The following is a 419,671-nucleotide window of genomic DNA, read 5'->3' on the forward strand; positions in this document are numbered from 1 at the left end:
CACGGTTTATAAGAGCCACTAGATGCGCGTCTGCTCTAGTTTAAAGGTAAATTACGAGCGTGGCATGTTCAACCACTTGACTGACTGCATAAACAATACCTAGAACACATATAGATAGATGAACCACGTTGTATAAGAGCCACTAAACGCGTCTGCGCTAGTTTAAAGGCAAATTACGAGCGTGGCAATGTTCAACGCACACTTTGACTGATGGCATAAACAATCCCTACACACATATAGAGAAAGAGACACGTTGAATGGGAGTCACTATAACGTGTCAGCTCTAGTTCAAAAGCAGATTACGAAAGTGACATTCTTCAACGCGCACTTGGACTGACTGCATAAACAATACCTAGACACATATAGATAGATGAACCACGTTGTATAAGAGCCACTAGAAACGCGTCTGCTCTAGTTTAAAGGCAAATTACGAGCGTGGCAATGTTCAACGCACACTTGGACTGACTGCATAAACAATACCTAGACACCTATAGATAGATGAACCACGGTTGTATAAGAGCCACTAGAAACGCGTCTGCTCTAGTTCAAAAGCAATTACGAGAATGTCTTTGTTCAACGCGCACTAGACTGATTGGCATAAACTCCCTAGACACATAGATAGAAAACCACGGTTCATGGCAGCCACTATAAACGCGCCTGCTCTAGTTCAAAGCAAATAACGAAAGTGACAATAATTCAACGCGCTCTTGGACTGACTCATAAAGAATACCTAGACACATATAGATAGAAAAACATGGTTGAATGAGTCACTAGAAATGCGTTCTTCTCTTGTTCCAAAGCAAATTAGAAGAATGCATTGTTCAACGCGCACTTGGATTGACTTCATAACATTCCTAGACACATATGATAGAGAAACCACGGTTTAATGATAGCCACTATAAACGCGTCTGCTCTAATTCAAACGAAAATTATGAAAGTCACATTCTTCAACGCGCACTTGGACTGACTGCATAACAATCCCTAGGAACATATTGATAGAGAACCCCAACCACGGTTGAATGAAAGCCACTAGAAATGCGTCTGCTCTAGTTCAAAAGCAAATTACGTTAAATTCTTCAACGCACACTTGGACTGACCTGATAAATAATACCTGACAAATATAGATGGATGAACCACGGTTGTATAAGAGCCACGAAAGCGCGTCTTCTAGTTTAAAGGTAATTACGAGCGTGGCAATGTTCAACGCACACTTGGACTGACTGCATAAACAATACCTAACCATATAGATATAGAACCACGGTTGTATAAGACCACTGAAAACACGTCTGCTCTAGTTTAAAGGCAAATTACGAGCGTGGCAATGTTTCAACGCACACTTGGACTGATGCATAAACAATCCCTACACACATATGAAAACCACGGTTGAATGGGATCACTATAAACGTGTCAGCTCTAGTTCAAAAGCAGATTACGAAATGACATTCTTCAACGCGCACTTGGACTGACTGCATAACATACCTAGACACTATATATAGATGACCACGGTTGTATAGAGCCACTAGAACGCGTCTGCTCTAGTTTAAAGGCAAATTACGAGCGTGGCAATGTTCAACGCACACTTGGACTGACTGCATAAACAATACCTAGACACATATAGATAGATGAACCACGGTTGTATAAGAGCCACTAGAAACGCGTCTGCTCTAGTTCAAAAGCAAATTACGAGAATGTCCTTTGTTCAACGCGCACTAGTACTGATGGCATAAACATCCCTAGACACATAGATAGAAAAAACCACGGTCAATGGCAGCCACTATAAACGCGCCTGCTCTAGTTCAAAAGCAAATTACGAAAGTGACAATATTCAACGCGCTCTTGGACTGACTGCATAGAATACCTAGACACATATAGATAGAAAAAACATGGTTGAATGAGAGTCACTAGAATGCGTCTGCTCTTGTCCAAAGCAAATTAGAAGAATGACATTGTTCAACGCGCACTTGGATTGACTTCATAAACAATCCCTAGACACATATTGATAGAGAAACCACGGTTTAATGATAGCCACTATAAACGCGTCTGCTCTAGTTCAAACGAAAATTATGAAAGTCACATTCTTCAACGCGCACTTGGACTGACTGCATAAACAATCCCTAGGAACATATTGATAGAGAAACCCAACCACGGTTGAATGAAAGCCACTAGAAATGCGTCTGCTCTAGTTCAAAGCAAATTACGTTAAATTCTTCAACGCACACTTGGACTGACTGCATAAATAACACCTAGACAAATATAGATGGATGAACCACGGTTGTATAAGAGCCACTAGAATCGCGTCTGCTCTAGTTTAAAGGCAAATTACGAGCGTGGCAAATGTTCAACGCACACTTTGACTGATGGCATAAACAATCCCTACACACATATAGAGAAACCACGGTTGAATGGGAGTCACTATAAACGCGTCTGCTCTAGTTCAAAAGCAGATTACGAAAGTGACATTCTTCAACGCGCACTTGGACTGACTGCATAAACAATACCTAGACACATATAGATAGATGAACCACGGTTGTATAAGAGCCACTAGAAACGCGTCTGCTCTAGTTTAAAGGCAAATTACGAGCGTGGCAATGTTCAACGCACACTTGGACTGACTGCATGAACAATACCTAGACACATATAGATAGATGAACCACGGTTGTATAAGAGCCACTAGAAACGCGTCTGCTCTACTTTAAAGGCAAATTACGAGAGTGGCAATGTTCAACGCACACTTGGACTGATGGGATAAACGATGCCTGGACACATATAGATAGAAAAACCACGGTTGAATGGGAGCCACTATAGACGCGTCTCCTCTAGTTCAAATGCCAATTACGAAAGTGACAATCTTCAACGCGCATTTGGACTGACTCCATAAACAATACCTAGACACATATAGATAGAAAAAACATGGTTGAATGAGAGCCACTAGAAACCCGTCTGCTCTAGCTCAAAAGCAAATTACGAAAGTGGCATTCTACAACGCGCGCTTGGACTGACTGCACAAACAATCCCTAGACACATATATATAGAAATACCAAGGTTGAATGCTAGCCACGAAAAAGCGTCTGCTCTAGTTTAATGGCAAATTACGAGAGCGGCATTGTTCGACGCGCACATGGACTGACTACATAAACATACCTAGACACATATAGACAGAAAAAGCATGGTTGAATGAGAGCCATTAGAAACGCGTCTGCTCTAGTTCAAAAGCAAATTACGAGAATGTCTTTGTTGAACGCGCACTAGGACTTATGGCATAAACAATCCCTAGACACATATAGATAGAAAAACCACGGTTCAATGGCAGCCACTATAACGCGCCTGCTCTAGTTTCAAAAGCAAATTACGAAAGTGACAATATTCAACGCGCTCTTGGACTGACTGCATAAAGAATACCTAGACACATATAGATAGAAAAAACATGATTGAATGAGAGTCACTAGAAATGCGTCTGCTCTTGTTCCAAAGCAAATTAGAAGAATGACATTGTTCAACGCGCACTTGGATTGACTTCATAAACAATCCCTAGACACATATTGATAGAGAAACCACGGTTTAATGATAGCCACTATAAACGCGTCTGCTCTAGTTCAAACGAAAATTATGAAAGTGACATTCTTCAACGCGCACTTGGACTGACTGCATAAACAATCCCTAGGAACATATTGATAGAGAAACCCAACCACGGTTGAATGAAAGCCACTAGAAATGCGTCTGCTCTAGTTCATAAGCAAATTACGTTAAATTCTTCAACGCGCACTTGGACTGACTGCATAAATAATACCTAGACAAATATAGATGGATGAACCACGGTTGTATAAGAGCCACTAGAAGCGCGTCTGCTCTAGTTTAAAGGCAAATTACGAGCGTGGCAATGTTCAACGCACACTTGGACTGACTGCATAAACAATACCTAGACACAAATAGATAGATGAACCACGGTTGTATAAGAGCCACTAGAAACGCGTCTGCTCTAGTTTAAAGGCAAATTACGAGCGTGGCAATGTTCAACGCACACTAGGACTGATGGCATAAACAATCCCTACACACATATAGAGAAACCACGGTTGAATGGGAGTCACTATAAACGTGTCAGCTCTAGTTCAAAAGCAGATTACGAAAGTGACATTCTTCACGCGCACTTGGACTGACTGCATAAATAATACCTAGACAAATATAGATGGATGAACCACGGTTGTATAAGAGCCACTAGAAGCGCGTCTGGTCTAGTTTAAAGGCAAATTACGAGAGTGGCATTGTTCAACGCACACTTGGACTGACTGCATAAACAATACCTAGACACAAATAGATAGATGAACCACGGTTGTATAAGAGCCACTAGAAACGCGTCTGCTCTAGTTTAAAGGCAAATTACGAGCGTGGCAATGTTCAACGCACACTAGGACTGATGGCATAAACAATCCCTACACACATATAGAGAAACCACGGTTTAATGATAGCCACTATAAACGCGTCTGCTCTAGTTCAAACGAAAATTATGAAAGTGACATTCTTCAACGCGCACTTGGACTGACTGCATAAACAATCCCTAGGAACATATTGATAGAGAAACCCAACCACGGTTGAATGAAAGCCACTAGAAATGCGTCTGCTCTAGTTCAAAAGCAAATTACGTTAAATTCTTCAACGCGCACTTGGACTGACTGCATAAATAATACCTAGACACATATAGATAGATGAACCACGGTTGTATAAGAGCCACTAGAAACGCGTCTGCTCTAGTTTAAAGGCAAATTACGAGCGTGGCAATGTTCAACGCACACTTGGACTGACTGCATGAACAATACCTAGACACATATAGATAGATTAACCACGGTTGTATAAGAGCCACTAGAAACGCGTCTGCTCTACTTTAAAGGCAAATTACGAGAGTGGCAACGTTCAACGCACACTTGGACTGATGGGATAAACGATGCCTGGACACATATAGATAGAAAAACCACGGTTGAATGGGAGCCACTATAGACGCGTCTCCTCTAGTTCAAATGCAAATTACGAAAGTGACAATCTTCAACGCGCATTTGGACTGACTCCATAAACAATACCTAGACACATATAGATAGAAAAAACATGGTTGAATGAGAGCCACTAGAAACCCGTCTGCTCTAGCTCAAAAGCAAATTACGAAAGTGGCATTCTACAACGCGCGCTTGGACTGACTGCACAAACAATCCCTAGACACATATATATAGAAATACCAAGGTTGAATGCTAGCCACGAAAAAGCGTCTGCTCTAGTTTAATGGCAAATTACGAGAGCGGCATTGTTCGACGCGCACATGGACTGACTACATAAACAATACCTAGACACATATAGACAGAAAAAGCATGGTTGAATGAGAGCCATTAGAAACGCGTCTGCTCTAGTTCAAAAGCAAATTACGAGAATGTCTTTGTTCAACGCGCACTAGGACTGATGGCATAAACAATCCCTAGACACATATAGATAGAAAAACCACGGTTCAATGGCAGCCACTATAAACGCGCCTGCTCTAGTTCAAAAGCAAATTACGAAAGTGACAATATTCAACGCGCTCTTGGACTGACTGCATAAAGTATACCTAGACACATATAGATAGAAAAAACATGATTGAATGAGAGTCACTAGAAATGCGTCTGCTCTTGTTCCAAAGCAAATTAGAAGAATGACATTGTTCAACGCGCACTTGGATTGACTTCATAAACAATCCCTAGACACATATTGATAGAGAAACCACGGTTTAATGATAGCCACTATAAACGCGTCTGCTCTAGTTCAAACGAAAATTATGAAAGTGACATTCTTCAACGCGCACTTGGACTGACTGCATAAACAATCCCTAGGAACATATTGATAGAGAAACCCAACCACGGTTGAATGAAAGCCACTAGAAATGCGTCTGCTCTAGTTCATAAGGAAATTACGTTAAATTCTTCAACGCGCACTTGGACTGACTGCATAAATAATACCTAGACAAATATAGATGGATGAACCACGGTTGTATAAGAGCCACTAGAAGCGCGTCTGCTCTAGTTTAAAGGCAAATTACGAGCGTGGCAATGTTCAACGCACACTTGGACTGACTGCATAAACAATACCTAGACACAAATAGATAGATGAACCACGGTTGTATAAGAGCCACTAGAAACGCGTCTGCTCTAGTTTAAAGGCAAATACGAGCGTGGCAATGTTCAACGCACACTAGGACCGATGGCATAAACAATCCCTACACACATATAGAGAAACCACGGTTGAATGGGAGTCACTGTAAACGCGTCTGCTCTAGTTCAAAAGCAGATTACGAAAGTGACATTCTTCAACGCGCACTTGGACTGACTGCATAAACAATACCTAGACACATATAGATAGATGAACCACGGTTGTATAAGAGCCACTAGAAACGCGTCTGCTCTAGTTTAAAGGCAAATTACGAGCGTGGCAATGTTCAACGCACACTTGGACTGACTGCATAAACAATACCTAGACACATATAGATAGATGAACCACGGTTGTATAAGAGCCACTAGAAACACGTCTGCTCTAGTTCAAAAGCAAATTACGAGAATGTCTTTGTTCAACGCGCACTAGGACTGATGGCATAAACAATCCCTAGACACATAGATAGAAAAACCACGGTTCAATGGCAGCCACTATAAACGCGCCTGCTCTAGTTCAAAAGCAAATTACGAAAGTGACAATATTCAACGCGCTCTTGGACTGACTGCATAAAGAATACCTAGACACATATAGATAGAAAAAACATGGTTGAATGAGAGTCACTAGAAATGCGTCTGCTCTTGTTCCAAAGCAAATTAGAAGAATGACATTGTTCAACGCGCACTTGGATTGACTTCATAAACAATCCCTAGACACATATTGATAGAGAAACCACGGTTTAATGATAGCCACTATAAACGCGTCTGCTCTAGTTCAAACGAAAATTATGAAAGTCACATTCTTCAACGCGCACTTGGACTGACTGCATAAACAATCCCTAGGAACATATTGATAGAGAAACCCAACCACGGTTGAATGAAAGCCACTAGAAATGCGTCTGCTCTAGTTCAAAAGCAAATTACGTTAAATTCTTCAACGCACACTTGGACTGACTGCATAAATAACACCTAGACAAATATAGATGGATGAACCACGGTTGTATAAGAGCCACTAGAAGCGCGTCTGCTCTAGTTTAAAGGCAAATTACGAGCGTGGCAATGTTCAACGCACACTTGGACTGATGGCATAAACAATCCCTACACACATATAGAGAAACCACGGTTGAATGGGAGTCACTATAAACGCGTCTGCTCTAGTTCAAAAGCAGATTACGAAAGTGACATTCTTCAACGCGCACTTGGACTGACTGCATAAACAATACCTAGACACATATAGATAGATGAACCACGGTTGTATAAGAGCCACTAGAAACGCGTCTGCTCTAGTTTAAAGGCAAATTACGAGCGTGGCAATGTTCAACGCACACTTGGACTGACTGCATGAACAATACCTAGACACATATAGATAGATGAACCACGGTTGTATAAGAGCCACTAGAAACGCGTCTGCTCTACTTTAAAGGCAAATTACGAGAGTGGCAATGTTCAACGCACACTTGGACTGATGGGATAAACGATGCCTGGACACATATAGATAGAAAAACCACGGTTGAATGGGAGCCACTATAGACGCGTCTCCTCTAGTTCAAATGCCAATTACGAAAGTGACAATCTTCAACGCGCATTTGGACTGACTCCATAAACAATACCTAGACACATATAGATAGAAAAAACATGGTTGAATGAGAGCCACTAGAAACCCGTCTGCTCTAGCTCAAAAGCAAATTACGAAAGTGGCATTCTACAACGCGCGCTTGGACTGACTGCACAAACAATCCCTAGACACATATATATAGAAATACCAAGGTTGAATGCTAGCCACGAAAAAGCGTCTGCTCTAGTTTAATGGCAAATTACGAGAGCGGCATTGTTCGACGCGCACATGGACTGACTACATAAACAATACCTAGACACATATAGACAGAAAAAGCATGGTTGAATGAGAGCCATTAGAAACGCGTCTGCTCTAGTTCAAAAGCAAATTACGAGAATGTCTTTGTTGAACGCGCACTAGGACTTATGGCATAAACAATCCCTAGACACATATAGATAGAAAAACCACGGTTCAATGGCAGCCACTATAAACGCGCCTGCTCTAGTTCAAAAGCAAATTACGAAAGTGACAATATTCAACGCGCTCTTGGACTGACTGCATAAAGAATACCTAGACACATATAGATAGAAAAAACATGATTGAATGAGAGTCACTAGAAATGCGTCTGCTCTTGTTCCAAAGCAAATTAGAAGAATGACATTGTTCAACGCGCACTTGGATTGACTTCATAAACAATCCCTAGACACATATTGATAGAGAAACCACGGTTTAATGATAGCCACTATAAACGCGTCTGCTCTAGTTCAAACGAAAATTATGAAAGTGACATTCTTCAACGCGCACTTGGACTGACTGCATAAACAATCCCTAGGAACATATTGATAGAGAAACCCAACCACGGTTGAATGAAAGCCACTAGAAATGCGTCTGCTCTAGTTCATAAGCAAATTACGTTAAATTCTTCAACGCGCACTTGGACTGACTGCATAAATAATACCTAGACAAATATAGATGGATGAACCACGGTTGTATAAGAGCCACTAGAAGCGCGTCTGCTCTAGTTTAAAGGCAAATTACGAGCGTGGCAATGTTCAACGCACACTTGGACTGACTGCATAAACAATACCTAGACACAAATAGATAGATGAACCACGGTTGTATAAGAGCCACTAGAAACGCGTCTGCTCTAGTTTAAAGGCAAATTACGAGCGTGGCAATGTTCAACGCACACTAGGACTGATGGCATAAACAATCCCTACACACATATAGAGAAACCACGGTTGAATGGGAGTCACTATAAACGTGTCAGCTCTAGTTCAAAAGCAGATTACGAAAGTGACATTCTTGAACGCGCACTTGGACTGACTGCATAAATAATACCTAGACAAATATAGATGGATGAACCACGGTTGTATAAGAGCCACTAGAAGCGCGTCTGCTCTAGTTTAAAGGCAAATTACGAGCGTGGCAATGTTCAACGCACACTTGGACTGACTCCATAAACAATACCTAGACACAAATAGATAGATGAACCACGGTTGTATAAGAGCCACTAGAAACGCGTCTGCTCTAGTTTAAAGGCAAATTACGAGCGTGGCAATGTTCAACGCACACTAGGACTGATGGCATAAACAATCCCTACACACATATAGAGAAACCACGGTTTAATGATAGCCACTATAAACGCGTCTGCTCTAGTTCAAACGAAAATTATGAAAGTGACATTCTTCAACGCGCACTTGGACTGACTGCATAAACAATCCCTAGGAACATATTGATAGAGAAACCCAACCACGGTTGAATGAAAGCCACTAGAAATGCGTCTGCTCTAGTTCAAAAGCAAATTACGTTAAATTCTTCAACGCGCACTTGGACTGACTGCATAAATAATACCTAGACACATATAGATAGATGAACCACGGTTGTATAAGAGCCACTAGAAACGCGTCTGCTCTAGTTTAAAGGCAAATTACGAGCGTGGCAATGTTCAACGCACACTTGGACTGACTGCATGAACAATACCTAGACACATATAGATAGATTAACCACGGTTGTATAAGAGCCACTAGAAACGCGTCTGCTCTACTTTAAAGGCAAATTACGAGAGTGGCAACGTTCAACGCACACTTGGACTGATGGGATAAACGATGCCTGGACACATATAGATAGAAAAACCACGGTTGAATGGGAGCCACTATAGACGCGTCTCCTCTAGTTCAAATGCAAATTACGAAAGTGACAATCTTCAACGCGCATTTGGACTGACTCCATAAACAATACCTAGACACATATAGATAGAAAAAACATGGTTGAATGAGAGCCACTAGAAACCCGTCTGCTCTAGCTCAAAAGCAAATTACGAAAGTGGCATTCTACAACGCGCGCTTGGACTGACTGCACAAACAATCCCTAGACACATATATATAGAAATACCAAGGTTGAATGCTAGCCACGAAAAAGCGTCTGCTCTAGTTTAATGGCAAATTACGAGAGCGGCATTGTTCGACGCGCACATGGACTGACTACATAAACAATACCTAGACACATATAGACAGAAAAAGCATGGTTGAATGAGAGCCATTAGAAACGCGTCTGCTCTAGTTCAAAAGCAAATTACGAGAATGTCTTTGTTCAACGCGCACTAGGACTGATGGCATAAACAATCCCTAGACACATATAGATAGAAAAACCACGGTTCAATGGCAGCCACTATAAACGCGCCTGCTCTAGTTCAAAAGCAAATTACGAAAGTGACAATATTCAACGCGCTCTTGGACTGACTGCATAAAGTATACCTAGACACATATAGATAGAAAAAACATGATTGAATGAGAGTCACTAGAAATGCGTCTGCTCTTGTTCCAAAGCAAATTAGAAGAATGACATTGTTCAACGCGCACTTGGATTGACTTCATAAACAATCCCTAGACACATATTGATAGAGAAACCACGGTTTAATGATAGCCACTATAAACGCGTCTGCTCTAGTTCAAACGAAAATTATGAAAGTGACATTCTTCAACGCGCACTTGGACTGACTGCATAAACAATCCCTAGGAACATATTGATAGAGAAACCCAACCACGGTTGAATGAAAGCCACTAGAAATGCGTCTGCTCTAGTTCATAAGGAAATTACGTTAAATTCTTCAACGCGCACTTGGACTGACTGCATAAATAATACCTAGACAAATATAGATGGATGAACCACGGTTGTATAAGAGCCACTAGAAGCGCGTCTGCTCTAGTTTAAAGGCAAATTACGAGCGTGGCAATGTTCAACGCACACTTGGACTGACTGCATAAACAATACCTAGACACAAATAGATAGATGAACCACGGTTGTATAAGAGCCACTAGAAACGCGTCTGCTCTAGTTTAAAGGCAAATACGAGCGTGGCAATGTTCAACGCACACTAGGACCGATGGCATAAACAATCCCTACACACATATAGAGAAACCACGGTTGAATGGGAGTCACTGTAAACGCGTCTGCTCTAGTTCAAAAGCAGATTACGAAAGTGACATTCTTCAACGCGCACTTGGACTGACTGCATAAACAATACCTAGACACATATAGATAGATGAACCACGGTTGTATAAGAGCCACTAGAAACGCGTCTGCTCTAGTTTAAAGGCAAATTACGAGCGTGGCAATGTCCAACGCGCACTTGGACTGATGGCATAAACAATCCCTACACACATATAGAGAAACCACGGTTGAATGGGAGTCACTATAAACGCGTCTACTCTAGTTCAAAAGCAGATTACGAAAGTGACATTCTTCAACGCTCACTTGGACTGACTGCATAAACAATACCTAGACACATATAGATAGATGAACCACGGTTGTATAAGAGCCACTAGAAACGCGTCTGCTCTAGTTTAAAGGCAAATTACGAGCGTGGCAATGTTCAACGCACACTTGGACTGATGGGATAAACGATGCCTAGACACATATGGATAGAAAAACCACGGTTGAGTGGGAGCCACTATAGACGCGTCTCCTCTAGTTCAACTGCAAATTACGAAAGTGACAATCTTCAACGCGCACTTGGACTGACTCCATAAACAATACCTAGACACATATAGATAGAAAAAACATGGTTGAATGAGAGCCACTAGAAACCCGTCTGCTCTAGCTCAAAAGCAAATTACGAAAGTGGCATTCTACAACGCGCGCTTGGACTGACTGCACAAACAATCCCTAGACACATATATATAGAAATACCAAGGTTGAATGCTAGCCACGAAAAAGCGTCTGCTCTAGTTTAATGGCAAATTACGAGAGCGGCATTGTTCGACGCGCACATGGACTGACTACATAAACAATACCTAGGCACATATAGACAGAAAAAGCATGGTTGAATGAGAGCCATTAGAAACGCGTCTGCTCTAGTTCAAAATCAAATTACGAGAATGTCTTTGTTCAACGCGCACTAGGACTGATGGCATAAACAATCCCTAGACACATATAGATAGAAAAACCACGGTTCAATGGCAGCCACTATAAACGCGCCTGCTCTAGTTCAAAAGCAAATTACGAAAGTGACAATATTCAACGCGCTCTTGGACTGACTGCATAAAGAATACGTAGACACATATGGATAGAAAAAACATGGTTGAATGAGAGTCACTAGAAATGCGTCTGCTCTTGTTCCAAAGCAAATTAGAAGAATGACATTGTTCAACGCGCACTTGGATTGACTTCATAAACAATCCCTAGACACATATTGATAGAGAAACCACGGTTTAATGTTAGCCACTATAAATGCGTCTGCTCTAGTTCAAACGAAAATTATGAAAGTGACATTCTTCAACGCGCACTTGGACTGACTGCATAAACAATCCCTAGGAACATATTGATAGAGAAACCCAACTACGGTTGAATGAAAGCCACTAGAAATGCGTCTGCTCTAGTTCAAAAGCAAATTACGTTAAATTTTCAACGCACACTTGGACTGACTGCATAAACAATACCTAGACAAATATAGATGGATGAACCACGGTTGTATAAGAGCCACTAGAAGCGCGTCTGCTCTAGTTTAAAGGCAAATTACGAGCGTGGCAATGTTCAACGCACACTTGGACTGACTGCATAAACAATACCTAGACACATATAGATAGATGAACCACGGTTGTATAAAAGCCACTAGAAACGCGTCTGCTCTAGTTTAAAGGCAAATTACGAGCGTGGCAATGTTCAACGCACACTTGGACTGATGGCATAAACAATCCCTACACACATATAGAGAAACCACGGTTGAATGGGAGTCACGATAAACGCGTCTGCTCTAGTTCAAAAGCAGATTACGAAAGTGACATTCTTCAACGCGCACTTGGACTGACTGCATAAACAATACCTAGACACATATAGATAGATGAACCACGGTTGTATAAGAGCCACTAGAAACGCGTCTGCTCTAGTTTAAAGGCAAATTACGAGCGTGGCAATGTTCAACGCACACTTGGACTGACTGCATGAACAATACCTAGACACATATAGATAGATGAACCACGGTTGTATAAGAGCCACTAGAAACGCGTCTGCTCTACTTTAAAGGCAAATTACGAGAGTGGCAATGTTCAACGCACACTTGGACTGATGGGATAAACGATGCCTGGACACATATAGATAGAAAAACCACGGTTGAATGGGAGCCACTATAGACGCGTCTCCTCTAGTTCAAATGCCAATTACGAAAGTGACGATCTTCAACGCGCATTTGGACTGACTCCATAAACAATACCTAGACACATATAGATAGAAAAAACATGGTTGAATGAGAGCCACTAGAAACCCGTCTGCTCTAGCTCAAAAGCAAATTACGAAAGTGGCATTCTACAACGCGCGCTTGGACTGACTGCACAAACAATCCCTAGACACATATATATAGAAATACCAAGGTTGAATGCTAGCCACGAAAAAGCGTCTGCTCTAGTTTAATGGCAAATTACGAGAGCGGCATTGTTCGACGCGCACATGGACTGACTACATAAACAATACCTAGACACATATAGACAGAAAAAGCATGGTTGAATGAGAGCCATTAGAAACGCGTCTGCTCTAGTTCAAAAGCAAATTACGACAATGTCTTTGTTCAACGCGCACTAGGACTTATGGCATAAACAATCCCTAGACACATATAGATAGAAAAACCACGGTTCAATGGCAGCCACTATAAACGCGCCTGCTCTAGTTCAAAAGCAAATTACGAAAGTGACAATATTCAACGCGCTCTTGGACTGACTGCATAAAGAATACCTAGACACATATAGATAGAAAAAACATGATTGAATGAGAGTCACTAGAAATGCGTCTGCTCTTGTTCCAAAGCAAATTAGAAGAATGACATTGTTCAACGCGCACTTGGATTGACTTCATAAACAATCCCTAGACACATATTGATAGAGAAACGACGGTTTAATGATAGCCACTATAAACGCGTCTGCTCTAGTTCAAACGAAAATTATGAAAGTGACATTCTTCAACGCGCACTTGGACTGACTGCATAAACAATCCCTAGGAACATATTGATAGAGAAACCCAACCACGGTTGAATGAAAGCCACTAGAAATGCGTCTGCTCTAGTTCATAAGCAAATTACGTTAAATTCTTCAACGCGCACTTGGACTGACTGCATAAATAATACCTAGACAAATATAGATGGATGAACCACGGTTGTATAAGAGCCACTAGAAGCGCGTCTGCTCTAGTTTAAAGGCAAATTACGAGCGTGGCAATGTTCAACGCACACTTGGACTGACTGCATAAACAATACCTAGACACAAATAGATAGATGAACCACGGTTGTATAAGAGCCACTAGAAACGCGTCTGCTCTAGTTTAAAGGCAAATTACGAGCGTGGCAATGTTCAACGCACACTAGGACTGATGGCATAAACAATCCCTACACACATATAGAGAAACCACGGTTGAATGGGAGTCACTATAAACGTGTCAGCTCTAGTTCAAAAGCAGATTACGAAAGTGACATTCTTCAACGCGCACTTGGACTGACTGCATAAACAATACCTAGACACATATAAATAGATGAACCACGGCTGTATAAGAGCCACTAGAAACGCGTCTGCTCTAGTTTAAAGGCAAATTACGAGCGTGGCAATGTTCAAGGCACACTTGGACTGATGGCATAAACAATCCCTACACACATATAGAGAAACCACGATTGAAAGGGAGTCACTATAAACGCGTCTGCTCTAGTTCAAAAGCAGATTACGAAAGTGACATTCTTCAACGCGCACTTGGAATGACTGCACAAACAATCCCTAGACACATATATATAGAAATACCAAGGTTGAATGCTAGCCACGAAAAAGCGTCTGCTCTATTTTAATGGCAAATTACGAGAGCGGCATTGTTCGACGCGCACATGGACTGACTACATAAACAATACCTAGACACATATAGACAGAAAAAGCATGGTTGAATGAGAGCCATTAGAAACGCGTCTGCTCTAGTTCAAAAGCAAATTACGAGAACGTCTTTGTTCAACGCGATCTAGGACTGATGGCATAAACAATCCCTAGACACATATAGATAGAAAAACCACAGTTGAATGGCAGCCACTATAAACGCGCCTGCTCTAGTTCAAAAGCAAATTACGAAAGTGACAATATTCAACGCGCTCTTCGACTGACTGCATAAAGAATACCTAGACACATATAGATAGAAAAAACATGGTTGAATGAGAGTCACTAGAAATGCGTCTGCTCTTGTTCCAAAGCAAATTAAAAGAATGACATTGTTCAACGCGCACTTGGATTGACTTCATAAACAATCCCTAGACACATATTGATAGAGAAACCACGGTTTAATGATAGCCACTATAAACGCGTCTGCTCTAGTTCAAACGAAAATTATGAAAGTGACATTCTTCAACGCGCACTTGGACTGACTGCATAAACAATCCCTAGGACCATATTGATAGAGAAACCCAACCACGGTTGAATGAAAGCCACTAGAAATGCGTCTGCTCTAGTTCAAAAGCAAATTACGTTAAATTCTTCAACGCGCACTTGGACTGACTGCATAAATAATACCTAGACAAATGTAGATGGATGAACCACGGTTGTATAAGAGCCACTAGATGCGCGTCTGCTCTAGTTTAAAGGCAAATTACGAGCGTGGCAATGTTCAACGCACACTTGGACTGACTGCATAAACAATACCTAGACACATATAGATAGATGAACCACGGTTGTATAAGAGCCACTAGAAACGCGTCTGCTCTAGTTTAAAGGCAAATTACGAGCGTGGCAATGTTCAACGCACACTTTGACTGATGGCATAAACAATCCCTACACACATATAGAGAAACCACGGTTGAATGGGAGTCACTATAAACGTGTCAGCTCTAGTTCAAAAGCAGATTACGAAAGTGACATTCTTCAACGCGCACTTGGACTGACTGCATAAACAATACCTAGACACATATAGATAGATGAACCACGGTTGTATAAGAGCCACTAGAAACGCGTCTGCTCTAGTTTAAAGGCAAATTACGAGCGTGGCAATGTTCAACGCACACTTGGACTGACTGCATAAACAATACCTAGACACATATAGATAGATGAACCACGGTTGTATAAGAGCCACTAGAAACGCGTCTGCTCTAGTTCAAAAGCAAATTACGAGAATGTCTTTGTTCAACGCGCACTAGGACTGATGGCATAAACAATCCCTAGACACATAGATAGAAAAACCACGGTTCAATGGCAGCCACTATAAACGCGCCTGCTCTAGTTCAAAAGCAAATAACGAAAGTGACAATATTCAACGCGCTCTTGGACTGACTGCATAAAGAATACCTAGACACATATAGATAGAAAAAACATGGTTGAATGAGAGTCACTAGAAATGCGTCTGCTCTTGTTCCAAAGCAAATTAGAAGAATGACATTGTTCAACGCGCACTTGGATTGACTTCATAAACAATCCCTAGACACATATTGATAGAGAAACCACGGTTTAATGATAGCCACTATAAACGCGTCTGCTCTAATTCAAACGAAAATTATGAAAGTCACATTCTTCAACGCGCACTTGGACTGACTGCATAAACAATCCCTAGGAACATATTGATAGAGAAACCCAACCACGGTTGAATGAAAGCCACTAGAAATGCGTCTGCTCTAGTTCAAAAGCAAATTACGTTAAATTCTTCAACGCACACTTGGACTGACTGCATAAATAATACCTAGACAAATATAGATGGATGAACCACGGTTGTATAAGAGCCACTAGAAGCGCGTCTGCTCTAGTTTAAAGGTAAATTACGAGCGTGGCAATGTTCAACGCACACTTGGACTGACTGCATAAACAATACCTAAACACATATAGATAGATGAACCACGGTTGTATAAGAGCCACTAGAAACGCGTCTGCTCTAGTTTAAAGGCAAATTACGAGCGTGGCAATGTTCAACGCACACTTGGACTGATGGCATAAACAATCCCTACACACATATAGAGAAACCACGGTTGAATGGGAGTCACTATAAACGTGTCAGCTCTAGTTCAAAAGCAGATTACGAAAGTGACATTCTTCAACGCGCACTTGGACTGACTGCATAAACAATACCTAGACACATATAGATAGATGAACCACGGTTGTATAAGAGCCACTAGAAACGCGTCTGCTCTAGTTTAAAGGCAAATTACGAGCGTGGCAATGTTCAACGCACACTTGGACTGACTGCATAAACAATACCTAGACACATATAGATAGATGAACCACGGTTGTATAAGTCCCACTAGAAACGCGTCTGCTCTAGTTCAAAAGCAAATTACGAGAATGTCTTTGTTCAACGCGCACTAGGACTGATGGCATAAACAATCCCTAGACACATAGATAGAAAAACCACGGTTCAATGGCAGCCACTATAAACGCGCCTGCTCTAGTTCAAAAGCAAATTACGAAAGTGACAATATTCAACGCGCTCTTGGACTGACTGCATAAAGAATACCTAGACACATATAGATAGAAAAAACATGGTTGAATGAGAGTCACTAGAAATGCGTCTGCTCTTGTTCCAAAGCAAATTAGAAGAATGACATTGTTCAACGCGCACTTGGATTGACTTCATAAACAATCCCTAGACACATATTGATAGAGAAACCACGGTTTAATGATAGCCACTATAAACGCGTCTGCTCTAGTTCAAACGAAAATTATGAAAGTCACATTCTTCAACGCGCACTTGGACTGACTGCATAAACAATCCCTAGGAACATATTGATAGAGAAACCCAACCACGGTTGAATGAAAGCCACTAGAAATGCGTCTGCTCTAGTTCAAAAGCAAATTACGTTAAATTCTTCAACGCACACTTGGACTGACTGCATAAATAACACCTAGACAAATATAGATGGATGAACCACGGTTGTATAAGAGCCACTAGAAGCGCGTCTGCTCTAGTTTAAAGGCAAATTACGAGCGTGGCAATGTTCAACGCACACTTGGACTGATGGCATAAACAATCCCTACACACATATAGAGAAACCACGGTTGAATGGGAGTCACTATAAACGCGTCTGCTCTAGTTCAAAAGCAGATTACGAAAGTGACATTCTTCAACGCGCACTTGGACTGACTGCATAAACAATACCTAGACACATATAGATAGATGAACCACGGTTGTATAAGAGCCACTAGAAACGCGTCTGCTCTAGTTTAAAGGCAAATTACGAGCGTGGCAATGTTCAACGCACACTTGGACTGACTGCATGAACAATACCTAGACACATATAGATAGATGAACCACGGTTGTATAAGAGCCACTAGAAACGCGTCTGCTCTACTTTAAAGGCAAATTACGAGAGTGGCAATGTTCAACGCACACTTGGACTGATGGGATAAACGATGCCTGGACACATATAGATAGAAAAACCACGGTTGAATGGGAGCCACTATAGACGCGTCTCCTCTAGTTCAAATGCCAATTACGAAAGTGACAATCTTCAACGCGCATTTGGACTGACTCCATAAACAATACCTAGACACATATAGATAGAAAAAACATGGTTGAATGAGAGCCACTAGAAACCCGTCTGCTCTAGCTCAAAAGCAAATTACGAAAGTGGCATTCTACAACGCGCGCTTGGACTGACTGCACAAACAATCCCTAGACACATATATATAGAAATACCAAGGTTGAATGCTAGCCACGAAAAAGCGTCTGCTCTAGTTTAATGGCAAATTACGAGAGCGGCATTGTTCGACGCGCACATGGACTGACTACATAAACAATACCTAGACACATATAGACAGAAAAAGCATGGTTGAATGAGAGCCATTAGAAACGCGTCTGCTCTAGTTCAAAAGCAAATTACGAGAATGTCTTTGTTCAACGCGCACTAGGACTTATGGCATAAACAATCCCTAGACACATATAGATAGAAAAACCACGGTTCAATGGCAGCCACTATAAACGCGCCTGCTCTAGTTCAAAAGCAAATTACGAAAGTGACAATATTCAACGCGCTCTTGGACTGACTGCATAAAGAATACCTAGACACATATAGATAGAAAAAAACATGATTGAATGAGAGTCACTAGAAATGCGTCTGCTCTTGTTCCAAAGCAAATTAGAAGAATGACATTGTTCAACGCGCACTTGGATTGACTTCATAAACAATCCCTAGACACATATTGATAGAGAAACCACGGTTTAATGATAGCCACTATAAACGCGTCTGCTCTAGTTCAAACGAAAATTATGAAAGTGACATTCTTCAACGCGCACTTGGACTGACTGCATAAACAATCCCTAGGAACATATTGATAGAGAAACCCAACCACGGTTGAATGAAAGCCACTAGAAATGCGTCTGCTCTAGTTCATAAGCAAATTACGTTAAATTCTTCAACGCGCACTTGGACTGACTGCATAAATAATACCTAGACAAATATAGATGGATGAACCACGGTTGTATAAGAGCCACTAGAAGCGCGTCTGCTCTAGTTTAAAGGCAAATTACGAGCGTGGCAATGTTCAACGCACACTTGGACTGACTGCATAAACAATACCTAGACACAAATAGATAGATGAACCACGGTTGTATAAGAGCCACTAGAAACGCGTCTGCTCTAGTTTAAAGGCAAATTACGAGCGTGGCAATGTTCAACGCACACTAGGACTGATGGCATAAACAATCCCTACACACATATAGAGAAACCACGGTTGAATGGGAGTCACTATAAACGTGTCAGCTCTAGTTCAAAAGCAGATTACGAAAGTGACATTCTTCAACGCGCACTTGGACTGACTGCATAAATAATACCTAGACAAATATAGATGGATGAACCACGGTTGTATAAGAGCCACTAGAAGCGCGTCTGCTCTAGTTTAAAGGCAAATTACGAGCGTGGCAATGTTCAACGCACACTTGGACTGACTGCATAAACAATACCTAGACACAAATAGATAGATGAACCACGGTTGTATAAGAGCCACTAGAAACGCGTCTGCTCTAGTTTAAAGGCAAATTACGAGCGTGGCAATGTTCAACGCACACTAGGACTGATGGCATAAACAATCCCTACACACATATAGAGAAACCACGGTTGAATGGGAGTCACTATAAACGTGTCAGCTCTAGTTCAAAAGCAGATTACGAAAGTGACATTCTTCAACGCGCACTTGGACTGACTGCATAAACAATACCTAGACACATATAAATAGATGAACCACGGCTGTATAAGAGCCACTAGAAACGCGTCTGCTCTAGTTTAAAGGCAAATTACGAGCGTGGCAATGTTCAAGGCACACTTGGACTGATGGCATAAACAATCCCTACACACATATAGAGAAACCACGATTGAAAGGGAGTCACTATAAACGCGTCTGCTCTAGTTCAAAAGCAGATTACGAAAGTGACATTCTTCAACGCGCACTTGGAATGACTGCACAAACAATCCCTAGACACATATATATAGAAATACCAAGGTTGAATGCTAGCCACGAAAAAGCGTCTGCTCTATTTTAATGGCAAATTACGAGAGCGGCATTGTTCGACGCGCACATGGACTGACTACATAAACAATACCTAGACACATATAGACAGAAAAAGCATGGTTGAATGAGAGCCATTAGAAACGCGTCTGCTCTAGTTCAAAAGCAAATTACGAGAACGTCTTTGTTCAACGCGATCTAGGACTGATGGCATAAACAATCCCTAGACACATATAGATAGAAAAACCACAGTTGAATGGCAGCCACTATAAACGCGCCTGCTCTAGTTCAAAAGCAAATTAGGAAAGTGACAATATTCAACGCGCTCTTCGACTGACTGCATAAAGAATACCTAGACACATATAGATAGAAAAAACATGGTTGAATGAGAGTCACTAGAAATGCGTCTGCTCTTGTTCCAAAGCAAATTAAAAGAATGACATTGTTCAACGCGCACTTAGATTGACTTCATAAACAATCCCTAGACACATATTGATAGAGAAACCACGGTTTAATGATAGCCACTATAAACGCGTCTGCTCTAGTTCAAACGAAAATTATGAAAGTGACATTCTTCAACGCGCACTTGGACTGACTGCATAAATAATACCTAGACAAATGTAGATGGATGAACCACGGTTGTATAAGAGCCACTAGAAGCGCGTCTGCTCTAGTTTAAAGGCAAATTACGAGCGTGGCAATGTTCAACGCACACTTGGACTGACTGCATAAACAATACCTAGACACATATAGATAGATGAACCACGGTTGTATAAGAGCCACTAGAAACGCGTCTGCTCTAGTTTAAAGGCAAATTACGAGCGTGGCAATGTTCAACGCACACTTGGACTGATGGCATAAACAATCCCTACACACATATAGAGAAACCACGGTTGAATGGGAGTCACTATAAACGTGTCAGCTCTAGTTCAAAAGCAGATTACGAAAGTGACATTCTTCAACGCGCACTTGGACTGACTGCATAAACAATACCTAGACACATATAGATAGATGAACCACGGTTGTATAAGAGCCACTAGAAACGCGTCTGCTCTAGTTTAAAGGCAAATTACGAGCGTGGCAATGTTCAACGCACACTTGGACTGACTGCATAAACAATACCTAGACACATATAGATAGATGAACCACGGTTGTATAAGAGCCACTAGAAACGCGTCTGCTCTAGTTCAAAAGCAAATTACGAGAATGTCTTTGTTCAACGCGCACTAGGACTGATGGCATAAACAATCCCTAGACACATAGATAGAAAAACCACGGTTCAATGGCAGCCACTATAAACGCGCCTGCTCTAGTTCAAAAGCAAATAACGAAAGTGACAATATTCAACGCGCTCTTGGACTGACTGCATAAAGAATACCTAGACACATATAGATAGAAAAAACATGGTTGAATGAGAGTCACTAGAAATGCGTCTGCTCTTGTTCCAAAGCAAATTAGAAGAATGACATTGTTCAACGCGCACTTGGATTGACTTCATAAACAATCCCTAGACACATATTGATAGAGAAACCACGGTTTAATGATAGCCACTATAAACGCGTCTGCTCTAATTCAAACGAAAATTATGAAAGTCACATTCTTCAACGCGCACTTGGACTGACTGCATAAACAATCCCTAGGAACATATTGATAGAGAAACCCAACCACGGTTGAATGAAAGCCACTAGAAATGCGTCTGCTCTAGTTCAAAAGCAAATTACGTTAAATTCTTCAACGCACACTTGGACTGACTGCATAAATAATACCTAGACAAATATAGATGGATGAACCACGGTTGTATAAGAGCCACTAGAAGCGCGTCTGCTCTAGTTTAAAGGTAAATTACGAGCGTGGCAATGTTCAACGCACACTTGGACTGACTGCATAAACAATACCTAAACACATATAGATAGATGAACCACGGTTGTATAAGAGCCACTAGAAACGCGTCTGCTCTAGTTTAAACGCAAATTACGAGCGTGGCAATGTTCAACGCACACTTGGACTGATGGCATAAACAATCCCTACACACATATAGAGAAACCACGGTTGAATGGGAGTCACTATAAACGTGTCAGCTCTAGTTCAAAAGCAGATTACGAAAGTGACATTCTTCAACGCGCACTTGGACTGACTGCATAAACAATACCTAGACACATATAGATAGATGAACCACGGTTGTATAAGAGCCACTAGAAACGCGTCTGCTCTAGTTTAAAGGCAAATTACGAGCGTGGCAATGTTCAACGCACACTTGGACTGACTGCATAAACAATACCTAGACACATATAGATAGATGAACCACGGTTGTATAAGTCCCACTAGAAACGCGTCTGCTCTAGTTCAAAAGCAAATTACGAGAATGTCTTTGTTCAACGCGCACTAGGACTGATGGCATAAACAATCCCTAGACACATAGATAGAAAAACCACGGTTCAATGGCAGCCACTATAAACGCGCCTGCTCTAGTTCAAAAGCAAATTACGAAAGTGACAATATTCAACGCGCTCTTGGACTGACTGCATAAAGAATACCTAGACACATATAGATAGAAAAAACATGGTTGAATGAGAGTCACTAGAAATGCGTCTGCTCTTGTTCCAAAGCAAATTAGAAGAATGACATTGTTCAACGCGCACTTGGATTGACTTCATAAACAATCCCTAGACACATATTGATAGAGAAACCACGGTTTAATGATAGCCACTATAAACGCGTCTGCTCTAGTTCAAACGAAAATTATGAAAGTCACATTCTTCAACGCGCACTTGGACTGACTGCATAAACAATCCCTAGGAACATATTGATAGAGAAACCCAACCACGGTTGAATGAAAGCCACTAGAAATGCGTCTGCTCTAGTTCAAAAGCAAATTACGTTAAATTCTTCAACGCACACTTGGACTGACTGCATAAATAACACCTAGACAAATATAGATGGATGAACCACGGTTGTATAAGAGCCACTAGAAGCGCGTCTGCTCTAGTTTAAAGGCAAATTACGAGCGTGGCAATGTTCAACGCACACTTGGACTGATGGCATAAACAATCCCTACACACATATAGAGAAACCACGGTTGAATGGGAGTCACTATAAACGCGTCTGCTCTAGTTCAAAAGCAGATTACGAAAGTGACATTCTTCAACGCGCACTTGGACTGACTGCATAAACAATACCTAGACACATATAGATAGATGAACCACGGTTGTATAAGAGCCACTAGAAACGCGTCTGCTCTAGTTTAAAGGCAAATTACGAGCGTGGCAATGTTCAACGCACACTTGGACTGACTGCATGAACAATACCTAGACACATATAGATAGATGAACCACGGTTGTATAAGAGCCACTAGAAACGCGTCTGCTCTACTTTAAAGGCAAATTACGAGAGTGGCAATGTTCAACGCACACTTGGACTGATGGGATAAACGATGCCTGGACACATATAGATAGAAAAACCACGGTTGAATGGGAGCCACTATAGACGCGTCTCCTCTAGTTCAAATGCCAATTACGAAAGTGACAATCTTCAACGCGCATTTGGACTGACTCCATAAACAATACCTAGACACATATAGATAGAAAAAACATGGTTGAATGAGAGCCACTAGAAACCCGTCTGCTCTAGCTCAAAAGCAAATTACGAAAGTGGCATTCTACAACGCGCGCTTGGACTGACTGCACAAACAATCCCTAGACACATATATATAGAAATACCAAGGTTGAATGCTAGCCACGAAAAAGCGTCTGCTCTAGTTTAATGGCAAATTACGAGAGCGGCATTGTTCGACGCGCACATGGACTGACTACATAAACAATACCTAGACACATATAGACAGAAAAAGCATGGTTGAATGAGAGCCATTAGAAACGCGTCTGCTCTAGTTCAAAAGCAAATTACGAGAATGTCTTTGTTCAACGCGCACTAGGACTTATGGCATAAACAATCCCTAGACACATATAGATAGAAAAACCACGGTTCAATGGCAGCCACTATAAACGCGCCTGCTCTAGTTCAAAAGCAAATTACGAAAGTGACAATATTCAACGCGCTCTTGGACTGACTGCATAAAGAATACCTAGACACATATAGATAGAAAAAACATGATTGAATGAGAGTCACTAGAAATGCGTCTGCTCTTGTTCCAAAGCAAATTAGAAGAATGACATTGTTCAACGCGCACTTGGATTGACTTCATAAACAATCCCTAGACACATATTGATAGAGAAACCACGGTTTAATGATAGCCACTATAAACGCGTCTGCTCTAGTTCAAACGAAAATTATGAAAGTGACATTCTTCAACGCGCACTTGGACTGACTGCATAAACAATCCCTAGGAACATATTGATAGAGAAACCCAACCACGGTTGAATGAAAGCCACTAGAAATGCGTCTGCTCTAGTTCATAAGCAAATTACGTTAAATTCTTCAACGCGCACTTGGACTGACTGCATAAATAATACCTAGACAAATATAGATGGATGAACCACGGTTGTATAAGAGCCACTAGAAGCGCGTCTGCTCTAGTTTAAAGGCAAATTACGAGCGTGGCAATGTTCAACGCACACTTGGACTGACTGCATAAACAATACCTAGACACAAATAGATAGATGAACCACGGTTGTATAAGAGCCACTAGAAACGCGTCTGCTCTAGTTTAAAGGCAAATTACGAGCGTGGCAATGTTCAACGCACACTAGGACTGATGGCATAAACAATCCCTACACACATATAGAGAAACCACGGTTGAATGGGAGTCACTATAAACGTGTCAGCTCTAGTTCAAAAGCAGATTACGAAAGTGACATTCTTCAACGCGCACTTGGACTGACTGCATAAATAATACCTAGACAAATATAGATGGATGAACCACGGTTGTATAAGAGCCACTAGAAGCGCGTCTGCTCTAGTTTAAAGGCAAATTACGAGCGTGGCAATGTTCAACGCACACTTGGACTGACTGCATAAACAATACCTAGACACAAATAGATAGATGAACCACGGTTGTATAAGAGCCACTAGAAACGCGTCTGCTCTAGTTTAAAGGCAAATTACGAGCGTGGCAATGTTCAACGCACACTAGGACTGATGGCATAAACAATCCCTACACACATATAGAGAAACCACGGTTGAATGGGAGTCACTATAAACGTGTCAGCTCTAGTTCAAAAGCAGATTACGAAAGTGACATTCTTCAACGCGCACTTGGACTGACTGCATAAACAATACCTAGACACATATAAATAGATGAACCACGGCTGTATAAGAGCCACTAGAAACGCGTCTGCTCTAGGTTAAAGGCAAATTACGAGCGTGGCAATGTTCAAGGCACACTTGGACTGATGGCATAAACAATCCCTACACACATATAGAGAAACCACGATTGAAAGGGAGTCACTATAAACGCGTCTGCTCTAGTTCAAAAGCAGATTACGAAAGTGACATTCTTCAACGCGCACTTGGAATGACTGCACAAACAATCCCTAGACACATATATATAGAAATACCAAGGTTGAATGCTAGCCACGAAAAAGCGTCTGCTCTATTTTAATGGCAAATTACGAGAGCGGCATTGTTCGACGCGCACATGGACTGACTACATAAACAATACCTAGACACATATAGACAGAAAAAGCATGGTTGAATGAGAGCCATTAGAAACGCGTCTGCTCTAGTTCAAAAGCAAATTACGAGAACGTCTTTGTTCAACGCGATCTAGGACTGATGGCATAAACAATCCCTAGACACATATAGATAGAAAAACCACAGTTGAATGGCAGCCACTATAAACGCGCCTGCTCTAGTTCAAAAGCAAATTAGGAAAGTGACAATATTCAACGCGCTCTTCGACTGACTGCATAAAGAATACCTAGACACATATAGATAGAAAAAACATGGTTGAATGAGAGTCACTAGAAATGCGTCTGCTCTTGTTCCAAAGCAAATTAAAAGAATGACATTGTTCAACGCGCACTTAGATTGACTTCATAAACAATCCCTAGACACATATTGATAGAGAAACCACGGTTTAATGATAGCCACTATAAACGCGTCTGCTCTAGTTCAAACGAAAATTATGAAAGTGACATTCTTCAACGCGCACTTGGACTGACTGCATAAATAATACCTAGACAAATGTAGATGGATGAACCACGGTTGTATAAGAGCCACTAGAAGCGCGTCTGCTCTAGTTTAAAGGCAAATTACGAGCGTGGCAATGTTCAACGCACACTTGGACTGACTGCATAAACAATACCTAGACACATATAGATAGATGAACCACGGTTGTATAAGAGCCACTAGAAACGCGTCTGCTCTAGTTTAAAGGCAAATTACGAGCGTGGCAATGTTCAACGCACACTTGGACTGATGGCATAAACAATCCCTACACACATATAGAGAAACCACGGTTGAATGGGAGTCACTATAAACGTGTCAGCTCTAGTTCAAAAGCAGATTACGAAAGTGACATTCTTCAACGCGCACTTGGACTGACTGCATAAACAATACCTAGACACATATAGATAGATGAACCACGGTTGTATAAGAGCCACTAGAAGCGCGTCTGCTCTAGTTTAAAGGCAAATTACGAGAGTGGCAATGTTCAACGCACACTTGGACTGATGGGATAAACGATGCCTGGACACATATAGATAGAAAAACCACGGTTGAATGGGAGCCACTATAGACGCGTCTCCTCTAGTTCAAATGCCAATTACGAAAGTGACAATCTTCAACGCGCATTTGGACTGACTCCATAAACAATACCTAGACACATATAGATAGAAAAAACATGGTTGAATGAGAGCCACTAGAAACCCGTCTGCTCTAGCTCAAAAGCAAATTACGAAAGTGGCATTCTACAACGCGCGCTTGGACTGACTGCACAAACAATCCCTAGACACATATATATAGAAATACCAAGGTTGAATGCTAGCCACGAAAAAGCGTCTGCTCTAGTTTAATGGCAAATTACGAGAGCGGCATTGTTCGACGCGCACATGGACTGACTACATAAACAATACCTAGACACATATAGACAGAAAAAGCATGGTTGAATGAGAGCCATTAGAAACGCGTCTGCTCTAGTTCAAAAGCAAATTACGAGAATGTCTTTGTTCAACGCGCACTAGGACTTATGGCATAAACAATCCCTAGACACATATAGATAGAAAAACCACGGTTCAATGGCAGCCACTATAAACGCGCCTGCTCTAGTTCAAAAGCAAATTACGAAAGTGACAATATTCAACGCGCTCTTGGACTGACTGCATAAAGAATACCTAGACACATATAGATAGAAAAAACATGATTGAATGAGAGTCACTAGAAATGCGTCTGCTCTTGTTCCAAAGCAAATTAGAAGAATGACATTGTTCAACGCGCACTTGGATTGACTTCATAAACAATCCCTAGACACATATTGATAGAAAAACCACGGTTTAATGATAGCCACTATAAACGCGTCTGCTCTAGTTCAAACGAAAATTATGAAAGTGACATTCTTCAACGCGCACTTGGACTGACTGCATAAACAATCCCTAGGAACATATTGATAGAGAAACCCAACCACGGTTGAATGAAAGCCACTAGAAATGCGTCTGCTCTAGTTCATAAGCAAATTACGTTAAATTCTTCAACGCGCACTTGGACTGACTGCATAAATAATACCTAGACAAATATAGATGGATGAACCACGGTTGTATAAGAGCCACTAGAAGCGCGTCTGCTCTAGTTTAAAGGCAAATTACGAGCGTGGCAATGTTCAACGCACACTTGGACTGACTGCATAAACAATACCTAGACACAAATAGATAGATGAACCACGGTTGTATAAGAGCCACTAGAAACGCGTCTGCTCTAGTTTAAAGGCAAATTACGAGCGTGGCAATGTTCAACGCACACTAGGACTGATGGCATAAACAATCCCTACACACATATAGAGAAACCACGGTTGAATGGGAGTCACTATAAACGTGTCAGCTCTAGTTCAAAAGCAGATTACGAAAGTGACATTCTTCAACGCGCACTTGGACTGACTGCATAAATAATACCTAGACAAATATAGATGGATGAACCACGGTTGTATAAGAGCCACTAGAAGCGCGTCTGCTCTAGTTTAAAGGCAAATTACGAGCGTGGCAATGTTCAACGCACACTTGGACTGACTGCATAAACAATACCTAGACACAAATAGATAGATGAACCACGGTTGTATAAGAGCCACTAGAAACGTGTCTGCTCTAGTTTAAAGGCAAATTACGAGCGTGGCAATGTTCAACGCACACTAGGACTGATGGCATAAACAATCCCTACACACATATAGAGAAACCACGGTTGAATGGGAGTCACTATAAACGTATCAGCTCTAGTTCAAAAGCAGATTACGAAAGTGACATTCTTCAACGCGCACTTGGACTGACTGCATAAACAATACCTAGACACATATAAATAGATGAACCACGGCTGTATAAGAGCCACTAGAAACGCGTCTGCTCTAGTTTAAAGGCAAATTACGAGCGTGGCAATGTTCAAGGCACACTTGGACTGATGGCATAAACAATCCCTACACACATATAGAGAAACCACGATTCAAAGGGAGTCACTATAAACGCGTCTGCTCTAGTTCAAAAGCAGATTACGAAAGTGACATTCTTCAACGCGCACTTGGAATGACTGCACAAACAATCCCTAGACACATATATATAGAAATACCAAGGTTGAATGCTAGCCACGAAAAAGCGTCTGCTCTATTTTAATGGCAAATTACGAGAGCGGCATTGTTCGACGCGCACATGGACAGACTACATAAACAATACCTAGACACATATAGACAGAAAAAGCATGGTTGAATGAGAGCCATTAGAAACGCGTCTGCTCTAGTTCAAAAGCAAATTACGAGAACGTCTTTGTTCAACGCGATCTAGGACTGATGGCATAAACAATCCCTAGACACATATAGATAGAAAAACCACAGTTGAATGGCAGCCACTATAAACGCGCCTGCTCTAGTTCAAAAGCAAATTACGAAAGTGACAATATTCAACGCGCTCTTCGACTGACTGCATAAAGACTACCTAGACACATATAGATAGAAAAAACATGGTTGAATGAGAGTCACTAGAAATGCGTCTGCTCTTGTTCCAAAGCAAATTAAAAGAATGACATTGTTCAACGCGCACTTAGATTGACTTCATAAACAATCCCTAGACACATATTGATAGAGAAACCACGGTTTAATGATAGCCACTATAAACGCGTCTGCTCTAGTTCAAACGAAAATTATGAAAGTGACATTCTTCAACGCGCACTTGGACTGACTGCATAAACAATCCCTAGGACCGTATTGATAGAGAAACCCAACCACGGTTGAATGAAAGCCACTAGAAATGCGTCTGCTCTAGTTCAAAAGCAAATTACGTTAAATTCTTCAACGCGCACTTGGACTGACTGCATAAATAATACCTAGACAAATGTAGATGGATGAACCACGGTTGTATAAGAGCCACTAGAAGCGCGTCTGCTCTAGTTTAAAGGCAAATTACGAGCGTGGCAATGTTCAACGCACACTTGGACTGACTGCATAAACAATACCTAGACACATATAGATAGATGAACCACGGTTGTATAAGAGCCACTAGAAACGCGTCTGCTCTAGTTTAAAGGCAAATTACGAGCGTGGCAATGTTCAACGCACACTTGGACTGATGGCATAAACAATCCCTACACACATATAGAGAAACCACGGTTGAATGGGAGTCACTATAAACGTGTCAGCTCTAGTTCAAAAGCAGATTACGAAAGTGACATTCTTCAACGCGCACTTGGACTGACTGCATAAACAATACCTAGACACATATAGATAGATGAACCACGGTTGTATAAGAGCCACTAGAAACGCGTCTGCTCTAGTTTAAAGGCAAATTACGAGCGTGGCAATGTTCAACGCACACTTGGACTGACTGCATAAACAATACCTAGACACATATAGATAGATGAACCACGGTTGTATAAGAGCCACTAGAAACGCGTCTGCTCTAGTTCAAAAGCAAATTACGAGAATGTCTTTGTTCAACGCGCACTAGGACTGATGGCATAAACAATCCCTAGACACATAGATAGAAAAACCACGGTTCAATGGCAGCCACTATAAACGCGCCTGCTCTAGTTCAAAAGCAAATTACGAAAGTGACAATATTCAACGCGCTCTTGGACCTGAAAAACCTGGCATTCCTAACTTGCATAACATTCAAGGTATCCCAAAAAAATTAGCCCCACAGCAAGTATTCACCTTAACGACAACCACAGTACCATGCAAATTTATGAAGCCTCGACGCACAAAGAACCTGATACCAAGACAGAAGAACTCATGCGAAAGCTCGAGGTGCCTAAGTTCAAGATCTTCAGTGCCCGTATAATGGGCCGAACAGCAGTCGCAATCCTCACCTTCCAAGGATCATCTTCGGCGGTGGAATATACCGCTGCTACCCGCACCACCCTCGCGAACAGTTCTGCACTACATGCTCCAGCACAGGCTATTACGCGATGTCTGCCCAGACTCCAACAGGCCCTACTGCAGAAATTGCGCAAAGATCACCCATCTGGCGCTAGAGCATGAGTGCATGTCATACTGTCCTAATTGCAATAGGGACCATCCAGCTGACGACCCGGATTGCAAAGTTCGTCGTACCGCGGACAAGGCAGTGTGGCAGGCCGTGCGCCTGAAGAAACTGCAGCTCAGGGAGGAGGAGGAGCGGAGCGCTGCCCAGGATAAACCCAAGAAGGTCACCATCGAGATCCCTTCCACCAGCCAGAGCAGAATCAAGAGCCGAAGCAAGTCCCGAATAGAGCCCTGAATTAAAAACAGCACGTCAGCAAACCGCAGATCACGGTCGCAATCTAAAGAGAATCACCAGAAGGTGAGTCAGCCACTCTGCACTCCTTCCCACCCCTCCACACCCTTTCCTATGCACGTGAAAAAAGCACTACAGATAGCTAAAATACTAAGGGCCACATTAATGAAATCCACGCGTGGGATTTCTTAAGCTTGTCAAAATCAACCGCACTCAACACCGACAAAAAAGGACATGGTCCACACACGCATGACACCCCTCCGACAAACAACACAAAGCAAACAGAAATTGATACGTCCCCTCCCGACCACACGCCACCGGTATCGACGCAGATCCTTCTGAAAAAGCTCAAGTGGGATGCTCCATATAATGAGCCCACCACCTTGTTTGCAGAATCAATGCAAAACCTTCGCGAAGAGCTCAAAGCAGATCAGAAGTGGAAGTGCGAAATGAAAAGCCAAACAGAAATTGAAGCAATTGTAAAATCGTTCTTCGAAGATCGGTCCACTCCTGTAGAGAGCTGTGATCCCCGACCGCCAACCTCTTGTGCCTCACCTTGTCCCATTCCACGACCCGCTGCTTTCTAACCCTCTTGGCAAACAAGATTGTGTCGACCGTGATGCACAAGAGAGTATGGTCGCTCATGAGCATGTCACGCTGATCTACCAGGTGATGGAAGTGATCATGCCCCAAATGCAGGCCCAACTGCAAGCCATTGTTGCACCGATCACTCAAGCTGTGCGCAATCTGTTAGCGCATTGGCACCGTAGTACAAAGCGTTGGAACCCCCATCCATCACCCAACCCACCGGTACAACACCACACAAGTAAAATGGCTGCTGACAATATGGCAAAACACTTACATCTATGGCAGTGGAGCTGCCGGAGGTTTGCGAATAAATGCGGTCTCCTCGCACAGTACATTGCTATGCAAAATAATGTGCCACACATTATACTTTAGCAAGAACCTGGACACAACTGCAAGCTATCTGGTGCGCAACATACCAGCACAGAAACACACATGCCACGTTTATCCGCAAAGAGATCGCTGCAGAGATCACACACATTACGTCAGTCCACAAGCATCAGACTCCTTGCCGTGAACACCAAAAATAAGATAAATTCTCCCGAAATTTACATCACTAACAGCTTCAATCATCCGCGAGAAGTCAGCCATTTAAGGGAGGCATTAAAATGCACCCATGTAGGTACTTTTGGCACCTAGTAGGGGGAGACTTCAACACCACACATACCGCTTGGGGGTACACAAAGAACACACCGCGGGGAAACCGCCTCCTAGAACACATAAACGACGCAAAATTAACAAAATGTACTAAACACCCGAAATTCACCAACCATACACAGCAACTCGGTTGAGAGGGACACCACAACCGACCTCACCCTGAGCAAAGGGCCATTGTCAGCTTCATGGTACAATACACATGATATGCTCATGAGCAACCATACTCTCTTGTGCATCATGGTCGACACGATTTTGTTTGACAAGAGGGTTAGAAAGCAGCGGGTCGTGGAATGGGATTAGGTGAGGCACGAGAGGTTGGCGGTCGGGGAGCACAGCTCTCTACAGGAGTGGACCGATATCACACAACCAAAACATAACGTATTCAGGAAGCTATCGATCAGTGTAAGAGGGTCAGTGAGGACATTTTCGAGATTCTCCGAGAGACCTACATGGTTCCTCCGGACAGTCTCAAGTACACAGACTACCAAGGGGTGGAGTCGGCTGATCTCCTCCTCATGAGAGACAATGACGTGGCAGAGGTCACTCGCACTTGTGGAAATGCCACTGAACAACGCATCCAAGCCAGATGAACTGACTGGGGCACAGCTCCATATCCTATTGGACGATGACTTGGAGTTCTTTCTCAGTCAACTTAACAAAGTGTTGAACATGGTTTTGCTCCTGAGAGAGTGGAAGGAAGCCATGGTTGGGTGATTCCACGAGAGATCAACACGGGTCCAAAAATTCATATTTTAGATTTCATTCAATATTTTATATTCTGTGCGCATATCACTCGGTAGTACGAAAGTGAACTTGCCTTCTTTGACAAATGGATACTTTAGGAGAAAAAAAATATCGGCATTGTTCAGATTGCAGGCGCAATTTTCATGCACCGGGCATTCTCGCGAATTCACAACAATGTGAAATACAAAATATTATGGCTACAAAGAATGCATTTTCTTGTGTAAAACGTATACGTAAAGAAGAGTCATCAAGTGTTGCTTGAGGCTTCTGTGCAAAACGGAAGTGTTTTAGAAAAAATTCTTAATTTGCTACACTTTTCAAATTTTGCTATTTTTACGAATTTTTATCTACTAAACTAATACCTGTAGCTTTTTGAAATTTGGTGGGCTATGAGACCTTAACCTGTTTAACAATTGTGCTGAATATTGTTGCTGTAGCATAAAATTTCCTATTTTACAGTTTGCCTCAAATGTGAAGTTTTGACGAAAATGAACACTATTTAAAAATCAAAATAAAAAAAACCCATCGTTAATTTTTCTCAAAATTTCGTAAACAGCTGTCCACAGACACTATAACAAGAACATTCAAAAACATCTTGCATTATTTTGTTTTTCATGACAATATATATGGTAGAAATGAGAGCTTCGCCGGGATGCAGCAAGGTGCTAAGAAATAGGGACATCGGGGTAAAAAGAACGTCCATTAGCCTCTGATGTGCATAAACTTGGCCATGATTGCGACACAAGGGTAATTTTACCCTTATGGTTAATACTTATGCATAAATTACCGTTTAGTACAATACTCATTTTCTTGAATGTGAGTAAAGATACGTCAACAGAGCAATCTTTACATGGCTGATTTTACTTAACAAGTGTGCATAGCTTGCAGCGCAGATAATTGCAGATTTAACGGTGAACTACCTGTGCATGTACACAAGTAACAAAATTTACGGCAGGTAAAAGTCTCTAAAAATGTCGTACTCGCCATGGCTCCGTAGGAAACGCCATTATACAGTATAACCTAAGGTGGGGGGGGGGGGATCGTGTTGGTTAGGGCTGATTTAGCTGGCAGATAGTGCCAGCGGTTGCTCTCTTCTACCGCCTCTTTAAAAAGGGGGTTGAATAGGTGGAAAGAGGCCCGACACTTCCTCAGAAACTTCTGTGTTTTCGTAAACATTACCTGTTCCGCGTACTCTTAAGGAAATTGTCTTCTGTGCTAAGCCTCAAGTAGAGCGTTTCTATTTTTATTGAAGTATTGGCAGGCACAGATGAACTGTTCCGCATTAACAAGGAGGGGGTGGGGGGTTCGCGCAACTAGTTCTTACTCGATGAAACAGCGTATAGCTTCTGCGTGGCGGATTCCTTAAACCACTCCTGGATGGTGAGGTGATATTCAAAGTGCTAAAACCACTCCTGGATGGTGAGGGGATATTCAAAAGTGCTCAGAAGTCTTTATATAAGGGGCGATTCATTGGCACTCTTAATTTAATCTGCTGCATCATTGCCTGCAAGTCCAACATGTGGTGGTATCCACTGAAACTTGAGAATGACATGCCTATTGCTGAGCTCCTTAGCTAACATCGATGACTGTCGGCCGAACTTGCTGCCATACAATGCACGGGATAATTCTTGGAGCACCGCTGGCAAATCCGAAAGGATAATAGCGTGCTGAGAACGCGTCCCCAGTTTACGAAGCGCTGCAGTAATGGCGGCTCATCCCACATTTTCAATAAGGCCAACTGATCCAGAGGGCCAGATCACGCAGATCTAATGAAGCGAATCTAATAAAGCTTGCTCTTAAGGAAGCTTTAGCTAGGGCCCAACTCCGATGCCGTCTATTCAAATACATGTAAAGCGCAGAAACGATTTTCTGAGATGACCACTGGGCCGATTTTACTTAAATTTGTTGCACATGAGAGAGAAAGGTAAATTCTAGTGACTGTCGGACGCGAAATGTCGATTTCTGGCCTGCATTATCTAACTAGAATTTTCAAGCATTGGTAAGTTTGAAAAAAATAGAAGCACGAAGTTTACAAATTCGTAGCTCTGCACCTACATAAAAGATATCGCAGACGTGTGAACGGCATCTATTAGAGCATTCAAAGCAGACAAAATTGATATGCCAATTTATTTCTTACGTGAATTTGTTACATTGTTTACAAGGATTTTGCACAAGTTCTACAAACAAAATAGCAGTCTATTTTAAAGCCATGTAGAATATAGCAATTTTGTACACTTTAGATTTACTATTCGGTGCACTTTGCAAGATTGTGATATCATGTTTCATTGCTGAGTTAGAGTTGTAAATTTGATAGTTTTGTTTTCTGAAGCTCTGCTATTTTGTCAATTTTATTAAACAGTTGACGACTTAAATTAAAAAATCGCAACCAACAGCCACTAGAGTTTCATTTTTCTTTTAACTGCAACAAACGTCATCAAATGTGGTGCAGTGGTTGCTGAGAAAAACGAATTCTCGTTTTACATGTATTTAGAACGGAGCACCCGAGCTAAGCTTCCTCTTAAGGCGGCGGCCACACCGCCAGCAACTTTCAATGTATTTCGCTTTACCACCTGTTTGCCACCGCCTCCCACGGACCCATCCCCATTCTACTACACTCTACCAACTCGTTCGAAAGAGACGATATTTAGAAGAGCATCATCTGAAATCACTAACAAAATATGGGCGCGAATGATGGCCCAGTAGCACAATTTACGTCAGAAAGTTAGGCATTCGAGAACTGCGTGCCTGCAATCACAATACTAGTTTACCAAAACTGCCCTTTTGTCACAATCATGGCCAAGTTTAGGCACGTCAGAGGCTAATGGACGTTCTTTTTACCCCGATTTTCCTATTTCTTAGCAGCTTGCTGCATCCCGGCAAAGCTCTCATTTCTACCACATATATTGTCATTGAAAACAAAATAATGCAAGATGTTTTTTAATGTTCTTGTTCCAGTGTCTGTGGACAGCTGTTTACGAAATTTTGAGAAAAATTAACGTTGGGTTTTTTTTTATTTTGATTTTTAAATAGTGTTCATTTTCGTCAAAGCTTCACATTTGAGGCAAACGGTAAAAATGGACATTTGCGCTACAGCAACAATATTCAGCAGAATCGTTAAACAGGTTAAGGTCTCATAGCCCACTAAATTTCAAAAGGCTACATGCATTAGTTTAGTAGATAAAAATTCGTAAATATAGCAAAATTTCAAAAGTGTAGCCAATTAAGAATTTTTTCTAAAACACTTCCATTTTGCACAGAAGCCTCAAACAACACTTGCTGACTCTTCTTTACGTATACGTTTTACACAAGAAAATGCATTCTTTGTAGCCGTAACATTTTGTATTTCACATTCTTGTGAATTTGCGAGAATGCCCGGTGCAAGAAAATGGCGCCTGCAACCTGAAGAATTCCGATATTTTTTTCTCCTAAAGTATCTATTTGTGAAAGAAGGCAAGTTCACTTTCGTACTACAGAGTGATATGCGCACAAAATATAAAATATTGAATGAAATCTAAAATATGAATTTTTGGACCTGTGTTGATCTCTCGTGGAATCACCCGGTTATCTTCATCCCAAAGCCAGGTAAATCAACCGACATTTGCCACCTCCACCCCATCTTGCTGACGTCCATTGAAGGCAAAGTGATGGAGCCCATAATTTTCCAACAGATTAATACCACATCTAGAAAGTATGCAATACCTGCTGCACACCTTGCTAAGATAGACACCAGCTGTCTATGCAAGACACGCTCCTCCAGATAAATGACGATATCACCAAACGTCCCAGCAACTCTCAACTTAAAGCAATCTTAGCCATAGATATGAAGAAAGCCTTCAACAACGTGGCCCACGAAACCATGCTTGCGGAGCTCTCTTCCACCAATCATGGTGCCAAGATGTACAACTACGTGTGGGACTACTTAAGGCATCATACATACACCCTCAAGATTGGCAATATGACATCTAACCCCTACCCACATTCACAAAGGGGCATCCTGCAAGGAGCAGTGCTCTCCTCAACACTGTTAAACTTGGCATTGTGTCGCATACACAGAGCTCTACTACCCATATATTACACACTACGCTGATAACATAACCATATGATCAACAAAGGCTCTCCAGTGCAAATACAGGACACCTTGCCACATGCACTTGGTGCAGCTCAAGCGGCAGCTGCGAGCATTGGCTTGGAGTGCGTCCTGGAGAAGTCCGAGCTGCTGCTTGTGCACACCACACAATGGAGACCCCCACCCATCACCCCGTACAACAAAGCACAATACATTCCACAAAGACATACAACTACTTTTAGGCCTGCACATGCGGCGAGGTGGAGGGGGTGTGGTGACTGCAGCACTTGCTAAAGCAGACAAGTACGTAGATGATAGAGAAGGCAGGTAACCATAACATCATAGAAGAGCTTATCACATAAATGCAGGCAGGAAATTAGACTCAGTAGTACCACATCGGGCAGAAGAATCATGCAGATGCTGGGTTTCGAACCCAATGACACCGACTGCCCGCTACTGGGGCAAAAATTCCCCAGAACTGCTCACAATAGCCCCCATAAAAACGCACGTGGACCCCCCAATGAAACAAAGAATGCAGAGAACAACGCATCACATACTACAGCGAGTACATTCAACGAACCAACACCCACACATGCCTGTACACCGATGCTGCCATCAAAAGCCGCGCAGCAGCCATAGCCGCTACCGATCACTGCCTTATGATGACTCGCATGCAAACCATCAAGACGGAGCCACAGTGAACTGAGCTTGCCGCCATCGTTAAGACGATTGAAGTCCCCCCAATCACCGCGAGGAAATGTATCATATTTACAGATTCGACGAAAACCTGCCAGATACTTCAGAGCAGACAACTTCCCAACGATTACTGTGAGGCAATTCACAAACACCTGCACCTGCCAACTGGAGTGATCTGGATACCGGGGCTCGTGGGAATGGAGTGCAATGAAAGGGCTAATTAACCTGCTCGCCCGAGAAGCACCGTGCTGGGCCTCTTCCGTTGGGCCCCTGCTCAGGTCAATCCTCTCAAAAGGCTCCCGCAATTCTCACATTAGCACCAAACAGAGAAGACAGAAGACAATTTCCAACGCTCGGCCCACATCTCAGCAGACTACAGGGCACACTAATTCGCCAAGCAGAAACATCCTACATACGCAAACTAGACGGCACCTTGTATAGGGATAAGCAAAAGAGCCTCTGCCACAGTGCGGGGTCTGTGGTGGTCACCCAAACGCTCCACGCGTACTATGGCACTGCAGGCCTCCATTCCCAACTCTTCCCATTGGCTCCAACCTCACCCTACCCCCTACAGTCACCACCCAAGATGACCAAGCGATCTTGGCTGACTATACATCGACTTTGCATCGGTGCAGGCGACCACCGGGCTGATGGACTGAGGGGTCCAGTTCATCGCACAATTTTTTTTCTCTAACTAATGCTTACTACTACTACTACTACTACTACTACTACTACTACTACTACTGCTACTGCTGCTGCTGCTGCTGCTGCCGCTGCCGCTGCCGCTGCCGCTGCTGCTGCTGCTGCTGCTGCTGCTGCTGCTGCTGCTGCTGCTGCTGCTGCTGCTGCTGCTGCTGCTGCTGCTGCTGCTGCTGCTGCTGCTGCTGCTGCTGCTGCTGCTGCTGCTGCTGCTGCTGCTGCTGCTGCTGCTGCTGCTGCTGCTGCTGCTGCTGCTGCTGCTGCTGCTGCTGCTGCTGCTGCTGCTGCTGCTGCTGCTGCTGCTGCTGCTGCTGCTGCTGCTGCTGCTGCTGCTGCTGCTGCTGCTGCTGCTGCTGCTGCTGCTGCTGCTGCTGCTGCTGCTGCTGCTGCTGCTGCTGCTGCTGCTGCTGCTGCTGCTGCTGCTGCTGCTGCTGCTGCTGCTGCTGCTGCTGCTGCTGCTGCTGCTGCTGCTGCTGCTGCTGCTGCTGCTGCTGCTGCTGCTGCTGCTGCTGCTGCTGCTGCTGCTGCTGCTGCTGCTGCTGCTGCTGCTGCTGCTGCTGCTGCTGCTGCTGCTGCTGCTGCTGCTGCTGCTGCTGCTGCTGCTGCTGCTGCTGCTGCTGCTGCTGCTGCTGCTGCTGCTGCTGCTGCTGCTGCTGCTGCTGCTGCTGCTGCTGCTGCTGCTGCTGCTGCTGCTGCTGCTGCTGCTGCTGCTGCTGCTTGCTGCTGCTGCTGCTGCTGCTGCTGCTGCTGCTGCTGCTGCTGCTGCTGCTGCTGCTGCTGCTGCTGCTGCTGCTGCTGCTGCTGCTGCTGCTGCTGCTGCTGCTGCTGCTGCTGCTGCTGCTGCTGCTGCTGCTGCTGCTGCTGCTGCTGCTAGACGTCACGGCGAGCTGGTGCTAGAATATGATCTCTGGCTAGTTAGCTGTCTCCGTGCGCTATCCTGGAGACTGCAAATTTAGCCTTGTCGGTGCCGTTCATGCCTGCGCAGGGAGCGCGGCGAGCTATTGGAGCGTCCACCGTCCCACGTAGTCCTCGCCGTTGGCGCAACAGCAGCTGCGCGCGGCCGAGGGCGGTTTCGCTCGTACAAAGGCTCGACAGTGACATGTATGCGCACATGTACATGTCTTTACTTTTTACTTTAAACCATCCCCGTCCCTCCACGAGCTCCGTCCCTCCCGGCATTTCACGTGGAGGCAGAATTCTTCACTCTTCTTGCATTTCCGCTCCTAGAACGTTCACCCTCACTGAGCCAACCGATGCCCTAATACCGCGTTCACACCCTTTAGATCTTAGCTCTCGATCGCGGTCGTCAGTGCTCCTTCTGATCGAGGTATTACTTCCATTGGGCGCCCGTATAAGTTAAAGGAATTAAGTGATGCGATATAACATGAACACTTAAGTCCTAGTGACTGTTTCGTCAGCTATGGGCAAATTGACAGATTATTGTCGTCGTGTAGAAATATTGGATCGGACGAAGACGCCCTCGGATTTTCCACAAGCAACGAAATATTCTCACGCGCTTAAAAAAAGTTAGGTAGTTTCAGTTTCGGTTGGATGGATGGATGGATGGATTGATGGATGGATGGATGGATGGATGGATGAGGCTGAACCCTTTAAACCGGGCGGTGGCATACGCCACCTAGCCATGACTATTAACATATTTTGTACTTTGTGGTGGGTGAAATTTCACCCCTGCCTTGATTTTATCCACCAATCAGATAACCTCTGTTTGTTTATTTCTACCCGCTTAAAGTCTATTTTGCCTTCACTGTCCCTAAACCCCAATGCTTTGAAAAAATCAGCCCCGTTGCCTTGCACTGTAGGGTTAAGCCCTTTACAGAAAAGTATGAGGTGTTCAGCCGTTTCCTCTTCTTCTCCGCACGCACAGCACAACGTGTCTATACCTTGGTACTTGACTCGGTACATCTTAGTCCGCAATACACCCGTCCTGGCTTCAAACAACAAAGAGCTTCCCCTAAAATTATCGTAGATATTTTCTTTGGCAATTTCTTGCTTGAAAGTTCGGTATGTTCCCAGTGCTGATTTCGTCTGCATCCCTGTTTTCCACAGACCCCTCTCTGTTTCCTTAACCTTTTTCTTAACCGCTGTTTCCTGGTTTGCACCCCTACTGCAGTCCAAATATTTGATTGACAGTTTTCTGGTCAGCTTCCTCCATTTTGTATCAACATTCCTCATGTACAAATAACTGAAAACTCTCCTTGCCCACCGCTTTTCTGCCATTTCTCTCAATCGCTCCTCAAATTCTATCTTGCTGCTGGCTTCCCTGCCCTCGAATGACGTCCATCCCATGTTACCCTGTACCCCCTGATTTGGTGTATTTCCGTGTGCTCCCAGAGCCAGTCTACCTACCCCTCGCTGCTTAACTTCCAACCTTGCTCGAACCTCTGATCTCATGCACAGGACCACATTGCCGAAAGTCAAACTAGGGACCATCACCCCTTTCCAAATCCCTCTCACCACTTCGTACCTATTGTAATTCCACAGTGCCCTATTTTTCATCACAGCTGCATTTCTGCTACCTTTAGCCGTCACATATTTTTCATGTTCCGTTAGGTACTCAGCCCCATTGTTTATCCACACTCCAAGATATTTGTACTTATCCACCACCTCCAGCGTAACCTCCTGTATCCTATGCTCTCTGCCCTCATTATCATTAAAAGTCATGACTGTCGATTTTTCTTTACTAAACTTCAAACCTAAGCTATCTCCCTCTTTACCACAGATGTCCATTAATCTCTGCAAGTCTTCCTTGCTGTCAGCCATAAGTACAATGTCATCCGCATACATCAGTCCTGGTAATGACTGTTTAATCCATTCTCCTTGCTTGAAATAGGAAAGGTTGAAGCCAAGTCCGCTCCTCTCTAATTTTTTCTCTAATCCTTGTAAATACAGCATGAACAACAGAGGTGACAGAGGGCACCCCTGCCTAAGCCCCTGCTGTATCTCTATAGGCCCAGATACCTTGTTTTCCCATTTTATAAGCACCTTGTTACTTTTATAGATATCTTTTAAAAGATTTCTTACTCCATCTTCCACCTCTAGAGTGCCCAGTATCTCCCACAAATCCTTTTGGATTACACTGTCATAGGCTCCCTTGATATCCAGAAAGGCAAGCCATAGGGGCCTGTGTTCCTTTTCTGCTATTTCAATACATTGTGTCAATGAGAACAGATTATCTTCTAACCTTCTTTGTTTTCGGAACCCATTTTGTAGTTCCCCCAGCACCTCCTCGCTCTCCACCCATGCCTGCAGTCTGTCCTTTATAATCTGCATCACCACCCTGTAAACCACTGACGTCACTGTTATGGGACGGTAGTTGTTTATGTCGGCTTTGTCCCCCTTTCCCTTATATATCATGCTCATCCTGCTCAGTCTCCACCCGTCGGGGGCTTTACCGTCCATTATCATTTTGCTCACTGCCTCTCTTAATGCTTTCTTAGATTTTGGGCCCAATGTCTTTATCAACATAATTGGGATGCCATCAGGACCTGTCGACGTGCTACTAGGAACCCTCTTCTCTGCCCTTTCCCACTCGCTTTGTGCCAGTGGAGCCACTGCACTGACTAGTCCATCCTCACCTGATTGAGCACATGCTATGTTTCGTTCTTTAAATTTTTCTGCCATCATTGTTCTTATATGTTTCATTGCCTCATCTCCCTCTAGTCGAACACCTTGAGCTGTAACTATAAACCTCTGCTCTAGGCTAGTCTTATTACTCAAGGAGTTGAGATGTTTCCAAAATTTCTTCGCTGCTTTTCTATCCTTTTTGTTTACTTCTGACAACCATTGGCTCCCCTTTATTCTGATCTTCTCATTGATCAAATTGGATGCTTCCCTTCTACAGTTTAAGAAGTTATTCCATTTTCTGCCTACATCAGCTTCTGGTTCACCCCTCTGCTTTGAATATCTGTGTTCCCTGGATGCTTCCTGACGTTTCTCTATGGCCTTCTTAACCTCCTCATCCCACCAGCTCTTGGGTTTACGTCTTCTGTTCCCTTTTGTCCTGACTCGTACCTTAGTAAGCTCTAGCTCAAATAGTCCTGTTAAATTTGCATATGTCCATTCTGTTTTTGTCCATTCTGTCCATATGTCCATTCTGTTTCTAAAGCGTGAAGCGCCACAAGGTGGTGCCACCTACTTCCTGAAACAAGTGTCATGGCGGCTTCCTGTTTAGCTTTTTGAAGTTGAAACAGCTCAAGTACCAAGCTTTCTTGCGCTATTTTGCATGATATTGTGTTCTTGAATGTACGTCTTCGTTACACGTACACTGAGTACCATCTAGAAAATCAAGCATCGATATTTAATTTGCGGCGCTTTGTGTACCCGTCATACCTGAAGGCAAGCAAATCGCCACTGCGTCCTGCACGAACATGTGGCCTGCCTATATCGAGGTGAATATGTATTTCTTTTAACTTTACATGCTTTATTGGTATAAAGCTGTATACAGCCACCGTTTTTCTTGATTCTGGGCTTGATGAAAAGTGAAATTGAGACCGCTCTTAGGTATCGCAACCACGACCCGCTTCGTTATTTGCTGCAGTTTTGACGATGTCGGAACATGTCGCATTTGTTGCTCCGCATTGTTGAATTACACAACACTTAGCATATTGCATTTGCCTGGTTCGCTAAGAAAAAATATTACTACGCCATTGGAGAAGCCCGCGTTGGCGTGCACTGGTTCCGCTGTCCGTTAGCAACACATGTTTCGGAGGAACGTCGCAGATGACAGCGCCAAGTGTTTTATTGAATGACGCGGAGCAGAGAAGCGCCATCTCGCTGCGAAATTTTACTAAAAACAGAACGGCGGTACGCGTAAAATAGAACAGGTGCACGGGTTGCGGGCAATGGCGATGTTGTAATTTTAGTGCATGTGTGCGGGGACTTGGTAACGTTCGTGCAGTTCCTATTGGTTTTGCATTCTGCAGCTACTACTCGCAAGATATTGTTGCTGCAATCTGTCCCGCTGTTATACGTCCCAGTCATGTGTTTGGCTGCCTGTTGCAGTCAAGAAAAAGTCATCTCTCAGGCTGAAAAAAATATTTGCGGATATTCACCTCTTATAAGATCAATCGCTACACAGTTTCAGAAAGCTGGCACTGACCTTCGTAACATTTCAACAGAGAGATGCAAGGTACTAGCCGACACATTGTTAACAGGGCTTCGAGATATCACTGTGTTGAGCTCTATGGCTCTTTGTATAACTGCAGTAATCCCCAGAACAGATTTCTTTTTTTTTCCTATTTAGTGTTCTTATGGTGATCCATCCCTGCTGGTGCATGCACGTAGACTTTTGATATTACAATCAAGCCATCCTACTAAAATAAGCATTTTGCATACCTAGTTGCTCATTATATTTTTTCTAGTGCTATAAAAATAATAGTCGCACTGCCACATTTACTGTGAACACGGTAATGCTCAAAACAAATGTGCATTCATAGCGTATCAAGGCAAGTGTAAAAAAAGAAGCATATCCAGATTATTGTTCTAAAACTAAAACGGGCTTGAAATGTCAGTCTCAGGAGAAAAGAAAGCTGCCGTTTTAAGACATTTAGAATATCTACCGGACTCCTAACTTTAATGTGGAAAAGAAGCTGTATTGTCGCGCTCTTCTTTCTTCTTCTTTCTGGGGTTTTACGTGCCAAAACCAGTTCTGATTATGAGGTACGCCGTAGTGGAGGGCTCCGGATTAATTTTGACCACCTGGGGTTCTTTAACGTGCACTACAACGCAAGCACACGGGCGTTTTTGCATTTCGCCCCCATCGAAATGCGGCCGCCGCGGCCGGGATTCGATCCCGCGATCTCGTGCTCAGCAGCGCAACGCCTTAGCTGACTGAGCCACCCCGGCGGGTTGTATTGTCGCACTCACCACATGTTGCAGTTATAACGGAAACCTGGCTTCATAGCGAAACCCTGCCTGCCCACAAAATAATTCGTAGAGATAGAACTATGGCGGTGGGGATGCTGTTATTGTAAAGTTGTCCGTGGAGGCCATTCTGTTATCAGTCAAGCGACACCGAAAGTCTGTTCGTAAAAACTGAATATTTATGGCCATGTTTTTGTTTTATGTGCGATGTACAGGTCCCCGATTATTTATTAGGGACAAGTGACCAGATTGCCCAATGCAATAGAAATAAGCTATTAGTAGTTGGCGATTTTAACTTGCCAGGCATTGACAGGGATTGTGTTATGTCAGGTGCCGGTTCTGTTCTCGACGCAAATGTGCTTTTTGATATGATGCTCGACCACAAACTTGCACAAGTAGTACGTGAACCTACCAGACTTGGAAACGGTCTTGTTTCACTCCTTGGCCTTGTCTTTCTTGAACGCTCCTTTTCCGATTATTCTGTATCTATGGGACCTGGGTTGTCTGAACATGAACTTATTGTTGCATCGTTCGCGCTGAATGGTACTCACGCGCATGACACACATGCGCCTATGATTGTGAAAAATTTTGCGCAGGCTGCTATGTGTGTATAACAGATCATCTTGATTCTTGTCTTTCTGAATTTTGTTAGAATGACATTCTGCAGCTTTGGGAAAAGTTTAAAGTCCTGTGTTTATTCTGCATTGATCAATTTATACCTAACAAACGTAAAAAGCCAGTTAACATAACTATGGATGAATAGGTGCACTATTCAATTAAAATGTAAGGCCAAATGCCTTAGAAAGAAAGGCCCAGCTACCGATAATTGAACCAATGTTTGTGTTGCCCTTTCTGTAGCCATTACAGAAGCAAAAAATTTTTATTTCAGTAGCACTTTGCCAAATTTTATTAAGGAAGATCCCCAGAAGTTCTGGAACTTTATCAAGGAACAGAATCAATCTATAACGAACATTATCCACGATAGCATTCCAATAACTGATCCCAATGCTGTTGCTAACCTTTTAAATGACCACTTCCACAGTGTCTTCTCCCCGCCCACTGAACCCTCTTTCCAAACTTTACTGTCCTGCTCTTCTGACGTTAATATTTCTCATCAAGGTGTACTTAATATGCTACTCTGATTAAAAGTGAAATCATCTGTTGGTCCAGATTGCATTCCCAACACCTTCCTTCGGCGTTATGCGGAACCTTTAATTAAATGTCTTGTAGTAATCTTTCAGGCCTCTCTACATTCCTCGGTACTTCCATTTGATTGGAAAGTAGCACGTGTTGTCCCTATATTAAGAAAAGGTGACCCAAGTTCAGTCTTGAATTACCATCCGATTTCCATGTTGTCATCTTCTTGTAAATTAATTGAGCACATTGTTGCTGACTACATTAATGATTTCTTAAACGAGCATAACATTTTATCTCCTTTCCAAAATGGCTTCAGGAAGGCACTCTCGACAGTCACCCAATTAAGCACAGTCAATCACTCGTTTGCTTCTGTCCTAGACAAGGCTGGCCAAGTAGATGTGATATTTTTGGATTTTCAAAACGCTTTTGATGTAGTTCCTCATGACAAATTAATTTGGAAATTAGAATTCCTTGGTCTTCCTGGCTTTATCCTGTCCTGGGTTTCTGCTTACTTAACGCATCGAAATCAGTACGTAGTGGTTGATGGGCAGCAGTCCAATTCTCTTTCAGTAACCTCTGGCGTGCCTCAAGGCAGCGTGCTTGGCCCACTACTATTTCTTATTTATTGTAACGACATAGTTGACGTAATAGAGGCCCCTGTAAATATTCGTCTGTTCACAGACTATACCATTTTAACAATATTAATACAGTTAATGATCAACTATATCTTCATTTAGCCTTAAACATCATTCTTGAGTGGAGCAACAAGTGGGGAATGAAACTTAACTCTGATAAATATGTGCTTCTACGTATAACAAAAAAAACTGTCCCTGAAGTTTTCTTATTCTATTGGCCAAGACCCCTTGGCCGAAGTGAGCGAGTACAAATATCTTGGAATTACAATTACTAACAACCTAAATTGGAATAGCCACATTGCTGCTACCGCCTCATCTGCTTTTAGAAAGCTACGTCTACTTCGCCATAAGCTTAAACATGCATCCCATGAAGTGAAATCATTAGCCTATGCCCCTTTTATTCAACCCAAATTATAATACTTGTGCATTATTTGGGATCTGTTTAACAAAATCAACATTAACGCCCTTGAAACGATACAGGGAAGAGCCATACGTTTTTTTTTATATGGCCAAGAAGAGTCTATAACTGAAGCGCACTAATCGTTTTCACACCCTTCAAACAAGGTGAAAAATAATACGCCTGAAGTTCCTTTACTCCTTCATAAACCGTAAATTCTCTTCAAATCTTAGTCCATACATAACTCTTCTGCATCCAGGAAAACCAGTCATTCCCACCCCCTCGCTCCCTCCCCTTACATTGCCAGGAGAAACCTCTTAAAATTTTTTTTCCTCGAATTATAGAAAAATGGAACCTCGTCTCTTTCCAACATCTCAACTCCTCTGAATCAATGAAAACTCATATTATTAGTATTTCCTAAGTATCATTGTTATGTTGTGCTATTTTATTTCCTTTCCTAAGTTTTATATTTTGCAATTCTGCCTTTTGTACGCATATTTTTTATATGTTAACTTGCCCCTCCTGCTTGGGCCACACGGCCTGTAGTATGATGTAAATAAAATAAGTCCTTGATTTTCAAGTGTCAAGATGTCAGTGTTGTGTGCAGTGAATTTGTGTTTGGTCAACATTGTTTAATTCATTGAATCTCTATATCTGGCCTTGTTTCTAACCAGGCTTTTAACCAAACCAAAGATAAACCGTTATTTTCAGCTGAACCGAACCAAAATGTCAGAGGAACTGTTCCCAACTGGTTTGACCAACAGGGTCGGCCCAGGGTCATCGTTGCAAAAATTATATGACTGTGCATGGTGCTAACCTTAAAGCAGAACGTGCCTCTTGCATCAATCTGGGGCAGTGCATGGAGTGCTGCCCTGGAAACAGTTATGTGGTTTGCCACAGTGATCTCATAGGCCCACTAAATCCTCAGCTTTCAGTTAGCCGAGTTCACACCATTTGATGGCGACTGTATGCTGCTTTAGTTGATGTACGGTTTCATTGCGGTTGAGTGTGCAGTCTTGTTGACTTCATTTGATTACGTGAAGCAATGCAAGTACCGTACTGTGTGTTCCAGGGACTACTTAGTCATAGCCTCCTCGATAAACTCTGTGCCTGTCAAGACGCCGAGACAACAACAGGGAGGCGCCGTCGGCAGAGTTGCAAACTGCCGCCGCTCATTTCGTTGAGGGCGCCACCGACGTAGAGTGCCGCCGCGTCTCCCGTCTGCGCGGCGGGCGCGACGCCGACTGTTTTAATTGCTGCGATGGTGCCACAACGATCCACTGGGTGACCAGAGCCTTGTTTATAGCGCTGTAGAGCACCGTAGTAGTGTCTCGAATACAGTCTGTGAAAGTGCGAGCGCGGTTGCAGCAACTGTAACGTCAATGCGGATCACGCGTCGCACGTAGCAAAAAAAAAAAAAAACGAAGAAAACGAGAAAAAAAAAACGCGAATTTGTTCAGTGTAGTTAATACGCCCTTAGCTACCGTAGTAAAGTGCAGAAAGTACGCAAGCCGCCAAGCGTTATTACAGTTCTATCTTGTCAAAAACTTCTTGCGACGCTGCTCTATAGTGAGCCGTCCTTCTTATATTCTTCTTCTTCTTTCATTCTTATAGTGAGCCGTCCTTCGGGCCTCGGCGCACGTAAAGTCTCTAGATTTTAAAGCAAAAAAATATCCGGGGACTTTAGGCGCACTTAGTAGCATATTATTCTTACGACTTTCAGACAAGTTTTCCCCAAGTTCTTTTGCATCAGATGAGCGTTGTGGCCGACGTGAATATTCATACCCAGAAACCTTTGCACTTTCTACCACGTCCGTGTGCCTTGGCGACCAGGAAAAATAGAAACAAGTATTTAAGGACCTAGAAAAAGCACCGCATGCCTTGAATAAGCAAGATGCGAGCAAATATTTTATTGCAAACGCTTTGTTGAACGATGCATGCAGCTCAGACATACAAAATACCGAGATGCATACAGTCCAGACATACAAAATCCCGAGGGCGCTTCTGTCACTATATGCTTTGTCATTATATGCGTTGCTCGAAGTTACATGTATCCACGTGAAGACGTTCATGGTGCTTCACCCGCACATGATGTCTGTGAACCGGCGTGGCCTCTTCGATTTTTTTTTTCTTTTTGACGTGATCGCACGTCAAAAGCATTTAACAATCACGGTCGCTCAGCATTAAGCTCAGGTCCACGATCACCCAAGAAAGTTTAAAATTTGTGGACCGTATCAACGCTGCTAGGTTTGACCGTAATGCACAAAAAACTCGACAAAAACAATGCATCCGACTTGCGATACCAGCGGAGGTAGCGGAGAGACGGAGACGCGGGCACACGACAGGAGTCATGAGCTGGATGGATGGATGGATGGATGGATGGATGGATGGATGAGGCTGAACCCTTTAAATCAGGCGGTGGCTTACGCCACCTAGCCATGACTATTAACATAATTTGTACTTTGTGGTGGGTGAAATTTCACCCCTGCCTTGATTTTATCCACCAATCAGATAACCTCTGTTTGGTTATTTCTGCCCGCTTAAAGTCTATTTTGCCTTCACTGTCCCTAAACCCCAATGCTTTGAAAAAATCAGCCCCGTTGCCTTGCACTGTAGGGTTAAGCCCCTTAAAAGGTATGAGGTGTTCAGCCGTTTCCCCTTCTCCACACGCACAGCACAACGTGTCTATACCTTGGTACTTGACTCGGTACATCTTAGTCCGCAATACTCCCGTCCTGGCTTCAAACAACAAAGAGCTTCCCCTAGAATTATCGTAGATATTTTCTTTGGCAATTTCTTGCTTGAAAGTTCGGTATGTGCCCAGTGCTTATTTCGTCTGCATCCCTGTTTTCCACAGACCCCTCTCTGTTTCCTTAACCTTTTTCTTAACCGCTGTTTCCTGGTTTGCACCCCTCCTGCAGTCCAAATATTTGATTGACAGTTTTCTGGTCAGCTTCCTCCATTTTGTATCAACATTCCTCATGTACAAATAACTGAAAACTCTCCTTGCCCACCGCTTTTCTGCCATTTCTCTCAATCGCTCCTCAAATTCTATCTTGCTGCTGGCTTCCCTGCCCTCGAATGACGTCCACCCCATGTCACCCTGTACCCCCTGATTTGGTGTATTTCCGTGTGCTCCCAGAGCCAGTCTACCTACCCCTCGCTGCTTAACTTCCAACCTTGCTCGAACCTCTGATCTCATGCACAGGACCGCATTGCCGAAAGTCAAACTAGGGACCATCACCCCTTTCCAAATCCCTCTCACCACTTCGTACCTATTGTAATTCCACAGTGCCCTATTTTTCATCACAGCTGCATTTCTGCGACCTTTAGCCGTCACATATTTTTCATGTTCCGTTAGGTACTCAGCCCCATTGTTTATCCACACTCCAAGATATTTGTACTTATCCACCACCTCCAGCGTAACCTCCTGTATCCTATGCTCTCTGCCCTCATTATCATTAAAAGTCATGACTGCCGATTTTTCTTTACTAAACTTCAAACCTAAGCTATCTCCCTCTTTACCACAGATGTCCATTAATCTCTGCAAGTCTTCCTTGCTGTCAGCCATAAGTACAATGTCATCCGCATACATCAGTCCTGGTAATGACTGTTTAATCCATTCTCCTTGCTTGAAATAGGAAAGGTTGAAGCCAAGTCCGCTCCTCTCTAATTTTTTCTCTAATCCTTATAAATACAGCATGAACAACAGAGGTGACAGAGGGCACCCCTGCCTAAGCCCCTGCTGTATCTCTATAGGCCCAGATACCTTGTTTTCCCATTTTATAAGCACCCTGTTACTTTTATAGATATCTTTTAAAAGATTTCTTACTCCATCTTCCACCTCTAGAGTGCCCAGTATGTCCCACAAATCCTTTTGGATTACACTGTCATATATATAGATAGCTCGGGTACCCTAACACTTCTATCAACCAAATAAGAATAAACAAAAATTGAACTTATTCACTGCTCCTGCTGCGCTGAGCTCCACTCGGCCACGACCGTCCTGTTCGGCTTCACTCGAGAGAGCTAGTCTACGTCGGTGGCGCCATCTCTCGGTAGAAACGACCAATTGGGAGAGGGAAAAGCGACGGCCTATGGAGCGCCGCTTGAAAGGCACAGAGTTATCGAGGAGGCTATGGTCTGGCTCCCAGCCTTTTGCACAGGATGGCATTCACTACAGTGGTGCCACGGGCGGGAGCGTAAGTAGTAGGATAGGGCGCCAAGCTACGGCTTTTTTGGGGGGACCCAGAGCCCTAAGACCACCAGTGTAGACGAAGACGGACCCAGAGAGGCTCCAAGATTCAAGAAACGTAGAATCGGTAGAAGAAATAGACGTAAGCACCAGGGGCAAGGCCATTCTGACATAGGTTACATTAACATGCAAGGTGGCAGGAATAGGCTGAAGTGGGAGGAGATAGACGAGCAACTAAGGCAAGAAAAGCTGATGGTATACGGGTTTGTGGAGACACATCTTAGGGACATCGAGCAACCTCCCTGTAATCCTGACTATGCATGAGAATATTGCAATAGAACAGAGGGCAGCAGAAAAGGGGGTGGAATTGGTGCATTCATTCATAAAAGTATGAACTGGCAAAGGGTCAAACAGGAATGCAAGGAGCATTTATGGCTAAAAGGGAAAGTTGCAGGAGAGCAGACACTCCTTGGCTTTGTATACCTGTGGACAGGAGCAAATGCCAAAGAGGAAAACAAAAAAATGCTGGAATGCATATCAAGTGACATTAATGAGCTAGGAGAAGGGTGCGAGATTATTATACTAGGAGATATGAACGCACACATAGAAGACATGGACGGGTACACAGACTCAACAGGCAACATGATGCTGGATATGTGTGAAATGCATGACTTAGTTGTATGCAACAGTACTGAGAAGTGTGAAGGGCACATAACATATGAGGTAGGCAGCCTGCAGTCGACGATAGATTATGCACTAATGTCACATAGGATGCACGATAGGCTAAATGTAATGAGTATAGATGAATATGGCTCCAGAAGTCTAGGTAGTGATCACAAACGTATTAAGGTGAGTTTTAGAAGGGAAATGAAAGTAGGTAGGAGGCAAGATGAACAACCAGGTGGGATATTTTACTCGGAAAAGCAGCTTGAAATAGCAACCCAGCAAATTGAGGAAGTAATTTCAGAGGATACAAAAACAGAATGGACATATGCAAATTTAACAGGACTATTTGAGCTAGAGCTTACTAAGGTACGAGTCAGGACAAAAGGGAACAGAAGACGTAAACCCAAGAGCTGGTGGGATGAGGAGGTTAAGAAGGCCATAGAGAAACGCCAGGAAGCATCCAGGGAACACAGATATTCAAAGCAGAGGGGTGAACCAGAAGCTGATGTAGGCAGAAAATGGAACAACTTCTTAAACTGTAGAAGGGAAGCATCCAATTTGATCAATGAGAAGATCAGAAGAAAGGGGAGCCAATGGTTGTCAGAAGTAAACAAAAAGGATAGAAAAGCAGCGAAGAAATTTTGGAAACATCTCAACTCCTTGAGTAATAAGACTAGCCTAGAGCAGAGGTTTATAGTTACAGCTCAAGGTGTTCGACTAGAGGGAGATGAGGCAATGGAACATATAAGAAAAATGATGACAGAAAAATTTAAAGAACGAAACATAGCATGTGCTCAATCAGGTGAGGATGGACTAGTCAGTGCAGTGGCTCCACTGACACAAAGCGAGTGGGAAAGGGCAGAGAAGAGGGTTCCTAGTAGCACGTCGACAGTTCCTGATGGCATCCCAATTATGTTGATAAAGACATTGGGCCCAAAATCTAAGAAAGCATTAAGAGAGGCAGTGAGCAAAATGATAATGGACGGTAAAGCCCCTGACGGGTGGAGACTGAGCAGGATGAGCATGATATATAAGGGAAAGGGGGACAAAGCCGACATAAACAACTACCGTCCCATAACAGTGACGTCAGTGGTTTACAGGGTGGTGATGCAGATTATAAAGGACAGACTGCAGGCATGGGTGGAGAGCGAGGAGGTGCTGGGGGAACTACAAAATGGGTTCCGAAAACAAAGAAGGTTAGAAGATAATCTGTTCTCATTGAAACAGTGTATTGAAATAGCAGAAAAGAAACACAGGCCCCTATGGCTTGCCTTTCTGGATATCAAGGGAGCCTATGACAGTGTAATCCAAAAGGATTTGTGGGACATACTGGGCACTCTAGAGGTGGAAGATGGAGTAAGAAATCTTTTAAAAGATATCTATAAAAGTAACAGGGTGCTTATAAAATGGGAAAACAAGGTATCTGGGCCTATAGAGATACAGCAGGGGCTTAGGCAGGGGTGCCCTCTGTCACCTCTGTTGTTCATGCTGTATTTATAAGGATTAGAGAAAAAATTAGAGAGGAGCGGACTTGGCTTCAACCTTTCCTATTTCAAGCAGGGAGAATGGATTAAACAGTCATTACCAGGACTGATGTATGCAGATGACATTGTACTTATGGCTGACAGCAAGGAAGACTTGCAGAGAATAATGGACATCTGTGGTAAAGAGGGAGATAGCTTAGGTTTGAAGTTTAGTAAAGAAAAATCGGCAGTCATGACTTTTAATGATAATCAGGGCAGCGAGCATAGGATACAGGAGGTTACGCTGGAGGTGGTGGATAAGTACAAATATCTTGTAGTGTGGATAAACAATGGGGCTGAGTACCTAACGGAACATGAAAAATATGTGACGGCTAAAGGTCGCAGAAATGCAGCTGTGATGAAAAATAGGGCACTGTGGAATTTCAATAGGTACGAAGTGGTGAGAGGGGTTTGGAAAGGGGTGATGGTCCCTAGTTTGACTTTCGGCAATGCGGTCCTGTGCATGAGATCAGAGGTTCGAGCAAGGTTGGAAGTTAAGCAGCGAGGGGTAGGTAGACTGGCTCTGGGAGCACACGGAAATACACCAAATCAGGGGGTACAGGGTGACATGGGGTGGACGTCATTCGAGGGCAGGGAAGCCAGCAGCAAGATAGAATTTGAGGAGCGATTAAGAGAAATGGCAGAAAAGCGGTGGGCAAGGAGAGTTTTCAGTTATTTGTACATGAGGAATGTTGATACAAAATGGAGGAAGCTGACCAGAAAACTGTCAATCAAATATTTAGACTGCAGGAGGGGTGCAAACCAGGAAACAGCGGTTAAGAAGAAGGTTAAGGAAACAGAGAGGGGTCTGTGGAAAACAGGGATGCAGACGAAATCAGCACTGGGCACATACCGAACTTTCAAGCAATAAATTGCCAAAGAAAATATCTACGATAATTCTAGGGGAAGCTCTTTGTTGTTTGAAGCCAGGACGGGAGTATTGCGGACTAAGATGTACCGAGTCAAGTACCAAGGTATAGACACGTTGTGCTGTGCGTGTGGAGAAGAGGAAACGGCTGAACACCTCATACTTTTCTGTAAGGGGCTTAACCCTACAGTGCAAGGCAACGGGGCTGATTTTTTCAAAGCATTGGGGTTTAGGGACAGTGAAGGCAAAATAGACTTTAAGCGGGTAGAAATAACCAAACAGAGGTTATCTGATTGGTGGATAAAATCAAGGCAGGGGTGAAATTTCACCCACCACAAAGTACAAATTATGTTAATAGTCATGGCTAGGTGGCGTATGCCACCGCCCGATTTAAAGGGTTCAGCCTCATCCATCCATCCATCCATCCATCCATCCAGCTCATGACTCCTGCCGTGTGCCCGCGTCTCCGTCTCTCCGTTACCTCCGCTGGTATCGCAAGTCGGATGCATTGTTTTTGTCGAGTTTTCTCGTGCATTACGGTCAAACCTAGCAGCGTTGATACGGTCCACAAATTTTAAACTTTCTTGGGTGATCGTGGACCTGAGCTTAATGCTGAGCGACCGTGATTGTTAGATGCTTTTGACGTGCGATCACGTCAAAAAGAAAAAAAAAATCGAAGAGGCCACGCCGGTTCACAGACATCATGTGCGGGTGAAGCACCATGAACTTCTTCACGTGGATACATGTAACTTCGAGCAACGCATATAATGACAAAGCTTATAGTGACAGAAGCGCCCTCGGGATTTTGTATGTCTGAACTGTATGCATCTCGGTATTTTGTATGTCTGAGCTGCATGCATCGTTCAACAAAGCGTTTGCAATAAAATATTTGCTCGCATCTTGCTTATTCAAGGCATGCGGCGCTTTTTCTAGGTCCTTAAATACTTGTTTCTATTTTTCCTGGTCGCCAAGGCACACGGACGTGGTAGAAAGTGCAAAGGTTTCTGGGTATGAATATTCACGTCGGCCACAACGCTCATCTGATGCAAAAGAACTTGGGGAAAACTTGTCTGAAAGTCGTAAAAATAGTATGCTACTAAGTGCGCCTAAAGTCCCCAGATATTTTTTTGCTTTAAAATCTAGAGACTTTACGTGCGCCGAGGCCCGAAGGACGGCTCACTATAAGAATGAAAGAAGAAGAAGAATATAAGAAGGACGGCTCACTATATATAGAGCAGCGTCGCAAGAAGTTTTTGACAAGATAGAACTGTAATAACGCTTGGCGGCTTGCGTACTTTCTGCACTTTACTACGGTAACTAAGGGCGTATTAACTACACTGAACAAATTCGCGTTTTTTTCTCGTTGTTTTCGTTTTTTTTCTTTTTTTTTTCTTTTTTTTTTTGTTTTGCTACGTGCGATGCGCGATCCGCATTGACGTTGCAGTTGCTGCAACCACGCTCGCACTTTCACAGACTGTATTCGAGACACTACTACGGTGCTCTACAGCGCTATAAACAAGGCTCTGGTCACCCAGTGGATCGTTGTGCCACCATCGCAGCAATTAAAACAGTCGGCGTCGCGCCCGCCGCGCAGACGGGAGACGCGGCGGCACTCTACGTCGGTGGCGCCCTCAACGAAATGAGCGGCGGCAGTTTGCAACTCTGCCGACGGCGCCTCCCTGTTGTTGTCTCGGCGTCTTGACAGGCACAGAGTTTATCGAGGAGGCTATGGTCAGACTCATACACTTCCCGGTTTACCTCCATTATACCGTACCCAAGTGGTCTGCTCAGACCCCTAATGACCCGGTTAGCCTCAAGCACCCTCCATTCCATCCCGCTAGCCTGGCCCCGGACATGTGGGATTGTGCATATGGTCACATGCACTTTCGCAGAGGTTTCTCTGAGTTTACGCAACCCAACCTCTAACTGTCCGTTTAGGTTCTGGCTCCTTCCCTTCAGCACATCGTTGAGACCAGCATGGATAACGACCAGATGTTCATGCTCGAGGTTGTCCGATACCACCTTCTGAGCTTTTGCCATTGCGTCAACCATGCACTTCCCTGACTGGGCCTCCACCCTCACCCGCCCGTCTGCCTTCACTGTTGTAAGGACGCCCTCCTTAACCCTAGCTACGTTGGAGTCCCCCACCACTAGGACCCTTCGCTCTACACGTTTGCCTCCCGCCTGCGATTGTCGTCCTCCAGTTCGCGCTAGCTGGTTCTCCACCCGCCCTGCGCCACTGACACGTGACGATGTGCTCCCTGCCGTTCGTCCCTTCCCACCCGAAGCCTGCCGCACTACCTCGCTGTAGAGTTGTGGAACCGCCGTGTTGCCGCCGGCTCTCGCCTGCTGTTCAACGGCCCCTAGGCGTCCCTCCCTGCTCTCATGGCATGCCTCTGCCTGAGTCTCCGCGCTGTCCCCGCCGCCCGCCTGAGCTGACCCGGGATTACGCGCCGCCTGTACCATTAGCGCCTCCACCCGCTCTTCCAGCATGGCCCGCTTTTCCCGTTCTTCTTGTAGCTCGCCAGCTATTCGCTTTACCAGGACGGCCTCGGCCCCCTCCCTGTGAAGCAACTCGCCGATCCGAGTTTCGAGCTCAATTCGCCGCTCTCGCTCCACCTTCAGCTCCCCTTTGAGCTCTTCCACACTGGCTGCCCATTCCCCTTCCATCCGCCGCACAGCTCCCTTAAATCCTTCCCACGACCCGCACGCTAAGCTAGCCTCCTCAGCGTCGGCTAAACTGGCGAAGTGCGTCTCGTCCAAATAACACCAACGTTTGCACTCCTCGCACTGCACCAGCTCGTCATCACCCCTGTCCTTCCTAGCCTGCCGCTCCATTGTCCACCCGTCCACCTAACGAGAAAGCCCAATAAAATACCTTAACAAAGCCCCACGGTCAGCTGTACGGCAAACTCGCTATCCGGCTACCTCCGCTAGCTTCCCTAACGCGGTTTAAAACTGCCGCTTTTTACACTGCTTTCACCATGCAACACGTGCGCCACAACCCGCTTCCAAAAAAAAAAATTAAAAAAAATTGAACTATTCGCTACCTACTAACGTCCTACCAAACTAACCAAGAAACTAAAAAAGCATGAAAAACAATATATATATATATATATATATATATATATATATATATAGCTCGGGTACCCTAACACTTCTATCAACCAAATAAGAAAAAACAAAAATTGAACTTATTCACTGCTCCTGCTGCGCTGAGCTCCACTCGGCCACGACCGTCCTGTTCGGCTTCACTCGAGAGAGCGGTTCCCAAGCCCGGACTGCCCCCTGTGTGGCGGTTATGCGGACTTCGAGCATGTCCTGTGGGGCTGCGCCTCTGCCGGTCCCCCTTTCACCCAAGAGGAAATGATAACGCTTATTAAGGCCCAAGATCAGACCTCCAAAATCCTGGCAGTCCAGAGGGCCCGCGAGAGGGCCGTCAGGTTTGACCTGGTGGTCCCCGAGTGGGCCTAGCCAGGTGACGTCGAGTTTACTCGCGTCTATCGTGGACCAAATAAACTTCACTCACTCACTCACTCACTCACTCACTCACTCACTCACTCACTCACTCACTCACTCACTCACTCACTCACTCACTCACTCACTCACTCACTCACTCACTCACTCACTACAAACCGCGTAACTCTCGCGGCTCGTTCACTTGGTATATATACCAAAGTATAGTGTGGAAAGGAACAAATGTGTGACTAAGATGACTGATGGGTCATGGCATTAGTAACTTGACATACTTGCACTCACGTCACGATTAACGATAACAATATGACGTGTGGTCATTTGACGACGGCCAGAAATCCCTCTGGTGCTGTGGGTGTGACGATAAAAACGTGTTGAATGCCAATCTCGATCTCAATTAACGTGTCGAACTTACCCATGTATCATGAAGAACTGATAGCACAGGTGATAATAGTAATGATAAATTCCGGTGTTTTTCATCCAGAAATCAGAATATGGCTGAGACGCCGTATTGGAGGACTCCGGTAATTTCGACCGCCTAGGGTTCTTTAACGGGCACCTATAATATCTATGTACACGGGTGTTTCATGCATTTCGCCTCCATCGAAATGTAAGCCGCCATGGCCGGGAATCGAACCCGCGTCCTCGAGCTTAGCAGTACAATCTACCAAAGCTACTAAGCTACCACGGCGTGTTGGTAAAGGGTACGCGAGAAATATACGCGGCAAAAAAACAAGACAAACCAAAATAAATGAAACGCTAACAGTGCAACATTGTGTACGTATGCCTCATTTCATAATTACGAGCGAACGTCAGAAAACGAACGTGATGCATTACGGATGTGCAACTCGTTTTTCGCCTTCTTGTGTTGCAAGAGCGCAAACACTAAGTGAATGTTAACATGAAAGTAACTTTAGGAATATTTATTGCGTATGCTCGTTGGTTCGTGCACAGCAAATATACTTACTGATCAATAACTACGTACTTGTAGTTACGTAATGAAAGAGGCAACAAATCACCAGAACATAAACTTTTCAGTTCTTGCTGTTATTGAAGGTAACTATTTTAGGGATATGTAGAATCAATAGCGATATTTGTAGTCCATCAAAGACAGTAATTTTCAAGACAACTTTTCACTCAATATAATGCGAGCACAAACATCGTCACGCGCCATGAATGATTGTTAGTTTACGTAAAAAATCACACGTTACGCATTAACTATGATATAATGACAAGTTACATGTTCGTAATTTCAGAGAGGATTCACGGATTATTAAAACAAGGCTATTGCAGTAACAACTTTTACATAACAAATTAGTAAATGGCTAGGCCAGTAGTAGCTATCTATTCATTTCAATGTAGAAAAAAATGTTTGTTTAGCTATACTGGCTGGATCGAATGGCTTTTCTTTCGAATGTCTGAATTTGAAAAAAGCTTTGATCACGGTGAACCTTAAGGTACATCATGCGCGAAGTTTGTATTGAAGAGAGAGCGTACAGCAAGAATTGTTCGTGTACGCAATCTCTGAACCGAAACAAGCCAACAAAAAATGTCACAGTTTCGCCCTAAGGGCGAAGCAATGAATGCGATAGCAACACAGCAATGTCATACGAAGTAAGGTGAGCGGCTTTGGTAGCAATATGAATTGTAGTAAACATGAGCTGATTAAGTAAGCAGGTGTGCTGCGGCATAAGTAGACCGACATGAAGAGAGACTCGATGACCACGAGAAGGCGCGTGTGAAACGGTGGTGTTGATGAGAAGCGCTTCCCCCGCGCCCCCTCCGGCGCTGGCTTCCCGCTGCCTTGCTTGCGCGTGGGTGATTGAGTGCGTTCGCTCTCCGTGATAGCGCGCGTCCCCGCACGCTTCCGCTCGGGCATACGGCGCGCGGCGAAGATTTTACCTATAGGGAACCTCACGGCGACGGCAGAAACCCGGTAGAAGTGTCCATATAATTGCTAACGCAATAATATTGAGCCAGTGGCGCACCGACGGGGGGGGGGGATTCGGGGGTTGTAACCCCCCCCCCCTGAGGCCGACTTAACCCCCGGTTATGTTTAACCCCTTTTCTTTCCTTACGCATTTGAGTACTGCAACTAAGATGTAAGATGCGCAATCGTCTGCACACTCGCAAAAAGCGCATTTTTTGACAATTTCCCGTGAAGAAATCGAAATTAGTGCTGTTTAGATGGTATTGGCAAACTGTCAACCCCCCCCTGGCAGAGATCCTGGGTGCGCTACTGTATTGAGCCGTTAGGGCCGTCTTTGCTCTTTCTCTTGCTTTCCTTACACCTTGTTACTCTGCTCTGTTCATAATAAACTATTGTCGTGGCTAAAAAATATTCGAATAAATACATATGCATATAGCTGTAAGCCAATACTGACTGTGAGCGAAAAGTGCGTAATGGTGAGCGAAGTGGTCACTGCATATGCGTATTTCACTTGACTACGCGAATAATTTCCTTTTTTCGTTACTCTTATTCTTGCAAGCATGGTGATATTGCCCGCGTACCGATGCGAATAACGTTTCTTTTTTTACGTTCTTTCCTTGCGCGGGCTCATTTAGCGCGTTTCTACGCACTCACAGTTACCGTAATACCGTTGCCGAACTCTAACACCGGAGCTAGGCCGCGCTGATGAGTTTGATCCGTTAGTTTTTGCATGCCCAAGCACGAAGAAACGCTTAAAGATGGGTAAGCTCCATGCAGCACCACACTGCGGAAGTTAAATAGAGTTTAAGTGATTTGCGTGGAAAATGAACGCAAAAAACTACAGCGCGAAGCAGACGACCCTCACTTCCCACGCGCTTCGCGAGCGCGAAAAGCCCACGAGTCCGGAGCAGCAGCGGCGCGGCGCGGCAGTTCACACAAACAGGCCCTCGCCGGAGCCGGCGCTTTGGACACTCTACTCTAATTTTGGTGAGCAGCCCAGTGTGGCCAGCATGATGTTTTCTATACCGCTAACCTTGGGCGATGTTACGGTCGGTATTTAGTCTCGCGCCTCGAGGGCCCAGCTGCCCTGGAAAATGAATTACGCTTCCGGGCAGCGTATTTCTATTTGCGCCCACGCACAGTGCTCGACCGCTGGCGCTACGCTGCGCCGCTCGCGCGTACCGCGTTTTTAGGTGGTTTCTTTAGCCGAGGGCGCTCGAACGCAATCATATGGTTCGCATGAATGCATGTCTTTGAAGCGTGGCTGTATGGCTGAGTGGTTACGGCGCTCACTTCTAGATGATGCGTGTTCGAATCACGCCCTGGCTAGTATTTCTTTTTTTTCTTTCTTAATATCATGCTTCTCCTTTTTTTTCCCCCCTCTCTGTTTGCCAGCGCGGTCGGTTGAACCCCGGTGCCACGGCGGAAGCCGTGGTGGCACTTTCCAATTCTAGGCAACGTTTTTAGATTACTTTAGATATCTAAAAACGTTGATTCTGGGTCACTCTAGATACCATAATCGTTCTACTGTTGCCATTCTTCAACGCTGTGTTTCGTCGCACTCGAGACTCTGAAAATACCTGTAAGTCGTGGATATCAGTGCTTAATAAAATAAATAATTGCAAATCACGTCTTGAAATATTTTACTTCTGCAAGCAGGTCACGGCAAAATGCGTAAGTACGTTTATTTATCCTTTACATCACGCTATGAACGATCATTCTCCTTGTCTGGCAACCGTGAGCCGTGCGAGCGTCCTTGTGCTACTTGTGCTTTGCGCCGCGGCGCAGCGCCAAGGTCCAAGAGTCCGCAGTTGCCGTCGTCCCCGCAGTCGTGATTTTCCTCGTATTGGCATCCTGCGCCAGCTGTGTCGCTAAGATTGGCCGTGTCTACCAAGATGGCGGCAAGAGTTACGAAGGTGAGTAGTTCGTCGGTGGCACGTGAGTGACAAACTGTGCCGTGATCGGTATAGGCCACAACCCAAAACCGACCCAAAACAGTGTCGCGAGTCACCTACAAGGAGGACGGCATCCAGCTCCGATGCGACGCACCCAGTATAGTGCGGCGAGGTAGTGAGTTCTAGAGCATTGAAGCCTCCACAGTTTTTGATGGTCACGGAGAAGCGTTCGCTGCTCCTTGTTCATCAGCTGTCATGTGCGTCACAACCCGGATGTTACTTATCGGTGCGCAACTCTTGACCTTCACTAGCCTGCCTCGAGGCAAGTTTTTGTCCAAGTGGAGGCATTCCATTTGATCAACATGTAGCGTTTTGTGTGTTTATTTGTTTTGCCTGGTTTTTGATGCTGTTATTTCGTGGCCAGTGGTTATAAGTGTGAGCGATCATTATTTGTGCCAGGAGGTTGGTAAAATGCGAGAGCACAAAAGGAAAGACGCAAAACGACAAAAAAAAGAAACAAAAAAAACAAAAAAACGCGTATAGTTGTTAAAGAAGCATCTTACGGAGGGAAAAAAAAGTTGCGTAACCAGCTGAACCTCGTAATTCTTTCCTAAGTTTATAAAATTCCCTGTATGTTCAGCAGAGCCTTTTTTGGTTAATTGCGTGTGCTTTCGTGATGTTTTCATTGTTGGTCCACTGTGGCTGCTGGATACGGTGGTATAACCATAATTCTTTTTTTCAATCTCTGCCTGAGTACACATATGTACTATCGACCAAAAAAGTTTACGGAACAAGGGATCTGACAAAAAGCTGAATATCTCCGCAGCCTCAAAACGCAGCCTGGTATTCCTATTTTCAACCTCTACTGGTACATGCGAACAACATTGTGATGTACGGTTTTACTGGACACTTTTAAAGGCTGCTCGGATATTTAGCGTTTTCAGAGATCCCGTGGTCCATAAACATTTTTGGTCGATAGTCCACAGTGAGGAACATACATTTTTTGTTTTGTACCTGACACATTAATACAATTTCATGCTGCAACTTGGAACAGGGGAAACTCCCGATCATATTGAAGTCTACAAGCCTACTTTGTGATTGGGATACAAATAGCAAGAAGGAAATGTTTGTTATTAAAAATGGTTGGAGCACACATTGCTCTTAAGCCATGAACAGCAGCTTACTGTTATTGTAGAAAAATCTACTGCTTTCTGCCTATATGAAGCCTAACAGAGGAACTTGACAACTAAAGTATAAACCGCATGCACGCGATCTTGCGCGCGACAAGCAACGCGATGGAGATGGCTGTCGCGATCGTTCGTCGCCTACAAATCGTACCGCATGCAAGCGACGACTTTGAGCGACGTCTCCCCGGTGTTGCCGGTATGAGGGCAGCAAATACTCGCTGAAACTGGCATGATGCTTGCTTTATTAATTTAAGTTGATGTGTTTAAGTGTAAAGAGCACCATAAATATTTCTTAAGGTCTTGCACTACATTATTATCCTTGCATGTATCAAAATCTAGTCGTTGACTTGTTCCGTGCGACAATCGATAGTGCTTGACTGATGTATATCCAGTTCCGGCTCCGCGCTATTGGCTAGTCGCCCGGAAGACGAGCGACGAATTCTAGATTTCTAGAACCGAGCGATTGAACGAAAAGACCGAGCGATCTGTTCGCGCGACAGTCCGTTTCGTCGCTCGAAGTCGTCGCTCGTCGCCATCGCGCACAAAATCGCTCTGATGCGGTTTGGGCTTAAGGACACGACCCTTCGTATTACAAAAAAGAAAAATGTGGGCACACTGGTAGAGGTACGGCAGGCTTAAAGCAACACCAGCTAGAACAAGTTTCTGCGACGCTGCATATCAACCAGAGGCAATCGAAAGAATGCGTTTGGCCGTCATGGTTGTCCATGCTGGTATGCAAGCACATGGCTTGCGTTCCAGTGCAGCCGTGGCTCGTTAAATGCTGTGGACTTTTGTCTAATATAGGGTGCCTTGATACCAAGCCCGGCTTTCAGTGTGTTGTCTCTTCCAGTGAAATATTGGTTTTCACCTCCGCCACACCACCTTGGAGTATATACGAAAGCCGTCGTGATTTTATTGGAGTCATACCCATTCACGTGGGAAAAGTAATTCAGAAACAGCAGTTTGGTTACAGAAAGTGTTTGCTTTTTAAGAATCAGAAAAAAGGTTTTAAATACAATTGAGCATTTAATAGGAAGGTTTATTGAGGAGGTTCTACCTAAATGTCAACAGAGAAATTGTTCTTACAATTTAATAACTGCAGCAATTATGAAGAGTCTGTTGCACGTAATTGTGAAACTACTGATCATAGGGAATACATACACCATGCACACATACACACATAAACGTGTGCAAGCACATACATACGCACACAAATACACTTGCACAGATACAAACACACACGCATGCCCATGCACTTTCTGCTATACTTTACGTATCTGCCTGCATGAAATCTTCACCAGACTTTTCACATTCAGAGATGCTAATAGCGTGAATATGCTTCTTGAAGCAAAGTTACTGCGACTGTAAATTGGTGCATTTCCTCCAGCACGGCGCTAAATCCACAGCATGCACTCATCACTACCACAGGACATCATGGCGGCATTGTGCTGAGGCCTTAAACTTGTTCTAGGTGGTGTTGCTTAAAGCTAATCAAACATAAAGCAGTAGGTGGTGAAGATAAAGCCAAAGTGCAAATTTATATGTAGTGCCAATTAGTTAAAAGCATTTACAATGTGTGGGATAGCTAGCATAAGGAGGCTAAGGACACTGGCGAGTATGGTAGTGATGACGAGGAAGTAAACAGGATGGGTGTTCCACTCACAACTGGGCCCAACTGCAGCTTAGCCTTCTGCAGCATAACTCAAGCCTGTCTCCAACTTTCCTCATGCATGCATATGCACTACAAGGTTCAGCTGGGTCCAGTTGCGAGTGTAGTGCCCTTTTATTGTGTGTTGCGCTAACATACAATGAACCAACTAGCCTAGTTGTCCGTTTGTAAAGAAATGCTACTTTTAGCATTAAGAACAGCAAATGGTGGTAGCTCCTGCTCTAGCTGACGAAATTAAGTGCAACAAGTGGAGTCTGGTAGCTTGTGTAGAACACATACGTGGTGTTCTATTTGGCCGAGGACGGGAGAATGCTGGCATTAAATTTAGGTTTATTGGCGCTTGGGACCCTCTTCTGCATATCCTCTTGTAATTCTACTTTGAAAAAAAAAATGTTTGATTGATTGATGTATTTATAGAGTGCAGCCCATTGTAAGTCAAGGCAAGAGTGTTGACAGTGAAGCTTGTCAGTTGCAATCGGCACGTGTACCGTCGTCTTGTGTATGACTTGCAGTGCATGAGCCAGGTCTGCCTCTGGGAAGTACTTGTAGCACAAATGTTGGGAGGTTTTTGCGATTCCAGCAATGTTGTCTGCTCCTCAGATGTATCAGTGAGCAATAATACACTGGCCTGGAGTGCAACTTTCTGTGGTTAGCATGGTGCGCTTTGTCATTGCGCACCATTGCTCCTTGGTGTATTATATTGATTGATATGGAGTCCAGATGTGTACCACAGTGGTGGCCTAACAGTAGAGCTTCTACCTCATATGCAGGAGGTACCGAGTTCAAATCGCGGTGCTGCTGGGAACCCACTGGTTTTTTTATAATGGGTAGAATTGGGGGGGGATCTCTGGCCTGGTGCTCGACTCTCGTGGGGGTTAACATCACGAAAGGGGACCCAATAGAGATTTCACAAGTTGTCTCTGGGCGCCTCTTGTCCAACCACAGACGGCCTTGTTGAAGAGCATCCGCTGCGGCTGTGGAAGGCAAGTGCTGCCGCTGGGTACCTACCAGTAAAATAGGTACAAGCACGCTCCCAGCCTGGTGCTCGGCCATTATGGGATCTCATCGCTTGGAAAGCCCGAAGGCGTCTCCACCTCAATAGGTGCATTTGGGGGCGCCACATGGGAAATTGTCGCCATGCGAGTGGCCCAAACATCCCTTTTTTTGTGCTAACGAGAGTTTTGATGGGAAGTTAGGGTGCAGGTTCCTTTTCCAAGCGTATAACCCTTGAAGGAAGCCTAATGCCAGGCCGGAGTACCCTTGTGACCATTTGAACCAGTGGGTGCCCAGCGGCGGTGGGAATTGAACCCACCACCTCCCGCAGCTGAGGCGGGCGGTCTACAACTAGGCCACGATGACGCCAGCCAGACTACACCAATGGCTTCGCCAGCCCTGGTTTGTGCTGGTGCCTTGTGTCAGCGAGATCCTGCCATGTTCAGCGGCACCGATGATGACGACGTCGAAGATTGCGACGTCGAAGATTGGCTGTCATCATATGAAAGAGTGAATGCCCACAAGAGGGATGATACCACAAAGCTCACCAACGTTGTCTTTTATTGAACGGGTGTTGCCAATCTGTGGTTTAGAAACCACGAAGCCAATCTTTGCACGTGGGCCGGCTTCAGGTCGAGCTTCTCATAAGTCTTTGGCTGACCTGCTGTGAGCATACTTCATGCAGAATGTCCACGAAGCCCGGTCCCAGCAACTTGGTGAGACGTTCACCACCTTTATAGAGGACAGAGGAACATGAGTTTATTAATTTTATTTTGTGATTTGTTTTTGCCCCGAGGCGTGCAGTCAAAGTGCTGCCTATAGAAACCGTCAGGAGTTCAAAAAAGCCTAGCAGCCCATTTGCATATATTCTCCATGACTTGCCTATTGAGCGGCAAACGAATGCAGGCAGCCGGACCGAGCAGCAAGTGTTCGTTATTGCTTACGACGTGATCGTGTGAGCCAGTAGCGCACCCAGAATCTCTGCCAGGGGGGGGTTGACAGTTTGCCAATACCATCTAAACAGCACTAATTTCAATTTCTTCACGGAAAACTGTCAAAAAATGCGCTTTTTGCGAGTGTGCAGACGATTGCGCGTCTTACATCTTAGTTGCAGCACTCAAATGCGCAAGGAAAGAAAAGGGGTTAAACAAAAGGGGGGGTTAAGTCTGCCTCAGGGGGGGGTTACAACCCCCGAAACCCCTGCCGTCGGTGCGCCACTGGTGTGAGCAGCACTTCAGATTGAATATTCTTGTATCTTGAATGTCTGAATATTATATGGTATTGCTGCATTTCATCACCGACTCTCACTTCAGGAATCCAGAGCAGCAGGCATCTCTCTTAAACTGCTTTAACCTGTCCTGCCATTTGCGTCTTTCACAGCATAACTGCATCCGCTGTGGCACAAAAGCTTCACGGTCCATGCCTTGTTACCTTATGCTAAATTTTTACAAAATGTTCTAGGAGCCGCAGCACTCTTTTAAGACATCAATAAAGCTGCAAAATGATCTTTTACCTGCCTTTCTGTCGATATCATTTACTCTCTGGTCTTTTTAAAGGAGAAACGAAGTTTTCTTCTTAGCTTATTCTGGTACCACAAGCACGCAACAGTTTATTCCTTTACTATACCATCATGATGTACTGACGAAAACATGTTGCAAGCGATCAAAAAGGCTTGGTGCATTGATAATGTCTCTGTGTGCCAACGCAGCCGGAGTACTGCAACTGCACCATGGCGGCAGTGGTGTAGCGCAACTTGCTGCGAGATTGGTCGATTATGGCTGAAATCGGATTCCTTTATTTCACATTTCTTCCGCTCAAAGAAAAAAACAAAATGCTTGAACAGGAACAAAAAAGCTACAACATAAGTAGCTTTATGGAGTTCCTGCCCATGTCCTGTCATGGAGGACAATGAGCAAACATATACATTCCTACAAGTGAAACCTCAAAACGCGTTCATAAGATGAATAAAACAAAGATCGCTTTCATGTGAAGCATGTGTGTTAGACTTATAAACAATACACAGGCATACGTAAATTCAAGTTCAAGTTTATTCACATTTTTTTTTGCGTACATGATAACATCATTAGTGATCTTCTTTCATTCGGTGGTCCCATAGTTAAGAAACTGTCAGCGGGACCACCTAATACTATACATATCAAGTATAGATTGCAGCATGACATAAAAATGAGTACATAAGCAATAAATATTAACAGAGAAGCTAGGGGAAACACAATAACAGAAAAGTAAAAGCAAACAAGTGAAATAAAGAAGACATTGGTATAATTTATGACAATATACAACAGTTAGTGTATGCTGGAAAACATATGCAACTGAAAAAAAAAATGTCACAGTTTCGCCCTAAGGGCGAAGCAATGAATGCGATAGCAACAGAGCAATGTCATACGAAGTAAGGTGAGCGGCTTTGGTAGCAATATGAATTGTAGTAAACATGAGCTAATTAAGTAAGCAGATGTGCTGCGGCGTAAGTAGACCGACATGAAGAGAGACTCGATGACCACGAGAAGGCGCGTGTGAAACGGTGGTGTTGATGAGAAGCGCTTCCCGTGGGCAGCGCGTGCGAAGGAACACACCTGTAGCGCTGCACTGCCGATCCGGGCAGCATTGCATGTGTAGCGTGCGTTGGAAAATGTGGCCCGACTATTACTAACTGAATGAACAAGCGTGGTGTGAGCGCGCACAAACAAACATGAATAGATCACACTGAATGACCACAGACGACTGTCAAAACGCTGGCAGCAAGCGCAGCCGCTGCAGCCAGCGGGCGAAGAAGCGTGCGGTCTATCGCTTCAACGGAAACTGAGCGGCGAATGCACAGCGCATAAAGGTCAGAGCCGTGTGAAGATAAGACACGGTGCGGGCGAGCGACGAGCGCGGCTGTTGGCAGAGTAGAAGTGCTCCCCCCGCTCCCTCCGGCGCTGGCTTCCCGCTTCCTTGCTTGCCTGTGGGAGATTGAGTGCGTTCGCTCTCCGTGATAGCGCGCGTTCCCGCACGCTTCCGCTCGGGCATACGGCACGCGGCGAAGCTTTTATCTATACGGAACCTCACGGCGACGCCGACGGCAGAAATCCGGTTGAAGTGTCCATATAATTGCTATCGCAATAAAAATAGCGGAACTGAGGAACAGAACTACTGTACAGAGCAGTGGCATAATAAGTGAACGCAGAATGAAGCTTCCAGAAGCATTAAAAACAACTATATTTTACATGAATTGCACAGGCATAGTAATGAAAAAGAACCCAGAAGCAACAGGTAATATAAATAAAAGAGGAATGTGAGAAATTAATAATTAGTGCAATTCTTTGTATAACATTGTCTACAGATATTTCTTATTGAGGTATAGAAACAATTCTTTGTATAACATTGTCTACAGATATTTCTTATTGAGGTATAGAAACATGTACTGATGATGACAATTTCGTATGGTATAGAATTCCAAAATGACGGGCCAGAGAAGACAACAGTTAATTTTCCGTAGTTCGAACGCGTGGAAGAAGTAAATTATTGTTTGGAGAAAACCTGGTAAGGTTAGTTAATTTGGAAAAACCGAGCTTAAGGTGTCGTAATGTTTAAGCTTGAAGATAAATAATGATAGCCTTTGTTTCAACAGTTCTGTAATGGTAGAATATTCAGGCTTTGGTACAGTGGTTTCGAGTGCGTGTAAAATATTATTAAAGGTCATTAGTCGGAGCGCTTGATTTTGAAGGCGTTGAAGGGCGTCGAGGGGACAGTAATAAGTGTTACCCCAAGATGATATACAAAAAGAGAGATGGCCCCCGCAGGGGCGTCTGCGCAAGCAGGCGTTTGGTGAGTTGCGCCACCACGTACCCGAGCACACGAGGGTTGCACCCTACCACGTTTAACCGTGCGTGGCTTAGCCGTGTCCGGGGAAAAGGGGATCCTGGGGGTTGAGCCGATGCTGAGTGCTTGGACCTTTATGGCCCCTCGGCGGAGGCAACACACTCCTTTGGCCTCGGCTTCACGTAGACGGCACTCCCGGACTGACCCATCCGGGAGAAATCGGTAGTTACCTTTTCCTATCCTCCTCTCCAACCTTCGTCTTTCTCTCTTACTTTTAATCTTTCCTGTCTTCTCCTCTCTTCTATATTCCTTCCGATCTTCTTGGCAGCGAGGGTTAACCCTGTGTGAGTAGCCTGCCTAGGTTATTTCATATTCGGTTATAGTGGTGACGTACAGCTGGCGTCTGCAGGGCCTATGTTCACAGGCACTGCAGCGTCCCCTAGTAGGACTCCATGGTGGGTCCTACTAATATTTCCCCTAGTAGGACTCCAATATTTGCATGGCTAATTCTTTTCCCGCGCTTTCTGATCGCCCCCAAAAGAGGGGGCGCACCGAAGAAGTTTTTAAATTTTTTGGCCGACAAGTTGAGAACTTTCCACGCTACCACGTGGTACACAGTGAGAAAACTGAAAAGACCGTGAGAGTGATCTCACCCTTTATCGTTGCAAAGACTCTGACAGAGACTATAGGACCAGGTTACAAGGCGACGAGGATGGTCAGCGGTGACCTCCTCCTGGAACTCCGCGATAAGAAACAGCATGATAAACTACAGAATCTAGTGTCGTTTGGAGACTTTCCTGTGACTGTGACCCTGCACCGCACAATGAACACCACCCGCGGTGTTATTTCTGATGACGACCTGTTGGAGCTCACCGAAGGTGAACTTTTGGAAGGATTCAAAGAACAAAATGTTTTGACTGCAAAACGAATCAAGATGAGGCGCGATGGCAAGGAGCTAAAGACAAAACATATAATCCTTACTTTTGGTTCTAGTGTTCTACCCGAGACCATTGAAGCCGGGTACATTAAATTACGTGTCAGGCCATACGTGCCAAACCCTCTTCGATGCTTCAAATGCCAAAGATTCGGCCACAGTTCGCAGAACTGCCGAGGCCGTCAGACTTGTGCGAAATGCAGTGCAACTGAGCATCTCTCTGAATCATGCGAAAACTCTCCGCTGTGTGAACTGTGATGGGGAGCACGCCGCATACTCGCGGTCGTGCCCATCCTGGAAAAAAGAAAAAGAAATTGTAACAATTAAAGTAAAGGAAAATCTAACGACGTTCAAGGAGGCACGCAGGCGGGTATCCTACCTGCCAAAGAAAACCTTTGCCGAAGTGGCGCGTCAAGGGGCAGCGTCGCAACGGCTTCCGGCGGCTGTCCGGCCCACACACAGTGAGCTGGCAGTGACGCCATCTGCCCCCCCGGCTGCTGCAGCTCGCGCTGCTCCGCCAACTCACAAGAAGGGGCCATCGACCTCCGGGCTGGTGGCCTCAAGGGCCTCATCCCTCGAAACGAGGCCTTCCCGTCAAACCAACTGCTCGCAAGAGCGCGTGTCCAGCGCCGCAAGCGCCAAAGGAGCGGCGAGAGTCTCGCGATCGCTCCAAAAAAGAAAAAGCCCGCATCACAGGGCCCGACAAGGGCTCTGTAAGTTAAATTAGTCTCTTTTAAACACACAGCACAAAAAACACTTCCAACATGAATACACTAATACAATGGAACGTCGGAGGACTCCTACACAACCTCGATGATGTCAAAGAAATCCTACACAGGTTTAATCCTAAGGTGCTGTCTGTTCAAGAGACACACCTTAAATCTACACAATCAAACTTTCTCCGGCAATATGCCATTTTTCGTAAAGACCGCGATGACACAGTCGTGTCTTCCGGTGGTGCGGCTATTGTAGTCGATAGAGGTATTGCCTGCCGGGAATTAAAACTTCGTACGCCCCTGGAGGCAGTTACTGTCCGAGGGGTGTTGTTTGACAAGCTTATCACTGTCAGCTCTATATACATCCCTCCCAATTATCAACTACATAAAACTGAATTTCAAAACTACATAAATGAACTTCCGGAGCCATACATAGTTATCGGAGATTTCAACGCGCATAACACCTTGTGGGGAGACTCGCGTTGTGATGGAAGAGGTCACCTAATTGAAAACTTTCTTTTTTCCTCAGGAGCATGTTTACTTAATAAGAAGGAGCCAGCGTACTACAGCGTGGCGCATAATTCATACTCCTCCATAGATTTGAGTATCGTGTCGAGTACACTAATTCCGTACCTGCAGTGGTCCGTTCTGAAGAACCCCTTTGGGAGCGACCACTTCCCAATAATGCTAAGCTTAACAAAACAAGATGGATGCTCGCCACATGTTTCCTGATGGAAGGTTGACTCTGCTAACTGGCAACTTTTTAAAGAAATAACATATTTAGGCCGGGATGACATTGCCTCTCTTAACATAGACGTTGCTGTGGCGTATACAACAGGTTTTATCACTGACGCTGCAGAAAGGTGCATACAACAAATGGACTAGCTAATAAGCGTCGCCTGCCTTGGTGGAACGAGAAATGCCAAAAAGCACGTAAAAAGCAAAACAAGGCCTGGGGATTGTTTCGCAACTCCCCAACAGCCGAAAACTTGATTAATTTTAAACAAGCAAAATCGCAGGGCAGGAGAATGCGCAGACGTGCTAAAAGAGAGAGCTGGGAAAAGTACATCTCCAGCATAAATTCGTACACCGATGAAATGAAAGTCTGGAATAGGGTAAATAAATTAATAGGTCGGGAGTCACATCCCCTACCCTTAGTAAATAGCCAAGGTGATAGCCTGGAAGACCAGGCGGATAGTCTAGGCAAACACTTCGAATATGTATCGAGTGAATCGCACTATACACAATCTTTCCTGAAGTTCAAAGAACGCGAAGAGCGGCAGCCCCTTAATCGCAAAGGTTCATCAAATGAGGGTTACAACCGATCATTCAGCTTAGCTGAACTTAAAGCATCTCTCGCTTGTTGCAACAACTCGGCCCCAGGTGGCGACCGTATCATCTACGAAATGATTAGGTACTTACACCCCGAAACACTGACAACACTCTTCTCTCTCTTTAATGCCATGTGGGCGGCTGGATATATTCCTTCCTTGTGGAAAGAAGCCATAGTCATCCCGATTCTTAAACAAGGCAAGGACCTGTCTTTAGCTGGCAGCTACAGGCCAATAGCTCTAACAAGCTGCTTGTGCAAGCTGTATGAGAAAATGATAAACCGCGTTTAATCAGTTTCCTCGAAAATAACAAAACACTAGACCCCTTCCGGTGTGGCTTCCGAGAAGGTAGGTCGACAATAGACCACCTTGTTCGCATCGAGGCAAACATCAGAGATGCGTTTATTCATAAACAGTTTTTACTTTCTGTATTTATAGATTTAGAGAAAGCGTACGACACGACATGGCGCTTCGGAATTCTGCGAGATCTTTCTGCGATGGGGGTCCGCGGAAATATGTTAAACACAGTCGAAAGCTACTTGTCTAACCGCACGTTTCACGTAAGAGTGGGCAATGTTTTATCTAGAACATTCACCCAGGAGGCTGGTGTGCCACAAGGGGGTGTGCTTAGTTGCACACTCTTTATTGTAAAAATGAACTCCCTGTATACAGTTATTCCACGCAGCATGTTTTATTCTGTGTATGTTGATGATGTACAGATAGGTTTCAAATCATGCAACATTGCTATCTGCGAACGACAGGTACAGCTTGGATTAAACAAACTGTCTAAATGGGCTGATGTAAATGGATTTAAAATAAATGCAAAGAAAAGTACGTGCATACTTTTCTCAAACAAAAGAGGCATGACACCAGTGCCAAATCTCACGATTAATCAAGAGGAACTATCCGTGAGCAGTGAACATAAATTCCTGGGAATAATTCTAGACTCGAAGCTTACCTTTTTATCCCCCATCTTAAATATTTGAAGGCAAGGTGTCTGAAGATGATGAACCTTTTAAAAATTTTGTCGCGCGCAACATGGGGTAGTGACCGAAAATTCCTCCTGAACTTGTACAACAGTCTTGTCCGCTCACGCCTTGATTACGGAGCTATAATTTATAATTCCGCAACGCCAAGTGCATTAAAAATTCTAGACCCCGTTCACCATCTGGGTATCCGCCTCGCGACCGGTGCTTTCTGAACAAGTCCGATCCAGAGCCTCTACGTAGAGTCGAATCAGTGGTCACTTCATCTGCAGCGTTCATATAGTAGTTTTACATATTTTCTTAGAGTACACGCGAACACTGAACATCCCTCTTATTCAACTATAAACGACATGACCACTGCCACACTCTTCCAAAATCGACCTGCATCGAGAAAACCATTCTCTTTGCGTGTGAGGAATCTTAGTGAGGAAATGGGTGTTCCGTTGCTTGAACACTGTCTTATGGCTCCAGCGAAACTGTTGCCGCCGTGGCAGTGGCAGCTCATAGAGTGTGACACATCGTTCGTAGAGGTCACTAAGCACGCACCAGAGGCACATATCAAAATGCATTTCCTTGAACTCCAGTCCAAGTACACATGCACAGAGTTTTATACAGACGCTTCTAAGTCACGTGACGGGGTGTCGTATGCAGCCGTCGGCCCATGCTTCTCGGAATCCGGTGTACTCTACCTGGAAGCAAGTACCTTTACGGCTGAGGCCTTTGCACTATTGTCAGCTGTAAGCCATATAAGGAAATCTAAACTTCAAAAATCAATCATATTTACAGACTCTCTAAGTGTCGTAAACGCTTTAAAGTCACCCTGTAAACAGAAAAATCCTATACTCATTGAGCTCTATTCCGTACTGTGTAGAGCGAATGTATCTAACCAGCATATCATTATAAGCTGGGTGCCTGGCCATAGAAGCATTGAGGGTAATGTGCTAGCTGACCGAATGGCTACGTCAATAACATCGCACGCTACTAATCCTACAGCTGCTGTTTCTGCAACAGATTTGAAACATTTCTAGCGTAAGAAATTGCGAAGCCATTGGCAACGTCTGTGGGATGCAGAAACAAATAATAAGCTTCACTTGATTAGCCACAGTTAGGTTTCTGGCCATCCGCAACGAGAACACGGTGAACTGATGTCCTATTCTGAGACTGTCCTATTCTGTCGTCTCAGAATAGGTCATACATTTGGCACCCATAGTTTTTTGTTGACCGGGGATGAACCACCAACCTGTGGTAGATGTGGTGAGAGGCTAACCGTCCTCAATGTTCTCCTGGAGTGTCAGATGCCGAAGCAGATAGAAAAAAACATTTCCCTTTAGCTTACCGCTATCATGTCCCTCTGCATCCCAGTATGTTTCTTGGTGAGGAACCGCTGTTTAGCACCAAAGCAGTCCTCGCTTTCTTAAACGACGTGGTACTGCATGTTATAAGCCCAATAAATTCATAGCGCATCCTCCCTCCAGAGGATGCTGCTGTGATAGTAGTTTTGTATAAGCACATGCCTCCAGGCCCTTGTGGTTCAAGGGCTCTGTTAAGGCAGTAGTGCTTCTTTCCAATTACTACATCTTAAATATTTTAAATATCGTGTCATTCTTTCTCAATGCATTCTTCATTTCATAGTACACCTCATTAATCATTGCCATGATTTTAGTGCATGTATATTTTATGCATGTTACAGCGATTATTTTTCGGCCCCTTTACAGCCACACTTCATCTACTTCTCAGAATTCATCGCTCCACTTCACACTCACAAACACTGGCATGGCGCTCTTTGGCCATAACTGGCCCTTGCGCCATAAAACACCACACATAATCAAAAAGAGAGATGGCTATGAATGTAGGAGTGATATAGCGAAAGGATAATGTGTCTCTGAAAATAGTTACGGTATTTAATGATTACATGGATGCCAAAAGAAACTTTCTGTATTAGTGAATGAACGTGAAGATTATATTTTAAATGTTAATCTAAAGTCGCGCCTAAAAACTTTGTGCTGTTAGTAGGCGGTATTTCTTCTTGTCCTATCGTGAGCATCACGGGAGCCACTTTTAATAAGTGTGAATGAAATATTACAAAAGTGGTTATTGATGGGTTAATGTGCATTGAGTTTTTCTTGCACCAAACGCTGACATTATTTAAATCAACATTGAGCTTCTCTTGCAATACGGTGATGTTTTGCGCCTGTTTTCTAAGTAACTTTTTTAAGGTTCAAAGCTGGATCAGTAATTCCGTAAGACTCGAGTTTATGAAAGAGAATGATGTGATTAATAGGGGGGGGGGGGTGTCAAAAGCTTTAGCAAGGTCAACAAAAACTGCACCAAATATAGTGATCCATCATCTATAGCAAGTTTAATTTTGTCCGTGAAACTAATGAATGCCTGGAATACATGGTTGCACTAATAGGAAAACAAGGACATAGAAAGAAAAGTAGGAAACGATAGGTCGGGCACTGAATGGAAGTAGGAAACAATGGTCGGGCATGAATGAATGCCATTTCAGTTGACAACCCTGGACAAAAGCCAGACTGATGGGGAGAGAGTAAGTAAGTCAAACTTTTTTAAATATGACATTAGGCGTTGGACAGAAGCTTTTCGATTACCTAACTAAAAAATGGAAGAATGCAAATTGGACGGTAATTATTAATACATTCATTCTTGAAAACGGGAGTTATCTTTCCGTTTCTTAGGGAGGCTGGAAACGTACCGTTCCTAAACATTTTCTTGATGTTAGCAAGAACAGGCGAAACTGTATCATTTATTAGTTTTAATTCTTGAATCTAAACCCGCCTCGGTTGTTTTTAGTGATGATATGACAGAATGAATTTCTGCACTAGAAGTTGGATATAAAAGGAATGTTGACAGCACAACAAATGGGGAAATGATAGAGGGTGTTGAGTGCTTTCGGTGTATGTAAAATCACCACTAAAAGCGTTAGCGATACCATTTGGTTCAGTATAAGTGTTCGATGCAATGTTATTTTAGTTAATCGCACGTGGGAATCGTTTTTGTTTAGAAACTCTTCAATAAGCTGCCAGTTTCGTTTTAGTGTTACTTCCATTGAGCAATATGTGCTTTTAAAGTAGTTGGATTTTGCACATTTCAAAACTGCCCCAAGTGTATTCGAATATTTCTTAAGTGAATTAGTAGCGTTCTGTTAAATGGTTGACATTTTAGTTTCTTGTGCATTCTATCTTTTTAGAAATACCACATCAACCTATTTGTGATCCACGGATTTCTTCGCGCACGAAACCAACGAGTGATTGGGATGGACGATGTACTCTGTTTTGTGCAATTTATGGAAAAGCTTATGGAAATATTAATTTAACAAAAGATATTGCATAACAATTCCAGAAGTGCGACATATGAACTTTTAAACTGCTAAAACTGCACGTAATTAATGAATGTACAGGATGAGGAATTTCCTAATAAACTCTTTCTCAGTAAAGCTGTATAAGTAATTCCTTGCCTATGTAAGAACTTAAGTAAATGGACCATGTTTCGTGTGTGAGAAAGGTATTAGCCAGTGGTCTCTATTCCGAATATTATATTCATGAGGTTTTCTGAGATTACACAAAACAGAATGATTTTTATTCCATTTCAAACTCTATTTCATGATGAGATTACACTTGCAGAGGAAGCACATTCAGTGTGGCTGTGTGGGTGTCGTAAGAGGTGCTTGCAACATGGTTTTCTTAGGGAATAGAGATTGGTGAACAAGGTATGAGGGACAAATTATAAAGAAACCTTCAATGTAGGCCACAAGCCTGTGCCAAACATTTCGCCACACGATCGACATGTGTGCTCCAGTTCAGCTGCTGATTGAAAGGCACAACTAATGTCTTCACTTCTTTTATACAAGTTGTATATTTTCTGCCCCAAAGTATAGACTTAGGTTGCGATTGACATGTTTTTGCACAGGTGTAACCATTACAGCTTTAGCTTTAATGGCGTTAATTTCTAAACTGTTTATTTTAGTCCATTCTAGTAATGTTTGTAAAGCAGTATTTGCCAAGTAAATTCGTGAACGTTATTCGACTGGAAAAAAATGCCCGGTGTCATCTGCATACATGATGCACTTGGCACGCTCAGTTAGGCTGGTCATGTCATTTACATAAATAATAATAATTAATTTTTAATTATGGTCTTTACTTGCCAAAACCATGATCTGATTATGAGGCACGCCATAGTGGGGGACTTCGGAAATTTGGACCACCTGGGGTTTTTTAACGTGCACCTAAATCTAAGTACACGGGTGTTTTCGCATTTCGCCCCCATCGAAATGCGGCCGCCGTGGCCGGGATTCGATCCCGCGACCTCGTGCTCAGCAGCCCAACACCATAGCCACTGAGCAACCATGACGGGTCATTTACAGAAATATTAAATAGTAGTGGCCCCAGAATGCTTACCACATGTTATATTTATTAAAGAGGGATGTTTTTCATCAATTCCAACACACTGCTTTCTGTGTTTCAAGTACGAGTTCAAAAGGTCAAATGCAGCACCACATAATCCATAATGCTCGAGCTTAACGGACAATATTTTATTATTAATAGAATGCTTTTGAAAAATCAATATATATGCTTAGAGTTCATTTCGGAGTGAGCAACACCAGTTCGGTTGATAACTGCTGTGGGGAGAGTGTTTTTCATAAAAGTATGAAACTTGTTCGTATATACTAAACCTTTAGAGATATTAGCCTCTTAATTTGAGAAGCTATTTCTGTCACTGGACTTGAATTAAACAGTTATCATCATCATTTATTTTCCCTTAAGGACCCCTGTCGGGGTATTACATAAGGGGGGGTTACAGGAGGTAAGAATAGGAATATAGACGTGGTTACAATTTCCTACAGCCTGTGGATTACATTTGAGAACACAACTAAAAAGAAAAAAGGAACACACACACAAAAAAAGGAAAAACTTCGCGGCACACCGAATACAATGCAAAAGCAAGAAAAAAAGAAAAAAGAAAAAAAGAAAAAGCGAAAGAAGGAAAACACAGTACGGTCATTATAAGGTTAGAGTTTGAGGTAATCAGTAAGCAGCCGTTTAAAGATAATGTGGTTACGCTCGCTGACAACTCTATCTGGTAATCTGTTCCACTCTGCGATAGTGCTAGGCAAAAACGATTGATTAAAGGAAGATGTTGAACCATGCAAGCGCTGGATGCTGCAAGAGTTAAAAAGGCGACGAGATGTACGGGTTGGTGGAATAAGAAGCTTTCCATGCAGATGTGGGAAGTTATAATATATTCGATGGAAAAGGCACAGCTTTGCAATTTTCCGACGCAACAACAATGGTTCGAGTCCTAAGGTTGATTTAATCTTACTGATACTTTCTTGGCGGCTGTACCTGGAAGTGATGAATCTAGCGGCACGATTTTGTATTGATTCTAAAGTGTTGATCAAGTAAGCTTGGTGCGGGCTCCAAATAGCTGAGGCGTATTCAAGTTTACTTCGAATGAAAGTTTCATAGGCTAGTTTTCGTGTCGATGGGGGGCACAGGGCCAGGTTGCGTCTGACGTAACCAAGTGATTTAGTAGTGTCGGTAGCCAATTTTGTGATGTGGTCCGTCCAGGTCAACTTGCTGTTAATGGTGATACCGAGATAACGATATGATTGAACGGTGGATAGGGTTGTCGAATTTAGAGAATACTGGTATTCCTTGTTAGAGTGCTTACGGGAGATCCGCATAACTTTACATTTGGAGATGTTAAGTTTCATAAGAGAATTGGAACACCAGGTTTCTATAAATGTAAGTCTTGTTGAAGTATTGCATGGTCGGTTTGGTCCTTGATGCGACGATAAAGTACGCAGTCGTCTGCGAAAAGTCTCATAGAGGATGAAATGCCGTTAGGAAGGTCGTTTATGAAGATGAGAAAGAGAAGGGGATCGAGGACAGACCCTTGTGGTACGCCGGAGATCACGCTAGAAGTGCCAGAGCAATGATTTCCGACAGCTGTGTACTGGAGGCGATTTGTTAGGAAGCAATGAATCCATGACAGTGCGAGAGGGTCGAGATTGAGGCATGAAAGTTTGGCCAAAAGTCGCTGATGGGGAACACAGTCGAATGCTTTGGCAAAATCTAGGTAGATGACGTCAGTCTGAATTGATGAGTCTAAGTTCAGGTGAAGATCAGTAACAAATTCAAAAAGCTGTGTATCGCATGACAAACCAGGCCGGAAACCGTGTTGATTGTGAAAAAAGAAGGAATGATCCCCAAGATGACATGCTATTTGTGAATATATTATATGTTCTAGGAGTTTACAGGCAATGCTTGTTAGAGAAATGGGACGATAGTTAGAAGGATCAGAGCGGCTGCCTGACTTATATACAGGTACCACTTTACTGATTTTCCAGTCATTTGGAAGTGAGCTATCGGTAATGGACTGGGTAAAAATTATTTGTAATATTTGACTGGAAATTTCTTTCGTACCTTTTAGTATCTTAGCAGAGATGTTATCTGGCCCGGGGGCACTAGAAATTTTCAGGTTTTCAATTAGCTTCATAATGCCTTGAGAATTAATGATAATAGGAAGCATGCGGGGGAAACAGTAGTTGGGCAAATCAACGTCCTTTAGTGCAGACTCACGAGTGAAAACAGAACAAAAATATGAGTTGATTACGTCTGACCGCTGATCAAGTGGCACATTTGTACCGTCAGGGTATGTCAAAGAAATGTTGTTGGAGCGATTGTTTGGTTTCAGAATATTCCAAAATTTTTTTGGGTTGACACGAATAATGTTCTGCAAGTCGTGGTGGAAGAATTTCTTTTTGGATTGTTTCAAAGTGTTGGTGTATTCACGAAGGCATGTAAAGTACTTGTCCCACTTTGAACAAGATTTCGAGCGTTTCGCATCACGAAAAAGACGTTTTTTCTTACCTAACAGCCTCCTTAATGTATTAGAAAACCAGGGCTTTCCTAAATCACCGCGAATGCGAACAAGGGGCACGTGTCTCTCAACAAGCGATAGTAACGTATTCTTAAATAGCATCCAGTTTTCATCTACTGTACGAGAAGGAGCAGTCTGACGAAAAGAAAAAGAAAACTTGTTTAGTTCAGTATTGATTTTGCTGAAGTCTGCTTTGTTGTAGTCCCTAATCTGTTTTGTTGAGGGTTGTCGGATAGGAACTGCAATGCAGAGATTAAATAGTAGTAATTTGTGATCGCTTAGACCACCAACAGATGATAGCGATTTTATTATTTCAGGATCAGAAACAAGAACAAGGTCGAGAATGTTCCCCTCACGCGTTGGCTTCGTTAAACTTCGTCGTCTTTCGTCGTCTTCGTCGTCAGCCTCCGCTGTACTGCGTTTATGGCAAAACTGTTCAGCATAAGAAAATGCCGTTTGCTGTGCCTCTAGATGAAACATTTCTATGGACAGATATTGCGTTAAAGCAATTAGACATTTATATAGGTCCAAATAAAAATGGGCAATAAATGTTTAGAACTGAATATCTTTTTTTTTCAAATCAGAACAATACTTTTTAGTTGTGTTCTAGGCAACATTGTACTTATCATGTTTGCCAAGTTTTTCTTTGTTCTGATAATTAGTTCATGAGTTATTATTTCAAAATGGCAATTTATGGCTGTACTTGGTCACGACTTCCCGAAGTAGGGCCAAAACTATTCAAGATGAAATGCTGAAATTTTCAATCATCAATAAATAAGCCATTTTATGAAGAGGAAAATTGTCATGTTTAGTAGAGAATGTACACGGGAACAGTGAATTTAGCTAATTTTTCTTAGCATGTTGAATGTTTTCAGGGAAAGCACTCGTGGATAGACAAACATTTAACGACAATTGAAAGCACTGGTGCAAAGTATATGTTAATGGGCCTAATTTCTAGTTGATCAATATCATGAGCCCTGCTGTTCTTCAGCGATGTGAAAGTTGAGTAAATCTGTATGAGAGTTGTTGGTTCAAGGAATGCCATTTCCGAATTTGGAGCATCTAAGAATATTTTTACTGCATCACTGTGTGCATTAGACGTTGAGGAGACTTAAAATAGGCATAAGGTGGCGCCACGGTGCCACTTTTGGACAATGTTAGTGGATGCTTTCTGCAGGCATTAAGAAGATATTATTGGTTAGAAAGCCTACTTTCTGCGCTTCCTAATGACATGAAGCCTTACCTGACGGCAATCAAAGAGTAAAAAACAGGTGCTTTTGCTTTACCAGCCTCCGCTGTACTGCGTTTATGGCAAAACTGTTCAGCATAAGAAAATGCCGTTTGCTGTGCCTCTAGATGAAACATTTCTATGGACAGATATTGCGTTAAAGCAATTAGACATTTATATAGGTCCAAATAAAAATGGGCAATAAATGTTTAGAACTGAATATCTTTTTTTTTCAAATCAGAACAACACTTTTTAGTTGTGTTCTAGGCAACATTGTACTTATCATGTTTGCCAAGTTTTTCTTTGTTCTGATAATTAGTTCATGAGTTATTATTTCAAAATGGCAATTTATGGCTGTACTTGGTCACGACTTCCCGAAGTAGGGCCAAAACTATTCAAGATGAAATGCTGAAATTTTCAATCATCAATAAATAAGCCATTTTATGAAGAGGAAAATTGTCATGTTTAGTAGAGAATGTACACGGGAACAGTGAATTTAGCTAATTTTTCTTCTGGCCAGGTTTGTGCAAATAGACATTTGTTTTCATGTACATGCTGATTCATTACGAGTGTTACTCATTAGTAGAGCCATATACAGTGTCCTGTTATTACTATCGTTCACCACTTTTATGAAGCAGTGCTTGAAACAAAAGATTTCCAATGAATAATAAATATCACAGCCATATTTTGGTAGGGGTGCCATCTGTGTAAAAAAATTCAGCAGAGACAATTAAGACTGATTACGTGTGGGAATGCGAAAGCATTATAGTAGTCCCTTTGGTCAAATGTTTTTTTTTTTTTTCGTGTGTACCTTGTCCGTGCAAGCTCTCGCCTGCGTTCTAACTGCACCTTGGTAAGGCCAAATCAAAACGCGCCAAGCGTCTCAGCCTCGAGGAGTTGATAAGTGCTCAGCTCCTCCCCATTGGCTGTGCCGTCACATGCACGCACACCTTTAGTCAATCAGAACAGCGGAGCCGCCATGGCGTCGGGGAAGCATCTCGCACCATGGAGGCCCGGGTTTGATTCCCACCCAGCCTGGAATTTACCACATTTTTTTTTTTCAAAGCCATCGATTTACTTTGTTTACCGGAACCTCCCTGAGAAACTTCATGTCAATCTAGGCATTTCTTACATGTTTTTACTATTTGTGCAGGCGGCCATGGTTGTTAAGATTGCTCCGTTGCGGCCGCCAAATTTTTGTGTTATGAGGCATACATTGTTTTCGCATGAAAAAATATCAAGTCATTCACGTCAGTTCCGGCATTTGTCTAATGTGGCACTACTAAACATTACAAAGTGGGCAAAACACGGGTGGATTCTTTCTCCAGGTTTGAGTGTTTGGCTCAGTCTAGTCGCCGCGCCTACTTGACATTCTTTCAGGCACACATGTCTGCAACCACGCTGTCAACATAGTCCTGTGGGAGCCCACTTAATTGTGGCTGCAGGAAGAAAAAAAAGAAAGAAAGAAAGGTGCTGTGCACGGTACATCATGAGTGCATGCCAGCTAGCCAGTAAGGCTATCGTGCCGCTGTGCCCAGGAGAATTGCAGAGAAAGTAAGATGCCAGAAATTTTCTGGGTGCCCACTTTTGTTCACAGGTGCCCGTGCAAGCATTTTTGAAGTGCACACAGCACTTGCCCGCACCTGATCCCAGACTCGTACGCCGATATCTGGAAACTTGCTTTCCAAGCATGTGGTGAGCTGACATGTGCCCCCCCCCCCCCCCCCTTAGATGTACAGTGGTGCAAAGCAAGACACCCTAGAAAGAAGAGAGAGACAGAAAGAATGCCAAATGGTCAATAAGAATATTAGTTTTCTTTTTATTATAAATAGTACTGTGCTTCAAGCCATTCTTCGTAGACACTAGCTGAGGAGGGCAATGTAGAAATTACCGAAAAAATGTTTGTCTCAGATGAAACACTGACACATGAAAGAGATGGTTCTAATTGACAATAGTCTTCACATATTTGCCTGTGGTATATGTTATGTTCTAGCACTACATTGTAATAGCTGTTGTATGCAATACTTGTGTAGAGATAGTTTGAGGCAGTTTCATCCCAAAACGTGCGCAGTCGTTATATTTAAGATCATACAGCTTGAAAATCACTGCACAATGGTGAAGACCTCGGTCTAGGAAAAAAGGGACCACCTCACCTAACCTTCTAGATGAATGGCAAAGTGGCCTGTGGAATTGCGTTCGACATGAACAGTTATTTGGGAAAATGAGACCACAAAAAACACAATAGAAAATCAAGATTCTCGATGCTTGAGCCTTTCCTCATTGCAGTGAGAGAAACATATTGTCGTGATGCAGGAACAGCACAAATCAAGAATACAGGGTAGCTCACTTTAATGAAGGCTAAGGGGTAAACTTCGTCGTCTTCTCTTTAGCTGCACGAGAGCTTCTTCTTTGTCCATGAGCCGCACATTGGATGTGGCATTTGCCTCCCTTCGTAGAGAGCATATGCTCAACTAAGACATAGTAGAATAGCTGTGGTGCACTTCATCCAGTGCAATATGGTTCCATGCGCACAGTGCGCAACGTCCTGTTTTTGCTGTCGAGTTCTCGAGGAGCTATCAGGGATGACTACGTAGTTAACGTCACTTAGGTGTCGTACAACCTCGTATGGGCCAAAGTATTGCCTCAGTAGCTTTTCAAAAAGTCCCCGTTGTCAGATAGGACTCTAGATCCACACTTTCTTGCTTGGTTGGTAGTTGACATATCGGTGTCATCGATAGTAGCGCTGTGCGTCATAGTTTTGTTGTCGGTTAATACGGACGCGAGCTAGCTGCCTCGCTTCAGCACGCTGAGTGAAAACTTCAGCGCCCATGTCGATATCAGTGAAGTCATTGCATCGCATCAAGCATCGTAGTCACTTCGTGGCCGTGCCGAAGGCTAAAGGGCATCTTTTGTGTTGTTTCCTGCTGTGCCGTATTATAGGTGAATGTGACGCATGGTAGAATGTCATCCCAATTTTTGTGATCCATGTCTGTGTACATACTCAGCATATCCTCAATGATCTTGTTTAGGCGTTCTGTTAGGTCGTTAGTTTGCGGGTGCCGCTGAGATCTAGCACTGTCTTGACGAGTGTAGATATGAAGGCAGTACCTCTGTCCGTTATTATCAGCTACACGTAACAATATGGCAGGCACTGCAAACTTGTGACCACCAGCTTGCCAATATCCTTGAGAAGTATATAATCAGTGTAGCCTGCCGTATTAACAACCTATGGAGGAGCCGAAACAATGAGAAAGCTTCAAGAGATGGGTGTAATGCTAGGCAAAGGTGCAGTACAATATTCTAGTTGATGCTACTTTAACTGAGTGCCAAGGGAGGAAGAGGTGGGTGTTTGGCCAAGTGTAGCCATATTCGATGGCATTGCTCTGTCTTGGCAAGCTTGTGTGACGCTTCTTCCTTCAAACAATTGCATAACACGTGCAGGCGCTGCGGGCACTCAGGTCCATCCAGCAGCATCATCGTGCACTGTCAACCGAGGCAGCTGCTGCTGCATCCAAGGCAGGCCACTTGGGATATTGTTTTGGTGAGTGTGTCCATCACATGTTGTCATTGTGGGGTGCAGCAGTTTCATTGTATCATTATTCCAAAGAGATATTTTAGTGGGCATGATAAAGAGCACCAGGTCTGGCCCTTTCCAACTGACAAGCGTACTTACGATCGGGCCTGCACTGCTACTTGCCGTGAAAAGAGCTGAAATTTCAAACCAAACTTCCTGTGCCCTTCTCCTGGTGGGCGCCACACTCTCAGCCAGAGACGAGATTCATCGCGCAAGTGCGCCTGCGTTGTTCGCCGTGCTGTGATGTCACTCTCGGTGACACGTGACTTAAAGAATTATTCAGGCCAACATCTATTATGTGGCTTGATCTGTTGCTTCAATAGACGAATTAAAGCTTAGAGATATAATGAAACCTACAAACTGAATGTCTGCGCGTTTTCGTTTGACTTCGTACCGTAGCAAGAGAGACGTACTTCTGTTTCGTCTGCTTGTTCCCACATTGTGCATTCGCTCACACTGAAATCGAAACTATGTAATTTTCTACAGTGTTTCAGCACGCGATCATGCTCTGAGATCCGCTTGCGGCTGCCTCAGTATTCGTGTAGCACTGACTTATACTGCTAGTCAGGTGTTCTCATGCGCTGCGCAAAACGAGGCAAACGCTACAGCTCGCGCGTGACACCTTCAGTGGAAGTGTGTCGCACAGCAGGAAAGCAAGGAAAAAAAAAAAAAGACGGGGCCCATGATGTATGCGACACGCGATCCTCCAGCTCCGGTATGGGAGAATGCAGGGAAGGACTTTCGCTTGCAGAGGCTAGATGAGACAAGTGGAGAGAGTTGGGACGGGATGAAGTGAGTAGACAGACAAGTATTCTTGTCTTGCTTTAGCGCAACTCGGTTTGAGTTAGAAGGGAGGGAACAAAGGGGACAGGTGACAGGGTGAGTGCTCACTTCCAACTGGTTGTATTTCATGACCCTAATGCGCATTATATAGCCCGCTCAAAGCGCACGTGATATGCTGGGAAAGCAATATATACAATACACAGGTTCAGCGCAGAGGACCAGAAAAACACGGTTTCTGCACCGGGAAGGGAATGAAATCATCACATCACGTGCGTCGTCATAGCAGGTTATCACATTTTTAACAAGTAGTTAATCTCGCAGCTATGCAGAGAAACAGAGGGTATGCAGATGCAGGAGTTTCCGTGCGATTGAAGGCAAAACGCTTCCCAAATCTCGCGTGCTCTTTGATGTTTATACCTACCTAGTATTGTGCAGCCTTCAAAGAGAGGTTTGCAGCCGCATTCTTTGCAGTGCTGGGCTAAATGGCTGGGTACAGACCTTTTCATTGCGCACGCATGCTCTCTCAGCCTGTCATTAACTATCGGCCTGTTTGGCCAATGCTTTTGCACTTGAGCGGGATCTCATACACAACTGCATATGCGCTGTCAACATGAGGTTTTCTGTGTTGTTTCTCACAGATTGCTTTTTTGGGGCCTTCCTTGCAGGGTGCGTACAGGTCCTTGAAATCCTTGAAAACCCTTGAAGTTGAAAAGTGCGTTTTCAAGGCCCTTGAAAGTCCTGGAATTTTTTTCCTTCCTTGAAAATCCTGTAATTTCGTGAGCAATGCACTCTGATAACGACATTGTGACCTCCTTTCTGTGGTAGATCGGCGTGGAACTCCCCATTTCAGAAACAATACGCCGGCGCGAGCAAACATGGTTCCATTTTGCAGAACTGCACGTAAAAAATAAAAGGCTTCACTGCGTCAAACCGCGAACGGAGCGAGAGACCCGTGCCGCGCTTCGGTGCTGGCTTGGCTGGGAGGGTTTATACGCTGCTTTCCTCACCCTATCTATCGTTCGTTTCACTCCTCGCCCGTCGGTCTGGCTTGCGCCACTTTCACTCTTGCGCGCAAGGTGAAGCTATTGAAGCTAAAGAGAGCTATAGTGGAGAGCAACTTTACCACTGATGCTCAGTGCCTTTGGGTGGAGGTTTGTTATATTATTTATCATACTATAAGTGCAATAACATTACCGTATTTTCTGTTCTATAATTCTCACCTTTGTTTAAGACGAACCCCCCTCAAAACGGCAGTTTTTCCGAAAAAACAAAAAACAAAACACGTTTTGACCCTTTTCGCGGCGACCTCATGGGCGCTGCCATGTTTGATCACGTAGTGACGCTTCCATTGCTTGCCTCAACTGCCTTCGTTGCCTCCTTGTTTATAAAGGAAGTGTAGGACGCCGGCCTGGCTTAGAAAACCTCTGTTTTCGAAGATATCGTAAACGGTGACTAGGTGGATGACACGAAGCTTTGATCACAGATTCAGAAAACATGCAAAAGCGCTTTCAGAGCTGATTAAGCTATGCCCAAACGGCGCAAGGAGCGTATATGGTGCTTGTTCTAAAAGCGGGTCTACATATGTATTCCAAGCTATCCAAACGTTCCGCTCATGAATTCAGTCAGGATTAGTGTGTTTTGCTCTGTGTTCTTTATTCGGCAAATATTTTGATGCAGTGGCTTGTTAGTTTCTGACTCATTGAAGTTCCTCGGTCTGGCTACTATCTGATTATTTTCCGCCTAATCGCTCGCGCGTGTGCTCATTTCCGATATGTTTGTTCTTGCTGCGCACGAAGCTTGAAACGTAGCTGTTTTTTACATTGTAATACCTTGTAGCAAATATATATATTACAGCTAGTAACTCGCTTACGCTTGTGGATCGTCACGAAACATTCAGCTTCGACCATTCGTGCGCCATCGGTGTAGTCCGTCATTTATTGTGCGTATACAGTGCGCACATATTCAAGTATGAGCCCATTCACTTATTCTTGATACGTCGGCGATAGAGTGGGCGTAAATTTTCCTGCCATTTGAGACAGATGTGAACGTGCACGGAACTTACTATGACAGGAAGCGGCGCTACTCCCTTTGTCATTGTTTAACGAGTGGTACTCTTGCCGACGTTCTGGGTATGAAGCCCTTTCTTTGAAGGTGAGTGATACAAGGCTGGCGGATGAGCAAATTTCTGTATCCTCGAGGAAAGTCGTACATCTCGAAGTGCCAGTGATACGTTCGGACAGTTGCAGCAGCGGTCCGCGAAATAACTTGGCCACACAGATTCATTCCATTCCTTAACATGCCAGTCACTATTTTTGCAGCCAACTACTGCACACGTCTTCAATCCACGTGATTCAGTCTAGCATGATTGGAAGACAGTGTGTTAGCGAAAACTCAGTTGCATTTCCGAGAGCTGATCGCACAGAAGCAAGGTAGAAGCAGTAATGGTTTCGTATTCGTGCGCGGTCGCTGAGGAGACGAATGGCGCGCTGCCGTAAGCGCCATCTCGTTTCTCTAAAACAAACTGCTCCGCGAAAAGGGTCAAAAGACGAACCCCCCTCAAAACGGCAGTTTTTCCGAAAAAGCAAAACGCATATAAGTCGCACGGGTGTACAAGACGCACCTGTTCTTTCGGTAAGCGGTTTGAAAAAGTTACAGTGACGTTTCGCTCCTTGAACATGGGTCACGCGCAAGCGTATGGGTGCCATATATTTCCAATCCAGGCGCATTTTTGCCGTCGTGGTTGCCGCGATGCTCCGTATAAAGTCCAAAGGCGATAACATCCTCCCCGCGCGCCGTATGCTGTATTATGTGCAAGTGAAAGCGTGCGACGGTGAGCCGAATCGCGCACAAGGGAGGAAAGCGGGAAGGCAGCCTTGGAGGGAGGAGGGGGGGGCGGGGCTGCCTGTACTCGGAGCAACTGCGTAATTTGCGCAGCGGCGCGTGCCGTATCTTGACAGCGATCTGCAGATGCGATGACTTCGCGGTCGATCGACTCGCGGTCGGCCTACCGCCGCTTGCCTTACTGCACCATCCTTCTCGCACGGCGCTCAGGCCCGAACTTGATAGCGCGCACAGAACTCGTAGCAATTAAGTCAACCAGCGTGCCTCGTGTGACCATAACATCGAATCCGATTTTGACGGCAGTTTTTCCGCAAGAAAAAAAAATGTACATAGGTCGGCACCGTTTTATAAGACGCACCGACGAAAAATTAAAAAAAAAAACGCGTCTTATACACCAGAAAATGTGGTATGCTGAATGTTTTGGAAATGTTTGATGAACCAACCCAGCTAATGCTGCAGAACCTGAGCAGCTGTTGAGTGTTCGTTGTGTTAACTTTTAATATAGCGGACTTGAGAATTGATCAAGACAAGGCATGACAAAATGACAAGACATGACATGACAAAATTGCAATATACACCTATTTGTTATAATATAATGGATGTGTAGCAAGACTACACCGAATGGTTTGGAAATGTGTGGTAAGCTTGCCCAGTTAATACTGGAGAAGTCAGAGTAGCTGTTGGGAGCATTCATTGTGTTTTGTGAACTTTTTTTGGCATTGTTGTGAACTTGCAAACTGATCAAGGCTAAACATTATTAACATCATTGTGATATACATTTGTTTCTTTTTATTTTAGTGCAATAATCCTATGCTGAATGTTTTGAATATTTTTGGTGAACTTTACCCAGCCTATACCGGAGAAATCTTAGCCGCTGTTGTAAGCATTAATTTTGTGTTGTGATATTGAGAAGTTATCAAGGCTACACATTTTTATTATAATTGTGATATACATTTATTTATTGTAAGTGCAATAAAACTAGTCATTTTTGGAAATGTTAGAGTAAAGAAATCCTACTTTGGATGCCACTTTGAGTCCTTGAAAAACCTGTGACAGGTCCTGGAAAGTCCTGGAATATCCTTGAATTTTTGCCTTAGAAACCTGTACGAACCCTGCTTCCTTGTTTACCTTGTGGCATAGCGCCGACAGCTTGTCCCTTGCGCTGAACAATATGCGTGTGCCTATTTTTCCGGCGACCTTTTTTGAACTATGCGAGACTCCATGGACATAGGGTAGGACGGTGGTGCTCACATGAGGTCCCTTGTCCTGGGCCTCGTGAGCACTAAGGTATCACGTCCAGACCTCCCTCTTTTGAGGATCACCAAAAGCTTTTCTGAAACACTCGTCAGCAGGGCCATAAGGCCTGGATGAGCCGGTGCACTTAGTGAATGAAGTTGCTAGCCCCCTGGTGGTGGCATGAATGGGTCAGAGCTGCTCTGAGACATGAGACGGCAATGCTTCTTTTAACTATTTTTGAGTACGCAGATGTGAAGGGGAGAATACTTTTCTTCGAGCGGGGGTTGTAAGCCCAACATACGTGCTCCCTCTCAAACGATATCTCTGGGTCCAGAAACCTTATGTTATTATCGGAGGAATGCTCGATCGTTGGTTCTAAATGTTTCATTACCGATTGAAAGATGTCGAAAATTTCTTTTGCTCGCGAGAGTTGGCCTGTTCCGTCAGTTTTGTTCCACAGCTAGTAGATCACAAGGAAATCATCTACAAAACGAAATACTTTAGTTACGCTGGTCGGTAGGAGACAGCCCATGAGGCTTCTGTCAAAACTTGCTAGCACAAGGTTGCTAAGAACAGGAGCGATACAAGATTCAATGCACTTGCCGTCCCGCAGGATGAAAATGGCACCATTGTAGCTTATGAACGTCGACTTGAGGTAAAAACTAAGGAGCTCTAAAAACTTGTCAATATGTGTGCCACATGCATTCTGAAACTTTGTGGTCCCATACCTATCAAGGCAGTGGATAATTTGATCACACACAAGGTTGTGGGGCAAGAATAAGTCTTGCACGTCAACTGATAACTTGCTCCGAGCACTCATTCTGAAGGTATTCGGAAACGGGCTCATGATCATCAACGGGGAGGATATCTAGGGACGACTGCAAGTAGGAAGCCACGCACCGTTTCCAAGTACCACGATCCGAGACTATGGCTCGGAAAGGATTGTGGGTTTTCACGGAAAAGAACACAGAAAGACACAAATTTTCTGCTGCCTTGACAGACTTGGCCAGAGCAGAGAGACCCACCTCTTCACAAATCTTGGCCGCTCGGGTTTCTAGTTTTTGTCTGGTTGGCGCTGACCAACTCTTTCAAGTTCTTTGAGATGGCCTCTTCAGAGTGTCTTCAGATCGTCACCGCCAATACAGAGTATCTGTGTTGGCGGTGACGGTTGCCTCCTGAAGTCATGGGTTCATGGCATTGAAATATTTATATCTTGGCTATTTATAAGCCAACCTGAAAAATTCTTGCAGTAGAATGCTCCCTAGAGGGCACGTATTAACTTCCAGCGTATAACTAAAATTTCCTTGACTTGGTGAAGGAAATTTCATAACTTTCTCAGATACAGTTAATGCATATTTGATTCTCATAAAAACACGATTTTTTACATGTACGCACAATTGTAGCACTAATTTGCAAGAGATCTGCAAACGTCTCTTAACTTTGTTTTTTTTTTCATTTGATATATATCCTGTCTTCTTTTCAATTCTTAATTTACAATGATTTCTTAAAATTTAGCAGTGGCTGGTGCAGAGGTTCTATTGAGTTTGGTGTCTGGTAAGAACAAACTAATCAAGCTTTAATGACTAATTATTGTGTAAATTAACTATCAAACTTATTAGTTACTAAAGTAAAGTATTTTGTTTGAAGCCAGTCATATCCAAGTGATACAGTTTCGTAAGGTTCTGATGATTAGCTGAATATTGCAGCCCACCAGCTCATGAATTGTAAAAGGGCTCTATGTAATTTAAGTGCAATCGTTCAGGCCTGAAGGGGAACCATAACTGGCATTTCGGTATGTTGGTCATGCCTTTTCTGTAGATACTTACAAATTTATTGGTACAAGAAAAGTATAGCACTTGGACAGACCAGTAAAACACAGGTCTCGAAAGTGGCGTTTCAAACCATCGATCGCAGGTGGCCATTTTTTCGTTCTCCTTTGACGATTGCAAAACTTCGGAGTGCATTTAAAAATCACTGCCCTCGCGGGAAAAAAGCGAACTGCTTAGAAAACTAAAATATAGTTCTCCTCCTTCACGTCCGATAGCGCAGTATGTCTGTGAGTGCGTGGAAGGTCTCGAAAGCGGCGTTTCAAACCATCGATCAGGGCTAACCATGCCCAATGGGTGCGGTACAAGTTACGGATGTATCGAAATTCTGCCTGGGAGTTTTTGCCACCACATTTTAAGGATAGCTTTCCTAATAGAGGACAGGTCTCACAAAAAAATACATTTCAGGTCCAGCCTCTTTCTGAAAAAATCCTTTAGATCTTAATTCTTTGGCTGCAGAGAGAGTTGTAAAAATGTTACTTTAGATTAATGCAACTTTTTTTGTGTACCCAAATAGGAAACCATCCAATTTAGAGGCTGTTCCATTTAAGCTACAGTTCTGTTTAAATGATTTGTGTTTACAGAGATTCTACTGTAGTGGTATTACCTGTAAAAAACACGGCGGCTGTAGTCATTTCAGAAGAATTTCATCAAAATTTGGGTATCCAAAAAAATCTACCAATGTTGCTGATAAACTCGGCTACAAATCTTTATGCCTTCTACAGGCATGATTGTGCAGCATTACAGAAAACAACTTTTAGAATAACTTTCTTGTGGCATCATGTTTCAGGTACATCTTCAAATTTTGAAAGCACATTGCATGACGACAAAAGTGTTTCTGCAAGCAAATACTCCACTGAAGACCACTTAGTAGCTATAATTTTTTAGGAGAAAATCTGATATGGTGGAGGGACACATCTGGGACACTTGGCACAGAGGGGCCCTGTTACAAATTCAGATTGTATGTAGTCTGATTTCTAAACCAGTACAGTCGAACTCGCTTATAATGATCCCAGATATAACAATCTATCAGTTATAATGACCGCATTTCAGTGCATTTACGATTTTCCGACCTTGCCTGTTGAAACTGCTTCCAGATATAACGCGCATTTTTAAATTGCCATACTGTTAAAATGAACGCTTCGAGCCTGGTCATGGAAAAAAGAGGGGACACGCGAAGTACCAAAGCACAGAAGCGCAACCAAACTCTAGTTCAACTACTACGATTATACGGCCAAGATGAGCGAGCGACCACCGCGCACAGATTTTGGAAGCCGTGAAGAAGGTGACTAGCTTTCAAGGCATGCCTCCAGGGAGAATGTGTACAGCATAAACAGCATGGCATAGGGCATGCACCGGTGCGAAATCGGATGGCACAAAGGCGGCACTCTTGCACAATATTCTGCGCGACACCTAGCGCATTACGCCTATTTCAACTATTTGGATCGACCGACCATCTGTGTCCTTCTGCCATGGGAACAATGGCCGCTCAAGCATTCCTGTTGTTACTGTCGTCATTCACGGGGCCCAAGTTGATGAAAATGCTGCACCATACCCCATGTTGCAAAGGATCGGCAGTTAGTATGCAGTTATCTGGAGATCACGGTTCAGCGGTGCTTCATTTTTGCATTCCTGATTGCTAACTGTTCATGGTGACATTCTACCTTTTGAACATCGCATTTTTTTTCACCTGAAGCAACTTGGATAACATAATTTTACAGCTCTTGTGTAGCTGACACTCAGTTGTAATGCCGAGACCATGATGTCCGAGACCTTCGCAGAATGGCGGCATGCCACAGTAGTTGTGAAGTTTACGCTTCCGGCCAACTAGAGTGCTTTGCCCTCTTGTGTAGAATACAATCATCTCCTGCTGGTAGTAAAATGTATTACACGCTGTTGTGTATGCTACCTGTGGAGTATGTTATTTCACCAAGCTCGAGGGGTGTTTCGGGCCCCTTTAAGGCTAAATCTATATATAATGACCACTTTTAGTGGAACTATCGAGATCATTATATGCAGGTTTGACTGTATGCAAAAATTGGGATCCATGCAGTTAAACACTTACTGGTACTTGCCGGAAGTGTTGGTTACTGGAAGTTGTGAAGCATTGTTGCAAGAATTTTCGTAACTGCATGCTGTTTCTATCTCCGCTATTACTATACTCCAATTCATACATACAGTTATTGAGGGTGCTGCCATTTTGCGATCACAGCACTATCATCCGGCGCCATGCTGGTATGCGCTGGAGGGTGCACGGCGAACATGCTTTCGACGACGAGTGGCAAGTTTTCGTGTTTTCCTGAAAAGTGTCAAAAAGTTCTTGTAATTAGGAAACTTCATCACTTAGCTTTGATACAGCCGCAATATTGAACGGCGATGGGCCTAGAGGAGCTGGTACAGCTCTGCCTGCAAACAACATTGTCTGAACATTGTTGATACGTGCAACATGTCTAGCCTTGAACTCTATTAAGCTATCACTCAGGTGATAACAATCAAAGGTGCCTCCTTGTGCCATGCGTTGTTCTTCACCAGCATACATCTTAATCTAGGTAACTAGCAAAGCTCCAAGGAAACACGTTTTGCTAGCTTTTGTGCTCTTAAAATTTTCGCGGTGTGATTTTCTAAGCATTGTTTACCTGGCACCCGGGTACCAAGCTTTACAAAATAAAGAACTAAAATAACTTGGCCGGAAAGGTCATTAGCATAGAATTCTGAATAAAACGACTTGTTGAGTGGCCGCGAATATGCCACAATCAACCAGATGCATGCACCATGTTGAAAGAATATGTGCACTCATAGGTCTCTGTGCACTTTGTCCGCTTGAGAGAGCTGAAAAACGGAACTACTCTCTGCAACAGCAACTTTATTTTCCATAGTAATGCGCGGCGTCGGCCGGTGAGATTCGGAAGCACTGGAGAGCCCATGTGAACTAGGGGAGGCTGACGTGGCCTGGAAGGAGCGAGGTGGGGAATGGCAGTACACTGCTAGAAGAGAAGATCGAAGAAGTCCGCTAGAACACTGGGCGAAGAAGGCGGTGAACCAGTGGTGTCGACATCTGGTTTGATCCTCCACGCCCCTCAGCTGTGTACCGTGGTCGCCAGCAAAGGCTTGGTCCGAGGACAACAGCCCCGTCCTGTGCTACGGGGACAACCTCACCCTCATCCACGGCAACGCTCAAGCAGCCAGGACTAGTCTACGGAGACAACCCTCAGCAGAGATGCCAGTAGTTCACTGCGATACCGACTCAGACATGTAAGCGCCACATCGCACTATTAGGATGTTTTAAGAACTCAGGAAATGATTTAAGAACTCGTGAAAGATAATAGCGAGAAGGGCAGAGATCAAACTCAGTGTAATCATTTACGTGGTTGTATGTAGATTTGACGTGAACTTATCGGACCACGTCATACGTCACAAATGTGTATTGTGTGTCTTTGTCTGGATTCATGTCTCTTGTACCAGTAACCGTGACAAAATAGTGGCGAGCCTGCCAGGATTCTTATCGTTACGGTTGTCGAGCAGCGTGAGCCATGGATTTAGACAAGTTATCGAATGTGGGGGAAAAGACAGGTCTCAAGAGTGAAAACTTGCTAACTGCTTGTGTGATGAGAGGGCGGCGTGATGTGAGATGGCACACGAAGAACATGAGAGGGCCGAACGACGAGCACAATTAGATACGGAAAAGCACAGATAGAAAAGCAGAACTGAAGTTACGACTAGCTGAATGAAACGCACAGAACTCGGCAGATGAGATACGTTCGGTATCGTCAGAAACAGGGTCGATCCGCGTGCACAAAATATGCCCTAGTGAATTAATGGCGCCTTTTGATGGACAAGAGGGACAACCTCGATGCGTACCTACAACGATTCGAACGGATAGCCCTCGGTCAGGGTTGGAACAAGAGTGAATGGGCAATGGCGTTAAGTCTTTGTCAGGTGAAGCACTGAGTGTGTATGGCAGAATGCCAACATCAGAATCATTGGACTATGACAAGGTGAAAAGCACACTACTACAGAGGTTTAGATTGATGGCTGAGGAAATTGGGGAAAATTTCAGAAGTACAAAACCGTATGATGCGGAAACAGTGAAGCAGTTCGCATCGAGTATAGCTAACTACTTGGACAGGTGGATAGACATGTCCAACACAGAAAAAAAAAACATACGATGGAGTAATAGATCGTGTAGTAACGAAGCAGTTCTTGACGTGCTGTAGTCCAAAGCTGGCAATCTTTCTGAAGGAACGGGTAACCTAAAGAGTATAGGGGAATACGCGACCTTTGCCGACCAGTTTATAGAGGCACAAAGCTTGAAAAACTTGGGGAGAATGATGGATGAGCGTTGTGAAACGCAAGGGTTCCCCCGCAAAGAAAGGGCTGTTGGTGTAGAGACACCTCAAACGTGTTTCCTCTGCAACCGGCTGGGCCATCAAGCTGCGGACTGCAGAGTTTGGGCTGATCGCGGACAAGTGCAGGGATGTCAGACATGCCACAGGAAAGGACACACGGCTGACGTGTGCAGAGACAAGACAGCTTGTGCTGTATGTTCCAAGGACAAAAAGGACGGCATGAAAGCTGATTTATATGACTGGAAGAGAACGAGTGTTGAGGTCAAGCAAGAACAAAGGACAGATCAAGCAGGACCGCATATGCCAGTAGTTGATGGCGAGATAAAAGGAAGACGGGTGTCGGTCCTGAGAGATAGTGGCACAAATACAGTGCTGGTAATAAGAAGCTTAGTTGATGATGTCGAATTCACTGGCGAGCAAACATAGGGAGTCCTTGCGGACGGAACGCCTAGGTGGCTCCCAGAGGTCCGGGTTTTCGTGTCAACACTGTACTATACGGGTTTGGCGACAGCAAAATGCCCAGAAGAACCATTATATGACCTTATATTAGGGAATGTGCCTGGAGCAAAGCGCGTTGATGATCCCGACCCCCAGTGGCTGCCAATAACGTCAAGGAGGCAAGCATGGTCAATGATCAGCAATGAGACAGATGAGATCACCACTGAAGATGATCATGACGACGGGAACAATTATACGCCCCAGGGACGTCCATGCACCAAAGACACGAAGTATGACATAGTTGCATTAGCGGTGCAGACGAGAGCGGCAAGGGCAAGCCGATTTCTACGCCTGTTGAAAGTACGTGATATACAAATCTTAGATGTCACTCCTGCCGACCTTGCCAAGAAACAGAAAGAAGATGAATCAATACGAAAGTGTTTTCAAAAAGTATCGACCCCATGCAAAAGAGAAGTCGCACTTCATTTGAGTGAGATGCATGGCGGGATATTATTTAGATGGTGTCTATTCACGTCTGGAAGAGAATGCTTACAACTGGTAGTGCCTAAAACTGCAGACCGATGGCCTGAACCTTGGACTCGATGCTATTATGGCTGGGCACCAAGGCTGCGCACCAAGAATATGGCCACAAGATATCCTGATGCCATTCCCCTGAGAACTATCGACACAGTGAAGTAGAGATGGGCATAACGGCTCACTTCAGTGAGCGGCTCGGAACGGCTCAGCTCACTGAAATGAACCACCGGTTCACTTAAACGTGTAACCTGTGTTATGCATATTCTGTAGTTATCTGGCTTTGAAAAAAGCAATATTATGACGTCTCTGTTGGCATGACGTTTATTCGGCCCGAGTACTCGGGAGCGGACCAGCAAAGGCACACACCCGATGATGATGATCACACATAACTGAAGATGAGGATCGAGCAACGTAGAATGATGATGATAATATATAGATGAAGAAGATGTGCGTAATAAACGCCCACACTAATTTCCACCCCCCACGTGGAAGCGGCCATCCTGTCCGCAGGTGAAGGTGACGAAAAACGCCGCGTGAAGGGTTTCATGCAGGAGACATGAACGACCTTGGTGCTGCGACAACGGCAGTCTGTTGCGGCGACAACAGGAGTCGCGCGATAATTGACGGGCGATATCTGCTCCAGGACTATCTAGGTCCCGATGAATCGCGGCTGGAACTTGTCGCATAAACCAGGCGTGCGAAGGGGCGTCAATAGAAGTATTTCCTCATCAGGTCGGAAAGACACAACGCGATGGAAGGTGTCGTAAATGATCTTCTGGTCTTGTTGTCTGGCCGCTGTGTTTACGCGAGCACGCTGGCGGCTCTAGGCGAGTCGTGCATAATTTAATAGCCGTGTTATTGGTATTTTCGCTATGTTTAGAGAATAGTTTTACATATATTAAAAGCGTGAATTTTTAGTTGTAATGAAACTTTCTTTTCTGTGATATTGTGGATAAAATGCTTATGATACTGTAACAGGCAGAATGCAACATACTTTTTTCAAAAAAAGAAATATGTAACTTCATTGTCATTACAGAAGCTTGTCTGTTTTTGTGGTACTTTAAAGTCAACTTCCGTCAAAATAAGAACACAAAATGATTGTACATTATCTTTCAACTTTATTCATTCATTCACATACGTACGTTCACTATGAGTGAGCTCTAACGCCATGCAAAATGAATGTTAAAATCATTTCTTGAAGTACAATACAAAAATCATACAAAAGATCCACAAAACTGCCGCACGTACCTTTCGTTTTTTTGTTCTTTTTTTTGTTCTTTTTTTTTTCTCTTGAGCGCATGCACAATACTGGTGATCATGCCCTCATGTACCAGGACAAAAAAAAGAAATGAAATTCTATTACAACACATATTATTGGCCTCGTTTTAATGACGTGTTAATGATACATGCTCAGAAAATACACAGAAGTGGATGCCATGGGCAACATTTTCATGACTACACTAATTAGCACAAATGAACACCAGGACGTAAACTGTACGTTCACCTGTTGTTTTTAAAGACACGGAAGACCATTTTCAAAGTGTTATTGGACCAGCGCACGATGTGTGATCGGTGAGAGTCGTTAGACATCGTTCGAACAGCAGCAGGCAACGAAAGGGTACCATCCTTTGCCAATCAAGGCTTCTTCTCCCCTCCGTGGCATCAGGTGCCACACCATAGGACGCACAAAAAGCCAAAGGGACTGCTGCGCACACCACACACGGCAAGCAAGTACCAGTAGCACGAGTCTGTCCACACCAGCCACCATTCGTCGGGAAGAAATGGAAACCTCGAAACCCAGCTGAAGACTCGGCTCTGATGGAACGGTTTGGCACGGCTCATTGAACGAGAGAGAACAGGCTTCCTCTCTCCGAAAGAACCGCCGCTCACTCGCTCTTCAAAAGAGTGGCTCAAAAGATCCGGCTCGCTCCTGAGCGCTCTCTAGGGACGGTTCCTCACGGCTCACTGAACAAGAGAGCCGGCTTCCTCTCTCCGAAAGAACCGCCGCTCACTTACTGAACCACGGCTCCCTCGCTCTTCAAAAGAGCGGCTCAAAAAATTCAGCTCGCTGCTGAGCGCTCTCTAGGGACGGTTCCTCACGGCTCACTGAACGAGAGAGCCAGCTTCCTCTCTCCGAAAGAACCGCCGCTCACTTACTGAACCACGGCTCCCTCGCTCTTCAAAAGAGCATCTCAAAAGATCCGGCTCACTCCTGAGCGATCCATCTCTAATAATAAGTGCTGCTGGGCTACATCCAGGTCTCGCCAAGACTGAAGCAGTATGGAATGCTCCCAAACCTCGAGATGCGAAAGAGTTGCAAAGCTATTTGGGTTGGGTGAATTTCTATAGATCGTTTCTCCCCAACCTGTCAGATGTACTGCAGCCATTGCAGGAAGCCAGTTCAGGTACAGTTTGAGCAATAGGATTGGAGGCCCGATAGCCCATGCAGATGGGTTGAGTAGACTCCCCTTGCCAATAACTCAATGCTCTGCAGGGGTGCCTGCGGAGGTATTCATTCTTGAAGGTGTCTATTCCCGTGTCCTTTCATCAAAGGTGGTTTCAGAAACCACTGCAAGAGATGCGGTGTTGTCAAGAGTGCTACAGGATTTATGGTCTGGTCATGTTCAAGACTTGCCATCAGAGGGGGGGGCCATACGTGTCCCGATTAAATGAGTTGAGTGTGCATCAAGACTGTGGGCTCTGGGGAAACTGTGTTATGGTACCCTCCAGCCTCCAAGGGGAAGTCGTCAAGTTACTACACGAGAGCCACCCTGTGTAGTGTTGTGTTGTATTTTAAACCACGGTGGCGCCACTAACACCACTAACACTAACGCTGCTTACCATATATACCATGACAATAAACAGTGCCGGGGACTTCGTTTGTTACCGGCTCAGCCGAAGGTCGCGTCATTCCTCCCGTCTCGACATGGTGTCAGGAGTGAGGTATGCTCCGAATTGACGACGATGTCTCGGGACGACAACACCAAGGACAGCGAGCCACTTGCGGCTGCCGGCAAGGGAGTCATGGTAGTCGCTGCGCCTCACTTGCAACCGCCCCCTTAATTCGACTTCGAGAACCCGGTGGCTTGGCAAAGATGGCGCCAACAGTTCGAGGACTACAGTTTCGCTACGGGTCTTCACGCAGCAGGCGACGAAGTTCGCGTCAGAACGCTGCTGTACTGCATGGGAACCAGGTCACGGGACATCCTGTGCTCGTTGCAAGTACCGGACGAAGATTACGCAAAATACAGTGTCATCGTCGGTAAGCTCGACGGGTATTTCGTACACCCCGCCAATGAGTTGTACGAGAGCGCAAAGTTCCACAGACGCGTTCAACAGGCAGGCGAGACTGCTGATGCGTTCTTCACGGCTCTAGGAAACATGGTGAAGCGCTGCAACTACGCTTCACGTGTCATAGAAGAGTGATTGGTCCGCGACCGTTTTATTGTTGGCCTTCGTGACACGAAGTTATCGGACAAGCTCTGCCGGAATCCGAAACTTACATTAGGTGAAGCGCTCATGTGTGTTCGTCAGGCGGAAGACGCAGAAAGGGAAACAGCAAATCTTTCGGCATGTTCGCCAGCAGTGATAACGCATCCCGGGCTGATAAACGTGGACGCGACGAAAGTCATGCAGAACCGCCCACAGGAGCGAGACACGCACCACGCAGCGCATGTTTCTTCTTTGCCTTGCAGATTTTGCGGACGGTCTTTTCATCCGCGCTCAGAATGCCCTGCGCGCCGAGCGACCTGCAACAAATGCAGTAAGAAGGGACACTTCGCAGCAGTGTGCCGTGCTGGCAAGAACCTTTCCCTTGTGGAATTAAGTGCAGTCGGTTCGAGCAGCGGAGCCCGGGCCAAGTTTGTCGACGTAAAAGTTGACGGAATGCCTCTATGCTTTAAAGTGGACAGCGGCGCAGAGGTCACAGTGGTCCCCAGTACATTTTCTGGGATTCCACTGCATCTCGAGGCGCCAGAAGGGGAGCTCGCGGGACCGGCGGGGCAACCATTGGACGTGCTAGGGACGTTTGTAGCCACTCTGCAATGGAAGCACAAGCTGGTGAAGCAGCGGCTGTACGTAATGCGGTCACAGATCGTGCCTCTTCTGGGGTTTCCTGCCATCCAAGAGCTGGGTGTGGTCAAGTTTGTAGATCCTGTGGTCGATACCGAAAACAACAAGGCGACATCAGACCAGCTATTTTGTGGTTTAGGCGAGCTACAGGAAGCGTACACTATACGCTTAAAACCAGACGCAGACCCCTACTCGCTGCTAGTCCCAAGACGGGTGCTCATTCCATTACACGGTGCCGTCAAGGCAGAGCTCGGCAGACTCGAAAAGGAGGGCGTGATCAGGCGCGTGACAAAGCCTACGCCGTGGTGCGCCGGTATGGTAATTGTACCGAAGACGTCAGGTTCATACCGCATCTGTGTCGACCTTGCCAAGCTGAACCAGGTAGTATTGCGAGAGTGTCACATCTTGCCCACCGTAGATCAAGTTTTGGGACTTCTGGGTGATGCGCAAGTGTTCTCGAAGCTCGATGCAACATCCAGCTTTCATCAAGTAAGGCTGGCAGAAGAATCTCAAGAATTAACGACATTCATCACACCGTTTGGTTGTTATTGTTACCGTCGGCTGCCATTCAGGATAACGTCCGCCCCAGAATACTTCCAGCGCCAAATGAGCTACATTCTTGAAGGTCAGGACGGCGTCGTGAATATGATCGACGACATTTTGGTTTTTGGCCGAAACAGGGCAGAGCATGACCGCCGGCTTCAAGCAGTGCTGGGTCGTCTTAGGAACGCCGGGCTGACCCTCAATAAGTCTAAATGCAAATTCGGTGTTACAAGTGTCAAGTTCCTTGGGGTAATTATTAGTGGCAGTGGTATTTCGCCGGACCCAGACAAGCTTGCCGCTGTCAGGCGCATAGAACCTCCGGTCGATGTCGGTGGTGTCCGCAGACTATTGGCATGGCCAACCACATGGGACGGTTCTTACCACCTTTGTCAGAGGTAATGGCACCCATTCGTGGATTGCTCAACAAGAAAAGCGAATGGGCGTGGGGACCAGCCCAGCAGGATGCGTTCCAGAAGTTGAAGGATCTGATGTCGTCCAACATCTGCATGGCGAACTACCACCCACTGCACCCGACCATCATATCCGCAGATTCTAGCTCGTTTGGCTTAGGTGCTGTTTTGCTACAAGACCAGCCGAGTGGGGAACGTAGAGCTGTGGCCTACGCATCACGCTCCCTCACACCAACGGAACAAAGGTACAGCCAGACGGAAAAGGAAGGCTTGGCAGTTGCATGGGCAATCGAGCGGTTTGACGAGTATGTCCGTGGTCTATACTTCACCGTTGAGACTGACCACTTACCGCTCACGTCACTGCTGGGTTCCATGGATGTCGATGCTCTACCGCCAAGAATCGACTGAAGCTCATGCAAGCTCAAGAGCATTTCTGCTGCTTGTGGACTACTATTCACGCTACCCTGAAGTCATCACGCTACGCAACACTTCCAGCCAGGCGGTTATTTCGGCTATCAAGAGTGTCATGGCTCGATTCGGCATACCGGAAGTGCTCCAAAGTGATAATGGACCCCAGTTCTCGTCACACGAGTTTGCAAGTTTTGTGAAAAACTATGGGTTCAGTCACGTTACTAGCAGTCCTGGATACCCCCAGTCAAACGGTGCAGTAGAACGGGCAGTGCACACTGTGAAGGACCTCTTCCGCAAGAGCAATGACTGCTTCCTGGCACTGCTAGCGTATCGCGACACGCCAGGCGTCACGGGTTACAGCCCATCGCAGCTGTTCGTGGGTCGGCGGTTACGAACACGCGTACCCAGGGACCACGGCAAGCTGTCTCCAGAAATACCACCACCAGACATCTTCTCCCAAAAGGACACCACCGCCAAGAAACGGCAAGCTCGGAACTTTAACCGTCGTCACGGGGTGCGAGAGCTTCGGGACCTCTCTTCAGGGGACGAAGTGTGGGTAACAGATGCCGAGTGCCGTGCTCAGGTTCTCAGCAGAGCCCAGCGGCCACGCTCGTACATCGTGGAAACACCCAGGGGTGTAATGCAGAGAAACCGACGACATCTGGTGTCTTTCGCAACCGAACAGCCCACTCCAGATTCAAGAGCATCATCCCCCGATAAACCAAACCTGACATCTCCCACCTTATTTCCAAGCCCGGGGCCAAGCCAGGAGCAAGCATCACCCGGCAAGCACGAGAGTAGTGCCAGGCGTGACACGAGTGACATCCCCGAAAAGGTTACAAGGTCGGGAAGGCGTGTGGTGCCACCCAAGAGACTGAACTTGTAAATGTGACCTCGGAAAGGAAGATGTAGTGTTGTGTTGTATTCTAACCCACGGTGGCGCCACTAACACCACTAACACTAACGCTGCTTACCATATATACCATGACAATAAACAGCGCCGGGGACTTCGTTTGTTACCGGCTCAGCTGAAGGTCGCGTCGTTCCTCCCGTCTCGACACCCTGGGGTCACAAAAATGAAAGCCATCGCCCGAAGTCGCGTGGTGGCCATCGTCAGACAGCGACATCGTAACCACGGTTCATGAGTGCTTCACCTGCCAACAACAACAGAGACCATTGAGACCTGTGCCTATGATGCCGTGGCCGTTCCTAGACAGGGCCTGGTCAACAACAAGAAGGCAAGTTGGGCCAGTTGGTTGGGATTCATTGTAAGGATCGTAACAGCGCAAACAAAACACGGACAAAGGGAAGGAAACACGACAACACGGCGCTGTGTTGTCGTGTTTCCTTCCTTTTGTCCGTGTCTTGTTTGCGCTGTTGCGATCCTTAGGAAGGGCCTGGTCAAGGATCCACGTGGACTATGCGGGACCTTACAGGAATTCCTTTTTTTTTTATTGCAATTGATGCATTCTGCAAATGGATTAAAGTTTTTTCCGTTTTCATCACCTTCAGCAGTATGTACAATTGCATGCATGCGGGTGATGTTTGCGAATCAGGGCCTCCCAGACATGGTGGTATCGAACAATGGACCCACATTCGCAAATGAAGCTTACGAGACCTTCTTGAAGAAGAATGGCGTGAAGAAGATGCTAGTACCGCCCTATCACCCTGTTTCTAATTGGGTGGCGGAGAGAGTCGTTCAAACTACGAAAGTAAAATTACACAAAGTTGGCCCAGAGGACCTTCGTGCACAAATTGCACGAATACTGTTATAGGTCGACACCCCTCGAGGTCACTGGGTGTTGCCCATCTGAGCTGTTGATGGGACGGAGGCTCAGGACTGCATTGGATCTGCTGCGGTCGGACCCAAGGAAAACGGTCCTCCAGAAACAACTCGCTCAGAAGATGGAGTATGGTCAAAGAGCGAAACCGAGGGTGCCAGCACAACCAGGAGACAGAGTATTCGCCAGGAATTTTTGGCCAGGTCCGAGCTGGATTCCCGCTGTAGTCACCAGGCAACACAATTCATAGGTGGAGCTACAATTGGATGATGGGCGACAATGGACCCGGCATCTCGACCATCTAAGGCCACAGTCGATGCCCGACCAGCACAACCGTCGGTGCTCCAGCCCCTCTACTGCATGCTTGGAACCACATTTGACTTTATCCTCGGGGAACAGAGGTACAGGTGACAGTGGTTTACCCGAAGCAGCGACAAGCTTGGAGGGTCAACTACTACCATCCGGTGAGCCCTATCAACTGGAGACCAATGACACCATAACATCAACACGCACCGATTGCTTCCTGCCTCCTTCCATACCTCGGCTTTGCCGGAGCACTACGGAACGCCGTCCGGTGCTTCGGTTTTCTCCTTGAACTTCTGGGGTCTCACACATGCTCTTGGGACAAAGGAACGACAACACAGTAGTGCAAACAGACAAAAGGGCATTTATTGCTCCTTGTATACACTAATGCATGCTAGCCAAATTACTACACATAGAACATTCACATGGGTGCGCGACAAATCAGGGAAGTCCGACTCACCGCGACTGGATAGCGAGCGAATATGTTCTCCCGCATGCTACACACCAACGCCTAATCATTCACGTGTATGGTCACACGAATGGTGGTGCGTTCGAACGATCCGTGTTTGTCCAAAATGAAGCCCTGCTCCTAGCCTCGCGGGCTTTCGCGCATGCGCGGGGCGTCCACATCGCTCACCGACCCCACTTGGAAGAAGAAGCGCCTTCTCCTTCTCGTGCCCAAGTAACCCCGCGGTTAGGTGGCGTTAGCAGCGCAACACCCGTTCCATCTCTCGTAACATCTACGCTGACCGCCGCCGCCGCTTAGCTATGCGGGGAAGCCGGATTACAGGAGACGAGAGCCATGCGGGGAAAACAACATCAGGGGATGCGTGAAAGTCGCGCATCCCCTCAAATGAAAAAGCAGAGCGCATGACCTGTGCGGTCAGTGTGCCTATGCTCCTCACAGCGGCTACTGTGTCTTCGTAGACGTGCGGTATGGCCGCGGGTCTGGTCACTACAAAGCTATCGTAAAGACAACTCCTTATTTCACTACCGACATAGAAGCAATGCCTCGTGTCGGTGCCGTCCGGGTGTTCAGTCACAGTGAAGAGTTAAGTTACTGCAGTCTGGTATGGACCTGCCCTTTTTACGTGTAATCGTATATGCCCCCGCTTTGAAGATTCGCGATGCGGGTGTATGAAGCTCTGATAAAAGTTGGCACAGTGCCAAGAATGAGGTCAGCGGCGCAGCTCTCACGGCAGATGATGGATGCTCTAGATAAGATTAGACGAGCAGCACTGCGGATGACGTTATCGGCACAGCTGTCACGGTGCTAACTCGCACAGGTAGCGCGGTGCGAAGTGCATGGATTCAGTGCCCGACATAACTCGGCGCTCGAAGAGGCCCAGTTCTGTATTGGCACTTGGAAAGAACAGTCGGTGCTTTATCGCTGTGTAGTAGTATGGACGGAGCGGGTCCCTTTCGTAGTCTTGCAGCTGAATGGCCAGATAGAACCGAGATGCAATGGAAGCACTGTCTAGAACAACGCCAGTCTACCGATCCCGAAATCGTCGCTAAACGCCAAGCCCGGGCTCGGGATCGGTAGACTCGCGTTGTTCTAGACTGCCCTTCCGCTGCATCTCAGTCCTTCTAGCTCGCTGTTCAGCTGCAAGATCACGAAAATAATTAGATAAACAATGACGGCAGAAATTTAAAAAAGTACGCGCACGAGAAATACAGGTTCACTTCATGGAACGAGGGTAGTTTTTTTTTTATATACCATACATAATTTTAAATAGCGTCTGTGGCATACAGTGTCATTATTGTCATTGAACTGAATTGCTAAAGGAGGTGGACTAGCATGAGAAATCGAAATGTATACTTGACTAATTCACAAAAAAGTACTACTTAATCGTTTCAGTAATTACTTTACGGCACATATGGCAATTGACGAATTTAGCCGGTGAGTTTGCGAGGCGCAACTCACCAATTCTTTCATTCACTTGGAATGAATTTCCCGAATAACACCAATTTCGAGATATGCGCCATCAAACTCGCTGTAAAAATGCACTGTTGTTCCACTTACTTTTTGTAACTAAACGCTCTTTTTGCATTCAAGCACAAAAGCAATTGGAACGCCCATGTATTTTGTCCCACACTTGGGAATTAATTTCTCGAAACTGGTGTCATCCTAGAGATTCATTTCAAGTATCCTCTTGCAAACTCACCGGCTGCAATTAATAAATTGCAATATGTGCTGTAAAGTAGTTATTTAAGAAATAAATTAGTGAATGTTGTCACGAGCCTTCAGAAGTCGTCTTGTGGGTTTAATAAACCGTAAAGCAGCTAGCTCCTGGAAAACGTGTCCCTCAGGGCTGGCTCTCGAGAAGGGAAGAGGCGCGCGTCTTTGTTCTCTTGGGGCTCGATCCACTCTTGCCCTCGACCCACTATCTACAGGTGGCAATATTTTAGTTAGTTGTATATGTGATTTGATTTCTCGAGCTAGTAATGCCCACCTCTTGGAATAATCCAGCTCAAGGACAATAATTATCCTATCTGCCTCAGGCAATTTTTTTAAATTCCTGAAATCTTACAAATTATCACCCCGTTAGCCCGTATTTACAAACAGCCTGGCATATCGAAGCTAGAAAACAGGTGACTCAGGTAATGCTTTGGCAAATGTAATTAACTTTTTGTGAGCCTGACGAGTAGGAATCGAACTCTCCAGCTACAGATATTTTACTTGAAATGAGTTTCAAATGTTGGAAAGCAATATTTTATCGAGTTTTGAAGTTGCAGAAACTAACACTAACCGGTCTACACTTATTTTTCTGCTAAGGTCCGCCCAAACGGTGTGCCTGCTGTATTGCAACTGCGATTAAATTCCTTTCAAGGTGCCGTGTTAGTAGGGTGATAATCTTCTCTTCCGTGATTCGTTTTTGTCTGCTACACACGTACGCAAAAAGAAAAAAAACTAGCGTAGCTTGCACTGGAGGCGCAATGCTAAAGAGACAGCGGAGCTGATGGGCACTTAGCTGGTCCTGGCTTTTGAGTGGCTAGGCTTTTGACTTGATTTGCATTTGTTTGGTGGGAGTGAAGAAAATAAGGCACACACTTTTCCTATTTGACTGGTACAGATTCATGGCAAAAGCATCTTTGGGTTGTTGTTTTTGCTCAAGAAATTTTCACAGAACTACTTGCTAGTTCCTTTTGAATGCAGTGCAATCTTTGTTTCCACGACCAGACACTGTTTTGAAAATCCCATGGCATGCTGGCATGCGAGCCCGTCTTTTGCCTTTTCTGCTGATTCAAGAGGTTGCGCATTACTGTTCGCAAGAAACCTTTCTCACTCACCACCAGCTGAGTGCACATAGGCATGGTTCTTGACTGTCCTGCAGGGACTGAAATGGGACAGTTGGTGCACTTGCTGTTGCAAAACTTCATATAATTACACCAGAATTACAACGTCCCTCTTACTTATCGCATAGATTACATTATAACTACAGCTACACCCGCATTTACGGCACTTTTTAACTTCTCGTCACTCCCGTTCGTCACCCGCCTGTGGAATGATCTTCCAGACTGCATCACCCTGCAGCGCAATCACGACACCTTTTGCGAAAATCTGCTCAAACACTTCATTGATAACGCTCACCACGTCCGTTTGCTCTCATAATTAACACTTTTTTTTTTTGCCGTATGTATAACACTTTGTGCATTTCCCTTGTGTTCTATGATGCATAGTTGTCTTGTACTTCATATCATTTCTTCCGAATTGTATCTCCAAAATATCTTGTAATCGAATATCTGAGATCACTAGTTTTGTGTTTACTTTTATCTTTCTGTTATGTTTTTTGATAGTTATCCTACTTACAGACTTTGGATTTGTCCACCCTTAAACAATGCCTTGGTTTACATATACCTTGAATGTTAATGAACAAAATAATAAAATAAATACCCTGCACATGATTCTCAAAGAAATTTTCAAAAACTTTCTTTTGCAAATAATTTTAATCCAACACATCATTTGTTGTTGATTAAATCAAATCCATTTCATTGTTTGGGCCTGGTGGTTAAATTGCGCTCCTAACGACAAGAAGTAACCTATGCCACAAGAAATGCAGCTTGTTTCATCATTTTTGTCAGTGCTATTTGTAATGTGTGCATGTCATCTGAAAAATCAGACAAGCCATCATGTTCGTTTAGTCCAGATTAAAAAAAAATTGCATTTGTTCAGGTGATTGGCATTACAAATAGCGGTGTCCAGGGGACTAGTTAAATAGATTTGCTGAATGAATTAGTGGATTCACTCAATTAGTGAATATTTTTTCATTAGCAAACTGGACATTGTGGTTTCTGATGCAAGTAATTGCAAACACATAGCTCACATTGTGGAGTGGCGACCTTTACAGCCTCTTTCAGAAATTCACCCAAAAAGATAGAACAGTGCTATCTGCTGCAGGATATAAAAAAAAAATTTGGCCGGGGGGGGGGGGGGGGGGGGAAAGAGAGAGAAAAAGTAGGTGATAATGTTGCTTCAATGAGTGAGTCACTTGTACTTAGTTGCACAAGTAACCGAGCAAGTCCTTGAATTTGGTGGTGAAAGAATCACTTGGCTACTGTACTTAGATAGTCATCCAGAAAGCTTATTTCTGTTAATTTCAAATCAAAACATAAGGCATGCAGTTTCATTTTTCACAGGATTTGCTGATGAAAACAACTTCTTTGTGTTTGTTTGTCATTGTAGTTGTTCAAAAACCGATTGTGTATGAAGTGGTGATTGCAACACTTGCTTTGTTTTGCTAAGTTGCTACCAAAGTTAAGTTCATTAGCTGTGCCCTAGTGACCCATCCGTCCTGCGCATAACTTGTTACAGCTTATTGCAAAGTAATTAATCTTTACAGCAAATCCAGTAAAAGATGCGGCATGCTTCTTGTCACATAGTCTTCAATTGCCTAATTGCACATGGTATAATTAACCTACAGGTAATGTCAGCCTTTTCAAGTAATTCAGCTGCACAGAGGGAACTGCACTGTTGACCAAAGGGTAATCCCGAAAGATCAATATAAAGGCCATATGTTGCAGTGTGAGGATGCAGTACCAATAAAGAATTTATGATCTAGTACAGATAGTAACTCTTAAGAGTAAGCATCAGTACCGGTAAGCATGAGAAGATCAGGACTTCTTTGTAGGGCGTGGCTGAACATTGGTTCAAAAGGGTCTTTGAGGTTTGCATTTTTTTTTTTTGCAAAAGCCGTGCCCTCGTGGTCGTGAAAACTGGAAACTACAATATAAATAAATTGCAGTTTCCAGTAGTAGCAAATGATTGAAAACTACAGCATATTGTCTCAAAAACGTTTTACTCACACCAACAGTATACTCACAAATAGGCTATACAGTAACAGATTTAGAAAAATGTTGAACAAGATTTTTTGTCCCACAAACTTGTTTTTATCAGCAGACGCTTGAGCAGTCTCCGCAAGAAGAGGCACGGCCATTCCGAGCTCACGACTGCGTGCACCCTGGCATATACGCAAATCGCAACGGAAAGGGAACCGAAGGCAATTAGTAGAACTTTGGCTGTGCAGTGCTACTGCAAACACCATACGCGGCAGCCGTAAAAAACTATAGCATCTCCTCTGTGTGCACCTCGGAAGTAGCAGACGTGTCGACCATGTGAGCGAGTTTTCAGAGGTAAACAAGTTGAACTGTGCGCCCCAGTGAGTGGAAACACAATTTGAAATGGGTGACTCCATAGAGAGCACCTATAAACAACCAGTGGTGTCGAATGTGCAAACATAAGACATGTATGGCAAAAAAGGGTTAAACGTGCTTTCATATGGGTGCATCAAGTTGGAAATCAGTGTGGTCTGCTTCACCTCTTGCACATTGTCATTCATTGAAATAGCCAAAAAAGCAGCAATGACAGCCAGACGAAATATGGCAGCACCAACCTAGGCAAATCAACAGGATGGGCCAGAAGTGCGATTCCCCTAGTGGCATCGTGATGCCAGTGAGGTCAGTGTGAGTAGTATAGGCCCTTTCGGGAGTGTGCGAGTAAACTTGAACCCACCTGCAATCCAGCAAAAACACCTTATCACGTTACTACAAATAGCCGTGCAATCAGCGCATGCACCCAATCTACATCGGCTGGCAGCCAGAACAATTGAGAGCTACGTGATGCGAAGCATTGCTGTTTGGTGGTTAAAAGACACTCGCAAACCGTGGTAATTTTCTGATGCAAAACATACCCCACAGCTTGGGAAGATGAAATGTTTGCATAGCCTTGCTTTGTTAGAGATTATGATTTTACTTTGTAATGTATGCACAATTATGCATATGTACATCCATTGACATAACTCAAGGTCCATCGGTTCACTGATTGTGGTTTTGACCGTGCTTTGACTGCTGACATCACTGTTGGTTTCACTGGTGGATTCACGGCTTAGGGTGGAGCACGCCCAATGTCAGCAATCGCTGATGCCAATGCGCACTTGTGGAAAAACCCAGGTGCCTAGAATGTGGATATGCACGCGATAAGTGATTGCACATTGTTTCGTCGGTGCTCTACCAGGTCTGAAGGTCACATTCTGGGCTTTTGATACTAGCTATGCAGTCCTAGGTCACCGTTCGAGACGCACGAAGGCAACGTTGACCATGCCGGTGACATATGAAAAAAAATATTGCTCTCTCGGCTCAACTCAGTAACGAAATTAGCACTCGGTTGTGCAGGCAGAGGGAATTTCGGTCTCATCCTTATACATTAAGCCTACGGGGTCAGTGGTGGTGCCGCTGTCTGATTAATCAAGCATATTCGAATTACCGGTGTCTGAAAAATTGGTTGGCCAAGTTGTCTCAAGTCTCATGGCTTCCACAACATTGGCTGTGCACAGGTGACTGTCTCGCATGTGTTTATTGTGCAGAGCTGTCAGAGGAGCAGAAGGAATATCAGAACTTGGCACGCAAATTTGCACGGGAGGAGATTCTGCCTAAGGCGGCGCACTATGATCGTACTGGGGAGGTACGTATATTTGTTTTGTTGCATGACTCTTGCTTTGAAATGAGACAGCTTCTGTTTCTTTACAGCTGTGGTTTGAAATGAGTTTGACTGATACAGCCAAGTGACTTGTTATGACATCTGTAGACTAGAAAAAACTTGTCTCTACCCATATCTAAAAGGAGCAATCCATCTGACTATTGTTAGGTGAATGCAAATTCGAATTGAAGATGATGATTGTCATGAAGCTAGCCTCTTGGTTAGCTTAAAGGGACACTAAAGAGAAACAGGAAGTTCAGCTGGAATAAAAGAGGGACCTTCAGGAATGCATGCAGTTTTTGTTGGGTGCAAAAATATGAGTTATTAGCGGAGAAATTCGTAAACAAAGACCAAATATCTCTTCCTCAATTTCTCTCACCCCAGATTTGGCGCTGAAGCAGTGTCGTCACAGATTTCATTGCTCTCAGCGAATCAGAATGCACCATGACACGTCACCGCTTTCGTAAACGGCCGAGGCGCTGGCTGCATGGCCGCTGCGTTTGCGTTTACCGCGATGGATACCGTTGCTGCTGCTGAACCTTGCAATGAAGAGCTTGCCAGGGAAGCAGGACTGCATTTCAGCGATATTCAGTGAAACGGAGCGCGAAATGATCCTCCTTGCTCGAGCGGTAGGTGTTTCGGCGTGCGATGGCCGTGAGCCGCCGGCCGCGCCGGCGGAAAGCAGAGCTTCGTTTTCGTCGATGGTAGGCTTCATGTTCCCGACAGAACAAGCGTAGCAAGTTGCGCACGTACTCGGTATGGTTATTTTGTGGCTTTATTTAATGACATTCAGCACTCACCGAGCCGCCAGTTTGCTGCTGCAGGGGCACCGGTAGGGGGTTTAATGGAGGCTGCATTGAGGGAACAGCTGCTGAAGAAAGGACTGGCCTCTGGGGCACGCCAAGATACTTTCCGAGGGTAGGATTATACACATAATCCGAGGGCGAGAATTGTAGAGAGCACACCATCGGTTTCTCTGGCTCTTTTGCTGTTTTATCATCGGCAGAGCGCTGAGCCATTGCGAACGCCGGGGAGCCGGGGCTCAACGCGCGGCACCACATGAAAGGACACAATCTAGTCAGCACTGCCGCTGCTCCTGAGCAAGCACCTTGGGCCATTTATGCAGCCCTCAACATTACACACACGAGGCATTTGCTGGCTGTTTCCCGCAAAGTCCACGTTTTTCGAGCCACGCAAACACACAACCTAATACTGTAGAGCGGAACAGGCACGCGTGATGATGCATGGACCAAAAAACAAAACTACAAAACTATCACGACCGGATGTACCGCCATGCCATTTTTTCTTATTTTGTGGTAAACTTGTACTTCCTCACTTGAAACGGTTTAAAAAGTTGGCAAGTGCTGTTTATGTACGTTTAAGGTGTATTTCATTCTGCGTTTTATTAACAGCGATAAATCGCTCTCGACCAATCACGACCGGCCTGTGTTTGTAATCTCCGACGTCACGAACGTGTAGTGCGGGAAATTCGAAGGGGTGTCGGCACCTATCCTTCAGTTTTTCGCTATTTTTTCGCTTATTAAACATCTGTTCGCCGTAAGAATGGTATGACTGTGATTGTGATAGGATAAAGCTCAACTTCCGGTTTCTCTTTAGTGTCCCTTTTATTGGTTAGATTAACTGCCCCGGTAAGGACTGTTACCAGGTTCAATCCCCCAGACCAGAAAACCTCTGCCTTTCTGGGACACTCGTGTAAGTTTCTTTTGTATCTGTGGGCTACTTTCAAGGGTTTCCGTTTATATAGTTGATCAGGGTTCCTGTGCCCATTGTGTAACCTAGTGGACTGTCCAATTCTGCTGCTGCTGAAGTGCTGATTGGCTGGGCTCTTGGACACGAGCGAGGAACGGACAAGCACCCCCAGCCTGCCTCCTCCTCGTTGGTTCAACAGTCAGTGGCGACCGAAATGGACAGTCAGCTGTTGCGTCCCGAATCGGCCGGGCGCATTCTTTGATTGTTTCCCATCGAGGCAGGCCCTTTCATGAGCGTCGCCGAGACGGCGACAGTGCCAGACACCGACGAGACAGGCAAACAAGCGCCCCAACTAGGCAGTGCGCATTCTTTGGGTGCTTCTCCCGATGCCACTCCCTTCATCAGCAGCCGCCTACTTGGCGACGCGGCGCGACACCAGCTGGGACGCGATGACAAAGAAGCTCACGAAGCTTGCCCCCCTTCGTTAGATGCGGGGATTAGTGCAAAGGTCATTCTCCCGACCCGGGCAAGATGACCGTCGGAGGGCAAGAAACAGGTCACCGACTTTCGTGGAAGGAGTGTCAACCCCCTGTTTCCGGATTGCCTCGTCCTTGCTTCGAAGGTGCAACATTGGAGGCGGAGTTCAGCGAACAAGACGGCCCGTCTGATTGGCCGCATCAAGGTCATCTGATTCCCTAGTCGGGTCAACTAGGGAAGACCGATGTTTTACAAGGGGACACCTTGCGTGCAGTGGTGTGTCCTGACCTGTTCTGATATGTGCTCAGACATGTAGTGAGCTGAGACTTTCAAAGTGCTCTCCCATGGAGTGGGCTTCCATATTTGTAGCCACTGTAAATATGTAGAATAAACCCTTTTTTCTCTCGCTCTTACTCCCGGACGTACTCATCCCTTTGGCTGAAGGATCACCGGCCTAAACGCTACCCGAGTCTCAACAAACTGGCAGCAGCGGCGGGATTAATCTCCGACCTGCAACAACGGATGGCAGCGCTGAGATGAAACACCAGCCCGTTCCTAACACCGCACTTATACAATACCCCCCCTCCCCACCCCCTGCTATTACTGAATAACCTTCCTGCTTCCTTTAAGAGTATTGAACAAAGAAAAAATTGCTTTTTTTTCTTTTTTCTGTCCAAGGTACTTCACGCACAATCAGTATAGAGTCCATCCCAAATATATCAATCTCGGATACACTCAAACCTCGTTTTAACGAACGGGATATAACGAAATAATGGATATAACGAAGTAAATGAAATTCCCTTTGAAATCCCCATAGAGATCAGTGGAACCTCGTTGATACGATTCTGCGTAATACGTTTTTCGGGATGATACGTTTTGTTCCCGTTTCCTGGCCAACGTATCATAGGAGCAATGTATTTTCATGCGGTTGATACGATTGAGTTTCCACTTGAAATTGGATGATACGACTGCAAACTGGTATTTCTGAAACTCGTAGCTTTACATTCAAGTGTACTACATTAAATTGCATTCCAACGACTCACGAACAACATGTTAAGGGCCATAACCACATAAAGCCAACAGACATCGAAGCCAAGGAAAGTATCGGGGAAATTAAGTGTAGTTGAAATTGTAATGTAGAAAATAATGAAGAAAAGGGGAAATGAAAGTGGACGAAAAGATAACTTGTCGCCGGCGGGAACTTCCGGCGTATATAATCAAAATTTGCTATGTGGCCTGGTGTGGGGCCCTTTGATAGTGCTAATGCTCTTACCCATGCTACTGTGCGAGTGAAAGCATGTGACGTTGAGCCGGCAATTGCGGCTTGCGCACGCAAGGGCGGGAAGGAAGTGCTTAGTCTTCCAGTTGTGCACAACGCTCCGGAGGAAGGGTAGCGAGGTGGAGGGCCACACTTGCGGCCGCGCGCTCCCGCCGGCCCGGAAGACTCCGAGTGGGGTGGGGGGCCGCATTCTTTGCCGCTCGCGGCGCTGTATCTTGAAAGCCATCTGTGGCAGAGTCCACCCTCCCTATGTTTTCGCGGCTAAGATAGCGTTGATGCGAGTGCCGGCATGAAGCTCAATTGACTAACTGCCGCTGCCGTTCTGACTCAATCCATCGTTTCGACAGCGAGTTTCCACGGTCATCGAGTGAGATGCGTTTATGTTTGCTTGTGCGCGTGTGACACCATGCTTGTTAATTTAGTTAGTGTGCCTATGTTTACAAGTTTATACGGCCGACAAAACTACTATCCTTACTTTGTATAGCTGTCTACTAATTTGCTATCGCAATCGATGCTTCGCCTTTCGGGTGAAACTGCAACTTTTCTTTAGGGGGCCCTTCACCAGGCCACATAGCACATTTTAGTTATACGGTGGAAGCTGTTAGGTGCCCTCTTGGGAGTGTTCTATCACAAGAAGTTTTGAAATTGGTTCATTAATAGCCGAGAAAAATATTTCAGTGCCGCAGATGCACGATTCCAGGAGGCGAGCGTCACTGCCAACAAAGACATTCTCACCACTTGCCCCATCTAGCCTCCTGAGGCGAAATTCCTTCCCTGCGTTCTCCCATGCCAGATCTGGAGGATCATGTGACGCATACGTCATGGGCCCCACCTTCTACTTTTTTTCCTCACTTTTTCCTGCGCAGCGCACTTACGCTGACGGGTCACGCGCGTGAGCTCTTGCGTTTGTCTTGTTTCACACGGTGCACGATTTTGCGCGCTGTGCACGAGAGCACTTGATTAGCTGTATAAGTCAGTGCTACGCGAAACATTGAGGCCGACGCAAGCGGACCTCGGAGCATGATATGCACTAGAACACGGTAAAAAATTACATTGTTTCACTCTCAGTGTGCGCGACTGCACGACGTGGGAACAAGCAGACGGAAGTATGTTTGTCTTGCTACGGTACAGAGTAAAACAAGAACACGCAGACATTTGGTTTGTAGGTTTCATTATTTTTCTAAACTTTAATTCGTCTATTGAAGCAAGAGATCAAACCAAGTTACAGATGTTGCGTTGAATGATTCTTAAAGTTACGTGTCACCAAGAGTGACGTCACAGCACATAGGCGCACTTGCACATATACTGTCAACTCTTGGCTAGGAGCGCCCACGAGGAGAAGGGCAAACGCCGTTAGGTTTGAAATTTCAGCGCTTTACGCAGTGCGTAGCGATGTAGTGCTTAGCAGACATGACTGTTAGTGCGCATTGTATGCACTGCACTTGTCAGCTCAATATTGCCAGATCTTGTGAGGGGCCATTTAAAGGAGATCATGTGATAGTCTTTGTTATGCTTATCTGCACCAAGAATGCTGCGTAGTGCCCTTTATAAGCTGCCGCTGTAAAACTAGCTTGCTATATGCAAATGTGAATCAAGTGCAAGCACAGTGCTGTGCAAGTATGGCAGCACCGCAGTGCAGTGTAGAAACCAGCTTTAATTTAAATATAGAGAGAGAGGATTGAAATTTTGTTTGTGTGTGCCTGTTTGAAAAGTTTTGGTCTTTTTTGTTTGAGACTTATGTTGTGACCCACTGGTATTTGAATGCACAATATTGTCACGAGTCAATGCGAACAAGAGACCACACGTTGAACAAGACGGTGGAACAGCTTAAGAATTACCAGCCCAATGATATCTTCTTCGTCTTCGAATTACCCTGTTCTACTACTCAGAGTCAGTTAATGCACATACTGTCATCGTCGTTCAAACGTCTAGATGGAGTATGCGTCAATATAATATATAATATAGTGTGTTGTTTCTTACTGCTGCCTTGGCCATCAGAGGAAGTCATTATGGTGACGTAGTAGTGGCAGTGTAAGAGTGGCCCAGCAACCTGTTCTACACATGTTTTGATTGTGGTACAGGGATGTTGCATATGCTTGATGATGCCTGTGTTGTAGTACTACAAGGTGTGCAACTTCTTCCTATTGTAAGAGATAAGGAGAGCTGAAAACTAGCTGATGGTGACCACACCTTGTCTTATGTGCAGTTTCCCTGGGACATCGTCAAGAAGGCCTTTGAAGTTGGATTGATGAACCTTTCCATACCTGCAAAGTATGGTCAGTCCTCATTTCCTTCTCTGTCGTTCTGCCGGGTTGAAGAGCTAGTTGGTGCTAATTTGCAATGGAAGGACTATTAAGAACCGCACAGCTCTAAAGAACCCTCACCCAAGTCATGCCTGTGAAAAAAAAAACAAGGCACGAAGCAGACAGCAATGCTAATCGAAAACGTTGGTTTCCGTAATGGACTGTGCAGCTGACATAGTTATCTTGAAGATATATATGGTAGGCTTCTATAACTTCTCGCATAACCTTTGCTGGAACAGGATACCTACGTTGTTAAACAGTGGCAAGCAGCTGCAGCTGACAGTGGTCCTCTTTTTTGTGTTCTGCTTGGCACCGCAGTTGGGTTGGGATAGACACCAATGTGTCTGCTTTCAAACAATGTGTGCTTTTATACATTGGTGTCTGTGACTCATGAAACAAGGTTGAAGATCAGACCTCATCTCAACCTTATTTTGTGATCTCGAAGCTGGGTCCTCACTGTGGAGTGCACCTGGTTTTTGTGTTTACCATGCATTGACTTAATAAAGATGTTTCAAGGTCGCTCGGAGCCATCTTGAACCTTGCAACTTGACCTCACAAATATTTGACCGCACCAAACCTCGTAATTTGTGTGCAAGGTTTAAGGGAAAATTGTTGTGCTCACTCACTGAATTTCTAGAAGTTGCCCACTTCACCCCACTTCATGAAATTGCGATAAAATTGCAGCTGAGGTTCAACATTGTGATGTTTAATCTCGTTAGGTAGCCTACCTTTGTTAGTAAATGGTTAAATTCATGAGTGCAGCCCGCTTATCTTCGTAATTGTATCATCAATGCTCCAGGCAGGTAACTGCCAAAATCTGACTACCGTAAAATTCCGAGTAAGCACCCCCCCCTCCCCTCCCTCTTTCCTCTGTTATGGTGAAGGATAATTCAAGAAAAGTTGATGGGGGAGCCCTTGCTCGGTCGGGGACCGAAATTCACGGGCTGTCGGCCCCGGATCCGGCGGCCAACGTGCTTGGCTGTACAGTCTCTCAGCAATCGCATGCTTGCCTGGCTTGCGCGTTCACTTCCGTCGGCGTCGATAAAGTGAAATGGATTGCAATTTAAGCGCTGCATAATTGTGTACATACTGTGCTGACCAACACAGGCGCTTTGTTACGAGCTGCGTGCAGTCGTGTTGCAAGCGCCACCAGTCTCCGATTCGACGGCCCTACGAGCTAGGCCTGGTAGGGGCACTTGCTCGGAATTTTACGGTAGTAACAACAAATGCACACTGTTAGAGGTAGCACACCCAACACTAGCTGTATGCATTGGCATGCAGGCGTTGCTTGCTGCCAGCAGTAGAGGAACACTGTCCATGCTTTTACTTCCCATACATGGGCTGTTTTTGCAAGCTTTAGGCGTGTGCCTGACTGAGAAGTGGCATTGTGTGGGTGCTTATGTGCCTACCTTTAAAGCACATCCAGACCTTGCACCCAATTTACACTGTCTTAGCAAGCATGAAATACTGCCTACAGCTGCGTCATTGTTGCCTGTTGCAAATGAAGAAGAAGGTGGGCCGGGCACGAGCAGCGGCCACGGGCTCTGCTCGCGTAGTTGCTGCCAGATGACGAACGAGTCAGATGTCGGGGTCTAATCCCCGTCATTGTTTTGCTACATTTCAAGTGGTGCCAAAACCGGAAATGAAACCAGACTTGAAATGTAGCAAACAACGACGGGGATTAGAGCCCGACGTCTGACTCGTTCGTCATCTGGCAGCAACTGCGCGAGCAGAGCCCGTGGCCGCTGCTCGTGCCCGGCGCACCTTCTTCTTTATTTGTAACATTGCCTTTTTACTTGTGGCGATGTGATGCATGTGTGTGACAGCCATGTGACTCATTATCTGCGTGGTTGGACTGGAGCAGGGCGTGCGCTTCCGTGTGCCCAATTTGGTCGCACTTCCATGCTTTGGCACTTCGCGTGTGCCCTCTTTTTATCGGGTTTAAAGTGGGTAGCGATGGGGCTTGTTGGTGATTCATGAGGAACACTTGATATGCTGTGGGTTGTGTTTTTACTTGTGCCTTCTTGTGTTCATGTTACATTTCGTGCTGCATCGAAAACGGGTTTAAAGCGTTTGTTGTAGCAGTACGACGATTTAAAAAACATTCATTATATCTGGAAGCAGTTTCCATAGGGAGAGTCGGAAAACCGTAAATGCTCTGAAATGTGGTTGTTAATAACCAATGGATCGTTCTAAGTGGGTGTACTGGCAGGACGTAGTGCGATTTCAGCCATTCGATGTGAACCATTGCGCTGCCGTTGATGCTTAGATGGCTGAAGGGGCTCAATGACGTAGGTGACATCTGAATGGAAACACAGATGTCAGAACGTAGACGGCGAGGAAGCACCAGCAACCATTTACGGTCATCACATAAGTAACTGTGGCGTTGAATTACAGAAGCCCATTGCAGATGGTAAAGTGACTAGTAGTGGTGGTATGTGGCGGTGGCTCATACAGGAACTCCAGGAGAGAGGCTATCCAAGGATTCTGGCGCTGCTCGGATGGCATGTCGGCATATGTAAGGGATGAAGAATCGTAGCTGGGCACAGACGCAGCTCCAGGCTCATGGGCAATTAAGAAGCGAGAAAGGGCGTCGGAGCAGTAACGGCAGTGACGCTTTTTCGAGGCTGATCTCGGTCGGATCGGCATCACCAACTTCTTCTGCTTCCAGCATTACGTCCCATGGCATACGGCAGCGTCCGTTTTCGTAAGAATAGGCTATGGCTAGCTCGCAGAGTTGTCTATGACAAGCAACAAGCCTTTTTGCACTCACAACAGGGCAGAAAAAAATGCAAATCGACGCAAAACTCCAGCTGGGAGTGTGCTTCGCTACAGCCATGGCTCACCCAACCTGGTACTACCCAGCCAACATTTCTTGCCACTACCAGGCGCCGCTACCATACCTCCAGCACAAGAGGCCTACGACAGCCAGGGCTGCCTCTGTTGCTACAAGGTGTAACGTTCTGTTTAATCAAACATAATTAATCTGGCCGCCACTTCTACCTCTTCTCTTGATCTCTCATGTGCACTGCTTCCTTCTCTTTCACGAGCGTTACACGGGCCTCTCCTCTGTCGTTAACCCTCCTGGGTTGATATGGTACCGCGTTGTTCACAGATGATGTTTCAATAACACCTTGTGGTTCACTGTAGCACAGTCTTTAAAATGCCTTGCTGATGAGTGGTCTTCACAACCTTGTTGGGTCCTGTAAAAGGAGTCTTTGATCCTTGCAGTCCCCCTTGTGGGTTCTTGGTGTCTCACAGGAGACCAACCACCGCGGGTTCGAGCTTAGCGAGCCACAGGGCCGCGTCAGCCGTCGCCTCCAGCACCGCTCGCGCGCGAGCTCAGAGGCCGCAAGGGGCTACCGAGCGACGCACGCAAAAAACACAGTAAAGCCCTGAGTTGACGGAAACCGTTTACTGAAACCGTCGGCACCAGCACTGCACAAACGCCCGCACGGAGGGGAGCCAAAGGGGTCCCGCACCAGGGCGAAAATACAATAACAGGCGCCTATAGCACGTCGCGGCGAGAGCACAGGCTCAAGCTGGGACACGCCGCTAGGAAAAGTCCCGGCGGCTATGCTACTTGCTCTGGCGGTAACCAATGGGTCAACTCGCGAGAGCACGGGCAATATCCTTCAGCTTAGGCTTTCGGCAAGTGCGGCTCGGCGAGGTACGACCTCGCGCGAGCACTAATGGCACCGCTCGTCGGCTTAGCGTCGGGAAAGGATCAGCACAAAGTACGCGCTCCCCGCACGGGCAAAGGCACCGTGCGCGAGCTCCAGTCCTAGTCACAAAGGTGTCGGCGGACGAGAGGAAAGCATGAACGTACCGTGTGCTGGTCCCGGAGAGAAGTCCACGCTTCCCCGCTAGCAGCCGACAACAGGCCGCGTCGTGACGTCAGCGCTCCGCCCTCACCGCCAACCGCCGCGTGCGCAGCGCCACCGCGGGAACCGGTTAGGTGGCGCGGGCGGAGAAGGAGGCCAGCGGGGAACGATGGCGAGGGATGGCAGAGCAGGCGAAGCGCGCGCAATCATGCCGGCGCAACCCTCAATCCCCACACCCTTCGAACAAGCACGTAATCTCCCACTTGTATGTCAAGAGTCGGCGGTCGTAATTTCTTTTCATTGCGGTTTTGTATATATAGTTAAAGCTGGATATAACGAAATTGACAAATTCCTGAAAAACTTCGTTATAAAGAGGATTTCGTTATATGCAGGTTCGACACGAAAATTCGAAAAAGAAACGCTTACCATATTTACTCGATTCTAACGCGCCCTCAATTGTAACGCGCACCCGTTTTCCGTTTTCGTCGAAGCACTCATCCTTGGAATATCATAAGAAGCCAACAAACAATGACACCAAGGACAACATAGGGAAAATTATTGTACTTATTAATTGAACTAAAGAAATTATAAATAATGTAAATGAAAACGGATGAAAAAACAACTGTCCGCAGGTGGGGAACGAATCCATGTCTTCACATTACATGTGCGATGTTGCGGACAGTTGTTTTTTCATCCGTTTTCATTTCCATTATTTATCATTTCTTTAATTCAATTACTAATAAGTACAAGCAATTTCCCCTATGTTGTCCTTGGTGTCATTGTTTGTTGGCTTCTTATGATATGATTAATAAAAATCAGGCCCCTCGGTTCCCTTTCTTCTGGTTCATTACATAACGAGGGCTCGAATCCGGCAACATTGATGCCTTCAGGTAGCATATGTAGTTTTACTGACCAGTTGCCATCACCCAAAAAGATCACGTGCTCGTGACGCCTGCGGCAGAAAGGATGTTCCACATCCGCCCACAAGTTTGGGAGTGGTGGCGCTGGCTAACACTCCCAGCGTTAGTTCTAGTTGTAAAACATAAATACCCCAGAAAGTGGATGGGAAAACGGCTCCGCGGTAGCGCAATGGTGAGAGCATCGCACGCGTAATGCGAAGACGTGGGTTCGTTCCCCACCTGCGGACAGTTGTTTTTTCATCCGTGTTCATTTCCATTATTTATCATTTCTTTAATTCAATTAATAAGTACAAGTAATTTCCCCTATGTTGTCCTTTGTGTCATTGTTTGTTGGCTTCTTATGATATGATTAATAAAAATCGGGCTCAACGGTTCCCTTTCTTCTCGTTCATCCTTGGAATGTCACACCAGGTACCGGATGCGTGGACGCGTGTCGTTTTGCGCAAGCGCGAAGCATCGGAAACGAAGAGCGAGCGTCACGCTGGCGTCGTAGCGCCGTGTATTGTTACATTAGAACCCCGCTGTTACGTTCCCGGGGGCTGCGTTTTCTCGGCTGTTACGTCGTTTTCAGCCGGTCCCGGCACAGCTCCCATAGAACCCAATGCATTGGTAACCCCGCTGTTGCGTCGCAACTGTGGGACCGTTCCCGCATCATACGTTGCAAATTGCCACCCCGCGCTGGCCCGAGCGGCCATTTTGATTTTTCATGTCGCTTGGCTTGGTGGCTTGACGATTGCATTGGCCGCCCAAAGTGCCGGGGGCGACAACTGTGACGTATTTTCAGTTTCCGCCAGCAAAAGTATGGCCCTTGAGATCCGTATTTGCTATATAAAGATGGTGTCTATGATGCGTGTGGCCCTAAAACTGGTTTTGGCTCATAGATATTCCGTATAAAGTCCAAGGGCAATGACGCAGTCGCCGCGCGCCGTATGCTGTATGTGCGAGTGAAAACGTGCGAGGGGAGCCGACGACCGCGTCTAAATCTCGTGTGTGCAAGAAAAGCAGGGAGGAAGCGCGCCTTCTTCCGTTGTGCTCGAGGCATTGGCGAGGGGGAGGGATAGCGGGGCGGCGTTGTACTGTACTCTGGCATCAACTGCGTACTGCGCAGCGGCGCGCGGTCGCGTGGGCCGTATCTTGAAAGCGATCTGCGTTGGGGCAGAATCTAGCAGTGTTGGTGCGTAGGCGGCTCGTAGCTTTGCGCGTGCTGTGTGTTCTCGGCGCTCAGTTTGTGTTGAAGCGATAAATAACAGCACGAAGGTCACTTCGCTCGCTTCTCCAGTGGCGCTTCCACACTCCGCCAGCGTTTGACAGCGCGTGTCCACGCTCATTGAGTGTTATGTGTCACAGCGTGTACCAGCGCGTCGGCAACATCAACTGGAAAAGGAGAAAGTGCCGGCTTGGCGGGCTAGGCCAGCTGCAGCAAGCGGCAGGATCAGGTTTGAATGAAGGGAGGGGGAAAGGTCACGCCTGCGGCGGCAAGATCGCCGGGTCGAGGGATGCAGGCCCGCCTCGCACACGTGCGCTCGCTTCGCATTCCGTCGCGGCGGAGAAGGTGCTTCAGGTTGCTGCTGATGCAAAAGTGACAAAATTTGGGGTGAAATGTCGGAGGGGAAAATTCGTTATATCGAGGGGGTCTCCCGCTGCCACTTCGTTACGTAGAGGTCTCATATACATGTGCTTCTACGGAGTAACGGCGGGGAATAGAAAAACTTCGTTATATCCAGGAATTCGTTATATGGAGGTTCGTTATAAGCAGGTTTAACTGTAGCTTGTTGATCTTCAGACTTTCATTCTTGCACCAGCAAAAGATTCGCGATTCCCAACAGGTGGTCTGCGGGAAGCCATTCCAATTTTCCATGGTACGCGAAGTACGGTGTGCACCCCAAGCCAGCCGTGTGTGAGTGATTGTGGTGGTTCACAGCAGTTTCAAGGACACATTTCCAACGGCCTGGAAATCCCAGGTAGAGCGCGATGGAACTGTTTGACATCCCGTATCGCTCTCTCGGCGAGTCCATTTGCTTCTGGATGGTATGGTGCAGTGAAACGAAGCTCTATGTTCCTCTCGTCAGCCCAACGTTTCAAGCGATCATTTCTAAAAGCTGGACCATTATCAGTGACGATTACTTTGACGTGTTTGAACATATCTCGATTAAGCAGCAAGATAACGCTTTTGGAATCTTCTTTTCCGGGCTTGTATGCCCCCATGCGTGTGCACTCATCAATGGCCAGTAGAAAAGCTTGCGCAGTTTGTACTCCCTCCCCCTTTTTTTCTGAGCTCCGCGAAGTCAAGGTGTATAGTCTTGAATGGCTTTTCTGAGTGTTTTTGGATAATCATTGCGCTTCCACGGGGCCTGAACTTTGCTTTGCAGAGCTGGCATTGATGGCACGTCTTCACATATTCCGAAATATCTTGTTTCATCGTCTTCCAGTAAAATCTTTGTTTAATCTTCCAGTAGGTCCTCCAAAAACCGTCATGGCCACCAGATTCCGGAGGATCATGATACAGGCTTAGAATTTTTCCTACACTCGTAGGCATGTGTAGCCTACCATTTTTAAGAGTCATCTCTTCCGTGCCGTCCCGCAACATATGGGTGACATACTTGTCGTCATCGTGATTCCTAATTAGCAGTCTTGACAAGGCGTTTGCATCTGGTAATTTTTCTCCTGGCCTGTGAGCGACATCGAAGGCAAACTGTTGTATTTCGCTCACCCACCTGGCCAATCTTCTTTTAAGTTGCGAGAGATTAAGAATGTATGTCAATGCTTAGTTGGCGGTGTTTGCCTTCCAGGTACGCCCTGAAATAACGAAATGCCATTACGACTGCCAATGCTTCTTTTTCCGTCGTTGGGTAGTTAACTTCTGCCTTGGTGAATGTGTATGAATAATAGCCGATCACTTTAAACTGTCTCTTCGGATGCTCGCTTTCGTCTCGCTGGTATAGTACAGCGCCAGTACCATAATGGGAAGCGTCGGTGTTTAGCTCGAACGGCTTCGAGAAATCTGGTATTGTCAGCACGAGGTCAGACGATATAATTTTTACAAGCTGCTGACACTGCATTTCGCAATGATTAGTCCACACATATGGAGTATCTTTTTGTGTCAGCAACGTTAGGCATTTGGTCTTTAGGGCGTAGTCCTTTATAAAAGCCCTGAAATGTCCAGCGAGACCCAGGAACACTCGAAGAGAATGCAAATCGTACGGTTTTGTCAGCTGGGAGATGCGCTTGATGGACTCTTCTTTCGTGCTTTTTGTTTATCCGTGAAATATTCTATCTAGGAAGACAACGGTGTTCTTAAAGAATTCGCTCTTCAAGTTAATCTTTAGCCCAGCTTTGCTAAGTGCTTCTAGTACCCGGGATACAGTGGAATCTCGATGATACGATCACGGCTAATACAAATTTTTCTGAGGTCCCGGCCGAGCCCTATTACTTTGCAATGTGCTAGAGAACAGTTGTTACGAATCAATTTTCGACCCGCGTCGGTTGATACGAATAAACGCCGCCCCACCGACGGCCGCGGTAGAGAACAACGCGCAGTCACGCGCGTTTTCCCTTTCTCATTTGGTGCGAAGGCGCGGACGCGGCGCCAGACAGCGCGGAAGCCGTGACTGGGTGCGAAGAGTTTGAAGTGGTGGCGCTTTTGTTGCTTTTCTTTTTGTCTCTTCGCTCGCTGCGGCGGACGCGCTTCCCCCACGCGCGGCCGCGCTTCCCCCACGCACGGCCGCCGCAGCAAGCGAAGGTTCGTGCGGTCTATCGCTTCAACGGAAACTTAGCGGCGTAAGCACAGTGCATACAAAGGTCAGAGCCGTGTGGAGATCACTTTCAGGATGCGGTGCGCGCGACAACACCGACAGCCGGCACAGGCGCAAAGTACAAGAACGCATTTGTGGAGGGAGTAGGAGCCTCCCCCCCCCCCAACTCCCTCCCTCCCGCGCTACCTTCCCACTTTGCTCCATTCACGTGGGGAGATTGCGTCGCCCCCTCCCTCCCTCCCTCCCATACCCCCACGGCCTTTCGCGCAACGGAAGTCGCGTTTGCTCTCCGCTGTGCGTTCGCTGTCCGTGAAGGCGCGCGTCTCCCACGCGCTTTCACTCGCACATACGGCGCACGGTGACGACTCATGCTCCACGTCTCCTGCTCCTCCTCCGCATAGCCCTCGTTGATCTCCTCTCCCATCAGTGGGCGCACCTCGTGCTCGCTACCGCCCTTGTCGGCGAGATTTTCCCGCGGAAGCCGCAATTTCGTCTCATGCGGCTGCACTGTAAGCGGTATGCGTATACATGGAGTTCTATGGGAGGGTAAACGGGAGTCGGAAAAGGCCGCGTTGTAGCCAGTTCTGCACTTTAAACGGTTACGTTATAAGTGGTCTATACTGTAAATGCTTTTTACGTACGTGTGCCTGAGTGAGTTCACCTCTCGACTCTTTAATTTAGCTAGTTTTAATTGTGTTTCGATGATACGAATTTCGGCTAATACGAATTTTTTTCGTGACCCCGTGCGATTCGTATCATCGAGATTCCACTGTAGATGCGAGCAGTGGTGATCACGAGTCTTCGAATAAATGATGATGTCATCCACATACACGTTGCAGAAAATTCCGGTAAATTGGCTAAGCACGCTGTTCATGATCTTCTGAAACCATGTACCAGAATTTTTCCAACCGAAGGGCAGTCGGTTGTATTCAAAAATGTTGAAAGGAGTAACAGATGCCATGAATGGTTTGTAGTGTTCTTGCAGCGGAATCTGCCAATATCTATTGCAAAGGTCGATGCGGGAAAGCCATATACATCTGCCTGTCTCGTCAATAATATCGTCGATCCTTAGCATCGGGTATGGGAATAAATCAGTCTGACGGTTTACAAGTCTGTAATCAGTGCACATCATGAAAGTGCCATCATCTTTGGGCACAATTGTAATCGGAGATGCAAAGGTAGATATTGATGGTCGAATAATTTGAGCATATAGCAAGCTTTGTAACTCTTCTTTTAGCCATTTCTTTTTTTCTTAGGACATCCCATAGGGCTTTCTTTTAACAGGTGTTGTGTCGCTGAGCTTGAATGGAACTTCACTTACTTTTGCTGCAGGAGGGTAAACTCCGATGCATATCAGCTCCGGGAACTGTGTCGGTACATCCGAACTCTCTCTGACCAATTTGAGACGTGTTTCAGAGTCTGCATACACGTTGAACTGGGATGTCTCAACCGGAATGTCGACGACTTCATCACTCCATGAGATGTTTGTTTATCTTTAATTTCTTCATGTCAGGGCATGCCAGTATAAAATTAAATGTGGCGTCATGAACAAGCAGTGCTTCTACAGTTGTTTTGCTTGTTTTAAACTCTACAAACAATGCGTGCCCACTTGTCTAGCACTCGGGTACTTCCATCGTAACTGTGTACTTTGACAACATTTCCACTGAATATTTGATCTTGCGGAATCAGTAGCGAATTTACTATGCTAACTGATGCTCCAGTGTCAATTAATACTTCAATCATGTTTGCATTGGCGCTCATCTGTGCATACAGTAGGCCTGCCGCAGATTTCGCCAAGTACAGTAAAAGCTCGATGATACGAATCTCACGGGGTCACGAAAAATATTCGTATTAGCCGAAATTCGTATCATCGAAACACAATTAAAACTACTGTCGAATCTCGATAATTCGAACTCGAAGGGGCCCGAAAATTTTTTCGGATTAAAAGGTCGTATTTTTGAAGTATTCGTGCACCATAGCACGATGCACGAACGGTGCGAGTCGTGAAATATCGCAGCGCGCAAGCGCATAGCAAGCGCGGGCCACGAAACTGCCCACGCCGGCTAACGGTCGCTTCCCGATAACGACAGAAAACGAAGCTTCAGGGAGCGAGCGGGCGGCGCCGGCACACGGGTGCGCACGGAGACCGTTGAAGGTGAGGAAGGAGGGCGGCAGGGAAGCGGATTTGGCCGTGTCAACTCCGCCGCTTCGGTGGCTCCCCTTGCCCTCCCTCTAAACTCCCTCGTAGCTCTCTCACCTTCGACTCCGTGCGCACATCTCCGTGCCGCCCGCCGCCGTGCTGGCGCCAGCTTATTTTAGCCGCCCCCTGAAGTTTCGTTTTCTGCCGTTATCGGGAAGCGAGCGTTTGCGGGCGTGAGCAGTTTCGTTGGCCCGACTGCGCCTCCGCCGCTGCTTCCCTCTGCGCTGCTGCCGCAGCGTGCAAGGTCAACATGTGACTAGAAAATAGAGGAGAAGGGTTCACTGCCATTTTATCCACGTGGCTGAGGTGGCTGAGACGTCGGCACTAGTGTGTGCTAGAATACGGTTCTCTAGAACACTCTAGTCGGCACGTACACACTTGTTCCGGCGCGATGCAGAAACGGCGACCTTGCAATTTGAGAGGGGGAAATTTCCGCCGCGGGTTCTTTTTTTTTTTTTTTCCCCCGTTCTTTCGCGCGTGGCATTGAGAGGTCTCCCCTGAGCTTTTGCTCTATGGCGGTGTCGGAGCAATGCCGGTCGGAGGCGCCGCCGCGTTCTTTGGCGCGCTGCTAAGAGCATTGTCGGTGCGCGGTATGTTCGAAATAAGCGTATTCGAATTGACGAGATTCGACTGTAGCTAAATTAAAGAGCCAGAGGTGAACGCACTCAGGCACATGTACGTAAAAAGCATTTATTTCTTGAAGCGCTACTGCTTCAAACTCTTCGCGCCCAGTCGCGGAGTCCGCGCTGTCCGGCGCCGCGCCTCCGCACCAAAAGAGAAGGAGAGAAAGCGCGTGACTGCGCGCTGTTCTCTTTCGCGGCCGTCGGTGGGGCGGCGTTTATTCGTATCAACCGACGCAGGCTGAAAATCGATTCGTAACAACCATTCTCTAGCACGTTGCAAAGTAATGGGGCTCGGCCGGGACCACAGAAAAATTCGTATCATCCGGAAATTCGTATTAGCCGTGATCGTATCATCGAGCTTTTACTGTAGACGCTTTCTTTCGGTGTCTCCAGAGAGAAGGAAAAATCCGGGCTTACCAGTTTTTTTACTTGTTTCGGGTATGGAGTCCTCTCTTTGGCTGAGTCAATTTCAGCATAATTCACCATTAACGGCGAGAAATTGGAGTGGCGCCATCTCGTGGTGACGTCACGGCCAGGACGCCGCTAGCTCCAGCCCGTTCAGCTGCCGTGTGCGTTCGTTCGCTCCCTGCATGTGCCAGCCGTACTTTCTCAAGGATGTTTTGGGTGCATTCTGCTGTCCTCTGTCACGCCTCAAGTACAGTGTCTCTTTCGAAACTGCGTGAATCGTGAGAATTTCTTGCTTGAATATTGAAGCTATATAGAGTTGCAGAGGTTACTGCTTTTGCAAAGTAGAGGTGCGCCGTGTCTGTCGAAAAATTTTGCGTAAAAAGAATGCCTGCAAATTCAGCATGGAGAACTTTATTTTCATGATGGTTCGCTCCAAACTTAGCATTTCTTTAGTACTTAGTTATGGCAGACATTTCGTTTTACACGTAACAGTAATATTTGCATTTGGTGTCAACTTTATATGTAAATCAGTATGTTAGAATACGATAATGCCGGCGACGCTTTCATCAAGCTTCGTATTGCTTTGTTAGTTCTTCTAGTCAAATTTGGGCGATGTAGTAATGCGTAAAAGGAAGAGATAGGTGCCCATTTTTTACACAAAAGAAATTGGCTACTGCTTTCATCATTCTCTGAAACAGCCGCCCCGAAAAAGCATTCTACATGGATTTTAACCCGACTGCGCTTCATGTATATATAGAAATCACCTGAAAGAAAAGGGTCGTAGTTAAGATCAAGAGCCAAGCCTTTACAAGCGATGTAATGCTTCATAGTGACCTGAAGCGGTCTTTTATCGACAATATGGCAGACACCTCCTGCAAGGGGAGCAACCGACTATCGTTGGGGCATTATAGCGAGGCACACATTGTTCGCGAAACCCATCCGTTCACTAAACTTCGAATTGAAACCTTGAAGCACCTCGGTTGCCTTGAAACCTCGGTTGCTCCCCTTGCAGGAGGTGTCTGCCATATTGTCGATAAAAGACCGCTTCAGGTCACTATGAAGCATTACATCGCTTGTAAAGGCTTTACAACGCCAATTGGAAATGCCTATAATATAAAAGTAGTGAAAGTTGGGTGAGTTGGTACCCATTCATCTTGAAACTGCCGCGCACACACAAGAAACAAGGACACAAGGCAAAGGTAACACACCAGCACCTGTGCCTTGTGTCCTCGTTTCTTCTGTGTGCGCTGCAGTTTCAAGATGCCTATAATATATACTCCAGGCACTGGAAAGCAGTTTCGGCTGCCTGAAAGAGGAAAATCTAACCACCGTTTGCATGACGATGTGTCGAACCACACTGGTGTTTAACTATACCAACTTAGAACTACTCGCAGCGTCAGTCCATGAAAGACCCCCTCGTATACCTGCCTCATAAAGAAGACACTATATGCAAGCCTCATATGAACTCGGTTGATTTTTGACCTCCTTCGGTGAATGCTGATATTTTCAATGTGTTGTATACCACTAAAGAATGAAGCTTCGCCTTCTTGCTGGCTGCAGCCATATGGTCTAAAGGGCATATTTCGCCCAAAATGTTGCGCCGAGCAGCTGCGTCTGTTTCGCCAAGCATATCGGTTCCCCAAGCAACAAGCACCGGTAAATTGATGAACTGAGCAGAGCGCGTAGCACTGAAAAGAGAGTAAATATTGGTTCATGCCTTTTTGTGTGCCGCAAGCAGCTCAAACAGCTCGCCATAATATAGTAGTTTAGTGTCCTCAATGATCTTTACTTAAAAATACCACCGCTTAAAATTAACTGATTAAGAATGGCTTAATTTTGAGAAGCCATTCAAGAATCAAACGGCACTCGCAGAATCTATACTACAGTGTTGTTTAGTCCTCGTGCTACTGCCAAACGTTTGTGTGAATAAATGCGAAAATTCGATCATCATCAGCCTATATTTATGTCCACTGCAGGACGAAGGCCATGGAAAGTCTGGTCACTTAACTGGACTGTTCTATCCCATGTTTTCACGTTTATGCTTTTATTATTCACGAACGCTACCGCTGCAGAGTGTAGAACTGCAAATGAAAAACTCGCACCATTCTGGACTGAGCTCCGTTGGCCGGCACTGTAACGTTGTCTTTGAGAAATATAATGTTGTATAAGAAATAAGCTCTTTCAATAAATTTTTACGAACGAAGACATCATAAAAATATGTTTGAGAGAACTTTCATAAGTGTGCTAGCATAGGGAACGAGAGCGAACAACCGGAAACACTGCAGAAGGTGCCTGGACGCAGCCTGAACTGTGGCAGACGACAGGTGTGAATCCTTGCCATGACGTCATGCGAGCGAGGCTCACAGCGCCCCTCTTGGTCGTTCTCGGGGCTAATAGTGCTTTGGCCATAGGACGCCTGGTCTTCCGGGGATCCGATGGTAGAGCTTCGGCTACTGATGTTGCTCTCTTGGTGTGATGACAGGTTCTTTTATTTAATGGTTTTGACGGTTCTCTGAGACAGAGCCTCCAAGAACCCCATTGAGGACAAAGTCGTTTGTTGGATAACACATATGAACTTTTAATAAAACTAGAACAAGGAAAAGAAAACCCATAAATTAAACACTCAGGAACTCATAATACAAAACACATGTAGCTACAACGCTAATGAGAACAGGCAAGTTCGGGCAGGCTGCGAGTGTGTGGGTGCACAACAGTCTCGACGCGGAGATGTCACCAATGGTTGGGGTGTCTGATCGTTGACCGGGCGACCAGAGCATGGCAGCTCTGGCTTGGAGGGAGAAGAAGACAGGCGGCATTCTGGCCGGGCAGCTGGTTGTGGAACTCAGGCCCGTAGCCCGACAACTCACGTTCTGTCCACAGGCGCAGACGCTCGCCGGCCTCGAGCAACAGTTGACGATCGGGCAGAGTGGCGACGCCCAGGAATGGGTTGGGAAGAGGCCTTGGCCGGGTTAAGTCCTGGTGGCTTGGGTCCGGAACCCGGTGGCCGTCTTCAACCCCCGGTCCGGTGGCCGACCTTCTCCTGGTGCCGCTTCTGGAACTCTCCCTCTTTTCTGCCAGCGCGGCTCGCTTTTCTGCCGCTCTGGCTGATTCGTCATTTGCTCATTGGCTGCTTGAAGCTCCGTTTTATCTTCTGATTGGATTGGCTTTTTTTCCTTTTAGTTTCTTTTCTTGCGCCGCGTGTTTCATGTGCCGGACGCTCTTCGACGTTGTCGTTTTTCAGCCAGCACGGAATTCGCCTTGGCGCGCGCTCTCCTTGTCGTCTGCTTCTTGTTTGTCTCAATCTACCGCACCATGTCGCGCACTCTACACACCACACTTGGTCATTGATTAGTAAAAGGTCGTCGGGAACGTCTTTCAGGGACTGTAGGAGTTCATCCAATGTGGCAGGTTGTCTCATCATTATTAGACGCTGGTAATCCTTTGTCATGCCCAGAATAACCAGCAGCACGATGGATGATTCCCACAGGTCGGGGTCGGCGCGTTGCAAAAGCAAACGTTTCTCGTAAAAGTAGTCTATAACCGATCCTTCTCGCTGCTTGTATGCAATGGCCTTTCTCCAGCATTCTATTGGATTCAAAGCGAAGTCTCGCACAAAGCTAGCTCACCATTCAACCCATGGTACATCTGTGCTGATGCGCAATTCGAACCACTTCTTCGCATTTCCTAAAAGGAAATTGTGCATGTTATAGATGCGGTCACAGTCCGTGGTCCAATTGTTCTGCGAACATGCATATTCATAAAAGTGAAGCCACGTTGACTGGCTTAACGATGTACCATCCAAAGGTTCTGGCTTTATAAGTGCTTTCACCGCACGCTTTGTTGGTAGGAGTGTTGATGACAATATGGTCAGAAGCTTGCTGTTCTTGATTTTTCAAAAGGTGTTGTATGAGATGGTCGGCAGCTTGAGTTTCGCTTTTAACTACGGTTGGTATACTCGAACTGTCAATCCAGCTTTGGAAGTCAGTCACACGCATATGCACTCTGACTGAGCCAATGGATTCGAGATCCTCAAGCGATGAATTGGTTCTATTGGCTAAAAGGCCAAGAAGTCCAGTGTGCTGACCTTTTCAGGTAACTCGACGGCATTGTCTTCACCTTCCTGGTAGTTCCTCACCAGTAGACGACCATCTTCATGTCGGGCGATGGTGAATGACACCCACTTGGTTTAAAACTGCGACTGCGCCAAAATGTAACAAAATGTAACATTCCATTTAATCAAACATAATTAATCTGGCCGCCACTTCTACCTCTTCTCTTGATCTTCCTGTGCGCTTCTTCCTTCTCTTTCACAAGCGTTACACAAGGTTCATCCTGATCGACGAGGCCGATCGAAATGATAACGCACGCGAACATATGGAACGACAACATAAGCAGCGCATGCTTGGTAAAGTGCGAAAGCATGTGCGAAGCCCAGGCCGATTAGCCGCTGATAGGCGGGCATATGGTGTTGGATACGCGGCGACAATCTTCACGCTGCTTCAACAGCCATCAATCTAACCCGCACACGTGACCGTGGGTGCGATCACATGATGACCCAACCATATAAATATACTAGCGGCCTATGCTAGCTGCAAGCATTCTGCGGCGGCTTGCGGAAAATTTTCGTTGCGTCCACACTGCACCAAATTTGACAAGGTTTGTTGCGTTGAAAATAAATCTTAAAATCTAGTGACTGTTGGTATCGAATTCTTGATTTAGGTTGGCAATTTTTTTTATTAAAAATTGACAAAAATAGCACATTTTCAGAAAATGAAACTATCAAGTTTACAACTCTAACTCGGCAACGAAAAACGATATCACAATTTTGTACATTGCGTCTAATAGTACATCTAAAGCGGGCAAATTTGATATTTTACACATAAATCTAGAAAAATTTAGTAATATGGAAATACAGCTTTTGCAGAACCGTTGTACACAACGTGACGGAATTCACGTAAGATATAAATTGACATATAGCATTTGTCTGCTTTGAAGGATTTAATGGATGCCGTTTAGAGAACCGCAATAGCTGTTCTTGATGCAGAGCTATTAATTGGTAAACTTCGTGCTTCTATTTTTTTTTAACTTCCGAATTTTTCAAAATTCGATTAAAAAAATTGAGGCTGTAAATTGAAATTCCGTTTCCAACAGTCACTAGAATTTAACTTTCTCTCTCAAATGCAACATATTTAATTAACATTGGGCCAGGGGTTATCTCGGAAAAGTTTCTGTGTTTTACATGTATTTGAATAGGCCGCATCAGAGTTGGGCCCGAGCTAAAGCTTCCTCTTAAGTTACGGTTTGGTGCCGATACAGTTACAGTTTGGTGCCACAGCAGCCGTGCAACACTCGGAAAGCTGACGAACCGCCTTGCAAACGAAAGCGAGTGCTCAGGACGCGCATGTTATGTCTGAGTATATTTGCGGCTTGAGGAAAGCGTTCGACATCTCGGTTGACTGGGGAACTTCAGGCAGCTGCACTGTAACTGGTATTTCGCCTCCCACAACTGCACTATAAGCGATACGCATATACTAGAGTGCTATGGGAAAATTAACGGGAGTCTGAAGGTATTATATCCGGTCTTGCACTATAGAGTGGTTATGTTAAATGTGGTCTATACTGTATCTTGATGTCCTTATGTTATTGATAGTTTATTACATTCTTGTTATGTGATGCTAGGCAATTCCCGAGCATGTGCAGCACTGTATTAAGCATTAAAATTTGATTGATTCGATTGGAAATTGACTATTCGGTATTCGCTCACCCCTACACTGCAACGCTACTTCCGGTTCAGCTCTCAGCGCAAGATTCCTGGGAGCTCGGGCTGCATTGCTTCGGCACGCGCCTGGAGCTACATTATCCAACGAGAATAATCAGAGCATCTTGCCGGCAGCCTGTTCAGCGTGTAGCTTTTTTATAAATTTCAGCGCTCGCTTGTGCACTCGTAAATCTACGTTGATTAATGGCGAACACCGTGTGTGTAACGTTACGTTCCAGATCTATTTCGCACTTGCACCGAGTCCAGTACAGTGCGGTACGCCGAAAAATGACCTGCTTGCTTTCGTGAAACTTCTTGACCACAAATATCCAAGGGCAAGCATAATCGTCACTTAAATTTGGACCCTGGCTACTCAATTTTCTGCACAGTCACAGCACACAAAATCGGTCTTTTGCCGCAAGAGAATGCAAGCCAAGGATGTAGAGTTCCGGTTTTAATCAACCTTAGTGGCCAAATGGCAGTCGTAAATGTTCCCAAAAATGCAAACACAAATTGTGTTTGTGGTAACAATGTTCATGACGTGACTTGTGGAGACCGAGCTTGAAAATTTTAATAAACCACCGTTTGGCATCAAAACTATTGTTCGCCATTTTACATAACAGAATTTGTGCAGACCATTTTTCTAACTAAAAGAAAAAAAGGCAGTGGAATAAAAATAAAAAGGATAAAATATGCTGTGCCCATGACAGTGCCTCTGGACGCCAAAAATTGCATCAATCTCAACGCAAAGCTTGTCATATACAGGCACTGTGACCAAGCAGCCGCGCATTGTTTTCGACCCTTCTTTCTTTCTGGGGTTTTACGTGCCAAAACCAGTTTTGATTATGAGGCACGCCGTAGTGGAGGGCTCCGGAATTTTCACCACCTGGGGTTCTTTAACGTGCACTACAACGTAAGCACATGGGCGTTTTTGCATTTTGCCTCCATCGAAATGCGGCCGCCGCAGCCGGGATTCAATCCCACGATCTTGTGCTCAGCAGCGTAATGCCTTAGCTGACTGAGCCACCGCAGGGGGGACCTATCAGCAGCTGTTGGTGCACATCTTCAGTCCTTATCAAGTGCGAAGTTTCTAAAGGTTCGCTTCCCGACCCGTTACAGGACTGCGCCCCTAGTGCACACCTATGTCCTATACACAACTGCGGCGTTTATTTCGGGGGGGGGGGTTCCGCCAACAACTACCACTTCTTCACCTCCTCTCTCTCACTCTCTCTCTCTCTCTCTGTATATATATATATATATATATCCTGTCCTTGGTGTCTTTGTTAGCTTCGTATGCTATGACTAATAAACATTGGGCCCCTCTGTTTCCTTTCTTCTTGTTCATATATATATATACATATACATACATACAGTAATCCCTAGTTATAACGAAATCGTTTTACTCGAGATATCGCTTAGAATGAAGTGACGAGCAGTGGCAACCTTTTTGCGCATGCAGTGTCAAATTAATACCGCCGACGAATTAGTGTCATGCAGGCACAGGCCACAAACCCATGCCTAGTACCAAGCGAGTGCCGAGTGCTCGCAGCTGTTTACTGCGGAGCGAATGGAAGCTGTCAAATTCCATGGTGCAGCACGCCCAAACCATTATCCTCGGTCGCAGTTGCATCGCTGGTGTCCCCCGTGATAGAATCCACCCGAAAATCAAGTTTTCCTGACGCTTTGCGATGCCAGAAAACCACGGTCTCTTGGATGCCAGAAAGTGGCGAAAAGACCGCGGGCAGACTTGCGCCATAGCATTTCATGGGGATGAGCCAAGTTTTACTGCTCTAAACAGCACTTCTGGCGTTGAAACATGCCGAAAAGCACTAAAGTGTCTTACCAGCTCTTGACCACCTAAAGATTGATGGTTAGATAATTCAAGATAAGCAACAACAGGCATCCAAATTTAATCATTACTTCCATTCTATCTTCTCTGAGTCTAATCAATGCTCTCCGGTCATTGCTGAAGATGTGGAAAACGTAAATTCTGATTTTATAACATACGAATGTGTATTTTCTATGCTCCTAAATCTAAACAAAAAAGGACATGCGGTCCTGACGGTATTTCGAATGTTTTCCTTCGTCGCTATGCCAAGTGGCTTTCACATTTTCTTCTTGTAATTTTCCGCTCATCCATATCTTGTGGTATCGTTCCATCAGACTGGCGGGTCGCTCGTGTTGTGCCTGCACTTAAAAATGGTGACCCTGCATTACTATCAAACTATCGCCCTATATCACTGACGGTTACATCTTGCGAGCTTCTAGAGCATATCTCAAATTACATGACAGATGAATTTCTTGATAAACGTGGTATTCTGTCCCCGTGCCAACATGGCTTTCGCAAGGGGCTCTCTACCACTACTCAGCTTCTCTCCACCGTTAAAGCTTTTGCCTCCGTTCTTGATAAAGCCGGCCAGGTTGATGTTATATTCCTCGATTTCAGAAAAGCCTTCGATAGGGTCTCTCATTTTAGTTTGATAACAAAACTAAGCAACTATAGGTTTCCACCTAACATTGTAAACTGGATTTGTGCATATTTGAGCATGCGCAGACAATTCGTCGATGTTGAGGGCCATTACTCTGAATGTCTCCCCGTAAACTCCAGAGTTCCGCAGGGAAGTGTGCTTGGACTGCTACTTTCCTGGTATACATTAATGACATAACAACATGCATAGACGATAGTGTGAGTATTAAATTGTTCGCGGATGACTGCCTACTTTACAACGAAATCAAAGATTCCAATGACCAGGTGATCCTGAGCAATAGTCTTGCTGCGATTTCTGACTGGTGCGACACCTGGGAAATGAAACTTAATGAAGAAAAAAACGTTTTTATGCGCATCACCAACAAAAAACACCCTCTAGCATATCAATACACTATTAATCAATCCACGGTCACTGAAACAGACTCCTTTAAATATTTAGGTGTAACCATTAACAATCACCTTACCTGGTCGCAACACATTGATAATGTTTGTGCGTCTGCTTGACTAAGACACAAGCTGAAACATTCTCCTCCATCCGTGAAACAATTAGCATTCAACACACTGGTAAGGTCGCGATTAGAATGTGCTTGCGTCGTCTGGGACCCATTCACGAAAAAATATAAACAAACTGGAAAACATAAACAGGCTTGCCGTCCGCTACTTATGTAATTGTTATAGACATTATGACTCTCCATCTCAACTGATTAATGAAGATAATATTGCCTCCCTAGAATCCCGTAGAAAGGTAGCACGTCTAACATTGCTTTTCCGCCTTTGGAAACGGGAACTACAACTTGATCATTCACCATGTCTCCAGCCGCTACCAGCTAGACCTACCAGAAATCATCACCCCAACATCAACCCCTATTTTCGCGCGCACAAATTGCTTTAAGTATTCCTTTTTTCCTAGAACAATAAATGATTGGAACTCTCTGCTGGCCGATGTATTCCTGTCCAATAACATACCACATGCCATTGAAAAACTGTATTTCAAATAAACGTAGGAGCGCGTGAGTACTTTCATGCATGTTAGCCGGCGCATGAGAGAGATCACTTGTCTATCTTCGCTGCGTTAGGCCTAAAAAAAAAAACTGTATAAACTGGTACGAAAACAACATTTCTTACCTTTCAATTCAATCCCTTGCTTTGTATGCTTGTAGAATGCGTTTTTTGATTTATTTAATATCATCCTTCAATGTATCTCATATGCTTCAATGTATTTCATATTTCGCATGTATTCTTTTCTTTGAACGTATTTAATTTCATTTCTGTATGAATGAATTCCCTCCTGCCTGGGCCACATGTTGGCCTGCAGTATTCTGTAAATAAATAAATAAATAAAAAGCGCCATGTTCGACGCGAGGAGCTATGGTAACAAATCGGGAAGATGATTTTGGGGAAGCTGGTCTAGAAATTTGCTCGCCGCTATCCATAATCGGCCTGCACTACAATAAAACACCGCCCCTAGCTTCGTTGCACTTTTGATGGTGCAAATCGACCCATAACTTGCCATAAACACGAAAAATCAGAACGTTGCCAGCTCAGGCTGTCAACTTGGCGGATCAACGCAAGCTGGTGTTTCCCTGGTGATTTTCTCGAGCTGGTGATGCTCGATTCACGCCATCTGACTTTAGAGAAACGGTTTAAATGCGTGGTAGGGTCATTGAATTTTGATCCTAGACATTTGTCAACGGCACGGACACGACGGTGCGTGAACACCGACACTTGGACTGTAGAATTAGCACAGTGTTGTCAACAATGGTGCGCCAAAAAAGTCTCGTTTTGGAATCTTCACGGCAGCACACTTCGGAAAAAAATTGCCCAGTGATCATGCAAAGCCCCTACTGCAAAGCCGTTCAGTTTTCACGTTAGTGCTGCGTACCCACAATGAGTGGCTAATCGTTTTTTGAGCACAACAAATACAACGTCAGACTTGAGCCATGGCATTTGCGCGATGCTCTCCTAGTCTTCAGCGACCTCCGCACCCCTCCTTTAAAAGCGGCCACTGCCTCATTCGCTCTCCAGTCTGCAAGTCGTTTGGACGCCAGTCACTCCTCTCACTCGCCTTCATGTCAACTCCTCGCCTCCTTGCTGCCAGTTTCAACATCGCTGCTCCTCCAAAGCTGCCTTTTTCCGCCCTCCCGAGCACAATCTTCCACCAACGGGTGCCCTTCCGCGGTTCCTGCCTCTCTTAGTGACAACTTGATGAGGGTTAGTTGGTTCATAATTGAGCAAAGGTATGAAGTAACAGTGCCAAATGAACAAAGACGAGAAAGGAACGAGGACAAGCGCTGAAGCCGATGCCAAACCGATAGATCAGGGCATCATTGAGACCACCCGGAAGCTGTACCGCAAGGCTCTTTTGCAGCGCATGCTCACAGCGTATGACACCAGCAAGAGGTACAACATTGATTTGCTTGGTGCGATCCATTTGCTCAACTTTTCATGGAAAGAACTCGCACCTTCGAAGGTCACCAACTGCTTTGCGCAAGTCGGCATTTCCTGTGCCGTCGTCAGCAACCCTGATGATGACCAGCCTGACAATGACTGGACTTGCAGCGATCTGTACGAGGCTGTTCATAAAATTGCTGGCCAAGAGGTTGAAGGCGAATTCGAGACATTCGCATTGGCTGACGCTGCTGCTCCCGTGGTCGCCCCAGGGACGGATGCGGAGATAATTGACAGTGTTGGTGGCCCCGACGAGGACGAAGAACCACGTAAAGTGCCAACTGTGGTACGGTGGCTAGATGGGTAGGTGTGCCGACCGAGCGTAGTTCACCACTTCTCCGCATCGTGACGCAAAAGTGGCGCTGCGGACAGTATAACGGCTGAGCTGCGCGCAACGTCGGCTGCGCTGTGTAGACGAGCAGCGTGTTTGATAGTATCGCTGCCTCTGGTCTAGCTTTGAAGTACACATTATACAATATGCCATTTTGAGCAGTGTAGGCGAAGCCACAATGGGGATTTTGTTGCTGTCGTCTAGTCAGAAGACACGATATGCTGAAGTGCATTTTCTAGCTTGGCGATTGGTCACATTGGTATAAACGCGGCGATCCAGCCCATTGCATTAAATACGTAGATGCATTTTTTCCATGAATAAAACAATACTGCAGTGGTTTTATACAGTATATGCAAACGTGTTTACGTGATATTTAGTGATTTCTAACGTTTCAATTTCGAGAAATCTAGCTACTGCTGTTTATTGCTGCCTCAGTTACGGTATTTAAATTGTTACGAGACGAATTGTGTTGGTAAGTGCATATGGTTCACTGTTTGGTTGCAATAAAATAAAGCAATACGTCTTGGGCTAGATTCATGAATATATTTAAAATACAAGAAACGCTCTCATAACTTAATTGAGTCAGCAGATGCACCAACATAAACAGCCTAGCGCCAGCAAGGTTGGTCCACCACATCATAACATTATTCACAGCACACGCCTCCGCTTCAGGTAATTCCTCTTCTCCCTGTTGCTTTCGCGTGCCATGTTCTTGCCCTTGACAAGAAAGTAAAGGCGTGTAATTGTATAGAACTTCACAACACCGTTTGTGAGCTCTTTCTTGTGCCGCTCACAGCCGGTCAAATTCAGAGGATTCAGCTAGCTGCAGAAAAGATGCAAAGTCGGCGATACTGTTCCTTCGTAACTCATTTAAACTGAAGCACAGCTTGAAGGCGTCTTCGAGCGATGCTACCAGTTTTTTTAGTGCTTCAGAAGGGAGCAACAGCCCTGACCTACTCATTCTGTTGAATTCAGTAATGTCCCTGAGCAATCGGAGCACTTGGTTGTTTGCAGGAACTTCCTTGCTACATAGCCTGCTATATATAATATCATCCTAGCGCCACTTTTCTTTTCCCTGTAGCAGCGCAGTGGTGCTCGATGTCGTAGGTGCTGAGCACCTGATGTGCGGCTTGCAAATTTCCAACGTCGAGAGGCTCATGGACGTACGCTTTTCGGTGTACCGCTTGCTCATTAACGTCGCCGATACTGAGCAAGCTACTGAGCAGCCCAGGGCGAACATTTCCGCTGTCAGACAGCGGAACATTCCGCTGTCTTTCTCACAAATTTAGAGCCCGACTTGCAGTTCGGAGCGAAGTCTCCTTGGTGGTCTTCTTTGGTGGAGCAATGCCGTCACTAATCTCGCCAGTCATTTTTCCGACCTGGAACATTCCACATCGCTTAGGAACTTGCAAACAGCACAAGAGACGCGGACCTCTTCACCTTTGAAACTGACACGAACAGACGACTACTACTATTCTAATATGGGCTTTATTTTTTTTGCTCGCCGCCAGCCCATGTAGCAGACGATGCGTGCTGCGGAACCGTTCTACTGACCGCAGTGCCAATTTTGCGTCATGAAGCGGTGAACTATGCTCCAGACGCGCCGGTCGGCACACCTACCCATCTAGCCACCGTAACTGTGGTGCAGACGTGGGAGTACTCTTCCCTGTTCTAGTATGCTATAGCTACAAAGCGCGGCTATTGGCTTGCAGCAAGGCGAAACTATTCCTGTTCTGTAGAAATAAGCCACAGTAGTTCATTACTGGCTTCTCCATATGGTCTGTTGGGGAAGCACATTTTCAGGCACTTCACTCACACTGTCGAAACATTAGGAAAATATATTTATAAAAAAAAATGTCGCGCTACTTTTCAATATTTTGGACTCACTATTGCAGAATGCATGTTTTTGTGACTGCTACCTCTGATTAAAAATCTACAGGCACAATGACCAAAATATGCATGCCCTAGATGGTTTCAGTGTCAGTGTAATCTGCTTTAAAATTCAGCTTAAGCCATTGCTTAATAAAGCTGCAGTACAGTGCTTGTGTTGGTTTATTGTGTGTTTGGTCGTGGTTTCGAAATGTGCTGCCACATTTTGTTATTCGACCAAAATTCAGATTGGGCTGCTCCAAACTTCTTCGAAATGAAATTTTATCTGCTCTAAGCTGTTCCAAAACATAATTTTACTTGCTGCAAAGTTTGCCCCAAAAATGACTTTGGGCAGTCCCACTTCTGGTTTGGTCTCAAGTTTTATTTCACTTTGCGCATAACTCTTTGCTGACTGCTAGAAGTGTGCTCATTTTCAGTGCTTTTATGTTTTAATGCTTTCTTTCAAGACATGCCATCAGTTGCAACGTATACCATAATACGATAAATTGTATCCTGATTGTGTTTTGAATGGAAGTAAAGCAGAAATAATTGCTCAGAGAGTTTTTTAGAATTCTTATGTGAAACGTCAAAGAAGCAATGCAAGATCATGAGTGAAAGTAATTTGCTAATTTTAGTAGAAGTAATGAAAGTACAACAAATGTGAAATGTGTGCCTTGCTGCTAGTTCTAAACTTCTGTAAGTTAGACCACGGGGGAAAAGCAGATTTGGTAGCGGTGAATTTTAGCTATGCTATGTGAGAAAGCCATGGCTTGGCAACTGTGGAAATGGGTAAGTGCTTATGGTGCAGAGAGTTGCTACTCATTGCATACTGCACTCTTTAGGCTCGCAGTGGTTGTCAGGTTGGGGAGCATGCACAATCAGCTTTTACATGCAAGCAAGTCCAGTCATGCGCCTTGAACTGGTGCTGGAGCCATCACATGTCTTGCAGAGTACAGTGTTGCACAATATTGTACAGCACAGGCGCTGTTTAAAAAGTAATAGATTAGACTGTGAATTGAGCTTCTGCCAAAGGTTGGTCTGAAATCAACTGCGTGCTCTTGTGCGAGTGAAAACGCCGTACGTTTAGAAGGATTGCTCGGAATAAGTTGTACATATGCTGTCGAAACGCTGATGGATAAAAGCCACGCACGGCGGAAAAAAATAAAGTTTCACTTGATATTTGTTGAACACTATCATCAAAATACCACTCACTCCTGAGCATGTAACAATATTTGAGACATTGTTAAAACAGCGTACATGTCAGATCGTAAAATTATACCCAACAGAAGCATTTAAATTTAACCCTTTGAGGATTTTTTTTTTGCAAATGCGACCTCCTAGAGTCAATTTTTATTTTAGATTTAAAATCTTCAGAGTGCCCTATTTCCAAAAACATTTACCGCAATGTTTTTAGAATGACCATAAAGTGACAAAAAATATTTTCTGTAGGTAAACATGCATTGTTTATTTAAGAACACAGATGGGCTTGCATAAATACTTGTAATAAGAATAAGAAAGTGATACACTTGAATAGACATATTTCGATTCGGCACTTGGGCAGAAGTCCGCATCGAAGCAATCGCCCCTCAACTCACAAGCCGGAATGCACGTCCATAGTGTAATCGCACCATGTATGTGAGTGCATGCAAGAAAATTCGATGGTTGTGTGCCCGTCAGAAAAACCAAACGAGTCAGAAGCTTGCAGTAATCTTTCGTCCCATCGCCAATGGTAGGCAGTCAGTTTTTGGGAGTCGTGAGAAATGCAGGCATCGCAGGATCGTTCGTATATGGCGGCATCGTTTGTAATACCAGCTCCTGCCTGTGAACAGATGTAATCGCACCCCTGTGAGCAATAAACAAGCGAGCATCTACTGGTGACTATTTGAGAGAAGCCAGATAGACATCACTTTTTACAAGTGCGACAAACGGAAACAGCTCGCGAGACGAAACCAAAACTCACCGATGCGTGCAGGTGTGGATGTGCGAGTGGACGCTGAAACGCCGCTGTAAAGAAGCCGTGCAATGAAAACCAAGATGCTACCAAGTGAAAGAAAAAGTATCCACACAGGGGGTGGCAGCACTTGCTGGGCAAAGAAGACTTGAAAATACAAACGGCGCCATAAATGGACCATTTTGGCCTTGTTTGTATACTTAAGTCTTTGACCCTCAAATTACACGCACGCTCCTACATGAACTTGTGAGACCTTTGTACAGTTGTTTATGCTCAGGGCGCATCTTGTATGAGGAGAAGCATGTTGACATAGTGGCAAGGGTGAACGTGGTGTAGGGCCACTATGCCAACAACGAAGGCTTTAGTTACCACGAAGTAGTCTTAGTTGATGCTGAATAGTGGCTGCCAACAAGGACATTACAGCCAGTCTTATTAGTGTAGCAAATTCAGTGGGTTGGGACATAAAGTGCAGGGCTGCCATGATTAAACTGTTGTTGTGTCCTCATTGAGGGGTTTGTTTGAATGAAAGTCTGGCTTCTCCACAAGCAATAAACTGGTGAGAGAAGCCAGATAGACCTGAGGCCGCTATGCGGCATAACCCAAATCTGTCGTGATTATGGGAGCTTCTGCTGCACAGCTGAAAAAGGTCTGTAAGAAAATCTCACTTATAGCATAAGTGTGCAGAGTGTAACGGGATAGCGACACACGTACTTATCTTTTTTCCGGGGACCGTATTTCACCTGCTAAGCGCATGATGCGCCTGCATGATTTGGAACTTATGTTATCGGTGATTCTGTGCGTGACACGAATTGTGTGTTACTTTCGGGAAGGCATGTTAGCACCAGTGATTACGCTAGAACCTTCGACAAGTCATGTATAAAAGGTGACGCGCTTGACCTGGAGATGAGATTTTGCCGACTGTGCTTGCCGCTATCATTGTGCTTTGAGTGTAACCTGTTTTTCTGGGCTCAGGTTCGCCCAATAAAGAGTTAGTTTCGTGAGTCACAGTTTCTGCTACTGTGTTCTAAACCGTCACTAGAATGTGACAATAGGAAGAAATTGTGGCATTGCATTGAAATCTACATGTCCAGCACAGCACTTACCCTCTAGACCAAGGCATAGAATACGTACTGGGGATCAAAGACAGTGAGTGGAGCAGCTAGGGACCCAACTTGACAGATATTCATCTTGTGTAAAAAAAGAAAAAAGACTTAGTTTTGCCCGAAAGGGGAAGCATTGGTAGCGATGGCAAAGTATTAGAGAAATACACAAAGTAAGTTTTGTAGTTTTTAATCGGCCGTATAACTTGCAGTAAACAATTGCTTACTAAATAAATGAACAAGCATGACGTCATCTGCACACAGGCAAACATGCACACGATGAACGCTAGGAGTGCTGGCACGGGCAGCAAACGCTTCGATGCACCTCCAACACTCGGCTTGCCCAATCTGTGCACCCGCCGCAGATTATTTCCAAGATAAGGCGTATGCAGCCATGGCCGGGCTAAAGGAGACCTTACCTTTGAAATAATTTTGCTCTGTAAGTGGTCTTTGTATACAGTCACTGTACTATTATTCCACTTTTATCACAGCATCATTATGTATCCCATAGAGCCCGACCATAATGGTGGTTCAGAATTTCTAATGCCCTGCGAGGCATTTCACTTGATCTCTCTGGACGCTATCTGCTCGTACGATGTTGCAGGTGATAATCTAGATTTAAGTGGACTTGCTCACACAAGTTTTTGGGATTTAGAAACGAAAAGCTCATCTTTTGTGGCCTTAATGCCTGGCACAGGTACACTGCATAGGCCCCACACTTGGACTCACTGCAACAAAATTTTTCATCATCTAAGGAACCGAATTCCAGATAGCGTAGATATATAGCCGTCTCTGTGCAATGTTTGAAACGGGAGTGGATGTGTCATTAAAACATTGCAACAGAGGATGTCTTTTTCTAACTGAAACAAACGCTGCCATTAACAACACTTGCCGGAAGTGACGTGCGACTCAGTATGCACGACTCCTAGATGAGGTGCCACCCACGTGTGTTGGTATTTACGTCATATCCGTTAACCGCTAGGTGCACCGATTGTCTGCTTTGGTGCCAAAGGCTGCTAATGAGAGACTATTACCAGTCATACAGATTTGCCAAGTTCAATAGTTTATGCTACTCATTTAGAGCCAATTAAGGCAAAGTTAAATTTCTTTGCTGTTAGCTTTTAAGGGCAAAGTCAACTCTTCAGCTGGCTGGATGCTTGAAGCACGAAATAAATAAAAATTTTGAGTTTTGCCATCATTTGCGGTGTAAAACTTTATTTAGCAGGTATGCATGGCATCTGCAGCTTTTTGCCAGACAGCAATATAATATACTGCTAAAACTTTTATCACTGCCTTTTCGTCTCGCTCAACAAAGCTAATTCGCTTGTTTACTTGATCACCTTCTGCTTAAGCAAAGATGGTGAAAAGCTTGGACATTATAAATCTTTGAAAACCCAACTGTTTCTCTGCTGTGAGTAAGCTGCAGAGATTGCGCTCGCATGCTTTACTGGCAGCAGCTTATATGTATGTTCAGCATCTGTCTGGCATGTTTCAACAAGTTCACTTGTTTGATTGCAGAGCGCACAATCAAAAGCTTGCATGTAAAGCTTCCAATTGAATGAACACAGCACAACCATAGATTGCATTTTATAGCATTTTCTTCTCTGTTGTGGTGCCCTTCGTGATTTCTTTGTTTTTATGTAGAAACACTTTGTACATTGCTCCGCCATGGTGCTAGGGATGGTCAAGAAAAAGGGCCCTTACCGACTGCAATATACATTTAAGTTCACATGTGTTGCATTTGACTTGGCAACTTTTTTTTTTCTTGTCTCACCTCAAAAATTCACATCGGACACGTCGTGAGAATGTAAAATGAATGGCCATCACAAATTTTACCGCGCCAAGCAGCCATGAGGTAGTTGGGTGGCCATTTGCATATATGTAGGTGCGTTGCACTTGCATGCAGTGGCCACTGAATACAAATGTCCTCCAACTCGCACCCTCCTGTCTAGGCGGCCCTTAAGAATTAGCAGAGATTGGTGGGGCCTGATGAAAAAGAGGTGACATTCTTTTTTGTTTCAGCTTGCCAATGCTCAAAAAGCCGAAGCGTGCCTTGTTGTTGTGAGGGAAGAAACTTGAGCTTATTGAAACCATCAACACGAAGCGACTAACGTGTTGTTGAAGCTTGCCTGAGGTGTAAATGAAGGGTCAATGGAGTATGAACAAGATATGCGTGAAGAGGCTGGCTGAAGGGGTTGTACTACTCAGTGGCGGAGGGGGGTGTAGGTACTGATCGATCTAAGGTGTGACATGAATAGTGAGTTTCTCAGTACACGGTATACTTGACTCAGGGTGGCCATGAGTCTGTCACTTTTCTGAGTCACTCTGAACTGCAAGACAGAGCAAGAGATTTCTCCTGCTGTGGGCGTAAACTGCAAATTTTCCCCAAAGTTTTGTTTCTTTTGGATTGCCCAATTTTTTGACCATATTGGGAGGAAAACCGGCTGCTCTTTTCCAATTTTCTTCTTTTTAGTGATGCAATTTTCATGGCGAAACCTGGGAAGGTGTGGGATTTAAGAGGAGACTGACACCCTGGCCAAGCAGTGTGATTGAGAAAATTGACATGCGGTGTTTTGAAGGCCCACCCTCTTTTTCCTGCCAGGTGGCTCCGGTCTAAGCCTCTTCAGCCACTGTCTGGTGACAGAGGAGATTGCGTACGGCTGCTCGGGCATCAAAACCGTTCTTGAAGCAACAGACCTCGGGGTAATGTGTGCAGCATGTCTCACGGGCAGTGCCAGCCGTAGACAGTGGTGCAGCAATGGTCTAAGCAAGTCTGTGGTGGGAGACAGGATGCACTGATGGCCATACCTGTGCCACTTGGCCTGCAGTGTGCTAAAATTTCACCATCCAGCCCTCGTAGTAGAAGCACAGATCCGTGTTACACAGAGTGAACATGAGACACCTTATTCAGAACCAGAACTGCCAACACACATCAAGGGGGGGTGAAACCATATCTAGCCAAAGTGCTTTTACCGAATGACATTACTCTACAGCAAATGTGGTATATTTGTATTGTTTTAACCTTTTTCCTCGGATCACCATTGCAGCTTTGACTAAGCTCTTGTCCCTAAGACCCCAATACATTGCACATTGCCTTCAACTTTTTTTTAGAAATTCGTTCTGAAGTGATTGCACAAAATGTTCATTCTGGGTATGATGTACGGTGCATGTGTAACTGTAAAGAAGTAGTTTACTCATATTCTTATCGTCCACTTATTGAGAAATTTGACACTAAATTGATCTATACCTTTGTGTCGTCGCAGACGACCGAAAGCAAGCTTGAGGTGTGTTTCGAAATCACTGAGATTGCGTGAAAATACCAACGTGGCAGCAACATGGCAATGTAATTGACGTAGTTCCATTTTCATGTCTGCATTGAAGCAATAAAATGCAGTTTTTACCATAGCGAAGATGAGGTGATGGAGATAGTGGAGACATGGAGACGCAGCTTATGGCATCTAACTGTGGTATTTAAATTAAAAAAATTGTTTTTTCAAGTTTATAACATAACTGTAGACAATAAAAACCACCTTTAAGAGCGATTATGTCCCATAGTTGTGTTTGGGTTTGTTTCAAGGCATGCAAGAACTTGTAACGGCAGAAAACGAGACACAGATCAACCGAGCAGTGATGGCACAAACTCGGTTAAAAATAAATTGCACGCCTTGAGAGTGCACAGAAGGTGCCTGTCTTTTTTGTGGGCCTGACAAAGGTCCCCATTGTGAAAAAACGTTGCTCCTGAGACTGGGCGTGTTCGTGTCGGATTGCGCAACATTGTGACCTTGGTAGGCTACATGCTTTGTGGTTCATCAGCTTGATTGAAGTAACTTACAACTGATGGCAAAACAGCAAATACTATTACTTGACTAGGTTCCTGCAAGTAACTTTTTATTACTGTGAAACAAGCTGAAGCGAAGGGGCCCAAATATTTTGTCCGAATTAAAAGAAGGACTTATTTTTAAGTATTCATGCACCATAGCACGACGTACGAACGGTGTGATTCGTGAAATATGCGGCGCGCAAGCACATATCGAGCGAGGGCCACAAAACTGGCCATGTTGGCCAACGCTCGCTTCCCGATAACGGGTGGCGCAGGCACGGCGAGAGAGAGAGAGAGAGATTGTGGTTGTGAACACGGTGTAAGAATAAGGAGAGGTGCTGACACTCTCCCCCCAACGCGCGCGAAAGCGCTGGTCGCTCGCGTCCAGATCATGTTCGGCTTGGTTGCAGCTGGTTCGGCGCCGTCGTAGAGGGCACTGCGGTATGCGGTCCCAGCCTCGGCGGGAAGGCGCGTGCTTCGCTGTCTTTGTGCGCTTTGTGCTTGCATGTACGGCCGTGCTGTTTTGAAGGCACACTTTTTGTTCACGCGCTTTTCATCATCTTGTGCTTCTGTATTGTCACCACGGGCCCTCGACCAAGGTGGAAGCGTCCTTCTGAGAGTTTGAAATGGGTAGAAAGTGCTTCGTCACGAACTGCAATTCTGGATACCGAACTTGTGCGGAGCGTGTGCCTCTATTCAAAGTGCCGTCTGACAGCGGTCGTATAGAGCAGTGGTGGCGTGTAAATCTGAGGGCAGACCGAACTCTAATGCCTACCGACCATGTTTGCGCCAAGCATTTTTCAGAGGATATGATATCGACGGCATATTACGCGGAGCTCGATAAAATGGTGCTACTTGGCACGCCAAAGAGCCCTGTCCTGTCTGCAAATACAGTTCCCACCTTATTTCCGAACTGTCCAAAGAACCTCACACGGTCAAATAAACCTCGAGAGCCACTGCGGAAGAGAGAACCTCCTGTGTGCCACAAAAACTGCTGTGTGCCGCAGCAGTCTATGCAAATTTTGCTGCATGTATAAGATATATACTGGGTGTTTTTTAACTATCATGCACCAAGATTTAAAAATATGAAAATGTCGCATAGCTGGACAATGTTGGCAATGTTGTCTGTCGTCTCTGGGAGATACCTAGATTATTTTTTGCATTCCGCCTTATTACATAATTATTTTCATAACTGATTATTCAACTTTTCTAATGCTATATATAATTAGATAAAAAAGTGAACGAGAGAATTGCACAGCAACATGAAAGATTCCCGATACAGCTTTTTGTTGCTCAATACGTGATACATAAAAGTGTTTTCCGAGCGTGAAAGAAACCCGCAAATAGACTCAAAATTGGCTCGAGGCACTTTGTGTGTATTCATGGGCTTCTTTCACACTCGGAAAAATACTTCTATGTAGCGTGTATTGAGTAATAGAAAGCTGTATCGGAAGTCTTTCATGTACCTCTCCAATTTTCTCATTGAAACTTTTTATATAATTATAATATTTGAGAAGTTGATTAATTAATTAAGACTAATCATGGAATTAGGCCATGATGTATAATGTATGTATAAATGTATAAAATAATCTCAGTATCTCCAAGGAACGGAAAACAACATTACCTTGGTTCTGTTCAGCTACGTGACATTTACATGTTTTTAAATCTTTGTGCACTCTGTATAATACTGCCGTTTTCTCTGCAGATGTGTGCCTGATTTTCAAATTTGTGCCATCCTGGATACTGAATGTTTTTTACAATGCGCGTGCGGTGTATATTACACGCTTGCATGTTTTTATTCAACATTTTTGCATTGTGGGAGTGTATGAGAGCGTAAGCTTCTGGGAAGGCTATCCTCTATTAAAATTATCGAGCTCCTTCATGCACAATTTTTAATTATTCTGTCTTTGCAAAATAAAAAATAAAAATGCTATGAGATTATTGTGTGCTGGGTATAAGTGTATTTGTGGACACGCTGTAGCATGCATTGTCAAATACGCTTACATTTGCACATTCTCATATGCAATCTAAGAAAAAAGAAAGTCACCTCTTAGATCCTGCAAGAGTCACTCGCTCCCCAAACGACGAAAGCCAAATGAATAATATACACAGTCTATGTTAAGTGGAATTGAAATAAAAAAAGATGTTCACAAGTAAACTGTATTAGTCATATTGTAATCCAAGATAAAACGCCTGCCTTCGTCCCGCTTGATAAATTATCTTTTGAAAGATTTCTTTACATAGCTATGTGCTTTCTCATCATAGGTTCTAGCCATGAACACCCACTTTGCTCTAGTGCGTTGCATATTGCAAGCTTGCGCCGTTTCATTTCTTAAATTATATCGCGCCCACACTAAATTCGCGTGACGATGCTTGAACGGTTTTCCGAGTTTGAATTTTCCGATGCAGTCACTATTTTCTTCTGATCGAGTGGTAGCACGCGGGCTTACGCTTTCATTTTTTTATGCTTGTATGCATGACTAGATCGGCCGCAACAAAATGTGCGCGCGAGCGGAATGTGAGTGGCGTTGAGTGCTGTCCCATCGATCCGTGTTCACGTCATTCACGCCCTGCACAATATACGTTCATGTTAGCAAAGCATTCAGCCTGGTACACTTATCACCTTAATCTGAAATAACGAATTTCCTTCGCGCTTTGAGTTTTACTGGCGCCACTATGAACGAAAATTTAGCGGAGGCAGAGGAATGCCAAGCCGCCGGCGCCGCTAAGCTGGTGATGATGATGATGATGATTTATTGGCATCCCCTTTGAAACGGGGCAGCGACAAATAGTCACCTAGCCTGCTTGATTTAATCAGGTATACTATACATGTTCTTTATCTAGCATTTTTGTATACCTCTCATTATTTTTTTTTTCAAAAAATTTACCTTGTTCCGCTGCCTATGATTTTATGAGATCAGGTCGTATCCATCTTTTCCATGCTTTTTTTCCACCAGTACTCTAATCGTCTCTTGCTGATCTCTACGGCTGATCTGTTTATGTTTCCTTCCACTTTAAACCCAAGCGCTTCTGGGAGTTGCACGTTACCTACGGTTCTCGCTGGGTGGATCGCGTTGCATTCCATTAGGATGTGCTGAGTGGTCTCTGGATCTTGACTGCAGCATACACATGTCTCATCTAGTTCCGAATATTTGTTCCGATATGTTTTCGTCCTTAGGCAACCGGGTCGAGCCTCAAATAGCAAGGCACTGCCCTTTGTGTTAGCGTACAGATTTTCCCTTCTAATTTCTTTCTTCTCATTCTTGTAAATCTCCATGGTCCTTTTCGTTTCCATTCTTTGCATCCAATTCACGGTCTCTATTTCTCTCACTTTCTTTCTGATGACCCCTGGTTGTCTATTTACAGTTTCGATTATCCTGTACTTGGTTGCCAACTTCCTTGACCTCTTCCTCCATTCTGTGTCCACGCTTTTCATGTAGAGATACTTGTGCACTTTAGCAGCTCATTTATTTTCATCCATGTTCCTGAGCCTTTCTTCAAAACTAATTTTGCTTTGTGCTTCTCTGACTTCAAAAGAGGCCCAACCCATGTCACCATGCACTGCCTCATTTGTCGTATTACCGTGTGCTCCCAAAGCCAACCGGCCTACTGATCTTTGGTTAACTTCCAAACCCGCCAATATATCCGATTTTAAGCATATAATGGCATTTGCGAATGTTAGCGCTGGCACCATTACTCCTTTCCAGATTCCACGCACCACCTCATACTTAATGTGGCCCCACAGTGCTCTGTGTTTCATAATTGCTGCATTCCGCTTCCCCTTTATTTTCAGATTATCTTGGTGGTTGCTTGAGTAATTCTTTCCTTCGTTTATGTGTACGCCGAGGTACTTATATTGCTTCACTATGGGTATTACTTGCTGTTGGATTGACACCACGAAGTTACTCGTGTGTTCATTAAAGATCATAATCCCTGATTTCTCTGTGCTAAACTTAAGGCCTAGATTTGTCGCTGCGTTCCCACAGATATTCGCAAGTATCTGTAAATCTTTTTTATTGTCCGCTAGTAGCACAATGTCGTCTGCGTACATCAGTCCAGGGACCTTCTGTTGCACCATTTGTCCATTACGCATGTAGGATAAATCAAAACCTAATTTGCTGTTTTCCAGTCGTCTTTCTATGCCCTTGACGTAAAGCGTGAACAACAATGGTGACAGAGGGCATCCTTGCTTCAATCCTTGGTGAATTCCCACCATTTCATTTCCTTTTCGGCCTTCACATGCCACTTGTACTTGGTTGTCTCGATATATCTCCCTCAGCAGCTCCACGAAATCGTCATCTATGCCTTCGTATTGAAGAATATCCCACAACAATTCCCTGTACGTTGTCTACGGGACCGCTGGCCGCAGCGCCATCTATCTGCTTGCAGCAGAGCTACTCGGTGCGCCGGCGCGCGGCCGAACATAATCTGGACGCTCGCTCGCGCGCAGTGTCAACACCTAAATATTCTTCCACCGTGGTTGTGAAGAGGAAAATGCGACACGGCGACGGGCGCGCCGGGGACCGTCGCAGATGAGGGAGGAGGGCGGTAGGGAAGCGGACTTGGCCTCGGCAACTCTGTCACTTCGGTGGCAGCGGCTTTGGTGGCTCCCTTCGCCCTCCCTCACCTTCGACTGTCTCCGTACGCGCCGGCCGCCCCCGCCGGCCTGGCGCCAGCCCCTGAAGTTTCGTTTTCTGCCGTTGAAGCGAGCGTTGGCCGGCGTGGGCAGTTTCGTTGGCTGGATGGGACCACCGCTGTTGGTTCCCTCTGCGCCACAGCCGCAGCGTTGGCTGCCGTGTTGCCACGACACATAAAAAAATAGTAGATTTTTTTTTTCGCGAAAGATCAGTAGAAATCAGTAGATTTTTAATTTCAATTTTTGCACTCAGCTTATGAGCCCAAGAATTCAGCGCTTATATTAGTACTCTGTTGTAGTATTGTAGCTTCTAAGAAATAGTACAGAAATTGACCCCAAGATTCTTGGCGATACTTTTGAAAAACCCGGGGATCCAGAGAGCCATTGTCAAGCACGAATTTAAAAACAGTGAAGCCCTCCGATGGCCTATTCAAAGGCATCAGATGGTAGTTAGTACCTGAAAGCTTTAGAGCAGGGGTTCTCGAGTACGTTCGTCCCAGGGAACCCTGCTAAGCTCCATAAAGTGCCAAGGAACCCCCCTCCCCCCCCCCCCCCCTCGAATTAACCGAATGTAGAATTATCGAGGGTATCAAGAAAACAATAAACAAATGCTTAACTACGTCAACACGCTTCTATTTAATTCAATGACTCATCAAATCTTGTTTCTATTTAGCACAAGATCAGTGCGGAAGCTGAAATTCTCGTCATCGCATGACTGATTAGCGCTAGCAGCGGCGAAGGCCTCGCGACATCCTTCGCGGCGCGCGTCTTCAGCTGAGACGCGCTTTACACCAACGGGCGCACATACCGATTTTTTTTTTTTTTCGCCGCTCAGCTGCTCGCCAACAAATTGTCCGTCCATTGCGATGTAGCCGCTGCTCTTCATCTTCGACAGCTTTGCACTGAGTCAAAGCGAAACTACTGCTTGCCGCACCCGCTGCGGACGAAACCGCGGCCGCTATCGACGCGATCATAGACGGCGACCTTGCGGTTCAGAAGGCAGGCGGCTGACGCACGCACCAAATCTAAACGAAACTACCGTTCGCTGCAAGAAGTGCGGACGAAACTGCGGTGGCTCGACGCTGCCATGGGAGGCGACTACGCAGTTGTGAAGGCACGCAGCCGACGCGCGCACCGAGTGAAAACGAAACTACATTCCGCAACCGCTGCGGACGAAACTGCGGTGGTTCTTGACGCGATCACAGATGGCGACTACGCACTTATGGAGGCACGCGGCTAGGCGCCAACGCGGTGTTACGCGCGATGGTTAACGCAAGAATAAAGGCTTTAAAGGCACAATTAGGCACGAAGCGCTCTGGCGTTGCTGTCAGTCACGTGCCGCGCACGATTGCCGCCGAGGACCACGGCGATGCGGACTGCGCCGCTTCGTTTCGGTTGGGCGCTAACGCCGTTCTTGCTCTTCTGCGGCGCGCTTTTGCGGTGCTCCGTGCATTTTTTTATTGCGATAGCAATTATATGGACACTTCAACGGGATTTCTTCCGTCGGCGTCGCCGTGAGGTTCCGTATAGATTCCAAGGGCGATAAAATCGTCGCCGTGCGCCGTATGCGCGAGTAAAAGCGTGCGGGGACGCGCGCTATCACGGAGAGCCAACGCACGGCGGAAATCAAACGCGATTGTCGCGCAAAAGGCCGTGGTGGGGGGGGGGGGGGGGGGTATGGGGGGGAGGGAGGCGGGGCGACGCTGTGCTACGGCACCAAATGCTTATCTTGCAACCCAGCGCAAGGGGAACGCAATCTCCCACGCGAAAGCAAAAAAAAAAAAAAAAAGCGGGGAGGCAGCGCGGGAGGGAGGGGGGGGGGGGAGAACCAGCTAGCGCGAACTGGAGGACGACAATCGACAATCGCAGGCGGGAGGCAAACGTGTAGAGCGAAGTGTCCTAGTGGTGGGGGACTCCAACGTAGCTAGGGTTGAGGAGGGCATCCTTACAACAGTGAAGGCAGACGGGCGGGGCGGGTGAGCGTGGAGGCCCAGTCAGGGAGGTGCATGGTTGACGCACTGGCAAAAGCTCAGAAGGTGGTATGGGACAACTTGGAGCATGAACATCTGGTCGTTGTCCATGCTGGTCTCAACGATGTGCTGAAGGGAAGGAGCCAGAACCGAAACAGACAGTTTGAGGTTGGGTTGCATAAACTCAGAGAAACCTCTGCGAATGTGCATGTGACCATATGCACAATCCCACAGGTCCGGCGCCAGGGTAGCGGGATGGAACGGAGTGTGCTTGAGGCTAACCGGGTCATTAGGGGTCTGAGCCGACCACTAGGGTACGGCATAATGGAGGTAAACCGGGAAGTGTACGAGTCTGGCTCCCACCCTTTTGCACAGAATGACATTCACTACAGTGGTGCCACGAGTGGGAGGGTAGGTAGTAGGATAGGGCGCCAAGCTACGGCTTTTTTGGGGGGACCCAGAGCCCTAAGACCACCAGTGTAGACGAAGACGGACCCAGAGAGGCCCCAAGATTCAAGAAACGTAGAATCGGTAGGAGAAGAAATAGACGTAAGCACCAGGGGCAAGGTCATTTTGACATAGGGTACATTAACATGCAAGGTGGCAGGAATAGGCTCAAGTGGGAGGAGATAGACGAGCAACTAAGGCAGGAAAAGCTGATGGTGTATACGGGTTTGTGGAGACACAACTTAGGGACATGGAGCAACCTCCCTGTAATCCTGACTATGCATGGGAATATTGCAATAGAACAGAAGGCAGCAGAAAAGGGGGTGGAATTGGTGCATTCATTCATAAAAGTATGAATTGGCAAAGGGTCAAACAGGAATGCAAGGAGCATTTATGGCTAAAAGGGAAAGTTGCAGGAGAGCAGACACTCCTTCGCTTTGTATACCTGTGTACAGGATCAAATGCCAAAGAGGAAAACAAAAAAAATGCTGGAATGCATATCAAGTGACATTAATGAGCTAGGAGAAGGGTGCGAGATTATTATACTAAGAGATATGAACGCACACATAGAAGACATGGACGGGTACACAGACTCAACAGGCAACATGATGCTGGATATGTGTGAAATGCATGACTTAGTTGTATGCAACAGTACTGAGAAGTGCGAAGGGCACATAACATGGGAGGTAGGGAGCCTGCAGTCGACGATAGATATTCACTAATGTCACATTGGATGCACGATAGGCTAAATGTAATGAGCATAGATGAATATGGCTCCAGAAGTCTAGGTAGTGATCACAAACGTATTAAGGTGAGTTTTAGAAGGGAAATGAAAGTAGGTAGGAGGCAAGATGAACAACCAGGTGGGATATTTTACTCCGAAAAGCAACTTGAAATAGCAACCCAGCAAATTGAGGAAGTAATTTCAGAGGCTACAAAAACAGAATTGACATATGCAAATTTAACAGGGCTATTTGAGCTAGAGCTTACTAAGGTACGAGTCAGGACAAAAGGGAACAGAAGACGTAAACCCAAGAGCTGGTGGGATGAGGAGGTTAAGAAGGCCATAGAGAAACGTCAGGAAGCATCCAGGGAACACAGATATTCAAAGCAGAGGGGTGAACCAGAAGCTGATGTAGGCAGAAAATGGAATAACTTTTTAAACTGTAGAAGGGAAGCATCCCATTTGATCAAAGAGAAGATCAGAAGAAAGGGGAGCCAATGGTTGTCAGAAGTAAACAAAAAGGATAGAAAAGCAGCGAAGAAATGTTGGAAACATCTCCACTCTTTGAGTAATAAGACTAGCCTAGAGCAGAGGTTTATAGTTACAGCTCAAGGTGTTTGACTAGAGGGAGATGAGGCAATGGAACATATAAGAGCAATGATGACAGAAAAATTTAAAGAACGAAACATAGCATGTGCTCAATCAGGTGAGGATGGACTAGTCAGTGCAGTGGCTCCACTGGCAAAAAGCGAGTGAGAAAGGGCAGAGAAGAGGGTTCCTAGTAGCACGTCGACAGGTCCTGATGGCATCCCAGTTATGTTGATAAAGACATTGGGCCCAAAATCTAAGAAAGCATCCCAGTGAACCATTAATGTACCATAGATGTCCATACAACATCATGTTTGAGACATTGCACACATCCTATAGATATCTATATTTCTCCAAACAACATTACAAATACGTACCATGGATAATCTAAGTCCATTCCAGATCACGTTGCTCTAACGTTGAAAGGATGTCGCAGCTAGACATAAGTAACCTCTAATAGATGTTCTTTTTGGGGACGCAGGAGGTCCATAGAACATCTAGTGGATCTTTCCTGCTGACGCTATAATGAGCTGTATACCTGCGAGTGCCACAGTAGATGTACTATTGAACTAAAAGCACAGTGTGTGGCGTCGCTCAGCGATGATTGTACACATGCATGTGGTTTCGATGCGGAGTGCGGGGCTGCTTATCCTAGTGCGTATTACATCACCTGTATTTTGTTGGAAGCTTGTATTCTCACCCCGCCATTGCAGTGCCATTCCTATCTATGATTACTTTTAAGGTGGCTAGCACTGTTGTTGCGCATCCAATGCAATACATTTTTCGTGTTATTCAAATTACGATTAGACACTGGCAGCTTTGATGGTGGTAACAAAAGCAAAGCAACGCACGTTAGCAAGCTGGGTGCATGCCAGCTATATCACGCTACAGATGTAGCGATGGTGCTAGTCACCATAACACTGTACTGCCAGGTGGGTATGGCACTGCCCGAGGAGAGATGAGAAAACAACTTTCGGACAAAATACGGGTGACGTTTATCGCAATAGGGCGAGCAGCGCTGCACTATTCCTCGATAACTACATCCCCACGCACGTGCACGACTGGCCGACGACATGCACAGTATACCTTTAGTTATGCTTCGGCCACACACTCCGCTGTTCGCATTTAATTTGTCCTCGATGGCACGTCTGCTGAGGCACACTAATGGCACAGTTACCCACATTGTCGGCATGTAGCTGGTGACTTTGCTTGAAATGTTTTGTTAACATGTAAACGTGTGAAGGTGAAAATATAAACTGCAACACTTAAGGTGAAATTCTTAGATGGCTCAATGGTCGAAAAATCCGATGTCCAGCGTCGCAGCGCCAAAATTCGATGGCACCAAAATTGGGGATTGAACCTTCAACCTTTGGTGTTAATTAGGTCGAAGCGAATTAAGGCACAGTTCATTAAGATAGAGTTAATTGAGGCACTCTAACCCACGGCCTTTGTTGGGAGTCAAAACCACTTGGAGATATGGGTGAACCGGCCACATCGCCAAATTATCTTCAAGTTGGATTCCAATTGACATGGTGAAGGTAGACTCGAACCCACTACCTTGGGTGTTCATTAGAGCGAAGTTACTTAAGGCAAGTTAATTACGGCAGAGTTAATTAAGACACTCGAACCCTCGACCTTTGGTGGGAGTTAAACCCACGACTTTTGGAGTTAATTATGACGAAGTTAATTCAGGCACAGGTAATTAAGGCACTCGAGCCCACAACTTTGGTAGGAGAAAACAATAGAAGTAACAACGCATGCGAATGACAAATAATTTAATTAATGCTTCGTGAGTACGCAGGCTTCTGCCTTCATCCTCTTCAGTGTTCGCTGAAGTGACTGTTACCTTTATATATAGTTCTAGCGCTCATCAAAATGCGAAAACTGTGCTAAGAAAACCGTAAATACGCATTTTGATCGTTATGCATCATTACAAATCCTGCAATGGATAAATGAAAAATAGTGAGTTCAGTAAGCACTAGGTAAAGCACACCAGTGAAACTCACAATGTCACACCAATGTTACTTTTTTATTTATACAACTGATAAAGCTTTATTACACAAATGATCGGCCCCCAGCCCCACGCACATGTATGCAATTAATTATTCATTACATGTTCTCGCTGTTACAAACAGGTTAAACGCGGATCTAAAGAAAAAAAAACCAAGTAATCAAAAACAGATTCTTGACAATTAAACTTTATTAAAACACAAGTAACGAGTAGGCACAAAATTACTAACGAGTAGGCACAAAATGACTAGTAGGCACAGTGCCACAATTATAATTAAAAAGAATAAAACTGATTAGTAAGAGGTAGTATCACATACTAATTAATGACCAAAAGTGCATGGCCTGCTTGCCAGCACCTGCTTCTGGGGCCACCGGATTCAAGATAGAAAGCCAGTACTTTCTAGCTGCATTGAAAAATATATGGTAAAATAAATTCCACGCAAGCAGAATCCAGAGATGGAATGTTCATCTTGATAGGCAACTTGGTCAGGCAGCTTCTCAGATCACAAAAGTGCCAATAACATAATGCTGCCAGAGACTTAGAGATAGGCATTGCAAATGAGAAATATCCCTGACACTTGAAGAGGAACGCTGGAAACCAAGCGATACTAACATGTGCGAAAATTAACTATCAAAACATTGTCTCCAGAACATTCCCGTAAGCGCTCCGCAAGGCGAACAAACTTGCCACAGATAGCAGTCGGAAGCACAGCTCTAAATTTCAGCATGCAACTGTACAGTTCTGCCTAGTATATACGTACTTGGGCCATGGTCAACCGCACAAAAGTCGAAAAGACACAAATAAAGCACACGCTGCTCGCGCCCGGAACATTGCTGCGCACTTGCATCGAGGCACGTGTTGCTGAATTGATATCAGTGGCAATGCGAAGTCAAAGCTATTGCGAGTTCAAGCTTCTTTTTTTCTTTATAAACTGTCGTAATACATCAGCAAGTTAAAGGTTACATATTTTCAACAATGTACTAATAGATATAACTGAAAAATAAAGCATCTTTGTATGGGGGAGAAAGAAAATGACGTAACCGAGACCGAAAGCATAGCGAAAAAATGGCGAAAGTATTGGCTTTTGCGCGCGGTGTCTGGCAGCAACGTTACTAGACCTCCAGCAGTGCTGCAAAGGTCGTGCTAAATTGCAAAATAATTAATTTAATGCTTTTGCTCTCCTAGCTTCCCATTGTTAGGCATTAGAGACAATTTGCTTGTATTTCTGCGGCATAGTGCTTGCATCGACTCATAACACACAATGTACGATCAATGCACGAGAGCTTTGAATGTGCAAGAGATGTCCAAATCATAAGGACATTCGACGTCCTCTGGATGACCCTTGACTGCCATGTACTAGTCGAACATACTATAGATGTAAACTGGATGTCGTTAAACGTCTTGGATATTTCGTCTTTTGTGGTACATCCAATGGATATTTGTGGTTCACTGGGATTAAGAGAGGCAGTGAGCAAAATGATAATGGACGGTAAAGCCCCCGACGGGTGAAGACTGAGACGACGGGTGGAGACATGATATATAAGGGAAAGGGGGACAAAGCCGACATAAACAACTACCGTCCCATAACAGTGACGTCAGTGGTTTACAGGGTGGTGATGCAGATTATAAAGGACAGACTGCAGGCATGGGTGGAGAGCGAGGAGGTGCTGGGGGAACTACAAAATGGGTTCCGGAAACAAAGAAGGTTAGAAGGTAATCTGTTCTCATTGACACAGTGTATTGAAATAGCAGAAAAGGAACACAGGCCCCTATGGCTTGCATTTCTGGATATCAAGGGAGCCTATGACAGTGTAATCCAAAAGGATTTGTGGGACATACTGGGCACTCTAGATGTGGAAGATGGAGTAAGAAATCTTTTAAAAGATATCTATAAAAGTAACAAGGTGCTTATAAAATGGGAAAACAAGGTATCTGGGCCTATAGAGATACAGCAGGGGCTTAGGCAGGGGTGCCCTCTGTCACCTCTGTTGTTCATGCTGTATTTACAAGGATTAGAGAAAAAATTAGAGAGGAGCGGACTTGGCTTCAACCTTTCCTATTTCAAGCAGGGAGAATGGATTAAACAGTCATTACCAGGACTGATGTATGCAGATGACATTGTACTTATGGCTGACAGCAAGGAAGACTTGCAGAGATTAATGGACATCTGTGGTAAAGAGGGAGATAGCTTAGGTTTGAAGTTTAGTAAAGAAAAATCGGCAGTCATGACTTTTAATGATAATCAGGGCAGCGAGCATAGGATACAGGAGGTTACGCTGGAGGTGGTGGATAAGTACAAATATCTTGGAGTGTGGATAAACAATGGGGCTGAGTACCTAACGGAACATGAAAAATATGCGACGGCTAAAGGTAGCAGAAATGCAGCTGTGATGAAAAATAGGGCACTGTGGAATTACAATAGGTACGTGGTGGTGAGAGAGATTTGGAAAGGGGTGATGGTCGCTAGTTTGACTTTCGGCAATGCGGTCCTGTGCATGAGATCAGAGGTTCGAGCAAAGTTGGAAGTTAAGCAGTGAGGGGTAGGTAGACTGGCTCTGGGAGCACACGGAAATACACCAAATCAGGGGGTACAGGGTGACATGGGATGGACGTCATTCGAGGGCAGGGAAGCCAGCAGCAAGATAGAATTTGAGGAGCGATTGAGAGAAATGGCAGAAAAGTGGTGGGCAAGGAGAGTTTTCAGTTATTTGTACATGAGGAATGTTGATACAAAATGGAGGAAGCTGACCAGGAAACTCAATCAAATATTTGGACTGCAGGAGGGGTGCAAACCAGGAAACAGCGGTTAAGAAAAAGGTTAAGGAAACAGAGAGGGGTCTGTGGAAAACAGGGATGCAGACGAAATCAGCACTGGGAACATACCGAACTTTCAAGCAAAAAATTGCCAAGGAAAATATCTATGATAATTCTAGGGGAAGCTCTTTGTTGTTTGAAGCCAGGACGGGAGTATTGCGGACTAAGATGTACCGAGTCAAGTACCAAGGTATAGACACGATGTGCTGTGCGTGTGGAGAAGAAGAGGAAAAGGCTGAACACCTCATACTTTTCTGTAAAGGGCTTAACCCTACAGTGCAAAGCAACGGGGCTGATTTTTTCAAAGCATTGGGGTTTAGGGACAGTGAAGGCAAAATAGACTTTAAGCGGGTAGAAATAACCAAACAGAGGTTATCTGATTGGTGGATCAAATCAAGGCAGGGGTGAAATTTCACCCACCACAAAGTATAAAATATGTTAATAGTCATGGCTAGGTGGCGTATGCCACCGCCCGGTTTAAAGGGTTCAGCCTCATCCATCCATCCATCCATCCATCCATCCATCCATCCATCCATCCAGTGGAGGAGAGGAAAGAGGAGAGGGCCAGGAACCAGCTTCTCGGTAGAGTGACCTAGAATATGGGAGAGTGTCCAAAGCGCCGGCTCCGGCGAGGGCCTTTTTCTGTGAACTGCCGCGCCGCGCCGCTGCTGCTCCGGACCCGTGGGCTTTTCGCGCTCGCGAAGCGCACGGGAAGCGTTGGTCGTCTGCTACGCGCTGTAGTTTTTTTGCGTTCGTTTTCCACGCAAAGCACTTAAACTCTATTTAACTTCAACAGTGTGGTGCTGCAAGGAGCTTACCCATCTTTGAGCGTTTCTTTGTGCTTGGGCAGCAAGATAATGCAAAAACGAACGTATCAAACTCATCAGCGCGGCCTAGCTCCGGTGCTAGAGTTCGGGAACGGTATTACGGTAACTGTGCGTGCGTAGAAACGCGCTAAATGAGCCCGTGCAAGGAAAGAACGTAAAAAAAAAAGAAACGTTATTCGCATAGGTACCCGGGCAATAGCACCATGCTTGCATTAATAAGAGTAACCAAAAAAGTAAATTACTCGCGCAGTCAAGTGAAATACTTACGTGCGTGCAGTGACCGCTTCGCTCACCACTACGCGCATTTCGCTCACGGTTAGTAGTGATTTAGAGCCATATGCATATGTGTTTATTGATAATTTTTTTTTAGCCTCGACAATACTTTATTATGAACAGAGCGCCATGAGAAGGTGTACACGAACAATTCTTGCTGTACGCTAACTCTTCAATACAAACTTCGCGCACGATGTACCTTAAGGTTCACCGTGAGCGAAGCTGGTTTCAAATTCAGACATTCGAAAGAAAAACCATTCCAGCCAATAGGTAAATAAACATAAAAAAAGGGTGAACAAATATATATTTTTCTACATTGAAATGAATAGATAGCTACTACTGGCCTAGCTATTCACTCATTTCTTATGTAAAAGTTATTGCAGCAATAGCCTTGTTTTATTAATCCGTGAATCCTCTCTGAAATTACCAACATAACTTCTCATGTTATATAATAGTTAACGTGTGATTTTTTACATAAACTAACAAGCATTCATAGTGCATGATGATGTTTGTGCTTGCATTATATTGATTGTAAAATCGTCTTGAATATTGCAATCTTTGATGCACTATAAATATCGCTATTGATTCTGCATATCACTTAAATTGTTACCTTGAATCAGTAAAACATGAGAAGTTTATGTTCTGGTGATTAGTTGCCTCTTTCATTACGTAACTACAAGTATGTAAATATTTATCAGTAAGTATATTTGCTGTGTACGAATCAGCGAGCATACGCAATAAATATTCCTAAAGTTACTTTTATGTTAAAATTCGCTTAGTGTTTGCGCTCTTGCAACACAGGAAGGCGAAAGAAGAGTTGCACATCCGTAAAGCGTCATGTTCGTTTTCTCACGTTCGCTCGTAATTATGAAATGAGACGTACGTACACAATGTTGCACTGTTAACATTTCATTCATTTTGGTTTGTCTTGTTTTTGCCGCCTTATATTTCTCGCGTACCCTTTACATACACGCCGTGGTAGCTTAGTGGCTTTGGTAGGTTGGCTCGAGGACGCGGGTTCGATTCCCGGCCACGGCGGCTTGCATTTCGATGGAGGCGAAATGCATAAAACATCCGTGTACATAGATATAGGTGCACGTTAAAGAACCCCAGGTGGTCGAAATTACCGGAGCGCTCAAAACGGCGTCTCTCATAGCCATATTAATTGTGATGTTTGGATGTAAAACCCCACAAATTATCATTACTATTATTACCCTTTACCTGTGCTCTCAGTCCTTCATAATATATGGGTAAGTTCGACACGTTGAGATCGAGATTAGCATTCAACACGTTCTTATTGTCACACCCACACCATAAGAGGGATTTCTGGACGAAAAATGCGGGTTTGCACCACACGTCATACTGTTGTCGTTAACCGCGACATGAATGCAAGTATGTCAAGTTACTAATGCCATGACCCATCAGTCATCTTAGTTACACATTTGTGCGTTTCCACGCTATACTTTGTGATATATACCAAGTGAACGAGACGGGAGAGTTACGCGGTTAGTATTTATTTTTGGTATACCGCGGCCCCGCCGACGGACACATTCCGCTTCCCAAGAGCCAGTTAAGGATTACGCCTTAATAAAGAAACAGCAGAGTGCGGGAGGCAGTTTGTAAAACAAATCGAATGCACGAAATAAAAGAAAGGAAACGATAGGGTGTAAAAGCGTTAGCATGAGCTAGCCATATCTGCCCGTTCTCCTGATTATAATCGCGATCTCCACCTAATTTTCTTCTGCAGCACATTCCCGTTGCTCATTCCACGCATAACTAAATGAAGTAAGCGCGCAGAATGCGTTACTCAAACAGCCGCGTAAGCGCGGACCAAGCGAGCTAGAAGGAAATATACAAAATACCCGTATTGACAGCCAGCAAACGCGTTCTCTGTGCGGTGAGTCACTGCTGTATTACGTTGCGGTGACGTGGCACTTAATATATCCCAAATTATTGCGATGTTGGCTAATAGCAACCAAAATATCAGGCTCGTAGCAGACGCCCGCCGCCTTGGCGCGGCTTCCGCAGCGGAGAAAGCCCACGATGATGATGATGATGATGATTTATTGGCATCCCCTTTGAAACGGGGCGGCGACAAATAGTCACCTAGCCTGCTTGATTTAATCAGGTATACTATACATGTTCTTTATCTAGCATTTTTGTATACCTCTCATTATTATTTTTCTTTTTCAAAAATTTACCTTGTGTCGCTGCCTATGATTTTAAGAGATCAGGTCGTATCCATCTTTTCCCTGCTTTTTTTCCACCAGTACTCCAATCGTCTCTTGCTGATCTCTACGGCTGATCTGTTTATGTTTCCTTCCACTTTGAAACCAAGCGCTTCTGGGAGTTGCACGTTACCTACGGTTCTCGCTGGGTGGATCCCGTCGCATTCCATCAGGATGTGCTGAGTGGTTTCTGGATCTTTACTGCAGCATGCACATGTCTCATCTAGTTCCCAATATTTGTTCCGATATGTTTTCGTCCTTAGGCAACCGGCTCGAGCCTCAAATAGCAAGGCACTGCCCTTTGTGTTATCGTACAGATTTTCCCTTCTAATTTCTTTCTTCTCATTCTTGTAAATCTCCATGGTCCTTTTCGTTTCCATTCTTTGCATCCAATTCACGGTCTCTATTTCTCTCACTTTCTTTCTGATGACCCCTGGTTGTCTATTTACAGTTTCGATTATCCTGTACTTGGTTGCCAACTTCCTTGACCTCTTCCTCCATTCTGTGTCTACGCTTTTCATGTAGAGATACTTGTGCACTTTAGCCGCCCATTTATTTTCATCCATGTTCCTGAGCCTTTCTTCAAAACTAATTTTGCTCTGTGCTTCTCTGACTTCAAAAGAGGCCCAACCCATGTCACCCTGCACTGCCTCATTTGTGGTATTACCGTGGGCTCCCAAAGCCAACCGGCCTACTGATCTTTGGTTAACTTCCAAACCCGCCAATATATCTGATTTTAAGCATATAATGGCATTTGCGAATGTTAGCGCTGGCACCATTACTCCTTTCCAGATTCCACGCACCACCTCATACTTATTGTGGCCCCACAGAGCTCTGTGTTTCATTATTGCTGCATTCCGCTTCCCCTTTATTTTCAGATTATCTTGGTGGTTGGTTGAGTAATTCTTTCCTTCGTTTATGTGTACGCCGAGGTACTTATATTGCTTCACTATGGGTATTACTTGCTGTTGAATTGACACCACGAAGTTACTCGTGTGTTCATTAAAGATCATAATTCCTGATTTCTCTGTGCTAAACTTAAGGCCTAGATTTGTCGCTGCATTCCCACAGATATTCGCAAGTATCTGTAAATCTTTTTTATTGTCCGCTAGTAGCACAATGTCGTCTGCGTACATCAGTCCAGGGACCTTCTGTTGCACCATTTGTCCATTACGCATGTAGGATAAATCAAAACCTAATTCGCTGTTTTCCAGTCGTCTTTCTATGCCGTTGACGTAAAGCGTGAACAACAATGGTGACAGAGGGCATCCTTGCTTCAATCCTTGGTGAATTCCCACCATTTCATTTCCTTTTCTACCTTCCCATACCACTTGTACTTGGTTGTCTCTATATATCTCCCTCAGCAGCTCCACGAAATCGTCATCTATGCCTTCGTATTGAAGAATATCCCACAACAATTCCCTGTCTACGTTGTTATAAGCTCCTTTAATATCTAGAAATGCTATCCATAAAGGTCTTTTCTGTACCACGTGTCCGGTACAGCAGCGCCGCGGCACGGGAGTTCACACAAAAAGGTCCTCGCTCCTCCCATGTATTCGCGTGGCGCTTTGGACACTCTCCCATATTCTAGGTCACTCTATTCTCGGCTCATGCGGCAGGCATCTTCTAAAGGAGGCATTGCCTCGGCGAAAGAAACCACCTAGAAATGCGGTTTGCGCGAGCGGCGCAGCGTGGTGCCAGCGGTCGAACGCTGTATCTACTAGCAATTGGAGTGTTGCTGTCGTGTTAGGCCTAATGAAGCGTTCCTCGCCCTCCGACGATCTGCGTGGCGGCCCGGTGCCCCGGTGATTATCGGTTGAACGGGCTTGGCCGAGGAAGAGGGATTCTCGAGAAGACCGGAACCACCATGAGCAGCAGTGGCCGGTCCCAGGAGCTTCGTCCGGACGTCTCCGAGGACTACAGCTACACCTGGGCCTTGCCAGCCTCACGACTTCGTGGCCGGGTCCTCCGCTCTCCCGTCGTCAGAGTATAGCTGACGAGGCAACCTTCCAGCTCAAGAGCCACGTCGATAATGCTGTTCCGTCGCTTCTCCCTCGCGGATTACGCCTCGGTTCGCGTGCCTCGAGTGCTCGCGCCGTTCGGAGTGCTCCGCGAACTTCGTCGTCCTCATCTCTCGCCACGGGCGACCTCTTACATGTGACAGAAAGTCAAGAAATCGCTTAAACAAAAATGTGGGTTAGGACAACAACAACCTGAATGGCGGCAATTTTGTTTACAATCGCTGTTTCTGTGCCATTATTATACTTTGGTTCTGTGGACGGGCGGATATAAGGTAACCTCAAGGGGAGGGGGAAGAGATGATGGCCTACATGAATATGTCTCGGGCAGGGCTCGGGACCCCCTTCCCCCCTACTCTCTTTCTTGATTCACCAATGTCTAGGAGAATGCGGCAGTGCCGTGGGAAAGTTTGAATAATCAACACAGGTGGGAAAGATCAGTCAGCACAATGCAATAGGGCCGGTGCTTCCACTAGTTTTTTTTTTTATTTGTTACGCCTTGTCACTGTGTGCACTTCCGGGGCACATGAGTTCTCGCTACTAAAACTGTTAGATATTTTCGGCCATCTCGTAATCCATCAGTGGTATCCACATGCCTTTGATTAGTGTTTTACATTTTGTGCTTGTAGATATAAAAATAACTTTTTAATATAATTTTGGTGATGCACGATTGTGAGGGCACAGCTGCTCAAGGCGCCTTTTTCATGATCGCTTAGTAGTTCCGAGAAGTGCGCACGATGCATCTTTTGGTATTCGGAGCCAGTCAGAATGCGGCCGCTATGGCAGATAAACGAACCCATGACCTCATCATCAGCAACACATCTCCAAATGCGTCTCAGGATGTGGCTCGGGAGGTGCAAACGCTTGTCGGAGCTCCTGTCGCACTTCTTCAGTGACAGAGGCAATTGTGAACACCTGCGGCGGCGCTGCTTGCCTTACATTCTCCTTCGCAATCTCTGGTATCAGTTGGCGTAGCATCTGTTCATCGGTCACGGCAAATACTGCACCGCCTGCAGGCGCACAGGTGGCCAGGCGATTGTACTTCTGGTGGCATTGCTGGAGCGCCCATTTGATTCCTGTGGCCTCCTTGGTGAATTCGTCCACTGTCGTCTGCGGGTTGCGCACTAGGCCAGCGAAGAGCTGTTCTTTGACGCCACACATGAGATGGCTCACCTTCTTGGACTTGGGCATGCTGGGATCTGCGTGGTGGAGCAAGCGCACCATGTCCTTGACAAACATGGCGACAGCCTCATTTGGCTTCTGGATTCGTGACTCAAGTAGGCGTTGCGCGGTTTCATGTCAATCGATGTTACGGAAGGTCTCGAGTAGCTGGCGGGAAAACTCGTCCCACGTTGCCAGATTTCCCTCGTGATTGTGGAACCGAGTTCTCGCACTACCTTTGAGGGCAAAGTATACGTTGGAGAGCTTCTCGTCGGGGCGCTAGTGATTCTACTCGGCTACCCGTTCATACTGCTCCAGCCAGCCTTCTGCATCCTCATACGTGTGTCATGAAAGGGATCAGGAACTCGAATGTTTTGAACTGTCACCTGTGCTGGGCTACTTGTCAATGCCATTTCTTGAGCAGGAGTAGCCGTTGACAGAGCCTTGCAACGCACCAAATTCAAGGCTCAGACCTTGCAGACGGCGGCTTGTGTGGTGGACAGGTGTCTCCACGCGTGGATGTCTTGCCGGGCTGGATGTAGGGCTGCTCGAAGGCGTTGGGATTATGAGACGATGGCGCACTACCACTGTTGCAGTTCACCGAGCACAGGAGCTTTATTGACAGAGATGCAACAAGTACTCCGTCGTACTCGAATAAAGGGATCTCTTTGTCTCTAGGAATTGCTCGCACTCTCGAGCATGTTGTCTTCGTTACCGCCAGCATTTAGCTGGGCAGTGATATCGACGCGGCAATATTACATAGATGAACGGAAGCACCATATTATTGCATCTTTGGTTAACTTTTCTTAGTCGACAACAAGGGGCAAATTGGGCTTGAGGAACTGTTCTTAAAAGCGTCCTTCGCTCACAAACGGCTTCAGCTGCTGCTCTTGTCAGTGCTGAGAACAATGCTGCTTCAGGCCCCCCTGATTTATAGTTTAGAGTGAAAAAGTAAGTGTGCATGTTGATCTTCTCTGGAAGCAGAAATACCGCCACTATTTAATGCGGACTCCGCTTGTTCGCCATTGGAGATGAGCTTCCGCTAACCATGCCGCTCACCTTTTCGACGTAGAAGCTTCAAGATATTAGAGCAAACTTGCAGACATGCACCCAGACCTGTATCTCCTCATTGCACAAACTGACGGCTACTGATGACAGTTTTTCACTCTGCGTGCTTTATTTGTTGCACGCCATCTGCCGCAAGTCCCAGACGACATGTGCCGCTGAGAACCGTTGTACTGAGCGCAGCCCCACTTTTGCATCATGATGCAGCAAAGTGGCGAACTACGCTCCAAACGTGTCGGTCAGCACACCTACACCTTTGCCATCATACCAAAACATTGCTGTCTTTCGAAAGGGCTCGAGCTGCGCAGATACACTTAAAGGTGACTTAGTGTACCTGTGCGCAGACTTTGCGTGTGTAGCCAACATCTTCAACTTCAATGCTTTTACACAGAATGTGGCGCTCATTGTGGACACTACCATAACCAATGGACCTGTTGCTGTTAGAGTTAGCTGGAAACTTCAATCTCGCTCAGACAGAAATCCTGGTTTTTCCGCACTGAAAGAACTGCCAGAGGTTCGGACTGGCATGCATTCCGGAATTCCTGAGGGCGTTGGATCATTGAATGTTCCAAAGTACAAATATATGCCCCTAGTTTCGGTTATGTTAAGCGTTCCTTTACTGCATGCAAACCATTGCTCAGTAAAAAAAGGCACAACACGAATTGAGAAAATGTTGAAATTATTCTTGTTAGTAATTGCTTTCACAACTTTGTGTTTAGCCAAACTGAATTTCAGATTAATTTTGTAACCATGCAACTTGCCTCATTCTGGTTTATTGAGAAAATAAAGTGAATTTCTCAAAACAGAAGTTTAATGAGCTGTGTTCCTTAATTTATCCTCAGATGCACAGGGAAGTTTTAATTATTGGAGCCTACCTAAATGACTGAATTTGGCATTTGCCTTAAAGGGCAACTCCGGCATTGTTTTAACCATAATAGAATATTGTCATTTTGAAATGGCATTGACAGTCCCATCACCGGTAGGGTGGTTCAATTTGCTTAGAAACTCGTCAATAATTTTAAATAACCAACAAACGAGGTGCCAAAACCGGAACAGGTAGTTGCTTTATATGATGCCGACGAATCGATTACGTCAGATCCTACACTACGGTAATGTAAACACACAGAACGCGTGCTAAACATACCGTAAACGTGGCGCCAACACGAAACAAGTGAGACTGACAATGTCTTCTGACGACACGGGGAGCCTTTCCAGCTCTTTCGAACTAGACAACGTAAACACACACAACGCGTGCTAAACATACCGTAAACGTGGCGCCAACACGAAACAAGTGAGACTGACAATGTCTTCTGACGACACGGGGAGCCTTTCCAGCTCTTTCGAACTAGACAACGTAAACACACAGAACGCGTGCTAAACATACCGTAAACGTGGCGCCAACACGAAACAAGTGAGACTGACAATGTCTTCTGACGACACGGGGAGCCTTTCCAGCTCTTTCGAACTAGACATCGTAAACACACAGAACGTGTGCTAAACATACCGTAAACGTGGCGCCAACACGAAACAAGTGAGACTGACAATGTCTTCTGACGACACGGGGAGCCTTTCCAGCTCTTTCGAACTAGACAACGTAAACACACAGAACGCGTGCTAAACATACCGTAAACGTGGCGCCAACACGAAACAAGTGAGACTGACAATGTCTTCTGACGACACGGGGAGCCTTTCCAGCTCTTTCGAACTAGACAACGTAAACACACAGAACGCGTGCTAAACATACCGTAAACGTGGCGCCAACACGAAACAAGTGAGACTGACAATGTCTTCTGACGACACGGGGAGCCTTTTCAGCTCTTTCGAACTGGACAACGTAAACACACAGAACGCATGCTAAACATACCGTAAACGTGGCGCCAACACGAAACAAGTGAGACTGACAATGTCTTCTGACGACACGGGGAGCCTTTCCAGCTCTTTCGAACTAGACAACGTAAACACACAGAACGCGTGCTAAACATACCGTAAACGTGGCGCCAACACGAAACAAGTGAGACTGACAATGTCTTCTGACGACACGGGGAGCCTTTCCAGCTCTTTCGAACTAGACAACGGTGATTTCAGTGACGATATGAGCGCTGAAGGATTGCCGTTTGCTTTTGACCTGCCGTCATGCGAGCAGCATGCATGCCCCAAGCTCAGCGCATTGAACTGTGGCAATACGAAGAGAAGCACCAGATATCACGTCTGTCAAAATGATGATTGCTGGCCGTCGTCTCATGAAACAATTGGCCAGCTTCGTTGTTTCTGGGCAAAGTGGCGGTGTAGTCTCTGACGTCACAAACACAGGGTGGCCAGTAAAAAGTAATACATTCGTGGGCATGAGTCAGGAACACACAACCAATGTTTAAAATACATTTTCAGAAAACCTAAATAACTTGCAGTGATATAATTTGGCACCGATAACCAGAGTGGAAAAGAGAACATACTAAAAATTTTATTAGGGTCAGTGGACATGGAAAAATGCCGGAGTTGCCCTTTAAATGACAGTTTTTGAGCCTGTTATAGGTGCCTAAAGGGCACTAAAGGTCTGTAGTCATGACCTCCTAGAGGTTAACGCAAACAGAATTCTGTACCAGCTTCATGCTGGTTGCGATATGGCAAGATTTGGCGAAGTCTATGCAATGTCCAACATACAGCTTGGCCATGTTGGCCCCAAAATGGTTGTTTGAACTACTTGTGGTCTCTTGTAATGCCGGTCGCATCACAGTTGCTCTGAGTAATATTTATATGCTCGAGTGATGCAGGCAAACTTGCGGCTACTGACATAGTGACAAGAATGTTGCAGCACGTATGTGAGTTTATTCTTGCTGCGTTGCACCTTTTCATGTTTACATACATCTTAGGACTGCAATGAAGAAAATGAGTGGCGTCTTTACCGGTTTGTGAAGAAACATTTGTGCCTGCCAGGTTATCATACGGCCACTGCTGGATACTGTGTGCCCCCCTTCTCCCCCCCCCCCCCTCGAATTCTCAAGTCTGCTTCCTTCCTCAGGTGGACCCGACTTGAAGAGCTTTGACACGTGCCTCTGCATCGAGGAGCTTGCGCACGCCTGCTCGGGGATCTGTCTCGCTTTGACGGGTACAGAGCTTGGGGTAGGCTCCCTTGCTTTATGAGCCTTTAATGCTATTGCACCACCCCTTCAATGCCTTGCTCAAGACATATCGGGGGCCTTGGCTTGGGCTCAGAAGGGGCTGTGGTTTGCAAAATGCTGCTTATAGTACATCACATGTTATAAAGGCCACGAGCATTAGATCAGATGTGATGTAAATTTGTGTTGCTTCTTTTGAATGGTGTCCAGTCGCCTTTTATCAAATGCCTGCAGATATAATATGATTGTATAAGAAGGAACCATACTAATATATATATATATATATATATATATATATATATATATAATTGTTAGAGGAGCATATCATGGGGAAAAAAACAGGTATTGCCTGTCATATCAGGAGGCAAAAATTATTTCCAGTGTTGAAGTTAAACTTGCGTGCACTACGCCAATAATCTGCCCTTGAGCTTGTTATTGTGCCTGTGTGTTGTGATCAGTGGCCTGCAATTTTTGTAATGGATGAGAATTTTATTTATTCATAGAAGAGAGATTTGAGTGAAGTATGTTTTGCTGCAGTTTTTCACTGGAAATGAGGCCCAGAACTTGCTTAAAATTTTTCAGAAAAGGGGATCAGTATTTCTTGGGACATGCACTGTACGTAGTGGTTGATAAAAGTTGTGAATCAATGAGTGGATGAAACTAGAGTTGTCCAATAGTTAACGTAGGCGGTACGTGCCTCGTCGTGGACTGTATGCCCTTCATCATTCCAGAAACCTGTCGTAATGAAGAACAGCTGACGATAAGCCTATATATGTTTCCGCTGCAGCCGAGCTGGACGCATTGCTCGCTATTGCCTCAGCCAGTGGCAATAGTCCATTTCCCGGTGCCAGTTGCCCGCTCCCTGAAGTTTCGTGTTCTGGCATTATCGGGAAGCGAGCGTTGGCCGGCGTGGGCAGTTTCGTGGCCTGCGCTCGCTACGCGCTTGTGCGCCGCGATATTTCACGACTCGCACTGTTCGTGCATCGTGCTATGGTGCTCGAATACTTCAAAAATACGTCCTTTTTTTAATTCGAACAAATTTTCGGGCCCCTTCGCATTCGAATTATCCAGATTCGACTGTAGTTTACCTAGTGTGCTTCCACGTAACAATATTTTAATCTTAATAAGGCACAGACATCAGCTGAGTGCTAGTCATTGCATATAATAACATTGTGTGATATTGTGTCTTTCAGTATGTCTCTACAATGGATAAGTGCTTTGTTGAACAAGTTTGTTTGCTCTATAGCAGAATGATATGCATATTTACACGACACTTAGTGATCACAATTTGCTTCTTAGCCAAGTTAGAAAAATTGCCATAGCACGAGCCGGCTAGATTTCTTTTATGCTTCAGAGAGTGTATTTCTTCATTTTGAACTGATATAAAACTCTCAAGCTGTGAAATCCATACTGACAGGGAAAGTTCTAGGTTCTGTAAAGACTTTGCAGTATCAATTTTTCGCTGAGCTTGTTTGGGCTGTGGTTTGGTGAGCAACACAACTGTCACATGGCTAACTCTAGTAGAAGGTGTTTAATACAAGAAGAGCTTTGTGCATACTAATAGCAAGGCTGGATTTTTGAATGGCTTGGACCATTGCTGCGCACGCTCTTTGATTGGGACCTTGGGCAGAGAGTCATTGTGGTGCTAAAGCTGGTTCCTTGCCCACTGGGTGGCAACTGGTAGCAGTGTTTGCAGGCTTGAAGCACTTGTAAAGGGCCACACAGGGTCCATAAACAAGGCACCTGCAAATAAATTTGCATGGGCTGCTTCAGTGGACTAATTCCTGCATTAACCCATGAGACTTCCATCATCGAGATTTCGCTGCAACAAAGCAGAGCACTAGACTTGGTGTGATTTCTAAATATTGCTGATGCTAAAGCTTCAGTTTTCATTAGTAGCATGCTGTGCAGTCTGTCACTACAATTTGTAGCAGTTGAAACACATGTACTGCTGGCGGGCAGGTTATCATTGCCCACTTAAGGATGGGGGCCGGTATAACGTAAAACTATTCCAATCTGTTTTTATTCCAAATGTGCCATTAGCCTTTGGTGATAGGTCAGAATGGTTCGAGCCGAGCCCATATGGGCAGAGCCCGAAGCATATCGACCTACCACGGAGGGCGGATTTTGAATAAGAAGAGATTGGAATAGTTTTACGTTACACCGGCCGTGGTGTGTGCAAAAGCTGGCACAATGTGGGCTTTCTGGCTGGCTTTTCAAGAGTTGTACAACAGTGCTTTACCAGTGACTGAAGAAAGCGCTATTGTGATTGGCTGGTGCTCTTGCTGAGGCTGCACTTGTTGCAGTTTGTAATTGTTTTTCGTGGTTGGTCAACACTTGGTGAGTGCTTATAGTCAAACAGCCCCAAATCTGCCTTAGTGTGAATTATTTGATAGCCACCATTTCCATCTGCGAACAAGGAACTTCTGCCCAATAAAAAAAATGCATAGCCTTCTTTGGGGACGTGGTTAAAAGGAAGGAAAACTTGAAATAATTCAAGTTAAATTGATTCAAGTTGCCTGCATTGCAGTATCCGGCAAACGTTGAAGGGTTCCCAGAACAATTTTGTCGTGTCTCAGATTAAGGACAGGCTCAAGCAAAGCGTTCTCATAAATTTTATTGTTTGAAAGAAAGGTGCATATGATTGCATTATTTTTAAGTCATGGCTCTTGAATCTGGTCTACCTGCTGTCCTTTGATGCACTTACTACAGTGGTAAAGTGAATGTACTTTGCTCATCTTATACAGGGTGCATTCTGTGCCCATGCCTGCTGTGCAAGGAGATGTGTTCAGGTTCACCAGCATCTTGAAGCACGTCAGCTAGGGACCAGCTGCAATTTTTCTATTCAAACACATGTGAAACATGGAAATGCCTTCTTCAGACGGCCCCCAATTTGATTAAGAATTCATATAGGTAGTGCACAAAATTTGCTGCATTTGAAAGAGCTGAATCCTATTGACTGTTGGAAGCTGAATTTTGATACAGGACCTCAAAAATGGTTGCAAAGATTGACCAAAGTCAGTAAGTGCCATAAAAATACACACTTACGGTGCAGCAACTCTGCACCAAAAAGAGCGTCACAATTCTGTATTTTGTCTAGGGCAGATGAGTTTACTGCTTGTGGGACACATGCACAAGTCACTTATACCAATATTGAAATGCCATTGCTATAACCGATAATTGTTATACTGGGTTGCAAAACAGAGGGGACAAACGTTGAAACATTTTAATTGGACAGAAACAAGTGCAGTCAAACCCACTTTCAGCGTTTTAACAATACTCGGATGTAACACTAAGCAGCCACAGCAGTGTGAACTTGAGTTGTATACTGGTAACATTAACCACCACCTACTACACTGTTCCCATGCCGCGCTTTTGGCTATAATGATGATGCGCTGAAAGGGATGCACAACCCTGGCATCTCGCCCCCTTGGAGGCTGGAAAGAGAGAGCACAGGCAGCAACTTTCTTTTGCTGAGCGCTTCATCGCTGCCACAGCAGATGCTCACACCTGGGGTGGTGGGGCTATTGCGCCAATTGCACCATTTTGATACAAACGCAAATTCCTGTGCTAAACTGCGCCAAACACAGAAAGTTGACCAAAATTGCGCCACGCTGTGCCAGAACGGTTCGGCATGTGGGCTTCAGCAGTGGCCGCGAACAGCGAGCGGATTTGTTCTTCAAAAAGGAGTGCAGTCGTTCACATTTCGTACACCACGGGATGGTGCCTCCCACACAGTTTCTTGTAATTTTCATGCTTATAACACGACTTTTTGGCACTTCCGCAAGTGCGTGCGTGCGGTCACTCCCGGCTGTCGTCGCTGCTGTCGGAATGGCCAGGACGGCTGTATTTAGAGTGTTCTAGAATACAGTTGAGTGAGCCGAGCGACGCGGCGCACCCTAGGTACATAACAATGGAATGTAGGCCGAGGGCGCTGCAAGCAAACTAGATATTAGGGAGGCAAGCGCTGCAGCGGGTTCAGCGAGCGGACATGTCTGTCCCCAGGGCAGGTATAACGTAAAACTATTCCAGTCTGTTTTTGTGCCCGTATCGGCGAGGCCCGAGTCATTTTGACATAACATGAAGGGTTAATGGTGGATTTGGAATATGAAGTCCAAGTTTCGCCCAAAAGGAGAAGCATCGATTGCGATGGTGGACTAGTAGACAGCTATACGAAGCAAGGATAGTAGGTTTATTGGCCATATAAGCTTGTAAACATTCGCTAACTCACTAAATTCAAAAGCATGGTGTCACACGCACAAGGAAACCAGAACACATCTCACTCGATGATCACTGGAACTCGCTGTCAAAACACTGGAGTGTGCAAGCGCGGCAGCGAGCGAATTGACCTTCCTGCTGCCTCTCGCTTCAATGCGAACTAAGTGGCGAAAACACTGCACACACACAGCTATCAACGCTTGCGCTCTGTCCCCATCGCAGATCACTTTCAAGATGGGGCCCGTGCCATAGTAGAATGTACTAGATTGGGGAAGTGGGTCCAACGCAGGCTGAGGCTTTGTTTTTATTGAAAAGTTGGTGGCGCCACCGTCACTTTCTCCTGAATGAGCAGTGGATACTCGGTGGCGGCAACACTGATATTATTCCTCACCGATCTATTGTAAATAAAATGGAAAAAGAGCGGCGGAAAGAATGCAAACGACGCAACAACGACTGTGCGTCGAGCAGACGATAGCTACTCAGCCAATGAGCGCTGCCGAAACAGCCGGAGCAAACTTTTATTGGCCGGAGATTCAGAATAAGGCGACAGCAGCGCCGCCACAATTTCAACGTTTTTTGCTTCACCCTCCGCGCTTGCCAAGGCGTCTGCTTGACCCACTCCTCCATTCTAGTACAGTCTAGCCATACGCAGCCACCGCCGGAGTAGAGTGCCCCTCCCCCCGGTGCCTTGCACGCAACGAAAGACGGCACGCTTCCTCCCTGCTTTCCTCTCTTGCACCCACGTCGGCTCACCCTCTCACGCTTTCACTCGCACATGCAGCATACAGCACGCGGTGACAATGTTATTGTCCGTGGACTTTATACGGAACATCACAGCAACGGCACAAATGCGCCTGGAGTGTCCATATAATTGCTATCGCAATGAAAACAGATAATAGTTTTGCGTTATACCAGCCCCAGGTTGATGGCAGCTCCCTAGGTCTGCGGTGACATATGGTGACCCAGAAATTATGTCGCCGCGTCGATTGGAACCCATAATTCGAGAACATTTTCTACTATCGTCCTGAGCATCGGCACGGGAGTTCGATCGTAGTGCCACCGATGTTTTCGGCTTTACAGGAAAGCATGCATCGTGCTGCCGCTCGACCCACTCTTCCATAGCTACAAAGCGTGCTTCTACTACGTGCTTCGCGTTGGTTTAGTGTGTGTTTCGTTGTGGTTTAGAAGTGCGACACCATATTCCATTATTCCACCAAAATGCAGATAGGCCTTCCACCAAATTCAGATCTGCACCAAAATGAAATTTATATCTGCTCCAAATAGCTCCAAAATGCAATTTTGTCTGCTTCAAACTGCTCCAAAACGCAATTTTACTTGCTCCAAAGTGACTTTGGGCAATCCCACCCCTGTCACTGGCTCAAGACGAGTTGTTCTTGTTGTTCTTCTAGTTCCCGTGACTTCTTGTTTTTGCGATTGGTCTTGTGGTGAGCCTTTTCCCGTAAGCGCCGTGACTGCTGCACTGTGCTGTATCTTGTTTGTTGGCGATCTGACTCCGGAGCCTTCTCTATGCCATGTCGGGGAGTCGACAAACCCTGCCGTAGCACTTTTGCATCTTGCAAAGTGGAGGAGTGTCATGCCCTTTCCGGACCTTCGCTCATAGGGTGAGCCTCGCGCAAACCCATCTCCACAGTGCAGACACCCGGTAGCCAGATTTCATTGCTGTTTCTGGGAACATTGTAGTACATAAGCAGTTTATTTTAACATAGAACACACAGACACATTCACCGTACGATGAATTCTGACCAACTCGCCCACCTTGCTATCCAGAAAAGTTCACAGTGCTCATTCTGATATATTGTTAAAACGTATAAGTGGGCTTGCAAATTAGGGATATATTTCAGAGTGGTGCATTAATATCTGCTCTTGATGTCGAAATGGCTATAATTTTCACAATTGATATAGCTTTTGTTGCAGAGTTATAAACTTAATGCTTCATTTTTAATGCTTTCCAATTTCTGGCTTTTGTTGGGAGTTGATGGCCTAAATAAAAAAAATGGCCACTTAGCAGTCGGTAAATGTTAACCTTTTCTATTGAATGCAGTAGGTCTTTTTAAAACTGGTTGAGCGAATGTAAAGAAAAAGGAATTCTCCGCTACCATGTATAAAAAACAGAAGGTTCCTGTTAAGGGTAGGATACTGCAGCACTGGCAATCCATGGCAAATGGCTCCGTCTAACCACCACAATGTGAGCTAATGGCGCTTGATTGGTCGCTTGCCTCATGACCTTAGCTCGCTGGTGCACAGGCATGTGTTGCATTTATTATCTGTAGTTTTAATTTTACTGGCAGACAAATAGCTGCAAAGAACTCTCTGGTTCCACTGTGTCAAAAGTGCTACAGGTGAAATCGCTCTGGGAGCTATAATGAAGGACATGATTCTTTGCAAGATTGGCAGAGGTAGGAGAAAATGTATGGAGAGGTGTGATCATCTGGGGTGTGAAATCTTTGTCCAGTTTGTTTATAAATTATCGGGCTGTGCGGTGGATGACATGAAATGTGTCTCTAGATTAGTGTAGCAGTGTCTCTCGTAAAGATACGCATGAGATCTTTCAGGGAAGGTGATGCTTTTCTTTCTTGCATTTATTCAGCAAACGCCAGTCATCATTGCTGGCAGTGAAGAGCAGAAGAAAAAGTACCTTGGTCGCCTCATGGAGGAACCGCTGCTTGCAGTGAGTACCACCCTTTTCTATGTGTGTACATCGGAGCAAAATTTTGTCTTTCTCTCTGATCGTGTGCATCAAAACGCCACAACTGAGAGTTGTCTCATTCCTCCCCCAAATTAATTTTAAAGACTGGCACACACACTCCTTCTCAAGGATGATTTTGGTTAGACAGCCTGTTGTGACATCCGCAGCATAGGAACAGCCACAAGGCTGACATCTTGCAAAGCTGTCTTTCAGTGGGCAGCAGTGTTCGGCAAGGTTTAGAAGCCGTTGTAGGTGTTTGCTACTGATGTTCCCGGTGGCACAGTCCTACAACATTACTGGACTCACTCAGATCCACTTGGGTTCCTGAGCAGGGTGTACTGGACTCACTCGCACAGATTCACAAGCTGGTCCGAGTCTAAAGCCAACTCGGAAGTTCGCAACCTATGAGGTTGCACCCACTCACATTCATACCCACGGGCGCTCACACTCATCGACAGTAACTGCCTCACCATCATTCTCTCAAACGATTTCTCCTTGTGACATAAATGCCAATGTGCCCATGAGTGGGTATGCCAACTTTTGACTCACTGAAGACGCAGGTCTAAAGAGCATTCAATACAAGCCAGCTGGAAAGTTGTAGACCTTAGCTAAAGCTCACAAAGAGGAAGGAAGGGGAGCACACCGGAGGCCGTGTTTGATTGCCAATAACTTTGCTTCTGCTCAGCGCATTGAAGTACTTTTTGAGGCAAAGTATTTCTGAAATAGCCTATTTTCCCTTCAGATGTATTCCTCCACTTGGATAAAATGTGGTTCAGAGCCCCTTTAAGTTTTCCTGTATGGCATGGAATCCAAGAGCGGTGCCCATTGGAAGCAGCGATGAGGCTCAATGCGAGCTCGTGCCCAACAAATCAAATTTTGCAATGTAAGCCTCTCTTTGTGAGCTTTAGCTAAGGTCTACAACTTTCCAGCTGGCTTGTATTGAATGCTCTTTACACCTGCGTCTTCAGTGAGTCGTAAGTTGGCATACCCACTCATGGGCACATTGGCATTTATGTCACAAGGAGAAATCGTTTCAGCGAATGATGGTGAGGCAGTTACTGTCGATGAGTGTGAGCGCCCGAGGGTATGAATGTGAGTGGGTACAACCTCATAGGTTGCGAACTTCCGAGTTGGCTTTAGACTCGGACCAGCTTGTGAATCTGTGCGAGTGAGTCCAGTACACCCTGCTCAGGAACACAAGTGGATCTGAGTGAGTCCAGTAATGTTGTAGGACTGTGTCACAGATTTGGGCTGCGGAACACAGTTAAATATGACAGCTTTGGGACCACCAACGTTTGTGCCAAAAGAGCATGTCGTTGTCCTCAGTGAGTGCACTGTTCACGTGTCGTGCAGGTGAAACACGAAAAAGCATTCTCATTTTATGTTTGGTTCCATAAGATTACGAAACAAATCTTACCCGTCCTCAATGACCGCACTTAATTTGGGCCGCTGTTGCTTTGTTGTAGTAAAATGTGTGGTTGTGCTTGTTTCCAGGCGTACTGCGTGACTGAGCCCAGTGCAGGTTCTGATGTGGCCAGCATTAAGACACGGGCTGAGAGAAAGGGCGACAAGTGGGTCATCAATGGGCAGAAGATGTGGATCACAAATGGGGGTGTTGCCAACTGGTAAGTGGGCAACTAAAGGCATTTTAATTGTGATTACTTACACTCGAACCAGGAGAGGCTTCAGGAAGGGTATTCTACGATGGATCATAGCCATGTGAGAAATCTGCACTGTACCTCTCCATATGGCTTTCATAGATTACGAAAAGGCATACCAGCAGTCATGGAGGCATTGCGTAATCAAGGAGTACAGGAGGCATACGTGAATATCTTGGCAAATATCTACAAGGATTTCACAGCTACCTTGGTTCTCCACAAGAAAAGTAGAAAGTTACCTATCAAGAGAGGGGTCGGGCAAGGAGACACAATCTCTCCCATGCTATTCACTGCATGCTTAAAAGTATTCAAGCTCTTAGACTAGGAAGGCTAATCAACAGCGAATATCTTAACAACCATCAGTTTGCAGATGACATTGTCTTGTTCAGCAACAATGGGGATGAATTACAACAATGATGGAGGACCTTAACCGAGAAAGTGTAAGAGTGGGGATGATGACTACATCGTTACAATAGCAGAAGGACAAAGATAATGTTCAATAGCCTGGCAAGGGAACAAGAATTCAGGATTGCCAGTCAGCCTTTAGAGTCTGTAAACGAGTATGGTTATCTAGGCCAATTACTGACAGGGGACCCTGATCGTGAGAAGGAAATTTACACAAGAATGAAATTGGGTTCAGGCATTGCCAAATCCTGAATGGGAGCTTACCACTGTCATTAAAAAGAAAGGTTTACAATCACTGCATTCTACCGGTGCTACCATATGGGGCAGGAACTTGGAGGTTAACAAAGAAGCTCGAGAACAAGTAAAGGACCGTGCAGAGGGCAATGAAACAAAAAGTTTGATGCGTAATGTTAAAGAGACAGGAAGAGAGCGGTGTGGACCAGAAAGCAAATGGGGATAGCCAATGTTCTAGTTGACATGAACAGAAAAAAATTGAGCTGGGCAGGACATGTAATGTGCAGGGCAGATTCGTGGGCAGAACCAGTGGACCATTAGAGCAATGCGCCAGTAATTAGAGCTACAGAATGGGTGCCAAGGAAATGGAAGCGCTGTCGAGGACGACAGAAAATTAGGTGAGGTTATGAAATTGAAAATTTTAGGCACAACTTGCCATCAGCTACTACAAGACCTCGATAATTAGAGATCGCTGGGAGAGGCATTTGTCCTGCAGTGGGCATAAAAATAGGCTGATGATGATGATGACACGTGAACCTCACTATAACAAAGTTGAATGGGGAGCAGATATCACTTCATTATTTGCACAACTGCTGGGGGCATGCAAACTAAGTCTGTTCTGGTCTGAGCAGCACGTGTCGCACCGACTATCCAGGTCGTTCTCACGTGGCTCCTGCTATGCGAACGAGGGAGACCAGCGAACCTTGGCTTGGCTGGCTCATGGCCTCCAAGATTGTGCCGGTTTCAGAGGCCAGACCAGTGATAGAGAGAAGTGTATGCGCCGATCCTTGACACCGCTCCGCAGAGCAGCGCTAGTCGTGGGCAAATAGCGGCTTATCATCGCACTTATCTCTCTACTGCAGCAGCACGTCATGCAGACCGGACCCAGCTAGGCGTGGCATTCGAGATAGTATGATGCACTCTTGGAGGTTGCGCCTAGTATGCTTCTCAACGTGTGCTCTCCAATTGTCATTAGACAGCACATGTTGTGGGGAAAATGCCTGAAGTAAGCGTGTCCACGTCCGGTGCCCTCCGTGTCCGGAAAGTCTTGGCTTCATTGGACCGCAGTTGGCAAGCCAATGTGCGGATCCCACGGGATGGTCCAGTTCCTTATTTGCAGTGGTGCATAGCATGTTGTTCTCGTGCCTTGTATCAGCACAGCAACAAGTTTAGGGGTCAACAGAATCCACAGGAGATTTTTTGCTGGCCTGTCCGAGGCACCCTGCTTGCATTTCTTTCGCCTAGACCTGATCGCCTTTTTTTTTTCACCGATATCTGTTTGTATGCTTGTAACGAGTATAAGATATAAAGAAGCTATTTTCGTGTCCAATGCATTATAGCGAGGTTGGACTGTATTTATTTGTTTATTTATATACATACTGCAGGACCAATAAGAGCCCAAGGGGCCCAAGTTGCATACAAAAATGAAAAGTAAAGATACATAAATGTAAAACCTATAGGACAGTAGGTTTTAACATTGACACAACTCCACAAGAAGGTATAATTCATCTTAAGAACATTGCAAAAAACACATGCGCAAGAAAGAAGACGACAGGACGGGCGCTGACTCACACGCAACAATTTTATAAGGTGTGTATTAGAAACCTACAACGAATTTAGCCACATATTTGGTCAGTATCATCAACGCTACATAGATGTGTTGTAGGTAAGTTGTTCTTCGGTTGCTGTATGTGGAAAAAAAAGAATAGGTTAGTTCTGGTGAGATTAGGTATTTAAGATTCAGCGTGTCGATGCCTTGTTCGGTGTGCTAAAAGTGGTTTTAAATAAGGGTGTGGACTAAGAGAAAAACAATTAATTTTCATCAAGAAACAAACATTTCTGTAGGTGAATTTTTCTTTGTAACTGCAATATTTGAATGTTGTGTGTCTGCATTAAACTACTTAGGGAGTCAATCGGTTCAGTGGTATTTGGAAAAAAAGAAATGAGTCTTACCACTTTGCGCTGTATCATTTCCAACGCGCCAGTGTTAGTTTTTGTGTCTCATACTATACAATGAATATTCCAATTTCGGTTGGATGAGTGAGTAATAAGCTGAGTGTCAGGTGGAGCCTGTGTTTTGTCTCGGCTCCTCTTTTCATTTTTCTTGCATTCTGGGTCATGTCTTTGTCTAAATTGCAACTAGCCCAGCTCTTTGTCTTAAATGCCTAGGTATTGATTACCTTCAGTTACAAACTCGGACGCAGTGCCGTAGGACAGGGTTCGACGGAACACTGTCTGGCGGGGGATATGCATTTTCTTGTTGACAGCAAACAAACACTTGCCAAGGCTTGAATAAAAAATGAATAAATAAACGGTTTTTATGACTTTTCGAGACCCCTACGGGTCTCTTGTTCACATAAAGGCGAGACCAGTTGGGCCGTGCGTTATATACGTAGTAGATGGCACAACGATCTGGTGTATATAGCCGGTAGATGTCCAATTAAGTGGCGTCGACTGCATTAATGATTTCTAAAAAAGGCAGTTTTTCCACTTCGATGACAGTTGCAGAATTCCAATCATTGTTGTGACCCGTGTTCAGCTAGCGCGTTGGCGGTGGTGTGTCCCTTAGCTACGTCATTTTGTTGCTGCTTGATACGCTGTTTGAAGTTGCCTGTTTCTTCGATGTACGAAGCGTGGCAGTCTTGACAAGTTATCCTATATATCACTCCAGGGTGGCGTTCAGATTCCAATGGGTCTTTCACGCGGACCAGTTGGCTTCTTAATTTGTATGAGGGCACATGTGTGACTTGTACATCATAATTCTTAAACATTCTTGCGTTTTGCTTAGGCTGGAAGCATAGGGAATGGGGGAAATTTTCATACGATGAGTCGGTTTGGTTCCGGGAGGCTCTGTGGAACGGCATTTCTGCTGATGTAGTTGTTGGCGAGGGTAGCCGTTACTTGTGGGATGAGGTTTTACTTTTTTAGATTCCCGCCTCTGCGCGGATTCGTCTGAGCAAAGACAGAACATACGCTTGAACAAGGAAGCCGCCACAGAGTGTTTGTGGCCCATGGGATGCATGGAGGCAAAGTTAGGTACTTGCCGGAATGTGTGGGCAACCTATGCACGGTTGTAGAGCAGCCGCCAGAAGAGTGTTGTACAAGGACGTCGAGGAAGGCAGTTTCTTTCTTCTTTAACAGTGAATTCGTTCAATAGAGTTCAGGTGGTCTAGCAACGATTGCACTCCTGAGCTGTGGATCCCGCAGAAACAGTCATCTGCATAACGAAGGAAAGTTTTTGGAGGCCACTCAAAGGTAGCCAAAGCTTTGCTCTCGATGACTATCAAGGCCAGATGTCACAGGAACCTTCAAGCGGCCTCCAAAAACTTTCCTTTTTTACCTCCCTCACAAAGCCCCAAAACTTTTTCAGCGCAGTCTGCATCAAGTTTGGCAGTGTGGAATGAAAATACCATTCTTTTGCATGCCTCACTGTCTGGTTTAGTTAAAGCTGAATGTTTTGAATAATGCAATGAGAGACACCCTGTCATCGTCAGCGCTTTTCTTTGAAGATGCTAGGCTTCTGGCATCATCTCGAGAGTTTCTTTAACATTTTCTTTGTTGTATTGGGACCATATCAAAATGAATTCTAAAGTGCAATTTTTTTACTTGGGAAATAGATTTATCAGTGGACATAAATACAGCATGATGGTCACCGCCTTGGGCTTGAGTTTGCAGCTACGAGATGGCACCTTGCAACAAGTACATTGTGACGTCACAGTACCTTTATTGAGCCCGAGAGACAACACGGCGTCCACAACCGGCATAAACAGCCTTCGGCACAGGCCACGTTGATGATGCGCCCACACGCGCGATGAAGGGCATGATGATGATAGATGATGAACAAGTGCACAATAAATGCCCACAGTATTGTAACGGATGGGATGGATTTATTTACAAGAATGATGGATGGTTAGCGTAGCACAAGGGACAGGACGGCCATCCAAGCCCAACAGGCAGCGGCCAGCTCCTCGCGCATACTTCTACTTCCTCTTTCTTCGGCTGCGCCATGCAGCGTGACAATTTCTCCGGGGGCAGACGAAGCTCGCCGAGCGAGTTACACAGCAGCGTGACAATTTCTCCGGGGGCAGACGAAGTTCTCTGAGCGAGTTACATAGCCCGATAGTGGTGCAGTTTGAGTCGGGCGACGTGCACGACTTGCGTGTTACGTGACCGCCGGTTGTGCGAAGTCACTCTCGCGATGACGTAGGTCACGTCATTCAGTCGTTTCAGTATGACGTATGGGCCAGTGTATCGAGACAGAAACTTCGTGCAAAGCCCCTTTTTCCGCACAGGTGTCCAAAGCCAAACAAAGTCCCCAGGAGCATATGTGATGAGCACATGTCGAGCGTCATAACAAGTCTTGGCACGATCTTGAGAGGAGAGAGTCCTGAGGCGGGCCAGTCGACGCACTTCTTCGGCATGGCATAAAGTCGGGGCTAATGAGTAGTCATCATGTGGGGACCAGGGAAGGATGGTGTCGATAAAGCTTTGGGGGTTGCGAGCATAGAGAAGAAAGAAAGGTGCATGCCGGTGACTTCGTGCTTGGCAGTATTGTAAGTGTACGTAACAAATAGTAAGATTGAATCCCAGTTTTTGTGATCGGTGGAGACACATGGCAAGCATGTTGGTCAGCGTACGATTTGTGCGCTCAGTGAGTTCGTTAGTTTGCGGGTCGTAAGGGGTCGAATGCCGGTAATCAAATCCACAAAGACGTAGCAGTTCTTCAACAACGTCTGCCGTAAACTGCCGTCCATGATCACTAATCACAACGCCTGGAGCACCATGGCGGAGAATGACGGAGTACAGCAGGAACGATGAAACATCTGCTGCTGTAGCCGAAGCGAGCGCCGCCGTCTCAGTGTACCGGGTCAAATAGTCCACACACACAATAATCCAGCGACGACCGGAAGTAGACTTGGGGAAGGGACCTAGCAAGTCGACACCAACTTTTCAAATGGCACGGTCGGCGGTTTAACTGGCTGCAAGGCACCCGCAGGAGGCATCGTTGGCTGCTTATGGCGTTGGCAAATGGCACAGCTGAAAACGTACTGCTTTACCGTCTTCCAGAGCTTGGGCCAATAGAAACGCTGGCGCAGTCGGTGAAGTGTCCGAGCAAAGCCAAGGTGGCCTGACGGGATGTCATCGTGCATGGCGTGAAGTATCTGGGGAACCACGAGCAGAAGTGGAGCGCCTTCAGCAGAATAATTCTTCTTATACAATAAATCCTCAAAAATAATGAAAGGTGAGCCGCTTGCAGGTGACCGAACGGCGTCAAGAATAGCTCTAATAGAAGGGTCATACTGTTGCTCACGCTTGAAGGCGGTGGCATGAGGGAACTCGGCGGAGATGGCAAGGAGGTATTCATCTAAGTCATCATCCGTATCTCGCGTGCTTGCTGACGGAAGGCGAGATAAACAGTCAGCATCGGTGTGACAGCGACCACTCTTGTAAGTGATCGAAAAGTCGTATTCTTGAAGCTGTAATGACCGCCGAGCTAATTGGCTAGATGGATCGCGTAGTCCAACCAACCAGCAAAGAGAATGGTGGTCTGTCACTATCGTGAAGTGGCGGCCGTACAAGTATGGTCGAAACTTGTAGGTGGCGAAGACTACCGCGAGGCACTCCATTTCTGTTACGGTGTAATTCCGCTCAGCTTTGGTAAGAGTACGGCTTGCGTAGGCGATGACTTGTTGGCGTCCGCTATGTATCTGTACGAGTACAGCTCCAACACCCAGACCACTAGCATTGGTGTGAAGCTCAGTTGGGGCCTCTGGGTCAAAGTGTTGCAAAATTGGAGCTGAGGTGCGCAGAAATTTTAGTTGACGGAATGCAGACTCACATTCAGTAGTCTATCAAAACGGTGAGTCCTTGTGAAGGAGTGACGTGAGCGGATGAGCTAGGCGTGCAAAGTCCTTAATGAAACGGCGAAAGTATGAACGTAGTCCCAGGAAGCTGTGGAGGTCTTTCACCGTCTTCGGCTGGTTGAAGCCACAAACGGCCGCAAGCTTCTGGAGGTCTGGACGGATGCCTTCTTTGTCGACGAGGAAACCCAAAACAAGCGTTTGACGTTCGCCAAAGTGGCACTTTTTGGAGTTTAGTATCAGTCCAGCCCGCTGTATGCAGTCAAGCACAACTTCGAGTCGTTGGTTCTGCTCCTGAAATGTCTTGCCGTAAATGACACGTCGTCCAGGTAACGCATACAGATTTCCCATCGAAGTCCCCGCAGAAGGGTGTCCATGAATCGCTCGAATGTTGCCGGAGCATTACACAAACCGAAAGGCATTACGTTAAACTCGAAGAGTCCGTCCGGCGTTACGGAGGCAGTCTTCTCCTTGTCTGGCGGGTGCATCCGTATTTACCAGTAGCCTGAGCACAGATTGACAGAGGAGAAGTACGAGGCAGAATGTAAACAATCAATGGCGTCATCTATACGTGGCAGAGGGTACACATCCTTCTTCGTTACTGCGCCATGCAGCGTGACAATTTCTCCGAGGGCAGACGAAGCTCGCCGAGCGAGTTACACAGTAGCATGACAATATATTTAACAGGCAGACAGCAATAAAGAACGCCCTGAACATGGTGTCAAAAGTGCGAGCGAATTAACGTGACCGTTATGAATGCGGCAGCTGGTGCAGACGCCAGGGATACAGTGGAACCTTGTTGATACAATTTTCGCGGGAACCAGAAAATAAAACGCATCATACAAAAATCGTATCCTCCAAAGCGAGCCCAAAAACGTAAGAAAAAAGGCTAAACTTGGTGACAAATTCGCTAGCAAAGGTTCCTGTGGCGTCGAGTGATACTGCTCCACATAACACATGCATTATGCGGAGCAGTATCACTGGACATCACGCAAACTTCAGCGAACACACTTTTATTAACCTTTTAACTGCCACTACTGAGATAACTCTTTGAAACCACCCACGCGCACCCGCTGCTACTCCCGAGTATACTCGTGCTGCTTTTTAAACTCACTCCCGGCCACTCCCGAGACAACTCGTGCAAAGAAAAAAAAAATGGATGGATGGATGGATGGATGAGGCTGAACCCTTTAAACCGGGCGGTGGCATACGCCACCTAGCCATGACTATTAACATATTTTGTACTTTGTGGTGGGTGAAATTTCACCCCTGCCTTGATTTTATCCACCAATCAGATAACCTCTGTTTGGTTATTTCTACCCGCTTAAAGTCTATTTTGCCTTCACTGTCCCTAAAACCCAATGCTTTGAAAAAATCAGCCCCGTTGCCTTGCACTGTAGGGTTAAGCCCTTTACAGAAAAGTATGAGGTGTTCAGCCGTTTCCTCTTCTTCTCCACACTCACAGCACAACGTGTCTATAGAGGCTAGAAGGGTTCTGCTAGTGTCGTGAAGGCACGAGCCGAGGTGAAATACTCTGCTATGCTCCGACAGATGGCGCTGGCGCTCGCTGGCGGGTTGCGCTTGCGAGCTCCGGCGCGCTCTGCAGCTGCCAGCAGGCACTCCCAAGTGACCGGTGCTTTCCGCACGTCGCTACTCTTCACAAGGGAATGCTCGTTCAGAAAACAGGCATGCAATAATCTGAGGTCTCGACAACCTTCCAAAATTAGCGAGCATGCTTACCGCGACGAATGATGAAATAAATCTTTGGTTTGGGCGAGTGGGCCCATACCTCATACGGCAGCCAACTGAGATTAAGAGATACAGAAACAAGACGGTGCGCTTGTGATGTGTATCTTGTCTTCTTCGTCCCTGCTGTGCTGCCGTTTTAATCAGAGTGATGAAAGCTACTCAAGCAGCCGCAATAAAACGGAGTCTTACGGGAGAAGCGGCACCGAACAGCCCACAAATGTGAGGAGAGGAAATTGAATGCAATCTGTTCGTCTCGTGCACATACTTTATTGCATGTATGCAGCTTTACAAAATTGCACACTATGGCCTACAAAAACACTGTATGATGAGCCCTTTGAAAATGTATATGTTAGAATTTTTTTTTTTTTTTTTTATTGTACCACGAAGGAATATATATGTACAAAAGCAAAAGCATTTTCGCGAGACAGTGTCGTTCTACTGGCTTCGCCTCACTTTCAAGAGCTTCTGCTTTTCTTTTTGTATGTTTGGTTCCATGTTCTTTGCTTTTGTAAAGAACAGTGCAGGCGAGTGTTTCGACGGCTTCAGCTGGGTCGTTATTCGCTGGTGGGGTATCGCTGTTGTCCAGGTTTCTTTCTGCTCTCTTTTCGGAAGTTGCTTCGTGAAATAAGATGGTGCGTCCGGAAAAATTGTAGGGATGGCGTCTTCAGAAAGCGTCGGACGTTCGCGGTCGAGCTCAACAGTCTGGCCATTGATTACGTGCTTGAACGTTCTTTGAACGAATCGCTCGTCGAAGTGGCGAGAGCACACTAGACAGGTTTCACTAAGCACTTTCACTAAGCGTTTCACTAAGCCCTCACTCTCTTGATGCTCCCAGCCCATTTCTTCAAGCGCACAGGGTCGGATGGAGTGCGGAACAATGACACCTTTTCTGTAGATGACTTGTAACTGCCCCTACAAAGGGGGAACAAAACACGTCCTCTCTCTCTCTCCCTCTCTCTCTCTTTTTTTTTTTTTTTTTGAAAGCATAGTTACAGAAGTTCAGCACATTGCAGCGCATCAGGTCATCGCACTACGTTGTCAACATAAAGAAAGGCAGGCACACGGTAAACTCTGTCGCCGCACGTGCTACGCAAAACTGTCGACGACTTGTGCCTGCGCATAGGTCTGCGTTTCTTCGGCTCCATGCGTGACCCGCCACCGGAGCGTAGCGCCCTCTTCGAACTACGCCGCCAACATCCAAACTGATTTCTCCTGCGCTTTGGGAAAGAGCGCCCGCTCCTGACACTAGGAGAACCCTTCTAGCCTCTATAACGTGTCTATACCTTGGTACTTGACTCGGTACATCTTAGTCCGCAATACTCCCGTCCTGGCTTCAAACAACAAAGAGCTTCCCCTAGAATTATCGTAGATATTTTCTTTGGCAATTTCTTGCTTGAAAGTTCGGTATGTTCCCAGTGCTGATTTCGTCTGCATCCCTGTTTTCCACAGACCCCTCTCTGTTTCCTTAACCTTTTTCTTAACCGCTGTTTCCTGGTTTGCACCCCTCCTGCAGTGCAAATATTTGATTGACAGTTTTCTGGTCAGCGTTCATGTACGCTCAAAAATACGTTCATGTCCCGCCATCTATGGAGAGGTAACCTAAACACACAGAACTTCAGGGAGGAGGGCGGCAGAGAAGCGAATTTGGCCTTGGCTACGTCGTCGCTTTGGTGGCTCCTCCCGCCCTCCTTCTCAACTCCCTCGTAGCTCCCCCACCTTCGACTGTCACCGTGCGCACCCGCCGGCCCGGCGCCAGCTTAGCTCCCTGAAGTTTCGTTTTCTGCCATTATCGGGAAGTTGGGCGGACTGGGCCTCCGCCGTTGCTTCTCTCTGTGCTTCTCTTTTCACATGTCTGTGGAGTATCATGGTGCATTACTACCATGAAATTTCTACTGAACCAACATGAAAAAAAAAAAATACCCGGCAGGGGGTGAGGTGCAGTCGGAAAAAAACCCGGCAGTGAAAGGGTTAAGCAATTTTAATATAGCTCCTCATTTCTCGCTGAACTTTCTTTTTTTCCAAGTCTGTAAACAAGTTCTCTTGAAAGTTAAAAAACGAAGCTGCCGTTTCCTTCGATACCCAAGGACCGCGCGATATCGTCGGCCTTCTCCTGTAAAACTCTGCCGTAGATGTTAACACCTGCCGCTCTCGTTTCCTTAAACCTTTCAGTTGTCCATGCTGCGCATTTTTTATTTGCTTTACGCTGGCACCGAAGACTTGCACATTTCTGCGAATTTTTTCATGCTTGCCGATGATGATGCTCGGCGTTAAAACCGGCAAACCAAGTTCGCTTGCCAGATCCACACCCTTCCTCTTTGAGTTTTCTTCGAACTTGTAGATGATATCGAGTTTTTCTTTAAAAGTCAGCGCCTTGCGTTTCCTTGACATAGCTGTGGAGGTCACGGCACCACAGGGCCAAGAATTCCGAAACACAGCAGCACCGTAGAAGCACCGCTGACACGAGCAGCCGATACGACGAGCTTGAAAATAGTGGTCGGCAGGGTGCACCAGTTTCATTGGTCTGCTTCGCTCGCGGCTCGTTTACCGCCGGGGTGTGCTAAAGGTTTAATCGGTCCAGGACCGATCCCTCCCACGGCACGAAAAACCCGCTTCGCGGCAGCTTTAGTGGCGTGCAACGCGCGTTTTTCCGCTAGTGTCGCCGGCCCTTAACAGGTTGTTCGTGGGTGGTTGAAATGTAATTTAATCTAGTGGACTTGAATATAAAGCTACTCCGAAATACCAGTTTGCAGTCGTATCATCTAATTTCAGGCAGAGACGCGATCGTATCAACGAAAATACATTGCACATTGCTCGGGAAAAGAAAAAAAAAACAACGTATCATCCCGAAAAATATATTACGCAGAATCGTATCGTGAGGTTCCACTGTACTAAGATCAACATCCTGTGTGTCGGAATGCCCAGACTCCAGCTCCCGCCACCGTTTACAGTGGAATCTCGATGATACGATCACGGCTAATACGAATTTCCGGATGATACGAATTTTTCTGAGGTCCCGGCCGAGCCCCATTACTTTGCAACGCGTTAGAGAACGGTTGTTACTAATCAATTTTCGACCCGCGTCGGTTGATACGAATAAACGCCGCCCCACCGACGGCCGCGAAAGAGAACAGCGAGCAGTCACGTGCGTTTTCCCTTTCTCTTTTGGTGCGGAGGTGCGGACGCGGCGCCGGACAGCGCGGAAGCCGCGACTGGGCGCCAAGAGTTTGAAGCGGCGGCGCTTTTGTTGCTTTTGTGCTTTTCCTTTTGTCTCTTCGCTCGCTGCGGCGGCCGCTCTTCCCCACGCGCGGCCGCCGCGGTCTATCGCTTCAACGGAAACAGAGCGGCGTAAGCACGGCGCATACAAATGTCAGAGCCGTGTGGAGATCGCTTTCAAGATACGGTGCGGGCGACAACACCAACAGCCGTCACAGGCGCAAAGTAGAAGAACGCATTTGTTGGCAGAGTAAAAGCCCTCCCCCCCCCCCAACTCCCTCCCTCCCGCGCTACCTTCCCGCTTTGCTCCTTTCGCGTGGGAGATTGCGTCGCCAGTTACCCTTGCGCTTGGTTGCAAGATACGTATTTGGTGACGTAGCACAGCGTCGCCACGCCCGCCTCCCCCTCCCTCCCTTATTACCCACGGCCTCTCGCGCCACGGAAGTCGCGTTTTCTCTCCGCTGTGCGTTCGCTCTCCGTGAAGGCGCGCATCCCCCGCGCACTTTTACTGGCACATACGGCGCGCAGTGACGATTTTATCGCCCTTGGACTCATGCTCCACGTCTCATGCTCCTCCTCCGCATCGCCCTCGTTGATCTCCTCTCCCATCGGTGGGCGCACCTCGTTGAGAAGCGTGCTCGCTACCGCCCTTGTCGGCGAGATTTTACCGCGGAAGCCGCATTATAACCAGTATTTCGTCGCACGCGACTGCACTGTAAGTGGTATGCGTATACATGGAGTTCTATGGGAGGGTAAACGGGAGCCGGAAAAGGCCGCATTGTAGCCAGTTCTTCACTATAAACGGTTACGTTATAAGTGATCTATACTGTAAATGCTTTTGACGTGCATGTGCCTGAGTGAGTTCACCTCTGATTCTTTAATTTAGCTAGTTTTAATTGTGTTTCGATGATACGAATTTTGGCTAATACGAATATTTTTCGTGACCCCGTGAGATTCGTATCATCGAGGTTCCACTGTACCTTCACAAGCCCTGGGAAGTGGCCGACATGGCTAGCGACGTACGAGCCTTCACCGCCGGTTTCAACACATCCACGTATGAGGTGCAAGGGCGCACACTTTTGTATTGTATGGGGCCTCAAGCATGCAGCACCTTGTCGTCACTGGGAACGTCAGCTCCGGAAACCCTCTCGTTTGCTGATGTCAGGGCTAAGCTAGTGTCGCATTTATTGCACCCAGTCAACGAAATTTATGAAAGCCGCCGATTTCATCGCCGAATGCAACAGCAAGGGGAGCCAGTCGATGAATTTTTTACGCCGCTTCGTAATCTTGTCAAGCGTTGTGGGTACAAAAACTGCGATTTTAAAGACCGCCTTGTTAGTGACAAGTTCGTTGGGGGATTGCGGGACGAAAAGCTATCTGACCAGTTGTGCCGATGTACGAAACTTTTCGCCAAATAAGTGCTGTGCCAAACGCGTGTGCACGAGGAAGCCAAGAAAGACCATCTCAACACGCAAGCTTCCGCGAGAGTGCAGCTTTCTACAGCTTAAACGTCGACGCGGAAAATTGCAAGAAGATAGCGCCAGGCACATTGCCATGCTGTGGCAAGTGAACGCAGCCAACTCAATCAACTTGTGGTTACTGCGGCCGCTGTCTCCACCCAAGGAACGAATGCCCTGCTCGTAAGGCTACGTGCAATTTCTGCAAGAATCAAGGTCACTTTGCTGACGTTTGAAAGGCCAAGAAGCGGAAAGAGCTGTTGGGTTCTGTCGAACTTCATGCACTTGGTACGCTTCGGGCAAGGTACACTGACGTACGCTTGAATGGCTGCCTTGCACAGTTCAAAATAGACTCGGGAGAAGAAGTAATGGTAGTTTCGCCTTCTTTTCCGGGATTGCCTGTCGTGTTGAATGAAGTGGAAGCCGAGGTATCCGGTCCTGCAAATCTAAGGTTGCACATGCTGGGAGCTTTCATTGCCACTTTTGAGTGGCCTATCAGAGGGTGACTGTGCAGACACTATGTTGTCAAGAATCAGACGACACATCTGGGACTACCGGCAATTGAAAACTTGGGCGCCGTTAAATTCTTGAACTTGATCAAGAGCATTCCGTCAACTTGGGCCAAAGTGTATCGTGGACTGGGGGAGGTGCAAGAGGAATTCCACATCCACCTTTCTCTGGATGCTCGTCTCTTTTCACTGAGTGTTTCAAGACGAATACCCCTTCCTTTGCTCGAGCATGTGAAGAAGGAACTGGAAGACATGGAAACCCAAGGGATCATCCGAAAAGTCGACACGCCAACTGCATACTGTTCGGGTTGTCGTTGTGCCGAACCCATCAGGCGGGTACAGGCTCTGTGTCGGCTTGACAAAGCTTAACAAGGTCATCCTGCGGGAAGACTACATTCTGCCAACAGTTGAAGTCATGTTAGGCCAGCTTGGTGGGGCACGAGTCTTTTCCAAGCTCGATGCAAGATCCAGCTTCCACCAAATAAAACTAAGTCGTGAAAGCGAATAACTTACAAGGTTCATCGCTCCTTTTGGCCGCTATTGCTACAGATGTCTTCCCTTGGGCATCGTGACAGCGCCTGAATATTTTTAACGCTTCATGTCACGACTACTCGAAGGCACTACCGGAGTCGCCAATATGATAGGTGATACACTAGTCTTCAGTCGGGAACACCAAGAGCTTGACCAATGCCTAGCTCGCCTGGCTCGCCTACATCAAGTAGGCATCTTTCTCAACGAAAAGAAATGCCTGTTCCGAGTGTCTTTAGTCAAGTTCCTGGGAGTTGTCGGGAACGCACATGGAATTTCACCGGATCCAGATAAGGTCAAGGCTACCGCCAGTCGATGCCAACTCCCACACCGGAAAGGCCGCGGAAACGCCTGGGAATGGACCTGTTTCAGTTTAATGGACGCGACTATGTCCTGATTATCGATTACTACTCCAAGTTCCCTGAAATAGTCACGCTGGGGACTACGTTAGCACCGGCGGTCATTGCTGCGGTGAAGAGTTGTTTTGCCTGCTTCGGGATTCCAGATGCTGTGTGGACAGACAATGGACCTCATTTCGCCTCCAAAGATTTCGCCGAGTTCGCTCGTTCTTACAGATTCCGCCATGGGACAAGCAGCCCTTGATACCCTCAGAGTAATGGTGAGGCAGCGTGCGTGGTGCTGACCATGAAGGACCTGCTTGAGAAAAGCTACGATCCGTACCTGGCCCTTCTCGCTTACCGAGATGCACCTGAGTTTCTGCTGTCTCTCCAGCACACGTACTTATGGGACAAAAACTGCAAACTTGCCTTCCGGGACTGCCAGAATGATTTCTGCTGAGCATTTCTGCTGAGCCAAGTGACGAGGAACTCGGGGCGCAGGATTCTGCGGCCAAGGTGCAACAGGCAAAAAACTACAATCGCCGTCACAGTGCAGGTCCTCTGAAACTTGGGGACGACGTGTGGACCAATGATGCTGGTTGCAGCGGTCATGTCCTGCTCAGCGACCTCAATCGTATGTGGTTGAGACTGCAGAGGAATCGTCGCCACCTGGTGTCTTTCTCAGCAGACCAGAATATCCAAGGACGGGCAGCAGCTTCATGCCAGGAACGCCGCTGGAAAGTTCTTCCTGCACGTCGCCTGTGCGACCTGTGGCCACTTTTCCCTTACCTGAAATACAGGGATTGCCTGTGGAAGCAAGTTCGCCTCAACATGATGAACGGAAGCGAATGCGATGCGGTCGTGCAGTAAGACCACCGCGCAGGCTGAATCTGTAGCTATCTTGGTATGTAGTGGTCGTCGCCTTGTGCTCGAGTTCGCAGCTACGAGGTGGCACTGAGAGCAAGGGGGCGGCTCCTTGCAACAAGTATATATTTAATGGGCAGACAGCAATAAAGGTTCTTGGTGTTGTTACAGGCAGAGTCACTCCTGTTGTCATTTGGCGTTCCCTGAACAAATAATATTAGCAGAACTTGGTGCTGGGTGAGCTGGTACGTCGTAATGGCACATGTAGTGTACAGCGACAAACACCTATTCTTCTTCGCTGTACGTTGCATGTGCCCATCAGGCAGTCATTCAGTAATACAGTGGAATCTCGATGATACGAATCTCACGGGGTCACGAAAAATATTCGTATTAGCTGAAATTCGTATCATTGAAACACAATTAAAACTAGCTAAATTAAAGGGGGACGCGGAGATCAGATCGCGAAATTCGCGAGAAAAATAGATTTTTGAAAACCACGCATTTGGGTATCTGCAACGCCTAATCTATGCTGCATCAAAATGGTTTGGCTGAAAACGCACTAAAAGTGCCCGAAAAATTTTAATTCGTCAGTGTGCAGGGCGAGAAAACAGCTTTAAATCGCGCAAGATCACCGCAGTTCACGGAGCCATATCTCGTATTTCCCGCCACCAAGCGCCACCACCTTGGTATCGTTCGAAAGCTCAAAGTTTCGCCGTTCCGCTTCTCAATTCGTCCGTCGTCGCCATCTTGTAACAAACGCACATACACAAAAGAAGCGCGGGTCTGCGATAGGTAGTCACACGGGCCCTCCGATGAAAGCGGGCATTGTTTTCACCTTCTTCAACCAGGCGGCGAGCGGTCCACTGAAGACGGAATAGTCGGCTCCAGTGTCGAAGAGAGCGGTGACGTTATGACCATTGATTAGCACGTCTAGATCGGTAGACCATCGTCTGGCGTTGCGGTTAAGTCGTGGCGTCGGATCACGGCTGCGTCGGCTTGCTCCACTGCTGCTACGTCGCATCAGCAGGTCTTCTTTCGGCGACGAAGTGTTGTCGTCAAGGCTCTTGCCAGGCGGCGTGCTGATATCTCGACGTGATGGTTCGCGAATATTCTTCGATGGCGGCGGAGGATCTTCGGCATTGCGTCGTACAGCAACCGCACCTCCATCGGTTGCTGCTTTTAGTTTCCTGGATAGGGGCTCACGGACCGGCCCCTGGCTGGGCCAGTGTATGGTCGGCACTGTGGTGACAAGTAGCGTCCTGGTGACGGCGAGCGTGAGGGTCGTCGTGGTTGCCACTGGGCTCCGGCGAGGTACCTCGTACAGCGAACCCTCGTAGGCCCATCTCGCGATATGGGCATCGGCGGTAGACATGACCAGCTTCCCCGCAGTGATAGCAGAGCGGGCGGTGGTCGGGGGCGCGCCAAATGTCCGTCTTTCTCGGGTAGCTGCGCTGGGCGACAAATGGGCGTGCTGGCAGCGGCGGTGGTGGACGTCGGAACTGCGGCATTACGGGGCCCTGGCGCGAGCGCGGAGGGGGACCTTGACGTCGGGCGATGGCGGCGTAAGTCAGCGCTTCCGACTGGGGTTGCGGCGATTGCGGCTGCACATTGGGAACTCCAAATGAGCGTTGAACTTCCTCTTTGACGATGTCGGCGATAGATGCCACTTGAGGCTGTGACTTGGGGAAGAACTTCTGCAGTTTCTCACGAACGACCGCTCTGATGGTCTCGCGCAGGTCATCGCTGCCAAGTGCTTGAACGTCGATGTTGTTGGCGGCCAGCATTCGGCAGTTATATTGCCTTGTACGCATTTCGAGCGTCTTCTCAATGGTTGTGGCCTCGAAAATAAATTCAGCAACAGTCTTGGGCGGGTTGCGTATCAATCCCGCGAAGAGCTCTTGCTTGACACCCCTCATCAAGAACCGAACTTTTTTCTCTTCTGGCATGTCGGGGTCGGCGTGCTTGAACAGGCGAGTCATCTCGTCCGTGAAAATCGTGATGTTCTCGTTGGGCAGCTGTACCCGGGCTTCTAGGAGAACTTCGACTCTTTCCTTGCGCACAACGCTTGTAAAGGTCTGCAGGAAGCCGTGGCGGAACAGGTCCCATGTTGTCAAGGTCGACTCCCGATTCTCGAACCACGTCCTGGCAGAATCTTCCAAAGAGAAGACGACGTGGCGCAACTTGTCGTCGCTGTTCCAGTTGTTAAATACAGCGACCCTTTCATATTTCTCCAGCCAGCTTTCCGGATCCTCAAATGTTGATCCGCGGAACGTCGGTGGCTCCCGGGGGTGCTGTAACACGATCGGTGTAGGCGGCACTGAGGCTGTCATGGTTGATGCGGTCGTCGTGGCCATGCACTTCCTGGTCTTCTCGGGAAGAAGTCCGTACTCCGGGGGTTGGTTTTGTAGCCTGAGGCTAGCTCGATGCTCCGGGACGACGTTGGTACTCTCTTCGGGGTTCGGGCTTGGATCACGGCTTTTCGGGGGCATCCGCTGCATGGACACAAAAGCACCTCCACCAGATGTCACGTAGTAGTGACACTGAAGTAAACAGTCGTAAAACTGTGTATGACGAAACTGGTTGTTTATTGGGCGAACCTGTGCCCACAAAAGCAAGCTACACTCAAAGCACAACGATAGCGGCGAACACAGTCGGCGATCGTTGAAAATCTGATCTGCGGTGAAAGGCGCTGGCTTTTATACATGAGTCATCGAATGTTCCAGATTAATCCCTGGTACCCACAGTGTCTTCCAGAAAGTTCTAGACAATTCGCGTCAGTCATACAATCAGATAACATAAGCGTCTGTGAAAACAGGCAACGGAAAGAAGCATCGATAACGTTCTAGAAACTTCCGATACAGGCGCGTCCTGCGCCGAGCGATCACGTTTAACATTTGTTAGCCGGTGGAAAGCGGCCACCGGTGAAAGATAAACATGTATACGTGTCAATATGTTAATATCACCTAGAATTAAGACATTTTTATTTTCGCTATAAAGTTGGTGCAGTGTGGTTGAAAGCATTGTGAGACAGCTGGAAGAATCACATGAAGAGGAGCAATAGGTGGAACCACAAATGACTTTGCGCTGGTTATCACTCATCAGGGGTGAGTGCAAGCAAATGCTCTTGCAAGACGACTTAGAGGTATGTGCAGCCAACGAGGTAGTGAATACCAAGCTTGAGAAGTTGTGCAAGCACCAAACTGTGGTACACGGATCATCTGCTGCAACGGTTGAAGAGTAGCCTGGAGAAAGATAGTCCTTGGGAGGGACGTGTGGGCTCTACTAGTCGTGAAATATGTGACCATGCGAGACTCGATGGTAAACCGAGGAATTAACACTGCCAGCCCAAGTTCACGACTGACAGGGCTGTGAGAAACAAGGAAGGTATGCCACTGTGCTCCACACCTTGTAGACAAGAAGTGGCAGTGGTCAGGTGGGCTCTGCCTGGGGATGGTGGTGGGTAGAAGCCATTTCAGAGTGACGGTCTCCCCATGAAGGTTGCAAAATATGGTCAAGTGGTGGCCAGAATGCCTGACAGCGGGACATTGTAGCGAGGCGGGTGGTGGGGCATGCGGACGAATACGGGTGAAGATGTTTGTTAGGTGATGGGCAGAAAGATGTGTTTACCCTCGTGGGCTGATGTTCGTGAAAATCTCAGCACATGCATTGGTGGTGGACAAAAAAAAAAACAATGTGTATTAATATTTACTTGTCTCCTTTGTGTGTTCTGCATTGGCATGCATCTGTGTGTGTGTTATTCCTCTCAGTAATAAATATTTTGGTGGGGCACTCGCTTGTCTTGTTCGTCATTGGTGAGAGGAAAATTTGTCATCCGCCCAGAGCTCCAAAGGAAACCCGCACAGTAAAAGCTTGTTAATTCGCATCTCATGGGACTGCAATTATCCAAATGCCGAATTAATGAATGAACAGCATTAAAATGAAGCTGGAGCATTGTGGACCTTTTTTCCCAGCTGACACGACGAGTCCTTTTGAGGGGTTCTCGCAAGTGCCGAAAGTTGAAAAAGCGCCTCCGCTCTTGAGGGTCACGGCTGCTCCTCCTCCTCGCATTAGCCTGGAATGTCCTGGAAGCGCATAGAATCATTTATGATTGTTTTGTCGGTTAGTCTGCCTGCTGTGGCGACACCATAGTCAATCGCAATGTAGTCTGCAAGTGTTGCATCAGTTGGCAAAGCTGAAGCAGTCGCTCGACTCCCCTCTTTGGCTACTGCCGCATCCTAACAAAACTGCTGTTGGCGATAACATGTAGAGGTGTGTTCTTCCACACGTGGGTAATGATGTGCACCGCGCTAAGAAGGTGCACTTCATATCGCTCCCCAACTTGGAAGCACAAAAGCATCTGCTCTAGCAGTTCTCTTTAGTATTTAGATTTCACATACTGAATGGTATCCTGGTCCATGGGTTGAAGAGCAGTAGTATCAAAACTACTTTGATGCTTTTCACTTGGATCATGGAGTTATATGCACTGCAGTTGTCGACCACCATTATTATTTTGTGCCCCTAGGAAGAGAACTGTCTGTTCAATTTCTGCAGCCAGCCTCGAGAAATGTCGGAGGCCTTCCTGCTTGCCTGGTATTGGAAAGGAAAGCTTCTGATATTTTTGAAACAGTGTGGGTTTTGAGCCTTCCCGATGACTACAAAGGCTCCGCCCTAGTCATATTGGTGGCAAGAAGCCCAGTTATTCATTGCTTTCTCAAACTGGTGCAGCAGAACAGCCGGGCCGGCCAAAAGAAGTAACAGAGCGCTGACTTCCAACTGGTGTTATTGGCAGATTGCACGAAATATATAGCCACGAGAAAGCATCGCACAGTATTGTCATAACACGTCATAAAACGTCACACCGAGAGAGGACCGCACCATCATAAGTCACAAAATATCTGCAATTCTTTCATTCACTGGTCAATAAATCGTACTTCCTGTGAAGGTAGGCACAGTGAATGTCCGAGAATGCAGTACCAGCTCGCCCAAATCTGAACACTAGTTGCATTCTGTGCGTGCACTTTTTGGCACCGATGCACGGGTCACCTTTGAAGGTCACCGTCTTGTCCGGAAGAGCCTTGAAAAAGAGTGCCGTCATGAAGGAATTGAACGCATCACTTGGGTGATGTGCAGCGAATTGCTGAAGCAGCTGCACGCTTCTCCACTTGGTTGTCACATTTTCATCAACACCACACACTCTTCTGAAGACGATCGGAACCAGCCTTGGCAAGCCTTGAATGAATCGATGTTCGTCATCGACTTCTCCGCTTGTGTCATTTGTCCACTCAAAGGCAAATGCGACAGTCCCACCCAAACAAAGCCAGCCGAGGTTCACAGCCGCTCTCTGGAAGCATGCCTCTTGAATCGGTTGTTCCTTTTTCACAAAGAGCTTCTCTCCTCGTTGTACCTTTTCATGATGTCTTGCTGCGATGCACCATTCTTCAACACTTGCAAGATTTTGACTTTAGTTGCCAAGTCCTTGGCCACATACTTCTGTCGCTTTGCCGGCGTTGCCTTCTGTGACATGGCATGCTCAACAGGGCAACAGTGAAAAAATTCACCAACGATCACAATACTCCCTAATGCGAACTTTGAGTGCAGCTGTTTAGGTGTTTCGAATTTGCGATATATTGTGGCAAAGAATTTGATTCTGAACGACAGGGTCCTCTCGGCACTGGCCTTTGTTTGGGCAGCACGTTTAGCAGCAGTGGCAGACGAAGCATTTCCACCTCATTGTTCACAAAGAAAGCATGGGTGTAGGCGAAGCAGCGCATGTGCAGTGGGTCTCACACCGGCACTCCATAGTGCATGGTCGCCGCTCTTGAGCATGTCTCCTCGTGCCGTCCCTCGCTGCACTCTGCGTTCACTCTTTCATCCTTCGCTTGATTACGAGGGAGGCCGACGCAGCCTAAGAGCTGCGCTCTGAAAAGAAAACAGACAATGCAGATCCTACAACGGGAAAATGGCGCAGGGGAGTGAGGAGAACAAGAGAAAAGGAAAAGCTCAGTGACGCTGCAGTCGCCTCACCTACTGATGATATGGCATGGCGAACCATCCCGCATTTCAATTTCACTCAACAAAGTGCTAGCGCCACCTTTGCTTTCATGCAGCGGCAGTCGTCAGCATTTGTCTGAATTATCTGGTGCGCATGCAAATTCTGCCAAACTAACGACCATTTGGTTGCATAGACTAACCTGCACTTTTTTTCAAGCACCAAAATACCGATCCAAATTATCCAAATTAACAGGTGTCGAATTAACAAGCTTTTAGTGTACTGGTTTCTCAGAAAATAAAGCATTACAGTAGAAGAAACATTCTTGCTGGTCCATGAATCGAAGCCAGGAGCAATGCATTTGTGAGGCAGTCGCTCTATCATCTGAGCTATCCAGGTCGCAGTTTCCTTTGCTACTTTGGCTATGGTTGGGTGGATGACAATCTTTCCCTTTTGTAATTCTGCCAACACCTTGCAAGCTTCCAAGGAACTGATTTGCAATATTTTACATTGGTATTCTTTTCAGCAGTTATGCAACAGTTAGCCCCGTGAAAAGTTGTTTTGCATTGTTCTAGCAGGGTTGACTCTTGACACATGTTCTTTTAGTAGAACTCTTGTTTGCAGGGGACAGATAGTTGCTTACAAGAAAATGTGTGCATTACAGCAGAGTGTATTCTTTCACAAAAGTTGAGTGTATGCTTCTCTCTCAGTGCTAGGGGATTCAGTTTCGCAGGGATCGTGATGAGAGTTGAGAAACTGTGTGCAGGTACTTTGTGCTTGCACGTTCCAACCCGGACCCCAAGTGTCCCGCCTCGAAGGCTTTCACAGCATTCATTGTGGATCGTGACACTCCGGGAGTCACACCAGGTCGCAAGGCAAGACCTTTCACTTCATTGACCCCTCTGTTGTGGGCGGGGTTTTATACGATCTATTTGCTTACAAAAGAGAATTATTAAAGTGAAAGCTTCTCCAGCCAAAGGTAGAAAATGTCCTGACATTTCAGCACCGGTTTGGTCCCTTTTTAGGGGGTGACTGAAGTGGCTGAAGCATCCTTTAAGCTCCTGTCTGCTTGACTGCCAGAAGCATGTACAGTAGAACCCCGCTGTTACGTTTTTCACGGGACCGTAAAAAAAAATGTAAGAGCCGGAAACGCAAGAGCCAGGAAACAGGAAAAATTGAGAAATGGGAGTAGTGTTGAACTGCACACAATATTATTTTAATTCTTACGTGCGACAAAAAGTAGTTTCGCCCGACAGCCGAAGTATCGATTGCGATGAGCTATACAAAGTAAGAATAGTTTTATAGTCTGTATAAACTTGTAAACATTTGGTTATTAACTAATTAACAAACATGGTGTCAGCGCCCACAGGCAAACATGAACACATCACACTCAATGAGCGCGGACACGCGCAGTTAAGCGCCGCTGCAGAAGCGAGCGAAGTGAACTTCGTGCTGTTGTCTATCGCTTCAACCCAAACTGAGCGTCGAGAACACGCAGCACGCACAAAGCTACGAGCCGCAGACGCACCTACACTGCGTAGAATCTGCCCCCACGCAGATCGCTTTCAAGATACGACCCGCAGGACCGCGCGCCGCCGCGCAGTATGATGCCAGAGCACAACGCTGCCCGCTATCCCCCCCCCCCCCCCCTCGCTCCCTCGCTGGTGCCTCGAGCGCAACGGAAGGAGGCGCTCTTCCTCCCTGCTTTTCTTTCGCGCGCGAGACGCGGTCGTCGGCTCCCCTCGCTCGCTTTCACTCGCACATTCAGCATACAGCCGCACGGCTTCTCTTGCATGCTTTCACTCGCACATACAGGATACGGCGTGCGGCGACGTATGCTGTATGTGCGAGTGAAATCGTGCTAGGGGAGCCGATGATTGCGTCTCGTGCGCGAAAGAAAGCATACGGCGCGCGGCGACGGCGTTATCGCCCTTGGACTTTATACGGAACATCTATGAGCCAAAACCAATTTTAGGACCGCAATGCGTCATAGACATCATCTTTAGATAGCAAAAGCGGATATCAAAGGCCATACTTTTGCTGGCGGAAACCGAAAATACGTCAGCATATGTAATAACTGTCGCCCCCAGCACTTTGGGCGGCCAGTGCCATCGTCAAGCAACTAAGCCAAGCGACATGAAAAGTCAAAATGGCCGCTCGGGCCGGCGCGGTGTGGCAGTTCGCACGTATGATGCGGGAACGGTCCCACAGTTGCGACGTAACAGTGGGATTACCAATGCATTGGGTTCTATGGGAGCTATGCCGGGACCGGCCGAAAACGACGTAACAGCCGGCAAAACGCAGCACCCGTGAACGTAACAGCGGGGTTCTACTGTAATCGATTTTGATGGTGCCTCTGTGATTGGCACCGAGACTAGCCCGGCAAGAAGTCATCGCACTTTCAACATACGCCTGGCAACGTCAATTCATCGATGGGGATGCTCCTTCCGACGTGCGCTACGCTCCGGAGAGGAGCAACAGGAGCATCTCTTCGGCCATCCCCAAACGTCAGGGCTTTTTTTACCTTTTGCTGGAGCAGTTTTTGCCTCTAATATTTCCCACCCAGTGATGTTTACTTTTTTTCAGGCGTATGCATGCTGCCTAGTCAAGTTATCATGTGAGGGCGAATTTCAGGATAGAAGTAATGAAATTTTTAGCTCATAGAAATGTACGGCTGGGACTCTCAGTTGGGATTAAGTTAAACACATTAATGGAGGTATGTTAACTGAATTCTACTGATTATAAAATGATGTATTCGTAAAGACACTCCATACCACAGTAGAACGTCGTTGATATGATCCCATTTCGTACGAATTCCCAGCACCAATGTTGGCGATAGTGAACACAAAAAGTGACCCAATTGAGTTACGCTTATCTTTATTGGTTAATACGTTTCTGGAAAACCTAGTCTTTTGGCACCAATTTTCAGTACATTGCCAAACTGTGATCGTGTGATACATTTACTGGCCGCCAGATCCCATGCAAACAAGCAAAGACGCAAGGCGCGCACGATTGAGAGCCACCCGCCATCACAGCGCAGGGTGGGGGGGTGTGGTGCCTTTGGAAGCGTACTGCATGTTTTCAGCAAGCGACAAGCACATTCACTGTGGCATGATGTCACGTTTCGCTCCGGTGCTGCCCACCAGCTGGATTTAATTTTGAAACACTACACGATGGGAAAACAACAAAATCCCTCTCGGGTCGCCGGAGCCACACCAGCTCGATGCGCATTGGTGTCTCGTGCCCCATTTGCGTGTCGCTTGTCATTGCGCAGATGTCAACTGCAATTGAATCTTTCAATGTTTTTTTAGTTACTTCGGATCGTGCTTTGTCTTGGTTAGTACGCTTTCTTTTTGCATGTTTTCCTAAATGTATCAAGGAGGTTCTACTACATTTGCTCTAATTATATTGCGCTGTGATTATTGTAAAGCCGTTATACTATCACTGACTCTGTAAGTGATAGTGATATTGCAATAGGTGATAGTGATATTGCAATAGGTGATAGTGATATTGTCTGTACAATATTCAGCAGTTCAAACGTGATAATCGGGCCTGCATGGTGAATGCTGGGTTCACTGGGAGGCCAAAGGCAGTCAGAATGCATCAGCTCGGTGTCCCCAGTGGCCACCGGTGGAGCACCAGCCGCCATGTGGGCCAGCGTTTTGAGTCTATCAAAATTTGTGTGGTAAAATATAGAGCACTGAGTATTTCTTTATGGCACACACTGAGAAACTTGTTTTAAATACAAGTTTTTGGCTAGAGGTTGAGGATGCATAGGTACTGCTGTAATGATATTCAAATGAGGTTAGTTGACTTGAGATGAGCAGCGAATAAGGAGCCTTCAAAACTCAAGTTGCCCTGTGCAGGAGTGGAACATGGGCCAGAGGGCATCCGACACTCGTGGAGTCACCTTTGAAGATGTTGTCGTCCCCGAGGAGGTGAGCCCGAACAATTTCTTCGACTTTGTTGTCATAACTTACTGTATGGCTTCTTTTGGGCTGCCCATAAGTGGCAAGAAAAATCATTAGTTGGACAAATGCGTACAATCAAGCAGTGTCTGTAGACTAACTCTTGCACGTTGCTCACTCAACAAAACAAAAGCAAAAGAACCACTCATTACAGAATGTAGTCGACTTCCGTTCAACCCTGATGGGACTGATCAAATCGGTTCAATTATCTTGCGGTTCAAATTAAACAAGAGGCAGTAAAAATACTGATGCATGATTCATTTGGCAGTATTTTCCACAATTCACCCCTAATCAAACAGGCCCACATTTTGGGTTCAAAGTAGAAAAGTAACATTAAAGATGACATTGGAGCTCCTAAACAAAGTATAAATCAAATGTTCATAGTAGGGTGTGTTTCAGACAAGGATAAGCTTAAGGAGGGGGGATTCCAATTATTTTTTGTTTTTTTTACGAGGTGGGCCAATGTCTACAAAGCAATCAACCTTTGTTTTGCAAGACGCAGCGTGGATTTCGCGAAAAAAATTTTGCAATTCGCTAAAAGTGGAGAAGACCATTTTTGCAACTTGCAGATTTATCAAGTTTGACGACCTATCGCTCCAAAACCAAAACATTGTACACCACCATACATTTTTTGGGTAATTTTAAACTATTTTAACAACTGGCCCAAGGAAGCTTACTTACGTTGCCCTCATTGTTTTTTTTTTTTTGTTTTTTTTAAATGTCGAATTGCTTTTTGAGCAAGCGCCTTGCACTGACCCCAAAATGAGTGGCTTTGTGGGGCCATTTTAGCTAAGGCGACGAAGCTGAAGAAATTTTCTGACAAATCTTGAAATAGTTTCTTGCAAATGAATGAAAAAAAAAAAGGATGTGCAGCAGTATTACGTATTTACTTCGTAATAAAATCCCGAAAACGGCAAAATTGCAGAAGTAGCTAAAATTGACCAATTTTAAGGGCATTTAAAAAAACAATGTTTGCCGATTTTCATAAATTTTACTGAATGCTCTCGCAGGACTAGTAAATCTAGTACTGCAAAACATGTTGCATTATGTTATTTTAAGTGGAAAAATTCAGCCTAGTATTTTTAGAACCCTGTATGGTCATCCCTGTGATCATTGTAGTTCTAATTGATAAAATTGAAATTAAATTTATATTGCATTTATAGCTCTTTGATTTTATTAACGAAAAGTGACTCAGATTTTTGCCTCTCCTGAGCCATGAAATGAGCTTGGGTCTTCAGGGCATACTTTTTCACAGTACGTTTAGGTGGCAAGCACTGTTTAAGGCACTCTATTGTGGCATTACTCTCTAATTGCTATCTGAAATGCTCCTCATTTATGTGCACTAGCCTAGTGGGAAAGTGCGTTGACGCAGTCAGCTGGGTGTGTTCACATAACGATCTTTTATTTTAAGCAAAGTTTTATATTGCTGTATTTTCTAGTGTATAAAGACTCACCCCTCGCTTTTTGCAAGATTTGAAGAAAAATTTGTATATAAGATGCACTTATATTTACTCACTTGCCACAAATAAACTTCATTACGTGTGGTTGCGTAAACTTGCCATACTTACCAATCAACGTCTTGGACAACTTAGTCTCTGTAAGAACACGTGCAAAGCGCCAAATTCATGGGGGAAAATTTCAACGACCACGCATTAAGAAACATCCTGCATAAATGCAGGAGAAACATTTTATTTACTCATAACCTTCAATGTCTTCATATTGCGCTGTCGAAAAGTTGGGCAAGTTCTGGCGGTAGCATCGCTTCCGAATCGCTGTCCTCGCTGCTTCCGTCGTGCTCGGGCGATGATGAATCCAGTAGGTTTGCTTTATGAAACCCTGAAGTGACTGTATCCACCGAAACCACACTCCAGGCATCACAGACCCGCTTCGCTGAACTTTGTTTTACTTCGCGCTGCCCGAGCGCCCACCGTGCCACAAGGCTCCGGGGGGAGGGAGGAAGAGAGGCCGCGCGCGCCCGCCCAGGTGGCTGCATCTTGAAAGCCATCTGCGGCGGGGCTGTTCTCATTGATGCGAGTGGCGGGACGAAGACTCTGCTGCCGCTACGATGACTGACTGCAAGTTTTCGTGGTCATCGAGGGAGATGCATTCATGTTTTCTTGTGTGTGCCTGACACCATGCTTTTTTGCCCCTATGTTTACAAGTTTATAAGGCCGATAAAACTACTATCCTTTCTTTGTATAGCTGTCCACTAGTTTGCTATCGCAATCGATGCATCGCCTTTCAGGTGAAACTGCGACTTTTTTTCCGGTCTTCATGGCTTGCAGCTTGCTCGACGACTGCCGCCATGTCCGAATAATTTTCTTGGTGGCGTTGAAATGATGGCGTCCTGCTACGGTGGCTAGATGGGTAGGTGTGCCGACCGGCGCGTCTGGGGCATAGTTCACCGCTTCTCTGCGTCATGATGCAAAATTGGCGCTGCAGTCAGTAGAACGGTTCCGCAGCGCGCGTCGTCTGCTACAGGGGGCTGGCGGCAAGCAAAAAAAAAGCCCGTATTGGAATAGTTGTATGTCGTCTGTTCGGAATAGTTGTATGTCGTCTGTTCGTGCCAGTTTCAAAGGTGAAGAGCTCCGCGTCTCTCATACTGTTTGCAAGTTCCTAAGCGATGTGGAATGTTCCAGGTCGGAAAAATGACCGGCGAGATTAGCAGCAGCATTGCTCCACCAAAGAAGACCACCTAGGAGACTTCGCTCCGAACTGCAAGTCGGGCTCTAAATTTGTGAGAAAGACAGCGGAACATTTCCGCTGTATAACAGCGGAAATGTTCGCCCCGGGCTGCTCAGTAGCTTGCTCAGTATCGGCGACGTCGATGAGCTCCTCGACATTGGAAATTTGCAAGCCGCACATGGGGGGAGGTGCTCAGCGCCGGCGGCATCGAGCACCGCTGCGCTGCTACATGGAAAAGAAAAGTGACTCTAAGCTTATATTCTATATAGCAGGCTATGTAGCAAGGAAGTTCCTGCAAAGAACCAAGGCTCCGATTGTTCAGGGACATTACTGAATTAAACTTCTGAAGCACTAAAAAAACTGGTAGCATCGCTCGAAGACGCCTTCAAGCTGTGCTTCAGTTTAAATGAGTTACGAAGGAACAATATCGCCGACTTTGCATTCTTTCTGCAGCTAGCTGAATCCTCTGAATTTGACCGGCTGTGAGCGGCACAAGAAAGAGCTCACAAACGATGTTGTGAAGTTCTATACAATTACACGCCTTTACTTTCTTGTCAAGGGCAAGAACATGGCACGCGAAAGCAACAGGGAGAAGAGGAATTACCTGAAGCGGAGGCGTGTGCTGTGAATAATGTTATGATGTGGTGGACCAACCTTGCTGGCGCTAGGCTGTTTATGTTGGTGCATCTGCTGACTCAATTAAGTTATGAGAGCGTTTCTTGTATTTTAAATACATTCATGAATCTAGCCCAAGACGTATTGCTTTATTTTATGGCAACCAAACAGTGAACCATATGCACTTACCAACACAATTCGTCTCGTAACAATTTAAATACCGTAACTGAGGCAGCAATAAACACAGTAGCTGGATTTCTCGAAATCGAAACATTACAATTCACTATCACGTAAACATGTTTCCATATATCGTATAAAACCACTGCAGTATTGTTTTATGCATGGAAAAAATGTATCTACATATTTAATGCAATAGGCTGGAGCGCCGCGTTTATACCAATAAATGTGACCAATCGCCAAGCTAGAACATTTACTTCAGCATATGTGTCTTCTGACCTAGACGACATTAACGAATTCCCCACAACAGAGGCAGCGATACTATCAAACACGCTGCTCGTCTACACAGCGCAGCCGACATTGTGCGCAGCCGACGTTGCGCGCAGCTCAGCCGGCCGTTATACTGTCCGCAGCGCCACTTCTGAGTCATGATGCGGAGAAGTGGTGAACTACGCTCAGTCGGCACACCTACCCATCTAGCCACCGTAGTCCTGCTGCCCGGTTCCCGTGTTCATTTGCGTATTCCACAGCGTTTAACTTAAACTTCGCCATGTAACTCTTTCGCTTAAGCGGCATACTGCAAGTAGACCGTGACGTTAGCGAACCGAACAACGTAAATGGTGACTGGCTGGAACCTGCCAAATTGGGTGGAACAACAATGCATGGAGGTGCAAATGGGGTGATGATGATAATGATGCTGTGGCCATATCCATTGCAATGTCTGACTTCACCACGGTGGACTGATACAAAGAAGTAATAGAAAAGAACAGGAAAGTGAACTTAGAATATAGGTATATGCTCGTAAGCAACCCAGCTGTCATATTTTGCCCTTTTAACCTTCTGCTTACGGCCTCCGAAACCCTCGCTCCCTCCGTGATCTGAAACGTCGCACAGCGACATTTCTTCTTTCTTTTTTTTATTTATTATTTATGTATTGTACCCTCAGGGCCAAAGCATTACAGAGGGGGGAGTGACCAAAAAAAAAAAAACATTTCTGTGAAAAGATACACTTATACATGGAGTTATATAATGTACCATTACAAATACAATTATAAATACAGATACAAATCACCGAACTATAAAACAATATAAACTGACAAGATGATATAGGTAAGGACAAGCAAACAAGAAGAAACAACGAAAATTAACATGAGTTAAAGAACTATTTAGTTACTGTTAGTTAAAACATTCTTGAAATGTTCATGGTCTGTAATTTCTGCAGTAGTGGTAGAAAGATGGTTCCACTCCTCACAAATCTTGGGAAAGTCCTTTCCTTTCGCTCTCCTATTTTTGTTTTGTTGATTTTTCTTATGGCACTCTACTTTTGGCAGGTTGACGGTGCAGTATCGCATTTAGAATAAGTTATTCTTAATGTACCATTGTAAAGGTTGAAAAAAAAAGCCTAATCAACATGAATTCAAAATTTGCAAAAAAGAAAAGAAATATATAAAAGATGCACCGCCGAAAATTTTGGAATAAAGCTGCCTCTTATACACCGGAAACTACGGTAGGAAGAAACACCTTTCCACTCATTGGAACCCCACATACAAGACTTTGTTTCGCATCGAAAGAATCTTAGCTGAGACAAAGTGCAAAAATCTTCTTATTGAGTTGCAAAATGTTGAAACTTAAGAAGTGTATAGGGAATACAGTTTTCTACTCATGAAACATTTTACTCTAAAACTTTACAACCTTTCTCATGGAATAATGTATATCGAGTTTAATTAATCGTAGCATAGTACGGAAAAAGTTTTATAGATGAAAAAAAGTTGGGGGCTTATTCGGTTTTTTTTTTTCTTTTTTTCTTGAAGGCAATTTTGGATCGATGGGTTTAACGTCAAAAATTTTTTGCTCCATTGTTCGATGCGTGCTACTCAACTTACAAAAGAATATGTTCACCAATTCCTTGTTTTTTCTTGGAACTGGATGGTAAATGTAAAGATATTGTGAAAAGTGTGAATATTACTTGTTTTTGCCTTTTAAATAATCAAAAATCATTTACAATGTCTGTACTACCATATTTTCCGGTGTATAAGGCACATTTTTTTTCAGAATTTTTCTTCGGTGGTGCGTCTTACAGAACGGGCGCGACTTGTATACCTTGTTTTGTTTGGTTTTCTTTTTTTGGAAAAAACTGCCGTCAAAATTGGATTGAATGCTAAGGCCACATGAAGCGCACTGGTTTGACCTCCTCTGGCAGTTGCTACGGTTTGTGTGCACGCTATCGAGGTACCGGGTTCTTCTCGTGATCGAGTTGCCAAGCATCGTGCAAGAAGGATAGTGCAGCAATGCAAGCGGCGGCAGGCCGACCGCGAAGTCGCATCTGCAGATCGCTTTCAAGATATGACACGTGCTGCTGCGCAAACTACGCAGATGCAACCAGAGTACAAGCCACGCCCTCTCCCTCCCGCGCTGCCTTCCCGCTTTCCTTTCTTGTGAGTGATTCGGCTCACCGTTGCACGCTTTCACTTGCGGATACAGCATACGGCACGCGGGGACAATGTTATTGCCCTTGGACTTTACAAGGACCATTGCGGCGACCACGATGGCGGAAATGCGCCTGGAGTGTCCATATCATTGCTATCGCAATTATACAGGAATGGCACCCATGCCCTTGTGTGCGACCCGTGTTCATGAAGTGAAACGTCACTGTAATTTTTTTTAATCGCTCGCCGAATGAACAGGTGTGTCTTATACACCAGTGCGACTTATATACGCATTGTTTTTGGAAAAATTGCCGTTTTGAGGGGGGTGCGACTTATACAAAGGTGCTTATAGACCGGAAAATATAGACCGCAGTAATGGATACAATGAAGTAAACTTTGTTTAACGAGGTTTTACCGTATTACAACACACTGTTCCTCGGTCAAAAATCGTGCACTGTTATGCCGGAATGCAATGGAAATGACAGAGTTGTACTTGGAGGATGGGAATAGCACCACCACGATATTGTCGGGGACAGGGGGCCATATTTTGTAGCAATTTCCCTTCTTTTTGTCCACATCACTGTTATTGCAGGACTGCGTGAAAATGGGATGGCAAATCAGACGGAAAGAAGTTCTAGATGTGCTTTTTAGTAGGGTTGTGCGAATGCTCGAATATTCTGTAGTGAATGACCGGTGCCCTGACACACGCAGCGTTCCCATGGCGCGTGATCTGGAGCAACGTTGTCCGGTGCTGGCAACTAAGGTTACGGTTTTGTACTGAATCAACACCGATCTGTTCACAGTGGTCGAAAGCCGACAAACCGCCAACGAAAGTGTCCGATGAGCGTTGTTCATGGCTGCCATACAGTGGCCCCTTGTTCTGAATGGCCAGGCAACACAGTGACATCGTGAGGACGTACAATTGAATACACATGAGCCTCAAAACATCCCTCCAGGCTGAGCACGTTCTCAGAAGAATCTTTTTAGTACGCATTCAGGACATTTTAAAGACCTAGGCATTCACTGCGCCCAGTGAAAATTCTTGATATTATTAACTCAAGTGACCTGTTGCGAAAAATTCGGTTTAAATCTGCAATTGGTTTAAATTCGGTTTAAATCTAAAAATTCAGTTTAAATCTTAAAAAAGCGAAAAATTCAGGTTTAAATGCACTTATTACTTGGCAGAGCATACTTTTGAGCCGTGTTGAAGAGGGCTCAGTATATTTCCATACCAAATAAAAACGTAGACGCATAGTGATACACAGAAAGCTATTTTATTAATTTTGCTTAATGACGGCGCATGCGACACTGACAAGAAGGGTTGAAAGAAGCGTGATAAAGCCAGGAGACTTCACCGCTTGAAATGTCTTCATCTGAAAACACTGAAGAGCAAGAGCCCATAAGAGGCACTAAAAGAAATAATTAACACCACATCGTCAAAAAACAACTTACATTCAAACACAGAGAAATGACAAACAAAAATGCCAAAATTATTCCATGATACACCAAAGCAACTTCTGGTGATTGAATGTTGCTCTTTATGGCAGAATCAATTCACTCAAGTTGAGGTAGACTGACCAGCGTGTACAACAATTCAGAGTGTGGCGCGTACCCGCGTTGGATATGTGGATATGACCCAGGGACAAGGAGAGAAATCATGTGGGTATGAGCCGCTGAGAGCGGGAGCGATCTTGCCAGTGCCTCGGCAGAAGATTGGGCCCGTAATGCATAGCGCATGCGGCAGTGTCAGGCCAATCCAGCAGCTCGTGTGGCAGAGCTAGAGAAAAACAAGACAATTTTCGGATATATATATCGGTTAATGATAAAGTGCCTTGGCACAGGTGTCAAAACGGATGATGGATGACCCATTGGTATACACCTCGCCACCGCGGATGCCTCTTTCACAAGTGTCGCGATACTCTGCGGCAGCACGTCCCACCGATCGTTGTGCCCTTGTCTTGTGACGTAGAGATTGCACTAGCGTTGTTATCGGCAGTTGCCCTTTGGATGGAGGTTCATTTAACCACATCTAGGATCCTGACGATGCTGTGTAGTGTGCCGCAGCTATGAACGCTGTGGCTGATACTTTAGTCTATGACGATGGGTTGGACATGGCGCAGCAAACGCACTACTTGGCCATCACGCCGGGCGAAAACAAGACGTCGGTGTCTTTGCTCTTTGACGAACATGCCGAAGATGCTCAATGTAGTCAATAATGGTAATATATAAATTCACTATAGCAATATTCACTATAGCAGACCCACCAGAGCCCTCCCACAGTAGTGGAAGGGCTCTGAAATTTTTTCAGAATGATTATACTTTTCATTTTATTGCGATAGCAATTATATGGACACTGCAAGCGCATTTCTGCCGTTGCCGTGAGTCTGTATAAAGTCCAACGGGGATTGAATCGTTGCTGCGCACCGTACGCTCTGTGTGCGAGTGAAAGTATACGAGGGTGAGCGGGCAATCGTGGGTCAATGTAACACACGCGAGGGGAGAAGGCAGCAGGCTGAAATGCGGTCGAGGCGAGAGAGGCAAGGGATGGGGGGGGTGGGGTGCATTATGCTTCGTCGACTGCTGCTCCCAGCACGGCCGTGCGCCCGTATCTTGAAAATGATCTGCGACATGGGCGAAGTGTCCGCTCGCCGGGCCTCGTTTTCACTGCAATGGGGATTAAGTGCTTTCGCCCAGTGCCGGTAGCTTCGTATGCGCTGTGCTTTCGACGTTTAGTTCACGTTGAAGTGAGACGAGGGACAGCGCGAAGGTCAATTTGCCCGCTGCTGCTGGCGCACTTTCTTACTCCGGTGTTTTGACAGCGACTTTCTGTGGTCATCGAGCAAGATGTGTTCATGTTTACCTGTGCACGCATGACACCGTGCTTGTCTATTTAGTTAGTAAGCGAATGTTTACAACTTTATACTGCCCATTAAACTTCTATCCTGACTTCGTATAGCTCTCTATTAATTTGTTATCACAATCGATGCATCGCCTTTCGTGCGACACTGCAACTTTTTCTTAGGTGCAACATGATTTAGAAATACTACATGTGCCGTACTTTCCGGTATGTAAGTTGCGTATTTTTTTCTGAATTTTTTTACTATGCGTCTTATGGAATGGTCCGATTGTATGCGGGTTTTTTTTTTTCGGAAAAACCGCCGCCAAAATTGGATGGGATGCTATGGCCGCACGAAGCGCGCTGGGATCACCTCCTCTGGCACTTTCTACGGCTTGTGTGCACGCTATGGAGGTACCGGGTTCTTCTCATGATCGAGTTGCCGAGTGCCGTGTGGGGATGGAGCAGCAACGCAAGCAGTGGCAGGCCAACCACGAGTCGACCGACCCCAAAGTCATCACATCTGCTCATTGCTTTGAAGATACAGCTTGTGCCGCTGTGCAAACTACGCAGTTGCTACCAGAGTACAAGCCATACCCCATCCCTCCCGCACTTCCTTCCCGCTTTCCTCCCTTGTGCGCGATTATTCACCGTTGCACGCTTTCACTTGCACATCAGCATATGGCACGCGGGGACGATGTTATCGCTCTTTGACTTTATACGGAAAATTGCGGCGACCACGATGGCGGAAATGCGCCTGGAGTGCGCATTTCCGACCCCAAACCGACCCCAAAGTCATCACATCTGCTCATTGCTTTGAAGATACAGCTTGTGCCGCTGTGCAAACTACGCAGTTGCTACCAGAGTACAAGCCATACCCCATCCCTCCCGCACTTCCTTCCCGCTTTCCTCCCTTGTGCGCGATTATTCACCGTTGCACGCTTTCACTTGCACATCAGCATATGGCACGCGGGGACGATGTTATCGCTCTTTGACTTTATACGGAAAATTGCGGCGACCACGATGGCGGAAATGCGCCTGGAGTGCGCATTTCCGACCCCAAACCGACCCCAAAGTCATCACATCTGCTCATTGCTTTGAAGATACAGCGTGTGCCGCTGTGCAAACTACGCAGTTGCTACCAGAGTACAAGCCATACCCCATCCCTCCCGCACTTCCTTCCCGCTTTCCTCCCTTGTGCGCGATTACTCACCGTTGCACGCTTTCACTTGCACATCAGCATATGGCACGCGGGGACGATGTTATCGCTCTTTGACTTTATACGGAAAATTGCGGCGACCACGATGGCGGAAATGCGCCTGGAGTGCGCATTTCCGACCCCAAACCGACCCCAAAGTCATCACATCTGCTCATTGCTTTGAAGATACAGCTTGTGCCGCTGTGCAAACTACGCAGTTGCTACCAGAGTACAAGCCATACCCCATCCCTCCCGCACTTCCTTCCCGCTTTCCTCCCTTGTGCGCGATTATTCACCGTTGCACGCTTTCACTTGCACATCAGCATATGGCACGCGGGGACGATGTTATCGCTCTTTGACTTTATACGGAAAATTGCGGCGACCACGATGGCGGAAATGCGCCTGGAGTGCGCATTTCCGACCCCAAACCGACCCCAAAGTCATCACATCTGCTCATTGCTTTGAAGATACAGCGTGTGCCGCTGTGCAGACTACGCAGTTGCTACCAGAGTACAAGCCATACCCCATCCCTCCCGCACTTCCTTCCCGCTTTCCTCCCTTGTGCGCGATTATTCACCGTTGCACGCTTTCACTTGCACATCAGCATATGGCACGCGGGGACGATGTTATCGCTCTTTGACTTTATACGGAAAATTGCGGCGACCACGATGGCGGAAATGCGCCTGGAGTGCGCATTTCCGACCCCAAACCGACCCCAAAGTCATCACATCTGCTCATTGCTTTGAAGATACAGCTTGTGCCGCTGTGCAAACTACGCAGTTGCTACCAGAGTACAAGCCATACCCCATCCCTCCCGCACTTCCTTCCCGCTTTCCTCCCTTGTGCGCGATTATTCACTGTTGCACGCTTTCACTTGCACATCAGCATATGGCACGCGGGGACGATGTTATCGCTCTTTGACTTTATACGGAAAATTGCGGCGACCACGATGGTGGAAATGCGCCTGGAGTGCGCATTTCCGACCCCAAACCGACCCCAAAGTCATCACATCTGCTCATTGCTTTGAAGATACAGCGTGTGCCGCTGTGCAGACTACGCAGTTGCTACCAGAGTACAAGCCATACCCCATCCCTCCCGCACTTCCTTCCCGCTTTCCTCCCTTGTGCGCGATTACTCACCGTTGCACGCTTTCACTTGCACATCAGCATATGGCACGCGGGGACGATGTTATCGCTCTTTGACTTTATACGGAAAATTGCGGCGACCACGATGGCAGAAATGCGCCTGGAGTGCGCATTTCCGACCCCAAACCGACCCCAAAGTCATCACATCTGCTCATTGCTTTGAAGATACAGCTTGTGCCGCTGTGCAAACTACGCAGTTGCTACCAGAGTACAAGCCATACCCCATCCCTCCCGCACTTCCTTCCCGCTTTCCTCCCTTGTGCGCGATTACTCACCGTTGCACGCTTTCACTTCCACATCAGCATATGGCACGCGGGGACGATGTTATCGCTCTTTGACTTTATACGGAAAATTGCGGCGACCACGATGGCGGAAATGCGCCTGGAGTGCGCATTTCCGACCCCAAACCGACCCCAAAGTCATCACATCTGCTCATTGCTTTGAAGATACAGCTTGTGCCGCTGTGCAAACTACGCAGTTGCTACCAGAGTACAAGCCATACCCCATCCCTCCCGCACTTCCTTCCCGCTTTCCTCCCTTGTGCGCGATTATTCACTGTTGCACGCTTTCACTTGCACATCAGCATATGGCACGCGGGGACGATGTTATCGCTCTTTGACTTTATACGGAAAATTGCGGCGACCACGATGGCGGAAATGCGCCTGGAGTGCGCATTTCCGACCCCAAACCGACCCCAAAGTCATCACATCTGCTCATTGCTTTGAAGATACAGCGTGTGCCGCTGTGCAGACTACGCAGTTGCTACCAGAGTACAAGCCATACCCCATCCCTCCCGCACTTCCTTCCCGCTTTCCTCCCTTGTGCGCGATTACTCACCGTTGCACGCTTTCACTTGCACATCAGCATATGGCACGCGGGGACGATGTTATCGCTCTTTGACTTTATACGGAAAATTGCGGCGACCACGATGGCAGAAATGCGCCTGGAGTGCGCATTTCCGACCCCAAACCGACCCCAAAGTCATCACATCTGCTCATTGCTTTGAAGATACAGCTTGTGCCGCTGTGCAAACTACGCAGTTGCTACCAGAGTACAAGCCATACCCCATCCCTCCCGCACTTCCTTCCCGCTTTCCTCCCTTGTGCGCGATTACTCACCGTTGCACGCTTTCACTTCCACATCAGCATATGGCACGCGGGGACGATGTTATCGCTCTTTGACTTTATACGGAAAATTGCGGCGACCACGATGGCGGAAATTCGCCTGGAGTGTCCATATTGTTATTATATAGGAATGGCACCCCTACGCTTGAGCGCGACCCGCACTCACAAAGTGAAACGTCACTGTAATTTTTTTTAATCGCTTACCGAATGAACAGGTGCGTCTTATATAAGTTTTTTTTTTTTCTTTTAGGCAAAACTGCCATTTTCAGGGGGGTGCGACTTATAGACCGGAAAATACGGTAGCTTTGAGTGGCACATTACGTGATATTTGCAGCCTTCCAGTGCTAAAATGTTGGATTTCTTGTGCGTTTGCAACAATGGCTCTTGCCGGTAAAAACAGTGCAGAAAGGCACTTGTGGTAGCAGAGAGATTGCGAGTAATGTTACAGCGGTGTTGAACCATTTGAGAAGCGATGGCCAGAAACGCTGAAATCATCACGTTGAAACTGTCTACTTTCGCAACGAGGCACACAATGTCACAAGGCTATGGAGAGCAGCATTGGTCATTTTATTCTACTGGCGAAGCAACGCCTTCCATCCGACACACAGAGTTGCACGGCAAAATTGCATGAAGGCGTCTGATTCACTATGTAATTAATTAAGGTTCTGTGCGTGCTGTTCACTAAGTGAAAATATGCGCTAATTCGTATATTTCTTCGTACAAATGTGTATTTCACTTTCTGCCACCGTGAAAAACACGAGATAGACTTGCCCGCTGTCTGCTGTCATGATTTTCTTCAATGCTGCACTTGGCTTTGGACTGGCTTTTCAAATCAAAAATGCCAATGCGCCAGTAAGGAAAGAAAATGGAGTGGCTTGGTTCATTGACATCGCAGGGTAGCTTGCTAGTTCACTGTTTCATTGCCAACCACAACTGTACTCAAAACAATGCAAATTGCAAAAAATGGTTCAATCAAACACAAGACAAGGTAATCAGAGTTCACGTATAAAAAAAATGATAATCAAGCTCCATGGCCTAGTAACGACGTTACATAAAGTATAGCACCTACTTTTTCGTTCATCAACCAACACACTCTTAAAATTTGCACTTTCAGGGTCTCTTCTAACATACAAGTAATGTCCTGAAAATGTCTTGCACACTCTTGGGGCAATCAGACATCATTGAAAAGTCCCGCAATAAAGGTTTTCGGGATGAACCAGTGAATCGAGTGTTGTCTGGGTCGTCGTATTTACGTGGAGAGCTCGAACATATCATGACCCCTGGCTGCAGACGCATTAAATGGATGGCAGATGGTTGCGGACAAAAAAAAGAGGGGTGGGGAGGGGGTGATTTACTGATGACTGCGTGGAGCAGCGCTGGTCACATGATGCGCATTCCCCACTTTTGTCTGTCGTGCCGATTCTCCTTAACAAGCCAATAACCTACAGAAACCACCTGCCATAAAGTTGGAAGGACCCTCCTGCAAGGAAACTGGCAAGCAATACTTTCTAAGCAGTGGAAGATTGCCATTAACTATTTCCCTACCATGGGGAAAATAGATGTTTTTCATAGGTTACGCCACATTTTTTTTTTCCCTGAAAGAACTACTGCACTCAGTATATTGTGTGATACATAAACCAAAGCAGAATCAGTGCACTTTTCACGCATAACAGTTGTATTAATGAGATATATGTCGTAAAAAGATGTAAATTTCCAAAGTCAAGATTGTGGGATAGAATTGAACCAAGTTACCTTGTATCTACTAAGGGAAAAAATGTAACGAAAATTATGATATACAAAATGTATTGACTTCTAATAGGCACTATCTCCAAAAAATCAAAATATTTCATTGGTGAACAGGTATTCCGCCACAAAAATGTAACTGCAAGCACTAGAGTTGGGCATGCCGCGATTCCCCCTCCAAAGTTCCGTGCTGGTTTGCATCGTCGTCACTCTCAAGAGTCAAAGTCCGACGAAAAGGCAGCATCCGCAGACTTGTTGCCGCTCGATCCATCAATAAAAATCGGCCACAGGCACAGCGGAATCACGAGGTCTACGATCTTTCGAAGCGCGGGCGCTGCTCACGGGGTTGCCCATTTTTGCTTACTACTTTGGCGATCGCGAACTGTTGGAAGCGCACTCAAAAATTGCCTCCTGGCAGGAAAAAAGCAGATTGCTTCTAGAACAAAAACATAATTCTCCTCCCTCACGGTCGATGGTGCAATGTGTCCGTGAGCGGCGTGGAAGGTCTCAAAAGCGGTGTTTCAAACCATCGATAGTGGGCTAACGATGTCTAATGGGCACGCTGAAATAATCAGAAATCTGCACTTCCTTTCACAGCATTTTCAAGTTTACAGCCAGCTGCTGCGCGACGAGTGGCGGCAATCCTTTAGCGTGCACGAAATGAATGAGATGTTTCACTCGATCAATGACAGCGCACTTTGCGTGAACATCGGGGCTGCGGTCAGACGTCACAGCCACTGCTGTTGTCACCTCCGTCACACAACGCCACTGTCTGTCACAACAACGATCGGCTCGTTGTCACCTTTTCTTGGGAGTGTGGAGAGTTGCGTGCATGCGCTACTCTCGATGGAGGAGAGACACGACTGGCGGCACAGCAAACGAGGATTTAATATGTACAGGCACGGTGAACACACGCGACACACAACACTAAAACCACAACTAAACAACTAAAGGCGCGCAAAACTAGACATAACTCAGCGAAAAAGCTTATTTAAAAGAACATCCAAATCTCTAACTAAATACAACACCACTAGAAAACCACTATCTCATTTCCGGAGCCTAGCTCCGCCTTAACGTCTCCCGGTCAGTCTTAGCTTTTGCTCGCCAAAGTCTGGCCACCTTGGCCCCGGCCTAACTGCGTCGCAAACAAAAAAAATGACAGCAGATCCACGAGGTGAATGATGATGAGTGGGCGAAGCTCCGGAGGGAATCATCGGATCTCCCGCTTAAGGGGACGCTAGCACAAACGCTTTAGAAACGTGCAGTACTCTCTAGTAAGGGGGAGCGGCCACAGCGTCATACGCAGCCATTTACACATGCCGGAACGTGCACCGCGTTTGCCGACGCCATCACATGACTGCTGAGAGAGTATAGACCTTTTCACAAACCGACGTTTGAGCAGCGCCATTTGCCGACGCGGGCGACGTCTAGCGTCAGAACATGTTATGCCACCATTTTGGACTGTGCGCCTTGCGAGAGCAGGCCGGCCGCACTTCGGTTGTGTGATCTTCGCCGCGCATTATTTCGATTGTTTTCTTCCGTTTCGCTTGTCTTGTGCGGCTTGACTTGTTACATGTTTCACGTGCTCGCGTGAGCGCTCAGTGTGGTGTGCCATGGCAACAGCAAGCCCAGCCAGTGGATGCGGTGTTTCGTCGTCGGTAGCGGCGGCAGCCGCGTCTGCTTCGTCGAGACCTGGCGTGCTAATCAGCGGTATATTTCATTGTTATTTCTAGACACATGTGACCGTATCGTCGATTGAATCCGATCACCATTAGGTTTCGCGGTTGAGGGTTGCCTCATTTAGCGAAAGCAGGCGCGTACGTAGCTGTCGGGCAATGCTTAGAACCAGGCGCCGGTGGCCTGACGACGCGTGTCAGTGGTTGGTAGATATGCGGTGGTTACTCCATACGCTTCCTACGCAACTGAACAGCTCAATCATGCAAAATTTATTGGATGTGGTGCGATGCAGTGTGCTTATAACCAAATGTCAAAGCATAAGCGTGGCGATCGAGCAGCGCGGTACCTGCAGCGAACCGACGCGCGACAGTGATCACAAATGCCAGCGCAACTGATACAGCCCAGGTGCTAGATTTTTATTTTTAGTATTCAGTAGTTATTTATTTATACATACTGTCAATCCCAATAGGGATTATAACATGACTTGTTATAAAGATATATTTGTTTACCTATTTTTTACGTTTGTTTACCTGGAATGGCTTTTCTTTCGAATGTCTGAATTTGGAACAAGCTTCGCTCACGGTGAACCTTAACGTAGATCGTGCGCGAAGTTTGTATTGAAGATATCGCGTACCGAAAGAATTGTTCATGTGCGCTATCTCTGAAGCGAAATAAGCCAATAATATTGCAGCGTTTGGGCCATCTCTGCTCTTTCTCTAGTTTCTGTGCAATGTTCATAATAAAGTAATGTTGAGTCTTGACAATTGTCGAATAAATACATATGCGTGTGACTGCAAACCACTACTGACCGTGAGTGAAAAGCGCTTAGTGGTCAGCGAAGCGGTCACTGCACGCACGTAAGTATTTCACTTGATCGACTGTGTGAATAATTTTTTTTTCGTTGCTGTTATTCTTGAAAGTATGATGCTATTGTCCGCGCGTACCCATGCGAAAACCATTTTTTACGTTCTAACTTGCGCGGGCTCATTTAGCGTGTTTCTACGCCATCTACAGTTAGCGCATTACGGTTCCCCAACTCTAGCACTGGCGCTAGGCCGCGCTGATGAGGTTGACACGTTCGTTTTTGCATTCTCTTGCTGCCCAAGCACATAGACAACGCTCAAAGATGGGTGAGCTCGATGCAGCCCCACACTGTTGAAGTTATTTTATGGGCAGGGCCGCGCAGGGTGCGTGTGAACGCAGAGACAATGTTTTGGTGGACACAGGGTCTGCATACATCTTCCATAGGACACGATTTTTCCAGATCGTTGCGAAGTGTATTTACCGACTAGTTCTCTCGCAGAGTGCTTCAATTTGTGTTATACCGGAGTCACACGGCCATTTTGATAGCGATCGAGACCGATCTGGATCAGAATGTTCGACCGCGATTGGCTCCCTTCCGCAGATTGAGCAAAGAAGCCAATCGCGGCCAAGAAATTCGACCCATATCGGCCTCGATCACGATCAAACGTGCGCCGTGTGGCCCCCGTATTAGGCAGTGGAATGAAGTCGTGTTTGAAGCCTCTGCCAATACATACGAGAAAATATTGCATCGAAGAGCTGACAATTCAAGCAACCTATTGGGAAATGTGCCGAAAAAGGTTTACCAAAATGCCTTATTTTACTGATGTGTGCATTGGTTCACATTAGACTGAAATGCCAAGTCCTCAGGTAATGCAGGAAACCGGCGAAACGTGAACATATCACATCGGCAGTGGTCTCGCGGAGTGCTGTGTTGTGGACACACTTAGTCCCCAAAATCGTTATTTTCTGCTGGTTGTTTGTGCACCCATAAACTGCACAGTGCTGGCCTGTAGCCCTTTGATGAGTATATATGCCATTATTTACGAGCGTAAGTAATTCGTGACAAAAATAAACGGAAACATCGAAGGAAAGCTACCACTCCGCAATGCAAGCGCAAGGCAAGCTCACAGTCCAGACCGAACAGGCAACACTGACACATACTCTCCACGCCAGACCGTCGGAAGCGCCCTCGTGAAAACGTCTTTCATAAACGCTCCTCGACTTGAACTTGACTTGCCACCGCTTTGGGCAGCGCGTTCGAAACGCGTTGAAGGTAAGGTGGAGAGGCCACAGCGTCTTACACCAGCTTCTTACACGGGCTGTAACGCGCTAGCACAAACGCGTTAGAAACGCGTTAGAAACGCGCTAGAAACGCGCTAGAAACGCGCTAGAAACGCGGCCTTTCGTTAATGTTGGGTATTTATAGCCATCGTGGTGCGTTTGTCCATGTCCGCCTCGTGGCGTAGTGGGCTAACGCCGCGCGCTCGGAAGCGAGGGGTCCCTGGTTCGATTCCGCGCTACGGACACAACTTCGGAATTTTTTTCTCATTTTTCTCAGACTGGTTACACACTACTACTACTACTGCGACGGGGATGGAACGGGTGCCGCTATAAGGAGCTTCGCCCCTAAAACGTGGGCTCTTACGGACCGCCTACTTGGAGCTCCTCTCGTTGGGTCCAAGTCGCATTCATTCGGGGCGTCGTTACTGCAGTAGATACCGACGACTCGCGTTGCCTCCTTTGTCGGTGGTGAGCTCGTCGGTATCTCGCCGGTGATGCGCTCGTCAGCGATGGCGCTCGGCGTTACTTAGGCCCGCCTGCCTAGGCCTAGCGTCGGGATGCGTCGCAACTTCTTCAGGAGTGCCGACGTGTCATCCCGAGGAGATTAGAACGTGCCGGTCTGCCACAGAAGGGGGATCCTCTCTGGGGTGCCTGGTCCTGCCGTGAGAAGCTGCAGCCCGTCCAGGAGCCTCGCCCGAACTTGCCGAGGTCAACGGCCACACCTTGGACGGCCAGCGTCGCGGACTCAGTCAGACCCCCAAGTCTCCCGTCGCCAGTGCGGAGCTGGCGATGCGACCTTCCTGACCCGGTGCCACGTCGAAACTCGACGGACAGCGCCGTTCATCTCTCGACTATGCCTCGGCTCGTGCGCCTCGCGCGCTCGCGCCGTTCCGAACACCAGGCATCGCGTGCTCCTCTTCTTTTTCGCGCCACCGGCGGCCTCTTACATGTGACACTCGTCCGAGATCCCTTGGCAGAACGAGGCAGCACCATCTGCACTCCTCCAGCACAGCACCACCTGTAGCGACATGTGCTCCCCCAGAGGCCTCACTATCCTGGGGGCCCGCCTTTTGCGTCGATCGATTCCAGCCTTCGGGCTCCCGGTTTTCAGAGCTCTTGCAAAATTTGTAGCTTCGTCTCAAGCCTTGACGATACTATCGCCGAAAGTGATCATCGCAGAGTACAGTAGAACCTCGTTCATACGTTTTCAAAATATACGGGAAAAATAAACGTACGATCCGAATCCAGTAAAAAATTGAAGCTGACAAGCCCATATTGAGGTGCAAGGGCAGAAAACATTTATTTCTTGCAAAACATAGTTACAGTCGAAACTCGTTAATTCGAACTGACGCTGTGGTCCCGTCAGTTATGTCTATTCCAATGGGCGAGAACGCTCGGTAATTCGAACGCGAAAGCATTTGCGACGGTTAATTTGAACATAACCGCCTACCGACAATGCTCTCAGCAGCACGCCAAATCACGTGGCGGCGCCTCTGACTGGCAATGCTCCGACACCGCCATAAAGCAAAAGCTTAGGAGAGACCCCTCAACGCCGCGCGGAGAAATAAAAAAGGAAGAAAAAATAGCGCGGCGAAAATTTCCTCTCTCAAATTGTCAGGTCGCCGTTTCAGCGTGGCGCCGGAACACGCGTGTACGTGCCGACGTCTCAGCCAACGCTGCGGCTGATGTGCAGAGGGCCAACGCTCGCTTCAGCGGCAGAAAACGAAACTTCGGGGAGCGGGCTAAGCTGACGCCGGGCCGGAGACAGTCGACAGAGACAGTCGAAGGTGAGAGAGCTACCAGGGAGTTGAAAGGGAGGGTGAGGGGAGCCACCGAAGCGACGGGGTTGCCGAAGCCAAATGCGCTTCCCTGCCGCCCACCTCCACACCTTCGATGGTCTCCGCGCACGCGCGTCGCCGTGCCGGCGCGGCCCGCTCCCAGAAGTTTCGTTCACTGCTGTTATCGGAATGCGAGAGAGAGATTGTGGTTGTGAAGCCGAAGAGGCGCTATCGGGATGCGATCATTGGGCGACGTGGGCAGTTTCGTGGCCCTCGCTCGCTATGTGCTTGCGCGCCGCGATATTTCACGACTCGCACCGTTCGTACGTAGCGCTATGGAGCACAAATACGTCAAAATAAGTCCTTCTTTTAATTCGAACAAATTTTCGGGCCCCTTCGAGTTGGAATTATCGAGATTCGACTGTATTTTCTGCTAGTGCATCACACCCTTGGACAGGAACAACTCCTTTTGCGCACATTGCAGACCCTTGTCCGCATTTTCATTGTATTTCGTGCGAAATAAGCTTTGTAAGGCTTCCAGGCGGTTTCGGCGAAGGTAGCCGGTGGGCGCAAGCCTTCGTTCTCGCCGCCGTCTTCAGGCGCCTCGTCCGCCACCACCCCCGCACCGCCTGTTTTCGCCGCTTAGTAGTTCGCGTTGAAGCGAAGGGCAGCACAAAGGTCAATTCGCTCGCCGCTGCTGCCGCGCTTCGTCACTTCGGGCAAACGAGCAATGCAGAGAAGTCGCGGAGATTGAGCACTGCAGAGAAGCCGCGCGGCCGCTATCTGCCGCTTAGTGCTTCACAGGCACAGTGGTCTTTTTGCACACCTCAATGATAATTTTTCGCTGCAGAACGTATCATACGACCGCAGTTTGCCGCAATGCTGAACGTTGCTGCCGAATAATCGTATTTTCAAGGAACATATTAACCGGAACGTGTTAACACATTCCTGTATGGGGTTATGTTTATTTTTTGTGATTGCGAACGTAGGAGCCGGGAAATCGTATTAAGCAGGAACGTATCAGCGAGGTTCTACTGTACTACGTCCCCTGGCTGTCTGCTACTCTTCTGTGGCGCACTTCCACACTCGCCGAGAGAGGTTGTTGAAAGTTGGTTGAAACTTCGTCTTTCCCCCCCCCCCTTTTTTTTTCCTTCCTGCGGACGCGGGGAGCACGATTGGGGGTGGCGCGGACGCGAAGCAGCTGGCGCCATCTTGTGACGCGGTGAGCCACCTTCGCGTTGCTCTTTGTGGCTTTTGCAGTCGACGCGCAGGCGGGACGAGCTGCGCAGTAGTGGCGGCAGACACCAACTCACATAGGATAACGTTTTCCCCCGTCTCAACATTGTTCGTTTAAGGGGACATTAGCAATGCAAATGTCAAGCTCAGCCTGCATGGAAAATGCCGTCCAGAAGGCAAAGTTTTGATTGTTGTACCCGATGTGCGGTCCTAACATATTGTTATAGTGGAATCTCGATGATACGAATCTCACGGGGTCACGAAAAATATTCGTATTAGCCGAAATTCGTATCATCGAAACGCAATTAAAACTAGCCAAATTAAGGGGGGACGCGCGGATCAGATCGCGAAAATCGCGAGAAAAATCGATTTTTGAAAACCACGCGTTTCGGTATCTGCAATGCCTAATCTACACTGTATCAAGATGTTTTGGCTGAAAACGCACTAAAAGTGCCCTAAAAAGATTAATTCGTCAGTGCGCAGGGTGAGAAAACAGCTATAAATCGCGCAAAATCACCGCAGTTCACGGAGACATATCTCGTATTTCCCGCCACCGAGCGCCGCCATCTTGGTATCGTTCGAAAGCTCAAAGTTTCGCAGTTCCGCTTCTCAGTTCGTCCGTAGTCACCATCTTGTAACAAACGCACAAACACAAAATAAGCGCGGGTCTGCGATAGGTAGTCACATCGGCCCTCCGATGAAAGCGGGTCTCCGATTGGCTGCTGTGCGGAAAGGCGTCTCCATTGGTTGCTGCTGTGACAGGGGCAAGATGGCAACCGCAGTTGTCTGCTTCGTAAACCACGCCGGCGTCTTCATTTGACACGCAGAATTCGGATTACTGAGAGCTCCCATGTTAGTGATGGATCGTCGCTGGTTGGAGAAGAAATTTTGGACGAATCACGCCTTCGGAATACGGAAGCGCAAGCCTCCTACGGCAAGAAAAATATGGCGATTAGCGGGAGAAGCGGAGGAGCACCCGACTGAACGTGCCGCACTACCTTGCACCGTGGATTACGTGCCGCGCTATCTTGCACCATGTGACTCCGGCAGCGAAACAGACAATCGCCCTGTGCCATCGGCACCGATAACGCAGTCGACGGAAGACGCGCCAACAGAGGCTTCCGCGCCTCGGCGCACGGCCGCGCGAATCAGCCGAGATCGTATCTCGGTAGACATAGCTCGCTGCGACTAGGCAAAATTGCACAAACACAGAGATAGCGGCCCGAAGCACAGCAGCTGCTCCGTCCGGCCGATGGCGCACGGAAAGGGAGGCGGCCGCGCGTGGGGAAGAGGGGCCGCCGCAGCGAGCGAAGAGACAAAAGGAAAAGCACAAAAGCAACAAAAGCGCCGCCGCTTCAAACTCTTGGCGCCCAGTCGCGGCCTCCGCGCTGTCCGGCGCCGCGTCCGCGCCTGCGCACCAAAAGAGAAAGGGAGAAAGCGCGCGACTGCGCGCTGTTCTTTTTCGCGGCCATCGGTGGGGCGGCGTTTATTCATATCAACCGATGCAGGTCGAAAATCGATTCGTAACAACCGTTCTCTAGCACGTTGCAAAGTAATGGGGCTCGGCTGGGACCACAGAAAAATTCGTATCATCCGGAAATTCGTATTAGCCGTGATCGTATCATCGATATTCCACATATGGATTTTTTTTCCCATAGCCCTAATGCATAAGCTGATACTGTTAAGTCGTCTCATCATTATAACGGATATATTGTCATATGTGGTATCATTATAAGTCGACTAGACTATATTTGGCTTATTTGGCAAAATTAAGTATTTTGCTGGAATTAAGTATTGGTACTGCATTGGGCAGCCTTTCCATGGTGGGTGGCTCTTGCTTGGATGAGGTCGGCCCGGATTGATGGGACCAAAATATGTAAAGTGTTGGGAGAAAAAAATTGGCCCGGTAGCTTTGTTGTAAAAGCAGACCACTCTTAATACCAAGGCACTCATGACGTCCTTTTTTGGTGGTGGTTTCGGCAATTTGGTGTATTATAGAGAAGAGATTGCAAAAGGGCCATCTTACAACTCAACGATGAGTGTTGCGCCTGCTTCATCATCATCATCAGCCTATATTTATGTCCACTGCAGGACGAAGGCCTCTCCCTGCGATCTCCAATTGCCCCTGTCTTGCGCTAGCTGATTCCAACTTGTCCCTGCAAATTTCTTAACTTCATCACCCCACCTAGTTTTCTGCCGTCCTTGACTGCGCTTCCCATCTCTTGGTAGCCATTCTGTAACTCTAATGCCCCACCAGTTATCCATCCTACACATTACGTGACCTGCCCTGCTCCATTTTCCCCTCTTAATGTCCATTAGAATATCAGCTATACCCGTTTGCTATCTGATCCACACCACTCTCTTCCGGTCTCTTAACGTTATAAGCCTAACATGTTGCTGTCCTTAACATGTTCTCGAACTTCTTTGTTAACCTCCAAGTTTCTGCCCCATATGTTAGCACCGGTAGAATGCAGTGATTGTACACTTTTCTTTAAACGACAGTGGTAAGCTCCCAGTCAGTATTTGGCAGCCGTATGCACTCCAACCCAATTTTATTCTTCTGTAAATTTCCTTCTCATGATCAGGGTCCCCTGTGAGTAATTGACCTAGGTGAACATACTCTTTTACAGACTCTAGAGGCTGACTGGCAATCCTGAATTCCTTTGCCAGGCTAAAGTGTCACTGCTGGTAAAGTTAGAGCAGCTATCGTGTCCGCACAAAAAAGCAGCTTCTTTCAAATTTAAAAAAATAGTTCAAATCATTTAAAAATTTTAGAAAATTTTACCATGACCATAAGTCAAACTATGGTGTCATCATCATCAGCCCGTTTCATGCCAACTGCAGGTTGAAGGCCTCTTCCAGCAATCTCCAGTTACCCCTGCCTTGGGTCACTTGGCACCATCCTGTGTTTGAAAATTCCCTGATGTCATGACACCATGTAATCCTCTGCATCCCTTGACTCGCATAACATGGGACATTTGCCTGCTCCTAAGTTCATGCACTATGTGTGATGCCTGTGGTTTTTAACCCTTTGAGGGTCAAAGACGTGGGGCCTCTCAAATGGTCAATGAAGTACAGTGTAGACCGCTTATAACGCAAGTCGCCGGAGTCGCGAATATCTGCACTATAAGCGGTACCCCACTATAACCAAAACAACGATTTTCAAGCCCTGCACGTATGCAAAATATGTAGACCAAGCATGCAGACACGCTTTGTACTATCGCGTGCACATCGTGATTACTCACTGGCGAAAAGATAATCGCGATGTAGCCGGTGCTCTTCAAGTTTGACAGCTTTGCACCGAATCAAAACGAAACAACCGTTTGCCGCAACCGCTGCAGAAAAAACCGTGACTGCTATCGACGCGATTGTGAACTGCGACTTTGCGGTGCTGAAGGCACGCGCCCGATGCACGCACAGAGTCTGGACGAATTAACTACCATTCGCTGCAACAACTGCAGTTGAAACTGCGGTCGCTATCTATGCGATAATCGATGGTGACTACGCAGTTTTTTAGGCATGCGGCCGACGCGCGTACTGAGTAAAAACGAAACTACTGTTCGCCGCAACTGCTGCGGAGGAAACCGCGGCCGCTATCGACGCGATCGTGGATGACGACTACGCAGTTACGAAAGCCCGCGGCCAACGCGGTGTTATGCGCAGCGGTAAACGCAAGAATACAGGCTTCAAAGACACAAATAGGCTCGAGGCGTTCCGACGTTGCTGTCATTCATGTACGATTTCAACTGATGGCTGTGGCGATGCGGACTCCACCGCTTCGTTTCGGTTGGACGCTAGCACTGTTCTTGCTCTTTTGCGTCGCACATTTGCGGCGCTCACCGAGCTCCGAAAGTAGTTGATGTGCGGCCACATAAGTCCGAATTAACGAGAGTTTCATTGAATTGAATAATGCATACGCCGGCCGGGAGCACGCACCTTGTTAAGAAGCGTGCTCCCTGCCGCCCTTGTCGACGAGATTTTTCCGTGGAAGCCGCATTATAACTGGTATTTCGTCTCACGCGGCTGCACTGTAAGCGGTATGCGTATACATAGAGTGCTATGAGAAAATTAACGGGAGTCTGAAAAGACCGTACTATATCCGGTCCTGCAGTATAAATGGTTACGTTATAAGTGGTCTATACGGTATATTTATGACATTATCTTTGGAAAACGAGCCAATTTTCAACTCTGTTGCCAAGCAAGTGCTGTGGATACAAGAAATTTTGCTCCGAAGTCTCTCGGTTTTAATTCCACAGATGGGTTACGCCGGCGCATCGATGACCGCTCACGCATCTGTGCGTGCGAGGGCGCACGGTAGTTAGTTTTGGTTTCGTTTCATGAGCTGTTTCCGTATGTCGTGCTCACCATGGAGGTAAAAAATACTAGGAGGGAGCGTCACGTGATTCCGCCAGCCTCGGCAAGCCAACCTCCTCTGAAGCCACCCCTCCCTCTCTCAGGGGCCCCGTGCACCGCCTTATGGGGCGGAAAAGGCCCACAAGGTTGCCGGAACATTCGTGATTGTTTGGTACGTGGTAACTTTTAGTGGCGCCTGCCATCACTGGCTTGGAGGCCCGTATGCGGCTGGTGGTTTTCTGCTACTGTGCGCGTCGTTCTTCGCTTGAAATGCGATGCCTTGAAACGTGGAGCAAGACTGGGGTGTCTGACTCATGAAGACAGAAAATTTTCAAGGCGTCACTTGCGCTTACCACCGCGGTTAGTGGAGTTGCCAGCTCTCGCGGCTCGAAACCCGTCCAGACGCCTGAGTGTGGTCTATTTTTCCTACGTACTCAAGTTTCGTCAAATCAGCCGTTGTGCACCTTAAGCTGTGGTGCGTATTATCTTGCTAATTTTTTGTCCCGCTGTCTTGCACCTAGAAAGAAACGAGATGTCTTGAGGGACACATTTTTTTTGTCGCATTTTCGCTTAATAAAAGGCTGGTGTGCGTGTTTCATTTTGAGAGAAATAAATAGCATTAGCCTGCATTCTAAACGCCGAAGTAATCGCCGTTTATTCAGATTTACGTGTACTATTTTGCAAGATTATGTGGTGCGACGACGCTGTTGAGACGCGCCTCGGGGATCAATTTTCGTTATATAATAAAGCAAATGGACGGGATTTGTGCATTATCTAGAGTTTATTCAGCTGTTTCCGAATGTGAGAATAGCCCTACAGCATAATTATGTCCTAGAATCAAACACTGCCAGGGGGACCCTTCTTCCTCTGCTAGTGTGAAACGTCATGAAAACTGAATACATAGCGGCAAGGGAAAAATGGCAGCATTCATTTGCACTTATGGATTCATTGTGTTGCTGGTGTATTTGTACTATGGAAAGCACATTTTTATGACAACAGCAATTGTTTCATTCTTTATTCAGTGTTTATTGCACCTATAGAAGCCAGAAGATTTCACACAAATACAGAAGGAGGCCACATTTATAATTTAAATGAAGTACATTGTAAAGATAATACACAAAAGAAAATTATAAACAGCAAGTAGGAAAAGTTATTGTGCCACTGCTCTTCGGTATCAGTATTAGCATACTTGTATGCCACAGGGCATTTGCATAATAATGTTATACAAAGTAAACTATATCACACGTAGTATTCATGCCTGTAATAAAACTGTTCAATGGGATCAGCTGTCCTTGAATGTAGCTGCAGTTTTGCTTACAATGCCTTGTATGCAACGCCTATATACAAGGCATTTTAAGCAAAACAAGGCATTGTAAGTATACAATGCCTTGTATGCAATACAGGGCTTTAATTGTATAATATTTATATCTGCTCTGTCCTCACAAATATCGAAAGGCTTCGGTGATTGTGCTTGTCAGAAAAGTAAGCAATACATATGCAGAAATTAAAAAAGAGTGGTAGTTCACAAAGTCAAAGTTGAAACAATTGATGTGAGGTCATACCCACAAAGTAAGTATGTCAACATTAAAATACAATGCATTTTGCTGCAAGTAAAATGTACAACAAAGCTTATGTTGTATCACATGCCTACAAAAAAGTTAGCACCGTCGAAGCTGAGCCAACACACCGCAATTAGGACGCGATGGCTCTATTACGTTGTGAACCTCAAATGAATGGATAATTCACGGTATTTAAAACACTCATTGAGTGGTATACACCAAATGTTTGTGGTTACAGTGAATCTGGCATCATAAAAGGCTATTGTAAAGCAAGTGAACAGAGTGAGCACATTAAATTATTTAAATAGTAACACCAACGGTATTCCAGGTGGCAGTGGCAAATTTCCACAAAAGTCAGGTAAAAGACATACAGGATAAACATTGAAAAAAACATTGTCATCCTCAAGCGTATACCTAGCTCACACATAATACATTGAGAGCATTCACAGCATGTCCATGTCATCACACAGTTTGCTCTAGTGAAAGGTAGGCCAGCTAACCTACCGTCATTGTCCACGCTGTTTAGCTTGGGCTGAACAGAACAATTGTTTAAGCATAATTTGCATGCAGGCGATTCAAGCTACAGCATTCAGCAAGACAACAAACATGTACTTGCAGAATTTACAATAAGGTATCACATTTTCCCTCTATAAATGTTTGACATCTGCATACAACGCTCTTGAACAATATATATGCACTTTACAAAGTCACTCAAAAAACAAATAAATGCCTTAACATAAAACCTGGTGGGACAGCTGAAGTTGATGGATAAAGGAATTAATTGTGTGGGCCATCATGAACATAATTCGCCCACGAGAAAAATTGTGTAGCAATTCTTCCAGTACTGCGAGCCGCAGGCACCCAAGCTCAGACACATTGCCTGGGTCAGCAGAGTAACCATGATCCTGTAAAATTGCTTCTGTGAGTGGTTCACTGGCTGCAGGGCTTCTCTGAGGGGCAGTGAGGTTAATTACATCGATGGAGTATGGTTTTTTCAGAGGAGCGTACAAAGAGAATTTCGATGTGTTCCAATAGAAAGCAATTTCCGCCATCAATGTCCTTGACCTCATTACGAACTATCAGACGCTTCAATGCTGCTGCAAACTGCTTTGCTGTTGGGTTGTCATTGCAGCCCCCAAATGATTTTATTGCAGCAAAAAAAGTAACTCAAGGTGGTCCTGACTGAGCTTGGAAGTCGGAAGATATGCCAATAGGCCATTTTCTGTAACCGAGTGGTTGTATGGATGGTTGTCTAAGCAGACCACAAAGCAAATGAAGCCTGTCTTTTGGTTGGTCCCTGTGATTAGTTTACCAGCTGCAGACTCCCTAAGCGAGCAAAAGTAGGCCATAAGTTCTTTGACATACGCAGTGACAGGAGCCACATTTTCAGGACACAGCGGTCTTTTCTATTCTTCTTGCCTTGGATGTCTTGAATTTAAAATCTCAAATGCATTGTTGACATGTCTGATAAACTCTTCTGTTGGCAAGGAATTTGAAAATTTTGAATTTTTTTGAGCTCTGCAGTCACCAAGAGCATCTGCTACCGATTGACTAAACGTTTGAGCCAACAATGAGACTTTCATGGGCTGGCTTTTCCAGGTAATATGTGCTTGTCTAAGTTTGTTTGCCAAATGTAGGCCCTCTGTGTACTGGATTTCATGCAGCTCATCAATGTGTTTCAACAATATGAACTGTTTGTTCGTATCACAATAGCCTTTTTATCAAACAGGGTGTGCCGCAGTAGCTTCAACATGTGACAGGGATCCAACATGGCAAAGAAAAGCTTTTTTTTGTCACTGGATGTGGAAAAGAAGCGTCCAGCTCAGCCAGGTCCATCTTGCAGCCAAGGCTGTGCAGCAATGACAAATTCGCTGCAGCGCCATCGCAGGTCAAACTCACAATGTGTGCACCTTTTTCGTGAGTGAAGCTAGCAGCTTGCAGCACCAAATTGCGCCTCTGCTCACCACCAAGGCCATGCACTAGAAAGTAGCCAATCGGCAGCTTCCATCTGCCATTGATTGCAACAAGCATTAAAACAAATGTATCTTAGGCAACTGGAAAGCTGTCATCATTGGCATCAATGCCCATGTCAACATATCCATGGAAGCTTTTCCCATCCCACACTACTTCTTTGAATGGCCATCTCATCCACAACCAGATTGCATTATGTGGAGAGCCGTGCTTTACCTTGATAGCCAATGCAGTCATTGCCTCTTTTGAAAAGTCAGCAGCCCTATCAATGGATTGATATCATTTACACAGTGTCTTTGGATGTGGGAGGCATGTGTTGAAAACAGCTCGTACATATCTGTATGCTCTAGGGGAATAAAAATGCAAAGTCAGTGCAAATGGCCTGAGCTCTGGCGAGTAAGCGGGTGACATTGCTGGCACCAGACTTATGTGGCAGTTGACGCATGAGCAAGTCTTTTTTTGCCCCACCAAGACTCTGCAATATGGCGACATCCTCATTTCCTAGAATGTGATTGTCAGATAAATCTTCTATGACATTTTCGAGATGAGCAACCTTTTGAAAAAGCTATTGATGGGATTGCCGTAGAGTCTTCATCTTCTTCTTGGTCGCAGTTTGTAATTGTGTAATGCCATACTTCATGCCTCAGAAAGGCCTTTTCAGGTGCGTCTTCTGCTGGCTGTGGCTGCAAAATATCACGCGCTGTAACAGGTGCATGAGCGACCAACATGACACAAAGCACGTACGCAGAACAAATTAATTGTTGTGGCATACATCTTGTGCAAGCTATGAAGAATATAATGCTTAATTTTAGGTCATTACATTGCTCACGACGGTTTCCGTTTACACTTTTGTGAACTTAAAAACTGTGGAGGTATAAAACTGCCATCCACACGAGCTTGCTAGTGCCACTTAACTTTGTTTGTTTATTTATTTGCTAAATACTGCAGGCCCATCTGGGCCCAGGCAGGAAAGGTAGAAGTACAAAACAACTAACACAGAAGAGGCCAATGTAGCATAGTTCAATGAGAGATGTTTTACAGAAGCCTTTTAGTTTGAGTGGGCAAAATATACTGAGCTCATATATCACGGCTCATTGTGACCGATCAAACATATAAAGAGCATAGAAAATTGTGAAAAACCTGTTGGTCTTCCAGTTATTGTGTCATTTGAATGCAAAAGAAAAATTGAAAAAGGATTATTGGCCAATAATTGGTGTTTAATGCAAACCCTGAGGAAACTCGTACCGCTGCGAACAAATATGAATGTTTCAGTATTTAATTAGATGGTTGCCATGATCATAAATGTTAGTGTCCAAGTGCAGTTCACTGAGTGACATTTATTATGCTTGAGCTATTAAACAGTTGCCACGAAAATATATGCCACTTCACTTGCAGCTACCTAAGGAAACAAGCATGTAAAAATTGTAGTGGTCGAGTATTATCCTCACCATAGTATGACTTGCTGTTCGAGGTGTCGCTGGGTTGTGTATAGGCAGTGCTGCAGAAGCTTCACCCTTGAGCGTCCTGGAGGGCCTTGGACTGGGAGACTGGACAAAATACACCAAGTGCAATGAGGAGGGACTGCTTACTGCAACATAACTTGAAATTGCTGACCGTGCAAACGAAACACCAGATGCACAGTTGAAGCTAAAACCTGGGACTAATAGCGACACCATTGGCTTCATTTAAAATTTAAGCACAATAATGACCAGCAAGCAGGACATTGTTAGGGAGATCAGTGGCTGTGGCTGTATACTGTATTTTTTATCTACTGTCCCAAAAAATGTTGATAAAGCTCACCATCACAGTTGGCATGTTATAAATTTTATTACTGTTGTAAATGTTGGAGCCTAGCAAGGGTGTTAATTATGTGTGTAATGAGAGGACATGGCTGAAGTATAATTCAGAGAAGGAGTGTGTTTTCCTTATTCCAACTTTACTGAAAAAAAAGTGGTTTTTCATCTTACATAACACTGCTTTGCTGCAGTGTTTTATTTTCCTTATCTTGTACTTATCCTAGATTGACTAAAATGAGATTATGATGTAGCATATATGGCTTTCATTCATTAGCACTTGCTTTTGCCAGTGTTAACAATGAAATTTGAACGCAGTATGCTTGTCACCTGTGTCAAAAAAGGGCTGTAATGTAGCCAATGATAGGTTGAACAGTTCTATCTTTCTCTTCATTCTGAGCATTACTAATAGATCTTGTAAATCTGTCGAAAACATCTTACAAAAAGCTGTATGACAGTCTCATATGCATTTTTGAAACTTAAATAATTACTTTAAAGGTGAAATCCAAAATATATATTAAAGGGAAACACCAGATTTTTGCAAAGCAGATCAGAACATGAATGAACCAAGGCACACATGTGAGAAAATGTCTTAAGCAAGCTCTGTGATCATTACGACAATCAAACATGCCAGGACATGTTGGATTTCGGAAGGCTCATCAGCGATGTCTGAATCAGTCAAGGACGCGCTAGCAGATGTAGCAGTACCCTCTGCTAGCACATCAGACGAGCCCTCAGAGATGTCCATATCCATTGAGGCTTGAGAGAGACCTGCCTGAATATAAGAAACGCATATTTCACTTCAGGAATGGTGGGGGACATCTACCACAGTCATGAAAAAGGTATGATCAAACTGGAAACATGCATTATGGCTGCATACAGCTGTGCACCAACTTACTGGCTCAACTTCATGCTGTTATGTTCCCGTGGATGTAGCTGCTTCACTTTAAGGTTGACTCATTGCTGTGGCATCGTCCTTTGCAAGCGTCTGCAGTTAAAGAATAACCCACCAGATATTTTTAAGGTCCAACAATAACATTTGCTGTGGAATGCATTTACACAACCTTTGCAGAGTCATGCAAAAGACCTCACATGATCTGTGCATGCTTTCTCTACACACCGCATCCCCTTGTGTAGAAAACTATCTTTGATCTAAGTGTGCTTGTAAAATACACATACAGCTAATTGAATCTCGGGGGAAATGGAGCTGTAGTAACTTTGCAGTGCATGTTTCACACAAAAATATCAAAAATATAGCTGTAACACATACATAATGTAATGTAATGCCCCCTCTGTAATGCCTCCAGGCCTTCAGGGTACTACTAATAAATGAATTAAAATGATGTTCACTCCTGTAATTTAAAGTGAAACTGTGTTATTTCATCTCAACTGTTATTTACCTGTTGTTTAAAATATGTCAACCAACATCATATCTTCTGAAAAAAAAAAGAAAATGATATTTAGCCTTAACATGGGGTGATTGAAATTTGCAACATGATGTTTGAACTTTGCACTCACGTACAAGCCGAGTTACTGCGAGCAGAATGTTCTCTACAAAATTATTGTTCTTGGCAACTATTGCAAAACTTGGTATGTTATGTGAAGACTAATTGTTCATGGTTTCTTCAATTAATTAGTTTTATTGCAATTTTGATTGTTTTCATCCACAAGAAATACATACAAAATTCAGTCAATAATAATTTTTATGGCAGGAAATGTAATTCTTCGACAATAAATAGTTTCACATCGTACCTTTTTAGGAGTGTACGCTAGCTGATAAAAGTACTTTAAAGAGAAATAAATGTTTAACACTTAGTGGGAATTATGACAAAGTTGGAAAAAAAATGGCTTGAATAGTATTGCACCACTATTTCGTCAGTTATAATTCACACGAGCACGTACGTAGTCACTAACGATCGCGAATATTGCAGTTCCATTTTCATAAATAAAAGAAACGTTCATTGTGCTTACCTATGGAAGGACAGGCCATCGCGCCAATTTTCTGTTCGATTAGGGCATCCTGGCACACAACACTTCATCACGCAGGTGCGCCTACGGCTGACGGGAGTTCTCGCCGGTCTGCTAAGAGGCCGAAGACTTTGAGCAGATCTCGAGCAACAGTGTTGACTGCGCTACGGGCCGGCACGGCCCTAAATATGTTCGGAGTCTCCGGCTCGCCAGTCCATCCTTGGGCACAAGACGGTCCCGCATTTTTTTCCCGTAGGGACAGTCGCTTCGGACCCTGTACGCTCGCTTAATCGCGTGCACATTTTGCGGGGGCGAAAGGCATCATTGTTTCCCAGAAGACGTCGTCAAACGCAACGAATCGTCGTCGGAAGGGCGGCTTGGTTGCCTTCACACGTTTGCAGGGCGAAAGGTTCCCTCGTTTCCCTGAAACCACACCGAAACGCAACCAGTCGTCCTTGAGGTGTTCCTCCCGAGTTGTTCGGCGCAATGCCGGTTTACCGACGCCTTCGTTCGCAACAGCCTTGGCGCCTGTCTGCTAATTAGGCGGCGAGACTCAACTGCTTCACACACTCGAATTCCTTCACTAACCTCGGCGCGCGTTTGCCACGCCGAGTATGTGCGCATATTCCGAAACCCCCGCAGCAGACGAAACCGAAGCCACCGAAGCCACCGAAGCAAGCCGAGTAAAATCTACCGCTTGCCTATCACGTGAGGGCCTATTTCCCATCATCCCATTCCTCTAAATTTTTTATGACTAGGCTTCAAGATTGTGACGTGACGCTCCCTCCTAGTTTTTTTCCTTCCTCCATGGTGCTCACAAAAACTGATGTCCAAGGGCCCCGCTATATGCTCACTTGTTTATTGCTCACAGGGTCTGTGGTGGGTGCTGGTAATACAAAAGATGCTGCCATATACGAATGAAGCTGCCATACCTGCATTTCGTGAAAACTGATTGCTTATCATTGGCGATGGGACAAAGGAATACTTCCAGCTCGTTCGGTTTTTCTGACGGGTGCACAACCATAGAGTTTTCTTGCATGTACTCACATACACGGTGCAATTACACTACGGACGTGCGGTTGCTCTTGTGCGAGTTGAGCGGTGATTCATTCAATGCGGACCCAGGTGCCGGATCGGAATATGTCTATTCCAGTGTATCTACTTTCTTAATATAAGTATGTATCCAAGCCCATCTGTGTTCATAAATGAACAATGCATGTTTACCTACGGAAAATATTCTTTTTGTTACTTTATGGCCACTGTGAAAATACTGCGGTAAATTTTGTCCAAATAGGTCACTCAGAAGATTTTAAATGTGCAATAAAAAAAAATCAACCCTGGGGTGTCGCATGTGGCTAGAAAAATTGATCCTGGTAAGCCTTGGCCGTAAGTGGCTAACAGACTAAAATCACCCAAGAAAATGGGCAGAGAATGTAGCTACGTGCTACATGGTAGAAGCCTAATGTTTGGCAAGTTGTGTTTTGTCCACTTTCATTTCCTCATCATTTTCTACACACCAATTAAAAAGAACTGTTAATTTACACTGTGCTTTCCTTGAATTCATGTGGTCTGTTGATTTAACATAGTCTTAATTAACAAAAAAAATCTGAGCCCTTCAGTTTCCCTTATTCCTCTCGCTCAACTCAAATGGCATAATATTTTATTTGTTTATCGTATGTGTCAAATGTTTGCGCAGCCCTATTTTTCAGCATTGTTGAGTGTACCAATTTGTTTTGCTACATTCTGTATATTTAGCACTCGGCGGACATGCTTGCCATTTTCATGACCTCCCTCCCCCCTTTTTCAGAATGTGGTCATGAAAGAAGGTGATGGCTTCAAGGTGGCTATGGGGACCTTTGACCGCACCAGGGCACCCGTGAGTGTTGCGACAAAGCATTGTTATTTATGGGCCTACAAGGAGGGGCATTCTGTGGATATCATTGTGTTTGTGTATATTTCTCATCAGCTAACAAGAGTGTCGAGCATTTGTGCTCAGGTAGCCTTCTCCAACTTGCACTTACCATAAAAGCCTGTGTATAATACGAGGTGTTCTTGTCCTAAATTTGGCACACTACATTTGCATATCAAAACTCTCAATGTTATTTCTTGAGCCTAGTCAGGGTTTCGCTTTCAAACGTGGTGTGAAGCAGCAGATCGCTATTGTCACCAGGTGCTGCATTGGGATGGGAAAATGTACGCCACTTGCTGAGGCCATGCTTAGCACATTGGTGCACAATGCATAGGCCAAGCAAGAGTTGCAGGGCTGTGGGTTCAGAGTGACAAAGGGCTGAGCTAGGGCCGGCAAAAGCACTTTTGACATGCAATGGGAAGCACGGTCCAATGAAAACAGCTTTCCCTGAAATCAAGGACCACCTTATTGTGTGGCAGTGAACAAAACAATATTTTGCATTTCTCTGAGCTACACTGCTCACAAGGTTGGTGCTGAGTTATGCCACACTGCTAGCCTAGGGCAATCGTCTCGGGAACACACACTGCCATTGTACTTTATTCACACCGCATAGCCCACCCACCATGTACAATTCCACATTGTACAATTTGCACAATTCCAAGAATATATTACAAGGAAACCGTTATATCAACCAGTAGTGAAAATACAGTAGAACCTCGTTTATACGTTTTGGGAAAAAAGGAGAGAAACTAGCTGAGAAAACTTACAATCAGAAGTCACTAAAAAAATTGACTCAGCTGTATCTGCATAATGACAAGCGTTGTGCAAATCATTGCAGTGCCCTCTCCCCGTGCTGGTGGGGCTCGGGCAGCCATGCGCTGTCGTTTCTTACCTCCTCGAATTTGGCCTGGGGCCGTTCTTCGAGCAGGCCATTTTGGCTGCCCACGCAGCGCGAATCGTTGCGGCATGCTGATGTGTGTAGAGCCGGCCCACACTGTCGTTTTCCTATTGTGGATGCCGCCAGACACGACCCTCACTTTGCCCCCCCACCTTGCTACAGGGAACCGCGGTGCGTTTCGGTTATCACCTGTTAAAAGCGTGCAGCACGTTTCCAACGGCCCACACACACTGTGGCACAGATAAGTGAAGATGCTTATCGCAATAGGGTTCGCGGTGATAGCTGTGAATGCTGTGTGCGACGATGGGGAAGGAGATTTGTTGCTGATACCAGAATAAAAAACTTGATGCGCACCAACATTTTCACGTGAGACAGGTGGGCAAATATTGCAAATATTCAAATATATATGTTGCCGCCGGGATGAGATCATATGATGGTACTGCATGTGTGTGTGCACTGGTGAGACTAGTTTTAATGACGGGGGCTAGGTTTGGCATGCTACTACTGCAGGTTTAAGATATACAGTCACCAGCTGACCTCTTGGGAACCGATCAATAGTCCGAAAAACTCGTTCACCCAAAAAAAAAAAAGAAGAAATTTATTAGGCTTAGAGTGGCATAAAAAAAGATCTCTAATAATGCCCTGCCTCATACTATTCTTGTAGGCGATCAGATTTGCTTGGATTTGCACAGGATTGACGTCTCCGTATACAGTCGACAAGATCGAGTGTCACCGCATTGGCGATCTCTGTTGGAGCCTCTACGTAGAAGCTAACGAGTGGTGTCTGCATCACCTCCTGTCTTTCTTCGTTTGTCCCTGTCTCTTCCAATGTTCTTATTTTAAGTATACAGTGAAACCTGGAAAAGTTGGAAAAGTCGAACCTCGTAGCCGACATCTTTTCGTGGTCGCAGTGCTGAGCAACTTCTCCTTCGCAATCCAAATGCCACACACTGTAGTCAACGGTAGAACCGTATCACGTGCCAGCGCCGACTTCTTTGTGCCACATTCGATAGCACGAACGATGTCCGATTTCTCTTGTATGCTGAGCACTTGTTTTTGTCTGAGCTTCGACATGACGTGAGTCCTACTTGCACAACGCCACAACGCTTTCCAGCACGGCGCTGAAACAAGAAAGAAAGAAGCACCTTCTGCGTTTGCGCTTGGAGGCTGTTGGAAAAGTTGTTCGACAAGCGCCGCGTCAAATCGGAATGATTTTTTTTTGTGATGTGTTTTGTTGTCACTGATCTCGGGGGCGTGCGGGTGTTAGACGAGATGGAGAAGGAAGACGGATGGCAACACAGCAAACAGATTTTTTAATTCTCACACGAAAGCCAAAAAACCTCAAACTAAAACTCAAGTGCACACAGAACTAAAAGACAATGAATAAATAAATGCCAACAAATGTACAACCTAATGAACACACTAAAATACACACTAAACGTGTCCTTAACTACGCCTACACTAATTCTGGGCGTTTCCCACGCGAACGTCTGGCAACCCTGGCCTACTGCGAGAATGTATCGTCCTTACTCAGTTCGCCCTCGTCGCTCGTATTCTCCCGTCGAAAATCTCGTTGGGCCTTTCTTGAAGTCGTTGCTTTTCGCCGACTGTCGCATAGTCGTGGCTGCCTTGCAGTCGGTACGTTCACCCGCTCATCTTCGGAGCCTGTTTGACCCGGTCGCTGTTGCTGACGTGGCCGGGAGAGGTGACGGGTTAGGCCTAGCGACGTGCTCGGCCGCCGCTTCCGTCCCGCTCCTTTCCCGAGAGCCGACGTGGCGTTCCGGGGATCATCGCACGTGCCGGTCTGCCGTAGAAGGGGGAGCCTCTCTGGGGTGCCTGGTCCTGCCGTGAGAAGCTGCAGCTCGTCCAGGAGCCTCGCCCGAACTTGCCGAGGTCGACGGCCACACCGTGGACGGCCAACGTCACGGACTCGGCCAGACCCCCAAGTCTCCCGTCGCCAGTGCGGTGCTGGCGATGCGACCTTCCTGGCCCGGAACCACGTCGATAATGCTCAGACAACGCCGTTCATCCCTCGATCACGCCTCGGGTCACGCGCCTCGCGCGCTCGCGCCGTTCAGAACGCTCCGCTCACATCGTCTTTGTCTTCTTTTATGGCGCCGCCGGCGTCTTACTCATGACATGGCTCCCCTTTTTAAGAGTTTTTTCTCAAAAAACTGCCTCCTCTTGACCTTCTTTTTGGCGGCGAACTTGACTTTCGTTGTGGCTTGAGTGCTCTTCTGTGCGTCGTCTTCGCTTGCCACTCATCACCACACTTCGCTGCACTGTCGCGCACGTTTCACCATTTGTTTCTGTTCACACAACACTGCACTCAATTGTTCGTAATGCTTATCGTCCCAAACACTCTATAAGAATAAACTTGGTATCTATACACATTTGTAAGAGCTGACAATTCCAGTGTCCGAGGGCATTCCTAATGATAGTCCTTTAGTGGCATACCAGTTATACCTGTTCTATTTTTTCCTCCTTTTACGGAGCTCCCACGCTTCCCTACGTACGGCCTGCTTCTTCCTCTTTCCTCCTCTAGCACATTTCTTGGGCGGTTTGGAATGTCCCTGCCTTAACTCTGGCTTCATCTTTTTCTTTGGCGCACCCATCTCATGCGCACGCGTTTTCCTGCGCTGCTTTCCTCTCAATCTCCTGCGAGTCATCTTCCTACCGTTACGTGTTCCGTGCACGTTCTTCCTACCTTTAAAGGCTGCCTTACTTCTGGGGTGATTAGGGTATCTATCGGCTTTACCTTTGTTCATTCTTATCGACCAGCCCATCTTATGCACACGCGGTTTCTTACGCCGCCGTGTCTTCAGCCTCCTCGGAATCCTTTTACCCTTACGCGTTGCGTTGCTTGGGTGGCTAGGGCATCTATCGTCCTCCTCGTTTCCCTCGGAGTTTGACTGGCTCCTCACGTCTGATGCTTGGCTATCTTTGTACTCATTCTCCATTACCAACCCCCTATTGTTACGAGGTGAAGCTACTTCCTCTTCTCTTTTCTGCTCTTCGGGCATGGAAACCTCTAACGGGGCGTCGGCCACCCTCTTATCCTGCTCACTATGAGTCAAAGGCTCTTCAGTGGTGAGCTTCTCCTCAACGCCGTCACGGGCGCTATCTAATGTGCCTACTTCTGGCATCTCTCTCGTGTCATGCAGCTCCACTACGCTATTGGGTCTACTCTCAATCATAGACTCCGCCTCACGCTCTTTCATTTGTAATGCCTGTAGCTCTTCTCGCAGCTTCTTGAGCTCTTTCTGTTGGAGCTGCCTCCTCTCCTCGTAAGCTTTTTCGGCTGCCGCCTCGACGCTTTTCCTTGCATCCTCAATTAATTTGAGGCCTTGCTCCTTGCTGAGCTTCTGTTCGCGAATAGTGGCCGATATCGCCTCCCAATCCATCTCTGCAACTTCCGAGAATCAGTGACTGGGCTGGATAGAATCCGGGACGGATCCTGGCAGGCTCGCCAATTGTGATGTGTTTTGTTGTCACTGATCTCGGGGGCGTGCGGGTGTTAGACGAGATGGAGAAGGAAGACGGATGGCAACACAGCAAACAGATTTTTTAATTCTCACACGAAAGCCAAAAAACCTCAAACTAAAACTCAAGTGCACACAGAACTAAAAGACAATGAATAAATAAATGCCAACAAATGTACAACCTAATGAACACACTAAAATACACACTAAACGTGTCCTTAACTACGCCTACACTAATTCTGGGCGTTTCCCACGCGAACGTCTGGCAACCCTGGCCTACTGCGAGAATGTATCGTCCTTACTCAGTTCGCCCTCGTCGCTCGTATTCTCCCGTCGAAAATCTCGTTGGGCCTTTCTTGAAGTCGTTGCTTTTCGCCGACTGTCGCATAGTCGTGGCTGCCTTGCAGTCGGTACGTTCACCCGCTCATCTTCGGAGCCTGTTTGACCCGGTCGCTGTTGCTGACGTGGCCGGGAGAGGTGACGGGTTAGGCCTAGCGACGTGCTCGGCCGCCGCTTCCGTCCCGCTCCTTTCCCGAGAGCCGACGTGGCGTTCCGGGGATCATCGCACGTGCCGGTCTGCCGTAGAAGGGGGAGCCTCTCTGGGGTGCCTGGTCCTGCCGTGAGAAGCTGCAGCTCGTCCAGGAGCCTCGCCCGAACTTGCCGAGGTCGACGGCCACACCGTGGACGGCCAACGTCACGGACTCGGCCAGACCCCCAAGTCTCCCGTCGCCAGTGCGGTGCTGGCGATGCGACCTTCCTGGCCCGGAACCACGTCGATAATGCTCAGACAACGCCGTTCATCCCTCGATCACGCCTCGGGTCACGCGCCTCGCGCGCTCGCGCCGTTCAGAACGCTCCGCTCACATCGTCTTTGTCTTCTTTTATGGCGCCGCCGGCGTCTTACTCATGACAGCGTAGTACGACGCTCTTAATTATGCCGGCCATAGTTGTTGCTTGTTGTTGCGGAAAGAACCCAAGGGATGGTGCTCGTCAAGTACGCCATCATCATCAGTGCAAACAAGTGATGCATGTTCTGATCTCTGAGGCTTGTTCTGCTGGGACAACGTACCGCCGTGATTGCGCAACGAAAAGTGGAAACACTACATGTTAACTGATACGTATGCAATGAGCTGGTATGGTTTATGTGGATATTATGTTCAATGGCAGCTGAGTCGGGGATTTGACTTTACGACTTTTAAAACGAAACTACTGTTTACAAGCCGAACGAGGTTTAACGAGGTTTTACTGTATATCTAAGCAGCATGGCACTTATATGCTGGGTACCTGGCCATAGAGACATCGAGGGTAATGTGCTAGCAGACCAAATTGTCACATCAATTACATCGCAAGCTATTAATGCTACCGCTGCTGTCCCTGCCACAGACCTGAAGCCTTTCTTGCGAAAGAAACTGCGAAGCCACTGGCAATGCTTGTGGGACGCTGAAACAGATAAGCTTTATGTGATTAAGCCACAGTTAGGTTTCTGGCCCTCCGTGACGAAAACACGACGAACTGATGTCCTATTCTGTCGACTCAGGATAGGACACACCTATGGCACCCATAATTTTGTTCTGACTGGAAATGAACCTCCAACCTGTGGTAGATGTGGTTGACCGTCCTCCTGCATAGCCGAAACTGATTTCCTTTAACATATTGGGGCCATCATGTACCTCTACATGCATTAATGTTTCTTGGTGCAGAACCGTTTTTTAGCACCAAAGCAGCTCTAGAGTTCTTGAATAATGTGTTACATGTTAGCAGCCCAAGAATTCGTAGCACGTCCTAGGACTCACCAGAGGATACTGCTGTGATAGAAGTGTTCTGTATAGCACATGCCTTTAGGCCCTTAGCTTCCAAGGGCTCTATTAAGGCAGTTTTTTTTTTTTTTTATAAGTATTATAGGCCTCATCAGGCCTGTACAGGATACGGCACACAAGAATAAATACACCAAAGGTAGTGTTAAAGAAAGGACTTCTTGACAAAAAGAAAAAAAAGAAAAAAAAAAGAAAACTTAGTACATCGCACGATGGCTATGGAAACAGTGAAAGGCAATCAATTGTACATCATCTTGAACATATTGAAGCACAGCACAAAAGAAGATTAAAAAGGAAAATTCAAATTAAGGTACAGGAGCAGTGACGCAACACTGGGAACAACTCTGACATAGGTAGTAAATTTCATCCCGAGAACACACGAAGAAATAAAAAAAGAAGGCAATAGGTATTGTTACATCATAGCAATATCATTTCCTCATCCTGAAAGAGAGTAGAAAAAAAAACGCATGCATAACAGGGAATCGACGGTGTCATTGTTGCCTGCACCAAACTCTTCTGATATCACAAGTTCACTCCTACAAGAACTGACAGTAGGCTTCTAAACGTGAAACAGCCATATTGATTGATCCAACGCTCACTCCATCACTTGGCAAAATATTCCACGCTTCAACGATGGAGAGAAAAGAGGAATGCTTGAAAGTGTTACAACGTGAACAAATGGACGAATGCACTTTCCGTGATTAGTCATACACGAGTGACGATTTGGGTTCAATTTGGTAAAGCCAGGATACAGAAGGAAAATAAACTTTAAGCAGGCGACTATAGCCAGAGTTGCAATACGTGCTTGGCTGCATAGGGCTGTCATGTCTTGAATACTTTCAGTAAATGAATCGGAGTGCCCTAATAGGTTGCTCAAGTACAGTGTAGACAGCTTATAACGTAAGTCGCCGGAGTCGCGAATATCCGCACTATAACCGGTACCACACTATAACGAAAGCAACAATTTTCAAGGCCCGCACATAAGCAAAACATGTTCACCGAGCCACCATGCGTATGCGACAGTCGAGGAATGCGGCTAGAACGTTTTCATTCAATTTATAATCGAATCTCGTTAATTCGAACCAAATCGCGCGGCGGCGCCTTGGACCGGCATTACTCCGGCACCGCCATAGAGTAAAAGCTTAGTAGAGACCCCTCAATGTCGCGTGCGAACAACAACAAAAAAAAAACGCGGCGGAAATTTCACCGTCTCTCAAATGGCAAGGTTGCGCCGGAACATGCGTATACGTGCCGACGTCTCAGCCAGGCTACCGTAGCCACGCGTAAAAAATGGCAGTGAACCCTTCTTTCTCCTTTATGCTTCCTCTACTTTCTAGTCACGTGTTGACCTTGCACGCTGCGGCGCAGAGAGAAGCAGCGGCGCTGTCCCAGGCCAGCCAACGAAACTGCTCATGCCGGCAAACGCCCGCTTCCCGATAACGGCAGAAAACGAAACTTAGGAGAGCTGGCGCCGGGCCGGCTGGAGCGGCGGCACCTGCACGGCAGCGGGCACGCACGGTGACCGTCGAAAGTTAGGGAGCTACGAGGGAGGGCGAGGGGAGCCACCGAAGCGGCGGAGTTGCTGAGGCTAAATCTGTTTCGCTGCCGCCCTCCTCCCTCACATTCCACGGTCTCCGCGTGCGCCCTTGGTCGTGCCGTGCCTGCCCCGCCCGCTCCCTCAAGTTTTGTTTACTGCCGTTATCGTGAAGTGAGCGTTGGCCGGCGCTGGCAGTTTCGTGGCACTCGCTCGCTATGTGTGCCGTGACAGTTTACGACTCGCACTCAAGATTCTAGTTTCAGCCTCAATGGCTGTTCGTTCGCACCACGTGCCCTTCTCCTCCACTTCGTCTCTCTTTCTTGGGGCGCCCCAAGCACTCCTTGGGGCGCGCCCGTATGAGGGGAGCGTTCACCGTCTCCGCTGAGTCTCCGCTGACTTCCGTACTCCCAGGCAGCCGCACTGTAACTGGTATTTCGTTTCCCGCAACTGCACTATAAGTGATATGCGTATACATGGAGTGCTATGGGAAAATTAATGTGAGTCTGAAAAGACCGCACTATATCCGGTCCTGCACTATAAACGGTTACGTTATAAGTGGTCTATACTGTACTTTTGGTGTGGATTGCAAACTATTGCCGCGTATTCTAAAATGGCCCTAACCAGTGTTTTGTATGCTGTTAACGTGACCTGAAGTGATGTTCCAGTGAGCTTCCTACGTAAAAATCCAAGTTGCTTAAAAGCTCGTGAGCTCATTTCTTTATAATGTTGTCATCCCAGTTTAATGTTTGCTTCAGTGTGATTCCCAAGTAGTATTTCACTGAGTTGACCCCCTTTTCACCAACTAGTGTATAATCACAATGAAGGCGGCTGTGTTTCTGCGAGTTACAGTAATGCACATTGTCTTGTCAGTGTTAATTTCCATTCCCCATTTGCTGCACCAGTTGACAATGTTTTAGAGGGATTTATTAAAATTTGCCTGCTGTGTCGTATTACTAACGGGGGTGTAAATTACAGTCAGCTGCAAACAGACCAGTAGTGCTTCTCAGTAACGTTCACCACTGACATATTCTGGTTAATCATATCATCCATCTCTAATGTATATTTTGTATTCATAATCAAATCAGTTTTGTATTATTATTATTATTACATCGTAGGTTAATGACAGCATGTAAAATATACAGACGAGGGTCCCAAATTACAAGACTGCAACGGGACCCTCGGTGAATATTAAAAATAAATAATACAAGTATAGTAGAACTTCGTTCATACGTTTTCAAAAAATAAACATACGATCCGGGAAAACATACGATCCGAATCCAGTAAAAATTGAAGCTGACAAGCCCGTATTCAGGTGCAAGGGCAGACAGCATTTATTTCTTGCAAAACATAGTTACAGTCGAATCTCGTGAATTCGAACTGACGCTGTGGTCCCATCAAAGTTAAGTGTATTCCAATGGGCGAGAACGCTTGGTAATTCGAAAGCATTTGCGACGGTTAATTCGAACATAACCACACACCGACAATGCTCTCAGCAGCACACCAAATCACGTGGCGACTGGCATTGCTCCGACGCCGCCACAAAGCAAAAGCTTAGGAGAGACCCCTCAATGCCGCACAGAGAAATAAAAAAGAACGAAAAAATACCGCGGTGAAAATTTCTTCTCTCAAATGGTAAGGTTGCGCCGGAACACGCGTGTATCTGTCGACGTCTCAGCCAACGCTGCGGCTGCAGCACAGAGGGAACCAACGCGGAGGGAAGCAACACGTAGGCCCAATCCGGCCAACGAAACTGCCCGTGCCGGCCAACACTTGCTTCATTGGCAGAAAACGAAACTTCGGGGAGCGGGCTAAGCTGGCACCGGGCCGGCGGGCGCACACGGAGACAGTCGATGGTGAGGGAGCTACGAGAGAGAGGGAGGGCGAGGGGAGCCACCGAAGCGACGGGGTTGCCGAAGCCAAATGCGCTTCCCTGCTGCCCTCCTCCCTCACCTCCGACGGTCTCCGCATGCGTCACTGTGCCGGTGCTGTCCGCTGTTGCGGGTCGGAGATTTATCCCGCCGCTGCTACCAGTTTGTTGAGACTCGGGTAGCGTTTAGGTCGGTGATCCTTCAGCCAAAGGGATGAGTACGTCCGGGAGTAAGAGCGAGAGAAAAAAGGATTTATTCTACATATTTACAGTGGCTCCGAATATGGAAGCCCACTCCACGGGGGAGCACTTTGAAAGTCTCAGCTCACTACATGTCTGAGCACATGTCAGAACACGTCAGGACACACCACTGCACTCAAGGTGTCTCCTTATAAAACATCGGTCTTCCCTAGTTGACCCGGCTAGAGAATCAGATGACCTTGATGCGACCAATCAGAGGGGTCGTATTGTTCACCGAACTCCGCCTCTAATGTTTCACCTTCGAAGCAAGGACGAGGCAATCTGGAAACAGGGGGTTGACACTCCTTCCACGAAAGTCGGTGACTTAGTTTCTTGCCCTCCATCGGTCATCCTGCCAGGGTCGGGAGAATGGCTTTTACGCTAATCCCCGCTTCTAACGAAGGGTGGCGGTTGTGGTCGGTCGCTTCTAAGTGAGCTTCTTTGTCATCGCGTCACTGCCGGTGTCGCGCCGCGTCGCCAGGTAGGCGGCCGCTGATGAAGGGAGTGGCATCGGGGGAAGCACCCAAAGAATGCGCACTGCTGAGTTGGGGCGCTTCTTTGCCCCTCTCGTCGGTGCCGGGCACTGTCGCCGTCTGGGCGACGCTGATGAAAGGGCCTGTCTCGATGGGAAACAATCAAAGAATGCGCCCGGCCGATTCGGTACGCAACAGACTCCTCCCCCACCGGAAGATCCGACCTGAGGGTGACCAGCTGTCAGGTTGCCCGAAGCGTCGGTGGTCGGTCGAGAGCTCGGGGTTTCTTCTTGAAATGATGGCCGATGACACACTCGAGCATGAGGTCCCAGCATTAACCTCGTTGTGGCCTTCCCCCTGGGAATACACAAGCACACACACGACCACAGGGCACAGGAAAGCGCCGTGCTCGCACCGAGAGCCATCGGGTCTAACGAGCAAATCAACGCACCTGCCCTTATCTAATAATAGCACCAAAGCAGCCATCAAATCACTGAACCTTCGCTGAAGCCATCAAATCACTGAACCTTCGCTGAAGCCCACAATAGGATTCAAAATCTTCTCGCAACCTCCGACAGAGAAGAGCAGTCCTGGTGAGAAAGCACCACATAGCGCTCAAGCGCCCTAAATCCGTTTAAATCCACCAGGCCTCGTTTGTCCCAATAATTTGGACCCAAAATTTTGTGCCGCCAAAGCGAGCACACATGTACCTCTGTGTTCAACAAAACCAGATCGTTGTTTTATAGAGAGCAAAGGTAGAATACTTGAAAATGCTCTAAATAAATGATAAATGAAATATCATATGCAGCACAAACGCCATGAACAGTCTTACATCCACTAGTATCGCACGTACTAGTGCCACTGAGAGCCACATTTGCATCATGGATGTACTGTCAGAGTCGCTTTAACTTTGCGGACAAAATTCGCATGTAAAACGTGCGACTCACACACTAACAATTTCTTTCTACTGTCCACAAAGGACAAACACTAAACAAACAACAAAGAATATTGCGTAAAGTACGCACTAACACTACCGAAAAGTAAATTGATAATCAAGCGTGCCACTACAGGCTTCAAACAACTAGCCTGGGCCTGACACTGCAAGCGTATCTCACATACAAAAAAGAAGCTTATTTGCCTAAAAAGGAACGACACGTTGAAAAAAAGTTTCACAAACATTTAGGCGCGTGCAAACTATCTCTTTCGGTATCTCGCTAAGCTTCTAAAATAAACGAACAATTTAAACCAAGCTCGAAACTTGCATATCGAAATGAGATCTAGTCTCGGAGATCTCAAAACATTTAACCAAACACAAAAAAATAAAGAAACAAACAAACTGTTGTTTCCACAAAACGTACTGCCGCTTTTCATTCCGTATAGCCTACGGTTGCGTCAAATCTTTAAGCCGTACTCCAGGCGGGCGCGGTCTGAGAGCCTGTCTTGTCAACGAGGTTGTACAAAGGGCACGTAGGTTAATCTCCTCACTGCCCACCCCTGACACTTTACAAACAGGCATCATGCCTTTTTGGCATTGCACTGCGATTTCACTGTCATGCATGACCAATTTGCGTCGCCTTACCGGCTCGTGCTCCAGTGCCATGCCTAATACACCTCGAAAAGAACCGAACGAGGGGGAACATATTTGCCCCCTTCGCGCCACATTCGCTTTTGTCCACCTTTGTGCCGATCGGCCCTTTCTTTTCTTTCTTGTCCGGCGGTTCGGACGCGCCCTGTCTGTAAACATTCCAAGGAACAAACGCGTCGTTCGAACTCTTTGACTGCGCTCCCCACTGGGTTTAGCGCCTTTATTCGGCCGCGTTGCCCTGTCTGCTGCATTCCTCAGTTTGCAACGCCGCTTCATCCTAGCACGCTTTGTAGTGCTAATTTTCAAGCCTTCCGCTTGAATCTCGTGCTGACCGGCACTTATTTCATCGGTCATTATTTCTATCTCAACCGCACAGTCTGAATGATTTGCGGGTAAATAATTCCTCTCAATGCTATCTCGACTGGCGGAGAGCTTCAAACACTCAGGCACAATGCAGCTATTTTCATTTGCGCTAAGTAGCTCGTATACATGGGAGCTGTCCACAGCTGCACTGCTCTGCCTACATTGTGCTTTAGCGCACTTTCCTGACCGATTGGACTCTGCACAGGTGCTCTTGTCTGACGACTCGGGGCCACTTCGGGCTTCTGCAAGAGCTACCTTCGCGACGTACTCCCTGGATAACTGTGCCAAACCGTCCACAGCTGGCCTAGCTGCTTCACTAGTATTCCATTGGCACAGTATCTCGTCGCGCTCAATACGGTTCCCATTAACGGGCTCCTCAAGAACTACGTCACGGTCTACGGATCTGTCCACACCTGTGAACGTACCATTAGGCTCACGGTGATCAGCCTTGCTTTCTACCATCGGTAGAACCGTGCGTGCTACTTGTTTGCACTTTCCGTGCGCTACTTCTACGGGTGCCTGACATTTCTGTTCCTCCACTTTGAAACCCTGTTCCAATCTTTCAACCTCCTGTCTTAGAGCTTCGATCTTTTCGTCTTGTTGCTTAATCCATTCCTGACTTTTCAATTCCTGCTCATGCTCAATTGCTTCCTGTTCCTGTTCTTTTAGAATGGAGTTGTCGAAATATTCAAAGTATTCATCATCACTGTTGCTTTCTAAAATGGCTCTAATTTCGGCTTCCGATTTATTATCCACACAACCGCAACAAGCTAGCTCTCGTCAAACTCATGAGGTCCATGGTCACTACTTTAGGCTTTGGCTCAGCTATTCCACAATACTTGCTGCGAAACCCGCACAAATTGCAATGCAAGTAAAAAAACTACCAGCGGTTCAATTCTGTTTTCCCAAGAGAACTTGGAAGCCTGGAAAATATAGCAGAAACCAAACGCCTACACGCAGAAGTAGCACCAAGTCCCCAAGTACTGCTCCACCGCATCCAATCAATTCCAAGAAGACATAAACCCTGGGTCGCCTGTAATTGATACGAATTACGGTAGGTCTCTACGTCCCAATTACTCCCACACAAGAATGAGGTCTGGCTTTAGTAGCTGGTTCAGATCTATGCTGAAAGCTGCTTTCTGCTTGGATGCGCAACAACCACAGTATCAAAATGGGCAGTTGTACAGTTAAACCTGCTTATAACGAACCTCCATATAACGAATTCCTGGCTATAACGAAGTTTTTCGATTCCCCGCCGTTACTCCATAGAAGCACATGTATTTGAGACCTCTACGTAACGAAGTGGCAGCGGGAGACCCCCTCGATATAACGAATTTCCCCCTCCGACAACCTAGAGATTTCGCCCCAAATTTTGTCATTTTTGCGCGAGCAGCAACCGGAAGCACCTTCTCCGCCGCGACGGAATGCGAAGCGAGCGTACGTGTGCGTGCGTGTGCGAGGCGGGCCTGCATCTCTCGACCCGGCGATCTTGCCGCCGCGGGCGTGACCTTTTCCCCTCATTTCATTCAAACCCGATCCTGCCGCTGGCTGCAGCTGGCCTAGCCCGCCAAGCCGGCTTTCTCTCCTTTTTCAGTTGATGTTGCCGACGCGCTGGTACACGCTGTGACACATCACACTCGATGAGCGCAGACACGCGCTGTCAAACGCTGGCGGCGTGTGGGAGCACCGCTGGAGAAGCGAGCGAAGTGACCTTCGTGCTGTTGTCTATCGCTTCAACGCAAACTGAGCGCCGAGAACACACGGCACGCACAAGGCTACAAGCCGCCGACACACCTACACTACTGCTATACTCTGCCGCAACGCAGATCGCTTTCAAGATACAGCCCGCGCGACCGCCGCTGCGCAGTACGCAGTTGATGCCAGAGTACAGTACAACGCCGCCCCGCTATCCCTCCCCCATCGCTCCCTCGCCGGTGCCTCGAGCGCAACGGAAGAAGGCGCGCTTCCTCCCTGCTTTTCTTGCGCGTGCGAGATTTAGACGCGGTCCTCGGCTCCCCTCGCACGTTTTCACTCGCACATACAAGATACGGCGTGCGGCGACTACGTTATCGCCCTTGGACTTTATGCGGAATATCTATGAGCCAAAACCAATTTTAGGGCCACAACGCGTCATAGACACCACCTTTAAGTAGCAAATACGGATCTCAAGGGCCATACTTTTGCTGGCGGAAACCGAAAATACGTCATAGTTGTCGCCCCCGGCACTTTGGGCGGCCAATGCCATCGTCAAGCCACCAAGCCAAGCGACATGAAAAGTCAAAATGGCCGCTCGGGCCGGCGCGGGGTGGCAGTTCGCAACGTATGATGCGGGAATGGTCCCACAGTTGCGACGCAACAGCGGGGTTACCAATGCATTGGGTTCTATGGGAGCAGTGCCGGGACTGGCCGAAAACGACATAATAGCCGGGAAAACGCAGCCCCCGGGAACGTAACAGCGGGGTTCTACTGTAACACTATACGACGCTACGACGTCATCGTGACGCTCGCTCTTCGTTTCCGATGCCTCTGTGCGAAACGACACGCGTCCACGCATCTGGTACCTGGTGTGACATTCCAAGGATGATTGCTACGACAAAAACGGAAAACGGGTGCGCGTTACAATTGAGGGCGCGTTACAATCAAGTAAATACGGTAAGCGTTTCTTTTTCGAATTTTCGTGCCGAACCTGCATATAACGAAATCCTCTTTATAACGAAGTTTTTCGGGAATTTGTCAATTTCGTTATATCCAGGTTTAACTGTACACGCTTCATCGGTTTTTAGAAAGTCTAGGCTAAAAGATCCAATGATCCTCAAGCGCAAAGCGAGGCACTCACCCTGTACCGTGCAGTCATGATGCGCTGCGTTCATCCAGCCGCTCGCGAACCAGTTGACGATTGGCGTTGGCTGCAGGTTTCATCTTGCCGCTGTCATCCAGTCGCTCGTGAATCAGTTGTTGGTGACTGGCGTTGGTTGCAGGGTCCATCTCACCACGGCGATTCAGTTGGTGCCTGATGCCTGGTAATGTGGTTAACTTACGTTGAGTTGACTTAAAAATATGAAATTTGGATTAATAAGTAAATAATTTTTATGGCCTCACTTGGCCGCGCTACACAGAACATCATTTAATTTGGTAGTGACAGCATTAATACGTGTATCATTAAAGGAAATACTCGTATCGTCGGCATATAAAACGCAGTGAGCCATGTGTATGCTGTCAGGAAGATCATTGATGTAAAGTAAAAAAAGTAATGGGCCAAGTAATGAGCCTTGAGGCACCCCTTGGTTAATTGTTTTAGTAGCGGAGAAAGAGCCCGATATATATACCGTGTGCTTTCTGTTCAGTAGGTAACTTTCAAGAACTTGAGGGCTGGACCTGAAATACCGTATGCTTCCAGTTTGTTAGACAAGATGAGATGATTAAGAGTGTCAAATGCTTTTGCAAAGTCCCGAATAGCTGAGCCAACAATGCATCCTGAATCAATAGAGCGCTTAGTCATTTAGGGAAAGCATGGCGGCAAGGTTAGTGGAAATTCCCTCTCGAAAAGCAAATTGGCATGGTTTCAGTAGATTAAATTTTTGCAGGTACAGTAAAAGCTCGATAATACGATCACGGCTAATACGATTATCCGGATGATACGAATTTTTCTGTGGTCCCGGCCGAGCCCCAATACTTTGCAACGTGCTAGAGAACAGTTGTTACGAATCGATTTCCGGCCTGCGTCGGTTGATACGAATATACGCCGCCCCCACCGATGGCCGCGAAAGAGAACAGCGCGCAGTCACGCGCTTTCTCCCGTTCTCTTTTGGTGCGGAGGCGCGGACGTGGCGCCGGACAGCGCGGACTCCGTGACTGGGCGCGAAGAGTTTGAAGCGGTGGCGCTTTTGCACTTTTCCTCCTTTTTGGCGGCCGCCCATCGGACGGAGTGGCTGCTGTGCTTCGGGCCGCGTTCTTTGTGTTTGCGCCATTTTACCTAGTCGCAGCGAGCTATGTCTATCGAGATAGGATTGTCTACCGAGATAGAAGGACATTAGAGACTTTTTCTTCAAGAAATAAATGCTTTTTACGTACATGTGCCTGAGTGAGTTCACCTCCGACTCTTTAATTTAGCTACAGTCGAATCTCGTTAATTCGAACACGCTTATTTCGAACATACCGCGCACCGACAATGTGCGCGGTATGTCCGCGCACCGACGGTCGCGCACCGACGGTCGGAGGCGCGCCAAATCACGCGGCGGCGCCTCCGACCGGCATTGCTCCGACACCGCCGTAGAGCAAAAGCTCACGAGAGACCCCTCAATGCCGCGTGCGAAGGAACGGGAAAAAAGAAAAAAAAAAGAACTCACGGCGGAAATTTCACCCTCTCTCAAATTGCAAGGTCGTCGTTTCTGCATCGCGCCGGAACAAGCGTGTACGTGCCGACTAGTGAGTTCTAGACAACCGTATTCTAGCACACACTAGTGCCGACGTCTCAGCCACGCGGATAAAATGGCAGTGAACCCTTCTCCTCTATGCTTCCTCTATTTTCTAGTCGCATGTTGACCTTGCACGCTGCGGCAGCAGCGCAGAGGGAAACAGCGGCGGAGGCGCAGTCGGGCCAACGAAACTGCCCACGCCCGCACACGCTCGCTTCCCGATAACGGCAGAAAACGAAACTTCAGGGAGCGGCTAAAATAAGCTGGCGCCAGCACGGCGGCGGGCGCGCACGGAGATGTGCGCACGGAGTCGAAGGTGAGAAAGCTACGAGGGAGTTGAGAGGGAGGGAGGGAGGGCGAGGGGAGCCACAGAAGCGGCGGAGTTGACGCGGCCAAATCCGCTTCCCTGCCGCCCTCCTCCCTCACCTTCGACGGTCTCCGCGCGCACCCGTGTGCCGGCGCCGCCCGCTCCCTGAAGCTTCGTTTTCTGCCGTTATCGGGAAGCGACCGTTAGCCGGCCTGGGCAGTTTCGTGGCCCGCGCTTGCTATGCGCTTGCTCGCCGCGATATTTCACGACTCGCACCGTTCGTGCACCGTGCTATGGTGCACGAATACTTCAAAAATACGTCCTTTTAATTCGAACAAATTTTCGGGCCCCTTTGAGTTCGAATTATCGAGATTCGACTGTAGTTTTAATTGTTTCGATGATACGAATTTCGGCTAATACGAATATTTTTCGTGACCCCGTGAGATTCGTATCATCGAGCTTTCACTGTATTTGCTTAGGCAAATTATAAGTAATTTTTTGATAACTTTACTAAGGGACGAAAGAATACAGATGGGACGGTAGGTGGAATCTGACAGTCTATCATCCTTTTTATATACCGGAAGAACTTTAGCAACCTTCAGCGAGTTAGGCAAAATGCCATCCTTGAACGCAAGGTTTATAGTTACAGAAAGTGGTTCACAAATAACATCAACTACAAGTTTTAAGTGCTGTGCTGAAATTTTATCGATACCGGGACTGGCCTTTATGATTTATGATTAGGATTTATGATTACAATAGTACACTTCATTGCCATAATCATATCACACATACATTTTACGCACTTTACAGTGACTGTCTTTAAGGCCCTTATATAGCCACGTCATACCTGACTGTCGTAATTCATCGCCAACACTCATTAACACTAGTTTGGCGCTCTTTGGCCACACTTGGCCCACAAAACACCAAATCCATCATCATCATCTCACCGCAGCGTTTCGACAGCGAGTGTCGGCGGTCATCGAGTGAGATGTGTTCTTGCTTGCCTCTGCGCACACCATGCTTGTTAATTGCATTTTTGCACATTCCGCAAGGCATCAAAAACAGTTGCGTACTGTGCACTGCCGCACGCGTGCATCGCTGCAGCAAAGTATGTTGTATTTCTACCACGTAGTCAAAATTCGCCGATAGTCTGTTATTTCTGGGTCTGTTAAAAGTGAAATTTGTTGCGTGAATAGTATAGGCCAAACAAACTTAAGTGAGAAGAATGGTCTGTTATATCTGAAAGTATGTTGTATGCGAATCCGTTGTAACAGGCATGGGCTGTATACGAAAAAGATAGCAAGCATAATAGAAAATTACGAAGTACATTCCGATAACTGAACAATGCCCAGGGCTTCAGTTGGAGAGAGCCCAATAAGATGAGTGTGCTGATGATCGTACAAGGTCCGGACAATGGGCATGTCGCGCCACTGTATAGTTGCTTCGAAGGTACCAAGACACGCTGCTCACCAAGAATTCACCTTGTCCAACCACTGCAGTCAGCCCGGGAAAAACAGCGACGCAACATCCACACCGGAGTTTATCTTGAACTCGGCCTGGTTGCCATTCACGAGGACATTCGTCTTCCTTGCTCACCGTGAATCGACGGTGTGAAGCTCAGTGGAACCTGTGGGGGTAAGCTCTGCGTGAGGCTAGGGCTGAAGGAAAGCTCTAGCCACACACAGTCATTCCGTCATGCTCCCCAACCATTCCACATCGGTCGTGGAGCGTTGGAAAAATAACAGTGGTCTTGCGCAAACATCTGATCCCTATGTTTGGACCCACCGATCGCCTTGTGGACTTTACCAGTCGCTGATATATAAGCCCGGACGTTTCAGTGTTTCATGCACAGTGCTGTTGGTATTTGTTTATTGAACAGGTCCACGTACCGCGTTTGTGTATCTGGACAGACTAGGCACCGTGGCCGTGTGTCAACTGAGCTTCGGTGTCATGGTGAACTGTGCTGTGTTTGGCTGCAGCAATCACACAAGAAAGAAGCCCGGTGATAGGAATGTTGCCCAGGTTGGGTTCTTCTCGATACCTGGAAGGAAGGAAAATAAGAGGTGAAATCGATACCTGGTGTTCTGCTTCTGCACTACAGCCTGAATGTAAAAGGGTACAGAAGCTATGTGCAAGCATGCCTTTCCAAGGCACAGCCAGCACCTCGCCTTATTTTATGAGAAGGCATGGCATCAGTTGCATTGAGTGATTGTGAATGACGAAGCTGGGAGGGCGAAAAAAAAAAGTTGGTTTGGAAAGATCAGCAGAATTGACGCCATTAAAAACTACGAAGGCTGTGGAATCACAGTGTTAAGTTCTCGGGTGTTCTTTTTTTTTTTCGGTGATGCAACGTTAACACCAGCCTACACGACGCAACTGGCGATCATGTTACTCTGGTTGGAAGTTAAAAATATGACGCACTTCTTTCTCGTGAGACCAAGAAGCATCTCTGGTATTAGGACTAAACACTAGAGTTGCTCTGCTACATGCACGGCGCTTGTTTACGTATACAGAAACACCATTTAAAAACAGCCCCGAGCAACTGGACCCCCTTCCCAATAGTCGAGGCATTTGATAACAGTTGTGGCACAATCCACACAGGGTTCCCACAGTTTGCTGCCCAAGAAACACCAGTGAACTAAAAGGGGGAAAGGACCTGCTTACTTTTTCAATTTCGAAGCCATGTTTCGAGGCAACAACGACGACTATGTTGTCTGCGAGCACTTTGACACACGGCTGCTGCACTCACCTGCTCGTTAAATAATTGTGGCCTTCCATCGACTTGTAGGCTTCGTTTCTCGCAGGTCACGAAGCTCGTTGTATTCACAAGGTAATATTTGAATTTGATGTCTACGAGAGCCACGCGAGGCAGTAGTCCAGCATCGCAGGGAGGCTCATCACTTTTGAGTTCGAGCGGGTCGACACAGCCGCACTTTGTTTTGATAGCGTGATTTTGCTGGTTCACTCAACCAATGCGCATACCCACTTAAGCACATCGTTGATGTACTACGCACCACTCGATAGCCAAGTCAGAAAGACACATTCAAAAAGGACATTGTACGGTACTGTAACTGCTTAGCGACGCAGAACTGCTGCCGTAATCAGTGGAACTCGCAACTGAAGTTATCGCGGCCGCCGCTAGTGGATGACGTCATGTGCATACCCCATATACCTTTTGCGAGGAGAATGTCCTCCTCGCCCGTCTGATACCTTTCACACGAGCCAGGAGGGGGGAGGGTACACGTGTCATGAGAGGTGAGGGAGAACTGAGAGCATAGTGCCCCTCTACGCTGGCTCCCGATGCGTCCGCAACGTGTGAATGCGACGACGTGAGTACGTGGGACAAGATGGGTCCGTGTGCTCCCCACATCCTCCTCCCCTTAAGAAGCCCCCGGATGTTGAGACTGGCACCTAGGTATGCCCGAGGGGTTCGAGCACCCGTTTGCCTAAGTTCCCACCAAGGTTGGCGACCCAGTAAGCGTTGCAGACGCCGGATTGAGCGTCGGGCTAGTGGTGTTGTAGCCCTCAGCTGGTGGATACTTGATGCCGACTTGGAGGTGGCTGGTCAGTTGCACTACTCGGGCTTGCGAGGTGGGATCGTAGTCTGGGCTCGAAGGTGGCTCTCAGTGCTGCGCCCCAGGTGTGGGCTGCGCAAGAGGGGGGGTCGCGTGCCGGCTAGCAGTTCGTGCGGCTGCAAGGTCAGCATAGCGCCGTCAGCTCTGCAGGTGCGTCAGTTGTACCTGCGAGTACTGCAGGCAGGTCGCACAGCTGTGTTTCGTTTTGTTCTGCCCCTGGAAATTGTATTAGTCCACTGCACGGAGTGACACTGTGATAAGCAGCATAATTGGCCAGATCCGGGAACACCGTCAATGCTCGTTACGAAGGGAATGGCCGCACGCATTGTCATCAACAGTTCACAGCAAAAGATAATTATCGCACTTGCCCTTGCACCAGTTTATGGTCAAACCGCACGCCGCATGCCCACACATTGGAACGTTCACGCCAAATTTCCGTCATGGCCTGTGAGGGTACTTGAAGACTGGAGCGACGACTCGTCGTTCATACTTGGCACTCTGCTGTCACTAGACGTTCGCTTCCCCAGCAGGAACTACCAAGGTGCCAGCACGGCGCGACCGTGTGCTCACGCGGTATGCAACCCCACTCGGACTTACGAATGTTACTCGCAGTCGTCGTGCTACGCAAGTCGTAGCGCGGCTGTGGGCTCGCCATTCGGTTCTGACTGCTCTCTCTCACCGACTACGGTTGAGGGAAGGTCTGATCTTCATCCCACTGCTCATCACGCTGCATGTAGCATTTCAAAGTTGCATACATGTACCGGTCCGCCGATCGGCTTTCTTTTCATGTTCTGGAGCTGGTAAACAAGCAAGGAAACCTTGTCTCGCACTTGATATGGCCCGGTCCACTTCGGTGCCAGTGAGGCAGCGAACTGTTTGCTGGAATCGCTGAGAACATGCTGGTGTCGAAGCACCAGATCGCCCACTTCATAGTGGACGTTCCGATGCTAGCAGTTGTACTGATCTGTCTATTGTGCCCTAGCAGTGCGAAGATTATGGCGTGCTTTATATAACGCTTCCGTCATCTTGGCACGTAGATGTGTCGCGTATTCAGCCCGTGCTGACGGCGCGATTGGCATTCCACTGCGATCCTCGGGAACCCTATCCGCGTGCGGCAGCTCGGATTCGGCAGCTCTCTCTCCAGGTTGAGAGAAGGCGCATACCCAGTCAAGCGGTTCACTGTCGATCGCAATGCAAACCTGTTCTCTGGAAGGTAGGTATCCCAGTGGCCTTTCAGAGAATACGACAAGCATGTGCTTGATGTTGCGATGGATTCGTTCAGTAGGGTTCGACTGAGCATGGTAGGTTGTCGTTTTCTTGTGCTTAATGCCAGGTGCAGCGCATGAGTCAGCGAACACCTTCGCAGTGAAGTAGGATGCATTGTCTGTTATCAACTGCTCCGTAAAACCAAACCTGGTGAAAACCTCCATCAACTTATCCATGATCACCCGTGCCGTCAGTTTTCGTAGGGGGAAAAGTTCTACCCATTTACCAATTTGTTCCTGCTCGGTGTGGTGGGATACGGTCCCATGACGTCACACGCCGCGATTTGCCAGGGGGTCTGGCTGTCGATAGGCTGCATGAAGCCGGGCAGTCGTCCGCCTCGGGGTTTCACACTTTGGCACACATGACACGAGCTGGCGTAGCAAATCACGTCCTGTTTCATGCCTGGCCAGGTAGCGAAGCGACACAACTTAACGTAAGTCTTGGGGCCGCTCGCGTGCCCCGCAATGCATGAGTCATGAAAGTAGCATAGCAGTGCTCCTCTCAACGCACGCGGTATCACCACCTTACACGCCTCACTTCTGTCGTCCTCGGTGGGAATATATCTCAGCAGGACGCGGTTAGAATTCAGCAGATAAGAATGCAGCATGCTCAGAGCTTTACCAGCTCTTCCCGAGCGCTCCGCACCAACAGCAATACCAGCTGAATCCATGTGTGTGGCAGCCGTGGCCTGCCGGCTCCTAGAGTCCATCAAGCACTTTTAGATAAAACGGATGTTTCTGCTGAGCCTCGAACAGCTCCTTTCTGCTAAAGACAACTCCTGCAGAGCCGACAACATCTACGTGGTTCACGCTCTCGCCCAGGATCGATGGTTGTTCCGCGTTCCTTACTCGGGCTGTGGCTAGGGTTTCTCCCTCACCTCGGACTGGCGCTCGTGAAAGTACGTCAGCTGCGGCATTGCTTTTTCCTTTGCGGTAGCGCACGGTGAAGTCATAACATTGCAGCAACAGTGCCCAACGCACCAGGCGGTCACTCAGCTCGCTCAAGCTCGCCTCAACCAAGTGAGAGCCATGTGCTCAGTCTCAATCTCGAATGCCACTCCATAGACGAAATAGTCAAACTTTTGCAGAGCGAAAACTATCGCAAGACACTCGTTTTCTGTCACCGAGTACTAGTTCCTCTCGGCCGGCGTCAACGAACAGCTCGTGAACGCAACCAGTTAGAGTTCCTCCGTGCGTCTGAAGCACAATTGCACCTAGACCCAGGTCTCTTGCGTCTGTTTGAATCACTAACTCCCTATTCAAGTCGGGCAGTTGCAACTCGGCCGTGTCAGCGAGCACCTTTGTGAGGCAGCGCAGTGCCACCTCCTGCTCTTGAGCCCAAGTCCAACGCTCGTCTTTCCTCAAGAGCCTCGTCAAAGGCGCTTGCACTGCTGCACAGTCTGGATTGAATTGGCAATAAAAGTTCCCCAATCCCAGTCGCCAATATCTTTCAGCAATGGGTACCTCAGTATAGTCTCGAGTTTATGCTCAGTTGGCAAAATGCGGCCATTGCCCAGTGTAATTCTCAACAGCGTTATTCTGGTCACACCTATCTGAGCTTTGTCCAGGTTCACCATGATACCCGCAGACCTCAGCCTGTCTGGGACGTCTCTCGAGTGGCACGAGTGTGTTCCTCGAATGTTTTCGAACAAACTACTATGTCGTCGAGATATGCGAGTGCATGTTGCCACTTCACATCTCCTAGAACTCGGTCTATCAATCTCTGATAAGTAGTGGGAGCTCTGACCAAGCCAGAAGCCATTCTCTTGAATTGAAAGATCCCCCGGCAACAAGTAGAAGCCGTTTTGTCTTTGTCACACTGGTCCATTTCGAGCTGAAAATATCCACGGACTAGCATCGAGCATTGTAAAGTACTTCGCCCTGCTTAGGTTAGATACTAAAGAGGAAATTTAGGGTAGAGAGTATGCATCCTCCGGTAGTCTACACAAAGGTGATAAGTATCATCCTTTTTTGAGACTAGAATACTGGGAAGCCCCATGGGCTGCTCGACCTTTCTACAACGCCTTTGTCGATGAGTTCGTCTAATACCCCTGTCACACTGAACGTTCTAATGTCATTACGTGTGAATGACATTCGGTGCAACGAATGTCATTCGATCCGTGATGGTGCTACACAGGAAAAAATAATGTCATTCGTTCATGATATTGATGATGATAATTTAAAGAAATTCACCAGTAAAGTTGAATAAGAGAGAAGTACAGTGCCAAGAAACTTAATCTAATTATTTTAAACTAAATATGCGGCGTCGCTTCACTGAGAAAACACGCATAGAAAACTCTTATTTCAGAATGTCTGTCCTCCATAAGCCAAGACAACATGTAGCCAGAAGCCATAGCGGACTCAGTGAACACAAGCAATATGGCTGACATGGCAGCGCTGAACAACGACGATCAGTTGCAGCAGATAAAGCGTTTAGTTGGTGTATGCCTTGCATGGCGAGCAAAGCGCGTTAATAAGAGAAAAAGGCTTGATCGGGAAATAGACGCTGAAGTAAGACGCGGTCAGGAAATTGAGCAGCGCATCCAAGTGGCGAAGGCGGTGAGACGCTACTTAAAGAGTAAAGGTATCTTGTGACCGCCTGTCGTACAGATGTTCTCTCGTTAAAATAATACATACCTTAAAACACACAAAATTATTTACATTTTCGCATGAACGCTTCTCAAATTACAAATACTCATTGTCACATTTTATAGTGTCTCTGGGGTGGAGAGTATACATTCGGTTCGCGTTCGAAGGTGAATGAGTTTCTTGAACTCATTCGATTCTAATGGCATTAAATATCGCTGTGTAGCAGCCGAATAATGTCATTAGATGCTAATGTCATTCTATTCGAATGACATTAAAACGCCCAGTGTGACAGGGGTATTAGGCGCTTATTGGCCGAGGATTACATTTCCATGCCGCAGCGTCACCCGTGTCTATCCTGTGCCTGATTAGCGTAGTGCGATCTGGGCGGTCCGTGAAAATCGCGTCGTGGTCGTATAACAGCGATGACAGTCATGCCCTTTCTCTTTTCAGCAGGCTCTTGATCTCTGACAAAAGTGGGTGCCCTGCCTCTTGCAACACCGTGGCACACTGTTCTGCTGCCGTTTCTCTGTTGCTTTCATCGCCTTCACCGATTACTGTTCGCTCGCTCGTCTGTGGCTGGGTGTGGCCTGTCGTGCCGCGCCCAGAGACCGGCGTGTCTCCGCTGCCACAAGCGCTTTTGCAAAAAGCTTCAAAGCACTCGTTCCATGCTCTCGGTAACCTCCGCTGCCAATGTCTATCACAATACCTGACTTGGCGAGAAAGTCTTGACCCAAAATAACAGGCACTGATAGACCGGACATACAAGGCGTTGTCGCCCGATGCGTCTCGCCCAACGAATCACTAGCCTAGCTGCATCGCTCGATTGTGCTGTGCCACAAGCGAGGCGGTGTCACTATCTCTTAAGCGGATCTTGTTCTCGTGGACATTATGCAACACCTCGTTGCCAAATAGAGAAGCGCTTGTCCCAGTATCCAACAATGCGGCAAACTTCTTTCGGGCTATCGTTAGCTCGATGAACGGTGCCTGCGAGTCCGCAACATCTCCGATGCGACAAGCTAAAGGCGCAAGTAACCCGATAGCACCAATTGTTTTCAAGGTCACCGCATGGGATTCAACGTGGATCAATGGTGGCATCGGCCGTTTCCCGAACCACAAGCTCACCCTTGGCCTGTCGTGCGGCCGCAGTCACGGTCAATGTGCCCTGGTCCACTGCTCTGGTAGCAACGCTGCCCAAGCCTTGGTGGCCTGGGCGCCCGTCGCTCCAATCTGGCGGGTCGTAGCTTCTTCGCTCGGTGGTTGGTGTGTGCCGCTCTTCCTGTCTTGCATCGACCTCACGTTCCTGCCGCGGCGCGCTGCGTGCAGCGTTAGTCTGTGCTGTTTTCAGCGCGAACGTGTACGGGTCCAAGGCGTGGTCTGATAATTCCCAACCACGCTGGACCTGCTCGTCAGCGAACGATGCCGACACGTCGACTCTAGACGAATGTGAAGCTATCACTCCGCCGTTCCACGCGAAGCAAAGTTCGAGTGACAGTGCCATGTGTGGAGGCAGACGGTATGCTCGTGCCGCGAAAACGTCCCCCTGGATGTGCTTCGCCTCGGTGGCGAGTTCGTCTAGGTCTTTGAACCTACATCTACTGAAGTAAGCCGCAAACATCATGTGACGCGCTCGACTTTCTCTGTGTCGGTGGCGGGAGGGTTCGCGAGACGATGAAGTTCTTCCATCGCTCCAACATACTGCAGCAGGGACTCCTCCGGATGCTGGGTACGCAACTCCAACTCTCACCTCAAACGCCACTCGTAGTTGGCCGGAAGAAATTCCTCCCGGAAGTTCGCGCGGAACTCTTCTATTGTGCGGGCTTGGTGTCCTGCCATTTGGAACCATTGAGCCGCCTGCTCAGTCAGTGAAACAGGGACGTGTGCGAGAAGTTTGGTGTTTGAAAGCCCTCTTGCTTGCTCGTAACACTGCAGGCGGTCGAGGTACTTCTATGTACTCGTGCGATCCTGGTACCCACTGTAGGTAGGCATGTCTACCTTAATCCGTGATCGTTCGCTCTGTGACAGGGCCTGCATTGTGTTCTGCAGGGCCCCGGCTAAGCGCTGCATGATTTGCAGCTTGCTCTGCTGCATTGTCTTGTTTGACGGCAGACTATCGCCCGAAGGTTCAGACACACAGCTCGCGTCGAACTATTTAGTGACATGTGTGCTTTGTCCGTGTTGCAAAGCGGCGAGACACCCAACGCGGTATGCCTAGTTTCAGGCCACATCTCTGCCAACGTGGCATTTCATACTGAAACCATTCACAGCGCCAAACGGCAAGAACACACAGAAAAGATACACGGACAAGTGCAGACTATCAACAGACAACTTTATTGAAAGCACACATAGTATAAATAAGTGATGGCGCACATGACAAGAACCAAAAAATAGACAATGTGAAGGCACAATTGCAACGAAATCACCATAACAATCCATCGTATTGTAGCGCCCACCGACGCTGCTAAGCGGGGACGCTTAGGTCGGCGCTCTTGGCTGGCGCTTTGGGGCCGGCTGCGAATGACGACAATAAAGTTCGGCGGCGCGTGCTAACGGCAACGGCGCAAGCACAGCTTGCGCCAGTCCGTTCTAATCACCTGCCGAGCTGGTCTCCTTGTTCTGGCGCTCCGCTGCAACCCCTCGGTGCTCGACAGTGGTGACTCCGGTCTAAGAGATGACAGACCCCAGCAACCTCCCGCCCTTGGGTAACCTTCCGCCTGACGCTACCTCACGCCCACGGGACGTCGCAGCTCTACAGCTCCACCTGCCCATGTTCTGCCGCAAGAACCCACAGGTTTGGTTCGCCCAGGTCGAAGCCATCTTCGATCTGCAACACATCATTTCGGAAATTTCGTGGTTTCGCCACTTACTTTGCAACCTGTCTCCTGAGGTAGCTCAAGAAGTGGCAGACGTTATTATCGCTGCACCTTTGAGTGGTGCCCCGTACCAGCAACTGAAGCAGAGTATTTTAGAACGCACCACAGCATCCAAGAGCGTGCGCCTCCAGCACCTGCTCACATCCGAGGACCTTGGAGATCGCCGCCCGTCCCAGCTGCTCAACAGCATGCGACAGCTCCTGGGCACAAGCAAGGTCGACCCGAATGGTGCGCTGTCGAGGGAGCTCTTCTTGCAGTGCTTACCACAGTCCACCCGCCTTGTCTTGGCTGCTACAGCAAGACTTGACCCTCAACCGCCTCGCCCAGCTCGCTGATCGAGTCCACGACACGACTTCTCCTTCAATCACCGCCCTCTCTTCAATGCCACAGTCCTCAATCATAGCCTGCTTAGAGTCCCGGATCGACCAGCTCGCCGTTTCCATAGACGCTCTTCGGACGTCCTCCCATGACCAGCGCGGCTCTACCTCATGTCCTAGCCGCCGTCCCTCTTCCCCGACCAGTCGCCGCTCGCGCAGTCCTCGAAGCTCGCCTATCTGCTGGTACCATCGCACTCTCCAGCACCGTGCCCTTTGGTGCAAGTCCGCATGCAAATGGTTGGGAAACGCACCGCGAGATCACTGACGGCGGCATGTGACCTCACCTTACAACCCGGCCACCTTTTTATAGTCATGGATCGCATTTCCTGCCTGTGGTTCCTTGTAGACACCGGTGCCGAGGTCAGTGTACTGCCGTCTTCCAAGCGTGACCGCGTTTCTAAGTCACCTGGACCTACGCTCCGCGCGGCAAACTCTACCTCCATCGCCATGTATGGTCTGCGGTCCCTCACTCTCGACCTTGGCCTGCGGCGCACGTTCCGGTGGGTCTTCATCGTGGCCGACATCCATCAGCCTATCCTCGGCTCCGACTTCCTGACCCATTTCGACCTCGACGTCAGCATGCGCCGCCATCGCCTGATTGACAGCAAGACGCGCCTCTCCATCCCTGGCGTTCTGTCGGCTGTCGCTCCCACTGGCATCCGCATGCTGATCCCTTCATGCCCGTACGCTCGAATCCTCGAAGATTTCCCTAAAGTGACGAGGCCCTGCAATTTAAATCAGCCACCCAAGCACGCCGTCACCCACCACATTGTCATGCGTGGTCCACCCGTGGCAGCTCATCCATGCCGCCTATTTGGTGAGCGTCTGGCCATTGCTTAACGGGAATTCGAGCACATGCTCCAGCTAGGTATTATTCGCCCTTCCTCCAGCAGTTGGGCCTCCCCACTCCATCTGGTGCCCAAGAAAGAACCGGGTGACTGGCATCCGTGCGGTGACTACCGGGCGCTCAACGCTCACACGGTCCACGAAGCTATCCCCTTACACACATCCAAGATTTCACAGGCCATTTGGAAGGATGCAAAATCTTTAGTAAAGTGGACCTTGTCAAGGCCTATCACCAAATCCCCATTGAGCCTGCCGATATTCCAAAGACAGCCATTGCTACACCCTTCAGCATGTTTGAGTATGTGTGCATGCCCTTTGGGTTACGCAACGCAGCTCAAACGTTCCACCCCTCAGGGGCGTCTGTTTCTGCAGGCGTTTGGTGCATGGCGACACCACGGACCCGAGCCAACGGGGGGGTTTCGACCCCCTCCCACATGTCGCCGTGCGTGGCTTAGCCGTGTCCAGGGAAAAGGGGATCCTGGGGGTTGAGCCGAAGCCGGGTCTTTGGACCTTTACGGCCCCTCGGCAGAGGCAACACACCTCTTTGGCCTCTGCTTCACGTAGACGGCCCCCCTGGGCTGACCCACCCAGGGGAAACCGGCCGGTCGCCTTTTCCTATCCCCCTCTCTGCCCTTTTTCTTTCCTATCTCCTTTCTTTACTGTCCTGTCTCCTATTTTCTTCTGTTACTTCCACGTTTTCATAGGCGGCTCTGGTTAACCTTGTGTAGGTGCCCTCTCGGGGTTATATATAAGGTTATAGTGGCAATGTACGGCTGGCACCTGCAGCGTTACACGTTAAGTGCTGCAGCGTCCCCTTATTGGACTCCGTGGTGGGTGGCTGCCATTGCTGCCGAACGAAGTGCATTAAACTCCTATGGGAACACCCGCTTTTCCTCAGCTTCTTGATCGTCTCCCTCAGAAGAGGGGACGCACCGATGAGATTTTGAACTTGTTCACCCGACCAAAAGATATTTTTCCACGATTTCAAGTAGTACATAGTGAAAGAACTTAAAAACTAGCGAGAACCATATCCCCATTTGTAGTTGCGAAAACCTTGACCAACGCGCTAGGCCCTGGCTACAAAGTCACCAAAATGCCAAGCGGGGACCTTCTGCTTGAGCTACGTGATAAGGAGCAACACAACAGACACGGCAAGCTTGTTACTTTTGGTGATGTCCCAGTTACCGTTTCACTGCATCGGTCCATGAACACAGTACGGGGGGTAGTATCTGCAGCAGACCTCATCGGCCTGTCTGAAACCGAATTTTTGGAAGGGGTGGAAGGAGCAGAATGTCACGAATGTGCAGCGTATTGTTATGAGACGGGACAACAAAGAAATTCCCACGAAACACCTGATGCTTACCTTTGAATTGAGCGTTCTGCCACAAAGCATTGAAACAGGCTACACAAAGATAGCAGTAAGACCATACATCCCAAATCCTAGGCGATGCTACCAATGCCAAAGATTTGGCCATGGCTCGCAGAGCTGCCGTGGTCGACTCACCTGTGCCAAGTGTGGAGTACAAGGCCATGCCTGAGACAATTGCGAGGCCACACCTCACTGCGTAAATTGCGATGGTGACCATCCAGCGTACTCCCAGTCTTGTCCAAGCTGGGAAAAAGAGAAAGAAATTCAAGCACTGAAAGTACGTGAATACATATCGTTCAGGGAAGCATGCAAAAGGTGTTCACCATTCCACACGACCACATATGCTGAGGCGGCGCGTCAAGGGGCGGCATCGCAGCGGCTACTGCCACCTGCTTAGCCCACGCGCAGCGAGCTGTCGCTTGTGGCTCCTGCCCCCAGGGTGGAAGGAGCTAAGTCTACTCCACCCAACCAGCAAACAGGCCCGGTTACCCTAAGGTTGCCGGCACCACAACAGTCCTCGGTGGCAGCCTGCGCTACGCAAAGCGAACCCGCAGGCCCGCCAGCAGCTCCCTCGGTGGGTGCAGTCAAGGCTGCCTCACCCTCTCCGGCCCCTGCTGACGCTGGCAACAGCCGGCGCAGCTCAGGCCCAAAGGCAGCCCCATCAACCTCCGGGCTGGTGGGTGCAACTGTCTCGTCCTTCGCGGCGAGAAACTTCTCGCTCACAGGAGCGCGTGTCCGGAGCCTCACAAGAGGAAATGGACACTACACCCATCCCGACGGCGCACCAAGCGCCTAAGGAGCGGCGAGGCTCCCTCGACCGCTTCAGAAAGGATAAATCCCGCGTTACGAGGCCTGGAAAGGGCTCCGTAATCTAAGGCAATGTTTCCTTTTTAGTACACACAGCACCAATTTAATTCCATTATAGATACACAAATTATTCAATGGAACGTCAGAGGCCTTCTTAGGAACCTCGACGGTATCCAAGAACTTCTTTACCAACACAATCCAAAAGTGCTTTGTGTACAGGAAACGCATTTTAAATCAAAACATACAAACTTTCTCCGACAGTATGTTACGTTTCGTAAAGATCGCGATGATGCTCTTGCATCATCAGGCGGTGTTGCCATTGTAATTCACAAAAGCATAGCATGTCAACGTTTGCGGCTACAAACGCCCCTCGAAGCAGTGGCAGTTCGACTTGTTCTTCTAAACAAACTCATCACCATTTGCTTGCTTTACATACCCCCACATTACCACTTACACAAACATGAATTTCAGTTCTTTATAGACGAATTGCCAGAACCTTATCTTGTTCTTGGCAATTTCAATGCGCACAGCAGTCTGTGGGGCGACTTTCATATAGATGCGCGAGGTCGTCTTGCTGAACAGTTTCTTTTCTCCTCTGGTGCGTGTCTCCTGAATAAGAAGGAACCTACATTTTACTGTATCGCAAACAGAACCTTTTCTTCTATTGATCTCAGCATAGCTTCCCCGTCTCGCTTTTCTGAACTTAAATGGGAAGTTACCAAAAATCCTTACGGGAGCGATCACTTCCCAATGCTACTAAGAACAACCAAAGAAAACGAGTCTTCACCACAAGCCCCTTGATGGAAGGTTGATACAGCCAATTAGGAGAAATTTCAAACTCTCACTAGTAGTATCTCCTGGGCTGACATGTCTTCGTTAGGAATTGATGCTGCTGTGGAGTATTTCACTACCTTCATAATTGATGCCACTTCTAAATGCATACCTGAAATAAGTGGTGTGGCATGCAAACGCCGTGTCCCACGGTGGAACGACGAATGTAGGAACGCTCGTAGGAAACAGAACAAAGCGTGGGGGTTGCTACGTGATTCTGCTACTGCGGAGAATCTTGTCAATTTTAAGAAGGTAAAGTCCCAAGGCAGGAGAACGCGCCGACAGGCCAGAAGAGAGAGCTGGCAGAAGTTTTTATCAGGTATCAGCTCGTATACAGATGAATCCAAAGTCTGGAACAGGGTAAATAAGGTAAGAGGACGACAAACATATTCACTCCCTTTAGTAAGCACACGGGGAGACAGCTTGGAAGACCAAGCGAACTTCCTGGGCGCACATTTTGAACGTGTGTCCAGCTCATCGCACTACTACGAAACATTTAAACGATACAAAGCCAGAATAGAAGGACAGAAGCTGGAACGAAAATGCAAAAAACATGAAGCATATAACGAACCATTAAGATTAGCTGAGCTACAGGCATCACTAAACTGCTGCAATAATTCTGCTCAAGGAGCTGACCGTGTAATATATGAAATGCTGAAGCACCTTCCCCATGAAACACAGAAAACCCTCCTTTCCCTCTACAACGCTGTATGGTCTTCCGGCGAGATCCCGTCTGCCTGGAAAGAGGCCATTATAATTCCTATCCTGAAACAGGGCAAGGATCCATCGTCTGTTTCGAGTTACCGGCCTATAGCACTAACTAGCTGTCTCTGCAAAGTCTTTGAAAATATGATAAACCGTCGCCTACTACAGAATCAAACAAACTGCTTGACCCATACCAGTGCGGTTTTCGTGAGGCTCGATCCACCACTGACCATTTGATACGTATTGAAGCGCAGATACGCGAAGCTTTTTTTCACAAACAGTTCTTTCAGATACGCGAAGCTTTTTTTCACAAACAGTTCTTTCTGTCTGTATTCCTAGACATGGAAAAGGCCTACGAAACCACATGGCGGTTTGGAATACTGAGAGACCTCTCCCACTTTGGTATACGTGGTAATATGATAAATGTGATTGAAAGTTATCTGCTGAATCGCACATTCCATGTTCGAGTTGGCAATGTTTTATCACAACCTTTTGTGCAGGAAACTGGTGTACCCCAGGGAAGCGTGCTCAGCTGCACACTATCGTTAAAATGAACACGCTCCGTGCTTCGTTACCACGCGCTATTTTTTATTCTATCTACGTGGACGATATACAAATAGGCTTCAAGTCCTCCTCGCAGTGTGCGAGAGACAGGTACAGCAGGGGTTGAACAAAGTGTCTAAGTGGGCAGACGAAAGCGGGTTCAAAGTAAACCCCCACAAAAGTTCTTGTGTTCTTTTCACCAGGAAGAAAGATCTCGTTGCAAATCCTACTATCGAAATGTATGGACAACAAATACCTATGAACAAAAGAACACATGTTTTTAGGCATCTTACTCGACTCTAAGCTTACTTTCACCCACCACATAAAACATCTCAAGGCGAAATGCCTAAAAACAATAAATTTACTGAAAATATCTCACACATCCTGGGCCAGCGACAGGAAGTGTTTAATGAATTTTTACAAGAGCCTCATTTGGTCACGATTGGACTATGGTGCTGTAGTATATCACTCTGCCGCCCCGAGCGCGCTAAAAATGCTAGATCCTGTCCACCATCTAGGTATCCGCCTGGCCACTGGCGCATTCAGAACAAGCCCCGTCGAAAGTTTACACGTAGAATCAAATGAGTGGTCACTCCATCTCCAGAGAGCATACATCAGCTTCACCTATTTTCTCAAAGTGCACTCCGATCGGGAACATCCTTGTTCTGTAAGTGTTAATGATCTGAAGTGTGCAACGCTTTTCTATAATCGGGACTCTCTATGAGGCGGCCTTTCTCACTGCGTGTAAGAGAACTTAGCGAAGATATGGATTTCCCACTTCTAGAACATTGCCTAATGCCTCCAGCTAAGATGTCACCGCTCTGGGAGTGGCAGCTGATAGAATGTGATCTATCCTTTGTAGAGGTCACAAAGCACGCTTCCGAGCTCAAAATTGCGCTGCATTTCCGCGAACTTCAATCGAACTCGTGCTCGGAATTCTACACCGACGCATCCAAGTCCCATGCTGGCGTATCTTACGCGGCTGTTGGCCCCTCTTTTTCTAAATCTGACGTATTGAACCCCCAACAAGTATCTTCACAACAGAAGCCTACGCAGTACTGTCTGCGGTGAAACATATGGACAAATCGAAACTACAAAAGGCAATAATATTCACAGACTCATTGAGTCTTGTAAAAGCGCTAACATCTTTACAAAAGCATAAGAATCCTATTTTTATTGAACTTTACTCACTCTTGTGCAACATCTACCTATCTCATTGACGTGTAATAATATGCTGGGTTCCCGGCCATAGAGGAATCGAGGGTAATGTGCTTGCCGACGAAATCGCCAAATCAATGGCATCGCAAGGTATCGGTCTTCCCGCTGCTGTCCCTGCTACAGATCTGAAGCCTTTCCTACGAAACAAACTACGAAGCCACTGGCAACGCTTGTGGGACGCCGAAGCAAATAATAAGCTCCACTTGATTAAGCCACAGTTAGGGTTCTGGCCCAGTACAACTAAAACACGACGAACTGATGTCCTATTCTGTCATCTCAGAATGGGACACACATATGGTACTCACAATTTTCTATTGAATGGTAATGATCCTCCAACATGTGGTAGATGTGGCGAGAGGCTCACCGTCCTCCACGTCCTTCTGGAGTGTCGGGAGGCCGAAAGAGAAAGAAACATTTTCCACTAGCATATCGCTATTGTGTCCCTCTCCATCCCGCTATGTTTCTCGGTAAAGAACCGCTTTTTAACACCAACGCAGTCCTCGCATTCTTGAAAGATGTTGTGCTAGATGTTATTAGCCCAATAAGTTCGTAGTGCATCCTCTCTCCAGAGGATGTTGCTGTGATAGTTTTTTATAGCACATGCCTCCAGGCCCTTGTGTTTCAAGGGCTCTGTTTAGGCACTTGTGCTTCTGGCCAATTCTCGCATCTTTAATATTTTGTAAGTCGTATCATTCCTTCGCAATGCATTGTTCATGTCCATAGTACACATAATTAGTCATTGCCATAATCTTATTAAGTATAGATTTTATGCACTTTACAGTTTAGTTCAATTTATTACCTTAAAAGTCCCCCGTAGGGTACATAAGTGAAGGTTTTTCATAAAATCGCACAAACATCGAGGTAAATAATCATTTAACAAAAATGGTCTGTGACAAGTTCTATAAACGAAGATGGGCAGGCGGTAGTAGCGATGTTCGGGGGAAGGCCATTCCAGTCTGTCGCGGTTCGGAAGAAAAAGGAGGCAGTGAAGGTGGTTGTCCGAGCACGTGGGCGCGCTACTTGAAGTGGATGGCTGGTGCGGTGAGATATGCTCGCGACTGTTTTTAGGTCCCTTTACAGCCATGCCACATCTAATGTTCATATAATTCACTATTCATGTACCACTAACAAGCCATTACCATCGTCTTGGCGCTCTTTGGCCACATCTGGCCCTTGCGCCAATAAACCACAATAATCAATCAATCAAAAGTTCCAGCGATTCATCGCGGAGGCAACGCGTGGCCTCCCGGCTGTATTTGCCTACATCAACGACATCCTCGTCGCGAGTCCCAATCCACAAGATCACGAGCGTCACCTCCGGGAACTCTTTCAACGCCTTGAACAATTTGGCCTGGTTGTAAACCCCCAGAAATGTGTATTTGGGTCTTCCGAGCTCGAGTTCTTGGGACACCACATCTCGGAGCTGGGAATTCGTCCGTTGCCCTCTCACGTCCAGGCCGTGAAAGACTTCCCAGCACCCACTACCCTACGCCAGCTGCGTGAGTTCCTCGGCCTAGTGAATTTCTCTCGACGTTTTATTCCGCACTGCGCTGAGCTTCTACACCCACTGACTGACCTTCTTCGCACGACCAAGGGCTCCTCATCCGCAATTTCCTGGTCTCCCGAAGCTGAGGCTGCTTTCAGGGCTGCTAAACAAGCCGTCGCCGATTCAGTACTTCTCATCCACCCGAGGACTAACGTGCCAACCCGCATCATGGTGGATGCTTCCAGTGTGGCCATCGGCGCTGTTCTCCAGCAGAAAATCAACTCGACAGTATCTGATCAACCCCTAAAGAAACTTGGCCAGGTAATCTCTCTCAAACTTATGGAGCAGAACAGACGGATGCGCAACACACGTGTCCCCTGCCTTATCAATGAAATAGGCTTCCACTATCTTCCGGACAGATTTCGCCCCCGTGCCTCAATAGTACTTTGGTTTTTGAAACCACTGGAGCGCAGCCACAATTCTTGCAGTGCAAGACAAAATTCGAAGACGGCTGTACCCTCAAGGAAGCCTCATGCTCCCTAAGGCACACATTGACGCATCTTTCCATCTGGCCAATGCGCCGCGCACCACACGAGATGGAAATCTCGTACACTACTATTTCTTTGGATTGAACAGGCTTTTCACGATGCATAATGCCGCACACGCATTGTCGCTGATCCGCCTTCTCTGCCCTATTGTGCATGTCAGCACAAATCCTGCCTAACTTATTCTTCGCTAAAAAGAATTACATTAACACCGTATTGTGCTTCAATCTTCTTGAAACGGTGCGAAAGGGCATGCAAATAAAGAACGCTTACCACGTGACCGTCATTAATACCCCTCGCCCGCGCTCTCCCACGACTTTCGCGCCGCAGTTTCTCCAGAATCCTTTCACTCAAGAAGGCCAAATATCATACCTAGTCTTCCCAGCTGTCTGGTCGATGATTTCCTTGTACTGGTGGACGCAAGTAGGTCAGATACAGCGCGGGCCGAGGTACTTAAGCTTTTCAAGGAGAAGGGGTCGGGGCTCAGTTTCACGTGTGAAGTGCCGGACAATCAGGTAATCCAATCTTGCACTTGAAGATCCAGTTTGGGGGACCGCACACCTGCTGGATGTATTCTCCCCGGTATGTTAAAAATGTTGCTGATTTTCGCTCTGGGCACTCTAAAGTTGTTAATGCTGTTGCTTGCTCCTGTTTGACCGCGACCCTGAAGAAATCTTGCCTGCATTTGATGGAGGACAGCTTTACTAGACAGCTGGGAAGACTAGGTGAAGTGGGATACCCCGTACGGTATTTGGCCTTCTTGAGTGAAAGGATTCTAGAGAAACTGAAGTGCAAAAGTAGTGGGAGAGCGTAGGCGATGGGTGTTTACTCTTTCCCTATCATGGGGAAAATAGGTGTTTTTTGTATGTTACGGCAGATGTTTTTTGTTTTTGTTTTTCTGAAGGAACTACTGCACTCAATATTTAATGTAATACATAAACAGAAAGCAAAATTAATGCAGTTTTTACGCATAAATGTTTTATTAACGAGATGTATGTAATAAAAAAGATATAAATTGTTAAAATCAAGATTGTGCGATAAAATTGAACAAAGTTAGTGAAGACACGCTTATATCTACTAAGAAAAAAATGTTATGAAAATTATGAGATGTACAAAATGTATTGCCGTCTATTAGGCACTATCTTTGATAGAACAAAATTTTTTCATTGAACAAGTATTTTGCTACAAAAATGTGACTGCAAGCACTACAGTTGGGCGTGCCGGGCAGTGGCTGCCGATGTTCCGGGCTGGTTTGCGTCGTCGTCACTCAGCGTCCTCTGACTCGCTGCTATTCTATGTATCGGTAAGATCAGCCGGAGAGGCAGCGGAATCGCGATATCGCATCTGCGATCTCCTGAAGCGCGCACGTCGTTTTTGGAGCCGGACATTTTTGCGTGCTGCTTTGACGATCGCGAAACTTTGGAGCGCATTTAAAAATTACCGCTTGGCAGGAAAAAAAGCAAGCTGCCTTGAAAACAAAAATATAGTTTCTCCTTTTTCACGTCCGATGGCGCAGTGTTTCCGTGAGCGGTGCGGAAGGTCTCAAAAGCGGTGTTTCAAACCATCGATAGAGGGGCTAACCATGCCCAATGGGTGCAGTACAGAAAGAGTTAATGATGGTCATGTGATAAGCGTTCCTTAGTTGCATGACCTTTCGCACCGTTTGAAGAAGATTGAAGCACGATACGGTATTAATGTCATTTTTTTCAGCGAAGAATAAGTTGGGCAGGACTTGTGCTGACCTGCACAATAGGGCAGAGAAGGCGGATCAGCGACAATGCGTGTGCGGCATTATGTATCGTGAAAATCCTGTTCAATCCAAAGGAAGAGTAGTGTGCAAGATTCCCATCTCGTGCGGTGTGCGGCACATTGGCCAGACGGAAAGATGCGTCAGTGTGTGCCTTAGGGAGCATGAGGCTTCCTTGAGGGGACAGCCGTCTTCGAATCGGGTCTTGCACTGCAAGAATTGTGGCTACGCTCCAGTGGTTTCAAAAACCAAAGTACTATCGAGGCACGGGGAGAAATCTGTCCAGGAGATAGTGGAAGCCTACTTCATTGATAAGGCAGGGGACACATGTGTTGCACATCCGTCTGTTCTGCTCCATAAGCTTGAGAGAGATTACCTGGTCAAGTTTTTTTAGGGGTTGATATGATACGATGGATTGTTATGGTCATTTGTGCCAATTGTGCCTTCACATTGTAAATTTTTCGGTTCTTGTCATGTGCGTCATTGCTTATTTATACTATGTGTGTGTGGTAACCGACACCACCAGGGGGTGTGTGATGTACAATAAAAAGCAGAGCGCATGACCTGTGCGGTCAGTATGCCTACACCCCTCACAGCGGCTATTGTGTCTTCATTGCCGTGCGCTATGGCTGCGGGTCCGGTCACCACAACTGGCGACGAGGGTGGGATGCTTCAAGTAAATGACAACGGTGACGCAAGAACAAGCATGCCAGTCATCGGAAAGATAGACGAGTTCAACGCGGACACTGCGGACTGGACCGAGTACCGAGAGCGGGTGGAACTATTCCTAACGGTGAACGACGTGCCAGCCGGTAAGAAGACGGCCGTATTTCTAGCGTGTTGCGGGGCCGCGACTTATTCCTTGCTGCGAAGCCTACTGGCCCCTGAGAAACCTGCCGCAGTGAACTTGGCAGCAATTTTTGAAGCCCTCAACAACCACTTCGCGCCGAAGGTGTCGGCAGTGGTAGCAAGTTTTAAGTTCTTCTCTCGACATAGGCAGGATGGAGAGACAATGAACGAGTACGTCGCATCGTTAAAGTGACTGGCCGACGACGGCAAATTTGAGTCATTCCGCAACTGCAGCTACGAGATCAAATTGTCAGTGGCATTGACGATGTGCCAATGTAAACGCGGTTACTGGAAACAGCCGATTTAAACCTGGAAACCGCAATGAGTACGGTACGGGCCATCGAGGCTGCTCGCAAGGATTCCCATACGCTAAGCGCTCACCCAACGCTACAGTCGGAGCCAGCCCAATGGACAGTAGAACCTGCCATGGTGGCAACTGTAAAGGGATAAGGTGGACCGTCACGTTTGTTGACGTGCGGTGCGGTGAGGAAAGACTCGAAGGCGATATTGGGACGGGTTGCACAGACACACATATAATTTACACTATTATTTTACACAGACACAAGTAAGATTCACTAACACCTAGTATTTGCTAGCGTATGAAGCCCTATGCGGCAGACTACAAAGTTCCAGTCCCTAGCCCACTAATGCGCAAAGTCCGAGCGTCGCGGTATACGGCCCCCCAGTGGTCGCTCACGTGTGGTCGTGATGGCCTTGACACGCCGAATGCGTCGGAGGTGGCTTGGGTAGGCAGTGGCGGTTACGCGGCGACAGCCGCTTGGTTGGTGGCTCAGGATTCTGACGCCGGAACTGTGAACGCAGCAGACTCCCGAGAGCACAGGAAGTGCCAGATCTCAGGAACCGGCCAGGCACGGGACACGGGCAGGACCTCGGTTCGGTGGCTTGCGACCCGTCACGAGGCTGCCCAGCGATACACCCGGGTAGCCCTCTCGGGACTGCTTCCACGAAGCTTCCTCGGCCCTCGTTCGATCGGCCTTCGTGGCCGCAGCTGCCCGTTCGCTCGTGTCTTCTTCTTCCTTTTTCCTCTGCCACCAACCCTCGTGCTCCCTTATTTGCCGCGTCGTGTCGCATATGTAGCTGCCATCGTCGTCGTCTTTCACCACAGCAACAAACGTAGTGCACCCTGGCCGTCGCGAATGCGGGTGTTTCCGCTGCGGCGGTACCCATCAAGCGCGCCAGTGCCAACACGTCAACTCAGTTTGCTACAAATGCGGGCGGCAAGGGCATCTGGCAAGAGTGTGCAAAGTGATAGCGAGCTATAAACAGACAGGCGCGGCGCGCAGATTCGAGGCGCGTGAACACCGTGGATGAAGTGCTTGGGGCAACCAGAGCGAGTGAAACGCCGGAAGCGTACGACTTTTGGGCACTTCAGGCGGCCGGGCCGGCGCCTATGCGCATTGCGGTTATCATTAACGGCGTGCCACTAGAGATGGAACTTGATACGGGTGCCAGTGTCTCAACCATAAGTGAAACAAAGTTCACGCAACTGTTCCCATCGGCCGCCTTGGAACGATCCGACGTACAGCTGAGGAGTTTTTGCGGAAACATGCGACCAGTCGCCGGAAAGTTTGCGGCCGCTGTAAAGCTTGGGGAGGAGGAGAGACAGCTACCTCTGTTTGTGGTAAAGGGGCAGTGCCCAGCATTGTTTGGTAGGAGCTCGATGAAGGAATTCCAGTTGGGAATCAGCAAGCCGGAATTTATTTTGTCCGTGTCGTCTGCAGAAGAAGCTGTGGACCGTTTTTAAGGGGTGTTTTCAGATGGTTTAGGCACGTTCCGTGGAGTTAAGGCTCGTATCTTGGTGCCGCCAGACGCCAAACCCAGATTCTTTAAGCCCCGGCGGATGCCCTTTGCTTTGAAAGACAAGTTTGATGAGTCGTTGCAGAGACTGCTCCACCAAGGCATGGTCCAACCAGTGAAGACTGCCAGGTGGGCAGCACCTGTCGTTCCAGTGCTAAAACAAGATGGGCAGTTGCGTATATGCGGCGATTTCAAGTTGACCATAAATCCCATAGCACTTGTGGAAACATATCCGGTGCCACGCATAGAGGAATGTTCACAAAGCTCCAGGGAGGAGTAAGGTTCACAAAGCTAGACCTAAAGGATGCCTACCAGCAGATCGAGCTGGAAGAACAGTCACAGGAGTTCGTCACTGTCAATACCCCCAAGGGCTTGTTTCAATACACAAGACTGCCATTCGGGGTTGCTTCCGCCCTGGCTATATTTCAACGAGAAATGGAAAACCTCCTGGGAGGTCTTGATCATGTCCCAGTTTACTTCGATGACATCTTGGTAACAGGCGCTAGTGACGATGAACATTGGGCAAACGTCTGCAAGGTACTGGAGCGCTTGCAAGAGGTGGGCAAGGAAAAGCAAAGCAAAGAGCTGAAACTTGCAAAATGCAAGTTTTTATTACCTAAGGTCCAGTACTTGGGCCACATAATAAGTGCTGCCGGGCTACATCCAAATCCCGCCAAGACTGAAGCAGTAGGGAATGCTCCCAAACCTCGAGATGTAAAAGAGTTGCAAAGCTATTTGGGTTTGGTGAATTTCTATAGAAAGTTTCTCCCCAGCCTGTCAGATGTACTGCAGCCATTGAACAGCTTGCTTACCACTGGAGCAAAGTGGCGCTGGACGGCAGTTGAGCAATGTGCATTCATGAAAAGCAGGGAGCTGCTCGCATCCACCCGTGTCTTGGCCCATTATGACCCCTCCAAACCTACGGTGTTGATCACTGATGCTTCCCCTCATGGCCTGGAGGCAGTCCTGGCATAGAGAGAGCCTACTGGAGAAGAGCGATCGATAGCTTTTGCATCAAGAAGCCTCTCGGCTGCTGAGAAGAATTACAGTCAGTTGGATAAAGAGGCACTTGGTCTAGTGTTTGGTGTCGCAAAGGTCAGGCAGTATCTCTGGGGGCAGAAATTTGAAGCGGCTACTGACCACAAGCCCTTGTTGGGCCTGTTAGGTGCTGGAAGGCCTATTCCGGAAACATGCTCGCCGAGGCTTCTTCGCTGGGCGTTGCTGCTGGCAGGGTACAGCTACAGTTTCAGCATGGGCTACAGGCCTGGAGGCCTGATAGCCCATGCAGATGGGTAGAGTAGACTCCCCTTGCCAACAACTGAATGCTCTCCAGGGGTGCCTGCGGAGGTGTTCATGCTTGAAGGTGTCTATCCCCATGTCCTTTCATCAAAGGTGGTTGCAGAAGCCACTGCAAGAGATCCGCTGTTGTCAAGAGTGCTACAGGATTTATGGTCGGGCCATGTTCAAGACTTGTCATCAGAGGGGGGGCCATACGTGTCCCGATTCAATGAGTTGAGTGTGCATCAGAACTGTGTGCTCTGGGGAAACCGTGTTGTGGTACCCTCCAGCCTCCAAAGGGAAGTCCTCAAGTTGCTACACGAGAGCCACCCTGGGGTCACGAAAATGAAAGCCATCGCTCGAAGTCATGTGTGGTGGCCGTCGTTAGACAGCGACATCGTAACCACGGTTCAAGAGTGCTCCGCATGTCAACAACAGCAGAGACCGTTGAGACCAGTGCCTATGATGCCGTGGCCGTTCCTAGACAGGCCTGGTCAAGGATCCACGTGGACTATGCGGGACCTTACCGGAATTCCTATTTTTTTATTGCAATTGATGCATTCTCAAAATGGATTGAAGTTTTTCCCGTTTCGTCACCCTCAGCGGAATGTACAATTGCATGCATGCGGGTCATGTTTGCGAATCAGGGCCTCCCAGACATGGTGGTATCGGACAATAGATCCGCATTCGCGAGTGAAGCGTAAGAGACATTCTTGAAGAATAACGGCGTGAAGAGGATGCTAGTACCGCCCTATCACCCTGCTTCTAATGGTGCGGCGGAGAGAGCCATTCAAACTATGAAAGTAAAGTTACAGAAAGTTGGTCCAGGGGACCTTCGTGCACAAATTGCACGAATACTGTTATCATACAGGTCGACACCCCACGAGGTCACTGGGTGTTGCCCATCCGAGCTGTTGATGGGACGGAGGCTCAGGACTGCATTGGATCTGCTGCGGCCGGACCTGAGGAAAACAGTCATCCAAAAACAACTCGCTCAGAAGATGGAGTACGATCAAAGAGTGAAACCGAGGGTGCCAGCACAACAAGGAGACAGAGTATTCACCAGGAATTTTCGGCCAGGTCCAAGCTGGATTCCCGCTGTAGTCACCAGGCAACACAATTCACAGGTGGAGCTACAATTGGAGGATGGGCGACAATGAACCCGGCATCTCGACCATGTAAGGCCACAGTCGATGCCCGACCAGCACAACCGTCGGTGCTCCAGCCCCTCTACCGCACACTCGGAACCACAGTTGACCTTAGGTCCAACTGACAGTGGGTTACCCGAAGCATCGACAAGCTTGGAGGGTCAACTGCTACCGTCTGGCGAGCCCCCTCAACTGGAGGCCAGTGACACCACAACATCAACACGCACTGATTGCTCCCCGCCTCCTTCCACACCTCTGCTTCGTCGGAGCACTAGGGAACGCCGTCCGGTGTTGCGGTTTTCTCCTTGAACTGTAAATACTTATATGCTGTTAATCTGTTGTGTTAAGGGGGGAGGAAGTGTGGTAACTGACACCACCAGGGGGCGTGCGATGTACAATAAAAAGCAGAGCACATGACCTGTGCGGTCAGTATGCCTACGCCCCTCACAGCGGCTATTGTATCTTCATTGCCGTGCGCTATGGCCGCAGGTCCGGTCACCACAGTGTGCTTTCAATAAAGTTGTCTGTTGATAGTCAGCACCTGTCCGTGTATCTTTTCTGTGTGTTCTTGTCGTTTCGTGCTGTGAATGGTTTTAGTATGGAATACCAACATGCCCAACGTACCGTCCTTTTGTGGCATTTCCGCAATCCTGACTGTTCCACGTGAAACACTCAAAATCAAAGCTGCCGGCTTGTTCGGAAGCTGCCGCCGCGTTAGCAATAGGTCTTTGATTGTGTGCCGCTACATGCAACAACATGACCAAGTCAGACAAGCCCGTCGCCATTGTTTGCTGGAACATCCTAGCACCAACACAACAGAAGAAGAGTGTTGCCGAATTCAATCCACGTTGGTAGCGCCAAATGCTTTCTGCGTGAGGCTAGGGCTGAAGGCTGGCAGTTGAAAGCGTAGACCTCAAATGTTGAAATCTACGTTGGCCATTCCGGGGCTTATAAAACATTCACCATTTGGCGTAGACCCGAGGCATGAACAATGTGCACTTTCGGCTCGGCCATCATGGATGCAGTCTCGTTAAGCATGTTTGCGATAACGGTGTTATCCCACTTCTGACATCATGTTCAGTGCAGGAACCGAGTGTATGGAAATCAAAGAACCTTTATTTCCTCTCTGGAGGCCATTAAACAACCGTGCCCCAGCCTACTGTGGTGTGCCCCTTTATTGCTGCTGCGTACAAGGCTCACAAGTAGCGACTATACAACGCTATGGCTGATTCCGTAGCGCTGTATAAGTCGGCAGGTGGTGCAGAGCCAGTAGAACCTCATCGCTGTGAAGGTGCCTCCAACTGAAGGCTCCCATGCCAGCTCTTCGTCTCTTTTGGTGGTGGTTCTTTTCTCGCGCCACGCATAACTTTTGTTCATTTTCTTGCTCTCGCACCACGCTTCATTTTCTTCGGTTCTTCCTTCTAACACATACTCATGACAGCAAGTAGTAATAATTTTTGTAGCTGGAGGTAAACTGCTCCTTGGCACTTTGGGTAAGTACTTTGCAGCCTTTTATAGAGGGGCATGTGTCCTGCAGGATTTATCTTTGTTTACGATGCCCTCAGAGCAGTCGGCATTGGAGAGGGGAGTAGCTGCAAACACCTGGGACAAAAACAGTAAAGGAGGAAAAATAATTTCAGCATTTTTGAACATAGCGGCTACAGGAAGGTGTTCCCATTCTTCTGATATCTGAGCTAGCTGAAAGGAAGCATTAGTTGTACACTAAGGTGCTGCAACATTTTGAGTCTGATCTGAGTGGTAATGAGCATGTGGCTCATTATCGTTTTTGCGCTGTTGCCTTTCAAGATATATAACCAAGTCACCCAAGCCTTGGATGCGATAAGCTCATTTTGGAGGTGGTGATTAAGAACCTTGTGGAAAAAGTACAGATGAAATGCTAGAGATAGCAAGTCGGGTTTCATGTCAGTCACGCTGGCTGTTTTGGGGACTTTTTTTTATTTGCAGGTTGCGGCTGGTGCAACAGGCGTAGCCCAGAGGTGCCTGGATGAAGCGGCTAAGTACAGTTTGGAGCGCAAGACATTTGGTCAGCCTATCTGCATGGTCAGTGGCCTTCACCTTTGATGCAACAGTTGGGCGCACAAGACAGAGCTTTAAAGGGCCTCTCGTATAGAAAGTATTGGGTATACACGGGAAGTTGTTCCTCTAAGGAGTGTTCTGCCACAATAATTTTTAAAATTGGTTCATTAATAGCCGAGATAGAGATATTTCAGTGCCGTGAACCCATGATTTCAGGAGGCGAGCTTCACCGCCAACATAGATGCTCTCTCCACTTGCTCCGTCTAGCCTCCGCAAGTGAAATTCCTTCCCTGCGTTCTTCCATACCGGAGCTTGAGGATCGCTTGATGCATATGTAACGGGCCCTGCCTGTTCTTTTTTTTTTTTTTATCCTCGCTTTTTTTGCTGCCCGGCGCACTCCTGCTGATGGGGTTGTGCGCGGGCTGTTGCGTTTGTCTCATTTGTGTAGCGCACGATTTTGCACGAGAACACCTGACTACAGTCAAACCATGTTAATACATAGTCGGCCGGGAATGACGTTTAGGTAGGCACTAAACGATGTATGAATTAACTGCCAATGTCAGTTTAGCGGCTACTTACCGGCCGAAAAGAACTGCGTCGCGATGCTTTCACACACACGTACTCAGACAGGCTTTATTTACGCGTAGGCAGCAAAAAATAGGTGATCTTCACTTGCCACCGTGGTGGCCTTGCCGCGACGACGGCATCTTCGAACTCGATAAGGTCGCAAGCCAATTTGTCTATGAGGCCCCGCTTACTAACTAAATAGACAAGCACTGTGTAACACGTGCACAGGTAAACATGAACATATCTCGCTCGATGACCATGGAAACTTGCTGTCAGAATGCTGGAGTGAGGAGGCGCAGCAGCGAGCAAGCCGTCTCTCGCTTCAGTGCGAACGTCGAAAGCACAGTGCATACGAAGCTACGGCACTAGTGGCACTTTGTCTGCAGACTGCTTTGAAGATGAGGTCCGCGCGGGCGCACACTTTTTCCACGTCGCAGATCGCTTTCAAGATACGGCGCCTGGGTGGCCGCCACTTAAGTAAACCCCTCCCTTTCTCGCCTCGCGCGCAACAGAAGTGCACTTCCGCCCCGCCTTTCTCTCTCGCACGTGCGAGATTGAGTTGGCTGACCCTCGAAAGCTTTCACTCGCACATACAGCGCACGACGCGCGGCGGCAATGTTGCTGTGTTTGGACTTTGTACGGAACCTCATAGCGACGTCCACAGTGACGGCAGAAAAGCGGCAGAAATGCGCTTCACAATAAAATGGGCTTCTGCGCGGTTACTATTTGAATTGAATTCGATGGCAACAGCGAATTCGCACCCCCTACCGGCAGCTTTATCGGGAGCTAATCTTGAAGGCTATGCCTTTGTGCGGTTCAATCGGCAACAGCTGTACGAGCAGGAAATAAATCATGGTGGTGATGTTTAAAGTTCACTATAGCTGACGACTGTCGTCCGGGCGTCTCAACTCTAGAATCAAACGTCCTGTGCACATGAGATTTTGCCGATTTTGTGCCTGTGCGTGTAGAACAAGAAAGAAAAATAGTACGCACGAACCGTTTGGTGGACAATGGGCGATTACGGCTTAAGTGGTCTGCCAATACATAGGGTTCAGTGGGGGCTCGGTGGGGGAATCTTCGCGACTATGTTTAAACTGCAATTACACATTAAGCGGGTACGTATTAACGAGGCTTGACTGTAGTGGTATAAGTCAGTGCTACACAAACACTCAAGCAGACACAAGTGGATCACAGAGTATGATTGCGCGCTGGAACATGGTAGAAAATTACATAGTTTCGGTGTCTGCGCGCGCAACTGTACAACATAGGAACAAGCAAATGAAACTGAAGTACAGCTCTCTTGATGCGGTGTGAAGTAAAACAAAAACACGCAGACATTCGGTTTGTAGGTTTTATTATTTTTCTAAACTTTAATTTGTTTAATGAAGCAACAGATTACATATATAACAAATGAATAATTTTCCAAGTCACATGTCCCTGTGAGTGATGTCACGTAGGCACACTTGTGCATATATGTTAACACTCCAGCTTTGAGTGCAGCGCCCGTGAGGAGAAGCGCAAATGGTGTTTGGCTTGAAATTTCAGCTCTTTCTGCGGCGTGTAGCGATGCAATGCTTAGCAGACACAATCGTTAGCGTGCATTGTATGCACTGCGCTGTCATTTCAAAATGGCCAGACCTGGTGAGGGCCCTTTAAGCTCGAAATAGATTCACTATACTGCGCAACCTGTTTTACTTGTTGGAGTAATTTTACAAATATTTGTCAGTAATTTCGTGTAAACAAAGGGGACGCAAATGGCATAATCAGCGAAAATGTTTAACCAGATACTGTTGCATTTAAGGGCTCAGAATAAGCAGAGAGTGGATTATCAAGGCTATTGGGTGCTGGTAGAGTGAAATGTAATGAAATCAGTCTTAGGAAGACAAATTTTTTTTTATCAACAACTGGTGATTAGTACACTGTGGAAGAGGCACAGATGCAAAACATCTTGGAAAAGTGACAGTAATCGTAGATCAAGGCTAGGTTTCATATCAGTTATGCTTGCAGTGTTGATATATATATATATATATAAATGTGGAAACATATCATGGGCAGTTTCAGTTTTGGTGAACAAGGTGCATTGCAATTGACAGACACGGCTCATAGCCAAGACGAGTGAAAAACAGATTTATTTGCAGTTTGGGTGGCTAGATTGGGGAGGTGTGAAAAGCGGGCCCCAAAATGTGACAAACGGGGAGGGGGGCACTGTCGGCTATGCCTACCCGTCTGAAACCTCACTAAAGTGATCGCATCATTGTTGTTACCAGTAGAGGTCAACATGTCCGCTGCTGAGTGAGGCGAAATCTTGTGAAACTGATCATATTCGTGAAAGCGATCAGCCGAGAATACATAGGGCACACCTTCGTTCAGATTGCTGTTGTTTGTGGACGCCTCCTGTTGCTCAGTTACGCGAAGTCTCATTAAAGGGATTGTATCTCCCCCGATGGGCACCAGGTGCATTTTGTGATGACAATGCCTCGCTCCTATAATCTTGAGCAAGGCTCACCACAGTAGACTTAATGGAATTTTGACAATAAAGTATTTCTTTGCAGTACGTTCTGCCTGTGCTGTCTCACAAAAAAGCAAATTTTTTTTTTTGCTTTTCATGCCGTTTGTTATTGTGTGGGTAAACTGTAGTGACAGGTTTGGCAATGACTTCTTTGTCCTCTGCACTTTAACAAAGGAAAAAAAAGTACAAAATGCAAACCCTTGTTGATGTACATTATCATATGCATTGGGAGCATTTCTGTATCTGTCCTAGACTTTCGTCTAGACGGGCCTTTCGTCCTTGTCTGTTGTTGTCCCTTTTTACGGGTTCCCATGCTAAAATTATAATGGCACCAAATGGGCGATGCCACTATAGTGCCGCTTTCTAAACGAATACTGTATTTACTCGAATCTAACGCGCACTTTCAACACGACCCTAATTCTGCGTCGGCATTTCAAAATGGCCGCCTCGCACGCGCGTCGTGCCTAGCTACCGTAGCATGCGGAAGCTTCCTCCGTGTGCTGCAGTACACGTGCTTAGGCAATAGTCTACCGTCTGTCTTAGCGTTCTCAGCGTCTGCTCTATCTATCAGCATGAAGTACCGAGTTCATCATGATGCCGCATTTAAAAGGAAAGTGATCATCTGTGCGGAGACGAACGGAAATCGGGCCGCATCACGGGCGTTCGGGGAATCCGAAACTTGCGAGCGGGACTGACGCAAACAGAAGGAGAGGATTTTCGCCAGCAAAGCAATGCGGAACGGTTTCAGTGGACCGAAACAGGACGTAATCTGCGACGATCCACTCCGGCGATACGATCAGGCTTGGCTCTATCTTGAAAGCAATCTGCGACTGGTAAAGTCCGCCGCGCGCCGTGTTTTCGCCGCGTTGAAGCGAGAGGCGTGGCGCGCTTCGTCTCCAGCGTTTTGACAGTTCGTTTCCGCGGTCAACGAGCGAGGTGTGTTCATGTTTGCTTGAGCGCGCGTGACACCGTGCTTGTTAATAGCGGTCTACTAATTTGCTACCGCATTCGATGCATCGCCTTTCGGGCGAAACTGCGACTTTCTTTATTCATCGCAACATCAGTGCATCGGGAGGAAATCTATTTTTCCAAATTTTTCCTCACGGAAAACGGGTGCGCGTTACAATCGAGGAAGCGTGAGAATCGAGTAAATACGGTAGTTGAGCTAGCCGTAGAGGCATCGTCAAACGTTCAAACCGGGCGGAACTTCGGCATCGGTCTGTCGTTGGAGGGATGGTTTTTGCGTGCGCCGCAACGTGCGCTCCTTCCAAAAATGCAGCATCTCTAATGCGCTGGATGGTACTGAATATAGCGCACTGTTTGAAGATGTCAGCAGTAAGGAATAGACGAATCAGCCACCTTTCTTTAAACGTTTGATAAACATCCTCTGAATGTAGAGCAACATATTCATGTAAATGTGGCTACTAAAAAAATCAGCTCAATGCTGAATATATTATTTTATTTTTATATATGTCGGTTTTCACTTGAGTGTTAAGCAATAACGAAATAAGTGCTATTATAAGGCAAAGAAATTACTGACCATAGCAGCAGCGTTTTCTCAAAAACGGTCAAGCCTCCAGAACCGCGAGCTCTGCATCCAGTGGAGGGATGGCGATGCGGCACATGGAATTGGTCGCCCACTGTGGGAATCACCCACTGTGGGAAAAGTAGCCATCCTGGCAACTTGAGGGGAAGATAGGACCAGTGGTTTGTAATATGGTTTCAGGCACTGCACGTGGACGGTTTTGCAATGATGACAGTGTTGGTGATAGGATAAGCTTGAGAACAAAGTTCACAGGGGACGTCTGCGCAACCACACAGTAGGGTCCTTGGAATTTGGACAGAAGTTTAAATGAAAGGGCGGTTGGAACAGCTGGAACCCCAAGTCGAGAGAAGTGGCAAGGCGGGCAGTCGTGCAGTGATGATTGTGTCTCCAAAATATACACCGATGTACTCTGCCAAAGCAGCTGAAAAATCAGATGGTCGTGCATTTAGAGCAGCTGATATCGTTTCCAGTTAAAGACATTACCCCAGTGCAGTACACAAATAGCCAGCACGAACAACATTTGTATGAAATACCAAGTGGATGGCCACTTCATAAGCACTGTGCAGCAAAAAGTGCTGATGTAGGCCGGGCAGGAAGACTGGTTGGGATGCGATGTCCACCTGGATGGCAACTTGCTGTGCCTAACAGAGATGCATGTCTGATGCAAGTAATTGCCCTTCCTGGGCTATCTGTAACGATGATGCCCCTTGCAGCATCAAGCGGTACAGTTCATGCTGGCCGAGATGGCCATGGGTGTGGAGGTGTCGCGCCTGGCCTGGATGCGAGCGGCCTTTGAGTCGGACCAGGGTCGCCGCAGCAGTTACTATGCGTCTATCGCCAAGGCACTTGCTTCAGACGTCGCCAACAAGTGCGCTACGGATGCCGTGCAAATCTTTGGGGGCAACGGCTTCAACTCTGAATACCCCGTTGAGAAGCTCATGCGGGATGCAAAAATTTACCAGGTAAGTGCAGGCTTCTGTGGTGTTTGCATAGTGCTCACATTGCACAAGCAGCCCACAAAGTTGCTTGTGGCAAGCACTGAACGAGTGTTTCACACAAAATGGACGACAATCTATGTCTGCTTGGTCTTATAAATTTTTTATAAAGCGCTGTGGCTATCATAATCTCCGATCTTTCGTGTTTATGGTTGATGGCGGCGCCGCGTCAACGTGCACTCCTGCGATTTCGAAGACAACACACTAAAAATGTGCAATTTTCTCAAATTCTGCAACATATTTTTTCAAAATATTTCGCCATGAGATAAAGAAAGCTTTTTGGTTTATGGGAAAAAAAATGGTAAAAATTGTAAATTTTAAGCAATTGTGAGCGGAAATTTTGACGTGTCCCTTCTTAATTTTTTGGTTTGGTTTACATCTTTGGGTGATGGCAAATTCTTACGTCGTCCTGAGAGATTCTTATCATCGAGATCCTCCTGTAGTGACCAGAAGCTGGAAGCACTGTGGCTACTGCTTGACGGCCGAGACTTGTTGCACGGGCGACTGATGATGATGATAACCAAGAGGTGTTCTTTTTTTATTCATTTATTGTCCAGTAGATTTAATGTCACCTTTGAAAGAAAACAAATATACGTTATGGCTCCAAACTACAGTAGAACCTGGATGGAAAATGTACCAACAGGGAAAATATACGAAGTCACTACAAATGTGGCATAGCTGACGTAATGCCAAGCATTGCAGACACGTGCCGTTGGGGCTCAAGCGGTGCACATTGCCGCTCCTTCGGGTGCAGCATTTTGCCAGGAAGTTTTGACACTTACGAGTTGTTGCGACACGAGGCGCCGACGCTTGCGTGGCGTGGCTTGAGCCCAAGACGCATTGTGTGTTGTTTTCCTATTGCGACGCCAACCGGAAACACGCCAGACGCTGCCAGAGTTTCGGTTATCGTCTGTTAAAGCCGTGCACTTCCAGCAGCACTATGCCACACATGCTGTGAAGCAAATAGGTGAAGATCGCTTATTGCAGTAGGTTGGGTTGGCAGTGATAGCTGTGAATGCGAGGTGTGACGATCGATGAGTAGTTTTGTTGGTACCGGAAAATAAAACTTAGTGTGCACCGCAGGATATCAGCGCGCGAGTACTGCGGGGAAGCTGCCATGGTGGGCGCCTACAGCACTCAATCGCGTTTGCCTCGCACCTATTGTTCAGATGGGGTCTAGTGGTGGGAAATAGTGTCGTACGATCGTAGTTTAGCAATGTTGTCAACGTTGGTACTGAAAAATCGCGTTTTCTAGGAGCGTATTAACTGGTAACAAGAGACCTAAGTTTGTAAGTTATTTTTTTGTGTTTTCGATCGCGAAAATTAGTGTCAGGTAATCGTATGAAATGGGAGCAAATAAACGAGAATCTATGGGTGTGACTTACAATCACGGAGGTGGCTGCGCTATGGTTACCGCGCTGCCTACACAGCGAGCCCTCATCTGTCGCTTCACTGCTAAAAGAAGATTCCATTTGTTTCACAGTGCTGCCGTGCACGATTTCTTGTACTCTTGAAAGAATATCGTGCCAGCGTGCTTGGTTGTGTGCATATAAAAGACGCACAGTTCTATAAGATGCACCGATACAAATTTTGAAGAAAAATTGTGCCTTATACACCGAAAAGCATGGTACTTGGTGTATGGGACCAAGTAGATCTCGGTGATAGGAATTTGACGGGGTCACGTAAAATGTTCGTACAGTCACACCCGTTTGTAACGAACTCAATAGTTCCATGAAAAGTGGTCGTTATATCCATAGTTCGCTGTATATGGACTTGCCCTTAAAAATGCTCAAATATTAACCGCACTGAAGCTGGCGTCAGCAGTTCTATTTCGGCAGCACTTTGGTCCTAAAACCAAATTTTCAGTGTCATTTTGTTTCCCGGTGCGTTCCCGCACTTAGCTGCAAACTTCCGTTAGGAACGTCCATCCAAAGAACGAAATACAGCGTTGCGTAGTTCTTTTAAACAGGGTGCGTACAGGTCCTTGAAACCCTTGAAAACCCTTGAAATTGAAAAGTGCATTTTCAAGGCCCTTGAAAGTCCTGGAATTTTTTTACGTCCTTAAAAATCCTTGAATTTCGTGAGCAATGCACTCTGATATCGACATTGCGACCTCCGTTCTGTGGTAGATCGGCGTGGAATTGACAAACTCCCCATTTCATAAACAATACGCCGGCGCGAGCGCACATGGTTCAGTTTTGCAGAACTGCGCGGAAAAAATAAAAGGCTTCACCGCGTCAAACCTCGAACGAAGCGAGAGATGCGTGCCGCGCTTCGGTGCTGGCTCGGCTGGCAGTGTTTACGCTGCTTTCCTCACCCTATCGTTCGTTCACTCCTCGCTCCTCGCTCGTCGGTCTGCCTTGTCCCACTTTCCCTCTTGCACGCGAGGTGAAGCTAAAGAGAGCTATAGTGGAGAAACTTTACCACTGAGGCTCAGTGCCTTCGTTTATGTAGCCAGCACTTTCACGAATATCCGCTACCGTTGTGCTACCATCAGAGCTGAAAGTAAAAAAAAAAAAAAAAACATTGTACTGCCCGATACCAGAAGTTCCAGTCCTAATAACAGCCATCTGACGCTTAACAATTGACTCCCAAGCAGTATTTTTATTGATAAATTTGTGCACAGACATTAGTGCTACATGGATGGCGGATTCTCATTGAGCTGCTGGCAACATTGGCAGGAGTCCGATCGGTGTTCTCTTGTGTCTCTACTATGCCGTGTTCAAAGCATGGCACTTTGTATTTGGTATCGAGTATATATCGAGTATCGAGTATATTTGGTATTTGTACTTTGTATTTGTGGGACATACTGGGCACTCTAGAGGTGGAAGATGGAGTAAGAAATCTTTTAAAAGATATCTATAAAAGTAACAGGGTGCTTATAAAATGGGAAAACAAGGTATCTGGGCCTATAGAGATACAGCAGGGGCTTAGGCAGGGGTGCCCTCTGTCACCTCTGTTGTTCATGCTGTATTTACAAGGATTAGAGAAAAAATTAGAGAGGAGCGGACTTGGCTTCAACCTTTCTTTTTTTCAAGCAAGGAGAATAGATTAAACAGTCATTACCAGGACTGATGTACGCGGATGGCATTGTATTTATGGCTTACAGCAAGGAAGACTTGCAGAGATTAATCGACATCTGTGGTAAAAAGGCAGATAGCTTAGGTTTACATTTTAGTAAAGATAAATCGGCAGTCATGACTTTTAATGATAATCAGGGCAGCGAGCATAGGATACAGGAGGTTACGCTGGAGGTGGTGGATAAGTACAAATATCTTGGAGTGTGGATAAACAATGGGGCTGAGTACCTAACGGAACATGAAAAATATGTGACGGCTAAAGGTAGCAGAAATGCAGCTGTGATGAAAAATAGGGCACTGTGGAATTACAATAGGTACGAAGTGGTGAGAGGGATTTGGAAAGGGGTGATGGTCCCTAGTTTGACTTTCGGCAATGCGGTCCTGTGCATGAGATCAGAGGTTCGAGCAAGGTTGGAAGTTAAGCAGCGAGGGGTAGGTAGGCTGGCTCTGGGAGCACACGGAAATACACCAAATCAGGGGGTACAGGGTGACATGGGATGGACGTCATTCGAGGGCAGGGAAGCCAGCAGCAAGATAGAATTTGAGGAGCGATTGAGAGAAATGGCAGAAAAGCGGTGGGCAAGGAGAGTTTTCAGTTATTTGTACATGAGGAATGTTGATACAAAATGGAGGAAGCTGACCAGAAAACTGTCAATCAAATATTTGGACTGCAGGAGGGGTGCAAACCAGGAAACAGCGGTTAAGAAAAAGGTTAAGGAAACAGAGAGGGGTCTGTGGAAAGCAGGGATGCAGACGAAATCAGCACTGGGCACATACCGAACTTTCAAGCAAGAAATTGCCAAAGAAAATATCTACGATAATTCTAGGGGAAGCTCTTTGTTGTTTGAAGCCAGGACGGGAGTATTGCGGACTAAGATGTACTGAGTCAAGTACCAAGGTATAGACACGTTGTGCTATGCGTGTGGAGAAGAAGAGGAAACGGCTGAACACCTCATACTTTTCTGTAAGGGGCTTAACCCTACAGTGCAAGGCAACGGGGCTGATTTTTTCAAAGCATTGGGGTTTAGGGACAGTGAAGGCAAAATAGACTTTAAGCGGGTAGAGATAACCAAACAGAGGTTATCTGATTGGTGGATAAAATTAAGGCAGGGGTGAAATTTCACCCACCACAAAGTACAAATTATGTTGATAGCCATGGCTAGGTGGTGTATGCCACCGCCCGATTTAAAGGGTTCAGCCTCATCCATCCATCCATCCATCCGAGTGTGTGGTGTTGTGATGGACGCCTGTGCACAAAGGGAGTTTAAAGGTGAACCTCCGTCTTTGTCAGCGGGATCATCTGAGAAACATTGGAATAATGCCCGGGAAGTGCAAATTTCAAAGCATGTGGCTTAGCAACGACAGCTACAAGAACTGGGTTGCGCCGGACACGATGGATCCGCACCGAGCCACATGTAAACCATGCGGAAAAACGTTCGACATTGCGGCAATGGGTGAGTCGGCTCTCAAGAGCCACATGAAGAGTGTGAAGCACAGTGGCGTAATGAAGGCGGCGGCAGGAAGCGCGGTGCTAAACTACCTTGCTCCGAGGACAGACGAACGGCGTGCTAGCACAAGCGAAAGACCCACCCGCGCGGTTTCATCGCAGGCGATGGATTTAGAGGGTGCTTGTAAGACCTATGAGATGGTCACAGACGCTGAAATCTTGTGGACTCTGAAGGTGGTTACCAGCCATTATTCATACAGGTCGTCGTCACAAACCGCCGATCTGTTCAGACGCATGTTCCCGGACAGCGAGCTGGCAAAAGCTTTTTCCTGCGGAGAAAAGAAATGCTCTTACATAGCGTGCCACGGGCTTAGACCCTTTTTTCAAGCAGCTTTGCAGCATTAGATTGAAAACTCGGACTGCTACGTCGTGCTTTTCGACGAATCTGGAAACGAGTTTCTGCACCAGAAACAAATGCACGTACATGTGAGGTGCTGGAATTCCTCGCACAATGTCGCAACAAGATATCTCACATCAGTCTTCACGGGGCACGCGACCGCTGAAGACATCCAGGAAAAGTTGTTAAAAGCCCTCGAACCTTTACCGCTTGGAAAGATTGCCCAAATTTCAATGGATGGACCAAATGTTAACCTAAAGTTATTTAGGTCACTGCAAGCAGATTTGCGTGAAAACTACCAAGTGCAGTGTGTTGATCTGGGCACTTGTGGCCTGCACACAATTCATAATGCTTATAGGGCAGGTGTCGTGGCCAGTAAATGGGGACTTGATGTCCTACTGTCAAGTCTGAGCATGCTCTTTGACAACTCCCCAGCACGAAGGGAAGATTTTACAGTGATAACGGGGCAGAGCACATTTCCACTGAAGTTTGTGGTGCATCGCTGGGTGGAGAATGTCAGTGTTATAGAAAGGGCACTACTTCTTTGGAGCGACATCAGAAAATACATAGAAGCAGCAAGGAGTAAGAATGTGACCCTACCAAGGTGAGCATCTTTCGAGAACTTGTGTGGGTTCCTCCGTGACCCTCTTGTCCTGGCAAAGCTGAACTTTGCCCTAACTGTTGCCATGGCTGTCAGACCCTTCTTGATAGAATATCAAGTAGACAAACCTATGGTTTTCTTTCTGGCAAGAGACCTGGAGACAGTAGTAAGAAAGCTGCTGATCAAGTTCATGAAATGCTCAACTTTGTCTGCAGGAGGGATCAGTGGCCTTCTCAGGCTAAACATTGAAGATGTGGACAAACATCTTCCACTGGAAAAAGTGGACATAGGCCACATGTGCGAGCAGATTATCAAAGACTGCAAAGCAAGTACAAAAGATGTGTTCCAGTTCAAAATGGAATGCAAGCAGTTTTTGATAGCTGTGACAAAAAAAATTCTTGACAAAAGCCCTTTGAAGTCAATCCTAGTCAGAAGCCTGTCCTGCCTAGACCCACGGTTCATGTGCTGCAAGCACGATGAGTGTCTCTTACGCCTGAGGAAAGTGGTTGATGCTCTCATCACAGCTCAAAGATTTGACGAAAAGCAACGAGACTCTGTTTTAGCTGAATACACAGAGTTGTTGCAACAGGAAAGGAATCAGCTTCGGCTCTTTCAGAAGGGTCTAAATAGGCTGGATGAGTTCTTCTATCAGCTTATGGGCTTTAATTCCTCTTATGTCGAGCTTTGGAATGTTGTCAAATTGCTACTTGTTCTCAGCCATGGACAAGCAACAGTCGAGCGTGGGTTTAGCATAAACCGTCAAGTTGCTGTAGAGAACCTCGCAGACCTGTCCTACATATCGCAACGCATGATATGTGATGCAGTAGACAAAGCTGGTGGTATTCTGAGTGTCCCCATCACAAAGGAGCTGAGGACATCAGTGTCAGCAGCAAGGAACCGCTACAATGCGCACCTTGAGGCTCAAAAACAGGAGAAACTTGACGACATGAGGCGCTCAAAAAGACGTCTGATCAATGATGAGATCGACAACATGAAGAAAAGGAAAAGGGAACTGGAAGCAGTCATCGCTGATTTGACTGTTTCAGCTGATCGCTATTCCGAAAAAGCAGAAGCATCAAATGATATTACATTTGTGGTGAAGTGCAACAGCTTGCGGAAGACAGCGAAAAGTAAAGCTGAAGAGCTGCTAAACATCACGCAGGTTATACAAGAAAAGTCCCAGCAGCTGTTGTGAACTTGCTATAGTTTATTATGAACATTTCTATTGTGTTGTGACCAGAAAAAGTGTTCAGGGCTGGAGGTTTGTTATATAATTGTGGTAAAGAATACCAAGGTGATACAAGAAAAGTCCCAGCAATGGTGTGAACATTTATTAACTTTTTTTTTTTCAATATTGTGGACTTGAGAAGAGATCAAGACTGAACGTTTTAATATAGTTGTGATATACATTTGTTTATTATAAATAAGTGCAATCAAACTATGCTAAATGTTTAGAAAATGTTTGGTGAACATTACCCAGTGAATACAAGACAAATCGGTGCAGCTGTTTTACACGCTTGTTGTGTGTTGTGAACTTTTTTCAATATTGTGGACTTGAGAAGTGATCAAGACAGGACATTTTAAATGTAATTGTGGTGCACATTTATTTATTATGTAGTATAAGTGCAATAACACTATGCTAAATGTTTTGGAAATGTTTGATGAATCAACCCAGCTAATACTGCAGAAGCCTGAGCAGCTGTTGTGAGTGCTCGTTGTGGGAACTTTTAATATTGCGGACTTGAGAAGTGATCAAGACTAGGCATGTTTTACATAATTGCAATATACATTTATTTGTTATAATGGATGTGTAGCAAGACTACACTGAATGTTTTGGAAGTGTTTGGTAAGCTTGCCCAGTTAATACTGGAGAAGTCAGAGTAGCTGTTGGGAGTGTTCATTGTGTTTTGGTGAACTTTTTTTTTGGTATTGTTGTGAACTAGCAAAGTGATCAGGGCTAGATATTAATAACGTCATTGTGATTTACATTTATTTATTTTGATATTAGTGCAATAACACTGCGGAATGTTTTGAATATGTTTGGTGAACTTTACCCTGCCTATACTGGAGAAGTCTCAGCCGCTGTTGTAAGCGTTCATTTGGTTTTATGTTCTTGAGAAGTTATCAAGACTAGACATCTTTATTATAATTGTGATACACATTTATTTATTATAAGAGCAATAAAACTAGTCATTTTTGGAAATCTTAGAGTATAGAAATTCTACTTGGATGCCACTTTGAGTCCTTGAAAAACCTGTGACAGGTCCTGGAAAGCCCTTGAATATCCTTGAATTTTTACCTTGGAAACCTGTACGAACCCTGTTTAAAATGGCGCCTGGTTCTGATCACCATTTCAAAACTGAAAGTGCAGCCGCTATTTTTTATTCGAGAGCTTGTGATATACTTTACTACCAGCGGGACATGACTGTATTCTGCTTCGTTCTAGTGGGCCGGAAGCATAAACTGCGGAAACTACTGCGGCATGCCACCATTTTGCAAAGGTCTCAGATATCGCGGTCTCAGCGTTTTTACTGTGCGTCAGCCACACACGAGCCGTAAAATTATGTTATCTATGGCACTTCGCATGAAAAAGAATGCGATGTTCGAAAGGTAAAACATCACCGCGAACTGTTATCAGCAATTGCCAAACGCGTAAACGAAGCGCCGCCGAATCGTGATCTCCTGATAACGGCGAAGTACCTGCCGATCCTTTGCAACATTGTGTGGCAGCAGCATTCTTCCTGACTCGGGCCGCGTCGACAGGAACGCTTGAGCAGCTGTTGTTCCCACGGTGGAAAGATGGCCATTCCAAATCGTTGGAACAGGCGTAATCAGCACGGTGCCAAGAGTGACATCGTTGTAGCATCCGACATCGCACCGACGCATGCCCCACGCCATGCTGTCGGCACGGTGCCGAAAGTGACATCGTCGTGGCATCCGACATCGCACCGACGCATGCCCCACGCCATGCTGCTTATAATGTACTTGGCATGTTTTCGCCCTTGAGGCATACCTTAAAAATATGTGACCTTCTTCACGGCTTCTGAAATCAACGCGAGGTGGTCGCTCGTTCACCTCGAAGGCCGTATCGTTGCGGTTGGACCAAAGTGGGCGGGCGGCAGCGTGCACCCAGTTTGATCGCGTTTCCGTGCTGTGGCACTTCGCGTGTGCCCTCTTTTACAGCGTAAGCTGTTATGGGCTCATTCCAATAGCCGTTTTGGGTCGCGATGATGCCGCCGTTGACAGCGTCTGCCGCATAACCGCTATTGCCGGAAACCCGAAAAAAGTACCAGATTCCCGCTGGGATCGAACCCGCGCGTGCTGCGTGGAAGCCAGATTCAGACGAGGCGCGCAATCAACGCGCTGCCGAGGTGCCGAGCCTCCGCCAGTATGGTGGCGCCATCTAGTTAAGGTGCCTGCAAACGCGGCGTGCCCGACATGTAAGTTACAGTTGTAAGGCATGATCGGGCTCAGCAGACTGCTGTGCAGAGAACATTACAAGCCACAGCTCATCGTCGACGCCGGGCGGACAGTTCTGATCGTTCTCGTCAAAACGAGGCGAACAGACTGCCGCGAAGACCCTGTTAAGCGTGGTGCCCAAATTGGAGCTACTCTTGAGCCGCTCCATCAGCTTACGCTGTGACTGTGCTGTGTGTGCTGTGCCGCACAGGCCTGTGACTTTTTTTAGCGTGACTGGGTTCGAAGCATTCGTTGTAGCAGTACAGCAATTTAAATAATTTTTGGGGACCCTCCCTATAAACTGGAAGCAGTTTTTATAGGGAGGGTCGGAAAATTGTAGTTGCACTGAAATGTGGTGATTAGAACCGATATATCTGGGATCGACTGTATCACCAAAACACACATGAACCCAGTAAATTTGAATACCAGAAATACATTTAGAGGAATTTCTTTATGGCTGAATTAATTAGTTAGTATGTCTGTTTGAGCCTTGTTCTTCGTTAAGGGACCCGAAAGGGACTTCTTAAACTGGACCGACGTGCTTTCACGAACATCGTCAAATGCCACGGCTCACCTCAGAGTGTTTGCAGAAGTACATGTTGCTGAGCTAGTTGGTTCATTTTGCTCAGTAGACCATAATTTCTTTTGTTGAGGGCTTGCAGTGTCTCGGCTGTTGAAGGTCCCCATTTGTCACAGCTATAGTGGTCCCTGTTGTCATCATCATCGCTACTGGAAGGTTCGGTTGCAGCGTATACACTTCATCAACAAAATTTCTTCAATTGTGCACAGGTTACAAGGTTGTCATCAGCGGGGCAGTCAATGCCAAGCTTATCCCAGTCATCGATGCTTTCTTCTGGCTCTTGCGGGGGCGGCCACTGCAGATGAAAAATGCCACATTTTCTGAAACAATTGGCAGTCGGTGTCGCATGACACAGTCCCAGGCCATGGCAATGAAATGCAGGGCGTCCAAAAGACTGGTTATTGTCCTTGTGCTCAGTTTTCACCTCCAGGCTATGGACCAACAGTCCTTTCAAATGGTGTTCGAGTATTTTGATTATGCCACCATCCAATGGCTTTAGTGGCTTGCGTACTTTGCAGAAAGAAAAACCACTTTGATACTTTGAAGCGTTGCTTGTTTTGGGTAGGCAGCGCACTGATCAAGCAGAAGTATCCTCCTGTTTTTGCTTGATATTTTCTGGTCCAAGTTGGTCAGGAACCCCATGAAACATCTTGAAGAAAAAAAGAAAGCATGGTTGACAGGAGCCCTCCTATCATCCATGCTTTCTTTTTGCCTTGCATGTACAAGGCAAACCACCAGCAAGCTTTAAGCATGAAGGCTTTTGGTATCCTCTAACAACGGTCAGATTAATTTTTTCAGAACCATCAGCATTACAACAGAACAAAACTGTTATGCCAGAAACAACAGCATTCAGATGACACAGTGGCTTTTCAGAGCAGCAACTGTCAGCCAGTTACGCCTTCGTGGGGCACACACATAGCTTTAGGCAGTGTTTAACATGACCCTAAAACTACCTCTGACATTTTGACAACCCATCTTAAATAAACACCTTGCCTGCACTGTGATTTACCTATAGTATCATCATGCAAGTGATTTCACTTCATGTAGCATGTTTTGCATTGTGTGTGTGTGGGGTGGCAACCACATACAGCTGTCCTACTAACTGGAAGTTTATGGTGTTTTCAAACAAGCACATGGCAGGGCATTCAGACTTGACCCAGTGTGTCTGCATGCTTCCCAGACGAGGGAGAACCCGCTTGCTCGCCTATGAGGTTTAGGGGCTTTCCGATGGTAGGCAGCTCTCCAAGAGGGAGGTAACCAAAGCATGCCAGACATTTTTATTTACTCAATACTGCCAGCCTGCTGGCAGCCAAAGCAAGTTAGGTGCAGTCTACAAGTGCTGCAATGAAGGGAACGAGAGAGAAATAGACACGAGAGGAGAAAAAAAAATGGAGCTGGGCAGGGTCACGCAATGAGTAGGGCGCTTTACCGATGGACCATTAGAGTTGCAGAATGGGTGCCAAGGGAAGGGAAGCACAGTTGAGGACTGCCGAAAATTAGGTGGGGTGATAAAATGAAGAAATTGGAATCAGCTGGTGTATTAGAGGGGGTGGTGTCCAAAAGTTCACGACATGTTTCTGGCTCCTGCAATCACTTCTGCCACGTGCAGCCAGCAAAAGCATGGCCTGTGAGCTAGCTCTGTATTTCTTACCCAGAGTGGGCTGTCACTGGGCGTGCATTTGTACACCACCTATTGGAGATCGCTGGGGTGGACTTGATGATAAAGCGATAGCAGCAAATATTGCAGGAACAGAGCATGTAAAATGACAGCTAGTGGTTTCTCATTCTTTCTGGCTCCCTCTGTTTCGTACCATTGCCCTACCAAGCTCTGCATTCATCTTAATTCAATTCAAAAGGATCTCATTCTGGGTACTTCAGCTCTGGTGTAGCATGCTAGAGGATGATTAGCAGCATCATAGTATGCCAAAAGGCGTGGCCTGTAAGACGTGCATTGCTGTTGCAACAGTGGGCTGCCGGTCGCTCGTGACGGAGTTGGCACGCCTCGACGACCGGCTGCTTTCTGAGCAGACGATCATAGAATGCTGGTGATACGGTCTTCACACCAGAAGGCAACGAGGGCGCTACTGAAGTTCCTCCAGTCAAGTGACCTGTTTGAACGACTATGACGCTCCTGAGTTCCTTTGTTTGTGTATGTGTGTGTTTTTAGTCTCCCTCTTTTTCTAGGTGTGCATTTTTCTTTTATCTTTCTGTCTCCCCTTAGCCCTTCCCCAGTGCAGGGTAGCAAACTGGATAGCTACCTTCCGGTTAACCTCCCTGCCTTTCGCATCTCATTTATCTCTCTCTCTCACAATCTCGGAGGCTATGCAAAACTGATGCACGTGTGCAGAACTTTGTTGCAGTGTTATGAACAGCAGTTGATAACAAAAATAAGATGTGTTTATATTGATTCTCGACCTTGAGGTTGGAGGAGTGCCTGCACGCATGTTGTTTTGCAGAGTTGTATGAAAACGAATGGAATGGTTTGTACCTTGCAGATCTATGAGGGGACGTCCCAGATCCAGCGACTTATCATTGGCCGAGAGCTGCTGGGGAGGTACCAGTGAGCACGCACCAAGCCCTGTGATACGACCTGGCTTAGCCCATATTGGAGATATACTCTGGGAGACGGGCTTCATATTCGATTCCTTTAGGCCTGCCGCGGTCAATAATAGGACCTTGACCCCAGCACACTTGTTTCTGATGAGCTGTGAGGAATGTTCCAGTTTCCAGCAAATTATGTGTGTATTGGTGGAACTCTTAATATTTTTATTTCTCGCTGTAAAGCAATAAAAAGGTCGTGCCTCATTTCTTGTTCAGAGAAATTTTATTTGAGATTCATGTGCTTCACATGTCACACACGAACAAGCAGTTTGCAACACTTGTATGTACACAGTAAAAATAAGAGCAAATTAGAACTATCCTTAGGTGTTGGCTTAAAGTGAGCATTTAACCAACAGTATTATGTTTGTTCCCGTGACGTACCAACAGTCTAGCACAGTCTATAACATTTGAAAAAGATGTAGAACATGAAAAGTGTGACAGTCCACTTTAAACAATTGTTTACCACAATGCGCTTGGGGGCTCTGTGCCAGTTCAAGAAGTTTTTGATGCTACTATGATCAGGTTGAATGGCTCAGCTAAGCCTTGATGCCAGTTTGGCCAGAAGTGGGGTGCTGCTGGAGTACATTTGTCATATGTTTGGCTACAGTGATACCTTCCAGTGTGCAGGATTGTAGCAAGATGCAATAGGGGGTAACTGAATGCTGCATGTAAGGTTCCTCGTGTACCCTCCTGCCGTCAAAGGAGAGCAAGCAGTCGTTGGGACAGAAAAATGGCCAGTACAGTTTTTATTCTCAGTGAAAGGGTGGGCAGCAAGGCAAGCAGCCATCCGATGGCAGCAGCGGGTTGAAGCTCTCTCGAGGCTGCAGCTGGACGGTGTGCACTCCAAACGTTGTGCTGCCGGCTGGCTTGCACCATGATGGGAATGTAATTGGGCAAGACTAGAAGGTACCAATTTAAGGTGGCTGGCCAAGTCTAGCGTGCAGGTCAAATTGAGGAAGCATAGGGTGGTCAAGAACCTTACTTCCCGGTGGAAGCTGGCGCGGCCTGCCTGAACGCGGCTGGCCTGCGCACCACGCCTTGCGCCCGATTCTGCCCAGCATCGGAGTAGTCGTCATCCTGGTCGGGAATGGGCGACGCCTGAGCTAGGGCAGGTACTGATTGGGGCGGTGGGCTGAATCGCCGCTGGCCACTGGGAGCAGCCTGTGGGAGACACGAAGTAGCATTAACGTTCAAGCGCAGCATTGCATCATACAAGTAAACCCTCACCGGGCGTCATTGGAAACTTTGGTTATACACTGGAAGCTGTAGAACGCTCTCTAAGGAGCGTTCTGCTGAAATAATTTTTCACATCTGTTCATTATTAGAGGAAATTGTAAAGTCGCATTGCTATGCTGCCGAGAGGCAAGCTTCACTGCCTTTTCCCCTTTGCCTCATCCTTCCGAAATGCCTTCTGCCATACCATTTCCTTCTTCCTTTTTTGCTGCACACTTCCAGTGGCGGTATTATGCGTTCTGCACTGAATTATTTACCATATTCACGTATGACAATTGGTGAAGTTAGCAGTGCGTCGAGGCATTTGTGCGCGTCACGTCATGTTCACTACTCTCCGGTTCCTTCGAGAAGAAGGGCGCGCATGACTCTGTTAAAAATTCAGCCGTTTTTCTGCGCCTTGCAGCCATTGATACTTTGCATACACGATGGCTACCGCGTGACGACTACGCCCTGCTTGTCTGTTTGCAATGCCCAGAACCCGCCGGGGTGGCTCAGTCAGCTAAGGCGTTGCGCTGCTGAGCACGAGGTTGCGGGATCGAATCCCGGCCACGGCGGACGCATTTCGATGGAGGCGAAATGCAAAAACGTCCGTGTGCTTGCGTTGTAGTGCACGCTAAAGAACCCCAGGTGGTCAAAATTAATCCGGAGCCCTCCACTACGGCATGCCTCGTAATCATAACTGGTTTTGGCACGTAAAACCCCAGAAAAAAGAAGAAAGCAATGCCCAGAACTGGTGAAGGTAAACCAGTATCTCTGAGGCCATGCTAATGAATCCGCTGGGTAGTAGTAGTGGGCTAGCTACCAGCAGACGATGGCAGTCGGGAGGTTGGTTTCTGGTCATGGTTTTTTTGGCTGAAATTAGGGTGAGGCCAGAGCTGAAATCTCAGGACAGATCCCGGCAGCTAGGTCATGTGACTCTGACGTGCCCTACTAAGTTACACTTACGGAATGAACTGTACACATCCATACATATGTGCTATGTCTAAATGCTTGTTTTTACATAATACTCTGAATATTTTTAGCGATACAAAAATAAGTCGCCTTTGCAGTCGCAAATAAATTTGCCCACCTTTTCCTCTAGAGTTAGTGTAGTATAACTCTATGACGGTGGTACAGTGTAATAGCATAGGGCTAGTGTGCTCAGAGGCGCCGTGCAAATGTAGCCGCCGATGTTACATGGAAGCGAAGGCGCACGGTGGCGCCACTTGAGATTGCAATGAAGGAAGCCTTCATGCATGGAGGCCGTGTTTTCGCAGGCTCCTTACAGCAGTGAAGCCATATAGTTACATCATAACAGCGTGGTAGACACACTGTAGGCTGAACGCTTTCCGTAATTTTTCCGACGTCCGTTCCTGCGGCGAGCGTCGGCGTCCCTCGTAACTGAGCAAACGAGCACAGCGAAGGATGAAAGCGGTGGAATAGGGTAGGGCGAAAGCGTGGGAAAAAAAGTGTAGTGCCGCACAAGACGGGCTCTGGCGACGATGGCTACGAGTTGGTGCTAGAGAGTGGTTAGCCTGCCTGCGTTTGTGGCATGCTAGGAACGCTGTCGCTCGTAGGTGCTGACACACGTCCAGCAATAGTCACGCGAAATGACTAGAAAGGGAAGGTACCTCCGAAAATGATCGCTCGAGAATACCTTCCTACATGCGTAGTTAAGTTAAACCAAGTGAAGACCTAGCAGCAACCAAGTTAATACCTAGAAGTAGCAGCCAGTAAGAAATGAGGGTCGACAGTTTTGCTGTGCCTAAGCTTTGCACGACCATGTGAAAACTTGCCCGTTCTTTTTTTTTGCGTAGTTTATATGGAAGTCGTACAGTTAAAATATTTTTGTTCTATGTGTTCAACATAGGCAGTGGCGCCAATTGGTGCGTGAGCTCAGAGTGTTGCATAACTCGAAAGCAGGGACTTCAGAACCGGGGGGGGGGGGGGGGGGGTAGTAGCGCCCTTCGGAGTTTTCCTTTACGGGGCTGAGCCCACCCACTCTTTCATCCGCCTTGCCTGTCGTGGCCCCCTCTACAGCTTATTGCCGGCATGTCAAATAAACACGAAGTTGGTCATCATTAATCCCACTCGTGTTATATGCCCCTTTCTGATGATGCTGGTGGGTCAAATGGACAAAAACATGCCGATCCCGTGCACTGTGAGAATCGATGTAAGCGAAGCTTTCTATGCTGTTAGCTTTGATTGACGATAATTAGTGGTGATGTTGACGGCCAATGTGTAATTTCTTACGTGTTTAGTCTAATACAAGAGTGGAGTTGATGTTAAACGTTACTTTGTGTGCACCACTGCTGTTTGCGTAGCACACAGGCAGACGGGTTTGCTTGAGGCGTTGTTGTGCGCCATAATATCTGAGATGGTTGAGCATTATCACGTGGCACATCGCATTGTGGCAGAAGTGTTCAACTTTAATTGAATTATGGGGCTGTATGCGCCATAACCCATCGATCGGATTATGAGGCACGCCATAGTGGCAGACTCCGGATTAATTTTGATACCCTGCTGTTCTTAAACATGCGCTTAAACCTAAGTACACTAGCACTTTTTTATTTCGCTCCCGTCTAAATGCGGCTGCCACGATCGGGATTGAACCCGCGACCTCGAGCAATGCTATAGCCGTCAAGCTACCGCGGCACGCACAGAAGTGTTCATTCAATGTGCGACCGCTTCTGTAGTGTTGCCTAGACCCTACGGTGTTTTAATGTGGCTTTGCGTCTACACGCTCTGCGTCATTTGTCTGCTTCACAAATTTCCATGGTGTTTATTTTTCAGAAATAGTGGAAGCGTACGACACTGTACCTTCAGTTTGCCTGCAACTGCCGTTTCCTTGCCTTCTCACGTCATCTTTTCCCATTCCCGCCCTCTCCCCTTGTATGGCAACAGCGAGAGCAGCAAGGCTGTTGTTCACTCGTTTCGCGACTGCATCGGGTCTACCCCTTCTCTGCCTCCTCTCCCCCTCCTGTCTACTGTTCTATCTGCGTCCCCTCTGGACTTGCACTTTAGTAGAAAGGTAAGCGCTGCAGTTTCTGCAATGCTATTGAGAGGAGTCGCAGATAATTGCAGCTGTCAAGAGTAGGGTGCCTCGATGCCACGCTGCGCTGACGTCGAGGTGCCCTAGGCACACCCAGGGAGCTCCAGAGGCCATTGTGCACATGCCACACGATGGAAAGGACCAAATGAGTTTCTCACGTTCACTTTGCTCACTACCACGCTCCTGCCATGTATATGCACGCACTGAGCCACCCCCCGACGTGGCGTGCAAGACAACAGCAGCACAAAAGTCGAAGGAAGAGGCACAGAAAAATTCCCTTTCAAAGCAGTGTTTGATCTACCCTCAGAGATGTTGGGGAACCCTCCGTAGTTGCCCAGTGGCCGTAGCCGCTAAGCACGAGATCGCGGGATCAAATCCCGGCCACGGCTGCCGCATTTCGATGGGGGTGAAATGCGAAAGCGCCCATGTACTTAGGTTTCAATGGAGAGGGGGAAAGAGTGTGGCGACAGCGCTGCAGCAATGGAGATGGGTAGGGGAGAGAGGAAATAGTGTGCCGACAGTGCTGCATCGATGGGGAGGGGGAAAGAGTGGCGAAAGCGCTGCAGCAATGGAGACGGGGGGAAAGGGAAAGAGTGGCGATGGTGCTGCAGCAGTGGAGATGGGTAGGGGAGAGTGGCAACGGTGCTGCAGCAGTGGACACGGGTAGGGGAGAGTGGCGACAGCGCTGCAGCGATTGAGACGGGTAGGGGAGAGGGGGAAGTGTGGGGACGGCGCTGCAGCACTGGAGATGGGTAGGGGGAAAGTGGCGACAGCGCCGCAGCGATGGAGACGGGTAGGGGAGAGGGGGAAAGTGTGGCAGCAGCGCTGCAGCAATGGAGACGGGTAGGAGAAAGAGTAGCGACAGCGCCGCAGCAGTAGAGACGCACAGGGGAGAGGGAAAAGTCTGGCGACAGCGCTGCAGCAATGCAGATGGAAAAAAGTTGTCGCAGTTTCACCTGAAAGGTGAAGCATCAATTGCGATAGCAAATTTGAAGATAGCTATACGGAGTAATGATAGCAGCTTTATCAGCTGTATAAACTTGGACATGCAGCAGCACCGGCAACACGCAGAACTGCTGTCGACGCCGTCGGCGTTTTGCCCGCGTTCGCTCAAAATGCGTGCGGCGTTGGTGACTGTTGCCGGAGCCTCTGATATAAATAGGCACTTGGTGCCGCAGCTAAACGCCGCCTCCCTTCCCTCCCCCTCCCCCCACGGCCTTTCGTGCGTCGAAAGAAGGCACGTTTGCTCTACATATATGGTGATTGTAGAGGAGGAAAGAGACGCCTACTTCTGCAGCCCTTAAGGGAGCAGAGCAGAACGCGCGTTTGTTCTCCGCCGTGCGTTCACTCCCCGTGAAAGCGCGCGTCCCTCGCGCCCGAACGAAGAAAAAGGGCACAGTGGCAGTGGTCTGTGACCGCCGAGGCCACGTCACCTCCAGTGCATCGACCCGCCCCTGCACGATCACGCAAGCCGAAGAGCTGGCCATCGCGTTAGCCATCCGCGAAGGCCAACACGCAAACAAACCACTGACAATCCTCACGGATTCCCAGCAGGCCTGCCACAACTTCCTACAGGGAAGAATCGCAAGACTGCGGCACAAGTCCTAGCCCAAATACCCGAGGAGGACACTGACGACAACACCATCCAAACCATCATTTGGATACCGGGTCACGCTGCCATCACGGGGAACCTGTTGCCGACAGAGCAGCTCGAGAATTTGCACATAACCAAGCACTCATCACGCCGACTGCAGATGACCCTGACCCAGTTGACCCCGAGTATTCAGCAATCCTGAACTACTACAGAGGGAGTCGCTTGCGATATCCCCCACCCCATCAAATACTAAAGACAGAGGATGCCGCTGCCTGGCATAGGCTCCAGACAGGCACTTACACGAACCTACACATATTGCATCGCATGCACCCCACAGCCTACAGGGACAAATGCCCGTGGTGTGGGGCCACACCAACCCTATACCACATTACGGGGAAGTGCACGCTACACAACATAGAACACCATGACACGAACACCAGGAGGGAGCAATGGGAGGCACTGCTGTCCAGCTCGGCCCTCGACGACCAGCTCAAGCTGATCCAGAGAGCAGAGATGGCAAGAGCCAGCGGAGCCCTGGACTAGGGGCCCCGACTATTAGCGATGCCCCATTGGGGCAAGACAAAACTCTTATCTTTGCAATAAAGTTTATCTATCTATCTACGCTTTTGTGGTTATAACATCACGCGTGTCGGCAGTGCTGGCGCGACTGCAGCAGCGGTTACGATGGGTGACCGAGGCGGCGCTTGTGTGGGCGTAGTGTGGTGCCGTTTGAAAAAATGTATGCAACCCTTGTATGCAGCCTAAACAACTTTGCTGGTAATCTGTCCCTATATGAATGTTGCCGCCCCACGAATTTTTTATGCCATTACACACCGACCAGGTAACTTTACCGTTTTTAGGCTCATTCTGTCAGTGCAGAGTATCCATATTTAGCTTCTGAAAGCACGTTAGACATTACTGCCTAGATATTGTGAGATGCTATGTGTGGGAGGGCGCAATGAGTGCGTGAATGAAGCCCACGGATACACGCAAAGTGCCTCGAGCGTCCAGTCGCGCGGCAATTTGGCGTGTATTCGCGGGCTGCATTCAGCACGGAAAAACTCTTTTTATGTAGCACGTATTGTGCAACAGAAAGCCTTCTCGGGAGTTTTTCATGTTGCTCTACAATTTTTTCTCATTGTCACTTTTAATCTAATATTTGAGTTGATTAATTAATTAAGACTAATGTAATTAGGTGGAATGCAAAAAATAATCTGAGTATTTCCAAGCGATGGCATACAAAATGACCTTGGTCCTGTCCAGTTACGTCGCACTTGCATATTTTTAAATCTTGGTGCATGATAGTTGGGACACCCTGTATATCTATATTGCGAATTACTATAACAATAAGTGAAAGAGCCTTGAAATGCAGTGGCAAGTTATTTTTATATTTAATAGACATACCGCTATTTAAGAATGCCACATGGTGAACCATGGGGACCCAAAAACTTATTTGAATTTGCATTTATTTTTTGCAACTATATAAAATCTCGAGATGATACAGGGGACAAAAGGCAATGAGTGCCTTGCAGAGGTCCCTTATCCCGCCCAGTAGCAGCAGTACAGCACACTTAAAGAAATTCACATTTGATACAAAGAATTCTAACAAATAAACAAATAGTTGTACTTGGTGTTTAAGTCTACAGCATAAATGTATCGCTAGTTTAGGTAATGGTATTGTCGAGGTTATACACACTGAATTACAATCAATGTAGCTCACTTGCAATATTCACAAGAAAAAGTACAGCAGATTTGTTCAGCAGACCTTGGAGAATTGCAATCCGATTTCCAGTGAAGCTGTTTCTTTCTTGTATTTATATCACATACTTTAAAAAGTTCTCCGTAAATGACTGTTCCGTTTAAAGTCATGCCCACATGGAATGCTTTGGAGCACTTCTTGTTGGGAATTTTTAAAAAGCCAGTAATTCATCAACACACATGTTACTTCGCGATAACACTTGCCATGGTGTCCTCCCCACCTCATTTTCCGCTGCTAGATTTGATATTGGTTGAGTTCGCAGTTCTCCCAGGGCAGCAGGATAAATTCTGCATTGTTCGTAAAACACATTCATAAAGCACCGGATCGCTTGAATGCGTAATTTACTGCAAATGCCATGATTAGTCTCCTTTTTTTGAAGTTTACCTACATAATGCCCATAACGCGCCCTTTATTTTCGCCAAATATAAAGAAAGTGTCTTGTTCAGTTCACCGAGGGTGCTGCTAGCTGAGACCAAGTAGGAACATCTTGTGACGCTTGGGAATATATGGTTTTTTTTAAACGGTGGCTCAGTAATTATTTGCAATGCTTCTAACAAGACCAGGAGTGTAAAACTTTTGTCGCACAACCAGGACCCCCCTCCCCTTCCCCCGAAATATAAGCCTATTGTAACCTACAGCTATATCGGGACACTGGGAAGCATAGCAAATGACTGCCACATTGCAGGCCCAAACATTCAATAAGAAATTTTTACAAGGACTCTGTTCAATCACTTCACACAGACAGTTTCCTTAGCGTACCACCAATTTTTGTTAAATTTTGTCTTGATGGCTTTTATAGCTCTACCTGGGCAGCGGGCACAACTGTTCCCCGTTCGTTAGACACGCTCATAACACTCTAGAGTGCTTGCATATACATAATTTATTGCGAAAGCCCCAACTGCCCATCTATTTCAAACTTTACCTACGCATCACCCATTACCTTTTCCTTACAGTCCGCAAACATAACGAAGCTGCCTCCTTTAGTTCAGCGAGGACACCAGGCGAACCTAGTATATCGCGCATTAAAAAGTAAAAATACAAAAGATCAGGGTTGAATACTTATTCGTAACAATTCTAAATAAGCCATAAACGTTAAAACTACGCGACACATTGCACTTAAAATGTTGCCTATTCCTTCAAAGTATAAAATATTTAAAACGCAGAGTTCTCTTGGGACGTTGGGAAATATAGCTAATAACAGCAGTTAATAATAACAGTGCTAATGGCCACGTCCTCTGCTGCAGAGGTCTACCAGATAAGAGAAAATACGGGGTAGAATTTCTGATCCATAAGGACATAGTGGGCATTTTGATGAATTCTACAGCATTAATGAGATGGTAGCGGTCGTCTTAATAAAGCTGAATAGGAGGCCTAGAATAAAGGTAGTACAAGCCTACGCCCCAATTTCCAATCACAATGATGAGGAAACAGTTTTATAAAGATGTTGAATTAACAATGAGAAGGGTGAAAACTCGGTATACTGTAGTCATGCGCGACTTCAATACAAAAATGGAGGAAAAGCAGGCTGGTGAACAAGCACTTGGCAACTACGGCATCGATTCTAGGAACACTAGAGGAGAGATGTTGGTAGAATTTGTGGAAAGAAATAGGCTCCGAGTAATGAATACCTTCAAGAAGCGCTGCAACAGGAAGTAGGCCTGAAAAAGCCCTAATGGAGAAACAAGGAATGAAATAGATTTCATACTCTCTGCCGATCCCAGCATAGTGCAGGATGTAGAAGCGTTAGGTAGGGTAAAGTGCAGTGACCATAGGCTAGTGAGGTCTAGGATTTCTCTCAATTTGAAGAGAGAGTAAAATAAGTCAAGAAGAAACAAACCAACCTAGAAGCAGTAAGGGTAAAAGCCGACCAATTCAGGCTGGTACTCGCAAACAAATATGCAGCTTTAGAACAGGAAGATGAAGACAACATAGAGGTAATGAATGAAACCGTAACTAGGCTGATCTTTGAAGCAGCAATTGAAGTAGGAGGTAAGGCACCAAGGCAACCAGTAGGTAAGCTCTCCCCAAGTAACAAAGGACCTAATAAACAAACGGCAAAATGTAAAAGTGTCAAACTCAAGAGATCAGATATAATTCTCTAAACTGTCTAAACTGACCAACAAGAAGAAAGTAAGGGATATCCAAAATTATAACGTGGAAAAGATTGAGGAAGCAGTAAAATATGGACGCAGCATGAAATCAGTGAGAAGAAAACTAGGCACAGGACAAGGCTAAATGTATGCACTGAAAGATAAGCAGGGTAATATCATTAGCAATTTCGATGACATAGTAAAAGCAGCAGAAGAATTCTAAACTGAGCTGTACAGTACCCAGAGCAGCCAAGCTACTTTCATTCGAAGTAGTGATGAACAAGATACAGAGGCCCCTTCTATAACTAGCGATGAAGTTAGAAGGGCCTTGAAAGAAATGACCAGGGGAAAAGCTGCTGAAGAAGCTGGAATAACAGTCGATTTAATCAAGGATGGAGGAGATATACTTGAAAACCTTGCGGCCCTTTATACGCAATGCCTCACGACTTCAAGTGTACCAGAAAGCTGGAAGAACGCCAACGTTATACTCATCCATAAGAAGGGAGACGTTAAAGAATTGCAGAATTGTAGATCCATTAGCTTGCTCCTCAGTATTGTATAAAATATTCACCAAGGTAATTTCAAATAGAATCAGGGCAACACTTGACTTCAGCCAACCAAGAGAACAGGCTGGCTTCAGGAAGGGATATTCTACAATGGATCACATACATGTCATCATACAGGTAATCGAGAAATCTGCAGAGTACAATAAAACCCTCTATATGGCTTTCATAGATTATGAAAAGGCACTTGATTCAGTAGAGACACAAGCAGTCATTGAGGCACTGCGTAGTAAAGGAGTACAGGAGGCATACCTGAATATCTTGGCAAATATCTACAAGGATTCCACAGCTACCTTGGGTCTCCACAAGAAAAGTAGAAAGTTACCTATCAAGAAAGGGGTCAGGCAAGGAGACAAAATCTGCATTGCTATTGACACGTATACATGTTTATCTTTCACCGGTGGCCGCTTTCCACCGGCTAACAAATGTTAAACGTTATCGATCGGCGCAGGACATATTGCCTGGATTTGGCCTTCAATTTCTCAAATCGCGTGCAATTTTCCTACTTCAACGTGTTATCACTGGCTTTACTCAACAATAAAATATAACAAAAACATAGACGCCACCTATGCGGGTGGCATCGTTACACCGCAATTCTGGAATTCTGAAAAATGGGTGCGCCATAAATTTTGACGCCGCCCTGCAAGTTTTCCGTAGAAGCAGCTGCCCTCAAGTTAATAATAAAAAGGTTAACTCAATTTTTTTGATAGTCTTCTCAGAGTAACTTAAGCAGCGGCAAAGTATTTCCGCCTCACCGTAGAGCTCGTATGCGAAGACGACAGGTGTCTCACGGTCGGAGCTTTTTATAAAAAAATCTGTATTGTCTTAAAAAAAAACACTGTATATACGTAGTCATAATCGTAAATCTCAGTAGTTATACGTAGTCATAAGGCATTCCCATATACCAGGTGTTTTTTAGCTGCACCATATTAAAAAATAGAATTGACTGTCGCAGATAGCACAGTTCTTACCCTTGAGCTAAATTACACGATGAGGCGGCCATTACATTAAGTGTAATCGAAATTCTTAATTGGATATGTAATGTGATTAAATTAATTACCTTTTTTAATAATTACTTTACGGCACATATTGCAATGTACGATTTATAGCCGGTGAGTTCGCAAGGCGTATCCACTTGGAACGTATTATCAAGACTACACCAGTGTCGTAATAATTTTAAAATGTCCGATGAAATGCATTGGTTTCAGTTACTTGCGTGCTTTAATACATAAAACAGCGTTTTGACAAAAAAGTAAGTGGTACAAAAGTGCATTTTATCGCAAGTTTGGCGGTACATATCTCGAAACCGGTGCCATTCTGAGAATTCGTTCCAAGTAGATATGGCTTGCTTTTCATCAGCTGCAATTCGTAGGCAGAAATATGTGTGGTAAAGTAATAAATAAAAAGGTAATTAGTGTAATTTAGTTATTTTGATTCTCGTAGAAGCCGTCTCATCGAACTCAACGGTTAGAATTGTGCTGTCTGCCATAGGCAATTTTTAAAATTTGCTGCAGATAAAAAAAGTGTCGTATATGCCCCCATAGGACCCCATATTATGTCACGCGCATAGTGTCACGCGTTACAGACAGACGGACGGATTTCCGAGGGAAGTCGTCCTAGAATGCTTAAGCATTAGTATTGTTTTAAATAAGTGCCCAGATTTCCTGGTCAGACATCGACACCACAGGGTCTAGAAATCATCAATATGGGTGATATCTTGCGATGCACAGCGAGCAAGCGCGACAACCGGCCCCGACAACGGAGAATGGGGCGCCGGAACCGTTGAACCGGGAGCGCCGAGCGGACGACAACGCCTCCCATGAGCCTTTTCGAGTATATGCCGCACCTATCGAGCAGATGGCGCGAGCTTTGAACTTGCGTTGCTCCAAGCCGCCGGAAGTTTAAACTGCTGACGCGCGTCACAACAAAAATCTACGAAACTTCTGTAACAGTTTTCGTGAAGCACTCGCGCCCCCTGTGGTACGTTGAAGTAGACGGCGAAGACCGGCGCCATGATTACATATGAGTGTGGGTGAGAGCTGGAGCCAGCTCTCACCTTGTTGGCTCCAGCTCTCACCCACACTCATATGTAATCATGGCGCCGGTCTTCGCCGTCTACTTCAAAGCTCTCGGCATCCGAAAAGTGAGATCAGATTTTTCTGCCCGGGTCTTTCTCGAAGCACATTAAGTTTGCGAGATAAGCTCAGTATGGAGTGCGGTGCGTAAGCTTGAAAACTGTGTTTTGGGTCTGTAAGTGTCAGCCAGCAACAGAGGAAAAACACGGGGAATGCGAGAGATGGAAATTCTAGACGATGGGTCTACTGCAGCAGTGCTGCGAACGAGTTCTAATCGGGGGGCGAAAGTAATACACGACGAGTGCGTACCTGTGGCGGGGCCGGTCTGGCGGCCTGCTGTTGTGGCCGAGGCCTCTGCTGCTGGGGTCGCTCTTCAGCCTCCTCAGGTTGCGGCGTGGTCGGCGGCAGTTCACTGCATGCAAACACGTCAAGCACACGTGTGATGCCGACAAGCGGCCAGGTATGCTCACCATCCGGGTATGTTGTCGGTGAGCTCGCAGCGCAGCGCGGTCGGGCTGAAGGCAAGCCCCGCGGGACAGCGCTGCAGCCGCGGGTATCCGCCCACGCAGAGCCAGTAGCGGACGCAGCTCTTCTCGATGGGGATGTGGCCGTTGGGGTTGTCCTTGCAGATGGGGTGCTTCTGGCAGTCGGGCACGTTGTCTGGCCAGTCGCAGGCGTGCATCACGTCGTTGTAGAGTAGCGAGAAGGGGCACTGCTGGATGGTGGCCGTGCCGTTCCAGCACTGCCAGTAGCGGGTGCAGCTCGTCTGGTGCGCGAACACACCATACTGCCAGTGGCAGTTCTCGCTGCTTTGGGGACTCTGGCCCATCACGCGCCCGTCGTCGTCGGGGCAGCCCACTCTGTGCGGGTAGTCGCAGTTGTTGAGGAGGCCGCGGTTCTTGCCCGAGAAGGCCAGGCCGTTGGGACACAGCTGCAGCGTGGGTACTCCGTCCTCGCACTCGTAGTAGTAGTCGCAGTACTGCTCGTGCTCGAACAGCCCGTTGTCCTTGCGGCACACGTTCTGGTCCTTGCGCTGGCACCGAGCTTGCGCACAAGACATTGGATCACTTTGAGAGCGCGCACTTTGTCTCGCTTTTGGAATGCACCGACAACAATGGCTGCGGGCCATGCGACGTTAACGGGGAATGTCTGGCTAGAATGTTCATTTCAAATGTTCCCTAGTGATGAAAGGCATAAAAGGAACGTCCTAATTGTTACCATGAGCATTTGCGACACAGCAACCAACTTATTGCGGCGACGGTCGTTACGCGACCTCACCGTTACACGCGCTGGTGTCTCAACCATGTTTTGCCGCTACGTTCGATGCAATACCAGTGTTAGCACACATTAAAGACAGCAACAAGACATACCTAAATACATTAAAGTTACATGCGAACATAAATGGTGGAGTATTACACATGCCAAAGCCTCGTTTCCAAGGGGAATTCACTCGCAGTCATCACCAACATCAAGAGTGAAGCACTATTCTTCACGCAGTGTCAGTAATATAATTTCGTGATGCACCAAGATTTTTAGTCGCGATCTAGTACAGGTTACCACACAGCTCACTGAAGAATGATCACGAGCATAACTATAGGGTCGGATTGTGCAGTGCTCGAAAAGCTTGATTTTGTCTTTGCGGACCTCGAAGTTTAGTTTGCAGTCATACATACTTATTACCACAAATTTTAAAAAAAGTGGAATTAAAAGGCGCACTGACTTCGTGAGCTAGTGGACGTGCATGGGCTATACTTTTCCAATCTGATGAGTTAGAAGCAATTAAAGTATATCGACTTCAATAATGGAGGGCGCGCATTGTGGAAAAATTCTGTTCTCAATTGAGTCAACTGTAAACTGCGAGCTTCAATCAAAACTTCCTTGAAATAAAAAAAAACGAAAATTGATAATGTTCCCACAAGAATTTTCACTCGCAAAATCACTAAAGAATCACGGACACTCGCGTTTCACGGCATGTGCTGCATGGCAAGATGTCGCAATAGGTTTCTATTCTGCGAAAAAAAATAAAGAACTACGAGACTTGGTTTTATAAAGCGAACAAAATACAATAGCGATAGCCGAGAAGAACCCGCTTTTTCTCTTTCATACAGAAACACTTCCCAAGGCGTTTAAAATGTGCTGACACCACATTACACTCCGTAGAAGCTGCTCATTGATAAACACTGACAAGTGACCGATAACGCGCAGGCCATTCGTGACCTGGAAGTACCGGGCTCGCAGCGTTAAAGAAAGGGAACGCAGGCAAGACAGATGATTATTGTTGTGGGACAATGTAAGCAATCACGCGAAGAATCTCGCAGCACACAGGCACAAGGATGTTACATGCCCTAAGTGTGATTGCACATGCATTCGAGCTGCATAACATTCTCCAACTATTCCGTCACTTCAGTGGAACTGCCTTGTTGAACTCGTAGAAACAGCGCATCGTATTTTCGAAAAATTGCGTTTCTTCCAAATGTTGAAGGACCCCTCAGCAGTGACTACATCAGGTCAACGCCATCTAACGGCACACATCCTCATCTGCAAGATATCCCCAGATGTTTAGGAAAACGCGTTGAAACAACCCAATACTAGGATGGAACAACCCAAACTGCTCTTCAGTCTGGATCCAATGCATTTATGCGGATTTCAGCGCTAATAAGTAGATTACCTGGGCTGGTTGGTGATTCACACTGACAGTTAACAGCGCGAAAGAACACGGCACTCATAAAAAAGCTTGCACCCTTTGGGGCTTATCTTGTCCCACAACGATAATCGTCATCTGTCTTTTGCGTTTCCTTTGCTGAGAACTCCGCGCTCGCTGCTTTCCTGTCGAGAATGCTATGCCACGCCGATAACGCGCAGGCCATTCGGGACCTGGAAGTACCGGGCTCGCAGCGTTAAAGAAAGGGAACGCAGGCAAGATTATTGTTGTGGGACAATGTAAGCATCAAAGCGTGCAAATTTTTTGTTTTTTAAGCGTGGGGGACGAAACGTAACCAGCGCTTGTCCCGTATGGTTGCTTTTCATCCCCGTGTTTTTTCGCGCTGTTTGCTGCCAGTAATAAGGAGGGTTGTGGGAATGTTGGAAATATTAAATAAAAATCAAATGGTCCTTGCTGTTCGATTCGCATTGGATTGAATGTTTCACTATTCGATGTTCCTTTCTGTGCGAATATCAAGCACCTAAGAAGCCAGTTATTGACGCTAGCCCACCACGGCGGGCAAGCGTCAGCCGAAAACTGTTCATGCCAAGATATAACGTAGGCATGAAATGTGCTGTGCCAGAACGAGGAATAATTCAGCAGTTCTCTTCTTTTGCTCTAATGGCGGCCAACAAGAGCGTTTAGCGATTATTTTCTTTTTGAGATGTCCCTTTGGTGCTGCTTGATGTATTTCCTGCTCTAAAAATAAGAATGAGCACGGTCAGCACATTATTCACGACGCCGGTCACTTGCTGGACGGCACAGGAGACAATGCACCAACGTTTGTGGAAGGCAAAGGACGCATCGTCTCGGCTGCTGTTGGAACGTTTCCTTATTGAAACGACCGCCGGCACTATTAATAGGACAGGCAGCAAGTGGCCTGCTGTGCGTTCACTATATATCTGTGGGCATGAGAAGACTGACGCTGGCCGAAGTTACGAGGAAACAATCCACAATGTTCATTTGCGCTCGGTCACCGAGAAACATTTGTGAACAGCATATTCAGTTCGTGCCGGACGACGTGACGTGCGCTTTAGTCGTACTACTAACGGCGCGAGTAACCGGTTCATTTTAATTTCTTTTCCTTAACGCGAAAGGAAAGTCACGGAGGAAAGTTCCTACGTTTAAGAGCCTAAAAAAGGCTGGCGTGGCTAAGTATGGCACAGCGAACTTCTCATTTGCTCATTTCTAATGAATATTGCCGGTATCAGTAAATTGGTTGACTTTATTGCGATATCAATTATATGGACTCCCAAGGCGATTCTAGCCGTCGGCGTGATGTTCCGCGTAAAGCCCAAGTGCGCGCCGTATGCTGTGGGTGTGAGTGAAAGCATGCGAGGGTGAGCCGAGAAGGATGGCCGGTCGATCTCGAGCACGAGGAAGGAAGGGAGCAAGCGCGCTGTCTTCCGTCGCGCGCAAGGGGCGTTCTATTCCGGCGACGGCTGCGCGTGGCGCGGCCGCCCTATCTTGAAAGCGACTTGTGGTGGGTACAGGGTCTAGGTGCACCGATGGCTTCGTTTGCGCTGTGTTCTCGCCGCTTAGTTCGCGCTGAAGCCAGAGGCAGCACGAAGGGCTATTCGCTCGCTGCTGCGGCCGCGCTTCCTCACACCAGCGTTCTGACAGCGAGTGTCCGCGGTCATCCAGTGAGATGTGTTCTTGTTAGCCTGTGTGCGCGTGACACCATGCTTGTTAATTTAATAAGTAAGCGAATGTTTACAAGCTTATACTACTATTCTTACTCCGTGCAGCTGTCTAATAATCTGATATCTGAATCGCCTTTCTGGCGAATAAACTCTGTCATCATTTTTTTCTTCTTTTCAATGCGAAGCATTGCCACATGTGGTCTGCCAGGCATGCGAAGCATTCTTCCAGCCGCAGTGCTGGAGAGGAGCGCGGAACGAGCGACAACCGAACCTCTCGATCATTGCACCGCTTTCGGGATCCCTTGGTGGGACACTGCATCGCAGGCAGGCCGTAATTTGAAATTGGGAAGGTATGCATTCTACTTTACTGGACAGCTCGTTGCCATGGGCGCTGAAGCATCCCGGGAGCGTTAGATTTCTGCAACAAAGTGTCGTAAAATTGAATAGCAACAGTGGTCACATATATAAAGATGCAAGGTTATATCTTCATGTGCCTAAGCAAACTTATAAAATCGTGTCATTGCGGGCAAACAGTGCACTGCTATATACATATGTTATTGAGGCAGACACACATAGATAGCGAGGCGTCCTGAGCAAATTTATGCTGATTATGTATTAAAATTCGTGGCTTATTATTTATTCCAACAGTGCGTGGTATTTTCTTTGCGCATTCACAGATAGTTAAGGAACGACGACAGAAGAGAGTGTTGGTTGCAGTCATTCCTTCCGTAAGCCTGCCGTCATTTGGGCAGCTGTTGTAGCCCCAATAGAAACGGCCTGTAAGAAATCGACTACCTACGACAGGCGCTGCGGTCACTTCGAGAAAATAGAGAAGCTATGCAGAACATTTCTGTCGCAGCGGCAAAAAATACTGTAGTCACGGGAGCTAATTTACGTTCCAAAATGCGATAAAGTCCTTTTTTTTTTCATTAGTAGAAAAAATGTTCTCTTTTTCTACAGGAATAGAGCGCTCACGCTATCCCTCACGCCAATTCAGTGTGACTCGTTTGATTTGGCCATCCTCTTTTCGAGGAGAAAAATGATTTGCTAATTAAATACGGTACAGATTCCAAGGTTCTGCTTTCAGTTGCAGCAGCGTACCTTGAAACGACGTTGTTCGAGAATCGCTATCTTTATAACACAACCTTCATAACACTTTCAATAAAAACACGTAGACCGCAGATGAGTCGTGGCCGAGCAGTTTCGACGAAAAAAGGTGAACTCCGAGATCGCACTGGTGCGCACAGTTGCATTCAACGGGCCGGTTTTATTCCGATAAGTGGCGTATTGTTTAAGGCACGGCCTGCCATGTCCGAGATGTGGCAGCCGCGAGGAGGAGGACCAATCAGAAGTGAGGAGTTCAGTGATGGCACGCGCCAAGACGCCGAGGCAGAACAAGGCGCTTCTTGGGACGAGAGTGCGCGAGATGTCGCGGCATGGCTCCGACGTTTTTACTATATACCATGACTTTGCTCAAGCTTGGCACTATAGGTTGCAACCCATGGCGGGGATTCCGAATGGTGGTAGAGTCTTCTTGGAATCTCCGAAAGAACATCCGCGCTGAAGGCCTTATACTCGCGTTGCTAAGGTTCCTGCGGTCTCCGGGCCTTCACGATATACTTTAAGAACGCCGCCTCCTACCACTCTCTAGTGTACGTGGTTTGTTTGTGCTCTTCTCTCTTTCTGTCCCTTCCGCTATCTTTCTCTTTATGTCCCCGTACTCCTATTCACCCCCCCCCCCCCCTTGCAGGGTAGCCAACCGGAACTACCTCTGATTAACCTCCCTGCCTTTCTATGCATCCTTGTGAGCGGTGCAGTGCATGAGAATATACTTGTGTCCTTTATGGTGGATCAACATTGCATGAGATTAACGTTGCATAGACTCAAAGACCCATCGTCGTTAGCTGTACTATGGTGGCTAGAAGGGGTAGTGTGATGGGCCGGAGCTGCAGAAAATGGCAATGATACAAGGCGCCCCTCTTAGGGGCCGCTGGGTGCGCGTTCAGCCGATGCAGCGGTGCACAGCGACAGCCGAATGCTGGCTGCCATTCTGCTTTTTCTTTGCGAGGCTATACTTTTCGCATACATTGTGCACATATGTGCTTTTATCCATTCGCCAAGCCTTGCATGTGTGTGCGAAAAGACCAAGAAGCGGCGCCATGACAGCCGGGAGCGCATTGTAATCAGGGGCGGATCCAGGTTTTTTCTGAGGGGGGGGTCAGCCTCTGTCAATGATGATGATGATGATAGTAGCCTTTATAATTTACCGAAATTCACCGTTTCTGCTCACGATAAACCCGCGTTTTATACGGCTAGAGCAACACCTGTAGCCCGCCGTGGTGGCTTAGTCAGTTCAGGCGTTGCTCTGCTGAGCATGAGATCGCGCGGTCGCATCCCGGCCGCGGCGGCCGCATTTCGATGTAGGCGAAATGCAAAAACGCCCGTGTGATTGCGTTGCAGTGCACGTTAAAGAACCCCAGGTGGTCAAAGTTAATCCAAAGTATTCCACTACGGCGTGCCTCATAATCAGAACTAGTTTTGGCACATAAAACCCCAGAAAGAGGAAGAAGCCCTATAGCGAAGCCAGGTATCGGTTTCTCCGAGCTTATAGGAAAAGGACGTTACCCAATACAGCCATGTGCTTGGCGGCTGTGCCTGATAATACAGGCTGTTCAAAACTAAGCTTTGTGGTTTTCTTAAAATTAGGCACTGGGAGGCACGCGAAGACCACCTGTGCAAATAAGTTATGTGGCCAGGGGGGCACAAAGTGAGATGATAATTATCGCTGTGAGCAGCCCAATTAACTAAAATTGAACAATTATTTTTGTTGACTGCAGTAAGTGGGTATGTTTGTACTGAAAACTTAGAGGCAGTCGTGTTTCTACACAGTATCAGTCGGAAGAATTCTAGCGTGTTCGTGCTCCGAGATATCCGACTCCAAATTTCTATTGTACTGCGCAGAGTTATCGACTCGACGCGAGAGCGGTTTATGCTTTGCGTTGCTTGGAAGGGAGGCATTTTGAACATTTTTAGGGCATTGACATCTTGATGGGTGAAGTGTTGTCATGAGATTTGTGCATGACAACACCAAAGTTAAAGCGGCAGTATGAAATATTCGTTAGCATAGCTAAAAAAGGTTTCTGCTGTTGATGGTGCAGTTGTTGCTTTTGATTTCAATAAAACTTACAATACTTGGAAATCAACAGTCACTTTATTTGCGTAGCCCAAACAAGGACCATGCCCGGTCGTCTAGCCACCATTACGCGCGCGCACTGCCCTCCGGCTTCTCCGCTCGCGCCATTATCTCGGCATGGCAGGTGCCGCCACCTTTACAGGCTGCGCGGTCGCGTGTTACGACAGCGGTTACGGGTTCTTCGATTTTTTATTTTTATTTCGCCAGCCTTGAGGGGAAGGGGGGCAGTTATTATTTTTGCCAATGCCTCCGCCGCCTTGTCAGACTAAACGCTGCACCCAACAGCCGCGTCACATCAGGGAGGAGCTTTGCGCCGATCCTCACTTTCTTGCATGCGTAATCATGCGAACGACAATTAAAATTTGGAGTTGGATATCTCGGAGCATAGACATTCTAGAAGAATTCTTCCAAGTGAAACTGTGCAGAAACACGACTGCCTCTAACTTTTGAATACAAACATACACACTTACTGCAGTCAATAAAAAGTTAATTATTCAATTTTAGTTAATTCGGTTGCTGACAGCGATAATTATCTCACTTTGTGTCCTCCTGGCCACAAAAATTATTTGCGCAGGTGGGCTTCACGTGCCTCCCAGTGCCTAATTTTAAGAAAACCATAAAGCTTAATTTTGAACACCCGGTATATCAGCCTGTATTGTTTCTTAAAATAAAATTTTGGATGGTCTCTCGCGGGTTCGTTATCCATGCGTAACCACGGGTCCGTCTTTGGAGTTCTGTTGGGACACCTTGATTTCCTTAAGAAGATTCTTTGTGTTCGGCTGAGACACCTTCGTTTCAACGCGGCAACCACTACGCTGGTTGTTTACGATATGCGAATCACCGCGTATGAAGACTCACGACGCCACATACAAGAAGAACGATGCGGCGTAGTAGCCGTGAGCGCGAGCCAGCGTCTTCAAGTTTTGTTTCCCACGCGACGTCATCCTTTTAGCCAAGGCGCGCATCTGCTCCCGTTTCTCTAACCACGCGACGCCATCGTAGGCCCGCGCACTGGCGTTGGCCGCTGACGTCACGCTCCCCCACTTCGCAGCCGCTGCTCGAGGCTTCGCCCCGCTCCGCGAGAATGCCCACTCAGATAAACGGATCCGGTGGCTTTGAGCCTCCTATGCTTAATGTACGACAATAAAACTGCGAAGTTACAATGAAAAACTTGTAGCGTACGAACGGTACTGTGCTCGTACTGGATATTGTCAACGTGTAACTGTGATCACAATGAGTGCTACAGTTAAAAAAAAAAGTTGCCTATGCGTAGTTCTTAGTTTAGCTGTTAGTTGTTATTATTTATATATGAACACTTCAGCGAGAGATCTCTTTCATTAAGCAGGTTGGTCGCGGAACCGATGACAGCAAATGAGGCAACCGATGACACCCCAATGTGGAACTAAGTTGACCAGGCGCGAAGGCGCTCGCGCGGACATCGGCGTGCTTGTCAAAAGTCGGTCCCCTCGTTCATTCGACGCCACCGATGGGACGAGTAAGGCACGGCCGGCGCCAGGAGGTCCAAGGTATTCATGAGAAAAATTAACTACGGCAAATTCACGACACCACACCCCTACGGAGTACAAGTAAGCGTGTGAGCGAGATACCTTTACTTCTACATGGCTGATACCACTGGTACTCACGAAAAATAATTTTGAAGAATGCTGGTGGCCATATTTTTTTTGACAGGGCCATCCTCCTATCAGCGAGGGGGTGATACAGAAATCTGAGGGGGGGGGGGGTCAGGACATCCGGACATCCCCCCTGGATCCGCGCCTGATTGTAATTGTGATATGTCGGTGACTGACGTCGGGAATGTCTGACACATGGTGCACCTTTTTAAGGCCTTAAATGGGTCGTTGCGCGATGGCCATGAAAAAAAAAACGAAAAAAAAAAAACGCGGCGTCTAGTCGAGGGGTACAGAAAAAAAAAAAAAAAAACACGTGACCTTCTGCGAGCGAGCGGCGGGTGGAGAGGAGAACGAGAGGCGTGCGCAGACAGAAAAAAAAATGTGGGCAGCTTGCACTAGTGGTGCAAGGCTAGAGTAAACAGCGGAGCTGGTGATCGACCTAGCTTGTTCTAGGTTTTACTAGGCTTGGCTAAGTTTTGCTAGGAAATGCTAAGTGCTGCTAGGCACGGTATTCCGAATCGGCTCGCCGCCGACGCGCAGATTCTCGTTTGGCCGCGCGACGCGCTTCAAGAAGCCGCTTCTTCTTCGGGTGTCCGGATCTTGTTTGGTCGTCCCATGTCAAGGGTACATGGACTCGCCAGAGTCGACGAGAATTCTGCCAGTTCTGCCGCCGTCGCGGCGGCTCCGAGCTTTATCTCCTCGGTGACGTCACGGCCAAGCTGCGCCTCCACACTTGCCCGGGCGTGGCTGATCGAAACCTGCCGAGCCGCCGCCAGAGGCGCCTGCTGCAGTCACGGACTAAAACCCCTATATATAAAAAGTAGCGCCATCCACTTCCCTCCTCCTCCGTTCCACTATCGCGCTCGGCGCGACCAGCGCGATCGAGGCGCGATATCGACAGTGGCGCCGCCTGCGTCGGGCTTGCCGTGGCAGACGACAGCTAACGCGCTACCAGAGGAAATCCGAGGAAAACTTCGATCGCGCCCTGCGGAGAAGTTTTTGAGGCGCGATTTTGCTTCGTCAGTCAGTAACTGGTCTTAATAATGCCGTTTTGGAAGTGGCAACGCGACGATGCGAGACGGCGCAAATATCAAGTGTGCAGCAAGCGTTTGCGCACGCCGGATGGTAAACAAAAAAAGCCTTTTGCCCTCGCCTTGTCGGTTGCGGCAACTTAAGGCGCAGCAGCATGCCATCACAACGAAGTTCTTGTCCCTAACACATTTGATCCGTTTGTGCGTAGAGCACTTTCGTCGCACAGGCCCGAGAATGGCAGTCGGAGCGCGCTGGAAAAAAAAAAGTTGTCGCAGTTTCACCTGAAAGGTGAAGCATCAATTGCGATAGCAAATTTGAAGAGAGCTATACTGAGTAATGATAGCAGCTTTATCAGCTGTATAAACTTGGACATGCAGCAGCACCGGCAACACGCAGAACTGTTGTCGACGCCGTCGGCGTTTTGCCCGCGTTCGCTCAAAATGCGTGCGGCGTTGGTGAGTGTTGCCGGAGCCTCTGATATAAATAGGCACTTGGTGCCGCAGCTAAACATCGCCTCCCTCCCCCTCCCCCCACGGCCTTTCGTGCGTCGGAAGAAGGCACGTTTGCTCTACATATATGGTGATTGTAGAGGAGGAAATAGACGCCTACTTCTGCAGCCATTAAGGGAGCACAGAGCAGAACGCGCGTTTGTTCTCCGCCGTGCGTTCACTCCCCGTGAAAGCGCGCGTCCCTCGGGCCCTTTCACTCGCACATACAGCGTTCGGCGCGCGGCGACGATTTCATCTCCATTGACGTCATACGGAACCTCACGGCGACGGCGACGCCGACGGCAGAAATCTGCTTTTGAGTGTCCATATAATTGCTATCGCAATAAAAAAATACAAAAGCGCAACGCGTGCTTCCACGTGACATGGATTGGCCAATGGGGGAGCGGAGGAGGCTGGGGCGACAGGAGGCGGCGAGGAGAAAACGCCGGGGCGAGCGCGGTGGCGGCAAGATCTAAGAATGGCGCTACTTTTTATACATAGGGGCTTTATGACGGACACCGCAAGGTAAACATACCTGGTAGCGAAGCTTCCATAGAAGCCCATACGTTCAAAACATGGCGGCTTATCGCCGGTTCATAAAGTCCCTATATAAGAAAAGTACCGCCATCTACTCTTTCCTCCGCCGCCTCCTCTCCTAAAGCGCTTGCTTTTTTCTTTCCTTTTTGCTTGCGAAAGCCAAGTCGACGGTGGCGCACCTAGAAAGTCCACGTTGAAGCTTTCAGGCAGGGCGCGCGCCGCCGCCGCCGCCGCCGGCGACTGCGTCTGCGCAGAGGACTTTCAACATGGCTCTGAGGCGGAAAAAAAGAAAATATAAAGAAGTGAAAAGCGCGCGCTATCATCGTCCAATCGGAGAGAGAAGCGGCGTTTATCAAAGGATGGCGGTACTTTTCTTATATAGGGACTTTACCGGTTCATGGGGCTTAGCGACATCTGTGTGAGGAGGGAACACTTCCGGCGGAAGAAAAAATAGTTTGACGTCACATCCGCTTAAAACAGAAGTGACGTCATTTTGTTTTCATAGGCGCAAAATTTGTTTTCAGAGGCCTGCCATTACAGCTTTGTATTCAAATTCCCCGCCATTCGACTTGATGGGCATTCCGAGCTTTCAGCGCGGAAAGCGATGCAAGAAAAGGTCAGCCGTACGGGTGTCGAAATCGCATCGCTGCACAGAACATACTTTCTTTGGAGGCCGACGAACGCTTTGGGCGTAGATTGCGTAGAGTGCTCGTCCTTTCGTCCAATGCCAAGCCCGTCGGCCGGTGCTGTCGCACGAAAACAACTAAAGTAAACAAGTATCTGACGGTTGCAACTCACTACTTTTGACTGCACAGGTTAAGAAACAATAAAACAACCCGCGTCATCTAATTCAGACAAACGTCGGCATGCAAAACAAAGCAGCATGTGAGGGGGGCGTATTGTAACAGGTGAACTTTACGAGCGCGCCTTTCCACGCACTCCAAGAGCTGCATTGCATTGCAGGTGATAGCGGCGTCAACGCCCGACGCTATCAATGCGCGCTCTCACGGTGGGCGCTGAAAAAAGGTATTTATTGATAATGATCAAGTAAAATAGAGGTGTATCTGCTTTTGTCTCGAAAGGGAAACAGCGCGTAAAAACACGACAGGAAGACAAGAAGGGAGACACACACCAGCGCTCCATGCGTATATACAATGGATTAGAAATTGTATTTTCGTTGAATGAACATAAATGCGTCTCGCTTTAATGAAAAATCGATTTTTTATTTCCCAGTGTTTATTCCCTCCAAACATAGTCGCGCTTCAATCGCTGCTCCCATAGCCACCCTTGCTGATGTCGGTGACAATTGGTTCTGAACCGCTTTTCGCCCGAAGCTTCGCGACCTATGTGGATCGACCTTGGACACCGCGCGCGTTCGGCGCAAACGCGGGGAAACGCGGACGGCGCTGGCAGCAGCTCTGCGCGTTGCCTCGTTGGTGCTGCTACAATTTCTTTCTCTCTCGGTCTCATTTTCTCTTCCTCTCTGCCGAGCATAGCGCGCGCCGTACCCATGCTCTCCTTCCCTCTCCTTAACTTCCAATGTCAAGGCAACATGTGCACGGCATGGAGAGGAGGCGAAGCACACGCTGCTCCGCGAGATGGTTCCTAGGCAACCCAGGTGACTTATCGCTTAGCGATGTTTTTTTCCGACGCGTTACGGACTTACGGCCGGCTTAAACAGCTCCGCTGTTAGAACAGGTGTTGCGTCGCTGGCCTCACGCGACGGCAGTTGTCGCGTGACGCCAGCGACGGAGCCAGAGAGACGGGCATGGAGGACGCTTGCCAGGGGCCTAGCGGGTTGTGCGCTACGGCCGAGGATGCTCGCCAAGCGAGAAACTACGTGCGAAGTGGCGGAAGCAAGGCGCTTGACCGCTGCTTTCCCCAGCTGAGAGGATGCAACGTAAAGTCGAAGAGAAACGTCGTTGGCGCGATGCCGCAGCTAAGCGTCGAAAACGAGCCGAACTGCGAAAGCAGGAACGCAACGATGCGAGACGGCGCATTACCAAGTGTGCATGCAGGCTTTCGCCTTCGCGTGTTACAGGAGTATAACATGTTGCCGAACCTTTTTATTTTTTTTTCGTCACTGCATGCGCCCGATAGAGTAAATTGAGTAGTAGATAAAATGCGGTTATTCCTGTTTTAATTTAAACTTATACTGTAATTGCGTCATCGACAACTGTGACCTCGAACCCGTGACCTCGAGCTCAGCAGCGCAACACCGTAGCAGCTACCGCGGCGGGTAACATGGAATAAGCTTTGAAAGTCAGCAGCACCAGTTTCATTTAAACAGCGCTTTCATTCCCTTCTGCATGATATTTCGGCGCATACGGAAACACGGGACGGTATCCTGTGTCAGGTGCGGCTGACTAATCGCGCGGTATTTCCACAACTTCTGCATTGATTATGCTGCGATAAGTGCTTTTACTGCAATAACATTTATATGGACACTCCAAGCGCATTTCCGCCGTCGCCGTGATGTTCCGTATAAAGTCCAAACACGATAACATAAGCTGTATGTGCGAATGAAAGCTTGCGAGGGACGATCGCGGCTCAATTTCGCGCGCGTGAGGCAGGAAGGCGGGGGGGGGGGGGGGCGGAAGCGCGGAGTTTTTTGTCGCGCGCGAGGCACGTATGAGAGGTGACGGAGGGGGGGGGGGGGGGCGTTCTACTTCGGCGGCTGCTGCTTACGGCGCGGTTGCGCTGGCGCCATATCTATAAAACGATTAGCGACGTGGACAAAGTGCGCCGAGTGCCGGTAGCTTCGTATGCACGAATAGTCGACAGCTGGGTGAGCTGGTACGGAGTCATCTTTTTTAACAAACTGCGCGGTGGGCAGGACACGAGGAAAGAAGTCATACAGAGGAGCGCAGACTAACAACTGATTTATTGAAAACACGTAATCCACCTTAAATAGTGTCCAACCTAGGTGACGTGTCACCATCACCGTTAACAGCGTAGCAAGAAAAACGTTCACCTAAAATCTAAAAAAAAAAAACCAGCCTACACGCGGAAAGCCACGTGAGTCAATGGTAGCACGTGGAACATAGGTACGCATACTCTATGTCACATACATTATTCGACGAGTGGCTAATGCACCCCTCTCCCTTCCTCCTAATGTGTAAAGCCTCTATTATCTTACGGCCGATGGATCTACTTTCCCTGGAAACAACTTCCGCGTCCTTGAAAACAGGCCTACAACCACACTCTCGGCAGTGCGCCGCCAAATATAAACCCGGGCTGTTGGAAAGCGATCGCTCATGCGCCCTTAATCTCACGTTAATACACCTCCCGCTCTCTCCGATATATGTTTTACCACACGTTAAGGGCGCCGGATAATATACGCCTTTCTTGCACGGCACAAGCTTGTCCCTATGTTGGATATGGCACTCATATCTACGTGACGTGCCGGCACACTCTTTCATTTGCCTTTCTAAATTGCAGACCTTCAACAGCTTAGCTAGAGCTGAAAGGGCCATGTGTACACCATAATGCCCATCTTTCACCTTCTTGCTGCCTTGTGCTTCTTTAATCACACGTATCAATTTATTACAAGCTGAGGCTTTCACGTGGTCTGGGTACCCAGCGATGTTTAATCTTCCAGCCTGCTTCCGAAAGCTATCCTGCACTTTATGAAAACATGATTTTTCCAGCGCTGCTTGCAATGCGATGAATGATATCCCAGTCTTTATCACCGTGGAGTGACTGGAAGCATAATTTAATAGTGGTTTCTTGGCCCTAGGGTGCTACGCCCAACAGACATGATCAGTGACAAATCCAGACAAATCCAGAAACTGAAGCTTGAATTGATGCCAATATTCTAATGCAAACTTTAGGCCTAGGCCGTGCGTACTAAACAGCCCGAGAACACAGTTGGCGGTTTCCTTATCTGTGGTCTTCCCAAAAACACCAACAACACCATCAACGTAGCGGAATATTTTGACAGAGTCTTTCACATAGTCTTGAATGATTCCATGCACGCCGCTGAGAAAAATGCCACTGAGTATTGGGGCGACACTGGATCCGATGCTGACATCGGTTTTCTGCATGTATAGTTCATCTTCGGCACATACTGCAGTGGAATCAAAATAAAGGTTCAAAAGTTCCAGGAACGTTTCCCCCGATGAATTGCTTCTTTTTGCCTCGTGGTTGAAATACGTGTAACATGTTTTAACACTTCGAAGAGCTTCTTGATGCGGCAGGGAATAGAATAGATCTTCAACGTCAATGCTGGCAGTAGCGCAGCGTCCGGGGTTGTTTTCCCTCAGGAACTTCACCAGCGAACTCGATCTGAAGGGATCCTTGACACAGAGTCGTCAAGTGCTTCTGGAGGTATCCGAATATCCTTTGAAGCCAGGTGTTCCTTTCCGAGACTATTGTTCTGAAAGGGGCCTGAAGGCTTGTGTGTCTTTACTGCGTAAAAAAACTTGAAGCGTCAGTTTTGCGGCCTTTTTCACGACTGCGCGCCCACTTGCTTGAGGCCTACGTCCTCAGGTACGCTAAAGCTCGTTGTCGCAAATCGTTCGCGCATCTGTCTATTTTTCTGAAGTTCTTCGCTATCGCTTCTTTTGCTTTCGCCGCATACAAATCCTCCGACATTACCACGAAGAATCCTTTGTCCAAAGTCAACACCCTGAGATAATTTTTGACGAAGCAATTAACAAGTGGGCGCAGACTCACCCAATTTTTTTAGCCTTCTACTGTCCTTGCCACTGCTTGAACGCGCTCCTCTGAAGCCCTGGCCCTTCGGTCGTCTGGAACCTTGTTGGACACTGCTTTCGAAAAGGTCAACCTCTCGCCTGGTGAGGGGGAGGGGGGGGGCATTGAAAGGTGAGCTTAAGCCCCTTTTGAAGAGTCTTTAAGTGGCTTTCCGGAACCTGCTGGTTTCCAAGAACAAGTACGTTCTCATGCTGTCCACGCTGTTTCTTTTTCTTTGAGAGAGTGCGGAAAATTATCCTCCACAGAAACTCTGTTGTCTCGTCGCTCTTCTTAGACCACTTGTCTCACTTCTTTCCTCGTGTCCTGTCCCACCGCGCAGTTTGTTAAGAAAGTTGAGCTTCGTATGTGCTGTGCTTTCGACGTTTAGTTCGCGTTGAAGCGAGATACAGCACGAAGAGCAATTCGCTCGCTGCTGCTTCCGCGCCTCCTCACCACAGCGTTTTGACAGTGAGTTTCCGCGGTCATCGAGGGAGATGTGTTCATGCATGTTTACCTGTGCGCGCATGACACCGTGCCAGTTAATTTAGTTAGCGAATGTGTGCAAAGTTTATACGGCCGATAAAACTAATATCCTTACTTCGTATAGCTGTCTACTAATTTGCTATCGCAATCGATGCTTCGCCTTGCGAAACTACGACTTTTTTCGATGACCTCTAGCTGCTTTGAAGTGATGTTTCAAATGAAGCAGTCGTTAGTTCTGTGTATCTCCGTTTAATATTATGGGCCGACTTCTTCCGTCGCAAAAAGCATCCCTCGGAACTAAAAAAATTACACTTTTTTCTGCGGCGCACGATCTGTGCCCATTTTTCAGCCACGTGCAAAACAAGAGCCTGCTTTCGAAGGCGTGGCGGGGCTACATTCTGCGAAGCGATGTAACGCGTTCAGGAAACGGCGCGCTTCTCGAATATTCCGTGAACACTCAACTTGCACCCTTTGGAGAGAGAATTGCTTCCACGTCACACGTGTAGCCACCATAGTTGTATAGCGCTTCACTAGAGCTATACACTCCAACACGTGCGTTGGATGTTCTTGTGCAATGAATGATCGTTGTGCAGAAAAGCTGCCCTTCTTGGCGAGAACACGGTGTGCAGTGCAATGAAATATTTCATCACGTGGGTGGTGCGTTTTGAAAGGAACATATAAAAGCAGCATGTTTCGGACGCTAGCCAGGTCGACTGCATATGAAGGGATTTTTAACAATCCAATCGTGTTTAATTTTTATGTACTACCTGGGGTGGTATTCTCGAGTAGTCGCTTACGGGTGCCACACTTCACGTGGCTCAGCACTGGATGCCGCCGACAAATTTTCACCGACCTCTTGGTACAGTACCTGGAATGCTGCCGCCCTTAGACGCGACCGGTACCGAGTAACGGCAAATATGTTAACTGCAACTGAGCATTTTTTAAAAAATGTCATACAACTTAAAAGTGATCACCCCGTAGATAGGCAACTGCAAGCGGAATTAATAAAAAAATTAAATTATGGGGTTTTACGTGCCAGAGGCACGTAAAACCCCAATTATGAGGCACGCCGTAGTGGGGGGACTCCGGAATAATTTGGACCACCTGGGGTTCTTTACGTGCGTCTAAATCTAAGTGCACGGGTGTTTTCGCATTTCGCCCACATCTAAATGCAGCCGCCGTGGCGGGGATTTGACCCCGCGACCTCGTGCTAGCAGCCCAACACCATCAGCAACTCCGGTGGGTAACAACAATGCTTCACATAACAAGGATTCCTGCGGTGCGTGGAACCAGCGTAATTTTTTTCTGGCAATGAATGGCGACGGTGCACACGACTTGTGGTTTTTTAGTTGGACGAAAAAAAAAAAAACATCCGCTAATGAGTGACATTAGTACTCATTTTTGTAATTATTGTAAAGCGCCTACAAAATTTGCCATAAAATGTCTGCTAATAATGTTAAACCCACATTATTGGCGGTGTGAATGTGACTGCTTTAATCAGGCGGCAGGTGCTATTCTAATCTCGATGGCTGCTTTTGCGACACAGCACCGCCTTCGGGGTCGATCCAAGTCACAACGAAAAAATTGTAAAGTTTCTTCGCCGGAGTACAAAAAATCCATCGTCTTACTAACGTGTTACTGATGTCGGGACGCACACAAACGCTACCCCATCTGGGATCACATTTTGCAGTGGAGCTGGACATCGCCTGCAAAATGGTTCGTACAGCAGTGCTTGAGATGTGCATATCTTCTTTTTTTTCGCACGTACACATCTGGATTGTCGTCAAATGGCAATATAAATTCTGAGAATGTCTCTAACATCTGATCAGGCGTATAGAACATGATTGTACGGCTGTCATACCCAGTTTCTCGCTGGGATGAAGTGAAAATAAAAAGGATTATTTGAATTTTCAAAGTAGGTTGCCGCAGAATCTAGGAACTGCGTTGAATTTTTTGCCGTTGATGCAGCCAGTCTCTAACGGCGGTATGCAGAAGGGTTGCCACACGTCACTGAAGTGAGCCACGACAAGCTCCAATCGTCGCAGCGTGGCGTGTTTTCCAGTGACAGATGGCGCCACCGTTCTGGTGCAGTGACATGGCCTGTATGTGACCCGCTATATCGAGAACCACTCACAAGATCGCCAAGATAACGCCCAAATGTCGAGGTGAGATAAAGCGTAGGGAAAGTCCACAACACCATTTACTTCCCGTGAAGGGGGAGAAAACAGCTACTGCCTAAAGCGGGCATGCAAGACCTAGTGCCGCCATCTCAGGCGATGACGTCAATTTTGTGGCATCCGTGTAAATCAAGTGCACGGGACAAGAAGCGCTTCTCCAGTAAAAGAACACGCAATTTAACATTTTAGATAGAATTTTGGACACGATGTCGTGTTTCTCTATTGTGTCTCGCACACATTCTTGCACCGCACATGTGGACATCCAGCTGCATTGGTCAGTGCATTTGAAAACAGCAAAACCTTCTTGAAAGGCGCACTCAGTCGCCGCCCTTTGCGCCGTTCCCTTGACACGTCTACTGCTCATCCGAGGCACTTTGCGGTGGGTTCCATCGTTTCGGGCCTCTTCAGTATAAATGCCTTCAAGTGTCCAATATTCGGCCCCACATGCATCCCCGAGGACACTTGTGTCAACGCGAGCGGTCTGACGAGTGAGAGCATGTGCGTGACTCAGGAATGAAACAAGCTTACCATTCGCTTCTGTCGGATGACTTAATAAAAGCGAGAACGCACCAATCTCGATGGCTGCTTTTCAGACACTGCACCGCCTTCGAGACTGACCCAAGTCACAACAAAAACATTGTAAAGTTTCTTCGCCGGAGTACAAAAAATCTGTCGTCTTACTAACGTCTTACTGATGTCGGGACGCACACAAACGCTACCCCATCTGGGATCACATTTTGCAGTGGTGCTGGATAGCTAGTTGCCTGCATAGTGCTTCGTACAACAGTGCTTGAGATGTTCATACCTGAATTCTTTTCGCAAGCGATTATCACGTTATTGCGGAGATTTTTTTCGTTATCAAATAACGAACCCCTGAATTTGCTTGCAAATAATTTGCCTTTTCCTCGCGCGCGCCTATTGGCCCACTCGTGCTCCACTCTGCACTTGCTAGCATTGTCACCATGTAGTAAACACACTTTGCATTCGGACATTTCTCGTAATTGCACTGCGCTCTTCCTTGTCAGCACGAGCTATTCAACAGTATAGGGCTGAATTACTGTGCTCTCGCTCTATTAATTTTGCGGTGTCTTGTCGTTTACTATTTACTATTGTTTACTATTTTTACTACTATTAGTTTTACTGTTTTGGCACAGCGACTGCAGTGAATATTTCGTCAGCCCTGTTTGTCGTAGGAATGGAATAAAACACGGCAATGTGAACCGCATAGAGAGTTAGCTTTGCATTTGTCGAAAAGCTCAAAACACGAGAGCGCATTCGCGGTCGCCACAATAGTGCGTCAGGGCGCTTTATGCGTTTTGCCTCTCCATCTCCATTGGGCGCGAGGCCCACCACTGGATATGCGGGTGCTGCAATCGTTTTGACGTGCAAAGTTGGATCACGTGATCCCACCTTGCTCCGACAAAGGGAAGCGGACGGTTGGAACGCGTTTTCAAGCGAAGCGTGTATTGGCTCGCAAGTTTTGGTGGCGTTGTGGTCACGCAAAAACCCGGCTGCTCCCACAGTAGAACAGCTCTCCAGCTGCGCCGGACCACGCGCATCCAATCAGTGTCGTTTGGTGTGTCGCGGGGAGGAAAAGAGAAGGAAAGGGGGCTGGCGCGCGCTCCGCCCTTGCCTCAGATCAGTCTCGGTGACCGGTTGCGTGGTGCGTTCCGCGGAGGAGCAGGCTGCGTTTTAGCAATGGCGCCACGAACTCGCTCAAGAAAGGACTCGTCGTCGACGTGCCGACCCTAGCGTTAGGCCTTCCGAAGCCCAGGCGAAACGTCAGTGAAAAGCCGCGGACCCCGAGTTGCGGGAGCGCGATATTGAGGCCAAACGTCAGCGAAGAGCCGTCGACCCCGAGTTGCGGGAGCGCGATGTTCAGGCCAAACGTCAGCGTCGTCTTGCTCTCCATGAACCCGACAACGTTGGTGCACGCCTCGGCAACGCTAGCGCAATTTCCCCGGTGCGACGGCTAGGTTTCAACGCGAGTTTCTCTACCGGAACTTTGGAGCCAGCTGCAGTGCGTGTGACCGGTTGTGGTTCGAGCACAACGTGGTACTCGTCAGTGCAATTCGTTCCGAGGAACACCGAAGAAACAGACGACAAGCTTCGCTTACCCCCATTTCCTCGACAGGGGAGGGGCTGCTGTTTTTTGAAACTGCGATCTCCTAGTGTTTTTCCCTTGGAACTGCGTTGTTTTGCACTCACTTCATGTGCGCGGACACCTAGAGACTACACAAGCTGGGTAAGTGCGCTCAAAGTTATCGGCGGCATGGTACTTTACTGCTCCGTGCCGTAGTGCGCTACGTACTCGAAGGGCGTGAGCTTTCACTTTTACCACAAAGAAACTGCGCGACGCATGGCTGATAAAGTTTCGAAGGGGTATGGAACCGAGCTCATATGCACGTGTTTGCAGCAAGCACTTCCGCGAAGAAGACTTTGTGTATGCACTCGGAGCGCAAATGTTCGGCGAGTAGCAGACGACGTTAGACGATCGCTCACGCACAGTGTTCAGCGAGTGATACGCAAATGCTTCCGCATGGCGGCCAGTGCTTTAGGGTGATCGACGACGGGCCGAATGCAGTCATAATGCATCATAAGGACTCTCGCTTTGATGCGATACAGAAATGTATCAGCTCGGTGTTCCCAGCGACCACCGGTGGCACAAGAATTGAGTACCGGCAGCCACACGCTCCTGGGCCGCTATTTTGTAGCGATACCTTTCATGTAATAATGCCTTTTCGCGCTTATCGCGCTTTGTCAGTGGTCGGAGCGACGGTCCGCTCGCGTTATCAACGGGATCAGCCGGCCGTGAGCGGGATAAGACTAGAGTAGAATAAGTCTTAATGCCTCGCTACAAAATCGCGGCCCTGGTATCTAAAGTCCCTATATAAGAAAAGTACCGCCATTCTTTGATAAACGCCGCTTCCCTCTCTCCTGTATCTCCGATTGGACGATGATAGCGCGCGCTTTTCACTTCTTTATATTTTCTTTTTTTCCGCCTCAGAGCCATGTTGAAAGTCCTCTGCGCAGCCGCAGTCGCCGGAGGCGGCGGCGGCGCGCGCCCGGCCTGAAAGCGTCAACGTGGACTTTCTAGGCGCGCCACCGTCTACTTGGCTTTCGCAAACAAAAAGTAAAGAAAAAGCAAGCGCTTTAGGAGAGGAGGCGGCGGAGGAAAGAGTAAATGGCGGTACTTTTCTTATATTGGGACTTTACTGGTATCGCGTTTGAATCGCCGAGTACTGTTTGTTGGCCGCAAACCATTTGTTTCCTTCGTGGCAAGGTGCAAAGAAGCGCTCACGTGCTCCCGGTGCACACGGTGCATTTTCGATCGCGATTGGCCCCTTTGTGCAAGCTGCAGAAGGGAGTCAATCGTCGAAAAATTCCATCCCGATTTGGCTCGATCGTGATCGAAAATGCAGCGTGTGGCAACCGTATAAGGTTCGCGCAATAAGAAGCAACATATAGATATTAAAATCGTGCCGCAGACAAACGTGCGCTCGTCGTCACACTGGCGAAAATGTAAAATGTTATTAGCTACAGCGTTACAAAGGGAACCCCTGTCATAAATATAACAAACTCTATGAATGCCGCGCGCACGTGCAATCGTATTGCTCTCGTGTGTATGCCTCAAATCACGTGAGAAATGTCGCGGCTGCATGCGCCTCAAAGCATGTTGGGTTGCTTCCTACAAAAGACAGGAACCACTTGCGAGGTGCACCATGGAGGTATGGGTGCTAAACGGGAATGTAAATTTGCGAAGCCATTTGTAGTGCTGCCCGTTTATAGATGAGTAAATGAAATTACACGTCGCACGCCTTTCTTGCAGCCAAATATGTTTCTTTACCGCAAGCACACGCTAAAGGCCATTTGATGCTTAGTTTGAATTCGACACACTATAGTTTCTTAGATTTTACAAAAGCAGCGGACTCGGCCGCCGTGGTGTCCATGTCGGTGGGCATAGCAGACGGCGCCGGCAGTCGGGGTGATGTCTAAGACTTTATAAGGTAGTTAATTTTTTTTCGGAACAGTTATTTAACATATCTTACAGTCAGTGACGCAGCCATAGCAGTACGTGACAAGTGCGCTGCCTCCTTGTTTACAATGGAAGTGTATGACGCCGGCACGGCTTAGAAAGCCTCTGTTTTGGGAGATATCGTAGACGGTAGCTGGGTGGACAACACGAAGCTTTGGTCACAGCTTCAGAGAACATGTAAAAGCGCTTTCGAAGCTCATTAAGCTTTGTCCTAACGGCGCGAGCAGCGTATAAGGTGCTTGTTCTAAAAGCGGGGCTAAATATGTATTCCAATCTATCCAAACATTCCGCTCATAAATTGAATCAGGATTAGTGTGTTTTGCTCTTTGTTCTTTATTTGGCAAATATTTTGAAGCAGCGGCTTGTCAGTTTCTGAGTCAGTGAAGTTCCTCGGTGCAGCCACTATTTGATTATTTTCTGCCTAATCGCTCGCGGGTGTGCTAAGTTCCGATAGATTTGTTCTTGCTGCACGCAAGGCTTGGAACTTAGCTGTTTTGTACATTGTAATACCTTGTACCAAATATATATTACCGCTAGTAACTCGCTTACTCTTGTGAACCGTCACGAAACATTCAACTTCGACCATTCGTGCGCCATCGGTGTAGTCCGTCATTTATTGTGCGTATATAGTGCGCATATATTCAAGTGAGCGCCCATTCACTTATTATTGATACGTTGGCGATAGAGTGGGCGTAAGTTTTCCTGCCATTTGGGATAGATCCATATAAATAACGTGCGCGAAGCTTACTATGACAGGAAGCGGCGCTACTCCCTTTGTCATTGTTTAACGAGTGGTACTCACCCTTGCCGACGTTCTGTTGATGAAGCCCTTTCTTTGAAGGCTAGCGATACAATGCTGGCGGATGAGCAAATTCCTGTATCCTCAAGGAAAACCGTACATATCGAAGTGCCGGTAACACGTTCGGACAGTTTCAGCTGCGGTCCGCGAACTTGGCCCCACATATTCATTACATTCCTTAATATGCTAGTCACTATTTTTGCAGCCAACTACTGCACACGTCTTTGATCCACATGACTCAAACCAGCATGAATGGAGCACAGTGCGTTAGCGAAAACTCAATTGCATTTCCGACAGCTGATCGCACAGAAGCAAGGTAGAAGCGGTAATGGTTTCGAATTCGTGCGCGGTCGCTGAGGAGACGTATGGCGCGCCGCTGTAAGCGCCATCTCGTTTCTCTAGAACAAACTCCGCGAAAGGGGCCAATAGCCGCTGTTGTTCTCGCCAACCTGACATAACGTGTGCGCGCGTTCACGCTACGTCGGACTATATTTAGGCCTTTACGGAGCCCTGAAAGGAGACATTGCCGCCTTTGCCCGAGTAGAATTGGGCCCGGCTGCGAGTTGCAACCAAGTCTCACTACTTTACTGATCACCGCAGTGTTTTCATAGGCATAAAAATGATGAATAAACACTGTATTCATTGCAAACATGTCTGTATATCATTGCGAAACCACACCTCGGCCACAGCTCGACAATGGGCCTAGCCAGGGCAGTGAAGCTTTCGCTATCAACCAGGCTTAACCGAAGCTAAACCACAGCAATTTTTGATCGTCGGTAAACTGCGCGTGGCGGCTCCGGAAACACGTCTCTGAGGTGATTACTCTGGATGAGTATGTTATGATGTTTTTTAAGGATGACATTAACGTTTGGAATCGATGCAGAATGTGTCAAAACTAAATTTGTATTTGTAGAAGCGTACTGCGGTCCACTGTATCGGCTCGCTTAATCGCGTCATTCACAATTACGAGCGGATACTTGTGCTTTATCAGGGCATCGCGGAGTCTGTCCTTAACGAAATCGGAGCGTTCGGAACACAGCCTCTTGAAGCGAAGTGCTTGACTGTGCTGGTTGTGCAGTGTTTAACATGGTTACTTTGAAAATGAAGGTACCGGTGAACGTCAGTAGGTTTCTAATAAAGTGTTGTGGTTAGTCTGTCATCGCACAGGGATACTGTGACGTCCAGAAATGTGAGTATGATTGCGAAAACGAAATGGCTGAATGAATCATATAGTCCGCAATGAAAGCCAGAAGTTGCCAGATGTGAAAATCAGTATTGCGTTTATAGCAGTACGGCTTCAGTTGACGTGCTGAAAGGAATTCATTTTCTAGTCGTCCCATAAATATATTAGCGTAATTGAGACTTATTTTGGTCCCCGTTGCAGTGCCACTCACTTGTACAAAGTGTATGCCGTGAAATTAAAAAAATGTTATGATGCAAGATGAGTTTTATGAAGGTGGCTAAAGTAGAGCTATCAACAGATTTGTCAAGGTATGAGTCATTGTAAGCGTTAATGACTGATCGGATGCCGTCATCGTGGGTAATGTTAGTATAAAGAGAGACAACATCCAGTATAACCAACAACGAGCCATAGGGGATGTCAAGGTTAATGAGTTGGAGGTGTCCTTTAGATAAGAAGGAAAAGTAGAAGGAATCCGAGGCTACCGACATAGTTGGTAAGTGGCTCGGTGACAGTTGCAATATTATACATAGTGTGGCTGTGACAGTACTAATGCAGCATTGATTGCAGTGACGCCCTGTCTAATCTAGTATACATGAGTGACGAAGGTCGCGCGATGGTTGGAAAGAGACTGTTTTGGGTGAGTCACTCACTGTCGGACCTTTGCGATATAGTCGCAACCGTCGGAGTGACATTGAGGCACCACCGCGGCTGCCACTCTTTTGCAGAGAGCGCGCTGCCAAGGCTACGGCCGTCGATTTTGCTACAAGAGCGGCATCGAAGTGACGAGAGGCCGAAACTAGTGGGGCACGTCATTCTGTAAAGCAGAAAAGCTTGCTTACTTAAACTATGCATCTCTGTCTGTCTTGAGATTTTTTATCGTGTTGTTTATCACGACAATATTGTTCACTGAGAAAGCAGACACGAGAGCGTGAACGAAATCACTGTTGCCAATGTACGTATTGAGCGAGACTTGCCGTTGGACATTGGAGCTCGCGAGTCAGTATAGTCAGTCACCGATGCACCTTCAGAGCGACACGCTGTGCAAGTGATCAGGGGCGTAGCCAGGGGGGGGGGGGGGGGGGCTGATGGGGCTTCAGCCCCCCCCCCCCCCCGAAATTTTTTTGTGTTGGCATGCACCGCCGACCAAAACTACCACCGACGCCGGAATCATTCTAGATTTTGTCTACAATGTCTTTTTCACGCTCGAAAAGACATTTCGGCACGAACATTGCGAACTCGGGCTGGATTTCGTGGCAACGCCCTTGCACCTGGAGTCACGTAACGCAAGGAGCCCCATCCGAGCACAAACTTTCAAGGGCTTTTGGATAGCGAGCGGGCGCGTTGCGGCAACTCGCAGCGGCCGCGGAATCTACGGAGTGGATTTCAATTACGAAATTTTATGGGTATAAAGTTCTCATAAACTTTTGACGCGAAAGGTGCACTGACATTTCCAAAGGCGTGCTTTAAGAGATTTTCAATTCTGGAACTTAATGGGGTTAATGTTCTTATAAACTTGGGCCAACATGCGCGCACTGGAGCCGTCGTGTCCAAGCCTGCATGGAAGCATGGAAGCACGCGCTCGCAATCTTCCACACACACGAAAATACTAAATATCGCCGTGACTGTCAGCTAGCAGCTGATAATTTTCTCCAAACATTTTCAGGAAGCGTGCCCAATGTGATCGATCAGCTGTACCAGGGCAGGAAAAGTAAAATATGAGAAAATAGTAGAAAGTAAACGCCCTATTATTGAGGAATTTCTTTTTTTTTTTTGCGGGCGACAAGGTCTGGCTCTCCGCAGTCATAGGGACAGTGTCCTTATGGATTTAAGCATAGCCCCCACTGAAAATACAGGTATTTTCAGAGCGCTTTTCCGCATGCGAGCTGATTGTGGAGATACATATCTGAAGAACCATTTGGAAAGTTGTCCCATTAATGCCTCGTATTTAAGTCCAGATGCACAAAACCAAATTATAGAAACTTGTGGTGAAATTATCAAAGAAAGCCTAGATGCAAAATCTGGCAGCTTCTCCATACTTCCTGACGAAACGGCGGACATCGCTGGAATCGAACAGCCTACTGTTTGTGCAAGGTACCTAAACCAGTGTGCCAACGACATCGAGGGAGTGTTTTAGGTTTTAGCACCGGAATAGATGTCCATCTCTCATTGCGACTGCAGGTTCTATGTAAATGTGTAAATACTGCTGCGGATTCTAGTCACCCTTCCAGTGACCACTGCCAGCGCAGAGAGAATGTTTTTAACAAGAGATTACTAAAAAACTACTTGCGCTCTACAATGTCTGTGGAACGCATGGTTAGGCTGGCGCTTCTATACACCCACAGAGACGTCGGCATCAACGTGTCCGAAGTCATTGCCCGCTTCGCTCAACTTCCCCGGCGAGAGAAGTTTGTCCTTTAGATAGGGGAACAGCAAAACTCAATGCAAGTAAAAAGCTCTGTTCCTTCAGGTCCATAAGCTCTTAATTATGACAACGTATGACTGTTCACAAGCTTTTAAAACCGCAGAAATTTTCGCCGTTGATTCTAGCAGTTAGAATCATGATCAAAATTATCATGCGAATACGAAAATTACGAGGACATCAATAACCAATTTAGACCGACCTTGCTCATTAAAAGCCCGGCCCACGCGGTGATGGCCAAAAACACACTCGGATATTGGGTAGTTAAACTTGCCGCATCATCTGTGGCTTTCGTTTGACCTTTTCTTCCTTTTTAGCTACCTGCTTTTATTTCTTTTTTGAAACGAAGGAATACACTCCTTTAATTTTGGTTGCAGAATAATTGTTGGCGCTGTGAAGGCAGTTAAATTACACATTTTCGGACTGATTTATGCAATATTCCTCTACTATTCTACCCATATGGCGCTGTCGCGACCGCCGCATGGCCCGAGTACATATCACGATTTCTGCGATCATAGTTTTGTTCTTGCCTGGATCATCTGTCTTTCTGTGCGCAAAGTTTACTATCTGTGACTGCGCAACATGTTTATTTGTCTTTTTTGACGCATTATATACAGTGAGGTTTGCTTAAATACGTAGATTTATTGGAGACATATACGTATTCTTAATTATCTTCTTGCGAGGCGTTGTATATACAAGCAGTGAACTTTGCTTCCAGCGACTCTTTTTAGCGAGTTGTATCTTCGCATTTGTAAATTCCATTCTATCTTCGCATTTCTAATATATATTTTGCAGAACTCTTACTTTTTATTTGTACTCACTGTTGCGACTATAATTTCGGTGCAATTACTCACAATACACGACCGGTAACAGCTGCTCCTGCGCAATCTATTGCAACGAGGGACAGCGTCATCGACGTTTTTTCCTTGCCATTGCATATGTACAAAAATGTAAACAAGGTTCTTGAATGACAAAGATTCATCAAAATATTTGTCCTCAACTTATTCATTTCATGGCCTTTACGTTTTTCATATCAGCTGCATGCACTGCTTTGCTGGTTTCGAACTAATATAGTTATAAATTTCGTGTGATATTTTTTTTACTTATTAAATAGACAAAAAAAAACGCGGACGCAGTGATATCAGTTATTTCTGCCACAATTTTGGGGGCATACGAATATATTCTTTTATGAAAAAATACATATTTTACTTGACAGTGCATAGCGTTCAATAATTCGTTTGCAGCATCTAATATACAATGGCATTGGCAATGCAGTTATTATTCCTGCATTTGATCCCTAGACAAATTTTATAAGGAGGAGGCCGCACTGCAACCTGAGCCCCCCTTCAGCAATGCAATGCAGTTATTATTCCTGCATTTGATCCCTCGACAAATTCTATGAGGAGGAGGCCGCACTGCAACCTGAGCCCCCCCCCCCCCCCCCCCCCCCCGAACAAAATTTCTGGCTACACCACTGCAAGTGATATTTACAGCGAAGCTGTTTATGGCTAGGGTTCCGTGCATTTTTCGTGTCCGTCAACAAAAGCTATCATCATCACCAATGGCTCGAACGTCGTCGTTTTCTTCCACAGCTGGCTCTTTTGCGCCCCTCAGCTTAACCGCGCGTGCCACTGCTGGCGCGTTTATCGTCTTCTTCCACAGCTGCCGTTCCCGCTGATCATTCCAGCGTAGAATTTCACTTCTGTCGTCGTAACGGGGAGGGCGCATCAAGATAATTTTTTTGTTATTTATGTTACAGCACCAGACGGACTACGTATGCGGAAGCATTTTATTCATTGGTCAAGAGCCACGAATGGATTGATCAACTCCGGGCTGTCTGGAAGGCCCACGATGCGGCGGTGAGGCTTGGCCTTCCCGTCCCAACGTGGGAGCGGCCCGCAGTCTTGTCCCTATAAAAACGGGGTGAAGATTCTTCCGGACCTCAATAAATTTTTCCACCTACCTAGTTTACGGGTGTATGAACCATTGCTTAAGGGGGTTTGAGCTATTCATTCTCTTACGTGACGGACGCATAACAGAGGTGATACGTTCGTACCTTTGTTCGTACCTTTGTTCAAAATTCTGTCACATCTGTGTCACGTGCTAAACAGCTTCGCTGGTCATCCATTTTCACAGAGTGGCATGGCTCATGATTTTCTTTATATTTATTCAGTCATATGGACACTCCAGGCGAATTTCCGCCGCTCCGTATAAAGTGCGATAAGATCGCGACCCCGTGCCGTTGCTGTGGGTGCGGGTGAAATCGTGCAAAGGTGAGCCGAGAAGGATGGGGGCTCGCGCTCGCCAGGGTGGCGAAGCGCTGACCACACGTACTCACCGACATAAGCGGCATCTGACGGAAGGGGGATAATTCTGCTGGCCGCACCCGCGACGGGTGACAGGTGGAGGAGGGCCAGAAGGAGGGGTTTGCGACCAAGAGGGAATGCAAGTTTTACAGGGAGAAAAAAAGGCTCCGCGAGCCAATGTGGATATTATTATTGTTATTATTTGGTTTTTACACATATAAACACTAGGACACGATGAAAACTCTCGGTGGCATCTGACAACTGCCACCGAGGGGGGCACAACGCCTGCCTACTCTTTTAGGAGGACGGAATAGAGGAAATGAAAATAAGAGGAAGGAAATGAGGAAATAAATAAATGACGGAGACACACAGAACAAAACAAAAACATAAATAATGTCTATAAACGGGAGGCCAAGTCAGTATCATTCAAGAATGTTAGCAGGGCTCGATGGGTCTGTTCACGTCGAGCAGCACACCCCCTTTGAAACAGGCAATCGTCAAGGGTCGCACAATAAGTCTGTATTCCTTAATTAGTAATGCGCGCTGCGCAACAAATGCGGCACACTCTAAAACGAGATGTTCAAGTGTCTCACAGGAGCCACAAAACGTACACGACGGCTGTCCAGACGTCATTGTCGGTATAGGCGTTCGCGCATCAACACAGATCCAACCCTTAACTTGTATAACAGTGCTCTAGCACAACGGGGCGAGCCTCGACCACGAACACGGGGAGGGAACGATCCGTTTGCAACACGCCGGTCTGGGTGCTGCTTTAGGAGGTGTCGGCGTATCAGAAGACGAGCGTTTTCAAACATGCAGGAAATGTCAGGGCAGTCACATTCGTGGGGGGGGGGCACAACTTGAAGCGAGGCGATCAGCCTCTTCATTTCCAGCGATGCCCACGAGCGAGGGTATCCACTGGGCAATGAGGGATACTCCACGCGAAGTAATTATGCGGGTAGATTCTTGGATACTGCATAAAATTGGGCTATCGGCATCTTGTCTCAGTCTGTTGAGGGCAGCACGGGAGTCGGTAAGAATGACGACCTTCAATGCATTTAATTCTTTGTGTATGTACTTCAGTGGATAGCGTGAAATTCTAGAAGGTAGCACCCTCTTGTTCAAGCTGTAGAGGCGTTGCTGAAATGGGCACACATGGACTTTCCCAACCACCCAGTCGCAGACGCTGATATCTGGCTGGGACAGACCTGGGCAGCTCTGCGTGAATCCCCTCGCCAGACGAGAGACAGACATGTACAAACTCGTTTGGTTCCATAAGCATTTTGTACAGAAATAAGTCACTTTTTTGCACACGTGTGGTGACGCTGACTCCGGCGCGGTTAGCACTTTACTCTAGAGGTGGCTGCGTATGGCGCGATCTTGACAGCGATTCTTGACAGCGATCTGCAGCGGGTACAGAGTCGCGCCGAGGGCTGCGTGTGCGCTGTGTTCTCGCCGCTTAGTTGGCGTTGAAGTGAGAGGCAGCATAAAGCGCAATCCGCTCGCGGCTGCTGCTGGACATGCAGACTAACTGGTATGCAACAGAGGGGTCAGTCACGTCATTCACTTACTTGATCACAGTGGTAGAAAATGAATGAGAAATCATGATGCCCGCATCACAAGTGCCCCGCCGACCTGAACCAGCAGAGGTTAGAGTTGCAAACAATGTACTAAGAGATAGGACGCTGAGTCTATAAAAAGTGGGAAAGTAGTTGAAGGCATTGCAGAATCCGTTCAACATGCAAAAGGTGCACGTCGGATTGCGTGGCATTGAGGACTGGCTGATCAACTCGCTGGAATGTTCATCGTGCGGTGCTGGATGTCAGCAATAACAGATGCGCACTCTTGTCTGATATCTTTCTATATAGCAACTGATTTATAATGAGATGTTCGGCTATGCGCATGGCTCGCGGTGCCAAATTTGTTTGCATTTATTAGTTGATAGTTGATTCCATATCGCGTGTACAGGGGGACCTCGGCAGTTCCAGAAAGGTGAGCACGAGCGGTTGCAGAGTATCGCTATCCGTGCAGAGAGGCGACACACTTGCAGGCGGTGACGCTGCGCGCACGCCGGGCCGCAAGAGTGCTCCACGCGGGTGGGCACCGTTTATACTTGGTCGTTGCTGTTTACACTGACAATCACCGAAACAACAAATTCCTCGCACAGAGTCCTGACGACGTGGGCGTATCGTTGCCGCTGGGTGCATGACAGCAGCGTCAGACCTTATGGCTGAGTCCACAACTGTGGACTTACGGGAAGTCGCTGCGGTACATTTGTGCCCTCGCGAGGCAGTGTTCTCGAGGAAAGCGCAGTATGCACCGCCGCAAATGTGGAGCGTGCGGAATGGGGTCAAGAACGTGCGTTCAACCTCGTCCGCTGTCGTCCAAAACCGGGTCGCTCTTCGTCAGGTCAAGTTAGGCTGGAGAGAACGTAACCACGAATAGCATTCTTGCCGTGTGGCGACAAGTGACGAAACGGCGCGTGGCCACAATGTGCGTTGCCAGACATGGCTGCGCCGTTCCCTCGCCTTGAATCGCCCGAGGCGCTTTCTTTGCGGCCATCAGAGCTAACTTGACAACTGCTGAAAACAATACGCTTTCGAGGACACTCCTTTTTGTTGTGCCTGGCACACTTTACGAATTTTGTTATGGATTTGTACTGAACTTGTTTTAAAATGAACTTGTTCACTATTTGTCCTTTATTATTTTTTTGCTGTTGCTAAACGTTTAAATTGAAGTTGAAAACAGTGATTGCGATCATTGGCATCACGTTATGCTTCATATATAATCTCTTTTTGAAACCACGCGATTGCAAAATTCGCAGCACGTGAGCCGCCACCTCGTCCCGAGTATGAGGTCGTTGGTTCGATTCCCGCAGCCACAGATTCAAAAAATGCTCATGGCCTAGGGGGTGTTCGACATTAGAACCCCCAAGCTACGGGGTCTTTCACAGCCAGCGAGTCACAGGCCGACGACATTTTCACAAAGTCGCGGTCTTTCTTTTCAAAGCAGCTTGGTGTGCGTCTGTTGATTCCATACGACTTTATAGATGGTGACGCGCGAGAACACGGACGTATTCGTCTCTACTTGTGCCCTTGCATCGCCTTAACTTCTGATGCCATTTCCTTTCAACGTGGAAATATGAGATACACAACGGAAGGCAACAAATAAGCACCTATAGGATGTACAATTTACGAAATATAAATTCCTTCGCCATTCACTGAACCTGTAGTATCACATGCCGAGCTTGTCGCTAGGCCTACCCTCTCCGGTTATCATTAACACTTTCTCTCTTGTGGGCTCAATAAGTAGATAACAAATCTCAGCTTAGATGCAGAAAATATCAAACGAGTGGACTGAAGCAAACCCTGCATATATATGTCTTTTAAGAATATGGTCAAAATGCTTAGCAAATTTTTGTAACACCGAGTGAGGTGTTTCGCCTTATCGTAAACCAGGACTTGTTAACTTAGTCACAGGACGCGTCTGCGCCTGCGTATTTTTCGTGTCGTCTGTGTAAGTTAACAAGCGTACCGCAAAGATAAGCTGTTATTTGCGAGAAGTGTTTGATGGGGGGCTAGTTGGTAAGATATTTAGGAAAATTATAACTGCGCTAAAACGAGAACGAAGTGGACAGGACGATCGCAGTCCTTGGAAATGCTTGCCATATCAACCCATAGTTCTTTCTCATGGCGTTGGCCCAATTAGATTTACTTCCAGCTGTTCTGTGCTCGCCATACTTGCGAGGCTGATCATTGCCAGTTGATGGACCCTGAGCTATCGACACAAGTATTTCATGGACATTGAAGGAGTATAACCGAACGTGATGGCATTTTTTCAATGAGATAAGGGACATCTGCGCAGTAAGGAGGTTGCAGAGAGGAAGCCGCTGGAGGCAATAGTGTTCTTTCACTCTTGAAAAGAAACTTAAGTACTAATGTAAGTTTGTATTAAACTGCAGGTAGGAACATCTGGGTAACTAAGGCTGTGGTGCGTTTGGTTGGTATTTACTAATCGACTGTTGTGTAGTGTATGGAGCGGAAATGAAAAAAAAAAAAAAACTGCAAGAAGGCGTTCTTTTTCCAGTCTCATTCTGCGCATCAGAGATATGAGGAGGCTTGTAGAAGAGCTTCCCTCAGTAAATGTCGCGAAGGCAGCGACCACCGTTTTTACCAAGCCGCTGCAAGTGCAGCCACAATGCGCACATGACTGGTTTGTGCTACTAACGTGGCACTGTGGAAGCGCCCAGTGGTGGGCAGATGTTCTCGACAAAGAAGTTCCGTTAGCGGGACCCGGTTTCTCAAAGAAGCGGCGCCAGGAATGCGGCGCACGTCTGATGCGGCGACGCCCGTAACCAGTTTGACTGGCCACGGGGCCGTTTTCCTTCTTCGGAGTGGGTCGCCGCCGCCAAGGAAGCGCCTTTAAGAAAGCGTGGCTGCAGGACGCGTCGTGCCACATTTCGCGCGTGCCGGCGGCGGAAAACCAGGTCTGTTGCGTAACTGAGTCTAGAATGCGCGTATCGAAAGTAGAGCGCTCTCGTTTGCACCTTCACTTATGCATCAAAAGGATGCTTTCTTGAAAACGCTCTTCCTTCCGAGGTTTGCGCAAGGGTTTATGAGCGCATTTCTCACTGCTCCAAGCATATTGGGCCAAACGAAGGCCACTTCGCCTGGGGGCAACGCGTGCGCGAAAGGTGGCATTCCACACAGGCCGTGCGGCGCATTATTAAGTTGGACACTGAGAAACGTCCATTAAGTAATGCACGCTTCAGGGCACTTTCTTAACTGGCGCTCTGCTTCATCCGCAGGTCTTGAGTACGCGAAATGTGTCTTGCACAAAATGGGCGCCAAAGTTCACGTGTTAACCACGAGCCCCATTGGCAGTGTAAAAACAACGGCGAACTTGCAACCACAGATCTGCGGTTTCGTGCAATAACGATTGTGTAGGATTATGGCAGGGGCTCATCAAGTGTATCTGGAGTGTGGCTGAAATCAACCCCAGCTGGGAGCCGGGGCTGATTTCGCCTACAAAAACTTGTTTTTTTTTTTTTTGCCACGGTGCAACCAAGGCTTAATTAACCACTTCAGTTAACGGGCAGTCGGCCCCCAGGGGGGCAGTGCACCCTTGCAATTGAATTTGGGGGGGGGGGGGCTACTAACTCTACAACCCCCCCCCCCCCTTGGTTCCGACGGCACTGAGTTTGGCGCGTCACACACACACACGCACACACAACCCCCCCGCGCGCGGTGCCATATTAAGGAAACAGGGAAAGGTGACCGAATAATAATAATCAAAGCGATTGTTTCGGCAACGTAGGAGCCTTGTTCGTGAACAGGGCTTCCATGTGGGGGCCGGAACGCAGAATTTTTCCTGACTTCTGTTTCAGTTGAATTTCGCCTGCCTGTTGATGTTAATCTTGCCATCACTGTTCGTAACTGGTGTTCTAGTAGAAATCTTGGTTCGATGAACTGGAGTAATTAAGGTGATTTCAAATTGGTATCGGGGACCAATCCTGGAATTTCGAGCAATACTTTGAGGGGTGCACAGGCATCGCAGGGGAAGCGCCACGAATTCTGCGGAGATGCTCCATCTCGGCAAAATGCGCGAGGGAAAATGTGGGTCGCTCACCGGTGCCGACGAGCAGGAGCAGCAGCAGCAGCGACGACGATCCCATCTTGGCGGCCTCACTGCGTGAAATAATCTTGGCGGGCGCAGACTTTCCTTTTGAGCCGGCGCCATGTTACGTCCGGTGCGCTCATTGGCTGTCGCGCAGACCGCGCATGCGCCGTGTCCGCCGGCCCGTCCTCTCCTCCACACCGGTCGACGCTGGTGTTTTTGAGAGTGTCGGCTGGCCGGGATTTTTATATACCCGCGGTGACGCGATGCACTTTCGGACAGAAAAAATGCGTGCCTGGCACAGCGTTTCATCCCCTCGTATAAGACGCTGCTCAGTACGTCCAGGTGCAATGAACATGGTATGCACGAGGTGACGCTGCGAAACATCGTCAGACTCCGGAAAGTAAAGCTGGTATCCTTGGGGACGAAATTTAATTCTCCAGCGCTCGTTTGCTTTGTGATGTCACTCACTACCTTTGCATTGGCGCACTGCCTCGGTGGCGCCGTCGGAAGCCCGGCGCATCTTTGCCGTCACAATTATGCTTCGTCTTCAAGTATTATGGCACGAATATTATTTTGAGGCTAGGCAAAGGGACGTTGATGCACATTTCGGAGTAGTCACTTCTTTGGGTCGGTTTCATCAGAAGTGTTACGTCATCGGTAGCCTAATGTTTTGTGTGTCCGAAGCTATCAATTTTTATGGCACGAAATCAGAAGAAACATCTGTTTGCAACTACGGCGTTTGCCGGGAGCTGGTGGAATAATTAACGACATTTTGTGGTAGAAAGACAATAACTGATGATAAAGTTTGACTACCGGTGGTTTTGAAATCACAGAATCGCTTAAAAATTGCGGACCTGCATATTGAAAGAGGCTATTGCGCTGCAAGACGACTTAGCAATAGACAAAGAATGTAAATGCTCCATTGAATGCTTCATACAGCCGTGCGTAATGACGTTACAGCGGCCAGACATTGTTTTCACGACTTCATTACTTGCTATAAACCCGGAGTTTGAGCTGGAAAAAATCGTGGGTATACTAGCTGTTTTCTTATGGCTATACAAAGACTCTATTGCTATACAGGTCTCTGTTGTACAGGGTCTTTCAGCGAACACTCTCAAACATTTTTAAAGGTTGCCTGTGGCACATAGCACAAATCCAGTTCCCGAGCTGGTCTACTCGAAGAGGCGGACATTACTTTCACAAAAATTGAAATGCATAATTGACTAATTAAAAAATCACTAATTAAGTTTTTAGGTTATTACATTATGGCCGATATTGCGATTTACAAATTCTAGCCGTGGAGTTCGCAAGGCGATCCACTTGAAACGAATTGTCGGGATGACACCAGTTTCGAGATACTAATTCCCGAACTTTGCGGAGAAATGCATGGGCGTTTCAGTTACTTTCATAACAAAACGTCGTTTTGTTCAATTGCAGTTCAAAGAAAAAACAACACCGAAAGAAGCCGACCAGCATCAGTAACTCAACTCCAAATACATGGCCAATCCTGTTGGCGCATTCGCCTACTGGGAAATGGTTGACATTGTTTTCACCGTAGAGGTGGCCTAGCGGTAGAGCATCCGCCTCGGGAGGTATGGGTTCGAATCTAGCCTGGTGTCCGGTTATTTGGGGGGATGTAGAAAAAGTGCCCTGCAGAATTTAGTTATTAGTCGTTATTATTGCATTTCTCCGCAAAGTTGGGGAATTAATATCTCGAAACTGGTGTTATCCTGAAGTGTTTGCTGAAACACCCTGTATGACAAATCCTATGCGAACTCAGCTACAGTGAAATGACAAACTTTCTAATTTGCTTCGGGCACATATTTCAGTCGTCTAAATAAAGACACTGAGGCGTGAGTGTTACCTGGGCGTAATTTGCTAGAAATAGCGAGAGAAAGACCACTTTCAAGGTTTCCTTCTGCAAAGGTAAAATACGTTGGCATTACACGTATAGGCTTTTCGCCGTTCAGGGCAAAAATAAACGAAACGCTAATGTGGAATGACATTTTGCGGATCTGGAAAGTGCAGCTCTCGAGACGGAATTGCAACTATGCTGACGTGCATTTGGCACTGACCGGTTTCAAGAGGGCAAAATCCTTATGTACTCTTAGGCACTAAACAGTGAGAGAATGAAAGCAAAATGTGTCTCCCTTCTTCGATAGGCTATTACTGAAAGAACATTTATCTGGGAGAGTTGATAGAAAAAACAACACCGAAAGAAGCCAACCACGATCAACTCCAAATGCATTACCCAATCTGTTGGCGCATTCGCATAGTGGGAAATGGTTCTTTTCTTTCTGGGGTTTTACGTGCCAAAACCAGTTGTGATTATGAGGCACGCCATAGTGGAGGGCTCCGGATTAATTTTGACCACCTAGGGGTTCATTAAAGTGCACTACAACGCAATCACACGGGCATCGAAATGCGGCCGCCGCGGCCGGGATTCGATCCCGCGATCTCGTGCTCAGCAGCGCAATGCCTTAGTCGTGGCGGGTAATGGTCAGCATTGTTTTCACCATAGCGGTGGCCTAGTGGTAGAATATCCGCCTCGGGAGGTATGGGTTCGAATCTGGCCTGGTGTCCGGTTATTTGTGGGGGATGTAGAAAAAGTGCCCTGCAGAATTCAGTTATTAGGAGGGAAAGTTGGTTACGATTCATCTTCAATGGCACCTTGTCGTAAGCAGTGCTGTGATGGCCTACAGAGATTTCGTAGTCTCTGTGAGCGCCTTTTCCAATCGCAGTAGTAGTAGAGCATCCGCCGCCGCTATGGGAGATTTGTTGCCGGTGACCTACTGGCAAAATAGGTCCAAGTACGCTCCCGCCTAGGCATTTATAGGACCACTTGAAAAACGATTCTTAACACGAGGGCGTCACAATGGCTGGTTCTCCGGGAAAATCTTTCCTGTGGTGTTTTCATTAGTTTCGGCACCCGCACGTTTTGTGCGAAACCTCTTCCGAGCGGCGCACCTCTGAATGATCCAGACGTCAGGCCGGGGGTATCCCTCTTGGCGGGCGGTGGGGTTCGAACCAGGCAGTCGAGCCGGGCGGTTTGTAACAAGAGCCGTTCTCAGGGGCATTGCAATAAAAATCACGGTGGGACAATCGGTGATACTATAGTGCACAATGTGTGTACGCACATGGGTCTTAATGCGATAGCATTTTGCAGATGAAAAGGCCTTCGTCGATAGGTATGTCCATGGCTAGGGTGAGCGAGGAAGAAGGAGCGGTGTGAGGTGCAAAACAAGGAGCGGTGGCAGCTGTGCGCTCCACCACACTGCTTTGCATGGATGCTAAAGCGATGTCAACATAGTCTCTGTGAGCCCCTTGTCCAATCGCAGTTGTAGAGCATCCGCCGCCGCCATGGGAGACATAGCAGATCTGCTGCTGGTGACCTACTGGCAAAATAGGTACACGTTTCGGTCCTTTAATTATCATCGTCATCATCACTAGCCTATATTTATGTCCACTGCAGGACGGAGGCCTCTCCCTGCGATCTCCAGTTACCCATGTCTTGCGCTAGCTGATTCGCGTCTGCACAATTTGCGCCTGTAAATTTCCCAACTTCATCACCCCACCTAATTTTCTGCCGTCCTCGACTGCGCTTCTCTTCTCTTGGTATTCATTCTGTAACTCTAATGGCCCACCGGTTATCCATCCTACCCATTACATGGCCTGCCCAGCTCCATTTTTTCCCTCTTATTGTCAACTAGAATATCGGCTATCCCGGCTTGATCTCTGATCCAAACCGCTCTCTTCTTGTCTCTTAACATTAGGCCCAACATTTTTCGTTCCATCGCTCTTTGTGCGGTCATTAGCTTGTTCTTGAGATTCTTTGTTAACCTCCAAGTTTCTGCCCCATGTGTTAGCACCGGTAGAATGCAATGCGTGTACACTTTTCTTTTCAACGACAGTGCCTGCCGCATGCACTCCAACCCAATTTTATTCTTCTGTAAATTTCATTCTCATGATCAGGGTCCCCTGTGCGTAATTAACCTAGATAAACGTACTCCTTTACAGACTCTAGAGGCTGATTTGCGATCCTGAATTCTTGTTCTTTTGCCAGGCTATTCAACATTATCTTTGTCTTCTGCATATTAATCTTCAACCCCACTCTTACACTTTCTCGGTTAAGGTCCTCAATCATTTGTTGTAATTCGTCCCCATTGTTGCTGAATAGGACAATGTCAGCTGCAAACCGAAGGTTGTCGAGATATTCGCCGTCGATCCTCACTCCTAAGCCTTCCCAGTCTAACAGATTGAATATTTCTTCTAAGCATGCAGCAAATAGCATTGGAGAGATTGTCTCCTTGCCTGACCCCTTTCTTGATAGGTAACTTTCTACTTTTCTTGTGGAGAACCAATGTAGCTGTGGAGTCCTTGTAGATATTTGCCAAGATATTCACGTATGCCTCCTGTACTCCTTGATTACGCAATGCCTATATGACTGCTGGTATCTCTACTGAATCAAGTGCCTTTTCATAATTTATGAAAGCCATATAGAGGGTTTTATTGTACTCCGCAGATTTCTCGGTTACCTGTATGATGACATAGATGTGATCCATTGGAGAATATCCCTTCTTGAAGCCAGCCTGTTCTTTTGGCTGTCTGAAGTCAAGTGTGGCCTTGATTCTATTGGAAATTATCTTGTTGAATATTTTATACAATACTGAAGGCAAGCTAATGGATCTATAATTTTTCAATTCTTTGACGTCTCCGTTCTTATGGATTAGTATAATGTTGGCGTTCTTCCAGCTCTCAGGCACTAAGGCATACACTCAGGCATTGCGTATGAAAGGCCGCAAGCTTTTCAAGCATGATGTTTCCTCCGTCTTTTATTAGGTCGACTCTTATTCCATCTTCTCCAGCCGCTTTTCCCCGCGTCACGTCTTGCAAGGCCCTTCTAGCTTCATCGCTAGTTATAGAAGGAGCCTCTGTATCCTTTTCATCACTACTTCCAATTAAAGTAGCTAGGCTGCTCTGGGGGCTGTACAGGTCAGTATAGAATTCTTCCGCTGCTTTTACTATGTCACCGAAATTGCTGATTCGAAATTACCCTGCTCATCATTCAGTGCATACATCTTGCCTTGTCCAATGACAAGTTTTTTTCTCATTGATTTCACGTTGCATCCATTTATTACGATTTCCTCGATCGTTTCCGCTTTATAATTTCAAACATCCCTTACTTTCTTCTCGTTGATCAGTTTTGACAGTTCAGCTAATTCTATCTGATCTCTCGAGTTGGACACTTTCATGGTTTGTCGTTTCTTTATTAGGTCCTTTTGTTACTTGGGAGAGCTTGCCAACTAGTTGCCTTGGTGCATTACCTCCCATTTCAAGTGCTGCTTCTGAGATCAGCCTATAATTATAGGACGCAATAATGCTATCGCATTAGTCGCACAGGTGTAACATAAGGACCGGTGAGCGAGGGATAGTATTGCGCAGTACCGGTCTGCACCAGTTCATCGCATAAACATGGTGGCGCTTTGGAAAAGTAAAATAGGATGAGGTTTCCTAGGTATACTTGACTGTCGCGCGAAATACATTTCGTGAAAAGGGGACAGAAGAGAGGAGACAGTGAAGTGCCAATGTGTTGGCACATCACTGTCTCCTTTCTTCACTGTCTCCTTCTTCATTGTCTCCACACAGACTGCCACGCAGCAGCGAATGAAGTTACCTTCGTGCTGTCTGTCGCAAACTGTCTGTCGCAAACTGAGCGGCGAGAGCGCTGCATGCACGAGGGCATGAGTAGTCGGCGCACCTAGACTCTGCCGCGCAACAGTGATTGAAGTGACCTTCGTGCTGTCTATCACCTCAACGCAAATTGAGCGGCGAGAACGTGCACGCACAAAGGTATGAGTCGTCCCCGCACCTAGACTCTGATGCGCAGCAGTGAGCGACGTGACCTTCGTGCTGTCTATCGCCTCAACACAGATTGAGTGGCGAGAACGGTGCACACACGAAGGTATGAGTCGTCGGCGCACCTAGACACTGCCGCACAGCAGCGATCGAAGTGATCTTCGTGCTGTCTAACGCCTCAACGCAAACTGAGCGGCAAGAACGCAGCACGCACAAAGGTATGAGTATCGGCGCACCTAGACTCTGCTGCTCAGCAGCGAGCGAAGTGATGTTCGTGCTGTCTACCGCTTGAACACCGTAGAGGTTTGGGCTAGTCGGTACATACTCGACAGGGGTGCGAGGATAACGCTGCACGCACGAAGGTATGAGTCGTCGGGGCACCTAGACTCTGCCGCGCAGCAAGGAGAGAAGTGACCTTCATGCTGTCTATCGCTTGAGCGCAAACTGAGCGTAGAGAATTCTGCACGCACGAAGGCATGAGTCATCGGCGCACCTAGACGCCGCCGCGCAACAGCGAGCGAAGTGACCTTCGTGCTGTCTATCGCTTCAACGCAAACTGAGCGACTAGAACGCTGCACTCACGAAGGTTTGAGTCGTCCGCGCACCCAGACTGCCGCGGAGCAGCGAGCGAAGTTACCTTCGTGCTGTCTATCGCTTCATCGCAAAATGAGCGGCGATAGCGCTGCATGCACGAGGGTATGAGTAGTCGGCGCACCTAGACTCTGCCGCGCAGCAGCGAGTGAAGTGACCTTCGTGCTGTGTATTGCCTCTACACAAATTGAGTGGCGAAAACGGTGCACAAACAAAGGTATGAGTCATCGGCGCACCTAGACTGCCACGCAGCAGCGACTGAAGTGGCCTTCGTGCTTTTTACCGCTTGAACAGACTGAGCGGCGAGAACGGTGCACACAGAACGGTAAGAGTCATCGGCACACCTAGACTCTGCTGCGCAACAGCGAGCGAAGGGACCTTCGTGCTGTCTATCGCTTCAACGCAAACTCAGTGGCTAGAACGCTGCACGCACGAAGGCATGAGTCGTCAGCGCACCCAGACTCTGCCGCGCAGTAGCGAGTGAAGTTGCCTTCGTACTGTTTATCGCTTCATCGCAAAATGAGTGGCGAGAGTGCGGTATGCACGATGTTATGAGTAGTCGGCGCATTTAGGCTACCGCGCAACTGCGAGCGAAGTGACCTTCGTGCTGTCTATCGCCTCAACGCAAATTGAGTGGCGAGAACGGTGCACGCACGAAGGTATGAGTCATCGGCGCACCTAGACGCTGCCGCGCAACAGCGAGCGAAATGACCTTCGTGCTGTCTATCGCTTCAACGCAAACTGAGTGGCTAGAACGCTGCACTCACGAAGGTATGAGTCGTCAGCGCACCCTGACTATGCTGCGCAGCAGCGAGCGAAGTTGCCTTCGTGCTGTCTATCGCCTCAACACAAATTGAGTAGCGAGAATGGTGCACACACAAAGGTATGAGTCGTCCGCGCGCGAAGACTGCTGCGCAGCAGCGAGTGAAGTTACCTTCGCGCTGTCTATAGCTTCGTCGCAACTGAGCGGCGAGAGGGCTGCATGCACGATGGTATGAGTAGTCGGCGCACCTAGACTCTGTGGCGCAACAGCGAGCGAAGGGACCTTCGTGCTGTCTATCACTTCAACGCAAACTGGGACGCGAACGGATATCTTTGTTCGAATTACATTCTGATAAGTTCCTGTAACGTCACAGAGTGGCAGCATGCAAAATTTGTGACGCCGGGAGAGAGAGAGAGCAGCCAAACGGCAATCGGTGAACCATTCCGTAGCCGCAGCCGCCGTTTGAATCCAATTCAATCCAGCAGACGTGCCATGTGAAGCCGGTCTTGTAGCGAGCGGATGACCGCTCGAACTTCACATCTCTCGTTGTATTCTGCTGCTAGCAGAAGAAGTGCTCGTAATCAAGATGATTAACAGGAGCGTGTCGTCATTTTGGCGTCACCAAAAACGATGAAATTCCCGGACGTTTGTCGTCCGGGGATTCCCCGCTTGCCGATTGGCTGCTCTCTCCCTCCCGTTGGCACAAATTATGCATACTGCCACTTCGTGACGTTGCAGCAACTGAACAGAACGCGAAACGAACAAATATCTGCGATCGCGCCTGGGTGCGAGAATGCAGCACGCACGAAGGTATGAGTCGTCGGCGCACCTAGACTCTGCCGCGCAGCAGCGAGTGAAGTCAACTTCGTGCTGTCTATCGCTTCATCGCAAACTGAGCGACGAGAGCGCTGCATGCACGAGGGTATCAGTAGTCGGCGCATCTAGCTAGACTCTGCCGCGCAGCAGCGAGCTAAGTGTCTTTCGGGCTGTCTATCGCTTCAACGCAAACTGAGCATCGAGAATGCGGCACGCACAAAGGTATGAGTCGTCAGCGCACCCAGCCTGCCGCGCAGCAGCGAGCGAAGTTACATTCGTGCTGTCGGTCGCTTCATCGCAAAATGAGCTGCGAGATCGCTGCATGCACGAGGGTATGAGTAGTCGGCGCAGCTAGACTCTGCCCCGCAATGGCGAGCGAAGTGACCTTCGTGCTGTCTATCGTCTGAACTCAAATTGAGCGGCGAGAAGGGTGCCCGCACGAAGGTATGAGTCGTCCGCGCGCAGCTAGACTCTGACGCGCAGCAGTGACCGAAGTGACCTTCGTGCTGTCTATCGCCTCAACACAAATTGAGTGGCGAGAACGGTGCACCACAAAGGTATGAGTTATCGGCGCACCTAGACACTGCCGCGCAACAGCGAGCAAAGTGACCTTCGTGCTGTCTATCGCGTCAACGCAAACTGAGCGGCTAGAACGCTGCACTCACGAAGGTATGAGTTGTCAGCACACACGGACTGCCGCGCAGCAGCGAGCGAAATTACCTTCGTGCTGTCTATTGCTTGAAGCAACAAAACGACAGACACCGACCAAAAGAAAAGAAAAAAAAAGTAAATTAAATAAAAGACGTTTCGGCTTCGCTACGGAAGCCTTGTGCACAATAGGGTGGAGGAAAATTCGTGGAAGCTTATGTTTTCTTCAGCACGTGACGCAAACAGCGGGTGTACGACGGGGGGAGGGTTCCCTCACTTCGATTGAGCATGTGACGTGTTTTTGTATTTCAAACGACTCCAGATAGAGACGTGATTTCAAGTTTCTTTCTTGGCCGATAATTCTTGACTTTTCCCAGCCAATCTTGTGGCCTGTTGCATCCGTATGCTCGGAAAGGGCATTCGAAACTGTTCGTTTCTTTTCGACATCGTTCTGAGGCTGCCGCAGTCTCTGTTTAAAGTTGCCCGATTCACCGATGTATGCGTTGTCGCAATCTGCGCAGGGTATCTTGTAGACCACACCAGGAAACGATTCTCTCGGAAGCTTGTCCTTACCGCCCACGAGTGCGTGCCTCAGCTTACACACAGGCACGTGTGCAACCTCAACGTCATAAGTGCGCAGAACACGAGACAAGGTTTCGCTTATCCCAGGAACGTAGGGTATGGCAGCACGTTTTCTTGGTCGGCGATTAGCCGGTCGGACGGGATTGGACAGGCGGCGTTGCACAGCATTTAAAAACGACGTGGGATAGCCGCTTGCCGAGAGATCGCCATGCACGTGGTCCAAGTCTGTGAAACGACGTTCTGCTTTCGTGCAAATGTGCTTCGCACGGTTGAACAGGGAGGAAACAACCGACCTTTTGTGAGCGTCAGGATGAACGGAATGAAAGTTTAGGTGGCGGCCAGTGTGAGTTTCCTTTCGGTATACGCTAAACGAAAGCTTCATCGCAAACTGAGCGGCGAGAGCGCTGCACGCACGAGGGCATGAGTAGTCGGCGCACCTAGACTCTGCCACGCAACAGCGATCGAAGTGACCTTCATGCTGTCTATCGCCTCAACGCAAATTCAGCGGCGAGAACGGTGCAGGCACAAAGGTATGAGTCATCGGCGCACCTAGACGCTGCCGCGCAACAGCGAGCGAAGTGACCTTCGTGCTGTCTATCGCTTCAACGCAAATTGAGTGGCGAGAACGGTGCACGCATGAAGGTATAAGTCGTCCGCGCACCCAGACTATGCCGCGCAGCAGCGAGCGAAGTTACCTTCGTGCTGTCTATCGCCTCAACACAAATTGAGTGGCGAGAACGGTGCACACACAAAGGTATGAGTCGTCGGAGCACCTAGACTCAGCTGCGCAGCAGCGTGCTGAGTCTACCGTGCTGTCTACCGTGCTGTCTACCGCTTCAACACCGTAGAGGCTTGGTCTATTCGGTACATACTCGACAGGGGCATTCCCCTTCTTGTCTTTAGGCTTTTCGCGCTTTTACTCTGTCGAGTGTCCATATAATTGCTGTCGAATAAAAAAAATACCCGGAATCAGAGTAGTGCAGCACACATTGGATCATCATCATCAGTCTATATTTATGTCCACTGCAGGACGAAGGCCTCTCCCTGCGAGCTCTAATTATCCATGTATTGCAAATTGAATACTGACTGACCAAATACAGGGTGTAGAAGTTGTACAACAAATGTATGGTGCAAACATTATAGTGTGCAGGGTGAATGAGCGTGAGATTTATAAGTAGTAATCGCCAGAGGAATCAAGCAACTGACAAGAATGATCTTTGAATGCTGAGTAGAATCGTTTGGTCATCACCATCAGCCTGTCCACCGTAGGAAAAAGGCCACTCCCAGTGATGTAGAATTTCCCCTGTCTTGTGGCATCCAGCTTTGTCCTATTCCTCGAAATTTCTAAGTCTCGTCAGGCAACCTAATTCGCAGCCGTCTTGTCCCGTCACCGATTCTGTTAGTGTTGTAGACCGCTGGTTATCTGCTTGCTTTACGCATTACCTGACCTGGGAAAATCACTACTAAAATGTCATCCGTTTGATCTTGAATACATACTAACGTCTTCTGGTGTCTAAACGTTAAACCTGTCATTTTTTGTTCCATTGCAATTTGCGCGGTCATAGCTTCTCAAGATCCCTTGTTATGCTTTAGGAAGTTTGGAATGGGAGATGGGACTCAGATGCGCTTCAACCCATTTTTTCTAGAAATTTTTGCCTTGATCTGAGTCCATTCATCTCGAGAGACGTACCCATACATAGCTTCAGGAAAATAGACACTTTGATAGGACGCGTTCAAGGTTAGATGCGCTTGGCGTTTTTATGAATGCCAGAAACAGGCAACGGTCAAGCGGAGCGAGTGCGAGCACCAACAACAAGAAGCGTCTTTTTCTTCGTCTTCTGCTGGCACGCGTATTTGTCACTACAATCACTCCCCGGCGAAAAAAGATCCATCCTGGCGACCTATGGGACAGGCAGCACTGGTGGGGCGTAGTGCCGCTTCAGTCGGTCGACATAACAGTTTCGCGTCCGCGACGTCGTTGGTCCGAAGATGGCTGAACAGGCTCAATGACGTAGTTGACCGGGGACGTCTGTCGTAGAACCCGGTAAGGGCCGTCATACTTGGAGCTGAACTTTGTGGAAAGGCCGGGAGTAGACGAGGGAACGCGGAGCCATACCAGCCTTCCAGGTGAATATGATGGAAAAGACAAGCCTGCGTCTCGACTATGTTTCTGGCTGGCCTGGTTTTGCGCGGTAAGTCAGCGTGCGATCTGACGACATTCTTCGGCATAGGTGGCAGCTTCGGATAGAGTCGTAGATTCTCAAGCGTCGGGGTGATACAAAAGAATCGTGTCCATAAACGAGGAAGGTTCGCGACCATAAAGAAGAAAGAAAGGAGAGAATCCCGTGGTAGACTGAGTGGCGCTATTGTAGGCATACGTAACAAAGGGAAGGATGCGGTCCCAGTTAGTGCGGTCAGCGGAAACGTACATAGTGAGCATGTCGGCAAGAGTGCGATTGAAGCGTTCAGTCATACCATTTGTTTGCGGATGATAGGCGCTCGTAGTTATATGGACAACGTTGCATTCGCGTAGCAGGGCTTCTACAGCCTCGGAGAGGAATGAACGACCACGGTCACTCAGTAGCTCGCGAGGCGCACCATGTCGAAGAACAAGGTTGCGAAGGATGAACGAGCCGACTTCACGTGCTGTGGCCGCCGGAAGCGCTGAAGTTCCGGCGTAGCGCGTGAGGTGGTCCACGGCGACGATAACCCAGCGGTTGCCATCTGGGGTGTACGGCAGAGGGCCGTACAAGTCAATGCCGATACGGTCGAAAGGCCGGGAGGGACAAGGCACTGGTTGTAGCGGCCCTGTTATCTGGTTAGGTGGGCTCTTGTGGCGTTGACACTTGGAGCACGAGTGGACGTACTGCCGAACGAAGCGGTACATTCCGCGCCAGTAGTATCGAAGCCGCGGGCGTGCATACGTCTTTGGTACACTGGCATGGGCGCATTGCGGATCCGCATGAAAAGAGGCACATATGTCGGAACGTAAATGGTGAGGAATCACTAGCAACCATTTACGGCCATCAGAGAGGTAGTTGCGGCGGTACAGGAGCGCTTCGCGGATTGCAAAGTGGTGAGCAGTGCGCCGAAGCGAGCGGTCGGTGGTGCGGGGTGACGGCTGAGATAAATACTCTAGAAGAGAGGCTATCCAAGGATCCCGGCGTTGCGTAAATGGCATGTCACTTTTCGGGCAGCAGTGGCTGCAGATGGTTCATCGGAGCACCATCTTAACTATCTCCTCGCCTATGCGCAGAAACCCCGCAAAGGGGACGTCATCCGCGCATGCCAGCCTGTATTGCCCCGGAACCGACCAACTGAAACCAAGGAAAGTTGGCGCCATCCGTATAATCATCACAGCCCTGCACTGACACGTGACGGACGAGCTGGTGATACGCCTCCTGCCCTTTATATACTCGGACGCATCGTGAGACTCAACCACTTTTCGGGCAACAGTGGCAGCAGACGGTTCATCGGAGCACCGTCTTAACTATCTTCTCGCCTATGCGCAGGTTGGATACAGTTCTTTGTACGTTAGTTATAGCCTCATAACTGCTCCTGCTGCTACTGCTGCCCTCGTGTCTTGTACTTTGTGACTAGACGAGTGCTGGAATGAGTGACATATGTGAATCCTTTAAACAATACTTTTCTGAAGAGGAGGATGTCATAACATGTACAGAATGCCGGCAATGCTATCACATCGGAGAATGTATCGGTGTAAGTGAGCAAGTATAAAAAGAAAGGGAAAGAGGCAGAGAAAGCCTTAAAATGTCAGACCTACCGTATGCCTTCATCTCGGAACAGTCAGATGGATAATAACGCTGATCAATCAGCTTTAACGGAAGCCTTAAGTCAGCAACTTGCGGAAATTAACAAATGCTTGGCGCACTTGACAACCAAGGTCGATGACCTTGCAGAATTAAAGCAAACAGCGACCAGCATTGAACAATCCATTCAGCACATGTCAGATACGCATGACAAGCTTCTTGAAATCAGCGCAAGGCATGATAAAGAGATAGAAAGCCTCCCCAACAGAGTCAAGCTGTTGAACAAAATTTCGACAAAATGAAATTCGCAAGCTAAATCTAGAGCTAAATGACCTTCAGCAATGCAGTCGCCGCCAGAACATGGAAATACATGGCATGCCGTTTATTGAAAAAGAGGATACCCTGTCACGGGAGTGAACGACCTTGCGAATAGGCTTGACCTGCAGACACTATCTGACTATGACGTTGAAAGCACGCATCGCTTGCCACCACGTAAAGGGAAACCCCCAGTTATACTTATAAGATTTGGTCGACTGAGCGTGAAGGCAGCATGGCTTGCAAAACGCGCCGAACTAAGAGAAAAAAACAGTAATATTCAACTATTTGATAACCTAACTCCTGTCAATAAGAAGCTCCTTTGGATGGCAAAGACTAGAGCTACCGAGATGAACTATCGATTCACTTGGTCTTCACAGGGAAGGATTTTTGTCAGAAAGAATTCTGAAGCACGTGCAATCCGAATTGCATCTGAAGATGATCTAATCAAGATTGTTTAAACACTTACTATACCTATTGCCTTTTCTAGCTTTTTTCCCTGTTTTGATGAACAAGTCGATGCATCACAACGCTGTCTCGTTTAAGAATTTGATTAAGGACTCGGACTTTCTTTCTGAACGTGGTGTTTCCCTTTATCATACTAATGTACAGAGTATGAGGAACAAGGGTGAAGAAATTGAAAGTGAATTGGTACACCTCGACTATGATTTTGATATCATGGGCTTCTCGGAGACATGGCTTTCTTCACAGTCAGACGGGGTGAGCTTGGGAAATTACAATACGGAATCAATATTTAGAATTGGAAAACGCGGTGGTGGTGTATCTTTGTATTAAACAAAATTTGCCTTATGAGGCGTGGCTCGTATATTGTATTGTGTGTAATGATTTCGAGGCAGTTACTGTAATACACAAGGTTGTAATATTACTGATCTACCGCCCCCCAGACGGTAACACTGACGCACTTCTTGAGTTTTTAGAGAAGCTTCAACATCATGCTAATTCTAATCGATGGTTCATGATATCATTTGGTGATTTTAATATTGATGTATCAAAAGATGGTCCTACTAAACTAAAACTAATGGAATTATAGGTGTCCCATGCCTGTGAAAACATCATGAACACCCCTACCAGAATAACAAGCAAATCAGAAACGATAATTGATGTCTATTTCACTAATTTATCCCCTGACAATGCATTAGCCGGAGTATTCAGCTCTGGTGTAAGCGACCACTTACCTTTTTTGCACTATTAACAATGCCAGAACTGCAGAATTCTCCAAAATACATGCGTAGAGATATAAACGATACAAATATTCTCCGATTTCACTCTCGAATGCTTAACTGCAATTGGGATGACCTGTACCGAGAACCTGATCCATCTAAGGAATACAACCTGTTTATGGCGAAAATTGTTAGTAATTACAATACTGCTTTTCCGTACGTTGTTGTAAAGAAACACAAGAGAGCAAGAAAGGAGTGGATTACGCCGGCACTTCTAAAGCGGATAAATGAAAAAAAAAACTTTTCCAGCATTTTTTGAAAACGAAAGAACAAACTGACCTCATTGATTTCAAACATTTCAGAAACAAAGTAAACAGGGACCTAAAGGAGGCGAAAATAGATTTCTATGCCTGCAAGTTTTCTACAATGATTATCAACTGAAAAATGGTTTGGAGTTCAGTTAATAAATTGATAGGCAGAAAACAGGCCACTGTCCCTAGCGATATACAGATAAACAATATTGACTTCAGTGGCAAGGCACTGGCAGACAAATTTAACCTTTACTTCCTTGAGGCAGGATCGTCAAGTAATATAACGCAGGCGACTGACCTTAAACCGGCGGAATGCTATATTGAAAGCTCTTTCACTAATTCTTTGTTTTTATCACCCGTTACCGAGGAGGAAGTAGCCAGTGCCATATGCTCACTAAAGAACACTTCACCAGGCAAATATGGCATTACCGCAGTACCTATCAAGGGAGTTGTTGATTTGATTGTTGCCCTATTCACTTACATATGCAACAGACTCTTCATGACGGGAATTTTTCAATGTCCCATGAAAATAGCTCGCGTAAGAATAATTTTTAAAGGAGGTAATAAAAATGAACTTCAAAATTATCGCCCATTGTTGAATTTGATATTGCCGCTTTTCTCTAAGGTCGCGGAACACCTGCTATTCTTTTATAGCGAACAGAAATGTCATTTGTGAAGAACAGTGTGGATTTCGACCAGGTAGATCAACTCAGACTGCTCTACTCCGTATTAAGGATAGCCTACTTCATAACTTTGAAAAAAAGTTTTACACTGTGGGAATATTTCTCGGTTTCCGTAAGGCTTTTGATTCGATAAAGCATGACATAATAATTAGGAAACTGCAAATGTATGGAATACGCGGGATTGCGCTTGATCTAATGAAAAGCTATCTTTGGGCCAGGAAACAATATGTACAGCTTCATAATTTTACATCTGATTTGGGCGTAATTAAGTCTGGGGTTCCCCAAGGATCGATACTTGGCCCTTTACTTTTTATACTTTATATCAACGACATAGTAAGCATTCCTTTCACACCAAACATAGTCATGTACGCCGACGATACCAATGCATTCTTTTCTGGTTTAGATCTCCGCGACATTGAGATAACCGCAAATTCCTGGTTGCATAAACTAAAATCATGACTTACAGTCAACCAGCTAGAACTAAACATAAAAAAAACAAATTTATGCTCTTCAAGCAAAAAAATTGGCCTGTAGGATCATGCTATCTCTGATTTTATTGCGATAGCAATTATATGGACACTCCAAAGCAGATTTCTGCCGTCGGCGTCGCCGTCGCCGTTGCCGTCGCCGTCGCCGTCGCCGTCGCCGTCGCCGTGAGGTTCCGTATGACGTCAATGGAGATGAAATCATCGCCGCGCGCCACCGAACGCTGTATGTGCAAGTGAAAGGGCGCGAGGGACGCGCGCTTTCACGGGGAGTGAACGCACGGTGGAGAACAAACGCGCGTTCTGTGCCGTGCTCCCTTAAGGGCTGCAGAAGTAGGCGTCTCTTTCCTCCTTTACAATCACCATATATGTAGAGCAAACGCGCCTTCTTCTGACGCACGAAAGGCCGTGGGAGGGGGGGGGGGGGGCTGGGAAGGGAGGTGACGTTTAGCTGCGGCACCAAGTGCCTATTTATATCAGAGGCTCCGGCAACAGTCACCAACGCCGCACGCATTTTGTGCGAACGCGGGCAAAACGCCGACGGCGTCGACAACAGTGCTGTGTGTTGCCGGTGCTGCTGCATGTCCAAGTTTGAACAGCGGATAAAAGTACTATCCTTACTCCGTATAGCTCTCTACTAAGTTGCTATCGCAATTGATGCTTCGCCTTTCGGGTGAAACTGCGACAACTTTTTTATTGGAGAAAATATTGCGCAGGTAAATACAATTCAATTTCTAGGCGTATGTTTTCAAAGCGAACTTAGTTGGTCTGACCATGTGGACAACCTTCGAATAAAAATATCAAGGTCAATCGGTCTAATTCGACGCTTGCAGCATCTCCTTCCAGGGAGAGTTAAACGGCAGCTTTACTTTTCTTTAACTACTCGCAAATCATGTATTGCATTTTAGTCTGGGGTACGTGTAACAAAACAAATACAGAAAGTACAATTCTTCAAAAACGCGCACTAGGTTTGATAACTACCTCGGTCCCCACAAACATGTCTCTTTTTCGTGTGTATAATGTACTCCCATTCCCAGAGTGCTATAGGATGCAACTAGCCATGTTATTCTTCAAAAAATGAAAGATAATTTCCAGATTTTTTTCTGATACACACTTAAGCAGATATCCTACGTATAATCTGCGTACTGTTGCGTTGGTCGGGCCAATGTGCCGGACTAACTATGGTGTACAGACAATTGATCTATTGTGTAATAAGATTCCAGAAATAATTGAATACGCTAGGGAGGCTAGAAACATTACACAATTTAGGAAGCGAATTATGGATGTCATAAATAGAACACAATTCTAAGGTGCATGTGCTGAAAATATTTAATGTATGTAATATATTTAATGTATTCATTGTTTTCACATCACATTTCAACTTGTATGTATATCAATATATGTTAAATGGTGCTGATCATAGTGCATTCTGCATTTATCGCTGAGGAACAGCGTTATTTGTATCCCTGTCTTATATTTCTCTAATTGCTATAGTATTCCTCGTTAATTTATTGTTTTTATGTATATTACTGTTTATGCTCTACACTGTCCTGCTGTACCTGCCCGAAGTGCCTCACGGAGAGTGGACCTAGTCAGGAGACACACTCTCCTTTTGCCCCCTTCGTGGGTGTTTTGGAAAATGCCCAAATGAAATGAAATGAAATGTAAGAGAAGAATCATAGCTCGGACACAGACGCAGCACCCTACTCATCAGGCAGTGGTGAGCGCGAAAAAGCTTCGGCATCCGAATGCTTACGGCCTGACCGGTAGACAACACGGATGTCATAGTCCTGTAGACGAAGCTCCCAACGAGATAGGCAGCTAGATGGGTCTTTTAATGACGAAAGCCAGCACAGGGCGTGGTGATCAGTCACGACGTCAAATGGATGCCATATACGTAAGGTCGAAATTTGGTGATTGCCCAAACGATAGCAAGACATTCTTTTCCATGACCGAATAGTTCGTTTCCGCTTTGGTGAGAGTGCGGCTGGCGTAAGAGACGACGTACTCTTCGAAGCCAGACTTACGCTGGGCTAGAATAGCGCCGAGGCCGACTCCACTAGCGTCCGTGTGGATTTCTGTTGGAGCGTCTGGGTCAAAGTGACGTAGAATAGGTGGGGATATCAAAAGATGGCGTAAGGTGGCAAACGCATCTTCGCAAGCTGTAGACCATGCCGAGATACCTTGGCTATTGGCAAGTGGCTGTGTTAATGGGGCGATTATGTATGCAAAATTACGTGCGAATCGGCGAAAGTACGAACACAGGCCTATAAAGCTACGGAGCTCCTTCAGCGTAGACGGCCTGGGGAACTCGGCGACGGCGCGAAGCTTTGCAGGGTCGGGAAGGACACCGTCCTTGCTGACAACATGGCCTAAGATGGTAAGCCGGCGGGCGGCAAAGTGGCACTTCTTCAGGTTAAGCTGCAGTCCAGCGTCTGAAAGGCAAGTCAGGACGCTTGTGAGGCGGTTCAGATGGGAGTCAAAGTCCTTCGAAAACACTACGACGTCGTCCAGGTAGCACAGACACGTGTGCCATTTGAGGCCTCTAATAATGTTATCCATGAGGCGTTCGAAGGTGGCAGGAGCATTACAAAGGCCGAATGGCATCACGTTAAACTCATATAACCCGTCTGGGGTTACAAACGCAGTCTTCGGACGGTCAGTGTCATTCATAGGGACCAGCGAATACCCAGATCGAAGGTCCAAAGAGGAAAATAACTCTGCTCCTTGCAAGCAGTCGAGAGCGTCGTCGATTCGGGGCAGCGGATAAACATCTTTTCGTGTGATCTTGTTAAGGCGCCTATAATCAACGCAAAATCGAATGCTACCGTCCTTTTTCTTCACCAGCACAACTGGGGAGGCCCAAGAACTCTGCGAGGGTTGTATTACGCCACGATGAAGCATGTCGTTGACGTGTTCGTCAATGACACGGCGTTCAGCGTGAGAAACTCGGTATCGACGCTGGCGTAGGGGTGCACGTGTGCCGGTGTCAATGTGGCGAACGATGGAGGATGTGTGGCCCAAGGAAGATTGCTTATGATCGAACGACATCCGAAAGCGGTCGAGCAGTTCCAAGAGTTGAGTACGCTGGGCAGGTGGGAGTTCGGAATCAATTGACGGAAGGAATGCTTCTAAGGAGGACGAATAGGCGGTGGTAACAGGAGTAATGCTGTCGACGAGAAGACTTATCGTGTCTTCAGGCAGTTGAGTAGAGTAGGCAGAGTAGAGTAGGCGTCAAGCCAACCTATACATTCACCACGGAATAAGGTGGCTGGGGAAGAGGACCGATTCGTGACATAAATGGCGCTGCAAGAGTTTTCGACTGTGAGAACTGCAAAAGGGAGGAGGAAGTCTTTGTGAGAGGTGAAGGCTTCGGAGGGCGCAAACAGGGCGGTGGAAGAGGGAGCATAGTCGCAAGAAAGTGGCACCAGAACACAAGACAAAGGAGGGATGTCAGTGTCCGCGGCGACGACCACTCGAGAAGGCGGCTTGTCAGATGCGGCATCACACGTCCGCGACAACTCAAGTTCGGCAAGCGCACAGTCAACGGCATGGTTAGCAGCAAGAAAGTCCCAACCCAAAATAACGCTGTGTGAACACGGTGAAAAAACGACAAATTCGACTACATAAAAAATGTCCTGAATGACAAGGCGAGCTGTGCATGCCACTGAAGGTTGAATGGGGTGCGTGGTTGCGGTACGCAGGGAGACGTCGGAAAGCGGAATCGTAATTTTTTTGAGTTGCGGCACAGTTCTCCACTAAGAATAGACACAGCGGCTCCAGTATCGACAAGTGCTTGCACAGAAACACCTTCGATATTCACGGTTATTTCGATCACAGGTAGAAATAGAGGCCTTGAAGTTGTCGACACGAGCGCAGTTCTGAGCATTGTGGTGTCAGTAGAAACGGAGCTTGCAGTTACCGCTGACATGTTGGCTGTGTCGGAGTTCGGGAGGCGTGTAGAAATGCACTGTTTCCGCAACTCGTCATAGCTCTGACAGTACTGGACCACGTCCGTGACAGCTTGGGTTTTTTGGCAATGAGCATGTGGAAGGCTTCTTTGTTAACCTCCAAGTTTCTGCCCCGTATGTTAGCACCGGTAGAATGCAATGATTGTACACTTTTCTTTTCAACGACAGTGGTAAGCTCCCAGTCAGAATTTGGCAATGCCTGCCGTATGCACTCCAACCTAATTTTATTCTTCTGTAAATTTCTTTCTCATGATCAGGGTCCCCTGTGAGTAATTGACCTAGATAAACATATTCCTTTACAGATTCTAGAGGCTGACTGGCGATCCTGAATTCTTGTTCCCTAACAAAGAACTCGAGAACAAGTTAAGGACCGCACAAAGAGCAATGGAACGAAAAATCTTAGGAGTAACGTTAAGAGACAGGAAGAGAGCGGTGTGGATCAGAGAACAAACGGGGATAGACGATATTGTAGTTGACATTAAGCGGAAGAAATGGAGCTGGGCAGGCCATGTAATGCGTAGGATGGATAACCGGTGGACCATTAGGGTTACAGAATGGATACCAAGGGAAGGGAAGCGCAGTCGAGGACGGCAGAAAGTCAGGTGGGATGATGAGGTTAGGAAATTCGCAGGCGCAAGTTGGAATACGCTAGCGCAAGAAAGGGGTAATTGGAGATCGCAGGGAGAGGCCTTTGTCCTGCAGTGGACATAAATATGGGCTGATGATGATGATGTGGAAGGCATCGTCCTCGATCCCCTTCATGATGTGTCTGATTTCATTGGCTTCGGACATCGCAGGGTTGATGCGACGGCAGAGGTCCACAATATCCTCGATGTAGGACGTGAAGTTCTCGCCGGATTGCTGGGCGCGACTGCGTAAGCGCTGTTCTACGCGGAGCTTGCGAACAGCGGGTCGGCCGAAGACTTCCGCGAAGCTCCTTTTAAAGGAGGACCTGTTGGAAATATCAGCTTCATGGTTGTGGAACCACAGCTGTGCTACACTCGCCAGGTAGAAGTTGACGTTGCTTAGCTTGTCGCCGTCATCCCATTTATTGTGGGCGCTTACCCGCTCATACGAAGTGAGCCAGTTCTCGACGTCGTGCTCGTCGGTGCCGTTGAAAATGACAGGGTCTCGCTGTCGTGGTACGCCGGAGCAGGCGACCACCGGTGGTGCGGGAGCACCCTGCTGTGGCGCGTCGTCAGGCATAGCCGAGGCGGGGGGTAGAGTCCGGGTACGGAGTTCCAGGATGAAAAGGGAACCAGCACCTCCACCAATTGATTCAAGGTTAGATGCGCTTGGCGTTTCTATGAATGCCAGAAACAGGCGACGGCCAAGCGGAGCGAGTGCGAGCACCAACCACAAGAAGCCTCTTCTTCGTCTTCTGCAGGCGCGCGTATTTGTCACTACAACTTCTTCACTCACCAGACAATTGAATATTACCTTAGTATATTGCATATTCGTCCTCGAAGCTATCCTTGAATTTGGCTGGATAAGGTATTCGATTATTTGTTGTAAGCTATCTTGAGCGTGCACGAAGAGGACAATGTCATCTGTGTACAGTGATGTTCCCCGTTGATCTTCATACCTAATCGTCCCCTTGAACCTGTGAATCCTTTAATCCTTCCCAATATAATGTTTTAAATATTTTTTTAAACAAAAGCAGGCCATTAGTTGCACCAGAGCTGTACCTCACATGAATCAAACACCTTTCCGTAATTTATGAAGGTCTCTCATAGATGTCGGTTATATTCTGCAGACTTTTCAGTTACCTGATCAATGACATAGATACGATACATTGTTGAATATTCCTGACTAATGGTATTGTTTTATGGGTTCACTGACATCTTTTGTTGCCCTAATTAAAAAAAAAATCAGCTTAGTGAATACTTAGTAGAATACCGAAAACACTGATGGGCCCGTAATTCATCGGTTATGTAATGTCTCTTTCCATAGACATTATTATATTGTCATTCATTTAAATCGTGTATTTGAAGTCATGATTGATTGCTTATCACGGGTGGCAAGCTATTTGAGTATAATATTCTCTCCATTTACCAGATGGACTCTCTTGTCGCTTTCCCCCAGTATCTTGCAACGCTCGTGTAACCCAATCCCTATATGAACACACGGAGCATCTATTTATTGTTTGTAATTACTCGTGTTTAGGTGGCTGTTCTGGGCGCTCTGATACGCTTAATATATTGTATAAATTGGTTGGCGAAATTTCCCTGCTTAATTAATTAATAATAATAACTACATTAATTAATTAATTAATTAATTAATTACGTTATTCGGTACTGCTGGCTGATGTGCTAGGCGTGGGTAGAAAAATAGCAGACAGAACATTTGACAATATGTTTTCCAATACAAGAAAACAACAAAAGAGCGTAACAAGCAGACTAAACAATGCATGTGCGGAAAAAATAGAAATTTGCTCTTCACAAAACTGAACGAACATAGGAATGATTGGGAAGTGTGCAGCGTTTTAGCACAAAAGTACAAAACTGTGGAGTTTAGCTAAAGGAAAGATGAAGACAGAAAGACATCAACACATTCAGCAAGTGTTCACAGATAACCGATCTAAGCGCTGTTCACAGCAGTGAGAAACGCGAATTAGGCGCAAACAGTGGTGATAACGTTCGAGTAATGTCTAAAAGATTAAGTAGAATATCTGAAAAGAAGTTAAAGTTCAAATGATGGCTGGTAGCTTTGCTATCACATTTAAGACTAAAAAACACTTGGGGATGACACAGCCTCAATGGGCAGGGCGTTCCAACTGCGTGCTGTTCGGGGAAAGAATGATTTTCGGAAAGTAGTCGTTTTGCATGACAATTCTTGGACTTTCTTGCTACGGTGTGACCGTGTTAGTCGTGGGTGCACAGTTTCGATATACTTGTCTTTATTTATTCCTAAGTTATTGTGAAAAATCTCACAGAATAGTTTCAGCCTTCCATGGGCGTACCTGACTTCTAAGGGTTCCAAATTCGAGCTTTGTAGGAAGGGGATGTGTAGCTGCTGTAAGCGTTGTGAATAAATCTAGTTTATTTCTTTTGTACCTTTTTCAGCTTGGTAATATTTGCTACAGGAGGTGCGTATTCCAGTATGGGTCGCACATAAATAAATCTAGTTGATTTCTTTTGTACCTTTTTCAGCTTGGTAATATTTGCTACAGGAGGTGCGTATTCCAGTATGGGTCGCACATAAATATTGCAGGCCAACAGTTTAATTTCTTTGGTTGACCTTCCAGTTGGTCTGCTTTGTCTTCATTGCACTGCATTGACCCAAGCGTCTTCATTGTATTTTTGTGTGTAATGTATGTGTTCGTTCTACTTTTAAGTCGCAGGTAATTATAGCACCCAAACATTTGTAAAGGTTAACGAGAGATATGCAGTTAATAATGCAATAAGTGAAAGGTAATCAATCAATCAATCATTTTTATTTCAGCGTCAATGAAAATCAATGACACTTGGTGGGTACAGACAAAAAGCCATTAATCAGACTTGACAGGGTCTGTACCTCTGTACCCCCGGGCTTGACAAACAAGGCACATGATTATACAGTACAGAAGTACAAACGAACCAATCTGGATAATATACAGAAGGTGCTTGTTTTCACTCAAAGGTCATAAATGCGCTAGTAAGGTCGGAAATGCTAAACGCACTGATATGGCCATCTTTATACAAATCCAAACAAGATAAGTGAGCGTGTTACATGTGAAGCTCTGAATTATTAAGTTGCACAGGTAACTGGTATTTTAACATTTGTGTGTCGTAATTTGTTCTTGTTCTAGGCACCCTCCAGACTTCGCGTACGCTCAGGGTGCGCACATGCTCTTAACCCAGACAATTCTGTAAAAAAAAAACGTGTCGTTGTTTTTCGTAGCCAATGTACAGCGCAACGGATGTTTCTTGCGCTTAACTCTCATTATGACGGTTTTTTTATTGATGTTCATCTGCCAAGTGGAACGCCATAACTGTATCTTATCCAGAGAACTGTTTAAAGTTACCTGGTCGTTAGGGCTGGTGATGACATGATATAGGATGCAGTCATCTGCAAAAAGTCTTATCTTAATGGGTATGTGACGGACTATGTAATTATTGACTACTAAAAACAGAAGAGGACCAAGGACGCAACCTTGAGGTATGCCGGAGTGAACTGAAGTGGCGGTGGAGCTTGAACAGTCTACAGAAACTCTTTGGTACCTGTCTGAAAGATCTGACTGAATCCATGTGAGTAATGAATTGATTTTTAAAATTGGGTTTCATTTTATAACTTCAAATGGGAAACGTTATCGAATGCTTTTTCGAAGTCCAGAAATATAATATCAATTTGACTACATTATCAAGAGCGCCTGCGAGGTCGTGAACTGTCTCAAGTAGTTGCGTGGTGGTTGAAAGCACTTTGCGAAAATTGCGTCGCCGTGGGTCAATTATGTTGTTATTTTCTTGAAAAATCAAGATATGTTTAAATATTGTATGTTCAAGTAACTTTTCGCATGTACATAACAACGAAATAGGCCTGTATGAAGACACCCGTGACTTGTTTTCAGATTTAGGCATGAGATTTATTTTTGCATATTTCCATTCATTCGGGACTTCGCCGCAAGACAGCGACTTGGAAAATATAAGTGTTGGATATTTGGAGCACAATTCCGAATACCGAACAAGAAATGTGTTAGGTATGGCTTCAGTTCCGGATGACCTTTTTGTATCAATGTTAAGCACCAACGACAGAACACCTTCTTCAGAAACGTTAACGTCTTGTAGAGGTGGTATGCCGTCAAATTAAGGCGTGATTCCATCATCGCTTGTAAAAACCGAGCTAAAGCAGGGGTTTAACGCTTCTGCTGTTTCTGCGCTGTCAGTTAGCTTTGTATTGTTTATGAAAAGACTAAATAAACGTTTACTTTTTGGTGCCATATCACGCCAGAACTTTCCAGGGGATGACGGAAGAAAGTTTTTTGACGTCACTTGTCCTCTTCTGGTTTTCAGCTGCACGCGTAGTCTGTGCATCTTGTCTGTGCGTGAGGGCCATCGCTTGTGCTGCTTCCTGGCTTTGTTCAGCTTGCGACTTATCCGGATTTTATTTGTTGTCCAGGGATTAGAAGTTAGCCGCACTTTTTGCTCGCATGGAACGAAATTCGGGATTTGGAGCCGGCACGCTTGCCGACATGCAGCTCACGCCACTGTTGTTTCTGCAGGTTTTTGGTGCTTCCTGGACGGTGATCGCACATCGACCGCTTGATGGGCGTGTGGTCAATCCGTGCTATCCCGAGCAATCTTCTGACCCATCATGGCACATATCGACAATCGACGCAAACTTATCGCTGTACGAAGAACGCTGCAAGACTCACGGGGACGATTTCTTCGACCATGATGTCGATGGCAGGCTCGTCGAGCGTTGCGAACCACGTGACCAGGGACTGGCTTATATAGCGGCGCGGCACCTTGACTGCGTGGTATTTGGAGCCGGCACGCTTGCCGACATGCAGCTCACGCCATGTTGTTTCTGCAGGTTAGTGATCTCCACCTAATTGAAACTTCTAAAGCAGTCATGGCGTTGCCGGCTCCTCCCACGCGGGTGAGTGTTGCATGCACAGCGCGAGTACATTGCACTAGACGTGATAGGCGTTTTCGTTTCGTTGTGAACCGCGTTTTATGGCTCGTTCTGCTCTTGATACTTTCCGGCGACATTGAGCTCAACCCTGGGCCTTTTGATAGAGGCGAAATGGATTTCTAGAAGAAACTACAGGATACTATCATGAATAAGTTACATAACATTGATGCCAGGATACTAGTCACGATACCAAAATGGCTGAAATGTACATCAAGCTTGACAAAACCAAAGACCAGATAGGTAATGTTATGAAGCTAGTACCAGAACAAGCAACTGTAATTAGGGATCTAAGTCATCAAGTAAGAGTTCTGCAAAAGAAAAATGCAGACCTCGAGAACAGAAGCCGTAGATTGAACCTCGTGTTTTACGGGATAGATGACAATGATCGGTCCGAAACGTGGGAACAAGCTGAATCCTTGGTTAAGGGTATCTGCGCTACTAATTTGGGAATCGAACTGCAGTCGCTTTTATGAACGGAAGAAAAGACATATAATTGAAATTTTTTTATCCGATAAAGAAAAAATGGCCGTTTTAAAAAATGCAAGCAAGTTCAAGGGCTCCTCTTACAGTGTAGAACAGGACTTTTCATTCGAAACTCGAACAGTGCGAAATAAACTTTGGGAATACGGAAAAGTAAAGAAGGCGGATAAGCAAAACCAGGTTAAGCTGAAGGCCGATAGGCTGATCAGAAATGGCAGAGTGTTTACATGGGACGATGAGAAGGAAGAAGTTGTTGCCCTGTCAAAACGGGGACATACAAATCATATTTGCTTTGTTCATCGTGATTTAGTTATTGCGGTGGTAAATTGCCGTAGCATAGTCAACAAGATAGATGAGTTTGCTGGATTGGTTGAGTCATTACAGGCAGATATAGTGTTTGGTACTGAACCCATCCATCACTGATAGCGACTTTAACTATACTGCTTATCGCAACGACAGGCCGGGTCATGGCGGTGGTGTTTTTCTATTAGTTCATTCGTCCCTTTTGTCTTCGATGCTGAATATCGGTCATGACTCGGTCGAGTCGGTTTGATGCACAGTTACAATGGATAACAATCTTTCTTTTGTCACTGGAGCGTTTTATCGACCACCAAGTACGGATTTCCGTGTTTTGGAAATGCTGTACGATATCGTTTCGGAGGCATCTGGCCCAATAATATTGCTTGCGGGTGATTTTAATTTGCCCGACTTAATGTAGGAAAACGGCACATGCGAGTTAATGAATGCTAACCGTACCAATCTAGAAATGAAGAACCTGACTGATAGTTTCGGCTTTTTTCAGTATGTCCTTGAACCCACTCGAATAAATAGTACCCTAGATCTTCTCTTTTGTAATTCGCGAAATTTAGTTGGTAATGTTGATTGATATCATTCCAGGTATTAGTGATCATCGGGTTGTGGTTGCAGGGGTTAAAGCGAAAGTACAGCGCACAACAAGGCGCATCAGTAGAAGAGTTTTCTTCTTTGAAAAGGGCAATTATTCATCAATTTCTGATAAACTTCTTGATTTTCTTCCTGTTTTTGAATGCTTTGCGGAGGAACACGAAGTAGAATAGTTGTAGAGCACATTTAGAAAAAAGCTGTTAGATCTTACAGATAAGTTCGTACCAAGTATTGAATCGGCCAGGTTCCAAAAGCGTAAAAAACCATGGATCACCTTTCTATTGAGGCTAGTTAAAAAACGAAGGCATGCGTTTCAAAGATATAAAAGAACAAAAACACACGCGTATTTTAAAAGGTTACAAGAATTAACACGCGAATACAAAAGCCTGTCGAAAAAAGCAAAAGAACAGTATCTTAAACGATTAAATGACAAAATGAAAACAAATCCTAAACCGTTCTGGCAGTATTTGAAGGGGTGTGGGTCTGATCCTGTTGGAATAAATGAAATTATTTACAATGAACGCACTCTTACTGACGATGCAGAAAAAGCGACATGCCTAAACAGATATTTGCAATGAGTCTTTCTTTCTCAATATGCATGCAGCCCACAGTCATCAAATAGCAACGTTCCTCTTATGCAACCAATCGAACTTAGCGTTAGCGGCATTGAATCTCTACTAAAGAACCTTGATGAAAGTAAGGCTATCGGTCCTGATGGTATCTCTCGAAGAATTTTAAAACAGTGTGCTCACGTCGTCTCGCTTTACCTTTATTTAATTTTTCACAAGTAGTTAACTACTGGTCAGATGCCACAGGACTGGAAAATAGCAAATGTAGGCCCAATTCACAAAGGAGGCTCTAAAAAAGAAGTTACTAATTATAGACCTATCTCACTTCGATTTCATGCAAGATCATGGAACACATAATATACAAGGCTATCATGAAACATTTAATGGACAACGCATTGCTTACGAACAGACAACACGGATTTCGCAAGGGGTTTTCATGTACGACACAACTGATTAAATTTTATGATGACCTAGCTTCTGTAGTTGATTTGGGTGGGCAAATAGATTGCATATTTCTAGCCTTCCGCAAAGCATTTGATACTGTTTTCCATTCTTTAATACTTCATAAACTTCAAGTATAGATTCCAGTGTTTTTAGCTGGATCGAAAACTATTTGTCAAATCGCCGTCAACGTGTTGTCCTGAATGGTACTAATTCAGATTATCTTGAGGTCACATCAGGCGTCCCGCAAGGATATGTCCTGGGGCCTCTTATTTTTCTCATATATATTAATGACATTAACTTGGGTATTGACTCTAACATGCGGCTCTTCGCGGATGACTGTATTGTGTATAGAAAAATTGATAATGAACATGATGTACTCAAACTGCAGGCCGACCTAGAATGTATTTGCGAATGGTGCTCTAAGTGGTAAATGAATTTGAATGCGGGTAAGTGCGTCCATGTGCGGTTTACTAAGAAGAAAAATGTAATCGATGCCAGCTACTATCTTATGAATAATATTTTAAGTAAGAAATTCACGACTATATATTTGGGCGTGATGCGGTCGGGCGACTGCTCTGCACATAAGAACTATGCGGCAGTTGCTTTGAATTGCATTCAAAGAAATTTAAAATGTGAAATTCTAACCTTAGAAGCACGGCGTACCTAATTTGTCTACGACCTATTTTGGAATATGCTTGTCCCCTTTGGGACCCGTCACAGATATGTCTCATAAACAAACTAGAAAAAATACAAAACAGAGCAGCCAGGTTCGTCTTGGGTAGGTACGGGAGGAGGTACAGTTGCACAGCAATGAAAAAGAGCTGAATTGGGAATCCCTGTCGTCTCGCCGAAAGAAACTGCGGCTAAAGCTTCTGTATGAAATCTATCTTAACAAAACTGGAATTGATAGGGAAATGTACTTAAAATCGCCAAACTGACCACGCACTGACCACCAGTGCAAAATTTGAGAATACCGGGCTAGGACGGGCCTGTATGCCAATTACTTTTTTGTTAAAACTTTCGCTCAGTGGAATCGGCTGTCATGTGGACAGGTGTGCAGTGTGAATCAAGATGTATTTTTTTCATGTTTGTAACGCTTTCGGGCTAAGCGGGGTTATGTCTGAATAAAGAATAAAGAATAGAGAAAGTTGTGTATGCATTTTAACACCAACCCTTCGAAAAAACGCCCCAGGTGATCTACAGAGTGTTCAGTAGATTCGCAAAGCCAAGCAAACTCAGAAAATTGTTTGTCCACAGCATCCAAGATGTCAACGTCGCTGGCATGAGAAAAGACAAAAATCCTTTGTTTTTCGTTACGATGCTTTATGGTAAAATTTAATTGCATATTTAGGGAGGCCATATAATGGCCAAATATGTCCTCAAGAACTTGAACCTGTGGATATGGGCGAATGATTCCATTGTTAACAAGAAAAAGGTCCAGAACTGAGTAGCTATTCCATTGAGTCCGAGTGGGTTCCCTCACCAGTTGTTAGATTGTGTAGTAAAACAAGGTCGACAAGTGGCTGAGACGCTCTGCTGAGCGGATCCGGGAAGTCATAAGCCCACTTTACTGAAGATATATTGAAGTCTCCGGCTAGTAACAAATTGCACGTCTGATTTCTATATTGCCCCAAGAACTCATTTATTTGGTCAAAGAACGTGTTGTCAGTGCTCGGGGGGCGGTAGAAACCTCCAATAATTAAGCTCATTTCATCGAGGGATATTTTTATAATCGCACATTAAACTCCTGGAATGTCAGGTAGCCTTGAAACGTTTAATGATTCCGAAAATAAAATAGCTACTACGCCACCTCGGGCTAAGCGGGGTTATGTCTGAATAAAGAATAAAGAAAATTGTGTATGCATTTTAACACCAACCCTTTGAAAAAACGCCCCAGGTGATCTACAGAGTGTTCAGTAGATTCGCAAAGCCAAGCAAACTCAGAAAATCGTTTACTAAGAAGAAAAATGTAATCGATGCCAGCTACTATCTTATGAATAATATTTTAAGTAAGAAATTCACGACTAAATATTTGGGCGTGATGCGGTCGGGCGACTGCTCTGCACATAAGAACTATGCGGCAGTTGCTTTGAATTACATTCAAAGAAATTTAAAATGTGAAATTCTAACCTTAGAAGCACGGCGTACCTAATTTGTCTACGACCTATTTTGGAATACACTACAAGGTCCATAGACCCTGTCGTGTCTATTAGCGGCGAGAACTTGGAGTGGCGCCCTCTACGAGTGACGTCACGGACAGGACGGCGTTCGCTCGGCTGCTGCGCGCGCTCGTTCCCTTCGTGCATGCTTGGAGTATTGGTGGCTCGAGCCGTACTTATTGACAGATATGTCGGCTTCTTTTTACTGTCATGCCTGAACGGCAGTTCCTTCTTCAAAACCGCAAGTCGTGAAAATTTGCGGCGTGGATATCGCCAGGTATGCAGCATTGAAGAGGTCTACTGGTTTTGAAATGCGTATATGCACAGTGTCTGTCCATAAACTTTGCGTAAAAAGGATGTCTGCAATTTCAACAACGAAGTTGTGTATGATGCTCCGCAAAACACTTAACATTCCCTTAGTGCTTAGCTATGAGAGACATTGCATTTCACAAGGAAGAAAAAGCTTCGTATTGGTATTTGATATCAATATTATAAATACGTGTTGGAAGGAAACTGCACAGCGAATCTTTTATGATGATTCTTATTACTATGGTTAATTGTTCTAGTCAAATATGGTTACTTTATTAATGCGTAAAAGGAAAACTTAGGCTCGCATTTTTCATGAAAACGTTTGCTAATACTTTCACCGTTCTCTGAAACACAGGAAACGCATTGCTCATGGCTGTTTACACGACGGCGCGTCACGTATAGTATGTATATACTTCACGAATACCATAACAGTAATCACCTGAAAGAACAGTTTCGTGGTTAAGATCGAGAGCCTATCAATTGCAAGCGAGAAAATGTTTCATAGTGACCCTCAGTTGCCTGTATCGACATCATGGCACAGCCCTTACGCAAATAAATCTACCGACTGTCGATATGGCGAGGATGCATTATTCGCGAAACCCATCAGTTCACTACAACTTCGAATTAAAACCATGAAGCAGTTCTTTAAGCGCCAATTGCAATGTCTATGTTATACTCGAGGATATACAGCGCAGCTTAAGCTGGGCTGAAGAGGAAAATTCAAACGCCTTCTGCCTCACCATGTCTCGATCCTGCGTTTGTTTTACTACACAAGCTGTGAACTATTTGCTTCGTGAGCACATAAAAGAGAACCTCACATACCCGCCTCATGGAGAAGACACCACAAGCCTCAAATGAATTCACTTGATTTTTGACCTCCACAGGGGAATAATGATATCTTCAATAAGCCCCATACTACTAATGAATGAGGCTTCGGCTTCTTTCTAGCTGCAGCCATACGGCCAAAAAGGCATATTTCAATAACAAAGTTGGGCCGAGCAGCCTGTGTCAGTTCGCCAAACAGATTCGTGATGTCTATTTCTCAAGAAACAAGCGGCAGTAAATTGCACAAGTGAGTTGAACGTGTAGGACGGAACCGTAAATAAATATTGGTACATTCGTTTGCGTATTCTGCAAATAGCTGTAAGCCTCAATTACCTTTACTTCGAATTACCGCAAATTAACATTAACCGATGAAGAACGGCCTAATTTTGACTAGCAGTTAAAGAAACAAGTGGTGCTGATTGAACCTAAGCTGCAGTGTCAGGTCCTCGTGTTATTGTCGAGCGTTTAAGAAATGAAAAATGAGATATTATACCACGCGCTACTCGTCATAAACAAACACGTTTTAATGGGTTAAAATCAAGGTAAATATAGCAGTCATATGTAGCACGCCATGACATGCTCGTTGCACCACTGCAGGTATGGTATCCTAACTGGATTCTTATGTGATATGTTCTTGCTTTTATGCTTTCATTAGTCACGTGCTAATTATGCTTTTCATTAGTCCCTCAATCTGCAATGTCTAGATCCGCGCATGAAAAACGCGCAATGGGCTGGTCTGAGCTTCTTCGGCTGGCATTGCAGCGTTGCCCTTGAGAAATAAATTGTCGTCTAAAAAATAAGCTCTTTGAATAAGTTGGCGCGGATGAAGACGTCGTAAAAATGTATTTGGGAGGACCGTCATAAGTATACAAGCACAGGGAACGACAGCGAACAAACGGAAACACTGCAGCAGGTGCCCAGACAGTGCCCGAACGGCAGCAGAGGACAGGCGCGAGTCCGTGCCCTGACGTCACGCGAGCGGCGCTCCCAGCGCCCCTGTAGGTCGTTCTCGGGGCTAATGGACCTTGTAGTGATGTGGTGCGATTTTAGCGTGAGTAATGCCATTGTGCAACCAGGTTTATGTCCGATAATAATGCTTTTCAGGTCCTTTGTTCTATTTACTACACTGCGCACATTTAGATTCAAGCATCTAAATGTTTTGATCTGCCTGTTCAGACTTTCTGGCTTGATCGATAGCTTTTCCAACACGTACAGTTATCTTCTTAGTAGCGTCCCACGTGTACATCTTGTCATGAAAAAGCAGGACTCTGCTTCTTGATGCTCTTTCATCAGCGGTGCTTTCCCATAATTGCTTTCTAACTTGTCTTGTGGCAAGAGAAAGTCCTCTGAGATAGAAATATTTTTATCTCTTAGTTTCGAGCAATTACTTACTACATTTAGCTTATCACGGTGACCTAAAAACCTCATGATGACTGGGCGCGGTATGTGTGTTCGTTTACGCCCCATTCATTGCAGCCGTTACCTGAGGACAGATGTACACCCAACGTTTCCTTAAATATTTCTTCATCAAGTTTTTCTGTGAGGGAATCAATCGTTGCACTTTAAATTTTCTGCAATGCCAAATATAACCAGATTATTCGGTCTGCTTCAGTTTTCGAGATCAACAAGTTTTATTTCCAATTTCTGAATAATCATTTATATCTTGCCTATTTTTGCTCCAAATTCTATGCACTTCACCACAGATTTTTCAACATTATTCAGTTTTAATTCTATGCCGTCTAATCTCTTCAGCACGCTTTTTTGAGCCTCAAGAATTTCCGTGAGTAATTCCCGGACACTGGGACCAGGATTTGGTTCCACATCGCCACAGAGTAGAAGCAACGACAGTACAAGATTTCTTGCGCATGATAGAAAAGCACTCAGGCAGTGTGGGCACGTCAGTTGGACAAAGAACTGATCACTAGTTTTGACCGAGGAATACTTTGAACAACCCGTGTGAAAAACAGGATCGGGTTCATGACGTCCGGTGGGAGCCAGCTGACGCGCCCACATACATTTTGTTCCAATACCTAGACTCCTCACCGCCGCCAGTGTCTCGTCGGTCTTTCCGATGTTATAATTTTGAATGTGGCTCATCTTGTTGATCAGCTCTCAAAGTTGAGTCAATTCGATCTGATCATTGGAGTTGGACACTTCTCTGCTATCTCGTTTCTTTGCTAGGTACTTTGTTGGTGTTTGCCTGTCCCATGTCTTGGTGATTTGCTCCTCACTTCAATTGCGGGCTCTGAAATTATATTTGTAAATGTTTCAATCATTGCCTAGCAATATCCTCACCTTCATATAGCATCATAACTGCTCCTGAGCAATAGCGTGAATGCTTTTTGCCTCTCTTTTTTTTACCATTTCTCCCTTTTCATTTTGAGGACAATCCTGGAACTCAGTAACCTGCGCGTTACCTTGACGAATACTTGAAAATCTTGCTGCGTAGGCGCTAAATATGAAATTTATTTTTACGTGCACGCGTAGATGTGAAAACGTCTGTGAAAGCGTCTGTGAAATCGGCGAAATTTATGTTTGTCGCCGCGAGGGAAGCGCATGCCGGAGGAGGAAAGCGCCTGGCGGTGGAGAAGAGAATCGCCGCGTTTGTGCTTCAACGCCACGGTGCTCATTGTTCATGTTCGCGGCGTCCACATACGCTTACGCCTAACCCGCGTTCACGAAATGAAACGTCACTGTAACTTTTTTTCCTCCCCGTTGAGGCTTCCTCAGGTTGCACTTTCTGCTACTGCGTTTGAAGATGAAGTAATTCTTTATTCACACTCACTTCGTTTCTGTGAACCTCTACCAACAAATTTACTCTGCTAATTACAGTCATTGCCATAGTTCCCAATTTCCTACTTTTTTTACCCCTTCGGCCATGACTTGATCAGAGTCAACATGACTGGACGTTGGTGAATGAATTTCTTTTATTTGAAGCCCTTATTCAGCTTTGTTACAATACTGTAGAATTCACTCGGCCATGTCTTGCAAGGATCCCGCATTATCACCAGGAAGGTCTAATCAGCAGAGGACGTGCTAAATAGTCAGCATCGCCTAGCTAGCAATAGAAAGGACATTCACTCACCAATATTTTCGCAGGCGCTAACATTCATTCGCACTCACGTCCCTGTACTCGCGCCCACTCACCATCACCCACTCGCGTTAATAGTCGCTCACCCACTCGCGGCAACTCACTGCCACCCACTCACGTCCAACTGCCGACAGTCACTCACGTCCTTTCCAGTGTTGCCATATTTTTGATGGATGTTGCTAAACTGACATAGAAAAGTCGTTAAGTTTCCGCTAAATTTTGCATCAAAGCCGCTAAAACCATCGCTAAAACTGTCGAGTATATTTTAAATAAAGTAGGCGGTTTGGAAAACTACAAGATGCTAACTGGGCGTAAATCGCCTAAGGAAGCAATTGACATTTGTTTAGTGTCCATGCATGTGAGTAATAAACAGTTTTCTTAACATTAGGGTGTACAGGGCGATTAATTTAGTACTGTGTCTACATATCAACAAAGGAGACGAGCTGAAATTTTGACTTGACTTTAAGATTGTAAGTTTAAAAATCATGCGGATCCAAACCACTGTGGGAATTTATGTAGCCGAAGTATTCTGTGCTGTTGGCTTTGAATGACGATAATTAGTTGGGATGTTGACGGAGAGTGCTTAACTTGTTGAGCGGTTAGTGCAATACGGGAGTGCTGAGTTGATGCGAAACGCCGCCTTGCGTGCACCACTGCTGTTTGCGTAGTACACAGAACCCACATGTTCCCTTGAGGCGTTGTTGTGCGCCATTGTTCATAGCCTCCGAGAAGGTTAGTATTGTCATTGCCACACACGGTACATAGTGGTAGAAATGTTATACTTTAATTGAAGTATGTGCAAAAACCACAATGAGCCACACCGTAGTGGCGGACTCCGTATTGGTCCTTGGGGACGTGCACCTAAATCTGAGTGCACGACCGTATCACGGCCCAATGCACGGTCGGGATCGAACCCGCGAGCAGCGCAATGACCACAAGTGTTGCTTTGACTTGCGGCTGCTTCCGTAGTTTTGCCTCGACAAGGGTGAGGCTGAAATGCCGTTTCAAACCAAGGAGCAGCGACATCAATTATGGTCGCCATCTGGCATTCCATGTAAGGAATTAAAACATTTGAAAAAGCACAGACAATGCCAATAGAATAGGCAAACGTGAGGTCGCAGGCTCTCTGCTTCCATCCACGAATGAGTACGAAACTGCGCAGGCTTTCTGCAAGGATGGTTTGGTGGGATAGTTGGTAAAGCATCTTAAAGGGGTAACAGCGTACACAGACTCTGTCTGTGTGCGCTGTTACCCCTTTAAGTTTCTCAAGTTTTCTCGTGGCGATGCGTGCTGAGATATGCCGAGACTATATTACCGTAGTTGACACTAATGTTGTCACGAATCTCTTATGCGTAGCTATAAAAAGTATTTGCAATACATATAGCTTGTAAGATTTTATCAATAACTTTATTTTTACTTGCCTTTTCACTATATTTTAACTATGTTTCAGTACCAGAGAAAACCTACAGGTGGCACACATACACTGTTAGTGAATATGAAGAGTGGTTTTTGTGAATCACACGTTGATTTTATCTTAACACCGGAATAACAGATGTGTGTTGGTGTAAGGACACATGCATATTGTACTGAGTTTCACATCTGGGTGAAACCATTGCTCTGAATTCATGAAAAACGCTCAAGGCTCACCGGTGTAATACCGGCCGTTATAGAACGAGTGCTATAAATACAGATGGGTGTATTCGTATTTCATTGTGACACGATGTCGTGGCGAATACGCTCACTTACGCTTCATTTGTACTGTTGTGTGCTCTGTGTATGCGATATGATCTGAGCTGGCGCAGCAAACGACTTGGCGCAACAAGCTTCGAACAGCAAACGTTCATTTTTTTTCCATCGAGAAGTGTGCCCCGCGAAATGTAGGTGGCGCTGCCGTGCCTCCACGAGCAGTCAGAGAAGAGCAGGCAAAAATTTGTTTTGAAGAAAGACTCAGGGACATGAATATAAATAAATGGGTGGCTAAAGTGCACAAGTATCTGTACCTGAAAAGCGTGGACACAGAATGGAGGAAGAGGTCAAGAAAGTTGGCAACCAAATACAGGGTAATTGAAAGTGTAAACAAGCCGGAAGATCCCACGCCCTATGGGAATCGATGTTATGCGAAGCAGTGTGCGGGGAGAGCTTGCAAGTTAACGAAACGACCATCAGAGCACCTAGACGTAGGCGGCTGTTTCATGACTTACATGACACGCATATCATGACCTCAGGAGTCCCTTTATCTACGCCTTTGAGACCTTAAGGCGAAAGCCTTACTCATGTCCATGACTATGACTTCGACAATCAACCTTTGGTCTTTTCATTCACATAGTACCACATCCGAACGCTTTTTGAGTGTTAATCTTTCTCCGCTGAGTCATTGTCATTTGTGCTGAGTCATGCTCATGACTGACTTCTCTCATCATCCTTTAGTGTTTCCTTCTCTTATACCCACGTGAGAACCCATTTCAGTGCTTTTTGAGGGTTAATCGTTTTTCGCAGAGTCATTGTCATTTTGCTGAGTCGTGCTCGGGTCCTAACACGGAAGCTTTATTGAGCCAACTATTAGAAGTGCGGAACAAGCTAGTCACAGAGATAGCCACCCTTAGGAGTCAACAGAATGACACAGGAAAAATGATTTCTGAGCTTAATGAGCGTTTCAGCGATTTGGAAATGCGCGTTTCGCGAGTAGACAGCCTAGAACAGACAGTAAAGTTGATTCAAGCTAAAGTAGTAGACCTTGAAGACAGGAGCAGACGCTCGAATCTGGTTACCTTTGGCATACAAGAAGACAGGGGGGAAAATAAGACTGCTCTTCGCGCAAAAGTGACTGAACATCTTTTTTGTAATAAACTCAACGGAACATGCTGCTCTATCGCAAGAATACATCGCATTGGAAAGACGGGAAAGAAAATACCAGTGATTGCAGTCTTTCAAAATTACAACGAAAAACAGGAAGTCCTTAAAAACACGCGTAAGCTCAAGGGAACGAATATTTTCATTCAGAATTCGGTGGACACACTAAGAAAACGCAAGCTGTTATGGCAAAGCGCCAAAATAGAAAAGCAACAGGGCAAGAAAGTGATTCTTCTGCATGATAAACTGCGCATAGACAATGACCTATAAGCATGGGATGATGACGCCAATTCTAGGGTCGGACTGGTTAGTCGTCAAAGTACCTCCAGCAAAAATTGACAGGAAACTTCATGTGCTGAAGAGCTGGCGCTGCGCGCAGTGCTGTGAATAAAAGTGCTTGAATTTTGGGATACAGCCCTGATGTCGTCGTGATCACGGAAACTTGGCTCCGTGATGACATTCATGACAAGAGCACCTTCGTACCAAATATTTAGGCGGGATAGGGATACAAGAGGTGGTGTCGTCGCCGTTTTAATTAAACATAACATTCCAGCGACTCTTCAAAGACAAATCGACAATCATGAAAGCATTTCTTTAATGTTGTCATGCTGGGGCTTTTCTTTATTGCTCTTCGCAGTGTACCGTTCTCCCGATGTACCCCCGCAGTTCTTGCATGATGTATACGAACACATGTCGAATTTCGCACAGGAGAAAATAATTATTGGTGGCGATTTCAACCTTCCTGGTGTTGATTGAGTGTAACGATACTTTTGCTTCTCGTGAGCATAGCGTGCATGTTCAGAGTGTACTAGATAATGTTGTGTAGGAACCTGCAGCAAGTGGTTAAGAAACCTACTCGCATTCAAGGCAATTCGTCCTTAATATTGGATCTTGTTTTTGTAAGCCGATATATGGAAACTTTTCTGTGTTAGTCGAACCAGGTCTTTGAGATCATTACATGGTGACGTTCTCATGCTCTCTAAAAGCACGAAATAGTGCTCCTATAAAAATAGTGAATGTGAAAAACTTATTTCGTGCGAAAGATGAAAGTATTTTAGACTACCTTGATCTTAACCTCAGCAGTTTTGTTTGGTCTGATGTTTCACAGCTATGGGAGAAATTTAAACAGTTATGTTTGTACTGCATAGAGAACTTTGTGCCAAATAAAACGATAAAGAAAAAGAACTCGTGTATAACGCGCGACATCTTGCACAAGAAAAGAAAACTAAAACGGTTAAGACGGCGCGGTGCTTCCCACAGCATCATCCGAACGAATAAGACACTATTCAACCAATCTGTAAGCCGTGAAAAGCAGAACTACTTTCAACATACGCTGCCAAACTTTATCCAGACGCCCCCTGAAAAATTCTGGTCCCAGATGTGTCGAAAAAAATAGGGCAGTATTCAAATAATGCATAACTACACCCTTGTTATAGATAAGCAAAGCATCGCTTGACATTTTAATGTTTACTTTCAGAGTGTTTTTGCAAAGGCTTGCGATGGCGCATGTGTCGATAACACATGATGTCATCTTGACTCTGACATCGTATCATGCCATGACATATATCAGGCGTGGTGTCTATACTTCGCAATTTAAAGAGGAAAACTTCACCAGGCCCTGATAATATTCAAAATGCGTTTCTGCGTCGATATGCCGAGATGGTTGCCAGTTTTCTTGTAATTATCTTCCGTGCTTCCCTACGTTCATCTAGCATTCCCAGCGATTGGAAAACAGCGCGAATCGTGCCAGTATTCAAAACAGGGGTTAAGTCAGTGGTCTCAAATTATCGCCCCATATCCCTCACTTCTTATTGCAAAATTCTTGAGCATATCATAGCCAACTATATCACTGACTTTATAAACAATAGGAATATATTAACCCCTTTTCAACATGGTTTCAGGAAAGGTTTTTCCACGGTTACGTATTTGGTCTCAGTCGTACATACTTTCGCATCTATTCTAGAGAAATACAGGCAAATTGATGTTATTTTTTGGACTTCAAGGGAGCCTTCGATTTAGTTCATCACGCTAAACTCATTTTCAAACTTAAAAATATCGGCATCCCAATTTTTATTGTATATTGGGCTTCTGCTTACTTATTTAATCGCACACAGTTCGTTAATATTGACGCGAAGTAAGCTGCTCACTACAGGCACCGATCGTCAAAAGTCAGCTGCCCACTACAGGCACAAGATCGCCGGAGAAAAGACGGCGAAGGGCGTTCTCTTGAGTGTCAGCCATCATTAAAGAAGGCTGTACTCTTTCGGCGAGCTCGAATTAATTATCTTCGTGGCATTCTACTGGTGGAGGTGCGGGGTATATAATACCATTGCCGGAGACGCAGCGTACCCGTGACTCATCCCCAGTGAGTAGTTCGGGAGAGATTACTCCTGTGCATGTACGAACTAGCCGCCGTCTTCAAGGGCTCCAACTTGAGTACGGTGTGTTGCCCGATCGTATCCGGACGATGAACCTGAGCCCACAGTCTCCTGCGGCTGTTTCGCCGGCGCAGTTCATCTTCAACCAGCCACAGATGCCGATTGCATCCCACGGAGAGGCTACTGAAGATGTGGAAGATTGGCTAGACCATTTCGAGTGGGTATCCGAATTGAACGGATGGAACGAATAGCGAAAGTTGCACAACGTGTACTTCACGCTCCAAGACTCCGCGAGAACGTGGTTTGATCTATAACCATGAAGCGACATTGACTTCGTGGCATGAATTTCGACAGCAGCTGGTCGCCACATATTCCAACATGGACAGGAAGAAGCGAGCGGAGCTGGCAATACAGGTAAGATTCCAAGCCCCAAACAAGAGCGTCACCGCGTATACTGAAGACATGGCTCGGCTCTTCAGACGTGCGGATGCCTCAATGGCCGAAGACAAGTTGGACATTTGATGGGAGGGGTGAAGCAAGAGATCCTTGCTGGACTTATTCGGAATCCGCCCACAACACTTGCAGACTTCCTTGCTGAAGCGACAGCGATTGAAAGGGCCCTTCGTCACCGTGCCACACAATACAGCCGCAACCTAATGGAACTTTCACACAGACCCTCTAGCATGACTTCGGAAAACCACCTCGAGCACCTACGCGAATTGATCAGGGCTGTGGTAAGAGAAGAGCTCGACAAAATGCAGGTAACCGACGCGCTGACAGCCCGAATTTCTGTGGCGGAGATAGTGCGCGACGAGATTAAGCAAGCCGTCCAAGCTCCTGAACGCTACGAGGTACCACAACAGCGGGAGCCAGTCCGAATGACTTATGCGGACGCCGTACGACGACCGTCGCTGTACGGCCCCTCAACCGTCATGCGCGCCTCCGAACATACGGAAGTAGTGTTTAGGCGTCGCAGTCCACCGTCCATCGAGGCCTGGACGGTGGACTGCGACGCCTAAACGTATGACGGGCTCCTGACCTCAAGCCCCTATGTTTTCATTGCGGAGAGGCTGCCACGTCTGCAGGATCTGACCCTATCGACGCGTGGGCCTCCGCGGATTCCCTCCAGGTGCACCTCGTCCACGACCTGGTCTGCGCCCGATGGAGATAGAGAACTTCATCGCGAGTCGCGACAGTTCATTCGAGCAGCGAAGGAACGAGCCCCGTTTTGCATCGCCTGCTCGATACCGATCGCCAAGTCCCTCATTTCATCGAGACGCTCGTATACGTCATTCACCCAGCCCTGCAAACCCGGAAAACTGAGTCCAGCGACCTCCGGAGGTGAGGCCGCTGACGCCGAGCGCAAGTTATATCCTCCATCTCGACGACAACGATGACTACGCACCGACGTTCAGTCACACTCAGGTGCCCAAAGGCAAGTGGTAACGTCAGACATACTGGTTACCATAGACGACGAAGAAATCACAGCTTTTTTTGACGCTGGTGCCGACAGCTCGATTATGAGCAGAGAGCTTGAGTCAAAGTTAAAGTTTTTACACAGTGGACTGGTTCGCAGGTCCGTACTGGTGGAGGGCATCTACTAATTCCCGTGGGCAGATGCACCGCTCGGGTAAATATTCGTAGATTTACGTACGTCGGGGTCCTCATTATTCTGCCCAGCTGCTCGAGGGACTTGAAACTCGGCATGGACTTTCTACAGGCTAATGGAGCCAAAATTAACCTGAAAAAATCGAGTGTGACGTTCTCTGCGGCAAAGGCCATAGCAAGCGACGCTGTCGATGAGAATCACACCGAAAACGCCTTGCGCATCGCCAAGAAGCAGCCTACTGACCCTGGTAACGTGCGACGCATTCGACGGCTATGAGGGCATCGCCGAGGCAAACATTCCGTTAATGCTTGAGCGGAACATCTGCATTGCACGGGCCATCGTTTGTCCGGCGGACAAACTTCAGCAGCGAATATCAGCACTTAGCGGAAGGCACAGCTGTCGCCTTCCTCCATAAAATTGCTGCCTTCACTGATGACGCCTCGCTAGAAACTGCTTCCCTTATTTCATCGAAAGAGGTCAACCTGAGCGATCGCATTCAGATTAACTCCGGCTTATCGAAACGACAGAAACAGCAGCTACTGGACCTTGTCAATGACTTCTCTGGCTGTTTCTCTACCGAGTATAAAGTACGGCGCACCTCCGTTACGAAGTATCGCATTCCTATGGACGAGTCAGCACGCCCCGTTCGTCAGCACCCTTATCGCCTTGCGCCTACGGAAAGGGAGGTGATAAAGTGCCAGGTTCAATAAATGTTAGATGATGACGTGATTCAGCCGTCCATAAGTCCATGGGCGTCACCCGTCATTTTAGCTAAAAAGAAGGACAACGCACTACGCTTCTGCGTAGACTACAGACGGCCTAACCAAACGCGGCGTTTATCCTCTGCCACGGATCGATGACGCTCTGGACCGTCTACGCCACGCCCAATTTTTCGGCTCCGTCGTTTCGGCGTTGGATCTTAAGTCTGGGTACTCACAGATCGAACTAGATGAGCGTGACCGCGAAAAAACGGCATTTGTGACTCCTGATGGATTATATGAATTTAAAGTCCTCCCATTCGGCCTGTGTTCCGCACCTGCCACATTTCAGCGGATGATGGACATTGTTCTCTCGGGACTGAAATGGCAGACGTGCTTAGTCTACTTAGACGACGTTGTGGTGTTTTCAACAACGTTTGATGAACATCTAGAACGACTCAGGAATGTACTCCTCGCAATCAGCAAAGCAAATCTGACTATCCAGCTTGAGAAATGTCATTTTGGCTTTCAGGAGGTAAAGTTTCTCGGACACGTAGTCAGCCCCAGCGGCGTTCGGCCAGACCCCAAGAAGCTAGCTTCCGTCGCTGAGTTCCCGAGCCCTACAGACAAGAAGGCAGTTCAGCGATTCTTAGGTCTCTGCGCTTAGTACCGTCGTTTTGTCGAAAGATTTGCAAGGATCGCCGAACCATTAACGAGACTAACACGCCAAGACGTACCCTTCGAGTGGACGGAAGAACAACAGGAAGCCTTTACAGAATTGCGGAAGCGACTGCAAACAGCCCCCGTACTCGCGAATTTCGACGACAAGGCTGGCACAGAAATCCACACAGACGCCAGTAACGTGGGGCTCGGTGCTATACTCGTTCAGTGGCAAGACGGCGCCGAACGAGTAGTAGCCTACGCGAGCGGCAGTCTCACAAAGGCGGAGGTCAACTATTCCACGACTGAAAATGAGTATCTAGCTGTCGTTTGGGACATCGGCAAGTTCCGACCCTACCTTTTCGGCCGACCTTATCACGTAGTAAGTGACCACCACTCACGGTGTTGGCTTGTGAGTCTTAAGGATCCTTCAGGCTGCCTCGCTCGTTGGAACATCCGCCTTCAGGAGTACGACGTCACAGTGGTATATCTATCCGGACAAAAGCACGGCAACGCTGACTGCCTCTCACGTGCACCTATACTTTGGACACCCAGTGACTTAGAGCAAGATTTCCCGTTTCTTGGTGTAGTAGACACTGTCGAGATGGCTGACCTCCAACGTGCAGACAGTACATTGCTTCCCCTCATCAGATAGCTTTAGGGAGCCGACGTTGTTGTCCCACGTCCAATGTCACGAGGTCTTACTTCTTACTGCCTCCTCAATGACGTCCTGTACAAAAGAACTTCGAAAACAGCCAAGAAATGTTCCTTCTTGTCGTCCCAGTTTCACTGCGCGAAGAAGTGCTGCAGGCGTGTCATGACGACCCGTGTGCCGGACACAGGCTTCGCCAGGACGTTAGCTCGCATACGCCAGAAGTATTACTGGCCACAACTATTCTCGTCCGTTCAGCGCTACATGAGAAGCTGCAGTGATTGTCAGTGGCGCAACCTTTGAAACCTGCTGGTCTTGTGCAGGTTGGACCCTCCTCCAGCGCCGTTTCAACAGGTGGGAATGGATATCCTGGGTCCGTTCCCTACACCTTCCGCAGGAAACAAAAGGATAGTCGTCGCAACGGACTACCTAACGCGGTACGCAGAAACCAAAGCTGTGCCCCGCGGAACCGCTACAGAAGTCGCGATGTTTTTTGTCCATGAAATCGTACTGCGTCATGGGGCCCCTTCCATCTTAATAACCGATCGAGGAACTGCGTTTACTGCTGACTTAATGCAGGATATCGTCACGCTGACCACACAAATCATCTGAAAACCACGGCCTATCACCCACAAACTAATGGACTAACCGAGCGCCTCAACAGAACTATGGCCGATATGATCTCGATGTACGTTGACGTAGAGCACAAGTCCTGGGACCAAATTCTACCATACGTGATATTCGCATGCAATACGGCTGTGCAGGAAGCCACCAGATTCACACCATTTGAACTGGTTTATGGGTGCTGCGTAACAACACTGTTAGACGCCATGCTCCCGGTAGACAACGGAACAACAAGAAGTGACAACGCTGATGACATCGTCAAGAAAGCCGAAGAAGCTCTACAGCTTGCTCGCAACCGCATCCGCAACCAGCCGAGTGCCGACGCCCGCCGTTACAACAGTGGCCGAAGGAACATTCAGTGCAAACCCGGCGACTACGTTTGGGTGTGGACACCCGTCCGTCATCAGGGGCTGTCGGAGAAATTACTGCGCAGGTACTTTGGCCCGTTCAAGATCGTCAGGCGACTCAGCGACGTGAACTACGAGGTCGTCCCTCAAAGTACTAATATGAGCTCGAGCCGACGGCGGGCACGAGCCGAGATTGCCTACGTAGTACGGATGAAGCCGTATTACGCCCGCGAAGAAGTGCCCTCTGATCAACTCTCTCCCACGCCCTGTGTCGCCCGCTACCCTCTCCAACCGGCGACCGGGACGGTCGCTTTTCACGTGGGGAGTAATGACGTGAAGTAAGCTGCCCACTACAGGCACAAGATTGCCAGAAAAAAGACCACGAAGGGCACAGGTGTGCTCGCGTTCTCTTGAGTGTCGGCCATCATTAAAGAAGGCTGTTCTCTTTCGGCGAGCTCGAATTAATGATCTTCGTGACAATATAAACGCTTAGTGCTCATCCAAACTTCCGGTTACATCAGGCCTTCCTCAGGGAAGTGTATTTCTTTCTCATTGATCAGGGTCCCCGTGAGTAATTGACCTAGATAAACATTTCCTTTACAGATTCTAGAGGCTGACTGGCGATCCTGATTCTTGTTCCCTAACAAAGAACTCGAGAACAAGTTAAGGACCGCACAAGAGCAATGGAACGAAAAATCTTAGGAGTAACGTTAAGAGACAGGAAGAGAGCGGTGTGGATCAGAGAACAAACGGGATAGACGATATTGTAGTTGACATTAAGCGGAGAAATGGAGCTGGCAGGCCATGTAATGCGTAGGATGGATAACCGGTGGACCATTAGGGTTACAGAATGGATACCAAGGGAAGGGAAGCGCAGTCGAGGACGGCAGAAAGTCAGGTGGGATGATGAGGTTAGGAAATTCGCAGGCGCAAGTTGGAATACGCTAGCGCAAGAAAGGGTAATTGGAGATCGCAGGGAGAGGCCTTTGTCCTGCAGTGGACATAAATATGGGCTGATGATGATGATGTGGAAGGCATCGTCCTCGATCCCTTCATGATGTGTCTGATTTCATTGGCTTCGGACATCGCAGGGTTGATGCGACGGCAGAGGTCCACAATATCCTCGATGTAGGACGTGAAGTTCTCGCCGGATTGCTGGGCGCGACTGCGTAAGCGCTGTTCTACGCGGAGCTTGCGAACAGAGGGTCGGCCGAAGACTTCCGCGAAGCTCCTTTTAAAGGAGGACCTGTTGGAAATATCAGCTCATGGTTGTGGAACCACAGCTGTGCTACACTCGCCAGGTAGAAGTTGACGTTGCTTAGCTTGTCGCCGTCATCCCATTTATTGTGGGCGCTTACCCGCTCATACGAAGTGAGCCAGTTCTCGACGTCGTGCTCGTCGGTGCCGTTGAAAATGACAGGGTTCGCTGTCGTGGTACGCCGGAGCAGGCGACCACCGGTGGTGCGGGAGCACCCTGCTGTGGCGCGTCGTCAGGCATAGCCGAGGCGGGGGGTAGAGTCCGGGTACGGAGTTCCAGGATGAAAAGGGAACCAGCACCTCCACCAATTGATTCAAGGTTAGATGCGCTTGGCGTTTCTATGAATGCCAGAAACAGGCGACGGCCAAGCGGAGCGAGTGCGAGCACCAACCACAAGAAGCCTCTTCTTCGTCTTCTGCTGGCGCGCGTATTTGTCACTACAACTTCTTCATCACCAGACAATTGAATATTACCTTAGTATATTGCATATTCGTCCTCGAAGCTATCCTTGAATTTGGCTGGATAAGGTATTCGATTATTTGTTGTAAGCTATCTTGAGCGTGCACGAAGAGGACAATGTCATCTGTGTACAGTGATGTTCCCGTTGATTCATACCTAATCGTCCCCTTGAACCTGTGAATCCTTTAATCCTTCCCAATATAATGTTTTAAATATTTTTTTAAACAAAAGCAGGCCATTAGTTGCACCAGAGCTGTACCTCACATGAATCAAACACCTTTCCGTAATTTATGAATGTCTCTCATAGATGTCGGTTATATTCTGCAGACTTTTCAGTTACTGATCAATGACATAGATACGATACATTGTTGAATATTCCTGACTAATGGTATTGTTTTATGGGTTCACTGACATCTTTTGTTGCCCTAATTAAAAAAAAAATCAGCTTAGTGAATACTTAGTAGAATACCGAAAACACTGATGGGCCCGTAATTCATCGGTTATGTAATGTCTCTTTCCATAGACATTATTATATGTCCTTCATTTAAATCGTGTATTGAAGTCATGATTGATTGCTTATCACGGGTGGCAAGCTATTTGAGTATAATATTCTCTCCATTTACCAGATGGACTCTCTTGTCGCTTTCCCCCAGTATCTTGCAACGCTCGTGGAACCCAATCCTATATGAAACACGAGCTCTATTTATTGTTTGTATTACTCGTGTTAGGTGGCTGTTCTGGGCGCTCTGATACGCTTAATATATTGTATAAATTGGTTGTGCGAAATTTCCCTGCTTAATTAATTAATAATAATAACTACATTAATAATTAATTAATTAATTAATTACGTTATTCGGTACTGCTGGCTGATTTGCTAGGCGTGGGTAGAAAAATAGCAGACAGAACATTTGACAATATGTTTTCCAATACAAGAAAACACAAAGAGCGTAAACACAGCAGACTAAACAATGCATGGGCGGAAAAAATAGAAATTTGCTTCTTCACAAAACTGAACGAACATAGGAATGATTGGGAAGTGTGCAGCGTTTTAGCACAAAAGTACAAAACTGTGGAGTTTAGCTAAAGGAAAGATGAAGACAGAAAGACATCACACATTCAGCAAGTGTTCACAAGATAACCGATCTAAGCGCTGTTCACAGCAGTGAGAACGCGAATTAGGCGCAAACAGTGGTGATAACGTTCGAGTAATGTCTAAAAGATTAAGTAGAATATCTGAAAAGAAGTTAACGTTCAAATGATGGCTGGTAGCTTTGCTATCACATTTAAGACTAAAAAACACTTGGGGATGACACAGCCTCAATGGGCAGGGCGTTCCAACTGCGTGCTGTTCGGGGAAAGAATGATTTTCGGAAAGTAGTCGTTTTGCATGACAATTCTTGGACTTTCTTGCTACGGTGTGACCGTGTTAGTCGTGGGTGCACAGTTTCGATATACTTGTCTTTATTTATTCCTAAGTTATTGTGAAAAATCTCACAGAATAGTTTCAGCCTTCCATGGGCGTACCTGACTTCTAAGGGTTCCAAATTCGAGCTTTGTAGGAAGGGGATGTGTAGCTGCTGTAAGCGTTGTGAATAAATCTAGTTTATTTCTTTTGTACCTTTTTCAGCTTGGTAATATTTGCTACAGGAGGTGCGTATTCCAGTATGGGTCGCACATAAATATTGCAGGCCAACAGTTTAATTTCTTTGGTTGACCTTCCAGTTGGTCTGCTTTGTCTTCATTGCACTGCATTGACCCAAGCGTCTTCATTGTATTTTTGTGTGTAATGTATGTGTTCGTTCTACTTTTAAGTCGCAGGTAATTATAGCACCCAACATTTGTAACGGTTAACGAGAGATATGCAGTTAATAATGCAATAAGTGAAAGGTAATCAATCAATCAATCATTTTTATTTCAGCGTCAATGAAATCAATGACACTTGGTGGGTACAGACAAAAAGCCATTAATCAGACTTGACAGGGTCTGTACCTCTGTACCCCCGGGCTTGACAAACAAGGCACATGATTATACAGTACAGAAGTACAAACGAACCAATCTGGATAATATACAGAAGGTGCTTGTTTTCACTCAAAGGTCATAAATGCGCTAGTAAGGTCGGAAATGCTAAACGCACTGATATGGCCATCTTTATACAAATCCAAACAAGATAAGTGAGCGTGTTACATGTGAAGCTCTGAATTATTAAGTTGCACAGGTAACTGGTATTTTAACATTTGTGTGTCGTAATTTGTTTTTGTTCTAGGCACCCTCCAGACTTCGCGTATGCTCAGGGTGCGCACATGCTCTTAACCCAGACAATTCTGTAAAAAAAAAAAAACGTGTCGTTGTTTTTCGTAGCCAATGTACAGCGCAACGGATGTTTCTTGCGCTTAACTCTCATTATGACGGTTTTTTTATTGATGTTCATCTGCCAAGTGGAACGCCATAACTGTATCTTATCCAGAGAACTGTTTAAAGTTACCTGGTCGTTAGGGCTGGTGATGACATGATATAGGATGCAGTCATCTGCAAAAAGTCTTATCTTAATGGGTATGTGACGGACTATGTAATTATTGACTACTAAAAACAGAAGAGGACCAAGGACGCAACCTTGAGGTATGCCGGAGTGAACTGAAGTGGCGGTGGAGCTTGAACAGTCTACAGAAACTCTTTGGTACCTGTCTGAAAGATCTGACTGAATCCATGTGAGTAATGAATTGATGTTTAAAATTGGGTTTCATTTTATAAGTAACTTCAAATGGGAAACGTTATCGAATGCTTTTTCGAAGTCCAGAAATATAATATCAATTTGACTACATTATCAAGAGCGCCTGCGAGGTCGTGAACTGTCTCAAGTAGTTGCGTGGTGGTTGAAAGCACTTTGCGAAAATTGCGTTGCCGTGGGTCAATTATGTTGTTATTTTCTTGAAAAATCAAGATATGTTTAAATATTGTATGTTCAAGTAACTTTTCGCATGTACATAACAACGAAATAGGCCTGTATGAAGACACCCGTGACTTGTTTTCAGTTTTAGGCATGAGATTTATTTTTGCATATTTCCATTCATTCGGGACTTCGCCGCAAGACAGCGACTTGGAAAATATAAGTGTTGGATATTTGGAGCACAATTCTGAATACCGAACAAGAAATGTGTTAGGTATGGCTTCAGTTCCGGATGACCTTTTTGTATCAATGTTAAGCACCAACGACAGAACACCTTCTTCAGAAACGTTAACGTCTTGTAGAGGTGGTATGCCGTCAAATGAAGGCGTAATTCCATCATCGCTTGTAAAAACCGAGCTAAAGCAGGGGTTTAACGCTTCTGCTGTTTCTGCGCTGTCAGTTAGCTTTGTATTGTTTATGAAAAGACTAAATAAACGTTTACTTTTTGGTGCCATATCACGCCAGAACTTTCCAGGGGATGACGGAAGAAAGTTTTTTGACGTCACTTGTCCTCTTCTGGTTTTCAGCTGCACGCGTAGTCTGTGCATCTTGTCTGTGCGTGAGGGCCATCGCTTGTGCTGCTTCCTGGCTTTGTTCAGCTTGCGACTTATCCGGATTTTATTTGTTGTCCAGGGATTAGAAGTTAGCCGCACTTTTTGCTCGCATGGAACGAAATTCGGGATTTGGAGCCGGCACGCTTGCCGACATGCAGCTCACGCCACTGTTGTTTCTGCAGGTTTTTGGTGCTTCCTGGACGGTGATCGCACATCGACCGCTTGATGGGCGTGTGGTCAATCCGTGCTATCCCGAGCAATCTTCTGACCCATCATGGCACATATCGACAATCGACGCAAACTTATCGCTGTACGAAGAACGCTGCAAGACTCACGGGGACGATTTCTTCGACCATGATGTCGATGGCAGGCTCGTCGAGCGTTGCGAACCACGTCACCAGGGACTGGCTTATATAGCGGCGCGGCACCTTGACTGCGTGGTATTTGGAGCCGGCACGCTTGCCGACATGCAGCTCACGCCATGTTGTTTCTGCAGGTTAGTGATCTCCACCTAATTGAAACTTCTAAGCAGTCATGGCGTTGCCGGCTCCTCCCACGCGGGTGAGTGTTGCATGCACAGCGCGAGTACATTGCACTAGACGTGATAGGCGTTTTCGTTTCGTTGTGAACCGCGTTTTATGGCTCGTTCTGCTCTTGATACTTTCCGGCGACATTGAGCTCAACCCTGGGCCTTTTGATAGAGGCGAAATGGATTTCTAGAAGAAACTACAGGATACTATCATGAATAAGTTACATAACATTGATGCCAGGATACTAGTCACGATACCAAATGGCTGAAATGTACATCAAGCTTGACAAAACCAAAGACCAGATAGGTAATGTTATGAAGCTAGTACCAGAACAAGCAACTGTAATTAGGGATCTAAGTCATCAAGTAAGAGTTCTGCAAAAGAAAAATGCAGACCTCGAGAACAGAAGCCGTAGATTGAACCTCGTGTTTTACGGGATAGATGACAATGATCGGTCCGAAACGTGGGAACAAGCTGAATCCTTGGTTAAGGGTATCTGCGCTACTAATTTGGGAATCGAACTGCAGTCGCTTTTATGAACGGAAGAAAAGACATATAATTGAAATTTTTTTATCCGATAAAGAAAAAATGGCCGTTTTAAAAAATGCAAGCAAGTTCAAGGGCTCCTCTTACAGTGTAGAACAGGACTTTTCATTCGAAACTCGAACAGTGCGAAATAAACTTTGGGAATACGGAAAAGTAAAGAAGGCGGATAAGCAAAACCAGGTTAAGCTGAAGGCCGATAGGCTGATCAGAAATGGCAGAGTGTTTACATGGGACGATGAGAAGGAAGAAGTTGTTGCCCTGTCAAAACGGGGACATACAAATCATATTTGCTTTGTTCATCGTGATTTAGTTATTGCGGTGGTAAATTGCCGTAGCATAGTCAACAAGATAGATGAGTTTGCTGGATTGGTTGAGTCATTACAGGCAGATATAGGGTTTGGTACTGAACCCATCCATCACTGATAGCGACTTTAACTATACTGCTTATCGCAACGACAGGCCGGGTCATGGCGGTGGTGTTTTTCTATTAGTTCATTCGTCCCTTTTGTCTTCGATGCTGAATATCGGTCATGACTCGGTCGAGTCGGTTTGATGCACAGTTACAATGGATAACAATCTTTCTTTTGTCACTGGAGCGTTTTATCGACCACCAAGTACGGATTTCCGTGTTTTGGAAATGCTGTACGATATCGTTTCGGAGGCATCTGGCCCAATAATATTGCTTGCGGGTGATTTTAATTTGCCCGACTTAATGTAGGAAAACGGCACATGCGAGTTAATGAATGCTAACCGTACCAATCTAGAAATGAAGAACCTGACTGATAGTTTCGGCTTTTTTCAGTATGTCCTTGAACCCACTCGAATAAATAGTACCCTAGATCTTCTCTTTGTAATTCGCGAAATTTAGTTGGTAATGTTGATTGATATCATTCCAGGTATTAGTGATCATCGGGTTGTGGTTGCAGGGGTTAAAGCGAAAGTACAGCGCACAACAAGGCGCATCAGTAGAAGAGTTTTCTTCTTTGAAAAGGGCAATTATTCATCAATTTCTGATAAACTTCTTGATTTTCTTCCTGTTTTTGAATGCTTTGCGGAGGAACACGAAGTAGAATAGTTGTAGAGCACATTTAGAAAAAAGCTGTTAGATCTTACAGATAAGTTCGTACCAAGTATTGAATCGGCCAGGTTCCAAAAGCGTAAAAAACCATGGATCACCTTTCTATTGAGGCTAGTTAAAAAACGAAGGCATGCGTTTCAAAGATATAAAGAACAAAAACACACGCGTATTTTAAAAGGTTACAAGAATTAACACGCGAATACAAAAGCCTGTCGAAAAAAGCAAAAGAACAGTATCTTAAACGATTAAATGACAAAATGAAAACAAATCCTAAACCGTTCTGGCAGTATTTGAAGGGGTGTGGGTCTGATCCTGTTGGAATAAATGAAATTATTTACAATGAACGCACTCTTACTGACGATGCAGAAAAAGCGACATGCCTAAACAGATATTTGCAATGAGTCTTTCTTTCTCAATATGCATGCAGCCCACAGTCATCAAATAGCAACGTTCCTCTTATGCAACCAATCGAACTTAGCGTTAGCGGCATTGAATCTCTACTAAAGAACCTTGATGAAAGTAAGGCTATCGGTCCTGATGGTATCTCTCGAAGAATTTTAAAACAGTGTGCTCACGTCGTCTCGCTTTACCTTTATTTAATTTTTCACAAGTAGTTAACTACTGGTCAGATGCCACAGGACTGGAAAATAGCAAATGTAGGCCCAATTCACAAAGGAGGCTCTAAAAAAAGAAGTTACTAATTATAGACCTATCTCACTTCGATTTCATGCAAGATCATGGAACACATAATATACAAGGCTATCATGAAACATTTAATGGACAACGCATTGCTTACGAACAGACAACACGGATTTCGCAAGGGGTTTTCATGTACGACACAACTGATTAAATTTTATGATGACCTAGCTTCTGTAGTTGATTTGGGTGGGCAAATAGATTGCATATTTCTAGCCTTCCGCAAAGCATTTGATACTGTTTTCCATTCTTTAATACTTCATAAACTTCAAGTATAGATTCCAGTGTTTTTAGCTGGATCGAAAACTATTTGTCAAATCGCCGTCAACGTGTTGTCCTGAATGGTACTAATTCAGATTATCTTGAGGTCACATCAGGCGTCCCGCAAGGATATGTCCTGGGGCCTCTTATTTTTCTCATATATATTAATGACATTAACTTGGGTATTGACTCTAACATGCGGCTCTTCGCGGATGACTGTATTGTGTATAGAAAAATTGATAATGAACATGATGTACTCAAACTGCAGGCCGACCTAGAATGTATTTGCGAATGGTGCTCTAAGTGGTAAATGAATTTGAATGCGGGTAAGTGCGTCCATGTGCGGTTTACTAAGAAGAAAAATGTAATCGATGCCAGCTACTATCTTATGAATAATATTTTAAGTAAGAAATTCACGACTATATATTTGGGCGTGATGCGGTCGGGCGACTGCTCTGCACATAAGAACTATGCGGCAGTTGCTTTGAATTGCATTCAAAGAAATTTAAAATGTGAAATTCTAACCTTAGAAGCACGGCGTACCTAATTTGTCTACGACCTATTTTGGAATATGCTTGTCCCCTTTGGGACCCGTCACAGATATGTCTCATAAACAAACTAGAAAAAATACAAAACAGAGCAGCCAGGTTCGTCTTGGGTAGGTACGGGAGGAGGTACAGTTGCACAGCAATGAAAAAGAGCTGAATTGGGAATCCCTGTCGTCTCGCCGAAAGAAACTGCGGCTAAAGCTTCTGTATGAAATCTATCTTAACAAAACTGGAATTGATAGGGAAATGTACTTAAAATCGCCAAACTGACCACGCACTGACCACCAGTGCAAAATTTGAGAATACCGGGCTAGGACGGGCCTGTATGCCAATTACTTTTTTGTTAAAACTTTCGCTCAGTGGAATCGGCTGTCATGTGGACAGGTGTGCAGTGTGAATCAAGATGTATTTTTTTCATGTTTGTAACGCTTTCGGGCTAAGCGGGGTTATGTCTGAATAAAGAATAAAGAATAGAGAAAGTTGTGTATGCATTTTAACACCAACCCTTCGAAAAAACGCCCCAGGTGATCTACAGAGTGTTCAGTAGATTCGCAAAGCCAAGCAAACTCAGAAAATTGTTTGTCCACAGCATCCAAGATGTCAACGTCGCTGGCATGAGAAAAGACAAAAATCCTTTGTTTTTCGTTACGATGCTTTATGGTAAAATTTAATTGCATATTTAGGGAGGCCATATAATGGCCAAATATGTCCTCAAGAACTTGAACCTGTGGATATGGGCGAATGATTCCATTATTAACAAGAAAAAGGTCCAGAACTGAGTAGCTATTCCATTGAGTCCGAGTGGGTTCCCTCACCAGTTGTTAGATTGTGTAGTAAAACAAGGTCGACAAGTGGCTGAGACGCTCTGCTGAGCGGATCCGGGAAGTCATAAGCCCACTTTACTGAAGATATATTGAAGTCTCCGGCTAGTAACAAATTGCACGTCTGATTTCTATATTGCCCCAAGAACTCATTTATTTGGTCAAAGAACGTGTTGTCAGTGCTCGGGGGGCGGTAGAAACCTCCAATAATTAAGCTCATTTCATCGAGGGATATTTTTATAATCGCACATTAAACTCCTGGAATGTCAGGTAGCCTTGAAACGTTTAATGATTCCGAAAATAAAATAGCTACTACGCCACCTCGGGCTAAGCGGGGTTATGTCTGAATAAAGAATAAAGAAAATTGTGTATGCATTTTAACACCAACCCTTTGAAAAAAACGCCCCAGGTGATCTACAGAGTGTTCAGTAGATTCGCAAAGCCAAGCAAACTCAGAAAATCGTTTACTAAGAAGAAAAATGTAATCGATGCCAGCTACTATCTTATGAATAATATTTTAAGTAAGAAATTCACGACTAAATATTTGGGCGTGATGCGGTCGGGCGACTGCTCTGCACATAAGAACTATGCGGCAGTTGCTTTGAATTACATTCAAAGAAATTTAAAATGTGAAATTCTAACCTTAGAAGCACGGCGTACCTAATTTGTCTACGACCTATTTTGGAATACACTACAAGGTCCATAGACCCTGTCGTGTCTATTAGCGGCGAGAACTTGGAGTGGCGCCCTCTACGAGTGACGTCACGGACAGGACGGCGTTCGCTCGGCTGCTGCGCGCGCTCGTTCCCTTCGTGCATGCTTGGAGTATTGGTGGCTCGAGCCGTACTTATTGACAGATATGTCGGCTTCTTTTTACTGTCATGCCTGAACGGCAGTTCCTTCTTCAAAACCGCAAGTCGTGAAAATTTGCGGCGTGGATATCGCCAGGTATGCAGCATTGAAGAGGTCTACTGGTTTTGAAATGCGTATATGCACAGTGTCTGTCCATAAACTTTGCGTAAAAAGGATGTCTGCAATTTCAACAACGAAGTTGTGTATGATGCTCCGCAAAACACTTAACATTCCCTTAGTGCTTAGCTATGAGAGACATTGCATTTCACAAGGAAGAAAAAGCTTCGTATTGGTATTTGATGTCAATATTATAAATACGTGTTGGAAGGAAACTGCACAGCGAATCTTTTATGATGATTCTTATTACTATGGTTAATTGTTCTAGTCAAATATGGTTACTTTATTAATGCGTAAAAGGAAAACTTAGGCTCGCATTTTTCATGAAAACGTTTGCTAATACTTTCACCGTTCTCTGAAACACAGGAAACGCATTGCTCATGGCTGTTTACACGACGGCGCGTCACGTATAGTATGTATATACTTCACGAATACCATAACAGTAATCACCTGAAAGAACAGTTTCGTGGTTAAGATCGAGAGCCTATCAATTGCAAGCGAGAAAATGTTTCATAGTGACCCTCAGTTGCCTGTATCGACATCATGGCACAGCCCTTACGCAAATAAATCTACCGACTGTCGATATGGCGAGGATGCATTATTCGCGAAACCCATCAGTTCACTACAACTTCGAATTAAAACCATGAAGCAGTTCTTTAAGCGCCAATTGCAATGTCTATGTTATACTCGAGGATATACAGCGCAGCTTAAGCTGGGCTGAAGAGGAAAATTCAAACGCCTTCTGCCTCACCATGTCTCGATCCTGCGTTTGTTTTACTACACAAGCTGTGAACTATTTGCTTCGTGAGCACATAAAAGAGAACCTCACATACCCGCCTCATGGAGAAGACACCACAAGCCTCAAATGAATTCACTTGATTTTTGACCTCCACAGGGGAATAATGATATCTTCAATAAGCCCCATACTACTAATGAATGAGGCTTCGGCTTCTTTCTAGCTGCAGCCATACGGCCAAAAAGGCATATTTCAATAACAAAGTTGGGCCGAGCAGCCTGTGTCAGTTCGCCAAACAGATTCGTGATGTCTATTTCTCAAGAAACAAGCGGCAGTAAATTGCACAAGTGAGTTGAACGTGTAGGACGGAACCGTAAATAAATATTGGTACATTCGTTTGCGTATTCTGCAAATAGCTGTAAGCCTCAATTACCTTTACTTCGAATTACCGCAAATTAACATTAACCGATGAAGAACGGCCTAATTTTGACTAGCAGTTAAAGAAACAAGTGGTGCTGATTGAACCTAAGCTGCAGTGTCAGGTCCTCGTGTTATTGTCGAGCGTTTAAGAAATGAAAAATGAGATATTATACCACGCGCTACTCGTCATAAACAAACACGTTTTAATGGGTTAAAATCAAGGTAAATATAGCAGTCATATGTAGCACGCCATGACATGCTCGTTGCACCACTGCAGGTATGGTATCCTAACTGGATTCTTATGTGATATGTTCTTGCTTTTATGCTTTCATTAGTCACGTGCTAATTATGCTTTTCATTAGTCCCTCAATCTGCAATGTCTAGATCCGCGCATGAAAAACGCGCAATGGGCTGGTCTGAGCTTCTTCGGCTGGCATTGCAGCGTTGCCCTTGAGAAATAAATTGTCGTCTAAAAAATAAGCTCTTTGAATAAGTTGGCGCGGATGAAGACGTCGTAAAAATGTATTTGGGAGGACCGTCATAAGTATACAAGCACAGGGAACGACAGCGAACAAACGGAAACACTGCAGCAGGTGCCCAGACAGTGCCCGAACGGCAGCAGAGGACAGGCGCGAGTCCGTGCCCTGACGTCACGCGAGCGGCGCTCCCAGCGCCCCTGTAGGTCGTTCTCGGGGCTAATGGACCTTGTAGTGATGTGGTGCGATTTTAGCGTGAGTAATGCCATTGTGCAACCAGGTTTATGTCCGATAATAATGCTTTTCAGGTCCTTTGTTCTATTTACTACACTGCGCACATTTAGATTCAAGCATCTAAATGTTTTGATCTGCCTGTTCAGACTTTCTGGCTTGATCGATAGCTTTTCCAACACGTACAGTTATCTTCTTAGTAGCGTCCCACGTGTACATCTTGTCATGAAAAAGCAGGACTCTGCTTCTTGATGCTCTTTCATCAGCGGTGCTTTCCCATAATTGCTTTCTAACTTGTCTTGTGGCAAGAGAAAGTCCTCTGAGATAGAAATATTTTTATCTCTTAGTTTCGAGCAATTACTTACTACATTTAGCTTATCACGGTGACCTAAAACCTCATGATGACTGGGCGCGGTATGTGTGTTCGTTTACGCCCCATTCATTGCAGCCGTTACCTGAGGACAGATGTACACCCAACGTTTCCTTAAATATTTCTTCATCAAGTTTTTCTGTGAGGGAATCAATCGTTGCACTTTAAATTTTCTGCAATGCCAAATATAACCAGATTATTCGGTCTGCTTCAGTTTTCGAGATCAACAAGTTTTATTTCCAATTTCTGAATAATCATTTATATCTTGCCTATTTTGCTCCAAATTCTATGCACTTCACCACAGATTTTTCAACATTATTCAGTTTTAATTCTATGCCGTCTAATCTCTTCAGCACGCTTTTTTGAGCCTCAAGAATTTCCGTGAGTAATTCCCGGACACTGGGACCAGGATTTGGTTCCACATCGCCACAGAGTAGAAGCAACGACAGTACAAGATTTCTTGCGCATGATAGAAAAGCACTCAGGCAGTGTGGGCACGTCAGTTGGACAAAGAACTGATCACTAGTTTTGACCGAGGAATACTTTGAACAACCCGTGTGAAAAACAGGATCGGGTTCATGACGTCCGGTGGGAGCCAGCTGACGCGCCCACATACATTTTGTTCCAATACCTAGACTCCTCACCGCCGCCAGTGTCTCGTCGGTCTTTCCGATGTTATAATTTTGAATGTGGCTCATCTTGTTGATCAGCTCTCAAAGTTGAGTCAATTCGATCTGATCATTGGAGTTGGACACTTCTCTGCTATCTCGTTTCTTTGCTAGGTACTTTGTTGGTGTTTGCCTGTCCCATGTCTTGGTGATTTGCTCCTCACTTCAATTGCGGGCTCTGAAATTATATTTGTAAATGTTTCAATCATTGCCTAGCAATATCCTCACCTTCATATAGCATCATAACTGCTCCTGAGCAATAGCGTGAATGCTTTTTGCCTCTCTTTTTTTACCATTTCTCCCTTTCATTTTGAGGACAATCCTGGAACTCAGTAACCTGCGCGTTACCTTGACGAATACTTGAAAATCTTGCTGCGTAGGCGCTAAATATGAAATTTATTTTTACGTGCACGCGTAGATGTGAAAACGTCTGTGAAAGCGTCTGTGAAATCGGCGAAATTTATGTTTGTCGCCGCGAGGGAAGCGCATGCCGGAGGAGGAAAGCGCCTGGCGGTGGAGAAGAGAATCGCCGCGTTTGTGCTTCAACGCCACGGTGCTCATTGTTCATGTTCGCGGCGTCCACATACGCTTACGCCTAACCCGCGTTCACGAAATGAAACGTCACTGTAACTTTTTTTCCTCCCCGTTGAGGCTTCCTCAGGTTGCCTTTCTGCTACTGCGTTTGAAGATGAAGTAATTCTTTATTCACACTCACTTCGTTTCTGTGAACCTCTACCAACAAATTTACTCTGCTAATTACAGTCATTGCCATAGTTCCCAATTTCCTACTTTTTTTACCCCTTCGGCCATGACTTGATCAGAGTCAACATGACTGGACGTTGGTGAATGAATTTCTTTTATTTGAAGCCCTTATTCAGCTTTGTTACAATACTGTAGAATTCACTCGGCCATGTCTTGCAAGGATCCCGCATTATCACCAGGAAGGTCTAATCAGCAGAGGACGTGCTAAATAGTCAGCATCGCCTAGCTAGCAATAGAAAGGACATTCACTCACCAATATTTTCGCAGGCGCTAACATTCATTCGCACTCACGTCCCTGTACTCGCGCCCACTCACCATCACCCACTCGCGTTAATAGTCGCTCACCCACTCGCGGCAACTCACTGCCACCCACTCACGTCCAACTGCCGACAGTCACTCACGTCCTTTCCAGTGTTGCCATATTTTTTGATGGATGTTGCTAAACTGACATAGAAAAGTCGTTAAGTTTCCGCTAAATTTTGCATCAAAGCCGCTAAAACCATCGCTAAAACTGTCGAGTATATTTTAAATAAAGTAGGCGGTTTGGAAAACTACAAGATGCTAACTGGGCGTAAATCGCCTAAGGAAGCAATTGACATTTGTTTAGTGTCCATGCATGTGAGTAATAAACAGTTTTCTTAACATTAGGGTGTACAGGGCGATTAATTTAGTACTGTGTCTACATATCAACAAAGGAGACGAGCTGAAATTTTGACTTGACTTTAAGATTGTAAGTTAAAAATCATGCGGATCCAAACCACTGTGGGAATTTATGTAGCCGAAGCATTCTGTGCTGTTGGCTTTGAATGACGATAATTAGTCGGGATGTTGACGGAGAGTGCTTAACTTGTTGAGCGGTTAGTGCAATACGGGAGTGCTGAGTTGATGCGAAACGCCGCCTTGCGTGCACCACTGCTGTTTGCGTAGTACACAGAACCCACATGTTCCCTTGAGGCGTTGTTGTGCGCCATTGTTCATAGCCTCCGAGAAGGTTAGTATTGTCATTGCCACACACGGTACATAGTGGTAGAAATGTTATACTTTAATTGAAGTATGTGCAAAAACCACAATGAGCCACACCGTAGTGGCGGACTCCGTATTGGTCCTTGGGGACGTGCACCTAAATCTGAGTGCACGACCGTATCACGGCCCAATGCACGGTCGGGATCGAACCCGCGAGCAGCGCAATGACCACAAGTGTTGCTTTGACTTGCGGCTGCTTCCGTAGTTTTGCCTCGACAAGGGTGAGGCTGAAATGCCGTTTCAAACCAAGGAGCAGCGACATCAATTATGGTCGCCATCTGGCATTCCATGTAAGGAATTAAAACATTTGAAAAAGCACAGACAATGCCAATAGAATAGGCAAACGTGAGGTCGCAGGCTCTCTGCTTCCATCCACGAATGAGTACGAAACTGCGCAGGCTTTCTGCAAGGATGGTTTGGTGGGATAGTTGGTAAAGCATCTTAAAGGGGTAACAGCGTACACAGACTCTGTCTGTGTGCGCTGTTACCCCTTTAAGTTTCTCAAGTTTTCTCGTGGCGATGCGTGCTGAGATATGCCGAGACTATATTACCGTAGTTGACACTAATGTTGTCACGAATCTCTTATGCGTAGCTATAAAAAGTATTTGCAATACATATAGCTTGTAAGATTTTATCAATAACTTTATTTTTACTTGCCTTTTCACTATATTTTAACTATGTTTCAGTACCAGAGAAAACCTACAGGTGGCACACATACACTGTTAGTGAATATGAAGAGTGGTTTTTGTGAATCACACGTTGATTTTATCTTAACACCGGAATAACAGATGTGTGTTGGTGTAAGGACACATGCATATTGTACTGAGTTTCACATCTGGGTGAAACCATTGCTCTGAATTCATGAAAAACGCTCAAGGCTCACCGGTGTAATACCGGCCGTTATAGAACGAGTGCTATAAATACAGATGGGTGTATTCGTATTTCATTGTGACACGATGTCGTGGCGAATACGCTCACTTACGCTTCATTTGTACTGTTGTGTGCTCTGTGTATGCGATATGATCTGAGCTGGCGCAGCAAACGACTTGGCGCAACAAGCTTCGAACAGCAAACGTTCATTTTTTTTCCATCGAGAAGTGTGCCCCGCGAAATGTAGGTGGCGCTGCCGTGCCTCCACGAGCAGTCAGAGAAGAGCAGGCAAAAATTTGTTTTGAAGAAAGACTCAGGGACATGAATATAAATAAATGGGTGGCTAAAGTGCACAAGTATCTGTACCTGAAAAGCGTGGACACAGAATGGAGGAAGAGGTCAAGAAAGTTGGCAACCAAATACAGGGTAATTGAAAGTGTAAACAAGCCGGAAGATCCCACGCCCTATGGGAATCGATGTTATGCGAAGCAGTGTGCGGGGAGAGCTTGCAAGTTAACGAAACGACCATCAGAGCACCTAGACGTAGGCGGCTGTTTCATGACTTACATGACACGCATATCATGACCTCAGGAGTCCCTTTATCTACGCCTTTGAGACCTTAAGGCGAAAGCCTTACTCATGTCCATGACTATGACTTCGACAATCAACCTTTGGTCTTTTCATTCACATAGTACCACATCCGAACGCTTTTTGAGTGTTAATCTTTCTCCGCTGAGTCATTGTCATTTGTGCTGAGTCATGCTCATGACTGACTTCTCTCATCATCCTTTAGTGTTTCCTTCTCTTAATACCCACGTGAGAACCCATTTCAGTGCTTTTTGAGGGTTAATCGTTTTTCGCAGAGTCATTGTCATTTTGCTGAGTCGTGCTCGGGTCCTAACACGGAAGCTTTATTGAGCCAACTATTAGAAGTGCGGAACAAGCTAGTCACAGAGATAGCCACCCTTAGGAGTCAACAGAATGACACAGGAAAAATGATTTCTGAGCTTAATGAGCGTTTCAGCGATTTGGAAATGCGCGTTTCGCGAGTAGACAGCCTAGAACAGACAGTAAAGTTGATTCAAGCTAAAGTAGTAGACCTTGAAGACAGGAGCAGACGCTCGAATCTGGTTACCTTTGGCATACAAGAAGACAGGGGGGAAAATAAGACTGCTCTTCGCGCAAAAGTGACTGAACATCTTTTTGTAATAAACTCAACGGAACATGCTGCTCTATCGCAAGAATACATCGCATTGGAAAGACGGGAAAGAAAATACCAGTGATTGCAGTCTTTCAAAATTACAACGAAAACAGGAAGTCCTTAAAAACACGCGTAAGCTCAAGGGAACGAATATTTTCATTCAGAATTCGGTGGACACACTAAGAAAACGCAAGCTGTTATGGCAAAGCGCCAAAATAGAAAAGCAACAGGGCAAGAAAGTGATTCTTCTGCATGATAAACTGCGCATAGACAATGACCTATAAGCATGGGATGATGACGCCAATTCTAGGGTCGGACTGGTTAGTCGTCAAAGTACCCTCCAGCAAAAATTGACAGGAAACTTCATGTGCTGAAGAGCTGGCGCTGCGCGCAGTGCTGTGAATAAAAGTGCTTGAATTTTGGGATACAGCCCTGATGTCGTCGTGATCACGGAAACTTGGCTCCGTGATGACATTCATGACAAGAGCACCTTCGTACCAAATATTTAGGCGGGATAGGGATACAAGAGGTGGTGTCGTCGCCGTTTTAATTAAACATAACATTCCAGCGACTCTTCAAAGACAAATCGACAATCATGAAAGCATTTCTTTAATGTTGTCATGCTGGGGCTTTTCTTTATTGCTCTTCGCAGTGTACCGTTCTCCCGATGTACCCCCGCAGTTCTTGCATGATGTATACGAACACATGTCGAATTTCGCACAGGAGAAAATAATTATTGGTGGCGATTTCAACCTTCCTGGTGTTGATTGAGTGTAACGATACTTTTGCTTCTCGTGAGCATAGCGTGCATGTTCAGAGTGTACTAGATAATGTTGTGTAGGAACCTGCAGCAAGTGGTTAAGAAACCTACTCGCATTCAAGGCAATTCGTCCTTAATATTGGATCTTGTTTTTGTAAGCCGATATATGGAAACTTTTCTGTGTTAGTCGAACCAGGTCTTTGAGATCATACATGGTGACGTTCTCATGCTCTCTAAAAGCACGAAATAGTGCTCCTATAAAATAGTGAATGTGAAAAACTTATTTCGTGCGAAAGATGAAAGTATTTTAGACTACCTTGATCTTAACCTCAGCAGTTTTGTTTGGTCTGATGTTTCACAGCTATGGGAGAATTTAAACAGTTATGTTTGTACTGCATAGAGAACTTTGTGCCAAATAAAACGATAAAGAAAAAGAACTCGTGTATAACGCGCGACATCTTGCACAAGAAAAGAAAACTAAAACGGTTAAGACGGCGCGGTGCTTCCCACAGCATCATCCGAACGAATAAGACACTATTCAACCAATCTGTAAGCCGTGAAAAGCAGAACTACTTTCAACATACGCTGCCAAACTTTATCCAGACGCCCCTGAAAAATTCTGGTCCCAGATGTGTCGAAAAAAATAGGGCAGTATTCAAATAATGCATAACTACAACCCTTGTTATAGATAAGCAAAGCATCGCTTGACATTTTAATGTTTACTTTCAGAGTGTTTTTGCAAAGGCTTGCGATGGCGCATGTGTCGATAACACATGATGTCATCTTGACTCTGACATCGTATCATGCCATGACATATATCAGGCGTGGTGTCTATACTTCGCAATTTAAAGAGGAAACTTCACCAGGCCCTGATAATATTCAAAATGCGTTTCTGCGTCGATATGCCGAGATGGTGCCAGTTTTCTTGTAATTATCTTCCGTGCTTCCCTACGTTCATCTAGCATTCCCAGCGATTGGAAAACAGCGCGAATCGTGCCAGTATTCAAAACAGGGGTTAAGTCAGTGGTCTCAAATTATCGCCCATATCCCTCACTTCTTATTGCAAAATTCTTGAGCATATCATAGCCAACTATATCACTGACTTTATAAACAATAGGAATATATTAACCCTTTTCAACATGGTTTCAGGAAAGGTTTTTCCACGGTTACGTATTTGGTCTCAGTCGTACATACTTTCGCATCTATTCTAGAGAAATACAGGCAAATTGATGTTATTTTTGGACTTCAAGGGAGCCTTCGATTTAGTTCATCACGCTAAACTCATTTTCAAACTTAAAAATATCGGCATCCCAATTTTTATTGTATATTGGGCTTCTGCTTACTTATTTAATCGCACACAGTTCGTTAATATTGACGCGAAGTAAGCTGCTCACTACAGGCACCGATCGTCAAAAGTCAGCTGCCCACTACAGGCACAAGATCGCCGGAGAAAAGACGGCGAAGGGCGTTCTCTTGAGTGTCAGCCATCATTAAAGAAGGCTGTACTCTTTCGGCGAGCTCGAATTAATTATCTTCGTGGCATTCTACTGGTGGAGGTGCGGGGTATATAATACCATTGCCGGAGACGCAGCGTACCCGTGACTCATCCCCAGTGAGTAGTTCGGGAGAGATTACTCCTGTGCATGTACGAACTAGCCGCCGTCTTCAAGGGCTCCAACTTGAGTACGGTGTGTTGCCCGATCGTATCCGGACGATGAACCTGAGCCCACAGTCTCCTGCGGCTGTTTCGCCGGCGCAGTTCATCTTCAACCAGCCACAGATGCCGATTGCATCCCACGGAGAGGCTACTGAAGATGTGGAAGATTGGCTAGACCATTTCGAGTGGGGTATCCGAATTGAACGGATGGAACGAATAGCGAAAGTTGCACAACGTGTACTTCACGCTCCAAGACTCCGCGAGAACGTGGTTGATCTATAACCATGAAGCGACATTGACTTCGTGGCATGAATTTCGACAGCAGCTGGTCGCCACATATTCCAACATGGACAGGAAGAAGCGAGCGGAGCTGGCAATACAGGTAAGATTCCAAGCCCCAAACAAGAGCGTCACCGGCGTATACTGAAGACATGGCTCGGCTCTTCAGACGTGCGGATGCCTCAATGGCCGAAGACAAGTTGGACATTTGATGGGAGGGGTGAAGCAAGAGATCCTTGCTGGACTTATTCGGAATCCGCCCACAACACTTGCAGACTTCCTTGCTGAAGCGACAGCGATTGAAAGGGCCCTTCGTCACCGTGCCACACAATACAGCCGCAACCTAATGGAACTTTCACACAGACCCTCTAGCATGACTTCGGAAAACCACCTCGAGCACCTACGCGAATTGATCAGGGCTGTGGAAGAGAAGAGCTCGACAAAATGCAGGTAACCGACGCGCTGACAGCCCGAATTTCTGTGGCGGAGATAGTGCGCGACGAGATTAACAAGCCGTCCAGCTCCTGAACGCTACGAGGGTACCACAACAGCGGGAGCCAGTCCGAATGACTTATGCGGACGCCGTACGACGACCGTCGCTGTACGGCCCCTCAACCGTCATGCGCGCCTCCAACATACGAAGTAGTGTTTAGGCGTCGCAGTCCACCGTCATCGAGGCTGGACGGTGGACTGCGACGCCTAAACGTATGACGGGCTCCTGACCTCAAGCCCCTATGTTTTCATTGCGGAGAGGCTGCCACGTCTGCAGGATCTGACCCTATCGACGCGTGGGCCTCCGCGGATTCCCTCCAGGTGCACCTCGTCACGACCTGGTCTGCGCCCGATGGAGATAGAGAACTTCATCGCGAGTCGCGACAGTTCATTCGAGCAGCGAAGGAACGAGCCCCGTTTTGCATCGCCTGCTCGATACCGATCGCCAAGTCCCTCATTTCATCGAGACGCTCGTATACGTCATTCACCCAGCCCTGCAAACCCGGAAAACTGAGTCCAGCGACCTCCGGAGGTGAGGCCGCTGACGCCGAGCGCAAGTTATATCCTCCATCTCGACGACAACGATGACTACGCACCGACGTTCAGTCACACTCAGGTGCCCAAAGGCAAGTGGTAACGTCAGACATACTGGTTACCATAGACGACGAAGAAATCACAGCTTTTTTGACGCTGGTGCCGACAGCTCGATTATGAGCAGAGAGCTTGAGTCAAAGTTAAAGTTTTTACACAGTGGACTGGTTCGCAGGTCCGTACTGGTGGAGGGCATCTACTAATTCCCGTGGGCAGATGCACCGCTCGGGTAAATATTCGTAGATTTACGTACGTCGGGGTCCTCATTATTCTGCCCAGCTGCTCGAGGGACTTGAAACTCGGCATGGACTTTCTACAGGCTAATGGAGCCAAAATTAACCTGAAAAAATCGAGTGTGACGTTCTCTGCGGCAAAGGCCATAGCAAGCGACGCTGTCGATGAGAATCACACCGAAAACGCCTTGCGCATCGCCAAGAAGCAGCCTACTGACCCTGGTAACGTGCGACGCATTCGACGGCTATGAGGGCATCGCCGAGGCAAACATTCCGTTAATGCTTGAGCGGAACATCTGCATTGCACGGGCCATCGTTTGTCCGGCGGACAAACTTCAGCAGCGAATATCAGCACTTAGCGAAGGCACAGCTGTCGCCTTCCTCCATAAAATTGCTGCCTTCACTGATGACGCCTCGCTAGAAACTGCTTCCCTTATTTCATCGAAAGAGGTCAACCTGAGCGATCGCATTCAGATTAACTCCGGCTTATCGAACGACAGAAACAGCAGCTACTGGACCTTGTCAATGACTTCTCTGGCTGTTTCTCTACCGAGTATAAAGTACGGCGCACCTCCGTTACGAAGTATCGCATTCCTATGGACGAGTCAGCACGCCCCGTTCGTCAGCACCCTTATCGCCTTGCGCCTACGGAAAGGGAGGTGATAAAGTGCCAGGTTCAATAAATGTTAGATGATGACGTGATTCAGCCGTCCATAAGTCCATGGGCGTCACCCGTCATTTTAGCTAAAAAGAAGGACAAACGCACTACGCTTCTGCGTAGACTACAGACGGCCTAACCAAACGCGGCGTTTATCCTCTGCCACGGATCGATGACGCTCTGGACCGTCTACGCCACGCCCAATTTTTCGGCTCCGTCGTTTCGGCGTTGGATCTTAAGTCTGGGTACTCACAGATCGAACTAGATGAGCGTGACCGCGAAAAAACGGCATTTGTGACTCCTGATGGATTATATGAATTTAAAGTCCTCCCATTCGGCCTGTGTTCCGCACCTGCCACATTTCAGCGGATGATGGACATTGTTCTCACTCGGACTGAAAATGGCAGACGTGCTTAGTCTACTTAGACGACGTTGTTGGTGTTTTCAACAACGTTTGATGAACATCTAGAACGACTCAGGAATGTACTCCTCGCAATCAGCAAAGCAAATCTGACTATCCAGCTTGAGAAATGTCATTTTGGCTTTCAGGAGGTAAAGTTTCTCGGACACGTAGTCAGCCCCAGCGGCGTTCGGCCAGACCCCAAGAAGCTAGCTTCCGTCGCTGAGTTTCCCGAGCCCTACAGACAAGAAGGCAGTTCAGCGATTCTTAGGTCTCTGCGCTTAGTACCGTCGTTTTGTCGAAAGATTTGCAAGGATCGCCGAACCATTAACGAGACTAACACCCAAGACGTACCCTTCGAGTGGACGGAAGAACAACAGGAAGCCTTTACAGAATTGCGGAAGCGACTGCAAACAGCCCCCGTACTCGCGAATTTCGACGACAAGGCTGGCACAGAAATCCACACAGACGCCAGTAACGTGGGGCTCGGTGCTATACTCGTTCAGTGGCAAGACGGCGCCGAACGAGTAGTAGCCTACGCGAGCGGCAGTCTCACAAAGGCGGAGGTCAACTATTCCACGACTGAAAATGAGTATCTAGCTGTCGTTTGGGACATCGGCAAGTTCCGACCCTACCTTTCGGCCGACCTTATCACGTAGTAAGTGACCACCACTCACGGTGTTGGCTTGTGAGTCTTAAGGATCCTTCAGGCTGCCTCGCTCGTTGGAACATCCGCCTTCAGGAGTACGACGTCACAGTGGTATATCTATCCGGACAAAAGCACGGCAACGCTGACCTGCCTCTCACGTGCACCTATACTTTGGACACCCAGTGACTTAGAGCAAGATTTCCCGTTTCTTGGTGTAGTAGACACTGTCGAGATGGCTGACCTCCAACGTGCAGACAGTACATTGCTTCCCCTCATCAGATAGCTTTAGGGAGCCGACGTTGTTGTCCCACGTCCAATGTCACGAGGTCTTACTTCTTACTGCCTCCTCAATGACGTCCTGTACAAAAGAACTTCGAAAACAGCCAAGAAATGTTCCTTCTTGTCGTCCCAGTTTCACTGCGCGAAGAGTGCTGCAGGCGTGTCATGACGACCCGTGTGCCGGACACAGGCTTCGCCAGGACGTTAGCTCGCATACGCCAGAAGTATTACTGGCCACAACTATTCTCGTCCGTTCAGCGCTACATGAGAAGCTGCAGTGATTGTCAGTGGCGCAACCTTTGAAACCTGCTGGTCTTGTGCAGGTTGGACCCTCCTCCAGCGCCGTTCAACAGGTGGGAATGGATATCCTGGGTCCCGTTCCCTACACCTTCCGCAGGAAACAAAAGGATAGTCGTCGCAACGGACTACCTAACGCGGTACGCAGAACCAAAGCTGTGCCCCGCGGAACCGCTACAGAAGTCGCGATGTTTTTTGTCCATGAAATCGTACTGCGTCATGGGGCCCCTTCCATCTTAATAACCGATCGAGGAACTGCGTTTAACTGCTGACTTAATGCAGGATATCGTCACGCTGACCACACAAATCATCTGAAAACCACGGCCTATCACCCACAAACTATGGACTAACCGAGCGCCTCACAGAACTATGGCCGATATGATCTCGATGTACGTTGACGTAGAGCACAAGTCCTGGGAACCAAATTCTACATACGTGATATTCCATGCAATACGGCTGTGCAGGAAGCCACCAGATTCACACCATTTGAACTGGTTTATGGGTGCTGCGTAACAACACTGTTAGACGCCATGCTCCCGGTAGACAACGGAACAACAAGAAGTGACAACGCTGATGACATCGTCAAGAAAGCCGAAGAAGCTCTACAGCTTGCTCGCAACCGCATCCGCAACCAGCCGAGTGCCGACGCCCGCCGTTACAACAGTGGCCGAAGGAACATTCAGTGCAAACCCGGCGACTACGTTTGGGTGTGGACACCCGTCCGTCATCAGGGGCTGTCGGAGAAATTACTGCGCAGGTACTTTGGCCCGTTCAAGATCGTCAGGCGACTCAGCGACGTGAACTACGAGGTCGTCCCTCAAAGTACTAATATGAGCTCGAGCCGACGGCGGGCACGAGCCGAGATTGCCTACGTAGTACGGATGAAGCCGTATTACGCCCGCGAAGAAGTGCCCTCTGATCAACTCTCTCCCACGCCCTGTGTCGCCCGCTAACCCTCTCCAACCGGCGGACCGGGACGGTCGCTTTTCACGTGGGGAGTAATGACGTGAAGTAAGCTGCCCACTACAGGCACAAGATTGCCAGAAAAAAGACCACGAAGGGCACAGGTGTGCTCGCGTTCTCTTGAGTGTCGGCCATCATTAAAGAAGGCTGTTCTCTTTCGGCGAGCTCGAATTAATGATCTTCGTGACAATATAAACGCTTAGTGCTCATCCAAACTTCCGGTTACATCAGGCCTTCCTCAGGGAAGTGTTTTAGGACCCTTGCTGTTTTAATATATATTAATGGCATTGTTAATGTTATTCCTGAGCCTGTCGAAATAAGGCTATTCATATATAACGGTCATGGGAAGTG

The 419,671-nt window shown here is 46.5% G+C and overlaps 3 protein-coding genes across 5 annotated transcripts in view; 2 read left to right on the plus strand and 1 right to left on the minus strand.

Annotated features, from left to right (window-relative positions):
- Window positions 1-31,507, plus strand: part of LOC119447536 (uncharacterized) — a 48,241-nt gene extending 16,734 nt beyond the window's left edge. The window contains exon 2 of the mRNA XM_037711499.1: window positions 31,300-31,507. Coding sequence (XP_037567427.1) covers window positions 31,300-31,507 — 208 coding nt within the window. The remainder of the gene's footprint in view (window positions 1-31,299) is intronic.
- A 29,910-nt stretch (window positions 31,508-61,417) lies between these two features.
- LOC119437611 (probable medium-chain specific acyl-CoA dehydrogenase, mitochondrial) lies at window positions 61,418-303,375 on the plus strand. 3 transcript variants are annotated; one of them, XM_037704610.2, is made up of 13 exons: window positions 61,418-61,575; window positions 84,759-84,858; window positions 111,281-111,378; window positions 117,066-117,135; window positions 147,437-147,537; window positions 179,356-179,436; window positions 180,949-181,079; window positions 203,026-203,134; window positions 206,126-206,197; window positions 240,404-240,472; window positions 285,318-285,413; window positions 290,725-290,973; window positions 303,066-303,375. In XM_037704610.2, the coding sequence occupies exons 1-13, from the start codon at window positions 61,555-61,557 to the stop codon at window positions 303,132-303,134; spliced, it is 1,266 nt and encodes a 421-aa protein (XP_037560538.1). In that variant the 5' UTR covers window positions 61,418-61,554; the 3' UTR covers window positions 303,135-303,375. The 3 variants fall into 3 exon arrangements, with proteins under 3 accessions (XP_037560538.1, XP_049516701.1, XP_037560537.1); XM_037704609.2 differs by lacking the exon at window positions 147,437-147,537 and adding an exon at window positions 172,433-172,533 and having other exon boundaries at window positions 61,420-61,575; XM_049660744.1 differs by lacking the exons at window positions 147,437-147,537; window positions 240,404-240,472 and adding an exon at window positions 172,433-172,533.
- A 527-nt stretch (window positions 303,376-303,902) lies between these two features.
- Window positions 303,903-350,554, minus strand: LOC119437612 (protein obstructor-E). The gene is made up of 4 exons (XM_037704611.2): window positions 350,468-350,554; window positions 315,987-316,560; window positions 315,826-315,928; window positions 303,903-304,332 (listed from the first exon to the last, which is right to left on the minus strand). The coding sequence occupies exons 1-4, from the start codon at window positions 350,511-350,513 to the stop codon at window positions 304,150-304,152; spliced, it is 906 nt and encodes a 301-aa protein (XP_037560539.1). The 5' UTR covers window positions 350,514-350,554; the 3' UTR covers window positions 303,903-304,149.
- Between the last annotated feature and the right edge of the window lie 69,117 nt (window positions 350,555-419,671).

This window comes from Dermacentor silvarum, chromosome 1 (genome assembly GCF_013339745.2).
Source record: "Dermacentor silvarum isolate Dsil-2018 chromosome 1, BIME_Dsil_1.4, whole genome shotgun sequence".
NCBI classification, from domain to species: domain Eukaryota; kingdom Metazoa; phylum Arthropoda; class Arachnida; order Ixodida; family Ixodidae; genus Dermacentor; species Dermacentor silvarum.

Excerpts from the sequence above, each read along its gene's own strand:
- LOC119437611 (XM_037704610.2), top strand. The coding sequence starts at position 61,555 with ATGGCGGCAAGAGTTACGAAG. Across the intron at positions 84,859-111,280 it reads CCACTTGGGATATTGTTTTG|AGCTGTCAGAGGAGCAGAAG; the intron begins GTGAGTGTGTCC and ends TTTATTGTGCAG. Across the intron at positions 181,080-203,025 it reads AATGGGGGTGTTGCCAACTG|GTACTTTGTGCTTGCACGTT; the intron begins GTAAGTGGGCAA and ends AACTGTGTGCAG.
- LOC119437612 (XM_037704611.2), bottom strand. The coding sequence starts at position 350,513 with ATGGGATCGTCGTCGCTGCTGCTGCTGCTCCTGCTCGTCGGCACCG. Across the intron at positions 316,561-350,467 it reads GCTCCTGCTCGTCGGCACCG|CTCGGTGCCAGCGCAAGGAC; the intron begins GTGAGCGACCCA and ends CTTGTGCGCAAG. Across the intron at positions 315,929-315,986 it reads ACCGACAACATACCCGGATG|TGAACTGCCGCCGACCACGC; the intron begins GTGAGCATACCT and ends GTTTGCATGCAG.